Source organism: Schistocerca serialis, chromosome 2, assembly GCF_023864345.2.
Source record: "Schistocerca serialis cubense isolate TAMUIC-IGC-003099 chromosome 2, iqSchSeri2.2, whole genome shotgun sequence".
Classification (NCBI taxonomy): domain Eukaryota; kingdom Metazoa; phylum Arthropoda; class Insecta; order Orthoptera; family Acrididae; genus Schistocerca; species Schistocerca serialis.
In genome coordinates, this window is record NC_064639.1 from 845,288,619 (window position 1) to 845,800,244 (window position 511,626).

The following is a 511,626-nucleotide window of genomic DNA, read 5'->3' on the forward strand; positions in this document are numbered from 1 at the left end:
AATAGCTTTGATCAGCAGTACCAAGTGATTATTTAATGGGTGCTGATCCTTCATGTGCTCTCCCAATTCCTCAAACACTGGCTTGAACAGAAAAGTGCCAAGTACCTCTGACACACATTTAGTATTAAGATCTTTCACAGGAACCCTCCTATTTCCAGCACTGTATTTTCTAAATACTTTTTCAGAACACATACAAATGTCCACAACATCGTCAGATGGTGAAATCAAACCGCCTCTACTCTTTCTGTGTATAAGAGAATAGGCAGTATGACTCCCTTCCCCTCGCAACACTGACAAGCATGTTTCACACTGTAAAGTTCTCTCTAAGTGACGAACCACAAATCCTGAAATATAAACAACAATATGGGCTGCCATTTCAGAGAGAATCATTTCAGCTTCAACGTAATCATGATCATGGCTCACCAAATGGGCTTCCATTTCTAATAATTGCCTACGTTCAGTGGTGAAATTGATTTGTTGTTCTATAGTCTGACCACTGTATGTCAAAATAGGGATCTCTTCCAGGGCTATACAATTGTCTCTGTCTGATTCACGAATTTCATTGTGAATCAGGAGTCTCTTATAGGCAGATATGAACTGTCGAGCTGTTGGATTGTTATTCCGCCCACCACGACTACGGATTGCACTAAAAAACATCTCCAAATGATCTTGGGAGCACTTATAAATTGGGAGGAACTTCAACAAAGGTGCAGAGGATTGTGGTCCAAGCTTTGTATAGAGGTGCAAGACACTAGAAATACACACTAGGAAGCCAATGAAACCTGTTTTCCTGTTACTGTCCACAGCTCGTTGTCCCTGACACACAGTAAGTGTTTTGATGTATGTCTGAGCCTCCATTAAAAATTCTTTAACAACCTTGAAATTATGAACATTCAAAGGCTGCTTCCACTTATTCTGCAGAAGGTTTCTGGAATTTAATATATCAAACAGGCAGTTGAATATCCTTATAAATTTTATTGTAGCAGAAGCATCTTCTAAGCCAGATATATTCATATCGCAGCAGTACTGCATTGCGTCTGCCACGGAAGTGCTGAGCAGCTGGGCTGCTAACCTAACTTTCATTTTGTTATTCACAAAATTGATGTGGCTACTCGTAATGCTGTTGCCTAAGTGGAGACCTTCTTTCACTTGTAACTTATGCAGTAGTTCTAGTAGGTACCATGAAATTACATTACCTTGCCCATCCCAAAAATGTTTTCTCTCCCCTAAAGCATTTTTACAAGTTTTAGCATATGGGGTGGATCTAACAGAAATGCAACTTCAAAATTGTTACTCTGAACAAAAAAGGTGGTCTTTAATCCATCAACGTCAGTATTGCATCCCAAGCATTTGGCCATAGACATATTGGAGGCACAACCGTCACACGAGAGAGACACTACTTGAATGCCACTGGCACTGGCAAGCATTGTTTAACCAAATGAGCTTTCTGCTCCCCAGTCAATCCACATGTCAAAAAATACTCTACTGGTAACTTCCATGACACATTAATTGCGACAAACATTAATACAAAGGCCTCTTTAGCTACAGGTAAACTCTCCATAGCAACAGAGGACCCCATATCTATGTACCCATAATACTGTGTTCCATCAAATTCTATGTGTTGCCTGATTGCAATTTCATCCATTAACAAACTGCATAGAATTTTATTAGTCTGGTCCTGATGAGAAGCTTTTGCTTTAATAACGGCAAATGCCTCCGTGGTAAAGCCAGGAGCACCATCCACACCTTGGTACCACCTTGCTAGTGTTCTTGGATGTGGCAGACACGTGTCGTAGCAGCGTCTAACATATTTATACGCTTGTGGGGAATAAAAATTTAATGTAAGAGCAAACGAACGTAGCTCAGGGCTGTAAGTTCTAGGTACACTCTTACAGTTTGCCTTTGCTGCCTGTCATTGCAACAGCTGCTTGTGCATTCCAGGTATGCTTGCAATAGCACTTAGACTGTCTTCATCCACAAAATGTTTTTTTCTCAGTTCTTCCATCACTGTACTCAAACATGCCACTTTTTTTATTAAACGGCACTTGGATTGCTGAAGAACTTTGACTTTCTTTCTATAATTTTAATTTTTTGTCAGCAGCACAGACACATCCCTCTTAAGGTTCCTCACTATTGGTGTTTCTTCAGGATTTACATCCAATGGTGTGGTGGGATTAGCAGGATGAGAAGCTTCAGCCTGAAAGCCACTGGTAGTGGCTTCATCTTGAGTTCTGCATGTAGAAGTTAAATTAACTGTACATTTAGATGTCTGCTGCCTTTGTGTTGGTGGTCGTCTCTTCTTCTGTTCCTACAGAAAACAAAGATTGAAAACAAATAAAAACTGTTCAATTACACCTTACAGCCTACTTATAATTATTTGCATTCCATAATGCATTTACAATATCTGTAGATTCTGATTGGACTTGTTAATATTTATTTGCACTACAATGACAGTACAGAAACACCTGTGGATGTGAGGGGGTAAGAAACCTGCCTTTATGAAAAGCTGCATTTGGGGGGGGGGGGTCGATGTACTCTCAGTGCAGTAAGAAAGTGCCAATTAGGTGGTTTTGATCCACTGTATGTTTTGAAATTGTAGCAATATACACTTGAACATATGATATATTAGACAAACTATCTTACACAATTAAGCACTTTTTTCCAATATGATAATTTGTCACTGCCCATAACAAGAGTAAATGCAATGCTGTTACTGGGGCATTTACGTAGTGATCTTTCGCTACAGACACCAATGCTTATGGGTGTGAAACTATTATCAAAGAATACTGATTCAACTTGTTGAATTTTCCAAAATGGATGATTACGTAATTAACGAACGAAAGAAGTAAAATTAAATATGACAAAGAGGAAGAGCAGATTATGGCAGTTATAACTTGAGTTAATGCCTGAAGTCTTATTACACACAAATAAAATTACACAAAACCACAGAAACTCTCATGAAAAAAATAGAAATTTACGCCCGAAAATGTGATAAAACTATGAATATATTGTTACATGGAAAACACCACTGTAATCCGCACATGTTATTGGTTATAGACAAAAACACAACTGAAATTAGAGGCCTAATTAAAACATTCATACTTTCTGGCATTGTACGTTTATTTCCTAGTTTTACAGGAATTCAGAATCAATATGCTGATTTCACGTAGACTACCTTTTGTAAGTGAGGTGTTTAAAGGCAGGAAAAATTGATGGTACAGCATTTTCCCTGATCCGAACACTCGAAACTGAAGTTCGGTCAATATCTTCTTCTCGAAAATGCTGGGAACATATTTTGCTCCATTTGTTAGGTATCCAGTCTACCCTTCTTACCATATGAACCCACAGAGCTCTACGAGCTTCATTGATCGGAAATCTGAAATAAAATAAGAAGAAAACAGTTTCACGAAACGTAAACAAGGCCGCACGTCTCACGAATATAAATGACAAATATTTTACGAATGGGGCCACTTACGCATGGAACGTGATTCCTTTTAACTTGGTAGCACTATTCCAACGGTTAGTACACCCGTAAACAACGCAAACCGGCATTATAAAATGAAAAAAACTTCCGCAGCTCTACACAGTAGCACAATCGGAAACGAGTCTTTTGACCAAACTGCAATGGCGGAGCTCGGTTTCCGTCGGCTTCAAGTTTGTGACGTCATGGCATCTCCCCTCCTTATACCTCCATGGTCTCAGCGACCGTCGAGGTGTGAGAGAACGCCTCGCAGGGGAAGGGAATTTAAGAACGCCGCCCACCCTCAGGAGCTCAGTTCGTCAGCACACTTATGCTGTCACATAGTGAAAACTACATAGCACTTCGATGAAATAGCATGCTACACACCAGTAATGCACACTTGTATAGGAAGAAAATGAGGGTTGCCATACTTTCAGTTATTCATTTCTGACTATTTTCAAAATCATCCAAATATTGTAATGTTTCAATGCTAGGGTATTTTAACTTTATCTTTCAATACAAAACATTTGTCATCTTCTGCAAATAATGCTAAATTACTCAAATGCTCACTGGTGACTACATGACACTTAGCTTCCTCTACACTGACGTGTTATAGTGAAATTATAATAAAATGACCCTTTTACAATGAAATTATAAATAATAATACCTTGTTACTGTGAAACTGAAACAAAATATCTCTGTTACAGTAAAATTTTAATAAATTACCCCATTTTACAGATAAATAAAAAAAATTGTCTGATATTACAGCAAAAGTGTAACAAAACACCCTATGTTGCAGCAGAATTGCAACTAACTAACCCATGTAGCAGCAAAAAAGTAATAAATTGCCCCACATCACACTGAAACTGTAACAAAATTCCTCTTTTACAGCAAAATTGTAACAATATGCCCTTTGTTACAGCAAAAAATTGTAACAAATTGAGTCATGTAGGGGTAGAAATCCTAGTAGGATGAGTGAGCATCTTTAATTCTTCATTTAGTCCCAGTGGTTAGCTTGGATACTTAACATACATAACCTACACTCACTGTTACACCACAGGAGATAGTAAATCTGTCAACTATGCAAGCTGCACCGTCTGTGGACTGTTTGTTAACGAGAAGGCTGATGGAATATGTCACAGGGCCATCAAGTATATACCTGTAGAGTAACGTCATAAAAATAATTTTACTCTGCTAAGTGATTTACTGTGCTACATTCCTGGTAAGTGAGTATAATCTTTGTAGATTTGAAATAGTGCAATAATTGGCATCATATCTTTGGAGAACAAATTCACAATCTGACATAATTAAATTTTCATTGAGGCATTTGGGTCTCAACTTCACTTATGATAATGATAGAAGCTGAAGGAATGAATTAAAATTTGTGCCATAGCCAGGACTTGAACCCAGGTCTCCTTATCTCGAAGCCTATTCCGAAAGTAAAGTCCGATCGGTCGCAAAATGGAAAGCACTGTGAAAACCGAAAACGTTTTATTTGCAACAGATAGCTACACCTTCCAGCTATTTCTCTACATGGTTGCTGCTGCTATTTAGACATTTGTCGTAGCTTTGTACCAACTTTCCAATACCCTCGTCAGAGACGCCACCTGTGCTTTCTGCCAATTCTCTACGCTGGTCTACAGCTCTTTGTCTGTTCCAGAACGTTGTCTTCATTGTCAGCTCTTCATGTGAGCAGAAATGAACGTCAGAGCGAGATAAGTCCGGGGTGTATGCAGAGAGAGCAAAGACTTCCCACTGAAAACTCTGCGGAAATGTCTTCGTTGCTCCTGCAGTGTGCTGTCGAGAATTATCATGGAGAAGAAAGCGTATTATAGTTGTGTTTTGTGGGTTACGTGACATCAGACGAAATATCTCACCAGGGCCTCATACCTTGCGGAAGACATTATTGTTCTAGGCATCTTTACGTGCTCACTGTGAGTTCAAAACTGAAAAGAGCGACGTGACGCGATCGATGGGCATCCTAGAGACACTGCCCAACACGTCTTTGCAAAGCTTCATCGGATTTTCAACGTGATTTCCATTTTGCACTCCATCGGACCTTACTTTCCGAATAGCATTCGTATTACGCAGGTGTGCTAAATGTTACACCACTACAGCAGTATAGGTAACAGACCAGCGTGGACTACCCTAGTCCACTGCCCTCCCTAGCACAAACTTCAATTCCCCTCTTCAGCTTACTTTTCTCTTCTTGAAACGTCAATAGTGCCAAAGCTCTCTGGTACTGGAATAGCACCCTAGCACTGGATGTAATGGGGAAATCCTGCCTGTACCTCAGGCATAGGCGATCTACAGATCTGACATAATAAAATTTCTCAACACAAATTTAATTATATCAGATTCACAGATCATCTATGCTTGAGATACAGGCAGGATTTCCCTGCGTAACCTCCCCACAAAATTTTTTCAAATGACAAAAATTTGAATGACAATGAAAATCGTGCTAAGTGTAACCTCCCCACAAAATTTTTTCAAATGACAAAAATTTGAATGACAATGAAAATCGTGCTAAGTGTAACCTCCCAGCAAATAAAATAATTTATTGACAATGACAATTAAATGAGAAATAGCAATCTGAGCCAAATGTAAGCTGCCCACAAAAATGTAAGACAATTCAATGATAATGAAATCTCAGTGACAATGAAAACGCAAATACACCGAAATGTCGATCTTAGGCCCTGTTCTTACCTCAGTAAAATTGCATCTGCTCTTATTTTTCGTCATAGCTTGGAGGAAATGCATCGCAAAAATTCTTTGAACTTAAGTGAAACTTTTCTTTAAGGAAATGCATGGGAAATTTTCTTTCAATAAAATGTTTGTTTTGTTAAAATGCTTGGTTTGAAAACAAAATTATTATTGGGGCGATTCTTGAACAAATTAATTACACTTAAGATGCATTACATTATCAGATGAGCGCAATGCTGCTTCATTACCTTATTTAAAAAATATACCTCGTCCTGAATCTTGACCAGAGTCCCACGTCGACGCCCGCCGACTCCTCACACACAACTGCGACTGTCTCTCGCGCGCTACTACATGCTCTCGCGACTCGCTACGTACAACTGAACTCTCTCACAACTCGACCGCAACTGCACTTGCCGACTCCCTACATGCAACTGAACTCTCGCGCGGTCAAGCGCAGACTAGCAACGATAAATAACTCTCTGGTCAGAGATTCTGTCATGCCTCGCCATCGCTGTACAAAATACATACGCATTTCACCTGTCACATTCAGCATTGGGGTGCTATTCCAATACCGGAGAGCCTTGGCAATAGTGACAATTTAAGAAGCTGAAAATAAACTGAAGATCTGAATTGGATTTTCTGTTAAGGAGGGTACTGGACTAGGGTAGTCTATGCAACAGTGTTACCTCTACAACTGTGGTGGCATAATGGTTTGCACAGAAGCATAATAAGTAAGGAGACCCAAGTTCAAGTCCTGGTCATATTACAAATTCTAATTCATTTCTTCAGCTTTTATCATTATTGTAATGTCACAATCACTACTTTTAAAAACAGGTTTATTATCTGTTTTGATTGTTTTAATTTTTTTTAAATGACCAGTTGTAGTTCAGCTTGAAACATCCCCAGATCTGATTGAATTCCAAGAATAACTAGTCCAACTCTCAGCAAATTTACGTGCTACATCACATAACAAATTGTTTAATTATGTGACATAACAAATAAAGCAGCAAATTTGCATGTCACATCACATAAAAAACTCTTTTGTTATGAAACATAGCATATAAATTTGCTGATAGTTGGACTCTTGTAACTGATATCATTACATCTGAGGATGGTTCATGTCAAACCAAAACAGATCACTTAAAAAATTAATATAATGTAGTGGATTATAATTCTGTTCCTAAGACTCAAGTGGTATTGGAGGAAGTAGTCACAGCTACAAACAGATGATGGGATGTGCTTGTAGCTCAGACATCGCCATGCTGGTTACCACCTACAGGATAGTGGTATAGAGCAATGTAGACCAGAAATTGCTTCACTTGTCTAACGGATTACAGTGCTGGAATGTCACATTCCTAGCAAGTGAATGATATGTCAGAACGTCATAGCAAAAATTTGTTCCGAAGTGTTCTGATGCATTAGCTCTTTAAGGCTTTACCAAAAAAATCCATAAAATTTGTACATATAACCATATCACTTACTGGATAGCTTTGCTGACATATATAAAGTTTCTGAATATGGATTCCTGAAAGTGAATGCACTGAGTGGTATTCTCATTAGAGATGCATATTTTCACTGTTCACGGGTAGTCCTTATACATGTTATATGGTAATCCAGTAATATTGCCAGCATTTGAAAGTTGGATATCGACATTATTTGTGCTGAATTCTGACATAGGTGATACCAACCACAATGTGACAGCATTATTTATATATCAGTAAATCGTGAATTTTCAAAAAATTAACATTACACTGAACTCTCGATCTGATGACAACCCTAAAACAACATGATTAATGCAGTAGAAAATAACACTACTTTCTTTGGCGCACTATGCAATGCTAGTGACACAGATGTTGTAGATAATGCAAACTCGAAGTCTGGAATCAATTCTCTGTGTCCTGCTCCAATAAATCACGCAGTTTGTCTGAAAATAGTTTTGTCTGCTGCTCCAATATATCAGATGCTGCATGAGGTAGTTTACCTGTGTGCTGTGTTGATTTTTGCTTTTTAGTTATTCTTCCTATATCACGTACATTTAGCGTAGGAAGTTTGCCCGTGAACTGTATATCTTGCGTAACACTAGATACAGTTTTTCTGTAAGCATCTAACAAATTTGTAACGCTTTTCATCTTTTTTGCTTTCAATCAAGTCTGTTAGGTCTGATATTGCAATGGAAGACGCATCAACAGTTGCAAGACCAAGTCTGCACCTAACTGGTAATCATAAACTACAGTCCAGAGAAGAGGTCGACTATAATCAACTATTATAATTCACTGTATGCAATAAGTTAAATATTCCTCTAGTACAGACGGAAAAATGTTTCGAATAGTATGGTTTTATGATGTCTCAAACTCATTCCATACACTTCACACAAAATGACAATAGAATCTGGAGATTTCAGATCAAACTGTAGTAATTCTTTGAGCATTATGGAAGCTTTATCTGCTCAAAATTTCATTCTATTGAGATGTATGACAATGCCGTACATCTATATCCATATTTATATGTACTCTGCAAGTCATAGTTAAGTGCCTGGCAGAGGCTCTCGTCTCTATGATGCAGATACATCCTTCCAGAGACAGAGGACATCTCCATCATCTGTTTTCATCCATGTGATATAATATAAGACTTTGCTGTCTGATATCACATACCACTTATCACTCTGGTGTTTCTGAGAGACACTTACCACTTGATGGATATGTACTACTAATCAGCGCTTCTTCTAGATGCTAACTTAGAACACTTGTTACTGTTCATCTAGTATCCATTAAGGCAAGACCTTTACTGAACAAAATGCTACTTTGCTCGTCTAGAGCTATTTGTAATATTTACTTCTGCTAACTTACAAACTGTCGCCTTAGAAAAGTGACTATGTCTGTCATGATTGTTTCAGGTTAGATACAACTCATTTTCAATGTAAAATTCCTTGACTTCAATAAAAAAAACTGAAAAATTAAGTTTCATTCACTACTGAAATTATGACTGTTAAATGAATTAGTGAATGTGTGATGTGACAGCATACTGTTATTTTCAGACATCGAATGTACAGATAATAGTCTGTTTTCAGAGCTATACAATTACCACTGCAATTACATAGGAAAAGTAATAAAATTTACTGTATTTATGCACTATACTTCCACACTTCCAGAAAGATTGTCATCTGTTGTATGGGGCCCAAGTCATGCTACATTGGTTTGAAAGTATATATAGGTCAGTGTAATAGCAGTCTTATACATGAAGTCATGAGACAGCTACAACCCAGTACATTGACTGTGCACTATTGGGTATAGAGTGTTTCAGTTAATATAGATGAATTGCAGGGAATACCCTACAGTGAAAAGCTGTATCAGATTCGTAAAGGAATCCTCTCTGTCACATGTTATATACTCACTGTTAGTTTGGAGATAAACCAAGTCATTCAGATCCATAGCTGTAGCGATTCTAGGCCAGTGACAGGATTAGGTGAGATTCTGCCAGCACCACGTGCACATTTATCTTGGCAGTTAATGCATGAGACAGATCAGAGTGAGCTAGTGTTCTGTTCATGAGGTTCAATATCAGCAGAATACTGTTAAGTTCATATCCCAGTAGGTATATAATGTATGTTCTTGCTCACTTTCCAAGAAAATGAAAAATCACAGAAATTCTAGATAAAAATTATTTCCATTTTCTACTGTGATAAAATCAAACAGTTTTGTTACACAGTTATTAAATTAGATTTATTAAATTTTTCGTCATATTTGGATAATCTGTTCCATCACCTGTAATAACTCTGAAATTCATGTACAACTGAGTATGATATAACGGCAGCCAGCTATTGCCAATATTTAAATTAATTTCTGTTTGTCTATTAGGAATATTTAGATTATTTTTACTTTTCCCACTCACAGGTAAAGTATAAAACTAATACCTCTCAATCTTGTTTGTTTATAAGTTCTAAATTTTTTGATTCATATCTAAAATAACTGTTACAAGAGCACCTTTGAAATCAATCAAACTATCATTTTCGTCAGTAACGTTTATTTCTAAATCTTGAATTTTATCATGAACAGGAAAAAAAGGATAACTCATAATTTCATAAATTATAGGTGCACCAAATTCAGTATTAGGTTTAAATGAAGGAATAATATTAGTTCCTCAATGAAAATAATCATCATTTTTTACAAAAACTCCATCAGTTAAATTAAAATTAATAATAATTATGCAAATGGTATGAATTTCAAAATATTATTTGTAATATTTTTTTCATTAGCAGGAAGAATTTGATTATTAAATCCAAACACATTTCTGATACTATCTTTTATGTCCATATATAATTAAATATTGCTCTCAATATTAACTCAATTTAAATTTTCATCTGCTTTAATTTATATGTTAGGATTTTTATATGAACAAATTTTTGTAGACTCCTTAAACTTTATTGACTAAAAGGGATTTCTATTGTTCCTCCTTCACAATGTAGCTCAATATTTTTTGATGTAACATTTGTAGTTAAAAATGTATAAAAACCAACTAGGGACCTCTTTTATAACTATCACACGAAGGTATAGTTAATCTTTCCTTGAGAAATGATAAATTACACTTAATTGAAATAATCGATTGATTTATTAATGATAGACTGTTACTAATTAAATGAGAACACATTGAGATCATAAGATAAGAATTTGAGAGAAAAAATAAAAAATAGACATGATAAACTTTCATCTAACTCAATTTTATGCACAATAATTGGACCAAGTGGATGTACAATATTGTTATTAGTCATCAATTATTTACATTTTAGCACAAGGATGGTTAAATCAGGATAAAATGAATCAATTAGGTATTTATTCTAAAACATTAGGTCAACAAAAAAATCAAGAATTTATGAAAACATCTAAAAAAGAAAAATAATGAGAAGATTACTACTTTTACTGAAAATAACGACAAAATTATACCACCAGATGAATGTCAACATTATTCACTAATAGTATTCGATGATTAACTCTCGAAAATCAGAGTGTTGTTAGAGAGTACTTTAATAGGTATAGACACAAAGGAATATATTGTTTTATTTAGCTCAGACATATGAAGAAATACATAAGTAAGAGATAATCTAATTTTTTTTAATTTATTTCGACAAGACGACGCAAATTTATATAATATTTCCTCTCAGTTCGTTGGAGGATGTTTCAAATTTGATGATTTTATGGAAATATGTAGTAAATGTTGGATTCAGGAGCAGTCTGGATCTTTTACAATGGATATTGCAAGAAAAATTAATGATGAAAAGTATCAAAAAAGTTTAAAATTTTTTAACAACTGATGTTTTTTATCTTAATTAGGTGGACTTTAAAATATTATTAAAATCCATTAATCAAACATGCTGATTGAATTATACCCAAACATTGATAACTTAAAAAATACGAAACATTAAAAAAATTATAAACATATATAGTTTGTCTATGGTCTAATAATGAAGTTATATGTGGGCAGACACATGTGTTTTTTTGGATAAATGTAAATCTAAAATACTACATCTTATTAATTTTTGTAAAATTATAAATGTAATTTAAATCAATCGTAGTGAAGTTTGTGCTTGTTATAAATTATTCTGTCATTAAACATAAACATAACATGAAGACAAAACAAAAATATCTTAAAAATAAATGAGAAAGTTAAAGAGGAAATATAATAATTAGTAATGTGTTTAACTTACTGAAATGCTAGTAAAATATTAACTGAAGTTTACTTCACTTGATTCAGAGGTTGTTAAACAAGTTATGTGAAATAGAAAAAAAGATGAAGAATTTAAACAAGAATTTTAAAAAATGGTAGAAACAATCAAGAATAGAACATGACAAGTATAAAAAAGAAGATCAACCTGTTAGTGATACAAGTGAAAAAGTTAATGAATAAATCAAGGGCTTAGGGAATAATGTATTAAAAGCTAGTGAAGAAAATAGAGAAGTTGGAAAACAAATTGTTACTTATCGTCATCAAGATTTAGAAAAATTTGAAAATATACCACCGATTGATTATACATTAAGACACCCAGAAATAAAAGAAGTATTAAATAAACATTAATAAAAATGGAAAAGAAATAGCAACTGCTACAACACTCTTCACTGCATCAAACGTTAAAAAAGTGAAAGAATGTTGAAATATATCAACAATACAGTTTTTAGATTAAGAGCCACTGGTATGTTTAATATATTAGTAATTTATGAGTAAAATTTGATGGTGATAAATTAATTTGGGAAAGCGAAAATGAAGATACAGAAGGATTAATAAATTTCTTAACTAAAAACATCTATATCTCATCTACTTCTACAAAGATCTTCCGCAAGCCACCACACGGTGCATGGTGGAGGGTACCCCGTACCAATACTACTCCTTTCCCATTCTGTTCCACTCACAAATAGAGTGAGGGAAAGACTACTGTCTATATGTATATCCTAATTTCTAGTATCATATTTTCATGGTTCTTATGCACAGTGTATGTTGGTGGTAGCAGAATTATTCAGTGGTCAGCTTCAAATGCCAGTTCTTTAATTTTCGCAATAGTGTTTCCTGAAAAGAACATTGCCTTCCCTCCAGGGATGCTAATTTGACTTCCCAAAGCATCTCTGTAACAATTATGTGTTTTCGAACCTACCAGTAATAAATCTCACAGCCCACCTCTGAATTGCCTCAATGGCTTCCTTCAGCCCAACCATAGTACAGAATGCAAATACTTCAGCAGTACTCTAGAACAGATTACACAAGTGTCCTATATGTGGCCACCGTTACAGATGTACCAATCTTTCCTAAAAGTTTCCCAATAAAAAGAAATATACCATTCAACTTCCTTATGTCAGTTCTCAGATGTTCATTGACTTGACTGTATCAAGCAGGACACTAGTAGTACTGTAACTAAACATTAAAGGTCTGTTATTCCGACTCATCCACATTAACTTACATTTTGCTACATTTAAAGATGGCTGCCATTCATCACACCAGCTATAAATTTTATCTAAATTGTGTTGTATCTTCCTACAGTCACTCAGCTTAGACATCTTACCATACACCACAGCATTACAAGCAACCAACCCCAGATTGCCATACCTTAAGTAACAGTCTGCACCATGTCAAATGCTTTCTGGGTATCTAAAAACACAGATGCATGAGTGACCCTTTCAAACACCATGCTGATTTGTGGACATAAGCTCCTCAGCCTCAAGAAATTTATTACATTCTATCTGATAATATGGTCAAGGATTCTGCAGCAAACAGAATGTAAGGATATTGGTCTGTGCTTTTATCCTATCACTTGAGTCTATGTGCTGGGCGAGAGATCGTGATAAAAGCAGGCTAGGTAAGGGGCTGATGCAGTAGAGTACCCTTTGTTAAATCTAACAGGGATTCCATCCAGACCTAGTGATTTATTTGCTTTCAAATCTTTCAGTTGTTTCTCTACGCCAAGGATGCTTTTTACTGTGTCGTCCATACGGGAGTCTGTTATGTATGTTTGTACGATTCTCCTGTGTGAACGATTTCTTCAGCACTTCAAAACTTCAGCTTTCGTTTTGTTATCTTCAACTGCTACCCCACATGGTCAACAAGGGAATGAATGGAAGCCTTAGACCCAATCAGCGATTTTACATAAGAGCAGAATTTTCTCAGGTTCTGTGTCAGATCTTTTGCTAAGATGTGACGGTGGTAAGTGTTGTATGTTTTCACATGTTTGTGCATTCTCTTTTGAACCGAGAAGTGGCAGGCTCTGCTGGTTCACAATCTCCCGAATTTCGTTATTAGACAATGTTGGGTCTTTTCAATCCTTTATCCAGTTACTAGGTTCATAAATCTCCGGACCACGATTTACAACCTGCTTAAAGTTTGCCCAAGATGACCCCCGAGTGAGATCACAGGTATTTTCTTCGTCTGCTAAAAGAAGTTATTTAACAGGAAATAGTGTCAAATTTAATTTTCTTTCTTTTGTATACCTGTTGTAGTGTCCATTCTTGTCACACAACTGAATATTAAAGTCCCAGCCGAGGTTGTTCTTGAAAAGACTTGTTCTTTAGCTGAAGCCCCGATAATCGCGAAATAACCCGGAATTTTGCGTGACATAAACACAAAAAATTCTATTCAAGTTTTCTTGATAGTGCAAAATTCGTTAAAAAAGACAGATACTAGTTTCATCAGTGTCTGTTGTCCAATAAAAGTGTAATTAAACGTTTCTAAATCCTATTTTACTAACACATTTCGTATTGTTTACTAGCTGGATAGAAGCGATCCAGGCCTAAATTTTCCGAGTTATAAACGTTTAAAAACCTAACCAAACACGTCTGATAAAGTAAGTTCTCTAAAAGCAAAGTAAGTACAAATTCATTCTTCTGTCATTGTATCTCTAAATCAGTACATTTTTTGTTTTCATTCTGCCAATCTCACGTCCTTGACCAATTTAAAACATTCTTTAAACTTAATTATTGTTTCGAAACTGACCATGAGTGAGAAATGTGGGAGCTGTTATAGGGTAGTGAGTAGAGTGATTTGCTGCCAATCTTGTAGGAAATATTTTCACAGAGGGGGGGGGGGGGCAGAACAACAGTAAAATCAGCCATCGAATCATTCCCTAAACTAGAAGCCTGCAAATGACATCTATCAGAAATCAAAATAAAAAAATTTTCAAAAGAACTGGAAAAACAAAGCTGGGATGAAGTGTATAAGGAAACCAATGTGAATATGAAATTCTCTAAATTCTCCACATTGTTTAAATTGCACTTTGAAAAGGCATTTCCAAAAGTATACATGTCTGTATCAATGTCTCCCAAAAACAGATGGCTAACAGCATGTATTAAGAAGTCCTTTCCAAACACTTAACAGCTCAGTTGAATAAAAAATATTCGCAATGATCTAGAACTCTTAAATTTCGATCATAGTTACAAAAATATCTATAGAGAGGTGCTGATTGCTGCAAAAAAGTCATTTAATGGCAAAATAACATATAATGCAGAGAATAAAAGCAAAGCAGACTGGGATGTTGTAAAAAAGGAAACAGGGAGAGGCAAACAAATGCAGAATTACATACTGCTAAATGAGGGGGATAAGGTAATACTTAGCAAATTATGGAAATGAGCATTTTTCAAGTATTGCAGAGAAGTTACAGCAAAAATTCCCCCAACAAATGTAACACCTGTAAATAATGTTGCACTAAATACAATGATGTTACTTTCAATCAGAGAATGAAGTCCATAACACTGTTCAAGAACTAAAAAATAAAAAGTCAGTAGGCTTAGATGAAGTACCAATGTGTGTACTGACAAAATGCAGAGGGATTATACAAGGCCCCTTAACAAATATAATAAATGAATCCTTCACATCAGGGACATTTCCAGAGCAGTTAAAACAGTTCTTTGCTTAAGAAAGGTAATGCAGAAGACACAGAAAACTACTGGTCCATTTCCCCGCTGTCAGCGTTCTAAAAAATAATAGAAGTAATTATGAAAGACAGATCATTGAATTACCAGAATAAATACAATATTTTAAGCGAATCACACTGTGGTTTCCAAAGAGGCAAAAATATGGAGTCAGCCATAATGGAATTCACAAAAGTTGTACTTGATGCTCTTGATAAAGACGAGTGTGTCACAGGCATACTTTGGATCTTGCTAAGGCGTTTGAGACAGTCGACCACAAGATTCTATAAAATAAATTGAGGTCATACCAGACAGATAGGGTACAAAGAGTAGAGATAACACATACTTCAAATAGATCTAAACATTTAGTAAAACACTTATCAGAATCAAAATACATTAATATAGGGGTTCTACAAGGCAGCATATTAGGACCAATATTGTTCCTAATATACATCAATGCCTTTCCCAATAGTGTTACTCATGGTGAAAAAATTCTCTTTGCTGATGACAGCAATACTACACTCACTGAGCAAACCAGAGAACTCCTTGCTGAGAAAGCAAATGAAACGCTCAAGGAAGTTTATGACTGGCCAATAAACAATAAAGTGACATTAAATATAAAGACAACTAATGCCATGAATTTCAGTTTGAAGAGGAAAAATTAAAACGTTAAATTAAAAGTAGGTGGCACCCGTATAGACTGTGTAACAAATGCAAAATTTCTGAATGTTGATTCTCAATTGAAGTGGTGTGGACACACAAAGCCACTTGTAAACAGAATGTCATCAGCATGTTATGCCCTTAGAATACTATCATCAGTGTGTAACATGCAGTGTCTTTTAGTAACATATTATTCATGTGTACACTCAATTCTTAGTAATGGCATTCGTTTTTGGGGAACAAATGCACAAAATATGAACACCATTTTCAAACTCCAGAAAAGAACCATAAGAATAATAACCAAAAATGTTAGTCAAGCTCATTGTAAAGATTTCTTCAAAACACTGGGGATTTAACTGCTCCATGTGAATACAATTACCAGTCAGTTGTACACATCACAAATAACATTGGCAATTATTGCACAAACAGCTCTGTCCATGACCATGCAACAAGAGATAGACTCAGCTTACATTTACCAAGAAAAAATAAACACAAAACTCAAAACAGCATTCTCTACAAAGGAATAAAACAGTACAATAAATTACCAAATGAGATTAAAGAGACTGCAGAAATACAATTATTTAAAAAGGCAGCTAAAAAGTACCAGTTATGCAATACATTTTATACATTGAAGGATTACTTAGATAAAACAGAGTAGGGGTTTGATAAAAAATGTTATACAAATAAATAATAATAATAATGATTATAAAACATCAAACATTCCACATAACACCTTTACTTTATGTTTTTGCTTTGTTTTTTCCTTTCTAGAAATACTTACACCCAAGCTAAGCATAACACAATACTAACACTTCTTCCTCTTTCTGAGCTCAACTCATTATGGAGGGATACTGGCTCAGTTTTTCAGGATAGCAAATGGGAAGTGGCAGTACAGAAAATGGCCCAGAGATCACCACAGTTGTGTGTGTGTGTGTGTGTGTGTGTGTGTGTGTGTGTGTGTGTGTGTGTTTATGTGTGTAGTGAGTGAAGTATTATGAAACGATGTGTGTATAGTGTGTGCAGTGACTGATATTGAGATATAAGTGAACAGTGTGGCATTACATTATTTAATAAGTTATTTGTAAAAAAATTATTGTATACCAGGAGTAAATCTAATGATTGTCTCTAACTATAAGTCTGTAAATATATGTGCATACGAATCAGCTTATTTTAAATTTATCTAAACTTGTAAATACATCGACATGTCCTGTATTCTTGTAAAAAGAGATCTACAGATGAATAAAGCTACTACTACTACTACTACTACTACTACTATGCTCTCTACGTCCATCTCACTGAAACTAAGTGATGTCGGTTCACAGTCTAAGTGAGATGTTAACAACTGCTCTGTCTAGCAGAAACACTCTCCTAGCCTTCTTCACTGAGTTATTAACTTTCATAATCAATAGTTACTGTAATAACATCATTATCGCTGATCTTCGTTTGTATACTGATATTTTCGATAAGGCTGAAAGGTCTACGAAATGTCCATTGTGTGTGGGCTGCTGTGCTAGCTGCTCAAGATAGTTTTAGGAAAACATGTGCAAAAGTACTTCACGTGACTGTCTGCCTGAACCCCCCCCCCCTCCCAACCCACAGTGAATCCATAGACATCCCACTCTGTACTCGGTAGGTTGAAGTCTCCCCCAACTAGCATTCCTTAATCTGAGTATTTATGTGCTGCTGACCTGAGACTTTCTTCGACTTACTTTAGAAATGTCACAGCGGAATCGGGTGGCCGATAAAAACATTCAACAATTAACTTTGTTTCACTTACACCTACCAGTTTGTGACCATATAACTTCAATGTCACACACTACTTCGACGTAATTGAATATAATACTCCCCAATCTATGGCATCTAACCTGTCTTTCCAATATTCGTTCCATGACTCACTAGATATATCAGAGTGGTCCCAAGAATAATTTCATCGTGAGAACTTTCCGGGAGGGCAATAATTCGGGAACTTTATTACGAATACTTCAACAATTAACTGATAAAACTTTGACAGTCAAAGTGTCTTTATTCTGAACACCGTCTGACTTCCCTTGCTATGGATCGAGTGGTGTTCATGAGTGCTCCTCAAACTACCACCTAGCCTAAAAAACCCTCATGTGCACTCCACAAGTGCTGTGCCATCTGAGTAGCTGCTTCCTTTGAGTAGTGCAGCACTGTCCTATCAAGGGGAGTCCTACAGATCCACACACCATAACACAGAGCTAGAAATCTGCAGCCAAGACTGTTACAGAGTCGACGAAGCCTTTGGTTGAGTCACTCCACTCAGCTCCAAACCAAAGGACCCCAATCAACTCTGAAAACAATGTTTCAAATAACGAGTTCTGCTTGCAAACTGTATGGGAGGCCAGCAGTCTTCACCACCTCCACCAGCCTGCTGTATAAACCCAGGGTGGCCACCAAACTCATGCAGCAGGAGTTATTGGTGCTGATGTGAGACACAACTTGCAGATGATTGCACCCTGCATGCTCGATAGCTGCTGGCAAGGCGCCTCCACATCTCGGATGAGCCCCCCCTCCCCCCTCCCCCGTCCCCCAGCAGACATACCAACTACACATTGGCTTTCTTTCCAGCACTGAAAGCTATCTGCCTAAGGGGTTGCATAATGCGGCAAACGTTGGAACCCCTGATAACTAGTAAACCCTTCCCCCATGTGCTGGTCGGATCCTCCTGCAGGTGTAGTCACCTGTCCAATCACAGAGTGAATGGATGAGACCAGGCAGCCAGTCTCCACATTGGCCCTCCACCTTGAGAGATGCGAATGTGTTACCATCTGCCATCCACACTGTGGTGAGGATGGATCCAGATCATTGGGTGCTCTAGGGGGTGCCTCAGAAACAGAACCTGTGGGCAAAACAAGTGACACCTGAGGTGTCTCATGTGATGGGACAGATTGTCTGTCACCACTACATCCTGAGACAACAACGGGAAGGTAATTGACCATAGCCAAAAACACATTCAACCAGCTCGCAAACTGTGACCAGCTCCTCCTGCGACTGTACAATGCATTCACATAACCTAACCATCCTAGAAAGACTAATGGAAGAATTAAAATAAAAGCAGACAGAATTCTAGATATGCAATATGCTACCCTCCTGATGTGTTACCAATGAATGCTGACTCGTTAATGATCCATGTAGCTGGCTGTTCAGTGAGTAACTATTGTGTTGAGCCTCTTGAACAGAACAACACACATGAAATTTAATAAATATACCACAAGGAAAACACATAAAAAGTTAAACACTTAACTTACCACTCTGTAGGTTTGTGTAAGTCGAGAGCGGAGCCTACTGTACTGTAGATGACAAAAATACCAAATTTGATTCTCTTGTCATCAGATTACGCAAATATATTATTTGAATCATGAGGACTACATTCTGAAAAGATCGATGTAAATTAAAATCAACTAGAGGAACTAAATGTTATATTTTGATAAAATAAGTTCATTTTCCAAAATTAAGGCTATCAGGTACAGATTATTCAGGAAGTAAGAAGACAGTTGAAGGATTAATGAATAAATATACAAAAAACAGCTGAATAAGTTTTGATGAATGATGTTACAGATTTCATCGATTGGTTAGTGGTAGTTCATGTACAAAAATTAGTTGGAAATAAAAATTATTATAAAAAAGAAGTTGCTATATCAAAAATGTGTACTAATAAGTTTGAGGACTTTATTGTCAACAGTCTAAAATGTATACCTTACTTAATTAAACTTTTAACCAATTTACTGATGGATTTAGAAAAAAATGAAAAATATAGTAAAGTTAATTAACACATTAACACTTTCCACAGTAAGCCCATACACAATGTGTTCTTACAAATGCACCTCCTTGGTTGGAGCCTGTATGCCATACGTTGCTTTGTTTCCTGTGCGTTTTTAAAGCAAAAACGTGTGCTATACGTTTCGCAATTGAACTGACAGAAAAAGTAGTTCAATTACTTTTTGACAGAGGTCACTATGAGTTTGGAGCTTGAGCATAGGCCACATATGATCGGTTCTCACGGACACAGTCGCATAACTTCCGATATGAGCCTAGTGTGCTTTGTGTGTTTGTGTTGTGTAAGGAGAATGGATGTTTTTGATGGTTCTTACGGGTCATAGGAGGAAAACTCTGACGTGGATATTGATTATGAACCTTCAGATGTATTTTCTGAAGCTTCCAACAGTTCAGATATGGGTTTACAATATTGAAAAATATCGTTACGAAACAATATAATGTTACTACAAAAGCAAATATTGACTCAAATTATTTTGATATTTTACAGTGGTTTATATGTGTATCTATTTATTTATGGACAGAGAAATATAAGGGTTCTAGTATATCGGCTTGCCCTGATACATCGCAAAACGTGATCTCTGATGTGAGCAACTGGTCAAGAGTTGACAACCGACCTGATTTACCAGTGTTCAATAGTGCTAGTAGTGTAACTTTGCAAATGGATGAAAATTGTAGTGAATTAGTATTATTCCCATTGTTTCTCGACAATGAGATGATAAAAACAATAAAAGATTAAACAAACAGGTCAGCAGGACCAAAAATTTGTGAAATGAATAAAGAATTTATAAATACTTCATATTGTGAGCAAGGCAATGAGTAGAAACAGATTTACTTCAATTTTGTTTATGTTGCACTTGAATGATAAAACGAAATTAATAAAACGAGGTCAGCTAGAACATGATTCACTGCACAAAATTAAGCTTTTCATCAGTTCTTTTGACACCAAGTGTAAGAATAAGTTCAAACCACACAGACTATAACAAAGGTTAAACTGGAGTAGACAGGGTTCACCAGCTATCAAGCTATTATCCTGTCTGTCAGAAGACAATGAAATGGTGGAAAACGGTTTTCTTTCACTTATTTCTTTTAGCTGTAGTGAATAGTTCGGTTGTGTACAAAGAAACAACTAAAGAGACATCATCTCTGTTGTGCTCCATGAAAGCCTTAGGTAAGTAGCTAGCAACTCATAGTGGGGTGGACAGGCTTCAGGATTCACAGGGTGCGCCATCACCATGTGTGGACAGTGTATTTTGGCGACATTTCCCAGAGAAGACTCCAGCTACAGCATGTAAACAGAATGCAGGAAAGTGCTCTAAAGTGTGTGCATTAAATGGAAAAAAGAAACTGGGAAAAGAGTAAGAAAAGAACCATGATGGTGGTGTAAGCAGTGTAGTGTGGGTATGGCAAAGTAGGAAGAAGAAGTTGCAAAGTTTAATGTAAATTGTTTACTATCTTTGTATTTTCTTCATGTCTTCTATAAAAAGTCCATGGAACTGAAGTCAGTCTGCAGGGACAAAACATGTCTAAATGGCTCAGAGTAGAAAGTGTTAGTTAGCAAATTACCATTTGAGATTCATCTTCTTGGCTATAATTATTGTGGTTCAGTAACAAAATTAGAAGAAAGATTAGCACAAGGACATCATAATATGAATAAGTTAGACAACTCTTGTAAAAAAACATGTTTCGTTAAAAAAAGGAAGATTTAGAATCTAGACAGAAATCAGAGAAACGACATGTAAAAATCGCAAAACAAAGAATGTATGTTAAAGACTCATCATATAGAGAAAAATTAGCTGCAACAGGAGTTACAGGGATAATGTATAGCAAAACAAAATAAGGACTAGGATTAGAAATTGGTGATAATGGTTGGTGTTATAACATTTTTTATTATATTTAAATAACACCCAATAAGATAATTTTACTAAATTTTGATAAAATTTTAATCTATAAAAATGAACAATTTCAGCACCGATTACTCTATGCTGCCAAGGGGCAAAACTAAAGCAAAATCAATTAAAATTGAACTCAATAATGAACAGTTACATTGCAATGCTAATTTTTTACCTGATACTCAAACAAGAAAGAGAGATAATCAAAATATTGGTAAAATTTTCTCATAGCTTCAGGTACACCTGATATGAAAAAATTATTGAATATTTAAGAAAAAGAAAAAAGGAAGCTAGTTCAAGAAAACATGAGAGAAATTTTTTACCAGTTATATTAGCAATGTAAGGAGCTATTGGTTCATTTGCTGCCACCATTGTGGCTATCACTAAATCAGCTTATAATAAACAAAAAATGACATTGGAATTATCAGAATAAAAAAGATACAATTTAGCAAAAGAAAATAAGGGTAAGAGAATAAAAAATTCGAAATAATAATTAATATATAACCTAATGCACCAAGTAATTGTCATATAGAAAATCCAGTTAAACAACTGAAAATTAAGCAATTTTTCTGGTGTTTTTATAATTAAGGAATCACCTAATAAACCCAAAAAATTGACTCCTTAATAGCTATTTTAGCTACTTAAAATCATGTATGTCCATAGTGAATATGTTATTATAAAACAAATAACACAAAAATTGTATTTGGTCCACTTCATGGCAATATACAAAACAACTGCCAAAATTTTTAGTTCAAAGAGGCTTAAATTACGATATTGAAAGAATACAAGGTTATGATGAAGTTATATGTGGTTATTTGTTTAATTTGTTCTAAAGCTATTGTCACATACTTATAAGTTTCAATATTTTTAATCTAATGAATGGACATGTTTGGAAATAAAATAAAAGTGCATAGTACTACAAAAATAAAATCAAAAAATTTAGGAAAAATGAAAAATGAGATTGAAAAAGGATTTCAATCAAAAATGAAAAATTTCAGAAACAATTTTATAGTGAATAGAATAAGATTTTTCAAGCAACTAAAAGTTTCATTGATTTTAATGATAGAAGCTTAGTAGATTAAGTGATGTAACTGAGAAAAAGGATATTTACAAAATGAATTAAACAATCAGGTTACAGAAGCTGAAAGTACAAGTATTTTAACACAGTTCACTAACTGTATCATTAAGACATATCTTAGTGAACAAGTTAATTAGCTCATGATACATATGAGATTATAACAAATCTCAATGAACAAATCAACATATAATTGGAAAATTGTACAAAGGATGTCATGAACGTTTTATAAAATTAAATATATGACAAACAAAGAAATGAAACTTCATTTCTGACAGAAAATGAGCAACAAATGCGGCATTTTGAGCCTGATTTTACTATGAAAACTTGTTGTCATTGGTAAAAATATAAATACAGATCTAACATTTAGTGATTTTGATACTACATTATGTGTATATTATACTCTGTATGAAATAAATAGTAATCATCAATCAATAATAGTAAAAAATTATGTTTTCTAACTATAAGAATAAAAGATAAAATGAAGAAGTACCATGAGATGAGAATATAATTTTATTTGGTGAAATTTGATCTATATAAAAGGAGAATAACAGTCATATTTGGTGTATTAAGAGTAAAAAATCTACAGAAACTCAAAGAACAAAAACGATAAACGGACAAGGAAGAAGTGAAGGCATTTGTACAGTTTGTACAAACAACAGCAGATTTGTTAAGGAAATTATAAATGTTCTGGAGATAACTGTTTATGAGGATATTATTAATGAATTACAATAGCAAATGAGAACAATTTTTAAAAGAAGAAAGGTTGTTTCACTTGGATTATTTATGGCAAGCTGATTTAGTAGGAACAGATTCTGGCAACTTAAAAGGAATTCCAAAAATGAATACAGGACCAATATTTATTCACTGTAATTGACGTTTTTTTCAAAATTTCCTTGGGCTATGTTAGTTAATGATAAAACAGGTATAAAATGTTTCAGAAACATTTCAAAAAAAATGTGATAAAAACGTCAACAAATCTTAAAAAGATTCGACAATAAAAATGGAACTTGAAAAATGTAGATAGATTTAATTAAAATTTGATTATAACTGAGTGGAGGCCTAAGATTGCTTCAGCTGTCGCAATATCAAATGATTATAAACCAAAATTTAAAACAGGTGATAATATGGAGAGAATGAATCGAAGGAATGTTTTGAAAAAAAGCTATAAGTGATCAATAAAATTTTTTGATATCGAACGTTTTATATTTGCAGATATGATTACATGCAAATTCAAAGACATAAAAGTCTAAAATTCTAAAAGAACTAAAAAACAGTAAATATCTATTTGAGAAAATAGGCGATAAAGTTTGTTAAATGTCTAGGATTCGATAATTCGCGTAATAGATGTGTAAATAAAGAAATAATTATTTTATAAAAGCTTTTTATAAGTAAATTGGTCTCTCAACAAAGAAATTTGAATTCTCATTTTTTTACATCTATTTTTTATCGTGACTGTGATTTATCATTATTCCTAAATCAGTTGAGTGATGATTGTGCCAGTTAGTTATTTAATCTGGAAAGTGATAAAATATGTACTGTTTACGACTATTTTAAGTGACAGCTAAAGGAGTATTGACTGTGTAGTGAGGGACTAATACACAAACATAATTTTGTCCTCAGATATTGTAATGTCTGGCTCAGTTGAAAGAACGTTTACTGCTACTAATACGGCAGGTTATCAAGATTTAAGGGCAGTTAGAATGGAAAAAAAATTTCCACATTTTCGGATTTTTATCTCATTATAAAATTTGTAATTTTCTGAATAAAATGATATATATATATATATCTTATAAACTCACGTGGGAAGTATTTTAATTTATTTTTTAAATATAATTTACACCAGTTGAAAACCTAAAATTTTTACGTACATTACTTCAAGATCTAATAAAATCGGTAATTGTTTATATAGAAGGCTGCGGATTGCTGTGTTATAAAGGTTAAATTACATGTTTGTATTGGTAGTACTGTCAAAAACAGTATCGTATCGTTTCATAGTATAAACACCAGTTGTATGTCGAAGTGCTAGCTTTTTCTGAGGAAAAGTGAAGAATAGCTTGGTAAATCTCTCAAAAAGTAAAGTGTAACATCATAACGAAGTGTTTTAAGAAACTTAGGTTTCATGGTAATAGGTTTTCGAACAAAGGGAAACATTGTGTTCAACATGTGGCATGTGAAGTTACAGGCAATGAAATACAAGCAAACTCGTCAGTATCTAGGGGAACACATGTTAGTGCTTTGAAGATTAAATTAAAACTATGAGATACACAGTTTTCTCAAAATGAAAGTGATGTAAATGGTAGGTTAGGTTATATTCTGATAGATTTACACATCCTAACAAGGGTTTTAGGTGAATGTGTGTGTTGTAAAATATCTGCAGTGCCAGTTAGTTTACATAAAGACAGTGAGGTATAAAATGGACTAGTCAGGAAACTTAGCATTAATTGTGCCAGTTGTAAATATACTCATTCATTTTGGAATTCTGATAAGTGTAAAGATAATTATTTTGAAGTAAATATTAGGTGGTTTTATGGGTTGAGAGCTATTGGCAAAGGACACACTGTAGCAGAAACAATATGTGCCATGATGAATATGCTACTCCCACCTGGTAAAATCGACAAGTATGCAGGATTTATTGGAGCTGCTGTTGCATGTGAATCAATGAAGAGTGCTGCAAACGAAGCTGTTGAAATAAATGATGGTATGATTGACACACCAGTAGCTTTTAATGGCTCTTGGTAGAAGCAAGGGTACAGTTCTAAGAATTCTGTTGCTATGGTAACCAGTTCGGATACTGGAAAGGTAATAGATTTACAGATTTTAACCAGACATTGTTATAAGTGTAAATCAGAGAATGAAGAAGGGAATATCTGTGACAGAAATTATGAAGGAACAAGTGGTGGTATGGAGGCAGGCTGCTATTGAAATTTTTAGTTGATCTGTGAACAAAAGTGGAGTGTGTTACACTTAGTTCTTAGATGATGGAGACTCTAAAGCCTGTAACAGTATAGTAGCTGCTCAGCCTTATGGTGAGAAGATTATCACAAAACTGGAATGTGTTGGTCATGTCCAGAAGAGGATGGACACCAGGTTGAAGAAGTTGAAACAAAGTCTGAGAGAAAAGAAACTTTCTGATGGTAAAACTGTAAAAGTCAGGCTGACAGACAAAACGATTGATGAACTACAGCAGTATTATGGTATGGCCATTAGAAATAATACTGAGAAATTGTTGAAAATGAAGCAGGCAGTATGGGCTATCTTCTTCCACAGACTGTCAACTGATGAAAAGCCAGTACACCACCTTCGCCCCCCCTAGACCTGATTCATGGTGTCATTACTGCAATGCCCAATACTCAAACAGTTCATACAGCCATACATATTCCATCCCAGCAGCAGTCATGGATTTCATAAAACCTATTAACAGAGACTTGGTGAATCATAAACTACTGAAGAAGTGTCTGTATGGTCAGACTCAAAATCCCAATGAATCGTTCAAAAATCTTATTGGACTCACTTAACCAAACAAGGCTTTTGTTGGAATGAAGACACTAAGGTGGGGGGGGGGGGTCACTGATGCTGTTATTGCTTTTAATGATGGCAACATTGGCAGGCAGAAAGTGCTACAGCATATGGGAATTAATCCTGGAGCAAACTGCATCAGAGAACTCGAACAGATGGACAAGGTTCGCATTGATAAAGCAGAGTATGCAGCACAGTTGGCCACAAAGGAGTCCAGAAAGAAGAAAAGAAGAAACAACTTGGAAAAAGGTCATGAGGATGCTATATATTATGGGGCAGGGTGATTCTGAGTGATTAAAAATAAAAAATTAAGCATATATTAAGTGAGATATAGTCTTTTGAAACTTTAGAAGCCGTTCCTGAAAATTTACATTTTGTGTTGCATTTTTCCCTAAATCTCAGAAACCACTTCAAGTAGAGTATTCAAATTTTCAGGGCGTAATAACATATATCTGGAGTCTACTGAACTAAAAGAAGAACATAATATTATGTATAATTTAAATTATTTAGGACAATGTACAAAAAAGTACGCAAAATTTTAACCATGTAATTAAAGAATTGTATTTCCGAAAACAATGGCTGAAATGCTGTTATTATAGTTCAGTAGGCTCAGAACATACAGTTTAATGCCCTGTAAAAGTTTCATGTCAATGGCTACAGTGGTTCCTGAAATACAAAGGAAGCTAAGTCACTAAATTTAACATTGTTGGGATAGGGCGTGCCAACTCCCCTTGAGTGAGTTTGAACGTGCTGTTATAGTCGGCCCACGAGCGATGGGACACAACATCTCTGAGTTAGCAATGAAGTGGGGATTTTCCCATACGACCATTTCACGAATGTACCATGTATATCAGGAATCCAGAAAAACATCAAATCTCCGACATCAACAGCGGGAAAAAGACCCTGCAAGAATAGAACCAACGACGACTGAAGAGAATCATTCAACGTGACAGAAGTGCAACCCTTCCGCAAATTGCTGCAGATTGCAATGCTGGGCCATCAACATGTGTCAGCATGCAAACCAATCAAGAAAACATCATCGACATGAGCTTTTGAGGCCAAAGGCCCACCCATATACCCTTCATGACTGCTTGGCACAAAGCTTTATGCCTGGCTTGGGCCCGTCAACACCAATATTGGGCTTCTTAAGACTGGGAACATGTTGCCTGGGCAGACGAGTCTCGTTTCAAATTGTATCGAGCGGATGGATGTGTACAGGTATGAAGACATCCTCATGAATCCATGGACCCTGCATGTCAGCAGAGGACTGTTCAAGCTGGTGGTGCTCTGTAATGGTGTGGGCCATGTCCAGCTGGAGTAATATTGGACCCCTGGTACGTCTAGATACGACTCTGAAGGTGACAAGTACATAAGCATCCTTTCTGATCACCTGCATCCATTCATGTTCATTGTGCATTCTGATGGACTTGGACAATTTCAGTAGGGCAATGCGATACCCCACACATTCTGAATTGCTACAGAGTGGCTCCAGGAACACTCTTGTGAGTTTAAACACTTCTGATGGCCACCAAACTCCCCAGACATGGACACTATCAAGCATATCTTAGATGCCTTGCAATGTGGAGTTCAGAAGACATCTCCATCCCCTTGTACTCACACAATAGTCAGGCCCATGCGACGTCGTGTTGCGGCAATTGTGCGTGCTGTTGGGGGCCCTAGACGATATTAGACCGGTGTACCAGTTTCTTTGGCTTTCAGTGCATTTCCAATGGCATAAAATCCGGCGACTCTGTCCTCGGGTCACTGACCAATCATTGAGCATATATTTGTTTATATACAGGTTAAACGACGAATACAGTTTCAAAACGTTTCGTGACACTGATAACAAGAAGGGAGTTGTGCTACTCAGCTAGGTTGAGTCTGTGTTGTTAGCCCATTTCACCTTAAGTGACGTATTATTTTATTTTATTTATTCGTCAAGTTCCATAGGACCAAATTGAGGAGCAAATGTCCAAGGTCATGGAACGTATCAGTACATGAAATTACAACATAAAAGTAATAACAGATAAAAATAAATGATCATGAACCAGAAAAAAGTCAGTACATAAGTTTAAGTAAACGCTATCAGCAATACAATAAGAATCAGCTTAATTTTTCAAGGAACTCCTCGACAGAATAGGAGTGACCCATGAGGAAACTCTTCAGTTTCGATTTGAAAGCGCGTGGATTACTGCTGAGATTTTTGAATTCGAATGGCAGCTTATTGAAAATGGATGCACGAGTATACTGCACACCTTTAGCACAAAAGTTAAGGAAGTCTGATCCAAATGTAGGTTTGATGTCTGCCGAGTATTAACCGAGTGAGAGCTGCTTATCCTTGGAAATAAACTAATATTGGTAACAAGAAACGGCAATAAGGAATATACAATATTGAGAGGCCAATGTCAAAATACCCAGACTTGTGAACAGAGGTCGACAAGAGGTTCGTGAACTCATACCACTTATTTCCCAAACCGCCCGATTCTGAGGCAAAAATATCCTTGTAGAATAGGAAGAGTTACCCCAAAATATAATACCATATGATATAAGCGAATGAAAATAAGCAAAGTAGACTAATTTTCGTGTCGAAGTATCACTCACTTTTGATGCCGTTCCAGTAGTAAAAATGGCAGTATTAAGTCTTTGAACAAGATCCTGAATGTGGCCTTTCCATGACAGCTTACTATCTATCTGAACACCTAGAAATTTGAACTGTTCAGTTTCACTAATCATATGCCTGTTCTGTGAAATTAAAACGTCAGATTTTGTTGAATTGTGTGTTAGAAACTGTAAAAACTGAGTCTTACTGTGATTTAACGGTAGTTTATTTTCTACAAGCCATGAACTGAGGTCATGTACTACACTGTTTGAAACCGAGTCAATGTTGCACACAACATCCTTTACTATCAAGCTAGTGTCATCAGCAAACAGAAATATTTTACAGTTACCCATAATACTAGAGGGCATATCATTTAAATATGCATTTTTATTTATTTATTTATGCATTTATTTTATCTGGCAAGATAAATAAAGAACAGAGGCGGCATCAACACAGATCCCTGGGGCACCCCCCCACTTGACAGTACCCCACTCAGATCCCCCATCACAGCTGTTATCAACATTGTGAATAATGACCTTTTGCTGCCTGTTGCTAAAGTAAGCGGTGAACCAGTTGTGAGCTACTCCCTGTTTCCACAATGGTCCAACTTCTGGAGCAATATTTTGTGATCAACACAATCAAATGCCTTAGTTAAATCAAAAAAATACGCCAAGTGTTCGAAACTTTTTCTTTAGCCGATCCAGTACCTCAAAGAGAAAAGAAAATATAGCATTTTCAGTTGTTAAACGACTTCTAAAGCCGAACTGTACATTTGTTAGCAGATCATATGATATAAAATGATCGATTATCCTTACATATACAGCCTTTTCAATAACTTTTGCAAACACTGATGGCATAGAAATAGGTCTAAAATTATCTACATTATCCTTTTCTCCCTTTTTATAAAGCAGCTTTACTACTGAGTACTTCAATCGCTCAGGAAACTGACCATTCCTAAAGGAAAAATTACAAATATGGCTAAATACAGGGCACAGTACTTTAATATTCTGCTAGACACTCCATCATAACCATGAGAGTCCTTAGTCTTGAGTGATTTAATTATTGACTCAATCTCCCTCTTGTCTGTATCACAGAGGAGTATTTCAGACATCAATCTCAGAAAGGCATTTGCCAAGAATGTTATATAATTTCCTGTAGAAACTAAATTTTTGTTTAATTCATCAGCAATGCTCAGAAAACGATTGTTGAATAATGTACATATATCTGATTTATCAGTAACAGAAATATTTTTACTGCAAACTGACTTTATATCGTTGATCTTGTGCTGCTGACCAGACACTTCCTTCACAACTGATCATATGGTTTTAATTTTGTCCTGTGAATTAGCTATTCTATTTGCATACCACATACTCTTTGCCTTCCTAATAATACTTTTAAGCACCTTACAATACTGTTTGTTATGGGCTACTGTAGCTTGATTGTGACTACTTCTAACATTTTGATATAATTCTCATTTTGTTCTACATGACATCCTTATCCCATTAGTCAGCCACCCGGGCTGTCCATTACTGCTAGTACCCCACTTAGAATGTTCTAATGGAAAGTAACTCTCAAAGAGCATGAGAAATGTGTTACGGAAAGCATTGTATTTATCATCTGTATTATCGGCACTATAAACATCCTGACTCTCTTGTTGCTTGACAAGTTTTAAAAACTCTCTAGTGCTATTGGATTATCTTTCCTACATAGTTTGTAATTAAATATGACATTGGTTTGATTACAAAAGCCCTTGGGCGTTAAAATTTGTGCATCATGGTCTGAAAGGCCATTCACGCTTTTACTAACAGAATGCCCATGTAGCCATGAAGAATGAATAAAAATATTGTCTATGACTGTGCTATTGACAGTAAGTTTTTTATTTATATTTTGTAAGAGTGAAAGTTATTAAAAATTGCATTAATTTAAACATACTAACCTTACATGACAATACATGTAACTATTGTATCAGCCATTCAATATTAAGGTTAGGAGGGCGTTGCCATTTTAATACACCACAAACAATCTGTTTCTAGTGACCTTTTAAACGCACTAAAAATGAGATTAATTCCGCAGAAGACAGACCTCTCTGAGGAAAAATACACTAAGAGAGTAAATGTGACTTCAGAAACCAACACTGTCAGAGAAACGTTGGAAGGAGCTAAAGACACAAGAGGAGAACTGCAAATTCTGAGGTCTGATGCTATAAAAATTTTCAGGGCCGCTTTTGAGAGAGCACCTGAAATTAGTCTACAGCTGGATATCTCAGTCTTTGTTTGACAAGTGATTAAGATACAGTTTAATAGACCAAACTACTTGATGCACGATCGTGAAGAGTATTATTGAGTGGCGGTCTTTGTCTCATTCTGAGATTATTTTATTACAGCATTAAAGTTTGCGTAACATAAGAAAGAGCTGTCCAGATTTTCTTCACTGATCTTGATTTCAACTCTTAAATAGTGAAGAATGAGAAGAGTTCATGGCCTTAGTTACATTCAAGGTATGGAATGTGGAGTTGATGTTCTTGCTGAATTACAATTATGGAGAAAGAAATCTGTGAAAGAAGATTCCACAGATCCATCTGCCATGGACACACTGAAATTATGGAACAAAGACCTGTATCCAAAAATCAACAACCTTCTGAAGATATTGGCCACACTTCCTGTAACTACAGCCACAGCAAAGAGGACAAATGGTTCAAATGGCTCTGAGCACTATGGGACTTAACTTCTGAGGTCATCAGTTCCCTAGAACTTAGAACTACTTAAACCTAACTAACCTAAGGACATTACACACAGCCATGCCTGAGGCAGGATTCGGACCTGCGACCGTGCGGTCGCTCAGTTCCAGACTGTAGCACCTAGAACCGCTCGGCCGCTTCGGCCGGCCAGAGAGGACATTCTTCACTTTATAGAGAATGAAGGCATGTCTGCGAAATTCGATAGGATAGACAGATTTTAGGTAGCGGTTGGCGTTCATACCATGCAGTTGCCCATACGAAAACAGTTTCTGCCAACATGCAATGATTGGAACTCTCGCACTGACTGACCCAACCACAGGTTATGTATTACCAAATACTATAATTCCATATACCTGAAGACGAGAATTTAAAATCTCAGAACCTGTCGTGGTTTAAATAAACATTAGTACAATTGAAGTGGATATCTCTAAATGAATTATCAAATAATATAACAGTAATTAGTTTATAATTTATTATTTTGTATAAGGTCTCAAAATAAATAATATATGTTGCTGTATCATTTGAATTAAGTTGATAATCGTGCTTTATCATTTCAGACAAGACTAAATGTATTACCTATGGTGTCCAGTCATCATTCAGTACCTATTACACCACTGGCAGTGATAGACAAAGTCCCCAAGAGAAAGAAGAAGGCACACATGTCATTATTGGGAAGATACTTATCATTTCCTGGTACATTTGTTTTAGTTTTTATTATTTTAAAGAGTAATTAATTTATTTGTTCGTCTGTAAGACTATATATGTGGTATGGATGTCATCAATACTTCACACAATGCTTCTTACATTTAGTTCTAAAACACTTTTCACAAACTCCAATTCTCAGCCTGTCAGTGATTTGCCCCTTTCTTCAAAAATGTGTTATCTTTTGTAAAGGGCTTTTTTTTTTGCAGATCAGCTATGCTGAGAAAGGAAACATCTGAAGTGGACTGCCACGTAACAAGCAGTTTATAGACACTAAATACTCGCGATTAGCGTCAACAATCCATGTCGTAATTTTCCCACTGAAGTGCTTTCATCTCAATTGATTTGTGTCCAAGACAGTTCCATTGTGTCACTTCACCGAGACGTTTTGAGCAGCCACCGAAAGGTTGTGGCGCATCTTGCGCCCACCAACGAAGTGCACAAACACGTCGCAATGGCTGAGGGCGCTCTCCGGGGTCTGCTCCGGCGGGGCGGGTTTCCGAGCGTGCTGCCCCCTGTCGAGCGTTCACTATGGAAACAATGTCTGTCATCACTCCTACTGCCCGAGGGTTGAGTGTGCCTAGCGGGCTGTTCCATGTGAATCGGAAATCTTGTATCTTGATGACCATCATATTTTCTTCTATTGCTGGAGCAGCAGTCTTGGTTGATGACATCCTCCTGTGTGGATACAAAAGAAGATTCCAGATATACTAATTTTATTTTATATGTTAAATGAATAAGATGTTGCAGCCATTTGAATTCACATTAAAACTGTTTTATTCCACACTTGTAATATCTTTGAAATAAACCCAATAATGAAACATGCTTAAAATAAATGCCTTCAGTTCGAAGACACTCCTATACCACTCACCTGCAATGAAGAACCAAGATAATGCAAAAGCTGGAAAGGTGCGAGTAGGATACATGCACTGAAGCTTCTGTAAGTACTTCATTGTGTACACAGACAGTTCACTCACTCTGGGAATCGAGGATTTCGACGATTTTTGCGTTTTGACCACATTGATACCGGCTAAATATCGGTCCAAGTGTTTGCAAGACTTTCTAGAATGTTCTAAAAGCATGTCTGAAGTTAGATAACAAATGACAAAAGAAATACAGAATGAAATTTTCTCTCTGCAGCATAGTTTTTTTGAGGAAAGAAATATTTTTGTGTGACATATTCACTAAACAACGTTTTTCCGATTCTTTTCTTTATTTTTCCTGTGAAAGTTTGCATCTTGCCGAACTGGATGATTCTACATCAAGAGGAAGTGCTCTATAGGTTTTAATGAGTGAGTTTGCGAGTATCAAAATATGTGACATAAATGGCCATATCTTTTGTTTGCATTGACTTATAAGCTCCGGTTTTTTACATCGCCCAAAGACAACTGACCTTAGTATGTGACAAATTTCGAATTGATACACGCACCCGCTCCTGAGAAAACAGGGTGTTAACTGACAGACAGGCAGACAAACTGATATAATTACAAATTAATAATTTTCTCATTTTTTCTTTTGCTTGTACTGTGAAACCTTTATTCTTCTCAAATGTCATGATTCTGTGTCAAGGGAAACTACTAAATAGGCTTTCATGATTGAGTATTTTTTGGGAACATTTATTGTGGAGAGATAGCGATCTGGCTAAAATACTTTAAAAATGGATTTCAAACAGTCTCGACCTCAAAAACGTTTATTTCGTTGGTAACTGGTTTCAGTCAATACTTGACCATCCACTGACTGTCATACAGAAATACGAAGATAGAATGGGTTTAGAGAGATGCCTAATAATAGTAATAATGTATAAAATTTACCATATATTACAAATATTAAAAGAAGAAATTATACCCATGATGGTAGATGATGGTGGTGAACAGAGTGGATATTGTAACTCCACTAATGTCAACTGCAAAAGAGAGCATTTTTTGTATTGTTATCTCAATTCTCCCAATATGAGTGGGTTGAGAGATGATAAAAACCGACCTTCAGCCAAAGGTAACATTAACTGTAGTTAAAGGTGGCTACAATTCATTTGGTAAAAAATATTTAGGTGGACGATATTGATGACTTTTACATAAAAATGAGTGGCAGTAAAAAAAATTTTGTAAAATACACATAGGTGGAATATATTGATGCATTTTAAAACTCATTTCATGATTTTATATTACAGTCAAAATATAGTCAGTGATGAATGTGGATGATGCTGTGGTGTAATGGTGATGTTAGGTGACAATGAAAAAATTGGCATTAAGAGGTTATGATGATGACTATGACCATGGGGTCCTGTAGGACTGCAGGTATCGACTAGAAGTCAGCAACTTGGATGAAGGAGAAAATGGATGGATGGTGTGAGGTGGAGTGTTGTGATTAGGGTTGGAAAGAGGGATATATCCCAGGACGAATTTTATCATTATGGAGTGGGAACTGGTTAAAATTCTGGTACAAGAGGGTGGATAAGGAATGGAGGGGGTTGAAAAATGGAATATGGAGGGTACTTGGATTGATTGTTAATGGGTGGGAGATTGGATGTTGGAAATGGGTTTTGCGATTAATGTCTTGGATCCGAACGTGCTCTATGAAGAGAAGAAAGTGTGAAAAGTGGATGAGCTGGTAAAGGAAGCGAGTTGAGGAAGGCAAGCAGATGTGGAAGGCAAGGCAGAGTGCATGTCTTTCCAGGATTTTAAAAGACTTACAGAACTTAGGTGAGGCAGAAAGCCAGACATTGTTGGTGTCATTTAGGATGGGGCATTGATGTATTTACAGGTGAGGATAATGGTAGAAGGAAGTAGACCACAAATGCGACCTGTTAGTAGTCTTAGTCAGTTTCTGGCTTTATGTTAAATGATAAGAAGATCCACATTCCATGTTAGTTTTCTGTCGAGAGCTAGTCCTAAACATGCTAGTTGTTGCATGTTTTTGACTACCTCAATGGCTCAATGAAATCTTGTGTAGTAATTCTTTTGATGTAGCTCATTTTTCCATGCTTAGATATTATGAACCCTATTTTACTTGTTATCTTGTTAGTTACTTGGTCCATGTCATCTGGGGCCTCTAACACATATTAGAATATATTATAACAGTACTTGCATACCAGTATTTAGAAACAGATAGTCGCTGTCTCAACTTCAAATTCGTTTTCTGTTGAAACATGCACATCGACACATTGCATGGTAAATAACAGCATCACTCAAGCAGCATTTTCAATGGCACTGCTTGGAGCAATTCCACATGTCTGTTTACATTCCAGTACTTATTTACCATGTAGTCACTGTCACAGCTTTGAAAATGTCTTCTGCTGGAATCTGCATATCGATATGACAATGCATGGAAATAATTGGCATTCCTTAACCACTATCTCTGCTAGCATACAATCTACGAGTTAGCAATAAATCCCCACAGATGACTATATTCCTCTAATCCGCTGTGTCTTAATACTACAGCAGGAGGATCGGAGAATGATTAAATATTGACCAAAACAGTTACCTTCGAAATGCATGTTTTTGCAGTTGAGACTGTTTGTAATCCATTTTTAAATTTAATGAATGAATTTGTGGGTATCAAAACATGTGATGTAAATGGCGTATATTTTGATTGCATTGACATAGAAGCTTAACATTTTTACACCATCAATGGTCTACAGATCTCACTATGTGACATAAATTTTAACTTCATATGTCTACCATTCCTGAGAAAAAGGGGGCTTAGTAGATGGATGGACAGAGAGATGGGCTGCTAACAAATGACAAAAAATTTTTGTTCATATGCTATAATTACAAATTCACAATTTTCGGAATTTTTTCCATTTATTTGTACAGTGAAACCTGGCTTGTTGCCAAATTTCATTATTCTACACCAATAGGAAGTACCCAACAGATTTTGATGACTGGGTTTGCGGGTATCAAAATATTGATAGAAATGGTCAAATCTTTTGATTCTGTTGAATTAGAAGCTTTACTTTCTTACATCGTCAAGGAATCATAGACTTTAATATGTGGCATAAATTTCAGCTTGATATGTATACACATTCCTGAGAAAAAGCGTTTATAATAAACAGACAGACGGACAGACAGACAACAAAGTGATCCTATAGGGGTTCCTTTTTTGCTGACTGAGGTACACAATCCTAAAAAGTAAACAAAGATGTACCTCTTGATCTACAAAAACATTGATGTTCAAATATCGATTGTTTACATTTACAGCAATTTATAAATGATTTATAATTTATGTTGCAATTAATTTTCAGAGATAATAAGACTTATTCTTAATCCATGTTTTACTTCTCTTCACAAAAAAGACCATTTTAATAAAGTTACCAAAAGAACACTGAATATAAGTTTACCATTTGTGCACTACTGGACCATACTATAAACTAATATGTGTAAGATTTTCAGTACATGATGAAAGAAGGATGCACTCATCAGTTCCATAACAATGTGACAAACAACAGTGACACTACCAGTACATTCCTGCTGTGACATGCTACCTGCAGCTAAAAGCAGCTGATGTGATCCGAGCAATTACACACACTTGTGAGAATGATGTCACTAGCCTCCAACATGAGGGCTATGACCTTTGGCCAGCCACAACTGCCATTACAATAGCTAACAACAACATTCCTCACATTTCCAGACCGCTCTGAACGCAACTGTGTTGATTTCGCACTTTGGCAGCAGGGCACATAACTGCTCCATGCCATGCAACCACCCAAACTCAAGACAGGTTCCGGACTGATGCAATTACTTAAACTGCCTACAGCCAAAACAAGTTCGCCAAACTAGTTTTCCCCATTTTTGTGTGAGAGTAAAAGACTGTACATGATAGACAACTCAACAAAAAGTCTATACCTTCTCACTGACACCAGCTTGAATGTGAACACCATTTCAAGAGTGAAACCACAAACAGAGCCTACTACGTCTGCCATCCAACTACATGTTGTGTATTTTGGAACTGTCATGCATACCAATGAGCTCAGTTTACATGAGAAATTTCTATGGCGGTTTCTGGTCACAGATGGTGAACCGATCTTGGGCTCAGATTTTCTCTGTTGATCTCTCCCCAGACCTCAGGCAAACAAGCAGTAGAGGGTCGTTGGCTGGATTCATCAGCAGTCTGCCACCACATCCACAGGCAGTTCTGAAGGAGGTTCTTCCAAAAGCACTTCCATCAATCTCTACACTTGACACTCGTCTGCAGCTGCTTAGTGAGAATCAGGTTTTAGAATTAGAAATACAAAAGATGTTGGCGAATTATGAAGAAGTGAAAAAGTAGAAGCTCAGGCTATACGAAGAGAATCTCGAATTGCACACAAAACTGCTTTGGTTAGGAAGTGACTGGATGCCACACATTCTTACTCTTGGCACTTAAAGCAGGAAATACCCAGTGTGAACTAGGCAGTACCTTATCATGCCAGTAACACACATATACAGTCGGGATATACTGCATTGCACAACTCATCACAAATACAGATCAGTAGGGTGAACTTCTGTAACAGTCTGCATGCGTCTCCCAGATGTGTCCCCTTGTTCCCCTGACAACGAATGTGACACTGCAACAGGGAGATGTTAGACAGACACTGTGCACAAAGTTAATACTACAACAGGTTCGCCAGTCTGCCACAAGGATCGCAGACTGGCATCAGGCAATGAGCAGCTAAAACTGCTACTGATGAATTACTGCAGCTGACGTAGCCAGGTAGTCAGATAGCCCCCAAGAAAGATGGAACATACAGATAAATCGACGATTATTGGGCCTTCAACACTCACACAGTACTCACCAGTTGTATATTACTGAACATCCAATATTTTACTAACACCTTAGCAGGTGCTTCCATGTTTAGTGTTCTAGACTGTAAAGAAGATTACCTTCAAATTCCCATGACTACTGAAGCATATCCAAAACAACAGTTATAACAGCGATCAGATGCATCCAAAATATGGAAACGCTTCACTGATAACATTCTCTTCACATCTCCCTTATGCTATGGATGCCTGTACGATGTTCTAGGTTTTTTGTTTGTTTGTTTGTTTTTATTTTTTTTTTTGCATCTCTGGAAGAACATGAGAATATCTAACACTCATTTTCGAGACCCTTGAACATTTCAATGTAGTGATAAACAACAAGTGCTAATTTCAACGAACTGAAGTAACATTCATGGTTCTGTTAGTCGAAATAGGTTTCAATGCATGACCAAATCCATGAAACTTATCCGTCAGTTTCTATGGCTCAGAAATTATCTTGAGCTATGGCAATTTGTCAGCATGATTAATTTCTACAGAAGCCACTTGCCACAAACAGCAGCCAGATGGGTACCATTGGCAAACACTTGACTGGCAAAAACACATGCAGCACACAGATTCTGACTTGTGCCTCTCAAATGTAAGAAGCATTTCACCAAATTAAGCTCAACTTCTTACATGTTAAAACGTTAGCCCATCCAATCATGACAACTTAATGCAAGTGATATTGCAAACAGAGCTGTTCTTCAACAGATAGTTGCAGGTGAGCAACAGCTGTTATGCTTCTGCTCTAAGCGGCTAACTGAGTCTCAGTGTGAGTGGTCAGCTTATGATAGAGAACTGCTCACTGAATACAAGGAAGCGTGGCAATTCAAAGATGACATCAAAGATAGATCATTCAATACTTACATGGACCACTACCCACTGGCAGATTCCATATGTAACCCAGCAAAAGATTGTTGTCAATATCGTTTCTGCCACCTCAATTATGCTGTACAGTTTACTATTGACGTTCAGCATCTCAAAAGTGCGGAAAATGCGGAAAATGTTGCGTTTGATTTCCTGTCTTGAGTAAATACACTATCAGTTGTCAGTTACGACAAACTCGCCCAGCCCCAACAACAGGATATGCAAATCTATAACCAACTACAAGATACTACGACTGATTTGAAGCTTGTGCGGCACACTATCCCTGTTTTCCACACACAAGTCTGGTATGACGTGTCGCAAAACTGCACCTGTCCAGTAGCCCCACTCACTAGGAGGAAGCTTATTTTCGATAGCTTGCATGGGCTGTCAGACTTGGGAGTATACCCCATTATTAAATTTGTTACAGGAGGTTTTCCTGGCCATATGTCAAGCAAGACCGCAAACCATGAACCAAACCTACACAGCTTGCCAGCAGATTACCATTGCAGTGCCCCTGTCGTTATGAGAAGAAATGTAACCTCTGTGAGCTGCGACAATGTGTAGCTAAAGCTCTCTTGTTACAACAGTCAGATAGGGTGTTACTCGTTTTGAGCACACAGCGCGCCAGTCCTAGTTGTCTTTCAGAATTGGCCAGACTCATTAAGTTAAAGGTGTGTAATATCTGTTCGGCCGTGTGCGTGAATAACGTTTAACTTTAGCGCAAGTGTAGAGAATGTCGTACCAGAAGGACTCATTTCAGAACGCAAGGCTTTATTAGAATCTTGTAGTATGATATCATTATTCTTATTTCAGACCTGATGGCTACAAAGGCGTTAATGAATCAATTGTTGCAACCTAAGTCTGTTGTATCTTCTGAACTTCATCCACCGGTAATAGAATGTTATTAATTAGTCAACAAGTCATCCTTAGAAAGAACAGGTGTTATTATCAAGTGAGACAAAGAAGAGGAAGGTCTCACAACCGGCGACCCGCTTGTTGAACAATGATTTCATCCCAATCTTCGGACAGCCGACGTAGCAAAAATGTAGCAAATGGTGAGTGCACAGCATTCCAGACAGCAGCGCTTCGTTTAGTTAAAACCTATGTTGGAAAGGAATGATGATTTATCAACAGTAAACTGCGTATAGCTGTGACTTTTAGAAGTAAGAGCCCACGTGCTGTAATTGACAATGAATACTAATGTTAATTGTGACGATACAGTCAGGAGTGTAGGAGATATCAATATGCAGGAACATCCAGCGGAAAACTTTCATTCTGAGAATAAACTGGGAATTTTGGTAAGTAACAGCAACATAAAGAGTGAGAATAATGAACATTGCCGTCTGCAAACTGGCTAAACAATGGAGGTTGCCACACCAACAATTAGCCATCGACCATAACGGTGGGACTAAATCAGTTGTTCGCACACATTAAGGAAGTGAGCAATGATGTTATGCAAAAAATTATGATCTTAAACAGCAGACTGCCGATGTTCTTAAGCAACAAACTGTTGAAATTATCTATCACATGGAGGATCAGGTAAAAAAGAGTGCACACGAACTTCGAGAAGCATTAAAAAAGGCGCAAAAGGAACTCATCAATATGTTCACAGTTAACAGGAAAGCATAATGAGTTCCATAACGAAGTCTAATAAAGTCGCATTCGGTCTGGTTGAAAATAAAATTAAAGATGAATCACGAGAGTAAAGGAGGACTGTTCACAGCACAAGGAGACACACTTTAAAGTGATAATTGGTATAGCAACAATGCATGAACCTGGCCAATCAAGTTTAAAACATGCAGAAACCCACTTCAGTTGAATAGTGCTAGAAGAAAAAAATCAATGATACGATACAAGATAAATGTCGAGTTATGTTGCCTGCAGCACCAAGCATGATTGTTGATATCGGTACTGTCACACGCTAATTTCACGAATTCAAGTCGAGTCAAGCATTGCACGCCATTGCGTTCGTACGTCAGTTTAAGCATGCTTTCTAAACATTGAGCTCCGAGAAATAAAAAATAGGTATTTATGTGAGTAACCTTAAAGACAGTGCATAAGCTTTGGACACGAGAGTCGTTGGTAATTACAGTCGTTTCGGTGAATTTCAGACGGCGTTCTTGAATAAATTTTGGTCTGTCGAACAACAGTGAGTAGTCTTAAGTCAAAATTATTTACACCGCCACCTTATGGCTGCAGTGACGGTGCCATTCGTGACTTCTTACAGATGTTTGGGATGAACCCGTGAAAGACACAGAACTCATAGAAATTCTTATTCAGCAATTTACCACTGGATGTCTGTGAGAAATTAGCTCTCTCAAGATGCAAAGCCATCGATGATATATATTTGGTGGCAGAGCGAATTGAAGCTCTTGGCACCAATAAAATAAGGTGTGAGAATAATCATTCCGACGTTAGAAACCAAGCCAATGAGACATGGCGAAATGGGTACCATAGTGGACGGAATTTCGGGGCACCGAATCTGTGAAATGATCGTAACGGATCACGGATGTACGATGACCATTTGACAGACAGCAAGGATATCGTGAAGTTCGAAGGAGCGACAACACTGAGACTTGTGATCGATCCCCAAAACAGGGGATATACCATAACGCAGTTTAATTTCAGACACGACCCACTACGAAACTGAATGTACTGACATGGGTTCACCTATTACAAGACAAACAATGCAGACAGACAACGGAGGCGACGTTATGGAAGATGAACGCCGTCAGACCGATTGTTACAGTCGATGTATGCGGGGTTGATGTTGATATCTTATTGGATCCTGGCTTGCAACTGCAGAGAAGTTATTTCATGAACTCAGTGATAGTGCGACTATGCCAATTTTTCCGGTGGATAGACGCAGAATCGTAACCGTGGTTGGGAATCGAAGCAAGCCAATCTGAGATCAAGTTCTGTTGAAGCACGGAATTGGTAGAATAGATTTTGAGCGGCCAATTTTTGTTGTTCCATTTTTGAACGTTGGAATCATATTCGATACCCAGTGGACGATATAAAGATGTTGCCTATTAGATTTTGTAGAAGGATGGGCTTACATAAAGAATTAGGAAGAAGAGATGAAGATTTATTTTAAAGGCATTGTAGATGAGGATTCTGAGTGCACTGTGGGCGCAAACTTTCGTTATGTTAGCATGAAAGAAGAAGTGGCACTTGCGACTCCACGAATTCCAAGGGTAGATAATAACATGAAATCGCTGTATGACGTTAATGATTCTGCACCAAATATTCAAACAAAGCTAAATAAATTAACAGAAGTGACCGAACATCAAATTGAATAACTGAGAAATATTCTGGTTACACTAAGATGTATTTTCGTCTCAGAATGGGATAATGAGAGGACGTGTTTGCAAATTAAATGTACATTCTCATGAACCATTTCATGTGAACTCTTACTCTGTTGCATCAAACAAGAAACCTGCAGTCGACAAATAAATTCAAAGAGTGTTAGATAAGAGAATCATCCAGCAATCAGATAGTGAGTACTGTAGTCCAATACGTCCAGTAACAAAGCAAGATGGTAGGGCCAGTGTTGATTTGGATGCCAGAGGAATCAACTAAGTAAGTATTCTGCAAAGAGATCAATCAAAAAATTTATAAGAAGTGCTGTAGCTATTTAATGGCGTTAAGCACCTGAACAGTTTAGACTTCACCAGTGTTATTGGCAACTTTTACTGCATGCAGAAAGCCGAAAATGCGGTTTTACAAAATGGGAGGATCTATCAACTGTAGGGGACCCCTTTTGATTTAACGTATCTTCTGCCACCTTTATGAGGTCAGTTGGTCAAGTATTAGGACCAGAGCTACTTAAGTACATTATCGTATATGTGGATGATATTATACTCAGTTCAGCGTCGTGGGAAGAACTTTCTATACTGAAGTGAAATGGAGTTACTATAAACTTGGTGAAGTCGGAGTTTGGAGGTAACAGGTAAGCTTTCTCGGATATCATCACACAAGACGGGATTGATCCCAACCAACAGAATATGGAGGCATATTAGAACTTCCCTGTGCCAACGTGTAAAAAACAATTGAAGATGTATTTGGGAGTAGCCGCTTTATAGCGTCCCTTTTTCAGTGGACACAACCTTTCGTCACCTCCTCTACTGAAACAACTAAAGAAAGACACAGTCCAGACATAAGGAGAGGAACCACAGAAGGCTTTTGAAGATACTTCTTCAGACTTGTTATCTGCACCAATTTTGCGACAACTGGATCTGTCACAACCATTTTACTTAGGCTCAGATAGTAATGAACACAGCATCAGAGCCCATCTGTTTCAAGTTTACAAGGTCGATGGCAGAAACGAAACTCATATAGTCGCATTCACCAGTAGAGCCTTAGGGATACAGGGTACTTATAAATGGTGGAAAAATTGAAATTTTTTATGACTTTATTAAATTCTATAGTCTTTCCTGATTACATTGATATATACATTATTGGGTTTCAAATGAATAATAACCTATATATACCAAATTTTAAAGTTACAGTCATGTATGACTCCACGCCCCCTTTATTTCTGTTACAGAAACCAGTATTATTTCAATAAGAACTGTGAACCTTCTGTTTCCAGTGATTATACGTATGATACATGTATATGTTGGTAACAGTGCAGGCTTCTAGTGTCTGTAAATGATTATCATTGCTAGTATTTACCTTTGTTTCGTTGAAGCACTTTATTCATGTGTTACTGAATGTTTGTTGCCCAAATGCTACATATATTTGTGGAAGTACATATCCTTTAGTGTGCAATAAATACGAACTATACCATGCATCAAGAAATTCAATAAAAGGAAATTCTGTGGTAACCAGTTCACAAACAAAGCAAATCACACTGTTGCAAGTAACCTATGTATCAGCTCTTCAGGAAAGAAACTCCCACATGGCATGTGATTCAAATTTTTGTGGTAACAATGACGCTGTTTGCAGTGAATTTGTTGTTGTTGATGTGGGCATTTTATCTTCTTTGGTAAAGGAAGTAGCGAAATGAAAACAATGGCTGTCTGGACACACCTGAAGAACAAAGTAACAGGAAGAGTTTAGCGTCAAAATTAGTTGTTCTGTGTAGATCCTGCAATAAATCTACCAGCAATAAATGACCTCAAAAATTGTGCACAATTCACATGATGTGAATTTGCAGTTAGTGCATGCAATGTGTGCAATAGGAAAAGGAAAAAAGGCTACTCAAACGTTTTGTGGTTTGATGGTCCTTCCTCCTCCTCCCAGTAGGTTCAACAAGTACATAAAAATACTTTTAGGTGCCTTGACGGCTGTGTCTAAAGCATCTATGGAGCGTGCAGTAGAAGAAACTGTAAATATTAGTGGAACCAGGGACATTGCTGTTGCACTTGATGGGACATGACAATGTCAAGGACATCGTTCCTTGAATGGTGTTGTAAGTACCACTTCGCTGGAGAATGGAAAAGTTATTGATGTTGAGTGCTTATCTAAGTACTGCCACACCTGCCGTGGTAACACTGAAGGACATATTAAACATTAGTGTTCTAAGAATTATCATGGTTACAGAGTAGGTATGGAATGTGATGAAGCTCTAAAAATATTTCAGAGGTTGGTGCCCGTTAATAACGTTAGATATATGAAGTACCTAGGCGATGGGGACACTAAAGCTTTCAATAAAATTAATGAGTTCAATGTTTATGGTGATACCTTGGTAACAAAACTGGAGTGTTGTGGACATGTGCAAAAGAGGATGGGTGCTAGACTGAGGAAGCTAAGAAGAGAAATGAAAGGAAAGTTGCTATGTGATCGAAAATCTCTTGGCTATTAGATGAACTGCACCTCTTGGTGTGGTTACCAAAAAGCAAAAGAAAGTGGTCAAATACACCATCATAAGCATTCTCTTCCTGAGCCTGTCCTGAATGAAGTAAAACCAATTTTTAGATACCTGAGTGACCCTGCTTTGCTTAGTAAATGTCTTCATGGGGGCACCCAGAATACAAACGAAAGTTTCAACCATTGCATATGGGAAAGATTACCCAAGAATGTTTTTGTAGGACTAAATACATTAAAAGTTAGTGTACTAGATGCAGTGATATGTTTCAATGATGGAGTTATAGGAAGGTTGGAAGTCCTGAGATATTTGTGCATAAAATGTGGCTCTAATATGGAAGATCAGTTGCTTGCATGTGACACAACAACGAGTGCATGAAGCTGAAAGATTCACTCTTCAAGTTAGCAAAGAAGCAAGAAGCGTTAAAATGAATGCCAAGAGGAAGCTTGAAGATGAAGAAATGTTGCAGGATGAAGACTATGCTTCACAAATGTTCTGAGGCACAGTTTAATTAGACTCACATCTTCATTTGCAATTTTCTGCAGGCTGTATTTTGCATAATTGAGGTACAAATGTTTCCTAGAGTTTATAATGCATTGCTCTAATTTTTTTCTGTAACTTGCAATAGTCCATACTTACGTAGTAGACCTAAGTTTTATTGCAGAATCAAATAAATTATAGAAAAAATAACATTTTTATTGGGAAGAAAATTATAAAAATGAAAATGTAACATGTGATATTTTTTTATCCTTGTATCATACATAATAGGTGGAATTAAATAGGTCTCGTACTTCAGTCATAATGTCATTCATATCTGGCAAAAATATGGCCTCCTTCAAATGTATAACATTGAATTAAATGGTACCTCAATTTGAGGAAGCATTTTGGAAAAAAATTGCGTCAATTTCTTTGTCATTTTTTTAATAACCCTAAGCAGGTTCGAAGATATTCGAAATACTTCTAATCTGTTTAGAGAGTGTGTTGCATTACCTGATATCAACCAAAAATCTGTAAAACATATACATTATAAACAGTACCTGAAAGAAATAGGTGTTGATTTTTACATAATATTGAGCCAGAAAAGTACCCTGTATCCTTAACTGTATGAGAAAGAAAATACACCATTACTGAGAGAGAACCATTGGCCATTGTGTAGGGTTTGAATAACTTCAGATTCTATTTGCTTCGAAGACATGTCATTTTACACAAAGACCACAAAGCATTATCAGTTTTAATAAAGTGTAAACTGATGCACAACTACCTGACAAGATGTGCCCTCAGACTTCAGTAAAACGACTTTGAAACTGAATACATGCAGAAATAGATAATATTACTCCTGACACACCTTCACGATTACCTCAAAATCTGGGAGAAGCAAATACTACCCAACCAATAGCTGAGGACATTTGCACAAGCCATATCAAGGATGTGGCAGGTGAAAAGACTTTAAGAAGCTGCTGAGGATTATTAGCATTGAACAGGATGAAGAAGAAATCTTGAAGAAGGAGAAAGACACTTGTGACAAATCCTTACAAGTAAAGACCTGCACTTATTATTGAAACATAAGAATCTGTTATACTAGAGGACATACGCAAATTCTGGTCACTGGGGGCAGAGTATGCCCAGAAATGCAGTGGATAACTTCATCAACTACATACACAACAGTTACGGTAATTTTGGACAAGAAAATGTATACTGAAGTTGCAGGAGCACATGATTTTTAATAAAATGGCTCATACGGTATGTGCAGTTTTAAAACGTGCGATCTTTGTCAAAAAAAAAACTACAACTGCAGAACACAAGGGATTCATGCATCACGTGATACGTGATAAACCAGGATGGTTGTTCTCACTGTATCTCGTTGGCCCCCTATCAAACTCGAAAGGAAATTTTTCATAAGTATTGGTAGTTTTAGAAATATTCTCAAAATAGGAACATAATGATCAAAAAATTAATGGAGAACTATTTCGTGCATACTATCAAACCAGATAGTATTTCGACAGACAGTGGCTCCTAGTTTAAATCTTATGAATGGAAAACATTTTTAGAAGAGAAAAGATAAGAAGATTCCAGGACTGCATTGATACCAATGGTCATCACTCTGAACACCTTCTGTAAGTGGACGTTCATGTCACCTTATGATCTTCGTTGACCTTCAAAGACCTTACTGTTACACATCATTGGATTCATCTCAATAGCCACTATCAGAATATAAGTACCAAACTATAGCATCCCATTTTTAAAAAATAGCTGACCTTCATATCTCTGACATGACCCCATCTAGCAACAAAAAACCAACATCATATTATGGCCCCCATTGTCCCCTGCAGTATTTGTCCCACAAACTTTCCAGCTACTATCACACTTTTGGAGTTATTCTAGGTGGCAATAGTTAGTGACTCACCCTGTATAGTGCACCATGAAAGAACATCGATATAAAAAGGGAATTTACAAATGTTGAAGGTATTTTTGAACTATTTTCTAAACTTATTTCAAACTTAATGATCACAATTTTAGTATCCCTTTCTCTGTTGAGATAGTATTATCTAAATACTGTGTAACATAGGATTTAATAATTTTGTGTTTACATCTCTGTTTATTTTCTTCTACAATGATTTTTATATACTAAACAGTGTTCTCTCTAATTTTGACCTCTTTTTCTCACATAGTTAACTTTTATTCTTCGAAAGTATTCACAACTCAACTGTTATGTCAAAACATTTCTCCAATTGATAAGAGTCATAAACCAGTCAACCTAACAGAAGTTTAAAGTTTTTGAATTGACATTGATATCATTTTAGTCAATTGTCAGAGACAACAAAGTTGTGATTTTTGGCAACCTCCTTTCACCAGTGCTTAGTTTAAAATCTGATTTTGAAATTTATGTCTTACCATTTTTTGTCACTCTCAAACTTTTCAATTTCATCAAGTTTCTTCCATGTGATTGTGATTGACATTTGTACAGTTATGTACTTGTAACATAATACAATATATACATATAGTAGTTTCCACAGTAAATACATATAATAGCTTGCACAGCACACACATAGTGTTACATAATGCACAATGATTTACTATACAAGAGTTAAAAAAACACAATTTTGTGACATAATAGTATCGTTGATTGTATATGAGTGGTACTAATTGTAGTTTAGTTTCTAACACTAATTTTTAATGCTAGGCCAAACGTGGCAGCCACATGGTCTGGGGCACCTTGCCACAGTTCGTGAGGCTCCCCCTGTCGGAGGTTTGAGACCTCCCTCAGGCATGGGTGTGTTTTTGTCCTTAGCGTAAGTTAGTTTAAGTTAGATTAGGTAGTGTGTAACGCTAGGGACCAATGACCTCAGCAGTTTGGTCCCATAGGAACTTACTGAAAATTTCCAATTTTTTCTAATGCTAGTTTCTTTCAATGTGGTACATAAAATTTATCACTCACACAGTAAACATTTGCTCACTGTCCGCTCATGTACTCAGTCATGCTTTAATATCGACCTTCTATTAGAAAATTTTTGGCATTGCAGGGATCATGCTCTCAGTTTTGAGCTTGTGAATTTCTCTTGGTAATGTTTATATTAACCTGATAAGGATTATTTAGGTCCTTTTTGAAAAATCTGTGGTCTGCGTGAAATGCACTGCAATTGTTTTCTGTTCCTTGTATTATGAGAATTGGTCTCCAGTTTTGTATGATCTCATAATGCAGACACAACTGTCTTGACTGTATATAGTAATGGAAATGTCAAAATATTCTTCCATAGTATGAATATTCTTTTCATTCCTGAGATGGTGATGTTTCCCCATTCTATGATTCCATATTGCATACATGGCTCGAAAAGTCCATGATAGACAGTGCAGAAGAGGTCTTGATGTGTGTACTGAGAAAGCTGTTTCATTGTGTATATCGCTTAGTAAAAGTATTTATCTGCTGTTTCCAGTTTAGCTAACTGTCTATTGTTACATCTAAAAACTTATTTTAAGCTATTTCTTCCTGTCCTTTACCATATAAAAATGTCTATGCATTTATTGTTGAAAATCAGATTAATAGGTAGCTCATTTTCTTTGAGCCATTGTTCTGTATTTTGATTGCAGTGCTTCAGAATTGTTAGAAACATTTAACACTGTCATATCATATGCAAACAGTATCTTATTTTCATTTTCATGTGTTTGTACATTATCTACAAATATATTGTACAGTATAGGCCCCATTATAGATCCTTGAGGTACACCATATTTATCACCTGTAACTTTAGGTCTGTGTAAGTTGTCAGTGGTTACGTATTGCCCTGTTTTATTGAAATATGATGTTATCCAATCTGTTGTATGTCTATGAATACGAGTATTCTTTAGTTTCATTATTAGGACTGCATGATTTTGTGACACGCCTTGGATAAGTCAAAAGAACTCCACACACTACTGTCCTGTAGTCCAAGATCTGTACAATAAATTCTGGTAATTATTCAGTTGCTGTTTCCATTGATTATCCTTTCTGGTTTCCTTGCTGTGCTGGATTTATTACATTATGCTTTTCCAGGTAAGCAGATACAGTGTTGAGCATAAGGATTTCTAGTATTTTTGAGAAGCCTGAAACTAAAAATAGTCGTCAGTAGTTGTGACATCATTATCCTCTCCCTTTCTGTACACAACCTTCTACCACAATTCTTAAATCAAGTGTTACCTATGATAAATTATACTCTATGTAAATTCTGCTGGTCAGCTTTCGCTTTCTTTAATTTCCTCCATTCCATGTTCTACTATTTTTCCTTCTGTAACCTCTCATTTCGAAATTTTTTATGGACTGTGTACCTACTGTTTGGTGATCAGATTTTTCAGGGAGACAGTTAATAATGCATCATGTATGACAGAGGAAAAAAACCATGTACCTATTGTTCATTAATGGCCATCGACTTGGTAATTACACATTATCAGGATCTGTTATAAAGGGCAACACTATGTATACAAACTTGTTTATTGGTTCCCAGCAATGAAAATTCTTAACTATGCCTTCCACACCCACACTTCTGCAACTCACACTGACAATTTTTAGGGAAGCAGCCTACTCAAGCCTTATAAAATTCTCATCAGTCTTTCCATTGTGTGCCAGCCAGTCTGCTGTAACTAGCTCTGACGTCATAAATGTTGTACAATACCTTAAAAATCAAGTAAATAACCTGAAACGGTTCTAGCATGTCAGGAGTAATATTAAATCAGTATGTGTTGAATGTCAGTTCAATAACTTTAACCATTTTCGAAATTTGGATGTTTTTCTGTAAAAATCATTGGTGGAACAGAAAAGAGCTAGAGACTTAAAAATTTATATTTAGATTCCTTTTTCATAATTATTTAATAGAAACAGTCTTCTGGATCTCACAAATTAAGATTTTAGTTGAAATTCATGATTTTCTGGTTTTTGTCTTAGAAATTAAGGAAGCAAGATAGATTAAGTAGGCTAATAAATAAGGCTAGGATGTTTAAATTTAAGTAGAACGGAGATCCGCTATAATCATAAATATGTGAGAAGTTTCAACTGAATAACTATAAAACTATAGTGATAGTGTATCTCCAAAGGGCAAGTTCAGAGCTCGTCTACTGCGTGTAGTGTAATTAAATTAATTCTCTCGCCCAAAATATTTTACTTAGCCACGTCAGACTGTTATTATGATTACTTACCCGTGTGCTGAATGCGCATTTAAATTGAGAGCTTCATCTGCCATCACCAAAAGAAGCTATGATTTATTCAATAACTTAATGTGGTGCATAACTAGTCCAGCGGCTAGTCAGGAGAGCCGATTTGATCAGGCGTTCCCTTAGCCGTCCGCACCTCGGCTTTATATATAAGAACGCTGCGCGAGGAAGCAAGGCCCCAGTTCTCTCCAGACGCTGAATAGCACACCATCTGTGTCGGGAGTCGCGTCGCGTCGGTATCATTGCTATAAACAGCCTCGCATGCCGTATTAAGTTACTCGGGATACGCCTAACCATGAAATCATTTTCGAGTGAAGTGTTAATTCTGGGGTGATTTTAATTACCTATCTTCAGTTTGCGCATGTCGTATTTTCACGTGCCGCCGCGGGACAGACATTCTACCATTAGTTAGTGTGGCGTTTGATGACATTATTATCAAATTATGGCGAGCATTCACATACACATTTAATTTGGACAATATAGTTGCATCAGTGCATTAGACTCTGAACTGCTCTGTTAGATTGTGTGGATTCTTTTTTTTTCGTCTGTGACTTTCAGAATACAGAGAACGTTTTTTTTTTCCACGATCGTTTTTGATTATGAATCCCAGACAACCTCCTAACTCCTCAGAGCTATAAGCTGTAGCTATAAGTGTATTTCTCAGATGAAGTGGGCACTAGGAATTCTAATTACAGGCTTCACGTTTTGCTAATCACTTTCTGGTTGCCAAAATTGTAGTCAGAGAGCCAGTGTTGAGACCGGCAAAACAACAGCATAAATAATAGGATCATTTTATACAACAATTATTCCACCCGCCACCCCACATATGGTTAAAACGGCCGGGAACACTGCAATAATTTCTACATTCTACATTACATTTACAAAACATTAAATTCCACCCACCACCCCACATATGGTGCATCAGCCGGGAAACAGACTGAGTAAAAGTGAAAGTGATTTTAAATATTCGGATTCGTGAGTGATATGCGACACGCAACTGAGTAATAGAACAGTGAATGTGTTACGTGTGCATATGGACGACGCAATTGGATTAACAACGCATCTGGATTGACAGAGCTGCCACTGAGTCTTGCGGCGCTGCCGGCATTGCGAGTACCCAGTTTCGCCTCGCCGCAGTCATCCGCCGGAGCAACCGGAGCCGCGCCTGCAGTTGCAGGCCACGCAAACACACAACAGCCGTCGGAGTGCCGTCTACAGTTCAACGCACTGCGTCGCATCAGGAATCCTGGTACGCCGCGCCGGCAACGCCATACGTCGTGCAGAAGGAACTAAGTTAAGTGAAAAGCTGTTCAAAATTTTACTAACCTGCACTGAAAGACTGTTGGCAATGGAACTGCCAGAAGAAACCGAGGTTAAACTTAAATCAGAACCTATGTCTGTTGAGGGAACTGTAAATCCAGACAATGATTCAAGTGTAAATATGCATGAAAGTAGTAATGTTAAAGTGAAATATGAACTATTGTCTCCTGGGAAGGGGCAATGATTCAATAATAGGGACCCCTGTAGTAAAACAGAAATCAGAAATTGTTAATTTATTGGATGATAGTTTCTCTGTTGAATTAAAAATGAAACAGTAATCAGAGGTGGTAGAGTTTCAAAAGGATAAGTTAGATATGACTGATCAATCAGAAGTTTCATTTAGTTTTGAAGATTCTGGTATTGGAGCTAGTTTTTCGTTACCTGAGTGTGATAAAAAGCCAGCTAGTGAGCAACCCAAAGATCCTGGGGATATGGATTTAAATGTTATATTACAAGCAATAGCTGCCAGTAATGCTAAAATGACAGCTGAATTAAAGTCTGAAATAACTGAGGTCAAATGCAGTAATGCTTAAATGACAGCTGAATTAAAAGCGGATATAATTGAGGTAAATAACAGGATTGTGGCCAGCCAGTCCAATTTTAATAAACAGTTTGAGGTAATGGACAAAAAAATTAGAATCCAATAAAGCTGAATTAGAAACTTTCTTGAAGACTGGCTGCAGTAAGTTGAAAGAGGATATGGATAGTTTGAATTATAAAATTGATTACAATTGGTTGCTCAACAGTTTTCTGAAATGTATAAAACAGTAGAATCCGAAGTTGCTGAGGTTCACAAAGACTTCCAAATGGAAGATGCGAAGCTGGAGCACAAGTTAACAGAAAAGATCGAGGCGGAATCTGAACTGCGCTCAGATAGGTTTAAAGATGTTAATATAAAAGTAAACATATGTCAAGCAGAAGTAGATGCAATCAAAACTGATACTACTCATATTGTGCAAAGAGTAGATAATGTTGAATGAGAGTAGAAAATATTAGTACTAACATTGCTAACATTGAGAATAAAGTAGCTTCAGTAACTTCTGGTAATGGTAATATGCAACAAATTGTAGCTGCAAACGCCGCTTTTATCGGGTGTCGGCAGTTCTTGCGGTTCGATCCAGATAAAAATATCCACCTTCTAGATTTCTGGAACGATTTTGAAGATGTGATTCCACCAACTTGGTCTGAACGAGAGAAAATCTCATTTATCAGAAGCCATTTAGCAGGTGACGCCATGCGTTGGTCAGCTGATGTTATGTTGAAGTGTAAAACATTAGCGGAATATAAAACAGCTTTCATTAATGAGTATTGGTCTACTAATAAGCGAAATGAAGTGTTGAGAGAATTTTGGAGTGGAAAACGTTTCAATGTAGGCAAGGAATCTATTAAAGAGTTTACCAGGTCATGGATCTCACGTTTGTCACATTTGGCCAAAAAGCTAAAACCTGAAATGATAATACTAAGTCTTGAAGCCAAACTGCCATGGTATTGGCAAACTAGAATTATATCTGCCCCTAGAGACAATCTGGATCGTTTCCTTGAATATTTGGCACGTGTAGAATGTGTTGCTGCCAATGAGGAGCAAGCACGTAATAACAGAAATAGAAATAACAATAGTAGTAATTTTAAGAACGAGCAGAATGGCAATGTAAACATCAGAACAGTAGGTGTTCGCCATCCTAAGAGAGGTAGGAATTGGAGAAATAATTATCAGAACCAACAATGGCATCCAAATGATAGTAATTTTGTTCCAAACAAAATTAAACAGGTAAACAACAGTGCGGAAAGCAATGCTGTGTCAGTTAACTATAATGGAAATAAAGGAAATAGTAGTTGGCCGGGGCAGGAAAACTAGTTCCCGTCTATGAGGACACTGGCGCTCACCAGGCGGTTACTTTTCCTAAGCCAGTAATTACAATAATTGGTAAGACAGATCAGAATACTCAGACTGAACATGTGGATGAAGTGTCGGTAGCATCTAAGGATACAGCAGAAATATTAGATCACTCACAGTTTTTGATAGATACCGTGTTAGAGACGCTTTCTAAGTGGGAAGAGAAAGAGAAGGCGCAGCAGTGTAACGATAGGGAGGAGCTACAAAATACTGAATTGTCAGGTGAAGAAGCAGAGGAAATTCATGCTTATATTTACAATGATGATGATGTGCTCTTATCTAAAGTGCCTGTGCAGGATGTTGATACTGTACTAATAGATTTAGGACAGGAGGTAAGTGAGAATGTAGAGGATGGCCTGTTGGGGGTCGATGAACCCAGTAGCTGTGACCAGTTGTCACTGGAGAAGGAACCCGATGATAATAGTAAAAGTGGTTTAGCTGTAACTAATATTATGCCCGGTCTGGAGGCGCAGAATCGCTCAGACTACAGTAATTTGGGTCATGTTCAGCAAACTAAATGTAATGAAGTCTTGCGGTGTTTCGATTTGAAATTAATAATAGATCGACTGGAAAAGGCAGCTGAAAATGTAATTCAGGAAACCCCTACACACTTTGACCTAATTGTAATGAAGACAGATGTCGATTACTTTAGTTGGAGACAAATCCAAAAGGAACTATTGGATGAGTTTGAGGAACCACCTGTACAAACTAGAATAAGCCACCCTATAATAATAGTGAATATGTTGGGTATCAATGTATGTTGTCTCTTAGACAGTGGAAGTGAGGTGAGTGCGATATCTCAGTCCTTCTTTGATGCATTACCTGGTAAAGACAAGCTTAGAGTAATGAGGGTATCAGGACTAAGAATAATTGGTGATACAGGCAAGGTGTCAAAAACGGTAAAGCAAGAAGGTTTGCTGCCCTTTAACATTAATGTAGTTTAATTAATCATCCATGCTTAATTGTAAATAATCTAAATATTGATGTTTTAATTGGCATAGATTTCTTGTCGAAATATCAGAGTGTTGTTGACTTTCAAAGAAGCCATGTGGGGCGGTGGGTGGAATATTTGTTGTTTAAAATGTAGAAAAGATGCAGAAACACTGCATTTCCCTGCCGTTTAACTATATGTGGGGTGGCGGGTGGAATAATTGTTATTTAAAATGTTCCTATTATTTATGCTGTTGTTTTGCCGTTCTCAACACTGGCTCTCTAACTACAATTTTGGCAACCAGAAAGTGATTAGCAAAACTTGAAGCCTGTAATTAGAATTCCTAGTGCCCACTTCATCTGAGAAATACCCTTATAGCTACAGATTATAGCTCTGAGGAATTAGGAGACTGTCTGGGATTCAAAATCAAAAACGATCGTGGAAAAAACGTTCACTGTATTCTGAAAGTCACAGATGAAAAAAAAAAGAATCCACACAATCTGACTAACAGAGCAGTTCAGAGTCTAATGCGCTCATGCAACTATAACTGTCCAAATTAAACGTTTAAGTGAATGCTCGCCATAATTTGATGATAATGTCATCAAACGCCACGCTAACTAATGGTAGACTGTCTGTCCCGTGGCAGCACGTGAAAATACGACATACGCAAACTGAAGATAGATAATTAAAGTCATCCCAGAATTAACACTTCACTCGAAAATGATTTCATGGTTACGCGTATCCTGAGTAACTTATTACGGCATCCGAGCAATGATACCGATGCGACGCGACTCCCGACACAGATGGTGAGCTATTCAGCGTCTGGAGAGAACTGGGGCCTTGCTTCCTCGCGCAGCTTTCTTATATATAAAGCCGAGGTGCGGATGGCTAAGGGAACGCCTGATCAAATCGGCTCTCCCTACTAGCCACTGGGCTAGTAATGCAAGACATTAAGTTATCGAATAAATCATAGCTTCTTTTGGTGATGGCAGATGAAGCTCTCAATTTAAATGCGCTTTCAGCACACAGGTAAGTAATCATAATAACAGTCTGACGTGGCTAAGTAAAATATTTTGGGCGAGAGAATTAATTTAATGACACTACACGCAGTAGACGAGCTTTGAACTTGCCCTTTGGAGATATGCGTTCGGTATAGTTTTATAGTTATTCAGTTGCAACTTCTCACATCTTTATGATTATAGCGGATCTCCCTTCTACTTAAATTTAAACATCCTAGCCTTATTCATTAGCCTACTTAATCTATCTTGCTTCCTTAAGTTTTAAGACAAAAACCAGAAAATATTGAATTTCAACTAAAATCTTAATTTGTGAGATCCAGAAGACTGTTTCTATTAAATAATTATGAAAAAGGAATCTCAATATAAATTTTTAAGTCTCTAGCTCTTTTCTGTTGCGCCAATGATTTTTACAGAAAAACGTCCAAATTTTGAAAATGGTTAAAGTTATTGAACTGACATTCAACACATATTGATTTAGTATTACTCCTGATATGCTAGAACCGTTTCAGGTTATTTACTTGATTTTTAAAGCATTGCGCAACATTTATGACGTCAGAGCTAGTTACAGCGGACTGGCTGGCACACAATGGAAACACTGATGATGTGAATTTATTACGGCGTGAGTAGGCTACTTCCCTACGTCACCCTCTACTTAAATTTTTTGTTTTTGAATGTTAATGAATGAAAAAAATTAATTACAAAAAGGGAAGCAAGAGTACAGCTTAACTCCCTATGAAAAATTAAAATTGAAATGTAAACATATAGAAATATAAAAAGAAAACTGATTACCTACTTCACATTATTTAAATTACTGGCATGTTCACTGCCTCTTAAGCAATATTATCCCTCAAAATTTAAGCAAATTCAATGAAACACTTTGGCATACATGTTGCCTTAGACAAACAAACACAAAAATATGTAAAATTATGAAAATCTTAAATCCATTAAATACATTTGTACATACACAAATTCAAAGAAAATAACACAGCTATTCATAATACACAAACAGATGATTATATCTTAGTAGTCTTTTCTAAACCTGAAAGAAAATTTCACAAAGCATTTTTACACACGTGGTTGTAGCCACTTTGGCTGGCATTCTACACTTCCATTCACAAGGGTAGAGGAGGGGAAGTTGCTATGGTGTGCGTCCTTCATGTTCACTCTAAATTACATGGGGTAAGGGGAGGGGTCACTATGAGTTGTGTCCAAGTCACTCCATGCTTTCATGTAGCTACCAGGCTGCCATTATCTGGTTTGTCCTGTAGAACAAACAAAAAGAGTGCCTCAGACTCTGTTCACTTATTATCTAAGGGTGAGTCACAATGAAATGGGGATATATACATTTTATCCTTCAATATTTTGCTGGAACAAAGTTAACAGAACTTTTTCATTTTTACTCTCGTGGTTACGTAACTGTCAAAATCGATAAACAAATGGCTCAAAACGCCATTAGTCACGTACTAGAGAAAATTTATGCTCAAGGCATACAATCATGAATCCTATTTAATTTCAATTTAACATTTCTGGGACGGAACATTGAACCAATGCTCGGTACATTCCCGACAAATCTGTATTTTATTCACTTAGCTGACTCATCTTTGATTACCTTATTCACAGAGATAGTATGAGTATATTTGATTAGTAATTGTCTTCTCAGCTTCTTTGTACATGTGAGTAACTTGTGGTAATAGTACAGTTCTGAGTGTTCAAAACACACTATGTTTAGTTGATTACTATCTCCACTTATTGGTCCTCTGCTGCTGTGTCAGTTTCACATCTGCAATTATGTACTTACTTCATCGAAGTGTATTTATGCTGAGCTATAAATAATGTTTCATGTCTGCCATTAAGTTACTCAATTATGTTGCTAGTGTATGTACTTATTTAACACTCACTCTATTTACATTTAAAGCATAGGATAGCACATTTATTTCATATCTATAGTGTATTGCAGCTGATCAGTTTGCTCATGTGGCAATCCATTTCCACTCGATCGGACACTGAAACCACAGGTAGTCTCTCTTGACCTACCACTAAAGTGCATAAAGTAATTATGGACGAGTGTAATGCTAAATTCCTTAAACCTATAGGACACCATGAGCTGCTCTGTCTCATCTAACATAAGGGTACCTATGGTCGCATTCACGCCTCCAACTCATAACCTCAATACGTGTAGGTGTGTCCTGTCACACACTACACCAAATAACGGCCAGCTCCAACCTTATAAATATTTCAAAGACGTGTCCTTCACGTCTCAACCACAAACACTGTTTAATTCTATTACACTGCCATTCCTTGCTACACAAGGTGAGTTCATTCTTACAACTTATCTGCATATTTTTCATAACACTAAGCAATCTCTTTTACTATTAATTAGTTAGCTCTGCAGCATACAATAGGTTTCACTGCCACTTCAGATCCGGCTTGTACACGAATTAGTATATCTTTTTAAATTATTATTGTGGGACCATTTCCAATAAAACAACAACTTTGTACTTATAATATTACCAGGGTTCCATACATACTTGTTACTCAAATACATTGTATCTTAATTACATCATATTTCTCTGTTGTTTATGTCACTGTTAGGTTTGTCACATTAGGTATCTTTCTTCACTAATCGGTGGATAGAATGGTTACAGAACTCATGGCTTGACAGCCATGACGGAAAATTTTTGTATTGCAAAGAAGGATTCGAAACTTTTGTGGATAGGAAAGATGAAGAATGAGTGAGACCTGAAATGGAAAGAAGATCTCACACAGCTGGGACTGCACAGCTGCCACACTGTGTAGAGGTTACAGAACAATGTCCTCGCTATAGAATTCATTGGTTACAGAAAATTTTCATATTGGAAAGAAGGGGTCGAACTTTATGTAGATAGGAAAGATGAAGAATGAGTGAGACCTGAAATGGAAAGAAGATCTCACACAGCTGGGACTGCACAGCTGCCACACTGTGTAGAGGTTACAGAACAACCACCTCCCTACAGAATTCATTAGTTTATTATTGGCTTGATAACCATAACGGAAAATTTAATGTGTTGGAAAGAAGAGGTCGAAATTTTAGGTGGATAGAAAAGATGAAGAATGAGTGAAATCTGAAATGGGAAAGAAGATCTCACACAGCTGGGACTGCACAGCTGCCACACTGTGTAGAGGTTACAGAACAACCTCCTCCCTACAGAATTCATTCATAACTTTTGACCACGCAGCGTCGATCTGAAAATACCTTATGATGCCTTTTTAAAACCTGTCTCAGTTCTTCCTTCTGATTAGCTGAAATTTTATCGATTTACTGCAATTTAGCTTCTGTTTTGTCCAAAATAATTGCTTCTTCTTCTTCTGTGTTTAGCTTACTTTTACTAAGATTAACACCTTCCTCCCAATATCTCTTATTTTTCAGAACTCGTATAGGCAGCTCCCAAGTTTCATCATTAGTTACTACATGTTTATCACTAAAAGGTACTGTAATTACTCCAGTTATCGGCAAGACCATTTTTAACTGGCTTCTTTCAAAGTCAACAACACTCTGATATTTTGACAAGAAATCTATGCCAATTAAAACCTCAATACTGAGATTGTTTACAATTAAGCAAGGATGATCAATTAAATTACCATTAATGTTAAAGGGCAGTAAAGCTTCTTGCTTTACCGTTTTTGACACCTTGCCAGTATCACCAATTATTCTCAGCCCTGATACCCTCATTACTGTAAGCTTGTCTTTACCAGGTAATGCATCAAAGAAGGACTGAGATATCACACTCACCTCACTTCCACTGTCTAAGAGAAAACGTACATTGATACCCAACATATTCACTATTATTATAGGGTCGCTTATTCTAGGTTGTACAGGTGGTTCCTCAAACTCATCCAATAGTTCCTTTTGGATTTGTCTCCAACTAAAGTGATCGATATCTGTCTTCATTACAATTAGGTCAAAGTGTGTAGGGGTTTCCTGAATTACATTTTCAGCTGCCTTTTCCAGTCGATCTATTAATTTCAAATCGAAACACCGCACGACTTCATTACATTTAGTTTGCTGAACATGACCCAAATTACTGTAGTCTGAGCGATTCTGCGCCTCCAGACCGAGCATAATACTAGTTACAGCTAAACCACTTTCTCTATTATCGTCGGGTTCCTTCTCCAGTGACAACTGGTCACAGCTACTGGGTTCATCGACCCCCAACAGGCCACCCTCTACATTCTCACTTACCTCCTGTCCTAAATCTATTAGTACAGTATCAACATCCTGCACGGGTACTTTAGATAAGAGCACATCATCCTCATCGTAAATATAAGCATGAATTTCCTCTGCTTCTTCACCTGACAATTCAGTATTTTGTAGCTCCTCCCTATCGTTACACTGCTGCGCCTTCTCTTTCTCTTCCCACTTAGAAAGCGTCTCTAACACGGTATCTATCAAATACTGTGAGTGATCTAATATTTCTACTGTATTCTTAGATGCTACCGACACTTCATCCACATGTTCAGTCTGAGTATTCTGATCTGTCTTACCAATTATTGTAATTACTGGCTTAGGAAAAGTAACTGCCTAGTGAGCGCCAGTGTCCTCATAGACAGGAACTAGTTTTCCTGCCTCGGCCTACTACTGTTTCCTTTATTTCCATTATAGTTAAGAAGACTGTTTCTATTAAATAATTATGAAAAAGGAATCTAAATATAAATTTTAAGTCTCTAGCTCTTTTCTGTTGCGCCAATGATTTTTACAGAAAAACGTCCAAATTTTGAAAATGGTTAAAGTTATTGAACTGACATTCAACACATATTGATTTAGTATTACTCCTGACATGCTAGAACCGTTTCAGGTTATTTACTTGGTTTTTAAAGTATTGCGCAACATTTATGACGTCAGAGCTAGTTACAGCAGACTGGCTGGCACACAATGGAAAGACTGATGTGAATTTATTACGGCGTGAGTAGGCTGCTTCCCTACAGCCAGTTAAAATTGATCTTGCCGATAACCGGAGTAATTACGGTACCTTTTATTGATAAACATGTAGTAACTAATGATGAAACTTGGGAGCTGCCTATACGAGTTCTGAAAAATAGGAGATATTGGGATGAAGGTGTTAATCTTAGTACAAGTAAGCTAAACACAGAAGAAGAAGAAGCAATTATTTTGGACAAAATAGAAGCTAAATTGCAAGAAATCGATAAAGTTTCAGCTAATCAGAAGGAAGAACTGAGACAGGTTTTAAAACGGCATCATAAGGTATTTTCAAATAGACCTGGCGTGGTCAAAGGTTATGAATGTCAATTAAAGGTGAAACCTGGCCAAGTGTTTTTCAGGAAGCCATACCAAATACATGTAGCTAGGAAGGAGGCGGTTCGAAAGGAGATACAGAGAATGCTAGAGTGGGGTGTGATTGAAAAAGCGGTCAGTGAGTACAATAATCCTCTTGTTGTTGTACCAAAAAGAGACGGGAGTGTGAGATTGGTCTTGGACGCTCGTTGGTTGAATGAAATAGTGGTTAGGGAAAGTGATAGACCGCAGAACATGGACGAGTTATTGCAAAAGTTCCGGGGAGTAAAATTCTTAACTTCTATGGACATCACGTGTGGATATTGGAATTTGCCACTGGCGGAAAGTTCAAGGAAGTACACAGCTTTCTTGTACGAAGGAGTTTGTTACCAATATCATGTGGTACCTTTCGGACTTAATATCTCTGTTTGTGCCTTCGTACGTGTGATGTGCCATGTTTTAGGACCAGCCTTAAGTAATGAAATAACAGTCTACATAGATGATCTGTTAATAGCAACTCATACCTGGGAAGAACATATAGATTTATTAGAGGAAGTGTTAGAGGCTATTGAGAGAGGTGGCATTAAACTAAAGATTGAAAAGACAGAGTGCGTTAAAGAGGAAATCGGTTTCTTGGGATATATGATAAGTGGAAAAGGTATTCTGCCTGACCCTGGCAAGCTAGCAGTCATTGAAAAATTTGTGGCTCCCAGAAACAAGAAGCAGTTGAGATCGATGTTCGGTCTTTTCGGCTTCATTAGGCGTTTTGTTAGTGATCGGGCTTTTAATGCGCATTGTCTTCACCTCCTGTGGAAAAAGAATACCCCTTGGGTTTGGACAGCAGAATGTCAACAAGCGTTTGAAGTGCTTAAACAATCTTTAATTAATAGTCCTATTTTACATCATCCTGATTTTGAAAAACCATTCTGTATGTCTGTTGATGCTAGTGGCTATGGTATAGCTGTGGAGGTATTCCAAGTAGAAATAGAGAACGAACAAGAAGTGCACAAGACTATAGCTTTCGCAAGTCGATCTTTACAGGCAGCAGAGAGAAATTATGGCATCTCAGAACTGGAAGCATTGGCAATTGTATTTGGGGTACAGAAATTTGAGCAGTATCTATTAGGTCACAAGATAATTGTTTACAGTGACCATAAGGCGTTGACCTTTTTAAAGACCTGTAAGTTGAGGAATGCTCGTTTGGTAAGATGGTCATTGTATCTCCAGCAGTTTGACCTTGAGGTTAGATATATTCAAGGGAAAGACAATCTGGTAGCTGATGGGTTATCTAGAAGCGCGGAGCTCTGTGAGGACGCGGGAATTACAGCAACTGACTTAAGTGAAGTACGAATGTTTGCATTACACGAAGTAAAGGAAGAAAGTGCATTAAAGAGAGTGATTAAGAACTTGAGACGTGAGCCGAATGCAGACGACCAACTGAAATTAGTGAAGAGCTATTTAGGAAATGCGAACTATCCTAAGGTTTCGCAATACTATTGTCTGCATAAAGGTATTCTGTTTAGGAGGAAAAAGGTAGGTGTTTCTGAGTGGAAGCTGTGCTTTCCCTCACAACACGTAGACTTACTAATCGACTATGTACACCTCAGGTATGGGCACTACGGTGCAAAGAAGTACATTGCAAAATTAAAAGAGAAAGTTGTGTTTGACAACATTTACCGCCGTGTTGCCAAGCGTCTAGCATCTTGTGTAGTGTGCCAGAAATTCCGTGCTGCTAACACCAGAATACAAGGGGATATGCATTCAGTAGAGCCAACTAAAACCCTAGAATTACTGGCTTGTGATTTGTTTGGCCCTCTTCCTGCTTCGAGAGGTGGTTATACCCATGTTTTTGTTGTCGTGGATGGATTTAGTAAATATGTTAAGCTATACTCAATTAAAAGAGCAAATGCAAAAACGTTGGTAGAAAAGCTGGAAAAAGATTTCTTCGTGAACGTTGGCGTTCCAAAGAATTTGCTGTCAGACAATGGGCCTAAATTTACTTCTGATAGATTTAAGGAATGTCTAGATAAGGCCGGAGTGAAACATCTGAAAATATCTGCGTATATCCCCCAAGGAAATATGAGTGAACGTATTATGAGAGAATTGAATAGGCTTTGCAGAACTTATTGTGCTCGGAAACACTCAAGTTGGGCAGAGCACATTAAGTATTTTGAGAATGTAATGAACAACTTAAGACATGATGCAACTGGTTTTGCGCCTTGCGAATTGATGTTTGGCCAAAAACTGCACAATGTGATTGCAGATATGGTAGAATTCCCTATTCTAACGCAAATATCCACAGACGAGAAGAAGTTAAAGGCTAGGGCAAATATAAGAAAAAGAGCATTGGAAAGGAAGAAGCGTCATGACGCAAAAGCTGTACCCACTAGTTTTGAAATAGGTCAGTTAGTCCTTGTCAAAACCAAGGAAAAATCAAAGAAAATAAATGCAGAAACAAAGAAATTCATGTTCGTATACCAAGGACCTTTTAGGATCATAGGAAAACCACATGCTAATGCATATAGGCTAGAGTACCCTAAAAGTAAAAAGCTATTAGGTCTCAGGAACGTGATCGCCCTAAAGAAGTTCATAGAAAGTGAATGAATTCTATAGCGAGGAGATTGTGCTGTAACCTCTACACAGTGTGGCAGCTGTGCAGTCCCAGATGTGTGAGATCTTCTTTCCTTTTCAGGTCTCACTCATTCTTCATCTTTTCTATCCACCAAAAATTTCTGCTCTTACTCTCAAATACTAAAATCTTCCGGTACGACTATCAAGCTAGCATTAAGCTAATGAATTCAGTAGGGAGGAGATTGTTCTGTAATCTCTACACAGTGTGGCAGCTGTGCAGTTCCAGCTATGTGAGATCTTCTTTCCATTTCAGGTCTCACTCATTCTTCATCTTTCCTGTCTACAAAAATGTTGACCCCTTCTTTCCAATACAAAAAGTTTCTGAAACTAATGAATTCTGTAGGGAAGAGGTAGTTCTGTAACCTCTACACAGTTTGGCAGCTGTGCAGTCCCAGCAGTGTGAGATCTTCTTTCCTTTTCAGATCTCACTCAATCTTCATCTTTCCTATCCACAAAAATTTCGACCCCTTCTTTCCAATATGAAAATTATCTGAAACCAATGAATGCTGTAGGGAGGAGGTTGTTCTGTAACCTCTACACAGTGTGGTAGCTGTGCAGTCCCAGCTGTGTGAAATCTTCTTTCCTTTTCAGGTCTCACTCATTCTTCAGCTTTCCTATCCACAAAAGTTTCGAATCCTTCTTTGCAATACAAAAATTTTCCATCATGGCTATCAAGCCATGAGTTCTGTAACCATTCTATCCACCGATTAGTGAAGAAAAATACCTAATGTGACAAACCTAACAGTGACATAAACAATAGAGAAGTATGATGTAATTAAGATACAATGTATTTGAGTAACAAGTATGTATAGAACCCTGGTAATATTATAAGTACAAAGTTGTTGTTTTATTGGAAATGGTCCCACAATAATAATTTAAAAAGATGTACAAATTCGTGTTCAAGCAGGATCTGAAGTGGCAGTGAAACATAGAGTATGCTGTAGAGCTAACTAATTAATAGTAAAAGGGATTGCTTAGTGTTATGAAAAATATGTAGATAAGTTGTAAGAATAAACTCACCTTATGTAGCAAGGAATGGCAGTGTAATAGAATTAAACAGTGTTTGTGGATGAGACATGAAGGACACGTCCTTGAAATATTTATAAGGTTGGAGCTGGCCGTTATTTGGTGCAGTGTGTGACAGGACACACCTACACGTATTGAGGTTATGAGTTGGAGGCGTGAATGCGACCATAGGTACCCTTATGTTAGATGAGACAGAGCAGCTCATGGTGTCCTATAGGTTTAAGGAATATAGCATTACGCTCGTCCATAATTACTTGATGCATTTTAGTGGTAGGTCGAGAGAGACTTCCTGTGTTTCAGCATCCGATCGAGTGGAAATGGATTGCCACATGAGCAAACTGATCAGCTGCAATACACTATAGATATGAAATAAATGTGCTATCCTATGCTTTAAATGTTAATAGAGTGAGTGTTAAATAAGTACATACACTAGTAACAAATAAGTAACATAATGACAGACGTGAAACATTATTTATAGCTCAGCATAAATACACTTTGATGAAGTAAGTAATAATTGCAGATGTGGAATTGACACAGCAGCAGAGGACCAATAAGTGGATTTAGTAGTCAACTAAACGTAGTGTGTTTTGAACACTCAGAACTGTACTGTTACCACAAGTTACTCACATGTACAAAGAAGCTGAGAAGACAACTACTAATCAAATATACTCATACTATCTCTAAGAATAAGGTAATCGAAGATGAGTCAGCTAAGCGAATAAAATACAAATGTATCAGGAATGTACCAAGCATTGGTTCAGTGTTCCGGTCCAGAAATAATAAATTGAAATTAAATAGGATTCATCATTGTATACCTTGAGCATAAATTTTCTCTAGTACGTGACTAACGGCGTTTTGAGCCATTTGTTTACCGATTTTATTACGATTAAGTAACCACGAGAGTAAAATTGGAAAACTTCTGTTAACTTTGTTTCAGCAAAATATTGAAGGATAAAATGTATATATCCCCATTTCATTGTGACCCACCCTTAGATAATAAGTGAACAGAGTCTGAGGCACTCTTTTTGTTTGTTCTACAGGACAAACCAGATAATGGCAGCCTGGTAGCTGCGTGAAAGCGTGGAGTGACTTGGACACAACTCACAGTGACCCCTCCCCTTTCCCCATGTAATTTAGAGTGAATGTGAAAGACGTACACCATAGGAACTTCCCCTCCTCTACCCTTGTGAATGGAAGTGTAGAATGCCAGCCAAAGCAGCTACAACCACGTATGTAAAAATGATTTGTGAAATTTTCTTTCAGGTTTAGAAAAGACTGCTAAGATATAATTATCTGTTTATGTATCATGAATAACTGTGTTATTTTCTTTGAATTTGAGTATTTGTGTAAAAATGTATTTAATGGATTTAAGATTTTCATAATTTTACATATTTTATGTGGTTTTTTGTCTAAGGCAATATGTATGCCAACGTGTTTCATTGATTTTGCTTAAATTTTGAGGGATAATATTGCTTAAGAGGCAGTGAACATGCCAGTACTTTAAATAATTGAAGTAGGTAATCAGTTTTCTTTTTATATTTCTATATGTTTACATTTCAATTTTAATTTTTCATAGGGAGTTAAGCTGTACTCTTGCTGCGCTTTTTGTAATTAAATTTTTTTTTCATTCATTAACATTAAAAAAAATTAAGTAGAGGGTGATGTATGGAAGCAGCCTACTCACGCCTTATAAAATTCTCATCAGCCTTTCCATTGTGTGCCAGCCAGTCCGCTGTAACTAGCTCTGACGTCATAAATGTTGTACAATACTTTAAAAATCAAGTAAATAACCTGAAACGGTTCTAGCATATCAGGAGTAATACTAAATCAATATGTGTTGAATGTCAGTTCAATAACTTTAACCATTTTCAAAATTTGGACGTTTTTCTGTAAAAATCATTGGCGCAACAGAAAAGAGCTAGAGACTTAAAATTTATATTTAGATTCCTTTTCCATAACAATTTAATAGAAACAGTCTTCTGGGTCTCACAAATTAAGATTTTAGTTGAAATTCATGATTTTCTGGTTTTTGTCTTAGAAATTAAGGAAGCAAGATAGATTAAGTAGGCTAATAAATAAGGCTAGGATGTTTAAATTTAAGTAGAAGGGAGATCCACTATAATCATAAAGATGTGAGAAGTTTCAACTGAATAACTATAAAACTATAGCGATAGCGTATCTCCAAAAGGCAAGTTCAAAGCTCGTCTACTGCGTGTAGTGTAATTAAATTAATTCTCTAGCCCAAAATATTTTACTTAGCCACGTCAGACTGTTATTATGATTACTTACCCGTGTGCTGAATGCGCATTTAAATTGAGAGCTTCATCTGCCATCACCAAAAGAAGCTATGATTTATTCAATAACTTAATGTGGTGCATAACTAGTCCAGCGGCTAGTCGGTAGAGCCGATTTGATCAGGCGTTCCCTTAGCCGTCCGCACCGCGGCTTTATATATAAGAACGCTGCGCGAGGAAGCAAGGCCCCAGTTCTCTCCAGACGCTGAATAGCACACCATCTGTGTCGGGAGTCGCGTCGCGTCGGTATCATTGCTATAAACAGCCTCGCATGCCGTATTAAGTTACTCGGGATACGCCTAACCATGAAATCATTTTCGAGTGAAGTGTTAATTCTGGGGTGACTTTAATTACCTATCTTCAGTTTGCGCATGTCGTATTTTCACGTGCCGCTGCGGGACAGACATTCTACCATTAGTAAGCGTGGCGTTTGATGACATTATTATCAAATTATGGCGAGCATTCACTTACACATTTAATTTGGACAATATAGTTGCATCAGTGCATTAGACTCTGAACTGCTCTGTTAGTCAGATTGTGTGGATTTTTTTTTTTTTCATCTGTGACTTTCAGAATATAGAGAACGTTTTTTTTCCACTATCGTTTTTGATTATGAATCCCAGACAATCTCCTAACTCCTCAGAGCTATAAGCTGTAGCTATAAGTGTATTTCTCAGATGAAGTGGGCACTAGGAATTCTAATTACAGGCTTCACGTTTTGCTAATCACTTTCTGGTTGCCAAAATTGTAGTTAGAGAGCCAGTGTTGAGAACGGCAAAACAACAGCATAAATAATAGGAACATTTTATACAACAATTATTCCACCCGCCACCACACATATGGTTAAAACAGCCGAGAACACTGCAATAATTTCTACATTCTACATTACATTTATAAAACAATAAATTCCACCCACCGCACCACAAATTCACCATTGTGGACCAATCACTATTTAAGTGAGCTTGATTCTTTCATCTCTACCAGTTTCTAATTTTACTATAGTCTCCTACAGGTCGTTAATACAAATAAATACTAATCAGTAACTTCAGTTTAACTCACACTAGAAAGGCTAACTCTCACTCATTATGATTAACTTTCATATATGTAATTATTAAAGAATAATCACTTGTTTGTCCTCTCAACATTGCCTTCAACTTTTACCACAGCCAATCCCCATCCTATTGTCCAATCTTCATTTCTTCCTTCCAAAGCCAGCCTGCACGTTATGCACTGAAACAATGTTGGAATGACTCGACAATGTTTCCCCACAAAAACAGGCACCTAGCATACTGAAAGCTCCAGAATGTCAGACTCGCTGGTTAGCTTGTACTGACAAAAGAGTGCAAATGTAGCAGACAGAGTACTCCAAAATTTCACTTCCTTTTCATATGGAATTCCAGTCTCCCATCACAAATAAATTTTCGTCTACTTTAACTCACAGCATAAATAATAGGAACATTTTATACAACAATTATTCCACCCGCCACCCCACATATGGTTAAAACGGCCGAGAACACTGCAATAATTTCTACATTCTACATTACATTTATAAAACAATGAATTCCACCCACCGCACCAAATTTTCGTCTACTTTAACTCACAGCATAAATAATAGGAATTTCTTTTATCTCATCACACATTCTTTCAACCTCTTAATGGTCTGCAGAGCTAGTTGGCACATACACATGTATTACTGTGGTAGGTGTTGGTTTTGCATATATTTTGGCTATGATAATGCATTCACTATACTGCTCATAGTAGCTACTATCGTTCCTACTTTCTTGTTAATTATTAGACCTACTCCTCCATTACCTTTTCCGATTCCAGATTAAGAGATCTAACATTCCCTGACCAGTAGAATGCCTGTTTTGCTTTTTCTCATGACAGCATCCTCCTGAATAGTCCCCAAGTTGAAATCCAAATAGCAGACTATTTGAATCAAAAAGTTCTATATTTCTGCCTGTAGAAAAAGGCAAGTAATCATGGTGCACTGAAAAAGTTGCCAACTGTAATTCAATATTTTGATTACGAAACCAGCGGTATTCAAACAAAGGTCGGTGACTTACGAGGCTGTCCAATCGAAACTCCAGAAAGTATTGCCAACTACAGCACCACAAAAAAAACACCAGTTTTGATGTGATGACAGACTGTGTCACCTGGGGGATAGCAGATCTATTGATAATGGTTTCAACGTCGTTTGCAATAGATAACGTAGGGGCATAGCTACAAGAGCGCCATTTTTGTCTACTCTATAATAGAGAATGCTCGCAATCAAAAGTCTCTGTGTGGTGCAAACATGTGAAGCAAGTAGGCAACCATGTCCCAGAGATGCACTACTGCTTCCTACAGCCAACTGAGCGAGTTTGAAAGGGGTCAAATTGTGGCCACCCGAATGGCGAGATGGTCCTTTCAGAGAATTGCCATACAAGTTGGACACTGCATCAGTTGTGCAACGATGCTGGTATCCGTGCTCACATCAACATTCTCACACCCGTAGATGAGTTCCTGGACGTCCATACAGGAAAGACCAGGATCGTCGTATTGTAAGGGCAGCAATGGCATATCATACAGCTACGAGTACCACACCACAGGCAAAAGGGCTTGTGAGCCCAGACGTGTCAAAACCAACAGTTGTCAAATGTTTATTAGCAGTGAGACTACGGGCACACACACCTTTAGCTCGTCTTCCACCTAACGCCACAGCGTCGTCGTGCATACCTCAACTGTTGCTACAAGAGGATCACTTGGAAGGTGTACTGGTGCTGACCTCTCCTTTCGAAATTCGAACAAACGAAAGTTGCTGAAACTTATGGGCGCCAAGCTAGTAATTTAACTTCTCGGAATATCTGGCCAGTTGGCATGGTAGTGAGGCAGTACGATGTTTCCTCAGGCAAACTGTCTGGCACGGGAGGCGATGGCGGTAAGCATGTGCAAGTTTTTATTGCCTATGGAAGCCCAGGTTCAGTCGATTTCACAAAATGATCGATTATTACAATGAATAAACAAAAGTCTTGTTTTTTTTTCCCACGATGTTTGGTTGGAAGGTTCCGAAATTAGAAGAAACTAGACAGCTGATAATATTTAGGTTAATGTAAACGTGACTTGGAATGTTTATATGTAGCTGATACAAGTTATTTAGGACATTTGGTCGAAGTGTGTTTTAGAGAATGACGTTATACCATTTTGGAAACTGCGTTGCTCTCGTTTATGTTCCTTATTATCTGACTTACAAATATTCCGGACTGTGAGTATACACAATGTTTTTCTTTGTATTGATTAAGCCATGTTACCGGTAGCTGTTAACTCACATGAACAACCACTACATAAAAATCTGTGTTACAGATCCGAATATGGTGCCTTTTGGAAATGTGTTCAGGCAGGAGGCATATATGTGTTTACTCAGCTTTGTAAAATGCTTGTGTTGGCTACCTTTTTCCCAGCTAGCGACGTTGGTGGACAAGACGTGATAGCGGTATGTGGAACTAATTAATTCCAACCAGATCTGAGCCAGTTTTCTAACGAAGAACACCGTAATGTTTTCTTGACAATACGTAAAACAACTTGAAACATTAATTTACGAGAATAAACACTATTGGAAGAGACTACCTTTTTGGAAAAAAATGGTTTCATGTTCACGTACAGGCAATTTTCTCTCAAGTGCCAAAACTTTGTTTTATTAATGTAGGTGTTCATGTTTCATATAGAAGCCAACAAATTAATGTGCTAAATGGTTCTTTGAAGATTATCTTCATTTTCTTGATATGTTATCTGATCAAATGAGTGTAACAGATGTTTTTATGCCATAGACAATAATTTTTTTCCAAGCCCTATTTATATCATGTCTGTGGTTCTTGAATAGAGTTGGTGACACACCACATCCTTTTCTAATTACCTGTGTCATCTTTAATTGTTTAGATCTTCAATTTAATGTTTAAATTTTTGTAAAGAGCTTTTACAGAGATATTTTCTTTCATAATCTGCTACTGTAGGTGTATATTGACTTTGTTATAAGCTTTTTCATAATTGACAAACGCTATGCGTGTCACTAGGTTACAGTTATTCCTTTTCTGGAGTTGTTGTTTTATACTAATATCATGAATGTGGGATCATCTGTTTCAAAATTGTATTTGTTCCTCTTGTAAAACTGTATCAGAGGTAGGATGCAATCTTTTATTTAATACAGTGCTGTAGATTTTATAGCCTGTGTTAATGAGGCTGATTCCTGTACAGGTGTTTGGGTTACTTTTCTTGTCTTTCTCAAATATGGAGAACATTTTAGCCAGGTACCTCCATGTTTAAAAAGTTTGATATTTATTCCATCTGTCCAACTTGCAGATAAAGAAGAAAATTCAATATGAGCTGTCAGATTTGACCACTGACATAGGAACTGCTCGACAAAAGGCATTAACAACATGGCAGTTTAAAATGATATAGATAGCTGTTTCTTCAACTGAGCTAAGATACAAATCAGTCTGTCACTACAGCCAGGCCTTTTGAGTTTCACATTCATTGCCTTCACCAACACACTACCAAACTGTCACCTCCCAACCTAACCAAGACCTCAGGCAAAGCGCAGAATAGTCTTTCCGAACAGCCAAGTTTCTTTGCTTTCACTCTTGTTGACTTCACCTAGTAACAAAACTGAGTATACACTCCAAAATGATTGCAGCAGGCATTGTCACTCATATCCAATATACCTCTTGACCCCATTGCTTTTCTGTCCTTCAATTTTTGTATTGTTATGTCTAATTCATATATTTCAGTGACATTCGTTTTCTTTGATTGCACAATTTTCACAGTATTTCTCTTCTGCTGAATTGTCAACCCAGAATTTTGATAATGGCGTTCTCATTATTCTAGAGTCATTATATTTATTGTGCCTGTATCTTTCTCATTTAATTCAGGTATCTTATTAATTTGTATTCTATTTATTGTCCCCTATGAATGTCATATTCAGTTTTGCTAATGAAATATTCCCATAATTCCGGTTTTTTTGTGGTATATTTCTACCTATATTTCTTTTCCTGCAGTATATTAAGGCAGGCACACATGTAACTCTATGCTTGACGAGCACATTTGAGCAAGCATGCACAAATTCCTGGCACCTCCACATGGTTCTAGTATGCTTGTACAAGTGTTAGTTTGTTTACCAGAAAATGTCAAGCTCAGACGATGAGGTGCTGGTTTTACATTTACATTAATGCTCATACTCTGCAAGCCACCATATGGAGCATGTCAGGGGGCACCCTGTACTACTACTACTACTACTGGTCATTTCTTCTCCTCTTCCACTCACAAATAGAGCGAGGGAAAAACAATTGTCTATATGCCCCTGTATGAGCCCTAATGTCTCATATCTTCATCTTTGTGGTCCTTATGTGAAGTGTGTGTGTTGGTGACAGCAGAATTTCTGCAGTCAGCTTCAAATGCCGGTTCCCTATATTTTCTCAGTAGTACTCCTCGAATTGCATCTTCCCTCCACTGATTCCCACTTAAGATCCAAAAGCATCCCAGAAATACTTGTGTGTTGTTTTAGCCTACCGGTAAGAAATCTAGCAGCCCATCTCTAAATTGCTTTGATACCTTCCTTTAATCCAACCTGGTACAGACCCCAAGCACTTGAGCACTATTCGAGAATAAGTCGCACCAGCATCCTATATGTGGCTTCCTTTACAGATGATCCACACTTTCCCAAAATTCTCCCATTAAAGTGAAGTCATCATTGACCTTCCCTACCACAATTCTCACATGTTTGTTGCATTTCATATTACTTTGCAAAGTTATGCATGGATAAATAAATGATGTGACTGCATCAAGCAGGAAAAATCTGAACATTATGAGTTTGTTTTTCCTACTCGTCTGCATTAACTTAACAGTTTTCAACATTTACAGCCAGCTGCCTTTCCTCACGCCAACTAGAAATTTGGTCCAAGTCATCTTGTATCGTCCTACAGTCACTCAACTTTGACACTTTCCTGTACACCACAGGATCATTAGCAAACAGTCGCAGATTGGTGCCCACCCTGTCTGACAGATTATATGCAGCATTTCTCTTGGGCACTCCTGAAGATACCCTTGTCTCTGACGAACACTCACTTTAGAGGACAACATACTGGGTTCTATTACTTAAGAAGTCTTGGAGCCATTCACATATCGGGGAACCTATTCCATACTTCGTACCTTCGTTAACAGTCTGCAGTGTGGCACCATGTCAAATGCTTTCTGGAAATCTTAGAACATAGTCGCACGAGTGATGCTTTCAAAAACAGTGCTGATTCACAGACATAAACTTTGAAGTATCAAGAAAATTTATTATATTCTAACTGAGAATATGTTCAAGAATTTTGCAGCAAACCGATCTTAGGGAAATTGGTATGTAATTTTGCCAGTCTGTTCTTATTGTCCTTCTTATGCACAGAAGTCACCTGTGCTTGGGACATTGCGCTGGGTGAGAAATTCACGATAATTGCAAGTTAGGCAAGGGGCCAAAGTTGTAGAGTACTCTTTGTAAAACTGAACTGGGTTTCTGTATGGACCTGGCAACTTATTTGTTTTCAACTCTTTCAGTTCTCTGTGCCAGAGATGCATATTACTGTGTCTACTATTACTATGGAAATCTGTTCGATGGTCAAACAACAGAATGTTTGTATAATTCTCCTGATGGAATGATTTCTGAGGTGCAAAATTTAAACCTTTGTCTTTCGGTTTGCTATTTTTATTATTATTATTATTATTATTATTATTATTATTATTATTATTATTATTATTATTATTACTTATGCTAGAAAGAGAGAGAGAACATGATATGTGGAGTATAGAGTGGCTAAAAATACGAAAATATGGCTCCCATATTAACTATTCATGGTAGAGACATTAGACTGTGGTAAACACACTATGGAAACTGTGTCACAATACTGTTGATTTACTTCTTTGTAATCTTTGACTAGACCTACGTTACATTACGATCTTTGTACAGAATATAATGTAACAGGCCCATATAAATATTAAATCAAAGCAGATCACTGAAAAATGCTTCCACAAGCCTCCCTATTCTTGGTACACATGCTCAAGCATCACATGCTTACGAAAATTGATCAAGCATCAAACTGTGTGTGCAGTGCCGATTCTTGTGCAGATTTATCCTACACATATTCAAGCATGCTTGTCAAGCCCCTGAGCAAGCTAGTCCAGCAGTGAGCACATTGGACTGGGAGGAATAGGGCTTAAATCCCCATTTTGGTCCTCCACTGTTATGTTTTCCATTATTTTGCTGAACTGATTAAGGCAAATGGTGGTACAGTTCCTTTGACAAGGACATGACTAATAACCTTCTCTATCATTGGCCCCTCAGAGCTTGTGCTACACCTTTAATGGTGTGGTCATCAATAGTATGTACAACTACAATCTTCTTTGTAAATAGTTCATCAGATATCAATTTGAGTCAGCCACAACAAGTTTAAAATGTTAACAGGTTGCATCAAGAACAGGAAGTAAGATGACAGAGGCAACAAATTTCAGATTTTGAAGCCATTGGCAGAGGCATGCATCGAGCCTGTGTGGCCCAAGTGCAACTACAGCCGTGACAGCTGGATGAGCCATGCCTCGCACTTCCTGGTTAGGTGGTGGATCCGCACTGAGACCCACCTAAATGCACAGTATCATAGCCTGGGTTCACTCAGAGGCCCATGTGGCTTGGCTGCTCATTGACTCGGGTGACCACCAGACAGGGAAATACAAAATTCTCTGTGGCCCATTTGCAAGCAGTTTTTACTTCGCACACTATTTTCCAGTGCAGTATTTCAACTCTGGTCTTGTATTAAATTGTATTTGTGTGAAAAGGCTTTTTTTCTTACACTTATATAAACAGGAAAGTCAGGAACAGTGTGATTCCTTAATCTTCTCCAATGCTTGTAATTGGTGTATCAACATTTTGATATGTTTGTGTGAAAACAACTTTGTACATCAGTAGAAAGCAGATAATTTTGTTATAGGTGATCTGACTAACTATCAAATTTTTGCAGTACTGTGTAAAGAATTAAGTTTTTATTGACACACATGGAAGTTAGGTGCTTATCTCATGGCAGAATTGTTCTCATATTGTTATCATTTTCTCATCAGCTACATCTTTCTGAAGCCAGACATGGACATATTTGGCAGGTATTTTCCTAAAAATCAACAGTTCAAATTTATTACTTCATGGACCTAACACAAGTCTGTGCAAGACTTTATCAATCATTAGTTTAAAAGTTAACAATTTAGGTGATCTGTATAAATTCCAATCAAAATCAGTTCTTTGATACCATTCACAATTTTGTAGTAGAAATTGATCTTTCTTGGGATGAAAAGTCAGGAACGTAATTAAAAAACATTTGAAGAGACTTGGAAAGTTTTCCCCAAACTATTTCCTATCAGATAAAGCCATAACAACTATGCTATGTCTCATCTACATATTTGTGTGAAAAGTTTCTTTTTTCTTACAACCCAGGTTATGAAGCAACAGGGAAAGGAAAACAGGGAGGGTAGCAAGGATGGAGGCATGGTTGCCAGAGGGAAGCCAAAGATATTCAAAGAGATAGAGGGGCTGGCCAGTACTTATCTCAGCTCAGTACAGCCGATAGATACACAAAACAGAATAGAATATCTTTGGCTTCCCATGCCTCCATCCTTGCTACCCTCCCAGTTTTCCTTTCCATGTTGCTTCATAACCTGGGTTGTGAGTAACTGAATCCACTTTCCCTTCTTCCCTTTCTTTCCCCTCTCTCCTCCCTGATGAAGGAACAAAGTTCCGAAAGCTAGGATTGTAAAAATTTTCTGTTCTGTTTTGTGTATCTGTCGGCTGTACTGAGCTGAGGTAAGTACTGGCCAGCCCCTCTATCTCTTTGATAGTAAACGTATAATAATATAGCTGAGGTGGTTTTCACTGATCATTAGAATTAGCGTCAATTCAGCTGTGTTGCTCAACATAATGAAGTAAGAAAGTTTTCCATAAATATTCTTGCCTCAGATAAATAAAAAATATTTCTCTTCTCATAACACTTTTACAACCTTCTGGATGAATTGCAATTGCAGGCTTTCTCGGCGTATTCCGGTGATGAACTATTCTTGGATGACCAGTCAAGTGGTGGCATCTTGTTGCAACATTTCAGTGGGTTTCGTACCCATCATCCTCAAGCGAGGTGTTGGGATGTTGTGCCACATATATCTATATAGATGCTTGACCACAGTCCTCTTCTGCAGGCGGGCCAATCACGTGCCTCTGGAAAGGGGTGCCGAGCGGCTTGGCCGGTGGTGGGGGATCACGGCGCAGCTCTGGTGTGGGTGTCAAGTCCTGGTCGCTGTCCATTCTGTCCATGGACACCGCCACCTTCAGAATGGAGCATTCCTGACGTATCTTCCCAATTTCAAAATCCCATGCTGTGCTAAGCTGAAATCCACTATTCTGGTTGACGATTGTTGTGGAGATGTATTTCCGCTGCCTCCTTGAAGATGGAGTCCCAGAATCCATTGTGGCACTGCATATCTTCTTCGTTTCTTCAAAGTTGAAGGTGTGCCCCTTGTTTACGCTGCGCTCTGCTACCGCGGACTTGCTTGCTTGTCCTCAGCACATGTTTCTGATTCGCTTTGTACAGTGCAGTTATATACACCATTGTATTTGTCCGGTGTACTGCCTTTCACATTCACGTGGGATACTGTAGATGCCCCACATCTGTAATCCTAAAGGTTCTTTGGTTGAACCAAGTATGTCCATTACGTTGTGTGGAAGATGGCTATAATACCGTGCTTTTTCAGTATTATTGGATTTTGGCTGTTGGCAGGCCAGCATAGGGCAGGAATGCCACACGATTTGCTTCATCTTCTTCTTGCTTGTCTCCTCCCTCTGGTCTATCAATAACACACGTCTTATCTCGTTTATATTTGATGGTTTAACAGTTTCTGTAAAAACATTACTGATGAGTTCAATTTAGTTCCACCGACACCAACCTCCCCATAGTTTGGTTGTAATTTCAAATCTCTAATAAGTCATAACATTGCAATTACTTCCTAACATCAAAGAGTTTCTATATATGCACCGAGCACTTCAGTCAAATATTATCGCAGCACGCGAAAGATCACAGTTATGTCTCTAAACAATTTTGTAATTTGGAATCACAAATGCGTAAATTGGCACGAAAGGGTGGTTTATTTCACAGTAACAATCACTTCCTAACAAGTCCGCGAGGAAGATGCTTTCCCAGGTGGGGGGAGGGGGGGGGGGGGATTTATAAATTATCTGCTTTAAAACTATTGCCAAGTTCCAGAGTCCATTTATAATTACGAATGAACTTAATTGTCTATCACTGTTCAATGCCTATCTAGAGTTGAGTTCGAGTTATCTAATTAAAAAGTTCACTTCAGTCTTATACCAGGTAGTCCTCTATCTGAATTCTAAACAATGTTATAGTTGAAGTCAATGTTTTGTTTCACTGCATCATAGTAGATCGCAATTATCTATCCTTGAAAAATAATCTAACCACGCCTACATATACGAGTATTCAAACAAGTCTGACCAGCTTCGGCTAACTCCCGTAATGTAGTGACAGTGGGTCAAATTTTCCTTAGCCGTTACTCACGATTCTCAAAGAGTACTCACACAAAGCATTCTATGAGATCGTTAGTTCTACTTTGCTAATTTTAATTATAATGATTTTGCGATTTACTGTGATTTTGAGTTTGATTTTACTGAGATTCTATCTTTCTTTTGTAAGTTGATAAATGACTAAGTATAAGGTTCTTGTTTCAATTACTGTTTATTATCCAAATAATAGTGTTAAATGGAACTTTGGTTACTTGTTCACTTTTCATAGAATTTGTAACTTTTTTTGGGGAAAATTTTGGGGTATTGGTTGCTATTTTTTCATTTTTCGTCTGAGGAAGTGTCATTACGTCCACCCCCCAGACGATTATCAGTGCATTCCCTTTTGCATACACAAGCGGGTGCTCTGATTATCGGATAAGTATTTGTACTGGTTGCTTCTTCATGGCTCAAGTATTTCAAGCATAAAATAATTTAGAACTGTTATTAAATATTGTCACCATGCACGATCAAATAATTGAAAATTGGCCTCATTTCATTGTCATATCTATGAATTGCATCTGAAAATTGACTTCATTCCATCATAATCATTACAAAATATTCAGTTTTATAATTCTGGTTTTTTTCTTCATGACACCCGGAAAGTGTGCAGACACGGTGTCTGGAACGATGGTCTGCAAGTGGTGGTCAGGTTCCTGTCGGGACGTTTAGCATGCAAGAGAGTTGGACCAGATTGTGCGGGCAGGGATCACAGCCTGATCATCTGCTACCTTTGCTGCGTCCCAGTTGTCTAGGCAGCAGGAACCCAAGCGACATATCATTTCAGTATATGCTACCTTGTAATTGGCAAGTAGCAGACGTACATGTTATCGTCTGCTGCCTCTTGATTGACTAGCAACAGACATATATCTTATTGTGGGCTGCCTCTTGAATGGCTAGCAGTCGACACAGTTCTTCCAGTTGGCTGCCTCTTGAATGGCTATCAACCGACATATTCTTTGCTTGTTGGTTGCCTGTTGAATGGCTAGCAACCAACATTGTTCTTTGTATCTGCTGCTTCTTGTCAGTTGCCTCTTGAATGGCTAGCAACTGACATTACTCTTCATATCCAGAAGACTGTGAATGTGTGTTGAATGAACAAGTGAGCCTCCTTTGCTCACGGTGTCGTCTTTCAAATGAGCAGTGGTCGTTAGACAGCGGCTCAAAGTCTCAGATGCACACGAGAAGCAGCAGGAAGCAGCTATTTCCCTTCTCGAAGGTTGACCGTATACTTGAGTGACCCCACCTCCCCCTCCCCCAGCAGTTTTACCTCCATTACCTCAATTACCAGCAGGGCTGGCGCGACGTGAAGGCACCAGCGGTCATCTGACGGCTGCTACTGGTCTTCCATACTCAGATAGTTGATACGGAACAAAAATCTCATTAATATACCCGATCACATTTAGTACACAACAGTCATGGTCCGTCTGTATGGGATTCAATCACACAAGTAACTTTTTTTGGGGAAAATTTTGGGGTATTGGTAAAGGATACATTGTCTTTCAGTCCTTGGTTTAATTTCATAAGTATATAAGTTTGTCTGGGCATAGAACTCTGACTCGCCTACCATCGAATTCTAGTTCAAGGAGATGATGTCTATCAGCGACTTGTATTTACAGTGCGCCTACCTCAGTACGTCGCACAAATTAACACGACACTTTTCACTTATACGTGTTAGTCAGCATTATTCAACTCTTTTCCACTGTGATTGTAACAACTCAGCCTAGTTAGTTTTCTGTAATGAAAACACACCTAGTCCTACCATTCTTTAGTGGCCAATCGTAACACGGAAATCGTTGTACCATTAAATGTTCACAAGTAGGGTTACATACAACCTCCGGTTACTAATAATTACTTAAGTCATAAATAAGGTATACAGTCTTGCGCTTAATAGTTCACGACTGGGAACGTTCAGTTTAGTTCGCGGTTCCGTCGCGAACTAGGTCACTCTTTTAGTTCATTAGCTCCCATTTCGATTTCCAGAAAGACAGTTCGCTCGCTTTGATACCGCTACTGCACATGCTCTTTTATTCGTTATGCTAGTCTTTTAAATAATGACCAGTGTTGCCAATGCCTGTATTATTACAGTTTTGTGTCGAGTAATTAGACTTCGAAAGGGCAAATAAACCAATTATTTACACAAATGGGTAAAATGGAGTAGTCAACTACTTTACTTTACATACAGTGCACTCATAGTATTTTAATTTTAAAATATATTTATTAGTTCATTGTAGGAATATTACTTACAGAATATGCTAAATGCGTCTTTTTTTGTGAATAAAAATACACTTTCATAAATAATTGACTTTTTTAAAGTTTTGGAACAAAACAAAAAATATTCCTGCTGTAGTTATAGGTTAAGTACTATATGGCACAAACAATAATACCTTTACCATTAACAGAAGAAACACTAACACAGCATGTGACTTTTTTTTAAGCCTACTGCGGGCTCTCGCTCCGTCTCGCTATTGTCCGTCGGTCTTCGAAAAATACGCGCCGAGCACTTCAGTCAAATATTATCGCAGCACGCAAAAGATCACAGTTATGTCTCTAAACAATTTTGTAATCACAAATGCATAAATTGGCATGAAAGGGTGGTTTATTTCACAATAACAATCACTTCTGTGAGGAAGATGCTCCCCCAGGTGGGGGGAGGGGGGGGGTGATTTATAAATTATCTGCTTTAAAACTATTGCCAAGTTCCAGAGTCCATTTGTAATTACGAATGAACTTAATTGTCTATCACTGTTCAATGCCTAACTAGAGCTGAGTTCGAGTTATCTAATTAAAAAGTTCACTTCAGTCTAATATAAGGTAGTCCTCTATCTGAATTCTAAACGATGTTATAGTTGAAGTCAATGTTTCGTTTCACTGCGTCATAGTAGATCGCAATTATCGATCCTTGGAAAATAATCTAACCATGCCTACATATACGAGTATTCAAACAAGTCTGACCAGCTTCGGCTAACTCCCGTAACGTAGTGATCAAATTTTCCTTAGCCATTACTCACGATTCTCAAAGAGTACTCACACGAAATATTCTTTGAGATCGTTGGTTCTACTTTGCTAATTTTAGTTATAATGATTTTGAGTTTGATTTTACTGAGATTCCATCTTTCTTTTGTAGATTGATAAATTACAAAGTATAAGATTGTTGTTTCAATTACTGGTTATTATCCAAATAATAGTGTTAACTGGAACTTTGGTTACTTGTTCACTTTTCATAGAATTTGGAACTTGTTTTGGGGAGAATTTTGGGGTATTGGTTGCTATTTTTTCTTTTTTCATTTTTCATCCAAGGAAGTGTCATTACACTGTGTGCGACTTTTTACTGTAGACAGTGTGTCCCAACGTACCATCCAGATTTCTCCTGGTTAAAATGTGCAGGAAGGATAGGCATCCGTTCTCTTCTACTTCCATGGTGAACTTGAAATTCTCATGTATGCCATTGAGATGACATAGAAACTCCTGTAGGTTTTCTTTGGTATGTGGCCACACCACAGAAGTGTTGGTAACGTATCTATGGGATGCCTTTGGTTTTAGGCCAGTGCCACATCTTCAAAGTGCTCCATGTAAAGGTTGGCAATACTCGGAGCTAAGGGGGAGCCAATGGCAACCCCATCTATTTGTTCATAGAATTTCCCGCCACATTTGAAATAGGTGGTAGTTAGTCTGATTGTGTCTTCAGCGAAGTGTCCCTCGAGAAGTGCTAAAAAATCATCCGGTGGCATGTGGGTGAAAAGTGACACAACATCAAAGCTGACTAGTAGGTTCTTCTCATCTATGCACAGCTCTTGGAGTACGTTTACAAATTCTGTCGAATTCATGATGTGGTGTGGGCAGTGAGCCTCAAGTAGTTTTGGTAGTTGTGCTAGGTGTTTGGCTATCCCATATGTTGGTGCATTTGTGGTGTTCAGACAAGTACACCATCAGAAGGCTTTACCCCATGGCACCGACGTCTCCACAATTATATGGCCTCCAGAAGATTCTTAAGGAGAAGATTCCACTACATCTGATACTGAAAAAGCACGGTGTAAAAGCCATCTTCCACACAACATGAGAAGTAAAGGACGTACTTGGCTCGACCAAAGACGTTTTAAGGTTGCAGACACCAGGCATCTACAGTATACAGTGTGAATGTGGGAGGCAGTACATTGGACAAATGCAATGGTGTACATCACAGCACTATAAAGAGCACGTCAGAAATGTGCGCTCAGGACAAATAAGCAAGTCCGCAGTAGCAGAGCATAGCGTTAATGGGGGCACACTGTTAACTTTGAAGAAATGAAGATGATATGCAGTGCCAAATAATTTTGGGACTCCTCTTTCAAGGAGACAGTGGAAATACGTCTTCACAACAATCTGGTCAACCAGGATAGTGGATTTCAACTTAGCGCAGCATGGGATTCCGAAGTTAGGAAGATATGTCAGGAACGCTCCATTCTGAACATGGCGGTGTCTGCAGACAGAAAGGACAGCGACCAGGATTCAATGCCCACACCAGAGCCACGCTGTGATCCCCCCCACCACCAGCCACGCCGCCCGGAATCTGTTAACAGAGGCGCATGATTGGCCTGCCTGCAGAAGAGGACAGCGGTCAAGTAACTACACAGATATGTGCAGCACAGCATCCCGACACCTCGCTTGAGGATGATGGGTACGAAACCCATTGAAACGTTGCCACAAGATGACGCCACCACTTGGCTGATCATCCAAGAAGATTTCTGGATGAATTTATTCCTGAAACAAGCAGTTAAGAAATTAGAGATATGTTATGACAGAAATTGGATGCTATGGAAAGGTATTATGAAACTTACAATGATATTGCAGGTAGCTCACGTACTCCATAGATATTCCATTATGTTTATTGGTAATGATACCCAGCTCTACTAAATACCCTTTCATTATAGACACTGCCCATCTACTAGAGACAGTCTTGGGTAAGTTTTTACTCTTGACTTTCACCACTCGAGAAGTGACTTTCCCTTATCTGGTCTTTTCCATCATCAGATACATGGAAACTTCAACAGTTTCGTCCTCCTCCGCCCACTATACAGAGGCACTCTTTGCACATTTAGAAAGTATCAATGCTGTGGCTTCATCCTCTGTATGCAATTCTGGTAGTAATACAACATCCTGCATGGAAGATGAATGTGTTATGTTGCATAGCTGATAATAAATTTGTTGCAGTTTTCATATGAATTTATTTCTTTCCACTATTACAGACTCTACCTTTGAGGATGATCCTACTGATAAAATGTTTACTTAGAAAACCTACTTGACATCATATATATACCTTGAAGGGCAGCACATCTTGAATGTGCTCCAACATAAACTTCATCTCTCTCAATTAGAAAAAGCTGCTTCAGATGAGGCACATGTGGTACTAGAAATAATGCAAGCAAGCGCACTGGCTTTGTTTCGATCTCAAGAAAGGTGCTTTTAGCAATGCTATTTTCTGCAAGTGATATACTGAGAAACACTGTCTTCTCTAAATACAATCTCTCATCCAGTTCTTAGTGTTTAAAATGTATAACAAAAAGTTTAAAATATATTTGTTTATAAATTCATTGTTTTATGGGAGTGTTTACTGCATTGTCTGCGTTCTTGTCAGTGTTCCTGTAGCTGGTTCACCCATGGCACCAGCAGCTGCTGTGTTGAACCACTGTCAGCTTCCATTGCCTTGATGGCCTCATGAAATAGTTCAAGGAACTGAATTAATATGTCAACTACCTACTGATCCCAATTCCCAAACAAGTTTATTTTCTGAATTCATGTAAAACTTCAGTTGTTTGTCCATGCTGCATAAACTCAGATTTTAGCATGTGATAAAAAGTATTCCAGCGAGTATCAACATGCTGCTTTACAATAAACTGCAACCACAAGCCTTTCTCAGGGCCACTCCTTTTTAAATAAATAATGGCATTTTTCATTGCTTCCAACAGTGTCTGAACATTATGACAGTATTCCAACATTTTGACAGTATTCCTGCCACCATTTATCATCAGTGGTGTGGTCTAGACCAGTGCCAAGGCAGTAGTTTTTGCACAGAAGGTGGTGATGGTTCTCAAGTGCCTTTTCCACAGTTGCGCCACCCGCCGCCACCCAGCCACGGCTCCCCCCACCCACCCGCCCACCCATCGATAGATGCGATAGATGGCTTGTACATAGCCTAACTTGCACATGTTAATTTCAGTTTCCTCCTATATATTTGCAGCACTGTTTTTCACATCATATGGGAACTCTGCAACAAACAGAACCCAGTTTTTCCGCTACAACTCTTGCAATATTGAATGCGCAGTGAGAGCCAACTAATGTTTTTTAGTGTGTGTGTCTGTCAGCTGTACAGGCACATGCACCATCTTTCATATCCTGCAGCACTTGGGGGGTGGGGGCATTGCTGTGCAATATTAGTTTGCAATTGTTGTTAAATTATAGTGGGTAAGGAAGCACATCTCTCTCACTTGCAGTGGAGTACTGTGCTCCTACTTTTGGGTATCTGCGCAAGCCTTCTCCTGCAACTGTGCTGAATGGCTGCAGATCTCTTGCACACATTCTTACACAATTCTCCAAGACAATTGGTTTTTTGCTAGTACTCGTGATCTGGCTAGTAGAAATAGTTCTGTAGGTATTGAAGTGTCACAACATACTGCTAGTACTGCCACCATCACAGGAAGCTAATAATGCATGACAGCTAGTACACTTAGCAAAACCTGCAGATTTATTTTGAATATTTATAATTTGTGTAAAATTTTGCCATACCATACTACTTTCTCAGTTCTTCAGACTAGTGTAGGTTCCTTCCTCCAGTTTCAGGGAACCTTTGTTTTTCTCTTCCATACATTTTTTTACCCCTTTGCTGTTCAATATGTATTTCTGACAATAATAATAATAATAATCCCAAAGTACAGTAAAGAAAATCAAAACAGTTGAGAGTTGCCTACACTGTAATCATTTCAGTGCCTTGCACTGAGCTATGTGTTTAGGACTGTAATATCACACTGTCCATTTTCCTGTTGCACTGAGTCCTGGTGACTTTTGGGGTTTGGCTGGGTACCCAAACGAGCTGCAGGCCATTGCAGCTTGCCGCACTCTGTTCACAGTATAGTTGAGCTTTACTGCCTATGGTGCAAGCAACAGAATGGAATGGAGCAGTCGGCTGCAGGCAGTCTCAAATGGTTAAATCTGGTAGGATGCATGGCTCTGGCCATTGGATCTTTCATTGGGAGTGAAAAGGAAGAGAGGGAAAATATTTAAAAATAAGTAAGTGTTGGAGACAAGCATCATTGAACTAGGTTATGCAGTGCTAATGACATTTGCATTTGGTATGGCCATTGTTTCCCTAAATCATTTAAGGCTAATACTGGGATGGTTCCTTTGTAAACACCAGCTGCTTTCTCCCAAAATCCACGCGTGTATTTTGTTACATTAAATTTCTGCCATTACAGGGACCACATTGACCACATATTACAGTTGAGAGATTAGCTTCAATTCATTGTTACAAAACATTGCTTGATTTCTGTATTTTTATAGGCTACTGGTTGCAGGTGTCTCACAACAAACTGCAGTCGCTCAAACCAACCACAAAAGCTTGGCAGATTTCGTGTCAGCCTCGCCGCTGGAAGGAGGTTCTGCTTACCACTGGAAGGAAGTTTTGCTTACCACATCTGGCATAGCCCTTTTACACATGGCTTCCTCCTCTGGGGGGGGAGGATCCATCTTTCTGTGAAGTTTGTGGCATGCCGCTTTCAGTTCAGCATATTGTAGCTACGTGTGTCCTGTATACTGATAATAGGACAGCCCTTGGTCTTGCTGGAGATCTGCCCACTGTCCTCGCAGATACTGATACCAGTGTTAAAAGAGTTGTGAAATTTTGTGAACTATCAGGCCTCAGCCCTAAACTGGTGGGGAAGGGCGGCAGACTTACAAACTGCTCTGCATGTGGGGCAGCCTTCGTCCCTACCCATGAGATTTCATGTTGACTTTTCGTCAGGGCACTGATGACCGTGATGTCGAGCGCCCCCTCAACCCAACTCATCATCATCCCCCCCCCCCCCCCTTTTCACCTCCTTCAAACAGCTCACATAAAGTGCTGCCAACATTGCTTTAAAAAACATGTAGTGGCATTGCTTCTGTTTGTGTCTTTTGATAATATTGCTATGCTTGTTACAATTTGGCAATTGGCTGTAAGTGCTCCTTTTCTGTTCTAATTTTTTAAATTTTTTTTAAATTAAAAGCAACAGGATGATGAAACTGCCCTCTTTTTCCCCCACAGGAATTCCTTAAGGCATCTGTTGAGGTTGCAGACCTCTGTGGAATGTATGCTGTGCTGGCAGGCATACCAGGCAAAGGTCATGCTAAGGTGTTGACAGCTGGTATTGGTTGGGCAGGTGCTGATGTACTGCTGACACGTCTCCTGCTGCTTTGGGTAGGAGCTCGTGGTGCTGAATTTGACTGGACTTATATACGTGCCTCTCTGGACTCAAATATCAGTCTAGTAAGTAGTCATCTCCATGTAAAATCTGTAAAAAATAGGTTTAACAATATCGCTTATATTAAGTGGCAACAGCAATATATGCCTTAAGTTGTTATTATTCTTTAGTAGGTGACAATACACTAGTCCTATTACTGTTCTGATGCTTGGTACAGTACAGTGACAAAGTTTGGGAGTTCCAGATGTCTTTGATTCTTTGAACTTAATGTTGCATTTCCCAGAATTTTTCTGTGATCTGCTTGAAAGACGGCACCTTCAAGTATCATAGCTGAGTAATGAGGGCTTAGGGCTTCTGGTAGTTAAAAGAAATGTAATATTTTAAATTTTTTTGGTATCAGTAACTGTATTGTCACCCAAAAGCTGCATGATGTACTGACAAGAGTGCTTATGATGTAATGACTGACTGAGTCCTTATACAAAGAGATAATATGGCAAATTACACATTCAGTTTTTTGTAGCTGGTTTGCTGTTGCCTTCTTGCAACTTACAGATGGTATTTCTAGAAATGATTGCATGATTATCAGAATGAAAGTAAGGGAGAGGGTGAAACCTTCAGCTATAACATACAATGCTTCTTTCAAGACATACTAATAGGATGCTGGTACTATCAAACTCATCTGACAATCAAACTTTGTTTCATCACAGAGGTATTGGGGCCTTTGTCTGCATGTAGGCTGGTAGATTTCAGATCTGTTTTGACACCATGGATTATTGCTCCTTTACCCAGTTTTTGAAGGTAAGTGCTATTGAGAAGGCTCCTAGGAATGGAGGTAAGAAATTTCTGGAAATTTAGGAGGGTGTATGGTAACTGGGAGGTGATCTCAGATGGAAAGAAATGAAATGGGTGATGCATTGTGCAATATGGGCATAGGATCAGTTTTGGTTCTTAAGTTAGATGGCAAAGCAATATCTCCATTGTAGGGAGTGTAGATCCTTGACTGGTGCAGCAAGGTTCAATTTAGGTATGGGAATAAAGGGGAGGCTTCCTATTGGGTCTGAAACTTCTTCCCAATCTACAAAATTTTGTGTTCCACTTTCACTGTTAATCCCATTCATCTGGGTCATATCCCTACTAAAAACAAAGTTGCAAGATTTCCACATAAATCCTCAGTACATCCTATTCAAGCCTGTTAGTGGTGTATTCTATCACATCCATGGCAAGGTTGCCTGTGAAAGAAGCCATCTACATATAGCAGCTTCTCTACAATCATATTTTTTAGAATCCATCTACCCTGAATCTCCAGTAATTTCCGTCCTATACTTGACTCTGCTCCTGACTATCTCCATCTCCTTCCCCAACTCAATCTGTTTCTTACTACTCTCTGTTAGATTTGTATTTTTGTGGATTCTTATCACCCTAGTTTTCTCTGAAGTCTTCCTTTTTCGTACTCCCTTCTCAAGGAACTTCTCTCCTATTACCCCTTATGTATGAGTGTTACTTGTTGCTACATACGTGTACGTTGTTTCAGGTTCGGCATCTTACAAGTGCAGTGTTGGTTTGGTTGTGGTCTCGTCATGACCTAAAACGCTCACTTCTTCCTGCTGTGTCTGCATTGCTGCTGCTCTGTGCCTACCAACTCCCACTGTGTGATGTGATAGCAGCCACTGCAAATGTGGGACCCTGGATGGCACTGCTGGTTCGTGCCGTGTCTACACTATGCCTCGCAGCTGCAGCTCTTTGGTTTTATGCAGGACTTGCTGGGGCAAATACGTAGTGTAGTTACACCTACACAGTTTTCAGTTTGTTTTGAGTACACAACTTGTGTGTGCTGTCAGTGAAGCTGAACTGCTGTGCAGCAGTTTCATCATATGGACTCAGACAATTGAGCTTGTTTCTCCCTGCAGTTTCAGAAACAATAATGAACCAAACTTTCATGTAGTCATGTTGCTAAACGATAGAAAAAGGTAATGAATTGTGTGATAGTTGTATTTGATGTAAATTAAATGAGGAACCTTTCAGTGGAAACACTCAACTTCACACCTACTTCCTGTTTTCCGTTGTATACTAAAAATTCTACACAACATTACAGTCTCATATTTTCTGCATATTAAGTTTGACGACAGCGGGTAGTTTATAATTGTTTTGGTATAGCTGAGGAAAGTCATTACTACTTGGTGTTTTTGTTCCTTGTCACTTCATCCCTTGTTTATATGTTGTAGTTGTGAAAATTATCACCAAGAGGAGGAATTATCTAAGTGCAGTGTGATTTTAGAGTGAAATAATATGACAGTGAATTTGAGATATTCCGTTATCCAAAAGGTTTTCATAGACTTTTCTTTTGTGGCGCCTTTTAAATCCAGATATTTAACAAAATTATTATTTTGGCACCTTTGTAACAGAATAGTGTTTGCTAGATTTGTACATGTCATGAGGAGAAGTGCCATGAAATTTATGCAGCTTTGGTTGTTTTATTTCACATTACTCTTAGTTTTGTTCAAAGATAATTTATGCATCAGGAGAATAATACTGCTACTACAAAGTCCTTTTTCATTTTATTTACTTATAGTGCAGAAAAGCTTGGAGTAAAATTTATTGCCCTTGTGCTGGTAGTAAACTATGAAAATGGCTGACATTTATAGACAAAATTGATTTCTAGTCAAAGTTTAAAAATTGCTTGATTTGGCTGTACAGTTTAATCTACACTCAAAAGTGCCCCATGGTGCATTTTGAATCCTTAATCATTTCCTTTCCTAGTATGGTGCAATGGTAAAAATGAGTGTTCTCTTGCATTACCTTTATATGTAAATCTAGCTTTTCATCTGCAGCTTCACCCACGCAAGCTCATGTCACATATATTGCATACTGTATATGTCTGAACCCCCTTCTGTTTTCCTATACATGACTCCAAAGAGGATGTTAAATTTATTTCTAGAATTCAGCCTTGTTGCATGATTTTTGGTACCAAAACACATTGTAAAAATATTAGCACCCAGTAGGGCCAATTCTTGTGACCTGGTTGATACACTTTACACACGTTATGCTTCATACTGCTAAAGTACTCCAATTAAATACAAGGAAAGGAATATCAAAAGCTGTTTAATACGTACAGACTGTTTCAGAATGTTGTTACAAATCAACCCCCTCTTACTCTCATTCCTGTTCCTGGGTAGTAGAAGTATTTTCACATTACTTTTATACAAAATATGAGTCATCAGTTTATATATAGAATTATGTGAAATGCTTTCATAAAAATAATCAGGAAAAATTTAAATCTCTCTCTTCTAATTTGAAATCCCCCCCTTCTCTGTGGCCCCCTCTCTCTGCTCAGCTGTGCCCATCCACTCATACAGTCTCTGGAACACATTCCAATACTACTGTTGTGCTGAGCAACCTAGATGTGAGAGGTTACCGACTGTACTACCTCCACCCCGATGGGAGCTAGGTGATTCTTATCCCCACAGTACTTCTTGCCAGCCAATAAGCAGTATGTGTGCCATATTTGGCTAAAATCAGTCCAGTTTCCGTCACCCGGCATGGATAGTGGACATTCTCAAGATGTTGATTCGTCCAGCCTATACCATCTGAGATGCTGATGGAATTGGGAGATTGCCAAACTGTGGTACAAAAAAAAATATTAATCTTGTCAGATACAGAGGGTGCTACAGATGTATGAATGGCAGAACATGGATGAGAATGAGGTCCACCAAGTCAACAGCTTACCTTCCAAATGTCGTGGATATATCTGCAAAATTAGAGTACTCAGGAAACATCATGTTAATGTGGTCTTCTGTCCACCATGCAAGTTTTAATTCTTGTATAAGGCAAACTGCATGTACTATTTAGAAGTGCATTGTGGAGCAACAGCAGTATACTTACACCCTCCAAACTAGGCAATTCTCTATTGTCAAACACTGTGTTTCTGCTGGTCATTAAATGAACTATAATGAATCAAAAATTGTTGCCATAATCGAAATTCCGGGACTCTATCATATGGAATCGATGGAAATACAACTACCTGAGAACTTGATTGGATCAAGACTGTGATTTCGTGTAACAACCTGTCATTGGGAATCTTCCAGTGCTGCATTGCTGTCTTTTTGTGAGTTCACTAAGTAAAGATGGTTGATCAGAAAATGATAGGGCAGTAGTAGAATTTTCTGTGCTCAAATATTGTCTGCATACCAAGTTAGAGTACACCAGGGTAGTTTACTTTCACCAATATACATCTGAAAATGGCCAGAAAACTTATGAACTCGAGTTGCTGTTATGCAGCAGTCCTTCCAAAATTGCAACTCTTATGTAGTGACTAAAGTTAGTCAGTTAGAATTAGGCATGCACATTTCTCAAAAGCTACCTCTGTAACTGACGCATAATTGTGCAGTGGCACTCAACCCATAGAAAGCAGGTTAAAATCCTAATGGTAGAAGAAATCATCACTATTATTCAACTGGCAAGGAGAAGTGATGGTGTAGAGTTTGTTACTACAAATCTCATTGCCACTGTCTGGAGTTAAATTCCAAATAATTCCACAGTGCATCACAAAACTGTAAACAGTGATCTCCATTAGATACGAATGTTAAGCTCAGTAGTCCCCTTGATCCAACACTACACTATACAATCAATCATCAGTTATCCACAGTCAGGGGGTGGGATCCCTGCTCAATGAAAAATGGTGAGACCTCACATCACACATTCGTGGCATACAGCCACGCTACAATTTGTGGCAGCACTTTCACCCCATTAATGCCCATGTTGCATTATTGCAAGACATACTATACACATCACTGAAAATTAAACTGTATACCTGGATGTGTAGGATATCGATAGCAAAATAAATAGTGATTTGATTGGTAGCACTAGATGCGGCCTGAAGAAGGTGTTCACATTGCTGTGCAAATAGCTCCGGGTCAAAGTGACTAATATTCTCAACATTCTTCAGGTAACTCAATATTCCATGTGGTATCTCTGAGAGTATTTAGGGCCCTATAGGCCTACACACCCATTTAAATTGAATAATGTCAAGCTTTCAAGTAAACTGTGCCAAAGAGCAGAGAAAATGGAACCTGTTTCAGGCAGAGAATTGCAGTTTGCACAGATAATTGCTCAGTTGACTACCTGCCATGACTCTGGTATGAGGGGTGCTTCTTGCATTAAAGAGCTATGGAGATCTACCTTAAGTCTGGAACCTAGAACACTCTCACTATAGTAATAACAGCAACCTATGACTGCCTTATACATAAGCTGATGGTAACTGATGTTTCCATGCGAAGGGGGAGGGGAAAGCCTATAACTTCTGCTTAACACATTGATCGCCGCACACTTAGTGATGAAATGTTTCACCACCCGGCCATACACACAGAGTTGGGCATGAGGCTCTGCTGTAGCTGCTGCCACCCACAAGGCATCAAGTGTGCAGTTCTGCTGTGAACACCAGGGACCACATGGCATTCAACATGCCAGTATTTTGAAATGTAAATTATACCAAAGAATTTGGGCTGCCAGAAACAAAGTGTACATTGCTTCACTATGTTATTTCAAGGACATGATGTTTCTTGTCAACCAAGAAATGTCAGACCAAAATGTGTCAACATTCCAAGAAGGCTGAGGATCGTGATTCCCTTCTGATCACACTGTTGTTTGATATCCTACCATTAGTACTAACATCAGCTAAGAGGATTACACTATGAATCACTAACAAAACAATGCAGTATGTACCTTTGTAAATGTAATTCATAGTCCCGGATCCTAGACATTGTGGAAATTACCATGCCGTGCGGAATTCCTCCACTTAGCCATTTCCATTGTTCTTCATCACGTGGAATCTGATGATACAAATTTAATAGATGTCAACATGTTGTATGTTTAGTTTCCAGGTTACACTTCATAAAATATAAGAAAATCTCTCTCCAAAGCATGAAATTGTAAAATAATACTAAACAGAGAATAACCAAATAGAATACTGTGTAAAGAAGTAAGTGCTGACCTGTCCTCAGTGTAATATCGTACTCTGCAGTAAAATGTCCCAATGCAGACTGAAAAACAATTTTTGGAAGGTGTTGGAGGGCGTTTGTGACACATCACTGCTCCAAAAACTGCCCCAACCAGTTGGGTTAAAAAAAAAAAAAAATAAAATAAAAAAATAAAAAATGATCCTATCTATGCACAATATCTTTCTATGGCTACATCATATCTACAGAAGGAAGATTTTTTTCTCTTCATCTAATAAATGAAGCATTATTGGATGCAAAACTGAAGAATTGAGCAGGGGGACATTAACATCCTCAACAACTCCAGTCAATCCATTGTCAAGCCAATCTTGGAACAATTACTCTATGTTCATGAAGGCACTGTCCATTTTTGTAACTATATTTCATTTCCTACTGTCAGTAAATTTCATTTAGTTGCAAAGATGCAAAATGGACAAGATGATGCTTACTCAAAGTTAAACAGTTTCTGAAGCTGAAGGACGCACACAATAAAACACTAATAATTTTCTGGAAACATTGTAAAGCTCTTTTAATACGCTCTTTTAATGGCTTAAATGTGTTTATTTTCACATGATGTGTTCTACAATTGTAATTGGTTGCCATTTGAAATGCACACTCACCTAGATATAGCCTTTCAAACCTTTGCATATTGTCAAACACATCTCTATTAAGATTTCTCCAAGTTCACATGCAGGTAAAGAGTTAAGGTCTTTCAAAGCTGCTTTCAGTTGCTAGGTATCAGAGTACAGCGGTGAGTTATGTTTGGTAGTATTGCCCCTCTGAACATTTAAAAAAATGTATTGTGATATAGAGCAACACATCAAATGTTTCTTTATTCGTTCTTAAATAGTTCTCATAGTCTTCAGCATCTGTTTCTCACAATTTGTTCAACATATAATTGCATGGCATTCTCCTTTACAAATATGGTCTACCTAAATACCAAGTGAGGTGGTGGAGTGATTAGCACACTAGACTCTCATTTGGGAGGGTTGTTGTACAAATGCTCCTTGAGTTATCCAGAGTTAAGTTTTCCATGATTTGTATAAATCATTTATGAGCTTGTGCTGCATCTCTTATTCTCACCAAACATCATTCCCATATAGTAAGTCTGTGTGAACTGTTTTGTTTTTCAGCTCTTCCAGTACATTATTCCATGCCTCTATTGGTTTGAGAAGCACGGTCCTGTTGGAGATGGTATGCCCTTGCGTTCCTTCAAACTGTTAACTGACGTACCCAGTCAGTTAAAGGGTGGCAATAGTTTAATGTGGGCTTAGAACTACATTTCAACTTTGCATTTTTCATGTAAACACATCATTGCCAGAGGTAAAAAACTCATTTTACTGACCAGAGACTGAATCGGGGATCTTGGGATTAGAAGTCTGCGACCTACTCATTGAGGCACCAAGCCACACTCCTCTCCATTATGAATTCTAATTTAGTATGGAATTATTTAACAGTCAAAACCCATACTTACAAACAAAGCAAGAGTGCCACAATAACTTCATGATGAGTGAACTTCTTCATAAGCTTGCAAGGGAAGATGTTTGCTCAAGCCCAGGCAGCCACTGAACTGGTTCAGCTCCAGGGGTAAATCACATTAGCATCTGACTCATGATGAACCAAAATTTCTCAATTTTCTGAAATAGATAATCGCTTCTATGATATAAAACTGACATGACACTAAAAGAAACAGAAAAACAGTATGTGTTTGCTGATTGTTGAAACAGTAGTGGCCATAATGAGGCTAACAAATACACAGACAGAAAATTTGCAAAGAACTTTACTCTGTTTTTCCTCACAATGTTACAAATATTGTTAAGATCTCTCATTTTCTCAGCTTGGTTGATAAATAGTATACTTCAGGTTGGAGTCCAAGCAGTGCGTATATGTATCAGCACATCTTGCAGCACCTGAAGATGAATTGATCGGTCATTGAAATATTATGCATAAAATGGAAACAACTCAGCTGGACACTTGGGAGGACACTATTAAATACTGTTAAGCCTCAATAGCTCAAGATTTTATTTGTCCTTTTCCTATTCAAATGTTATTCAGCTCTAATGTGGTTGTTATTGTGTTAGTCTTCTTTTCTTTAGATGATTTTTTTTTTTCCTTCCTGATTATCACTCCCAATAGCAGAAGCTTCGCATTGACAGCTGCCACATTTCTTAAGCATCCCCTCTCTTTCATTCTATCTCCTGAGTTCGCTCACATTCTTTTGTAAACTTGCACAGTGATTTATTGTATGCCCAGTTAATGTTTCAGTTTGATACCCATATTAAAGTTCATTAATTAAGCAAATTTAAGTTGCATAGGCTCATGTCAAAATGTGATGAGCCTGTCTCTGAATATCTCCAGTGAGTTTCAAGCTGTCCAAATAATTGTGCGTAAATAGTTACCAAATTCTTCATGAGTTGATAAACTGTTTTTGTTTCAGTGTGTGGGGTCAATATGGCTCCTATCCACTGAATTACAAAGTCTGCACATTATAAAACATACTGAAGATGTATTGCTTTTAATTAGAACACACAGTATTCTAGAAACAGCCAAGGACAGTGGTGCATTGGTTAAGTATGGCCATCCTTTTGGAGGGGAGGGGGGGGGGGGGGGGGGGAGAGATTGTGTTAAAATTTCTGTCCAACCACCCTGATTTAAGTTGCCTGTTGTTTCTTAAATTGCTTAAGGCAAGTTACGATACACATTATGTGAAAAGAACACAGCTAGGCCTAAACATTTTATTTATCCACGTCTGAGCGTAATCTACAATAATCCAGTTATCAACCCTTCCTTCAGTCTTAGTATATATAAATGCAATAAACAATTGGCCACACACACATCAAATGCTTCAGTGTCTGCCAGACTATAACTTTTCGCTATTTAATGGAATTGAGTGCACGTACATGAAATATATATGCATTTAAATTTAGGAAAAAAGATAAAAGAAAGTCTCAATTTATTTTTCCAAACAAACATTCACAAGCTAATGTCCTCTGTGAATGGATTTAACTTGCAAACTATGCAATACAATCTTGGCATCTGTTATCAGTCCAAGTTGTGTCAGTCCTCACTAATATGTTATCAAGCAGACTCCTTCACTTAACATTCCAGTAATTCCCTGGGCACCTTAGCCTCATAGATGAGATCGTGTGCAAACATCACACTGGCTCTGAGATTCAGCCGAAGCCAAAAAAGAGAAAAATGTACCCTTCATTTCACAACACAGTCTAACCTTAATTAGTTGCTGTGTTAGAAATTTGAATTCTATGAGTCATGTTTTGAAATGAGGCCGACATTAGTGAAAACCCATACCTCACAGAGTTGCAGAGATATCCAACCTTGTCACATATGCAAGGTATATGTAATCTTTCTAATGTGAAGGGGAAAGGGCAACTGAAACTAGTTGAATTCTTACAATAATGCCATGGACTTGTAAAGGAAGAGGTGTCCATGGCCATGAATATTTCAGTTCTGTGGTGCAAAATTTAAGTGGGGGTGTAATATCTGTAAGGGGGGGGGGGGGGGGGGGTGCTTGAAGACTGTCTGTTAAAGAATAGTTCTTGTTGGACAGCAGGCAAGAGCACTATTAGAGGAGTACTGGAATGGGTGAAAATTAACGTCTCCAACTGGGTACCCAGAACAAATGTGCTTTCAGATGGTGAAAAGATCCCAATACCTGGACAAGTGGAGAGACGGACCTGTTAGAGACAATCCTGGAGAAATCAAGTCATACTCCAATTTTGCCTTGATAATAAAGTGAGAAGCGGCAATATCTTTCCATGAGAATACAGATATTTTGAGAAGATAGTTGATACTAGAAAGTAGGAGTGTAGTAAAGAGAAATTGGCAGCCACAATGAACATTAACTGATTATTGGAGATGGGGAAGCCTATAAGAGAAGGCCAGGTCCAAGAAATTAGCAATAGACAGCTCGCTGGTTTCTTGGTAATCCACTTGTGAAGTTATTAGAAGGGGCTGGGAGGCCAATACTAGTAAACAGAAGTCAAGATGTCAGAAAAAGATGGACTTCTGGACACTGGTTTAACAAAAGGGTAGAAAGAAACATATTGAGACTTTTCCTGTAGTAAAAATGGAGCTAATAAGCAGGCTGACAATTATGCAGATGTATTGCCAAGTGGCAAATGAAGAGTAGATATGGAACATAGAGCTGGAATTAAGCTTTCATAGATAGTTGGCATCTATCTTTAAGCATCTGCCAGTTCAGTATTTCCAAGGCATTTTCCCATGGTTCCAACAAACTTCTGACCTTCTGTGCATACATTCGATATCTGCTGTTGGTCTTATTTGGTGTGGATCGTGCACTAGAGCAATATTCTACAGTGCGTCATATGGGTATTTTGTAATCAATCTCCTTTCATGACATTGCATTTTTTCAGTGTTCTACGAACGGACCGAAGTCTGCCACTGCTTCACCTTCGTCTGACGCCATGTCATTACTCCATTTCATATCCCTACAAATTGTTACACTCAAGTGTTTGTATGAATTGAATGATTCCTCTAGTACTAGAGGAATTAACCAGTCCCTGTAATTCTTGGTGCCAAGTGGAAGAATAGAGCCAAAGTAAGTCTTGACTTTAACAAGATAGCACAAGAGCAGGTGGGGGTGCTGAATTAATTTTCTTATGAAGTGAAGTGAAGTGAAGTGAAGAGAAGAGAAATGGACAGATACTAGGGCCAAGCTACAAGGATGAAATTATATTGTGGCAGGAAGAGAGTATAATTGAAAATGGAGAATAAGAATTTCAGAGGAAGAATAATTGCTGGAGATGTTTGGAACAGGAGGAAAAATAACCAAGAGCTAGAGATGACCATTTCAATACATTCTGGCACCCAGAGGAATAGTTTCACACCACCACATTAAGCTGAGTAGAGTGGAGTGTTACTCCAGAATAGCCATCCTACTCAGATGGAGGGAAGCAGGTAGCCAGGTAATCAAACAGATTTGATTCCTCTTGCAGCAATAGATGAAGATAATACGGAGGTGAGACTGATGTCAGGTGCAACAGAGCTGAATCACTACATCTGTGTGCAATGCTGCCAATGATGGGGATATCACTAAGAAATTCAAAGGAACCAAGTTCTTTTCTCCACAGATTTGACACAATGCTATTGGCAGGTGAGTGTAAATAAAAACCTCAACCACTTTTACATTCGGGTGGAGAGCTTACATATTTACATCCTTTTTTTTGGCCTTAATCTTTCAGTATTCTCCTTCATTTGAGCTCTAGATAAATTGCTGGGTCCTGAGATGAGAGACATTTAGTGTTGTGTAGGTGCTATTTTAGTGGCTTCTCATACTTTTGAAGAACATTATGAAGTAGTGCGAAAGTTAAGTTGGAGAATGGAGGCAGAGGAGATCAAGACAATTAAAATAAAGAAGTGCCATTTTATTAGAGAAGAAATCATGAGCAGGAGGCATCTGAGCTGATAAAGAACACCTCCAAGCCATTAGAAATTAGTAGCAAAGGTATATTTACATTGGATTGGCTGTTAGTGCGCATGTCATTGAACTCTTCTAAAATTACCATTGATCCACCTCTCCGAGAACATTAAAATGCAATGAAAGATTGACAGCAGAATATGGTCCCAAAGCACATTAGCCTAGTTACTGAGACAGGTGCTAGAGGAGACAATATAGTTCCCAAAAGGGAGGAATAGACAAGAGAACTGCGTATTGTGCTTGGGTCAAGGGCATCTTGAGGTGGTAGACAAATGGAACCTACTTTTATGCTGTTGGGCATGTATCAGCTGTCATCAGGTCTATCCTGTGCTACAAGTTTAAATTTTTTCCACATGTCCTTAACCTGTTTATGTTTCACTGATTTCAGTGATTTATTGGTTTCTTTATCCATGATGTTTTTATAGGTAGGTGTGGTAGTTGCCGTAGGAGTTCTAAGATAGTCTATTAGTTGGGCAGGAAGATCATCACACTTGTCAGACAGAATTAACATTAATGTTATTTTTAGAGTGTTTTTTATTTGTGGTGCTTAAATCCATGTTTATCCTTTGTGTAGAGTCATCAAGTATTTATAACTGAGAACACACTGATTAATTTACAATTGCTTCTCTTGAGGGTTGCATTTGCAAATTTTGTGCTGCTTATAACCTGTATTCTAACTTGTGGGTGATACAAATTTTAAGCCATTATACTTGTGGAATTAAGCTCTCAAGCAGAGATAATAGATAATAATATTTTCTTGGGGGTCAATGTTGAGGCATGAAAAAAGATAGCAAATTTGTTAAGTGCCAAAGCAAAAGATGTATGTAGCAAATGGTGGAGGTTGCACTGCCACACAGGCAATTTTTGCTTCATTGTATGAAATTTGCCTTGTAATTTTACGTTCTTGTACTTCTCTTGCTTCGAGCTACACAGGAGAACACTACTTGAGACAGTGGAGGCAAATATCTACATCTACATCTACATTGATACTCCGCAAGCCACCCAACGGTGTGTGGCGGAGGGCACTTTACGTGCCACTGTCATTACCTCCCTTTCCTGTTCCAGTCGCGTATGGTTCGCGGGAAGAACGACTGTCTGAAAGCCTCCGTGCGCGCTCGAATCTCTCTAATTTTACATTCGTGATCTCCTCGGGAGGTATAAGTAGGGGGAAGCAATATATTCGATACCTCATCCAGAAACGCACCCTCTCGAAACCTGGCTAGCAAGCTACACCGCGATGCAGAGCGCATCTCTTGCAGAGTCTGCCACTTGAGTTTGTTAAACATCTCCGTAACGCTATCACGGTTACCAAATAACCCGGTGACGAAACGCGCCGCTCTTCTTTGGATCTTCTCTATCTCCTCCGTCAACCCGACCTGGTACGGATCCCACACTGATGAGCAATACTCAAGTATAGGTCGAACGAGTGTTTTGTAAGCCACCTCCTTTGTTGATGGACTACATTTTCTAAGCACTCTCCCAATGAATCTCAACCTGGTACCCGCCTTACCAACAATTAATTTTATATGATCATTCCACTTCAAATCGTTCCGTACGCATACTCCCAGATATTTTACAGAAGTAACTGCTACCAGTGTTTGTTCCGCTATCATATAATCATACAATAAAGGATCCTTCTTTCTATGTATTCGCAATACATTACATTTGTCTATGTTAAGGGTCAGTTGCCACTCCCTGCACCAAGTGCCTATCCGCTGCAGATCTTCCTGTATTTCACTACAATTTTCTAATGCAGCAACTTCTCTGTATACTACAGCATCATCCGCGAAAAGCCGCATGGAACTTCCGACACTATCTACTAAGTCATTTATATATATTGTGAAAAGAAATGGTCCCATAACACTCCCCTGTGGCACGCCAGAGGTTACTTTAACGTCTGTAGACGTCTCTCCATTGATAACAACATGCTGTGTTCTGTTTGCTAAAAACTCTTCAATCCAGCCACACAGCTGGTCTGATATTCCGTAGGCTCTTACTTTGTTTATCAGGCGACAGTGCGGAACTGTATCGAACGCCTTCCGGAAGTCAAGAAAAATAGCATCTACCTGGGAGCCTGTATCTAATATTTTCTGGGTCTCATGAACAAATAAGGCGAGTTGGGTCTCACACGATTGCTGTTTCCGGAATCCATGTTGATTCCTACATAGTAGATTCTGGGTTTCCAGAAATGACATGATACGCAAGCAAAAAACATGTTCTAAAATTCTACAAGAGATCGACGTAAGAGATATAGGTCTATAGTTTTGCGCATCTGCTCGACGACCCTTCTTGAAGACTGGGACTATCTGTGCTCTTTTCCAATCATTTGGAACCCTCCGTTCCTCTAGAGACTTGCGGTACACGGCTGTTAGAAGGGGGGCAAGTTCTTTCGCGTACTCTGTGTAGAATCGAATTGGTATCCCGTCAGGTCCAGTGGACTTTCCTCTATTGAGTGATTCCAGTTGCTTTTCTATTCCTTGGACACTTATTTCGATGTCAGCCATTTTTTCGTTTGTGCGAGGATTTAGAGAAGGAACTGCAGTGCGGTCTTCCTCTGTGAAACAGCTTTGGAAAAAGGTGTTTAGTATTTCAGCTTTACGCGTGTCATCCTCTGTTTCAATGCCATCATCATCCCGTAGTGTCTGGATATGCTGTTTCGAGCCACTTACTGATTTAACGTAAGACCAGAACTTACTAGGATTTTCTGTCAAGTCGGTACATAGAATTTTACTTTCGAATTCAATGAACGCTTCACGCATAGCCCTCCTTACGCTAACTTTGACATCGTTTAGCTTCTGTTTGTCTGAGAGGTTTTGGCTGCGTTTAAACTTGGAGTGGAGCTCTCTTTGTTTTCGCAGTAGTTTCCTAACTTTGTTGTTGTACCACGGTGGGTTTTTCCCGTCCCTCACAGTTTTACTCGGCACGTACCTGTCTAAAACGCATTTTACGATTGCCTTGAACTTTTTCCATAAACACTCAACATTGTCAGTGTCGGAGCAGAAATTTTCGTTTTGATCTGTTAGGTAGTCTGAAATCTGCCTTCTATTACTCTTGCTAAACAGATAAACCTTCCTCCCTTTTTTTATATTCCTATTAACTTCCATATTCAGGGATGCTGCAACGGCCTTATGATCACTGATTCCCTGTTCTGTACATACAGGGTCGAAAAGTTCGGGTCTGTTTGTTATCAGTAGGTCCAAGATGTTATCTCCACGAGTCGGTTCTCTGTTTAATTGCTCGAGGTAATTTTCGGATAGTGCACTCAGTATAATGTCACTCGATGCTCTGTCCCTACCACCCGTCCTAAACATCTGAGTGTCCCAGTCTATATCTGGTAAATTGAAATCTCCACCTAAGACTATAACATGCTGAGAAAATTTATGTGAAATGTATTCCAAATTTTCTCTCAGTTGTTCTGCCACTAATGCTGCTGAGTCGGGAGGTCGGTAAAAGGAGCCAATTATTAACCTAGTTCGGTTGTTTAGTGTAACCTCCACCCATAATAATTCACAGGAACTATCCACTTCTACTTCACTACAGGATAAACTACTACTAACAGCGACGAACACTCCACCACCGGTTGCATGCAATCTATCCTTTCTAAACACCGTCTGTACCTTTGTAAAAATTTCGGCAGAATTTATCTCTGGCTTCAGCCAGCTTTCTGTACCTATAACGATTTCAGCTTCGGTGCTTTCTATCAGCGCTTGAAGTTCCGGTACTTTACCAACGCAGCTTCGACAGTTGACAATTACAATACCAATTGCTGCTTGGTCCCCGCATGTCCTGACTTTGCCCCGCACCCGTTGAGGCTGTTGCCCTTTCTGTACTTGCCCAAGGCCATCTAACCTAAAAAACCGCCCAGCCCACGCCACACAACCCCTGCTACCCGTGTAGCCGCTTGTTGCGTGTAGTGGACTCCTGACCTATCCAGCGGAACCCGAAACCCCACCACCCTATGGCGCAAGTCGAGGAATCTGCAGCCCACACGGTCGCAGAACCGTCTCAGCCTCTGATTCAGACCCTCCACTCGGCTCTGTACCAAAGGTTCGCAGTCAGTCCTGTCGACGATGCTGCAGATGGTGAGCTCTGCTTTCATCCCGCTAGCGAGACTGGCAGTCTTCACCAAATCAGATAGCCGCCGGAAGCCAGAGAGGATTTCCTCCGATCCATAGCGACACACATCATTGGTGCCGACATGAGCGACCACCTGCAGATGGGTGCACCCTGTACCCTTCATGGCATCCGGAAGGACCCTTTCCACATCTGGAATGACTCCCCCCGGTATGCACACGGAGTGCACATTGGTTTTCTTCCCCTCTCTTGCTGCCATTTCCCTAAGGGGCCCCATTACGCGCCTGACGTTGGAGCTCCCAACTACCAGTAAGCCCACCCTCTGCGACTGCCCGGATCTTGCAGACTGAGGGGCAACCTCTTGAACAGGACAAGCAGCCATGTCAGGCCGAAGATCAGTATCAGAGTCATGAGTCAGACATTAAGATTTTTGTATTCCCTGTAAGTTTTCCCTCACTAGAATCTCAATATCATGTGGTACAACTGCTGACATGAAAAAGACTTTGGGGCATATGAAAACAGGCATAATTTGCTTTGTCACCAAATCCCAAGCCAGATGTTGCAGGCTGAAACCTCCATTTAGTATTACCATGGAGCATTTTTAGTTTACAGCATGCTACAGATGCAAGGAGCATTAGTAACTTCTTATATTGCCCAGTGTAGAATAGTATCTGAGAGATTCTGTGCCTGTCGCAGATCTGCTGACACTGCCTCACAACCCCCCCCCGCCCTCCCCCTCCCCTCCTTCTCCTCCTCCTCTTCTTCTCCATACTAACAAACTATTTTCTGAATTCTTTTCTATGCAGATGCACCCAATATTATAACTTTGTAAGGGGTTTTATTGAAAAATAACTCTCCCGAGAGATTTGATACAAGAATTACATGGGTTACACATTTAGCAAAGTGATTAGCAGTGAAACTAAGTGTCAGAGTTTGATTCACAGAAGAATAACAACAAAATACCTAACACGTACTTGTAAGTAATGCCTAATTCCAGCAGTCTTATGACAGCTGGTGCTTGAACAATGCAGTCAGTGACCAATGGCAACACACAATTATTATTATTATTATTATTATTATTATTATTATATATTGTTCAAACTGAAGAAACAAGTGGTCTTTGCTCACACAAAGTTTTGTATGGCTGGTCAACATATCAGAACTGAATTACATAAAGTAACTCACTCACCTTGAGACTTTTAGGTATAGAGGTTTATATGTTTCTCAAAACCTACATATCACTTTCTCCAAAGATGATTTCCATGCGCCACAGTGCCACCTGTGCGGAGCAAGATGAAGATATTCGAATCAACTGGAGAACTGGGTGTCCCTCCATGAAGAGACAGATGACCAGTCGCACCACAGGAGGCTGATGAAGTCACTGTTGCTATGGCAGACAACACTGCATGCAATTCCTGATCTTCAGACAATGCACATGCTGTGTCATGACAGTTGAATATCCTGTGGTCCACTGTATGGAAGGTGCTGCACCACAGGATGCACAATGACGTATCGACTTCGCTCTCCACTTTCTCGCAAGGATTGAAGTTGACGAGGGCTGGCCCTGAACCATCTTATGGTCAGACGAAGATCATTTTTCTCTGACGGGTGAGGTGAGCACACAGAGAATTGCTGAGTATGGGGATCTTCACCTTCAGTCATGTGCGTGCATGAAGTTCCTCTGTATGGTGAACGTGTCACCATATGGTGTGGCTTCACGGCTATGTTCGTCATTGGCCCATTATTTTTTGAACAGGTTGGCTCTCAAGGACCAAAGACGTGCAGTGTGAGTGAAGTTCACCTGCTTCTCCGAAACACATTTGGAAATGATCAAATTATCAGCTGATCGTTTCCAAATGCGTGGCTGGTACGATCATCTGATCTAACTCCCTGTGATTGATTTCTGGTTGTGGGGCTACCTGAAGAACAGGGTTTACCAGGGGAACATTCACACATGTGCTGATCTGAAGTGCAGCATATCAACAGAGGCAGCCAGCATACCTAAGGAGATGCTTCATTTGCTGTGTAGAATGCAATCCTGCACTTTCAGTCTCTTCTGGATAATGATGGGTGCCATATTGAGCCCCTTTTGCAGCAGTAATGGTACCAGTATGTATTGGTATGATGTACCGTAGCAGCACATTAAAAGTGTTTCAATTGAATTGATTTTGCATTATTTCTCTTCCCCATGCCCTTGACATTAATGCTACCAAGTTTGATCCTCATACGATAACTAGTTTCTGTGTTATAATGTGTTAAATAGGGCAAGTTTGATTATAACCACCCGGTATTCTTTTATTGTCTGAACTGCATATCATCCATGTTTCGCTTTTGTACCAGGCTACACTGCAAACAAATACCCTTAGAAAATACTTCTTAAGATTTAAATTAATATTAGACATCAAAAAATTTCCCCTTTTTTTCAGAAATGCTTTTCGTGCTATAGGCAGCATGCATTGTACATCTTCTCTAATTCAGCCATCATGTTATTTTGTTGCCAAAATAGTAAAACTTATCTACTACTTTTAGTGTCTCATTTTCTATCTAATTCCTTCAGTGCCACCTGATTTAATTTTACTACATTCCGCTGACCTTTCTACTTTTGTTGATTTTCATCTTATAATCTTTTATTCAGGAAACTATCCATTACATTCAACTGCTCTTCCAAGTCCTTTGGTGACTCTGACAGAATTACAATGTCATCAGCAAACCTCAAAGCTCTTGTTTCTTCTCCCCGAGCGTACATTCCCTCTCCACATTTCTGTCCAATGTACAAACTGAATAACATCAGAGGCAACCTACAATCCTGTTCCCTCCTCTCTCAACTACAACTTCCGTTTTACACCCTCCAACTTAAGTCTGCAGCCTGGTTTCTGTATAAACCGTAATCACCTTTTGGTCCCTGTGTTTTATCAACTGCTATTTTCAGAATTTCAAAGAGTGCATTCCAATCAAGACTGCCGATAGCTGCTTCATAATAATGTACAGCCATATATGGCACATGTTCTAACAAAGAACTTATGCCAATTCAAGTGGGAAACACTCAAGCACCTGCTCTATAGTCCCGATCTTTCACCATGTGATTGTCACACCTTCAGTCCCTTAAAAAAGGCCCTGAAAGGTCAACAATTTCAGTCAGATGAGGATGTACAGCAGGCATTTATGGACTTCTTCATGCAACAGGACACAATGTTTTATCAACAGATATCTTAGAACTGGTGCATCGATGGTATGATTACCTCAATGTTCACAGTGATTATGTCCAATTGGCTTACCAATTCTGGACTGTATGGTCTTCGAACAGTTCTTTTTGATTGATGCTTACATATAACATGTCGAAATTTTTTTAGCAAGGTAACCACAATAAATACCAGTTTTTACATAGATGTTTTTGGTGTAAGATAGCCACAAGCCTAATATAATATTGCTTAGTGAGAAAACTACAAATAATGTCCGTTCTTATTCTGCATATATACTGCACAAAATTTCATTGAGAAGAAAACATCTAAAATATATCTGGGAATATGATCACTCTCCGTGACAATCAGTCCATACTTGGCACAGCCTCCCATTTGGAGCCCTTGTTCATTGCTTCCTACTGTGCAGATTTCTAATGATATTTGCTTACGTCCCTTAAAATGTACCTGTCAGGTAGAAACTAGAAACAAGTTAACCACTATAGATTACTGTTTTCCACATGTTATGACAGTAGCCCATATCTTTCTGCACCACTGGGATTATGGAATTCTCATAACAGTAACAGTGTCCATAAACATGCAGGTAGAAATTTTAAGAAACTGGCAATTTTGTGACTATCAACCACCCCCATTTTCAGACAAAAATACTGGCTAACCACTGATAAGTTATAATAAACTCACTTTCTACCAAGTGGTTAAATTTACTAACATTGGGTGTAATATAGTTTTTCCTTTAAACATATTGATCATGCTCTCCCTACCATGGCCTTCTGAATAGTCACTTATGCACAGTGCTTTGTATCTTTTAGGGAAGACTTAATAAATCTCGGAACCTAAGGAATCGGTTACTCCCTCAGTCTTTTCTATTTGTGTACAATTATGATTATTATTCTATAAAACAAGAATAATGTTTTCTCTTAACTGTGAAACTCAGTTTAAAGTGCTACACTGTTAGTAAAATATACTGAACTTGATTCAAAGGAATTCTTAGGTTAGTGTCACATAGTGACGCCTTAGATAGAAAGAGAAAAACACAAAAATGCATACTACGGTAGCCCAGTGTCCTGAGTATTACTTTGGAATTTTGCTCCAAATACATGAAATAACATAAATTCCATGAAAGCCAACCCTATTTCATTCCACCAACTATTCACATGTACAAATACACCATTTATGGAGTGTAAATTTATCAAACAGTATCATATCTGGAGATATCAAAAGTTTACAATAACAGCAGACACCATGTGACTAAAAGTCTGTTTAATACTGTTCATTTGTAGTCATTACATGTAAAGTTTCACAAGACATATATAAATAAGACCAGCAATGTGAATAAACTTTTATTAAAATCTATGCACAATCATCTTGAAAGTCACAGTTCACAAAAATTCACAATGATGTTCATTAGATTCATACGTCTTGGCACAAATTTTCGGTGCACACCTAATAAATACATACTCCTTCCTGTACAACACAGTGTAGTTTTGAATATTTGGGACATTGATTTATATAAACCCACTATCAAAATGCTTTTTGTGCTTGTCAAGAACAAACTGCTCTTAAACAAATCAGTTACACGTAGGAAAGTATCCCAGTGCTTAGTCTGCAAATTTGACTATATAAACTGTGTCAACTGATTAACAATTCTAAAATGAGACACTACATGAAAAATTATTTCCAAATATGCATATAGTTCACCACATTACATTCTTACAAATATAATCATGATCACACAACTACATATGCAGTTCTTTCTTTGCCCCCTCCCTCCAAGACTTAGTTATCAATGGGATGCTAACTAGTTCCCTCCCATTTCTATTTATGAATTTAAAAATGAAATTATAAACGTGTTTTCATATTTTCCATAGTTGTGAAATTCATATAACTAATGAAGAAGAAAGTAAGCTTTTGTAAGTACAAATAATCACTGTGATATTTTTTTGTTGCCTTCAAAGAGACAATGGTTTTCTAGGTCCGTGTACTTGTGTACAATTATGATTCTGCTGAAAATTAGGTTTCCATATGTTGAGATTTCTTCAGATATATTAATTCTGTATATTTTTCTTGAAAAGTAGTGTGCATACATGCAGTACAATTACACAAGAAACATATTGTTCCAGTTACCATGAAAGTACAGAGAGAGAGACAGCAGTAATGCTAAATATAGTTGTGAGATAGTTTATCAAAAGAAACATAATGACAGTCTACGAAAATTCAAGGGAAGAAGAAACTTTAAAACTGTCTGTAACTAAAGGTTGGTTTGAGCACCACAGTGTTATCACTGGGTATAATTCTGGAAGAGTTTGGAACCTACCACTATTCTTGTTGGACAGAGAAAGAACATCATTCTTCAAAGAGGTTTATCAAATATTTATAATGCGGCTGGATGTCATAAAAAGAAATGTTAGAGATGATGTAGTTATGTTTGCTACTGAACAAAAAATTTACCATCCTTGGTATTTTGTCAACTGTTTCATTAAAAATATATGGATGGAATGTGCTAATATTTTGTATCCTAATATTTTGTAATGTGGGAAGGCAGAGAGAGACCTTCTTATCATTTGAAAGTACTTCACACAGCAATTATATTGATTTCAATGGAGCATGAATTCAAATATTATCTTAAATGTCTGCAAACACACTGATTCGCTGTAGGAACAATAAACAGCAGGCACACAATGCTGTAAACATACCCTGATACGTTTGTAGATAGTGGAAGACCTCCAGGCACCTGATACTTCTCATACAAAGAACTTCTAATACACAGCTCTATGAAAATACAAAATGTTGTTACATGCAAGTAGTTGCAACCATCACCGGGATTAGAGCTTCTGGGTAACAGTCAAAATTTCTAAGTCTTTAATGACCTGTATTCTTCCTTCTGAATATCTCATTACTTCTGAGTATCACTTAAATAATGATTCTGCATTTGATTTACCTGTTATATATAACTTGACTCATTCCACATCCCTCAATAACACTTTTTATGATGGGATTTATGGAACACAATGCATGAAAGAATGAATGATTTCTTTGTTGTATTTCTCAGCAACATTAATATACTGCTTTTCCACCTTCAATAATTGTCAAATGAGTACTAAAAAACAGCTAAACACATCATGGTAGAGGAAATTGTTTTCCATTGGTTATAAGAAGAAAAATGATGAAATTTATTTACATTACAGAATGACTGCACAGTGAATAATCATAATTTGAAAACTGCTGTTATAAAGTCTTTACTTTCATTTAATCTTTTATGAAGATATGTTAACGTAAACATAGACAAAGGAGACCATGTGCACCAATACTTAATGTCAGTCTTTAACAGCAGGCATTAAGAGTGAGCTTTCAGACACAAAGGTTCCTCCTCCTAAGCTGATGTACAGGGAGTGCGGAGAGGTAGGGGATCGGGGTGGAGAACCTTTTACACTGCATTCCGGCACACGATAGACCAAAGTAATAAAAGTCGTATGTCTACTCCAATTTGTGTTATCACTCCTCTTTTGCTCTTTTATCAGTTCCCTCTCTATTTCTTTTTTTTTTTTTTTTTTTTTTTTTTTTTTTTTTTTTTTTTTTTTTTTTTTTTTTTTTAAAAAAAAGAGAGCTAAAGATATTGAAATTCACCAGCAGTTGCAGGTTAGATATTTATGGTCTTCTTTCTCCATCCTCGTACACTTAGAATTTTGTTGTTCAGTGTATCATCTTTACGTATATTTGCAATGTACATTAATAATTAAAAGATAACATGGTATGCATGCTGAGAAATGTGCATGAGAAATCAATAACATGGAACTGAATTTAGATGTAAACTTTTATTGCACTTGTATAAGACATACCCATCACATGTACAGTATTTTTAAATGATCATTCAGTTAAAAGCCATTTCCCTTCATAAGAGCACTTTATGTGAGTGGTGGATGCCTTGTATGTCCTGTCAGCAACCTATAAGTTTGTGTCTCTCAAGAGCGTGTTTGTAGCATTTATGCATTCAGTAAAAATGTTGGTGCTGAAAGTCACCCGCAGTCCTGAACGACAGACATCAACACAATGGTTTGTGCACTATCATCAGTCTATTCAATGAATCATGGCATTAAAAAACAGCACCAATTTTTGGCACTCAACAGTCATTCACAAGGCAATATTGCTGCCGGTCAGAAACGTTGGAACGATGCTTGCGGTTGTGTGTTTGCAGTGGATGTATATATCATGGCAGCAGCAGCGACTGCAGCTGCTGCTGCTTGCTGTTGTTGCTGTTGCTGTTGCTGCTGATGGAAATCTGCCTGTTGTTGCTGTGCCTGCTGCTGCTGTGCTTGTTGTTGTTGCTGCTGTTGGGCTTGCTGCTGTTGCTGTTGTTGCTGCTGTTGCTGCTGAGCTGAGAGCCCTCCTGCACCTGGCTGCTGAAGACGTACACGTTTTGCACTTGGCCCATGGCCATTGTGGTGGTTGTGATTGCCTTGGTCTCCTCCACCACCTTGGTTGCCCTGAAGAGAATCCTTCATATATGAGCACATTAAAGGCACCACCTCTCTTAAAAATACATTTTTCCAAGCATCACAATTACAGAACACAATAAAGACACACAAATATAAAGTTTTATATTTTTTTAAGAAGGGTATAATTTATGCTTGTTAGCAAGCTTCAGTTTCACACATGCATTTTTTGTTTCTATTTTCATTTCATTCTCTCAGACAGTGGTGAGGATTGATCATTTTAATGTGGAATCCTGTCTGTTTTTTGCTCAATCAACTTTTCCCATGTTCTGGTATCTCCTCAATTCTTCCCTTCAAAGCTGTCATAAGCAAATTTACCAAGCCCTCTTCTGGTACACGCTTCACTGATTATTTTTCTGCAAATCTTATTACTTACAATTCCATTTATCAGGAATATAGAGAACATGTAACACCAAGACAAACTCTCATGCACTGGAAAAAGCATCTTATCTCCTTCAGAAATTACTTAGAACAAAATAATGGCTTATCATTTATGAGGGAAAAAATACAAGGAAAATGACTGGGAAACTGCTAATCAAAGGCAAAACCACAACAGATGTAATGACTGGGAAATCAAGAGGAAATAAAGGATTATTACATTTCCAATTTAACTGGTGTCAGTTCAGCATGTTATTACACTAGTGTCACGTATCTTCAAGTTACTGCAAACTTATGCCTTACACCAGAGGTGATTCACTTATTTCATTACACTTGTGTTGCTGCTTCAAGGTTCACACAATGACAATATTTCATGCTGTCTCCAAAAAGCCCTCAGCTCACTACACACCACCTTTCGGCAAAATAACCTTATGCAAATCTTTTTTTTTCAAACTTTCTTCATTTCTGCTTATAACTCCTTAAAAAATTGTGTCTTGACACTATATTAATGTTTTATAATATGAAATTCTCACTTCTGTATTCAGTACCTCAGGGAACAATATATAAATTCTTTTCCAACTTAAAAAGAAATGAGAGTTCAAATTGTAAGTATAATCTTTTTTATATATAAATGATACTTAAAAAATATCTACTGCTGGTCTCTCAATAGTGATACCCTTCCTCATGTTGCCTCCTGCACCATTTTCACAAACCAGGGTCTCAGTGGCTCTTACAAGAACCTTTTTTTTTTTTTCTTTATTTCCCTTGCGCTCTGACATGTGCTCAATATCATCTTCACAATTTCAGGCAGCCTTCATATGGTACCCCAAAAACAGCTCTGAGTTCAAGAACAATAAACTGAACAACCTAGCTTTTCTGGCTTTTTTTATCAGCATTTGCTTGAAACTGATCCATGATAGCACTACATATTTCTTGTCCAAATTGAATGATTCTATCTCCTGTCTGAGGAATGAGGAAATGTCTTATTTATACATTTAATGAATATATTGGGGGATGGTTAAAATCTCCTTCAACTCTTCTGGTTCCTTGTGGGAATGTAGGTATTAGTGTATTAAGGCTTTCCACAACATTCTCAGTTACATCTAGAAGTTAGTCTAGAAGTTGACAGCTTAATGAAATTACAACTTCTATTCTTTTCATGATAACTGTATACATGCAATGCTGCGAATACATCACCTTCCATCCCCTTGAATCTTTTTTTATCGGAAAGATTCCACTACCATCAGTTTCTGCTATGGTGTTTCAAACTCTAGTGCACAGTGAGGTGGCATGGCAGTGGACTCGCATTCAGCAGGAGTGGGGTTCAAACACTCACACAGCCATTCAAATTTATGTTTTCTGTTGTTTTCTTACATCACTTATGGTAAATAACAGAATGGTTCATTTGAAAAGACTGTGCCTGATCTTCTTCTCTATACTTGTCCAACCCAAGATTGAGCTCCATCCCAAATCATCTTGTCAGTGATGGAGTATGGTCCTTTTGCAACTTGTGCACTTTTTTACTCTTGATTACCAATATCTTACTATTTTTACCAACTACACATATTCCCTGGAGTCTGGAATGTGCATTTTGAAGGCCTCTGCAGCACTGTTTATAGTGACTGGAATCTAAAACATTCTTGTGTACATTCCTTGCACAGCTGCTTTGGTACCTGACTCGAGTGTTTAATGCCCTTTAAGGTAACTATGTAACCCTGTGCTATGTTTGCTCTAAACAGAACATGATGTATATGCAAGTCTCCACGGCTACAGCATACACAACAAGAATACACCAGATAGCGATACTGCATGGCCAAGGGACACTATGAAGAGTGTTTCCCGTTCATAGTATGAGCAGCACCAGAGAAAGAGACTACTGATAAGCAACATCACATGATAACTCGCCCATGCTTGTATGGGCTATAAAACAAGCGTACAGCAAGGAGGCGGCACATTCGCCATTGACTCCACTTCCTGGACAACGCCAAGTCAACACGCTGACCTCTGACTGATTGCTATTCACCTGTACTATGACTGGAACACTGACGTGTATTGTTTAACACTGCTGAAGATGACCTGGTAACAGATTGTTCAATGCTCCACTTTAAGTATACAACAGCCAGGGTGTTTCATATACCAAGCAATAGCTTTTTCACATCAGCTTCACTGACGTGTGGAACTGTCTTCATTGCGTTAATGAATCCTTTGTGTTTACTAGTTATGTTAGTGACTCCAATTAACATCCAGATACATCATATATACAAAATATTGTATCAGGTTTCATAACAGCTGGTATCACATTAACATTTGTTATGCTAAAGATGTAAACCTATGAAGCCACACAAAAATATTTAAATGTGGAAGGAGAATAATCTTTGTCAAGTAGCAGCACACAGAACCGCTTAGGAAGACAAAATTGGCATTTTGCACGCTTTCAAAGGAAGGGATGCCTTCTTTTTAGGAAGATGGGAGAAAAGTGTTAAAGCAAGAGACTTGTAAGCCTTAAGGACATTGTAAAAGTCAAAAACAGTCATTAAGGACCCAGAAACTGTATTGTCAACCTCATGTACTTAGATAATAGTACCAGATTTTAATTTGCTGATGCAAGTGAGCAACATGTCACAGTGGATAAGACATTGGATTCACATTTAGGAGTAAGGCAGTTCAAATCCGTGTCCGACCGTCTAGATTTATGTTTCCTGCAGTTTCACTAAATCGATGGTTTCTGCAATAAGAACATGGCTGACCTCCCTACTCGTAATTCCCCAAACTGAGCTTGGCTCCATCTCTAATGAGTTCATCATCTTAATCTTCTTTAATTAGTTGACAAGATGTGTTCAGCTTAGATTTTATTAAGACATTGTTCACTGCTGGAAATGATCAGATCTGATCATTATAGTATGTGGCGTGGGACCACCATAGTACAGCACTCAAAATTAATTTGCTCATGAAAAAATGATCGTGGGCAGAAACATCCCTCAGTGTACAAACAATTCAAGTAGTTTCTTCAGAAGCAGTCTTTACTGCACAACAGGTACAACCAATGACATATCTTCTAATGGGTATACATTACATGCCTGGTTAACAAATGGACACTGTGCAAAGCCTTCAGCAATAATTACAACAATATATTTTCGTCTATCAGGTTTTCTTGGAGTGACTGATTAGTGGGCTTTGTCAAGTTGTTGTTTCCATTTTATACACAGTATTTCGATGACCAACTGAGCCGTCTTCTTCAGACACTGAGTTCCACTGTTATATCACTTATCTACATTATGCTGGCCCAATATCTGAAAAGACTGGACAGATTCCTACGGGAACATGCCCTCCAGTGTTATTTTGCTCCCTTCATCCAATATAAAAAGGTATTCTTTGTAATGTTAAAGATGATCCAGGTCTCCAACACCTGGGCATGTATCGCATTCTATGCAAATGTGGCACGTCTTACTGGGGCAGACAATCAGAACAGTCAAGAGGAGATGCAAGGAACATCAGTGACATACCCGACCAAAACAACCAAGCAAATCAGCTGTCACTGAGCACTACCTCAAATATAATCTTGAAATACAATGAGACCAGTATCGTGGTGCAAATGCCAGGTTTCTGGGACAGCATAACTAAGGAGTCTATCAAAATAAGCATGTCAGAAAACCTAATAAACAGGAATGGCAGCTTCAATTTAAATAATGCTTGGGATCCAGCACTCAATATATTAAAATCTCACCAGTTATCATATTCACCAGATTGGAAAACAGTAAGAGAATCTGTGTTTTATGGAATATCAATGCAAGCTCTGGAAAACAAAAGACCATCAAAAGGCATAGTGTATGGTGGGAACTGAACCGGGCTTTAAATAGTGGTGTGAGACCAACAACAGTCTGCAGACTGCTTGAAGTCCAGCAAAACTCACAGCACCTAAAGAAGACAGCTGAGTTGTTCACCATCAAAATTTGTGCATAAAATGGAAGCAACAACTTGGCAGAACACCCAGAAACACACTGTTAATATATAACCACATAAACTCTCCCCAGAGCCTAAAAATTTTGTCCAATGTGAAGATTGCCAGTAGAACAAAAATTAGTGCCCACACACTTGCAGATAATAAAAATATATAAAACTGAAATGATAGATCAAATGAATTCTGCCTTCAAACATTTCCTTGCAGAGAAAAATTGAAATATCTTATCCCATTCATTTTTTTCTACCTTGGCAAAATTTAGATGGCACAATATTCAATACTAATGAAAAGGAACTGAAATCACGTAAGTTCAACAAAGTATCAGAGAATGTTAGAATTCTTTTCAAGTTCTACACAAAGCTGGATTTCCTAAGATGAAAAATTGACATTTAGGGGTGATACCATTTACTTTTACATTTTTGTAGGTGCTGCAAAATTATAATATGTACTGACTGACAGGAACACAAATGAGCACTGTCATGTGAAGATCACCATTGGTCAATAAACAACTAAACAAAAAAAGATTATATTTTTTTAGCAACAATAATGAGGATGGATTGCAAATACTTTAAAAAAAATCATGGTGATGTTCCTGGACATTTAGAAGGACTGTATTGATGTTTAAGGAGGGCAAAGGAAAATATGTCTGCAAAAAGTGGGCGTAGGATTATGGAGAAGAGGATTCACATAGCAATATGAAAAAAGTATGACGACAATAGGATAACAAGAAATGAAACGCATTTGTTTATTGGTCTAAACAACATGGCTTCACTGTTTTATTTGTGGGTTGTAGGAGGACAGAAAAGGAAATTGAGCACATCATTTTCAAAAGAACCATCCTTCTATTTGCTTTGAGCAATTTAGGGAAACCATGGAAATGATAAACCTGGATGGCAAGACAAGAATTTGAACCACCATTCTCTTGTGACACGTCACTCAGTCACTTCCTACAAACTGGAGATGAAAAATACAATGATGACTGATGTATGAACTAACATGTATGTGTTACTCAGCAACAAACATGAAATAAAAATTAAAGACGCATATGTCATCACATTTATTGAAGCTGAATTAAGCATAACATGAGTGTTATACAAATTGTTGAGCTCTCACACAATTATTGTTTCACAATAAACCCAGAAGCAAGGAACATACATGGCAAGCCCACGCAAGAGACTCTACTTACATTGGGCGGCTGATTCTGTCGAGCCTTGTTGTCTGACTTATCCTCGTTGTCATCATCAGTCAAGAATTCCCTCTTTGGATATGGAATTGCACAGCCAGCAAACACACTAAACATAAGATAACAGCATTATCTAAACACAGTATTCATCCCACATACTTATGTGATAAGAAAGAAATAAACAAAAAGTTACAACTTCTGAAATTTTCCTGGCATATTTCTTCTTCTAATTATTTTCAGGTGTGTGGCCAGATCTCGTTGACATTCTGCCACTACATTTCAGCCCAGAGATATCCAGCCATCTTCAGATGAGTAGACAAGTACTGAAGAGCCTAGGTACTTTCCCGCTATTTATACCAAATCTCGTGCTTGCATCTTTCAGCATATGTGCATGTGACGGGGTCATTCGATATTCAATGATTAGATCATCTCTCACTTTCACTACCAAAGGCAGCACACACAACATGGCTGTCCCACACATGTCATCATCACCTGACGCATGCGCCAGAAGATGCCAGAATATTTCGCATGCTTGAATTCGGCATAAATACTCACCTGAAGATGGCTGGATGTCTCTGGGCCAAAATATCATGGCAGAATGTCAACAGGATGTGGCTGCACACCCAAAAACTACTAGAAAAACAAAAAAATGTTTCTTGCTTGTGAAAACTGCCGCTTTCATTTTTAACCTCATCAGATTCCAAAGTGTTTTCTTCTGCAGATACAAATGCACACAACAGAAAACTGACATTGAATTAGTACTAACACATTACAGCCCAGCTTTACATTTATGACTGAACTTTTCCTGAAGTTTTGGACCACAGTGAACTTCTATAACCCTGCTATGGCTATTTAAGGATTGTTGAATATCCATTCTTTGTTTTCTGTTAGTAGTAATTAAAAGCACACCATACTACTGGAAACAATTCACAAATGAATTTAAACATTTTTTCAATGACTAGAATCTCTTCACATCATGGATTTTGGGTATGCATAATAATCAAAATATTTTATCATTTGTTCCTTAATAAACAAACAATCACACATGTCATTTATTGACATTTACGCAACATTATTTGAATGTCAGGGACACATACTACATTTTCAGTGTCACATAAAAGTAATACCAACAACTAATAAAAGCACTTTTAATAATTCTTACCTCAGTTTTGGCAACTTTTCTATAAGTCTTGATTTGTTAACTTTTTTGTGGTGAATAAGGTTTCAAGGGCACTGGGACTTTGAGAGAAAACTGTATCCCCCAAAACTCCTCTCTTCCAAAAGAGGAAATATGGCAAGATGAAAGACGTACCACTCATTCTGCCTCACAAAAGAAAAAAGTGGTCTGTTGCTGTATGAATGGCATGACAATTCCATTGTTTCTGCAGCACCAAATACAAATGGTATGAAAACCCAGTAACTAATCTTAAAAGGTATTCTCAGCAGTCAAGGAAACACACTGAAGTTTCTTGACACTCTATCCTGACTGAATGCAAGCATACTGGGTAGAACTGACTGAATGGCTAAAAAATAAGAGGAAATGGTACCATATTTGACAGACTATAAGAGACACTTTTTTCTTCAAAAAATTGCCTTCAAAATTCAGGTGCATCTTATACTCAAGATTAATGTAATAATTACCTATATTTGATTTAAAATTCCTGCCACTCTTAAAAATGGACACATATTAGGTGCCACAGCCATGGAAGTCTATCTCTATCTGGCAACATTGTATTCAACTGGCAGCAGCATTGCACTGATGAAAACAACATGAGTTGCAGGGATTAACAAGCTTGTTCTCTCCTGCCGTGCCATCACAAACTGAGAACATTGACTAGCCTACGATGTGTCACTGCAGTCTATGGTGCCAGTGAACTTGAATTCAAAGTCATTTGTGTTATCGGTAACAGCGCAATATTTTTATTAGTTGCTAGTTTTGTAATAGAAAAAAATAAAAGATATTCATATGATGTGGGCTATAAATTGAAAGTAATGTATATGCAGAAGAACATGGAAACAGAACTGCTGAGTGGTAATATGGTCCTCCAACAACAGAAAAAAAAGTAAAGAAGAACTGAAAAAAATGAGGAAGACTAAATGTGCAAATACAGAACTGAATGCAAAATGGCCAAAACTAGATAGTGGTGTATTGAAATGGAGTCAAGGACATCGTCAAAATGGCACTGGAATTGATACAAAAATTATTCAAATACACGCTAGTAAGCTAGTGCAAACAGTGGAACTTAACAGACTTTAATGATGGAGTTAGTTGGTACTACAGGTTTATGAAGTGACATGGACTTAGTATGTGAACCAAAACCAAAATAAATACCTTAGAAAATGTCAAAAGAGTATGAAGAGAAAATATTATCTTTCCATTGCTTTATTATTCAACATCGAAAGAAAACCACTATGGAATTAAGACAAATAGTGAATATGGACAAAACTTCTCTGACATTTGATGTGCTGAGTAACAGAACTGTTGCCATGAAAAATGCTAAAACTGTAACTATAAAAAAAAGTGGACAAGAAAAAATGCACTACGCTGGTTTCCTTTCATGTTGTGCTGATGGTACTAAACTTAATTCAATGATAACTTTCAAATGTAAAACAATGCCAAAACCTTTTGAAATATCACCAGATGGTGTTGTTCACGTACATGACAAGAGTTGGATGGACATGGGAGGTATGAAATTATGGATTAAAAGAGTGCAGGAGAGAAGTAAAGGTACTTTATTGGAAAAGAGTTCTGTTCTTATGCTAGATCAGTTTGGTAGTCATTTGAAAAATTCTGTGAAAGAGAAACTGAGACAGGGAAATACAGAGCTTTCTGTTATTGCAGGAGGACTTACTTCACAATTGGAAACTCTTGATGTCGAGATAAATCAACCATTTAAAGTGTATATCAGAGAGAATGGAACAAATGGATGACGGATGAAACACAACATGAATTCACACGAAAGGGAGCTTTAAAGTGACCTACAATCAAATAAGTGTGTCAGTGGATAAAACAGTCATGTTCTAGAGTAAGAGAAGACATTACTGTTAAATCTTTCAAGAATTGTGACGTATGTAACACTCTTGATGGCAGTGAGGATCATCTTATATATGAAGAGGACAACGGTGATAACAAAGTGGAAGAGGAGGAGGAGGAGGAGGAAGAAGAAGAAGAAAATTTAGGTGACAAGTTTCAGGGATTTTAAAGGTCAATTCAGTTTTATAAACTAAGAATTTTTTTAGTTTGGCTCTGCAGTCTAATAACAAAAATGGTAAAAATGTTCTTTCCTTAAAGAAAATTGCTTCAAAATTAAAGTGTGTCTTACAGTCCATAAAATATAGTACTGGCCTCTTTTCAGTTGGTTATTGGATACCACTGTACACAGTGCCTGGATACTCTACCACAACAGTGGAAATATAATGTCATATAAATTTTCAAAGATAAATTGTGCAGTTATACTTGGGGAGTTATGCGACGGTACCAAAAGGCCTTGGACGAACACTGCACTCCAGTACTGTTAGCAGATGAGCTGCAGACTGATGGAATGAACCATCTGATTGTGAAAAAAACTCAAAACAAGATGATGTGCTGGAATAAACTGTACGACATCAGCTTGTACCCAAGCAAAAAAATGTAATGTGGGACACTGTGTTGAATATTTCATTGCTTGTCATATCAAGTAATTTGTTATACTTTTTTTTATTTGTAATTTGTACTCATTTTTAATTTATTTCATTCAGTACAAAAATGTGTAACTTTTTCATATAAATTTATGTTTTGCTCTCAACACTGATTAGCATTACATATTTGGTATGATAGATTAAATTAAATACTTCTTTTTCAATGTAACAAACGTGGTAAAAGTAATAAATTTAAAAAAAGTTTATTTGGGCACTAATGGGTTAATGCAGTACATTGCCAAAAAAATATGATGAAGTTTTTCAGAATTACATTTTTAGTTGTTCTTTTTATAACTATTTGCTTGACTCTGTCTTTATAAATTCTATCCATGTAGAGCCACCCCCCCCCCCCCCCCCCCCCGTTCATTTAATCATTTCTTATTGCAGCCCAACAGTTTTCTCACACTGATGGCAACATTTCTGCAACACTGCACTGTTTTGAAGTAAGAAGAATGGAAGATTTGGGTTTAACATCCTGTCAGCAATGAGGCCATTAGAGATACAGCACAAACTCCGATTGGGATGGATAGTGTGGGTAACTGGCTGTATCCTTTCAAAGGAACCACACTACTTGCATTCACCTTAAACTATTTAGGAAAATCACAGACAACCTAAATCTGGATGACCACTTGGGGATTTGGACCACACTGCTGCGAGGCAATTATTCAGTTATAATTTTCAAAATTTGTCTCTCTTTTATTTTGTTTCATAGTCTGTAGGATTCATCACCATATTAATGCACTCACACATAGATGCATTTCAGCAGAAGCTGTATTCACTCCTATGGTCTACGAATTACTGTCAGCCTGTAAACATCCAATGCTTGCTGTTAGATTTTGGGGAATCTGGATCTTATGTAAAAGTTTGCTCACCCAACTACATATTGCATGGAGAGGTGTCTGAAATTACATGCCAAGAGTATTTTCATTGATTGCAGAATTTAGTTGCTAAATGCAAATAGTTCAATGTCAGAGTTCATGAGCAATTCTCTGAAGTCTTATAATCTGATAATGTATTACAGATGTTGGTATTATCTTTTGTTCAGTAATTGAATAATGACTACCTATTCAAAAATGTCAGTGTGTGGCTGAGGATGTGTGATAAACTAGTTTTTTCCCTACACAATTTTGTTTTGTTATTGTCATTCTCATCCTTATATGTATAACCTTCAATACAAGATTCCTCTGATAATACAAAAATGAAGATGAGGATGGGCTGTTAAAGAAAGCAGTAAAAAGAAATTGCACTCCCCCCACTTGAAAGCAAAGTTGGCAACATTCCACTTCTACATTTACAACTGCATCAATAGTCTGCAAGCCACCTAACAGTGCGTGGTGGAGCGTGCTTCCTGGCACTGCAGACTTATCCAACCCTTCCCTTTTCATTCGCAAATAACATGTGGAAAGAATGATTATCGGTAAGGTAACCTCCATATTAGCTCTAATTTCTTGAATTTTCTTGTTGTGGTCATTTTGCACGACAAAAGAGGGAGGGACTAACATGTTGTCTGATTCTTCCTGGAAAGTACTCTCTAGAAATTTCGAGAGTGAACCTCTCCGTGACATACAACACCTCTACTGTAGCATCTGCCACTGGAGTTTATTGAGCATCTCGGTAACATTCTCATGTATACTCAGTGATGCTGTGACAAAATACGCCCACCACTACTACTTGGTAATGATCCCAGAGAAGATGAACAATACTCATAATCAATTGCAAGCCACTTCCTTAGTGGATGAACTGCATATTTCCTACATTTATTAACGTTCTGGGTCAACTGCTAGTTCCTGCACCATTCATGAATCCTCTGTAGGTCCTGCAAAATGTTACTGTCTTCTGGCATTGCTACCTTCCTATAGACTACTGCAACATTTGCAAACAATCTTAAAGAAATTCTGACAAATTCTACTAGATCATTTACATATATTGTAAACAGTAACAGTCCCATCACACTCCCCTGAGTCCCAAAACTCTTTATATCTGTCAATTTTGTTCAGTTAAGAGGGACGTGTTGAGCTTCATCTGCAAATCTGCAAATCTGGTCTGATACTCGGTATGCTTGTATTTATTTATTTATTTATTTTTCAATGAGCAGCAATACAAGATGGTGTCAAATGCCTTCCTGAAGTTAAGGATATGGTATCAATCTCAGCGTCAATGGATACAGAGCTGTGGATCTCATAGAGAAACAGAGCAAGTTGAGTTTTGCAAGATCTCTGTTCTCGGAATCCATATTGATTTTTATACAGTAGATTTTTGTGCTCCAAAAATGTCATAAAACATGTTGCATAATTCTACAACAGACTGATGTCAACAGTGTAAGATTATAAGTATGAGCATGTATCATATGACCCTTCCTGCAAATGAGATTGATCTGTGCTTTTTTCCAGTCGCTAGGTACCCTTTGTTGCTCCATCAATCGATAATAAACTCCTGTTAGAAGGAGAGAGTAAGTTCTTTCACACAATTTCTGTAGAATCTTATAGGTATCTTATCTGGTCCTGATATTTTTCCACTACAAAGGGATTGTAGCTGTTTTTCTATTCCATGGTCAAGTTATCTCTATATCTGCCATTTTGATGTTCGTACAATGACTGAAAAGAGGGACTGTACTACGATCATCTGCTGTGAAACAATTTTTAAAGACTAAATACAGTATTTCAGCCTGCTCCCTGTCATTTTCCATTATGGTTCCATTGTGGTCACTGAATGACTGAATAGATGATTTCGAACCAATTATTGATTTTATGTAAGACCAAAACCTCTTACAGTTTTCACTCGGATCAGTTGACATAAATTTACCTTCAAAGTCATCGAATGCTTCTCCCACTGCTCTCCTTATGCTCATTTTTGCTTCATTCAGGTTTTATTTGTCAACTATCTTTTGATTCTCTTGAATCTGCACTGAAGCTCTCTTTGTTTACACAGCAGTTTTCTAACACAACTATTAAAACATGGTGAGGGCTTTCCTAGCCCTTGAAGACCTTGCTTGGAACACACTTGCCAAAGGCATACTGCAGGATGGTTTTGAATTGTCCCCATTTGTGCTCCAGCTTAGCCAAAATATTTTCTTATTTTTTTTTTAACATTTCTTGTAATAGCTGTAGTCACAGATACTGTCACAGCCTTATGGTCACTGATACCATCTTCTACGTTAACTGATTCAAGAAATTCAGGTCTGTTTGTTCCTAGGAGCTTTACAATGTTACTTTCACAAGTTGGTTCTCTAACCATCTGTTCAAAGTACTTTTCAGACAAGACATTCAGAATAATGTCCTGCAAATCTCTGTCTCTGGCACCACTTTTGATAGCATGACTCTCCCAATCTGGCAAGTTGAAGTCACCCTTATTACAACAAGTGCTCTACCACTACAGTTCCTGACAAAAGTGGTCTAGAAAAGCATCCAGTTTCTTCACCTATATTAATTCACATTTGGAATCTGTGATAACCTCAGTATATATTATCAAATTCTTTACTGAAATAAATGTGTTACCATTGTTAGTGACTAACCTATCCGTACAATAAAAATTCCAATTTTAATTTAAGGATTTCATTGCTATTCACTTCTGATTTCCACCAACTTTCTGTCCCTAATACTATTTGGGCATTATAACCTTCAATAAGAGAAACAAATTCCAGGACCTTACTATGGGTGCTCCTGCAGTTTCCTAATATCATATGAACCTTTTCTGTTCTCGATCTGCGGGGACCAGAATTCTCTGAGAATACTGTAGCTGATGTACTTTCGTTGGCAACAATTCATCTTTGAACTCAAGGGAGGTGGCGGGGATGGTTCTCTAATGTAAAAAGCCTCCATGTTCATGCAACACATACTCCACTACCCTAGAAGCCCCTTCCTGCATGTAATGCATAAAACTAAACTCTGTCCCAACAGACCTTGGAAGGCCCAAAGGTACCGATCAGCCACCATGTCATACTCAGCCCATAGGCCTCACTGGATGCGGACATGGAGGGGCATGTGGTCAGCATACCGTTCTCCAGGCTGTATGTCAGTTTATGATAATGGAGCCGCTACTTCTCAATCACGTAGCTCCCCAGTTTGTCTCACAAGGTCTGAGTGCACCCCATTTGCCAACAGCGCTGCAGACCGGACGGTCACTCATCCAAGTGCTAGCCCAGCCCGACAGCACTTAACTTTGTGATCTGACGAGGACCAGTGCTACCACTGCGGCAAGGCTGTTGGCTTCATGCAGTGCATGCTTGGCCAATTAAGAGGGACCCTAAAACTTTCCACCCAACAGTGGAGGTCAAGAAATTTGCATCCAATACTGTACCAGCATCACCTGAGTCTCCAGTTTTGATCTTCCACTCAGCTCCAAAACAAAGGACCACAATCACCCCTGGGTACAATCTACAAATACTGAGCTTAGCGAGCACTCTGTGTCTGATGATGGCTGTCTTCACAAAATTAGCCATCGACTGCAGGAACGGAGGAGGGTCTCAAAACCCAAGCACTGTGCCAACATCAGCCATGATTTGCAGCCATTTGCAGCAAGTGTGCTTGACAGCCAGTGATACAGGCTCCTCCAAGTACTGGGCGGGAATTCCCAGCAAACATACCGAGTGCACAATGGCATTCTTTCCCAAACTGTCCACTATTTTCCGGACTGGCTCCATTACCTGCCTAACACTGAAGCTCCCAATGATGTCTGGACTGCATAGGAAAATCAGACACTGATCATACCTGATGCTAAGTTATAAGGAGCAACCACGCACCCACTTCCCTCTTTCATCTTCCGCAGAGTGATGCACAAACCCACCAATGTCTGCCACTCACTCTTGACCGAGGACAGACCAGTCAGACGTGTTTCAGAAGTTGCAGTGACAAACAGGTCACCAGCGGATTCCAGTGGAACAGTGTGAAAACTGTATGAAATATCATAAAATACAAACAAAGCAGTCTGAACTAACTGAGAAAGAACAAGTAGACTCCAGCAAAAGAGAACATTACCTGGCTGTGGAGCAAGTTGGGACACATGCAAAATATAAACTAGAAGAATAAACAAACACTAAAATCTGCTCTTTAGAGTTCTCATTACAGTCTAGGATCACATGTGTCTATCATTTGAACAATTTTCTTTCTAGCATCAATAGAATCCTTCTTTATCTTTACCTATTTTCTTCTTGCTTATGTCTGCATAAATCATCCTGAAAGCTACACAGTCATGCATCAAGTTCTTTTCATGTTTGGGTAACTGTCACCCAGTTCTTGAGAAAGAAAGGAACGTAACAAGACGTACCACCTTTGCAGTACTCAGTAATCAGTTTAGAATTTCTCCCAAGGGCAAATGAATATCTCCAAAGGAAAGCTGGTGGTTCACAATGCTGTTGGCTTAATCATGATGATGGTTTGTGGGGCACTCAACATCGAGGTCATCAGTGACCATACAAGTTCCCATTCTTTTTAGTCCCAATCTCGCCACTTGCCGAATTATGGCGAGATTATGAGGGCAACACAAACACCCAGTCCTCGGGTGGAGAAAAATCCCTGACCCAGACGGGAATTGAACCTGGGACCCTGTGATCCAGAGGTAGCAACGCTAGCCACTAGACCATGAGCGGCGGACTGTTGGCTTAATATCTAATAAACTATGAGAGAGAACAGACTATATAAATACAAGAAAACATCCACAAATTAGCACTGATATGTACAAGATGGTTTGAATACCTGAGTATCAAACAATGGAAAATCCAGGGTGGAATAATACACACACACACACACACACACACACACACACACACACACACACACACACACACACTTGCATGCACATCCATATGCAACTCACACACGTACATGTTCACAGTCTGGCCGCCAAGGCATGTAACATGGACATTCATGCTTGGCAGTTTTTATACAGGAATTTAACTTCAAAATGCACTCAAGAACATGAGCAATCAAATAGTCTGCTGTACATACACATTACTAACTACAAACATTAACCATAATGTGAACAGTATTTGATAAATTAAGAAAAGAATCACACATGACACTTGAAGGTAATTAAATAAAAGAAAATGGCATTTGAAACAGTTTAGAGCACTCACTCAGCTGTATGAAGTGGCTCCTCCTGAAAATAGGCATCCTGCATAGCCTGCTCAGATGTTATCCTCTTTGTTGGGTCCATCAACAGTAGCTTTTGTAACTACGAAAATGAGAAACATTTTGGTCAATGGCAAAGGAAAATTAATCAAATAACTCAGTCAGAAACATTAACAAGCCATTTGACATCATTCATATTTACTTACCAAATTTTGTTTGTTCTTAACATACGGTATTTTTTGAGTATTCATACTTCACACATCACTATTCTCACCAAATAAGGGAAGTGATTTGACAGTAAATCTCATTAATTTAAGTTTCTCACGTTTTCCTGACTCAACCCTTAAACCAGTTTTGGCTAGTTGGAAACTAAACTAATGCTCATAAATTAAGGATAATTGCAGAACGTGGTGCCACGCAACATGGCACTGCACAAAACTGGCTCTAATAGTATAGGCAGATAGGGAACACACGCGACACAGATCTGCAAGTCCACAGTATTGGTGATATGTTGAGAAAACCATCCCAAAACACATGTGCTACAAAACGTCACTGTTTCCTGCGCATGTACCCCGACATCAGTATGGGATATGATCACCATGCACATGTAAACAGGCCACAAAAGGTGTTGGCATACTCTGGAACAGGTAGTCGAGCAGCTGCTGGGGTATAGCCTCCCGTTCTTGCACCAGTGCCTATCGGAGCTCCTGAAGTGTCATAGGGGTTTGAAGACTTGCAGCGATACATCGAACGAGAGCATCCCAGACGTGCTCGATGGGGTTTAGGTCTGGGGAACAGGCAGGCCACTCCATTCACCTGATATCTTCTGTTTGAAGGTACTCCTTCACGATGGCAGCTTGGTGCGGCCGTGCATTATCATCCATCAGGAGGAAGGTGGGACTCATTGCACCCCTGAAAAGGCGGACATACTGGTGCAAAATTACGTCCCAATACACCTGACCTGTTACAGTTCCTCTGTCAAAGGCATGCAGGGGTGTACATGCACCAACCATAATCCCACCCCACACCATCAAACCACGGCCTCAATACAGGTCCCTTTCAAGGACACTAAGGGGTTGGTATCTGGTTCCTGGTTCACGCCAGATGTAAACCCGGTGAGAATCACTGTTCAGACTATACCTGGACTCGTCCGTGAACATAACCTGGGCCCACTGTTCTAATGACCATGTACTGTGTTCTTGACACCAGGCTTTATGTACTGTGTTCTTGACACCAGGCTTTAAGGGCTCTCCTGTGACCAGGGGTCAGTGGAATGCACTTTGCACATCTCCGGGTGAATAAACTGTTCAGTCGTCTGTAGACTGTGGGTCTGGAGACAATTGTTCCAGTGGCCGTGGTAAGGTCCTGAGCGAGGTTACCTGCAGTACTCTGTGGCCGTCTGCGGGCACTGATAGTGAGATATCGGTCTTCTTGTGGTGTTGTACACTGTGTACGCCCCGTACTGTAGTGCCTGGACATGTTTCCTGTCTGCTGGAATCGTTGCCATAATCTTGAGATCACACTTTGTGGCACACAGAGGGCCTGTGCTACGACCTGCTGTGTTTGACCAGCCTTCAGTCGCCCTAGTATTCTACCCCTCATAACATTATCAATATGTGTTCTTTGAGCCATTTTCAACACACAGTCACCATTAGCACATCTGAAAATGTCTGCACACTTACTCGCTGCACCATACTCTGACATGCACCAACACACCTCTGCGTATGTGGACTGCTGCCAGCGCCACCGTGCGACGACTGCAGGTCAAATGTATCGCATGGTCATACCCCGAGGTGATTTAAACCCACAAACCGCCCACCAGAGCGTTGTTTCATCATGTATCAGCATTATCCTTAATTTATGAGCATGAGTGTAGTTCACCTCTTATTGTCTTCTCAAAACAGCCCACAGATTTTCAATCTACATCTGCACCCATACTCTTAGCTACTATGCAGTAGCACTGTAGCATTCACATATGGAGTGAGAGAAGAGTAACTTCTTAAACGACTCTGTGAGCATTGTAATAAGTCTAAGCTTGTCGTCAAGACCCCTAAGGGAGTGATATGTAGCGGGTGGTTGTACATTCTAAGAATCATCATTTAAAGTTAGTTCTTGAAAGTTCCTAACAAGGGGACCGCACCTACTCATCATCATCAATTTTGTCCAAATTTATGGTATATCCAGGACTTGCCCACAAATAAAAGTGACAGAGGTGGGAGCTCCAAGTGTTTAGAAAAAATAGTATTTTTGGCACAGGTCGGATGAGGCATGAGTCATTTATGTTAGTGTAGACTCCAGGCAGTAGTTGGTGAAGCAGAAAGAGTGCAAACGGTAATCTGAAGGTCGTGGGATTGAGCTCCTGTGCAAAACTTTTTTTTTTTTTAATTTTCCATTTTTATGTCACTAACACTAGAAATAAACCAAGACAAGAATCAATATAGTGGATTTGATGTGCTTAAACCCCATTTGTACGAGAACAAATTTCTTCTGAAATTGACTAGTGGCAAGAGAAAACATGATGAGGTTGTTCAAGATGAAGGATTGGCATCTTGCACTATTAAAGTGATTCCTCCTCAAATGCACTCCACTAAGTGCAACCCTGCAATGTCCAATTTTATCATCAGTTAAAGAATTTTATGGAAAAGCTTCAAAATTACTCTTATCTCATCAAGAGGAAAAAACAAAGCACATTTAGAGAAGACTGTGTCGAAATACATTCCACTGTACATCAACAGCTATTCTTGCCAGTATTTGGCAAAACGATGCATTACACATGATTTGCTGTCAAACTGTGTGATGATAGGGAACCTTTTATGAATATCAACCACGTTTGTTTTTCTATAGAAGCTTTAAAACACTCATGTAATTGTGAAAATAAAGTGTTTATAATGTCTGCATGATGCCAAGAAAATTGCTGATTTCCAAATTTCTATGATGACTTTAACCTTGGCATGTGTGAATTGTCAACCGTAGAATAATAAAAGTATTCTAAAGTCATATGCGAAGTCCTCATGTACACATTAAATTCCTTTATGGAAATTTACTTGCAATCGCAAATTGTCCTTTGTGTTTCCTTTTACGAAAATATTCATAAATACAATATACTGAGCATTATTTCAGATTATTTGTGTTGTAACTTAAAAACTGAATATTAAAAAAAGGTTTCCACATAGGGACTCAAACTCACACCCCTTGGATTACTGTTTTGACTCTTGCTGCTGGTCCAACTGCTGTCTGGAATCTACACTAACATAAACGGCTCATGCCTCATCTGACCAGCACCAAAAATGCCTTTTTTTCCCCCTTAAACATTTAGCATGTGGAGCTTCCACTTGTAACACTTTCGTTTCTGCCCATCTACCATAAACTTGGATGAACTGAGTGATGATGAGTATGCAGAGTCCCCTTGTTATTGTTCTGTGGGACCAAATTAAGGAGAAGTCTCCATGGTCATGGAACGAGTCAATACATGAAATTATAACACGATAGTAGAAACAGATAAAATGAAATATAAAAAACATATTCAGGCGACAAGTCGTAAGTTTAAATAAAGAAAATCAACAATGTAACACTGAAATTTGCTTAATTTTTTAGCTCTTCCAGGAGCTCCTCGACAGAATAGAAGGAGGGAGCCATGAGGAAACTCTTCAGTTTAGACATAAAAGAGTTTGGGCTACTGCTAAGATTTTTAAGTTCTTGTGGTAGCTTATTGAAAATGGATGCAGCAGAATACTGCACTCCTTTCTGCACAAGAGTCAAAGAAGTGCATTCCACATGCAGATTTGATTTCTGCCTAGTATTAACTGAGTGAAAGCTGCTAACTCTTGGAAATAGGCTAATATTGCTAACAACAAACGACATTAAAGAAAATATATACTGTACGGGCAATGTCAGAATCCCCAGACTATTGAATAGGGGTCAACAAGAGGTCCTCGTACTTACTCCACATATAGCTCGAACAGCCCGTTTTTGAGCCAAAGTACCCTTTTTGAATCAGAAGAATTACCCCAAAAAATAATACCATACGACATAAGTGTATGAAAATATGCGAAGTAGACTACTTTTCGTGTTGAACTGTCACTTATTTCAGATGTTAAGTAGTTTGCATCTGTCTTGAAGTGTTTGCTGGTTCATTTCTTTCAGTATCTCTATGGCGTTCTTCCATGGGTCAAATAAACTTGTGACCATTCATGCTGCCCCTGTTTGCACACATTCAACATCCCCTGTTAGCACTACACACCCGAGCAATATTCTATTTTGGGTCACATGAGTGTTTTGTCAGCATTTTCCTTTGCAGACTTATTGCATTTCTCTAGTATACTACCAATATACCAAAGTCTGACAGCTGCTTTACCTGTGACTGATGCTATGTGATCATTCCATTTCCTATTCCTACAAACTGTTACACCAGATATTTGTAAGAGCTGACCAGTTCCAAGTATGACTCTTTGACATTTTAGTCATAGGATGCACTGTTTTTTCATTTTTTTTCATTTTTAAAGATAATAAAGTACTGCTCTAGAAAATAGAATTTTTTCACCTCCTGTAGCATATGGCATCACTCTAAACAACAATATATATGTTTCTTTTTCTGCTTGTTTTCCAACACTTTTCAATAGTACCAGTGGTTCCCATTTGCTTCAACAACATATATTTCCACCCAGCCAAGCTATTACACCACAAACCATACTGTAAGAAAGACAGAATATTTCATCTTACATAGACAGCTGAGACCATTGGTTCTCCTGCTCTGAATCTGATATATTAACCATGCTGGAAACTAGAGATGATGGTTACATTTGCTTTAAATTTGTATAGCTGTTAACCTGTAACTAGTATTTAAAAACTGCAAAGACACCTAATTTGTCATTTCCCTTGTATCCTATGACACCTTAAGAGTCCAACAATAAGTTCATCAGATTGTCATTCATGAGAGAAGGTGTTAGCATACCATACCACAGTATGACAGGGATGTCTAGAGCATTGACAGTGCTGAGAATTAAAACTAATTTCCATAAATGTATAAAGGCACTTAAAATCACGCCAGCAAGTTAGTCTGAACCAGATGAAGGCCGCTCAGGGCTCATCTGTGGTGAGAGATACCCCTCTCTCCCACGCCAATCCTGACACCCCCCCCCCCCCCCCCCCCCCGCCAACACGAGAGGCGCGTAAAACCGTGATCTAATAAATAACAATCTTCCACACAGACAAAGGAGAATATAAGGAATAGATGTCAGGAACTCTGGCAATGCTAAGAGCTAAAAGCAGTTTCAGGAAATGTAAAAAGAGGCACAAAATCAGGCCACATGTCAGTCCGAGCGACATGTAGGGCTTTCAGGGCTCAATCGCTCAATCACAGAGAGAAGCTCTCCCCGACGCACAACACCAACTGACATGAGGTGTGAGTAAACAATAACACAGCAAACAACTCCCTTCTAAATACACAAAGGGGAATTGTGTGCAAGTAAAAGGGGAAGAGAGTTAAGACTGTAAAAATATCAGAAAAAAGATAATGAATAGTCATATTTCCAGAAACTTCCTGTCACAGATCATACAAGTAAAAGATTAACAATATTTGTCACATATAAGTGCTTACCAAATGGAATGCTTTGCTATCAGGTTTAATTTTGTGTCGATCCATATACTTCACCAATGAGCAGTTTGAATAGCTGGAAACAAAAAGTACATTATTAACAACTGAAAATTATTCAGACACATTAATCAAGAGGAAAATTATACCACAGATCCACATACTTGGCTCGTTTAAAATCTTTAAGAAGTGTTGGATGTTCTGGCATCTTCTTAATATCTTCCCAATCCTTCTCCAATGGAAATCCCATCACATTAAATATTCTGTCCAGCTGATCATGATGATACGGGTTACTTGTTTTGATATCCTCTTGCCGGCAATGGAAAATTGGTTCTGATGTTAACAACTCAGCAAATATGCAGCCTATTGCCCATATATCTACAACAAAATAAAAACACGTCATGCCTCACAAAAATGCCAAGAATATTGCAGCATTTTTACATTAAAGTGTACATGAAAAAATAAAATGTATGATACATTTTTCATTACATTCAAGACCGATACGTTTTATGAATAAGTGTGTGTGTGTGTGTGTGTGTGTGTGTGTGTGAGAGAGAGAGAGAGAGAGAGAGAGAGAGAGAGAGAGAGAGAGAGAGAGAGAGAGAGAAGTAAGGATTTTCACAGAAGATGTTAGACAAATTACAGTCAAGCTGTGTGTGTGTGTGTGTGTGTGTGTGTGTGTGTGTGTGTGAGAGAGAGAGAGAGAGAGAGAGAGAGAGAGAAGTAAGACTTTTCACAGAAGATGTTAGACAAATTACAGTCAAGCTGTACATTAACTTATTGTTTTCACAAGAGTAGAAATTTAGTTCTTAAAACCCACATCCTTTCGTCTTTCCCTCTCCTCCCCTCTTTCCTGATGAAGCAACCGTTCGCTGCGAAAGCTTGAATTTTGTGTGTATGTTTGCGTTTGTTTGTATGTCTATCAACATGCCAGCGCTTTCGTTTGGTAAGTTACATCATCTCTGTTTTTAGATATATTTTTCCCAAGTGGAATATATATATATATATAATATATATATAATATATATATATATATATATATATATATATATATATATATATATATATCGCAAAGTGAACTGTTTAATAACCTCAAACTAACAAAACTGTATCATTATAGATCCCACTGATGATGCCTTAGAACAGGAGAAGGTGAAATGCGTATGGGATAAATAAAGTAACTAACAGCAATAAAAGGCAGTTTTATCTACAAAACAAGTATTTGTCAAACCTTTTATGTGACTGTCATAATTCTAGTACATTTTAATGGAAGTGGTGTACTTAATCTCTGCACCAAGTGTCATTGATATACATGTATTGTTTTCAGAGAAAATTGTATCTAAATCTAAAAATTTCATACTTTCGGGGATATACATTTAAAGTTTCTATACAGTCTTTTCAATTGATACTCAAAGTTAAAACTCGCCAGGTCAATAGCTGTCATCACTGTGGGTTTCTGTATCCTCCAGTTTATGTTTGGAGGCCCTCTGTTGAATTCTGGTTCCCCCCCCCACATTTGTAGGGCATTTTTCTCAGCATCTCGCACCCTCAGCAGGTCAACTGATAAAAGTGCATTCTTCATGTTCACCAAAGGTTCTACACCCATACCAGTAAAAACTTTCAGCCTATTGGCTGACCCATCACTGAAACACAACACTGCATCCATGACACCAGTTTTTTGGGCTTTGAGGTCCACAAATACTATTTTAGGTAAATGTTCCCACACACAGCTACTAAGACTTTTATTGGGAATTTGAGTTCTCCCATGGATACATTTGGCAATCAAGTTTTTGCTAGCCACCTTTCTATAGATAAGTTTTATAACATCTACTATTGACATTGCTGAAGGATGGTTATCTCTATATCCATCACCAATTATACCAGCACTCTAATAGACCGTGACTCGGGGTTCTTTGGACAGAGAGAATGACAAGGGCCCTCTGTTACCTTTAAATTTACTCCTACTGTTAAACTTTGTTAAACTGTTCATATTGACAATCTGCACAGATTAAAATATGTTCAAATGTATATGAATTTCTAAGGGACCAAACTGCTGAGGTCATCAGTCCCTAGACTTACCCACTATTGAAACTAGCTTAAACTAACTTATGCTAAGAACAACACACACAGCCATGCCCGAGGGAGGACTTGAATCTCTGGTGGGAGAGGCCATGAAATGAATTACTGAAGTATCTTTTACTACAGTCTAATGGTGCACTATAGATTACAGTACAACTCAATTCAACAAAATGATCATTAAGTAGACACACATTAATGATCTAAAATTTAATGAGAACCGTCTAGGTTGTTAGAATTACTGTCTCACACGAGGTACAGTTACCAACTTCAAATCTACTGTTATCTGGAAGGTACTGTTTTCTGACATATAGATAATCTTTATTTCCAAATAAAAGTATGAGCACTGAATAACTTGATTCCTGGCTATGTTACACACAAATCTTTCTGCAATTGCATGGGTAGGTAAAGTGATAGAAATTCTAAGTACAGAATGCAGAGGATGCACAAAGACAAGGCACAAAACTGATGAAAACAGTTTAAGAACAAGAAAGTTACAAAATCGTTCTGTAGATGGAAAGTAGTTAATGGTGAAACATTACAAGAACTTCAAATATAATTTAGACTATCACTACAAATAAGATGGACGTAGGTTAGAGTTAGACATTTTGCTGAGGATAATATTATAAACAGAGACCTCTCCTTTGGCAGGGCAAGGTGGGAGAAAAAAAATTCACTAAGGAAGTACTGCAATTTGATCAGTTTCAACAGAACAATTGAGAAACATATGTTTTCTGTTACTGTGTTTTTCACTGTGATAAATTTCTACTTCAGATTTTTTTTTCCTACAGCAACTAAGTTTTAGACAGAGAACAACTCAGCATTTACCCGAAATGATACAATGAAGATGTAACGCAACATCCAAAACATGAAGTTTCAAAATACAATTGCTGAGAGAAAGACTCCAAAATGCTGGTTGGTGTAGCAGGCCTCCTTCAGGGAGGGCACAGAAACAGGTGCCCCTGCTGTTAAGAAGTGACTGAAAGAGTTGGAAACAAATAAGTTGTCAGGTCTGGATGGAATCCCAATTTGGTTTAACAGAGGGTACTCTCTGACTATGGTTCCTTAATTAGCTTGCATTTATAGTGAATCTCTCGCCCAGTGTGAAGTCCCAAGTGAAAAATTGCAGGTGACCCTTAGATACAAAGAGTAAAAGAGCAGAGCCACAAAATTACAGACCAATCTCCTTAATATCAGTTTGCTGCAGAATTCTCCAGCACATTCTAAGTTTAAATACAGTAAATTTCCTTGAGACAAAAAACTTCTGTCCACAAATCAGCATGGATTTAGAAAGCATCACTTGTGCAAAACTCTGCTTGGCCATTTCTCTCATGATATCTTACATCAGGAACAGGCAGATTCCATATTCCTGTATTTTCAGAAATCATTTGATACAGTGCAGACTGTTAACAAAGGTCCAGGAATATAGAATATGTTCCCAGATATATGAGTGGCTAGAAGACTTCTTTACTGATAGAACTCTGTATGTCAGACTGGATGGCTGTGTTCACCAGAGATGCAGGTATTTTCAGGAGTTCCCCAGATAACATAAATGATCTGGTGTAGAGAGTGAAAAGAAATCTGTGACTCTTTGTTGATAATACTGTATTGTACAGGAAAGTGCTGTTGTTGAGTGACTGCAGGAGGATACAGGATGACTTAGACACAATTTTTGTTTCCTGTGATGCTTGCTCTAACTGTAGAAAAATGTAAGCTAATGCAGGTGATTGGGGAAACACGATTTTCAAATGTCAGAATACAGTATTAGTGGTGTGTTGCTTGGCACAATCATGTCAGTTAAATTTATATGCTAAATTCTTCAAAGCGATATCAAATGGAACAAACATGTAAGGTCACGAGTAAGAAAAGTGAACAGCCAAGTTCAGTTCATTGGAAGGATTTTAGGAAAGTGTAGCTAATTCCCAAAGGAGACCACATACAGAACAGCAGTGTGACTCATTCTTGAGTACCTCTTCAGTGTTTGGGATCACTACCATGTCAGATTAAAAGAAGATATCAAAGCAATTCACATATCAACAATTCTACTGCCACCAACATACATTTTGCTTAAGGACCGTAAGGACAAGATAAGAGAAATTAGAACTCATAGTTACGCTTATAGACAGTCATTTTTTCCTCACTCCAGTTTGAAGATGGCTAATGAGCTCTGCAGTCACTTTAGCCACCTTAGTTTTGTGTTGTTGTGACACAATTCATGTTAGCATATGATGATCTCTGTTATTTGGTTTAAATTTGTGCCCACTATTACGTTTATATGATGATGTTTTTCCATGTTTTGTGTAGGCTGTCATGACTGTTGAAACAGTTGCTTTTGAAACATTCAATAAGTTGGCTGTCTTGGTTACTGACGCTCCAGCTAATCAGGCCCCCACAATCTGACCTCTCTTATGTCTTTCATTGCACATTGACCTCAACCTCTGAATGCAAATACAAAGTGTGCACTACTCATTAACAACCTGCACTGATGCCTAGCCCGTACTGAACATGCACAGTCCAGTGTAACACGTGCCTTACCCGTGTTGTTGACCATCAAACACAACCATCCCATTACTACCACTGTTCACATTATTTTGCCTATCCCCTGTAGCTCATTCTGTGGATGCCTTATCATATATCTCCCACTTTGTGCAGATGTAATCAATGTCAGTACAAACACTGACAAGAGCCTTGGAATATATTTTAGGCAAAGGTGGGTTACAACAAATGATAATCTCCAACAATGGGACTCAATTGCATGCCACACATTCACTATCATTTGCTGATTAATTGACTTTTGCCATCTCTTCTCATCTTCATTAAATCCTTCACTGAACAGTTTAGATTAAAGACTTTGTGGTATCTTCAAGGTAAAAACGGCAAGAGCACTACAAGAGGCAAATTACAATATCCTAGTTATGCAGTTCACAAGTACACAACACCAATGAATATAAAGAACACAAGTACTCAGAACCCGCACAAGTGCTAGTCAAGGACAATATTTCACCTCCTCTGCCTAGAGGAGCAGCAGCACTTTTCTGGTGCAATACAGTTTCTGGCTGTAGTGCCTGTCTATGGGTACGGGTGCCGATCGCAACCAATACCTGGCACTATCCTCAAACTCCAAGTTTCAATGATGGTGGTGCTGTAGACATACTTGTGAACAGTATTAGGCCACAATAGGTTGATGTGGCACTTCTACTTTCACATACACACCATCTACTTGTCTGTCGTTTTGCATATCCATTCTTTTAGCTTCTGTATAAACTGGAGTGACCGATGTTCCTCTTCCTGTCACACTGAACTATTAACAGCATACTCAATGTAAAACCTACTAGAAATTTTGCCTAAGTCAGCTATTTTGCCCACTGCGATTAGTATTAACAATATTTCAATAGCACAATTGCTTGTTTTAATATCTCACTTTTGAGTGTGAACAGTGACCAACAATGGAAGGAAGTAAGGCAGGAAGATTGGGTTTGATGTCCAGTCGACACTGAGGCCATTAGAGACAGCATAAGCTCGGATTGTGCCAAGGACAGGGAAGGTAATCAGCCGTACTCTTTCAAAAAAACCATCCCAGCATTTGCTTGGAGCGACATAGGGAAATCACAGAAAACCTAAATCTGGATGGCCGGATGTGGGTTAGAACCGTCGTTCTCCCGAATGCAAGTCCAGTGTGCTAACCACTGTGCCACCTTTCTCGGTAAGTTCAAAAATAGTTCAAATGGCTCTGAGCACTATGGGACTTAACATCTGTGGTCATCAGTCCCCTAGAATTTAGAACTACTTAAACCTAACTAGCCTAAGGACATCACACACATCCATGCCCGAGGCAGGATTCGAACCTGCGACCGTAGCGGTCACGCGGTTCCAGACTGAAGCGCCTAGAACTGCACGGCCACACCGGCCGGCTTTCTCAGTAAGTGACTAACAATGAAACAGCTAATACTTACTTGAAATCAATGGTTTAACTAACCATGGTTTTATTGGAGTTTGTATGCCCTTACCTTACTTCAACCTGCGACACGACTTAACCAGCTAGTTACATGGAAAAATAAGTTAAACATGGACTTGAAACCATGGTGCAATTGCAGATTTTTCACATAGACAAATAATCTAAAAAGTTGAAATAAATCATAAATAACACAAAAATCTTAGGATTCAGTAAGAACTGAACCACGGATCCTTGGATTTGTGGCCTGATACTTACACACTTAGCCACAATTAACAATGGTATGGCAGTACTATTCTCACACGTGAATTAGCTTTTAAATGCCATCTGACTGTACTATTTAAAATTTGGCATGGAAGAGTTTGTTGGTATTTCTGATCCAATCAGGTGGCACACTGCTTAAAACACTGCAACCATATACAGGACAAGAGGGTTCAAAGCCATGATGATTTTTATGATACAGTAATGGAAAGTCTTTGGTTGGAAAGAAATAATGAAAGGAGCATATGTAAACCTAACATACTCTGTTTAATAATATTTCAGAAATTTAAGCTACAGATTTATTGTTTTACATTTCCTAAAAACAGTGCTAAATCAGAACAGTGAACCCATTTCACCAAGCATAATGAATAAGTTTCACTTACATGTTTGAATTTTTTGTGTGTATTTAGTGTGTTTTATGTTAATAAAACAGGAAAATATTAAAAATAAGAGTTTCTAATAACTGTTTTAACATATTGGCAAATGTTCAATGACATAACAGAAACAGATGAACATAAATGCCAAATCAAGGCACAGATATATTGTCATAAACATAAGAATTTGTGTCTAACATCATTTTTCCTGAAAGTAAAAGTACCACAGGCACTAACATAAATAACATTAATGGCTGTTGAGTTTTAGTGTACTTACATCCGGCAGAGCTCCTTTGGCTCATACTGGTACATTAACTTGGCCAATAATCATCCTAAAGCAGAAAGCAATTGATAACTAGAACTCAAACTAGAGTACCTTTAGTTCAAATAACTACATAGTTTTTAAACATAAAGTTTAGCTTACAAGTGCAAAGATTTGTACCAGAAACATGATCTACAAACATTGTCATTTTACAGTTAGAATAATTCATACAAGTGTGGAGGAAAAATGTTAGCTATCGTTTCAGTCATAGTGCCACAAAGCCATAATCTGAAAGCACAAAATAAAACCAAATAAAATGGCTCACCTAGTTTCAGTAGCTATCAAATGTGCTTCACATGTCAATATAACTTGTGGCTTCAAGTGATACATAAATTCTCTTCATGAATCATGATAAAGGTGTTGGTCCATTTCTTCTACCACCATTTGCTCACAAACACAATTCATACAGGATGTATCAATTTGATTTCTGTACTCACAAGAATGAAGACATTTACATTGTAATATCTGGTCTCACTGTTGGAAATAGTTTATGGCTCAAGCAGCTAAAATGAACACATTTTTGACTACATTACTTTATAGGTGGAATACCCAAAAATGTAGTGGGATGATCGATACAATACCAGCTAAATTACAGAAGAGAGATGAATGAACAAAATGTGATGCAGTGTAGATGACTGAATCCATACAGCAACACATTCAAATAGATGATGACGGTGTGGATATGTCCTGGTCAAGAGAGGCAACAGATTTGCATTCCTGCTGTTACTAACCATAAGCAATATCTTGTATATGGATACAAAACATACATACATACATACATAAAGGTGATATAACTTTATATGGTACTATGTAGAGATTTAAATATTTATGTGTTTCGTAGAATATTATGAAGAGTTTTCTCGGTCTGGGTGCAGCCACAAGTCATTTAATCCATAACAGTATAACAAAGATGGGAAGATTAGGGTTTAAGGTCCCACCAACAATGAAGTCATTACAGATATAGCTCAATCCTGGATAGGGAAAGGACTGGGAAGGAAACTGGCTGCACCTTTCAAACAAACATCTGTCTTAAATAATTTAGGTAAATCACAGAAAACCTAAATCTGGATGGCCAAACAGGGATCTGACCTGCTACCCTTCCTAATATGAGATCAGTGTCTTACCACTGTGCCATATCATTAGGCTACAACAATACATTCATTCTGGTTGGCACAGGACACAACCTTCAATCACTTTACGATGAATGTCACTGATCCCTAATTCTAGACAAAATGTTGTGTTTGTTTTGTTCCCTAGCCAATAAAAATGGCCACCACAGCAGACAATGATTACAAATGGAAAGTAACAAAATAGGAAAAAAGTGTATATATTTTGGAAATCAGCATAGAGACCCCTCGAGATGGTGTCAACATTCATGACATTTCACACTTACCACAACTTGTGTTGAAGCAAAACCATTTCTAGTCATTCAAAACAAATGTTTAGCTATTTATACGAACTGCTACAAGAAAGCACACTTTTGAATTATTTAACTTAGTTTGTACATTTTCTGGTAATTTTAAAAGTCGCAATTTATTACAAAGTTAACATAAGGTACAAACCTCCCCTCCCTCATAAGACTCACCAGCATCCCAAATTTACTTTCCTAACATGTAAGTCATGTGGTGAAGTTCATGTAAGTGTACACACCTCCCTCACCAACATGGTCCATCTGTAGTTTCAAAATTTAGTTTCGTAATGTGTATGTCATGAGAAACACCTAATTCAGTACCCCTCCTTCTGTGCAGTGAAGTTCAGTTAGTGTCGTGTGTTGTCTCTTGTACCAGGAATCTACAGAAAGCAGACAGTTCTAGACTGCTCAGTCAAATTTTCCACAAAACTGATTTCGTGTTATGTCAATTGCTTATTATATTTCACAATACTTCATTTATAACTTGGCCTAAGTAAAAATGTGTACATCTAGTGACTTGGTTCAAAACTGATTATGTCAATTCTACTTTCAGTAGTTATAAATACAGCCTGTGTTGTAAGTAGAGCAATACTTAAAGTTATTTCCTCATTAAGCAGGTAAGAAAGCACAACAAACAAATAAGTCTAACAAGTAGTGTACCAAGAGAAGCTTACCAATGGCTTTTGTGTAGTGGCGTGCACCCAGTAGCAGCTCAGGAGCTCTGTACCAAAATGTGACTACCACAGGGTCAAGGTCAGCTAGAGGCTTGAGTGGAGCATTAAAGAGACGTGCAAACCCCATATCAGCAATCTTCACACGGCCTCGCTCAGGTCCTTCTCCCATTACAAGGATATTTGCTGGTTTCTGAAAATAAATTATTAAAGAAAGATCAGTTACATACACTTGACTTTTCTGCCTAATGTACAAGCAAATACAATTGATAATAGCCACAAACCAATATGCAGCTAGAAGCTATATGTATGTTTCATACATATCTTACTGTTAAACATTAAACAACTGATTTAAGACCACAGCTGACAATCACATAAATTGAAAACACCTATGGTGTAGCCAACACCATATAAAAGTTACAGAAAATTCTCAAAGTTTTCCCATTTTCCAGGAGTTAAGACACATGTATTCTGGAAAAGAAAGGAAGCTGCAATGAAATGTTGTTGCTGAAAGAGAGATATTCAGAAAATAACAAAGAGAGATGTTCCAAAACAAAGAGAAAAAAATGAAAATTACGTCAACAACAGGCAAAAAGAAGTAAGGAAGTGTGACCTATGGAGAGGCGTTGCACCCACACTACATCACAAAGTAAGTAGCAATAACATCATGGGATTTACATTACATGTTCCACGTGTTTTGAAACTCACCTCCTTCTCCTGCCATGTTTATGTTCAGAGTTCTACTAAGGTCAATCAGCTTTACTTACTTTAAGGAACTGTAGTGTCGATGGCATCTTCATTACCTGCATGTGGGGTGCTGCTCACAGCCATGTGGGAGACAGATTTTTAAACTTCCTGTCGGCCCTCCACCGGGCGGATACATGTTTCCATCACTCACTGTTCTCCATCAGGTGGCAACATGCACACACACCACCAGGGGACACTAAACTCACATGACTTCACTGCACACAACTCTGACTGGCTGACAAATTCTTTTAAGCAGCTACACTTCAGAGCTTGTCCCCAGATTCGGTGACCTATAGACTCTTTTGTCCTACATCATTACAATTTATCATGCAAAATGATGAATGGAACATGCAACTGACTGACTGACTGTGACTGACTGACTGACTGACTAAGTAACACACTAACTACATTATCAACATGAGTACGGAAAACTGCTGTGAGGAGATTACATCAACACAGTATAGGGCTACTAAGCCTTACATAATTGTATCAGCATTCGAGACTATTTGTTACAATCAAAAACTTTTATACCCTTAGAATATAACTCAGCATCACAGAAAAACCTACAGCACTACAAAGTTACGTGTATCTCAATTATTAAGTGTACATATTGTAAGGAAACTTATATAGGTATTTCCTTGAGAGGATAAAGCCTCTGTCGACAATCAGCAAGGTTTTAGACACCATCGCTAGTGCAAAACTCATCTTGCCCTTTTCTCGCATGAGATCCTGTGAACCATGGATGTAGGGCAACAGGGAGATCCCATATTCCTAGATTCCAGTAACGCATTTGACACAGTACCCCACTGCTGACTGTTAATAAAGGTACAAGCATACAGAATGGGTTCCCTGGTATTTGAGTGGCTTGAAGACTTCTTAAATAACAGAACTCAGTATGTTGTCGTCGACAGTGGGTATTCATCAGAGACAAGGGTTTCATCACGAGTACCCCATACCCCACAGAAGTGTGATGGGCTCATTCTTATTTTCTATATGTTGTTTGTTGTGGTCTTCAGTCCAGAGACTGGTTTGATACAGCTATCCATTCTACTCTATCCTGTGCAAGGTTCTTCATCTCCCAGTACCTACTGCAACCTACATCCTTCTGAATCTGCTTAGTGTATTCATCTCTTGGTCTCCCTCTATGATTTTTACCCTCCACGCTTCCCTCCAATACTAAATTGGTGAACCCTTGATGCCTCAGAATATGTCCTACCAACCGATCCCTTCTTCTAGTCAAGTTGTGTCACAAATTTATCTTCTCCCCAATTCTATTCAATACCTCCTCATTAGTTATGTTATCTACCCATCTAATCTTCCGCATTATTCCATAGCACCACATTTCGAAAGCTTCTATTCTCTTCTAGTCCAAACTTGTCTAAACTATTAATCGTCCATGTTTCACTTCCATACATGGCTACACTCCATACAAATACTTTCAGAAACGCCTTCCTGACACATAAATCAATACTCAATGTTAACAAATTTCTGTTCTTCAGAAACGTTTTCCTTGCCATAATCAGTCTACATTTTATGTCCTCACTACTTCGCCATCATCAATTATTTTGCTCCCCAAATAGCAAAACTCATCTACTACTTTAAGTGTCTCATTTCCTAATCTAATTCCCTCAGTGTCACCTGACTTAATTCGACTACATTCCATTATCCTCGTTTTGCTTTTGTTGATTTTCATCTTATATCGTCCTTTCAAGACACTGTCCATTCCGTTCAACTGCTCTTCCAGGTCCTTTGCTGTCTCTGATAGAATTACAATGTCATCGGCAAACCTCAGAAGTTTTTATTTCTTCTCCATGGATTTTAATTCCTATTATGAATTTTTCTTTTGTTTCCTTTACTGCTTGCTCAATATACAGATTGAATAACATCGGGGAAAGCCTACAACCCCATCTCACTCCCTTCCCAACCACTGTTTTCCTTTCATGCCCTTCAAGTCTTATGACTCCCATCTGGGTCCTGCGCAAACTGTAAATAGCCTTTCGCTCCTTGTATTTTACCCCTGCCACTTCCAGAATTTGAAATAGAGTATTCCAGTCAACATTGACAAAAGCTTTCTCTAACTCTACAAATGCTAGATATGTAAGTTTGCCTTTCCTTAACCTATCTTCTGTGAGAAGTCGTGGGGTCAGTATTGCCTCGTTTGTTCCTATATTTCTCCGGAATCCAAACTGATCTTCCCCGAGGTCGGCAGTCTTTCCATTTATCTGTAAAGAATTCACGTTAGTATTTTGCAGCTGTGACTTATTAAACTGACAGTTCAGTAATTTTCATATCTGTCAACACCTGCTTTCTTTGGGATTGGAATTATTATTTTCTTCTTGAAGTCTGAGGGTATGACACCCGTCTCATACGTCTTGCTCACCAGATGGAAGAGTTTTGTCAGGGCTGGCTCTCCCAAGGCTGTCAGTAGTTCTAAAGGAATGTTGTCTGCTCCCGGGGCCTAGTTTCGACTTAGGTCTTTCAGTGCTCTGTCAAACTCTTCACGCAGTATCACATCTCCCATTTCATCTTCATTTATATCCTCTTCCATTTCCATAATATTGTCCTCAAGTACATCGTCCTTGTATAGACCTTCTATATACTCCTTCCACCTTTCTGCTTTCCCTTCCTTGCTTAGAACTGGGTTTCCATCTGAGCTCCTGATATTCATACAAGTGGTTCTCTTTTCTCCAAAGGTCTCTCTAATTTTCCTGCAGGCAGTATCTATCTTACCTCTAGTGAGATATGCCTCTACATCCTTACATTTGTCCTCTAGCGATCCCTGCTTAGCCATTTTGCACTTCCTGTCTACCTCATTTTTGAGATGTTTGTATTCCTTTTTGCCTGCTTCATTTAATGCATTTTCATATTTTCTCCTTTCATCAACTAAATTCAATATATCTTCTGTTACCCAAGGATTTCTACTAGCCCTTGTTGTTTTACCTACTTGATCCTCTGCTGCCTTTACTATTTCATCCCTCAAAGCTACCCATTCTTCTTCTACTGTATTTCTTTCCCCCATTCCTGTCAATCATTCCCTAATGCTCTCCCTGAAACTCACTACAAACTCTGGTTCTGTCAGTTTATCCAGGTCCCATCTCCCTAAATTCCCAAATTTTCTATATACATAAATGATTTGGTTGACAGACAGGCAACAGTCTGCAGCTGTTGCTGATGATGGTGGGGTGTATGGGAAGGAGTCGTTGACTGACTGTAGGAGGATACAAGATGACTTAGGCAAAATTTCTAGTTGGTGTGATGAATGACAGCTAGCTCTAAATGCTGAAAAATGCCAGTTAATGCAGATGAATAGGAAAAACAAACCCGTAATGTTAGAGTACAGCATTATCAGTGTGCTGCTTGACATGTCAATTAAATATCTAGATGTAACATTGTGGAGCAACATGAAATGGTACAAGCACGTAAGGTCATTAGTAGGGAAGGCAAATGGTCAACTTCAGTTTTTTGGGAGAATTTTAGGGAAGTGTGGTTCATCTGTAAAGTAGCCTGCATATAGGACACTAGTGCGACCCACTGTTGAGTACTGTTCGAGTGTTTGGGATACACATCAGGTTGGATTAAAGGAGGCCATCGAAGCAATTCAGAGGTGGCCTTTAGATTTGTTAACAGTATGTTCAAACAACAAGCAAGTACTACGGAGATACTTTGGGAACTCAAATGGGAGTCACTGGAGCATACACAACATTCTTTACAAGGAGCAATATTGAGAAAATGTAGAGAACTGGCATTTGAGGTCGACTGCAGAATAATTCAACTGCCACCAATGTATATTTCGTGTAAGGATTATGAAGATAAGATTAGAGAGATTAGGGCTTGTGTCGCAGAGTACAGACAGTTATTTTTCCCTTGCTATACAGCGTGTCCCAGCTATCTTGTCCACCCAAAATATCTCTGGAACAATAACAGCTATTGGAAAACGACTTTCACCGGTATCAATGTAGGGCTGGCGCCCATGAATGTATGTATTTGGAAACATTCTAAAACGAAAGCATATGTGTTTTTTAACACAAACTTATGTTTTTTTTTTAAATGTACCTCCTATATTTTTTCTTCAGCAATCCATAGCGTGACAAAGCACATGCACAATGGCATTGATTGCATCACAATATTCCCATTACATCCCGATATATTAAGACGCGAAGTTGACACTTGAAACACCCGACATGCGCTGCTAGCGCACATCCTGAGGATCAAGCGTGAATGATTACGGGCAGCATGGGGTTCACGCCTGAGCCTCAGGACGTGCGCTAGCAGCGCATGTCGGGTGCTTCAAGTGTCAACTTCGCGTCTCAATGTCTTGGGATGTAATGGGAATATTGCGATGCAATCAACGCCATTGTGTATGCGCTTTGTCATGCTATGGATTGCTGAAGAAAAAATATAGGAGGTCCATTTAAAAAAACATTAGTTTGTGTTAAAAAAACACATATGCTTTCGTTTTAGAATGTTTCCAAATATGTACATTCATGGGCCCCAGCCCTACATTGATACTGGTGAAAGTCGTTTTCGAATAGCTGTTATTGTTCCAGAGATATTTTGGGTGGACAAGATAGATGGGACACCCTGTATATGCAAATGGCACAGAAAAGGAAATAACTAGTAGTGATACAAGGTACCTTACACCACGCACCATATGATGGATTGTGGAATATGCATGTAGATGTAGGTGTAGGTGAAGATACATGTGTTATCTTTCCATAGCTGTCTAACTGTCTATTGGTGGCCTCCACAACAGACATCAATTGGCAACAAGTCTGATTCTTTCCACCTGTTGGTGATTTGTCTGGTGCTTGAGTTGGCAGTGTTCAGAAAATCATAAAATTTTTTCATAATTTTTTGTGTGTAGAACCGAAATTTATTTCAGGTGTCTTTAAACAGTGTGTGCAATGGCAACTTCTGGAGAGCAATCCCTGGACTTATTTACTTTCAGGGTCAACAAATGAGATCATTATTAGCAGCTATTGGCATACTGATGGAAGCACAATCACCACAGTAAACATCACCAACGTAGCACAGAATACCTGAGGCCAGATGCTGCTTCTTCCATCCTTCCCCTATTTTGATGCACAACAAGAACACAGAGTACCACATGCGGCTAGAGCAACACACTGCTGGATACAACATATCAGGTGAATCACAGCACTCTTTCTCTTTTCATGGGTAACAGTGCATATTTTCCAACTGTGTCACAAGTTGTTCCCTCAGTTAGAGCCCCAAACCCTACCCTATGAAGACATCATTTGAGTATTACACAACTTCTTCAAAATTCAGATTCATGTAGCAGCTGCCAGTTTGAAATGTTTTTGTACATCACCATAACAATCAATCTTATAAGGAATGGATCGCTGAGCTCAAGGGCATGACTAGGAACTGTAAATTTAATTGCTCCTGTTGAATTTAATTTCAAGATGAAATCCTTCGCGATGCCATTATTCAAAACCTTGGTAAATGAATACACGCTGAGATTTTAGAACATTGCAATCCTCGTCGCATGAGGTGCTTAAAATAATTGAAGCTCAAGAAGTTCAAGACACATGTAATTCAGTTCCACATAAATCTCCACTTGAGAAAAAGGAAATAAATATGATATTCTGAATCTGTACCCCCTCCTCCTGCCAATGCACACAGGAACAGTGGATGAAGGCAACAGAACTGTACAACAAAGTGCTCCGTGTAAAACATGCGACATTCTAACCAATCCTCCTCCAACAGACATACAACTAAAAGCTTCATCAATCACAATTTGGACAAAGATAGTCTTCTGCAAATAAAGACAGGTAGTCCCATTCAGAGGACAGACTACAATCTGTTCATCTGTCTGCAGATTTGCAATATCGCTGTTTGAGTAACATTGATTAATCAAGATACTTATGAGCATTTGGGACACACTCAACTACAAAAATCACACCTTCACATGGCTATCCCAGTGCCATTCACAGTAGTCCAGTCACATTTTAGTCTACATCTACTACATCTACATTGATACTCCGCAAGCCACCCAACGGTGTGTGGCGGAGGGCACTTTACGTGCCACTGTCATTACCTCCCTTTCCTGTTCCAGTCGCGTATGGTTCGCGGGAAGAACGACTGTCTGAAAGCCTCCGTGCGCGCTCTAATCTCTCTAATTTTACATTCGTGATCTCCTCAGGAAGTATAAGTAGGGGGAAGCAATATATTCGATACCTCATCCAGAAACGCACCCTCTCGAAACCTGGCGAGCAAGCTACACCGCGATGCAGAGCGCCTCTCTTGCAGAGTCTGCCACTTGAGTTTATTTAACATCTCCGTAACGCTATCACGGTTACCAAATAACCCTGTGACGAAACGCGCCGCTCTTCTTTGGATCTTCTCTATCTCCTCCGTCAACCCGACCTGGTACGGATCCCACACTGATGAGCAATACTCAAGTATAGGTCGAACGAGTGTTTTGTAAGCCACCTCCTTTGTTGATGGACTACATTTTCTAAGCACTCTCCCAATGAATCTCAACCTGGTACCCGCCTTACCAACAATTAATTTTATATGATCATTCCACTTCAAATCGTTCCGTACGCATACTCCCAGATATTTTACAGAAGTAACTGCTACCAGTGTTTGTTCCGCTATCATATAATCATACAATAAAGGATCCTTCTTTCTATGTATTCGCAATACATTACATTTGTCTATGTTAAGGGTCAGTTGCCACTCCCTGCACCAAGTGCCTATCCGCTGCAGATCTTCCTGTATTTCGCTACAATTTTCTAATGCAGCAACTTCTCTGTATACTACAGCATCATCCGCGAAAAGCCGCATGGAACTTCCGACACTATCTACTAAGTCATTTATATATATTGTGAAAAGCAATGGCCCCATAACACTCCCCTGTGGCACGCCAGAGGTTACTTTAACGTCTGTAGACGTCTCTCCATTGATAACAACATGCTGTGTTCTGTTTGCTAAAAACTCTTCAATCCAGCCACACAGCTGGTCTGATATTCCGTAGGCTCTTACTTTGTTTATCAGGCGACAGTGCGGAACTGTATCGAACGCCTTCCGGAAGTCAAGAAAAATAGCATCTACCTGGGAGCCTGTATCTAATATTTTCTGGGTCTCATGAACAAATAAGGCGAGTTGGGTCTCACACGATCGCTGTTTCCGGAATCCATGTTGATTCCTACATAGTAGATTCTGGGTTTCCAGAAATGACATGATACGCGAGCAAAAAACATGTTCTAAAATTCTACAAGAGATCGACGTAAGAGATATAGGTCTATAGTTTTGCGCATCTGCTCGACGACCCTTCTTGAAGACTGGGACTATCTGTGCTCTTTTCCAATCATTTGGAACCCTCCGTTCCTCTAGAGACTTGCGGTACACGGCTGTTAGAAGGGGGGCAAGTTCTTTCGCGTACTCTGTGTAGAATCGAATTGGTATCCCGTCAGGTCCAGTGGACTTTCCTCTATTGAGTGATTCCAGTTGCTTTTCTATTCCTTGGACACTTATTTCGATGTCAGCCATTTTTTCGTTTGTGCGAGGATTTAGAGAAGGAACTGCAGTGCGGTCTTCCTCTGTGAAACAGCTTTGGAAAAAGGTGTTTAGTATTTCAGCTTTACGCGTGTCATCCTCTGTTTCAATGCCATCATCATCCCGTAGTGTCTGGATATGCTGTTTCGAGCCACTTACTGATTTAACGTAAGACCAGAACTTCCTAGGATTTTCTGTCAAGTCGGTACATAGAATTTTACTTTCGAATTCAATGAACGCTTCACGCATAGCCCTCCTTACGCTAACTTTGACATCGTTTAGCTTCTGTTTGTCTGAGAGGTTTTGGCTGCGTTTAAACTTGGAGTGGAGCTCTCTTTGCTTTCGCAGTAGTTTCCTAACTTTGTTGTTGTACCACGGTACAACCCGTATTTGGTTTAGATATTCAGGACAATGTGCATGCTACTGATATGCAACTCCCCCATGTCAGTACTCATCAAGTGTGTGGAAAATATGGACATTTGTTTCTTGGCACATCTGGACATGCAAACAATTTTTACACATATATTACTCTCACGGTCATTGAAAAACCTAAGTTTTATCACACTTGTCCGGTATCCTATGCCATTTGTGATGAAGTTGATTCTGAACTCAGCAGCGTAGAACAAATCTGAGTTTTGGAACATCTTTAATTTCCAAGAACACTTGCAGGTGATATATATTGAATATGTGATCATCACGGCCCCAGATAGCAATTTTGTTTCGTAACATTGATATCTGGTGACATGGTAGTCATGATTTGAGATATATCATTTGCAAGTGTTCTTGGAGATTAATGAAATCTATTTCTGCAAGTCAGTGGGCATCTCCCCTTGTGATCACAAGAAAAAAGAATGAGAAGATCAGAATTTGTGCTGATTTTAAAGCTACAGTTAATGCTCAAACAGTGGCTTATTCCTTCACGCTTCCATGAAATGATGAGTTTATGGATAACCTAGCAGAACAATTTTTTCAACAATTGCTTTAGTCAATGTTTATCCTCAACTTCCCCTTGATGAACAAACAAAACCATTTGTGGTGGTAAATACACTGGTGAGATTGTATCAATACCAGCACCTCCCCTTCAAAAATGCCTCTGCTCCTTCATCGTTTCAATGCTTCCTGCAACAAATGACATCAAAAGTTCCTCCCTGTTCAAACTATTTAGATGACATAGTTTTATCCACACAAACACCAGAACAGACTCTCAAAAGTTGGGAGTCTCCCTTTCATGTTTTGAATGATGCAGGACTCGAGAGTAATGTTCATTTTTCAATACTGAAATTGAATATTTGGGACATGTCATTGGCACCCATGATGCTTGTCCCTTGACTAAGCAATTGGAGACCATGTGGAGATTACCTTGTCCTAGAAATGTAAGACAACTCCAAGCTGTTCTTGGCACGACATACTACATCAAATTCATTCTGAACACAGCACAAATTGTTATTCCTCTGCATTGCCCCTGATGTAAAAGTGTTCCTTTTAAATGGGCTTGAAATGCAAACCAATATTTTCATAAACTGAAACATGCACTGCTTAGTGACCCATGTCTTACGTATTTTGACCCACAAAATCCAGTAGTCCTTGCAGTTGATGTATCACCATATGCAACAAGTGCACTTTTATCCCACAATGTTGACAACATGAAATAGACCATAGCTTTCGTGCCTAAAATGTTGAACAAAACTGGAATCAACTACAGTCAGCTGGAAAAGGAAGTATTAGCCATAATTTACAGTGTCACAGAATTGCATCAATAACTGAATGGAATCATTCTGAGTCAAATCAACACAATTTTGAATGAAAATTTACCTTGACCCCTTAGATTTTGATGAAACTTAGTTATCTTGTGTCCCTACATACACTCCTGGAAATGAAAAAAAGAACACATTGACACCGGTGTGTCAGACCCGCCATACTTGCTCCGGATACTGCGAGAGGGCTGTACAAGCAATGATCACACGCACGGCACAGCGGACACACCAGGAACCGCGGTGTTGGCCGTCGAATGGCGCTAGCTGCGCAGCATTTGTGCACCGCCGCCGTCAGTGTCAGCCAGTTTTCCGTGGCATACGGAGCTCCATCGCAGTCTTTAACACTGGTAGCATGCCGCGACAGCGTGGACGTGAACCGTATGTGCAGTTGACGGACATTGAGCGAGGGCGTATAGTGGGCATGCGGGAGGCCGGGTGGACGTACCGCCGAATTGCTCAACACGTGGGGCGTGAGGTCTCCACAGTACATCGATGTTGTCGCCAGTGGTCGGCGGAAGGTGCACGTGCCCGTCGACCTGGGACCGGACAGCAGCGACGCACGGGTGCACGCCAAGACCGTAGGATCCTACGCAGTGCCGTAGGGGACCGCACCGCCACTTCCCAGCAAATTAGGGACACTGTTGCTCCTGGGGTATCGGCGAGGACCATTCGCAACCGTCTCCATGAAGCTGGGCTACGGTCCCGCACACCGTTAGGCCGCCTTCCGCTCACGCCCCAACATCGTGCAGCCCGCCTCCAGTGGTGTCGCGACAGGCGTGAATGGAGGGACGAATGGAGACGTGTCGTCTTCAGCGATGAGAGTCGCTTCTGCCTTGGTGCCAATGATGGTCGTATGCGTGTTTGGCGCCGTGCAGATGAGCGCCACAATCAGGACTGCATACGACCGAGGCACACAGGGCCAACACCCGGCATCATGGTGTGGGGAGTGATCTCCTACACTGGCCGTACACCACTGGTGATCGTCGAGGGGACACTGAATAGTGCACGGTACATCCAAACCGTCATCGAACCCATCGTTCTACCATTCCTAGACCGGCAAGGGAACTTGCTGTTCCAACAGGACAATGCACGTCCACATGTATCCCGTGCCACCCAACGTGCTCTAGAAGGTGTAAGTCAACTACGCTGGCCAGCAAGATCTCCGGATCTGTCCCCCATTGAGCATGTTTGGGACTGGATGAAGCGTCGTCTCACGCGGTCTGCACGTCCAGCACGAACGCTGGTCCAACTGAGGCGCCAGGTGGAAATGGCATGGCAAGCCGTTCCACAGGACTACATCCAGCATCTCTACGATCGTCTCCATGGGAGAATAGCAGCCTGCATTGCTGCGAAAGGTGGATATACACTGTACTAGTGCCGACATTGTGCATGCTCTGTTGCCTGTGTCTATGTGCCTGTGGTTCTGTCAGTGTGATCATGTGATGTATCTGACCCCAGGAATGTGTCAATAAAGTTTCCCCTTCCTGGGACAATGAATTCACGGTGTTCTTATTTCAATTTCCAGGAGTGTAGTTATGAATGAAAACCACAATTTTTTTTCGTAATTTAACTAAACATTTATGAAGCCTTGAATTTTCAATTTTTTTTGTTTAAATTGCTGCATCCTGGAGTAGTAAATTGCCATTTTCTCAGGAATCAGATGAGATACAGAATTTTAACGCTCTTTAGATGTGCTTTTATTTGATATGCAACATGATGGTGCTTAAAAATTTCTAAAAAGGTCATATTTTTAAAATTTTGAAAAAAATCATAAAATTTCCTTGCACTATACTCTTACACCTCTGAAAGTTTCATTTTGGAATCATCATGGGATCAGGTAACAGAAGGAGTACATCTACTACATTAACACATGCCTGAATCATGTCAGGTGAGACGGATGACACCATTTTGCAAATTGCACTACTACATCATAAAATTTGCACGGCCTGTGTGAACGGTACCTCACAGCGTCACTGCAAAATGTCACGAGTTCTACATCTACATCTACACTCTGCAAAACATTGTATCAGTTATTGGGGTTTCTTCCTGTTCCATTCACATATAGAGTGTGGGAAGAACGATCGTTTGAATGCCTCTGTGCAAGCAGAATTATTCTAATCTTATCTTCACAATCCCTGTGTGAGCAATGCACAGGGGTTGTTATTCCTAGAGTAATCATTTAAAGCTGGTTCTTAAAACTTTGTTAATAGACTTTCTTAGGATAGTTTACATCTGTCTTCAAGAGTCTGCCAGTTCATTTCCTTCAGTATCTCTGTGACACTCTCCTATGGATTAAACAAACCTGTGAACATTCATGCGGCCCTTCTCTGCATACATTCGATATCCCCTTTTAGTTCTATTGGGCATGGGTCCCACACACTTGAGCAATATTCTAGGACGGGTCGCACGAGTGATTTGTAAGCAATCTCTTTTGTAGACTGATTGCTCTTCCCCAGTATTCTCTCAATAAATCAAAGTCTACCACCTGCTTTACCCAAGACTGAACCTACGTGATCATTCCATTCCATATCCCTACATTTTTTTCATTTTGCGAAGTGCAAAATTTTATATTTCTGACTTTTAGAGCAAGTTGCCAATCTCTGCTCCATGTTGAAATCTAATCAAGATGATCTGACTGAATACTTGTGCAGCTTCTCTCAGATAGTTCTTCATTATAGATAACTGCATCCTCTATGAAAAACCTGATTTTACTATTAATATTGTCTGCAAGGTCATTAATATACAACAAGAACAGCCATTGGTTCCAACACACTTCCCTCGGGCACATCCGAGGTTACTTCTATATCTGATGATGAATCTCCATCCAACACAACATGCTGTGTCCTCCCTACCAAAAAGTCCTCAATCCAGTCATAAATTGCATTTGATACCCCATATGATCATACTTTTGACAAAAAGCATAGGTGCTGAACTGAGTCAAATGCTTTTTGGAAATCAAGAAAGACTGCATGTACCTGGTTACCTTGATCAAAGCTTTCAGTATGTCCTGTGAGAAAAGTGAAAGTTGGGTTTCACATGATCGATGTTTTGACAGTTCCAAGATTCTACAACTTATTAATGTCAAGGGTATTGGACGGTAGTTTTGTGCGACCTGTGCCTTTTCCCTAGATCTGGGAACAGTTCTTTGTTAAAAGGATTGTGAGAAGGGGGGCTAACTCAGCCACAAATTCAGTATAGATTCTAAGAGGGATTCAATCGGGGCATGGAGCCTTGTTCAGTTTTAACATTTCACCTGTTTCTCAATATCACTGACGCTAATATTTCTTTCTTTCATCTTTTCAGTGGTACGAGGATTAAATTGGGGCAATTCTCCTGGGTATCTCTTTGTAAAGAAACATTTGAAAACAGAGTGAAGCATTTCACCTTTTGCTTTGCTAACCTTAATTTCAGTTCACATCTCATTCACTAAGGACTGGACACTAACTTTGGTGCTACTAACCGCCTTTACATATGACCAGAATTTCTTTGGATTCTGTGAAATGTCATTTGATAATACTCTGCTATGGTATTCACTGAAGGCATAACGCATTGCTCTCTCAACAGCACAATGGGTTTTATTCAGCATCTCTCTATCTATAGCCTTACACTTTATTTTACACCTATTATGACCGAGAGAGGTGGTGCAGTGGCTAGCACACTGGACTCATATTCGAGAGGATGATGGTTCAATCCCGCGTGCAGCCATTCTGATTTGGGTTTTCTGTGATTTCCCTAAATCACTCCAGGCGAATGCCAGGATGGTTCCTTTGAAATGGCATGGCCGACTTCCTTCCCTGTCCTTCCCTAATCCGATGAGACCGATGACCTCACTGTCTGATCTCCTCCCCCAAACAACCCCCCCCCCCTCACCACCACCAACACCTATTATGTAGTAATCTCCATTTCTTTAGAAGATTCTTTACAGTGGCTGTATATTACAAGTCACAGCTGCAAAATACTGACATGAATCCTTTACAGAAGAACGGAAAAACTGGTAGAAGCTGACCTCGAGGAAGATCAGTTTGGATTCCAGAGAAATATAGGGACAAATGAGGCAATACTGACCCCATGACTTCTCACTGCAGATAGGTTAAGGAAAGGCAAACCTATGTTTATAACATTTGTAGATTTAGAAAAAGCTTTTGACAATGTTGATTGTAATACTCTATTTGAAATTTTAAAGGTGGAAGGAGTAAAATAGAGGGAGCAACAGGCTATTTACAATCTGTACAGAAACTAGATGGCAGTTATAAGAGACGAGGGGCCTGAAAGGGAAGTAGTGGTTGAGAAGGGAGTGAGACAGGGTTGTAGCCTATTCCCTAATGTTATTTAATCTGTATACTGAGCAAGCAGTAAAGGAAACAAAAGAAAAATTTGGAGCATGAATTAAAGACCCGGGAGATGCAATAAAAACTTCTGAGGTTTGTTGACGACATTTTAATTCTGTCAGAGACAGCGAAGGACTCAGAAGAACTGTTGATCAGAATGGACAGTATCTTAAAAGAAAGATATAAGATGAACATCAACAAAACCAAAATGTGGATAATGGAACATAGTCAAATTAAATCAAGTGATGCTGAGAGAACTAGATTTGGAAATGAGACATTTAAAGGAGTAAATGAGTTTTGCTATTTGGGAAGCAAAATAACTGATGATGGTCCAAACAGGGAGGATATTCAATGTAGACTGGCAATGGCAAGAAAAATGTTTCTGAAGAAGAGAGATTTTTTAACATTGAGTATAGATTTAAGTGTCAGGAAGTCCTTTCTGAAAGTATTTGTATGGAGTGTTGACCATGTATGGAAGTGAAACATGGGCAGTAAATAGTTTAGACATGAAGAGAATAGAAGCTTCTGAAATGTGATGCTAAAGAAGTATGCTGAAGATTAGATGGGTAGATCATGTGACTAATGAGGGGGGTTCTGAACTGAATTGGGGAGAAGAGAAATTTGTGGTACAACGTGACTAAAATATGAGATCGGTTGGTAGGACACATTCTGAGGTATCAAGGGATTACCAATTTAGTACTGGAGGAAGTGTGTGTGTGTGTGTGGGGGGGTTCGTAGAGGAGGGAGACAAAGAGATGAAATGAAAACGGTGAGCAGATGCAGAAGGATGTAGGTTGCAGTAGTTACTCAAGAGATGGAGAGCTGCATCAAACCAGTCTCTGGACTGAAGACAACAACGACAACATCTACAGGACTCATAAGCTGGAAATTCACTGTAATGAAACAAAAAAGACATAATCCTGCAAATGCACAGAAAAAAGATAAAGTCACATTTAGTAATAAAAATATAGTTTTGCCATATCAAGATAACATTTGCCTTAACATGACACAAATATTGCTTAATGGCTGGTTCAGCAGGTTAATTACAAGGTAATAAGGTACTGCTGCCATAAGAAGCGAAAAGCATGGAGACAGAACTGGATGGCTTGAAGTTGTAGAAGCAAGACTGATTGGAGGTTGAATTAGTTGTGTTATGGCTTTATACGAAATGTATGTGTGTGTTTATAGACAATGTTTAAAAAGAGGAAATACATGGAGATCTGTTCAAATTCTATTGAAATATTAAAACATTCATTTGCAAAGATGCAGTTGCTGATTTGAACTTCTGAAACACTAAATCACTTAAAAGTCGCAATCTTCTTTGGAGTTCTGTCATTTGGACACATACTAGAATGCACCTATTGGGACCGGGCGAGGTGGTACAGTGGTTAGCACACTGGACTCGCATTGGGGAGGACGACAGTTCAATCCCATGTCCAGCCATCCTGATTTAGGTTTTCTATAATTTCCCTAAATTGCTTCAGGCAAATGCCGGGATGGTTCCTTTGAAAGTGCAAGGCCAACTTCCTTCCCTAATCCAATGAGACTAATGGTCTCACCGTTTGGTCTCCTCCCCCCAAATCAATCCAATCCAATGCATCTATTGGAACGGCACACAGCAAAACTCTTGTATTGCAAATAATATTTCTCTTGGTTTAAACTGTGTCCTTTAAGTGGATTTTTCCGGTTGAGGAATAATCAAAATTATAGTAGGAGAATAGAGAATTTGACAAATAACAGCAAGGCTTATTTGGTCTGAATTAAGTCCAAAGAACGAGTAAATGATTTATGGAAATGTGAAGACTGAGCTACTTTGTTTCACCTCAGTATAATGTAAGTTAGAAGAAAACAGAATTCCATGTACTTTTTTATATATTCATGCCAATATGCTACTCACCAGATCTCTATGTAGAACCCAGTTCGAATGTAAGTAGTGAATACCATCCAAAATTTGATACAACAATGATTTAACCATGCCCTTTGGTACCATTACTGGCTTCTTATTTGCTTTCGCTGCACGATGATACTTTATTATATGCTGAAAAACAACAATTATTAGTTGTTTGTTCGATATAATGGAATCATTGGCATTAGATCAAATCTCTAAAATATTACTGCGCTTACTCACCCACAAATCATGTTCCGCATAATCAAACAACAGCCATACCTTACGATCGTTATGAGAAAGGAATACTCGAATAAGATTAATGACATTTGAATGCTTCAGTTCACGTAGAAGCTGAAAGGAGATGCAACAAAGCATAAACATTGCAACAAAATTGAAATATAACTTTGGCTATTCATAGACCTAAAAAAAACTAGTAAACAATAAGCGGCGTAAGATGTATCTCCCGAACAGACGGGCTGTACTTACCGCTATTTCTCTACAAGCCGACATAGATAGACCTGTTCCTTCGATTTGTTTTAAGGCGTAGTCTTTGGTATCTGTCCTATGTAAATTTAAAGAAAGAACAATGAGAAAGCGTTGAGAACTAAGCAATACAGTACAAAAAATAACCGTAAACAAAAAATTCGTTCTTGGCAGACGAACTACACAATATCTGAATTGGAGACAGCACAGTCTGATGTTTTGTCATCTTTAATGTGTATGGCTAATCCAAAATATTTATCTGTTACAATTACAACACTAATAGCTGAATGTTAATACCCGTCTTTTCTCCGTGCTTTGTAAACATGACCGTATGTCCCTCGCCCGACCTTACAGCCTTCAAATTCGAATAAATCTTCTACTTTGATGCGCTCCGCTGCCGTTTTAACTTTAAAATCATAATCCATCGTTCTCTATTTTCCGACGCGCACTTCGCTAACGATGACAGAAAAAATGCATAAATACGTAAAATATATTTCATTCATTGCTTCACACCGGACGCAAATCTTGTTTACATATTGTTTGGTAAACTTTACAGTTTACATGTTCACATTAAAACCTTTGACAGTAAAATAAAATCTTTGACATGCGCAAACCTGCCTATTCGTCTGATGTATTTATTTTTTCCTGAATGTAATCTGAATAAATAAATAATTAAAGGTACAAGTTAGGATACAATATTTCTCTGTAGTCCATGTGGCAACATCAATAACTCACTTTAAAATACAACTGTGTCATATCGCAAGAAAGCCGAGGCTCTATGGAAACTGGGGTTCTCTGTTTTATAGACTTTGATTGCCAAAGATGATACAACCTGCACACGTACGTTTTGTGTGATGTGTCAACTGTGTTTGTAGCCAGTGAAGTAACAATGTTGACGAAGTTCGAAACTAAATCAGCTCGTGTGAAAGGCCTGTCATTTCACCCGAAGAGACCATGGGTCCTCGCAAGCTTACACAGTGGCGTTATTCAGTTGTGGGATTATCGTATGTGCACGCTGCTGGACAAGTTCGATGAACACGACGGGCCGGTAAGAGGTATATGCTTCCATAACCAACAACCGCTCTTCGTATCCGGAGGTGATGACTACAAGATTAAAGTATGGAATTACAAACAGCGACGTTGCATATTTACATTACTAGGGCATTTGGATTACATCCGTACAACTTTTTTCCACCACGAATATCCATGGATATTAAGTGCTTCCGACGACCAGACAATACGTATATGGAATTGGCAAAGCCGTACATGTATCTGTGTTCTAACTGGTCACAATCATTATGTGATGTGTGCCCAGTTTCACCCTTCTGAAGATACGGTGGTGTCTGCTTCCCTGGATCAAACAGTCAGAGTGTGGGACATATCAGGATTAAGGAAGAAAAACGTTGCTCCTGGACCAGGAGGACTGGACGAGCATTTGAAGAATCCGGCTGCAACTGACCTATTTGGGCAGGCTGATGCTGTGGTTAAGCATGTTTTAGAAGGTCATGATCGTGGTGTCAACTGGGCTGCATTCCACCCCACAGTGCCACTAATTATCTCCGGGGCTGACGACCGCCAGATCAAGCTTTGGCGCACCAACGATGCAAAAGCATGGGAAGTAGATACATGCCGCGGTCATTACAATAATGTGTCATGCGTACTGTTTCACCCCCGTCAGGAACTGATACTTTCAAATTCCGAGGACAAGAGCATCCGTGTTTGGGATGTCACAAAGCGAACATGCTTGCACACTTTCCGTCGAGAACATGAGCGGTTCTGGGTGCTGGCTGCACATCCATCACTGAATCTTTTTGCTGCAGGACATGACTCTGGCATGATAATTTTTAAATTAGAGCGTGAACGTCCAGCGTACGCTGTCCATGGAAATGTGCTCTTCTATGTTAAAGATCGTTATCTGCGGAAACTTGAATTCACTAGCACCAAAGATGTAGCAGTAATGCACATGAGAGGTGGAACCCGTGCACCAGTCCACAGCATGTCTTACAATCCTGCAGAGAATGCTATACTGTTGTGTACTCGCAGTGCAAGTGTTGATAATTGCACATATGAATTGTATACGATACCCAAAGAAACTGACAATCAAAACCCTGATTCACCAGATGGTAAAAGATCTTCAGGTGTCACTGCAATATGGGTTGCAAGGAACAGATTTGCTGTGTTGGACAGAACACATTCACTTCTTATCAAAAATCTGAAAAATGAAGTAACGAAGAAGATTCAGACCCCAAACTGTGATGAAATATTCTATGCTGGAACAGGCATGCTGTTGCTTAGTGATGCAGATGGGGTGACATTATTTGATGTGCAGCAGAAAAGAACACTAGCACAGGTAAAAATAAGCAAATGTCGTTATGTTGTATGGTCAGTGGATATGACTCATGTTGCCTTGCTTGCAAAACATACTGTCAATATATGCAACCGCAAATTGAAATCATTGTGCTCTATTCATGAGACAGCACGTGTGAAGTCTGGGGCATGGGACGACAGTGGTGTTTTTATTTATACTACAAGCAATCACATTAAGTATGCCATATCAAATGGGGATTATGGAATAATACGTACATTGGATCTCCCTATCTATATAACTAGAGTGAAAGGTAATCAAGTATTCTGCCTTGATCGAGAGTGCAAACCACGTGTTTTGAGCATTGACCCAACAGAGTTTAAATTCAAGCTTGCACTGATTAATCGCAGATATGAGGAAGTGCTTCACATGGTTAGAAATGCCCGTCTTGTTGGTCAGTCAATCATTGCCTACCTTCAACAGAAGGGATACCCGGAGGTTGCTTTACATTTTGTAAAAGAGGAGAAAACTAGATTTGGCCTAGCTTTGGAATGTGGCAATATTGAAGTTGCACTGGAAGCAGCACGAGCTTTAGATGATAAAGCTTGCTGGGATAAATTGGGACAGGCTGCACTAATGCAAGGTAATCACCAAGTGGTTGAAATGTGCTACCAGAGAACTAAAAACTTTGATAAACTTTCATTTTTGTATTTAATTACCGGAAATCTTGAAAAACTTCGCAAAATGACAAAGATTGCTGAAATACGGAAAGATTATTCTGGCCAATATCAAGGAGCTTTGGTACTGGGAAATATTGCAGAGAGAATACAAATATTAAAGACATGTGGGCAAAAAACTCTAGCATATCTTACAGCAGCAACACATGGATTTACTGCAGCAGCTGAAGCTTTGGCGACTGAATTTGATCCAGAGAAAGAACAAATACCAGATGTCTTACCAAATGCAACTTTTCTCAAACCACCAGTACCAATTCTACAAGCTGAAACTAATTGGCCACTTCTCACAATTTCAAGAGGGTTCTTTGATGGGACAGCTCTTTCACGTGGAAAGACTGTCTCTGCTGTGGTAATGCAAGATGCAGCAGAAGAACCTGTGCATGCAGGCGGTTGGGGTGCTGATGCTGAATTGGGTTGGGAAGAAGAGGAGGAAGGTGCAGGTGGTGAAACTGATGTAAAGGGACCAACAGCCACAGAGGGTGGTGGATGGGATGTTGGTGATGACGATTTGGAACTACCGCCTGAACTTGAAGAAACTGGTCCATCTGGTGGAGAAGGCTATTTTGCTACACCTCACAGGGGACTTGCTCCACCTCAGCATTGGTTGAACAATTCTAGTTTGCCAATGGACCATTTGCTCGCAGGAAACTTTGAGTCTCTTTGTAGACTCTTATTCGATCAGGCTGCAATTGTAGTCTTTGAACCCATCAAGTACTGGGTGATGAAGTCCTACGCTTGTCGACGTACATCATATGCTGCATTGCCATCTCTGCAGTCTCTCAGTGCTTACCCACAACGTAACTGGAAGGATGCGGGACCCAGAAATGGGCTTCCAGCAATAGGCCTCAAACTTAGTACTCTCGTATCTGCACTGCAAATGAGCTACCAACTTGTCACCCTGGGAAAATTTACAGATGCTATACAGAAGATGCGATCCATCATATGGAGGGTCCCACTGCTGGTTGTTGACACTAAGCAAGAAGTGGCTGAAGCTGATCAGCTTTTAGAGATATGTAAAGAATATATTACTGGAATGCTCATGGAACTAGAACGTAAAGAACACCCAAAGGAAACATTTGAACAGCAGAAGAGGGTTTGTGAAATGGCTGCGTACTTCACTCACTGCAACCTTCAACCTGTTCACCAGATTTTGACCCTCCGTACAGCATTGAATTTGTTTTTCCGTCTCAAAAACTACAAGACAGCTGCATCTTTTGCTCGACGTCTCCTTGAGTTGGGTCCAAGGCCTGAAGTGGCTCAGCAAGCAAGGAAAATATTACAAGCATGTGATAAAAATCCTATCGATGAACACCAACTGGTGTATGATGAACACAACCCGTTTTCGCTCTGTGCACGCACATTCCAGCCAGTATATCGTGGGAAACCTGAAGTTCGATGCCCACTCTGCCAAGCAACGTTTATGCCACAATTCAAGGGCACTATATGCACTGTGTGTACTATTTCAAAGGTTGGTCACAGTGCCAGTGGTCTAAGAATATGCCTCAGTCGGCGTTGACTGTAATTTTGTCAACTGTTATGAGTTGGTTGATATTATTTTGTATTGGTACACCACTGTTGGGGTGTGTGTGTGTCATTTTGATGAAAGCCATGAAGAAGTAAACGTTTGTATCTCATCTGAACACTAGCTGCTGGAGTGTGTCACCACAGTTAATTAGAGGCACTATGTTCTTATGCTGCCATAATAGCCTCACCAGCTGTCACTGACCTTGTTTTCTTTTTATCTGATGTTGTTGTTCTCTTGTAAGGGGGACTAAAATTTATTGTGACCTATCTTTGCTACATTTTGAAGTTGTTACTTATTGTCATATCTATGTATGTATATTTCATTTATAGAAATTATGTTAGTAATGATATAGTATATTGTTCACTGTTATTATGCTCACAATATCATTCTTGTCACTACCAGTCAGTTTATTTTCCACGTCTGTATTCAAATGCTACCTTCTTGTCATGATGACATCATAAAATTATTTCAGCAAGAACATCAGTCTGTGTAGTCAAATCAAAATATGTAACTGTTTGTGCACCAAAAGATACTTTGTAAATTTTTCAATGCTGCGTGTCACAATGAACTTCTGAAATCTAGTGATTTGTTAAGAGAATAAAATGTTATAAAATAAACATAAATGTAATATAATGTGAACAACTTTGTGAATACTTCAAAATATCATCTTATTGTCACAAGTGTGAAACTTTTTGCAAATTATGTTGCCATTATATTTCCAGTGGAAAAACTGTGACTTCAGGAAGTGTCTAATGTGAATGTCTGATGAGTGAATATGAGTCAGGTGTACAAAACATTTCAGTTTCCATGAATACTTCATATCAGTATTTATTCTGTATGCTACTTTAGTTTCATAAATGGATAAGAATGAACATTTTTATAACATACTCTGCCAATAAACAATTATTTTACATGTCTGTGTTTCCTTCACATTCTTGCTCAGACATCTTGCAGTTTAATAATATCCAAGAGTGTTACTTTGTTACACTAAATGGTATTGTTTGTTTAATGAAAGGCGCTATTCGTACTTGATTGATTTAATTTCACAAACCCTGTAATTTTTAAAACTTTGCATGCAGTTGTGCTATCTGTCTTGTTTGGTTCACATGTTGTTAATATTGTATTCATTGTGGAATTCTTAAGTTTTTATTTTCTTAAGTTGCTATTCCAATGGCAAACACATTAAAAAGTATAAGGTAATGGCATATGAATGGTTGTACGAAGAAAATGTCAGTATAATTATGTAAGGGCTGAATGGAATGATTATGGACCTGTATTGAGATTCCATGTTGTAATCATTGAGTCCAAGTGTAGTGTGCTTTGCTACAGAGTAGGATGGAAATAATATTTCAGCTTTACAGGTACCAATACATGGTTTTCTGTTAACATTTGTGTCATAGTAGGCCTAATTTCTGTTGAGAATCCTCTTCATTGTTTTCAGTAGTAGCGTGTTATTGGGCTGTAATATTTTATTTTAATATCCATCACTGTGAAAATTTTTGTGTGCATATTAATCTGTATTGGGCCAAATGTTTTACAATGCTTTAAGTTTCTTCTGCTCTTTCATGTGTACCCTTCGGTTGTAAGACAAGTTGTCTGTTCATCCAACATTCTGCAAACTACAGAATGTCTTCACTCATCAGCAGCTTTGTTAGATAAATTTTATGAATACAAATGTTTCATACACTAACATTAATTTCTAATGCTCACAAAAATATTCCGCATTACCAAGAGCTGTTGTCTGTTTACAGCTATTGTTGGTGTCGTCGTCCTCAGTCCAGGGACTGGTTTGATGCAACTCTCCGTCCTACTTTATCCTGTGCAAGCTGCTTCATCTCCAAGTAACTGCTGTAACCTACATTCTTCTGAAGAATCTGTCTAATGTATTCATCGCTTGGTCTTCCTATACGATTTTTACCCTCCACACTTCCCTCCAATACTAATTTGGTGATCCTTTGATGCCACAGAACGTGACCTACCTACCGATCCCATCTTCTAGTCAAGTTGTGCCACAGATTCTTTTTCTCTCCAGTTCTATTCAGTACCTCCTCATTAGTTATGTGATTTACCCATCTAATCTGCAGCATTCTTCTGTGACACCACATTTCGAAAGTGTCTGTTCTCTTCTTGTCTAAACTATGTATTGTCCATGTTTCACTTTTATATGTGGCTACACTGCATACAAATACTTTCAGAAAAGACTTCATGATGCTTGAATCTACGCTAGATGTTAACAGATTTCTTTTCTACCAGAAACCCTTTCCTTGCCATTGGCAGTCTACATTTTATATCCTCTCTACTTCAACCATTATTAGTTAAGATATTTGACTTAAATTGAACTGATATAATCACTTTAGTGTTCAATTAATTGACTGAACGTGTATGTTTTTTTTTAACTCAGAAATAGTAAACAGGTTTCAACTTTATCTACTGACAACTGATGGTGTTCCATGAATGTTTAGAGTGAAAAATTCAATGAAAGCAGCAACCAATATGTGCTAAGGACAAAAGCAATGGTGGTTTTTTTTTTTTTTTTTTTTTTTTTTTTTTTTTTTTTTTTTTTCAATAAGCTGCTTTTATGTTAATTAAAAAATTATGTAAAATTTATTCCCAAAATTATCATTGTACACTTTACAGAAGTAGGCTACAGTTATTGCATTTGCCAGTTCATATATAATTTTACTTGTTCCACATCCCTGAAGCCTCTCTTATTGATGAGATTTACAGAATGTGATATATGAATGAATGAAATTTGAATGCCCTTAATTTGGCTGACACTGATGTGGTTTACATATCGAGAATACATTTTGTGTTCTGTTGTTCAGCAAAATATGTGGAAAGAAATAAACTTATAGAAAACTGAGAGAATAATTCATACGGTGCAATATTGGCTTGTGTATTTCCATAAAGTTTTACCATTTTTTCCAGGAGGTACGAAGTAGAGTATTTCAGTAGTGTTAAAGCTATTGTCTTACTTCTGTTGGTGGTTTAAATTTACATATTCTGTAACTGACAGGAGTCGTCAGCAGCGTATCTAATTTTCTTCTTTCTGTGTCTCATTCTGAAATACGATAAACTACGTGTAAAAGTGTCACAACCTATCTTACCATCTTATCAAGTATTATGAGAAAGTTTTGTCTTTTTTCAGAAACTGTCATTTTTTTTTACTTTATTAGACAGTATACTTTTGGTATTTTGCTCTAACTCAGAAAACACTCCTTTTCCTTTCTTTAACAATTTGAATGCTCATTAGATGCTTAGATAACTTGCTTTTCGAATTGCTTGTAAGAGTCAATCAGTATTATTATTGAGTGAAAGCTGTATGTTTACTAATAGTTTGAGCAGTTCGTGCATGTTTAATACATGCAGATAGAAATGAACTGTAAGCCTATTTATGATGACTACACACTGTTTATTAAGCAATTGATGATCAGTGACAAAAGATTGATGGTATTACTACATTTTTAGTAGACTCTCATCCTCACTGAAGGTGGGTCTCTCATCCTGTGGTCTGTGTCACTATCCATATTTCCTCCCCAAGGAAGGAACTAATAGTTCTGAAAGTTGTGATTATGTTACTTTTATATGTTGCTATCAGCAGTGCTAAACATTTTGACTCCTGAAGGTATTACTGTCCACCAATTCTGTATCATAATTTATGTTTAATTAGATACCCATTCTAATGACCATTCAATATATCATAGTGATTGGATAAAATTAGTTTTATGGTGTTAAAAATAATTCATGTTTAAGTGTTGCTTAACTGCTCAGTGGTTAAGGCAGTGGACTTTGTCAGTAGTGGGATTCTCATCTAGGTTTAGGCTCCCTAAATTTCCTTCTCATCTTTGTGCATCTTGAGACTGTGCTCTGTCTCCAATGAAGTTATTGTTGACAAGGTGTTAAATCTAATCTTAATTCCTGCCATTAAATATAAGATTTTTTTTTTATACCTTACTTTCAAATTTAGTTCTTGTGGTGGCCGAGTGGTTCCAGGTGCTACAGCCTGGAACCGCGTGACCGCTATGGTCGCAGGTTCGAATCCTGCCTTGGGCATGGATGTGTGTGATGTCCTTAGGTCGGTTAGGTTTAAGTAGTTTTAAGTTTTAGGGGACTGATGACCTCAGACGTTAAGTCCCATAGTGCTCAGAGCCATTTTTTGTATTTCATGCAATTTGAATCAACTGATAAGTATTCAAAGGTTTTATTAGCAGCAGTATTCATATGCTGCTGGAGTCAGTTATGATGAAAGAATGCTTCGAAGCTGAAGTTAAGCACTTAACTTTGTAACCAGGCAGTGTAACATATGCACACATTCCCTCACAGTAATTCTTCATTATCCCTTCCCAAGGCTTGTTGTTACAGTCTGCTGTATATGTGAAGGTAAACTTCTTCACCTGCCAGTCTTTCATTGGTTCTTATTTTGCACACTTATTTCAATTGGTTGTTTTTTCCCCAGTCAGTCTGTAACACATTTTAGATTGTTTAGCATGAAAAAAAATGGTGCAGCATAATTCATCCCATTTTGGGCTCGAGCAGTTCTAAGAAAGACTAATACAAGTCATTTTTATGAAGTGTTAAAATAATATACATTATTACTCATCATTCATTATAGAGGATCTGTACTATGAAGCTGCTGTCCAATCTTCACACATGTTTAAATTGTTTTGAAAGTTACTGGCAGATTAAAACTGTTCATTGGACATGGACTAGAACCCAGAACCTTCGCTTTCACCAGCAGTGCTCTTGGTTATTAAGTTATCCAGGCACAATTCATTATCTGTCCATACAGCTTCAGTTGTGTGAGTACCTTTCTACAGAGTGGTCACGTATAAGGCACTGTACATTAATGCCATGTCAAACTTTTGTACAGTGATAATGTTCTTTAAGATGAGCTATGCCAGAATATTCTGTACATTAGAGAGTGTAAGTAGGCAAAATATGTTGATACATTGATTTTGTTTGTTTTTGAGAACCCAGCTGCTGGCCAACGTGTGTAAAGGAAATGTGCATTTGAAGGTATTACTGCGCACAAGTTCTTATGCTTGTCTCTATTAAACTGTCATGATCTGTCACAGAGCACAAGAAGCTTTCAAAGAAACATCAATGGCACCAGGAACTGGAAGATGCTGTCTTGCAGCAAAGTCAACTATTAATTATCCTACTAGTGTGTATGAATATGCAGTAACATATTCTGGTGTAATCCATTTAGTTTTGAGCTGATTGATTGTTGAAGTACGGTGTCACATGCTCAGTGAAGTTACAGGTCCTAGTTATTAATCCTTGAAATGATGAAAGGTTTTTTTCCAGCACAACAATTAAATTCGTATTGGTATGCATTCTGTGGGAATAGTGAAGAATAAACCTGCTCAATTATGACGTATTATTAATTCAAACCATGAGAAATAAACAGTAATTCCAGGTGTTTACCAGTTTATATTGACCAGTGTCATAGGATTAACAACTTTTGTCTCTCAATGGAATTAAGTACAGGAGCACAGGAACAATGTGGTAAAATTGTGTTATGTTGTCAGGAGGTGTGATTAACTACAGAAAATTTGTTCATGGAAAGAAAACTGACAGTTCCTGCATTTAAATGAATACCTTGCACATGCCAGAAAAAAATATAAAATTTGTGGAGTTGTGAGAGAGAAATTTTAATGCATTGACTGCCATAAGGTCACCGCCAGACAGAGCTGTGGTTCATGCCTGATGTTGGCTTCCATAATCAAAACTATGTTTAGTATAGTGTATACTGCAGTACTATGTGTTGATTTGTATGTTTTCATTGAGCTGACTTCGGTGTATAGGAAATCGGGTATGGTACTTTGTTCAAGGAATTGCACTTTGTTTTTTGCAACTTTACACACCATCGAAATATACACTGTACTAAACAGTGTAGTGCATGGCCACAAGCGGACATACAGTGTCAGATGTGAACCTCTGCTGTGGCTACTAGCAGCCTCATGACAGTCGGCATGTTGACGATTAGTTCACTTGTATACTGTAAAAAACTAAAATATCTTTACAGTAGTAGCAGAGACTGATACAGCCTGACCATTTTGATGAATATTATAAAGCAGCAAAAAAAAAAGTGGGAACATTATTGCTCAGTTATCAAACAGTCTTGAGCATATAGAAGGTAGTTAACAAAGAAACAGGAAAATCATCAGATAATAGTAGAAAAAGCCTAAAGCTCAAAATAAACAATAGAGTAATATAAGATCCTGTAGTAGTTAGTATTACTTTCAGCAAATTTGTTATCAGTATGACGGAGACACACACACTAACAAAAGTGATCCTCTGCAAGCTCAACAGCTGGTTAAAGATAAGCAAGACTCCTCCATCAAGTCATGTTATTTGTATCCTACAACTGATAATAAATATAAATTAAAACTTAACAACAAATGAAATGGGTAAACCTCTCTCCCACGTAATTTTCCAGACAGAATGGAAAAAAAGGGCCAGTTTTACCACTGTCCAAAAGAGGAGATCCAACGTGCTGCAAAAACTATGGACCATGTGGCCTACCACTCATTTTCTCAAAAGTTCTTGAAAAAATAATGTATATTTTGAAAGAACTGGTACAGTCTGGATTCCAGTGAAAAAAATAAAATAAAAAAGTAAGTTTCAACTCCATTTGATGCATTAATACAATCTTGCAGGGATTAGATCAAGACAAGAATCCTCTTGGCATATTTTGTGACTTACCAAAAGCTTACAACATAGTTGCCTGTGACATTTTATTTAGGAAACTTGATCACTGTATAATATGAGGAGCAGCTCATAGTATCATTAAATCATAAATGATACTACAATAAAAAATCAAGCAGTACAAATACAATTCAAACAAAAAGCTTATCAGAATTTCAACAAATAAGTAACAGTATATCGCAGAGTAGCATATTTGGATCTCTGTTGCTACTAATGTATATAAATGTAGCATATTAGGACCTCTGTTTTTCCCAATATATTAAAATGATTTACCTTTTAACACTGAAAGCAAAATGATTCTTTTCGCATGTGATACCAACAGCATTACCATTGACACAAATTAAAAAGATACCATAACAAAAAGCAAAATGATACTTCTTACCAAACCAAAAGGCTAATTCTCAATAGTGAGAAAACTAAAATCAAACTGTTCAGGAACAACAGCTGGAGCAGAATATAGGACTGCTGGATATAAGTGTAGTGAAAACACAAAATTCTTAGGACTCACCCCAGATAACTGTTTACTGTGGAAAGACAACATTCCTACAGTAAATAGTAAAATAAGTTCAGCCATTTTTGTTCTCTGAAACATTAAATCATTATTGGCAGATAATACTATGTGAGTGATGCACTGCTCATGTTTTAACGCAGTAGGAAAATGGAGTCAGTCAAGTCGAGCAATTAATATCATCAAACTGTAAAATGTAATAATTTGCAATAATGGCTAATGCAAGAACAGCAGACAGATGTCGGCCAATATTCAGAAAACTTTGAATTACATCTTTCTACAAAATGTATGTATATAAAATACTACTGCTTGCATTGCAACATAAAAACAAGTTTCAGTTCAAGTGAAGACACATAGCCATGCTATTGGAAACTGTATAATGTTAAGAAGCCAGCTGCACTAGGTTTCTCAATTGAGGATTCATGGTGCAAACAGCCTGATCGAGTTGGTCTCCCAGATTTTCAACTGGGTTTAAATCCACAGAGTTTGGTGGCGAAAGAACTATGGTAAACTCATTCTGTTGCTCTTCGAACCACTCATGCACACTGCAAGCTGTATGACACATTGCATTATCCTGCTAATAGGTGCCACCATGCTGAGGAAATACAAACTGCATGTAGGTGTGGACATGGTCCCCAAGGATAGATGCTTACTTGTGTTGATCCATTGTGCCTTCTAGAATTATATCAACCTCTGAATGGCATGAAAGCATTTCTCAGACCATAATGCTTCCTCCTGATTGCAGCGTGTTTACATACCAATGGCGATTTGTCCAATCAAGCATAAAATGTGATTCATCTGAGAAGGTCACTTGTCGCCACTCAGTGGATGCCCAGTTGTGGTATTGGCATGCAAATTCCAGCCTTCATTACTGTTGAACAGCAGTCAGCACGAGTGTATGAACCAAGCACATGCTGCAGGGTCTATATGCAGCAGCGTTTGCGGATCAGTCATTGAGGAGACACTGTTGGTAGCTCCTTGGTTTATCTGGGTAGTCAGTTGTTCAACAGTTGCACATCTTTTCACCAGTGCACATCTCTGCAGCTGTCATTCACCCCTGTCATCTATGGCTCGTACTGCACCACTGTTGTGTCTGCGCCAGTTCTGAACAATGACATTTTGCAATGCACAGTATACTTTATCCACAGTGGTACGCAAACAGCTTATAAACTTAGCCATTTCAGAAGTGCCTCCAATGCTGGCCTGAAAACCAAGATCCTGCCCTTTTGGACATCAGATAAATCAGTCAGTTTCCACATTGTGTCAGTGATTTAACCCTCCCGGACATGCTTTATATACCCTAGTGCTGCTTCCCACTATCTGTGTGTGGTTATTGCAGTTTGACATCAAGCATAAGAAGCTGTCACATTAGTGTGACTTGATCATGTAGAAAGTACCTTCTGTTCATTCAGCGAATACATGCTAAGTCCAAAACACATGTAATGGAATTAAAATGTGTATATGAATTAAAATGTGTATATGAAGATTGTACAGCAAATACAAAACATCTTGTTATGTATGGTGTTACTATATTTGAAAACGATATATCTATGATAATTAAACAGTGTATGCAATTGGATCGGACACATATAGGTATATCCAAAGCTGCTAAACAAATAAATAAAGGATGTCCATAGGTACTGAAAGTAACAGCACACTGTTTATGCTGGTAGTTATTTTCCACACGGCATAGATTGGGTTCACTAATCATGTTACACATATTTGTTAACTATGAGCACTATGAAGGGCTGGTTTAGGCCATTTATGTTTGCATCCTGCCCTATATTGTGGAATATTCTGTGACAGCCACAGCCGTAGTCTTGAATAGAAACTAAGAGAAAAAGCTAACATAATATGTGTGTTAGAGTGAAACCTGGAGCCTTTCTTTGTGAAATTAAAAAAAAAGAAGACTGCATTGACAGAGGTAAAAAAATCTACACAATTAACATTCTGTCACACTTTTGTCACACATCATATACAAAAATGAAATGATCTTAAACAGTGTCTTAAAAAGTCTCACTCATGCAAATGTCGTAATTGTGAATATTTAGCATTGCCATGATCTTATGAGGCAATAATGTGTTAATACAATGTGCCAATAAGCAGTTTGCTAAAATCTGCAGACATTTTAAAAATTTGAAAAGTATTTACATGAATAATATAGGACATAGAGTCCACACACAACACGGACTACACCTGAATGGTTTGGGCAAAAATATCTGGCAAACCTGATAATGAAGGTAATATAAAAAAAGAGACACTAAAATAATTTCAAAACCAAATCCAGTCACAACTACATCATCAGACCCAACAGGAATAACAGGAACACCTAAAAAATATTTAGAAGTGGTAGAACCGTCAGCAGTAGCAGCAAAACATGTAAAAAATGCAAGGAGTCAGCAGAAACAACAGTGGATAAGAAGTGAGAATGACAAGAAAGCTATAGCGCCTCATCATCCAAATGAGTTTTTAGACAGATATAACAAACACGAGAAGTCTCAAGTGCTCAGTGTTTCTCAGTTCTCCACAAAAATATCTGGTATATAACAAATAAAGGGCAACAGCTAGAAGTAGAACTGCAGACTATTGATAGCTCACTTGTTTGCATAACAGAGGACTGGTGTAGGGGATCTGAAATTACACATGTAGTTGTAAGCCCATATAATATAGCACACCGTTACAGTAGAAACACTATATGAAAGACGGTGGATCATGTATATATGTAATGGAAGGGATCTTGTATAAAGTTAGAAATTATATGATTTCATTGAGCGAAGAAAAGTGTGTAGAAATATTAGCTATGGAGATAAGAAAGCCACATATGTCCTGAAGACTAACTGTACTATGTATTTACTGTTCTCCCAGTGGTGACATAGATACATTCATTGCAATACTAATCCAATTATTGGTTATGCTTACTAATCCTAAGGGCAAAATTCTCATTTGTGGAGATTCAAACATCAACACATTGAATCCAGATGGGTTGTGCTACACATTTTTGAACATTATGTGCAGCTATAGAATATCACTATTGATTAACACAGCCACAAGGGCAACTGAACATTCAGCATCAATCATTGACCATATACTGACTTGGAGGAAGAAAATTTTGATGTGGTAGTAGGTAACCTGGGCATCTCAAATCATTCGTCACCTCTTAAAATTAAGCATAAACAAAACTAAAGCACTCACATATAGAAGGGTCTTCTCTAAGCAAGAAAGCATTGGATTTACCATGCAAATGAAGAATGAAACATGGGGAGAAGTGTACATGGAAACTGGTACAGATGGGAAGCTTTCAAAGTTTCTACTAAAATTTAAATTCAGGTTTGAAAAAGTGTTCCCAAAAGTACTATGAGTCACTAAAACACAAAACAAAAATAACTGGGTGACCAACAGGATACAACATTGGATAGTGAAGTGAATGAGAAGAAAACTGTAGCTCCTCATCATCCAAATGATTTTTTAGACCGCGACAAGAAAGACGAGAAGTTTTCAGAGGTGTAACAGCAAACACCACAGCAGCACAAATAACAACCAATATACCCTGCATTTCAAAAATACTACCAAACATTTAAAAAAACATATACAGAAAAACATATGAACAGCAAAAAGGTCTCAAAATGATTAAATTATAGAATAGGCAGAAAACAAAATAAAAGCAGCCTGGAGTGCCACCAAACAGGAGACAGATAGAAAAAAGACAAAACAGGTAAACATACAACTACAGCACAATGGTACCCCAATACCTGACCCCTCCCCCCCCTCCCCTCCCCCCAAAAAAGGAAACTTTTTAAATCAATATTTCAGCAACATAGCTACCAAGCTACATCACAAATTTAATAAAATACAGCCTGCCAAAACATTGAATTATGTTCCAAATGCAATGATGCTGTGCCCCACCAATTCAGAAAAAAATAAGCAATGTTGTTTGGAACCTAAAAAATAAAACCTCAGCAGGGGTAGATGGAGTGCCTGTGAGATTGCTGAAGGACTCTATAGGCAGTTTTAAAAACCCTTTAGTGCACATCCCAAATGAATCATTCACAACAGGTTGCTTTCCAGAGGCACTAAAACATAAAAAAGGACACCCCAAAAATACAGAAAATTATAGGCCCATCTCTTTACTGTCATCATTTTCAAAACTATTGGAAACTATAATGAAAATTAGACTCATGAGGTACCTAACAAAGTACAGTCTTCTGTGTAAAGAACAGTTTGGATTCAGGCGTGGTAAAAGCACACACTCAGATATAGCTCATTTTTACTAGATAAAGGAGATCATATAACAGGCATCTTCCTTGACTTCAGCAAAGCTTTCAGTACAGTAGACCACACAATTCTGTTAAATGAACTGGAAGCTCTAAGTATAAGAGGGATAGCAAATAAATGGTTTTGTTCAGACCTAAAAAAAAACCTAGTGCAGTGGGTAGAAATTACACAAACAAACTCTAATCATATCATAAAATACCTTTCTGACCCAGAGTACATTAATATTGGAGTCTCCCATGAAAATGTGCTTCGCCAAATACTCTTCTTGATATACAATGATTTTCCCTGGAGTGTCGAACATGGTGAAACAGTATTGTTTGCTGATGACAGTAACATTCTAATCAGTGAAAAATCACCATGTGTACTAAAGGACAAAGCTGAAGAAACACTCATGTGTGTTCATGTGTGTATGCAGATGGGTAGATAACAATGAATTAACTTTAAATGAAAAAAACATCAATAGTAGTTTCCACATAAACATAAAACCCAAGAATAACTCCTTAAAAGTGGAAGGTCAGCTCAAAGATTGTGTATCACAAACAAAATTCTTAGAGATGCATGTTGATGCACAACTAAAATGCACAGAGCATGTTACTGCCCTCAGGGAATGAATAGCTTCAGCATGCTTTGCACTGAGTATAATAAATTCTACATGTTGCAGCTCAGGTGCCAGAACAACATATTTTGCATATCTTCATTCTGTGATAAATTACGGGATAATGTTCTGGGGAATAAGTGAGACAAACAATCTTTAAGCAACAAAACAGGGCTGTATGAATTACAACAAAAAGTAGCAAGAGAACTTATTGCACTGAACTGTTTAAATCTATGGGAATCTTGACTGTTTCATGTGAGTGCATTTTGAAAATAGTGATCCACATTAAAAAAGACATTGATCAGTACCCAGTGAACAGCTCTCTACATGAACATGGAACCATATCCAGCCACCACTTGTATCTCAATAGAGCAAAAACAAAATAATTTGCTGTATTATGGAATTAAAATATACAATAAATACCACAAGAGATCAAAGACAAAAGTGAAATACATGCCTTCAGGAATACCATAAAAAATAATTTGTTTGAAAAGTGTTCTTATACCACAAAGGATTATCTGAAATTATGAGTAAATTTTTTTGACAACTGTGCTAATGATTAATTACTGCAATTAAGAGGTATTTTACAATACATCCACTAGAATAGTGAAATACAATGTCCAGATGGGTAACTCAGTGAGGCAAGAAATGTATATATGTATTTACATGTGTAATTGTGTACATTTATGAATGTCTGTGACTGTATTTTATGGATTTTATGTTGGCAACATCCATACAATTTACATTGCTTACAGATGGATAAATAAATATGAGAGAATGCTCTCCCTTGTAGCAAAGAAGGTGTCCATACTTTGACTGATAAGTATTTGGGAGAATTCCAATATATGTTTGTCTAGTGTAAACCAAAATTAGGAAATGTGTTGACATTATCTCTGCAAATGAGATAGAGGTCTTCTAAAATCTCACATAAAACTGTTAGCTGTCAAAATGACATGGTTAATATTTTTGGTGCATCCTTTATTCAATTTGGTGAGATGACCTTACATCAAAATGTTGCATTTTCCTGAAATATAGGGATCCTTGGCATGTTATCTACAAACTCCACCCCTTTCATGCTGTCATAACAGATACCTGTCAAAAAATATGGCACACTAGACTATTTAAAATACTTGCTCTGTCATCCTGTGCAAGTTTTCTGTGATTCCTTTTTATTTTACAGGAAGGCATTATGTTTCTATGAAGAAAACTCTTTGACTGTTATCCACATCAATTTAGTGCTGAAGCATCATCATGTATCAATACATTATTAAACTCTAAAGGACATAATTATACACAGAACAAATACTGTGATTCAGTAATGTCCTCCTTATTGATAAACTTAGGAACATATTTTTTCCCAGTTTTACTGCCATCATTTCACAAGCAAAATAAAATTCTAAATATATTTCTTAGTAAAAGTAATAACCACAGCTGTGTTGTGAAACATCTTTAATGGCAGCACCCATAGGTCATTTCTCAAGGATACAGAAGTAACATTGCATACAACAGAAATACTGCAAGTAATACAGAAGATTAAACTTGCACCAGTCTAGTAATAAAAATGTAATATCAACTTGCCCGGTGGACTGAAAACATCAGGATTTATTATTATAGATTTATAAGTGGTGTCTTTTGATTTAAGTACACAGAAGTTATTTGAACATTCACACTGTTCTGGAAATCATACCTGTATATTGTCCAATGAGTAAAGCCCTGAGATACAGTGTTCAGATATCCAAAAATTTTAAACTGTACTGTGTGGGCAGTAGTCAGGAAGACTGTGAATGTATGTATAATGTGGTTGTAGATTTTTGCACAGTTCTGGAGATCTGCTGCCTGCTGTACACTCCTGCTGGAGGGTTCTTGGCAAAGATTCCATACTGTGGACGTGTCTGAATTCACACCAGTCTTGTTAGATCCATGAAATCTTTAAGGGAAGGCAGAAAATTGTCTCAAAATATTGGTTGTGTACTTCTAACCACTTCCAAACTTTTCTTTCTGAGAAGTCCATTATGAGGGAAAATGTTTACAGGTTATATTATTTAATGATACATTCATAACAACATCTGTGAAAAGTTTCTATTAGAAAATTAATTTGTGGGAATATCAGTTTTGACACAGTCTCCACTGTGTCTTGGATTGTGCAGTGAGAGAGAGAGAGAGAGAGAGAGAGAGAGAGTAGTGTGATCTGAGTCCTCTCTGAGGCAGTAGTATGTATTTTTGTTGACTAATAAAGTTTATTTAGATATATCCATTCCACTCATTATTTAGGTTAGTTGTAAATAAAAGCCTCTACAATGATCTATCCTCCTTGGCGAACCCACGCCAGTCATGAATGCGCTATTCACCATTTTTCATTGTGACAGTGTAACCATCACACAACATTTTGACCAGTGCAGCACTTCTGTATTGCACTGAACAAAGGATTGCAGTGCGCATTGTGAAGTGTTCTCTGTGTGCAAAAACAATGTCAGAAACTGAGTGCACCGATGACTCAAGACACCCCTACCAACATCATTGAACCTTTGGCCCATCAACAATGTCTACCACTTATGAACCCATTCTCACGTCATGAGTACAACTCTGCTATTAATAGTGTTACCTGTGTACAATGATCCCAGAGTGTTTATAGGAACATTTTTGTGTCATCCATGCCTTCTGCTTCGCATGTGCATTATGAACATTCACATATGCCCCACAATCACCATGCATGTGTCATGAAGAATCACTGGGAATATTGCCTCAAACTAAAGCCTTGCTTTGGAGGATAGTGCATTTTCAGGTAATGCTCCCATTTGAAACCAGGTGTAATATACATGTGACACAAATTGTGTGTCTCCTGCACCTTCTGTGTCGTGAAATGCAACGCCCAGTTGTTTACTGTTTCATCACAACAAACCAGGCTTCATGCACAATCTGCAGCCATCTTTCCTGCTACAAGAGACCATCCTGCAGATTTGGTCTTCGCTTCAAGTCCAAAGCTTAGTACTCGCCTCAAATAGCCCACTTTTGATGTTGTGACAGTTGACAATTTTTTTACAGTGACAGGAGTCCTTGGTGATAATTATACATACACCAATTTACTCTATCACTTTGCAGGTGAAGCAGAAGTCATCAGTGACATCAACTGTCACCATATCAAACAAATAAGTATGAGACAGAGAATTTCACGCTCCTATGACATCTCTCACATACCCCTGAATAACAAGTACAGGAGGCAATGTATAACCAACAGCTACACGACAACAATATGTCACACCTCTGATGACATTTCAATGGAACCGTCAACTATATTCTCATGCGAGACATGGTACTATGGACGTTATGATTGCTTAAACTACTGACAGAACTACAACTAGTGATGATTATGCATGAGTCTGAACCTCTTGACAAATGACTCATGCTAACAAACTGTATGTTCTTCATCTAATGTCACCATCAGTTAATAAATAACTAGGACAATGACACACTAGGTAGCACAAAGGCATTATCATCTTCAGCATCAACCAATACCAGCCGAGCCAGCGTGACACAATCTGAGGGTGACTTCACACACACTGCAGTGAGAACACCTCACTCCTGACACAGGACAAGGACAGGCCTGGCAATGCGACCTCTTCATGGCAATCATTCTGCTTGTTTCATACTACCTTCGGGCAGACAGCTTGAAAAAAATAAAAAACTCTACAAGTTCCCAAATGCCTTCAGTGCACTGAAATAGATGCTTCAGCCCACTCAGTACCACATAGTTTCCTAACACCCTCCCATGTTGCAAAGGCTCAAGTCAGTTTTATGACACCTGTGGATGATCTCCATCCATGGCACCACCTTGTGAGCTGTTCAGATTCCACTAGATTTACAATGCACCTGGATATTTTATATCATCAACTTGTGTGTGCCAGTTACAGCATGGACTGCCTACACCACAACAACCTTTTGCCCAACGTAGTGCATGCAGCATTAATGCGCCACATTACTGGGGTTCAGGTTCAAGGATGATTCTCTAAGATTACATTCACTGCACCTTGTTTTGCCTGATGTGCTTCTACTCACGAGTCTATGACAGAACAAATCCATCAGTGCGTTTCTATGATTCAAAGTGTTCTCTCCATTCAGCAGCAATACCTTGACTGCTTCATGGAAGCATGATAACTTCACAATGAAAATTCTGACCTCTGCCACCACATCAACGCATCAGAAGTCAAACTAGCAACAGCACACACACACATATACGCAAGCCCTCTTTGCAATGACCACCTGTGACAAACACTTTCATAGGCATTCTGCCGTGCTACACACAAACACCAGATGTCAACAATCATTTAAAACCAGCAGCTGCAGTTGAGGTGCCTCCCTCCTGTCACTGCCTGTCTCCACACCAGTCACAGCACAGTGCTCACCTCAGCCACTGTCACGTACGCCTCACAAGAAAGCACACTTCAAGGTCATTATGCAGCTACGTGCAGTATTAGTAAATTGTGCACTGACTCCACAACCCCCTGGACTTGGGCTAATGCATGTGCAGTACGCAATGGTAAAATGCGTAGAACTGTGATGACAGATGGCCTCCCGTCACACACAAGCTTCATTGTCTGTGTCCTACAGCTAAAACTGCCATTGTACAACCATTAAACAGTCCCTGGGCATCACAAATTAAAGTTATTCCCAGAAAGATGGTCAACAAGACTGTGTGGCGACTACTGAGTTCTTAACTCCGGAACAGTCCATGACAGCTACCCTGTCAAGAATCTCCAAGGTTTTATACGTGTGTTTGCAGATGCAACAGTGTCCAGCGTCATTGATTACAGCCGCATGTATCTACAGATTCTGATGTACCCTGATGCTATACAAAAGACTGCCATCATAACACCATTCAGATTTTACTAATACCTCTTTGTGCGTTATGGCTTAAGGATTGTTATGTAAATGTGGCAGCAGTTTGTTGATGGACTCCTCTGCTGCTTCCCATTTTGTTATGCATGTCTTGATGATAGTTTGGTTTTCTCGCATTTCTCAGAGAAGCACACATACTTCACCTAGAACAAGTTCTAGCTACTCTGCAACAGAGTTGTGTTATCATCAATGATGCCAAGTCACAGCTACATCAGTTATAAGTAACACTTCCTACTTCATCCAGCATTAAGCCAACCACTGAACGAATGGACGTAGTTAAAAATTTGCCTCTTCCTGAAACTTACCACAACTTTTGTTATTTCCTTGGGATTCTCAGTTTTTATTGCAGACATCTTCCACATGCTGCTGGGCTTCTGTCTCCCCTTACAGATGCCTTATCAGGCAAGTACAAGCAGCTCAAGAGAAAAATCGACTGTGCAGCAGAGACGTCTGAGGCATTCTGTAACATAAACAAAAAATTTTGCGCAAGCCATCACTTTCTCTCTTCGCAATCACGAAGTTGACCTCACACTCACCACTGATGCTAGTGACTCCACAGTGGGTGTGGTACTTCAGCATGTTGTTGATGGGGTTCCTCAGCAATTACAGTTCTTCTCAAAGAAACTCTCACGGTCTCAGTCTAAATGGTCACCCTTTGACTGCAATCTTTTTGAAGGGTATACAGCTGTCAAACATTTTCAAGAAGACATCAAAGGATGTCAGGTGACTATATACACTAACCACAAGCAGCTGGTCACTGGTCCCAAGATGCCAGACCTCAGCAGTACAGACACTTAGATCTCATTGTGCATTGCACTACTGACATGCATCACATTCAAGGCGCAAATAACGTCATCGTCGACTGTCTGTCCTGAATCAGTGCAATATCCCTGTATTATGATTATGAAATTATGGCAGCTGAACTAGTAAAAGACTCCATCACCATCTCAACGATGTATGCCTGTTAGCTGCAAAGATATGAAGAGACTGAAATAATGTGTGATGATATAAAAGAAATTATTCACATCATTAAGGGAGGTGAAAATTTAATTGTGATGGGGGACTGGAATGTGATAGTAGGAAACAGAAGTGAAGGAAAAGTAGCAGGAAATTGTGAAATCGGGGAAAGGAATAAAAGGGGATGGCACCTGATAGAATTTTGCACAGCTAACACTTGAGCACAGAATCATAAACAGCTGTTATATATGTGTGGAAGAGATAAGGAGGCACCAGAAGGTTTCAGATGGATTATATACTACCAAGGAAGAGATTTTGAAACAAGATTTTAAATTGTAAACTTTTCACAGGGGCAGGATTGGAGTCCGAGAACAGTATATTGGCTGCAAACCACAATTTAAAACTAAAGAAATGGCAGAAACATGGGAAATTAAGGAGACGAGACCCACCTGGATAAAGTGAAATGATTAGAGCTTGCTGACAGTTCAAAGGGGTCAGTAGGCAATGGTTAACTGAAACAGGAGAAAGAGGAAACAGAAGATGAAGGGCTTTGTGAAATGAAATAGTGAATATAGCAGAGGATCAAATAATCACATAACCCAGGAGACATGGAATTTAATTGGAAAAAAAAGGAATAAATACAACAATGAAGTAGGCATAAAGGAGTACAGACCTCTAACAATGAGACTGACAAGTGCAAAATGGCTATGAAGAAATGGTTAGAGAAGAATTGCAAAGCTTTAGGTGATCATTTCTCCCTATGTAGGTTGGTGTCAACAAAATAATTTTGCATTCCAAGCAGAAAGTTAGTGATTGGAATTTCATGAGAAAATTCCATCGCAACAAAAAACGCCTTTCTTTTAATGATATCCAGCCCAAATCCTGTATCATTTCTGTCACTCTCCCATATTTCATGATAATACAAAACATGCTGTCCTTCTTTGAAGTTTTTCAATGTACTCCATCAGTCCTATCTAGTACGGATCCCACATCGCGCAGCAGTATTCTAAAAGAGGATGGACAAGTGTAGTGTAGGCAGTCTCCTTAGTAGATCTGTTACATTTTCCAAGTGTCCTGCCAATAAGACACAGTCTTTGGTTAGCCTTCCCCACAACATTTTCTATGTGTTCCTTCCAATTTAAGTTGTTTGTAATTGTAATACCTAAGTATTTAGTTGAATTTACAGCTTTTAGATTAGACTGATTTATCTTGTAACCAAATTTAACGAATTCCTTTTAGCACTCATGTGGATGACCTCACACTTTTCGTTATTTTGGATCAACTGCCAATTTTTGCACCATTTGGATATCTTTTCTAAATCATTTTGCAATGACAGACTCAAGACCCCAAAACTTCTGTTGACAGCATTCAGAGAAAGATTTTGAGAATGTTGACTGGAATAATCTTTTTGAAATTCTGATGATAGTAGGGATAAAATGTAGGGAGCCAAAGGTTATCTACATATTTACTTGTGGAAGGTTGTGAAAGGGCAGCAGTAGTTGAAAAGGGAGAGAGACAAGGTTGCAACTGATCCCCTATATTATTCAGTCTGTAGATTGAGGAAGCACCAAAGGAAAAATTTGAAAAAGGAATGGAAGTTCAAGGAGAAGAAATAAAGACTTCGACATTTGTCAACAATATTGTAATTTTATCAGGGACAGCAAAGGATTTTGAAGAACAGCTGAATGGGATGAATAGTGCCTCGAAAAAGTTTATAACATAAACACCAACAAAAGTAAAAGAATGCTGATGGAATGTAGTCAAATGAAATCAGTTGTTGCTGATGGAATTAAATTAGAAAATGAGACACTATGAGTAGTAGAGAAGGTTTGCTATTTGGGCAGCAAAATAACTGATGATTTCCAGTCTTTCCGTTGTGCTTGTCAGTGTTTCTCCTACATCGTATCTGTCTAGAGGAAGAGGTATTGAATCTATGGGAAACGGGAATACGGATAACTGTATACACAACAACCTGTTCCCATAAATGTCTATACATACACATTTTTTAGCACAAAGAAAGATACATGTGTACACTGTACAAGGTACAAAGGCTGACAGTCACATTAACATGGCGGCTCGTCAGAGCAGTTAGAGTTCAAAGATCATGCTTTAAAGTTCAAAGACAATGCTTTAGAGTTCAAAGATCATGCTTTACGTAGTGATGTGACCTGTCGACACCAAACAGCCCTCCCCCCCCCCCCCCCCCCCCTTCCCGCAGTACGGAGTAACGGAGTATGGCCTGAGGGGTGATCATGTGGGTGTCAGCATCAGATTGAGCAGTGTGAGGTAGCAGACGCATGACTGGAAGCTCCATCTCAGTCAGGGTGGCGTGCGGAGGCGCGGTGACAGGCTGCAGGACCACATTGTAATCAGACAGCCAGCGGGGGCGGGCGATGCGCCGGAGAGCCCGGGAGTAGAGGTGTGCGGAGGGGAGCGGCATGCGAGCGTGCCTGCCCCTAATGCAGATTGAGCCATCTAAGGAGATGAATGCACGAACTCTTGATGGATCACACTCTTGGGGGAGGGACAGGCTATGCACTATCTTGATATCTAGTTCCTCGCTGAGTGTCGAGTCTGCAGTGTCTGTAAGGAGCACGAGTACATGGTCGTTGAAAGCGGCAGTCGACATGGTTAGGTGGTACAGTGCAGCGCAAGCTGAAAGTCGGGGAGCAAGTCTCTCCAGTAGATGAAACATCATCAAAACCTGCACATGGGGTTGATGACGACATGTTTGGGAAACCTGCAAACTGTGGTGACGAATCATCAAAAGGAGAAGACACTACCATGGGATAAGCTAACTCATTATTGAGCTCGGCAATGGAAAATTCATCCGGATGATCTGCCTGGGATGGCAGAGGGGCATCAGAGTCCTCAAAAGCAGACTTGAGCCTGTGTAGCGAAACACTCCTGCGTGTGATCTTTGGTGTGACGTCATAAGCGAGTGACTGCGTGTGAGATCACTCTCTAAGTTTTTACATATTTTTAGGTTTCAGTTACATATTCTAACGGTTTTTGTGATAATATTTACTATATAAGTGACTTATTAGTGGTTTCTTAATTCACCTCTGCCTTTCTTGTGTTGTGACCTGATATTTGTGAGTGTTTCGTATCGAGCAACATAACCTTTTACCTGTGTTTACATTCCGCGTTGACCAGTTGCAGCTGTAGCGGCGCATCGAAAGCTAAGTACTAATTAATTGTTTGTGTATAGTTGTTTATTTAGGAACTTTAGTAGTCTTCAACCGGTGTTTTTTGTGTTTTCTGGTGAAATAATTTCAGAAGAACCTTTTGGGAACTGTTTTCAGCTTCGTTACTGTGTCATTAGATGTTTGATTCTCTTTCTGTATTAGTTTTTTGTTATATTCACATTTGTTGTTTATTAATACTGTTAATAATAGTAGTTACTTCCCTTGTAGAGTAAGTTTGTGATTATTGTAGTCAGGTTTTTAACATATTCTTATTGTAGTAGTGGAACTTAGAAAAAGTAAAAGTTTACCATGAGTGAGAAGTGTGGGCTTTGCTGTAGGTTCATGAGTAGTGGATTGCGGTGTGAGACTTGTTCGAAGTATTTTCACTGGGGGGAATGCAGTGGGGAAGCCAGTGGGCATTCTGGTGAGATCCTCTCCTGGAACTGCAGGTTATGTAGCAAGAGTAAGTTGATAGAGGAGCAGGAGCTTAAGATCTGTGCCCTTCAGGTGCAGTTGAAAAACGCACAGGAGAAGCTAGATAGGATGAGGAGGGAGAAGGGTGTTGGGGAATGGGAGCTGGCTGTTGGTAAGAGATCTGCTAGGAGAAGAAGATTTTCAGATAGTTTTACTACTGGTGTTTACAATAGATATTACCAACTGTCAGAGTCTAGTGGAGAGGAATCTCTAGTAGCTGTAGATGTAGGAAGTATGCAGCAGACCTCAGTAGTTACGGTGGCTAGAACAGTTGCAAAGTCGAAGAGGAAGAAGAAGGTTCTGCTGTTAGGTAGTTCTCATGGCAGAGGTGTAGGCCAGCAGTTGCAGGAAGTGCTGGGGAGTGAGTACCAGGTCACCAGCATTGTGAAGCCTAATGCAGGATTGGCTCAGGTGACTGTTAACATAGGAGGGTTATGTAGGGATTTTACTGAAGAGGATCAGGTAGTGATTGTGGGTGGGGCTGGTAATAGTATTGATAGGGATGGGGAGTATGACATAGATGGTGACCTGGAAAAGATAACCACTCAGACTCGCAACACGAATGTGGATTTCGTGGAACTGTTTCAGCGTCACAATCGGCCTCATCTTAATACAGCCGTCAGGCATAATAACATGAGACTTGGGGGTGCGCTGATGACAGAAAGCATAGGTCACATTTCAGTGGTGTCGGTGGAGTCTATCAGCAGGACGGGTTTCACCAGACATGGCCTGCACCTCAACAGGTATGGGAAGGGAAGGTTAGCAAAGCTTATAGGTGACAGCATAAGTGGGGTTGGTGGGATCACTCATGGGAAAATTTCTGCAGTAGTGGGTGTTAGAGCTGCACCTTTTTTAGATTGAAGTCAGCTGATAGGTATTCCTGCTTAAGGGAAGTCTCTCTAACAAAGGAAGCACTTTTGACAAAGCTTGGGTATCCGAGTAATGAGGGAATTAGTATATTTCATCAAAATATACAAGGTATTAGAGATAAAGTTATTGAATTGCGATGTTGACTCTGAAATTATTGGTATATCTGAACACTTCTTAAATAAGGAGATAATTCAGAGGCTTCCTTTACCAGGATACAGGTTGGCTGGCAGCTTTTCGAGGAGCTCTTTGCGGTGTGGGGGAGTAGCCATGTATGTGAAAAATGGTATCCGATTTGAGTCAATTGATGTTTCAAAGTACTGCACTGAAAAGGTGTTTGAATGTTGTGGAGGTGTGGTTAAATTTAATGGAGCTAAACTTCTAACTGTTGTTATTTATAGATCCCCAGACTCCGATTTCACAACATTTGTGCTAAAGCTAGAGGAGGTTCTTGGTTCACTTTATAGGAAATACAAGAAGTTAGTTGTATGTGGTGACTTCAATATTAATTGTATAATTGATTGTGCAAGGAAGAGGATGCTGGTAGACCTCCTTAATTCATATAATCTTATGCAAACCGTATTCTTTCCAACGAGAGCACAAGGGAACAGTAGAACAACCATAGACAACATTTTTGTTCATTCCTCATTACTAGAAGGGCATTCTGTTAGCGAAAAGGTGAATGGCCTTTCAGATCATGATGCACAAATTTTAACTCTAAAAGATTTTTGTGCTGCAACACGTGTTAAATATAGTCATCAGCTGTTTAGGAAAGCTGATCCAGTTGCTGTAGAGACCTTTGTAAACCTTGTCAAGGAACAAGAGTGGCAAGATGTTTATAGTGCTGATACAGCAGATGATAAATATAATGCTTTTCTCAAGACTTTTGTCATGCTCTTTGAAAGCTGCTTTCCATTAGAACGTTCAAAACAGGGTACTAGCACAAACAGGCAGCCTGGGTGGCTGACTAGAGGGATAAGAATATCTTGTAGAACAAAGTGGCAATTATATCAAAGCGTTAGAAACAGTCAGAATCTAAATGCAGCAGCCCATTACAAACAGTATTGTAAGGTGCTTAAAAATGTTATTAGGAAGGCAAAAAGTATGTGGTATGCAGATAGAATAGCTAAGTCTCAGTATAAAATTAAAACCATATGGTCAGTCATAAAAAAAGTGGCTGGTCTGCAGAGACAGGTCGAGGATATAGAATCAGTGCGTAGTGGGAATATCCGTGTTACTTATAAGTCGCATATATGTACAGTATTTAATAATCACTTTCTGAATATAGGAGGTGAGCTAAATAGAAACCTAGTCCCAACAGGGAATCATGTAGCGCTCTTAGAAAAAAGTGTTCCGAGACTGTTACCTGAAATGCTCCTCCATGATACTGACAAGAGGGAGATTGAGTTAATAATTAAATCACTAAAGACCAAGAACTCTCATGGATATGATGGAGTATCTAGCAGAATACTGAAGTATTGTTATATGTATGTTAGCCCAGTACTTAGCCATATCTGTAACTTTTCCTTTAGGAGTGGTCGGTTTCCTGACTGATTAAAGTACTCGGTAGTGAAGCCACTTCATAAAAAAGGAGACAGAGATAATATTGACAATTATATACCTATTTCTATGCCATCGGTGTTTGCTAAAGTTATCGAGAAGGTTGTATATACAAGATTACTGGAGCATTTAAATTCACATAATTTGCTGTCAAATGTTCAGTTTGGTTTTAGAAATGGTTTAAAAACTGAAAATGCTATATTCACTTTTCTCTGTGAGGTTTTGGACGGATTAAACAAAAGGTTGCGAACGCTAGGTGTTTTCTTTGATTTAACGAAGGCTTTTGACTGTGTTGACCACAAAATATTACTGCAGAAGTTGGACCATTATGGAGTAAGGGGAGTAGCTTACAATTGGTTCACCTCTTACTTTAAGAACAGAAAGCAGAAGGTAATTCTCCACAATATTGAGAGTGGTAGTGATGTTCAGTCCCAATGGGGCACTGTTAAGTGGAGTGTTCCCCAAGGGTCGGTGCTGGAGCCACTGCTGTTTCTTATTTATATAAATGATATGCCTTCTAGTATTACAGGTGATTCAAAAATATTTCTGTTTGCTGTTGACACCAGCTTGGTAGTGAAGGATCTTGTGTGTAATATTGAAACAGTATCAAATAATGTAGTTCATGAAATAAGTTCGTGGCTTGTGGAAAATAATTTGATGCTAAATCACAGTAAGACACAGTTTTTACAGTTTCTAACTCACAATTCAACAAGAACAGATATTTTGATCAGACAGAATGGGCATATTATAAGCAAGACGGAACAGTTCAAGTTCCTAAGCGTTCGGATAGATAGTAAGCCGTTGTGGAAAACCCATGTCCAGGATCTTGTTCAGAAACTAAATGCTGCTTTAATTACCATTAGAACAGTATCTGAAATAAGTGACACTTCAACACGAAAAGTAGTCTACTTCGCATATTTTCATACGCTTATGTCGTATGGTATTATTTTTTGGGGTAATTCTTTTGATTCAAAAAGGGTATTTTTGGCTCAAAAACGGGCTGTTCGAGCTATATGTGGTGTAAGTTCGAGAACCTCTTGTCGACCCCTATTCAATAGCCTGGGAATTCTGACATTGCCCTCACAGTATATATTTTCTTTAATGTCGTTTGTTGTTAGCAATATTAGCCTATTCCCAAGAGTTAGCAGCTTTACTCAGTTAATACTAGGCGGAAATCCAATCTGCATGTGGAATGCACTTCCTTGACTCTTGTGCATAAAGGAGTGCAGTATTCTGCTGCATCCATTTTCAATAAGCTACCACAAGAACTCAAAAATCTTAGCAGTAGCCCAAACTCCTTTAAGCCGAAACTGAAGAGTTTCCTCATGGCTCACTCCGTCTATTCTGTCAAGGAGCTCCTGGAAGAGCTAAAAAATTAAGCAAATTCCAGTGTTACGTTGTTGATTTTCTTTATTTAAACTTACTTGTCACCTGAATATGTTTTTTTATATTTCATTTTATCTGTTTCTAATTTCGTGTTATAAGTTCATGTATTGACTCGTTCCATGACCATGGGGACTTCTCCTTAATTTGGTCCCACGGAACAATAAATAAATAAATAAACAGTCTGCGAGCAATCTTTAACCATAATGTCGAACATCGTCTCTCCCCTCTGGAGTAATTCGAAGGGGCCGAGGTATGGGGGTTGCAGGGGTTGTCTAACGGAATCGCCCCTGAGCATAGCGTGGGAGCATGTGTTGAGTGCGGTTGGCACGTAAGTGTCCAGCGGGGAATGACTGACAGGCTGGTGTAACCACTCGTGTCTAAAGTGGATGCGCATTCTACTAATAAAGTCTGGGGAGGTGGGGAAATCCTCTGGTGCTTGAGGCAGGATAAGTTCCCCAGGTAGAACCAGTTTCTCGCCAAAATCGAATTCAGAGATGGTTCCCTGTAAGTCAGGTTTAAAGGTCGAACGGAGACCTAGTAACACCCAAGGAAGCGCCTCAGACCAGAGGCAGTCATGCCAACAGAGTGCTGTTTTAAGGGTGCGGTGCCATTGTTCCACTAAACCGTCGCTTTGCAGGTGGCAGGCTGTTGTATGGGTTTTTTGATACCGCAAAGGTTAAACAGAATCGTGAAAAGTGCAGACTCTAACTGTCAACCCTGGCTGGTGCTGATGGTGGATAGGCAACCGAACCAAATGGTCCATGATGAGATGAATCCCTTGGCCACATTTTCTGCTGTGATGTTGGGTAAAGGAACAGCTTCCACCCAACGAGACATATGGTCAATTGTGGAGAGGATATATCTGTGGCCCTCTGACAGTGGCAGAGGGCCGATAAGGTCAATATGTTCATGACGAAAACGTCCTTGCGGAATGTCAAATTTGCCAAGGCGTCGAAGGCGTGTCGGCGCAACATGGGAGGGAGCAACAGCTGCAGAGTGCTGGCAGAAGAGCCGCACTACACTTCGTCCGAAATGCTGGGGAACTTGGCTTTGGTAAACACAGGCGATGTTTGAGGATCCATGAGGAGAGCTTGAGATTCCTCGTCAGAGTCCTGAAGAGCGGCGAGGTCGGATGAATCGACGATGCGTGAGACAGTATTGATCCGCAAAAAGAAATCAGCGGGGATGTTTTCCGTGCCTTTGATGTAGCGTACGTCTGTAGTAAATTCAGAGACCAGGTCGAAGTGGCGGAAAGGCCAAGGGGGTGAGTCCTCAGGAGGGTTGCAGAAGGCGTCTGCCAGTGGTTTGTGGTCAGTAAGGATGAAGAAAGAACGGCCTTCGATGTCAGGGTGAAAGTGTGTGATGGCTTCATAGACCGCCAGAAGTTCTCTATCAAAAGCAGAATATTTCTTCTGTACTGTAGACAGTTTTTTAGAGAAGAAATGAAGGGGTAAAACTGAGTCACATTTGCGTTGCTGTAATACTGCCCCGACCGCGATGTTGCTGGCATCCGTAGTGATGAACAACTCTGCAGACGGATCGGGGTGGGTGTGTACGACAGCGTGAGATTCAGTTCAGCGAACTGGCTTAACACTCTCTGTACCAGGCCTATTTTATGCACCCGTCCCTAGAAACCGGGCAATTTTACCAATATTAAAAAAATTACTGCATCAAATCTACTGTTTGGATTGTGGCAAATTTGGTACCATCTTGAAGCTGCACATTTCTACTTTAATTCTGAGTGAAAGAAACTACTTTACAATGCACAGCTTTAAGGTACAGTTATAGAAATCACTTAGATGTTTTAAGAATTTAGAAAAAGTCATACGAATAAGGGAATACAATTGTGATTTATTTTTAACCAAAATTGTGGCACTACATTACATGTTTCTGATAGTATACAGTATTACATATAAATTTCACACAGAATCATATTGTTTTTTAGTGTGGAAAATTTTAAAGCAAGGTTCCAGGCAGAGTGCAACGCCACACTGTTCACATTCGTATCGTGTCTCTTTGCGAGAAGCCTTGCCACTCTGTTTCTTGCTCCTGGAACTGCACACGTGACACACACGAGCAGCATACTTCTTAGTAGTTGCAGGTATGTGCTGCAAAAAATGTCTCTTTGTTAGCCGACCTACAGTTCCTTCATTTCTTGGAATGAATTCAAGTGTGTCGTCTTCAACAAGCTGAACTGCAAGCACTGTTATAAAGTCTGTTATTGTAATTTTCTTCCTGTGCACTGCATTGTACAGCCAAAATGCATTTGATACTCCCATAAGCAGCAAATGGAAATATAATTTTCGCCACCATTTCACAGTTCTGTGCTGGAACGGATTGTACTGCAGGCGTTGGTCTCCAATATCCACTCCAATTTTATTGAGGTTGTAATCAAGTACCTGAAGTGGTTTCAATACTACAGACCCATTTCTCTTAGTATGCGTACCAAATGTTGCTTGATGCCTTGTAGACAATGTATACACATCTCTCTTATCTTTCCACTTCATTGCCAATACATTATCTTTACGCCGAAAAGACATTTCGCCCTTTTTCAGCTTAGCAGATACTAAATCTTTAGGCAATCCTTTCCTGGATTTGTTCACAGTACCAACAGCTCCAGTGCCTTTCTCTGCCAGTTGCTGAAATAGCTCTGGACTGGAATAAAATCGATCTAAATACACAGTGTGGCCTTTGTTCAGCAAGCTGCTGTCAGACAACAATCGCAAAATAACCGCAGACGAAGAATTGTCAACAATATGCTTACCAGCATAAACTTCAAAATTTACAACATAGCCACTACTGGCTTCAGCAACAGCATATACTTTCAGTCCATACTTATGAGGCTTATTTTGCATGTAAACACGGAAACTCACACGACCTCGAAATGGGCAAATTCCTTCATCAATTGTCACTTTTTCTGAGGGACGATATGCCTGGATACATCGCTCCTTCAAATTATTATAATATGGCAAAACTTTGTAAAGTGGATGAAATCCATCTTCGCCTGGTTTTTTCTGATTTGAATTGTCAACAAGATGCAAGCATGACAGTATCTGAGTGAAACGCAAACGGCTCATGACATGGGGACAAAAGTTACAACTAAGAACAGGATTAGTGCTCCAATGGTCCGCAATTTTTGGCTTTTTCGAAACACACATGTGGAAAATAATACCCAAGAAACGCCTCATCTCACTTATAGTCACTGGCTTCCACGAACTCAAAACTGAATGGGGCTTCAGATTATTTCCTCTTCTTTTCTTCTGTATTGTCTGTGATGCATACAAATTTGTCTGTCTCTTGAGTTCATTTACGTCACTGTCAGTAAGGAACACTTTACTGCAATCCAGTACAGAACTCGACTCATCAATATCCACTAGTATCTGCCTGGGTGTCGTGTTGACAGGCAGAGGTCGGTAGGTGTCAACTGCAGTCCACTCACTGTCTTTCGGATACGGCACAGCTGCTGGATTTGAAGCAACACCTTCAACATCATTCTCGTCTTCATCTGAAGACAAACTGTCATCAATCTCGTCTTCTAAAAAGAATATCACATTATGTGTAACTACATACATCGTTTACACATGTTCAACAGATATGTGCGTACTGCACAATTACGTGGAAAATTCGGAAATACGTACCTTCAAACACACCATTGCATTCAGAATCGTCTGAATCACTCTCTACATTATCCAGAGTGTCGCTATGATTGATCAAATCCGCAATTTCTGCGTCTGATAAACCGCGCCGAAACATGATGACAAACAACTGAATGATATACAGACTGAGAACGCAAAGATAAGTTTTAACATGAATTACAGCGCTGCCGTGACATCTATGGACGCATTTTGTTAATAAACATCTGAAAAACGTATAGCGCTGGCCAAACCCGTAGAAATAACGTTGCAGTGTTTTGAATGAAATTAAATGTAGCGGCCCGTAAATTTTACGGGCTTGGTGATTTTCGCGCGATCCCAGGCCCGTAAATTTTACGGGCTTGGCGCTTAGAGTGTTAAGGCTCAAAGTCTGTTTGCCGGACAGCGAGACCGTCAGTGGGGCCTGCACGGTGACGGCAGAAGGTAGATGTCGGCGGTAGTAATTTATAGTACCCAGGAAATGTCAGAGTTCTTTGTACACAGCCAGGGCTGGCAATGACGTGATAGCCTGCACGTGGGATTTGGGAGGCTGTACTCTGTCTCCGGAGACAGTGTAACCCAAAAATGTCACAGAACACTGGCGCAATTGGAATTTATCTGTGTTGACCTCGACACTGTTGGAGTCAAGGTCTGGAGGATCTGGGATAAATGGTCTTCGTGGTCCTCAGTCGATTGGCTGAAAATGAGAATGTCATCCAGGTATACAAAGCAGAACTCGAACTGTCGTAAGATTGAGTCAATCGTTGCCACGTTTGTGCCACATTCTTTAAGGTAAATGGCATGAAGTTGCATTGGAACAAACTGAGCGGCGTGGTGATAGCAGTCTTTGGAATGTCTTTCGGCGCTACGGGAATCTGCTGATAGGCACAGTTACAGTCAATCACACTGAAGATTGTGGCGCTCGATAACATATGGGAGAAATCGTTTATGTTCAGCATTGGGTAATTGTCCACGATGGTACGAGTGGTTAAGCACCTGTAATCACCACACATTCAAAAAGAACTGTCGTGTTATGGGACAAGGTGAATCGGTGAAGACCACTTGCTGTCGGATGGCTGTAGAATGCCTGCCTCCAGAAGTTCGTTAATTTGCTGGCGGGCCGCACGCAACTTAATAGAGTTGAGGCGTCTAACCTTGTGCCTAATAGGACGGTTCGCAATGGTAATTATCTTGTGTGTCGTTCCGTCAGTGACGGAAGAGACTGAGAACTGCACACGAGTCTGAGTAACGTCCTGACGTGAAGTTTTGGTACGAGTGGGGCGCGATGAGACGTAGCCGTTAGCGCGAGTGGGAAAAGGCAGCACGAAAGTCACATGCCTATTACGTGAGCGCGGCGTGCGTTTGTTTGGAGAGGTCGGCTGTGTGCAGCACAGACCAGATCGGGGTGCACAGTGACAGTCTGTTGTTAGCTTTGCCTTGAGTAACTGGTGCGGGTGAGAGAGGCATTGGCCTTGTGCGGGGAACAGTGATGGCCGCTGAATCGCGTACTTGGCATGTGAGAGAGGGGGTTTGTTTACCAAATGTGGGGTGGCTGCCTGCACGGTGGGCATGTTCGCATCACAAGCGCAACTGTCATTAGAACCACTGTTTGAAACACATGGCACTGCACGTAGCGGGCGTGTGGCGGGTGCAGAGATCACTGAATGCAAAACGTCACATGCAATGAAGGTTTTTGAACTAACCTGATGAGTGTCCATGCTGGTGTCTGTCTGCTGATGAACGTCAATCAGGTGAAGGAACTGTGGAGTGCAGTTGTAGCAGCGAGGTATGGGCCTCGGTGAGCTCGTCGAAAGTGTGTGCAATCCAGTGTTTCAACTCGTCGTTTTGCCGACGGAGTTGTGTCACTGCGTCATACTCTGACAGTAGATTAGTGATGCAGGTCATAATTTTGTCAGTGAGGCTAGGATATTCGCGAACCATATCACATGTCGCGACGGGAATGGAACAACAAGCATAAGTGCCTGAGCACAGCATCTGAGTGTCAGAATGGTGGTGTAGCACTGAACCTTGGACTATGTTCGGGCAGAGTTTGTAACGGGACACGAAGTCCATACCGAGAATTGGTTCGTCAATGTCGGCGATGTAAAAATTCCATGGGAAATGTAGAGAAGGAGATAGATGCACCATAACTTTAGCAGAGCCAACAGTTTGTAATGCTGATGTGTTGACAGCATGTAGAAGCGACTCTGTCGGTGAAAAAACGGGAGGAGCCAATGATGTAGGTATGAAAGACATGTCAGCACCTGTGTCGACTATGAAAACAAGCCACGACAAAATGTCGGTCATGTATAAATGACCTTTCGGCCGAGAGGACGAGTGGACGGAGTGCAATGTTTGAGGATGCCTGTGAAGTTCCCCACAAAACTCAGCGTCTTTTAGATCCTGTGGGTGCTAGCAAGGTAATTTGCACTTCTTGGCCTCATCCCCGAAAATCTTGTGGTACCAACAGTACGGATGAGCCATATGTGGTGGTGATGGTGATTGTGACAGCAGAGGAGGTTTTTCCTCACTGATCTGTTCCGGAATGTAAACTGGGATGTATGGTGCATGTGCAGTTCTTGAGTGCTCGGAAAGAGGAGAGAGCGAACGAGTACTGCCCGGTGGTGTAGATGGCATGAAGGCAGAACGACCCTGCCTCTTCCTGCAGACATCTGGTAAACAGGCGCCGTAGTGCCAACCAGCTGTGAGAGGTATGCTGGTTGTTTTTGGGCAGTAGTGCATACAGCTGATCTGTGATGTGAAGGCAAGAGCCAATAGACTCGAAGGATTGTGGCAGCAGGTGTATCTGCAGGTTGGTAGGTAACTTGGCAGACCATACCACCCACAGTGTAATGTCCGGCATTGTGTGTTCACTCACAAGTAGCTGAAGGCGGCGCCAGAGTTGTGATGGAGTGTGGTCCCCCAGGTGTTCCTCGTACAGGATCTCAATTATTAATTCCTGTGGCGAGTAGGCGAATCGGTCCAATATTGTCTTCTTGGTGAACTCATTGGCAGCGGCGGTGGCGGAACGAAGTTACAAATTAAATCTGAGTGGTCATGACGAGACATAGAAATTTAGAGCTGTCATGGGTCACCTGATGTAACTCGAAAAGGTGCTCCACAAGCGCGAACCATGAAATGGGGTTGTCCTCGTATAAAGGAGGTAGCTTCGGCAGACGGCTAGAGGGGGGTGGTGGGGAAGAGAGTGGCTTCAGCGTATCTTGGAAGGCCTGCTGTCCCATGGTAGGATAGGCTGTCCTGTAACCCGGCACTACTGGCGAGGACATGTTACTAGCAAACACATCCTGAACAACAGCCAGTTGCAATGTCCCTGATGAGTCATGGAAGCACGACACGGCAGGCACGGTCTGTACTGTGGGAACAAACAGATGAGCGGTGTGTGAGGTAGGCCCGTAAACTGGACCGGAGGTTAAAGGCACAGTACTTAAATTGTCCATCTCGGAAATGACGCAGAAGGCCAGCGCGGCAGGTGCAGATGGTACTGCGGAAGGAGTGAGTGTCTGTATGGTCGGGATCAGGGTCCCCCGTGAGTGGGAGGAGGGGTGTAGAGGAGGGAGGGGTGGTTTGGCACTTGGTGTGGTCACAGCGAGAGTTTTCTGCGCACATCGGAAACACACCCTGTGTGGTAGGACCATAAATCAGTGGTGAAACCTGCTGGCGGTCACATTGTCATGGTACAACGTTCCTGGATGGTGAAGCGCCATCGGGTGTGCTCGAACCCACGTGGTCGAGAAACTGGGCGACAGATCTGGTGGTTGAGCCTGTATAAAAATGTCCGTTATTAAATGATGAGGGAGGCAAAACTGGCATAGCTTGATAGCAGTTGACCATGTGTGTGTTTTGTACGAATGGCAGAGTTGCACATGACACAACTGTAACTGATGTTGTGGCGCATGGCGGATCAAAGCATGTGTGCAAATTTTGGTCCCTTTGAACAATACACGAGCGATCAATAGTTACACAATTCTGGAAATTGTCCACTTCACCTTTCACATGTTGGTGTGCACAGTCCAGCAACATGAAACCTGAGTCCATTGTTTGAGGTAACGGCGTAACACTTGGCCGTTGTAGAGCTGCAAAGTTTGAGGTTAACTTTGTTTGAGATCGCGAATTACTGTCCATTAGCGGCGAAACAACTGTTGGCAGGGGTTTGGAGTGGCCTAGTGGTAGTAGCTAAGCCTCCAAATCCTTGTATAAAACGCTGGGTGAGGCAGCCATGGTGTTAAACGTAAAACCTGTTGATCCACAAGGCTGTTGCGGATGTCGCGGAAGACAGAAATTCGCGGCCACCAATATGGGAAATGGGAATACAGATAACTGTACACACTGCAAACTGTTCCAATAAATGTCTATTCATGCATATATTTAGCACAAAGGAAGATACACATGTACACTTTACAAGATACAAAGGCTGACTGTCATACTAACATGGCGGCTTGTCAGAGCAGTTAGAGTTCAAAGATCATGCTTTACATGGTCGATGTGACCTACCGACGCCACAAATCAAATTTGAGATAAAAAACTGTCACAGCTAAAATGAGGTATCATTTGATAAGAGATCTTCTGATACACGAAGGAATGGTAATTTGCTAATGGTATTAAGTGTGGAGGGTAAAAATTGTAGAGGGAGATCAAGGTTTGAGCACAGTATACATATTCAGACAGGTATAGGTGACAGTCATGTGGAGGTGAAGAAGCTTCCTAACAACAGAGTAATGTGGTGAGTTGCGTCAAAACAGTTTTCAGACTAAAGAGCACAACACTAATGCATGCAAACTTTCCTGTACAGTTTACAGTTATGTTTTATCCATCATGCAAGCTCTGGAAACATAATGTACTTAATAGGTTATACATGGATGACAGTAGATGTGAAAGGTACTTATAATAATCCCTTTGACAGTGTAGTATGCCTTGCAGACTGCAGATTCACAATTTTTGAATACATTATTTTGTTGAAGGTTTGAACTACTTTATTACATAAAATGTTCTCTGTATCAAAGGAAAATTCAATTTAGTAAACAAATAAATTATAGTGAGGCAGAATTTCTGGCCAGTATTCACCTTCAGGAGCCGAACTGTATCTGATAAAACACATATAAAAGTAAAAGGAACACACTACCTAACTTTCAGAACTAATAGTTTTTTCATTTGCGAGGAGAGAGTGGTATGTTAGGAAGGTTGCTCAAAGCGAAGCATTGAAATATGTGGGTTTCTCTTAACTCACGTCCTAAGTGACCTTCTGTATTATTCATTCACAGGGTCTGAATGACCTTTTGTGCTATTCATTTATGACAGGAGTGTACAGACGTGCTAGTACCGTGTGCCACAAATCCCTCACAGAGGGCTACACAGATTTATCTGTCAGATATTAACTCTAATATTTTTTAAGTTATCATACACAACTTCCTAAACTTTCACGTCCTCAAGCAGATTACTAATTTTCAGTTTGAACATATGGGTGCTTTTCTGAATTCACTAATTTCCATTGAGAATTTTGTGCATCCAAACAAAATGACTTTCATACATTATTTTTCATTTCACAGGCAAGGAAACAGATCCACCACACCTCTGCAAAACAAATTTTTCTCACAGCAATTGCTAAAATAAATAAATAATAAATAAAAAAAATAATAAATTTCTGTCTCAAGGTAGATGCTGAAAATATATTGTAAGATATAACACCATTGTCATCCCTGATTCTTTGGTTGTATGTGTCTATAGTTTTGTCCTTCCTATGTTGTCCCATTCGTCTTTTTCTTTGATTTTTGTTTTAAGCATGGCGTGTAATCATAAATAAAACAGGAATCCCTTCAGTACCTCTGTTACAGATCTGCGTGAGCATTTAAATGCAAATATTGTATATGTGTAACTATAAGGAATACATGTCACTCTATATCTTGCTAAAAAGGAAAACTTTTTTCTCCAGAGAAAGCCTGTGTTGTCCATATTATTGTGATATCCTGTAACAACATCAAAGAAGTAACAAACTCCATCATATCAACCATCCCCAGTTCCTGTATAAGACATGATACCAACATACAGCTGTACGGTTACTTTAGCCCTTTCAAGAGAAAGCTGTCCTGGTTATTTACAGCTCAAGGGCATTTTTTATGACATGATGCTTGCTTTGCTGACTCCTTCATGACCAAGACACATATACAGCATTTCTACATCAACTACATTTGTGAAACAGCAGCTCCTTATATTTCAAATTACTTTCTGAGCTCACTTATGACACAAGTCTTTATGCCAAGTCCTTCAGTTCTTCAAGTACTGCTGTGGAATACCCTTCCCTATTACACCAGAGAAATTTCACCACTTTCAAATATAAACTAAGAGCTTAGCTTTCCTTTGCATTGTGTTCATATACATTGTGGCGATTATCGATAGTGGATCAAATATCAAGAGTCTGCCTAAATTGCTGTAAAGCTCAGTGATATCATCTTTGGCCCAGTCTATTTTCTCCCACCATTGTGATCGTTAGTAAATTATGACTTTGAATCAGTGTAGCACAATAAATATGTTTCATTACACAAAATAGTTGCTTGGCATTATTTTCCCCAAGTATAGTGCCTCGATCCCACACTCATGACTCCGATTCATTTTACTTGTCCGCAAAATATGTATTGTAATTTACCAGTTTTGTACCAAGATCTGTGGATCACTTACTGCATTGTGACTCAAACTCTACATTCTTGGCTCCTACAGTCAACTTTGACTGTGAAGCACAAACTCTGCTTTTGTCACATTTTCCAGATTTGTGGACACATGTACATTCACTTCACACTGGTGCCCCAGTGCCTACTCACTTGGCTGATGCCGCCAAACCACATGAACTCAAGCCACTACATCCTGAAACACAGGTTTGTTTCCAGGCTCCTTGTGCCTAAACAGAACGTATGTTGCAGGATTTGATGCACAAAGCCACATCACCACATCAGCTTGTCACACCACTGCCTCCCTCATAACTGACTAAGCACTCTGTGAATTTTATTTATCTGCAAGGGGTGCAGCATTCCGTTTGCTTGTCCAAACTGTTTCCTACAAACTTTCCAAACCATCCTCCGGAGACCACAGTTGCCCAATCTGCAATGGTCGAGTTACCTTCCATGCCAGCCGCGCCATGTCTGATATGTGCACAGGACCTGCCCACCCTTCTCAGGCAGGCCTCGGGCGATGCACCACATCTTCTGCCTACTTTGTCCACTGCTCTAGATCACAGTTCTGTTGCCAACGGCATCCCTCCTCAACTGCCTATCTCTTCACCATCTGCTCGCGAACCCACGTTTTACTCTGTTCCACTGAAGCACATTCCTGCATGCAGATTCCCGAGCTGCAGAAAAAGAACCCAAATACAAGGTTTGCCTTTATGGACATCTTAGACATCACGAGAACAATGTCCTCTGCTCCAGTGTCCTTCATCAGCTGATTACCTGTGTCAGTCAAAATGGTGCATGCTCTTCACATAGTCAACAACCTCCCCACTTCAAGGCCACTTCACGTCATGGTTCCGCCTTTGTGGCCACTGCTCCCTCACCCCTAAGAATACTTCATACAACTCAGGTCAGTGACACTCAGACTATCAATGTTTCGTGTGGTCAGGTATTTCCATCTCATATTGATACACATTTGTGCACCCTCACCCGGATTCAAAATGCTCCAGTTGGCGCAATCACAAACAGTACCTGCCCTAGGTTATCCACAACAGAAGACCGTCTGGTCTGTTTCAAGGCCCAACACGTAACATCTAAGAAACTGCATTATGTGAAAGCAGCCATTCACAAACTCTTAAGTGCCAAAATTGTGCATCCATCGGACAGCAATTGGTATCACAAGACACCGGATTATACACATCGCAAAAACCTTTAAATATGCATACAAATATGCATGAAAATTGCTTAAAAACGGATGAAAACGTCAGAATATGCAAGATCAAATAATAAAAAACATTGTAGTTACTGCATGCATTATATCTCGAAGTCGAATCTGTGCATATCAGTTATGTGGAAGAGCTCCAGCCACGCGAAAAATCGGTACATTTAGAACGTTGATATCATTTTCTAAATACTTTCTAGTAGAAGTTAGGAAGGGGGCCTTTCTGGGATCATTTTCTAAAAATTTGCAATATAGGGATGCATACCGTGTTTCAACAATAATTGTTCCTTCTTGCTATTGTTGTTGGTAACAAGCCGATACGATGCGAGTGAGTCGCAGCGAAACAATCGGTATGTACAGGACTAACTTCGAGATATATCGCACGCAGAACATTTAACGTAAATTGTTGGTATGTAATTTTTACGCAATGTTGATTTATCTGGTATATTTTGATTTAAGCAATATTTGTGCGGGAGGCCTTTGAGGGTAGGGTTTGTAAGTTTCTTAAGATGAATATTGCTTGCAATGAATGCTGCATATTGATCCATGTTAAACCGACGCTTTTAGTTACCTTTGGACAAATTCCTGCTACTGTAACTAGCTGTTGTTAGAACTTGTTGTCGTGGTCCTTTCTGCTGCATTCCTGCGATATGAAGACTTGTCTTAACGCGCTGGTCTATTTGAAACTTTTTTTTTTTTTTTTTTTTTTTTTTTTTTTTTTTTTTTTTTTTTTTGCAGGAAATATTTTTCTCGCAAACTCGACAATATAAAACAATTCTGTCATATGTAAATGTTCCAGGATGGTCAGCTGTCTAAGAAATGATGTTTCTTTTTTCGAGTGGCATGGTGCACAACATGTTACACACTACACATCAAAGCACGTTCAACCGTGTACAAGTAGATAGAAAGCAAAACTGAAACAATGGACGTGCAACTAAAAGCTTGCATAGTTTAATTTAACTGTTGCCGACGTGTACGTTATGACAGCGGAGGGCATAAACCGGGGGCGCGAGCGCAGGAGAATTGACTCTTATCTGCCTGACCCTGTTCCTCTGTTGTAATGATTTCACAAGGCAGTAGCCTCTCAGTTAGTGATTGCACGCAGTTCTAGATCGTGGTCAACCTGTGAGACACCAAAACTAGAGACCACCCGGCAAAATTTTTAAAATATTGTAAACATAGAGCGAAAATATGCATCGTCGTAAATTTTTAATTAAAATATGCAGTAACCAGTGAAAAGGAGCCAAACATGCAAATGTATATAATCCGGTCTCTGGTCATCACCCATTCGTCTAGTCCCTAAGAAGGATGGTTTATTCCAGTTACGTGGGGACTATCGCAAGTTCAAAGATTGTGCCTTGTGGGAAACTACCCTATTTCTCACATACAAGACTTTGCTCAGCAACTCAACAGCGCACGGATTTTTAGAGTAACTTATCATTGCAGAGCAATCATCAGATCCCCGTGTACTAAGATGACATACTGAAAACAGCCATCATTATGTCATTCGGATTCTTTGAATACCGGTTTATACCATATGGTATCAAGAACGCTGCCCAGACTGACAATGATTTATTGACTCTATACTTTTTTCCCTACCTTTCTGCTATGCCTATCTCGATGGCATTCTCATCTACTTCACTTCTGCCAAGGAGCATGAGCGACACTTACCGCGGGTCCTTAAAGCACCTGGCAACCACAGTGTGGAGATTAACCACAACAAACCACAATTTTGCAGCTCTAGTGTTACCTTCCTGGGTCACACCATCACCGTCCAATGTCAGACAGCATCACATTTATCAATGACCTGCCATTACCAGAGACCTATCACAATCTGCAACAATTCCTCAGAAAATGTACCAGAAAAAATTTGCTATTCTGAGGAATTGTTGCAGATTGTGATAGGTTCCTGGTAATGGCAGGTCACTGATAAATGTGATGCTGTCTCACATTGGACGGTGATGGTGTGACCCAGGAAGGTAACACTAGAGCTGCACTGCTTTTCTTCATAATCCATTGACGGCATGTGGTGGGCGAGAAAACTTCAGGGACATGGAAAGTGTGGTCAGCATTCTACTGGGAACTCCTCACAATCTGTGAGACTGGGTGATATTTCCATGAGGACACTGAAAGATGTGAAGTCACGATCGTTACTGTTCATGAATTTCTTGCAGGTGCAATCTGCAACCCTGTCAATGATCATCCCCCACAACGTTTCCATCATAAGGACCTCATTAGCCAATACACCACCACATGTCCGCTAGAACAGGGGGGCTGATAACATTGTCACTGATTATACATCACACGTGCACGACATTTCTTCTCCCTTGGATGAACTAGTTCGCCTGCAAATGGGTGACCCCGACATTCAAACTCTGCAACAAGACACTGCCTCTGCATTGACAGTGGAATCCCAGTGTCTTCCTGGCTCATCATGTCCAGTGCTGTGTGATAACTTCATGGGTACTCTCCCCCACTCTCTATGACATAAATTTTTTTGGCTATTCACGACCTGGCATGCCTGGGAATAAAAGCTACCAAGTGCCTTGTGACAGAATATTTCACCTGATCTAGAGTAAAAAACGACTTGCTCTTGGACACACGCATGATTACCTTGCCAGCATAGCAAGGTTAGTCAAACCCCTCTAGGACAATTCAAAGAATGAAAGGACTGCTCAGTCACGTACACCTTGACCTCATGGGTCCTCTTCCCCCTTTGATATGTTTTAGGTACATACTATTAGTCATCAATCACGCCAACAGACAGGTGAAGGCTCTTCCCCTCTCAGAGAAATGTGCTGATTTGGTTGCATGAGCGTTTCTCATTACATGGTTCAAATGGCTCTGAGCACTATGGGACTTAACATCTGTGGTCATCAGTCCCCTAGAACTTAGAACTATTTAAACCTAACTAACCTAAGGACATCACACACATCCATGCCCGAGGCAGGATTCGAACCTGCGACCGTAGCAGTCGCGTGGTTCCGGACTGCGCGCCTAGAACCGCTAGACCACCGCGGCTGGCTCTCATTACATGACTCTCCCACTTTGGTTGTCCCTCTTCTATCAGGACTGACCAAGGGAGACAATTTGAGTCACTCCTCTTTACCAGGTTATGTGCCCTGTGTGGTGTCAGCAAATTCCACACAGTCGCGTACCACCCCCAGCGTGTTGGTACTAGAAGCAGCCACCATGTGTCACTCAGGCTTCTGGTCAGAAGCTCTTCCGTGGGTGTTACTTGGCATCTGCACAGCCTGTAAAGATAACCTAAACTCTTCCTTGGCCAAAATCTTATATGGCTAGCCTTTGATACTCCCCGCCAAGTTTGTTGAAGATTCCAAGCTTCCTTTACTGCCAAACTCCCGGCCTTAACTGAGTGTGTCCCCTCACACATTGCCAACATCTGCATTGTGCCTCCGCACTCTCATGTTTTGCCACAAGTGTTTGTACACAAAGACCTAGAACACAGAGAGTTCATTATGCTTTGAGATGACATGGTTCAGGCAGCATTACAACCTCCTTACTCCAGCCCACACAGGGTGCTTCAGTACACAAATAACACTTTAGACATTTGTGTCAATGGGAAACAGCAGGCCATGTCACTTAATTGATCCTTGACAAGAACCCCCAGTTGATATCTGATTCTGAGATGTCATCCATGGCCATACCTGCCTCTGCGTGCATCAACAAGTTGTCTTCTGAGTTCACCTCTTCCTGTGTATCCGTTAACGAAAGTGCTCTGTGTGATGACTCCCCGTTGGACGATGTACCCTCTCCCAGTGTGAACTTTATACTGCCTCACCTTCCCCTCTGTGTTGCAATCTTCATGGTTGACATATCTGCATTGAGGATTCCTCTCCTTAACTCTGAGATGGCACCCTCATTGTTCTCCATGTTCGTCCACATACACTCAATGATTCAGCAACTGCCCATATTCTCCACTCCTTTCAGCTTCTGCAAGATGCTGATGAAGAAAACATTGCAGCTTCCATTGACAACAACGATGCCTCTCTATCACTATCCTGCTCATCACACACCCTTCCTCTACAGTGTGGGATCCATGATCCCTCTCTCTCAACCAGGCCGACCTCTGCATCCTCCTCAATGGCTACAGGACTACACGGTCTCTGGGAACTGTGACTTCACACCACCTCTGGCCTCAAGAAATGGTACAGCCATACCTCCCTCATGAGTCTACCACAACACGACTGGTCACTCAATCTCGCACTCCACATTGCCACCGCCCCTCCACCCTATTGACTGCAGTGCTGGTCCTTCATTTCGTTCCCTGCGTGCCTACACTGCTGTGAAGCTCAGTGATATCTTTTTTTACTCAGCCTGTTTTCTCTCACCATTGTGATCATTAGTGAATTATGACTTTGTATCAGTGCACTGCAAAAAATACATTTCATTACGTAAAGTGGACATATGTCATTATGTTCACCCAGTATAGTGCCTTGTTAACACAACACCTTAATGTGCAATCTCAATATAGTTACGCAAAGAGATATTTTAATTAATTGTCTTCTTTTCTCTTCCCACTAGTTTCTATTCGCTTTTTCCTTCCTCTCTTTATACATTTTCATTGTTTTAATATTCTTATCAGTAAAATAGATATTACAATGAAACTCATTTGAATACTTTTACTGTCTTTGCTACTTAAACATAACATTGACTACACTGTAAACTGTAATGTGCCAAGACTAATATAACAGAGAGCCTTTAAGGTCTGCTCTGTCCATATTAAACAAGCAAATGAAATAAAATAATTTGAGTGTTGGAAGTTTATTATTTACTTTTTCTTCACATACTGATTGTTTTGGTAGTTTTACTGTCTTCCCATTAACTGAATTAACTATCTCTATTAATTTCAGCTTGTTAGCAATTCTCAGGATAATCAAAACATGAGAAATATGCAGATTAGTATGCAAAAAGAGATCTTTAATTTGTATATATGTGTAGCAGAGATGTGGCTGATTGTGTGATCAACATTATCACAATAATATCCTCTGATGCTTTTGATGCCTACTCTGCTATCATTTTTGTTGCTGCCAGTGAATGTTTATATGATTGACATTGCATCCAGAATGCAGAATTGGGATCTGGATGGAGAAAAAAAAGAGATTGATCAAGTTACAGAAAAAGTCACAGATACCATCAGGAAACATTAATTAAATCTTTATGGCCAATTTCATAAAATGAATATCAATGGGCTCACAAAGAAAATTCTGAACTTAGACCCACCAAAACTGAACCAAAACAATTGGGTAACATAAATTTAGGGAGGCCTAGTAGAAATTAGCACTTCTGAAGAAATCTTTCCAGATTGAACAAAATTTAGAACCATAATTAACAGTTGCAAGTTTGCTGAGATTCCTTCTTGGCAAGCTCCAGGATAGACAGAAGAAAAGAAGAAGAAACTCTGTGAATGGTTTGGAAGTAAAAGAAGAAAGGGAGTCCTCCATAAGTTACAAAGCATCACTTAGTTGGCACAGTAAATCAAAAAATGTTTGTTTTATCCATGTAAACACTTCAGGCCACTTACTTAATTTCTGAATCATCAGTGTTGTGTTCCCATATGCAACCCCATGTGTGATACTTCTGCAATTAATGGGGTGCCATTGAGGAAGGATCATCATTTCAAACTTGCATGTATGCATAAGTTCAGCTTGCCTTTTTTTAATGCATCCACTGGATCATGAACACTGCTGCATACTTCATGATATCCAAATCACGATTCTAGGGCCATACTGTATTTATTTACATCTGCACATTCTGATTTATAGATTGTAATTTAAGAGGTTTGTGTAGGGCTATACAATTACAAAACATTAATGAGTCTCACATTCAGTTTATTAATTGGGACTTAAAATATACACTACTATTCTGTGTTATTAGCTGTGATTCGTTGTACAAAGGTGCCAGAGATCAAAGAATTCCAAACATCAAGTTAGATTCCGTTCCTAACAAGAATCTATAGTCGAAGAAAGATTCCTTCCCCAGAAGACATTTTCTTCACAGAGAACCATAATCTTGATTTCTTTTCATTTGGCTTCATTCTGAGAGAAAATAATAATGATAAAAAGTAAGTAACAGATTTAAAATGAAACATTCAGAGTTCAATATCCAGCAGGCTCTAGAATTTTTCTCAGACACTTATCATTTCTTTGACCATCGACAATTATTTATTAATGTGGAAAATACCATGTTGCACGATGCACCCGACATCCTTCTGTAACTGGCAGTGTAAGTCATTTATAGAGCAGAGGAAGGCAAACACCATTTCTAGTAGTACTGATATTGTAACTATACCCATGCTTGTCTCTCAAAGATTTTTTAAATCTATAATAGAGTGTATAGAAGATTACTTAGAAGTCTGTAGTAGAGTTTTACCTCTATGTGATAGGTCTCTTTTTGACATATGTCAGTGTTTGTAGGCATAATGTGCAGGTTACCTTGCTGTTTTGTACAGTGACTCAGAATGTTTGAACTTTTTGTGTTTTTCTGGCTAATTTCATATTTTTTTTGTTGAACAGTCATATTTCCAGCGTCCTTAGGGCATAACAACCTTTACTTGTATTTCAGTCAATATGTGCCACATATATGTCCCACTTCATTTTTATCTAGATCAGTATACTCATCAATTTATTATTAATAGTGACAGTTGCCTGTTACACATTTATGTTTTGTACACTGTGCCAATTTAGAGCTATTGTTTTATCTCTATTTATAATTAGCTGGTTTAAGTGAGGACTGTGGCACTGCATGTTTTTTTCTTGAAGAGTTTAAATTCACTCTAGATTTTATTATAACTTGTGTCATCAGCAAAAACTATTGTCTCATGTGCCTAGGAATTCAAGATCGGTGATTAATACACAGAAGGAAAAAGTGGCCCTTGTAGAGACCCTTGTGTAACATATTCAGAGATTTCTTTGTAAATCTTATGCTAAATCTATTTACAGTTGCTCATAAATGACTGAATCCACTCATTTGGCACTCCCGTAAAAAGATTTGATGAGTCCTTCTAAGGAAAACAGCATGATCAGCCACGCCAAGCGATTGTTGTTGTTGTTGTTATTTGTGGTTTTCAGCCCAAAGACTGATCTGATGCAGCTCTTCGTGCTAGTCTATCCTGTAAATAATCTTGATAAAACTTCCTTCCATTCCCAAATTTCCCTTCTTTTAGTCAAATTGTGCCACACATTTCTTTTTCCTTCAATTTTGTTCAGCACCCCCTTGTTTTTTATTCTATCTATCCATCTAATCTTAAGCATTCTTCTACAGCAACACATTTCAAAAGCTTCTATCCTCTTCCTGTTATCTGCTTTTCACTTGCATACAAGGCTACACTCCAGGCAAATACTGGTACAAGAATCTTATTTTTAGAATTTTTTTTTTTGTGTAGTCAGTCTGCATTTTATGGTCTCTTTAGTTTGGTCATCATAGCTGGGAATTTGAACTACACCACAAGAGTACATTTGTCAATAAATTGTACACACATAAAATAACATTGATGATTACTGTATAAACAGCTCTGTCCATGACCATGGAACAAACTCTAAACTGAACTGACATTTACCAAGAAAGAACAAACACAAAACTCAAAATAGCATTTCTGTCAAAGAATAAAGTTGTACAATAAATTGCCAAGGGAGAGTAAAGAGATTACTGAAACAAACTTATGTCAAAGGGCAGTTAAAAGTACCTATTAAGAATACTTTTTATACATAGAAGGATTACTTAGATAACACAGGAGTGGGGATTTGGTAAAAACACACTACTTATTTATTTCCTTTCATTGTTCTCTTTTCTGGGAAATGTTACTCACAAAGCTCTGTGATGTATTACACTAACACATTATTCACTTTCTGAGCTCAGGAGCTCACTTGTTGTAGAAGGATGCCAACTCCCTTTTCAGACTGGTAAATGGGAAGTTTCAGTACACAAAATGGTCCTGATGTTAGCTGACAGAGTGTGTAGTGTTATGAAATAATGTATGCATAGTGTGTGCAGTGACTGTGAGTGAGAAATGAATGAATAGTGTAGCATTAGCCTTTTATATTGTTAAATAACTTCTTCGTAAAACAGTATTGTACACAAGAAATAAACCAAATCATGTCACACTGTTTTAAACAGAGCAACACCTTATTCAAGAGGGTGGAGGTGCCAGTCTTCAACTGGTCATTCTGGTTTTAGTTTTCATTTGTTTCCCTAATTTACTTCAGGCAAATCCTGGGATGATATTTATTATAAGACCATGTTTCTCAAGGTGGCACGCTGGTGACCTATTTGAATGTAACTTCTTCTATGGAGATGTGAGCAACATGCAGCAAGCACTGTGCAGCTGACAAAGACGCCACTGGTACTGCCCCTTTTGCCATAAATAAGTTTTAGAGGAGTTTCTGTTGATTTCTGGCTGCCAAAGCCATGCTGTGAGTTAGTATATCACTTCTGTTAATGAATTTTTGTCAACCTGTAATACATAATATTCTCTAGCATATGACAGCAGTAATTACATTCTTTATTTTTCCATCCCACGTTTTGAATGGGTGTTATTTTAGAGGCTTTTAGTGTTTCTACAAAAATTCTTGATTGGAGTGTGATATTACACATATGTATTAGAGGCTCGGTTATATTTTGTACACTTTTTTTTTATGATCAGACATTGTATATTGTCAATGCCAGCTGTGTCTAATAATTAGTTCTTAATAGTTTTTACTACTTATTCACTGGTTATATCGGTAACATGCAATTAGTTTGTGTAAGACTGGGTTTTGTTTCTGTTTGGCTTCACATTTCTGGTGAAGTGTTTTTCTTTTAAATTTTCGTCTACTGGTGCACCAGGAAGGTAACTATTGATCTTGTTTCCAGGTTCTGTTGACTGAAGAGTTTTGTACTCGTAACATTATGCATCAGAACAATGTCTTCACCTTTTCTTATTATTTCTTATTGCCTCCAGATGAAACCCAAACAAGCTTTTTTTTTTTTTTTTTTTTTTTTTTGGCAGTACAGGTACAGGAATCACTATACATTTTTTTAGCTTCCTTAATAACTTGGCGTAATATGTTATTGTATTATTTGTATTATGTACAGTGATCCGTTGAAGAACTTCTTTCTTTATCTGCCAACGTATTCCATGATATCAGTGCAGGTTATTAATAGTGGAGATCTCTTGATAAGGTGTTTATTTTCAATAAGTTCTTGTCTTATTAGTGGAAATTCCTTCTTTACCCAATAGTGTGCCATCAGGCAATTTGGTGGATACTTTGAGGATCATATTATAGGGTGCATGTGTTTCTGTTGGTGATATTTGATATCAAATGTATGTCGTTGGTTTTGGTGCCATAAATTTAATGGTGGTTCTAGCACAGTCACCAGAAGTACATTGGTGTGTGTTCATTCACATCTCCACGCCGTCGAACCATAGCATGCTCAACAATAGTTGAAGCGTGGTCCTATTACTGTCCTACTAAACGTTTAAAACAGAGTACAGTCCCAGTTGCAGGTTGCCTATCTAATGGGTATTAGAGGCAACAAAAATTTTATTTTTAGTACTTCATATAACTATTTACTTAATTAAAAAGTTAAAATGCTTTTGTAATCTACTCTGTAAAAGGTATGATCTTGCATTAAAGGTTTAATATGAAGTACTACAGTTACAATTTGTGTTTATGTATTGACACACCAACAATCACGGTGCGCAAATTATACAGACTACATTCATCCAGTAATTGAGAATGAAAGCAGTTAGGAATTCTATCAAATTTTACACACAATTTCAAACCTTTTCGGAACTTTTTCTCACTGACATCTCCCACAGAATAAAGACAGGGGAGAAATTTATCGCTTACATTTTCCCTATACCTGCAGTAAAATTCCAGCATCAAGCATGACGTAATAATTTATAGCTTCTTTAATACTAACTCTGTTCGCAACACGTTTTGCAGGCAGTATCCGCATATACCACTGAATATACCTGCAAAATTATATCATTCTAAGATACATAATTTAGGAATATGATGTCATAAACATTGAAGTTTCTCAATTCGAACATGGCATGAATTATATTGATCTCATATTCATTCGTTTTTACGTCTGCTTCATTTAATTTTGTTTTCTATTTATAATACGCTCATTATACGCAATTCTCGAATACCTTCACACAAATGAATTTTACCGCCATCTTTGGTCGACTTGGAGTATCGATTGCTCGCGGTTATCGATCACGACTTCGGCGCGTCCTTCGGTTGTCTCCGCCAAGAGACGTCGCCTCGACCTGCGGCTTACCTGTTTCATCAGCCAGTCGCGATGCAGCCGGCTGCAAGTAAGCTGTCAAGCGGCGTTTGAACGCCGCGACTGCGAGAAATGGACAGAATCGCAGCGCTCAAGAAGGTAAGAGCGAAGGACCTAAAAAGAGAGCTGTCTGTTGAGAAACTGCGACGCCACGCTTACTGCTTTAATTTTCGAGAAACACAGCAGACTGGGAATACTTACTCAGTGTAGTAATTTTTTTTTCTAAGAAAAAAATAACATGCTCGCTCGGGACATTGTTAGGTACATCTACTTGATGGATATTTTTGTTATACGCACGTTGCAAATCTGTTTTAATCTAACGAGTAATGTTTCCATAAAACTGTAGAGGAGCTCTACGTTGATTTTGCTTTATTAACTGTCATTTAAGCCTTAAGGAGATGACGGTAACATAAGTGTGCCATATTTTTAGCATATTACGACTACGTAAATTTATTGCCTGACGCATTACGAAATTCAGAAAAGTCGTCTCTTTTTTTTTCAGCGCGATGTTGATGTGTTATTGTTAGATCCATTGTGGAACACATGCCGCTTGGATCACTGTTTTTGCCTGCTCTGTTAAAATATAACTACATGATTCTACTGCATTCAATTGTACTTTTTTATGTGCTATAGATTTTGATGTGGTGTTAAATAGTGGCTGAGAATGGTAACATCACTTTAAAATCGAGGCATGCAGGCAGAACAGCACCATACCGTATTTTGGAGTAGTTTGTTACCGGCATGAATATGATACATAAATCTATATCTGCAGTCATAGCCCGCAGACAATTGTGAAGTGCATGGCAGGATACCAGACTCCAGTGTTTTTTCCGGTCCATTCTTGCGTGGACCATGGAAAGAATGACAGTTAAATGTATCTGTGCACGCTGTAATTAGTCTAATACCGGAATTGTATTTGCGGTGCCTACAGGAGCGCCACTTTGGCGGCTGTATCGTATTCTTAAATTGCTCGCTTAACAGCCCCGGATCTACGATATTTCCGAACGACTGTTTGAGACAGCACGTCAAATTTTTAAAAAATCGACTTTTCAGAAATGTGTTCATTTTGTAGCGTACATCTTTCTGAAGGGTTTGATATATAAAACATATACGGTAAAGGAAATGTAAGACTTGTTATTTGGCCTTAAGTGTGTCAAAGTGCAGTGCCACGCCTCTTCACACAGGATTCTTCTATCGCACGTTTGCGTATTTCGTTCTGTGGAATTCAAACGTGTATATTTTGTAATGGAAGCCAACAAACCTATATTCGGGACAGTGGAAATTAAAATGTTCAGTGATGCCTCTCCTGCTCCCAGTCAGCCGGTTTGCCAATCTATCCCCTTAAAAAAAACTCACAATTAGTTCAAATGGTTCAAATGGCTCTGAGCACTTTGGGACTCAACTGCTGTGGTCATAAGTCCCCTAGAACTTAGAACTACTTAAACCTAACTAACCTAAGGACATCACACACATCCATGCCCGAGGCAGGATTCGAACCTGCGACCGTAGCGGTCGAGCGGTTCCAGACTGTAGCGCCTTTAACCGCTTTTTTTTTTTTTTATACCTAAGAAGTTAATTTTTTTTTACAAACACTAAATGAAATGCATCCTCTGCAAAAACAAAAAAAATAAAAATAAAAAATCATTGTAAAACAAATCACAAATGTAAAGGACAGGGATACAGGGATGTTATTTTTATGTATTTATTTATTTATTTTTCATAAAGATCACTCTGTTAAAAGGATATGTAGAGCATTTCATGGTATAGTTTGTGCATTATATATGGAGCGGTGAGAGAAACGTGAGGTTCATACCGCTCGGCCACCCCGGCCGGCTCACAATTAGTACTGGGTAAGATTGTGACCGGGAGAATAAGAACGCTTCAGAAAATTTGCATTCTTTACTGCCTATTAGCTAACAACTTTCACTTTCGTGTGACATAAAATTAAATATAGGAAACATAAAACCACTAAAGACAAGAGGAAAGCAAGACAGTACACATTTCTTCAATCCATAGATCCCAACATTTTTTTCTGTGTAATCTTGGTACAACTTTATACGCCGTGCTTTCCTTTCTGCGATAGAATCTATTACCTCACCTAAGTTCATCAAACGTTTTGCAACATGAAAAATTAAAATGTCGTTTTCTAATACTGAAAAAGCTGTTAATATGGATAGTACCCAAGACTGGTGTGGTTTCTCGATCTGATCACGTCTATTTTATGATCGTCTGCTAGATAAAACGAAATAGGCTTTTCCAATATTGCAGCAATTGTAACACACGCCAAATAAGCGAGACTATTGTGACACAAATGGTCATTTTCATGTACCTCATTACATAAACACGACAGAATATAATTCCCGAAATACCAATATCAAATGCTTGTTAGGCCTACTACAAGCAAAAAGTTTTATGTTAGGAAATAGTTTCACATTTCATTCATACGCTCCAGTTTCTCAAACGTGAGATCGAAACGCAGTAGTACGAAATTTTTATATAAATTTGGAAGCGTCATATTCTTCCATATAATTTGTGTGATGTCCCCGTTTTTCTCCATTCTCGTTCTAACAAACAACAAATGGTTCAAATGGCTCTGAGCACTATAGGACTTAACATCTGAGGTTATCAGTCCCCTAGAACTTAGAACTACTTAAACCTAACTAACCTAAGGACATCACACACATCCATGCCCAAGGCAGGATTCGAACCTGCGACCGTAGCGGTCGCCCGGTACCAGACTGAAGCGCCTAGAACCGCTCGGCCACTACGACCGGCTAACAAACAACATTGTAATCACTAACTCTGTAACTTTTCCTGCCATTGCCCAAACCTATTCCCCGCTTAACTTCGCTAACTCTGCCAGAATCACTGAATCAGTTATACCGCGTTTATTCTCTGGTCACGTGCTATTACGTATTCGTACAACGCGTTTTCCGCGCTATTCCGAGAACAGAACTTACAGGGGCTGCTAACCGTGGTCTGTACAACTGGTCCTCAGTAGTGTAGTGATCTGGCGAAAATTTTCCGTCAAAATTTCATTTTCTTGGGTATATTGAGAAGATACACGCAATCTTTCTTACCTGTTATTCTTGTTAGTCGTTTATTTCCACTCTGGTAGTTTGAATCTATGGATTTCGCTAATAATTACAACAACGCTGATCATTCGTACACTATCAACCACATAAACAAACAGCGACTGGCATTCAACGGTTCGTGTTTATTCGGCTTAGAGCCTACACCCCATCCCCTTTTGTCTGCGTGAAAGTTTATTTCTAGATGCGACGGGGATTCCCCTAGCAGAGACATCACGTACACTATGCACGCACTTACGACTCGTTCATAAATCAACTTAGGATGTGTTCAAAACCAACTGCGATCCGTTTAAAAATCACATGAATAATCGACAGACCAGCGTGCACTGGATGCTAGGCGCTTTATGAAACAAGGTGTTTTTCTTCAAGTATATGAATTTGCCTGAAATTGCGCCCGGGGCAGATACCCGGTTTGCCCCCACCCCCCTCTCCCCTCCCCTTCACCGGGACCGAGCCTGTCCCTTCATACTGGTTCTTGAATCTTCGACAGTAGGCTTTCGTGGGATAGGTGGTGCTTCCTTCCATGTTTTTATAGTTTACATTTTTTTTAGCATTTCTTTGAAGCTCACCCGTTGGTCAAGCACACCTGTCATTCGCGCTTCCCCTTTTTGTACACTTTCAATATCCTTTATTAGTTCAATTTCGTATGGATCACATACGCTTGAGCAGTTTTCTAGGACGGGTTGTGTAAGTGTTTTGTTAGCAATCTTCTTTACACGCTGACTGCATCTTCCCAGCATGCTATCAACGAACCGAAGATTGTCACCTGCGTTACCTGCCACTGAGCCATTGTGATAGTTCCATTTCATTGTTATTGTTGTTGTAGCGATCAGTCCGAACAATGATTTGATGTAGACATCTCCATACTAGTCTACCCTGTGCAAGCCTCTCCATCTTTCCATTTCATATCCCTACAAATTGTGATAGTCAGGTGACTTATCCTATTTGTGACTGATATTATAGTCATAGGCCACCACATTATGTGAAGTGCACAATTTTACATTTTGAAAATTTAAAGCAGTTGTCGCTCTTTGCACCACTTTGAGATCTTCTCAAGATCAGCCTGGATACATGTGCAGCTTTTTTCAGGTAGTGCTTCATTGCAGATAACTGCATGTTCTAAAGCAATCTGTGGTTATTATTAATACTGCCTGCCAGGTATTAAATGTGCAGTATGGACAGCACAGGCCTCAATATATTTCTGGAGAATGTGTGAAGTTATTCTACATCTGTCGATGCTAGATCCTCCTAACAAGAAGTCCTTCCTAAATTTATTTATACTGTAATCTAGATGATATGGTATGTGTACGAAATGTACTATTGATCATAACAACCTCGCAAAGGCGTCTTGAAGTATCATTTGGGAATTGATGATGCGAGAGATTTCTGCTCATCCGTTTTTACACATTGCAAAATTCTCTTAAGAATAGGAGGAGTTATGAAGGAGAAACTTTTCAGTTTGTTTTATAATTTAACTTTACTGTCTATCAGACGTTTTATCTTACTGGATAAATGATTTTTTTGGTGGCAGAATTTTGAACCTCTTTTTGTACCAAATACAACGTTAATGTGGTGTAATGAACGCCATTTTTCTTCTTGTATGGTAATTATGTACATCATTGCTCCTTTCGAACTGTAGTGGGTTATTTACAACTAGCTTCATGAGGGAATAACTGTACTGTGAAGCAGTAGTCAGAATGTCTAACTTTGTAAAAATGTGTTTACAAGATCGTCATAAGTGAGCACCAAATATAATTATTGCCGCACGTTTTTGAGCAATGAAGACTTCCTTTGTTAAAGATGAGTCACCGTACAACATTATCCCATATGACATCAATGAATAAAATATGCAAAATATTTCGACTTTTAATTTACTGATACGTCTCTCTCCAAGATTTGCAATGACTTGAAGTGTAGATGTGGCTTAATTAAGTTGTTTTGGTGTTCCAAAATGTGTTTTCCAGTTTAATTCTTATCAATGTGGACACAAATTTTTTTGAGGTTCCTACTTTAGTCGTAAATGGTCAGAATGTGGCCATATTTACACGTGTAATGTGAATGTAAAATAACTCGTTCCACATCACTACAGTTAATCTTACAAATGGTTCTTGGAACATGAAATTGATTGACATATCGCTACAAATTGTTACACCCAAGTATTTTTGTGAGTTGACTGATTCCAGCCGTGACTCATCGATATTTTAGACATAGGATACTACGTTTTTCCGTTTTGTAAAGTGCAAAATTTTACATTTCTGAACGTTTAAATCAATTTACCAATCTTTAAACCATTTTAAAACCTTATCATGATCTGACTGAATATTTGTACAGCTTCTTTCAGATATTACTTCATTATTGGTAACTGCATCATCTGGAAAAAAAAAAATTCTGCGAGGTCATTCATATACGCAGCTTGAACACAAAGGTACCAACACATTTCCCTGGGGCACGCCTGAAGTTGACAGACAGCAAGGTAACATGCTCCGTCCTGTAATCCTCAATCTAGTCACAAACTTCGCATGATATCTCACACGATTGTACTTTCGATAATAAGTACTCGTATATAAGTGCTACTGAGTCAAATGCTGTTCGGAAGTCAAGAAATACTGCAGCTACCTGACTTCTTGATCCGTGGCTTTCAGGATGCCATGTGAGAAGAACATGTCTTGGGTTTCTGACGAGCCACGATTTGGAATCCATGCTGGCTGAAAGAGATCATTCTTTCATGATACGTCATTACATTTGAACTCAGAATGCGACAGAGAACGTGTATGTCACTACATCTGTGGGCAAACAATATTTATAGTCATAGGTTCAGGCTGATTGTGTTCACAGTGGCGTTGGAAGTTACCAGGAGGCCTGGCTTCAGAATGGTGAAGCATAGTTCATGGCTTTTGATGGTCATTCAATGGGCGTCTCTTATGTAACAAAGAAGATTGTTATTGACAAAAAATAGCTAGGCCTTTTCTTCCTGTTAAGTGTACATGGAATGACTCGAGACACGAAGTGTATACCTCCAGATTGCACAGTATCAGTTAAAAATTGTTATTACTTACGGCGAAGATGAGGATGCCTCTGGAAAAGCTAGCCATGCTGATAATAAGAAGAATCTAATGTCTCATCTTCGACGAATTCATTAGATCGACCCCGGACTGGATAAGGATGAAACAGAAAATTCTCAAATAAACCATCCCAGCATTCGACTTAAATAATCATCAATGACCAAGGAAAGTCTACGAATTTTGGAAGACCGAACAGCGATTTCAAGACTGCTTCTCAAATGCAAGTTCAGAGTCTTCATCTTTATTAGTGATGGAGGCAACCGAATGAAAAGAATCGATTCAATCGGTTGTGATTTTACATAACAATTGAATTATTCATTCCTTCTTTTGAGTCAAACCACTCTGTGGGAGGTTACTTACTTAATCCTCGGCTCTACACCTTGAAGGGCCTTGGCCTCCATCACAATATCCTGCCATTGTATTTGGTCCATAGATTTTCGTCTACATCCTCTGACACCCAGCTTTTTCATGTCTTCTTCAGGTCCGTCCACCCATCTCTTTCTGGAACGTCCCTTCCATCGTCTGCCTCCAGCCTTGCCATCAAAAATTTTAAAGGTGGCGACAAAAAGTTGTTCTAGTTCTGCATTCATACGGATGCACCAACCTTCTTGATCGTATAATGGGCCATTTATCTTACGCAGAACCTTTCTGTCCCAATCTTAAAGGATCCTCTCCTCATTTGCAGTCATGGTCTGTGTGTCGGCACCGTACATAACAACCAGTCATGATTGTTTAGTAAATGATTTTAGATTTTCGTGGCAGAAGCGAGCTCCTAAGCGTGGGTAGTGTGCCAAAGTAGCATCTGTTGCTTACTGCTGCTATTATAGCTTTAACCTCGCCGCTAATGCCATTCGTCTTTGTGATAGTGGATCCAAGGTACTTGAGGTCTCTCACCCTTTCAAACTTTTTGTCGGCTATCCTGAGATTTGGTAGGTCTCGTTGGTTGGTCATTGCCATATATTTGGTCTTTTCGACATTGACTACCAGGCCAAGTTCCCTTGTACATCTCTCCAGTTGTTGATAGGAATCGGTCAGCACAGCAGTGTTTCGTGTGAGTAATGTCACATCGTCTGCGTAAGCTAGGTACTGCAGTGAATGATTAGAAATGGTTCCTTCTATATTTAACTCTGTCTGACTTACTACTTTTTCTAGTCAGACTTTGAATAGCGGTGAGGAGCTATTATCACCCTGTCTCAGTCCCTTCTTCACTTCCGCTTCTCTGGAGATTTCGTCCTGTATTTTTACTTTACAATTGGTTTCTCTGAGGATCGTCATAGTAAGTTCGACGAGCTTCTTAGGTATTCCAGCTTCTTCCATTACAATCTGCAATGCCATCCTTGACACGCTATCATAGGCTTGTTTAAAATCGATATAAAGCTGGTGTATGTTTATTTGATGTTCATGACATTTTTCAAGTAGTATGCGTAGTGTGAATATCTGGTCAGTTGATGACCAATTTCTTCTAAAGCCACTCTGATGGTTTCCAATTCTCTCTTCCACATAGGGAATAAGCCTTCTAATTAGGATCTTGGAGAACACTATATGTAGTATTTAGCAGGGAGATTCCTTGGTAGGTCTGGCAGTTTAATTTATCACCTTTTTTATGCATGGGGCACATTATAGCCGTCTTCCACTCTAATGGCATGCTCTCGTCCTGCTATACGCTCAGTACGATTTTATGTATTGCTTTCCACAGTGTTTGATTTGATTTGACATGATTTTGGCAGGGAAGCTAAAACAGCTTTGATCTAACCCGCCACTGCCCGCACCGAAACCGAGTTTATTGTGCGGTATCGCTCCCTGTATATCTAGTAAAGCCAACCAATGCCCTTAAATAGTGCAAGGAGTCTCTTTACCAGTTCTTTGTTAGACACGATTTCTTCAGGTCTAGTTGTCCCGAAAACTATGTGTCTCTTGCTTTCCAACGCAATGCATTCGAAGATTAGGTGTGATGCAGTTTCTTCACTCTTATCACATATCCTACATTTAGGGTCTTCTTCCGTTATACCCATTGTATGTAGGTGTTTTCTGAAATTCCCATGGCCGGTCATCAATCCAACCATGAGTTTAATCTCTTTCCTGTTCAAGCCCAGAATTACAGAGCTTCTTTTAAAACACGATTTTGGCATCGTTACCTTGGCATGTTTTTGTTTATAGACCTTGGTCCAGTATTCTACGTGCTGTCTTCTGAGCCAGTTCAGTAGTTCTAGTTTGATTATAGCCTTGATGATTGTCAGGACAGGTTCCGGTCCAATGAATGGCATCTTTGCCCTCAACCTGGCCCACCCGTCGGCTTGTTCATTGCCACCGATCCCTGAGTGGCCAGGGACCCACGCTAGGTTTATCCTATTGCTTCCCACTAGCTCTATCGGAACCTTGTGATATTCTGCAACAATCTTAGATCTTGTTGCAGTAGCTGCCAATGATTTCAGGGCTGCCTGGCTTTCTGAATAGATGTAGATGCTATGATCCTTGCGGCACCTACGCACATTCTCCTCCACAAACGCCCTGATTGCAGTGATTTCGGCTTGGAATACCGAGGCCAGTTTTCGTAGAGAGATGATGCCCCCCAGTCGTGGCTGAACCCCGTACACCCCAGCTCCAGCACCTTGGTCTAATTTCGACCCGTCAGTGAACCAGATAATGTCCCCCATATGATGTCGAACTGTTTTTTCCACACTGCTTAGCCAAGCAGGCCACTCTCTGCACCTTTGCAACCTCCTTAGCTGCAGCCAGCTGTTCTACCTTTTTTTCATCTCACTACGACCCTGTAGGAGATCCTAGGTCTAACCACTATGGTGTATATACAGTGCCACAAGCTCTTCTGGTACTCATTAGAGTACATTTTGCCTTGGAGCAGATGCTGTTAATGTGAGGGGTCCATGTTAGTTTCTCATCTAAGGTTACCTCTAGATATTTCGCTATCCCCTTCACAGGTAGATTTTCATCGAAAAGCCTTAGATTCCAACTTGAGTGTTGGATATGCTTCTTTGTGAATGGTACCACCAACTGTCTTCTTAGGATTAATCCTTAGAACCTTTTTCCTGCATCAGTCTTGCACAATGTCCAGCACACCTTGTGCCATATTCTTGACTGTGTCAGTAAATTTGCCAAGTATTACTATGACAAGGTCATCTGTGTATCCTTGGCAAAAGATTTGTCTGGAATTAAGTTCCTCAATAAGTTCGTTCACCACTAGATTCCACAATAAAGGGAACAAAATTTTCCCTTGTGGACAATCTCTAGTGGTGTTATTTACCATCTTTTCATTCGTCATGGTGGCCTCTACCTTCTTTCCACAAAGCATGGCCCTAGTCCACCTACTTGTAGTGGTCCCTATGTCATGCACCTCTGCTGCCCTAACCATGGAATCGAAAGTTGTGTTATTAAAAGCACCCTCAATGTCCAGGAAGATGCAAAGGGCTATTTCCTGAAAGTGAAGTGCTTTCTCTACTTCCCCAAAGAGTTGGTGGAGAGTTATCTCACATGGTTTAGCTGGTTGATATTCATGTTGGTTTGAATGCAGAGGAGCCTTAGTTAGCCTCCTCTCCCCAACATGTACATTAACCAGTTTTTCCAATGTTTTAAGACTGAAGGAGGACAGACTGATTGGTCTCATATCCTTGGCCTTGGTATGATCAATTCTCCCTGGCTTTTGAATAAAGACAACCTTCACTGCCCTCCAGGCATTGGAAATGATTCCTGCTGGTAGGCTAACCATGAATAACCTGCCTAGGACTCTTATAAGATTGTCTCCTGCTTGTTGCAGGAGAGCTGGAAAGATTCCATCTGGGCCAGGTGACTTCAATGCTTGGAATGTTCCCATGGCCCATTGGATTTTACTGAAATCGATACACTCCTTGGCTGATTCCCAGTCCTCTCTTAGAAAGCCTGAGAACCATTTTCTCTCAGGGATCGCAATCTGGTCTGCGTTATCCGCCAGAGCATATTGAGGGAAGTGAGTTTTGAGGAGAAATTCCAGCGTCTCATGTGCTGTCTTTGTGTCTTTCCCTTCCTCAACGTACCTCCTGGATATAGTTGGTACTCTAGTGAGGATTTTGTGAAGTCTGCCTTGAGCAGCCATGCCCTCCACTTCCTCACAGAATGCCTCCCAGGATGCCTCCTTTGCTTGTGTAATTGCAAGGTTGTAGTTGACAAGGGCCTCACAATATTTTGCCCATTGTCTTTTACGTCACGCAAGGTTAAACAGTCTTAGTACATGTCTTCTTTGCATTTCCAAATTGTTGTTCCACCAAGGCACATTCCTGTTTGTGCACTTTATGGGGACTGAGCAGTTGTCCTGGTATGAGGACACTGTGACAGAGGTTACAGCCTCGACTACATGCTCAAACTTTACTGGATTCCTTATCAAGGTTTTAATTTCTGATAAGCTTAAGTCAAGGTCCCTCCTATATCAGTCTGTTTTCCTGGGATTCCTATAGACACTGGGCTGTCTGATTCCCATTTCAACCTTGAATTTAATATACCTGTGGTCCAATGAGGATGGATCTAATGCCACATGCCATTGCTTGACGTAGCTGCCCATCATCATGGAATCAAAGGTTATGACAATTACTTCTTCCCTTCTGCTGCTCCTGAATGTAGATTCATCACTCATATTCAGGACCTCCAAGTTGTTAGACAAGAGAAATTCAAGAAGATACTCACCTCTATCGTTGGTGTCCTTGCTGCCCCACACTAGGTTGTGGGTATTGGCATTGGATCCAACCAACAGTTAGTCCCCTTGCTGACGGCAAGCTTCCATCAGTCTCCTCACCTACAAAGGAGGAGGAGAGCTGTCTTTGTAAGGAAGGTATGCTAAGGACAATACTATTTCCCTCGTGATACCTTCCTCACATTACTGTATCCTGATGGTTACCATATCCCTGTAACAGAAATCCATAATTGGCATGAAAGAAATTCCATTTCTCACATAAATGCCTGTTCCGGAGCCTCTTAGATTTCTAGCATAAATCGACTTACCTCCAGTACCACTGAGGCCAGATACACCCCCTTTATATAAGTAGGGTTCTTGTATCAGAGCCACGTCCACTTCCTGTCTCCCAAGGTGATGGGTCAGGGCAGCAGTGGTCCCTTTACTGTGCTGCAGATTAATCTGCAGCACCTCAAGTCTCCATCTTGCTGCCATCATTGCTTTTGATGTCTTTGATTACCCTGAAGGCGACCAGTGAGAACCCTAAAAACAATCTCAGGTCTTGTTCTCAGGGACTTCTGTCCAACCTCCACCACCAGGATTCGTCCTTCCAGTACAGGCTTCTGGTTGATTACTCTCCAATCCTCTGTCGAGACTTTTGGATTCTGGACACTTATTTCCTCGAACAGTCTTTGGAGAGACATCCTTAAGGATCTTTGGTACCCATATTGATACCTTTGCAGTCTTAATGAGCTCAGCTGCCGTCTTGACCAGCAGCTTTGCATCCTCACACAGGGATATGGCTCAAATGGCTCTGAGCACTATGCGACTTAACTTCTGAGGTCATCAGTCGCCTAGAACTTAGAACTACTTAAACCTAACTAACCTAAGGACATCACACACATCCATGCCCAAGGCAGGATTCGAACCTGCGACTGTAGCGGTCGCTCGGTTCCAGACTGCAGTGCCTAGAACCGCTTGGCCACTCCGGCTGGCCCCACAGGGATATCTTGGAGACCTTGTTCTTGAGCCATTCCACTGTATGCACCCCCTCACACACAAAAATGAGGGCACCGTGATCTAGATAGACCCTCCTGGATTTGGGTCCTGGACTATCATCCCCCTCCCCCCTCCCCCAATATTTTCAAAGAGGGCCATCTGCACAAGCTCCTCCAGCTGCAAGGTGATGCTTACCAATGGAAAGCCTTCTTGGATAACCGCCATGCTACAAACCGAGACTGCAGTACTATAGGTCTGTTTCCATATTTTTTGCCTCAGCTTTTTCTGGACTCACTTATCCTAAGAGGAGAGTCTTAGATTCCTTCCTTATCCTCTTGTTACCTGTCTTTGACGTTGAGGGGGTCTGCATCTCACCTTCAATCTGTGACAGTTTTTTCTTGGGGGCTTTGGGCTCAAGCCCTTTTAATTCCCTCGACTTTTGTTTCGGAAGCCATTCATTTCCTTCCTTTTGTTTCAGTTCCCTGAGAAGTTTCCTCATCTGGGCCCAAGACAAGGCTTTAATCTTGATCTGGTCCAACTTATCAGTTACAGTTCCCACTTCTCGCTCAGGTCTAGACACTGATGCAGTAGCGGGAGTGCATTCCATTGGTCCTAACCCTGATGACTGGGTGTCTGAGACCTGAGCTTGTTTTAAATTATTTTCATCAGTTGTGTCCATTTGGGTCCCACGAGATTTGGGGATCTACACAGTCCACACCACGGTAACCCCATGCAGTGTCAGGCTACTTAGAGAGGTTGCCCGGTATCCCTGAGGCTCCGTTTGTTACACATCTTCCCATGTGCCACGCACCCCTCATCATGGATCGCATCACACCTTGGGTTGGGGAAGGGATTTCGGTAAGGACTAGGAGTGGATAAGGAAGACAGGACGTTGTGGGGCACTCTTAGTCTGGTCGATCAGCTAAGGCCTTTCTAGCAGTAGGTCCTCTACCTTCGGCATAGCCCTCAGCTTCATGTGGATACGCAAGCCTCTCCACCTGCATGGACAGTTCGTCAAATTGGAGTCCCCCAGAGAGGTTCCACAGTTTTTCCTCATCAAATTTGGGAAGTTCCTCCTGGATCTGACATTCGCCAGGTGCCTTATTGGTTTTTTAAGGTCTAGTAGTTTGTATCACTTCTTCCAGTGTGGATTCTGATGTTACGACCTCTGATCCTTAATAAGATTTTCCCCTATCAGATCCCCTTCTTTACATATTTGTTCTGGTTTGAAACCCAGCTTTGCCTTCTTTAATCATTTGGTACATTTCACGTATTTGCTTCTCTTTCCCCAACTTTTCAATTTCATCCATTTTTTTTCTTGTGCTCTTTTCTTCTGTCTGCAAACCGTCTTAGCTACATGGAGCTTCTCATTATATTCGTTTAGATTTTCTCTAGTTCTTCTCTGAAATAATTTCATTCATGCTATGTTACACTCTGCAGTTCTTCTCATACATTTTTCATCAAACCAATCCGCCTTACTTTGAGCCTGTACGTGTCCCAAAACCCCTCCAGCTGCCTCGAGAATTGTAGTCTTATATCGTTTCCACATTATTTCAGTGGGTTCATTTGACGTGTCAGTATCGTTCCTAATCCCCACTTCTATTTTCGTCTGATATGCTCTCTGTATTTATTATAACTTCAGTTTCTTAATGTCAAAACTCTTTTCTTTGTGGCCTTTTTGTTTACTCAGCAGTGAGATCTTTTGACTATACTTAATTCTCACTAGATGATGGTCTGAATTAGAGTCAGCTGCGTGATGGCTCCTGACATCCATTATGTCCAGTCCATGTCTCCAGTCAATCAATATATGATCTATCTGATTTACAGTTTTGTACATCTGGCAACATCCATGTTTCTTTGTGTATCTTTGTCTGTGGGAAACATGTACTGCTGACAGTCGTGTTTTTGCTTATACCGAAATCTACAACCCTAAGTCCATTCTCATTTGATATTTCATGGAGGCTATGTCTTCCTATAGTTGTAGGCCTCTTCTTTTCCTATTTTTGCATTCAGGTCTCCTGTTGGTATCTTAATATCATGTTTGGCAGCCTGCTCATCCATGCCATAAAACTCGTTCTTCTGTTGTTCATCTGCCTCCTCTGTGGGTGTATGTACATTTATCATTGTTATGTTGAAAAATTTTCCCCTTAATCTTAACATGGAAATACGTTCAGTTATTGGTTTGAAGTGCATCATCGCATGTTTCAGTTCTTTAGCGACCCCAAAACCTGTTCCAAATGTATTCGTCCTCCCGCCACTATAGAAGATAGTGAAATTTCCCGAGCCAATTGTCACCTCCCTTCCATCTAATTTTCTGGAGAAACAACATTTTTATACCGTAGTTGTTTACTTGCGTTAGCAGCTGATGTAGAGCTACAGCTTGGTATAGGCTTCACAGATTCCATTTTCCTATGTACATCACAGAGCGAGGAGGCGCAGTGGTTAGCTCACTGGACTCGCATTCGTGAGGACGACGGTTCAATCCCAGGTCCGACCATCCTGATTTAGGTTTTCAGTGATTTCCCTAAATCGCTCCAGGCGAATGCCGGGATGGTTCCTTTGAAGAGCATGGCCGACTTCCTTCTCCATCCTTCCCTAATCCAATGAGACCGATGTCCTCACTGTTTGGTCTCTTCCCCCAAACAAACCAACCCCTATGTACATCTCTCTTATCCTTTTTTGTTTACTGGGATCATCATGAAAATATCTGTCCAGCTTATTCCTTTGTTAGCATTCGCAACAATTGATTTTTGCAGGAGAAGATTGTTGATCTTCTGCCCAACCGTTTGGGTGGTTGCCCCTTACAGCTCATGGGGTAGCTGGCTTTATTTTGAGAGGAGCATCTTTAGCATTTGTAGATCCCTCTACTGACTGCAAGGAAGCAGCTGATGATTGGGGGCTCCTCTGCCTTTCTTCCAAGCCACTGGCCTTCATACCTGCTGGTTTTGGTCCGTCCTAGGTATTTTATTTCCCTGGTACGTTCCATATCTGCAGAGTGTTCCCCTCTCCACCACCAGGGTAGTTACCCGATGAGGGACCAGCAACCCCACACAAGACTCTGTGGGAGCAGCCGAATGAAAACAACCGAGTCAGTTGTTTGTAGGTTTATGTATCGGTTGAATTATTATTCATTCATTTCTTTTGAGTGAAACCACTCTGTAGGAGCCGCTGAATGAAAACTGTCGAGTCAGCTGGTTGGACTGCTCATTCTTTCTTTTCCCCAGTCTGTGGAAGCAAACAAATGAAAACAATCGAGTCAGTCGGTTGTAGATTTACATACCAGTTGGATTATTATTAATTGATTTCTTTCGAGTGAAACCAGTCTATAAAAGTAACAGAATGAAAACAATCGACACAGTCCTTTATAGTTTTGAATACTGACACAGATGTTCATTCTTTCTTTTCAAGTGAAACAGGAAGTAGTTTTTCTGTCGATTGAACCATGTATTAGTACTCTAAACTGAAGCCATTCTTTAGCGTTTTAGTTGACTGGTCTATCCATTTATTCGTTGGATGAAAGCAATCTTCAGTACTTTCATTAGCCGAACTAAAGCAGTAGTATTCAGCCAGAGTGTATATGCCCCCAGCGGGTACCCCAAAAGTAAAATAAGCGTTATACATAATCATTTAATTATGTAATGAATAGACTAATTCTTCTTTTCATTATTTAAAACTGATTAATGTATTGCTGTGGATTAAATGGTTCTAGATGGGATTTACAAATGGTTCAAATGGCTCTGAGCACTATGGGACTTAACTTCTGAGGTCATCAGTCCCATAGAACTTAGAACTACTCAAACCTAACTAACTTAAGGACATCACACACATCGGTGCCCGAGGCAGGTTTCGAACCTGCGACCGTAGCGGTCGCGTGGTTCCAAACTGTAGCGCCTAGAACCGCTCGGCCACCCTGGCCGGCCTGGGATTTACATGTGACTAATTAAACTTATGTATCATTGGGTCTACAAAGTTGAACGTAAATGTTTCCCAAGGATATCTGAAGAAGGAAGGAACATTGCTATACTTTAGCGAGTGCTTGCCTTCTGTTTTACTGAAAAGGTGTGAGATGTCAATTAATTAAAAACCGTTTGAAATAAGCCCTTAAAGTTTTATTCAGCCATTTATTTGTTTGGAAGGTAAATGCAGGGTGTCCGTTTCAAAACTCACACTTCAAAGAGCCAAGAAAGAAAAATGGAGTAGATATGGTACTGAAATTGTACTATATGCGTGAGCGTCTCGAAGAATTTAGATTCCCGCGTCAGACGCTAGAGTGCAGAATGATGTCACGAAGTGAAAATGGCTACTTCACAGCAATGCAAACAAGCAGCATAGTAGTCTGGTTCGCAGAAACAAAATCACCGATTACTGTGCAAAGAAATTATTGTAGGTTGTATGGATTATGTAAAAACAATTAAGGAATGGTATCGTAAATCCCTGGCAATTGGAAGTGTTCTGAAACATTCTGGCAGGGCACGTCGTAGTGTTTCGGAAGAGACAGCGGAGGACACCAGACAAGTGTTTCTCAGAAGCCCACGTAAGTCAGTTCGGTAGGCATCTAGACAACTTAATGTACCCCGAGTAACAGTGTGTCATGTAGTACACCAGCGTCTTCGTCTGTATGCTTACAAAGTGCAAATTTCTGCAACATCTGATGCCAAAAGACAAATCATGCGAACAACAATTTGCTACAGATATCCTGCAGTGTACTGACAGGAATGCCAGCTTCATGGAAAGATGTTTATTCTTAGATGAGGCAAACCGTCATACATCAGGAACGGTTGGTCGGCATAATGTTCGAATTTGGGGCTCACAAAATCTGCACACTATGACTGAACATGTTTGTGGTAGCCCTAAATTGGATGCCGTGCGTGAACTAATGCGTGACAGGACTGTTGCACTGTTCTTTTTTTGCAGAAAACACAGTTGAGTTGGTCAGTGTATCTGGACATGTTGGAGCAGTATGTATATTTTAGATAAAAGACTTGCAATCCAACGTCATCTTTCAAGAAGATGGAGTTCCGCCACATTGGTCAAGGACTGTTTTCAAGTTCCTGGATACCATATTTCCCAATCGCTGGATCTGACACGGGGATCAATGCCTCACTGTCTCCACGTCCCCCCCCCCCCTCCCCCCCTCCCCTCGACATTGCCTCACTTGATTTATTCTTGTGGGAATTGGTGCAGAACCATCTCTATGTGAGCAAAATGGACCGTAATCTTATGTTAAGACGTCATACCACTGATGCGATTACAACAGTGACAGAGGATATGTTATGAAGAACATGGCAAGAAAATGAATACAGACTCGATATTCTTTGTGCTGCAGATGGTTCGCATGTAGAGGTGCACTAATGATTATTAAATAACTTCTTTGAGATGCTGTAGCAAATGATGCAATTTCATTATTATATCTACTGGAGCTTTTTTCCCCTGTGCCTTTGACATGTGGGAGGTTGGAAAGGGACACGGTGCATATTGTGCAGAAAATTACGTTACTGGGTGCAAATCATGCTGCTGCAGACAAATGTCTGTTTATATAGGAGACGTAGTATTTGATGGGCACAAGGAAGTACTACTCACATTCACATATTGTTACTTCAGTTTCAGAGCAAAGGCTGTATGTAGCCATCATTGTAAACTGGGGTTGGCCAAGAATTCAGCTCGTCATCCGTACCCTGGCACAAATGACATATCGCTCAGCGTGACTGCACATTTCCACCACAACCATGGCACACTGAGTGTGAGGAAAGGAAAGAAGGGAAAACTACAAATGCATCGCATTTTAATAGCAGTGCTACTACACTGAATACAACTTGATTTTGTATTTCACATTTCTGAACAATATGTTCACCACATCTTCTGATGTTCATGTTTATTTACGCGGCGTTACTATTTTTTGTTTGGTTACGACGTTTTACAATAGGTGTCTAGAAAATCCGTTGCAAAATTTTGCAACGTAATTTGTAAAGAAACAGTATTCATGACACTCAAATAAATAAAAAGATTTTGGACTATCATCATGTAAAAATAGACGCCCGTAAAAGCAACTGGTTGAAGCTAATTCATTATAAATTACTTTCAGTTTTAAGAGTTGCAGTGTTCTAATGCGACCACAGCGGGCAAGAATTAATTGATACGAGAAAGAACAGCAAAAAACACGGCAATGAGATACGACGAACTCTCAGTCGACAAGCAATTAGGATTTACGTAGCGATTTTTGGCCACTGGCGCGTTATTCGCGTGTTACTCAAATTCAGCGACGGTGAAATGGTATTTCGCGTGCGTGGAGAAAAGCTTCACTGTTCCCCGTTTCGAGCTGCAAATCCGAGGCGAGCCGAGCGTTGGTGCTGTCATCAGAAAATGTGTCCTGGGCAGGGTACAATGCGAACACCTCTCTCTCTCTCTCTCTCTCTCTCTCTCTCTCTCTCTTTCTCTCTTTCCCACGAATTGATTTCGACGGGCTGGATTGAACCCAATCGTGGGCCGCATCTGTCCCGCGGGCCGCCGGTTGCCCACCCGTGACTTACGTCACCTTAATGGAAACACCAGGCTCAAATGTCAAAAATTTAAGAAAAGGATATATTACTACTTACCATAAATATGATACGTTAAGTTTCAAACAGGCACAATTAAGAAACTTACACATAGGGGTTTGGCCACAGACTTCGTCAGAAAAAGAAAAAGAAACGCACACCATTCATCCACACAAGCAAGCAATGCTGGCCCGAGCTGTCGGAGTTGGTGGTCATGTGTGAATGAATTCTTTGTGGTTCTCTTTCTTTTTCTGACGAAGGCTGTGGTCGAAATATAATGTGTGTTTTTCAATTGTGCCTGTCTGAAACTTAATGTGTCATCTTTACAGTAAGCAGCAATCTATTCTTTTCTTATACTGTTTGCATTATCTTAAGTTAGTCTGTGTCGCTTATTGATTCAGCTGTGAAATAAGGGTCCTGTGATGTTGAATGAAAGGTTTTTGGAAGGTATGTTTCCTCCATTTTGGCCGTGTCAACATCTGCCTCCTAGAATGTACTCCCCTGATGGATCTGGTACAGGAAGACGGTCGCCAGGTGGAATTGGATGGACAGACACAAAGTTCAACCTGTTCCTTCTTCAGACCTTTGTGTATAACAGATACTGTGCAGAAATGGCAGCTAGTCGCTTATCTGACTAAATTACAGGGATGGCAAAGGGCACTGAACGTCCAGTTTTATTGATCTATTCACGTAAATTTGAAAAACAGGATTATAGCAAATATAGCATGCCCCCTATTTGTAGTCGTCACCTAAGTTCACACCAAAATCATGGTGGTGGGCTGCCTTTAGTAGTGAAGAAGAGTCCGTGCAGAATAACATGGCCAATAGATGCGCAGTCAATGGCGCACGCGTGGAGAGTGGTATGGTGAGGGTTACATAGAGGCACTGCAGGAGTAATGCCGAGCACTGGAGGGGAAGTGCCGTTGTAAACTGAAGCCTACGCTCACATTTTTTGTAAATATTTACTGGAGCCCCTCCACGCGCATGCTTGCTTGGTAACCATTCAAGAATGTCACCATCGCTTCGGTTAGTTCTAAAACGAATTCTGCTGCAAATGCAACAATAGCAGCGATTTATTTTCGCCTGGCATGTTAACCGTTCGTAATCTTGAGAGAAGCGTCATGACTGACCAATTTTGAGTAAAACCTGCACATTTCTCTTGTTGCCATGTTAAAATTTACTTTTTCCAAAACACCATATAATTGACACCGTGTCACCTAACTGACATCTTGTGGAGACGCAGTTGCGAGAGAATTTCGAAACAGTTGTGTATTAAGTTCATAAGTGAGGAACTGAGGAAAAGTAAGGCCAGTAGATTATGAAAAAGCACATCCTCGATACAAAAATAAACGGGTTCACTTATGTTGTTACAAAACCGACAGCATTTCTCGTTTCAGCATCTATGACCCTTAAAGTTACATTTTTTCATCAAAGAAGTCTGTAGCCAGTGGAATAACACGACAGACAATTATGTTTTGCCTAATAACCATGTGGCAAAATACTCTCCTCTTTTTACATGCAATCATTTGCCAAACTCTCATTTCGATATCTCAAACTGTACATGAAATATGAGGAATTTTGTGGATATTTCACTCTGGTTTTAGCACTGGCACACGAAGTCGCAAATGAGTGTGCAACGTCAGATCAATTTTCTTGAGGTTGGTGATAGGTAGACCTCCCCCAAAGTCTAAAGAAAAATCCAATCTGTTAGTTAAATTTCATACGCAGCAACATATAATATGCAACAAAAGCAAAATCATAACTGTTGTGACTGACAGTTCGCAATTTTTCACAACACAACTTTTATTGATGTAAGTTCACAAGGTTGATGACTGAACATACAAACGAAAGGTAACAATAACGAAAAAAGTCTCCTAATTGAGGCAAACAAAAGTTCATTTCTTATTTTCCACAAAGATTCGTGGTAACACACTCACACACTAGTAACAGTCCAATTCCGAGACGAAGACGTAATCTTTGACAGTTGCAGTACACGAGGTCGGCATCCGGCGTGAGCTGAACTTCGGCCTGGTTCTAGCCCCTAAATAGCTATCTCCAGCCAATCAGATTTCGGTGTTGTGATACTTCCTGCAGGCCGTGGCTCGAGCTACCCCCAGCAGGAAGTAGTGCTCGGAATGTTTGTTTCCATTATCTTGTGTGTAAATAACCGGTGTTTACCATGGTGATTTTCGGTACGCCTTTGGGCATAGACAACCTCGTCCTCTGTGGTGTTATATGGGTTGCCGGCCCTCAGGGGATACCTTGGCTCCGGTATAACAATAACGATTGCTATTTTTCATTGCAAACTTTTCCGAATTTCGCGCAGTGCCTTACTTCCATGCAAGTATCACAGTAACTATGACTATGAACGAAATGATTGGCACATTATCATGAAACCGACACATAAAGTTATAAGTAACGCAAAAATGAGTTGTTTTTTGCCAAGCAGTCATGGACTGTGCGGCTGGTCCCGGCGGAGGTTCGAGTCCTCCCTCGGGAATGGGTGTGTGTGTTTGTCCTTAGGATAATTTAGGTTAAGTAGTGCATAAGCTTAGGGTCTGATGACCTTAGCAGTTGAGTCCCATAAGGTTTCACACACATTTGAACTTTTTTTTTTGCCAAATAGTTTCTGTAAAATCGTTTGTGAAAGATTGCAGGGCGTGCGCCTCGATTGCTTCATCACCAACCGACCAAAAACGCGCAAACACTGTTGGCCTCCCTTTCCGAACGAACGAATGAACTCGCCCAGCGCTTTGGACGAAAACTGGTCACTGCGCATTGGCTACCGAATCCTCTTGTCTTAGGCACTAATATGGCGTTTCTGTCTGGCAAATGCCCACAGATATAGCAAAATTTGTTAGCATGGTTTACACATTTAGGTGACATTATTATTATATTAGCTGAGTCTGCTGGCGAAATCAAAACTTGAACAACAAAAGGACATTTTTAGTTTCACTACAGGCAATCTACGAACAAATAACGAAATCCAAGAAGCTATACATAACGAAATAAGTAAGATGTACATTGATATTTTAACATAATGAAGCATCCCATGCTTACATATTATGAAAACAGTTATGCACTGTATCTCAGAAAAAAGAGCTAACGAAACGTTTTAAGTGTCATATTCGTGTTTTGCATCCCCAAATACATGAGGAAAAGTTATTGTATTCAAATGAGTCACTCCCAAATACATAAGGAAAAGCTGTTGTTTTCAATGTTTCAGATTTTCGTTACTGACCTATATTATCTATCTTAGAGTTACAGTTCTTGTTGTGGTCTTCAGTCCTGAGACTGATTTGATGCAGCTCTCCATGCTACTCTATCTTGTGCAAGCTTCTTCATCTCCCAGTACCTACTGCAACCTACATCCTTCTGAATCTGCTTAGTGTATTCATCTCTTGGTCTCCCTCTACGATTTTTACCCTCGACGCTGCCCTCCAATACTAAATTGGTGATCCCTTGATGCCTCAGAAGATGTCCTACCAAGCGAGTCCTTCAAGTCAAGTTGTGCCACAGATTCTTTTTCTCCCCAGTTCTATTCAATACCTCCTCATTAGTTATGTGATCTACCCATCTAATCTTCAGCATTCTTCTCTAGCACCACATTTCGAAAGCTTCTATTTTCTTCTTGTCCAAACTATTTATCGTCCATGTTTCACTTCCATTCATGGCTACACTCCATACAAACACTTTCAGAAATGACTTCCTGACACTTAAATCTATACTCGATGTTAACAAATTTCACTTCTTGAGAAAAGCTTTCCTTGCCATTGCCAGTCTACATTTCATATCCTCTCTACTTCGAGCATCATCAGTTATTTTGTTCCCCAAATAGCAATACTGCTTTACTACTTTAAGTGTCTCATTTCCTAATCTAATTCCCTCAGCATCACCCGACTTAATTCTACTACATTCCGTTACCCTCGTTTTGCTTTTGTTGATGTTCATCTTACACTGTCCATTCCGTTCAACTGCTCTTCCAGGTCCTTTGCTTTTCTCTGACAGAATTACAATGTCATCGGCAAACCTCAAAGTTTTTATTTCCTCTCCATGGATTTTAATTCCCACTCCGAATATTTCTTTTGTTTCCTTTAGTGCTTGCTCAGTGTACAGATTGAATAACATCAGGGATGGGCTACAATCCTGTCTCACTCCCTTCCCAACCACTGCTTCCCTTTCTTGCCCCTCGACACCTATAACTGCCATCTGGTTTCTGTACAAATTGTAAATAGCCTTTCGCTCCATGTATTTTACCCCTGCCACCTCTCAGAATTAGAAAGAGAGTATTACAGTCAACGTTGTCAAAAGCTTTCTCTAAGTCTACAAATGCTAGAAACGTAGGTTTGCCTTTCCTTAATCTATATTCTAAGATAACTCGTAGGGTCGGTATTGCCTCTACGGAATCCAAACTGATCTTCCCCGAGGTCGGCTTATACCAGTTTTTCCATTCGTCTGTAAAGAATTCGCGTTAGTATTTTGCAGCCGTGACTTGTTAAACTGTGATGTACGGATAGTTCTGGATAAGAATTACGAATTAATTAGGAATAAAGTAGACGACTCACCGAAAGACACAAGTGCTGCTTCGTCGATGGGTACACAAACGGAAGGTACAGAGCTTTGCTAGCTTTCGGAATGCACTTCCTTTTTCAAGCTTGTAGGAAAAACGTGCACACACACACACACATACACACTCACATGCAAACGCCTGTCTGTCTACATTGTGCAGTCGACTGAAAACAATGTAGGGAGACAGGAGTTTGCATGTGTGTGTGTGTGTGTGTGTGTGTGTGTGTGTGTGTGTGTGTGTGTGTATGTGTATGTGTGTGTGTGTGTGTGTATGCACGTTTTCTCTACAAGCTTTAAAAAAGAAGTGCATTCTGAAAGCGAGCAAAGCTCTGTACCCTCTGTCTGTGTACGTATCGACGACGCAGCACTTGTGCCTATTCCTAAAATTATTCATAGTTGTTTGTAAGTGATCTGTCAATAATAAAAAAACCTTACATTCCTTTACCCACACTGCCATTCGATCTGAAGCTGCTCTATCATCACTTAAGGGTTAAAATATGTTAAAAATATTATTAACACAAGACCAAATACAAATATAAATAAATGGATTTCAGTTTTAAATAATTCCCCTTACAGAATGCCAACTCTTTTGGTACTGAGTCAGTATTTACAATTTTTTGATTGTCTTGGGTTTGCAATAAGAAGATTGTTTTCAAGGAATTTATAAATAAAAATAACCACTTTTCTGTAAGATATCAAGTGGTCAAAAAAATTTACTGTTGCTTCTCATCCACTTGCATTACATGTTTAGATGTTGCTTTTCGCATTGCAAGCGTGCTGTGATGAATGTTCGACTGTTAATTAATGTTTTAATGTTGTTGTTGTTGTCTTCAGCCTGACGACTGATTCGATGCAGTTTGACACAATCACCTGTGGGAGCCTCTTCACCTCTGCTTAGCCACTGCAGCCTACGTCCATTGGACCTGATTTGTCGCCAAGCCTTGGTCTCCATCTACAATTTTCACGCTCTCCTCTTCTCTCCCCCCCTCCCCCTCCCCCCCACCCACCGAACTATTTCTTCATGTCTAAGGATGTGTGCTGTCAACGTATATCTTGTTTTAGGCGAGTTGCACTTTAAAACTATACTAATGCAAGGCTCGATTCTGAGTGAAGTGGAGCAAGGTCACAGTTCTTTACTATGTCTCTCGCTGCTCCCTCCCCCCCCCCCCCCATTTCCTTCCCAAATATAACTTAATGTCACACCCGCATTTAACTTGCCACAGATGCCTAGGTTCTAATAATGATTATAATGATAAAAATGTATCAAATGTGTTAACATAATCTAATAACTTTTGTACATCAGTGGTTACTTGGTTAGTACAGTGCACGTGCTTTTATGAGGGGATGTCAGTACCTCATGATTCTCCCCGGCCGGCCGCTGTGGCCGAGCGGTTCTGGGCGCTTCAGTCCGGAACCGCGCTGCTGCTACGGTCGCAGGTTCGAATCTTGCCTCGGGCATGGATGTGTGTGATGTCCTTAGGTTGGTTAGGTTTAAGTAGTTCTAAGTCTAGGAGACTGATGACCTCAGATGTTAAGTCTCATAGAAAACTTCCAGGCAGATTAAAACTGTATGCCCGACCGAGACTCGAACTCGGGACCTTTGCCTTTCGCGGGCAAGTGCTCTATCATCTGAGCTACCGAAGCACGACTCACGCCCGGTACTCACAGCAAGGTTCGCAGGAGAGCTTCTGTAAAGTTTGGAAGGTAGGAGACGAGGTACCGGCAGAAGTAAAGCTGTGAGTACCGGGCGTGAGTCGTGCTTCGGTAGCTCAGATGGTAGAGCACTTGCCCGCGAAAGGCAAAGGTCCCGAGTTCGAGTCTCGGTCGGGCACACAATTTTAATCTGCCAGGAAATTTCATATCAGCGCACACTCCGCTGCAGAGTGAAAATCTCATTCTGGAAACATCCCCAAGGCTGTGGCTAAGCCATGTCTCCACTATATCCTTTCTTTCAGGAGTGCTAGTTCTGCAAGGTTCTCAGGAGAGCTTCTGTAAAGTTTGGAAGGTAGGAGACGAGGTACTGGCAGAAGTAAAGCTGTGAGTACCGGGCGTGAGTCGTGCTTCGGTAGCTCAGATGGTAGAGCACTTGCCTGCGAAAGGCAAAGGTCCCGAGTTCGAGTCTCGGTCGGGCACACAGTTTTAATCTGCCAGGAAGTTTCATATCAGCGCACACTCCGCTGCAGAGTGAAAATCTCATTCTGGAAGTCTCATAGAGCTTAGAGCCATTTGATTCTCCCCAAACAGCAAAAGCACTGTACTACGCACTAATGAAGAAAAATTGCTCTGGATCCTTGCCTGTATTAATGTGCCATAAAGGTGTATTAATTAATTCGGTATTAAAAGAATACAGTTTTTGCACTTGCTTTCCAGTGTTCTTACGGAAGTAGGTTGAAATCCCGTGCTGTCTGCAATAGCACAGTCCTCCTAGAAGCGACGCCTCTCGGCTCGAACAAGAATTTGAATTTAAACGTTTGTAGGCAGACCCTTCTCACATTTTTTACTACGACTGCTACGACGTGTGATTGGGTTGCTCTTCGTTTGTCCACAACAGCACTTGCAGTCTTGGAGGAGGGAAGATTAACATGCCAGCCGGTCAATTATCTCAGCAAGTAGTTGACGTGTTAAGTATACGCTGGTCAGCATTGTCATTCATATACAGCATAAATGAACGAAACCATTAATGTTTGGAACATTTTAAATTGTGACATAGAGTTATTCAAGGGAAGATGGTGTAGGACGGGACGATGACACTTTCGACATGTGGATCTGATTATTCAGAAACATGAATTTTCATTTGACTACACCGCGCGAGACTAGCCGAGCGGTCTGAGGCGCTGCAGTCATGGACTGTGCGGCTGGTCCCGGTGGAGGTTCGAGTCTTCCCTTGGGCATGGGTGTTTGTGTTTGTCATTAGGATAATTTAGGTTAAGTAGTGTGTAAGCTTGAGGACTGATGATCTTAGCAGTTAAGTCCCATAAGTTTTCACACACATTTGAACATTTTTCATTTGACTGCTCAACTGAAGTTACATTGGGTAGTATAGTGGATGCAGAATTAGACTTTATAGAAGATAACGCCATTAATAGTGCCCAAGCTTGTAGTGCTAACGGCAGTGATGAAAACAGTACTCCTCATTGAGAAGCTAACAGGTTTGGTGACTACGAACCGTCACCAGACAATAAATCCAATACTGGTAGTACTTTAACAAAATTTTCAGAACATATTGAACGTATTTGTGATGAGTATCATACATCTCCATGTAAAGTTGCGACTTGCAGCTAGGTATTGGATAGACAGTCATCTGGCTTATAGCTAGTTACTGAAGAGGCATCTGTCTATAAAGAGCACGGTTAACATCAAAGTAATATTTGATTATGTGAAGAAATACAGACGTAATGAACATCCATTTCGAGGAAACAAGACAACCAAAGGACTGGAGGTAAAGCAACTCATTCTATTCCAGTTTCGCACAGCAAGGAATGAAGAATAATGTGTCCATTACTGGCGCCTGAAACTATGGGCAACACCAAAAGCAGGCGAAATTGGGCATACAAAATTTAAATGTACTTCACCACTCATAACGCGCCTCAGGAAAGAACAGAGAATATGCCGTAGACACATCGTTGCTTTCATGGGAGCCAGAGGCGTACAGTTAAGACCAAGATATTAGACAGTCTGTGACTTATGCCATAGACACATCGTTGCTTTCATGGGAGCCAGAGATGTACAGTTAAGACCAAGATATTAGCCAGTCTGGGACCTGTTTTGTCGTAGAAGTAAACAAGAAAACTGCAAGTTTCCAGATGCAGCCACGCTGCATTTGGAACTCAGATCAAAATGGATTTAATTATGAACTAACTTCTGGTGCGATACTATCTAAAAAAGCGGAAGTATCAATAGTTACCTTGATCCAGTCTGCACACAGTAAAACTCTTAGTTATACAACAAATGTTCGACTTCCAGTGAATGGACACCTTGCAAAAAAATTGTATATATATGTTTTCAGGAAAAAACTTTCGGCCCGAAAGTTAAAAAGGCTGTTGAAGACAATCTTCCACCAAACATACATTTGGAGACTAGCACAAGTGGGAAATGTCAAAAGACCATTTAAAATCCTTTTTAGTGAATACTGTTAATGACAGTATCACAAATATTTAGAAGTATGTACGGCTTAGTGATTCTTGGAGTGCTCACAAGGGCACAATAATAGTTAATGATTCATTTGCCGGTCAAGACATTAAGAACAACAAAATATGTACACCCTTTGGCTTTATATTATATATGCAAGAAGGATAACACTATAAGGATTCTGTGCAGATACTACGATACTAAATTAGGAAGTAAAATTTTCATAATGAAAATGCGTTTTATTATTCATAACCAGCTGTCTGCTCCAGTTTATCAGCATATGCTTCCATATATCTGGCAAGCGGCTGGGTACAACACTACCGCGGATGTTGCTGAACTAAAGAATGTGATTCGAATGACATTTGGTTTTGCAGCTGAGGATTGTCCAGATATTGTTTTCGCCAAATGGGCCTGTTGTGATTCTTACGTAAGCTATTTCATGCGTTTTGTTGAAGAACTTCATGTTCATTTTTAAAATCCGATAGTGGTCAAACTAAGAGTACCGCAGTCGATTGCTTTCACCATCCTAATCGCAGTGGTACATGAAGCTTTTGCATACAACTGGAACACAGAATTCCTGTTCTAGCCGAGAGACTTACCTTGTTAATACGTCAAACAATCAAAGGATGCATTACAGCTTACACAAATAACTACACACCAAGTTCGACGAAGAATACGAAGTAGTTCACTGTCTTTCATTAAATGTTACTAAAATTTGGCATGTGTGCAAAACTAGGAGCACGATATGTGTTCTGAGTTCGCTCACGATATCGACACGAGTCAGTGTATTTGATGTGTCTGATGTCAAACAAATCAGAAAATTATTAGAAAAATTTGAGTGTAGAGATAATTATACGATGTAGTCTACTAAACCGAAATTTAACTGAAGTACAGGGAGCTTCAAAAATATTTATCTCATTTTACAACACTGGAAATTCTACATGAATGAAGGTAAAAACTTGGGGAAAATTTTAACTTACATTTCACCCAGGACCAAATGTTTTCGGTCTGGAGAACATAATGGACAGGGTAACAGCCAAACATCCTGTGAAGCAGGGTCGGTCATGCGGTCTTGTGCTATTTTGTTGAAAGATAATATTCTGGAGTCTTCGAAGACAGGGAACAACCATTGGTCATAATGTGTCAAAAATGTAACAGCCCACCCTTCCAAATTACAAAGTTCGCCATGCTGACAGTCCTTGGTACTCGAGCCGTCATTGCATTGTCCGTGTGGATACTTGTCTTGCAGCAAACATGCATATTTCCTTGCTCTAGGTACGTGACGTGGCTGTTTGACCTGGCACGGCTGACCGAACAATGTTTGCCCTCTCGAGTGCCAGTCACTTTGGGGCGGCTGAGATCGTGCATGGCGTTGAACTCAGCAGCCGTGGATCCGACCAATGCAAGCAGCAATATCTTGGACGCAGTCTCGATGGGCCACGATCCTGTCGCTGTCGAATTCTGACACGTTCTCCTAAATGTTTATTCTTCATATTCGATGCCTAACATGATCTTCTCATGTTCAACGAACATTCAAATAAGAATTCTGAAAGAGAAACAAGCTGCGTGATCATTTCTTTCTTATAGAATATATGCTTTGCTCAAAAGTATCCGGACACTTATTAGTGGAAATTAATGTGGGGTGTGTCCACCCTTCGCCTTTATGACGGCTTGAAGTTTGCTGGCACAGTTTCAGTGAGGCATCTGAATGTCCATGGAGGAATGACAGTCCATTGCTCCTCAAGATCCGAAGCTATAGAAAGTAATGATGTTGGACTCTGAGGGTATCAAGTGACATCGTCGTTCTAACTGATCCCAAAGGGGTTCCATTGGTTCAGGTTGCGACTATCGGAAGACCAATGCATTTCGTGAATGTTATTATCTACAAACCAACTTTACGACAGGGTGCATTTGCGAGGTGCCGGGGTGGAGAAGAGTTTGTACCTCTCTAATTCTGACGAATTTTGCATGAGAACGAGACATGCACTCGATCCCCCTCCTTATCTACCATCTAATAAATTATGCGCACAACAGCAATGGAAGGAAATGATGGTGGACCCTGCTGGGTGGTAAAATAAGGAGTGCACACTCACAATTTAATAAAAATTGTAATCTACTCACATAAAAAAGAGAACTTTATCATAATAAGCAACAGGAAATGGGATTCTGCATATATCTACGAAATGATATGCGGATTAAATATTACAATGAGATTTATTATACATTAGAAAATAAAGGCACCTGATTCTCGACACAAGCAGTAGTTTAACTGAACTATTATGAGAATAAGAGTTGGCTCGAGAACAATGGGCTCCTAGTCTCTGTGATCCAATAAATTGACGATAATGACTGGAGGACCTAATGAATCAAATATTGCTCTCCTGACTATATTACAGTATCGCGATTAGTAGTGAGAACTCAAATGGAATCACATGGAGACACAAGCAAGGTGGACTTGTAGCAAAGCGAGCGCGCGTGCTGCTGAGAGCTTCAGTATAAAAATGATAGGTCCTACAATGCCGGAGTCGCAAAATACTTTACCAATCCTGATATAGCAATCCTGATATCTGTAGCAGGTCGTCGGTAGGCAGCGTTCTGATGATGTAGGCGCCGACTTCTGCTGTGCAGCAACTCTGTCTCAACCACTGGCCTCGAAGGCTGTTCGAGAATTTAGAGTTCTGCCGAAAAAGTGCGATTAAGTTAAAAGACCGTCCAATACCGACGAAGATCAGATCCCGAAACACCTGCGCCGGCACAATGCAAGAGTGAAGCCAACATTTCCCAACTCCCTACTCTCCTAGAAAACTGCGAATCAGCGTTCAGTGCTGATTCCAAAATTCCCCCACACTGTCTCAGAATATCATTTGCTCCAATAGCGACCGTTCCCTCCAATTTCGACCAGCCTCAGTTTAAATTGACCAGTCTTGCCTCTGCTATTCAGCTGAGGGCACTGAACTTGCCGTTTGACCGGCTACAAAGACAACATACCTAGACCACCGGCCACCGGCGCCAGACAGTCGCACCCAGCAAGGCACGGTCCACAAGTATTCTCAGAATCAAGAGGACAATGCAGTCAGTCGGTGCCAGGAGTCTTCGTTCTGGACGCGCCAGAACGGTAAACACATAAACTGCTGCGACACTCAGACGTCTCGCAGGTTGTTTCGTCCTGCATACAATAGGCGAAAATCGACGACGTCAGTCGTTCCGCCAGGTGCTTAAGCCCATTGTACGAACCCCTCAGAATTTGGGGAAGTGCAGCCCCCAACCGGAAATGGAGAGGCGACATGCAAAAGAGGGCATGGAACCTCTCACATTGTCATGCTGATGTAAACAATCATTATCTCTGAACTGTTCGTCTACTGTACGCAGTACGCATTGCTGTAAGAGGTGTTCACATCCTTTTCTTAAGCATAATAAGCGCCCAACCACGAAAAACTCTCATACCGTGTCATCAGCCTCTCGATACTTCACAGTTGGCATTACACTTGGTGGTATGTAATTTTCTCCAGGAGTTCGCCAAACCCAAACCCTTGCGTCAGACTGCAACAGGGTGTACTGTGATTCATCTCTCCGACTCAGTCTCTTCCAGCCCTCCACTGTCCAGTGGCGTCCCTCTTTACACCACCTCAAGCGTCGTTTAGCTCTTGACTACACAAATGTGTGGCTGGTCCACCACTTTATCCCATTTTTTAACTCCCTGCGCACAGTAATTGTGCTAGCTGGTCTGCTGGAAACACTCGGGGACTGAAGAGATTCCTCCTCCTTATTTCATGCAATTTTTTACAGCCACCTTCTGGAATGCACGAAGGACCCTATCCGTCAGTATAAGACGTCTCCCTGATCTGTTTGTTTCGCTAATTTCCTTCGCTTTTTCGCTCACAATCACACCATCAACACTCGACTTGGGCAGCTTTTAGGCTTGAAATGCCACTGATAGACGGTTACTTCCGCGAAGTCCAATGAGTAGTCCACGTTCTCAGTCAGTTAGCTCTCCCAACCGACCGATTCTGCTTCCCGCCTGGTTTTACTCTGTATGCTGGCGGGTGTGTCTCGTGATATCTAGTTGTCAATTACGCATTACATACACTACTGGCCATTAAAATTGCTACACCACGAAGATGACGTGCTACAGACGCGAAATTTAACCGATAGGAAGAAGATGCTGTGATATGCAAATGATTAGCCTTTCAGAGCATTCAAACAAGGTTGGCGCTGGTGGCGACACCTACAACGTTCTGACATGAGGAAAGTTTCCAACCGATTTCTTATTAACAAACAGCAGTTGACCGGCGTCGCCAGGTGAAACGTTGTTATGATGCCTCGTGTAAGGAGGAGAAATGCGTACCATCACGTTTCCGCCTTTGATAAAGGTCGGATTGTAGCCTATCGCGATTGCAGTTTATCGTATCGCGACACTGCTGCTCGCGTTGGTCGAGATCCAACAACTGTTAGCAGAATATGGAATCGGTGGGTTCAGGAGGGTAGTACGGAACGCCATGCTGGCATCTTATCCGCATGGCTGTAACGGATCGTACAGCCACGTCTCGATCCCTGAGTCAACAGATGGGGACGTTTGCAAGACAACAACCATCTGCACGAACAGTTCGACGACGTTTGCAGCAGCATGGACTATCAGCTCGGAGACCATGGCTGCGGTTACCCTTGACACTGCATCACAGACAGGTGCGCCTGCGATGGTGTACTCAACGACGAACCTGGGTGCACGAATGGTAAAACGTCATTTTTCCGGATGAATCCAGGTTCTGTTTACAGCATCATGATGGTCACTTCCGTGTTTGGCGACATCGCGGTGAACGCACATTGGAAGCGTGTATTCGTCTTCGCCATACTGGCGTAATCACCCGGCGTGATGGTATGGGGGGCCATTGGTTACACGTCTCGGTCACCTCTTGTTCGCATTGACGGCAGTTTGAACAGTGGACGTTACATTGCAAACGTGTTACGACCCGTGACTCTACCCTTCATTCGATCCCTGTGAAACCCTACATTTCAGCAGGATAATGCGCGACCGCATGTTGCAGGTCCTGTACGGGCCTTTCTGGATACAGAAAATGTTCGACTGCTACCCTGGCCAGTATATTCGCCAGATCTCTCACCAATTGAAAACATCTGGTCAATGGTGGCCGAGCAACTGGCTCGTCACAATACGCCAATCACTACTCTTGATGAACTGTGGTATCGTGTTGAAGCTGCATGGGCGGCTGTACCTGTACGCGCCATCAAAGCTCTGTTTGACTCAATGCCCAGGCGTATCAATGCCGTTAGTACGGCCAGAGGTGGTTGTTCTGGGTACTGGTGTCTCAGGATCTATGCACCCAAATTGCGTGAAAATGTAATGACATGTCAGTTCTAGTATAATATATTTGTCCAATGAATACCCGCTTGTCATCTACATTTCTTCTTGGTGTAGCAATTCTAATGGCCAGTAGTGTAGAATCGTCCGGATACTTTTGACCAGATAGTGCACGTACACTAAGTGTCGACGCTAGCCCGTACGCCGTGTGTGTGACCCTCGCGCCTCGCGAGCGCTCGGTACGAGCGGCTGCACCTGCTGAGCCGCGCCGGTCAAGGGCGGCCGGGCTATTGCGGGCCGTGTCCAGCGGCCGAGGCAGCGGACGTGCCCGCCGCCCGGGCCTTCGGCGGCTGCTGAGCGGCGCAATGAGGCCGTCCGCACGCGCCGCACGCCGCGCTTCACGCCGCCCACGCCGAGGCGCCTGCGGAGCCAACACTACTCCTGCTGTCCGCGGCACAACGCACCTGCTCTCGTTACACGCCCTTGATATACTGGTGTACAATGCTCGCAAGTCATCGGTACTGACCACGATTGCGTCAATGACTCCTAAATGCCGACCGCCGATAACAATCGAACCCAAACCTTGATCTTTTTAACATCGATCTGAAATGAATTTATAGAATGGCGTAAAAAGCAAACCATAAAAACTTTCAGTATCATATATATGAATCAATAAATACTGCAGTAATTGACATTACGTATCCCACAACTTTCTGCCTAAAGTCTATAACAATAACATACTCGAGAGTAAACTTCTCTTCTGGCCCCACAGATTGCGTAAGGTCATAGTTTATACTTTTCAGTTTATACTTTTGAGAAAATTAGCTGCGAATTGTTTCTTTCTTTTTGATTATACATTGAAGCGCTTTTGGTATGGGCATTCGTTGTCATACACAGAGATATGTAAAAAGGCAGAATACGGCGCTGCGGTCGGCAACGCAGTTGTTAGATCGATTACTGCTGCTACAATGGCAGGTTACCAAAATTTAAGTGAGTTTGAACGTGGTGTTATAGTCGACGCACGAGCGATGGGACACAGCATCTCTGAGGTAGCGATGAAGTGGGGATTTTCCTGTACGACCATTTCACGGGTGTACAATGAATATCAGAAATCCAGTAAAACATCAAATCTCCGACCGCTGAGTACGGAAAAAGATCTTGCAAGAACGGGACCTACGACGACTGAAGAGAATCGTTCAATGTGGCAGAAATGCAACCCTTCCGCAAATTTCTGCAGATTTAAATGCTGGGCCCTCGACAAGCGTCCGCGTGCGAACCATTCAGCGAAACGTCATCGATACGGGCTTTCGGAGCCGAAGGTCCACTCCTGTACCCTTGATGACTGCACGACACAAAGCTTTACGTCTCGCCTGGGCCCGTGTATACCGACATTTGATGTTGATGACAGGAAACATGTTGCCTGGTCGGACGAGTCTCGTTTCAAATTGTATCGAGCGGTTGGACGTATACGGGTATGGAGACAACGTCATGAACCCATGGACCCTGCATGTCAGCAGCGGACTATTCGAGCTGGTGGAGATCTTTAAGGGTGTGGGGCGGGTGTAGTTGGGGTGATATAGGGCCCTGCTACGTCTAGATACGACTCTGACAGGTGACACGTACGTAAGCACCCTGTCTGATCGTTTGCATCCATTCATGTCCCCAGTGTATTCCGACGGGCTTGGGCAATTCCAGCAGGTCAATGCGACACCCCACACGTCCAGAACTGCTACAGAGTGGCTCCAGGAAACTCTTCTGAGTTTAAACACTTCCGCTGGCCACCAAACTCCCCAGAAATGAACATTCAAAAAATGTTCAAATGTGTGTGAATTCCTAAGCGACCAAACTGCTGAGGTCATCGGTCTCTAGACTTACACACTACTTAAACTAACTTAAACTAATTTACGCTAAGAACAACACACACACACACGCCGGCCGCGGTGGTCTCGCGGTTCTAGGCGCTCAGTCCGGAACAGCGCGACTGCTGCGGTCGCAGGTTCGAATCCTGCCTCGGGCATGGATGTGTGTGGTGTCCTCAGGTTAGTTAGGTTTAAGTAGTTCTAAGTTCTAGGGGACTGATGACCACAGATGTTAAGTCCCATATTGCTCAGAGCCATTTGAACCATTTTTTGAACACACACACACACACACACACACACACACACACACGCACACACACACACACACACACACACCAATGCCCGAGGGAGGAGTCGAATCTCTGGCTGTAGTGGCCGCGCAATCCGTGACAAGGCGCCTCCAACCGCGCGGCCACTCCGGCACATGAACATTATTGAACATACCTGAGATGCCTTACAAAGTGCTGTTCAGAAGAGATCTCCACCCCCTCATACTGTTACGGATTAATGGTCAGCCCTGCAGGATTCATGGTGTCAATTCGCTCCAGCACTACTTCAGACATTAGAATAGTCTATGCCAAGTCGTGTTGCGGCACTTCTGCGTGCTCGCGGTTGCCCTACACGATATTAGGCAAGTGTATCAGGTCTTTGGCTCTTCAGTGTATATGCTCAATAACTACCCCAAGTATTATTTCTTTATCACCTTTCCTTCCGCCCAAACAAAATTGTCAAGCAAATCTTTTTTAGGTCATATAGTGCTGTTACCTCTTAATCAAAAGGAATATGGCAGATTATTAATCATCTCGACGCCAAAAATCAAGGTGAACTGCAAAACATGAAGTATTTTTCAACTAGGTCACATATGATGTTCAACATTTCAAAACTATCATGCGTTATTCCATGCAGTTGATTTTTAAGAGAGGATTAAATAGATTACAAAACTTTCAGCAATACTTTGCTTTAAATATCACATTACTACTCTGAAGCTAAGTGATATCAAATGGAATGAACCCACAAAATTGGTAGTAGGGAAAGCAAATGAAAGATTTAGACTTTGTAAGACATGTAGCTTAATGTCCACAATTGTATTATGCCACAGGAGCCCATATTCATTTGTATCAATAATGTAGAAATCTGTGCCATTATTACAGGAATGTACACGAGGCAACTAACGCTGAATGCCACTTTTATTCGAGTTCTCTTGTGTGAACTTTCACCAACTGTTGTATTGGCCGGGTATTCTCTTGGTTTAACATTAGAATCAGCCTCTGCAGGATGCTCCTTGTAAATATTCATAGGATAGTTGCTTTTCTCTTAAGCAGTTGGTTTATGGCAGACGCTATGGAGCTGTGTGAGATAAAGGTGTTAATAAACGTGCAACGTGCTGTTCAGAAGAAATTTCCACCCGTTCGTAGTCTTACGGATTTATGCGCAGCCCTGCAAGGTTCATGATGTCAGTTACCTCCAGCACCATTTCAGACATTAGTCGAGTCCATGCCACGTTGTGCTGCGATACTATACATGCTCGCAGGGGCATACATGATATTAGGCAGGTGTCCCAATTTCTTCGGCTCTTCAGTGAATATGAATCAATAAATAGGGCAGTAATTAACATTACGTAGCCCAGAACTTTCTGTCTGAAGGCTATAACAATGACATATTTGAGAGAAAACTTCCTTGCAGGGGCCCGAAACTTGCGTAAGGTCATAATGACATTTTTATACTTTTGACAAAATTAGCCGCTAACTGTTTACTACTTGTTTATTGTATGAGTTCCTGGCTAGCTTGTTTCAGCTGGGAAACTGTTTCGAGATAACAGAAAAAGAAAAGGGAACGAACATAACACGCTAAACAATACAATGGAAACATTAAGCTCACACAATAACATAACCCATAATATCTCTTGCAAAAATATCTCTAACTGTCTGACATAAAATTTACTTGTAGAAACATAAAGCATCGTTGGAATGATCTGTCATTTTACAACTGAAAAAATAACACGTAATTTCAATAGAAAGTAAATACGTGACACATGTTAACAACATAGTACATGAAACAACTTATGTTCTAAGACGTAAGTATAAGATAAGATAAAACTCACACTACTATTACATTGACATTAGAACGAGCTATAAGTTTGTAACTGTCAAAAAATAATACGAAATTTCGCTATTATTTTTCTATAAAAGGTAAATACATAGCCTCTGTTTACAACATAGTACATAAAGAAATTACGCTCCAAGATGATTTATGGACGTCACTCCACTAGATGTAAGTATAGCATAATAATATTATTACGCTGATGTAAAATAAAAAATGATATATGAGGGTTGTCCATAAAGTAAGTTCCGATTGGTTTCGAAATGGACACCACAGTGAACACATGATGAAGCTTTGCACAGATGTGTTGGGTAGTGTCTGTAGTATGACCGTCGGTCGCATCAAGATGCTCTTTTCAGTTGTGAGCACACTGTGAGCGAGTAAAGTTGTCTAGAACAACGATGTCGCCCGCCAAGTAGGAGGGCCTGCTGAGAGGCTTAGCCTTAATGAATGCTGCCCACCTAACACAACTGCCACACACTTCCTTCTTCATGGCAATTCTCAGCCTCACTCTGCAGGGGCAGTGAAGACGCTCCTGCAGCCTTTTCGATGGGAAGTGTTCGATCACCCACAACACAGCCATAATTGGCTCGTCCTGGGTATCATCTCTGTTCACATGAAACGCTGGATATGAAGACAACACTTGGGCGCAGGCTACTCGCCATAGACCAGCGTAGAGAAAGCACAGGCGGCTGCCTTATATGACGATGGTGTTGGAAATTTGGTATAACGCTCCGACAAATGTCTAAGTCTGAGCGGCGACTATGTTGAGAAGTATGTGGAAAGTGTAGCTAACTCTTGAAAATAAAGTGTTTTCCTCGTATAAATGTAATGTCAACAGGAACACTTGATATTCCGAAACAAGATTATAGTGACCTTACGCAATGCAAAAGAAATAAACAATTTGCAACTAATTTTGTCAAAAGTATATAGAAGATATGTGAAAGACGTTTCCCGTTCAGTGTCCGCTTCTGTAGCTCAGTGGTCGTTCGGCGCTAGCGGCCGTGCGAAGCGGAGGTCCGCTACTTCCGCCTGTGCGGCGTGTGCGAGTGTTTGTTTACTCGTGGACTTAGTCTGCACGCGGGCTAGTAACAACGATCATGGCGAACAAATACAGGAAAACTACATTACGATTCAATTTCTGCAAAGACTACGAACGACCAAAGGCTTTAGCGGTGGAACGCTTCATTCGAGAGGACGTCAAGATACCGCCAAACGATATTATCGGAATTCACCTATCCATCGTTAGTCCCACGGTGTATGTTAAGATGGTAAATGACGCGGCGTGTGAGAGAATTCTACAGGCGACAAAAGCAGGTCTCCGATTTTGCCATAGTGACGGGAATGTCGGCACGGTAACTGTAGAACATGCTGGTCTGGGTGTACGGACAATACGTGTTTTTGAGCTGCCATTTGAGCTCCCGGCTGACGAAGTTATCGACGCTTTTAAGCCATACGGCACAGTACATGGCCACACAGCAGAACGCTGGACACATTTCGCCACATACCCCGTTCTTAACGGAGTGCGGCAGATCACTATTGATCTTCAGAAGCATGTACCGTCCTATCTGACAATTGGTGGTTGTCGGGCGGTGGTGATTTACGATGGGCAACCACGTACATGTTCTGGATGTGGCCAGGAGGGACACCTCAGGTCGAACTGTATGCAACGGCGGATTACGCAACTGCCTTCAGATGTGCGCGAGCCGTCGCCGGCGATGACAGTACTACCGATCACTTATGCCAAAGCCCTCACTGCGTCCGCTGATGACAGAAAGGACACAGGCCCGGTGGAAGATCAAGATGGCACTCTCCGAAACCTTGTAGCAGACGTCGGGATGACAGAGCATGCTGCTCCGTCGAGCATACAATCTACGGCGACAACATCAGATGAGACCGAACTCCCACCAAGCACACCGATAGTACAAGAAGCAGTTCCAGCCACTACGGATGCTGTTCCGTCTGAAACGCACTCTGAGACGACATCATTAGTTTCGACCGAACTCCCACCAAGTTCAACGATGGGACTCGAAACACTTCCAGTTCCTACGGATGCTTTTCTGTCGGGTAGCCGTGATTCCCTGCAATCTGAGGACACGGACGGAAGATCACGCAAACAGCGTTCCCCGAAAAGCAGGAAACGGCGGCGTCGCACGACATCTCCTCGGGATGACTCCCCTTGCCCCGACGACGATGTGCCTGTGGACCAAGACGACACAACAGCCTCTACGAAACAGGATGAGGCGCTGGGAACTGTTCGATCCGACCCACAGCGGTCTGTCACATTGCCGGTACCGGGACGTGGTGATGCTGAAGAGAAATCACAGCCAGTTGGCTCTCCAGACGCAGATGCTGTGGCTATGGACACGAATATATCACAGCCTGAAAAGATGTGGTATGAGGATATTGAGGAGGCGCCGGACGTCATACAGAGGCAGCCGGCACTCACGAAGACGGCCTAATAATTGCTGAAGGTGAAGGGAGAGGGGCGAGAGAACGTCTTCTAACTCAGCCCCCGGCGCCGGTGCAGGGAGATGTTGTTGCGCCTCGACAGAGTGGGATTCAACGCCATGCGAACCGTATTGCGACATTAAATATCAATGACGTGCGTTCACCGGCCAAAATACACCTATTGAAGGAAACGGTTTGGGCATCTGATGTGGATATTGCTTTGCTGCAGGAAGTCCACATAGCTGCCCTCCCATACATCGCAGGCTACCAATCCTATTCGTCACATGGAGATCACAATGGGAGTGGGGTGGCAGTTTACGTGCGAGATGGCTTCCCAGTGGAAAACGTGTGTTATCTTCCGTCGGCCAGGGGAATGGCTTTCACGACGTTTGGGACACGCATCATCAATCTTTATGCACCGTCTGGAAACAATAGGCGGCGGGAAAGGGCGCGATTTTATGCAGAAGACATTGCTCCACTATTCCATGGACGTTCTGAATGTGTAATAATTGGTGGAGATTTCAACTGTGTTCTCAGCCAGAAAGACCAATGGCCGCAAGCAAACATCAGCCAGGAGTTGCGAATCGTTGTCAACGGCCTTGTACTTAGTGACACGTGGGAATTACGACATGGAGCTACACCGGGATACACCTATGTGACAAGTCATTCGGCGAGCAGATTAGATCGCATTTATATCTCACGGGCTCATGCAAATGATGTCCAGGACGCGAAACGCTGGCCATTGGCATTTTCCGATCACAGCGCTTACATCTGTACGGTGCTTCTTCCCCGTAGAGAGGTGTGGAACAGTAAGGCCCCGTGGAAACTAAACATTCAACATCTACATGATCCTGAATGCCGTCAACGGATCCTTGAGACATGGACGATGTGTGAGCGAAGGGTTGGAAGGTATGCGACGATGCTTAATTGGTGGCTGACTTGTGCTAAACCGGCGCTTCGCCGTACGTTCATCTCATATAGCAGGGAAATGGCAGAATGGCGCCGCCGTACCACCGACTTCTATTTTGCAGCACTGCACGACCTGGATGATGGCCCGCCGGGACAGGACATCTGGATCGAACGCAAAAGGATAAAAGCTAAACTAGTGGCTTTAGCTCGGAAACATCTTCAGGGAACCATGGTGCGCGCCAGATGTCACGATACGATAAGGCACGAGATTCCTTCCATGCACCACGTCGTGAATGAACGAAAGCACCGACGACGCGTTTTGGTACGGGAGTTAATCACCCGCGAAGACCGAAGAGTGACGCGTCAAGCGGACATTGTCTCTGCATTCGTCGACCATTACCAACACATCTATCGGGAAGAAGCAGCCTCTTTCGATAGCCACGTCCGTCTCCCGTACACTGACGGTGGAAGCCGTGGGAACCTTACTGGAAGCCATTAGCTGTGAGGAAGTACATGATGTGATCGCACAAGGTGCGTTGAATCGGTCCCCAGGCATTGATGGGCTTCCTGCTGAATTCTATCGCGAATTTCGCAACGAAATGGCACCGCGATGGACGGAAATGTACAACGAGGTGTTAAATTCCGATGCGCCTATTCCACCGGCTTTTATGGAAGGCCTCCTGGTGCCAGTACATAAACCGAAGCCAGGAATTACGGTCACACATTATCGCCCCATCACCCTGCTTAATGCCGACTATAAGATCTTTGCACGGTTGCTAGCGTCCCGATGTCGTATGTTAATTCGTATCGTTCTCTCTCCGGAACAGACGACACCGGGTGGATCGGTGAATGTGCAAACAGCTACTGGCGAATGCCGTGATGTGATAGCGCTGGCGGAGGAGTGCCGGCTTAAAGCGGCGATGGTGGCGGTTGATTTTGACAGTGCTTTTGATAAGGTGCGCCACAACTATCTGTATGCTGTACTGGAACAAATGGGTTTTCCAGACCGTTTTACTGGTCTCATTAGAAGGATTTACGGGGACGCACAATCCTTGGTACAGGTTAATGGGCGTATAGCAGGGCCCATTCAAATTCGACGATCCATTCGCCAGGGCTGCCCTCTTTCGATGCTGCTGTTCGCGATAGCGTTGGAACCATTAATTGGGAGGCTCACCAATTCTCTTTCTGGGATGGAACTACGGGGCTACACCTTCAAATGTCGTGCCTATGCGGACGACCTCCTGCTGCTCGTTCGTTCTGAGGAAGAGGTGAAGACGGTCCTTGAACTGTTGTTGGACCACAGTGTGACGGAGGGTAGTGCAGTGAACATGAACAAATCGGCGGCAATGCCGGTGGGAAGGGGCCTTACGCCGGAAGAAATCAGTCCGTTTCCTTATGTGCAACGATTCCGCTATCTCGGCATAGACTTTACCTCATCTGTAAAACATACTGCAGCAGTTAACTACCGACGTATTTTACAGACAACACGTACCATGGTCCGACAACATCTCCTACGGCGCCTTGATCCTTTGCAGCGAGTCGAGTACCTGAACACTTATGTGGTTTCTCGAATGGTGCATATTTCGCAGATCCTGCCCCTACCACTCACGCTCGGACGTCGACTTCAATCAGCACTAGGCTATTTCGTGATGATTGGATCGCCCCTCAAGGTGCGATACGAAACGCTCACTCTCCCTACGGACAAGGGGGGACTCGGACTTACGAATGTTAACTGTCGTGCTACGGCGCTCCTTCTAGCCACAATGTATAAGCAATGGCGTAGCGGGCGTGATTCCCTTACATCCCGCCTACTGGATCTCCTGGTTCCAGCGTCCCTCACACCTCCGGTGGCGGTGGGCAACATTACGCCACATTTTGCGCATGTCTCAACATTTATCGTGGAACTTAGTTATATCAGAGACGAGCTTCCGCGCACGAGACCGCCATGCGCGAAGGATTTTTATGTTTGGCTGCTACGACGGATAAGTTGTAATGTAATTGAACTGAAACACCCCAGGTTGCATTGGCCGAAGATTTGGAGACATGTGCACCAAAAATTCTTTCCTACCTTCGTTCGGGCACTGTGGTTCTCTGTCGCCTGTGGCAAGTTCAACACCAACCAACGGCTCCATGCAATTGGACTAGTGGACACTCCACTATGCCCGAAATGTCACCAAGTGGATGACGACCATCACCGCTTAACATGTATCGCGGTGGAGGACGTCTGGCTCCTAGGAGGACAGATGGTGGCTTGCTACCTCCGTGTGACCCCGCAACATATTACACCTGCTTCCTTCTTACATCCGGAGAGTGACTACTTTCCGGCGACTAAATCACAGTCGATCATCTGGATCAAAGGTTGGACGATCGCGTACCTCTATGGGGATACTGCCACGTCGCGACTTGACTTTTGGTATTTCTTGCAGCAAGCACACAATGAGGTTCATAGATGGTCACACTATCGGAAAACCTTTGCCAATTATCGTCAGGCAGTCTTCCTTGACGCCCACGCAGTTGGGATGTGCCGGGTGCAGTCGGTGTGCACATTTGACAGCTGATGATGAACCTCATGCTTCTCTCACCACTCACTATGTAATGCACATACTATACGATGAAATGGTCTATCTGTTCCTTTTAACAGAGTGATTTTTATTGAAAATAAATAAATAAAAACAAAAAAAAGTGGTCTGCATCTCTGGCTGTTACGCGAAGCACTCGGGTTCGATTCCCGGTACTGCGAGGGATTTTTTCTTGGTGAGAGGACTGGAACGGGGTGCATTCAGCTTCTTGATGGCAACTGAAGAGCTACTTTAGTGAGAAGTAGCTGCTCCAGCGTCAAGAAAGCCGACAACGGCCGGGCGAGCAGTGTGCTCATCCAGCGCCGTTCATACCGCATCCAATGGCGCCATTGGCTGTGGATGCCACAGAATTCGATCGGTCGCGATTGGCACACCAGGGCCAGAGCGCGGAGGTAGGCAGGCAGGCAGTTAAAGGATTCAGTATACACTGTCAAAAAAACAAAAATCCCCCTCGACGACAAGATCATTTTCTAGACTAATGAGGTTGCAGGTGGTTCGTCAGTGTATGCGTATATGATAACAAATTCAGTCCCAATGAAACACGCATCACAGTAAAGGTGCCCAAACAGTCGCATTAATGCACAGTGTACCCACTCTGGCGGCAACGGAGGCTTGTATTCTCGTAAGAAAACGATCATAAAGGTGGTGAATGGCATCCTGTGGCACTGTTCCCAACATCTTGAACCTTTTGCTGCATTTTGGTCATAGTTATTGCAGGCCCCGGAGAACGAATAACTTTCTGATTCATCAGGTCCCATACGTGTTCAGTCGGCGATAGATCTACTGATCTTGCAGGTAAGAGCGCTTGTTGTACACCATGAAGAGCACGTTATGTCGCAGCAGTCGTATGTGGACGTGCGTTGTCCTGCTGAAAAAGCACACCACCTTCCTATCGGAAAAAAATATTGGAGTAGCACGGGGAATAACAGTCTTTGCACTGTAGCGGGGACTGGAAACTTTGCAGAAACAACAAATGTGACTGATGGCTCCCCACACCATAAAACATGGAATAGGAGCTGTTCAAAAATGGTTCAAATGGCTCTCAGCACTATGGGACTTAACATCTGAGGTGATCAGTCCCCTAGAACTTAGAACTACTTAAACCTAACTAACCTAAGCACATCATACACATTCATGCCCGAGGCAGGATTCGAACCTGCGACCGTAGCAGTCGCTCGGTTCCGGACTGAAGCGCCTAGAACCGCTTGGCCACAGCGGCCGGCTAATGGGACCTGTGTGTTATGGTCGAATACACTCCGGATTAAGCCGCTTACCAGGTTTACTTCATACATGTGTACATCCATCATTCGCATACAGACACAACGTTCTCTCATCACTGAACATAGTAGAGTGCCATTCACCCTCCAGTCGATTCTTTCACGACACCAAAGTAGTCGTTCTTAGCGGCGTCGTGGTGTCGGTGGTATCCAGGCCAGAGGCACACGAGATCTTTCTAATCCCGATGCAAGTAGACGGTTCCCAGTGGTCCTCATCACACAGTAGGTGCAACATGTGGCTGAGTTTCGACCCTGGATGACGTTCGGTGGACCTTCACCGATCGCCCAATGCGTCGATCCTGACATGTGTTTGTACTGCGCGGACATCCAGAACCTGGTCTACGGGTGTGGGAGTGTTTCACAGACCACTGTTGAAAGCAGCGACACACCGTCTATACACTGTGCCCAACATGCGCAGTAGTCCGTCGATATGTCCAGCCAGCTTCCCGTAGGCCTACAGTGCGAGCCCATTCAAATGGCTCAAGTCATTCAACAAGAGTACGTTCTCTTTGTCGGGGCATAGTTGTTACGAACACTGTTCACTTCCAAGAGTCTATTTATCATCAAGAACAGATTAAGCCGGCCGCTGTGACTGAGCGGTTCTAGGCGCTTCAGTCCAGAACCACGCGGCTGCTACGGTCACAGGTTCGAATCCTGCCTCGGGCATGGATGTGTGTGATGTCCTTAGGTTAGTTAGGTTTAAGTAGTTCTAGGTCTAGGGGACTGATGACCTCAGATGTTAAGTACCATAGTGCTTAGAGCTATTTGAACCATTTTTTGAACAGATTAAATGCGAAGTAGCCTTGTTACACAATAGAATAATATCAACGCACAATTGTGGATTATTCATTAGTAAGTCGTTCTTTCGTAGGAAAAATTAATAACATAAGAAAAAATAAGAAAGGAATATTAGATTGTCCAGTCTCTGTAGATTCAGTGAAACGAGATGGGCTATTGGGAGTAACTAACAAGAGAGATCGAGGTTCACCATGAGAAATACAGGATCTGGACAAAAAGGCCGGTAAACGTGGTAAGTCTTACCACATCAGAGTCGGTGAGTACGGCGCCACCTGCTGTCTCCCGTAATAACATCGGTCGAAGCAGACACGAGCATATGTTCTCAATTTATGCAAGACCGTTTCGACGGTGATGGAAGCCAGTCCATGTCAAATATACACGGTGGCATCTTGCGCGCTACCGGAGCAAGATCCATAATGAAAAGGTACTGTTTCTGGTCTGCAATGAAATGGTGAAGGCAGGTTCGCAGCTGAAATGGATTCGGGGAGCGTTTCTCTGTGGTTTTATGTAGTAGTAGTAGTAGTAGTAGTTAGTAGTAGTAGTAGTAGTAGCAGTAAAATAGTGGTAGTAGTGGCAGTAGCTGTTGTTGTTGTATTCACCTGTATATCACTTTCACAAGGATATTGTACATGTCTTTCCCCTGCAATTTAAGAACAGCAAAATAATATAATTTTTATATACAGATATTTACATACCAATAGGTCTATTTTGACAGGCAGGGGGCAGTTAGTCGACCGTGGCCTTGCGGCTGCGTTCACACTGCCGGCCGGGCCGAGCCGGGCTGACGCGTACTGGCTCGGCTCAGGCCGACGAGTAGTGCAATCACATTGCGCGCCGCGCCGAGCCGGGACGGCGAAATGGGGGAAAATCCACTTCTCCGATTTTCATGTTTTAAAAATTCTTAGCGGTATATAAGACTTCGCCACATCGTTTTATAAACTTATTTTTTCCTTAAAAGCGTTACTTACGTCGTGAAAAAAGAAAAAGTCTACTTTTCGTTTCGCGTGATTTCTTAGTTTCGTAACGCTTCCCAACCGATTTTGAAGAAAGTATGCGGCTAAAGAATCTGATTTTTGTACACGTGGTAGTGCAACATCTTAGCTTCGTATTGAATCATTTATCTTTCCATATTTCTTAACAGTCATTGTGAAATGATGCTATTTGTCAACTTTGTGCACTAGATTTACAAATCTTGTAGTGAAAAAGTTATGTAGCGGGTAGCTTACTGTTAGATCCGTTTTAGACCATACATTGTTGGGAATGAAATGTAGCTAAAAGTACCAAAAAGTTTTTGAAACGATACTGATATCTGTCTCTGGTCTCAAGTAATGCGAGCTACTCAGTGGCGTCAGTGCCGCGTCCGCAAGCCACGGAGTTCGCGCGGTTACAGCTTGGTTTAGTGTAGTCATATAATGCAGCACAGAAAAAAACTAATTACTAGTGATCAGCGCAGACCTGATGTCGGTCCCTCGTATTATTTTAATGGTCTCATTGTCTAGATAAATCCAAATGTATAAGAATTTTTCCCTCGGCTACTGGACAATCATCTGGTATGCTTTTATAATTGGCCACACGTTGCATCACAAAAGACAAACAATTATTTGTCATCAACATCCTACAATTAGTATGATGTACATTTCGTATTTCGAACTAAAAGATAACTGAAGCGCAATTCTGTAGTCTCGTTGTCTACTTTGACAGAAAAAATAATGGAGAGTTAATGAAACTACTGTAGATCGACACAGATGTGCGTTTCATTGTTCTTCATTGTTTTTTTTTTCTTCCTTGGCGGGCTGCGCTGCACTGTCAAGGTAATCCCCACTCTTTGGCTAAATGGCTGGCCGGAGGCCAAATAAATAAATTTAAAAAGATCCCCACCCTTCGACTGCTGACAAGTAAGTCAGTAGAAAACGCAGCTGCAGTCAACAGTTGCTCGCCTTTAGCTAGTCTGTGCTGTCGTGTAGAACAATGTCTTCACTCTTTTATTGGTATTGTTTTGACTCTGCAGTAACTCGTCGAGTTTTGAAGTGCAGAAGAACTAGGAGGTTATGGATTCATCCCATAAATAGCGACAGACATTTAGGAGAGTTTTTTTCTTTATATGAAGAACGTAAAAACTATCCTGAAAAATTTTATTCAAATTACAGAATGAATCATAATACATTTCAGTATGTGCTGCAGAACATTCAAGACAAAATTTCTAAACAAAACACAAATTTTCCCAGAAGTATAACAGCAGAAGAAAAATTGTGTATAACGATAAGGTAAGATTCGTTAGTACACACTTTTTCGTTTGCAGTAGAACTTTGTACAGCATTCACTACCTCTAATTAATTGTAGTCATTCTTTTGTATTTTAAATTTCACAAACGCTTATCTCTGAGGGGAAGAGAGTTTATGGGACTTCTGAGAATCATTAGGAAGTAATTAGCTTCGTCATTTTGGGTAATGTCTTGATATGCCTTCAACGAAGAATCGCAGAAATACTCCTTCAGAATTTTCCAACTTTTTTTCTTCTTCTTTCTTCATGATGCAGCGCTTGGCAGTGGTGATGGTTCATCATGTGGAGCCACTGATGACCTCACAGAATTCTTTTCATTACCTTGTAAGATAGACAGATTGATAGGCGAAGAGTTTTGAGATAATGCCCTATGACTCAGTGGTTCTATTTCCACTGATAAGGAACTGCCACAGCCTGACTTTACAATGCATTATCATCCGGTAGACACACATTTCCGTCCCTCAGTGACACTCATATCTGTCTCCGTTTACAAGTAAATGCGAACTATTCAGTGGCGGCAATGCCGCGATCGCTGGCAAGGTATTGTTGTAAATGCATGTAAATACGGTAGATTAAATAAATGAAATAAAAGTAATTTCGCATGTATCGTTATAATAAACGTAATTTTTCCTCACTGATTGTGAAATGTGAGGTAACATCTTAAAATAAAAGACGTGTGCAGTCACACTTGTGATGAAAGCAGAAGGGAGACGTGCGATGCGTGTATTGCAGAAGCTGTTAGTGCTGCTCCACAGGCTCGCGCCAGTGTTGCCAACTCTAAAAAGCCTTAGTCGCTAGATTCAATATCAAAAGTCGCTTGAAAGTCGCTAAAACTGATTTTACTAGAGTTGTATTGAAAATTTGAATGGTGCAATAAGCCAGTGGGGAGGGGGGGGGTAATAAAATATTAATAAAAATTGTCTCATACATAATTGCTATATTGTCTTAATCAAATGATGCATCGCTTGCAACAACATACATATAAAATACACTAACGTTTAATTAAACATGTTATCATAATTGACACAACACATAAATTGTTGTTTCAATCACAGTAGTCAAATATACTAGAAATATACAACTATATTTGTAACAAAAGAAAGCAAGAACTCAAATTAGGTTACAAAATATATACATACCGGTATGTGAGCTATTCATTGTCGTCACTCAGAAGATCGAATAACTCTTCTGTTTCATGCTTGACAGAACTGTAGTTGATGTACAGGGTTGAACATCGCTCAAAAGATGATGTTGCAGTTCGACTGGTTTTGTCGCAAAAGAGTAACTTTTGTTCGCACCAATAAGCTCCAATACGTCTGATGGTATGTCAAAAGATGCACAATCTTTATTTTGTTTCTTCAACTGGTCTCTCAATATGATCAAAGCATTAATTGTCTTTAACGATAATCTGTTACGTTGTTTAGTTTTTGTAATGTTCATAGAACTGAATACTCTTTCCACTTCTGCATTTGAACGCGGTAGGCATAGAACAGTCATTGCTAGTTGTGAAATCAAAGAAAAAGGATTCTCACCTGCGGCGTTTTTATACTGCAAAACCTCACTCCAAAATCGAACAGTATTAGAAGTGTTATTCCACCTAATGAAGTTGATATTATGCGATTCTTGCAGCATACCGTCTATGAAATCGCCACTAAAACCTAATTCTTTGGCTACATCCGCTACAGCATTATTTTTATTCACTTTTAGTGTTTCTTCAACATTCAGCATTGACATTTTTTTTCAGGATCGTAACGTTACTTGGCAGTCTTTGTTAAATTTGTTTTGTGAGTTTCAGACTAAACTGAATGCATCTTTTCTTCAAATAAACTTTGTTTTCTTCAGACAAACTTGATTCAGACAATTTCTGTTCAAACATAAAGCCAAGGTTCGGATTTGCGTTCATACATTCGCTTGGAACTGGTTTTGTCAACAAATCAACAGTTGGAAAACTATGTTTTGTCCGAGCGACTGCATGAGAAATACAAGTGTATGTAGTAATTTAGTGGGGTCATTGTCTTCTCCTTCAAAAGCTTTTATTGCTATTTGTACGTCTTTTAAAGCATGTTTAAGGTAACACATGTAAAGATGATTTGAGTTGTCATAATACATCTTATACAAAAGATCGGCAGTGTAACAATTGTCTTGAACCATGGCAGGTGAAAAATGTAGCTCTAGTTCTTCCCAGTGCTCCAGAATTCTTCGTATTGCTGGTTCAATTGAAAGCCAACGTGTTGCACAGACCTTCAAAATTTTTAGTGGCTGTTTTCCACAATTTCTTGTCTCATACACCTTTTCATATTCCTCTTGTCTTTTGGGTGAAATGGAGAACCAATTGTAGGTTTCCCATACAAGAAACTCTATGTTTCCAGATATGGTATTCACTGAGGCGAGCGAAACTGCAAGCTGAAAAGAGTGAGAAATGCAACGGATCAATACCAAATGCTTCAAACCATATTCTCTCTTGAGTTGTTCAAAAAGCCTATTGTTTATTCCAACCATTGCAGAAGCATTATCTGTGCCAATTCCTACCATATTAGCGATTGGAAGTTTGAGATCTTTCAAAGAATTCACAAGAACAACAGCCAGATTTCTTGCATCTCCAGTTTCTACTACAGCGAGTTTGAGAAATGCTGATGTAATAGTTTGGTTGTTTACAATATAGTACCGTATAACGATACCTAGCATTTTAGATATTGATATATCTGTGGAATCATCTATTAGTACACTGTATTTTTGGTTACCTATAGCTTCAACCAATGATTGTGTAAAATATGGAGCCAAAACTTCAGTTATAATGTTAGTGCACTTCGTACGATGTAATTGCATGTTTTTAGCGCCCTCATCAGCGGAAAACACCTTCTTGCACAGTATTCCTAAATGATCTACAGCTAAAATAGAACAATGTTCAGCAATAAATAAAGAAAAGGCACCTTCCGCTCTGCTTGCTATTCCAACAGTAGTTTTCGGAACAATTTTCACAGGTAAGGTGGTTTGTGTTTTTTTTTTAAATCAATTTTTTGTTTATGCTTAATAGTTTTCGAATGCTTTCTAATATCACAAACTCTGTTGCACATACTTGACATCTTGCCTTGGATAAGTCTCCAACTCTGGTTTCAGCCACCCATTGAATTCAGGTTCTGCTTCCAACGCATCCCGATATTTTTGAGCGTGCTGCTTCTTCTTCTGCAGTAAATCCATTATGTAAGCCACCACAACGTAAGTTTCATCAATTTATAATCACTGAAAATACATCAAAACTCAGGCGAACTAGAAGTCATGAAACAATCTACTCACTCGGTAAGTCGATATCAGTCCTATTGTTCATTGTTTAAAACTTAATAATGTCTGAGGTACCCCCACCGAATTGTTCTTGCGTTAACACTGTGCATGTGGTAATAATTTCACTGCTAGTTAAAATTTCGAAAAATTAGAGGTTGCTGGACAGAAGTGTATTTTATTATACTTAATATTACGTATATTTTTTGCCAATTCGAAAAATAAAAGGAGTTCAAAAGCTGAAGAACTATAGATCGATACGCTATCGATGATAACAGGCTAGTATGTAATGAATAATAAATTGTTCTATAGTCAAGGTTTTCTTATTCTGTAGGCAATTCCTACATTCAGGCTTACTAAATGCTGAACAATGCTACATGATCTGCTAAGAGCTTAATTTAACTTCTTAAATCTCGAACAAAGTCAGTGTAATACCCATTCTATAGTTAAAATCTTAGTTTTGTTAATGAAAATACTGGCCAAAATAGTTTTGATTTGCACTTCAAAAGTCGTTAGTAGTCCAAAAGTCGCCAGATAAGTCGCTAAATAATTTTTGTCGCCAAAAAGGTTTTTTTTGTCGCTAAGACGAAGGCAAAAGTCGCCATTTCTAGCGACAAAGTCGCTAAATTGGCAACACTGGCTCGCGCCTGCGGTCGGCTCGCGCCGGCAATATTAAACACCCGGGATGTCGCCGGCTCGGCTCCGGGAGGCTCACCCCGTGTCGGCGCGGCCCGGCCGCCAGTGTGAACACCGCAATTCAAAACCATGTGGTTGATATCGGAGCGGGCGGCGGCCCGGCCAGACTCGGCTCGGCCCGGCCGGCAGTGTGAACGCAGCCTTTTTAGAGTAGGAACCATCCCAACGTTTGCCTGAACTAATTTAGGGAACCACGAAAAAGCTAAACCAGGATGGCCAAATGAAGACTGGAGACTCCACGCACGCGGATGTACGGCCAGTATCTTTAAAACAGTGCTACCTCGTTCGGTTCATCGCTGGTGTAGAATACTGTTTTATGAAGAAGTTTTTTTTTTAATTTATTGGCTTTCGGGCCGTGCCCATTCAGCCATCTCAGTAGTAATGTCAATTATGACGACACGAAAGTAAGGACAACACAGCACCCAGTCCATCAGTGGAGAAAATCACAGACCCGCCTGGGAATAGAACCCGGGCCCGTTCGCTTAGCAATCAGCCGCGCTGACCGCGCCAGCTACCGATGCGGACCACAAAGAAGGTATTTAAAAACGTAGAAGGCTAGTGCTACACTGTCCACTCATTTCTCAGTCACAGTCACTGCACTCCCTAGACACACCATACTCACATTGTTTCGTAACACAATACTGCACACACTGTCAGCTGATATCAGGGCCTTGGCGACGATGTCTGTTTCAGTTTTGTGTAGTGCAGCTTCCCATTTGCTATCCTGAAAAACCTGAGTCAGCATCCGTCTATAGCAAGTGAGATGTCAGAGTTCAGAAAGAGAATATACATAGTATTGAGGGTAAGTTTTTCCGCGAAAAAAAGGGAAAAATAGTGTGAAATAGGTATGTGAAGTGATACATGTTTTATTATAATTATTATTATTATTTATGTCTTACATTTTCTTATCAAACCTGTAGTCTGTGTTATCTAAGTAATCCTTCAATGCAGTGCTTTATTTCTAAAATTTTAGGCGCCGGGACGCACCTCTTCAACAATACAAGCCTCCTTCTCCCAATTATATCACATAAAAGAAACATTCTCGAAAATCTTGGAATTACAGCTACTGATATCTTGCCGGTATCGATATCGACAACAGGCAAAAATCGTCAAGATTCTCGATTTCTGGGATGAATGAACTATCAATATAAATGATTAAGTTTCTGCGGAACTCACAGAATGCAAGTCCTACTCACACTTAGCCAGTTCTTTCAATTTTTTAAAGGGAGTAAATTTATTTATTTAATCGAATGGCTAGCTTTCAATTTGACGCCACTTCGGCGACCTGCAGTCGATGAGGATGATAGGATGATGACGACAGCACAACACCCAGTTCCTGGGCGGAGAAAATTCCCCGACCCAGCCGGAAATCGAACCTGGGCCCAGAGGATTGACAATCCGTCACGCTGACCATTCAGCTACAGGGGTGGACGAAGGGAGTAAAGAGACATCCCCATAGATCCTGTGATATCAATTACGTGCCGTATTGGGAAAGAGAAGTAGATTAACCATAATAATTACATAGAACATTCGTCCCTGCAGCTCAGAAGGAGATGTGAATACGGTATTAGTCAACTGCAGTAACCCACATGGTAAAGTTCCAGATTTAGCGTAATTTAGTAACGGTAATAATTATCTCGTAGTACCAGGAACCGAAATCCGGCTGAAACCAGAAGTGAACAGCAATGAAATTTTATATTCCGGTATGAAAATTTATTGTAATGGTTCAAATGGCTCTGAGCACTATGGGTCTTAACATCTGAGGTCATCAGTCCCCTAGAACTTAGAACTGCTTAAACCTAACTAACCTAAGGACATCACACACATCCATGCCCGAGGCAGTATTCGAACCTGTGACCATAGCAGTCGCGCGGTTCCAGACTGAAGCGTCTAGAACCGCTCGGCCACCGCGGCCGGCGAAAACTTATTGTAGCTGTTGTTGGACACCAGCAATGGCGGTGTATTATTTGCCACAAAAAAACGTCATGCATACAGAGGTTATTAGATTTTTCGAAAGCAAAATAATTTAGATAAGGGTAAGCGTCAAAATTAGGTCGGTATATCAATCGATCTTTCGTAGACCATTTGCTTTAAAAACCTTGATTTTAAAAATACTTAACAATACTTTTACATTACAAGCGTCTATTTGGTGCACTGAACTGGCACTGATTTGTGACGACTATGTTAACCTGCAAACTTTGCAGTGTGTCCAAGGATCAGTCATCAAGAAACATCGCTCAACCCTGCAACACATATCGAAGCGACCTGTCATTCGGTAGGAACTAATCGGTCCGTCATGACAAGAACAAAAGGATTTATTGGTGCCGTAGGCTATTAAGCACGGATCGTAAAGATCCAGGCTTCTAGCGACGCCTGCTCACAAATAGCTCCATTCGTAAGGCATTCAATAGCTGCTACCGTTGAAGAGTATCAAATCAAGATTAGTGAACACCGTAAGAAGATTACAGGCCTTCTATACAACTAAGGAGGATTGTGACGAGATGAAGCAGCGCGCGGTTCATTGTCTGGTACGAAGAGGAGAGGTAATGTTGCAGAGTGACGACCACCCACTCCATGCTTCTGATGAATATGCGCAGCACATCCGCTATTTTAACAGACACCAACTGCGTCACACATATGTCACGTGGTTTCTTCGGCGGAACCGACTGGGTGGCTGCATCGTGCATGCCAAGTGGTGTGTGCCGAGCCTTGGCTTTTACTTTGTCCCGTGGATGGGTGGCGTTCGTATGGTGGCCGTAGAGGAAGGCGAAAGTGGTTTACGGTATTGCCACCTCCTTATAGATTAGTAGCTTCTGTCGAACTTGCACAAAGAAAAAAAAAAACAAAAAAAAACGCTAATCCCTCATTTCAAAAGCATGACATATGTACGCATCAGAAACGTCCTACATAGGAATCATGTAAAGTTAGAGCGTGACTTTCATCACTAGGGTTTGTTCACAGAAAACCCAGCTCTCATAGTCAGCAGCTTCATGAGTTGATGAAATCGACGGCCACGCGATACGATCCATAGTAAATATACGCTATAAAGATGACATTGGATGTGCTGAAGGTGCCCATACCACAAGGGTAGTAACGACATTTCTTCACTCCATTGCCACATCTTATCGCCACAATACTGGAGCCAGCCGCTGTGGCCGTGCGGTTCTAGGCGCTGCAGTCCGGAACCGCGGGACTGCTACGGTCGCAGGTTCGAATCCTGCCTCGGGCATGGATGTGTGTGATGTCCTTAGGTTAGTTAGGTTTAAGTAGTTCTACGTTCTAGGGGACTGATGACCTAAGATGTTAAGTCCCATAGTGCTCAGAGCCATTTTTGAACAATACTGGAAGCAGATGAGTACTATTGGTAACTAGGTCGTCATAAATCAGGATTGTCACTACATGCAATGGTGTTTCGCGTAATTAAGTGCAAAACCAATTGTAACATTTTTTGTCTTACAATTTTCATTGAGCTAACAAACTACTTTTCTAACCAAAATAAGAGGAGAAAACTAGTCCATACTGAAAGCGAAGGCGTCATCAAAAGAAACAGTTTCATTCTATCGCTATAATCAGTCATGTTAATAATAACGATCATCAGTTATTCGACATCTCCTGCTGAACATAGGTCGCTTCCACGCTTCTCTAATACACTGCATTACCAAAAATATGAAGCATCGAGACTCACCAGAAAACATACTACATTCCGCCATTAATATGCACCCAGAGAAATTTTGGAAAGACGGGGCCCTTGCCTGTCACAGACGCTTGCAACTCTGATGATTTACACACCTGTCGATGGTGTGGAAGTGTACGAAGTCAACACTGACGTCCGCTCGTATCTGTTGGCTGCTTCACTTTTTTGTCAGGGAATGCATTAGACTGGGCGCTCGTTGGGATGCAATACAGCACAGGAAAACCTAGATCGCACATTGAGACACAGTTTCTTAGCCAGTATTTCCTCGTGAAGCACTGCCAGAACTTATAGAACTAAGTTCCGAGTCGTACTCAAATAAGGTAGTGGACATACTGTTGTTCGTATATGACACTTCAAACTGAAGAAATTATAACGGAAAAGTGGAGACGTGAATAAGAGGAAAACTGATTATGGATACTCTTTGACATCTGACTCCTTACAACAGAGGCAAACAAACAAACAAAATATCCAATGTACGTTTTTGTGGAACTGCTTCGGTTTTCCAGTAAAATAGTTTTCGCGATTCTTCCAGTTTATGTCAAAACAGTAGGAGTTTCGCTTTTGCAATTAAGTTGTAATTTCATACGATCTCATCACGAAGACTCAGCACGAAGAACAACGCCATAGTTTTCAAACGATGTTACATTATACAACGATGTACACTTTGGAGAAATTTGAAGAAATTCATTGTAATGTGATTAAAGTGGGTGAACCAAAATATTCAAACACCGTTATACAGGCTGATTTTTCCTAAATGGGAACAAACTGCAAGGTATGTTCCCTGAGTGGATACGGAGCAAAAAGTCCCATATGGACATATGGTCGAATTCTGTGGTACCTATGTTATAGGATATTTACGAGGGCTTGCTGAAAAGTAATACCTCCGAATTTTTTATGTGAAACCTTTTAAAGTTTTTTAAATAAAACAAACGTTATTGATATTCTACAATTTTTTTCTTCACGTCTACATATTTATTTCTCAACGGGAGACAAGTTTCTTGATACTATCACTGCAGAATGTTTAGAATGTTGGACAATGTTGATAGAACAACATCACCTCTGCTTACACCGCTTCATCACTATCAAAACATGGTTCTCGAGGGTGTTCCTTAACTTTTGAAAACAGATGAAATCGGATGGAGCCCAGTGGGGGCTGTATGGAAGATAATCAGTGACAGATAATATAAGGCGCCGGATTGTTGTAGATGTCGCAGCGCTCATGGGTGTTCTCACGCTGTCATAGTGAAGGAGAGGGTACTCGACACATGGACGCACTCTTCGAATTTTTTCTCCGGTTAGAAGCTCGATTTCAGCACGCTGTTTCCTACGCGTCGACATACACTCCTGGAAATGGAAAAAAGAACACATTGACACCGGTGTGTCATACCCACCATACTTGCTCCGGACACTGCGAGAGGGCTGTACAAGCAATGATCACACGCACGGCACAGCGGACACACCAGGAACCGCGGTGTTGGCCGTCGAATGGCGCTAGCTGCGCAGCATTTGTGCACCGCCGCCGTCAGTGTCAGCCAGTTTGCCGTGGCATACGGAGCTCCATCGCAGTCTTTAACACTGGTAGCATGCCGCGACAGCGTGGACGTGAACCGTATGTGCAGTTGACGGACTTTGAGCGAGGGCGTATAGTGGGCATGCGGGAGGCCGGGTGGACGTACCGCCGAATTGCTCAACACGTGGGGCGTGAGGTCTCCACAGTACATCGATGTTGTCGCCAGTGGTCGGCGGAAGGTGCACGTGCCCGTCGACCTGGGACCGGACCGCAGCGACGCACGGATGCACGCCAAGACCGTAGGATCCTACGCAGTGCCGTAGGGGACCGCACCGCCACTTCCCAGCAAATTAGGGACACTGTTGCTCCTGGGGTATCGGCGAGGACCATTCGCAACCGTCTCCATGAAGCTGGGCACACCGTTAGGCCGTCTTCCGCTCACGCCCCAACATCGTGCAGCCCGCCTCCAGTGGTGTCGCGACAGGCGTGAATGGAGGGACGAATGGAGACGTGTCGTCTTCAGCGATGAGAGTCGCTTCTGCCTTGGTGCCAATGATGGTCGTATGCGTGTTTGGCGCCGTGCAGGTGAGCGCCACAATCAGGACTGCATACGACCGAGGCACACAGGGCCAACACCCGGCATCATGGTGTGGGGAGCGATCTCCTACACTGGCCGTACACCACTGGTGATCGTCGAGGGGACACTGAATAGTGCACGGTACATCCAAACCGTCATCGAACCCATCGTTCTACCATTCCTAGACCGGCAAGGGAACTTGCTGTTCCAACAGGACAATGCACGTCCGCATGTATCCCGTGACACCCAACGTGCTCTAGAAGGTGTAAGTCAACTACCCTGGCCAGCAAGATCTCCGGATCTGTCCCCCATTGAGCATGTTTGGGACTGGATGAAGCGTCGTCTCACGCGGTCTGCATGTCCAGCACGAACGCTGGTCCAACTGAGGCGCCAGGTGGAAATGGCATGGCAAGCCGTTCCACAGGACTACATCCAGCATCTCTACGATCGTCTCCATGGGAGAATAGCAGCCTGCATTGCTGCGAAAGGTGGATATACACTGTACTAGTGCCGACATTGTGCATGCTCTGTTGCCTGTGTCTATGTGCCTGTGATTCTGTCAGTGTGATCATGTGATGTATCTGACCCCAGGAATGTGTCAATAAAGTTTCCCCTTCCTGGGACAATGAATTCACGGTGTTCTTATTTCAATTTCCAGGAGTGTAGTTACGTTACACATCGCCATGTTACACCCTACAATTCGGAACCCAATAGCGGCAGAGAATTGGCCAGCGAAACGGGACACCTCAACCGATAATGAGAACAGAATAAAAAATTCGCAGACATTACTTTACAGCACACCATCAAATTAATTAATCATGCCAGCATAGTACAGTACAACGCAGTGCTCGACATGCTGTGATGAGACTACCACTGGACAAGGTTTTTGAAATGGCTCCTACGGGCTTCAGAGCATGCGCGAACAGGTCGCAGCAACGTCTGATGCTCTGGTTCAGATGTGCCATCCTGCCCTCGAATGGCGTCACAGGCAGCATGAATGCGTTGTTTCAGTGTCTACACGTCCGGAGTGGGTACCGCATATACGGGGTGAAAAGTATTTAAATCGACAAACTCTGGGAGGTTGTACGGGACATCAAAACAATTATTTTTCCGTAATATTTTTTCCTATAAGGAGTATTTAAACCGGTAGAAATGGTTCAAATGGCTCGGAGCACTATGGGACTTAACTTCTAAGGTCATCAGTCCCCTAGAACTTAGAACTAATTAAGCCTAACTAACCTAAGGACATCACACACATCCATGCCCGAGGCAGGATTCGAACCTACGACCGTAGCGGTCGCGCGGTTCCAGACTGCAGCGACTAGAACCGCTCGGCCACTTCGGCCGGCTAAACCGGTAGAGGAAGATTTCTCTGGCGGCAAATTAATTAAACCAACAAACACTTTTCCATTTTTTTATGACCAAGAGACAACACATTAACACAACCCAATTTCAATTACAGTATATTTTCAAAAATGCCTCCATTGACACGTAAACAAAGGTTACACCGTCGGATCATGTTCCGTCGGACACGGATAAAAACCCCAGGAGTATCCTGAATTGTTCCTGCTGCTGCTACTATCCGGGCAACCAGATCCTCTTCTGATGCAACAGGAGTTGCGTAAACAAGATTGCGCACCTCTCCCCACACAAAAAAAGTCCAAAGGGGACGTATCAGGGGATCGAGCAGGCGATGATACAGGACCACCTCTGTCAATTCAAGTTTCTGGGAACCGTCGGTCCAGGAACCGGCGCACACGACGACTGAAATGTGCTGGCGCCCTGTCATGTTGGAACCACATGCGTTCTTGTAAGGAGCGGGACGTCTTCCAGAATTGCTCTGGTGAGAAAAGAAAATTGTAATAGTGCCTGCCATTTAATGGCCTAGGTAGCAGATATGGCCCAATTAAACGGTCCCCAACAACACCGACCCACACATTAACGAAGAACCGCACTTGATGAGCGCGAGTAACTGTGGTATGTGGGTTATCCTCACTCCAAACATGCAAATTGTGCATGTTGAAGACTGCATCTCGCCCGAACGTTGCTTCATCGGTAAACAACACAGAGGATGGAAATGTAGGATGCATTTCACACTGTTACAGGTACCACTGCGAAAACTGTGCTCTGGGTGGATAATCAACTGGTTCCAGATTGTGGACACGCTGTAAGTGAGATGGACGTAACAATTGCTTTCGAAGGACTGTTCTTACATTCGTCTGATTCGTCCCCATGTTACGTGCAATTGCACGAGTGCTGATTGAAGAATCCCGCTCCACATGCTGCAAGACAGCTTCCTCAAATTGCAGCGTTCTCACTGTGCGACGGCGTCCCTGTCCAGGTAATCTGCTAAATGACCTGGTATCACGCAGACGTTGGTACACAGCAGCAAAGGTCGTATGATGCGGGATATGGCGATTAGGATATTGTTGTTGATAAACCCGCTGTGCAGCTCGTCCGTTGTGGTGCGCTACGTAGTACGCTCCAACCATATCAGGGTACTCATTCCAGGTGTGTCGCTCCATTAGTAAACAGATACAATGCACTACTACACTGTTGGACAGCAGTTGCCTACAATTGAAGAGAATAATACGCCCTCTAACAACTGAAGAGCGTAATACGGCCTCCACCGGCTTAAATAATCCTCATAGGAAAAAATGACATTAGGGGGAAAATATTTGTTTTGATGTTCTCTACAACCTCCCAGAGTTTGTCGGTTTAAATATTTTTCACCCTGTATGACTTCTCTCAGGCGCCTCTTGCCCCCCGCCTTCTCCCCATTATGTAGGTCGGGCGATGACCACATCGTTCGATCAATCGGCAGAGGTAGGCGTTGTCGAGATGTCTCCGCACGGAAAAGCGGAAGTGAGCTGGAGCATCGTCATGTAGTAGTCACATTGCCCTTTTAATCACAAAAGACACTTCTTCCAGCAGAGGAGAGAGGGTCGCCAGCAGGAAGTGCACATTTGCGTAGCCTGTGAGGTGTTGTGGAAGAGGCGATCGCCAAAAATCACCGCCCTCACATTGAGACTGAACCGATGCGTCTGGTTCGCAGTCACCATACCAAGAGCGTTTTCCGTAGCCCTCAGAAGGCTGATGCAAAGTTTGGAAATTTGTGGTAAGGTTTTATGGGACCAAACTGCTGAGGTCATCGGTCCCTAAGCCTACACACTTCTTAATCTCACTTAAACTAACTTATGCCATGGACAACACACACACCCATGCCCGAGGAAGCTTCGAACCTCCGACGGGGAGAGCCACACGGACCGTGACAGGGCGCCCTAGACCGCGCAGCTATCCCGCGCGGCCTGCAAAGTTTGTTGATGCCGTCCCTCGTGAAGGTGGCCTCGTCTGTGAATAGGGTGGGTGACAAAGTCACAGCACCGCGGTGCCCTGTGGGACGAACTAGCAAAAAAAGCGGAGGAAAGTTCGTAGGTAGTAAGCCCTGCACGCTTTGTAAGTGATACAGATGGTGGCAGTTGTAGAGAATGTTTCACACGATCGTTTGGCTTGCCCCATGCTAGCGGACCTCCAGCCTGGTGCTGATACCGGAGTAATATTCTACAGTTTTCAACACCTGTTCCTCCAAGGCCCTGCATTTATTCAGAGATTCCACCTTTGCTGAACATGCTCTGAATGAATGTCCTTCATATGATGTGAAATGTGATATTCTCCATAAATGAACTGAAGGGAGAAAACTAACATTACTTGAAATTCTGGCCATTAATAAACACCAATCAAAGACCATTAAATTTCGGGCATGCAGCCGCTCAAATAGAATTTCCTCCACTGATATTTCGGCCGCGTATCGTCCGGCCACCATCAGAGTATCAAGACTAACGACAAGATGCCAAGCGCGGCTTTATATACTCCACCGCGGCGGTACTGCGCATGCGGGTCACAGATGCTGGTCGGCGGCAAAGAAATAACGCCGTTGTGGAGCATATAAGGCCGCGCTTGGCATCTTTTCGTTACCCACTCCTTCCGTCTTCATGATTTCTACCTCACCATTTCTAGACGTCCTATCCACCTCACTCCTTCCCTCAAATACCTTGGCCTCACCCTCGACCGCCACCTCACCTGGACTCTCCAACTCCTTACCATCCAAAACAAAGCTCACAACAGACTCTGTCTCCTGAAACTCCTGTCCAGCTGGACGTGGGGTCTGCATCCTTCCACCATCCTTCACACCTACAACTCCTTGATCCGCCCCATCCTCTGTTATGCCAGCGTAGCTCGGCCGCCCTTCCCTGGTTCTATAAAGCCCTCCAAATCCTTGAACGCCATGCGCTCCGCCTCGCCTTCTGCATCCGCCTTCCATCCCCCACACGCATCCTCTATGACCTCATCCCCTTCACCCACTTTCTCCTTTTCCTTGAACACATCCGCACACTATATATTGACTGCCGCCTTGATCCCACTCATCCCCTGGTGTCTCCCCCAACCTGTAGCCGCGCCTTTACTGCTGTGTCCCACCCTCTCTCCATCTCCACACCCTCTGCCTCCTTTCCCAATGCACCTCCACCATCTACCCCTCCCAGATAATGAGCTTCGCCCTGACATCTACCTTCCTACCAACTCTAACCCCATCTTCCTGCCTCCTCCTCAGGGCTCCCTCTCCTCCCCCTCCCTTCTCCTGAGCGGCTTTCCCATCCTACTCCCCCTCCCTCTCTTGTGCTCCCCTTCAGTGTCTCTGCCTTCTGCCTTGTCTTTCCTCTTCATCTCCTGCCCCACCGGTCTCCTGCCTCTTAGTGTACCTGCTGACGCCCCTACTCTATTCATCCCGCCGCCTCCCCTGCTGCCCCTTGCTCTCCCCTCTTTTTCCATCCTCTCCCTCGGCAGATCCCACATCGCAGTTTTTTTATACTTCACCGTGTGTGCTCCAAGTGGGTTTTAGGTGTGTTGTTATGGAGTGTTTTTAATACTGTGGCCGACTTTTAACCTGTGCATGTGCATTCAGTGTCTTCTTTATGTTTTAAGACTCGCCAACTGTGTTTTTTAACTTTATGGTGACTTTTTTTAATTGTCCCCCCATGAACGTCTCCCTGTTGGTGTATTTTTACCTCCATTATCTCCCCTTACTCTGTTTTATGTTCCCCTTTTTTATCGCCTTACATATGTATCATTTTATTCTTGTTTTAGTTGTCATGTCACTCGGCTGAAGAGTGGTGGATTGTGCCGCTGACAGCCCTCCCCTGCCCGCATGGGGCCAGGGAATGAAATCACAATAAAGAAAAAAAAATCTTGGCGTTAGTCTTGATATTTACTCTGATGGTGGGCAGACGATATGCTGCCAAAATATCAGTGGAGGAAATTCTATTTGAGCAGCTGCATGCCCGAAATTTAATCGACTATTCTTTACGTAGCAAGAAGTTGAAAACGCACACCAATCAAAGAATCCTGACCTGGTCCTTAATGATTAAACACAATTTCATTGCTCACCTCTATTAAGGTAGCAGCCAATTGTTATTCCTCTCACCATTCCATGAACGCCTTCCTTCCACACCCTTTATTCGACCTCTTCATCACATTTACCAGTTGGTCCATTACTCACTTGTAGTACATTTCTGTTTAATACACTGACATAGTTTTAGTATTTGAATATACTGTAATGTAAGATTTATTTGTTCAGTGTCTTTTTAGGTATTACTTATGCTTGTTTTGTATCGTTATAGTCATAAAATGTCACATACCTTGGTACAGCATTCTTTGTACAACTATGAATTTTCACTGAAGCGTTCAACATTAAGTTATCTGACGATCGCCAAAGAAGCCGAAAGCCAGTTCATAACGAACTAATAAATATTATTGTGGAACAGTAATACATTGTGTTCAAGTTATTAATAGTTAATGTTCCTCCAAGAGCCGGCGGAATATTCGATAAATATTATCAAAATTACATTTATTGGAAAGTTCAAATTAATTATCTTAATGAAATAGGCGACTAAGACGGTGGCACAATAGCACAGTCAATGAAGATTAAAGAAGGTCGAATACGGGAAAGAATTATTGTAGTCGCAAATTTTTGTACACTGACAGGAGGGAGAGCCATGAACAATATATAAGGGGCGATAAAAAAATTTCCGTTAGAGGGCTGTACACTACAGAATTGGTCTGTTATTCAGCAAATTCAGTGTGATCATTGAGGCAAGCATTCGACCGACGCTCCATCTGTAACTTCCTGCTGCACGTCCTCGCCCGACAGCAATCTTCGACACTTCAGTGCCTTTTTTTAGGGGACCGCAGGCTTCCTTGCCTGCATGTCAATGGTTATATAGCAGCATCGCAGTCGCGCTACGTTGCATATGCGCTGCAGCAACGCCCTCAGCACACTACTGGCCATTAAAATTGCTACACAAAGAAGAAATGCAGATGATAAACGGGTATTCATTGGACAAATATATTATACTAGAACTGACATATGATTACGTTTTCACGCAACTGGGGTGCATAGATCCTGAGAAATCAGTATCCGTAACAACCACCTCTGGCCGTAATAACGGCCTTGATACGCCTGGGCATTGAGTCAGAGCTCAGGCACAGGTACAGGTACAGCTGCCCATGCAGCTTCAACACGATACCACAGTTCATCAAGAGTAGTGACTGGCGTATTGTGACGAGCCAGTTGCTCGGCCACCATTGACCAGACGTTTTCAATTGGTGATAGATCTGGAGAATGTGCTGGCCAGGGCAGCAGTCGAACATTTTCTGTATCCAGAAAGGCCCGTACAGGACCTGCAACATGCGGTCGTTCATTATCCTGCTGAAATGTAGGGTTTCGCGCGGATCGAATGAAGGGTAGAGCCACGGGTCGTAACACATTTGAGATGTAAAGTCCACTGTGCAAAGTGCCGTCAATGCGAACAAGAGGTGACCGAGACATGTAACGAATCGCACCCCATACCATCACGCTGGATGATACGCCAGTATGGCAATGACGAATACACGCGTTCACCGCGATGTCGCCAAACACGGATGCGACCATCATGATGCTGTAAACAGAAACTGGATTCATCCGAAAAAATGACGTTTTGCCATTCGTGCATCCAGGTTCGACGTTTAGTACACCGTCGCAGGCGCTCCTGTCTGTGATGCAGTGTCAAGGTAACCGCAGCCATGGTCTCCGATCTGATAGTCCTTGCTGCTGCAAACGTCATCGAACTGTTTGTGCAGATGGTTGTTGTCTTGCAAACGTCCCCATCTGTTGACTCAGGGATCGAGACGTGGCTGCACGATCCGTTACAGCCATGCGGATAAGATGCCTGTCATCTCGACTGCTGGTGATACGAGGCCGTTGGGATCCAGCACGGCGTTCCGTATTACCCTCCTGAACCCACCGATTCCATATTCTGCTAACAGTCGTTGGATCTCGACTAACGCGAGCAGCAATGTCGCGATACGATAAACCGCAATCGCGATAGGTTACAATCCGACCTTTATCAAAGTCTTCCTGTACGCATTTCTCCTCCTTACACGAGACATCAGAACAACGTTTCACCAGACAACGCCGGTCAACTGCTGTTTGTGTATGAGAAATCGATTGGAAACTTTTTCATGTCAGCACGTTGTAGGCGTCGTCACCGGCGCCAACCTTACGTGAATGCTCTGAAAAGCTAATCATTTGCATATCACAGCATCTTCTTCCTCTCGGTTAAATTTCTTGTCTGTAGCACGTCATCTTCGTGGTGTAGCAATTTTAATGGCCAGTAGTGTACTTCGTTAGAAACCTGGCAGGCATGAGCTGAGCGTGGATAGAGGATGTTCTTTTGTAGGCTACTTTCGTATGTTTTTCTCCAGCAACTCGCAAACTGCAGCCTCTAGCGAAAACTTATTTCAGTAAAAAATGAAATTACGTTAAATTTCCTGTAAAACATATTTTTTTTTCTCTGTGACTAACAGTTTGCGCGTAGACAGCAAGAGGATGCTCAAAATCTGCGCGGCGCTCATGCGCCGAATGTTAGGTGATTTTCTTAGGGCATTTTGAGGTAGTTTCCCAAATTGATAGACTACACATCTCCTGTACCAAAATGTTCGTCTTGACATTCTCTGCACAGTCGCGGTACTTCGTAAATAGCTATCGTTTACGCCCTGTATATTTAAACTATGTGACGAGCTCCAAAAATCGAGCGTAATGGCGCACTCGTTAGCAGAGTGGACTCTCATTCAGTACCAAACGAGGTGGCGCATTGGCTAACGCACTGAATTCGCTTTCGGGAGAGCGACGGTTCAAATACCCGCCGAGCCATCGTGATTTAGGTACATCGTGATTTCTCTAAAGCACTCCAGGAAAACGTCGGCACTGCTCCTTTGCAAAGGACACGGCAAATTTCCTTCTTCATTCTTTCGTGATCTGACCTTGTACGCCGTTTCTAATATACTCGAGGTCAACGGGGCGTTAAATTCTACGGTTTTTGCTCCAGAAGTGCATCACTAGGCTTGTAATTGGATACTATCGTGTTCCTTAGTTTTTTTATGGGAATTACCTAGCGCTCACCCACTTTTAAAAACAGTTGTCATTCAGTACACCAAACAGAAAAATTATCGAAGTCGTTCTGCATTCCCTTTCGATTGTCCAATAATGTTGCTGATCTTATCTTGTTATTGTTGTTTTGTTGTGGTCTTCAGTCCGAAAAGTGATTTATTGTAGCTATCCATTCTATTCTGTCCTGTGCAACCGTCGCTTCGAATAATTACTACACCTACATCCTGCTGAATCTGCTTACTGCATTCATCTCGTGGCCTCCTCTTTGCGATTTTTGCCTCTCACATTTCGCTCCAGTACTAGACTGGTAATCCATTGATGTCTGAGAATGTGTTCTATCAACAGGTCCCTTCTTTTAGTCATGTTGTGCCACAAATTTTTCTCTTCAATTTTATTCAGTACCTCCTTAGGTACGCAATCTACCAATCCAACCTTCAGCATTCTTCTGTAGCATCACGTTTCAAAAGCTCCTATTTTCTTCTTTGCTAAACTCTTTATTGTCCACGTTCACTTCCATATAAGGCTATGCTCCAGACTAATATTTTCGGAAAAGACTTCCTAACACTCAAATATATATTTGTATGTTAACAAATTTTTATTATTCAGGAACACTTTGCTTGCCATCACCAGTCTACATTTTATATCCTCTCTACTTCGGGCATCAACCATTTGCTGCCCAAGTAGCAAACCTCGTTTGCCACTTCAAGTGTCTAGTTTCCTAAGCTAATTCCCTCAGCGTAACCTGATTTAATTCGGCCACATTCCATTATCGTTGTTTCGCTTTTGTTGATGTTAGCCTTATATCCTCCTTTCAAGACACTGCCCATTCCATTCACCTGCTCTTTCAAATCGTTTGCTGTCTCTGACAGAAGTGCAATGCCACTGACAAACCTCAGAGTTTCTTATGTCTTCTCCCTGAACTTTAATTGCTAATGCAAGTTTTTCTTTAGTTTCCTTTGCTGCTTATTCAGTGTACTGATTGAATGATAGTGATGATAGGCTACAAACGTGTCCCACTTCCTTTTCAACCGCTGCTTTCCTATTTTGCCCCTCAACTCTTACAGCTGCCGTCTGGCATCTATACAAGCTATAATAGCCTTCCGCTCCCTGTATTTTACTCTTGCTACCTTCGGAATTTCAAAGAGAGTGTTCCAGCCAACACTGTCAAAAGTTTTCTGTCTACAAATCCTATAAGGGTAAGTTTGCTTTTCCTTAACGTATCTTCTAAGGTAAGTCGTAAGGTCAATACGGCCTTGCGTGTTCCTACATTTCTACGAAATCCACACTGATTTCTCCAGAGTTCAGCTTTTAGCAATTTTTCCATTCTTCTGTAATGAATTCGTGTTAGTATTTTGCAACAATGGCGTATTAAAGTGATATTTCGATAATATTCACACCTATCAAGCACCAACTTTCTTTGGGATTGGAATTACTTTTCTCTTGGAGTCTTGGATATTCCTCCTGTTTCATACATCTTGCACACCAGATGGGAGAATTTTGTCATGGAAGAGTTTTATCACGGCTGCTCTCCCAGAGTCTGTCCTTAGCTTATAATTCATTTATGTTTTTTATCAACTTTTGTAGACATGCTACGCTTCTTTGGATTCACTCGATGTTACTTTTGTTCGTGTTAAACATTGGCTGTCCAGTATAACGTACTCTGCTCTGTAGGAAAAAAGTCTATCGAGCCATTGGGATGTCTGCGAAGATACTAACATGATCGTATCCTGCTTATCAACCAACATTGTTGTACAGTGTCGAACGTATTTAGAAAATTTAGGAAGACAGGGTCTAACTCTTCACCTGCATCTGCTTGTTAGCAAGCTCTGTTTGACACGTCACTCGTGTGGTTCACCCTGAAGCAGAGCTGTTTGTTTCAGAGAGTCAGTTAGTGCACCTGTTCTCGATGTCTAGTGTCCTACATCATTACATAACTGGACAATACCCTTATGGGTCCTCTATGATTTAGCTCCCTATACTAGTAATAAATGTCATAAAAGTCAGAGAAACTGACGTCACCTGTTTCCCACTGAGAGTTTCCGTGCACCTGATATTGTGGACGCATTTGAGCGCAAGGGGGAAGAAAATGTCAGAAAATGTGGGACTTTGCGAAAGCAGAAAAACTAACAGAAGCTTCACAAAGCATCAGGGATAACGAGTGATATCCACATAGAACAGTTCTGAGTGCCAGAGGATAAGGTTACAGAATGTGCAGATGCTGGCCCAGCCATCCGCCAGAAACGATGCCAACGCGCTGTCCCTACACCGCTCAGACCTGTGGCGTATTGATCCAGCGCAGACCTGGGCGTGTCTACACAGCCGGGCGTTACAGCACATTCAGACGCGAGCATGCACAGCATGCTGTCGAGGCTATTATAGTTTCCGGCGTGTAAACGATGATGAATGGTATTCTAGACACGTTACTCCTAATAAAACTATGTACTCCTGTGTGCAATTGCAGAGTCACTATGCAGCTCAGTTGAGTACTTCGTACTCTTGTCAGTCTTCCATTTACTCTCGAATACGCTTATGGCATGAGAAAAAACTGTTTTCGATTATATATTTCAACCTTCTCACACGAAAGTGTGTATGAGATTTTCATAATACACTACTGGCCATTAAAATTGCTACACCACGAAGATGACGTGCTAGAGACGCGAAATTTCACCGACAGGAAGAAGATGCTGCGATATGCAAATGATTAGCTTTTCAGAGCATTCACACAAGGTTGGCGCCGGTGGCGATACCTCCAACGTGCTGACATGAGGAAAGTTTCCAACCGATTTCACATATACAAACAGCAGTTGACCGGCGTTGCCTGGTGATACGTTGTTGTGATGCCTCGTGTAAGGAGGAGAAATGCGTACCATCACGTTTCCGACTTTGATAAAGATCGGATTGTAGCCTATCGCGATTGCGGTTTATCGCGACATTGCTGCTCGCGTTGGTCGAGATCCAATGACTGTTAGCAGAATATGGAATCGGTGGGTTCAGGAGGGTAATACGGACGCCGTGCTGGATCCCAACGGCCTCGTACCACTAGCAGTCGAGATGACAGGCATCTCATACGCATGGCTGTGACAGATCGTGCAGCCACGTCTCGAACCCTGAGTCAACAGATGGGGACGTTTGCAAAACAACAACCATCTGCACGAACAGTTCGACGACGTTTGCTGCAGCATGGACTATCAGCTCGGAGACCATGGCTGCGGTTACCCTTGACGCTGCATAACAGACAGGAGCGCCTGCGATGGTGTACTCAACGACGAACCCGGGTGCACGAATGGCAAAACGTCATTTTTTCGGATGAATCCAGGTTCTATTTACAGCATCATGATGGTCGTATCCGTGTTTGGTGACATCGCGGTGAACGCATATTGGAAGCGTGTATTCGTCATCGCCATACTGGCGTATCACCCGGCGTGATGGTACGGGGTGCCATTGGTTACACGTCTCGGTCACCTCTTGTTCGCATTGACAGCACTTTGAACAGTGGACGTTACATTTCACATGTGTTATGACCCGTGACTCTACCCTTTATTCGATCCCTGCGAAACGCTATATTTCAGCAGGATAATGCACGACCGCATGTTGCAGGTCATGTACGGGCCTTTCTGGATACAGAAAATGTTCTACAGCTGCCCATTCTCCAGATCTCTCACCAATTGAAAACGTCTGGTCAATGGCGGCCGAGCAACTGGCTCGTCACAATACGCCAGTCACTACTCTTGATGAACTGTGGTGTCGTGTCGAAGCTGCATGGGCAGCTGTACCTGTACACGCCATCCAAGCTCTGTTTGACTCAATGCCCAGGCGTATCAATGTCATTATTACGGCCAGAGGTGGTTGTTCTGGGTACTGATTTCTCAGGATCTTTGCACCCATACTGCGTGAAAATGTAATCACATGTCAGTTCTAGTATAATATATTTGTCCAAGGAGTACCCGTTTATCATCTGCATTTCTTCTTGGTGTAGCAATTTTAATGGCCAGTAGTGTAGAAATTTTTACTAGTCGATCACTGTCTTTCACCAAGACAGTATATCTTGTACGTGTAAGAAGAAAGACTTTCCGCATGTCTCAGACATCGCTCTTTCAGTGGTTGCTGTTTTCGACGTCGTCGTCGCTGTTGTTATTGTTTGTTGTGGTGATTGTGTCTTCAGCCCGAAGACTGGTTTGAGGCTGTTCTCCGACCGTGTCCATCCTGTGCAAGTCTCTTCGTCTCTGCATTACCAAGGCAGAGTACATCCATTCCACTTTCTCCCAAGAATTCTCATTTAACCTTAAGTGTAGGTAAAACACACGTCGTATTGTGCTTTACCGCCCGGTTTTATTCGCAGTAACGTGAAACCGAACCACATCGACGTCTTCCTTCAGACCGACTCGATGAAGTCCCTGGAACAGTACTCAAGAACAGGTCTTGTATGCAGACCCTTTTGTAATGCGCTGCAGAAAACTACCAACGACTCGAGATTTTTAAGATGCGTGCCCTGCAACGGATGACGAGTGTCGGTCCCAGTACGTAGCGCTCCATAATCATACACTTCACTATTTAACCGATTTGACATAGATCATAGATTCAGCGAGGTGGTGTAGTTGTTAAGGGACTGTCCTAGGTCTTCAGGAGAAGCAACGTTCAAAGCCGCCTCCGTTCTGCCAGATTAAAATTTTCGTTGGTTCCCCACATCACTTAAGAAGAATTCTGGGTTAATTCCTCAGCAAAGGTCACGGCCAAATTCTGAGCTGCTCTTGCCCTATCCGAGTTTGTGCTCTGTCTCTACAACCTCGTTGCCGGCGGGACGTTACTCCCTAAGAGTATGGAGGTTCTGCACGACAGGCTAGGTTTAGTACAACCCGATGCCATGGGATTTCTTTTTAGTGTATATAAACATTATTTGGCATTTATCCACATTTATAGCGAGCTGATGCTCGCTACCCGAAGTGTAAATACTGTCTTAATCTAAAAAACAAAACAGATCACGTATTCATTCCATGTAGGCTTTCACGGCCGGCGTCTCCATCAATAAACACTTCCGGGCTAAGTTGCCGTGGTCGATCTGTAGAACTTCTTCTCCCTGACGTTTCGTTCTCAACTACGGAGAACATCTTCCGAGGTGAGTCAACGACTGGCTGCTAGGAGCTGGGGCCGCCGCGAGCGCCATCGCACGTCACGTGGCGTCGATGTGCAGCTATCTCTGGCTATCGTCTGTTCTCTCGATTGTAGGCAATCGATCGTCACGTGATTGATGCAACGTCGACCGCCATATCTTATCCAATTTTAATCCTTCTTCTTTACGATTAAAATTGTATTGATGTTGTGGATTTCAATTGCCTCTCTATACATACGTGTAAAAACTTGGGAACTATACCGATATCACGACAGCGTAGCAGAAAAGTGAGTGAGCAAAGTTGTTGACCTTTCTTCTTGCGTAGGTTCTCCAGGTTTTTTTAAAAGTGAGAAGAATGTTTCATTCGGCACAAGCTAACCGTATTTACTCTCGTATGGAACTGGCATTACTACGTGAGCGGATACATCAGACACGATGAGGACTGGCGGTATGTGATGGTCAACTGCTAAATCTTCATTTAGTTATTAGCAATACTATGCAGTTTTGTCATTGGAACAAAGTGGACAGTTTAACATTTAGATCTATGGAGATTAGTGCAGAAGTGTCTTCCAATAGCCAATGTTACCCACATTGATCGTCTACAAGAGGGTCGACAGGAAACACCGATTCCAAACAATTCCCAAACTGTTATTAATTTATCGGAAAAAGAATTGTCTAAGGAAGAACTTTCTGTTCTGTCTAAAGGAGGGAATTTTGGAATAACTCCATCCAAGATTCCTATGGAGGACATTATTGCTAATATAGAGGCAGGAATTCGTCAGTTACCATCATATTCTGCTGACGAAATTAGAATGGAAACCTCCAAGATATTACGCAAAGCTAAGCCACCCAGCAGCAATCTGTCTCAAGGGGAAAGGAAGGCATTGCGAGAGATCAATGCAGACAAGAATGTTATTATAGTTGCCGCTGACAAGGGAAATGTTACTGTTTTAATGAATACTGAGGATTATCACAAGAAGATCAGTGATCTCCTGGAACCCAGCACATACAAGAAGCTGAAAAAGGATCCCACAACGAATGTGCTGAATGCTACCAATCGCCTGATAAAACAGTCTTCCATTCCTACAGAAGTTAAAAAGTATCTCTGTAAAACGGAGGCTTATCCTCCGAGATTATATGGATTACCAAAGATACATAAGCCTGATGTTCATTTGAGACCAATAGTCAGCGCAATTGGAGCTCCTACCCAGGAACTAGCCAGACACCTTGCCTCTTTGTTACAACCTTACATAGGCAAAACTGAGAGTCATATTAAAACCTCTCTACACTTCATTGAGGAATTGAGGGAAATTACTGTCGGTCCTAATGACATCCTTGTCAGTTTTGATATAGTGTCTTTGTTCACGATGGTTCCAGTTGATGAAGCTCTCCCCCATATAGCCGCTATGTTCCCTACTGATGTAGTAGCCTTGTTCCAACACTGTCTATCCTCGACCTATTTTCAGTACAATGGTGAATTTTATGAACAGATCGATGGGGTAGCCATGGGAAGCCCCCTAAGTCCCGCAATTGCGAATTTATTCATGGAATATTTTGAACATCAAGCACTACAGTCGGCCAAAAAAATCCCCTCGAAGTGGTATCGGTATGTGGATGATACCTTTGTAATATGGGGTCATGAGGAAGAAGACTTGAATGATTTCCTGGTACACTTAAATAGCATCAACCCAAAGATTAAATTTACTATGGAGAAGGAGAATAACGGACAACTTAACTTCTTGGATGTATCAGTTATCAAACGGGCGGATGGGACCTTAGGCCATAAGGTCTACAGGAAAGGTACACATACTGATCGCTACCTCCATAAGAACTCAAACCACCACCCTAGGCAAAAGAGGTGTGTCATAAAAACATTAGTGGATAGGGCCAATAATATTTGTGAACCAGGCTACTTACAAGAAGAACTAAATCATTTACGAATGGCCTTTGCGAAAAATGGTTATACGAAAAACGAGATTAACCGAGCACTTCACCCAAATAGAAAAATGCCTAAAAATAGGAGACAGCAACAACCATCAGCTGGAAAAGTATTTCTTCCGTTCATCCATAATATCACAGATCGCATTGGGAAAGTACTAGCCAAGTTTCACGTAGAGACCATTTTCAGACCTACTAAGAAAATTAGTGAATGCGTAAGATCAACAAAAGATGCTCGTCACCCCCCCCCCCCCTCCCTAGCCACCCCAGGGGTATATAAAATTCAGTGCAGTTGTGGCAGGGTTTACATAGGAACTACAAAAAGAAGCATCAATACACGGTTGACGGAGCACAAAAGAAATTGTCGCTTGGGACATATCGACAAATCGGCAGCAGCGGAACATGTTTTTAAGGATGGAGATCACGAAATAAAATTTGGTGAAACAACCGTGCTAGCGAGAACGTCGCATTGTTATACACGTATGTATAGGGAGGCAATTGAAATCCACAAACATCAATACAATTTTAATCGTAAAGAAGAAGGATTAAAATTGGATAAGATATGGCGGTCGACGTTGCATCAATCACGTGACAATCGATTGCCTGCAATCGAGAGAACAGACGATAGCCAGAGATAGCTGCACATCGACGCCACGTGACGTGCGATGGCGCCCTCTACGATATCCATATAAGCGGCGGCCCCAGCTCCTAGCAGCCAGTCGTTGACTCACCTCGGAAGATGTTCTCCGTAGTTCAGAACGAAACGTCAGGGAGAAGAAGTTCTACAGATCGACCACGGCAACTTATCCCGGAAGTGTTTATTGATGGAGATCACGTATTTTTATTTATTAGTAACTATCGCTTTTGGCCGAATAAGGCTATCTTTAGATCTAGAACTAAATAAATCTGTAATGATGCGCACCAGCTGGCACTGGCTACGGCACCCATACTCCTGTATTTAGCTTTACATCTGAAGGTGATATAATTCGGCACAAACTAATCATTACGTAGTCTTTTTTTCCTAAGATTATAAAACAAGGTAACTATTATTTCTAACTACACCAAGACTCGCTCTAGATTTTGGTGTGATTATTTTGTATGAATACTTATCTGTAGACAAGATATTCAGTGTCGAATTAGGATTTCTGGCGCCGATATTGGCCTAAGCCCCAATTTCGTGACCATCTGAAAGCAATAGCGATCCTAATTTTTAACTGGGAAACTGTCTGCCCCCCGATAGCTGAGTGGTCAGCGCGACAGACTGTCAATCCTAAGGGTCCAGGTTCAGTTCCCGGCTGGGTCGGATATTTCCTCCGCTCAGGGACTGGGTGTTGTGCTCTCCTAATCATCATCATTTCATCCACATGGATTCGCAAGTCGCCGAAGTGGCGTCAAATCTAAAGACTTGCACCCAGCGAACGGTCTACCCGACGGGAGGCCCTAGTCACACGACATTTGCATGTACTAGGAAACTATAAGACTATCTGGACGCTATTGCTAATTAAAAAAGTCTGGAATATAAAGACTGAGGTGGATAAAAGTGTTGCTATTTAGACCTCTCGGCACCCAGGCGCCAGTTAAGGGGGTGATATCACGATTTATTCACTTCGACAAATACAAGGTGATTCCTTGATGAAGTTACAGTATTTCAGCGATGATGAAGAAGAGTACCCGACCCTAGACTGGAAACGACGGTAACGGAAGATATAGCGCAGCGCTCAGACTAAGGGCCACAGCTTCCCTACCCTGATCGTGACGTACAAAATTCCCGCTGATTACGCCACAGTACCCTCAGATAATTTCCCCTGTTTGTGGACTATTAACGGCGCACCTAAATTGATATCTGAGAGTCCGAAAATCCTAAGCCCTACGGTACGGTGCACTGCAGTTCGGTACATTATAATGAATTCCAGTTGCCCTTACAAGTTTCACAACCTGCTGCATTTACAACAATTATTCAAAATAACATCCTTCAACGCCAGTGTAGACATCGCATCGATGCACAAAATTGTCGTGCTTGTTCTAATATCGCCGGTGTCGCTTGAGCCCGGTTGCAGGCAGCGAGAAGTCTTGCCAGGAGATCCTCTTCCGTCTCGACAGGTGTTTCGCACACAAAACTTTCCACATGTACCCACAAGAAGAGATAAAGTGGTGTGAAATTAAGTGAACATGCTGACCACGAAACAGGACCTCATCTGCCCATCCATTTTTCCGGAAATGTCTGATCCAGGTGTTCACCAAACCTCAGTTCAAAGTGAGGTGGGCTCCATGCTGGAACCACATCCGTTGACGAATAACAAGTGGGATATATTTCAAAAACCTGGATAGTATGTTTCTGATAAACACTGTGTACACTGGTCCGTTTAAATGGGTCTAGTACGTAATCACTGCCTGTGCCCGCCCACACGTTGACTGATAATCTGTGTTGACGGCTCTTCACAACTGTAGCGTCTTCTCAACTGTTGCATCGGGAGTTTCATCGATCCAAACATGACTGTTGCGATTATTTAGCATTCCGTCTCTGGTGAAGTAAGCTTCATCCGTATTAAGTACATACGCAGGAAGTGAGGATTTCTGTACGGCTCTGCAAGAACAATTGGCTGAACATGACAAGGAGTCTGAAGTCAGCAGGAGTCAAATCATGCACATTCTGGGGATGGTATGGGTGTAGCTGCATTTCCCGTAATACTCGCCACACATTAGTCTGCGAGACATTCATTTTATGTGTAACTGATAGACTGCTGGTTCAGGCAACTGATCCACTCTAGCAAGCACTCCATATTCTAAACTTGGAGTCTGTTTAGTTCGTCCTCCTCTGACGTACTGTGGTTCCAAATACTCTATTTCACTTACTCGCTGGAGCAGACATGGAAATATGGCGTGAACTGGATGTCTCCTGCGAGGGTATTTGATCATGTACAACCTTTCCACTTCTCTTCTGCTTCCATTTGTCTGCCCAGACACGAAAATCACGCCTGCAAGTTCCGTCATTGGGTATAACCCCATTTGGTCAAGACCTATCGACGTTAGTACCTCAACTTGTTGGTCAAGACCTATCGACGTTAGTACCTCAACTTGTAAAGTGAGACTGCAGTCTACTAGCGTACAGGCTTTGTACACCAAAATTGTTCATCTCAGAGCACAATACGCCATATGCATTGAATTAGTTCAGTTGTCACCCAACCTCTACCAGTATGTATCGTCGGGGTTGCGTGCCCTACAATATGAGCAACAACAGTATGAGTGCATGTATTTCACTGTCAGAGGTACCAGAGCGATTTTCACTTATAACTTTCGACTTGGTCGCTTCAGGACCAGGGTCCCTTACCCCAAATTGATACATTTACTCTCCTGCGTAATCCCTGAAAGTTTCTAGCATCTCGGAATAATCCTATATAATAGAGACAGTTCACTAGTCGCTTGCTGAAATCTGGCATTATAGATGGCACGGCTTATTAATAAGGAATATGAAAAGCTGATTACCAGTTGAAGTACACTGAAAATTTTCAAACAGGTAATCCTGAGGAACTTCCTGGCAAATCGAAACTGGGTATCGGAACGGGATGCCATCACATATTCAGATCTGTCCAGGACAATCTTCCAACTGACCGAGCTATCAAGCAACGATTCTCTACAGTGGCAGTTTTACGAGCGCTCTCTCGTCTTCTTGAGCTCCCTTTACACCGAAGCGAACACAAATGCGCGCAGGCGGATGCACATTCGCAGTGTGTATTGGATTCGCTAGTGCGCACTTTCATTGACTGGCACCTGTAAATAACGTCTCCACGTGCGAGTACACCATAATTACTCTACCTCGCAAACATCTTGGGTTACACTCGTCTGGCGTGAGACTTCTCGGGAGGGGGTGTCCACTGGGGGCCGAACAATAACCCTGGGTTCGGTGTGGGGCGGCGGTGGGGTGAGTGGACTGCTGTATCCTGTTGTGGGGTTGTGAACCACTGAAGGTTACGGCGGGGATGAAGCCTCTCCGCCGTTTCTAGGTCCCCAGTTCCATACAATACAATATCTGTAAATAATTATCTACATTGGAGTGGCCGAAGGAGAACAACAGGAAACGAATATCAAAGCAGGTCCTTTCTGTTGGTTTTTGGAGCTACCGTTGCCACGTCAAAGTTGCTTAACTTATATGCAGTGCCGTACATTACAGTCGCGGTGGAGAACACACTCACAACTTGCCATAAGAAAGGAATAATTTAGGTGTCTTAGTTTGTACGTGAACGTGGAATCAGTGGAGATGGTACACGTAACACTGAATTGCAACTGCAATTTTCTTTAACAGTAGTACAAAACTAGAGTATATGTCGGTTGATGCTTTTCGCTCGCTTTTCATTGCAACTGAGGAGAAAATTTAAAAGCAGAATACTGATTACCGACGACCAGCACAATCAGAAAAAAAGCAAGTGTTTACACTCTGGTTAATAGCACGTGGAGACATTTATGTTAATGATTAATTCCCCTTTCAATAGCTGTTTTGTATCGGATGGCTTCTGATGTGTGCAGTGACATATGTGAAGCACGTCAAAGATTTTATTGAAGTACGTATAAGGAAGGTAGTCAATGAAATATGATTAACTGAATGTGAAATATGCACCATCCGTACGGAAAGATCCAAGATTGATTTTGTTCCTGGTGCATAGGCGACGTCAACGCAGTAAGTACGGCGGCAGCTTGAACTGAGAACTAACAGCAAACAACAGATGTGAGCTCGGAACTGTCAGGTGTGAGCAGGCAGCGTTAGGCAGTGGCTGTGCGGCCGTAGTGCCACAAATCATAATGGAGCAATGTTTCTAAATCAAGTGCTGAAGAGATCCTCCAGAATGTTTTGAAGAAGAGAAAAGTGTGTGCAAAGCTTGTCCTTCACACTTTAACTAGCGAACAAAAACCCGACGCGTGACTGCCAGCCGCGACTTGATTTAAACGCAAAATGCGAACAGATTTTTTTCTGGAAGAACTAGTAATGGATCACGAGACTTGATGTTTCAGTACGTACCTACCACAAACCACAAAGTGCAGAAATACACAAGAAGGGTCAACGCTTTCACAACATAACTGACATTCAAGCCGATGTGACGCGCGAATTGAACAACATCCCAAAGAAGCACTTTTTTGGCAGCTTCTCATCATTGTATGAATGTTCTGTGCAGAGTGGGGGAGTCTATGTGGAATACCTGAAGCATTAAAACCACCATCGTAACTTTTCTCCATTTTTTATTAATCCAGCGTCGATAATTAACAAAAGCTACTTGATAAAACTTGCTACGTAGTTTGTTATAAGCCAGATAGTTTGATCGTGAGTAAAACATTTTTATTTATCATCAAAAATCTGGTAATATAATAGTGATAAATCAACATGTAATTACAGATGACATGAGCGTAAGCAACGAGAATGATCAGGCCTTTCTTGCACTTTTAATTTTAATGAGAATAATATCGGGTGATCAAAAAGTCAGTATAAATTTGAAAACTTAATAACAAACGGAATAATGTAGATCGAGAGGTAAAAATTGACACACATGCTAGGAATGACATGGGGTTTTGTTAGACCAAAAAAAAAGTATTGCTAGAAGCGTGAAAAATCTCTTGCGCGCGTCATTTGATGATGATCGTGTGCTCAGCCGCCACTTTCGTCATGCTTGGCCTCGCAGGTCCCCAGACCTCAGTCCGTGCGATTATTGGTTTTGGGGTTACCTGGTGTCGCAAATATATCGTGATCGACCGACATCTCTAGGGATGCTGAAGGACAACATCCGAAGCCAATGCCTCACCATAACTCCGGACATTCTTTACAGTGCTGTTCACAACATTATTTCTCGACTACAGCTATTGTTGAGGAATGATGGTGGACATATTGAGCATTTCCTGTAAAGAACATCATCTTTGCTTTGTCTTCCTTTGTTATGCTAATTATTGCTATTCTGATCAGATGAAGCGACATCTGTCGGACATTTTTTGAACTTTTGTATTTTTATGGTTCTAATAAAACCCCATGTCATTCCAAGCATGTGTGACAATTTGCACCTCTCTATCTACATTATTCCGTGATTTATTCAGTTTTCAAATTTATACTGACTTTTTGATTACCCGGTAGATTAATATTTACATATTGTCATTTGTTTGATTTCAAGGAAATTTATTGTGCTTTTACTTCTTAATAAAAGGAAGCTTTTGTTCATTCACGTCTTTCCTATCCGATGCGAACATCTAATTTATTTATCGTCTTTCTCACGTCGCTAGTAGGACCATTGACTGCTTTAGCTATTTTCTACCAGTCATTTCTTTTCCTTCGGCATTTGTGCTCCGCGTCTCTTTGGTCCTAGAAGCACGTGTGGTATCTATTTTCTTCTATCAGCAACATTACGTCCTTTTCGAACCACTCCATTGCTCAGGCAACTCGCGTCGTCAACAAAAAAAGTAGAGGAGGTATCAGACGAGAGTCTTCCATACTGCTAGCGCCGAAGTGGAGAGAACAATACTTCGTTTGTTGGTTCGCTGGAAAACCTACAACCAGAGGGACACGAGCGAACAACTTCGAATGCGAACCGCGCACGACCGAATGCCGTTTGCGCACCCGCATCTAATGACTACACCAGACGGAATTCTTATTCGCTGTTGCACGTTCGGTTGTGTTCGCTTCGGTGTAAAGGGGGCGATCGGATGATAGATACCCCAAGGAAGTTGTTTGTTGAATTCCAAGAAATAAGGAAAAAAAAACCGAGACGACAACCTAATGGAATGTGGGTAGTTGACATTAGGAAACATGCAAGCGCAATAAGTATAGCTGAAGACTTTAACGTATGGAAAAGTGTAGTAGAGACCTTTATCCGGCAGTCCATGTCAAATGATTGCTGTTGTTGTCGATGAAAATAACACTGATGAAAGTAAAAGAGATAGTAATCACGGTAAGTTTTTGCTAGTCACAGCTGTAGCTACGGGATCGAAGTTTCTCGTGATGGAATTCTCGTATAAAATGTTCTTGCTGTTCTTGCCGCGAAAGTAAGAATAAAATCTCGAGATTTCGCCAGTAACGTTATGACCGTGAAGTAGTCATTTATCATGTTGCTAGAGATTATTTCGATGTGCGCGAGGCTAGCGACTCCCGTTGGAACGTAAACTGCTCGGCGAATTTCTCTGTAGTCTCCCAACTTCGAGACCAGGCCACCATGTATCGCTAAGACTGTACCGGCCGTGTAAGCACGGAGTGTGGGTCGGTAGCTCAGCATAAAATGTCAGACTGTTCGTCCAAAGTTCTGGGATTCACTCCCTAATCGGTCCTAATTTTTTTTTCTGTTACGTATCGCTTCTTTCACCTCTGGCAATTATTCGGTGACGCTAAAAATGCCGAGCTGTATCGCTGCTTGGAACCCACGTTAAACAGTAGATCTTCCGTAACTGGCTTTCTGCGGCAGTTCAGAGATTGGAGGAAGGCATAACATATCTAATAGGGCCGTGCCTAGTAAAGCTGTATGATGATGAAACCAACCTTCGGTACGAGGATAACTTCTATGAGTATTACTAAATTAAAGCTCACCTCCGCGTTTTTCAGTCTGTATGTGAAGGCTAATCGGCCAGAGTGGCCCTGCGGTTCTAGGCGCTACAGTCTGGAGCCGAGAGACCGCTACGGTCGCAGGTTCGAATTCTGCCTCGGGCATGGATGTGTGCGATGTCCTTAGGTTAGTTAGGTTTAATTAGTTCTAAGTTCTAGGCGACTGATGACCTCAGAAGTTCAGTCGCATAGTGCTCAGAGCCATTTGAACCATTTTTTGAAGGCTGTAGGGATTTTGACAAGACTTTCATTAATAGATAGATCCATTCACGAGGAAGGTTTGTTTATGGAATTTATTACCGCTATGCCAGACAAGTCGTCGTTACCTCTCTGTGACTCTTTAACCATTACTGACACCTGTATCTCAGCCAAAGTCTCCTTTGTTGTGTTTTACTGCTACTTTCTTCTCTCACTACCACTGTCTCTCTCTCTTCCCAACCTTTCTTAGACCATTATCCGTGACTGCAATCAGACATTAGCTAGTACCCCCCTTCACCCCCCCCCCCCACCCGCTGTTGTCTATTGTTCTTCCATCCTCTTCCTCATTACTACCAACTTTAGCACCTACCTAAACAGTAGAATGAAAAACTTTCATTTGAACGCTTTTATTTTTAAAATGATAAAAGATGAATGATATTTAGTTGTGTGTGTGTGTGTGTGTGTGTGTGTGTGTGTGTGTGTGTGAGCGCGAGTTTTGTTACCGTATGACAAAGAAATTCGTGGTGCATTGCAAGTGCTGCTCACAACTCACAACTCCTTCCCAAAAAAGAAAGCTAACCCTCCACAGTGAGAATACCCACTCGTTATAAAATATGTTTCCCCTGCATTACTCCTCTCCATTGCGGCACTTGCTTGACCTGCACACTGCAAATCCATTTGAAATCAAAAAAGTTCAGATGTGTGTACTATACTTACTGTTCGTAAATCACTTCATTGCTGCACTCCTTACTTCTGAACTGACAGAAATTGGACGACTTCAGGCTGTTAATGCTTTGTATCTATTCACTCTAATAATAATTACAGTATGCACAGCACTATAGTAGTCCTTGTGTAGTTAATGCTGTGTTGTGGTGTCAATTAATTCATCTATGTGATTAGAAGCGAGTAATATAGCAATTTCTGGACTACTTCAGGTACTATCTACAACTTGGAGGAGACATTTTCTTGAGATAATTTAGCATTTGTTAAATACTTGTCTCACTTTTGTCATCAGCGATGTACGGGACAAAGCGCAAAATATGTGTAAAATTGGTGAACTATGTGAGGAACCTTAACCAGCACTGCATTAATGCTACTAATTGAGAAAAAAAATTCGTGATAACTTATATAATCAATATTCGAGTCTTACAAATGTGTGCTAATGGTAATGACCTTTCGAAAATAATTTAGTTTCTTGACTGAAAGAGAATAGAATCGTTTAGTTTTTACCCCTCAGAAAATTTCATTTTACCTCTCAGAGGAAATTACCCCAGGTAGGAAACCACTGTCATAGACACTGTCTCTCATTACCACTAGCTCTCACCCAATTCCACATTCTCCTTTTTATTCCTCTCCCACTGGCACTGTCACCTTCGCTCTTTTGCTAGCACTGTTCTGTCACTGTCAACTATGTTCTGCTGCCGCTGTGCCCTTCTCTTTCTCTCACACTGCCATTGTCTCCTTCGATATACGTGTACCACTACCATTGTCTACTGTCTTCCAGTATGTATCACTTTACCGTCTGTTTCCCACTGCCACTGTCTCCATCTCTCGGAATAAAAAAGCGCGAAATATTCACATACCAAAATTTTGGGGAAAATTTTTAAAGATGCTTGACCGTAACTTTCTATCACCACTAGCATGCGAGACATGAGCCCCAGAAAAATCCCGTTTTTATGCACTGCAATTTTGAACATACTGGTAGCGCATGCTGTCGCTTGCGTACTGATTTGTCTGACAATATTTTTTTATTTTTATTTTGACTCTCGGCAAGAAGTTCGTCGGGGCGATCAAAATACATTCGACCCTCAGAGTTTAGTGCCACTTTATGTGACATGCTGCGTTGCTGTTATAACCTTTTTCACCTTAATGAAGCAACAATAATAATAATGATGGTGATAATAAAGACGCTCCGGAACAAAACCAGGAAAGAGACAGTACTTAAATTCTATAGTGCTATGACTGTACTTTTACTGTTCTATGCATCCGAAGTATGGACTTTGACGAGCAAATAATTACAGAGAATTGAAGCGGCAGATATTTGGAGGATACAATAATTCTTACGAGGAACAGTAAGAGAGGAGTTCAGTGTTGTGTGAATGGTAGAAAAGATCAAACAGTATATGAAGGAGTGGGACGACCTTCTAGTACGTACGGATCAAAAGCGGATACCAAGAAAAACTTTTGACTGCAGATCCAAAGGTAGGAGGAGGATAGGACGACCACGAAGAAAATGGTGCGATCAGATTTGTACTGCTTGGTTTCGGAAGCCAAAGATGTCTAACTTGCTCCCTGCCGCCGTTGGATAAGCAGCTGCAGCAGCAAGTCGTATACTCCTAGCTCACTCATTTGTTACATAGTTTAATTCTTAATTTCTTTGCGTGTTTTTGGTACTTGCATTGTTTAATTCATAAATTTCGGGCGTATTATAGTATTTGAGAGTTGCAGCATCGCGTTTTAGTACCTGAATAGTGTAAATTCGCGTAGTCGTCTGTCTTCTGTTTTTGTTTTGAACGGCCAGTGTCGGTTGGTCACAGTTAGTGTGCTCCCTGCCGCCGTTGGATAAGCAGCTGCAGCAGCAAGTCGTATACTCCTAGCTCACTCATTTGTTACACAGTTTAATTCTTAATTTCTTTGCGTGTTTTTGGTACTTGCATTATTTAATTCATAAATTTCGGGCGTATTATAGTATTTGAGAGTTGTAGCATCGCGTTTTAGTACCTGAATAGTGTAAATTCGCGTAGTCTCCTTCCGCCGCCGAGCAGTGTCAGCAGTGCGCAAGTAGCAGCATTACTGCATTTACTAGGCAATCTTGTATTTTAATAACCGTTTAAATTTTGTCGATTTGTTTGCGCTCTCTGTAGATTAGTTCAGACGTTCTTTGCAAAACAGTTTTTAACATGGACAGGGACTGCAACTGCTGTGTTCGGATGCAGGCTGAGTTGGCATCCCTTCGCTTCCAGCTTCAGGCAATGTTGGCTTCGGTCACACAGCTTGAGGCTGTTGCCAATGGGCATCACTGTGGGGGTCCGGATGGGGGTTTGTCGGGGACGGCCAGCTCGTCCCACGCATCCCCCGATCGGACTAAGACTGTGGTTGCCCGGGATACTGCCCGCATTGAGGCTGATCCCTCACCTGTGGTAGAGTGGGAGGTCGTCTCAAGGTGTGGCAGAGGGCGAAAGACATTCCGGAGGGCTGAACGGAAGGCCTCTCCAGTTTGTTTGACGAACCGGTTTCAGGCTCTGTCTCAGGCTGATACTGATCTTCGGCCTGACATGGCTGCTTGTCCTGTTCCAGAGGTTGCCCCTCAGTCTGCAAGATCCGGGCGGTCGCAGAGGGTGGGCTTACTGGTAGTTGGGAGCTCCAACGTCAGGCGCGTAATGGGGCCCCTTAGGGAAATGGCAGCAAGAGAGGGGAAGAAAACCAATGTGCACTCCGTGTGCATACCGGGGGGAGTCATTCCAGATGTGGAAAGGGTCCTTCCGGATGCCATGAAGGGTACAGGGTGCACCCATCTGCAGGTGGTCGCTCATGTCGGCACCAATGATGTGTGTCGCTATGGATCGGAGGAAATCCTCTCTGGCTTCCGGCGGCTATCTGATTTGGTGAAGACTGCCAGTCTCGCTAGCGGGATGAAAGCAGAGCTCACCATCTGCAGCATCGTCGACAGGACTGACTGCGGACCTTTGGTACAGAGCCGAGTGGAAGGTCTGAATCAGAGGCTGAGACGGTTCTGCGACCGTGTGGGCTGCAGATTCCTCGACTTGCGCCATAGGGTGGTGGGGTTTCGGGTTCCGCTGGATAGGTCAGGAGTCCACTACAAGCAACAAGCGGCTACACGGGTAGCAAGGGTTGTGTGGCGTGGGCTGGGCGGTTTTTTAGGTTAGATGGCCTTGGGCAAGTACAGAAAGGGCAACCGCCTCAACGGGTGCGGGGCAAAGTCAGGACATGCGGGGACCAAGCAGCAATCGGAATTGTAATTGTCAACTGTCGAAGCTGCGTTGGTAAAGTACCAGAACTTCAAGCGCTGATAGAAAGCACCGAAGCTGAACTCGTTATAGGTACAGAAAGCTGGCTTAAGCCAGAGATAAATTCTGCCGAAATTTTTACAAAGGTACAGACGGTGTTTAGAAAGGATAGATTGCATGCAACCGGTGGTGGAGTGTTCGTCGCTGTTAGTAGTAGTTTATCCTGTAGTGAAGTAGAAGTGGATAGTTCCTGTGAATTATTATGGGTGGAGGTTACACTCAACAACCGAGCTAGGTTAATAATTGGCTCCTTTTACCGACCTCCCGACTCAGCAGCATTAGTGGCAGAACAACTGAGAGAAAATTTGGAATACATTTCACATAAATTTTCTCAGCATGTTATAGTCTTAGGTGGAGATTTCAATTTACCAGATATAGACTGGGACACTCAGATGTTTAGGACGGGTGGTAGGGACAGAGCATCGAGTGACATTATACTGAGTGCACTATCCGAAAATTACCTCGAGCAATTAAACAGAGAACTGACTCGTGGAGATAACATCTTGGACCTACTGATAACAAACATACCCGAACTTTTCGACTCTTTAAGTGCAGAACAGGGAATCAGTGATCATAAGGCCGTTGCAGCATCCCTGAATATGGAAGTTAATAGGAATATAAAAAAAGGGAGGAAGGTTCATCTGTTTAGCAAGAGTAATAGAAGGCAGATTTCAGACTACCTAACAGATCAAAACGAAAATTTCTGTTCCGACACTGAGAATGTTGAGTGTTTATGGAAAAAGTTCAAGGCAATCGTAAAATGCGTTTTAGACAGGTACGTGCCGCATAAAACTGTGAGGGACGGGAAAAACCCACCGTGGTACAACAACAAAGTTAGGAAACTACTGCGAAAGCAAAGAGAGCTTCACTCCAAGTTTAAACGCAGCCAAAACCTCTCAGACAAACAGAAGCTAAACGATGTCAAAGTTTAGCGTAAGGAGGGCTATGCGTGAAGCGTTCAGTGAATTCGAAAGTAAAATTCTATGTACCGACTTGACAGAAAATCCTAGGAAGTTCTGGTCTTACGTTAAATCAGTAAGTGGCTCGAAACAGCATATCCAGACACTCCGGGATGATGATGGCATTGAAACAGAGGATGACACGCGTAAAGCTGAAATACTAAACACCTTTTTCCAAAGCTGTTTCACAGAGGAAGACCGCACTGCAATTCCTTCTCTAAATCCTCGCACAAACGAAAAAATGGCTGACATCGAAATAAGTGTCCAAGGAATAGAAAAGCAACTGGAATCACTCAATAGAGGAAACTCCACTGGACCTGACGGGATACCAATTCGATTCTACACAGAGTACACGAAAGAACTTGCCCCCCTTCTAACAGCCGTGTACCGCAAGTCTCTAGAGGAACGGAGGGTTCCAAATGATTGGAAAAGAGCACAGGTAGTCCCAGTCTTCAAGAAGGGTCGTCGAGCAGTTGCGCAAAACTATAGACCTATATCTCTGACGTCGATCTGTTGTAGAATTTTAGAACATGTTTTTTGCTCGAGTATCATGTCGTTTTTGGAAACCCAGAATCTACTATGTAGGAATCAACATGGATTCCGGAAACAGCGATCGTGAGAGACCCAACTCGCTTTATTTGTTCATGAGACCCAGAAAATATTAGATACAGGCTCCCAGGTAGATGCTATTTTTCTTGACTTCCGGAAGGCGTTCGATACAGTTCCGCACTGTCGCCTGATAAACAAAGTAAGAGCCTATGGAATATCAGACCAGCTGTGTGGCTGGATTGAAGATTTTTTAGCAAACAGAACACAGCATGTTGTTATCAATGGAGAGACGTCTACAGACGTTAAAGTAACCTCTGGCGTGCCACAGGGGAGTGTTATGGGACCATTGCTTTTCACAATATATATAAATGACCTAGTAGATAGTGTCGGAAGTTCCATGCGGCTTTTCGCGGATGATGCTGTAGTATACAGAGAAGTTGCAACATTAGAAAATTGTAACGAAATGCAGGACGATCTGCAGCGGATAGGCACTTGGTGCAGGGAGTGGCAACTGACCCTTAACATAGACAAATGTAATGTATTGCGAATACATAGAAAGAAGGATCCTTTACTGTATATTATATGATAGCGGAACAAACACTGGTAGCAGTTACTTCTGTAAAATATCTGGGAGTATGCGTGCGGAACGATTTGAAGTGGAATGATCATATAAAATTAACTGTCGGTAAGGCGGGTACCAGGTTGAGATTAATTGGGAGAGTGCTTAGAAAATGTAGTCCATCAACAAAGGAGGTGGCTTACAAAACTCTCGTTCGACCTATACTTGAGTATTGCTCATCAGTGTGGGATCCGTACCAGATCGGTTTGACGGAGGAGATAGAGAAGATCCAAAGAAGAGCGGCGCGTTTCGTCACAGGGTTATTTGGTAACCGTGATAGCGTTACGGAGATGTTTAATAAACTCAAGTGGCAGACTCTGCAAGAGAGGCGCTCTGCATCGCGGTGTAGATTGCTCGCCAGGTTTCGAGAGGGTGCGTTTCTGGATGAGGTATCGAATATAGTGCTTCCACCTACTTATACCTCCCGAGGAGATCACGAATGTAAAATTAGAGAGATTAGAGCGCGCACGGAGGCTTTCAGACAGTCGTTCTTCCCGCGAACCATACGCGACTGGAACAGGAAAGGGAGGTAATGACAGTGGCACGTAAAATGCCCTCCGCCACACACCTTTGGGTGGCTTGCGGAGTATAAATGTAGATGTAGATACCCATGATGAATCATCGTCATCATCATCATAATCATCATCATCGTCGTCGTCGTCGTCGTCGTCCTCATCATCATCATCGTCATCATGATCGTCGTCATCATCATGATAAAAACTGTTATAGAGATGTCAGCGTACGAGAAGTGTTCCATCTTTATTATAATGACACAGTAATAATACTGGTGAAGTTAGAGATAAGATTTTATGTAATTTCAAATGAAGAAATATGTAAATAAATAGGTAACCAAAATTGGTGAAAAGTGTGAATAAATATATAACGGAACTGTTATGTGAAATCCAAAATTTTATATTTGTGCTAGAAAATATGTGTTCAAATAGAAGTTCTCAAGTAGCTAGTCAAATATCTATATCAATTCTTAATTAGTTCAGTTCTGATACAAAGTACTGACGTACTAGCTATTCAAGAATTTAACGGGAGCGGGATCACAATTAATTATAAAATACTTTTCCAAATGTTCTTTAAACACGCACTATCTCCTGTATGTCAGTACGTTTTCATGAATATAGAAAGGTCGCTCAGCTTCGCAAAACGTTAAACATGCATATTTATACAGAGGGGTTGTGCTAGGAGTAATATTCTCAGGGAGTCCTATAGTTTTCCCAGCAAACAAGCGAAACAAAATAACAAGATTTGAGATCTACCGTTTTCATTCAGCATAGATTGCAGTTTACTGAAAACTAGTCTACCCATTTAGCTGTCCTTCTGAACTGCTTCTTTCATTATTCCCACAGCCCCTTGGAGAGACATATTTGAAGTCTCCAGTTTCTTAATACTGTCTGCAAGTCAGCTGAAGTGACTTGCAATGTATGAAACTGAACTGACCACTTTAGAACTGTTGAATGAAGACGAGGATTCACTTGCACACTGTAGGATCAGAAGAAAAGTTCTTCATCACTGACTTCGCGGCTTCTACATCTACAGCTCCATCTACACAGATACTCCACAAGCCACCGTACGGTGCGTAGCGGACGGTACCCTGTACCACTACTAGTCATTTCCTTTCCTGTTCCACTATCAAACAGAGCGAGCGAAAAACGGCTGTCTGTATGCCTCCATATGAGCCTTAGTTTCTCGTATCTTATCTTCGTGTTCCTTACGTGCTGTGTATGCAGAACCGTGTGGCAGTCAGCTTCAAATGCCGGTTCTCAATTTTTTCTCAATAGTGCTTCTCGTAAAGAATGTAACATTCATTCCAGGTATTCCCATTTGAGTTCCCGAAGCGTCTCCGTAACACTTACGTGTTGTTCGAATATACTGGAACGAATCTAGCAGCCCGCCTCTGAATTGCTTCGACCTGGTACGGATCCTAAACAATCGAGCAGTACTCAAGAAGGGTCGCACCAGCGTCGTATATGCGGTCTTCTTTACAAGTAAATCACTCTTTCCTAAAAGTCTCCCAATAAACGAAAGCCAACCAGTCGCCTCCCCTATCCTAATTCTCACATGCTCGTTCCATTTAATATCGCTTTGCAACATTACGCCCCTATATTTAAACGACTGTCTGCTGATGACCTGACGGATGCTGTAGGCCGTTTCATCGCCACTCTAATTGTTGGAAAGCTGGAGTCTGAGGCAGCATCAAGACCCTATTTCATTTATTGTGAACCTTTGAAAGCAACAAACAGTTCAATTGCTAGATTCATTAATGATGGACTTGAGATACTACTGCTTAATCGCGGAAAAGAAGAGAGGATCCTATTGATGTACACAGATGGAACAGCTCCATACGTGTTGAAATTGTGGAAAGCGGTAAATGTATTTTATGCAGATTTAGTGCATGTTACATGTGTGGCACATGCATTGATTATTGTAGAAAATCGCAGCCTCAGTTCACGTTGCCCACCTTGTTACACTACGCTTGAAGCGTTGTATATCATAAGTACATTTCAACAAAAACTTCTTCGTCGCTGACATCAGTGTGTTTACTTCTAGGAATTGATATTTAGCCGTTTCTGCGACTCGTTGCATTCCAAGAGTCCTACATATAATATGCACCAAGTCTGGATAAAATACGTTAAGCGTTTGCCGCTCTTTCAACATGTATGGAGCTGCATCTGTGTACATCAGTAGGATCCTATCTTTTACGCTGTATGGCTATAGTATCTTAAGTCCATCATTAATGAATCTAGCAATTGAACTTCTTGTTGCCTTCAAAATGTTGCAATAAATTACATAGGGTCTTGATGCTGCCTCAGACTCCAACCTTCCCACGATAAGATTATCTGTGAAACGGCCTAAGCCATCCGTCGTCTCGTCTGCATAAATCCATATTGTTGATTTGTCAATGTCAGCCCTGATTTTTTTTAATATGTCAACATAGCAAGAATCCAGGTAATTCTTTCTGAGAGTCGACTCGGCGGGAACGTTGTGATTGAGGTATTTCTGTAAGAAATGCAAAACAGCTCCCTGCAACTTTCACTGTAAGATGATTTAGGCTGTCCCAGCAGCTGGGTAAGAAAAACCTCTTTCTTTGAAGAAATCGGTTGTTTATTCCTAAAGTGTGGACTGCTTTGTAAATGATGTTCACTTCCAAACTTCATTGTACATCCTATACATTTACCACAAGTTTGACAGAGGACTATTTTACCATCAGTACTTAAAACAGAAATCCATGTTTTCAGCTTTGACGACAACGAAGCCGCAACCGGTGCCATGGTTAACTTAAATGCAAGTGGCTAGTCCATTTTGTGAAGCGTTTGGGAACAAGAAAGGAAACCCTTTAAGACGAGTCAATGTTGTCCGCATTGAACTTGCGCAGTTTAGCTTTGAGTGGAACCTGAGTGACGACAGTATAAAAACACGATAATAAAATTTAATTTTTTGTCTTTCTTGCGATGTAATGAAAATCTATGGGACTTACGAAAATGTATAATAATTCCACAAGAATACTAAAGTACGAACATTATATAGTATAGTGTCAAATACGCTGAAGAGCCAAAGAAACTGATACACTTGCCTCATATCGTGTAGGGCCCACGGAGCATGTACAAGTGCCGCAACACGACGTGGCATGGACCCGACTATTGTCTAAAGTAGCGCTGGAGGGAACTGACACCATGAATTCTGCAGGGCTGACCATAAATCCGTAATGGTACGAGGGGATGGAGATCTCTTCTGAACAGCACGTTGCAAGGCATCCCAGATATGCTCAATAATGTTCATGTCTGGGGAGTTCGGTGGCCAGCGGAAGTTTTTAAACTTAAGCATGCAGCTTTACTGTATGGTTAAATGATGATGCCGTCTCCTGGGTAAAATATTCCGGAGGTAAAATAGTCCCCCATTCGGATCTCCGGGCGGGGACTACTCAGGAGGACGTCGTTATCACGAGAAACAAAACTGGCGTTCTACGGATCGGAGCGTAGAATGACAGATCCCTTAATCTGGCAGGTAGGTTAGAAAATTTAAAAAGGGAAATAGATAGGTTAAAGTTAGGTATAGTGGGAATTAGTGAAGTTCGGTGGCAGGAGGAACAAGACTTCTGGCCAGGTGAACACAGGGTTATAAATACAAAATCAAATAGGGGTAATGCAGGAGTAGATTTAATAATGAATAAGAAATAGGAGCGCGGGTCAGCTACTAAGAACAGCATAGAGAACGCATTATTGTAGCCAAGATAGGCACGGAGCCCACACTTATCACAGTAGTACAAGTTTATATGCCAGTTAGCTCAGCAGATGACGAAGAGATTGAAGAAATGTATGATGAGATAAAAGAAATTATTCAGACAGTGAAGGGAGACGAAAATTTAATAGTGATGGGGGACTGAAGTTAAATAGTAGGAAAAGAAAGAGAATGAAAAGTAGTAGGTGAATATGGAATCAGGGTAAGGAATGAAAGAGGAAGGCGCCTTGTAAAAATTTGCACAGAGCATAAGTTAATCATAGCTAACACTTGGTTTAAGGATCAAGGTTGTATATGTGGAAGAGGCCTGGAGACGCTGGAAGGTTTCAGATAAATTATATAATAGTAAGACAGAGATTTAGCAACCACGTTTTAAATTGTAAGACATTTGCAGGGGCAGATGTGGGCTCTGATCGCAATCTATTGGTTATGAACTGTAAAATAAAACTGAAGAAACGGCAAAAAGGTAGGATTTTAAGGAGATGGGACCTGGATAAACTAACAGAACCAGAGGTTGTAGAGAGTTTCAGAGAGAGCATTAGGGAACGATTGATAAGAATAGGGGAAAGAAATACAGTAGAAGAAGAATGGGTAACTTTGAGAGATGAAATAGTGAAGGCAGGAGAGGATCAAGCAGGTAAAAAGACGAGGGATAGTAGAAATCCTTGGGTAACAGAAGAGATACTGAATTTAATTGATGAAAGGAGAAAATATAAAAATGTAGTAAATGAAGAAAGCAAAAAGGATTACAAATGTCTCAAAAATGAGATCAACAGAAAGTGGAAAATGGCTAAGCAGGGTTGGCTATAGAACAAATGTTAGGATGTAGAGGCATATATCATTAGAGGTAACATAGATACTACCTACAGGAAAATTAAAAAGACCTTTGGAAAAAGAGAACCACTTGTATGAGTATCAAGAGCTCAGATGGAAACCCAGTTCTAAGCAAAGAAGGGAAAACAGGAAGATGGAAGGAGTATATAGAGGGTCTATACAAAGGCGATGTACTTAAGGACAATGTTATGGAAATGGAAGAGGACGTAGATGAAGATGAAAAGTGGGATATGATACTGCGTGAAGAATTTGACAGAATACTGAAAGACCCAAGTCGAAACAAGGCCTCGGGAACAGACAACATTCCATTAGAACTACTGATAGCATTGGGAGAGCCAGCCGTGACAAAATTCTACCATCTGGCGAGCAAGACGTATGAGACAGGCGAAATACCCTCGGCCTTCAAGGAGAATATAATAATTCCAATGCCAAAGAAAGCATATATTGACAGATGTGAAAATTACCCAACTATCAGTTTAATAAGTCACGGCTGGAAAATACTGACACGAATTCTTTATAAACGAATGGATAATCTGGTAGTAGCCGACCTTGGGGAAGATCAGTTCGGATTCCGTATAAATGTTGAAACATGTGAGGCAATACTGACCCTACGACTTATCTTAGAAGATGGATTAAGGAAAGGCAAACCTACGTTCCTAGCATTTGTAGACTTAGAGGAAGCTTTTGACAATGTTGACTGAAATACTCTTTCAAATTCTGAAGGTGGCAGGGAGTCAAATACAGGGAGTGAAAGGCTATTTACAATTTGTACGGAAACCAGATGGCAGTTATGAGTCGAGGGCATGAAAAGGAAGCAGTGATTGGGGAGGGAGTGAGACAGGGTTGTAGCCTATCCCCGATGTTATTCAAATGGTTCAAATGGCTTTGAGCACTGTGGGACTCAACTGCTGAGGTCATTAGTCCCCTAGAACTTAGAACTAGTTAAACCTAACTAACCTAAGGACATCACACACATCCATGCCCGAGGCAGGATTCGAACCTGCGACCGTAGCGGCTCGCGGTTCCAGTCTGCAGCGCCTAGAACCGCGCGGCCACTTCGGCCGGCGATGTTATTCAATCTGTATATTGGGCAAGCAGTAAAGGAAACAAAAGAAAAATTTGGAGTAGGAATTAAAATCCATGGAGAAGAACTAAAACTTTGAGGTTTGCCGATGACATTGTAATTTTGTTAGAGACAGCAAAGGACCTGGAAGAGCAGTTGAACGGGATGGACAGTATCATGAAAGGAGGATATAAGATTAATATCAACAAAAGCAAAACGAGGATAGTGGAATGTAGTCGATTTAAATCAGGTAATGCTGAGGGAATTAGATTAGGAAATGAGACACTTAAAGTAGTAGATGAGTTTTGCTATATGGGGAGCAAAATAACTGATGGTCGAAGTAGAGAGGAAATAAAATGTAGACTCGCAATGGCAAGGAAAGCGTTTCTGAAGAAGAGAAATTTGTTAACATCGAGTATAGATTTAAGTCTCAGGAAGGCGTTTCTGAAAGCATTTGTATGGAGTGTAGCCATGTATCGAAGTGAAACATGGACGATAAATAGTTAGGGCAAGAAGAGAATAGAAGCTTTTGAAATGTGGTGCTACAGAAGAATGCTGGGGATTAGATAGGTAGATCACATAACTAATGAGGGGGTACTGAACAGAATTGGGGAGAGGAGGAATTTGTGGCAAAACTTGACTAGAAGAAGGAATCGGTTAGAAGGACGTGTTCTAAGGCCTCAAGGGATCACCAGTTTATTATTGGAGGGCAGTGCGGAGGGTAAAAATCGTAGTGGGCGACCAAGAGATGAATACAGTAAGCAGATTCAGAAGGATGTAGGTTTCAGTAGGTACTGGGAGATGAGAAAGCTTGCACAGGATGGAGTAGCATGGAGAGCTGCATCAAACCAGTCTCTGGACTGAAGACCACAACAGCAACAACAGTTAAAGTATGCAAAATTATATAGTACAGTGTGAAATATGTATTATACCTCGAAATATATAAAAATATGTGCTTTAAAACTTTGAAATAATGGTCCTACCAGAGAAATTCGTCGACATTTTAGTTTTACTTAGGATGAGAACTGGCGCCGCTGGAGGGAAGCGTTACGTCTGAGTGATGTGAAAGAGGCTACAGATGGGCTGTAGCGAAGCCAGCGTGTGCTGGCGGCTCAGGTCGGTGCCGCAGTTGAGCAAGCGTCCCTCACACCGCAGCCTCGCAAAGTGTGCCAGCCGCCGCCGCCGCCGCCGCCTTTTCCTCCTTCGACGCGTTTCCTCAGCAGCTCAGCGGAGCCGCCGTTGCCACTGGCCGAGACCGAACTCCATGTACTCAAGCATCTCGTAAATCGCCTGATACTTCATGGAGGCCCTCGCCTGATCTTAATCTGTGTAAGCGATTTGGGAAATGATCCGACCTCGAGACCTGTTAATCATGGATTTTGATGAGACATAAAATTAGTTATCTTGATGAGTGACCTGTCCCCTGTACGTGGCTAATGGCTTTTCATGCGACAGTCCCCAGTTTCCGAGAAAATCGATGTTGAAGTTTTATGCGTACCTAAGTCTTATATCCGTAACGTCATCTACAAGTGAGCGTAGCGCCGCAGCTAAGTTTAACACCTGCCATGCCGGCAGTACGGGTTCAAATCCTGCCTGTGTGCATTCCCTTTTTTCAGTTTCTTCGTATAGAATACCATTAATCAGTATAAGTCACGCAAAATTATTTAGAAATAGACGTATTCGCTGTAGTAATTTCATTAATGACTCAATCATTACAGACAACTTTCTTAAAATGTGTACTCTGTTTGTTACAGAATTGAGGACAGAATCGACTTACTATCACTTGCATCGCTTGCTGTGCTGGAACAGAATTACAAATGGTATTTGTCATAGACGCAACCGAAACAAATTCGTAGAGGACCACGCACAAGCAGTGAAAACTGCTGTCTTGCAGGCACACAGATTTTACAGAAGTGATGCCGGGAAACACAGTTTCTTTTTTAATTAATAGAGTTATTCGTTCTCCTATCAACTTCTATGCGAACCACGCGTATTCGCGCGACTCTCCCCGTCGGTTTCGAGCCCTCCCTCGGACATGGGTGTGTGTGTTGTCCTTAGCGTAAGTTAGTATAAGTTAGATTAAGTAGTGTGTAAGCCTGGGTACCGATGACCTCAGCAGTTTGGTTCCATAGGGACTTATCACAAATTTCCCATTTCCACGCGTATTTGATCATTCCTGTGAAAGCAGGTTCACTAAACTGATGCAGAATTAAAGAATGTATTTTTACGGAATCTTCCCTCGAAGCGATTTCTCTATTAGTCACTAGCAAGGTGTGAAAATTTTGAAATTTTTCATGAAAATGTTAACCTGCGTGTAAAAATAAACATCACAGGTTTGGCAAAATGGAATATATTTCGTTAGAATAATTTTTACGGTGCAAGTGCATGCTTTTCTTTCATCTACAAAGATCTGATCGTATAGCGTCTGATCAGTTTACTCTCCCCACGAAGCAGCAATGTAAAGAAATTGTTCTTGTCTCACGTTTGGAACAATGAACATTTTAAAAATCATTCCTACACCACTTTCATGAAGTTCCCGGATTTCGTGCAGGTCACAGTTATATTTTGGAATTTGTGAGTCAACTCGTCAACTCTTTTGTGAACAATCCAACCAAATTTCCCCGGAAGGTTCTTGCATACCTAAGAAAACGTAATGGAATATCTTTCTTGACTCAATTACTTACACTGTAGTTAAAATCTTCTGGGTTGTTAGGCCGCGTCATGTTTCTTCTAAAATGATCGACGTTTCGACCCCTCTGCTGGGACCTTCCTCAGGATCTTCTGGTGTCCACTACTGCTAGCAGAGGGGTCGAAACGTCGAACATTTTAGAAGAAACATGACGCGGCCTAACACCCCAGAAGATTTTAACTTCAGTGACAACGGCCACGAAAGCCTGCAGACTTACATACTTACACTGTTATGTGAAGGATGACTAATCTCTTTCAAATTTTTTTTCTGCACGAGGCCGATTTTCGCTCCTTGTTCTGCAAGGTATCTATTGTGCATCGATTGGTACTGAAGCCGGATTGATCAGTATTAAATACATAATTGATGACAAAGTTAGGGATGAGTATTTTCGTCTGTATCTGGAATCCTTCCGTAGCTGCTATTACTTCGTCCAGCGTTGTGACCTCTTTGAAGCTGTTCAAATGTTTATAATGTTAACTACGAACCACGAAATATACATTTGAAGAAAATGTGCTGTAATGATCCACTTATTAATGAAATTACTACGGCGAATATGACTATTTTTGAATAATCGAGCATAGCATATACTGTTTAATGGTGCTACGAACGGTAAAGTTAGAAAAAAGTACATAGAGAAGACTCGAACCCGTACCACGAGCATGACAATGGCGAACTTTGGCCGCTACGCTACCCTCGCATGGTCGAAACACGGCTAACGTTACGGGTATAGGAGACGCACAAAACTTCACAACATCGATTTTCTTGGAAAATAGGAGTCCTCGCATGAAGAGCTGCTAACCAGGTACTCAGGGCAGGACCCTCTTCAACATACCTAAGGATCATAAAGGTTCGTGGTTAATCTTGTCAGGTTGTTTGCAGATGATGCAAAACCAATTGCAAAATCATTTAGACAAGATGTCTGTATGTTGTGAAGAGTGGAGATTGGTCCTAAACCGTAAAAAGTGTGATGTGCTTCACATGAATACTAAAAAAAATTCCTTTGAACTTCGGCTTCATGTTAAGTCACACGAACTTAGAGGTTATGGATTCAGCTAAATGCCAAGGAATTATAATTACGAAAAATTTGAATTGGAACTGTCACATAGCAAATGTAGTTGGGGAATGCGAACCAAACATTGCGTTTTATTGACAGATAACACTTAGAAGATGCAACAAATCTTATAGAGAGACCGCCCACACTACGCTTGCTGTAGTCTTCTGGAGTACTGCTGCGCAGTACGTAGGACACCGAAAAAGTTCAAAGAAGGGCAGCGCGCTTTTTACTATTGAGGAATAGGGGAGAGAGTGTTGCGGACACCATAATAGAGTCGTGGTGACAATCATTAAAACAAAGGCGTTATTAGTTAGGAGACCTTTTTACAAAATCATTACCACTAACTTTTTCTCCTATACATAATCTACTTTCCTACATAATTCCCATCAATATTAATGCACTTATCGTGTCGTACAACCAGCTTTTGAATACCTTTCCGCAAGAAATCTGCCACCTCATTAGACAGAAATTGCATATAGCATACGTCTTGATACTAGAGAAAACTCAGCACGTAACTTCGAAATCGTAAAGGGTCTGTCTCACTCTTTCATCAACTTTCAGCACCAAGTCATCAGTAATGACTGAAGGTCTGCCAGATCGTTCTTTATCATACACATTCGTACAGCCATCTGTAAAAGCTCGCACACAATTTCGTACTATCTCATCGCTCATATTGTTTTCTCCACACATTTCACTGATCTGATTATGACCTTCAGCCGCTTTCACGTCTTTAGCAGTAAGAAAACTAATCACACCGCGTGTTTCACAGTCGGCGGGATTCTGATTCGGATACTTACAGACAAATACTTACAGACAAACGTAAACACGCGGACTATTGGTGGGAATTAGATAGAAAAATGGGTTAAAGTACAGGCTTTCGTGTGAAAATAGAATTGCTAAGAAGAGTCTACTTGTTTTATTTTCATTTCAAAATAGCACTTACTTAAAAAAATATATGCCTCATATTAACCTCATATCAACGAATCTGTGGAAATACGTTTGGAGGGAGGTTTTATTAATCGTGATGGCTGCTTTCAGCTGGATAAGGCGTAGGTCCAGGTGGTTTCTTTAATATCTTCAGAAGAAAACACTTTACGACTTACGACACTTATAGCGACAGTTAGTTTTACACTACTGGCCATTAAAATTGCTACACCACAAACATGCCGTGCTACAGAAGCGAAATTTAACCGACAGGAAGAAGATGCTGTAATATGCAAATGATTATCTTTTCAGAGCATTCACACAAGGTTGGCGCCGGTAGCGACACCTACAACATGCTGACATGAGGAAAGTTTCCAACCGATTTCTCATACACAAACAGCAGTTGACCGGCATTGCCTGGTGATACGTTGTTGTGATGCCTCGTGTAAGGCGGAGAAATGCGTACCATCACGTTTCCGACTTTGACAAGGGTCGGATTGTGGCCTATCGCGATTGCAGTTTATCGTATCGCGACATTGCTGGTCCCGGTGGTCGAGATCCAGTTACTGAGAGCAGAATATGAAATCGCTGGGTTCAGGAGGGTAATATGGAACGCCGTGCTGGATCGCAACGGCCTCGTATCACTAGCAGTCGAGGTGACAGGCATCTTATCCGCATGGCTGTAACGGATCGCGCAGCCACGTCTCGATCCCTGAGTCAAGAGAGGGGGACGTTTGCAAGACAACGACTATCTGCACGAACAGTTCGACGACGTTTGGAGCAGCATGGACTATCAGCTCGGAGACCATGGCTGCGGTTACCCTTGATGCTGCATCACAGACAGGAGCGCATGCCATGATGTACTCAACGACGAACCTGGGTGCACGAATGGCAACAGTCATTTTTTCGGATGAATCCAGGTTCTGTTTACAGCATCATGATGGTCGCATCCTGGTTGGCGACATCGCGGTGAACGCACTTTGGATGCGTGTATTCGTCACCGCCATACTGGCGTATCACCCTTCGTAATGGTATGGGGTGCCATTAGTTACACGTCTCGGTCACCTCTTGTTCGCATTGACGGCACTTTGAACAGTGGACGTTACATTTCAAATGTGTTACGACCCGTGGCTCTACCCTTCATTCGATCCTTGCGAAACCCTACATTTCAGCAGGATAATGCACGACCGCATGTTGCAGGTCCTGTACGGGCCTTTCTGGATACAGAATATGTTCGACTGCTGCCCTGGCCAGCACATTCTCCAGATCTCTCACCAATTGAAAACGTCGGTCAATGGTGGCCGAGCAGCTGGATGGTCACAATACGTCAGTCACCACTCTTAATGAACTGTGGTATCGTGTTGAAGCTGCATGGGCAGCTGTACTTGTACACGCCATCCAAGCTCTGTTTGACTCAATGCCCAGGCGATCAAGGCCGTCAAAACGGCCAGAGGTGGTTGTTCTGGATACTGATTTCTCAGGATCTATGCACCTAAATTGCGTGAAAATGTAATCACATGTCAGTTCTAGTATAATAAATTTGTCCAATGAATACCCGTTTATCATTTGCATTTCTTCTTGGTGTAGCAATTTTAATGGCCGGTAGTGTAGTATATCAACACCTGAATTTTAACTTCGCGGGTCTGCATTCCGACAGAGGACGTGAATCCCATATCAGCATAATGCATACGCCTGCTCGCCTCAGGTGGGGCAATATTTGAAGACGTCACTAAACTATACAGAGGGCGCTCATACGGCGGTAACCTATGCGCACGCTTCCCCGCATCAATTTTTGGTATAAACTTAGCGATGCGCTACAGCAATCTCGAGTGCAAAACACTCATCCAAATAGGCTGTATGGTTGTCATCTGTATCGTGGCAAGAAGTCAATGTAACCCGGCTGCAATCCCTGAGGTGACAAAAGTCATGAGATGGCTCCTAATATTGTGTCGCACCTCCTTTTCCCCGCCGGAGTGCAGCAACTCGACATGGCACGGATTCAATAAGTCGTTGGAAGTTCCCTGCCGAAATATTGACCCATACTGTCTCTGTAGCCGTCCATAATCGCGAAAGTGTTGCCACTGTTCTTCATGCACCAACTGACCTCTCAATTACGTCTCACAAATGTTCGATGAGGCTCATTTCGGGCTATGTTGTTGGCCAAATCATTCACTCGAATTTTCCAGAATGTTCTTCAAGCCAATGGCGAACAATTGTAGCCCGGTGACATGGTGCATTGTCATCCATAAAAGTTCCATTGCTGTTTTGTTGCAAATGGTCTCAAAGTGGCTGAACATAACAATTTAAAGTCAATGATCTGTTCAGTTGGACCAGGGGACCCAGTCCTTTGCAAATAAATACAGCTCATTCCCTTATGAAGCCTTCACCAGCTGGCTCAGTGCCTTTCTGGAAACTTGTGTTCATAGCTTCGTGGCGTCTGCTCCACACACGAAACCTACCATCAGCTCTTGCCGACTGAAATCGGGAGTCATCTGACCAGGCCACGGTTGTGTGGTCGTCTAGGATCAAAAATGGTTCAAATGGCCCTGAGCACTATGGGACTTAACTTCGGAGGTCACCAGTCCCCTAGAACTTAGAAGTACTTAAGCTTAACTAACCTAAGGACATCACACACATCCATGCCCGAGGCAAGATTCGAACCTGCGACCGTAGCGGTCGCGCGGTTCCAGACTATAGTGCCAAGAACCGCTCGGCCACTCCGGTCGCCCTTGATGCTGCGTAAGACAGGAGCGCCTACGATGATGTACTCAACGACGAACCTGGGTGCACGAATGGCAAAAGTCATTTTTTCGGATGAATCCAGGTTCTGTTTACAGCATCATGATGGTCGCATCCGTGTTTGGCGACATCGCGGTGAACGCACTTTGGATGCGTGTATTCGTCATCGCCATGGTCACGAGCCCAGGAGAGGTGCTCCAGACGATGTCGTGCTGTTAGCAAAGGCACCCGCGTCCGTCGTCTGCTGACATAACCCATTAACTCCAAATTTCGCCGCACTGTCCTAACGGATACGTTCGTCGAACGTCCTGCATTGATTTCTGCGGTTATTTCACTCAGTATTGCTTGTCTGGTAGCACTGACAACTCTATGCAAACGCCGTTGCTCTCGGTCGTTAAGTGAAGGCCATCGGCCCCTGCCGTTGTCCGTGACGAGAAGTACTGCCTGAAATTTAATATTCTCGGCACACTCCTGACTCTGTGGATCTCGGAATATTGAATTACTTAACAATTTCCGAAAAGGAATGTTCCATGCATACACATCCAACTACTATTCTACATTTAAAGTCTCTTACTTCCCATCAAGCGGTTATAATTACATAGGAAACCTTTTCACATGACTCACCTGAGTGCAAGTGACAGCTCCGCCAATGCAGTGCCGTTTTATACCTTGTGTACTCGATACTGCCTAGCTGTATATGCGCGTTTAACCATCAACTGCCGACTGTTGACCTAACAGTCGGCAGTCGATGGTTGAAGTGATCGCTATATCAAGCAGAAATCTACAGATATCAGTATATGAATGCTGGCCTCTATTTTGACCAGAACCGAAGTTGGTCAGGGGCCTCAAGATGGTGTAATAAATCGCCGAAACTGGTAACCAAATAAAATAAGTTTGGAAATTAGACGTCCGTAAGGTGTTCGACATCCAAAAACTTATCACTTTCATTCAGAATGGGAAACAGATTACTTCTTTACCCAGGTAAAGGACAGGTACGTCTGTTTACTGTGCTGAGCAAGTGTACCACTTGGGATGAAAGGGACCGTCGAACGTCACATCGAAACCGTTCACTCATGGATTGAAAAGGATTTCCCACGGGATTCTGCTCTAATTCAAGGAAAAAGATGGCAGCTAAAATCCAAACTTAATGCTCAACAATCTGCTTTTCTGAAACCATTAGATAGGAATAAAGCAACAACTGAGGCATCATTTAGAATTTCAAAAATTATTACAAAGAATAAGAAACGGTACAAAGCCTGTAAATCGATCAAAACTGCCTTTTTAGAAGCTGCAGATTCATTTTGACTTTTATCGCTGCAGCTATTTTTCTCTACAACGTGATGAATCGGACGATATAGCTGGTACACCCCAGTTGGTTGTTTTTGCAAGAGTGGCTTTGTTAATTTCGGATTAGTAGAGGATCTGGTAAAGATTATACCACTAACAGCACGCTCTACGGGACAGGACATACTTTTAGCAATTTAAGATCTTACTAACTCTGAAAATATTTCTGTAAAAATGTTGGTGGGCTTACCAATTGATAGATCTCCTACAATGGTAGGCGGAAGGAAGGAGTTCATAGCCTTGCCTTATAAAAGCAACAGCTTTCAGAAATTGCAGTCTTATGATTGTGTAATACAGCAGCACTCTATGTGTGGAAAGTTTTTTAGTATGATCAATGTAGTGAAAATAGTCAGAAAAGTAGTGAATAAAGTTGGATCATACGCAATTTAAAGACGTTTGTTCAGAGCAGCTGACTGATGAACTAAACTGCCAGTATGGTGATCTGATGCTTCACAAGGCAGTTAGTTGACTTTGGAGAGCCAGAGTTTTACAACATTTTGAAGATCTGCTTCCTACCTTCCTACAATATTTGAAAGACTAAGGCGAATCCTTCCATGAACTAGAAGATCCGGTTTGGCTGCAGGATTTTGCTTTTTTCGCAGACATCTCCGTAAAATTAAATATTCTTAACTTTCAGCTTCAAGGTAAGAATAAAGGTATTGGGGAACTATTTCAGATGCTGGAACTATGGGAAAGAAAATCTCATCCAAGATGAATAGAAACACTTTTGCCTGCTTGAAACAGACCCTTAACAAACAAGGCTCTTCAACGCCTCTTTACAGCGGCTAATAGTACTTGGAAATTCTTTCATATTTGAGAAGTCAGTTTAACAAACGCTTCCAAGATTTCAAAAGCATTTCAGTTGTGCAGTTTGTCAAATCACCTTTTATAGAGATTAATGCTGAAACTTGTGCCATGGAACATTCTCATTTTCAAAAAGACAGTGCTCCAGCGGAGTTGGAACTGATTGTTTTCCAAAATAATTTGTATTTAAAATCGCTTTCTTCGAGGTCTGAAAGTATTTGGTCGCTTTTTCCTAAAGAAAAATACCAAATTTGGTCCACGTTGGTCCCAAAGTGAAGGCGATGTTCAGATATACATATTTCTTGTGAGGTTTCTTTTTCCGGCATGAAATTAAAGAAAAGGAAAAAAAATCCAGGTGCAGAAACGGACTGACTGATGAACATTTGGACAACTGAATTCAAATGGCAGCCGATGCCTACTCTTCCAACATTAGAATTACTTGTTGATGACAAAAAGAGGGCCATCCTTTTCATTAAAGTTAATAAGTTTGAAAAAATACCTGTTTTTACATTTGTAATTTATTACTAAGTGCACTTCAATTTCTTTCTTACGTGCTGTTCAGTTTCAATTTCTTTCTCTTATGTATAAAGTGTGGCTAAAATTCACTTCTTTTTTACTACAAAAGTATGTTTATAGGTATAAACAAATACAAGATATTTTTAAAATTCTTATTTCTGTCCTAGTTTACTTTGGTAGAGCACTGTATGATTTAAAAACAGTACGGTAGTTAAGAAGCTTCATAAGTTTGGCGACCACTGGTGCAGAGGGTGCAAACTCATGTTTGCTGTCGAAGGAGTGTTTCAGCGGCGGGAGTTGGCAACTATAATATCGACGCTTGATAGCAGCGTTGGTTGACTTTTCCGGACATAGGATCCTATCTTCAATTTATTCCTCAGTACACCCTCTACAACTACTCGACGTTTGTCGGTACCGCTTTATTACACCCTTCTCTAAATGCGATTGTACGATGCACATTTTAACCATCACCGGACGGAAATGGACGTATGCATAACAGCGGCAGTCTCCGAGTATCTCGGAAGCAAGACGTAGCATTTCAAGCAGCAGCAACCGAACACACTGTCGATTATATTCTTCCGCCCTCTCTGAATTAAGGAAATTAATCAGTCTATTGCGAAAGTGTTTCAAATTAAAACAATTAACTGATCTAAGTTTGTGTGTTTCACTCGAATCTTTTGAATGTGAAAATTATGAAATTATGTTGTAGTTACTCTCTATAAATATACGCATCCCTGTTGACAACTTGTATCAGTTTTCTGTTTTGATTTGAGCTGTTAGACGTAATAGAATTGTCCCTGCATGAGAAGACAATTCTTCATAGAACTAAAGGAATTTTCTCGAAGGTATTTACAATTTTGATAATTTGTATAAACTTATTCAGATGACTTATAGACTTAGATCAGTTTTGGCTCACATAATATGTTGGTACGAATCACACTACCGCAAGCTCTAGCGACAGTTGTAGCGAAGACAGCTGTCCTCATTTGTCTCGAGCGTGCTCGTTCTGTGTTTTGATTTGAAGAATCAAACTCTGCGATAACTGTGCAAAGCAATTTTCGTACCAAGTTAGGTAGAGATCCTTCCAGTGGACCTGCCATTTATCAACTGTATCAGTGCTCTGTGAGACGTAAAAAATCCTCAGGCCGACCACGTGTGTCTAACGTCGTAGAACAAGAAGCGGGGCCCGGAGTTACTAACAGTCCTACAAAATCGACATGGCGTGCTTATCGCGAGCTTGGCGTCCCACAAGTGGCTATTTGGCGTGTGTTAAAAAGACATTTTCTTCTCAAGCCGTTAAAACTGGCAGTGCTGCAAGAACTAAAAGAAACATTAAAGGTTGCTTTAATGACTTCTGTGGGGATGTGTTACATCTATTGGGTAAAGACGAAGATTTCATTGGAAGCTATAGTGATGAGTTGGCTCTTCACTTAAGAGGTAGGTAAAGTTAATTCACACAACTGTAGGATTTAGGGCAGTGAAGATCCTCAACAAACCTGGAACATGTTCGTGATAGTCCGAAAGTAACATCTTTTTTGCACTGAGCAAGAACAAAGTTTAAAGTCTTTACTTTCTCCAAGAGAAAACAAGCAACGAAATAGCGTATTAAGATAAGCTCAAAATTTTTTTAATGCCGCTGATTGACAAGCCTGACCAAGAATGCTGGGTAACACTTCATGCAAGATGGCTCATTAACACGCTATCTTGCCGACGTGCAGTGTTTCCTCAGTAACTGATTTCCAGGGCGTTTACCGGATGTAACACCTTTTGCTTCTTCTTGTGGACATTCATCAAAGATACCGTATTGGTACGAATCCGTATCGGTTTCCTTAGCAGAGTCCAGTGTAAGAATCTACACGGCAATTGAACGAGTTACGCCTGACATGCTGCAACGAGTTTCGGCGAGAAATCGGCTTCAGAATGGGTGAGTGCCACATATACAATGGAAGTCGCATTCACCTTTTCTAGCCATAAGATAAAAACTTGATGAACTGTGCTAGAAAAAGACGCCAAAACCATGTGTATAATTGATATGAATAAATCTACATGTATTTTCAAAGTTGTTAAGTCCTTATAGAAACACCCCGTATATTGCTACAGTCACGCTATATAAGAGCCAGAACACGTTCATTTACCTCTTTGTACGCACATGTATGAATCTGCTCCCAAATGTTTTCTAATTATGTGCAATGCATCTAATTTATATTTGTCTATGTGCATGTAGGCTAGATTTCGATTTGTCTCAGGTCTAGTAATATTCTCTTAATATTTCTTTATTATAAGTATTTTTAGATTTATAAAGAACCTCTGCATGAAATAGTTTATCTTTCCCTTAGGAGGGCTGCCTGTAGCGTATAAATCCTTTTTACACTACTGACCATTAAAATTTCTACACCAAGAAGAAATGCAGATGATAAACGGGTATTCATTGGACAAATATATTATACTAGAACTGACATGTGATTACATTTTCACGCAATTTGGTTGCATCGATCCTGAGAAATCAGTACCCAGAACAACCACCTCTGGCCGTAAATAACGGCCTTGATACCCCTGGGCATTGAGTCAAACAGAGCTTGGATGGCGTGTACAGGTACAGCAGCCCGTGCAGCTTCAACACGGTACCACAGTTCATCAAGAGTAGTGACTGCCGTATTGTGACGAGCCAGTTGCTCGCCCACCATTGACCAGACGTTTTCAAATGGTGAGAGATCTGGAGAATGTGCTGGCCAGGGCAGTAGTTGAACATTTTCTGTATCCAGAAAGGCCCGTACAGGACCTGCAACATGCGGTCGTGTATTATCCTGCTGAAATGTAGGGTTTCGCAGGGATCGGGATCGAATGAAGGGTAGAGCCACGGGTCGTAACACATTTGAAATGTAACGTCCACTGTTCAAAGTACCGTCAATCCGAACAAGAGGTGGCAGAGACGTGTAACCAGTCGCACCCCATACCATTACGAAGGGTGATACGCCAGTATGGCGATGACGAATACACGCTTGCAATGTGCGTTCACCGCGATGTCGCCAAACACGGATGCTACCATCATGATGCAGTAAACAGAATGCGGATTCATCCGAAAAATGACTTTTGCCATTCGTGCACCCAGGTTCGTCGTTGAGTACGCCATCGCAGGCGCTCCTGTCTGTGATGCAGCATCAAGGGTAACCGCAGCCATGGTCTCCGAGATGACAGTCCATGCTGCTCCAAACGTCGTCGAACTGTTCGTGCAGATGGTTGTTGTCTTGCAAATGTCCCCATCTGCTGACTCAGGGATCGAGACGTGGCTGCACGATCCGTTACAGCCATGCGGATAAGACGCCTGCCATCTCGACTGCTAGTGATACGAAGCCGTTGGGATCCAGCACGGCGTTCCGTATTACCCTCCTGAACCCACCGATTCCATATTCTGCTAAGAGGCATTGGATCTCGACCAACGCGAGCAGCAATGTCGCGATACGATAAACCGCAATCGCGATAGACTACAATCCGACCTTTATCAAAGTCGGAAACGTGATGGTTCGCATTTCTCCTCGTTACACGAGGCATCACAACAACGTTTCACCAGGCAACGCCGGTCAACTGCTGTTTGTGTATGAGAGATCGGTTGAAATCTGTCCTCATGTCACCACGTCGTAGGTGTCGCCACCGGCGCCAACCTTGTGTGAATCATCTGAAAAGCTAATCATTTGCATATCACAACATCCTCTTCCTGTCGGTTAAATTTCACGTCTGTAGCACGTCATCTTCGTGGTGTAGCAATTTTAATGGCCAGTAGTGTACATCGAAAATGATTGAGTAGAGCCGTAGTATAAAACGGATGTTTCTTAAACAGTTCGATGAGCTACAGTGTTTTACTTCATGGGCTCATAGTTACGTAATTTCAATGATTCTTAGTGCACCATAGAATTAGATTTTGATACTTTTATTGTTTCATTATATGTGAGTGACATAACTTTTTCAAAATTACTTTTTTTCCTTTGTTGCGAACTGCATGCTAGTTCGTATTGCATTTGTTTTATGGTAATGTGAACTGCATGGAACGTCATTTTTAGCGTATGGTATACCCTGAGCGCCTGGCATTGGACAGTCTGAAAGCATCAATGCTCTGCAGCGAAGGGTCCTGGGCAAACGCTGACAGCCTGGAGAAAGGCACGGACAATCCGGCGCATCAGATATCAGGTCAGGTCAGCACATTCACACACACACACACACACACACACACACACACACGCACACACACACACACGCACACACAACACGGACGGACGGACGGAGGGCGCAAGGGTGAGCCAAGTCATCATTCTGCTGTTTTGGGAAATGGGAAAGAAGCTTAACGTCACTAGTAACTAAACCACATGCATCAGAGATTTTGCCGGCCGGTGTGACCGTGCAGTTATAGGCGCTTCAGTCTGGAACCGCGTGACCGCTACGGTCGCAGGTTCGAATCCTGCCTCGGGCATGGATGTGTGTGATGTCCTTAGGTTAGTTAGGTTTAAGTAGTTCTAAGTTCTAGGGGACTGATGACCACAGATGTTAAGTCCCATAGTGCTCAGAGCCATTTTTGAGCCATCAGAGATTTTATCGCCAGTTTGGAAGCGAGTTTATTTCATTACTGCATCTAATTTGTTAGTCCTCATTTTTCTGTCCCTCGTGCTGCAGAGCCCTTCTCAGATTGTCAAGTGTGTCGCATCCTCATCGTCTCCTTTTGCTTTTATAGGAATTCTCATATCTACAAAAGATCAGGCACTTGCTTCTGTCTTAACCAACTCCTGTACCTTTCTGCAAGTTCTTCCCATCCTCTAGCAATTCTCCCTCAACGATGCGTTTCCATGTGTTTCCTAGTTTTCCTCACGTTCTCATACGCCCTACAATCCAGTCCAACATGTTCTCACTGCTCAGCAGAACCATATCAGTCTCTTAGTGTTTCTTCTATCGATCGCATTTTAACTTTTTCGTCTCTAGACTGGCTGATCATTCGTCAATAGTTTTCTACTTGGCTGGATCACATCTAACCATCTGACATAAAAGATGTGCCGAAGACAACAGGTTTTTCTTCTGCTTCATAACTCTTTTGACTGGTTTTATGCGGCCTGTCACGAATTCCTCGCCTGTGCCAACCTTTTCATTTCAGAGTAGCAATTACAATCTACATCCTCAATTAATTGCTAGTTGTATTCCAATCTCTGTCATCCTCTACAGTTTTTACCCTTTAAAGCACCCTCCAGGAAGTTATTCCCTGGTGTCCTGACAAAGGTCTTATCATCCTGTCCCATCTTTTTGAGAATGTTTTCCACATATTCCTTTCCTCTCCGATTCTGCGCAGAACCTTCTAATTCCTTTCCTTATCAGTGCAACATTATTCTGTAGCACCAAATCTGAAATGCTTCCATTCCCTTCTGTCCCGGTTTTCCCACAGTCTGTCTCTCACTGCGACACAATACCGTGCTCCAAACGTACATTCTCAGAAATTTCTTCCTCTTCGACATTAATAGACCTCTCTTTGCCAGTAATGCCCTTTCTGCCAGTACTAGTCTGTTTTTGTGTCCTCGTTTCTCCGTCCGCCATGAGTAATTTTGCTGCCTAGGCAGCAGATTTCCCTAACTCCATCTACTTTGTGATCACCAACTCTGATGTTAAGGTTATCATCATTCTCATTTCTCCTACTTCTCATTACTTTCGCCTTTCTTCAGTTCCCTCTCAATCCAGATTCTGTACTGATTACACTGTTCATTCCATTCAACAGATATTGTAATTTGTCTTCACCTTCAGACGATAACAGTGTAATCTGCGAATCTTATCGTTGACATCATTTTATCTTGATTTTAATCCCACTTTTGAACCGTTCTTTTATTATCATGACTGCTGCTTTGATGTTTAGATTGAACATTAGGGGTGAATGACTACGTCCCTGTCTCACACCCTTTTTAATCACAGCACTTCGTTCCTGGTTTTCCACTCTTATTGTTCCCTCTTGATTCTTGTACATGATGTATATTACCCGTTTTTCCCCAATGCTTACCCTTATTTTTCTCAGAATTTCGAACATCTTACACTATTTTACATTGTCGAATGCTTTTTCCGGGTCGGCAAAACCTGTGAACGTCCATTGACTTTTCTTCAGTCTTGCTTCCATTAGCAAATGCAACGTTAGAACCGCCTCTCTGCTGCCTTTAGTTTTCCTAAAGTCAGACTGATCGTCATCTAACACATCATAAATTTTCTTTTCCATTTTTCTGTATACTGTGCTCGTCAGCAACTTGGATGCATGGGTTGTTAAGCTGATTGCGCAAAAATTCTCGCACTTTTCGGCTATTGTTATGTTCGGAACTGTGTGGATGGTAATTTTCCGAAAGTCTGATGGTATGTCACCAAACTCATACATTCTACACACCAACGTGAATAGTCGTTTTGTTGCCACTTCCCCCAGCGATTTTACAAATTCCTATGGAATGCTCTCCATCCCTTCTGCCTTATTTGAAATCTTCCAGACCTATTTCAAATTGTGATTCTAATACTGAATCCCCAACCTCTTCTACATCGATTGATCTTTCTTCTTCTGTCGCATCATCAGATACATGTATGAAACGTGGGTGATATGTTCAGTAATTTTCCATAGGGTCGTGAATCGTGCCTTGTTAGTTGGGAAGAGCATTGCCTCCAGAGACAAGGTTTCGGGTTCGAGTCTTGGTCCAACCCACAGACTAAGCAACTCACACTCCACTGTAGAGTGAAAGGCTGATTCTAGAAACAATTTCCTATCTTATGGCTACGTCATTTCTGCACAATGCTCTTCGTTGTACACGTGCTAGACGGCAAGGTATCTAGGAGAACATGTATGAACTTTGGAAAGTATAAGATAAATACAGGCAGAAGTGGAGCAGAGAGAGCTGGTCGAGAGTCTTGCTTGTATACGAGGGGGAGCTATAAGGTTTTAATTAACGCTTTGAAAAAATAAAGCTACCTAACGAAGTCTTGTTTATTTTCAGGTATATGTCTGCAGTTGAAATACGCAGTGCAATTTTCACGCCTCCAGTACCGTAGTACCTTGCTGGGGGAGTGAAAGTAAAATGGCGCACCACATTGAAAATTAGGGGGGGGGGGGGGGACCAGCGCCATTTTGTTGTGGCTGCTCTAGCGGCGGGCATCGAAACTGCGACCTGAGGATTTCAGTGTGCACCAGAAATGCAGATATGCGCCTAAGAACAAACAAAAACTTAATTACGTAACCTTTCAGGTTCCCAGATTCGAGTCGCAGTCCAGCACATAGTTTTAATCTGGCATGACGTTTCGACGTTTTGTGCCCATAGAGTAGCATACATTTTGCATAAATGTTGTATAGTATGTTCTTGATTACTATTTTTGTATATTTTCATGGGTGGATGAATACGCCATTACCTTTCTGTATCCGCCTTTTAACTGCCCCCTCTTTGCCTGTTTTCACAACTACGCTTCCAAGGTAATCAAAGGAGTTTTTTCTTCTACATCGTTTCCAGCAATGCTGATAATTATTCTTGAATTGATGTTAACACCGAACTCTGTGGCCTCGTTGGTGATGATTAGTATGTCAGTTTTCGCTTGACACTCTAATTTTTGTGCTTTGTTTACTCAGCTATCTGATATTTACATCATTTTAAATTCGTGCTAGATCATTGATAGTTACGTAATTCTAAGAAACTGCTACATAATGCTTTTTTCTCTTGGCAGTAAACACAACAGCAAGAACGATAGATGGACACAATGTGGAATAATGTCACCGTTTATTAACCTTAAGGCGATTAGAGTGTGTGTACTGAGAAAGCATGACGTGTGACTATGAAGACATCATTAAAAAAAATATTACATACCACTTACAGACGATTGAAGCCGTCATAATAGTTAGCAGAATCAAGATGACCTGGCTCACTCTAGTGCTTAGAAGTTCTTTACACTGTCATGAACAGATTTGTCTTTCTAAGAATTGGTTAATTTCTTTTTTCTAATGTATTTTCTAACTCACTATCTTGCATGTTTATTTATAATTACTTTAATTATTCTCATTCAACTTTCTTATAATTTTGTATGAAGTAGCAGTAGCTGCGTTGCTTCTAAGAATCAATGCTTGACATCCATTAAAAAGTAACTAGATGCCAATGAAATAGTTGTTCTGCTAAGTCTGCTGACTACTTATAATATCACATCGCTCAGTTGAGAACTAGATTCTGAAATATACTGAATATATTGCTTACATTTATGTAAATAAGTAATCTGAAATTACCCAAAAATTTCACTCATAGAAACAAATTATAAAAAAGTTCATTAGCATACACGTCTCCATGGTTTCATATAGTCGAATAATTCCAGATTGCCTAATATTTCGAATATTAAGATGTAGAACTTTCGCCTTTCCTTAACCCATGCCATACAGGAAACAAAAATTCCGTTCATCTGTATTCCGGGGGGTGGGGGGGGGGGGGGTCTCTCAATTTTGCAGCCACACTGCTTGAGCTAGAAAACAGCCCTCCCACATTATTTGTGAGAGAGCTAAAAGAAAGAGACCATTCAATTTTGGGAAAGGTTTCAAAAATTTTTAACTAATTTAATGTAAAAAGTAAATATTCCACTATTTGCACAAACAACAGCCCTCCCACATTATTTGTGAGAGAGCCAGAAGAAAGAGACCATTCAATTTTGGGAAAGGTTTCAAAATTTTTTAACTAATTTAATGTAAAAAGTAAATATTCCACTATTTCCACAAATTATTGTGAATATAACTTGCGGAAGTTAAAAGTTCAAAACTGTGGATGTCCCGCATTGTGTTTTATGATTTTCTTTCTTGTATACGAATTAGGTCTACAAATGAGCAACGAAGAATCTATTAATCTTCGGATATATAACTTCTGTTCTGATTAAATGACAAATATTCTTTGAGTGCTTTTAATACTCGAATAATAAATGAACCATACAATAGGTATTTATGAGAGGCGATATCTTGAAGTTTTTAAAAGGTAGTGGTCCGATAAAAACGTTATTTACCATACACTCTACCACACTGGTAAAGAACGATATGGCTGCTCTGAATTTCTTTTACGATCCAAGAAACGCGGTGACATATTCACCTCCAGTGAAAGAGGTCTGAAACAAGCGACGCAACCATGCTTTCTGTCCCTTAATGTCGTGTATTCTAATCACGAACGGGCAAAGCTATTTTGTGTTTATGTGGCGAGAACTCTGTGAGTCTATCGATGCGTACCTAGGACACATTTTGCCACGCTTCAAAAAAGAAAAAAAAAAGCCTGCAGTTCTGGATAAGCCGTAGGAGAGGCTAGCCTAACTACAGTGCATCTTTGAAGCGAATGGCAGAGATGTCGAAAGAGTTGGTGCAGTGGTTAAGACGCTGCATTCTTATTCGCGACCGAGCGAGGTGGCGCAGTGGTTAGCACACTGGACTCGCACTCGGGAGGACGATGATTCAGTCCCGCGTCCGGCCATCCTGATTTAGGTTTTCCGTAATTTCCCTAAATCGCTCCAGGCAAATGCCGGGATGGTTCCGTGGCACGGCCGACTTTCTTCCCCGTCCTTCCCTAATCCGATGAGACCGATGACCTTGCAGTTTGGTCTCTTCCCTCAAACAACCCAACCCAACTCTCTTATTCGCGAGGTGCGATCCGCGTGAACAAATGGAACCATTTTCAATTAAGCGAATCTCGGGTCGTTTCCTGTATCAAGACCTGATCCGATCTCATTCACCATCTTTGTGCAATTCGCGCTGGTGACTTGTCTATAATAATCTTAATGTCGACGGGACGTCCTTTCCTTTGAATAGCAGACACGCTCATTTACTATACAGAAGGTGGGCAAAAATATGGAAACACCGCGAGAAATGCATGTTTGAACATAAATGCAGATGATAGCAAAGCTTACTTACAGGTTGCGCTCTTGTATTTGACCACTAACGGCACTTGTGCGATGTCCTCATTACGTTGTAGGTGTCAGTCGTGGTCGGTTTGTTTCGAGAAGGGGACCAAACAGCGAGGTTATCGATCCCATCTTATTAGGGAAGGATCGGGAAGGAAGTCGGCCGTGCCAAGGAGCCATCCCAGCATTTGTTTGAAGCGATTTAGATAAATCACGAAAAACTAAATCAGGATGGCCGGACGTAGGTTTGAACCGCCGTCCTCCCGAATGCGACTCCAGTGGGCCAACTACTGCGCCACCTCGCTCGGTGCTCATTCGTGTTCAGAACGATGTTCTGTGTATCCTCGGAGTCTTTAGCGACGGCATACATGAATAAACGTTCTCGGTTTTCAAGCCGCGTCTGTTCGAATAAAATCCTCGAGCTTTCGAGGACCATCTCCGCCATCGTCCTCGAGGAGTTCACTGACTGCGGGGGCTACGCCACGCAGATTCACGGAGCTTCGTACTCTGGTGTGTTGTAGGGTGAGTGGATCACGCCTTTCCTCCTTCTTCCTGGGTGTGTTCGAAGTTGTCCTCTCGTGGGAATCTTCCTCACGGTTACGTTTCTTCTTTTACTTCATCTGGCTCATGTTGCGGCGTGCCTTTACTCCAGCAGCAGGTCTGGCCACTTTGTGGTCGGGCGCCAGTGCACTTGGTTCCCCAAGTTGCGTATAAGGTCGTTCTCCGACATCCGGGTGGTCGCGTAAAAACGATGCGCCGGCTGCCGGAATCGGTGTTTGAGCAGCGGGACTCCCGCTACTCTGTGGAGTTCTCCGGTGCTGAAGTCTCGTGGCAGGTGAAGCACTAGCCTAAGCGCCTTGTTTTGGACCGTCTGCAGCTTTGATGGACGAGTCGGCCGCGTTGCCCCACACCACAGCAGCGTACTCTAACACAGGCCTGATTAGTGTCCGGTACAGAGTTATGCCACAGTGTGGGGGCAGGCCCTTGGCTGGGTTGAGTAAGGGGGACAACAAGCGCAATCTGCCAAGCACTTTACCCCTTACTTCCCTGATGTGCGCCTTTCACGTCAGGCGCCGGTCCAGAGTGACGCCGAGGTAACGTCCGGTGTTACTGCCGGGGCTGCTACGGTTTCTCGCTTATATAGGCATGATGACATCAGCAGCCAATCAGATAGACCCATGTGGCACGCGCGCGCCTAAGTCGACGCGGGCAGCTAGCAGAGCTATTGCCCGTGGCAGCACCGGTGACGTCAGGTGGCGCCAGGGGCAGGCGCCACGTTTGAAACTGCCGTTCCCGCGTCGCGCATCTGTCTTTGCTTTCTTTCGAGTCCAACGCCCGCCCCCATGCCCTGCTGAGTGTGTACCCCTGTCTGGCGTGTATGGTGTGCCCTGTGAATGTGGCAGCATGTATAACGGACAATCAATTCGCACGGTTGCGGAGCGTTGTTCTGAGCACAAGCACCATATAAAACAAAGGGAGCTTGACACGTCGGCCATAGCGGAGCATTGCCTAGACAACAGACATAAAATACAGTTCGAAAATACAAAAGTGTTGGCTCATGCATCTACATATTGGGACTCCGTTATAAAGGAAGCGGCCGAGATTCGTTTAAACAATAACAGTTTCAACAGAGACCAGGGGTACACACTCAGCAGGGCATGGGGGCGGGCGTTGAACATCGAAAGAAAGCAAAGACAGATGCGCGACGTGGCGCCTGCCCCTGGAGCCACCTGACGTCACCGGTGCTGCCACGGGCAACACAGCTCCGCTAGCTGCCCGCGTCGACTTAAGCGCGCGCGCCACATGGGGTCTATCTGACTGCTGATGTCATCATGCCTATGTAAGCGAGAAACCGTATCAGCCTCGGCAGTCAGTGAACTCCTGAAGACGATGGCGGAGATGGTCATCGAAAGCTCGAGGATTTTATTCGAATTGACGCGGCTTGAAAACCGAGGAAGTTTTATTGATGTTTTGTGTAGTTTTGAGTGCATTATATAGGAGCTAAGTGAACTGGAACGTGGAAAAATTTGTTATGCTCGTATGATGGGTGCTTCCGTAACCAGGTAGCCGAGGGATTTGGTGTTTTAAGAGGCGCCGTATCGAAGATATTTACCTCTTAAAGAAAAGGCGGAAAAACGTCATCCGCTAAGTCAACACGCGGGCGGAAGTGTGTGTTGAGTGATTTTGACGGACGGTCACTGAAGATGGCTGTGACGAAAAATAAGAAAACGACAGCTGCTAAATCACTGCAAAAGTGAATGTCGCTCTTTCGATCTGTCAATAGGAAAATAACACGAAGGGAGCTGGAGGAGCAGCGAATTGCAGGGCGTGTTGAAATTCCAAAACCATTCATCTGTGATGCAAAATGCCCGTAACAGGAAAGTATGGTGCCGGAGCCATATAAACTGGACTATAGTGCAATGGAAGACTGTCGTTAGCTCAGATGAGGCTTGTTTCAAACTACTTTCAGCTCCTGGCCGAGTTTACGTCCCAAGAGTGGTACATGACTGGGCGTCGTTGACAATTTGGGCGCCGGCGGGAGTTGCCGTGCGGTTCTAGGCGCTACTGTCTGGAACCGAGCGACCGCTACGGTCGCAGGTCCGAATCCTGTCTCGGGCATGGATGTGTGTGATGTCCTTAGGTTAGTTAGGTTTAAGTAGTTGTAAGTTCTAGGCGACTGATGACCTCAGAAGTTAAGTCACATAGTGCTGAGAGTCATTTGAACCATTTTTGAACAATTTGGGCAGCCATATCGTGGAGTTATATGGTCGCCATGGTTAGTCTGCAGGGTCACATTACTGCCGAGGCTCATGTGGGTTTGTTCCTCAAAAGTGATGCTGTGTTCAAAGACGACAGGGCTTCTGTTCACACAGCTTGCATCGTCCAGGACTTGTTTTGCAGACGAGAATGAAGTGTAGCATCTCACGTAGCTTCCACAGTCATCAGATCTCAATATTATTCATATATATGTGAAGATAATAACTGTTCTCGAATGAACAGATACCATTGATGACCGTGCAGCTTCTTTAGAATAAATGATAATTAATTGAGACCCTCAGCTGCCGACAGGTGTTGTTGATATACCTCGATAGGGGCAGCTGAAAATATGTGCCCCGACCAGGACTCGATCTCGGGATCTCCTGCTTGCATGGCAGACGCTCTATCTGAGCCACCGAGGACACAGATGAATGGCGCGACTGCAGGGGTTTATCCCTTGCACGCATGTGGGTCTCATGGGAAGCGTGCAAGCGATAAGTCCCTGCAGTCACGCTCTTCAGCTGTCCTCGGTGGCTCAGATGGACAGAGCGTTTGCCGTGGAAGCAGGAGATCCCGAGTTCGAGTCCCGGTTGGGGGCACACATTTTCAGCTGCCCCTATCGAGGTATATCAACAACACCTGTCGGAGATAAGGGTTTCAATTAATTATCATTCAATATTTTCAGTCTCTGTGGACTACTTTGGAAAGAAGTGTGCGTGATCGCTATCCACCTCCATCATCATTACCTGAATTTTCCACTATTTTGTAAGAAGAACGATATAAGATTCCCTTGATTACCGTAAAGGACCTGTATTTACCCATACGGAGACGAATTGAAGCTGTTTTGAATACCAAAGATATTCCTAGACTGCATTATTCATGGTAATTCGATGTGTATTTTGGTGGCAGCTCGTGGTCGTGCGGTATCGTTCTCGCTTCCCGCGCCCGGGTTCTGTGTTCGATTCCCGGCGGGGTCAGGGATTTTCTCTGCCTCGTGATGACTGGGTGTTGTGTGATGTCCTTGGGTTAGTTAGGTTTAAGTACTTCTAAGTTCTAGGGGACTGATGACCATAGATGTTAAGTCCCATAGTGCTCAGAGCCATATCTTTTATCACCACTGTTTATGTACTCGCTCGACGTATAAAACTGAGTTAGTGTTCATTAGTTTATGAGAATATGACGCCATGTACACCAGAGAAGCACGTAGATGAACGTATTAGTTGCGTCGACAAGAAATAACCCTTCTATTTCATCATAAAAGAAATTTTAATTCGGAAATTCACACGTTTATCGAACTGGTGCTGAAGGCCTGAGCATCTTTTATTAATTTATAAGCCCAAGGCTCAATATCGAGAACTGCCCATGTAAGCATGTGGCTCAACAAAGGCACGAACTTCCGATTTTTCTTCTTTTTTTTAAAAAAAATTCTCTATTTCAATAATAATAATAATTATACAAACATAACCGACTTCCTTATATGATTAGTGGGTCCTGATTTGTTCAAACATCAATTGCAGCTAGTTATGGGTTTAATTAATTTGTGAGCTACAGCTATAACTGATAACAATGGGCAGCTAAATTTCTACTATTATTATTATTAATATTTAATGTATATTATCTTAACGAAAACTCTACTGCCTGCAACGTCACAGTTGTGTCGGGAATATATAAACCTGCTTTTAGTACCTTGCCCATCGAGCTAATCCCGATGGGCGTGCCCCTGACACTGGGCAGGCCAAAGATGTTATTCGCTGCAGGTTCCTAATAACTAATTTCCTAATCTAAGTCCTACTAAGTAGTTCTAAGCTAAGTCAAGTCCGGTGCTTTTGTCTAGCATCGGTGACGTTGTTCCCCACTTCCCCTACTCCTGTACGTGGCAGATTCCAGACTACGAGGAAAGTCGGCCTATTCACGTGTAGGCGGTATAGGAGTAGGAAGCGCATTCAGTGTTTGTTATCTCTCAATTTTTTAAGTTAATTTATGCCCCTCAGGTATTCCGTTAACACTTTTCGTGATACCTCGTCTGCTAATTTGTTGAGAGTTTGAAAAGTGTCTTCTTGTCGTAGTAACTGGTATGTGTCGCGGACAGGTAATTGGTCACGTAATGTGGATGCAACATCATTGAAGAGGGGGCACTCGTAGACCACATGATCCGGGGTACCCTCTGATTCACCACAGTGACACGCAATGGGACTTATGTTAGATAACAAACTAATTCCGTTTTTTTCCGATGAGTTTTCGCCTTGGTGAATCCACTTCCGATTTCTCACAAATCGTCAAAAATAAGAAATTTGATACCGTTTCCCCTAAATTTACTTCATCTGTTGGCAGTGAATTTACATTATTAATCGCTGAGCAAGGAGATGGTTTCCTTGTGCTACCACTACAAGTGGTAGCAATTCGATCTAACACGAAGTACAGAAATACAATTACAGTTGAAATACTATAATAATTTCCACTAACATCCAAAAACTGAAACAAAGTTATCAGACACCACCATAGCTCACTTATAAAACATTACAATACCTGTAGCTATAGCATGACAGAATGTGTACCAAAAAGCGCCTGTCATTAGCTGGTCCTGCCAAAAGAGAACTTGACTACGGACACTGATTAGTGGTTCCGCTTTGAAAAAAATGTGGAAGGAATACCTGTCCAGAGAGACACAACGCGTCCCTCGTCAACATAACTGTGCATGCCACACCAGGAACCTGCCATGTCGACATTATTAAGCCTCTCCGCTCTTCTGCTTACATTCACAAGTTGGCAAAACTGTTAAAGCAGACTACAGATTTCCGCCACACTTGAAGAATACACATTCAGATCAAACATAGCCATACATTTTGGATTTAATCACAGTATTAGGAGACAGGAAAGAATGTAGGTACATACAATATAAATGTAACAACTGTGAGCAACGACACTTTTCTCTCTTGGGGGTTGTCACCGTTGCATGTAGGCAGCCAGCTTGAAGCAAGAAAACACAGGAATAGGTGAACATTGAGACTTTATTACATGAAATGGATCCGACAGATCCTTATCAACAGAATCTTTACCGGTGCTGAAGAGCATTCTCAGAGGATGCACTGATAACGTTGGTTAAAAATTTAGTAGCTAAATAACATTTATTTGAAAAAGTGAATATTTATTTCTAACAGAATCTCCATTAAAATTAATGCACTTGGTCCACGGAGGATTACATTTTTTATTAATTTCCTTAGAAAAGAAATGTATTTCCAATTTTTACAGAATTCTCATTTACAGCATCTTTTTATTCAGAGAGAATTTTCCCGTTAAACTCATCTTCTGACATAGAGAAGTTTACACGGAACTAAATCAAGGGGACTGAATGAGCTGTTAACTACTTCGAACCCAAACTCGTGCACTTTCCCTACTGCATCGGCTGATGTCTGAAGAGTTGCTTAGTCCTGGTGCGAGAGTATTTTTTCCGCGATAATCTTTACCAGTTCGGCTCCAGCATCCTCTTGAAGGTATTGACGTCTGATGTCAACAACTACAGCCCAATCTCTCTTCTGATTGCCTTATCCAAAATTCTTGAAAAAGTAATGTATTGTAGAGTAGCTTCACACCTTTGTAAAAATAAAGTTTTAACAAAATGTTAGCTTGGTTTCCAGAAGGGTTTTTCAACGGAAAATGCTATATATACTTTCACTAATGAAATCTTAAATGCTCTGAGTAACTGGAAGCCACCCGTTGGAATTTTTTGTGATCGATCAAAGGCTTTTGATTGTGTAAATCATGGAATACTTCTGGATAAGCTCAAGTACTGTGGTATGAATGGGACAGTGCTCAAATGGTTTAAATCATACCTAACTGGAAGAGCACAGAAAGGTGAAATAAACAGTTCACATAATATGCAAAAAACTGGTGATTTCTCAAACCGGGGAACAAACAAGAATGGGGTGCCGCAAGCTTCGGTCTTGGGTCCTCTGCTGTTCTTAATATATATTAATGACTTGCCATTCCATATTCACTAAGATGCGAAGCTGGTACTTTTTGCCGATGATACAAGTATAGCTATCACACCCAACAGTCAAGAATTAACTGGTGAAATTGTAAACGATGTTTTTCAGAAAATCATTAAGTGATTCTCTGCAAATGGGCTCTCATTAAACTTGGACAAAACACAGTATATACAGTTCCACACAGTAAATGGAATGACACCATTAATAAATATAGACTTCGATCAGAAATCGGTAGCTAAGGTAGAATATTCAAAATTTCTAGGTGTATGCATTGATGAGGGGTTGAACTGGAAAAAACACACTGAAACGTTTGAGTTCAGCTACTTATGCTATTAGGGTCATTGCAAATTTTGGCGATATACATCTGAGTAAATTAGCTTACCACGCCTATTTTCATTCTCTGCTTCCGTATGCCATCATTTTCTGGGGTAACTCATCATTGAGTAAAAGAGCATTCATTGCACAAAAGCGTTTAATCAGAATAATTGCATGGAGCTCATCCAAGATCATCCTGCAGACACTTATTTAAAGTACTAGAGATCTTCACTGTAGCCTCACAATATATATATTCACTTACGAAGTTTGTTATTAACAATCCGAACGAGTTCAAAAGCAATAGCAGTGTACATGGCTACAACACTAGGAGAAAGGATGATCTTCACTACTCAAGGTTAAATCTAACTTTAGCTGAGAAGGGGGTAAATTATGCTGCCACAAAAGTCTTTGGTCACTTACCTAATAGCATCAAAAGTCTGACAGATAGCCATATACCATTTAAAAGGAAATTAAGAGAATTTCTTAATGGCAACTCCTTCTACTCATTAGATTAATTTTTGTATATAGTAATATGGGTAATTTCCCTACCCCCACCAAAAACAAAAAAAAAAAAAATTGAGTGTCATGTAATATCTTGTATAGACACGTTTTATTAACCTGACACGTTCCACATCATTACGAAGTGTCGTATTCATGATCTATGGAACAAGTTCTAATCTAATCTAACAGTGACACGCAATGAGACTTAGATAAAAAACTAATTCCGGTTTTTTCCGATGAGTCTTCGTCTTGGCGAATCCACTGTTCTGACTGCAGTTTTGTCTCCAAGGTATAATGATGCACCAGGAATAAGGCCTGCTATACGTTGTCTTCCCACTATCGTCGTTTCTCACTTCAAAACCACCACTTTTGAATTGTTTGAACCATTCGAAACACCGTGTTTTCCCTAGAGCATGTTCGCCGAAAGCTTCGACAAGCATTCGATAGGACTCTGCAGCAGTTTCCTTCAAATGATAACAGAAAACCAATTCTGCCCGCAAATCGTAGTTCGTAGGCACAAAACTCGACACGTAAGGAACATGGTTTTCTATGTCTTGACATTCATCTTTAGCCGTTACAAGATGCAGATGGCGCTGCAGACGCGGTCTGACGGGACCTACGCTGATGGCTGGTAGTACCATGCAAAATCCGACTTCATACTTCTACACCTGGTACACTCCAATGCTATTGCTACCAAGTGCCGTCCGTGAGTTATTGCATGTCGACGTCGGACGTAGCCGGCGGTCATATTAATGTCACTCGACCGTGTGTTGATGTTCCGTCTAGTGCGAACAGACAGCCATTTGATGGAAATGTGACCTTCTGTTCCGTGTCGTTGACGTCCACTGTGAATCGACATATAACGGGATCAGTCGTACGTTCCTGTGTATAGCGTAGCTTCCCTACCGGCAGCAGGTGGTGTGAGGTGTGGCGCCCTGTGGTGTTGCAGAGCTGGAGCTGAGCTGCTCACAGCCCGGCCTGCGCGTCAGCAGCTCTGCAGACAGCCTGAGCGCGTGCGCCCGCCAGCCGCTCGCCCAACACGGCCTCCCTCTACAGTCCTGCGCCAACACCTGTCGCAGCAGCACTGAGCTCAACGCCATGTGAGTACCCGCCTAGCGTCTGCTGCTCGGTAGTAGTTTTAGTGACTACCCCAAGCTGTTCTCTCCCGGGACGTGAAAATGCACGCGGTCGAAGAGCTGGTGACGTCACAGCGTGGAATTCCACGTTCCACTGCACTGCGGAGCGGGAAATGAAGTGTTTTGCCATATCAGATTTTTGCCTCGTGGAGAGGACGGTGGCCAATGAGATGCGACATCATTTTTACTCCACAAGCACAACGGAGCCGCTATATTACATCTGTGTCATAGACTACGTGGTTTGATTATAAGCTTACGTTAAAACAGACAGTCGAGATCGCAATAGTACAGAGGAGTCCAAAAAAATGTATCCACTGTTTAAAAGTCGATAACTGGCAAACTAATTGACGGAGTTGTCTCATCTTTGGTAGTGAAATAGTTTGTAGTTCCGGCAATCGCCACACAAGCGTTGTATTGCGTTGTTTTGTTTTGTCAGATGACAGTCGCCAGATAGTCAGTGTTTTGTTCTTAGTTGCACCTAGTTACTCGAGTAAACATGGCTGGCGCAAGGCTTACATTCGATGAGTTTCAGAAGCTTCAGAAATCCATTTTAATGGTTCAAATGGCTCTGAGCACTATGGGACTTAACATATGTGGTCATAAGTCCCCTGGAACTTAGAACTACTTAAACCTAACTAACCTAAGGACATCACACACATCCATGCCCGAGGCAGGATTCGAACCTGCGACCGTAGCGGTCACGCGGTTCCAGACTGAAGCGTCTAGAACCGCACGGCCACACCAGCCGGCCAATCCATTTTACCTACCATCCGAGACTTGTATGGAGGCGCAAGAGTTTACCTTCAACAAGATGGTGCCCCAGTCCACTACCAAAATCGTGTTAGGGCGTATCTCGGCGAAAATCTACCAGGAAGATGGATAAGCCGTAGAGGTGTTGTGAAGTATCCACGTTCCGCAGACCTAACTCCTCTGGACTTTTACCTGTGAGGAACACTAAAGGACGTCGTTTATCGACAAAAGCCATGCACATTGGATGAACTTCGAGAATCCATAGTACATTCGTGTGCATATATCCAACTGAACACGTTGTAGTCAGTAATTCGTGCTGCAGTTCGGCGGCATCGTTTGTGTGTGGATGTTAATGGTGACCATTTCGAACACCTCCAGCGATATCGTTAAGTTGGACTTTAAGCTACACTTTCGCCAAAAATGAGACAACTCCGTCAATTAGTTTGCAAGTTATGGACTTTTAAACAGTGGAAACATTTTTTTGGACCCCTCTGTATTTGCTTATTTAGCGGTTTGGGCTTACGTTAAAACCATCTTCAGAATTTTTGGCCGCTATGGCTGTTGCTGGCGGCTCCTCGGTTGGCAACGTACGATCATGGTATCACGAGAAACCGGAGAGACGCCATCACCAGAAATAGGGGCCAAAAACTCTGAAGATGGCTTTAACGTAAGCCGAAAACGCTAAATAAACAAATATTATTGCGATCTCGGCTGTTGGTTTTACTCTAAATAAAGCAGCTGGTCGCTGTACTCCAACAATGTTGTCTAATTTTATAACCAATATAAGCTGTTTCAAATCATGTGCAAATAAGGATCTCTCGAAAAACGCGACATTCTAACTACGGTTCGGTATAATAATATGACCGGAAACGACATATCGGTAGGTAAAGCCTTCCTGTTTGATGTTTTTAGTGTTATAAATTGATTGCTACGACATTATACCGTTTCTGTACTACGGCACATTGGTGATCTATCAAAAGCGCGTCTATTTGGTCAGTTTAACATTAAATATCAAATAATGACAGTTGCAGATACAGCCTTTCGACAGTCTATAACATGTACGGAGACTTGGCTGCTATGTGAAAGCTGTAGTGCAGTTGATAGCGACGTAGGCTATTAAGCTGAGCAGAAAATGATAGCAGGTTTGCGCGCACCTCCTCCAAAGTATTTTTTTCACCTTGTGTTTTCCAAACGATTCTGGGTCTTTCTTTTTCATTTAATAGAAGTATTATCTGCAATAGTCGATTTTGTTTGTTATAAATAATGTATTCGTGGCAGTTCTGGTTACAGAGGCAAACGACTTATGTTCCGCCATTGGCCAGAAATCTTAACGTGACTGCGAGTGTGTCAGAAAGTGAACACAAGTTACACACTCGAAGTTTTTCCTAACACGAAACTTTTTGTAATATATTTACATACCTGTCTGTGTGATTATAGACTGACTTGTGTCTGTATCTTGCCGGTAAATATCGTTTTCAATGATGGTGAGCAGGTTAAAAAAAATCTCCTCGTGCTCGAATGAAATTACGAAACGAATCTCGATCTTGAAATCTATGTGATGAAGTAAGTATTTCAGTGTTGGTAGTCAATGCAACATCGAGAATATAGTTAGACACTACACAATGACTATATTCAGTTTAAAACCGCAAATGGGATGAAAATTCAATTGATTTAACGAGTAACTACAAGTATGTATCTCAGATGCTTGTGCAGCATTATGTAATGTTTTTCTTACCAGTAATTCTCTTTACAAGCCATCGAAAAGTCCAAAACCTCCTTCGCTACTTTCTCCGCTCCTCTTCGACAATTGCTAACAGTTAATGAAGCTATTTTACGCACGTCCATTTCCGTCAAAAAACTGTATTGTTTGCGAGCCAAATAATGTCGACAACGGCCGCTGGAGAGCGCTGATAGCGCAACACGGTAACCAGGTCGTTGTGTGTGCCGACGGCAATATTTACAGTGAGGTGTGAGAGCCTTTTTTTATAAATAAAGTCTGCGTTCACAGTGGCACCGACAACGGTCGCCAGACGCTGTCACTAGAGGTCTCCCGATAACATCGGCCGACAGCTTGCTCGCGGTGCGTCCGATCTCCTACGTCAGTTTTTGGCGGGGTCAAGATTAGATTAGAACCAATTCTATATATGAAATAGGGCAGATTTTCACCCCCATAGGTGGGTTGGATACCACAACGCCTCTGGGCTTGAGGAATGTATGTAAATGAGCTATATCTGTATCGAAAAGAACTTGGCGATACCGTACATTCTGCAATCTGTTTCCAGATAAGTTTTACGAATATCGGAGATGTAGGGCACAACACAATGCCACAGAAGTTAAAGACGCTTTAACTTGTGACGCCATTTCCCATCTCCCACTAGCGTCAGAAGGGGCCATCATATTTAAAGCTAACAGGATGTATCCGGTGTTTTTTTATATTTATACGTGTGTTTTAAAAAATATGTACATTAAAGCGCCAAGGAAACTGGTATAGGCATGCGTATTCAAATACAGAGATACGTAAACACGCAGAATACGGCGTTGCGTTCGGTAACGCCTATGCAGGGTGGTTCAATGATAGTGACCGGGCTAAATATCTCACGAAATAAGTATCAAACGAAAAAACTACAAAGAACGAAACTTGTCTAGCTTGAAGCGGGAAACCAGATGGTGCTATGGTTGGCCCGCTAGATGGCGCTGCCATAGGTCAAACGGATATCAATTGCGTTTTTTTTTAATAGGAACACCCATTTTTGATTACATATTCGTGTAGTACGTAAAGAAATATGAATGTTTTAGTTGGACCGCTTTTTTCGCTTTGTGATAGATAGCGCTGTAATAGTCACAAACGTGTAAATACTTGGTATCACGTAACATTCCGCCAGTGCGGGCGGTATTTGTTTCGTGATACATTACCTGTGTTAAAATGGACCGTTAACCAATTGCGGAAAAGGTCGATATCGTGTTGATGTACGGCTATTGTGATCAAAATGCCCAACGGGCGTGTGCTATGTATGCTGCTCGGTATCCTGGACGACATACAAGTGTCCGGACCGTTCGCCGGATAGTCACGTTATTTGAGGAAACAGGAAGTGTTCAGCCACATGTGCAACCTCAACCACGACCTGCAACAAATAATGATCCCAAGTAGGTGTTTTAGCTGCTGTTGCGGCTAATCCGCATATCAGTAGCAGACAAATTGCGCGAGAATCGGGAATCTCAAAAACGTCGGTGTTGAGAATGCTACATCAACATCGATTGCACCCATACCATATTTCTGTGCACCAGGAATTGCATGACGACGACTTTGAACGTCGTGTACAGTTCTGCCACTGGGCACAAGAGAAATTACGGGACGATGACAGATTTTTTGCACGCATTCCATTTAGCGACGAAGCGTCATTCACCAACAGCGGTAACGTAAACCGGCATAATATGCACTATTGGGCAACGGAAAATCCACGATGGCTGTGACAAGTGGAACATCAGCGACCTTGGCGGGTTAATGTATGGTGCGGCATTGTGGGAGGAAGGATAATTAACCCCCATTTTATCGATGGCAATCTAAATGGTGCAATGTATGCTGATTTCCTACGGAATGTTCAACGACGTTACTACAAGATGTTTCACTGCATGACGGAATGACGATGGACTTCCAACATGATGGATGTCTGGCACATAGCTTGCGTGTGGTTGAAGCGGTATTGAATAGCACATTTCATGGCAGGTGGATTGGTCGTCGAAGCACCATACCATGGCCCGCACGTTCACCGGATCTGACGTCCCCGGATTTTTTCTGTGGGGAAAGTTGAAGGATATTTGCTATCGTGATCCACCGACAACCCCTGACAACATGCGTCAGCGCACTGTCAATGCATGTGCGAACATTACGGAAGGCGAACTACTTGCTGTTGAGAGGAATGTCGTTACGCGTATTGCCAAATGCATTGAGGTTGACGGACATCATTTTGAGAATTTGTTGCATTAATGTGGTATTTACAGGTAATCACGCTGAAGCAGCATGCGTTCTCGGAAATGATAAGTTCACAAAGGTACATGTATCACATTGGAACAACTGAAATAAAACGTTCAAGCGTACCTACGTTCTGTACTTTAATTTTAAAAACCTACCTGTTACCAACTGTTCGTCTAAAATTGTGAACCATATGTTTGTGACTGTTACAGCGCCATCTATCACAAAGCGAAAAAAGTGGTCCAACTAAAACATTCATATTTCTTTACGTACTAGATGAATATGTAATAAAAATGGGGGTTCCTATTTTAAAAAACGCAGTTAATATCCGTTTGACATATGGCAGCGCCATCTAGTGGGCCAACCATAGCGCCAGCTGGTTTTCCCCTTCAAACTAGACAAGTTTCGTTCTTTGTAGTTTTTCGTTTGACGCTTATTTCGTGAGATATTTGGCCCGGTCACGATCAATGGACCACCCTGTATAAAGGCCTGGCCAGACAGAATCCGGCCTGCCGCTGCGACGGACGGCGCAGCGGCAGGCCGGGCCAGTCAGCGGCGAGGGACGCCACACAGGCATTGGCCGGCCGGCCGGCCGCAGGGACTCTTGATGCGTCAGCTGTTACACTGTGGAAAGGGCCGAACCCCATTATTAAGCTTAAAGTACAGAAATGAGTAGCTCGCACAACCGATACGAAATAGCACCAAGAAGAGGAGATGTTGGGTGCACGACATTAATAGCCAGAGAGAAAGCTTAAGAGAATACCATCTAGAGTCTGACGAAGATAGGTTCTTCAAATATTTTCGTATGTCGCGAGAATGTTTCCGGTCTAAGGCTCTGAAGTCATGGACTGTGCGGCTGGTCCCGGTGAAGGTTCGAGTCCTCCCTCTGGCATGGGTGAGTGTGTTTGTCCTTAGGATAATTTAGGTTAAGTAGTGTCTAAGCTTAGGCACTGATGACCTTAGCAGTTAAGTCCCATAAGATTTCACACACATTTGAACATTTTTGAGAATGTTTCAAGGAACTGCATCGCCTGATAAAAAGGTAGAACCGAGAAGTGCACAACGAACTGGAGAAAGCCGATTGATACAAGGCACAGACTAGCCATTTGTTTGAGGTAAGTTTTACCATTTGTGGCCTCTTTGTGCTTCAAACAGAAGTCGTATAATTTATTCCATTTTAGTTTCGCTGAATCATATGACAGGTTTGGCGGAAGAAAGTGCTATCCCACAACGTAGTTACGAGTGGAGTGATAAATTTATCTGCAGTGTTAACGAATACAGCAAACGATAATAACATCTAGCATCCGTGTGTCCCGCTAGAGATAACTTTCTACTTAATAGATTGTTTTACTTCATTGTATTCATAACATTGTCATTGAATTTAAACAAACATATATTTGGTCGTTAACTTATCTATTCGTTCTATCGGCATTGATTTTAATCTTTTCCAGATACTTGACTACAGGCGACAGTCACCAGACCATAGCTTTTTCTTTTCGGTTAGGACGTTCAACAGTCTCAGATATTGTGAAACAAGTGTGCCAGGCAATATGGACTGTTCTACAGCCCAAGTATCTTACTACTACAACAGAGATGTGGAAGAAACCTGAAGAAGGATTTGTAGAACTGGAGGTTTCCGAACTGCCTTGGAAGCATAGACGGAAAGGCTATCAGGTTAAAATGCCCGAAGGATAGTGGCTCCCAGTTCTGTTACAAACAGTTCTTTTCGTTAGTTCTCCTGGCAATCGTTGATCCATACTACCGAGTTTACAGTAGTTGATATTGGAAGTTATGGACGTCACAGTGACAACACTATTTAGCTTTCTATCAAGAGTATATCGAGGACAAATGTATTCTACCTCCAAATCAGGATTGCGTGTATCATACAAAAAGTTGTATTGTCTCACCTCCTCTACAAGTCTTTCTGTGTGCATGCACTACGAGCTGCAAGACAAAAACCGCCTCAAGCCGCTGCTTCTAGTGTGACAGCAGAGCAGTTGAGTGCGCCAACAGAGGCAAGCAGCCGCTCCGGCTTGCGTCGAATCTGAAATCTGTGACAACCCGGCGGCGGCCGGTGCGGCAGGCCGGTTGCCGGTGCGTCAGAGCCGCACTCTGTGTGACTGTCGCCATGGAATAACGAGCGATTCAACAGTGCGGCCTGCCGGCTGCGGTTCAAGGCCATAGGCCGGACGGCCAGGCCGCATTCTGTCTGGCCAGGCCTTAAGACAGGTGTCTGGCGCTGTTGTTAGATCGGTTACTGCTGCTGCAATGGCAGGTTATCAAGATTTAAGTGAGTCTCAACGGGTTGTAATAGTCGGCGCACGAGTGATGGGATACAGCACATCCGAGGTAGCAATGAAGTCCGGATTTTCCTGTACGACCATTTTACGAATGTACCGTGATTATCTGGAATCTGGTAAAACATCAAATCTCCGACATCTGTGCCGTCGTGAAAGATCCTGCAAGAATAGGACCATCTACGACTGAAGAGAATCATTCAACGTGACAGAAGTGCAACCCTACCGCAAACTACAGCAGATTTCAGTACTGAGCCATCAACCAGTGTCAGCGTGCGAACCATTCAACTAAATATCATCGATGTGGGCTTTCGGAGTCGAAGGTCCACTCGTGTACCCTTGATGACTGAACAACACAAAGCTTCACGACATTGCACTGTTGATGACTGGAAACATTTTACCCGGTTGGACAAGTCTCGTTTCAAATTGTATCGAGTGAATGGACGTGAAAGAGTATGGAGACAACCTCATGAATCCGTGGACCCTGCATGTCAGCAGGGAACTATTCAAGCTGGTGGAGGCTCTTTAATGATGTGGGGCGTGTGCAGTTGGAGTGGTATGGGACCCCTAATACTTCTAGATATGACTTTGACAGGTGACACGTACATAAGCATTCTGTCGGGTCACCTGCATCCATTCATGTCCATTGTGCATTCCGACGAACTTGGGCAATTCCCATAGGACAATGCGACACACCACACCTCCAGAATTGCTACAAAGTGCCTCCAGGAACACTCTTCTGAATTTAAACACTTCCGCTGTCCACCAGACTCCCCAGACATGAACATTACTGAGTATATCTGGGATGCCTTGCAACGTGCTGTTCGGAAGAGATCTCCAGCCCCTCGTACTCTTACGGATTTATGGACAGCCCTGTAGGATTCATGGTGTCAATTCCCTCCAGCACTACATCAGACATTAGTCGAGTCCATGCTACGTACTGTTCCAGCACTTCTGCGTGCTCACGGGTGCCCTAGACGGTACTAGGGAGGTGTACCAGTTTTTTTTGGCTTTTCAGTGTATTATTCTTGAGCGCTGGCGCCCGTGTCAGAGCACGGCACGTCTTCCTCTGCAGCGTCCCTGGGCAGTTTAAGAATTCCCTGTTCAACAGAGCTAATGATATCCATAGCGGGTGGCGTCCTCGAGATGGACGCAAAGTTAAGCCCCTTCTGCAAGACCGAAACCGCCGCGTAAGGCAGAGATTCGTCCACGATCCGTCTACGAAGTTAAGTGTTCTTCTTGTGGTAAACGGTCACTGAAGCAATGCTGTGCCGTGTAGTATTGTCACTTTCAGTCTGAGAGCGCCCACGGGCGCTATCAACCGATGCCCAAGAACCTCCTGAGAATCGTGACGAAATCTGCAGATGAAGGGCGAGTAGATCTTTGGATACGAAGTCCAGTTCCCGCCGAATGTGACGAATCCTCTCTCTCACCAGAGCGTGGCCGGCTCGCTTTTTAATTCTGTTGTCGGCTGCAGAGTTAATAGAGTGCGAAACCTTCGGGAAAGTTGGAATAATTCGAAGATATCGGCATCTTAATAAGAACGTAAGTGCGCAAAGCAGTCTGCTCCTCTTATTCCGAAGTTTATCAAACTTATTGACTTCTTTCACCATCTCCTCCCCGTACAGGTGTAGGATGTATTGCTTGAGGCTTTCCCGACGGACTAGTTGTAAATACGCTTCTCGGGCGATAGGTCGGATGTCGTGAGAGCTCCACAATATCTCGTCGGCGCAACTGACAGACATCTTCAGGTGCGACGAACACACTGCTCACAAGGGAACCTCCCCATCGCACCCCCCTCAGCCCTCAGATTTAGCTATAAATTGACACAGTGGATAGGCCCTGAAAAACTGAACACAGATCAATCGAGAAAACAGGAAGAAGTTGTGTAGAACTATGAAAAAATAAGTAAAATATACAAACTGAGTAGTCCATGTGCAAGATAGGCAACATCAAGGACATATGATCTGAGGATCGCCGTGGTCCCGTGCTTAGAGTGAGCAGCTGCGGATTGAAAGGTCCTTGGTTCGAGTCTTCCCTCGAGTGAAAATTTTACTTTCTTTATTTTCACAAAGTTACGATCTGTCCGTTCATTCATTGACGTCTCTGTTCACTGTAATAAGTTTAGTGTCTGTGTTTTGCGACCGCACCGCAAAACCGTGCGATTAGTAGACGAAAGGACGTGCCTCGCCAATAGGAACCGAAAACATTTGATCGCAAGGTCATAGGTCAACCGATACCACCACAGGAAAACACGTCTGATATATTCTATACGACACTGGTGACGGCATGTGCGTCACATGACAGGAATATGTTGTCGACCCACCTAACTTGCACACCTGGCGAATGGGTAAAAAGATTCTTCTACCTTGCCCGATAGGTTTTCTTGTGGATGTGATAATCACTCCCAAAAAAGTGATGAAAACATAAGAGTTTGTCACATGAACTGCAACAAATTAATGCAACAGTTTCACAGTCGCACAGTTTTCCCTGTGCTCTGTCAAAACATATGTTTTTTACGTTTTCAAATGTTTCCGTTTGTAGACCGTCAAATGCTGCATATGTCCAAGCAAATCTGAACACGTCCTAGAATTTTGGACAGCGAAGTTGATTATGTGTGAGTGCCTGAACTTTGATAATTGTCTGAAAATAAAAAATTAAACTTTTCACTCGAGAGAAGACTTGAACCAAGGACCTCTCAGCTGCTCACGCTAACCACCGGACCACGGCGCTCGTAAGCTCGCACTTTCAAGGTTGTTGCCTACCTTGCCCATGGACTACTCAGTTTGTATATTTTGCTTATTTTTTTCATAGTTCCACACAACTTCTTCCTGTTTTCTCGATTGATCTGTGTTCAGTTTTTCAAGGCCTATCCCTGTGCCAACTTATAACTAAATCTGAGGGGTGTGCGATGGGGAGGTTCCCTTGTCAGGCTGTGACACATGGAGCGTTCACGTCTCCGCAGTTTCTTCTCTAATTGTCATAAATAGCAGGCTACGGTCATAGCCTGAGTAGTGTGTTTGGCGCACCTGAAGATGTCGGCCAGTTGCGCCGACGAAATATTGTAGAGTTTTCACAACGACATCTGACGTCTCGCCCGCGAACCCTATTTACAAGATTTTGCCTACTTGCGGTTTATAATAAACATGCAATTCCGAGCTATATTGCAATTATGATATTTTTTATCGTCAGGATGCCATAACTTTCTTCTTTCACTAAACGTATCAGTTTCTCAGATCCATGTTTCGTGTCGTCTGAAATCTGTAAGTTCGGGCGATGAGATCTGGTACATTGTGACTGCACATGCAGTGGCGTGCTGATTTAATATCATCGGTCTTCTTCGTCCGATGTCGGTCGTCGGCGGAATCCAGCAATATCGGTGCCACTGCAATACAGCATAAGTTCTCATCTATATTCAGCAAGAAGATGGGAAGTGAGTGGTTTCTCATACCAGATCGTGGTTCGGAAGCAGGCGCCAGCTGTCGTGAGCTGCGTAGTGATGCTGTGATATGCAAATGATTAGCTTTACAGAGCATTCACACGAGGTTGGCGCCGGTGGCGACACCTACAACGTGCTGACATGAGGAAAGTTTCCAACCGATTTCTCATACACAGTTGACCGGCGTTGCCTGGTGAAACGTTGTTGTGATGCCTCGTGTAAGGAGGAGAAATGCGTACCATCACGTTTCCGACTTTGATAAAGGTCGGATTGTAGCCTATCGCGATTGCGGTTTATTGTATCGCGACATTGCTGCTCGCGTTGATCGAGATCCAATGACTGTTAGCAGACTATTGAATCGGTGGGTTCAGGGGGATAATACGGAACGCCGTGCTGGATCCCAACGGCCTCGTATCACTAGCAGTTGAGATCACAGGCATCTTATCCGCATGGCTGTAACGGATCGTGCATCCACGTCTCGATCCCTGAGTCAACAGATGGGGACGTTTGCAAGACAACAACCATCTGCACGAACAGTTCGACGACGTATGAAGCAGCATGTACTATCAGCTCGGAGACCATGGCTGCGGTTATCCTTGACGCTGCATCACAGACAGGAGCGCCTGCGATGGTGTACTCGACGACGAACCTGGGTGCACGAATGGCAAAACGTCATTTTTTCGGATGAATCCAGGTTCTGTTTACAGCATCATGATGGTCGCATCCGTGTTCGGCGTCATCGCGGTGAGCGCACACTGGAAGCGTGTATTCGTCATCGCCATACTGGCGTATCACCCGGCGTGATGGTATGGGGTGCCATTGGTTACACGTCTTGGTAACCTCTTGTTCGCATTGACGGCACTTTGAACAGTGGACGTTACATTTCAGATGTGTTACGACCCGTGCCTCTACCCTTCATTCGATCCCTGTGAAACCCTACATTTCAGCAGGATAATGCACAACCGCATGTTGCAGGTCCTGTACGGGCCTTTCTGGATGCAGAAAATGTTCGACTGCTGTCCTGACCAGCACATTCTCCAGATCTCTCACCAATTGAAAACGCCTGGTCAATGGTGGTCGAGCAACTGGCTCGTCACAATACGCCAGTCACTACTGTTGATGAACTGTGGTATCGTGTTGAAGCTGCATGGGCAGCTGTACCTGTACACGCCATCCGAGCTCTGTTTGACTCAATGCCCAGGCGTATCAATGCCGTTATTACGGCCAGAGGTGGTTGTTCTGGGTACTGATTTCTCAGGATCTGTCCGCAGCTCGTGGTCGTGCGGTAGCGTTCTCGCTTCCCTGTCCTTAGGTTAGTTAGGTTTAAGTAGTTCTCAGGTCTATGGGACTGATGACCGTAGATGTTAAGTCCCATAGTGCTCAGAGCCATTTGAACCATTTTTTTCTCAGGTTCTATGCAAGCCAAACTGCGTGAAAATGTAATCACATGTCAGTTCTAGTATATTTGTCCAATGAATACGCGTTTATCATCTGCATTTCTTCTTGGTGTAGCAATTTTAATGGCCAGTAGCGTATTGTTCTAGCGTTCAACTCTCGAACAGCGTGCGGGAAGAACCAGCACTTAAATCTTTCTCTGTGATTTCTCTTATTTTATCATGATGATCATTTCTTCCTACGTAGGCAGGCGTCAATAGACTATTTTCGCAATCGGAGGAGGAAGTTGGTGAATGAAATTTCACGAAAAGTTCCTGGAGCAACGAGAAACGCCTTTGTTTTCATGTCCGCCACCCCAATTCACGTATCTTGTCCGTGACACTCTCTCCCATATTTAGCGATAGTGCAAAACGAGCTGCCCTTCGTTGTACTTTTTCGATGCCCTCCGTCAGTCTCATTTGATGCGGATCCCCCACCACACAGCAGTACTCCAGAAGAGGGCGGACAGGCGTTTTGCAAGCAGTCTCTTTAGTAGACCTGTTGCACTTACCTAGTGTTCTGCCAATAAATCGTAGACTTCGTTTTGGTTATTCAGAGCCCAAGGAAGTCTACATGCAAATTGGTCCAACAGGCGCTTGTAAGTAGGAGGAGTTGCCAGCGGATCTGGAAAAGTCTTTAATTTGAAGCCATATCGTGTGACGGTTGTGCAGCAATTATGGGAGGATGGCAGCCATAAACGTGTAGATTACTGCACGTTGCTTTTGAATAACATCAACGATCGTTTGTTAGACTCTTTCCTTTGCATCTACATCTACATCTACATTTATACTCCGCAAGCCACCCAACGGTGTGTGGCGGAGGGCACTTTACGTGCCACTGTCATTACCTCCCTTTCCTGTTCCAGTCGCGTATGGTTCGCGGGAAGAACGACTGTCTGAAAGCCTCCGTGCGCGCTCTAATCTCTCTAATTTTACATTCGTGATCTCCTCGGGAGGTATAAGTAGGGGGAAGCAATATATTCGATACCTCATCCAGAAACGCACCCTCTCGAAACCTGGCGAGCAAGCTACACCGCGATGCAGAGCGCCTCTCTTGCAGAGTCTGCCACATGAGTTTATTAAACATCTCCGTAACGCTATCACGGTTACCATATAACCCTGTGACGAAACGCGCCGCTCTTCTTTGGATCTTCTCTATCTCCTCCGTCAAACCGATCTGGTACGGATCCCACACTGATGAGCAATACTCAAGTATAGGTCGAACGAGAGTTTTGTAAGCCACCGCCTTTGTTGATGGACTACATTTTCTAAGCATTCTCTCAATGAATCTCAACCTGGTACCCGCCTTACCAACAATTAATTTTATATGATCATTCCACTTCAAATCGTTCCGCACGCATACTCCCAGATATTTTACAGAAGTAACTGCTACCAGTGTTTGTTCCGCTATCATATAATCATACAATAAAGGATCCTTCTTTCTATGTATTCGCAATACATTACATTTGTCTATGTTAAGGGACAGTTGCCACTCCCTGCACCAAGTGCCTATCCGCTGCAGATCTTCCTGCATTTCGCTACAATTTTCTAATGCTGCAACTTCTCTGTATACTACAGCATCATCCGCGAAAAGCCGCATGGAACTTCCGACACTATCTACTAGGTCATTTATATATATTGTGAAAAGCAATGGTCCCATAACACTCCCCTGTGGCACGCCAGAGGATACTTTAACGTCTGTAGACGTCTCTCCATTGATAACAACATGCTGTGTTCTGTTTGCTAAAAACTCTTCAATCCAGCCACACAGCTGGTCTGATATTCCGTAGGCTCTTACTTTGTTTATCAGGCGACAGTGCGGAACTGTATTGAACGCCTTCCGGAAGTCAAGAAAAATAGCATCTACCTGGAAGCCTGTATCTAATATTTTCTGGGTCTCATGAACAAATAAAGCGAGTTGGGTCTCACACGATCGCTGTTTCCGGAATCCATGTTGATTCCTACATAGTAGATTCTGGGTTTCCAAAAACGACATGATACTCGAGCAAAAAACATGTTCTAAAATTCTACAACAGATCGACGTCAGAGATATAAGTCTATAGTTTTGCGCATCTGCTCGACGACCCTTCTTGAAGACTGGGACTACCTGTGCTCTTTTCTAATCATTTGGAACCCTCCGTTCCTCTAGAGACTTGCGGTACACGGCTGTTAGAAGGGGGGCAAGTTCTTTCGCGTACTCTGTGTAGAATCGAATTGGTATCCCGTCAGGTCCAGTGGACTTTCCTCTATTGAGTGATTCCAGTTGCTTTTCTATTCCTTGGACACTTATTTCGATGTCAGCCATTTTTTCGTTTGTGCGAGGATTTAGAGAAGGAACTGCAGTGCGGTCTTCCTCTGTGAAACAGCTTTGGAAAAAGGTGTTTAGTATTTCAGCTTTACGCGTGTCATCCTCTGTTTCAATGCCATCATCATCCCGGAGTGTCTGGATATGCTGTTTCGAGCCACTTACTGATTTAACGTAAGATCAGAACTTCCTAGGATTTTCTGTCAAGTCGGTACATAGAATTTTACTTTCGAATTCACTGAGTGATGAAGCGTGCATTCATCTTTCCAGTCATGTGAATTCACACAACACGAAGTACTGGGCAACGGAGGACCCTAACATTGTGTGTCAGCAACTACTCCATGAAGGACAGATCGGCTTTTGGTGTGATGTAACAGAGATGCACATCACTGGACCGATATTTTTTGACACTGTCCTCAACACGGTTGCATGTATGGTAATTTTTGGTACATTTTGTGCTCAACTCGCTGAATATTTAAGACAATACTGCTTGTTCCAGCATTGTAGGACAACATGCCACATGTCTAAGGTGGTCCTGGAACGAATGTATGATGTCTTCGTGGAGAAACGAACTGTCAGCAAACATTTACGGCTACCACGTTCGCCGGATCTGACAACATGTGATTTTTTCACGTGGGGACACCTGAAGAGAAAGGTCTATGAAACAAGTCCACACACAATACAGGAACTGAAAGGCAACATCAGCCGTGAAATTGCTCCATCGATATCCGAACTTTCCGCCGGATGTATCTGAATATGCTTAGACATGCACAGCTGTGTATTGGTGTTGCAAGGGATCACTTTCAACACCTGTAAATCTATTATTCACTGTAAATAAATGGTAAGTCCATTTCAGCTCTTCGTTTCTATAACTTCACTACATTACCTTTATACTTAAACGGGGTACTTTTAGATGCGCCACCCTGTACAACAAAGCGGCAAGAAATAAGCTGAACACGTGAGATCCTATTGAAACCGAATGGAAGACTTAGATTTATTGGAAGGGTTCTGGAAAGGAGCAGTGTATCTCTAAAGAAATATGCTGACATTGTCATACACCTATATCTCTAACGTCGATCAGTTGTAGAATTTTGGAACACGTATTATGGTCGAGTGTAATGACTTTTCTGGAGACTAGAAATCTACTCTGTAGGAATCAGCATAGGTTTCGAAAAAGACGATCGTGTGAAACCCAGCTCGCGCTATTCCTCCACGAGACTCAGAGGGCCATAGACACGGGTTCCCAGGTAGATGCCGTGTTTCTTGACTTCCGCAAGGCGTTTGATACAGTTTCCCACAGTCGTTTAATAAACAAAGTAAGAGCATATGTTCTATCAGACCAATTGTGTGATTGGATTGAAGAGTTCCTAGATAACAGAACGCAGCATGTCATTCTCAATGGAGAGAAGTCTTCCGAAGTAAGAGTGATTTCAGTTGTGCGCAGGTGAGTGTCGTAGGACAGTTGCTGTTCACAACATATATAAGACCTTGTGGATAACACCGGAAGTTCACTGAAGCTTTTTGCGGATGATGCTGTAGTATATCGAGAGGTTGTAACAAAGGAAAATTGTACTGAAATGCAGGAGGATCTGCAATGAATTGACGCATGCTGCAGGGAATGAAAATTGAATCTCAATGTAGACAAGTGTAATGTGCTGCGAATACATAGAAAGTAATATCCTTTATCATTTAGCTGCAATATAGCAGGTCAGCAACTGGAAGCAGTTAATTCCATAAATTATCTGGGAGTAGGCATTAGGAATGATTTAAAATGGAATGACCATGTAAAATTAATCGTCGGTAAAGCAGATGCCAGACTGAGATTCATTGGAAGAATCCTAAGGAAATGCAGTCCGAAAACAAAGGAAGTAGGTTACAGTACACTCGTTCGCCCACTGCTTGAATACTGCTCACCGGTGTGGGATCCGTACCAGATAGGGTTGATAGAAGATATGGAGAAGATCCAACGGAGAGCAGCGCGCTTCGTTACAGGATCATTCAGTAATCGCGAAAGAGTTACGGAGATGATAGATAAACTCCAGTGGAAGACTCTGCAAGAGAGACGCTCAGTAGCTCGGTATGGGGTTTTGTTGAAGTTTCGAGAACATACGTTCACCGAGGAGTCAAGAAGTATATTGCTCCCTCTTATGTATATATGGCGAAGAGACCATGAGGATAAAATCAGAGAGATTAGAGGCCACACAGAGGCATACCGACAATCTTTCTTTCCGCAAACAATACGAGACTGGAATAGAAGGGAGAACCGATAGAGGTAATCAAAGTACCCTCCGCCACACAGTCAGGTGGCTTGCGGAGTATGCATGTAGATGTAGATGTAGATGTAGAAGTAGCCTCCGCCATGCGCTGTGCAGTGGCTAAGTGTATACAATCAGCGCTAGCTTCATTTTTATCTCTGATGCATGAGTTCTATCTACGACTGACTCTATTTAGCCGAATGTCTTATCTGTGACGCATGTGCATTTTACTCTACAATATACACTACATGATCAAAAGTATCTTGATACGTATTACAGGGCAATAATATGGAGTTTGTCCACCCTTCGCGTTTATGACGGGTTGAACTCCGATGAGGACACTTGCAGTGAGGCGTCTCATTGCTTGTGGAGGAATGGGAGCCCATTCTTCTTCAAGAGGCGAAATCACAGAAGGTAGTGATGTTGGATGCTGGGATCTGGAGCGTAGTCGACGCGCGAACTCATTCCAAACGTGTTCCATTGGGTTCAAGTCGCGACTCTGGGCAGGTCACATGTCAGGAATGTTCATGTCAACAAATCATTGCCCCTCATATGATGCTTTTTGGCAGGGTGCATTGTTATGCTGATACAAAATTTAATTATCATCTCCGAACTGTTCCTCTACTGTATGCAGTGCACAATGCTGTATAATGTGTTCATATACGAGGTGCGACAATAAAGTAATGAGACTGATGTGAAAAAAAATGTTGCTTACCGTTTTAGTCAACTTTAGTGTTGTCTCCTTGAAAGTAGTTCCCTTCTGATTGCACACACTTTTTCCAGCGCTTCTCCCATTGATGGTGACATTTCTGGAACTCATCTTCTGTAATATCCTCCAAGACCCTTGTCACAGCTTTTTGGACACCTTGTGTTGTTTGAAAATGGTGTCCCTTGACCGCCGTTTTGACTCTTGGAAATAGAAAGAAGTCTCATGGAGCAACGCAAAGTATATCTATTTAAAAAGCTGATAACAATGCTCTTAACGCCTTTTTAAGAGACAGTCTTCACTCCTTCCTATCTGATCATTTAAGTGTAGAAAATTTGTGGAATGTTTTCAAAGAGATAGTATCGGCAGCAATTGAGAGATATATACCACATAAATTCACAACTGAACGTATTGATCCCCCATGGTACAAGCAACGAAAAAAGCATGCCAAATTTAAAAGAACGCAAAATCTCCAAGACTGGCAAAGTATTGCAGTAGTTCGAAATATAGCGCGTACTTCAATGCGAGATGCTTTCAGTAATTTCCAAAACGAAACTCTGTCTCGAAATCTGGCAGAAAACCCAAAGAGATGCTGGTCATACATAAAGCACACCAGTGGCAAGACGCAATTAATACCTTCACTGCGCGATAACAACGGTGAAGTCACTATTGAGAGTTCTACTGAAGCAGAGTTATTAAACACAGTTTTCCGAAACTCCTTCACCAAAGAAGACGAAGTAAATATTCCTGAATTCCAATCAAGAACAACTTCCAAGATAAAAAATATAGCAGTAGATATCCTCGGAGTAACGAAACGGCTTAAATCACTAAATAAAGGCAATGCCGCCGGTCCAGATTGCATACCAGTCTGGTTCCTCTCAGAGTATGCTGATAAAATAGCTCCACATTTAGCAATTATATACAACCACTCGCTCACAGAGAGATCCATACCTAAAGACTGGAAAATTGCTCTAGTCACACCAATAACCAAAAAGGGAAGTAGGGAGTAATCCTCTGAATTACAGGCCTATATCACTAACGTCGATTTGCACTAGGGTTTTGGAACATACACTGTATTCGAACATTATGAAGTATCTAGAAAAAAACGATTTATTGACACATAGTCAGCACGTTTTCAGAAAATATCGTTCTTGTGAAACACAACAAGCTCTTTATACTCATGAAGTAATAAGTGCTATCGACAGGGTATGTCAAATTGATTCCATATTTTTAGATTTTCAGAAGGCTTTCGACGCCGTTCCTCACGAGCGTCTTCTAACCAAACTGCGTGACTACGGAGTATCGGCTCAGTTGTGCGACTGGATTCGTGATTTCCTGTCAGAAAGGTCACAGTTCGTAGGAATAGACGGAAAGTCATCGAGTAAAACAGAAGTAATATCCGGCGTTCCCCAAGGAAGTGTTATAGGCCATCTGTTGTTCCTGATCTATATTAACGACATAAGAGACAATCTGAGTAGCCGTCTTAGATTGTTTGCCGATGATGCTGTCATTTACCGTCTTGTTAAGTCATCAGATGATCAAAACGGCTTGCAAAATGATGTAGATAAGATACCTGTATGGTGCGAAAAGTGGCAATTGACCCTGAATAAGGAGAAGTGTGAAGTTATTCACATGAGTGCTAAAAGAAATCAGCTAAATTTCTATCACGCGGTAAGTCAGACAAATCTGAAGGCTGTAAATTCAACTAAATACTTATGCAATACAATTACAAATAACCTAAACTGGAACGATCACATAGATAATATTGTGGGTAGAGCAAACCAAAGGCTGCGATTCATTGGCAGAACACTTAGAAGGTGCAACAGGTCTACTAAAGAGACTGCTTACACCACGCTTCTCCGCCCTATTCTGGAGTATTGCTGTGCGGTGTGGGATCCGCATCAGGTGGGGCTGACGGATGACATCGAAAAAGTACAAAGAAGGGCAGCTCGTTTTGTATTATCGAGAAATAGAGGATATAGTGTCACAGACATGATACGTGAATTGGAGTGGCAATCATTAAAGCAAAGGCGTTTTTCGTTGCGACGGGATCTTCTCATGAAATTTCAATCACCTGTTTTCTCCTCCGATTGCGAAAACATTCTGTTGGCACCCACCTACATAGGGAGAAATGATCATCGCGATAAAATAAGAGAAATCAGGGCTCGCACAGAACAATTTAAGTGCTCGTTTTTCCCGCGTGCCTTTCGAGAGTGGAACGGTAGAGAGACGGTTCTAAGGTGGTTCATTGAACCCTCTGCCAGGCACTTTATTGTGAATAGCAGAGTAATCACGTAGATGTAGATGCAGATGTAGAAGTGCAGCTATTCACGGAGGCCCAGCGTGGTCTGTAGTTGTCGTATGGCAGCGAAGCTTGGTAGATACGCTAGTGCATTAATGCAGAACCAATCTACACTGGAAAAAAATTAGTTCCAATTTTTGCCACTAGGTGCAAATCTGCCTCTGCGCTGTCTGTTTGACGTTATGACATCTACACTGTCTTCTGACAAGCCGTAATGTGAGTGAACAAGTATGGCTATCGAGAAGAGAGACACTGTGCACTGTTAGTGAAATAGTTTTATTCTGAATGGCATCAATTATAGTGCTGCATTGAGAGAGTGTCGCCGACTTGAAGCCCTGAGGAAATGCCTGATTTCAGTATATGGTTTAAAGAAGATGATAATGAAATTTGTAAACATAGATTGAGCTTGGTGTGGCACCTGGAAGAGAGAGGCGTCCTATCCCAGTGGAAGTTATTGCTGTTGCTATGAGTGGCAATGGAGCACGTGCCCTGCGTGGTGATAGTGCTCGTGACATGTGACTAGAATTTTCCGTACCATGGTCAGCAGTACAGAGAGTTTTGCAGTCTGTTTTACACAGGTATCAAATGTTCAAATGTGTGTGAAATCTTATGGGACTTAACTGCTAAGGTCATCAGTCCCTAAGATTACATACTACTTAATCTAAATTATCCTAAGGACAAACACACACACCCGTGCCCGAGGGAGGACTCGAACCTCCGCCGGGACCACACAGGTATCCATACAGAATCCAGATAGTGCATCAACTGAAAGCTCACGATCTGCTGAAACGTCTAAATTTGCTCTTCACTTTCTGGCACGGATTGAAGTTGGTGACATGTGGCTGGGCGGCATTCTATGAACCGACAAGGCACATTTTACACTACAGTGTGCAGTGAACACACATAGGTCTAACTGCCGATTTGGGGTACTTTCATTCGCTGTATGTGACTGAGTGGTGTGAATTCACAAACACTTTTATACTCTGTCCGTTGTTCTTTGAAGATCATAGTCCTAGAGGACCTGCCACGGTAATTTGACGTCTGCAAGTTATCGAGACCTCCTTATAGGTAGAGGACGTGAGTCCTGCTTTGCAAGAGCGCAACTATGTGAAAAGCATTGTTTTCAGGCAAGACGGGGCAACACATAATGTCGCTCACCCTCTGAACGATCTGAATAATGCAACCTACCGTGAACGTGTTATGTCTAGAGGTTTTCCACATGTATGGCCTGCAAGATATCCTGATCTGAATCCTTGTGAGTTTTGGTTCTGGGAATATCTAAAAGAACGCGTTTACCAAGGACATGTTCTGATCTGAAGGCCAGTATGCAGGACCAGGACTGCTGCGAGCGTTTTACGTCGACGTCTCCCATGCCCATATTGAATAATATATGTAAGTGGCAGTTAATACTAAAATCAAAATTATACCTTTCTCACATATTTGACCTTTCCTGCCCACATTCCGTTGCTATTCCATTATGTATGGAAACATTTCTATATTTCTTGCATTCGCTGCGCCAGATTTGCACCTGGTGGCGAAAATTGGAACTAAATTTTTTTCCAGCGTAAATCGGTTCCGCATCAACACATTAGTATATCTACCAAGTTTTTGCTGCCATACGATAATTACAGTCCACAGCGGACCTACGTGAGTAGTTGCGCTTTATAACCACCCGGTATTTCTCTTAGGGCGTAACATGCGCGCAACGCCACCAGCTGGCATTAAATGTCGCGGTGGGCAGTGGCCATTATACACCACTGGCCATTAAAATTGCTACACCCCGAAGATGACGTGCTATAGACGCGAATTTAACCGACAGGAAGAAGATGCTGTGATATGCATATGATAAGCTTTTCAGAGCATTCACACAAGGTTGGCGCCGGTGGCGACACCTACAACGTCTGAAATGAGAACAGTTTCCAACCGATTTCTCATACACAAACAGCAGTTGACCGACGTTGCCTGGTGAAACGTTGCTGTGATGCCTCGTGTAAGGAGGAGAAATGTGTACCATCACGTTTCTGACTTTGATAAAGGTAGGATTGTAGCCTATCGCGATTGCAGTTTATCGTATCGCGACATTGCTGCTCGCGTTGGTCGAGACCCAATTACTGTTAGCAGAATATGCAATCGGTGGGTTCCGGAGGGTAATACGGAAGGCCATGCTGGATCCCAACGGCCTCGTATCACTAGCAGTCGAGATGACAGGCATCTTCTCCGCATGGCTGTAACGGGTCGTGCAGCCACGTCTCGATCCCTTAGTCAGCAGATGGGGACGTTTGCAAGACAACAACCATCTACACGAACAGTTCGACGACGTTTGCAGCAGCATGGACTATCAGCTCGGAGACCATGGCTGCGGTTACCCTTGACGCTGCATTACAGGCAGGAGCGCCTACGATGGTGTACTCAACAACGAATCTGGGTGCACGAATGGCAAAACGTCATGTTTTCGGATGAATCCAGGTTCTGTTTACAGCATCATGATGGTTGTATCCGTGTTTGGCGACATCATGGTGAACGCTCATTGGAAGTGTGTATTCGTCATCGTCATACTGGCGTATCACGCGGTGTGATGGTATGGGGTGCCATTGGTTTCACATCTCGGTCACCTGTTGTTCGCGTTGATGGCACTTTGAACAGTAGACGTTACATTTCAGATGTGTTATGACCCGTGGCTCTATCCTTCATTCGGTCCCTGCAAAAACCTACATTTCAGCAGGATAATGCACGACCGCAAGTTGCAGGTCCTGTAGAGGCCTTTCTTGATACAGAAAATGTTCGACTGCTCCCCTGGCCAGCACATTCTTCAGATGTCTCACCAACTGAAAACGTCTGGTCAATGGTGACCAAGCAACTGGCTCGTCACAATACGCCAGTCACTACTCTTGATGAACTGTGGTATCGTGTTGAAGCTGCATGGGCAGCTGTACCTGTACACGCCATCCAAGCTCTGTTTGACTCAAGGCCGTTATTACGGCCAGAGGTGGTTGTTCCGGGTACTGATATCTCAGGATCTATCCACCCAAAGTGCGTGAAAATGTAATCTAGTATAATATATTTGTCCAATGAATACCCGTTTATCGTCTGCATTTCATCTTGGTTTAGAAATTTTAATGGCCAGTAGTGTATTTTGGCTCATTAGTGTGAATGCTTGTACTGCGCTGTTGCAGCCTCCAGCGTGATGGGCAGATGGTCATCCAGCGGCGGCTGCGTGAGCTGGTGAGGGCGTTCGCGGAGCGCGCGCTGCGCGTGCGGCGGCGCCTCGAGCTGCCGCCCACGCCCTCCACCGACAGCAGCGGACAAGGTGGGTCGCAGCTCCTCACTCCAGTGTCTACAAAAGCAGTGGCAGTCGCGAAGTTTAGCTGTTTACACGTCAGAATCTTTCTCTGTGAGACACTTCAGATTTGGTTGAAATGGCTCTGAGCACTATGGGACTTAACATCTGTGGTCATCAGTCCCCTAGAACTTAGAACTACTTAAACCTAACTAACCTAAGGACAGCACACATATCCATGCCCGAGGCAGGATTCGAACCTGCGACCGTAGCGGTCACGCGGTTCCAGACTGAAGCGCCTAGAACCGCACGGCCACACCGGCTGGCTGACACTTCAGAGACAGCCGATAAAAAAGTGTGACGAATATTTGCAACTGCAAGGACCAGTTCTGTCTACTGGAATATTTGTGAAGGTAAACAGGTGCAACATGAAGAAACAGCCCTCATCTGCCGCAGAAGATTCTTTTCAGTTGATAATAAGACAAAGTTTGTAAGCCATTCTTGAAGTTGTCAACTACATACACTGCGTGACAACTGCTAAGGAACAGAGACATTGTTGGACACAAGTAATGACAAGCAGTGAATGACGACACGAAATACAGTACATACTGGTGTGTAATGGAGGTGAAGTCGTATATTTATAACGAAAAATGGTACAGATTTCCACGCAGAAAAGTAGGATAACAGAAATATGAGGGTCACTCCAAAAGAAATGCGCACTATTTTTTTTTAAATACAGTTTTCATTCTGCATGTGTGAAAGTCTTGCAGTGTGTAGATACGTCCTTCCCACTTGTTTTCAAACTTAGTTCAACCTGTTCCCGTGAGTGGCGCCGTCACAGCATGTCTTCAAGATGGCTGCTACACTTGACGTTCGTCAGAAGCAACGTGCTGTCATAGAATTCCTGTGCTGTGAAAACGAGACAGTGGGAAACGTCCACAAGAGGTTGAAAAAGGTGTATGGAAATGCTGCCGGTCGGTGGGCAAGCAGGTTACGGGATGGAAGTGGGCACGGCAATATTGAGGATTGTCCTTGCAGTGGCAAGCCTTGTACTGCTCACGCTCCAGACAATGTGCAGAGAGTTAATGAATTGGTGACTGCTGACAGACGGCTCACAGTGAACGAATTGTCACGCTATGTTGGGCTAGGGGAAGGAAGTGCTTGCAGAATACTGAAAGTGCTGGCCTTAAAAAAGGTTTGTGCCTCTTGGGTTCCCAGGATGTTGACAGTGACTCACAAAGAATCGAGAAAAACGGTATGCAGAGAACTTTTGGAACAGTACGAGAATGGTGGAGATGAATTTCTTGGAAGAATTGTGACAGGTGATGAAACATGGCTCCATCATTTTTCGCCAGAGACGAAGAGGCAATCAGTAGAGTGACATCATGCAAGTTCACCCAAGAAAAAATAATTCAAAACCACACATTCTGCTGGAAAAGTTATGGTTACAGTGTTTTTAGATTCTGAAGGACTCTTGCTTGTGGACATCATGCCAAGTGGAACCACCACAATTTATGATGCACATGTGATGACACTGAAGAAACTTCAGGCTCGACTGAGTCGTGTTCCACCACATCGGCAAAAGCAGGATGTTTTGCTGTTGCACGACAATGCACGGCCACATGTCAGTCAAAAAACCATGGAAGCGATCACAAAACTCGGATGGACAACACTGGAACGCCCACCTTACAGTCCTGACCTGGCTCCATGTGACTATCATCTCTTTGGAAAACTGAAAGACTCTCTTCGTGGAACAAGGTTTGAAGATGGTGACTCCCTTGTGCACGCTGCCAAACAGTGGCTCCAACAGGTTGGTTCAGAATTTTACCGTGCGGGTATACAGGCGCTGGTTCCAAGAAGGCTTAAGGCAGTTGAGAGGGATGGAACTTATGTGGAGAAATGAAAATATTGTTCCTAAAGGATGTATCTACACACTGTAAAACTTTCAAACATGTAGAATAAAAGATGGATTTAAAAAAATAGTGTGCATTTCTTTTGGAGTGACCCTTGTAAATAACTGTCATCTCTAACACAGGTCAGACACCCAACATTAAGATCAATATCGGACTCTCAAGCACTAAGGTACATTTTGCACGCTGACTACCAAACTGTTGTGGAGTCCTTGGAGGATATTGTCCCATGGCTCTTTCAAGGCGGCTTCCAGTTCTTGCACAGTTCAGGAAGGGGATGTTCATTGAGAAACACGTTTGCCAAGAGAATCTCAGGCATAAGCTGTAGGATCAGGTCGGGAGAGTATAAATGCCATTACATAGGTTCAGTTTCTTCACCTTCCAACGCGTTTGACACGTCAACAGCCCTGTGAGGTTGGACATTGTCATCCATAAACAGAAAGTCAGGACCTACAACACCTGTAAACAGATAGATAAATCCAGAATAACCTCCCTGCAATACCACTGTGGAAGTTGATGATGCCCCTCACAAAAATTTGCAGCTGTGTTTGGTCATTCTGCAAATGCTTTCCAACACCATAACGCCTACGTCATACCGATGATGTTCGTGCACATTCTGTGATGTTTAATGTGTTCCCCTCTCTCTCCACATGAACTGGTGACCAGAATCATTTGCCACTGTAAAGTGGGATTCGTCATCACTCTGCCTAGTGTTGCTGGCCCCAACCAGCACGCTCCATACAACAACAAACTCTTTCTCGGTGATGACGTGGTTAAAGTGGGATGCATGTAACAGGCTTTCAAACATACAAATTAGCTTGATTTTACCACCACAAAATGGCTGCATCACTGACGTGTGTACCCATAACTGTTGCAAAGTCTACAGTGATCTGCCTACGAGTGAGATATCCATTCCTCTTTGCCACTGGGCCTATATATGGATCTCCTTGTGGTGTGGTGGTCCATCTCTGACCGCCAGCATGCTTTCACTTAGTATTTTAATAACGAGATGACACTTTTTGACACACCGATTACTGTGACCACAGTAGTGATACTTTGACAGGCTTCAAGCAATCGCAATCGCAAGCACTCAAATGACGTCTTTGAGACATGTTACCCACACCAAATATCTGAACTGTCAAATGCATAAAGATCATTCATGCACATGCTCCACTGCAACTGAGTCATCTCATTTCTACATCTCCATTTACTAGCAATTGTCAGTTGTTTAGTTGCAGTAGGGAGTTCTTCCTTAGAAAGTGTCAGTTGTTCCTTAAAAATTGTCAAGCAGTGTACATAACTTTAAGCTGGAGTCTGATATTCCCCCCCCCCCTCCCCCCCCCCTCCCCCCCCCACCCCTCCCGCCCCTGCCCTCCACTCTCCTCTAAAGTAAAGTCTTGGTCGTTGTGACAGCCTGATATGTAGCTAGACCAAAGGCTAAGTTAGGTTTAAATATAATAGTGGACAAGTCTCTGATAAGGAGGAGGCTTACCATATAGTCGGGATTGGCCAAGACTGTTCTGGTTTTTTAGTACTGTCTGGGATAATGTCCAGAGATGCAAGAGTGTCAGGGATTTGAGACTTTTATCACTGGCAAGGACTTTTTTTTTTAAATTCTAGTTCCAGCAGCTGAAGGTCTCTCTCTCTCTCTCATACCACATATACCAATGATCCCAACCCATTTAACCATTTATTTTAAGAGACTTCTATTTCCAGTCAACATTTCCTTTGCAACACAAGTAAACAAGGCTCAAACCAGAGAAAGGGGGAGAAAAGAAAGCAGAAAAAGACGGGAAAAAATAAACACAATAAATGGTTCAAATGGTTCTAAGCACTATGGGACTTAGCATCTGAGGTCATCAGTTCCCTAGACTTAGAACTACCTAAACCTAACTAACCTAAGGACATCACACACATCCATGCCCGAGGCAGGATTCGAACCTGCGACCGTAGCGGCAGCGCAGTTCCGGACTGAAGCGCCTAGAACTGCTCGGCCACAATGCCCGCCAAAAATAAACACAGAAAGAGGGAAGGAGGAGATGGACAGAGAGAGGGAGGAAGAGGAGAATGACAGAAAAAAGGAGGAGGTGACGGACAGAGGAAGGAGGAGGAAGAGGAGATGGACAAAGAGAGGGAGGGGGGGGGGAGAAGATGCGCAGAGGGAGGAGAGGAGATAGAGATTAGAATGTACATCCAATTCCAATATGTATTTAGCAATTGCGAAGCAGTACTGGGTTTCTTAGTGTTGTATGAAAACTGTGTAAATTAACCTTTACCAATTTTTTTTCTATCCTTTTTATGACTGAAAAGCTTCAGTCAGCTGAGACACTGGATGCCAAAATAGTTGAAATTGGTTCCAAAATTTCACAGTGTGCAGTCTGGAGTCCACTTGGCAGTAAACTTCAAGAGATCACCAACACTTTTACGATGCATTATTATGGGAATATACATGAACACTACCTGTGATCTGAAACAGGAAATTTTAAAAAAAAAAAAAAAAAAAAAAAAAAAAGATCCATGTCAGACTTTTAGAGGTTCTTTAGCTTAACACTGTTTACATTGTTAAGAATTAAGTAGCCTGAATCTATCTCAGAACTGTCCCACCAATGTGCCCAGAATTTACAGTAAGTATCTCTAACATTTGTTGCCAAATTAACTGCAATATAATGCTTAGGATAAAGAGTTACCAGTTCATCTGCATGACTCTTTCTCATATTCTTTCAAATCAGCAACATTTGGTTTTCAAAATATTGCAGAATTAATTAGTTTTTGTTATACATTAACCAGTGTCATAAGCTCAGCTTACAATATATCAAATAAACCATAATGAGAGGGAAAATATCTGCAAAAGTATGTAAAATTAAACTGAAACTGACATCTTGCACCTTGACTTCAAACCCACAAGCAGTAGTGTAGGCTTCTTCATTCCACTTCTCATTTCAGTCTATTATCTTCTTGAAAAGTGAAGCTAGTTGACTGCAATATAAGATTTTTATCAAAAGGGATGCAGAACTCCTCTGTGTAACAGACACTTTAGGCAACCGTTTCTTTACTTCCTCATCTAGAGCTCACATTCTTTTGGCTGAATTGGGAAAAAAAGTAGCAGGTCAGTTGAAAGTGAGAAAAGAAATTATGATTTCTCCGACCTTTGACATGGCTTGCGATAGCACTGAACTGAGTCTATGAATAATCAGTGCAGTAGAAAATATTTTTATCCCTCTTGATTGTAATCCATTCAAATGACCAACCATAGCCCCAGCTCCATACTATGAGAACGTTCAAGAATTTTAAGAACTTTCATAGACTTCACCAACAGCTGTGACATAGTGAAGTACTTATGAGAAAATGCACAGAGCAGTTGTTTCAAACATAATAACTGAGACCAAAATTTGACTGACTGATCTCCATTCTTCTTTTATTTATGAGAGTATTTGAAACAGGAGTCAACTCATTCTGTATTAGATTTGAAGTTTTTGTAAATACAAAAGAAAGTTCTAAATGATGATTCAGCTTTTCGTCCTTTATTGAGTTCATCATAACTGAATGCAAGACTCTGTTGTAGCTCTACCCAGTTGTATTAAATTCTTATCCTGTTGTAAATTGCAGGCAGCAAAGTTGTGCAGCAGAATCCCACATTTGCAATGGCATTCCCTTGCTTGGATTTCTACGATTTTGCTGGTCAAGGGTATGATATGCAACAAGCTCAGTTGCTTACCTTCCCACCAATAACACAGTATACCTATTTAGTGCCAAAAACTGCTAATGCTGTTAGTGGCTATGAGATAATGTAAAACTATGTACCGAATGTGTAATTATTGATTTTTCTTAACTACGATCACATTTTCCGTAGCACAAGAAATTACAACTTTTAGTTCTTCTAACATCACACAAAGGCCCACTCACAGGAACTGGTATCCTGGGGTAGCGCCCTTCCTGGAGCTCCCACTTGTACAACCCTTTCAGAGAACATCGGTCCTTACCTGAATTGTAGAGCATAGTCAGTGTGAACTTAGAATTTTGCTGTGATTCATGGAAAATGGGCAATGCTAATCCCAAGATATTCTATAATATCAACAGTTATCACAATTTTCAACCCAATAAGGGATATTTTTATACTTTTAAAGTTCCCATTGCCAATTATTTCACCATTGTTTTCAGTATATGCTATGTAAGCAGTGCTATTTTGTGTCTATCAAATACACTCCACTGGCAAGGACAATGTGAAGCCGCCAAGCTATCAAACCATGGCTGTACTATATTTCATTATGAAATTTTTACGGTTATATTGTTTGTAGCTCATCAGTGTTTCATGTTGTTTCCTGCAGCAATTTCTAGACACACTCTCTTTCCTGGCTGAGCAGTTCTTGCACATATTAGCACTTCATCTCTATCTTCAATTCCAGTTTTATTAGATTTCTTATACACAAGTTCATAGTGTGTGGGGTCTTAATTTTCAGGATGAAATGTATTTATTTAGATTTATACTTGCCTTATTTGGCACTAAGAAGACTTGAGATGGTCAGTTCCATGGAGTACTAAATTTTTGGTTCAAAATTTTTGGTCATCCTTGAATAAATTTACCATAAAAAGAAATTAAATTTTGTATTATAAGCTGTACAGTGTGGTTGTAATTAAACTTTCACTACTAGAACCAGTCTAGAAGGAGTGCTCTAGGGAAGTGTGATAGAACTGTTGTATTTTCTATATACATAAAGGATCTGGCAGACAGAGTGGGCAGCAATTCGCAGTTCTTTGTAGATGATGTTGTGGTGTACAAGAAGCTGTCAAAGATAAGTTACTGTACATTGATACAAGACAACCTAGACAAAACTTCTCTTTGGTCTGATGAATGGCAGCTGGCTCTTAATGCAGAAAAATCTAAGTTAATGTGGATGATTTGGAAAAAACAAACCCTTGATGTTCATATAGAGTATTAGTAATGCCCCACTTGACACAGTCACGTTGTTTAAATATCTGGGCATAATGCTGCAAAGCGATATGAAATGGAATGAACATGTGAGGATTGTGGTAGGGAAGGCAAATCGTTGACTTTGATTTATTAGGAGAATTTTAAAAACATATGGTTCATTTGTAAAGGAGACCACATATTGGACTCTTGCATGACCTATTCTTGAGTACTGTTAGAGTGTTAGGGATCCGCACCTGGTCAGATTGAAAGAAGACACCGAAGCAATTCAAAGGCAAGCTGTTAGATTTGTTACTGGTGGCTTCGATAAGGATGCTTGTGTTACGGATATGCTATTGGAGCTTAAGTGGGAATCCATGGAGTAAAGAAGACTTTCATTTCAGGGAACATCACTAAGAAAATTTAGAGAGCTGATTGCAGATCAATTCTACTGTTACCAACATACATTTCGCATAGGGACCACGAAGATAAGATTCGAGAAATTTGGGCTCATTCTTAGACATGTAGATAGTCACTTTTTCCCTTGCTGTATCTGAAAGTGCAACAGGAAAGAAAATGAGTAGTTGTAATAAAGGAAATCCTCTGCCACACACCTTACGGCGACTTGTGGAGTATGTCTGTAGATGTAGCAGTAGAAAACTGTTTATTACTAGACAAGAGGAGTAGGGCTCTACTTGTTAAGCTGTTTTATCAAAACAAAAACAACAATGCTGCTGCTCTTCATGAATATTGACACATTAAATGAATATGGAGACGTCCTCTTACTACACTGGGGCTGAGGAACATGATTCGGAAGTTCACATTAACTGGCAATTTGGGAATTGTTCCCGGGAGAGGCCCTTGATAAATTGGGCCACAAATTGTTGAAGAAGTTACTGTTGGCATGGCTATGAATGTCTTTGAGCAGTGCATGAACTGTTTAATGACAACTGAACATTCCATGATCCACATCCCACCTAAGATGTTTCGGGCAGCAGTAGAACAATCTCTAGTGTGGTTCCAGGCTGTTTTGGACGCAGATGGTCATTACATTGAGCAAAGTTTGTAATGTGGAATGTAAACATGGAGTGCAAGTAACAAATTAATGGTTGGAAATGAAAACCTCGTAACTCCATTTTGCTAAATTTTACAGGAGAGGCAAAACAGTTTCTTAAAAAATAATGTAAAGTGATACAGATAAAGTTGCTACATGTCTAACTACACTGGTGTCCAAAATTAAAGCAACAAACAGCTATTTTCACATCCTGTGTCTAATTCACAATATAGTCATACAAATTGTCAACAGATGTCCATAGGATCATGTTCTACACAGAAGATGGCATTCCGATCAATAGACAACCATGCCAACAATGACATCAGGGCACCTACCAAACAGCGTAGTGTTTGCCAGGTAGTCCCACAACCACAGTCACTGTGTGCACTGTCACAGGTGGTGCAGTATGGCACAGAGAAGATGTCTACCAGTCACTCTGCAGTAGAGAGCCGTAGGAAGAATGGATGCAAGATAGTCGCAAACTGATGTGGCCTGATGGCTTAATGTGAATTGTTCTGTTGTTTCTTGGATGTTGCAACAGTTTATAAAGATGAAAACTGTATCCCGAAGGCCAGGGCAGGGCTGATCGCATGTGACATCATAAAGAGAGGACCATTATTTGGCTGTAAGGACAGGACGTACCACCTTAGTAGTGCACTGCAGCTGGCATCTGACCGCACAGCACCCACTGGAAGTGTTGTACTGAGGCAAACAGTGTACAGATGGCTTCGACAGAGTGGCCTTTATTGTCAGAGACCTGCTGTATGTACAGCGGGGAGTTGCAGGAAGATCTGCAGGGGATTGACACTTAGTATAGGGATTGGTGATTTGGACTCAACATGAACAGTTACAATGTGCAGTACATAAAGAGGCAGGAAGACCCATTATTCTATGATTGCAGAACAATCACTGAAATGTAGCATGTAATAAGCAGTGATGATGTGGGTCTGGGAACAGACTGACAGGCTCTCTGTTCACATTTCATTCAGTGGTATGATGGGTAAAGGAACTGGCTTCCTAGAACTACAAAAGGTGAAGCTCATCAGCTGGTGAGCCAGTGGCACAAGCATTTTTGAAATGATGAACCTTCAGAACTGATCATGTTCTTCACTTTATCAAGATTGGACTAATGGCACATTGTGAGAACTGTAGAGCTCTATGCACCAATGATGTCTGAATTCAACATTGACTTGATGTTTATGTATGCCAACCTACATGCTGCTGTGAAACAGATCATTCAACACATTTATCAATTACAATCCTGTCAGTCAGTGAAAATGCTTTGTATGGCTGCCCTAAGTAGTTAGATAGTGCCTGCACACATGATAAATGGCAAAGACTTGAACTTGCTCAACAGGACCAAAACTAACCTGGTGCTGACTGACAACTTGTAGGCCAGAAATGTTTGAACATGGGGCCAAATCAGGGATGCCCACATGTGGTACCCTTTGCCTCCAAAGTTGTGCAAGCAATGAGCTTTACAGATATTACCATATCCAGTTGATGTTGGCAAAAACGTACTGCAGACAGGATCAATGTTGACTGTTGTGGGTTGTAACAGCAGGTAGATTGACAGCTGTACAGCAAATCACATAAGAGTTCACTGCTGAGCCACAACTGTATACAGCTATACCAGTGGGAACAGCTGCCTGGCCAATGAGTATATATATCTGTACTCACTACACTTTTCAGAGCAAAATACAAATTAGCGTGGGCGCACGACCATGACAAAGTTGGGAAAGGTCTTATGGTCTAATGAATTTGGGTATGTATTGGTAAATGCTGACTGCAGGACAGGAGTATATGGAAAACATAAAATGATTCATGCTACTTGCCAAAAAGCCATAGTTTAGGTAAGTAATTGGAGATATCATTGTGTGGGGGCCCCTTACATACCTGCAATCATGTCTTACCAGCAGGTGATATGAGAATTGATTGCACATCCATTTGACAGGCTACAGTACCTCTCAAGTGACTTCTGACTTCAGCAAGACAATGAACCAGTCTGTCAATATTGTATGGTGTCATAATGGTTTGAAGAAGACCTTAGACACCTGATTACAATCGTATAGGACACCTTGCAGTGGTACTAATCTGGTTTGAGTCTCATCTTATTGGTAATGCCTTATTGAAAACTTTTAGAGTATTGAAATAAGTTACACAATACTGGGCACAACACCACTTTTTATTGTTGCACTTGGCCACAAATTTATTAACTTTAAACTGATATTCTGGACAATGACCAGTTTGCTAACACTTCTACTCACATATTAAGAGAACCAGACTAGACCTCACAATCAGTGGCAATTTCAGTGGCAACACTCATGCTGAAACTCCTCATCTCAAAATCACAGTTTATAAAGCACAGCCAGTTGAGCATAATTTGTTATTAACATAAACATAGTTTTGCTCATAACTATGAAAGAAGTTCACAGAGACATTCCACACATATAGATTGTTAATGAGATAAATGACACTGACAGATTAATTGGTGTTAGCAGATTGTTATCCGTTTCTTGATGACACTTGATCTAGATGAACACAAACTTGCATTGACATGTTGACAGAGCAATTTGTAGGCACTACATTCATTACAAAATTGTAGACACCAGCATTGGGATATTAGCACAATGACTGTGATAGATAGACTTTCACAGAGATGTTAGTCACATATTATTTCACCTGGAAATCTTTACATACATTGATGTTACTTTTGAGATAGCTCTACATGGACAGAAAATTCTTGGGTGCCATGGGTTATTTCAAGATTTGCGTATTAAATTTTTGAATTTTAAAAAATGTGTATTTGTTTATAAAGCATGTGGTTGAAATTTGCTAGAGTAGAGTAGGTCCAGGCAATAATTTGGTTCACATAAGTATTTATTTAGTACATAACAAAAGTTTACAGAACTACTTTGTGTGTCTGCACTGGGAATTACTCATTTACAAGTACATTTGCCATATTTGACATTATGATAATTCATGCAAACTCCTAATTGGTGGCTTAATTGATTGTCATTCAATCCAGACAAACTGGGGCACCAAAAATATACTGGTAAACTTTGGAATTACACAGTTATAATGGCACAAACGTGTCTGGACTTCAGTGCTAATTATCTCCCAAATAAATTAGTTTCCTGAAAATTAAAATATGTTACTGTAAAGCCAAAACTCATAGATTTCTAATGGTAGCTCGCAATATTTCTAAATTCACTGTTTAGCTCCAGTAAGATCTACCATTACACACTGTTATGATAATTTCAGTCATTGATTACTTTTAATCAGCATGGTTTTAAGTAAAGGTAAGCATATCACTATAATCAGCATACTGACAATTATCATCTCAATAATGAATTTACATGGAATATGGCCTGAATAACATTTTGATAGATTTGTTCATATACACAACATGGATAACTAGACTTAAAATGAAAAAGGAGAAAAATATAGTTATTAAAAAGCAGTGCAACAATAGCCAGTGGAAGAATTCCAGCTTGCTCTGTTTCAACCTCTGGACTCTTCAAGTCTCCATTGCTTGTGGGCAGAGGTCGAGCAGTCATGGTTCAGGACGGCTCCCCAATGCATTTACTGTGTCAGTCCCATTGTATCATTTAGAGAGAGAGAATTCAAGACAATGAATGCTCAGTATCTGTTGAAAAATAATATCTCACACAAATTCTCCATCAATCATTGAGGGAGCTTCATTTTGCTCTCAACACAGCTACAAAGGTGAGACAAGCAATGTGCACTGCTTGGTTAGCACAGTATATATGGTGAATGGAAGAAACGATATTGAGCCAGACTAAAAGCAAATATGCTATGCTGTAAAAACAGGCAGCCTGTGTCAAATATTCAGGTGGTTTCAAACCCTCATATTTTCAAATGATGAATTGGTTCACAGGCTCAGATGTACTGGCATACAAAACATATAAACATATCTTGATATTTTTGCCAGTGTCCACATACTTTAGAAACAGACTGTCACAGCACCCTTCATTCCCACAAAGGCATTGCTTCTTTAGGGTTGACAAACCCTGCTCAGTGGTAAAGTCTTGTCAGACAAGTTATACAGTATATACTTTGTATAATACATGAACAAATTGCCTCAGAGTTTTAATTTTTAATTATCTTATAGTATAATACATTATAGTAGCATGGAGAGCTGCATCAAACCAGTCTCAGGACTGAAGACCACAACAACAACAACAATACATTTTAATGATCATTTACATTTTAACATGCTAGATACATAACAAATTATGTCTGCATGTTGTGTTGTACTACAGATGTAGAATAAGGGAAATCCAGGATGTTTTAGGTGTAGAATAAGAATGCACCTGATTCATAGCTAATGCACATCCTAATACTTAATCACATTAACATAATGTAACAGTTTTCAATTTACAAAAGTTAACAGAATTCAAATGTACAGAAAAGTATAATAATGTTACAAATGTACTTGACTGTTTCTGTTTCAGCTGATAGCAATGGTATTTCTTCCCCACCACTGTATGAATGTGTTGAGACTGTCAACAGTGAGGAGCAGGAACAATTACCATGCACATTCAGCCTCAGCTGCAAGTCTTTTTTGAAGATTTTTGATTGTTTCAAATGTAATACAGTCCTTGATCCACAAGGTATGTTGGAAGAGCCATGTCACTTGTGTAGTGATCTATAAACTGTCTGTATGATTATAATGTGTAACATAAAAATGAAGATATGTGTGTCCGTTGGGGTTTTTCATCTTGAATAATTTGAAGAGATCAGACATCACATTCTCTCTCTCTCTCCTCTCTCTCTCTCACACACACACACACACACACACACACACACACACACACACACACACACACACATAAATGTCTGTCCACATGAAAAGTGATAGATGAAGTCTAATTACTCCAGCTCACTAAACAGCATTTAACACAATGTAAGCAGACGTATGTATTATTTGGCATCTCAGATACTTATCAAATAAAACTACTTTATTTTAATTTTAAATATTTTGACTGTAAGACAAGTATTGGACTGCAGTTTTGTTATACGTAAAATTAAATTTTTGATAGGGTTATTGTTTGAACAAAGTTTTTTTGTACATTGTAAAATAAGCATCTGATTTCGAAACTTGTGCTCTGTGATCTGAATAAAAAGTTTAATCATATGGTTTTAAAAATGCATTCAAAGTGTACTGGTAAATACTTATTCTCCAGGGATATGCTACGTGCTTTGGTTGCTTCTTGTTACTGTGTGCTACTCTTACAACTGCTGGGTGATCCCACTCAGAAGCACATTTCCATATCAAACAGAAGAAAACACACCAGTGTGGTTAGCACTGGATTACTCTGCTGATGCTGTCTATTTGATGGACATTCTATTTTTTAAACCGAGGCTGACCTACCTTAGTGATGGATTTTGGGTGAAAGACACGAAACTTACTCGTCAAAGATACTTCAGAAAGTGGCAGTTCAAGGTATGGTACAGATGTCTAGAAATTGGTGGCACTGATGATTTTCCTGAAATGTGATAGTTACCTAAATGTTGCACAAATAATTTGCATACTTTTTGGAATTATTTAAACTGAGTTGCCTTTCAGGTTGTTCAACATAATTCATATAACATTGCAACAAAAAACATTTAATATTCATTATTAGTATGTTATTCTATAACAAGTATTTTATTCTTTTACACTGATATGAGTACAGTAACGAATTTACAAACAGAGATTAATCTCTGGAATGAAAAAGTTGTCACAAAAAAAAACATCCAATTTAATTTTACAGTTTATTTTGAAATCTGTCAACATTGTATATAATTTACCGAATGACAACAAAAAGACGTCTTCTGCATTGTTCTCCCCCCCCCCCAATCTCTCTCTCTCTCTCTCTCTCTCTCTCTCTCTCTCTCTCTCTCTCTCTCTCTCTCTCTCTCTCTCTCCCTCTCTCCCTCCCTCCCTCCCCCCCTTTTCTTAGTTAGTCAAACACACACACACACACACACACACACACACACACACACTGGCAAATATAATTGAGTTTAAAATTCACTTAAGGAACTGTTGATGGAAATCTTCAAAGAGATTCTTAAGACTGATCTGTAATCAATTAAAATGTTGTTACGATTTTTGCTTATAAGGTGAAATGGAACTTCAGTACCAATATCACTTACTGAAGTCTGGAGAGATAAAATATCTACTCACCAAGCAGCAGCAGGAGAAATACATATAAGGATATTAAATTTACAAGCTTTTGGAGGCAGTGTCTCCTTCTGGTGGGAGGATTGAAGGGGAAGGGTGAAGGGAAAGAACGGGCGAGGTCTAGGAAATGAGGAGAGTTTGGAAAAGTTGTCCAAACCCCCAAGTCAGAGGAGATTTATCAGATGGGCTGAGAAGGAAAGACTGATTGTTGACTATACCACCTCTGAGGAGGAGGAGGAGGTAAGGTAGAGGTTAAGGGATGAAAGAGGCAGATATGAAGTGAAAACCAGGGTGTGAGAAAGATGTCATGGAGGATTTAGATAAAGAAAGTATAGAAACAAATTTCTGAGAACTCAGTTCCTGACATGATACTATCTCAGGCAATGTGAGTTGTAACTGTTGACTACTTTTCATTTGCTATCAGACAACATAATATGTCTTTAGCTTACGTTGTTTTGTTGTTGTTGTGTTCTTCAGTTCCGAGACTGGTTTGATGCAGCTCTCCATGTTACTCTATCCTGTGCAAGCTTCTTCATCTCCCAGTACCTACTGCAACCTACATCCTTCTCAATCTGCTTAGTGTATTCATCTCTTGGTCTCCCTCTATGATTTTTACCCTCCACGCTGCCCTCCAATTCTAAATTGGTGATCCCTTGATGCCTCAAAACATGTCCTGCCAACCAATCCCTTCTTCTGGTCAAGTTGTGCCACAAACTTCTCTTCTCCCCAATCCTATTCAATACTTCCTCATTAGTTATGTGATCTACCCATCTAATCTTCAGCATTCTTCTGTAGCACCACATTTCGAAAGCTTCTATTCTCTTCTTGTCCAAACTATTTATCGTCCATATTTCACTTCCATACATGGCTACACTCTATACAAATACTTTCAGAAATGACTTCCTGACACTTAAATCTATACTTGATGTTAACAAATTTCTCTTCTTCAGAAACGCTTTCCTTGCCATTGCCAGTATACATTTTATATCCTCTCTACTTTGACCATCACCAGTTATTTTGCTCCCCAAATAGCAAAACTCCTTTACTACTTTAAGTGTCTCATTTCCTAATCTAATTCCCTCAGCATCACTCAACTTAATTGGACTACATTCTATTATCTTCATTTTGCTTTTGTTGATGTTCATCTTATATCCTCCTTTCAAGACACTGTCCATTCCGTTCAACTACTCTTCCAAGTCCTTTGCTGTCTCTGACTGAATTACAATGTCATCGGCGAACCTCAAAGTTTTTATTTCTTCTCCATGGATTTTAATACCTAATCCGAATTTTTCTTTTGTTACCTTCACTGCTTGCTCAATATACAGATTGAATAACATCGGGGAGAGACTACAACCCTGTCTCACTCCCTTCCCAACCACTGCTTCCCTTTCATGTCCCTCGACTCTTATAACTGCCATCTTGTTCCTGTACAAATTGTAAATAGCCTTTCGCTCCCTGTATTATACCCCTGCCACCTTCAGAATTTGAAAGAGAGTATTCCAGTAAATATTGCCAAAAGCTTTCTCTAAGTCTACAAATGGTAGAAATGTAGGTTTGTCCTTCCTTAATCTAGCTTCTAGGATAAGTCGTAGGGTCAGTATTGCCTCACATGTTCCAACATTTCTACGGAATCCAAACTGATCTTCCCCGAGGTCGGCTTCTACCAGTTTTTCCATTCGTCTGTAAATAATTCGTGTTAGTATTTTGCAGCTGTGACTTATTAAACTGATAGTTCGGTAATTTTCACATTTGTCAACACCTGCTTTCTTTGGGATTGGAATTATTATATTCTTCTTGAAGTCTGAGGGTATTTCGCCTGTCTCATACATCTTGCTCACCAGATGGTAGAGTTTTGTCATGACTGGCTCTCCCAAGGCCGTCAGTAGTTCTAATGGAATGTTGTCTACTCCCGGGGCCTTGTTTCGACTCAGGTCTTTCAGTGCTCTGTCAAACTCTTCACGCTGTATCGTATCTCCCATTTCATCTTCATCTACATCCTCTTCCATTTCCATAATATTGTCCTCAAGTACATCGCCCTTGTATAGACCCTCTATATACTCCTTCCACCTTTCTGCTTTCCCTTCCTTGCTTAGAACTGGGTTTCCATCTGAGCTCTTGATGTTCATACAAGTGGTTCTCTTATCTCCAAAGGTCTCTTTAATTTTCTTGTAGGCAGTATCTATCTTACCCCTAGTGAGATAAGCCTCTACACCCTTACATTTGTCCTCTAGCCATCCCTACTTAGCCATTTTGCACTTCCTGTCGATCTCATTTTTGAGACGTTTGTATTCCTTTTTGCCTGCTTCATTTACTGCATTTTTATATTTTCTCCTTTCATCAATTAAATTCAATATTTCTTCTGTTACACAAGGATTTCTACTAGCATTCGTCTTTTTACCTACTTGATCCTCTGCTGCCTTCATTATTTCATCCCTCAAAGCTACCCATTCTTCTTCTACTGTATTTCTTTCGCCCATTCCTGTCAATTGTTCCCTTGTGCTCTCCCTGAAACTCTGTACAATCTCTGGTTCTTTCAGTTTATCCAGGTCCCATCTCCTTAAATTCCCACCTTGTTGCAGTTTCTTTGGTTTTAATCTACAGGTCATAACCAATAGATTGTGGCCAGAGTCCACATCTGCCCCTCGAAATGTCTTACAATTTAAAACCTGGTTCCTAAATCTCTGTCTTACCATTATATAATCTATCTGAAACCTGTCAGTATATCCAGGCTTCTTCCATGTATACAGCCTTCTTTTATGATTCTTGAACCTAGTGTTAGCTATGATTAAGTTGTGCTTTGTGCAAAATTCTACCAGGCGGCTTCCTCTTTCATTTCTTAGCCCCAATCCATATTCACCTACTACGTTTCCTTCTCTCCCTTTTCCTACTACCGAATTCCAGTCACCCATGACTATTAAATTTTTGTCACCCTTCACTATCTGGATAATTTCTTTTATTTCATCATACATTTCTTGAATTTCTTCATCATCGGCAGAGCTTGTTGGCATATAGCCTTGTACTACTGTAGTAGGTGTGGGCTTCGTATCCATCTTGGCCACAATTATGCGTTCACTATGCTGTTTGTAGTAGCTTACCCGCATTCCTATTTTCCTATTCATTATTAAACCTACTCCTGCATTACCCCTATTTGATTTTGTGTTTATAACCCAGTATTCACCTGACCAGAAGTCTTGTTCCTCCTGCCACCGAACTTCACTAATTCCCACTATATCTAACTTTAACCTATCCATTTCCCTTTTTAAATTTTCTAACCTACCTGCCCGATTAAGGGATCTGACATTCCACGCTCTGATCTGTAGAATGCCAGTTTTCTTTCTCTTGATAACGACATCCTCTTGAGTAGTCCCCACCCGGAGATCCGAATGGGGGACTATTTTACCTCCGGAATATTTTACCCAAGAGGACGCCATCATCATTTAATCATACAGTAAAGCTGCATGCCCTCAGGAAAAATTACGGCCATAGTTTCCCCTTGCCTTCAGCCGTTCACAGTACCAGCACAGCAAGGCCGTTTTGGTTATTGTTACAAGGCCAGATCAGTCAATCATCCAGACTGTTGCCCTTGCAACTACTGAAAAGGCTGCTGCCCCTCTTCAGGAACCACACGTTTGTCTGGCCTCTCAACAGATACCCCTCCGTTGTGGTTGCACCTACGGTACGGCTATCTGTATCCCTGAGGCACGGAAGCCTCCCCACCAACGGCAAGGTCTGTGGTTCATCAGGGGGAGGCTTTAGCTTACATATTTCCTATATCAGTGAAAGTCTACATGCTTTCATTAGCTGTAGAAATATGTACATATGATAGTTTTCTACATTTCTCATAATCTAATCTATTTACCTTTCTCCTCCTTCCCATAAATTTTAAATCATTTAATACAGTAAGGACAATTAATAATTCTTTGTGTTATTATGTTTATTATAATTTTTTCTGGTTTTTAGATGGACTTGCTGTCGCTTTTACCTCTAGACTTGTTCTATCTGATGTTTGGACCCCAGCAATTACTGTTTAGACTGCCAAGACTGCTGAAGGTATCAAAATAATGAGTGTAATTTATTCACTAAGCACTCTTTAGTTATATTGGTCAGTTTTACTTAACATTGTGTAATAACTTCCATACATAACCTTCTTGTCCTGAAGGTACAGACATTTTGGGAGTTCTATGACCGTGTGGACAACATCCTCAAGTCACCGTACATAGTGCGAATGGCAAGAACTCTCTCCTACATGCTCTTCCTAATTCATGTTAATGCCTGTGCATATTATGCATTTTCACTCTGGGAAGGCCTTGGATCTAACAAATGGGTGTTTAATGGCCAAGGAAATGCGTAAGTTATCTTCAATTTATTAAAAAGTTTGAAAGACTTTTTAAGATTAACATTTAGGACATTTAATTTTATTAGCTGATACTTTTGTTTGAAGAAATTCTTTAATATCTTAAGATTCTACAAAATTATTTAACTACTGTTTTTGAAATTGTAGAATCCATAAAGAGTATGATGTGCTGTGTGGCACAGAGACCACTGGATCATAATATCATTAATCATGTGACTACACAGCAGCTACCTCACAACTATCAGATATTATATAATTTGCCAGTCACTGTGGAAACTACAAGGGATTAAAACAAAATTATCATGCAGAATGAGTGCTTTTTCTGTCTTGCCATACCCCACTGCAATTAGGGAATGATTATAAACAATACATTAACTTCAAATACAGCATTTTGTTGGGGTACATCTAACTGAAGATTTAATCACTAGTTGTCTCGTGGATGCAACAGCTGACTGGTACTGTCATCTGACCATGAAATCAGCCAGGATGTTAGCAAAATCTTTAAGGGAGGGCACTGAAACTCATGGGAGTACCTCTTTTTTAAGCTAAGATCAGTGTCCAATTATTCAAAACTGAATGAAATTAAGCTTAATGAGAAGCTCAGACAGGCAGGATTAGAGATGTTAAAATATCATGAGATACTCATTAATGTACAGTGAAAAATAATCTTAGTACGTCACAAGATTCTCATAAGAGTATAGTGGAAAATAATGTTAATATATTCTTTAGAATATCGAGGATTAAACACTGAAGTAGATGAGCTTCTTGTTCGTTTAGGACATTTAGAAACTTAGGATGGAATAGATGTGCCATGCTTGTCTGAGCATCAAATAGTCACAGCTATGGGAAAGATAAATGTAGGCGGATGTAAGCTTTCAGCTCATGTAAGTAGACACACTTATGGAGAGAGGAGGAGTTACCATATATGTTAAAATTTATCGTAATGTGAAAAATTTATAAACTGAAAGAAACTGTGTAGAACAACATATAGAAGCATGTGGCTGTGAGCTTAAAGAAAATAATGGCACTTTTATAATTGTAGCTTGTGTATAGGTCCCCATTGGGATATTTTCAGATATTTCTGAAAAACTTGGATTCTTTGTTGTGCCATCAGTCAAACAGAGGCAAGTAAATTATTGCTTGTGGCAATTTCAATGTAGATTTTCTCAAAGAGTCTGATAGAAAGTATGATCTTGAAGTATTACTTGGTTCTTTCTGTTTGACATCAGTTATTGATTTATGTACTCAGGTAGTACAGGAAAGCAGCACACTGATAGATAATGTTTTTATAGACCAAGATAAATTTAATCAAATAAAAACTTTTCCCATTAAGAATGGTCATTCTGAACCTGATGCACAGCTCATTACAGTATATAACATCGTACAGTAATTCAAAACTGCCCCAGAAAAAATGCACTCAGTTTATGACTTAACAACTGGAAATTTTATGGAAAGCTTGCAACAGTTCAACTGGGATGAGGTGTACAGGGAACCTGATGCTAATTTAAAATTTAACTTATTTATTAATACCTTTGTGAGTATATTTGAAAACAGTTTTCCAAAGAAAACAGAGAAACGCAATTGTAAGAAACCTTCTGAAAAGACATGGCTTACGAAGGGATAAAAGTATCTTGTAAACAGGAAAGGGAAATGTACCTTATAGCTGGAAGGAGTCATGATTCAGACACAGTCAAACATAATAAAAACTACTGCACTGCATTAAGAAAAGTTATTAAAAAGTCCAGAAGTATGTGCATGAGATTAGGACCTCTGGTAATAAGATTAAAACAATTTGGAATATTTTTAAAAGGGAAGTAGGGCAACTGAAGCACGAGAAGACAGTATTTCACCATTTTTTTAAGTGTTGTAGAGAAAATGGGATCCAGCTGTTCATAAGAAAATGCAAGGCAGATGCAATATCTATGCAATTTGATAAAATTGAAGTTCAACCCACCTCTCCTACTGAAATTAGGAAAATAATAAATTCACTCAAAAGTAAAAGCTCACGTGGAATTGATTGCATTTCCAATAGAGTATGAAAAACTTGTTCCCAACAAATAAGTAGAATTCTCAGGCACATATGTAGTAGCTCACAGAAACTGAGCATTTTTCAGATAGATTTAAATATATTATTGTTATACCGTTGGATAAAAAAAGGAGATAGGTCTGATACTAACAACTACTGCCCATTCTCACTTCTGACAGCTTGAAAAAGTAATGTATTCAAGAGTAGCTTCACATATTTGTAAAAATGAAGTACTAAAAAAAAAATGTCAGATTGATTTTCAGGAAGACTTTTCAACAGAAAATTTTATATATACTTTGAGTGGTCAAATTTTAAATGCTCTGAATAACAGAACATCACCCATTGGGATTTTTTGCGATCTCTTAAAGGCTTTTGACTGTGTGAATCATGAAATTCTCCTAGATAAACTTAACTGTTGTGGTACGATTTGGACACTGCACAACTGTTTTAATTCATATGTAAATGGAAGAATGCAGAAGGTTGAAATTAACAGTACAGACAGTCTCAAAAATCAGCAGTGTCCTCTAAGTAGGGGGTATCAAGGGTTCAGTTTTGGGTCCCTTATTATTCTTAATGTATATTAATGGCTTGCCGCTCTAAAGTAATGAAGATGCAAAGCTAGTTCTTTTTGCCAATGATAAAAGTATAGTAATCACATCCAACAAACCAGAATTATAAATAATGTCTTTCAGAAAAATATTAAGTGGTTCTCTGCAAATGGACTATCACTAAATATTGAGAAAACACAGTACATACAATTCTGTACACTTAATGGCATAATACCATTGATGAATATAGGCTTTGAACAGAAGTCTGTTGCTAAGGCAGAATATTCAAAACTTCTGGGTGTGTGCATAGATGAGAAATTTAATAGGAAGAAACACGTTGGTCTGCTGAGTTGGTTAGGTTCAGCTACTTATGCTATTAGAGTTGAATTTGGGTGATGAACATGTCAGTAAATTAGCCTACTGTGCCTATTTTCATTCACTGCTTTCATATGCCATCATATTTTGGGTAATTCATCATTAAGAGAAAAAGTATTCATTGCACAAAAGTGTGTAAACAGAATAATAGCTGGAGCTCATCCAAGATCACCTTGTAGTCATTTCTTTAAGGAACTGAGGATATCCACAGTACCTTTGCAACACATAATTTGTTATTAATAACCCATCCCAGTTCAAAAATAACAAAGTGCATAGCTACAACAATGGAGGAAAGGATGATAGTCACTATTCTGGGTTAAATCTGACTTTGGCACAGAAAGGAGTGAGTTATGCTGCCACAAAAATCTTTGATCATTTACCAAATAGCATTAAAAGTCTGACAGATAGCAAACCAGCATTTATTAAAAGAATTTTTGAATGACAACTCCTACTCAATAGATAAATTTTTAGATATGAAGTAGTAAATGATATAAAAAGGAGAGAGAGGGCAGGAGATTTGGGGGGGGGGGGAGGGGTGGAGGGAGAGGGGTCAGGGGAGAGGTAGATGGGAGGGAGAGATTACATTGTGTAAAGAAAACTTATGTTAAACTGATGTGTTCCTCATCATTACGAAATGTAATCATGATATCTATGGAACAAGTATTTATGTAATGCAATGAGGTGAGCTGACGGTCATGGACATTGATCAGGTAACAGTCTCATCATCATTAAATGAAAGGAATAGTGGGCAAATTTACCATACAGCATCAAAGATCATTCGGTGGCATCCATTATGGAACATTCAAAGAATCAATTCTCTATTTTGCAGAGAGTCTTGTCCCCATGTTTGTAACAAATGTGTCTACCAATAATGTTCAACAACTGGCATCTCAAACTACAGTGTCACAAAGACACCTATTGATAGTGACAAGTTGTCCTCCTAGTTATCAGATCACAGTTGTCATATATGTTCAATGGTTGGTTGTACAGTCGGTGGCAGATTTACTGGATTAAAAAAAAAAGTGACAAATTAGGATGCTACTGCCATTAGTAGTATTGTCTGATATGTAGTTAGAATTCTCTTAAAACTCAGCGATGGATGATGTTTTTACAGAGATAGTGTTTTTCATGTAATAGTACCTTCAAACAATACTGTCAGGATAACATTGTCATTTGAATTATTGAAGAAGTCTCCTTTACATAGTGAATAATGCAACTGTCCTGTCCTTCATCATCACCCAGAGAGTCTCTACCAATTATAGCCTGTAGAGACAGGCTTGCAGAGAATAAAGTAAGCTGAGCCCAATTGAGTTAGAAAGAAGTGATACGTTAAGACTAATACAATCTACATTCCAGTATGATGGAGTCTCACGGAAGGTTTGGTACTGACTTTAGTAGTATCATTACAGATTACTATGTAATTTTTCTGCACTGTAATACTAAGAACTGAAAGTGGAGACATTTTAATTTCTATAGTAAGTTGTCATTGTTTGGTGGGAGTTGTATATGTGCTTTCAAAGAGCTCATATTTAAAAATAGTATATGTAATGCTTATTAATTGTTCTGTTATGTACACAAAGTTATCCTAATTTTGGGCACAACAGAACGTACTGGCTGTTTGGTTTACTTAAACAACATTTATTTAGTTATTAGTGCTTCAGGCACACATTTCACTTGGTCACCTTATATGTACTGTCATTTAATTAGGGAATATTATCACTTTTACTTTTCATTTCAGATATATACGATGCTTTTACTTTGCTACAAAGACAGCAACATCAATTGGGAAAAATCCAAAACCAGAAAATGAACAGGAATATTTATTTATGACAGGTAGCTGGCTAATGGGTGTTTTTGTTTTTGCACTCCTAATTGGCCAAGTAAGTATATTTAATTAATTAATGTAATTTGTGTTGTGTAGTTTCAGAGGACTGGCCTTTTCTGCCTTATAGGCAATTGTCAAGAGCTGTAGGTGCCAAAATGTCATAATATATCTAAATATTTAGCAGCAGACATGGAAGTTTTGTATGTGGCACATACACATGCAACTGTCAAATTTAAAATACAGGGTGTACATAAAGTCCGGGAACACTTTCAGTTATTTATTGCACAATAACTAAACACTGTACAGATGTAATACATATTGCATTTTGAAGAGAAACTCTGAAAGTTTTTTTTTACAAACAATCGATATGCGAACCATGAGTGACCCGGCAGACGTCAATACAGTAACCGTATTCTTGCCATACCTGTCCCGGCGTGGCATCGTCGGCTGTGGCAGTTGCTTCCCATCTTCTCTCCTGAAGCTCTGCTACATCACATGGTAGAGGCAGAACATACGCCAGATCTTTAACGTGCCCCCACAGAAAAAATTCACACGGAGTTACATCTGGTGATTGGGTAGGCCATTTCATGAAACAGCTGTCCCCTTCTGTAGCACAGCCATGTTTGCAACTAGCACTGACTATCAGCAAATTACCAAACTACGCTGTTGTGCTATACATGAAAAAAAACTTTCAGGGTTTCTCTTCAAAATGACATATGTATGATATCTGTACAATGTTTGGTTCTTGTGCAATAAATAATTGAAAGTGTTCCTGGACTTAATGTACACTCCATAGAATGTGTACTGAATACAGTAAGGATCATTGTTAAGACTAATATCACATTCTTAGACAATATAAATGCTCACTTTCTTATATTAAAAACCATCTGTCAATTTATAATTGCTAATAGCAGTGACTATGCTGAATGGTAAACTAATAATAATGTTATGTGCTTTGTTGCACGAGGGAAAAATGTTATTCTTCATATGCTGAATCTAAGTTCATCTGTTAGACACATAGTTAATAGCGAACAGTTGTGAATTAGATATGAATTCTGGTACTAAATATTATCTCCACTGCTGATTCCATGTTTCTTTGTACATGACAGATGCGAGACATTGTGGCTACAGCAACAAAAACCCAGACAGAGTATCAGATGCTCTTGGATGAGACTCTGAAGTACATGCGAAGGTTTAACCTTCCTCATAAACTCCAAGAAAGAGTAAAACTCTGGTTCACCTATACCTGGGAACAGCAACATACAATTGGTAATATTACTGAATACAGATGACTTATTTCTTTAGTGTGTTGTGATATTACTAATCAGTATTCAATAGTGACAAGTGATATGTTTGCTTTAATACTTTTTTTCCTGTAAATAATATTTCTTTTTGTGAGGCATCTAGAAGGAATCTCCTAAACTTCAGTGTAGACAATCAGATAAATTTTAGGAGTTGCTAATCAGATGAGATTTGAATTTTCTTTTGATTATAGGGAGTGTAGGGACTCCCAGTTTCCAGGTATATGTCCATTGGAGATCATCACACCCACGGAACTCTATTCTGAACCATAGCCAAGGGGCAAGATCTACCTAAAATTTATTTTTCTATTTTTCATTTTACTTGTGGTAATCACATATCACTGGAAGTTTTTTTTAAATACAACAAATGCCATAAAACAGCAAAATAAGTGTAATAACTTCAGGAAGATGTGGTCTTTACAAGATGTACAATTTTTGCTACATACAATATTCCATTGATGGTTGTTGGTATTGGTATGTTGTAATGCAGTCCCTTATCATTATTGCAGATGCATCTATCATGAGACCAAGAGGGACCCGAGGTAAAGAATGGGCTAAAGGTGGAGCTACTGCAGATGCATATTTTATGTTGGTGATGGCAATCCAGCATGACTATCTGTTGTAACATTTATGCGGGCTTCATATAACCATTATTAATTTCAAATGTTGTGCATCTGGAAGTCCATTGTCATTGATGTCACAATGACAGTCTGGACCAGGCCTGGAAGCTTACTCAGATACGCTCATGCTTAAAGCGACTGTTTGAAGTATACAGGAAATCTAGATTTGAGTTCTGATCTGGCATGAATTTGTGACTGTCATGACATATTCATTATATTCCAGGTTACGGATTTCTGAACAGTTTTCAGTGATATCATTTCATGTCATTACGTCTTCTCTTATTTCACCCATACTGATTCTATTCATTTCATTTCATTGTGTGTACTTCACTATTCTGACTAATTTGAAAATTGGTTAAAACTGTAAATTTTTTGCATTTCCAAAGCTGCAGTTGCCTCTCCTAAATGTTATATTTTAATTATCTATTAAAGTAAAATAAGTAGAGGGTACAATTTACATAACAGGTTAAATGAACATAGATTTAGAAATAAATCTTCAATATCCTTTTAAATGCAGCTTGATATTGATGTAATAAAAATCCACTTCAGTTGCCAGTAATTTCATTTTTATTGGACAGCCAGTTATGAAGCCTTAAACTTCACCTTCAGGTGTCACCAAATAGTTATGGAAATATAAATATGTGGCACTTGGGCTAGTCAGGCATGATGGATCACATCCATGTCAAACAAATGCATGGGAGTGTAGGATCAGCAGCTGGGGTGCTCTCCTTGACAATCAACAAGGCACTTGAAGATAAGCTTCAAAGCCAGTTGTGCAGTTGAAAAAGAAATTATTGGCAAAAGAAGTGAAATTTTATTCTGCCAATATGTTTCTCAGCTGGGAATGTTTGCTTGAGCAAATAGTTGGATAGTATATTTGCATGATTGTGTGACTGCTGTGGGTAGTAAACAGTAGTTGCAAGGCTAGAATTTCAAAAATAATACAGTTGTTGTTAAAAACAATATTCCCCCATTGGAATAATCATTTAATATTAAATATGGGTAGAAGTACTCAAATCAGAAACATTTGCTGACAACTGATGTGGCACATAGAGGCAATGTTTTGTATTTGTATTTACTAATGTATTGTTATATTATTCCATGCCTTTAAAGTCTTATGAAACATGATGAATGTTTGTATGATACTTTGTTGCATTTTCATGCTTTGTGTAATTTATTACTGTAAAGTAGTAGCTCAGTAGAAAATGTTGTATCTTGTGTTTACTCTCATCCAGATGAAAGCAGAATTCTAGATGCACTACCTCAAAAACTGAAAACAGATGTTGCTATCAATGTACACATTCAAACTCTGAGCAAAGTTCAATTGTTTCAAGATTGTGATGAAGCATTGCTTCGTGATCTGGTCCTCAAACTGCGGCCAGTTATTTACCTTCCCGGAGACTACATCTGTCGCAAGGTAGTGACCTAAGTTTCACTCAGATTTTGTGATTACTTTTGAATACTTTCTCATCTGTAGATATTGCATGAATTATTGGAAGGATTCTTTCAGTTAATGTGAATTATTACAGATTATTTGACATTGTTTTCTCTACATAAAACTTAATTCTTCAGAAGGCTACAAACAAGGACTTCCTTTTTTACAGGGAGAAGTTGGAAAAGAGATGTATATTATAAAATCAGGCCAAATTCAGGTGATGGGTGGTAAGAATAATGATGAGGTGCTGGCAACACTTACTGAAGGGTGTGTTTTTGGTGAGATCAGTCTTCTTTCTTTGGCAGAAGGAAACAGGAGAACTGCTACTGTGAAGTAATTACTTAAATTTATATCAGATGTTACATATTCTATATGCCTTATATATAGAAATGAATTTATGTGTGAATGCATATATGGTCGACATGTCCTCCTAAACTACTGGATTGATTTCAGCCAAACTTGGTACACATATTACTTATTGTCTGAAAACAAGTACTGTAGGGGAAAGAACCAACTCACATTGGGGTGAAGGTGAAAGTAGGATGACTTTGGAGATGTGCAGATGAGGGAGGAGGAGATGGATAGAGAGAGAGAGAAAGTTGGAGGAGGAGATGCATAGAGAGAGGGGGAGGGAGGAGATGGACAGAGAAAGGGGCAGAGAGAGGGAGGAGGAATAGACAGGCAGAGAGTTAGAGAGAGGAGGAAATGGAGAAAGAGGGGATAGAGTAGGAGATGGACAGAGAGAGGTGGAGGGGCAAGGTTGTGGACAGAGAAAGGGGGAAGAAGGGAAGGTGTAGATGAGAGGTGGAAGTGGATGGGGTTGTAGGGAGGCAGATGGAAGAGGAACAAGTTGTCAAGAGGCATGTGGGAAAGATACTGCATGTGAGGAGGCAGGTGGAAGGTGGCCAGGGCATGGGAAAGCAGGTGGAAGAACTCCACAGTGTGATAGAACAGGTGGAAGTGGGGAGGGTGAAACAGGGGGAAGGTAAAGGAGAGGAGAGATTCAAGTTTTCCTGATTATTTTGATGTAACCATTTCAACAAAATTTTGTGTATACATACTCATTTTTTGTATAAAAGTAGTGTTGGAGTAAGATACCCCTACTACTCTTAGGGATGGGGGTGAGAATGGGATGACATGAAGAAGTTTTGTAACAAATTGCCCGTATCTCTTTTCTGTGCTTAACTGACTTGGAATACACTAAAAGTTGAAATGGCATTTTTCTCTTATTTGTGTCATCCAGGCCGCAAAAATGACTACTGCACTGAGCCGATATTTTTGTCAACATGTTTTGGGGCCAATTATCATGGCACATGGCTGAATACCACAGAAATTTTGAAAGATCATGAAATATGACAATAGGTGATGTTTGGTTATTCAGAGCATTCAATATTAGAACAGTTAAAGCAAATACAGCATTTTCTGTGAAAAGCCTTTCTGAAAACCAAACTGATATTTTGTTGGTCCTGCATTTTTACAAACATGTGATGCTATTCTTGAATACATTACTTTTTTAAAGCACACATATTTGTAAAAATGAAGTACTAACAAAATATCAATTTTGTTTTCAGAAAGGCTTTTCACAGCAAATTCTATATTTTCTTTCACTGTTCTAATATTGAATGCTCTGAATATCTGATCACCACACTTTGGGATATTTTGTGATCTTTCAAAGGCTTTTGACTGTGTGAATCATGAAGTTCTTCTAGATAAACTTAACTATTGTGGTATGAGTGGGACAGTGTACAAATGGTTTAATTTATATTTAACTGGAAGAATGCAGAAGGTTGAAACTAACAGTGCAGAAGTCCTCAAAAATCAGCAGTGTCATCTAACTGGGGAGGTGTCAAGAACGGTGTTAGGGACTGATGACCTCAGCAGTTTGGTCCCATACGAACTTACCGCAAATTTTAACAGTATCCCGCAGGGTTCAGTCTTGGATCCCTTATTGTTCTTAATATGTATTAATGATGTGCCACACTATATTCATGAAGGTGCAAAGCTAGTTTTTTTGACAGTGATAAAAGTATGGTAATCACACTCAACAAACCAGAATCATCTGAGGAAATTGTAAATTTCTTTCAGAAAAATATTAAGTGGTTCTCTGAAATGGACTCTCACTAAATTTTGAGAAAATACAGTACATAAAATTCTGTACACTTAGTGGCATAACACCATTGATAAGTATAGACTTTGGACAGAAGTCTGTTGCTAAGGCAGAATAACCAAAAATTTCTGGGTGCGTGCCTAGATGAAAAATTGAATAGAAAGAAACACATTGATGATCTGCTGAAAGGCTTAGGTTCAACTTCTTATGCTGAGAAACATATCAGTAAATTAGCCTACTTTGCCTATTTTCATTCACTGCTTTCATGTGCCATCATATTTTGGGGTAATTCATAATTAAGAGAAAAAGTATTCATTGCACAAAAGCACGTAATCACAATAATAGCTGGAGCAGCTCACCCAAAATCCTGTGCAGGTATTTCTATAAGGAACTCAGGGTATTCTCAGTACCTTTGCAAATACATATATTCACTTATGAAATTGGTTATCAGTAACCCATTACAGTTCAAAAACAATAGAAAAGTGCATAGCTACAATACTAGAAGAAAGGATGATCTTCACTATTCTGGGTTAAATCTGACTTTGGCATGGAAAGGGGTGAATTATGCTACCACAAATATCTTTGGTCATTTCCCACATGGCATTAAAAGTCCAACAGACAGCCAATCAACATTTAAAAACAAATTAAAAGAATTTCTGAATGACAGCTCCTTCCCACTCAATGGATGAATTTCTAGATATGAAGCAGTAACCATAGAAAAATTACAGTGTGTCGTGTAAAGAAAACTTTTGTTGAACTGACATGTTCCACGTCATTATGAAATGTTGTATTCATGATTCATGTAACAAGTATTAATGTAATATAATGATAAATTTAACATACTCTCTGAAGTTGAATGGTGTGAAACAGTAGAGATTCAGACATATATGTCTGTACAATACATGTGATCTACATATACATGCGAAAAGTCATTGGTTAAAAGTCTAGTATATATTCAAAAATGCATGGAAGTGTATACAAATGGATTAATGTTCCATATCTCCTCCTAAACCACTGTATCAATTTCAGTCAAATTTCGTACACATTCTTTTGTTATCTGGAAATAAGTACTGTGGTAGTAAATACCACCTACCCACCCATAGAAGTTGGAATTGGTGTGAAAAAGGGTTAGTAATGTCTGATGTCTAGGCTGCCCTGTACAACTGGTATGTACATCCCAACAGGTGTGGCTGTGGAAGGGGACGGAGAGGAGGGTATGGTTAGTGAGTTGGGGAGGAAGAAATACGCAGGAAGAGGGAGATGGAGGAGGAGATGGACTGACAGAGGGGAGGAGTAGATGGACACAGAAAGGGAAGAAGACAAGATGGACACAAAGAAATGTATGTTACATAAAGATATAGATATTTCAGGAATTCCTGGGTTCCCAGGTCGATTCCCGGCGGGGTCAGGGATTTTCTCTGCCTCGTGATGACTGGGTGTTGTGTGAGTCCTTAGGTTAGTTAGGTTTAAGTAGTTCTAAGTTCTAGGGGACTGATGACCATAGATGTTAAGTCCCATAGTGCTCAGAGCCATTTCAGTAATTACATTATTTAACCACATTTATAAAGAACTTTTCAGTATGAGACCACTTATCAGCATGAAACTGCACTCTCTCTCTTACCCAGAAGAATGCACGGATTCGGTCGGCAAGGATTCCACAAAGCCACTGCATCCTCTCCTGAAGAAATATGGCACTTTACTGTTTTAACTGGTCATTGTTATCCTGTATATTGACACTGCAATGAATTTAACATCCCTGCTAGTCTCACACCTGTTGTATTGGGGACAGATCTGTGTATCTGGCTGGCCATGGGAATATCTCAACATCATGCAGCACTTCATAAAGAGACACGCTATGTGTGGATGAGCATTTTCCACTTGAAAAACTTCACAATGATACTGCCACGTGACAGGTAACACTTGGTGGTGCAGAATGTCCTCACTGTACCATTATGATGACATAGGACCCTCAATCATACCAGCTGTGTGTGGGCTCCCCACACCGTGACACCCGGAGCAACATTGCTCTTCTCACTCCAGAACATTGGAAGAATGGAACCTCTTCCCAAGTTGCTGCTATACTCTTCATCAGTGGTCATCCAGTTAGTGCAAAATCATGATTAATCACTGAACGTAATGTGATGCAATTCATCCACAGTCCTTGCTTCCCAGTCTTAGTGCCATTCCAGACACATCAGTTTGTGTTGTGGTGTTAACACCAACCTATGAATTGAATGGTAATTCCCTAGTCATGCTGCTCCTTGTCTCCAACCAACAGTGTGAGATGACACAAAATGCAGTAAACAGTCCCTTACTTGCTCTTGGAATGCAAGTGCAGATGTAAAGTGGTTATGATGTGCTTGGTGCACAGTGTGCCATTCCTCCCATGTGGGGACCAGATGTGGCTGACCAGAAGCTTGACAATGAGCATGCGTGCCCTCCTGTTCCCATGTAGCCCAATATTGGGCCTATGTCACATCCAAATGCTCCACAAATCTGGATAGTGTACAATCTAACCAACTGGAGACCCTCAGTGAGGCCCCTTACAAACTCTGTTAGATGCTGATAAAGCTGTTGCATGCAAGTACAACTCATCTCCACATCCTTTCTTAGTTGTCACTCAATATTTGACTGCTCATGCCTCTTATATACACTACTAGGCCTCCTAGCACTACTTAACACAAAAAACACTAATGCAGCCTGGTTAACACACACACACACACACACACACACACACACACACACACACTCTCTCTCTCTCTCTCTCTCTCTCTCTCTGGACTCGCATTTGGAACCCATGTCCAGCGAACCTGATTTAGGTTTTTCATGATTTCCCTAAATTACTTCAGGTAAATAAATGCTAGGATGACTAGGATGGGTCCTTTGAAGGGACATGGCCAACATCCTTCCCTAATCCAATGGGACCAATGACCTTGCTGTTTGTTCCCCTTCACCAAATCAACCAACCAATCACTGCACTCTGGTGGCTGTTCAACTTGTCATTGAGAACTGGAACTCTAATCATTTAATTACCTCTGATGGTGTGTATGTGAATGAAATTCCATTGACACCCATATCTTCTGGGTGCTTCACTTTTTTATCAGGCAGTACATATATATCTCATTTTAAAGTGGTCTGTCAGTAATTCATGATAATGTAGAGCAGTTCTGTTTAGGAGGCAGATTGAAAAGCACAAATAATTACTTTCACTTGCTGCATTAGATACGAAAAGAGCTTGAAATAAATGAAGATGAGTTAACAGAAATGTGATCATTGTTTTATTCCTCTGTATCATTTTTCCCTTTCCAAATATTCTCTGCTCGTCATAAGTTGTCTCACTCACCAGCATGTGATTGAATTGGTGTATCCCTGAACAGGGATGGTTTGCATCTGTTTGAGTTCAATAACTGAAAGAATATAAAACAATAATAGTTTTTTATCATTAAGCGTTTGGCCGAAACCTATCTGGAGAGCCATGTGTGTTAAAGCTCCACTTCTGGGACAGAAAGATGTGCCAGTCTCAGACCGAATCTGTCCAGTGGATTAATTATGAGGTCAGTGTGCTGGCCAGCCTAGATGTAGTTTTTAGGCAGTTTCCCACACCCAATTAAGTATATTGTGGGCTAGTACCCAAGTCCTACCTCAATTACACAATTCACAAACATTTAGGAAACTGTACTTTCTTTCATATAAATATCACTACACACAGACAGTTCGGGTACACACATTCTGTCTGAGGGGAAACAAGGTGGGAACAGGGAGAGCATCTTGGCACTGCTTAAACTGACCAAACCAAATCCATTACTAGCCATGCTGACTCTGTGCCGATGTGGGACAAAGGCATAAGAAACAAAAGGAAAATGTTTGTTCAGCCCAAGATTAAAGTTGCTAGACAGTTGATATAAGTAGGTTTGATAGTAACAATCCATAAGCATCCCCTATTCCTTGCTTCTAAAGTTCCACCAATGAAACTTAATCATCTGGTCCTCTCTCTTCACTTTTCTCTAATCTGCATATTTTTCCTGTAGTCTTTACTGTTTGTGTTAGACTCATAATTTTTTTACTTGCTGACACAAACTTCTGAGTAATATTGAAAATCTATTATTATAATTACATAAATTGTTTTTCAACAAAAGCATATATTTATTTTGTACAGTACATCCTTAGATACTAAAGGATTGTTAACTGAGTTATGATTAGACACCTTGATCTGTTCAATTTTTGCATCTTCCATTGGATCTTACAATGAAAAGAACTAAGAAAATACTGTTTCCAGTGCTTATTTTGCTATAGCTTTATTGGTTATGAATCACTGTGGCTGTTATTCTAATAGTGGTACTTAATTTTTCAGGTCTAAAGGGTTTTCAAATATTTTTGTTCTGAATAAGTCAGATTTGAATGAAGCCATTGTTCATTATCCAGAAGCTCAAGAGATTCTAAGGAAGAAGGCAAAGTAAGCTGTAACTTTATTGAGAGCTTATTATAAATGACACAACAATCATCTAAACATAATCTCAAACTTTTTTTCAGCTCATTAATGAGACAAAATGCTCTGAGGGAGAAGTTGGCAAAGGAAAAACAGTTGTCCAGTGATGTGATTATTGGCAATTTGCAGTCACAAGAAACACCAAAGCTTGTTCATACAGTTATACAGGTAATTTCCATTAAATGAACAGAATTGTTAAACTTTTCTATTGTCCCATTAAAGTAACAGTTAATATTTATGATCCTTCAAATGAATCTGTGGTACAATTAAAAACAAATACAGCCCTGTTGATATGTTCTGTATACTTACTGAGAGCTTTTATAGTGTGCACTACAAAATTTTACTTGAATAACTAATTACTGCTGTGTTAATGACATGACTTTTGCATAGATTAACCTTCATAAAAAAGCTTAGCCTCATTGGCAGATTTCACTACAGGAAAAAACTAAACCCAAAATGAGTAAGTATAAAACATGGAGACAACAAGGTTTGGTACTTGGTCCACTCCTGTTCTTAATCTACATAAACAACTTTCCAGTTATGTTTTACCTAAAGCAAGTCCAATTTAAAAAATTATAAAATTACAATGAGATACAATGACTAGTCAGGATTTACATATAGGAGGCAAAAATCCAATTGTGCTTGTAGAAGGACTTAAAAGTAGAAAAAATCATACTGTAATCAACAGTGGAGCCTTTAATCATCCAAAAATTAATTGGGGAAAATTACAGTTTTGTTTGTAAAAAATCACATAATGGAAAATCCAGGATGGAATGTAACAATATTGAACAGTTTTGTTAATGGCAGACAAACTGTGAAACTTTACTAAATGCCTTTATTACTTAGAACAGATAGTTAGGAACCCCACTCATGATGGAAATATGCACATCAAAAAAAGACTTGCATCACCTCATTTCTGAGAATTGAAATAGAGATCAACATAAACATCATTTCCGCCATTTTTATTGCTCATGAAACCACACATTGCATATTGTACCACCATACAGCGAGACCTTCAGAGGTGGTGGTCCAGATTGCTGGACACACCGGTACCTCTAATATCCAGTACATTATCATCTTGCATTGACGCATGCCTGTATTCATTATGGCATACTATCCGCAAGTTTATCAAGGCACTGTTGGTCCAGAATATCCCACTCCTCAACGGTGATTCAGCTTAGATCCCTCAGAATGGTTAGTGGGTCACGTCATCCATAAACAGCCCTTTTCAATTTATCCCAGGCATGTTCGATAGGGTTCATGTCTGGAGAACATGCTGGCCACTCTAGTCGAGCGATGTCATTATCCTGAAGGAAGTCATTCACAAGATGTGCATGATGGGATCCCAAATTTTCATCCATCAAGACAAATGCCTTGCCAATATGCTGCTGATATGGTTGCACTATGAGTCGGAGGATGGCATTTAGGTATCGTACAGCCATTACGATGCCTTCCATGACCACCAGTGGCGTACGTCAGCCCCACATAATGCCACCCCAAAATAGCAGGGAACCTCCACCTTGCTGCACTCACTGGACAGTGTGTCTAAGGCATTCAACCTGACTGGGTTACTTCCAAACATGTCTCCAATGATTGTCTGGTTGAAGGCATATACGACACTCATCGGTGAAGAGAATGTAACGCCAATCATGAGTGGTCCATTCAGCACATTGTTGGGCCCATTTGTACTGCGCTGCATGGTGTTGTGGTTGCAAAGACAGACCTTGCCATGGACGTCATGAGTGAAGTTGCGCATCATGCAGCCTATTTCACACAGTTTGAGTCATAAAATGATGTCCTGTGGCTGCACAAAAAGCATTATTCAACGTGGTGGATTTCGCTGTCATGGTTCCTCTGAGTGATAATGCATAGGCAGCAGTCATCCACTACAGTAGTAACCCCTGGGCGGCCTGAGTGAGGCATGTCATCAACATTTCCTGTCTCTCTGTACCTTCTCCATGACTGAACAACATTGCTTTGGTCACTCAGAGACACCTGGACACTTCCCTTGTTGAGAGCCCTTCCTGGCACAAAGTAACAATGCGGACATGATCAAACTGCTGTATTGACTATCTAGTCATGGTTGAAATACAGACAACATGAGCCGTGTACCTCCTTCCTGGTGGAATGACTGGAACTGATTAGCTGTTGGACACCCTCCATCTAATAGGCGCTGCTCATGCATGGTTGTTTACATCTTTGGGCAGGTTTAGTGACATCTATGAACAGTCAGAGGGACTGTGTCTGTGGTACAACATCGTCACTCAATGTCTATCTTCAGGAGTTCTGGGAACCTTTTTTGGTGTGTGTATATTTGATCTAATGGCAATAAATAGGCCTGACCTCATTGAGGATGCCCGAATTGAAACTGGTAGCAGTGATTATGATGCATTTGTGGCAACAATGATTACCAAAGTACAAAGGACAACTAAAGTAAGCAGAAAGATGTATATGTTTAGTAAACTAGATAAAAAATCATTAGTGTCATATCTCAATGTGGAACTTGATACTTTCAGCACAGGACAGGAGCATGTAGAAGAACTCTGGCTCAAGTTTAACCCTTTAACTGCTCTGGACATGTTAATGTGCGTGCCTTTGTACCTGTCCCTGTGTGCTCTGAATGTGTTTTGCGCGTGCCACCAGTCCTTCTACCTGGTACTCCGAACGTGTCTACATGTGGGTTAACACGTCCAGAGCAGTTAAAGGGTTAAAAGATTAGTTGACCATGCACAGGGTAGGTATGTACCCAGTAGAACAGTTCATAATGCGAGAGAACCTTCATGGTATACTGTCACTGTTAAGAAACTGATATTACTACACAACAGGTGTAAAGCAAAGCATAGGGTTATAGATAGAGATGCTGAATGAAATGCATTTAGTTGTTAAGATAGCAATGTGTGATGCCTTCAGTGACTATCGTTGCAGAATGCTGTCAAGTGATCTTTCACAGAACCCAAAGCAATTCTGGTCATATGCAAAGCCTGTTAGTGGCCCCAGAGTCAGTGCCCAGTTCCTAGCGGACAAAATGGGAGCTGAAATTGAGGATAGCAAAGCCAAAGCTGGAATGTGTAACTCCATTTCCAAATGTTCCTTTACAAAGGAAAACCCAGGAGAATTGCTCCAATTTAATCATCGTACCACTGAAAAGATGAATGAAATAATTATTAGTGGCAGTGGTGTTGAGAAACAACTGAAATCGATAAAACTGAAAAAATCTCCAGGTCCCAGTGGAATCTCTCACATTCTATATTGAATTTATGGCTCAGTTAGCCCCTCTTATAAATATAATCTGTCATAGATCTCTCGAACAAAAAATTGTGCCCAGTTCCTGGGAAAAGGCACAGGTCACACCCGTCTACAAGAAGGGTAGTAGAAGTGATCCACAAAAACTGCAGTCCAATATCCTTGGCATCGATTTGTTGTAAAATCATAGAACATATTCTGAGCTCAGATATAATGATGTATCTTGAACACATGCTTCTCAATGACAACCAGCATGGATTTCAAAAACATTGATCATGTGAAATCCAACATACGTTGTTCTCACATGACTTACTGAAAGCTTTGGATGAAGACAACCAGGTAGATGGAGTATTTCTTGACTTCCAAAAAGCATTTGACTCAGTACTGCACCTGTGCTTATTGTCAAAAGTACAATAATATGGGGTATCAAGTGAAATTTGTGACTGGATTGAGGACTTTTTGGGAGAGAGGAAACGGCATGTTATCTTGGATTGAGAGTCATCATCAGGCATAGAAGTAAATTCATGTTCACCTTACGGAAGTGTGTTGGGATCCTTGCTGTTCATATTGTATATTAATGAACTTGCAGACAATATTAATAGTAAAATCAGGCTTTTTGCGGATGATGCAGTTATTTGTAATGAAGCACTATCTGAAAGAAGCTGCACAAATATTCAATCATATTTTCATAAGATTTTAATGTGGTGCAGAGATTGGCAACTTGCTGTAAATATTCAGAAGTATAAAATTTTGCACTTCATAAACTGGAAAAAATGTAGTATCCTATTACTATAACATCAATGAGTCACTGTTGGGATTGGCCAATTCATACAAATACATGGGTGTAACACTTTGTAGGGATATGTAATTGATTGATCACATAGATTCAGTTGTGGGTAAAGAAGTTGATAGAATACTGGGGAAGCCCAATCAGTCTACAGAGGAGATTGCTTATAAATCACTAGCGTGACTGGTACTAGAATACTGCTCAGGTGTGTGGGACCTGTATCAGATAGGACTAACAGGGAATATTGAACGTATGCAGAGAAGGGCAGCACAAATGGCCACAGGTTTGTTTAATCCTTGGAAAAGTGTCACATAGACACTGAAGGACCTGAACAAGAAGACTTGAAGATATATTAAAACTATCCTGAAGCAGTCTGTTAATAATGTTCCAAGAGCAATCTTTAAATAATTACTCTAGCAATATACTATAACCCCCCATGTATTGCTCACATAGGGTCCGCGAGAATAAAATTAGAATAATTACAGCATGCACAGAGACATTCAAACAATCATTCTTGTTGTGCTTCATTTGTGAACAGGACAGGAAGGAAATCTAATAAGTGGTACAGTGGGATGTGTCCTCTGCCATGCATCTCCAGTGGTTTGCAGAGTGTAGATATAGATGTAAATGAAGAACTGTACCTAACTTTCAGAACTTGTAAATTTCTTCCTAGGGTGGAAATAGGGATAGCCTGGGGAAAGTTGGAAAAAAGGGGATAGTGAATAGTGAATAGTGTTTTATTCGTCTCATAATATACAATTTCTAATCATATGATTAGTGTACAGGAGACATGTCAAAAAAGTGGATAACACAACTTAGGCCCAATTGCTACAAAGAATTTTAACATTAATACAAACTTTTATTTTTCTTTCCTTTCTTTTGTGAAGGACAGCTACATTTACACACAAAACTATATGTGAATTTATCCTGCTCAAATGTTCAGTTCATCCTTCATGAACTCCTCAACAGTGTAGTAGCAGCATTTGACAAGTATATCATATAGCTTTGTTTTCAGTGTCTCTAGGTTCTTACTCAGAACATTCTTTCCTTTTAGCTTGTTATGAATTTTCATTGACATATACTGAGGAGTCTGCGCATATAGGTTTAAGTGATGAGTCGGAAGCATAAAATTGTCTTTGTTTCTCATGTTATACATGTGATTGAAAAAGTTTTTCTTGAATAACTCTAAATTGCTGTATAGGAAGATGATATCATAGATGTATAAGTAGGGAAATGAAGACTTTGTTGTTTTTCAAATAGTGGGCGACATAATGTCCTTGGATGGGCAGTACACATGTTCCTTATTATTCTTTTCTGTAACTTTAGTATGCACAATATATTGCTTCAATTTCCCCAAAAAATAATACCATACCTTACAACTGATTGAAAGTAGCTGTGGTATGCAATTTTCCTTGTATTCATGTCTGATGCACCAGCTAATATTTGCATAGCAAATGCAAAGCTACATAATTTGTTTAACAGGTAGTCAACATGTTTATTCCAATTTAAATTTTTCATCTAGGTTTAACCCTGAAAACTTCAGAGAATCCACTTCTTCTATATCCTGATTTTTATGAGCTATTTTAATTTCTTGGGGCTTTGACTGTTTTGTTCTGAATTGGACCATGTGGGTTTTGGGGATGTTCAGTCTTAATCCATTCAGTTGGAACCATATTTCTAGTTTGTTCATTGTGTTTATTATGTAGAGAGGGATGTTTTCTGGCTCCTGGTTTTCAATTAATACAGATGTGTTATCTGCAAATAAAATCGATAGAGCATTTATATTGTTCTGTAAATCATTAACATGGAACAAAAACAAAATAGGTCCTAGAATCAAGCCTTGTGGGACACCTTGGCCTACTGTTTTCCATTTTGAATAGTAATTTGCTGCATTTAATGAGACAATCACTCTTTGTTTCCTATTTGATAAGTATGAAGTAAGCCAATTTAGAACATTACCCTTGATCCCATACTTGTCAAGCTTATAGATGAGCAGTGCATGATTTACAGAGTCAAAGGCTTTTGTGAGATCACAAAAGATTCCTACAACTTTATTATGGTTGTCTAATGATGTGCTAAACTTGTTAATTGCATGATTATGGACTATTTCTGTTTAATCATTTGTTTCATTTATATATATATTGAAATCAAGTTTGATGTTAATAGGCTATTATATAACACACCCAATACTCTCAGCTGGATTTCATGGGCAAAGAATAAATAAATAAATCAATAGTACTTTTGCCACGCTGGAAACGAAATTGGTTTTCCTTAATAATATCATATTTCTCTATAAAATTTCGAATCTGCATAGCAGCAGCATTTTCAAAGATTTTTGACAGGACTGGAAGGAGGGAGATAGGGCGATAATTCCCCATATCCTCTCTTGACCCTTTTTTGAGCAACGGTTTTACTTCTGCATACTTCAGTACCTCTGGGAAGCTTCCTTGTTCAAAGGATTGGTTTGTTATTTTAGATAGTGGGTATCCTTTTATTTCACACACAAATTTAAGGACTTTTGCTGGTATTCCATCCCAACCTGCAGAATTTTTGTTTTTTAGTTTTAATATAATTTTTTCTACATATATTGTTGAAACTGTTTTGAATTTTGTGAGGCATTCAGAATTATGATTTAGTCCAAAGGGACATACATTGTTCTCATAATCCGCAACATTAACCTCTGGTATCACTACGTTAATGAAGAACTCATTGAAGCATTCTGAAATTTGAGCTGGATTTACAATGATCTCATCTTCAAGCTTAATTGTACTAATTCCATGTCTAGAGGCTTTGATACCTAATTCGTGTTTTACAACTGACCACACTTCCTTTGATTTATTCTCATGTTTTAATATTAATTTATTATTTGTCATTTGCTTTGCTGCTTTGACAACTTTCTTAAATGTACTTTTGTATCGTTTAACATATTCAATAAATTCAATTTTTTTTATTATGTCTTAGTTCCTTATGTAGCTGCCTTTTCTTAGCAATGGAGGTTTTTATACCTTAAGTGATCCATTTTACTTTTGTCATTTTATTAAAATAAGTTTTTTGTTAAACTTTTCATTGAAAACACTTAGAAAATCCCTTAGAAATGCTTCAAAATTTGCTGTGCATGAAATATTTTTATCAAAGTGCTATTCTGTCTCCAGCTTATCATGGAATAGAGTCAAAGTTTCTTTTTACATAAGCTTTTTTACATGGGACTTCTTACCTGCTCTGGGTAGCTCAATGAATAATGCTGAATGATCAGAAATTCCTAGATCTAGACAAAATTTATATCCATCTTCAAATACGTAATTCATTAAAATATTGTCAATGCATGTAGCTGACTGAGCATTTTCTCTTGTACAGTCAGAAAAATTTAATTTGAAGCCATATTTTTTTATTTAGTCTGTAAATTTTGATACCTCACATGTTTCATCCAACACATTGATGTTGAAATCAGCAGCAACTACAATTTTTTTCCTCTTTTCTTTACTGAGGTATTCTAACAAACTCTGAAATTTACGTAGGAAATGCTCAGTTGTCACCTTCCCTGGGATTCTATAAATTGATATTGTGACTACATTTAAATCATTTAACTCAAACAGCAACCCTCAAAAATACACTCTTCATCAAAACAAATGAAGTCACATCTTACATGGTAATCTAAATCAGAATGAATGAGTATGCATGAACCTCCTCGTGACTTATTTATCCTACAAAAGCTGGTAGCTACCTTGAAGTTTTCAGTTTTATTTAAGATTTTTATGGTATCACTACTAAGCCAGTGTTCATTTAAACAAATTACTTTAACATTTAGAAATTCAGATAAAAAACTTGTAGCTCATCTAACTTAGAGCTTCTGTCACATGAGTATTCAGCACTTAAACCATTTATATTACAATGCATTATATAGTTACTCCTAAGATCATCAATTTTATATTTTAAAGACCTAATATTTAATAATGACCCATCCTCACAAAACTCATTCAGACTGCAGGTTGAGAGGGTTGCACCTGTTGGGAAGACGAGGGGAAACAATGATGAATGCAAGGTTTTAGAAGGAGTAAGCCAAAGATATTACGTTGGTAAGCACTGTACCAACTTCAATCCTGAAGTGGTAGAATAACAGGATAAGAAGTATAAGTAGGTTAAAGAGGAAGAGAAATGAGTAGTGTAATGAAGAGGAAAATAAAAAATGTGGTATAGGGATTGGGGAGAGAACAAACAGAAAGATGAGAACAGTAAAGTTTTGAAATTACTGTACTTTTTAAAAATTTCATTGTCTTTTCTACACTCCTAACTTTTTGTTTCCTCTGTTCCCTTTCCTCTTTCGCCTTAGCTCTTAATTGTACTATTCATTTCACTTTGTATTTCAATTGAAGGATCAACAGCTGTTTTTCTTTTAATCATCATTCTTGCTAATCGTAGTGTGTCAAATTTACACAGAGGAACTGCAAATAGTTTATAGAAAATTTATTACAATTAAGTATTATTGTAGATTCTAAAAACTCAAGCTACAACTTGACTTGTTTCACCTGACTGAAAGATCAGTTAATTATGAGATTACTGGAACATGGTGAGTGGATAATTTAAATTGTTTGTAGCCCTAAACATAAAAATGAACCACAAATGGCCAATATTATTCATACACAGATGTGTTCATTTTTTGATGTCCCTGAACTACCTTTAAAGGAGATACATTGTAGAGCCATCAGTAATAGGATGAACTGTTGCATACAACTTGATGGAGAGTACTTTGAGAAAAAGCAAAAATAAAGGTTAAATCTTTAATTACTTTGCTGAAATTCTCAGAGTGGCTCCCATAATCTTGTGTTCCATCAGTAGCATTTATTCATAGACTATTCTTAGAACTACCAAGAATTACAAACAATATTAAATTGAAAAGGGAAAGAAAGTTAAGTTGTAAAATAACTGAAAATGTGTTTTAAAGAACTGCAAAAAAGTTAGCTGCAGATAATGGGCTAGATGTAACTGGAAAGATATGTGGAAAATAAATTAAGTATAAAAATACATGTCTTTTCAGGTGATGGGTCATCTTGATATATCAACTAGTCTCATTGGTCGCAGCCCGAAACAGAGTAAAGAGGAATCACAAGAGGCAGTAGTGACAGACAAGCAGCAGTGCAAGAACAGCAACAGTGAGCAGGAACAACAGCCACTGGGGTGCAGTTGTAGTGCAGGCAGTGAGAATGCTGGGGGCTGTAACAGTGTGAGTCCAGCCGACAAGACCTTTGAATGTAGAGTGACTGTACACAGAGAGATGAGTCAGTAGTCCTAGGAGGTGAAATGCATTTAGTACTACACAATCACTTGGTGACCTCAACGTACATCATCACTACCAGCAGCATCCTTTTTTATTCATTGCCCACAAAATGCTCTAAAAGAAGATATTGAGCATACAGCACATATTTGGGAAATGGCTGCTCTGTTCCTTTTTCATTGAATTAACTGTATACAAAATTCTATTATTATTGTTTTGCAAATAATAGTATCTCTTTTAGAAGGGACTTTCAACCACAATTTTTCCTGTCATATGTCTGGCATAGCTTTCCTATTCTGTAAGACACATTGTAACTCTGACTGCATGATTGATATATTTTGATCGTATCAACATTTTATTTTAATTCTTGCAGTTCAGTATCCTATTCTGTATGTGTTTATTATGCATTGTTCAGCCTTTTACATCATTTGAGGTGTCTAGATGCAGAACCCAAGATTTCCACTTTTGATCAGAATAGGACTTATGTTTCCCCATCAGCTATCAGTGTTTCCAGCATACTGTTTCAGTAAAAGACTATTTCTAAATGAAACTAGGGGGAACTCGCTTGGTTTATTCATAACAAGAGATAAATACAGGATGCTCCTCAGAAACTGTGCAAGTTATCTTAATTCCATATTATGAAGTGAAGTCCAGTCCAATCCATCCCGTATCAAAGTCTGCCTATGGCAAATAGAGTCCACAATATAAAGACCTTAGACAAACTGATAGCACACTTGCTGTGCATTCCACAAATCACATCACAACTTACTTAGACCAGTCCTGGGCTGGCTTATATCCCGCATTCTGATATAATGTCATCAGTAGGCACTCCAGATGATAAACATCCTCTGGGTAGTAGCACCACAGCAGTCAACACTAATGAGCCAGTTATTCAGCTTCCATAGTAACATCTGGTGTACTACTACATCCTCCTCCGCCTCCATCTCAGGATGTGAGGACTAGCTCCGTAGGTGGTGGCTATGTTCCTTGCACTGACCATCAGCCTGGTATTATAGCAATGTTTCTTGAAAGACAGTGTACAGTAAAAGTAACAGCCTGATATACAGGTGTTGGGCGGAGTTGGCTTACCTTGCTATGTGATGTCCAGTCTACACCAGGATTTCCTATTCCATATGCACACATCTGAATCTTGTTTGGATTTCACCTTAGATGATTGACCTCATAGTAAACGTCAAGCTTATCCAAAGAAGTAGTCAACTTTTTTTCTTTGTCTACAAACATTGTCCCATGGGCAGCCACTGGTGTATCATCAGTTTAGATGACTTTCTGGAAGTGTTTTTTAATGAGCTGATCATTGGTGTAAATATTAACAAGCACAAAAGTGAGCACACTGCCTCAAAGTAGGTCATTCTTTCGCATTCACCATCTGCTTTTCTTAACCTGGAGAAAGACCCAGTATCTTCTATTCTGCAGGAGACTGCCTGTGAGGGATGTTAGTTGTTAATCTCTGGTGAATTGGTAAATTTTTGTTGCCACCACTTTTGTAAAAGGCAAGTTACATGTGGACTAGTGAGGACTCACCTGGTTTATTAACAACTAGAGAAAAGTACAAGATGCTCCTTGAAAACAGTGCATGCTATCTTAAGTCTGAATTACATAGTAAAATCCAGTCCACTTTGTTCAAATTCTGGTTATGACAAACAGAGACCGCAATATAAACACTTCAGTCAAAACAGTAACACAATCACTGCACGGTCCACAGATTACACCTCGACTGACTCAGACCAGCCCTGCGCAGGCTTATACAGTAGTCTGGCACACTCTTGTCAGAGAGTGCTCCTGACAACAAGTGTCCTCTGGGTAGTTGTACCACAGTTGTTAACAGTAACATTGGACCAGATATTTGGTTTCCATAGTGACATCAGGTGGCGCCATTACTATTGTCATAGGGTAAAATTCCATTTAATTTAGTTATTGTAATGGGCATTCAGTTCTGGTCAAGGCTGTTCAAGTATTTGTTGAGGTCTATATACGGTAATAATATAAAAAGCAAATAAGACAGAATTTTGCAACACTGATTTATTTTACCATGACAAGTGTGGGCCATACCTCTTAAAGATAATGTCATACAATTTGTGTAAAAATCACTTTACTGTTATGATCATATTTCTTATCCCAGATGATTACTATCTCCAAATTAATATGTAACATAAAATGTGTGGAGTATCTCTCTTGAACTCAAATACACTGTATATTTTATACTACTTTATACAAAGAGTACACACTCCACATAATACTGTAGTCATAACCAAGCCAGTGTAACTTGCATGATGTAAGCCACTATCTGTAAACGGGGTTTCTCGCGCAATACATCATTGCAAAATAAGCCATTGATACAAAGAAATTTTGGCTAGATGTGTTTGTTTTCCCCTCTGAGGTCCACAGTCATCAGAGATAAACAAGGGAAATTTGTTTCCACAACTCCTTAAGATCAGTCACAAAGAACTTGCTTTGAAATGGACTAGTTTGGAAACAAATCCAGAATTTTCTGAAATGGAAACAGTTATCATGAAGCTGCAATATCATCTTATTCAAGCTGCCATGAGAAAGATTTTGCTTAAATATGTGCTAAAATTTTGATCCTCATAAAGCACAGAACTTTTTATTTTTATTTAGTGGTCTGAGATCACCAAGTTCTCTTCAAATATGTCTAGATTTGGATTGATTAATAATCTATTTGCAGAACTAGCCTTGTTTCTGAGTAACTCATCAATTTAAGTTATAAACAGCTTTCATCTGTAATTATTTCTCCTTATTTAGTCAGTTCATTTGAGTATCAATGAATACAGCAAAAGATAATGCTGATTGCCTTCATGCATCTAACTTTTGTTCCTGCACTTGAATTAACTGGTAGACTTGATATTGTGTTACATAGAAATATTGTTATGTCATTGTGTTTACTTTGTGTTACTGCTCTTCTAAGATGCTAATCAGATCAAATATCCTTCCATTCAAAATGAACTGGTTTCTTCTAGATCAAATACACAGAAATTATGAAAATTATTATCTTCTTGTATCACTCATAAAACAGTAGTAAGCATGTAATGGCTTTTTATTCTGAGAAAGACATGTTTCATGTTGAAACATATATAAGCAATGCACTGATTTTATCTGTGAAGATTAGTGTACAGAGGCAAGGTGAAGAATTGCAGAATACTGACACACAGACTTAAGTTATGGTATCACAAATCATAACTTTTACATCATAAGCTAAAAAAAACTGTAAGAAATATATTATGCTGAATTATAAGGCATGAACATATGACATTGTAAATTGCAGACAGGAATAAGCAAATGTATGGTGTTACCAATATTAATGGTTGTTGCATGGAAAGTGCACTGTGTAGCAACTGAATTCCTTTTGTGTGTGTGTGTGTGTGTGTGTGTGTGTGTGTGTGTGTGTGTGTGTGTCTGTGTGTCAAAAAATGTTATCATAAACAACATTTTTTCAGTTGGTCATAGTCTGATTAATACACATTTTCATGCCAGTATCCATGCTCCACAATAATTTGTAAAAACACTGAAACACTTTTCAGTTAACAAAATTTAGATTGTATAGAGCACATCAAATAGCACACATATTTTTCACTTTTTTGTGAGATAGTTGCTTTTCTTGTCTATGTTGTAGCTTCGCATTTAATCAGTAATAATACTTATTATTTACTGTATCTGTTTTTAAGACAATAGAAAATCATTGTTAAAGCTGAAAATAAATGTGATATTTTTAAAATAAATATTATTTACAGAAATGTTTATTGCTGAGTTGAAAAACTAGTAACTGAAAAAAATCTGAGTAGACAAGTTGGTATTTTCATAATTGTTATTTAAATGATTATTGATGTAACTGTGATCTAGACTGTAGAACCTAGTACAAATCTCTCAGAGCAATCAGAGAAAATTATTCACAGCTTCAAAGCTGTCATCAATGTCAAGCTTCCACTTATGAAACATCTTAAACACTTATCTATTAAAAAGAGAAAAAGAAATAGATACTCTCCTTATGAATTAAATGACCACATATTAAGTACAGTACATTATGCAGATAATTTCTTTTTTGTCATGTTATTTTTTCAAGCAAGCAAAATCAGTTAGCATCGTTTTTTACATACAAATGTAACCACTCCTTTTATGAAATTGAAGGATTCACCTAATTATTAAACAATTTATATTATGAGCATTTTTTTTTAATCAGAGGAAGATACTATTTTTCGCTTAAAAAGAAAAGAAAGAAAAAGAAGTCTGTAGATGTAGAAAATTGCATATTTCAGTGTTTACAAAAAGCATAGGCCTAGGTATTCACTTAAGACTGAACAAATTGTATGTGAATTGTTTCTCACAGAATATGCTTGTCTTAACTCCCACAAGCACTTCTCAGTTTTTAATTTATTTAGCAAACAATTCCTAGTTTTGTTACAATGTGCTATGATTAATTATTACAGGATGTGTGTGCACTGTGATTCCAAGTTTTCAAAAGTACTAGTTACAAAAGGCAGTAGATTATTATATATCTCTTCTTCATCCTTAAGATTCTTGAGATGGAAAAGCATAGCCACCCACCATTCACAAATAGTTTGGAACAATAAGAAGTTGAGCTCCGCGTGGAGACCTACTGGTACTCTCACCTTTAGAGTACCAGATGCCTATCACCCAGCTGAGATAATTATCTTATTAATGCAATAGTGCACAGAACACATGTTATCCTTAATATTAATTTTATACTGCTGGCTATTCATTTTACGACACTAAGAAGTATAGCAAATGATGAACTCTTACTTATTTTGCACATACAGTATAGTAGGAAGAGTACATGATTAAAACACAGACTGTTTGGGTGGGGTGTTTATTGGGTACCAAATTTAGTCCACAGAGCTGCCAACTCTGGCAGCAATGATGCTCATATTACAGCAAGTTCAAATGAGCTGGTATGAGAGATTGTGCTGTATACTCAATGGTATCCCATCCCTTCACATGAGGTGCGGACCTGTATGACTAAGGTGAATGCAATATATGAACATTCACCATTCTTGTAGTCTCCAGTCACACATATGTCCATTGTAGTGCTGTAACCACAACTGGGACTTGGGTGAAATGACAACTTGGCCCCACTTCTGTGTGCAGTGTTGTCTTTGGATATCATTGTTAGCATGCCTCTCTCTGCTGTTTCATCAAGAGAAAGCACAACAGTACTCACCATGCTGACTGTCTGTGGTGCTCCATACATGGTCACACCATCTGTATGAGATTTATTCTATATTCATATGACAGTTGCGGGATCACTACCACTATCAGTATCACCGAACAGTGAACTGCAGTCTCAATTGGTCACAGCTCTGCCACTTTCAAAGCTTGAAATGTGATTTCTCTTCTTCTTACACAAGGCACAGCATCACATTCTCACATAATGACCCAAAATTGAGAATGAGAAATTCACTGCATAATGTTTACTTACATATGGAATGTAGATGGTGTTACTGCTACTTTGAGTGGTATAGCTGAAATGCTAATCATTTGTGGAACATTTCATGAAAATTTGACATTTATTGCATGCTGTCTACATGGTGTTGCAATTTTAATGGCCAGCAATATATACCACAAGATGCATACAATCAGTAATGCAACATATTTGTGTTTCTGAAAACAGGTTGGTTTTATTTAGCATTCTAATATATCGTATTGTTCCCCACTCATTTGGTAACAAAATCCCTATTTTTCATCATAATCTTCATTCAATTCAATGACTATATGCCACCTTACTGAAAGGCCTGTATGCCCACATGGTATCACTCTACTGGTTGAGACTGGAGCCAATGTCTTGCTGCATCAATAACTGCCTATCATCCACATACTGCTTCCTGCAGAGTGCATCCTTCATTAGGCCAAACAAATGGAAGTTGGAAGGTGCAATTTCCAGGATGTATGATGTAAGAGGACGAACAGTCCAGTGAAGTTTTGTGAGCTTCTCTCAGTTGTGCAGACCTGTATGAGGCCTTGTGTTGTCATGGAGAAGTACTTTGTTTGCATTTCTGTGGCAATAAACACATTGAAGTCATTTCTTCAATTTTCCTGTGGGTAGCACAATACATTTCAGAGTTTATCATTGCACCATGAGGAAGGGCATCACAAAGAATAACCTCATAAGAATCCCAGAAGACCATCACCATGAATTTACTGGCTGAGGGTGTGGCTTTGAACTTTTTCTTCGGAGTAGAGATGGTGTGGCAGCACTGTAGATTGCTGTTGTGTTTCCAGTTTGAAGCAATGAAGCCATGTTTCATCACCTGTGATGATGTTCAACAAAAGATTGTCATGATCAGCCTCATAATGTACAAGCAATTCCACACAGGTGGTCCTTCACTGCTCTGTATGGTCTTCTGTTAGGCGGAGAGGAGCCCAGTCGGCACACATCTTTGAGTACCCCAACTGGTGGATGAGTACCAACAGAGACACCCAATTGTGCAGTGAGGTGTTTGATTGTGATCTGTCGATCACCTCAAATGAGAGTGTCCACACGGTTCAACATTGCAGAAGTCACAGGTGTGTGTGGCTGGCCAACACATGGGAGAGTGGACAGGTTTGTGTGAGCTTATTGCAATGATACAGACACCTTGCCCAATGGCCGGCCGCGGTGGTCTAGCGGTTCTAGGCGCGCAGTCCGGAACCGCGTGACTGCTACGGTCGCAGGTTCGAATCCTGCCTCGGGCATGGATGTGTGTGATGTCCTTAGGTTAGTTAGGTTTAAGTAGTTCTAAGTTCTAGGGGGACTGATGACCACAGTAGTTAAGTCCCATAGTGCTCAGAGCCATTTGAACCTTGCCCAATGACTCATTGCACTTTCGTTCACTGCCAGGTCTCTGTAGACATTCTGCAAGTGCCTGTGAATATCTGTGATGCTCTGTTTTTCTGCCGAAAGAAACTCAGTGATAGCTCTCTGCTTGGAATGCACCTCTGCTACAGACACCATTTTGAAGGCTATGTGTAGCACCACTATCGGAACTTAATGAAATATTCCCATTGCAGCCCCTATAGTTTCATGATGTCTCACAACAAGTTCTGCAGTTTTTCAACTGAAATTGACCAACGAAGAGTGTGTTGCATTACTTATTGAACACCCTTCATACGTTTCAAACAAAGGGTTGCTACAAATATGTACAAGAAGAATGGTGAAATCTGAGACTTGTGAACTACTTGGAAATTGTGATAATGGCAAATTCCAAAATTTATTCAATCTCTTGTAAGTATAAGTTACATTTTGCAAGCAATATCTTTCATAAGCAGACTATAGTTTTCCAGTGTCGTACCAATCAGTTAAACCATGTCATTTGTTTTACTCACAACAGAACCTGCATAATCATTTCACTTCATATCTTCTTGCACTGTTGCTCCAAAGCATTTGTATGACTTAAGACACTCCATCTGTACTGTATTAGTCATTAGGTCACATACTACTATGGTTCGTGAAGTGCACAACTTTACATCTTTCTTCATTAATCTGTAGTTGGCATGGCATCAGACAGGGATTTCCCAGGATTTCTCTAAATCATTTAACACAAATACTGGGATAGTTTCTTTGATAATATCACTGTCAATACACCGTACCCCTACCCTACCCTTCTTCACCTATTTTCAAGTGAATTACTTTCTCATTTTTAAGGACTATGCCATAGATGAGATTATGGGAAACGGGAATACGGATAACTGTACACGCAACAAACTGTTCCCATAAATGTCAGTACCTACATATATTTGAGCACAAAGAAAGATACATCTGTACACTATACAAGGTACAAAGGCTGACTGAAACATTAACATGGCGGCTCATCAGAGCAGTTAGAGTTCAAATTCATTCTTTACGTGGTCAATGTGACCTATCAACTACACAAGATGTCAAATTCTAATTTATTGGTACTTATTTTCTCTGGCACATAATCTGTATGTTGGATACAGGCAATAATAAAATAACAACACAGACATCCTACTATCATAGCAAGAAGAGGTATGTGCAGCACACATTCCCATTGTATTAATGGAATCAACACTATAGATTTAATATCAGATCCAACATATATTGTGTACAACTTTTGTAGGTTGTATTTATTTTCACAGGTGTTTTGTCACTGTATCTATTTCTGCATTACATTAGTTATTATGTTAGCAGATTACATAATAATACAACATTTTCTTAAAATTCTCATTTTAAGATAATTGAAGTTGCCACCAATCACATTTAAAAACAATATATCCACTGATATATTTTCTTTATTGCTTGTGAAATGCTAATTTATGCTTATATATAGTTCACAGTTACCAACATAGTAAATGTACTTGAGTCACAGCATAAAAATAATTTACATTATTTGGAACCTAGTGAATGCCCACTGAAGAATGGACAGGAGACACTCATAACACTCAAGAGTATGTTCAGGATTCCTTCTCAGCTAAGTCTTCAATGGTGATGGCATACTTGTTGTGGAAACCACCCACATTGCTCTCAACCTCAGCATGACCATTAGGGTTCACCTGTGGGCCATTGCCAATTGTCTCTGTCTCCTCACTGGAAAAACCCACATAAAGGTTACATCACTGTAGGCAATAAATTTTCAGCAAAGCACTACATGACAAATGTTTGACATTTAACTTCTTTTGTTAGTGAAGCATTTGTGCCATTGAACATTTTGTTAAGGAAAATTTCATCATCTCTATAAAGCCACATTTATGTGATCAATAATTGTATGTATGTGGCAGGACTTGGTCATTCGGTGATGAAAATCCCACCACTGCTAACATCCTTTGCAAAAATTAACCATTAACCAAACTTTCTTCGTAAACAATTTATCAGTCTGTGATGACAAAAGAAGAGTTATAAATGCATGTAAGGAGAATAAGATATGCCAGAGGAAGATTCAGGTTTGTACTTAGAAGAAATAAGAATCTTTTGCATGGTTCTTTCTGCTGCACAATATGTTTTTAAATCTGCAATATTAACTACCAGGTATTGTACTTGGTACCAAGTATGCATTATTTTGAATGATATCTAGAATCAGTTTCTGCACTACAAGAACAAAAATATAAAAATGTATATTGATGTGTTCCACCTATATTGTATGCAGGATCCCAGTAATTGTTATTTGTAACTGTGTGACCTGTGATATAATTCTCTTTAACTCACCATACTTTTCATGAATCTGAGGTCGATTGTGACCAATCAATTCATATGAAATATACTACTTCAGATAACAACTGCTTTGTTCATCATAAACTAAATTCTTTGTAGAAAAAGTTGGGTCTGATGTAGCATACCAGACACTCTTGGTCACTACATAAAATGGGTTGAAATTATTCATCCTTTAACCTTATTCATCTTTTTGCCCCATTTACTTTATCAGCTTTCCTTGTCTGATTAAAGTTTTTGTATTTGGATTCTCTTTTAGAAATTATCACTAATGATACAAGAGGACACCACTGATCTTAATGTTGAAAGTTTTTTTTAGAAAACCCTTTGAAGCAATACTTCACTTCTGACAAATAATTTCATGTAAAAGATGAAGCTTTAATTACTATCAGTTATTTTAAACATCAGTAAAGACATGTCAGTAACTTTCATTATACTTTGCTTAAGCAAAATCCAATTATAATTTCATTAATCCTCTGAGAAATTATTTGATGTACAGGGGATAGGCAAAATAATGTGAACATTGTAATTACTTGGGAATGGTTTATTAATAAGGGATTGGACCCCATTTGCCTGCAATGCAGGTGTGATACTGCTTGGAAAACTGGTATACAATGACTTAAAATTCTCCAGTGGAATGTTATGCCACCCTTCAATCAGAACCTCTTCTAACTCCTCACATGTTCATACCACTTGAATCTTTTAGTTTTCACACTATTGGTTTAATGATGATCTGATATATTCTTAGTTTTTCCTGCCTGGATAGTAACTTAGGTCTTGTGATGTTATGTGTGGTTCCTAGACATCTTCACCCAGCTCGATTTCTCGTTATGATCTCTTGTTCTATAAGGTTTTGTTGGTTGATATATATATATATATATATATATATATATATATATATATATATATATATATATATATATAATAGAGGGAAACATTCCACGTGGGAAAAATATATCGAAAAACAAAGATGATGAGACTTACCAAACAAAAGCGCTGGCAGGTCGATAGACACACAAACATACACACAAAATTCTAGCTTTCGCAACCAACGGTTGCTTCGTCAGGAAAGAGGGAAGGAGAGGGAAAGACGAAAGGATGTGGGTTTTAAGGGAGAGAGTAAGGAGTAATTCCAATCCCGGGAACGGAAAGACTTACCTTAGGGGGAAAAAAGGACGGGTATACACTCGCGCACACACACACATATCCATCCGCACATACACAGACCTCGTGCCAGCGTACGGGTCGCGAGCTGAATCCTTGGCCGCCACTGTTCTAGACGTAGACTTTGTCACGGCAGAGGATGTTGTAGCGGGCTGTATCAGACCAATTAGAAGATTAATAACTAAAAAAAATCTTACTCTTGTTTAATATATCTGGCTTAGTCAGCCATCATATTAGGCTCCAAGAAGCTGTTCCCAGAGTTGCAAGAAGATGACGAAATGTGGTGTGAGGTACCTGTGACAGATGTTAGATTCGGTACCATTCCCGTGAGAAAGACCGCCTGCATAATGCTACTGCTCTGTGATTGGCTGCTGTGTTCGAAACAAGGGCGCCAAAACGTTAAAGTATATTTATTATTATTAGTTAAACTACTCACTGGAATGACTTCACTTTTTAACATAAATATCTCTCAACAGTTGACTATCAATCAGTCATTTTAGAATTATTAAAAACAATTTAAATCAAAAACAAAAGACTGACGAAATAGCAGACGAAGCACTTTGGAAGCGTTCGGGTCACGCCTTTTCTGGTATGGCGCGCGAAGTGTTTCAGGCTGTTCGTCACTCTGGATTAGCCAGTCGAGAAGAACAGACATGTTGTCCATCGCAGAATGTGTTTGCCAGTATTCAGTATTAAAAGATTCACTCTGGTAGTCATGAGGCACAGACACGTGCCACAAATAGTGTAGAGATACATTTTCGTAAATATTGTGTTTGATCATGTACTTTGCTGTATCAGAAGGTGTTGTGTTAAGATCATGTAGTCTTCTCGTGTGGCTATATTAAAATGCTCGAGGGACATCCCAAAGAAGTGATACATTATTTCAGAACAGAACCTCGCTAAAAGTCAGTTTCAGCCTCAAGATACAGAACCTACTATCTGTGTGCTGTTTTCTGCGCTGGGGCATCAACTTGAAGACAGCAGGTTAGTGAACTATAACAGAACCTTCGTATTCCACACAGTGCAGTGGGAACGACTATAGTTCAATTCTTTTATCTTGGCGGCTCGCGCATGCCCGCCCATGCCCGCCCAGACGCGGGAGATTGCTGCGTTGCCAGTTGCAAATGACGCATGCGCCAAGAGAAGCAGCGCCATAGTATAGTACGCAAACTTACGTTTAGGGGGGAGCGCGCAGTTTATGAAGTAAAGCCACCACTGCCGCATTAACCCTTTCGCTGCTACAGAGACGTGCTCCCCGCATTCCGCGCTGTATGCGATTCTGTCATCACTGCACTGCTCGCCTGTGCAGACACATGGTGTTCCGACTGCTTTGACTCACTTACCAGTCGATTTCACAAAAACTATTTGGCCCAATAATTTGATTTTTACACATTTTCTTGACTGATACCTCCCCTCCCCTCCCCCCCCCCCCCCCCCTATAAATGACTTAATTTGGTTTCGATGTTCAACGCAGTTATTGTGCAGCATTATATGTAGTAAACCATTGCACGAAATTTTGAAGAGTTTGCAGAGGTAAAAGTCCATAGCGTATACTTTCCATATGGTCGATTTTAGTTGCCACAATATTGAGAGTGAAACGTGGACAAGATACCCAAATTTCATACAAAATTTAATGTATAACAATATCTCATTTAATTTAAGTACCAGATAGGTGTCGTATGTAATATTGAGAAATATTCCGTCTTTCGCGACTGTAATAAAAGTTTTATTTATACCAGACTCATTTCGCTTTTTTCTACAAAGTTGGCGAAGTACACAAAACTGAATTGTGGATGTAATAAAACACAGAAACTAAAATATATTGTTAGTGAGACGCAGTGCACAAACAATTTGTGTTTGTCAGAATGGACAGCAAATACTTGCCAAAACATAGATCAGTCGATGAAAACATTGAATATGATGATGTTGCCAAAGCAGTGAAGCAAAGAATTGTGTCAGACAATCAAGTAGCTCGGCAACGTACGAGCCGAAATTCTGCTCTAAATAATCCTCTTAATACTGTCGCAAAAGAATATATCTCACTATGAATAGTAAAATAGCGACTGCAGAAGAGAAGATATACAAACAAAACAGATAACATGAATATTGTATGTGTGCCTTTTCATTGTTTTTAATTGCTGTGAAAAGAAATATTGGAGGACAAAATTAGAAAAACCAGAAACTTATTATGATTGTAATGAAGAGAGAAAGCACTAGAAATTTCAAAAAATTACATTCAAACAAATAAAATTCATGAAGTAAGGCACTTCAATATTGTTTTTAAATAAAGAAAATATCAAGCACCGAACATGGTTTGAACTCAGAACCATTCACGTAGCAGCCAAACACCTAAAGCATTACGCTAATGTAGCTTCTCATTCAATAAATCTTCTGGAGGACTTTAAAACAACACACAAAATATCGACAAACACTGTTGGTATGACTATGAATTACTCACGTTTCGTTGAAGTACAATATGAAATAAACAATTACCGCTGTTCTTTATTGCGAAAAAGCGGTTCGTGAGAATGATACAAACAGCTTTCCTTGCTATCGCCTGAATTAGGAGGCTTATTGCTTGCTTGGTTTAATTAATTAATAGAATATGAAGCAGTTGGTATAAATAATGCTTTTTCCTAACTTTCTATAAAAGAAAATCTACTATCAAGACATTGCTTTTGTTCAATTACTTTATTTTTGACTGAACGTTTCTAAAACTGAAGACACTTGTCCGTGCTCTGCACTGCAGTCGAGCTCTGGCAATGTCGTTCTCTGTTCATTGGTTGACTGTGTTTTGTGACGTCAGATGCACAGAACGAACCTAAACTCGGCCGCCATAATAAATGACGCGTACTATAGGCGTCTCACGTGTACCGCATGCACAGAACAAATGTGCTCAGTGACGCGTCATCTGCTGTAATGCAGAGGAGTAAAGGAGGGTGATCGTTATTAACACCAACAATCAATTCATTCTTCCTTTCTTGCTGTACAGTTAGAAGATTAATAACTAAAAAAAATCTTACTCTGTCAACAGGTAGCCCCTAAGTCACGCACACTGAAGCAGTGGACAGGCGGTGGTTTGTATGGTACTTTCCGAGAGATGTCTTAGCTAGAGTGACTACTTACTGAGTGACGCGGTAACCCTTGTCGTCGGCCTCGTAGTGGACGATGCGGCGGAGGAAGCCGTCGCTGTAGGAGTACTGGCCGACCGTCTTGAGGCCCTCCCTTGTCTCCTGGCGCGACTGCGTGTTGTCGTTGATGGAGTCCTGCAGGCTCGAGCCGAACGAGTAGCGCGCAGACTCTGCCTGCCGGCGGCGCTCCTCTTCCAGCGTAGTGTCCGCCTTGGTGTCGCCGCTGCGAATCACCCTGCCAGACACACACACCAGCTACTTCAACAACTGCATCTATAATAACAGGTGACGGCAGAAATTTGTCCAATAAGCGGCAGGATTCTCAAATTGCGGTCTTATGTACACTACTGGCCATTAAAATTGCTACACCAAGAAAAATGCAGATGATAAACGGGTATTCATTGGACAAATATATTATACTAGAACTGACTTGTGATTACATTTTCACGCAATTGGGTGCATAGGTCCTGAGAAATCAGTACCCAGAACAACCACCTCTGGCCGTAATAACGGCCTTGATATGCCTGGGCATTTAGTAAAACAGAGCTTGGATGGCGTGTACAGGTACAGCTGCCCATGTAGCTTCGACACGATACCACAGTTCATCAAGAGTAGTGACTGGCGTATTGTGACGAGCCAGTTGCTCGGCCACCATTGGCCAGACGTTTTCAATTGGTGAGAGATCTGGAGAATGTTCTGGCCAGGGCAGCAGTCGAACATTTTCTGTATCCAGAAAGGCCCCTACAGGACCTGCAACATGCGGTCGTGCATTATCCTGCTGAAGTGTAGGGTTTCCCAAGGATCAGGTGAAGGGTAGAGCCATGGGTCGTAACACATCTGAAATGTAACGTCCACTGTTCAAAGTGCCGTCAATGCGAACAAGAGGTGACCGAGACGTGTAACCAATGACACCCCATACCATCACGCCGGGTGATGCGCCAATATGGCGATGACGAATGCACACTTCCAATGTGCGTTCACCGCGATGTCGCCAAACACGGATGCGACCATCATGGTGCTGTAAACAGAACCTGGATTCATCCTGAAAAAACGACGTTTTGCCATTAGTGCACCATCGCAGGCGCTCCTGTCAGTGATGCAGCGTCAAGGGTAACCGCAGCCATGGTCTCTGTGCTGATAGTCCATGCTGCCGCAAACGTCATCGAACTGTTCGTGCAGATAGTTGTCTTCCAAACGTCCCCACCTGCCGACTCAGGGATCGAGACATGGCTGCACGATCCGTTACAGCCATGCGGATAAGATGCCTGTCATCTCGACTGCTAGTGATACGAGGCCGTTGGGATCCAGCACGGCGTTCCGTATTACCCTCCTGAACCCACCGATTCCATATGCTGCTAACAGTCATTGGATCTCGACCAACGCAAGCAGCTATGTCGCGATACCATAAACCGCAATCGCGATAGGCTACAACCCGACCTTTATCAAAGTCGGAAACGTGATGGTACGCATTTCTCCTCCTTACACGAGGCATCACAAGAACGTTTCACCAGACAACGCCGGTCAACTGCTGTTTGTGTATGAGAAATCGGTTGGAAACTTTCCTCGTGTCAGCACGTTGTAGGTGTCGCCAGCGGCGCCAACCTTGTGTGAATGCTCTCAGAAGCTACTCATCTGCATATCACAGCATCTTCTTCCTGTCGGTTAAATTTCGCGTCTGTAGCACGTCATCTTCGTGGTGTAGGGATTTTAATGACCAGTAGTGTAACTGAACAGCTGAGTCCGATGCCCCAGGAACAAAATATGACATTAAGTGCCCATAAATAAATGCAAAGATCTCAAGACTGGGTGAACACAGAATGAACGTACTCTCAAAAACGTGTGTCTTCCTGCATAATTTGTTGTAGTGGCGTGTCGGGAAAAGGAAGGCATTCATATTGGAGCGTTACACTATAAAGAGTAACCATTAACGTCATAGACGCTATAGTTTTGAGTTTATGCGTTAGGAGCACTGCTATTACGTCAGGTGACGTGGCGGGCGACAAGCTTAATTAAGTAAGTGAATCAGGATGGAGCGGCGGGTCACCGAAGGTTGTCCATGCCAGCTTTATAGAGTCAAATTCCTACATACAAAATATCTTCAAACGTCTCATTATCTTACAAATGAGTTAATGTGTTAAATGTTTACCTTTAAGCATGTAAACAAGATAAGGAAAGGTTTGAAATTACGCTTAAAGGTTGTTGAAAGTCGCTACCTGCTCTCGTTACGAAACATTGGATGAATATCAACTGGGTTATTGCCCTCCATTTAAAGCAAAAGCTAGTTTTTCACGTATCACAATATTTATGACGTCATATCTCCTGAATTATGTATCGTACAGCGATATAATTTTACATGTACATTAAGTCATACATACAGATACCGTAGCGAAAAAGTGGTGCGAACAGAATTAGTAGTAAAGAAGTTATAAATTAATACGTCATAGTTGATTCTGGAGGTTGAACGCACGGATAGCGAAATTTTAGTAAGCAATAAGCTTTTTTTCCGTCATAGTTTTGTGGGGGATGTCAGCGGGAAAATGTTTTGTAACGGTTTGTAATTATGTTAAACTTTGCTGGAAGTCGCTAAGTGCTTTCATTCCCAAATACTGGATGAATTAAGTCTGTGTATTTGCTGACCGCCAGTTACGCTCCCTCAAGAGAAACATACGTTTCCAATTGCAATACTTGGCTTATTGTGTCAAAGTGCAGATTATGACACCATTTTAAACTCGGTTAATAACTACGCTTAATATTGAAAATCGAATTCGTGGTGCTACTACGCTGCAACTGGCACCGGGTTCCGGATTAGAGGTTCAGTAATCGTTCCGTACGCGACAGTGCACGGTAGCAATATGTACCAAACAGCGTGGCGCGGAAACGCGATTTTCAGTGGGGCAATACGTCGGGTTCTATTCATCACAAAGATAAGGAGTGAAGTACCTTGGATAGCCCTTGGCCTAGCGACCAATTATATACCTATCAGAAGAACAGGCATATTGTAGCTATCCTTCAGTACAGGGTCAAAATTTAAATATTGCACACCTCCTCCAGACCGGGAAAATTGAGCAAATCGATTCATTCTTTAGAATTAAGAGTGGTCTAGGGTCTTCCTTAGGTGGTTCATAAATGCACCTTCGTTTATGGGCGGTTCCTGAGAAAACCCAGAAAAACAATGATTTTTGGGCACGATTAGTACCAATTATGGGGATGGCTACTTCTACAATTTATATTCATCGCAGATGGTCGGAATTTTTACCATATGTTCTTAATATGATATCCTCTGGAAATTCGAAACTTTTTTCGATACCATTATCCCTCACCGAGATCCAGAGATTAAGATTTACCGTAATTATGGAGAAAATCACTAAAACCAGTTTTCAGGAGTTTTTGCAGCGAAGGCAACAATTATCTTTATAACTAACTGTTGTGTCTAGACAAGACAGCCTAGACACAATGAGAGGAAGCCGAAAGGCACGCGCTTAAACTCACGCAGGCTGGCGTGAGGTCTGAAACAGGATACGTAATGAATGCTCTAAAGAAAAGAACGTAGCTTCTGGAATACTTAACTTTAATCCATAATTGTAGAACATTGGTCTTGTTAATACAGTATTATCATCTCAATATAACTTGGTGATGGCGCCTTGCTAGGTCGTAGCAATTGACTTAGCTGAAGGCTATGTTAACTATCGTTTCGGCAAATGAGAGCGTATTTGTCAGTGTGGCGTCGCTATCAAAGTCGGCTGTACAACTGGGGCGAGTGCCAGGACGTCTCTCTAGACCTGCCGTGTGGTGGCGCTCGGTCTGCAATTACTGACAGTGGCGACACGCGGGTCCGGCGTATATTAATGGACCGCGGCCGATGTAAAGGCTACCACCTAGCAAGTGTGGTGTCTGGCGGTGACACCACACTAACCATAGCACATGACTCAAATTTTAGCTATACTTCATTTAGACACCATTCTCCCGTTTTCTAAAATCTGTATCTGTTGGCAAGATACACACAAAAACCATTGTTTTTGCATACCAAAAGTACTAATTGTGGGGATGGCCACTTCTGTAATTTCGTGACAAATCGTTGTCGGAATTTTTACCATATGTTTGTAAGACGATATTCTCGGGGAACCTTGAAACTTTTCTCGATATCATTATCCTTTAACCGAGATCCAGAGGTTCAAAATTATCGTGCTTACGCACGTACGTAATACCCACTCTGAGGCGTAAATGTAATATTAACTGAGGTGATGAACACAAGGCAAGGGTTCTTGGATCATCTCAAGGGTTCTGAGTTAATCAGATTATGTTTTTAGGCAGGATTTTTTCACCAATAAAATTAATAATTCGCTGTCTCTGTGTAATGGGAACTTCACACCTATACAAATATGCCCAAAGTGAGACTGCAATGACAAAAAATGGGCTAAAAGCGTCTTAACATGTCTGAAAAGAACTTAAAATGACCGTCAAAAATTATATAAAACTGAGCTGCATATTAACTAAATATTTCTAATAATATTTTTACTCCTTTAAGATGCAAACCATAAGCCGGGCGTTTTCAACGAATCACGATCGACAGGCGAAGTAACCAGAAAAGATGTAAGGCACACAAATTTGTGTTAACCTTATATTATGTGTACTTACATGTTTTTTACTTATGTCTAAGGATGTAAATGTGTTGAATATACTCGTAAATAAACTATAAAAACTTTACTGACGTATAGATTATTTTTATATAAGCAACACACCAGCGGAAAATGTTCCTGCCGGAGCACAAAAAAGGCTATTTTAAAAAATCTGACAGAAAAAAATATTTTAGCATGCGAATATATTCTTACATCTTCGTGCTGATAGAGAGTAGCAGAGAGACAGTGATATGGAAGAGAGAGGTGACAGTGCCAGTGGGAGAGAAAGAGAGAGGAGACGTTAATGGAGAGAAAGAGCAAGTGGCAGTGAAAGTGGAAGAGAGATGGATGAAGACAATAGCAGTGGGAGTCAAAGAGAGAGGAGACACTGATGGTCAGTAAGACGCAGTTGCAGTAAAAGAGAAAGAGAGATGGATGGAGACAGAAGCAGCGTGAGCAAAAGAGAGGACTGGCGGACTGCAGCACGAAAAAATTTGCCCACTTTCCCCAACTCCCTGTACCCGTGTATTAAAGTTTCCCAGTCTGGAGGTCAAAACCCCGAGGAAACCATCTCCGAGGACATGCATGGAGAGGAGATAATGGTGGTTGAAGAGAAAGACAACAGATTGCAAACGAGAAAAAAGGGAGAGTGGCAGTGGGAGAGAAAAAGAACGGGACGTAGACAGAGAGTCAGTGAAAGTGACAGAGAAGTTGACAGTGGTAAGCTAGTGTGAGAGAAAGGATGAAGGCAGTGACGGATGGAGAGACAAACAGGAGAGAAAGTGTCAATGGGAGAAAAATGAGACAGTGGGAGGGAGATGCTGAATATGAAGGCTTCACTACAAAATGAGACTGTATGAAAATGACTTAGAATGTTCTGAGTTAAAAGAGTGTGAATATGTTCGGATGCCAAAATTTTTGGTGAGTTAGATGAAATGAACACTGAGGCAACTGTTTCCCCACTTTTATGTCAGAGCTTTTCAAAGAGAAACATATTCGCCCTTTTTGTGGTCTGACGGGAACTGTTCTCAGCTGGAGTAGATTATGAAAATTTTTGTTAAGAAATTATTATTAATGTATCTTAATGTTTGTTTCCCTAAATTTCAGTTCATATCTAGTTTGTCCCGTGATGGTGCTGATTAGTTGATGGGTGCTTAGCAAGCCCCCTGAATACAGCAGCTGGTTTTCTATGGCGGGGGTTCTCTACTGGCAAACTTTGTGTTGGGTGCCATGTGTGTTTGGTGAACACAGCAACTTAGATCAGCTATGGATGACCACATAACAGTCTGGAACCAGTCCCACATCATCTACAAGCGCTGCAAGGCCTCCAATGTGCTCTTTCAAGGGCGTCACGACCACAGGCTCTTCATAAATTAGTTATACAAAAATAGCCTTTAATTGAGAAAACGGTAAATAACTTACACATGTGTTTCATACAGCATGGGATGTAGTATATGTTCAAGTCTTATTTCCGGTTAACACTGGTATTCTCCGAAGTTCCCGCAAGGCTGTATGCGCTAATGAGTTATTACAATAGTCATCAAGGAGTCGTGTAACGGCGCGGAGGGGGCGCAGTGTTGTTTACGGTTTCATGAATCCAAAACGGCTACTGCAGTTAAGAGACAATTCACGACTAAACATCGCAAGCCACCACCTCAAAGACAAACTGTTCTTAACTGGTACAACCGTTTCCACGAAACTGGCTGTGTATCACATAGGACGCCGGGTCAGGGTCGGCCAGCAGTCTGACTCAGCAACTGAACAAGTTCCACAGTCTTACATTCGTAGTCAAGGTAAATCAACAAGACGTGCCGGCTTAGAATAGAATATGCCCAGTATTACAGTGGGGAGGGTATTACGGAAATGCCTGTCATTCAACCCTACAAATTGTAACCATTGCAAGCTTTAAGTGAAAGTGCCAAAGAAAAACGATCTGAGTTTTGTGTAGAAATGTTTAACAAAATGCAGGCTGACGATAATTTGCTTAATAGAATTGTTTTCAGTGACGAAGGGACCTTCCATCCCTGCGGTAAAGTGAATCGCCATAGTGGTCGGATATGGGGCGAGCAGAAACCACGTCACGTAATCGATCACGTACAGGACTTGACTAAGTTAATCTTTTTTTTTCGATGTAAGCTGTAACAAGATTTACGGTCATTTCTTTTTTGACGTGTTAACTGTAACAGGCATATTGTACCGACACACGCTTGAGCGTTACCTAATGCCTCAGTTACGACAGGATACGGACACAGAATTTATTTTCCAGAAAGATGGCGCGCCACCACATTATCATCGTGAAGTTGTCTCGTATCTTCGAAGCAATGTGCCGACTTGGAATGGACGTGGTGGATCAATATCCTGGTCACACCGATCACCTGATTTAACACCAATGGACTCCTGTGTATGGGGTTACATTAAAGACAGAGTGTTCGTTCCTCCGCTTCCAGGAAACGTCGACGAGCTGCAACAACGGATGACACAAGCAGTTGCCACCATACGCCAAGACTTGCTTCATAGGATTTTGCAGAATAATTACAGACGCCGTGTTACAAAAGGTAGCCACGATGAACATTGGTACATACACTGAAGCGCCAAAAAAAACTGGTATAGGCAAGCGTATTCAAATACAGAGATACGTAAATAGGCAGAATACGGCACTGCGGTCGGCAACGTCTATAAAAGACAAGTGTCTGGCGCAGTTGTTAGATCGGTTACTACTGCTAAAATGGCAGGTTATCAAGATTTAAGTGAGTTTGAACGTGGTGGTATAGTCGACGCGCGACCGATGGGACACATCATCTCCGAGGTAGCGATGAAGTGTACGACCATTTCACGAGTGTACCGTGAATATCAGGAATCCGGTAAAACATCAAATCTCCGACATTGCTACGGCTGGAAAAAGATCCTGCAAGAACGGGACCAACGACGACTGAAGAGACTCGTTCATCGTGACAGAAGTGCAACCCTTCCGCAAATTGCTACCGATTTCAACGCTGGGCCATCAACAAGTGTGCGAATCATTCAACGAAACTTCATCGATATGGGTTTTCGGAGCCGAAGGCCCACTTGTGGATCCTTTACGCCTCGCCTGGGCCCATCAACACCGAATGGATTATTGATGACTGGAGACATGTTGCCTAGTCAGACGAGTCTCATTTCAAATTGTATCGAGCGGATGGACGTGTACGGGTATGGAGACAATCTCTTGAATCCATGGGCCCCACATATCAGCAGGGGACTGTTGAAGCTTGTGGAGGTTCTGTGAGACGTTTGCAGTTGGAGTGGTATGAGACCCCTGATACGTCTGGGTACGACTCTCACAGGTGACGTGCACGTAAGCACCCGGTATGATCACTTGCATCCATTAATGTCCATTGTACATTCCGACGGATTTGGGCAATTCCAGCAGGACAATGCGACATCGCACTCGTCCAGAATTGCTACAGGGTGGCTCCAGGAACACTCTTCTGAATTTAAACACTTTTGCTAGCCACCAATCTCCCCAGACACGAACATTATTCGCATGCCTTGCAACGAGCTGTTCAGAAGAGATCTCCGCCACTCCGTATTCTTACGGATTCATGGACAGCCCTGCAGGATTCATGGTGTCAGTTCCCTCCAGCACTACTTCAGACATTAGTCAAGCCCATGCCACGTCGTGTTCTGCGTGCTGGCGGGGACCCTACACGATATCAGGTAGGTGTACCAGTTTATTTAGCTGTTCAGTGTAAAACTTAAAGCTATACTGCATTCAGTGCTGTATCAAACATTTCCATAAGTTGACATCTTGGATGTTCGGGAATCCAGCCGGATATTCGCGTCGTTCTCGCACGATATTTCAACAGCGTGCCTGTCTTCTTCATGTGCTACCTGAGACTGGTCCTTGGGTCGATCGAGTCCAGTATTTGTGCCTGGAAGGAGCTGGGCGTTCCGTCTTCGGTCCGCGCCGAATCGAGTGTTCCCTGTGTGGTCCGCGCCCGCCAGACTCGGCTTCAATGGACCCCTCCAGTCGCGGATGTTCCGACTGCCGTCCGCGCCCGTTTTGGCCGTCCCCAACTGTTGTGGACGTCATCTGAGGTGTGTCAGACCCGATCTGAGATGTTGGGTACTGTGTCTCATGACTGTTACTATGATTTCCACTTCTGTTTCGTGCTGGACGCTCCATAATCGGTCCGCGCTGTGTCGTGTGTTCCGTCAGCGGTCCGCGCCCGCCAGACGCGCCTACGTTGGCCCTCTCTGGTCACCGGTGTTGCGACCGCGTCCGCGCCCGTCCTGGCCGTCTTCTGAAGTCGAGTTCATGATCTGGGGTGTGTCAAATCTGGTCTCTAATGTCCGACACCTTGTCTCCGACTCTGCGCGGACCGGAGACGGAACGCCCAGCTCCTTCCAGGCATAAATACTGGTCTCGATCGACCCAAGAACCAGTCTCTGGTAGCACCTAAAGAAGACAGCGAGGCACGCTGTTGAAATATCGTGCGAGAACGACGCGAACATCCGGCTGGATTCCCGAACATCCAAGATGTCAACAGATCGCCGGGAAAGCATGAAGAATTACATTTCCATAAGTTATTTACCTTTTTCAAAATTAAAGCTTAGGTTGGTTGGTTGGTTGGTTGGTTGGTTGGGCGGGGGAGGGGACCAAACAGCGAAGTCATCGGTCCCGTCGGATTAGGGAAGAATGGGGAAGGACGACGGCCGTGGCCTTTCAGAGGAACCATCCCGGCACTTTCCTGAAGCGCTTAAGGGAAATCACGGAAAACCTAAATCAGGACCGAGCGAGGTGACGCAGTGGTTAGCACACTGGACTCGCATTCGGGAGGACGACGGTTCAATCCCGCGTCTGGCCATCCTGATTTAGGTTTTCCATGATTTCCCTAAATAGCTCCAGGCAAATGCCGGGGTGGTTCCTTTGAAAGGGCACGGCCGACTTCCTTCGCCGTCCTTTCCTAATCCGATGACACCGATGACCTAGCTGTTTGGTCTCTTTCCCCAGACAACCCAATCCTAAATGAGGATGGCCGAACGCGGGTTTGAGTGTCGTCCTCGCGAATGCGAGTCCAGTGTGCTAATTACTGCGTCACCTCGCTAGAGAATTAAAGGTTACTTTTGTATACTTACTCACTTCATACCGGACTCGAGAGTCCATTACTGCAGCAACGTATTTTCGCCATCTGTCCCTGTCTTGGGCTATTTCCTTCCATTCACCTTCAATACCTAGGCTCCTCAAATCAGCGTTCACATTGTCCTCCCATCTACGCCTCGGTCTCCCCACAGGACGTTTTCCTTCTAGGTGCCCTACCAGTACTCTGCGCGCTGCCTTGCCCTCATCCATTCGAGCTACGTGACCCGCCCATCGCAGCCTACGTGATTTAATAATACTGATTACGTCAGGGCTTGAATAGATTTCGTGAACCTCTTTGTTATGCAGTTTTCGCCACTCTCCGCTAATGTCATCCCTTTTTGCTCCGAAAATTTTCCTCAAAATTTTATTTTCAAATACTCGAAACGGCTTTTCATTTTGCACAGTGAGAGACCAAGTCTCACACCCATACAGCGTAACTGGTAGAATAATAGTTTTGTATATTCTAATCTTTAAATTCCTACACAATATCCGTGATGAAAGTAATCTATTCTATGTACTGACTTGGCAGAAAGTCCTAAGAAATTTTGGTCTTATGTCAAAGCGGTAGGTGGATCAAAACAAAATGTCCAGACACTCTGTGACCAAAATGGTACTGAAACAGAGGATGACAGACTAAAGGCCGAAATACTAAATGTCTTTTTCCAAAGCTGTTTCACAGAGGAAGGCTGCACTGTAGTTCCTTCTCTAAACTGTCGCACAGATGTAAAAATGGTGGATATGGTAATAGACGACTGAGGGATAGAAAAATAATTAAAATCGCTCAAAAGAGGAAAGGCCGCTGGACCTGATGGGATACCAGTTCGATTTTACACAGAGTACGCGAAGGAACTTGCCCCCCTACTTGCAGCGGTGTACCGTAGGTCTCTAGAAGAGCGTAGCGTTCCAAAGGATTGGAAAAGGGCACAGGTCATCCCCGTTTTCAAGAAAGGACGTCGAACAGATGTGCAGAACTATAGACCTATATCTCTAACGTCGATCAGTTGTAGAATTTTGGAACACATCTTATGTTCGAGTATAATGACTTTTCTGGAGACTAGAAATCTACTCTGTAGGAATCAGCATGGGTTTCGAAAAAGACAGTCGTGTGAAACCCAGCTCGCGCTATTCGTCCACGAGACTCAGAGGGCCATAGACACGGGTTCACAGATAGATACCGTGTTTCTTGACTTCCGCAAGGCGTTCGATACAGTTCCCCACAGTCGTTTAATGAACAAAGTAAGAGCATATGGACTATCAGACCAATTGTGTGATTGGATTGAAGAGTTCCTAGATAACAGAACGCAGCATGTCATTCTCAATGGAGAGAAGTCTTCCGAAGTAAGAGTGATTTCAGGTGTGCCGCAGGGGAGTGTCATAGGACCGTTGCTATTCACAATATACATAAATGACCTTGTGGATGACATCGGAAGTTCACTGAGGCTTTTTGCAGATGATGCTGTGGTGTATCGAGAGGTTGTAACAATGGAAAACTGTACTGAAATGCAGGAGGATCTGCAGCGAATTGACGCATGGTGCAGGGAATGGCAATTGAATCTCAATGTAGACAAGTGTAATGTGCTGCGAATACATAGAAAGATAGATCCCTTATCATTTAGCTACAAAATAGCAGGTCAGCAACTGGAAGCAGTTAATTCCATAAATTATCTGGGAGTACGCATTAGGGCTGATTTAAAATGGAATGATCATATAAAGTTGATCGTAGGTAAAGCAGATGCCAGACTGAGATTCATTGGAAGAATCCTAAGGAAATGCAATCCGAAAACAAAGGAAGTAGGTTACAGTACGCTTGTTCGCCCACTGCTTGAATACTGCTCAGCAGTGTGGGATCCGTACCAGGTAGGGTTGATAGAAGAGATGGAGAAGATCCAACGGAGAGCAGCGCGCTTCGTTACAGGATAATTTAGTAATCGCGAAAGCGTTACGGAGATGATAGATAAACTTCAGTGGAAGACCCTGTAGGAGAGACGCTCAGTAGCTCGGTACGGGCTTTTGTTAAAGTTTCGAGAACATACCTTCACCGAAGAGTCAAGCAGTATATTGCTCCCTCCTACGTATATCTAGCGAAGAGACCATGAGGATAAAATCAGAGAGATTAGAGCCCACACAGAAGCATACCGACAATCCTTCTTTCCACGAACAATACAAGACTGGAATAGAAGGGAGAACCGATAGAGGTACTCCGCCACACACCGTCAGGTGGTTTGCGGAGTATGGATGTAGATGTAGATGTAGAGAGAAGTAGCAAAAGTTATACTTTTGTATAACTAATTAATAAATACGCTCTGTTTTGTGCGGAAACTTTGTTACAAAAGTCATGGCTCGGTAGCATATTCTGCGGATACTCACACGTCAGGCGTGATCTTCCTAATGGGCTGCTGAGGCAGCACGATGGGTGCTGGCAGCGGCTTGGGGGTCGATCGCTCTTGCGAGAAGCGGTGGGGCGGCGCCGCGGGCAGGACAATCTCTGCCGGCTGAGGGAGGAGGGCCGGCGGGGGTGGCGGAGGCGGCAGCGGCGCCGCCGTCGTCGCGGGGGTGGCGGGCTGCCTTCTGGACTGGTGCCCGAAGCGCTGCAGCACGGGCGCCGCCTCCTCCGTCTGCTCCGGCAGTCTGAGCCTCGGTGGCGGTGGGGGCGGCGACGGGGGCGTGCGCGGTGGCGCCGACGTCGAGGTGGGCGCCCGTTGGTGCACTGCGAAGCGGTGCGGAACATGCGCGGGCTCTGTCGGCTGGTCGGGCAGGGTTACCAGCGGAGGCGGTGGGGGCGGCGGCGGAAGCGGAGACGCGGCGCTGGGGGCGGCCGCGGGGCCCCTGGCGGTCTTGGAGACCAGCACGCGCGCCCTGCCCCTGGCCGGCGGCTCAGTGGAGGAGGCCGGGGCACGGCGCACCACGAACAGGGGGTCCTGTGCCGCGCTGGCGTGCAGGCACGCTAACGACACCTGTGCACACGACACCAACATTTCCGATTACTGTCAGTAGCTCACTTATTCGGACAGATTGGGGCCATATTCAGCCCAAATTATTGGAAGTCCGAGTATAGGCATGTTCCCAAAAATATTTATTTGTAGGTTATTAGGAATGTAAGATACAAGGGCGTGTTGTAAAGTAATGCCTCCAAACTTTTCTATGTGAAAAAGCTTAAAAGTTTTAAAAAAAATAAAACTAACGTTTGTAACATTCTGTATCTTCTTCATGTCTACATATTTGCAGTCCTCTTTCGCTAGAAGGCTCAGAATTGTAGCGTGTAATATGGCGGTGTGTAACGTAACTTTGTCGGTGCGTGAGAAACAGCGTGCTGTAGTGGAATTTCGAATTCAAAGAGATCGCCCACATGTGGCAATGTGAGGCTGCAGCCTAGCGCTGCGACGTCTGCAAGATTCCGGCGCCATGTGTTCACTGTAATCGATCATCATCCGTACAGTCCCCATTTGGCCCCATCCAATTTTCATCTGTCTCCAAAGCTTAAAGCACATATTTGAGGACTTCACTTTGATAGTGACGAAGCGGTGCAAGCGGCAGTGAATTTGTCAACGAACTATTCTCTCGTTGGGAGCAATGTGTTCGTCCCCAGGATAACCATGTTGAGAAGATGAAGACATGAAGAATACAGATGTAGAATGTTAATAACGTTTGTTTTATTCAAAAAGCCATAAGATTTATCACATAAAAAATTCGGGGCATTACTTTTCAGTAAGCCCTCGAGCAACGTGTGTAGATGTTAAGAGGAAACCTGTATAAAATATAAAATTATATGAAATACTGTACAATATAATTTAAAAATATGTCATGTAATGATACTACAGTAAAGAACAATGGGATTAAACAAATTAAAGTTAAAATAAGCTTTCGAAGGTTTCACTGAACAAGCTTAATGCACAGAGGGTTTCAAAGTATTGGCATCAAACGTCTGGGGGTGAAGACCTCTTCAGAGGGAACAACTTTTGTTACAAATTGTTCCCTGTCGCCCCCCGGCGACATTATGCGTCCTCTAGTATTGCTTGCGCCCCTCTGCGGCGTGCACACCTCTTGTGTGCCGCCTGTAATCCAGTCAGCTGCTCCTTATAAGAGGGGGGGGGGGCGGGGGGGGGGGATAGGGCAGAGGCGGTAGGCCCAGCAGAATTAAAGTTCCTGATTCGCTATGAAGTATCTTCTCAGGGATACTCATTCTTAAGGTCATCGTACTGAAAATCACTCAATCAATTTACTGGGGTAGGTAGTATGCAGCATACCTGGTTAGTAGACCTGCTAGCTCGGTGAAATCTCGTCGTCCCACGGCCGGTGAATATTAAAGGACGCCTAGCATCGCTGGGATGGTTTGTCGAACATTTTGTCTCGAACAAATGTTGTTCCTATGAAATGATCTATCACCACCAGGCGTCTGATGCAAGGACTTTGAAACACCCTGTATACGCCCTACTGCAAATATGCATTACTGTATTAATCCAAAAATCTGCTCTGTACTCAAAATTTATATGTTGCAATTACTGCTCAATGGTATGTACGTTAGAAGTTATTTGCTGCTGTTATATGGATCTACAATGATATCGCCCACAGGAGCCAAAGAGTTACGACAGCGTAACGTTGATATCGTGGCAATATTTTCATATTTGCGGCTGAGACTCTTTTTGTGCGCAGTTATTTTTTCTGTTACTGGTGCATCTCTTTTAGACTAAGGTAATAGCTTTGATAGTCCGAATTAATGTAAATGAAGTCGATAAGTGTGCCCAATGACAAATTTTCCGTTCTCCAAAACAGTCTAATTCTTTTCGACGTACAGCATCTCCACTTGAACTTCACCCCACACATTTTTCTGATAGAGCTATTTCGTCGATTACAAACACCAGTACAGTACTAGCCTTGAAATATGTTTGGCATAATTTATCTATAAATCTTTCCACTGCTACGTGAAGCTCCATCATTTTTACATGAACGACGACAAATCATTGGTATATGTGCCAGGTAAACACAGCATTACAAGTGGTTAACATATTTTTACTGTTAGATCGTTTTCTTTTAGCAGAAAGTATCAATTTTTACTTCAGGTTTTCTGTTTCCAAAAAAGTGGATATTAATGCCAAACTCTGTCAAACACTCTAGGTGGAAGTATCGTCGTGTATTTTACCGAGCATTCTCGTTTTATCTTTTATATGTAACAATCTATATTTACTTTTAACACTGTATTACTGTACTATACTTCAATCAGTCTCAGGACTGAAGACCACAACAAACAACAACTGTTCGGGGGTCAGTCTTGTACGCAAGGGCAACGTTTAGGAAATCTGTGTAAAATGACATTGCCTTATAATTTTCATGCAAGAAGTCTGACAACATTAGCTTTAAGTGGATCGGGTCCATCCTGCATGAACCACTGGTTTTGTAATTTAATCCCTTTTGCAAGAAGCTGAGGAACAAAATTGTTACGCAGCATGTTTACATAACGTTCACTGTTCACTGTGTGGTGTAATGCACCTTTTCATGAAATGCGTTTGGATTGTCGGAAGCGGAAAAGCGCACATTTTGTTTATTAAAAACTGCATGAAGGCGAAATGTGCCTCATTTGAAAACCAAACATTGTTCAAGAAAACGCCTTGATTCACAGCCCATTCAGCGAATGTGATTCTTCAGTGTTTCTTGTCCGTCTTTAATTTAGGCAACACTGTTACTTTGTATGGATATAAAAGCAAATCAGTTTTCAAAATTCACTGTACAGATCATCTTGAAATCCCAAGCTGTACTGCAGTTTTCCTTGTCGATTTGCCTGGCCTTGTCAGTAACGCTGCTGTGACAGCTTCGACAAACTGTGGGGAACGAACATTGGCACGGCCGTTTCCGCTTCCTCTCATGCACTGAACCATTACTGTTAAGTGTTTTGTAACTTCTACGTACTGTTTCAAATTATGCTGACCATCGAGTTCTAAAATGTGCACGAAACCGTCTCTGCGAAAGCACCAGTCAGTTTACCTTTGTCAGCCATCTTGGGTTGATGCATCAGCAGTGCACTTGGAAATAAAAGAAACTAATCTCCATGAGCTACTCTCACTTCTGCCAATGTAACACAATGTAACAAATGATAACCTAAACAATTAATGCCAAAATAAATGTTGGGTGATTTCGTGCGCCACCCTGTGAATGTGATTGGTTCCAAGTCGCAGGATTATTTTATGAACAGAAACCAGTAGGCAGTAGTAGTACACAGTGGGTGTTCTCCAGATACATAAACAATTTTTCGTATGGGCTCGACAGCATTGTAAGATTTGTCGCTGGCGGTGCTGTTTTCTACCGGGCGGGGGAGGGGTGGTATTATCGTTGGACGATCGTAAGGAACTGGAGAAGAACTTGAACAAAATTTCCACTTCGTGTAACGAAAGGAAGCTATCTTTAAATGTGGATAATAGCTGTAGCAAACAGATGGGATTAATGGTGAGCATCTTGAATACCTCACATCGTATAAGTATTTAAGGGTAACACAAGGAAGCGACATGAAACGAGGCGATCGCGAGAAACTAGTATTAGGGGAAGCGAACTGGTGGAAGGCTTTTGGGAAAGTGCATCGCACGTATAAAAAAAATCGCATACAAGATGGTAGTGCGTCCAGTTCTATTGTTGCAATGTCTGGAGTTCTTATCAGGTATGTGCAACAACAGACATCGAAAGATTTCAGAGACACGTTGTTAGGTTCGTAACAGATCGGTAGAAGTCATACAGCAGTGCTCGGGGAACTTAAATGGGAATTCTTGAAAGAAAGATAGCGTAGTTCTTGCCAAACCCCTTTGGTAAATTTATAGAATATGTATCCGAAGAAGAATATGCGGATATTATGATGCACTATTGTATATCTCTCGTAGTAACCATGACAGGAGAGATTAAGGTACGTACGTAATTTTCCCTTCAATGTGCGAACTGAATAGGTAGGGGAAAAAATCGATGATGTACCCTCCACCATGCGCTATACAATGGCTTCTGGAACACGGATGTAGACATAGATATAGTAAATACGTAAACTATTTACCAGACGGTCGCAGGAACACCATCATATTATTCACTGGCAGTGGTGTTGTTGACTGGATTGAAGGGAAATGCTGAACAATCCAGTGTTTATTTGGGGCACTGAATGGCGGCTCTCTTGAAAATTGGGCAAATTCTAGCGTTAGAAATGACACAAACTAGGGCGAGCATCTAAAATCACTAACAGGAAAAATAAGCGGAAGGCTTAGGGTTCTAAAAAAGGGGAGTGCATTTCTTAAGAGCGCTGTTCCAGCGTAAGTAGACACGACAGCGTACAGAACAAACGTTCCTAGGATTGTTACAGTTCGTTGCAGCAGCTATTGCAGTCTATTCATTTTAAAGAAAAGCTAACAACCCGACTGTATCAAAAATTGTGCGAACAAAACTAATTCAGTAATCGTGTTAACGTCTGAGCTATAGTATGTGCAATATGTACCAAAATAATAAATTTACTCTTTTACTGACATCAGTGTCGTCTGTGTCCCAGCCCTAGATTTTCTCACTTTTCCCTTGTAAGCGACCAGATGAAACTGGACTACAAAATCAAGAATATGGGAGCATCTCTATGTCCTTTGCGGATGATATTACGAATTATCTGGAAATTTAGCAAAAACTGTACGACAAACTTTTCAAACGTACAGCAGAGAGAGAAAAGGTTTCCTTACATTTTTCACATAAGTTGAGTTCATGACGAACGCAAAGCATTCCGAAAATTTTGAATGCAGATTATTGCAAAATTTAGAAATTTAAATATTTTGATAAAGTAATACAGGTGTAATGGCGTGACGAAGAGGTGACTGAACTCATTATCAGCAGGATAGAAAAGGCCTATCAATTGGGAAACACCTTTGTAACCTGAGGTTTGTATCTGCCAAGGCAGGACGTAGCTTTACGCCACTAATAAAACAGGAATATTCATAAGCAGCCGATTCCCTGGGTTTGATTTTCGTGCATGTGAGAAATCGAAATTATGGAAAGAAACAAAGAAAGAAATATAATGGGAAGAACACCAAGATCTTCAAAAGAGAGTGATACACACCATAAAGTGAATAATGAAGATCTGATTTAAAAAACGGAACCATTAAATACAACTACGAGGGAGTGAAGGCTGATCTTTTACCGATGTCTGTTCCGAATGAATGAAAGGAAACCTTGGAAGAGGATCTTTCAGTATATATACAGGAATGAAATCGTCGTGTTACAAGAAATTAGAAGTTATCTGGAAAATGTTATAATAAAGAGTATAAAGTACTAGACCGAGTGATATTCACAAAGTACATTCTGGAAGCCCTCCTGCAGAGGAAATCAACGTAGAAAACTAGTAGCTTGATCAAAAACATGGAATTGAAGGAATTATAGGATATCGGAATAATTTTTCCCAAATCAGGGAATATGTAGGTTAAATAATATCGAAGAAGAAAGCTAAGGCAAATAAGAAGTTTATTCTATCGACAGCAGAAGCGAAAGGAACTGAAGTTGGACTGATGGCATTGTAAAACAAAGTCGACAAATTGCGTGATGTGGGATATTCTTGCCGTAATGAACTTCTTTTACTGTTGCCGCGTTTCTGTTTGAAAACAGAAATGCATTATAAAGCCATAATACTACAATTTTAAAAAAAAATTTACAAATTAAATCCAAAATCTTAACCATCCAGACATCTAAACATAGTTGTAAAAGGGAGTGATGCCTCTTGTTACTTTATGAGGACACAAGAACGACCCAAATAGCAGACTTAAACGTTTTTGTAAGGTTTTTGGCAGACGTAACACGAGTCGTGGTGTGCTAGTGTTGCATAAGAGAGCTTATGTTGTGTAACGATGGAGCTGCTTGCCGCCTTTTGTTGGTGCCATAGGAAACACTTTCTCTGCCTGGGAGTCGTATCGACACATTCCAGTCTATTTGTGTCTTGAGGAACGGTTCTTACTTCTGTTATCTTGTGGCGCCTTCACAATACCCTTCCTGCTGTAACCTTGGCAGGGTTACAACATGGGAAACTGAACACACACCAGCATGACAGTTTACATTACCATGACCGTTTCTGGGAGGACCGTTTCAGTCTACGCCAACTGATACCGTTGAGATAATGAAGTACTTTATAACAAGTTTCAATCGATAGCTTAAGAAAAAAGTACTTCATTTCTTTTTATGCTATAGTTATTTCTGAAGACGTCTGTAGTTCCGCCTTGTATTTGTCAATCATCAACACTTTTATCGACGTGATGTATCAGTTTGATTTCTTTTCTTATACACTTTACGTATGCACTCTAATCGCCATTGCGCAGTGTGAGGCGGCGGATTTTTCTGGCCATTTCTTATTTCCTTCACGACTGATGCAATGGAAAAATTACCGTGTATACACCTCCATACAAGCATTAACGTCTCATATAGTGTATTTATCTGAAACAACGATTCGCTATGTTTATCCAAAAGTAATTCACAAGAAACAAGTCGCCTTCTTGTAACGATTTCCTTTAAGCTTCTCAAACATCTCTGTAAAAACCCTCATATTGACAGAACAGATTCGTTAGTTCTCCATCTTCAGACTGACTTAAGAACGAGCACAAACACTTGAGCAGTAAGTTTTGCAAGCATTTTCCTCTGTATGTACTCTATAATTTCCTAGAATTCTCTCTACAAATCAAGGCCTTCCTCTACAGAGTGGCTTGGCATGTTCATTCAGATTCGTTTCCCTTCTCTGTACTACTTCTACCGCCGCGCGGGATTAGCCGAGCGGTCTTGGGCGCTGCAGTCATGGACTGTGCGGCTGATCCCGGCTGATGTTCGAGTCCTCCCTCGGGCATGGGTGTGTGTGTTTGTTCTTAGGATAATTTAGGTTAAGTAGTGTGTAAGCTTAGGGACTGATGACCTTAGCAGTCAAGTCCCATAAGATTTCCCACACATTTGAACATTTTTTTTACTACTTCTACACATTTAATCAATAAGATAGCTAGTAGAGGCTCATCATTTACACACTAATAAATTATACGAAATTTCTCTCTTTCTTATCAGTTAACTTGAGTTTAAAGCTAGCGCAACGCCAGAAGACAACCCGACGCCAGAAGACAACAGTGAGATGCAGGAAGACCTGCAGAGGATCGATAGTTGGTACAGCGACTGTCAGATGACCCTGAACAAAAATAAATGTAACGTAATTCGCATTAAGTACACTTCGATTGCACTATTGGTGACAAATCACTGTAAGCAGCTACAACCGTAAAATCATAGGAGTAAGAGTCGTAGGTGATCTACAGTGGAATGACCACGTAAAAATAATACATTGTAAGAATAAGCAGATGCTAGACTGATTCATTGGAAGAATACTTAAGAAAATGTATAAATGAAAAACAAAATATTGTGTACGTCCTACAGTGTTAATTTCTTTAGCTACCCGGTTTTGGATTAGAAACCCATCAGACTTTAACTGATTATCGTCGTCAAAGGCGTTACAATAATTGCCAACAACACTGGAAAATATTTTGCTCACATAGAATGAGGCACGAATACAGATGCAATGCCATCTTTGACAGCACAGTGGTAATGCGATTAAAAAAATTTAAAAACTAAACAGTAAATAAATATACCTTCCAATACAATAAAAGACGCATTACGAGGGAGTTATACGAATGGGACGGAAATCGGTAGATGCGATGCACGTGTGCAGACAAGCGAATAATCTCAGTTTCAGAAAAGCTGGGTTATTTATTCACAAGAAAGAGATTCACAAACTGAACAAGTTAATGACGCGCTGGTGCACCTCTGGTCCTTGTGCAAGCAGTTATTCGGCTTGACACTAATTGATTTATTGGATGTCCTGAATTGTCTCCAGCGATGAGTCCCGCTTCGAACTGAGCCCCATTCACCAGCGAACACTGTTTGGAGACGCCCTTGACGAGGTGGGATGCCAGCCTGACTGTCACACGCTGTACGGCCCGACAACCAGGAATGATGGTTTGGGTGCCATTTTTTTAACATAGCAGAACCCCTTTGGCTGTCATCCCCGACACCCACACAGCACAGTGGTAAGTCGATGATATTCTACGCCGCGTTTTGTTGCCCTTCATGACAAAGCATCCTAGGCTTACATTTCAGCAAGATAATGCCCACCCACATACGGCTAGATTTTCTATTGCTTGTTTTCGTGCTTGCCAAACCCTACCTTGGGCAGCGAGGTCGCCGGATCTCTCCCCAACTGAAAACTTTCGGAGCATCATCGGTAGGGCACTCCAACCAGCTCGAGATATTCGCGATCTAACGCGCCAATTGGACAGAATTTGCCACGACATCCCTCGGGAGCACATGCAACAACTCTGTCAGTCAATATCAAGCCCAATGACTGCTTGCATAAATGCCAGAGGTGGATCAACGCGTTACTGACTTATTCAATTTGTGAAGCTCTTTTTCTTGAATAAATCATCTAATTTATTTGAAACTATAATCATTTGTTTGTCTGTACATATACATCACATCTACCGATTTCCGGTGCATTTAGGTAATTCCTTCGTGGTGCGTCGTTTTCTTTTGTCTTAGTGTGTAAATGGAGCAAATCTAGAAAAACATTAACACTAAAGAAGTGTTGTTTGAACAGTAAATAAATATAACTGAAGCAGTCCTGGAAAAGTATTAACACTAGACATGTATTTAGTTTGCTTTGCTCCATTTATGTTTATCTGTCGTTCACCTTTTAACCTTTTTAATTTCATTGCCACTGCGCTGTCAAAGATGGAATTTTATCTATGTTCATGCCTCATTATAGATGAGTAATAACTTTCGAAACTGCCTCCACGCTAAATAAAGTAAACAAAAGAGTTCAAATGGCCTGATGCGCTTCTGATAAACTACAACAGGTTTCGAAACTAAGCTGCCGATGTGTCAGGACAGGGAAACTTATAGTTCGTGTGTGTTTGGATTTATGACAGTGAGATTTTGACTTGTACTACGTAAAAGCGTTCAAAAACGGAGCGTTTCTCAGCAAGCAGTGAACAGACAAGAAAATAAACAAATGGTCTTCGGACTAAACTTGAGTGTAAGATGTAATTCGAGTCTTAATGAGAATGATGTGGAGGTGGTTGTGATTTGTTCAAAAAATGGTTCAAATGGCTTTGAGCACTGTGGCACTTAACATCTGAGGTCATCAGTCCCCTAGACTTAGAACTACTTAAACCTAACTAACCTAAGGACATCACACACATCCATGTCCAAGGCAGGATTCAAACCTGCGACCGTAGCAGCAGCGCGGTTCCAGACTGAAGCGCCTAGAACAGCTGGGCCACCACGGCCGGCGTTGTGATTTGTTGACAGGCGATAAGATGATACATGGATCAGGAAATTTGTTTGCTGAATTGCAAGAGACAAAATGTTTGGTGCGTAGATAACAACAGAAAACACTCAGGTGCGAAATGAAGACCGCATTGGATGGAAAGGCCTGAAGGGGGGCTTTAACTGCAAGCGGAAGTCACATTGTTACTGTTACTGACGATGGTATAAACAGTAGATTTTAACGAAATGGTGATAACAGAGACCAATTTTTGTTTTTAAATCTATTCTTTCTCCTCGGGTGGAGATCAGCCCCTGGTTGGGAAGTGTTTCACCAGAGGGAAGAAGAAGAAGAAGAAGATTGAAGCGACGTCGAAAAACGTGGGCACGTGGACTGGAGCACGCAGTTGTGACGTGTGTATGCGACCAACACGGACTGTAGCAGTCTTAGGCCGTAGATGATATAGATCGCTCATGACGTCATTGTATTGAAACAAACTTCTCGATCAGGTGAGTAGTGGCGGAATTCATTTGCAGGCGATTCGTGAAATACTGTTAAATTTTTCTTTATGTCAGTTGCAGTATTATGGTTACAGCTCTCTGCCACTCCATCTACAGCACAGCAATAGTCATTGGCAGAACCTCTTCAAAATTCATCAGGAGAAGAAGAATTAGGTGATGCCCACTAGACTGTCAATCAATGGCAGAATCTTGTACACCGTTTGGATGTACTGAAAGATATCTGAAAGGAAGTAACATATCGTTCCAAGGGTAAAACAGTTTAAGGAAAAAAAAAACTGAACCTTTTTTTCGAGATTAAGTCAATGAATTTACAGGTACCAAGTAGATGTGAATGGCTGTCTATTTGTATTTATTTGTGCCTTAGGATATCTATCTGGTGAAAAATTCTTGTAGAATCTTATGAAATATTAATTTATTGCAAGATCTTTCTTTTTTCTGTCTGTTTCGTAATATGTTCTTATGCAACCTCAAAAGTGGCTGCAGTTTTCCCACTGATGAAGTAGGAAAAGGGAGGTATTTGTAGGCCAAACGACTGCACAGAGGTTTGATGCAAACACATTTCAAAATCCTTGCAGATGTAAGTTAGGATATAACTTGGTACTCAGGATCAAGGAGCCGATGAATGAAGAAGATTTTGAGACGAGAGAGTGTTAATATCTAACTGACTGAAAGAGTTTTCTTTGCAATCAACATTTACTAATATATTTCTTATATTGATAATTTCGGTGTGAGTATATTAAGCTTATACTGTGGAAGAAAACTTGACATCGTGAATAGAAATGGAAACATGGCAAACTCTTTTACGCATATTATTGAGAAACAGGCAGGAAACTAAATGTTTCTAGCCGAAATGATATTCCGTTTCCTGCCTCTGTGGAGGCGGTGAACCAAACGATTCACAATGCAACAAAAACAGGAATTCACCGAACAACTAATATTTTGTCACTTGTAAAAAGAAAGAAGTGTCAATACAGTGTTTCAAACTGTATGGTGTCCTTTCACCTGGCCAAAAGTAAAAACGATAACCATCACATTAATATCGAAAGTTTCAGAGAAATTTGGTTAACTGTACTGCTGCATGAGTAATACTAATGCAACAAGCCTTTCAATTGTGAAAATCACAACTCGTTTGAGCTACAATGATAATAACTCTTAACTGTCGGCTTCACTAGGAATAGTGCTGAATGACACAAACTTGGCTTCCCCTCCCCCCCCCCCCCCCCCCCAGTCATGTGACTTACACGTCGGTTTCAAAACTCAGAACAGCAGACTTAGGGGCGTGTGCGGACTGTATATGGTGTCCCAGGATGAATGGTCAATATTCAGGGATAAGACAAGAACGATCATTCGAAGCAAAGAAGTCTAGTGATCTAAACTGCATACCTTAAGAGCTATGACTTCTCCATCTTCGCCACTGTGGAACAAATCTCTTCTAGGGAAGAAGTGCTCACAGCTCTTAAGGTGTGCATTTTAGAGACAATGTTTACTTGACAATTTTTCCTTATTTTGGTCCGTATTACTTCCTCCCAAAATATGGAAAGCAAAGAGCTTGCAGTGAAAGAGATTTGTTTCACAGTATATAAGATGAAGTAGTGCTCGTAGCTCGTAAGGTATGCGTTTTAGAGACAGTGTTTATTAGATTATTTTGCTTCGGCTGATCGTTGCTGCCATATCCCTGAATACTGACTATTCCTCCTGAGACACCCTGTAAGTTGGCAGCAGTGAACTGGTACTCACCACTAGGAGCAGAGGCAGCGACCTGACGAGCATGTTGGCGACTGCGGCGGCCGGCGCCCCGCCTCCTTAAGTAAGTCCACCCCCGCCTGCGCCCCCTGGCCGCCAGGGTGCGGACACCACTTTCACAGCGACGCAGCGTTGCGCACTCCCCTTTGACTGTTTTTGTTTCCCGGTAAAGAGTTGCCTCTCAGGATGAAGCAACAAAATACAGGTATTAAATTTTTCTAAGAGCCGATGTTGAAAATGTTCCTTTTGATATCACGGTACAGTGAAATACTTTCTGATCTTTTCCATCGGTCGTCCTCCAACATGAAATAGCGTCTTCTTTTACACATTACGCTACTGCAAATTAGAAAAAGCACGTAAGTTAGGCTTTTCCTACGATACTATCCTCGCAGCTGTCAGCGAGCACGATCTGGGTGCAACCAACGCTTGTCCATGCTTTAGTTTATCATTGGTCTAACACACTTCGATCTGCAGAGTTGAATATGCTGGTTTTCTCAATTAGGAGAGATATAATTTTCGACAAGCCACTTAAGCCGGCCGGAGTGGCCGTGCGGTTCTAGGCGTTACAGTCTGGAGCCGAGCGACCGCTCCGGTCGCAGGTTCGAATCCTGCCTCGGGCATGGATGTGTGTGATGTCCTTAGGTTAGTTAGGTTTAATTAGTTCTAAGTTCTAGGCGACTGATGGCCTCAGAAGTTAAGTCGCATAGTGCTCAGAGCCATTTGACAAGACACTTAACTGTTGTTTTGAACAAATTAGTTACAAAATCCTTCGTTTCTGTTTAACTCTTCGGTTTCATTGTAATCATCATCAGTTTTCTCCCATGTAAACAGATGCTATGCATCTCTATCTCTGGCGGCTCATCGCTTCCTTCCTCTCCCCTCGACCTTCACTGTCAAGCTGCTTCCTGCACCTTGGCATCGTGCCCTAGAAATAAAGAAAAAGATTTACTTATGACATCCATACCATTCGACTTTATATTAAAACACGAGAGAACAAACGCCGGGTTCAGTGAGCGGGATTTCATTATTACTGTAATACCTACACAAGACTCCTTAAACATTAATACTAGTATGACGATATTCAATATAGTACAAAATATATACATAATTTATAGTATGATAATATTCAGCAGTAATAACCGACGCTGTAAGTTACACAGTTCACCGGATTCAACACTCAGAAATAAACTCGAAGCTACATTTCTCAAATGCTAGTAAATGGCAGAGTAATGTCTGCATGTTATTCAAAGCACGGCATGCTTTCTCTGTCTAACTGCAAGTGGCTTATACTTACCACCGGCCCATACAATCCCTTCTATTCCAAGCCTCTCAATACCTCCTCACCTCATTTCTCATCCTATCCATGGTAAGAAAGGCCTCCACTCCAATGTGTATATGTCTCCCCCCCCCCCCACCTCCCCACCTTTCAGCACTACAGTGGAGGAAACTTCATAAAAAACACTTTATCAGTCTCTTCCTCAAACCCTTGCCCATGCTGCTGCTGAAATCTCCTATTCCCACAAAATGCCTCTTTCGCCTTTGCTATCCCGGTTTTAATTTTGTGCTGCAGTTACAGCCGCTGCCTGTTCTGCTTTCTAGGTATTTCACGCTCTGTACGTGTTCGATTATTTCTTCATTCCACATTATCTTCAGATTTTTAATCCCTCCTTTGTTATCTTTGTACTGATTTTCTTTCCATAGCTCTTTCATTTGGCTTTACTGTAATATTTACGTCATAAAAGCAGTAACCTCAGAAAATGGGAAAGAGAACAGTTCAACCAAAAAGAAAACTTTTGCAAGTGAATGACCGAAACAAAACAATGCATCCTGGGAATGGTTCCGCGTACCTGGGATCAACAATGAGGTAGAAGACACGGAGAGCTGTCACTGGTGGAGAAGTTGTAATTAATAAAGCAACAAAGCTCATGAATGGCAAACAATAGCGAAAGAAACTAAAATATTTTGTGAAAAATGTCTTTTGAGAAATTCAGCAATGTTGCAAGACGTCCAGCGGTAGTCACATGAAACTAGCAGACGTTTTTATGAAGTGGTGCTGAGCAGCAGATAAGAGAACCCTTGTACCTTGAATGTCAAGAAATTCTGGGAGGTTTCTAGTCACGCTATTAGGGGACGTAGAGAATTTTGAAGAAATTGTCGTACGTGGAAAAATTAAAGTCTTGAAGCCAACAGGGAGAGCAGGGGAGTCGATCAAGTGAAGAGCAACTCAGACTTTCAATTAGGACAGGGACAGACGCAAAGTAATTGAGAAAGAGTGGCAAAATAGAGCCCTACTATCACGAAGGTATAACAAAACTGATGAGGATATCTAGTTTGCAATGATCCTTTTGTCAACACAGAATAACTATAGAACTTCCAGTGACCACATTAGAAATAGTTTGTAGACGATACTTTGAGCTTTCAAGTGCCTAATCACCATTTTATTACTCAATTTTTGGCTCCATATTTTCTATCAAATGACGCGCCCACCGTTTACAACCATGTATTTTCGAACCACGTATTTGGAACCATTCCATGCAAGCTCATCACTACTTCAATTTTTTCCCGCAAGTCTCCATTAGCTTTTAACGTAATTACCTAATTACAGTGTTACAATCGTTACTTTCCCGTACGTCTACTCATTCTTTCTCAATCTTTATTCAGTCAGGTTGCTTATCTGTTATACACGTCCTTTCACGCTATTCTTATATCACCGTAATTTTGTCGCACGGGTGCCACTGACCAACTAATGTTTACTCGTATTTTCCCTTTGTCTTTAAGCTATTCACAAAAATGTCTTTTCATCCTAAATACAGCTCTTTAGGCTTAGATGGAGGCCATTTTGGTGGTTTACGCATCTTAAATTTTCACGAATAGGAACTAACTGTCTTAAGTTCACCAAATTTATTAAACGCTACTACACATTTCTTTGAAATTTTATTCCACTTAATGATAATTACTTATCGCAATTGCCTTTCATTCCTGTTTTCTAACCATGAATATTTCAATTTCTGTCATGCAATAATTTTAGACTGTATTTTATTTCCGATACGGTATTTTCATTTTGCTGTAGAGCCCTGACTTGAAAATGATCGGCAGTTCGAAAGCAAGAGAGTTGATACGAAAGATATAAAGAATTTACTGCAGAACGTGGTAGTATCTATCGAAAAGGGTTATTAGCAGTTGCATGTCATATCATTCCTCGTGCTGCTATCGTGCAGGGTGACTACATTTTCCCTAAATGATCGGTAGTTAAGGATTAAGGTAGTTAGGATTAAACAATGAAAACTCCACGTAAGAATATCAACAGGGTAGGAGAAGCTGGATTGCTACTTACCGTAATTAGATGACACGTTAAGTTGCAGACAGGCACAATTTTTAAGTGACACACAAAGCTTTCGGACACAGCCTTCATCAGCAAAAGAGAAACATACATTATTCAAACACACAAGCAAGCACAGCTCACGCACGCATGACCGCCAACTCTGGCAGCTCGGGCCAGAATGCCACTGGCTTAGCTTTTTTCCTGCTTTGCCACAATGCATCTTCTGTCAATCACACATTTTAGAGGTCTGTATTCCCTTTCGCCTGCTTCATTTGCTGCACTTTTTATTTTCTCCGTGAAAATTACATGCCACACAGGGTGTATCATACTTGATAGCGAAAATTGACATATATGAGAACATGCGATAATAGGAGCGAAACCATTCCAGTAAAAATGGGTAGGGGAAATGAGCTGTTTGCTAGACAACAGCGAATGTGTGGATACGAGCCTCCATTAACTTCAGTACGAAATTTTGGGTATACGAGAAATCGCACAAATCTAAGGGTTGTCAGTTCGACTAAATACCTAGGAATTGCAATTACGAGCAACTTAAATTGGAAAGACCACATAGGTAATATTGTGGGGAAGGCGAAACAAAGACTGCGCTTTGTTGGCAGAACACTTAGAAGATGCGACAAACCCACTAAAGAGACAGCCTACATTACACTTGTCCATCTTCTGCTGGAATACTGCTGCGCGGTATGGGATTCTTACCAGGTAGAATTGACGAAGGACATCGAAAAAGTGCAAAGAAGGGCAACTCGTTTCGCGCTATAGCGCAATAGGGGTGAGAGTATCACTGATATGATACGCGAGTTGGGGTGGCAGTCACTGAAACAAAGGCAGTTTTCTTTGCGGCGAGATCTATTTACGAAATTTCAATCACCAACTTTCTCTTCCGAATGCGAAAATATTTTGTTGACACCCACCTACGTAGGGGGAAATGATCGTCATAATAAAATAAGAGAAATCAGAGCTCGAACGGAAAGATTTAGTTGTTCCTTTTTCCCACCCGCCATTCGAGAGTGGAATGGTAGAGAAGTAGTATGAAAATGGTTTGATGAACCCTCTGCCAGGCACTTAAGTGTGAACTGCAGAGTAACCATGTAGATGTAATGTATATTTCTTTGTCAGTACAAATCAATTACCGTGTACTTTTACTAATTCAGTTTTCCTTCAAATGGTTTCAAATGGCTCTGAGCACTATGGGACTTAACATCTATGGTCATCAGTCCCCTAGAACTAACCTAAGGACAGCACACAACACCCAGTCATCACGAGGCAGAGAAAATCCCTGACCCCGCCGGGAATCGAACCCGGGAACCCGGGCGTGCAGTTTTCCTTGTTAACCCGTACAGCACAAACGGATTTGTCATAACGCGCAGTACCAAGGGAGGAGGGGAATTGGTGCCCACCACAAAAATTTTTATAATTAAAATTTCTTTAGTTTTTATTGATCTTTGTTAACAAAATATTGTACAAAGAGCTACTAATGCGTAATAAAGATCCAGAAACGGCAAATTTCTTTTAGCACTCTCTTCAAAAACTGATTTAGTACTTTTCGCTTTTTTCATCATTAAAGTTTATTTCGTCTTATTTTCTTGAGCAGGACTCTGCACATTGGCAGAAAAAGACATTAAAAAGTTATTGACGAACACTTCATTACAATTAAAAAATATTACAGATATTTTAGGTTAAATACAGCAGTTTACAGAACATAGTCTATGGGATCACTTATTCATCTCTTTCTTCGCAAATGTCTTCACATTCGGAACATATAACAGTTTTCTTGCTATGTTTACTGCATGTGCATCTCACACTGTTCACTTCATTATACTTCAATGCTTTAGACTGGCTTTCACGACACAAATGACATCCTCCCCTTCCTGCTTCAGCTTCCTATTCAATGTATGGTTTCGTGAGCTGTAGTCCCAATTCTTTTAAAAAACCATCGCTTATTAGATTTTGTCTTATTCCACTTTGGGAAGTTGAGCAGAAACAATGTATAACCATTTAACGCTGCTATGTCCACAGTAGTATAGAAAACAGATAGCAGCCACCTACTGCTGCTCTCTTAGTTGAGAGTTTCCTCACCATTTCACCATTTGATGGATTGTGTCAACGCCGGCTGTCGCCTCATTGTAATACAAATTTATGACTGTTTTCTTCTTAGCGCCAGTAGGTGAACCAATTGCAGCGTCATAATGTTAAGTCGACAGCAACAGAAGGTTTTTTTGCTTTTCTCACGGTGAACATAAGAAACAATTGCGATTAGGATATTTCCAGTACTAGAATTCGCTGGATTATAATTCTCTTCTTGAGATGTCTTTCAGTTCTTGAGGTATATGCTTCCTATTAGCTTGTAATGTTCCTGTGAGAGTTAGCTTGTGGTTCCTCCACGAATCTTCGGCAAAATCAACTGAAGTATAATATCTGTCGCGGTGACATTGCGCCCTGAATGATGTATAGGTACAACCAGATGCTTCACTGCAGCTGCAGCTGTATTTGATTGTTGTGGAGTATCATTTTTCTTCCCTGCATACGACTCCATGCTGAGCACATATTTGGTTTTAGCGTTTGTGAGCATTCGTATAAATATACCAAACTTCCCAGGTTTCTCCTTTATGACGACCTTGAAGTGACGCCTGCCACGGAACAATGACAACATTTCGCGTCTCTCTGTCTTTAGATCTTACTATTTCAGTAAGCTTATGGAATCTAGTTCTACTCATAGTAGCGGTATGAACAAATATTCCTGAAGTATTGGACCATAAATCAGGAATAGGTGACTTATTATGCCCTTCCTCCTCATAATAATAAGTAACCGTTTATATGCCACGAATTCAAGTCTGTCTGTTTTAGGTGAATTTCGTCGCCGCGCGGGATTAGCCGAGCGGTCAAAGGCGCTGCAGTCGTGGGCTGTGCGGCTGGTCCCGGCGGAGGTTCGAGTCCTCCCTCGGGCATGGGTGTGTGTGTGTGTGTCTGTCCTTAGGATAATTTAGTTTAAGTAGTGTGTAAGCTTAGGGACTGATGACCTTAGCACTCAAGTCTCATAAGATTTCACACACATTTGACCATTCTTTAGTATTTTGTCTCAATGCTTCTTCATTGGTATGCTTTATTACGATGTTGTCCGGCCCCGGTAGCTGAGTGGTCAGCGTGACGGAATGTCAATCCTAAGGTCCCGGGTTCGATTCCCGGCTGGGTCGAGATTTTCTCCGCTCAGGGACTGGGTGTTGTGTTGTCCTAATCATCATCATTTCATCTTCATCGACGCGCAGGTCGCCGAAGTGGCGTCAAATCGAAAGACCTGCACCAGGCGAACGGTCTACCCGACGGGGGGCCTTAGCCACACGACATTTCATTTCATTACGATGTTAACAATTTCTGGAGAAACAAATATTTCCGAATGTTTCTCTTATAGTTCCTAGTTTACCTTAATTTCTTCTGCTTTCTCGCTCTATCACTATGTTTCGTGCTATTCGCCTTATGGTAAAGGAGATTTGGACGTAAAAACTTTTTCAAATACTTCTCACTGACCTCACCAGTTGTGTCACCATCCGTTGCAGGTGCCCAGTGGTCGTCTTCAGAGCCTGTTTGTATATCATCACTGTTCATATCCTCGCACACAACACATTCAAAAATGGTTCAAATGGCTCTGAGCACTATGGGACTTAACATCTGAGGTCATCAGTCCCCTAGAACTTAGAACAACTTAAACCTAACTAACCTAAGGACATCACACACATCCATGCCCGAGGCAGGATTTGAACCTGCGCCGTAGCGGTCGCGCGGTTCCAGACTGTAGCGCCTACAACCGCTCTGCCACTCCGGCCGGCCACACAACACTTTCCCATTCAGTTACACTCACTACTTCATCACTGTCACCAAATTCCAGAATCTGTAGGTTCTTCTAAAATGTTTAATACTTCTCTCTCAGTAAGACAGCGGCGGTACATTTTCAATCAGTTCTGTCAACGGCGCTGAATAAGAAAGAACAAGAAACAATCAGAAACCGAAGAGAAATGAATCACTGTGGAGATCATTGTTGCTACGCACTCAGAGAAATTCAATGCCCAGAAATGTTATAATTTATGAAATAAGACACTCGTTGTCAACTCACATCTACTACTGAGGAGGTAGACTTTACGACCACCGGCATTAGACTTAAATTAACATATTAAGTTAAGCTAAAAATTATGTATTTATAAAATCTGATAGAGGAAATGACAAAAAAACAATAAATATTTTGATCAGCATTTTAAAATAATCGAAATTTCGATATTTAGATGTTTATAAAAGACGGGCACAAAGTATTCCCGTCCCCCTGGGTACTGCAAGGGTTAACGATTCACCATGTGAGTTGTGCAGGGGATAGGCAAAATAATGTGAACAGTGGTAGTAATGGGATGGTTGTGTTTGACGGTCAACAATGCAGGTAAGGCACGTGTCGCGCTGTACTGTGCGTGGTCCGTACGGACTAGGCATCAGTGCAGGCTATTTACGAGTAGCGCACACTTCGTATTTGGAGAGGCCGGGGTCGACGTGCAATGAAAGACCTAACACAGTTCCAAAGAAGGCAGATTATGGGGTTTCAGTTAGCTGGAGCATCAGTAACCAAGACAGCCAACTTATTGAATGTTTCAAGAGCAACTGTTTCAACAGTCATGACACCCTACACAAAACATGGAAAGACATCATCGTGTAAACGTAATGGTGGACGCAAATCAGAACTAAATGACTGAGATGGTCGTATGCTAACACGAATTGTGTCAAAACAACGCAAAACTTCAGCGGTTAAAGTGACTGCAGAGCTCAATAGCCATCTTCGAGACACCATATGTATCGACACTGTCCGCCGAGAACTCCATAAATCGAATATTAATTACGAGATGCTATACCGAAACCGTTAGTGACGCCAACCATCACAAGGAAGCGTAAAACAAGGTGTCAGGAGCATAAATACTTGGCAGCTGATCAGTGGAAACACGTGATATAGTTCGACGAGTCAACGTTTCGTTATTTCCAACATTGTGCCGGGTTTTAGTCTGGAGAGCGCTAAAAGAAGTCTACAGGAGGAGGAGGAGGAGGCGATTAGTGTTTAACGTCCCGTCGACAACGAGGTCATTAGAGACGGAGCGCAAGCTCGGGTGAGGGAAGGATGGGGAAGGAAATCGGCCGTGCCCTTTCAAAGAAACCATCCCGGCATTTGCCTGAAGCGATTTTAGGGAAACCACGGAAAACCTACATCAGGATGGCTGGAGACGAGATTGAACCGTCGTCCTACCGAAGAAGTCTACAATCCTGATTGTTTGATTCCAACGGTTAAACACGGAGGTGGAAGTGTGACGATGTGGGCAGCCACACATGGTTCTGCTCGTCCCATCATTACTCTCAAAGGCCGTGTTACAGCCAACGATTATGTGAACATTTTAGGTGATCAGGTGCATCTGATTGATTCAAATGTTGTTCCACAACAATGATGCCATATTTCAAGACGATAATGTACCCATTCACACAGCCACGACAGTATAATCGTGGTATGAGGAGCATGCAACTGAACTGCAGCGTCTTCCCTGGCCAGCACAGTCCCTGGACTTGAACATTATCGAACACTTGTGGGGGGTATTGGAGCGCAGACTTTGGAGCGGATTTCCACCCTCCTCGTCACTGCCGGAGTTAGAAGAGGTTATGATCGAAGAGTGACTTAACATTCCACTGGAGACTATACAGTCATTATATGTCAGTATTCCAAGAAGAATCACAGCTGAATACATGCCAATGGGGTCCAATGCTTTATTAATAAACCGTTCCCAAGTAATTTCAATGTTCACATTATTTTGCCTATTCCCTGTGTGTTGTCCAAGTATTTTTACTGGGACTAAGCTTTTGTAAAAACAAGAAATTTACGATCAAATATAAATTTAAATATTAGCAAGTTTCTTGAAGATATTTGTCTGTAATGTAGCCCTGGATGGAAGCGAAATGCGGACAATAAGTGCAGGCAAGAGGAGAAGAGAAGGTTGTGGAATGTTGTGTTGCAGAAGATGCTGAAGATTAGATGAACAAATCGACCAACTAATGAAGAGGTATTTAAACGAACTGAAGAGAACAGAACTCTATGGCACAACTACAACAAAAGAATGGGTATCAGGGAGTACTTATTTTGATAATGTAAGACTAAGTCTTGACTACAGCAAACAGGTTCAAGTGTATGTAGCTAGCAGCAGTTACGGAGAGGCTTCTACGGGATAGAAGGACAAGAGAACGGCACCAGAACACTCTTCAGACTGAAGACTACAACACCGGGACAATGGGTGACTTTGTGGTAGAGCAGTCTGTCACTATGCCTCGCCTATCTTTTTGCATGTATTTGTTTCAAGATTTTCTCGTGGATAGCTATTCATTGTTGCCCCATCTGATAGTATTTTGTGCTTGGTGATACTGTGATAAGTTGAACAAGAATCTCTGATGTAACTACAATGAGGTGACGAAAGTTGAGGGAGAGCGATATGCACACATATAGATGGCAGTAGTGTCGCGTACACAAGGTATAAAAGGGGAGTGCGTTGGTGGAGCTGTAACCCGTACTCAGGTTTCCGGCGTGATTATGGTTCCACGACGGGAATTAACAGAGTTTGAGCGCGGAATGGTATTTGGAGCTAGACGTATCTACATTCCATTTCGGAAACTATTAGGGAATTCAATATTCCGAGATCCACAGTGCCAAGAGATGCCGAGAATACCAAATATCAGGCATCGCCTCTCATCACGGACAACGTGGTGGCCGACGGCCTTTACTTAACGACCGAATGCAGCATCGTTTGAGTGGAGTTGTTAGTGCTAACAGACAAGCAACAATGCATGAAATAATGCATAAGGGCCATGGCGGACAACGCGTTTCTGACTTGCTCAGTTTGTGAAGCACTTTCTCTTGAATAAATCATTCGGTTTTTCTGAAACTGTACTTGTTCGTTTGTCTGTACATGTACATTACATCTATCGATTGCCGTCCCATTCGGTTAATTCCATCGTGGTTCGTCGTTTTTCTTTTTTTTCTTAGAGTGTAATTATGATTCATTGGTATTGTTACACCCGATTTAAATTGCTCTATAAAAGTACCTTCATAACAGTGAAAAAGTCTGTAACACACAGCACCAAAATGTAACATCATCAGCTGCTGCGTCAACTTCATTGAAATGTAGTGTATATGTATGTGGGCCATCGTCTGGTACAGGATGAAATGTCGTTCTAGCATCTCGCCTTCTGATGTAAACATACTCGTAATTGTCTTACTATTGACTTACATAGGAAAAATTTTAGTATTTATATTGTACTTGTGAAACACAAAATAGCACAACGGGGTTGGGAGTTGTGTAGAGTGTATGACCGGAAACTACGTGACCCGAAGTGCCGCCATCTTGTATTTTAGAGTATAAAAGGAGGCCTGCGGTAGTTAAAAGTGTCAACATGGGTTCCTCCAAACTGCTAAACATTTCTCAGCCATTAGGGAGGAAGACGAAACCAACAGACAAACTCTTCGGTTTGTTGTTATTACAGCAGACTCTAGATAACTGGTTACAGACATTGACAACATAAATCACACCGAAAATGGTATGCTACTTAACAGGAAGAATGTAAATGTGCTAACACCTATTACAGAACCGTTTTGCGATAGCGTTATGGTGGTCAAAATTAGTGATCAGGTAGACTATCAAGAATAGTTAGGAGGAGATGTGTGGTTCGTTTAACTACTATCTAGGTAGTAAATTCCCAGTTTCGTCACTGCGAGACATGGCGTCAAGGCGAAGCTGCCTTTTCTCTCTTATGGGAACGATAGTGTGACAGCAAGAAGAATACGGCAAAAAATCGGTAAGGAAACACTGGCAACTATTAAGAGGATATATAAAAATACTATTGTTATACCATATAAAGTGAAATTAACTAGATTTGGACATAACGCAAGACTTTGCCGGAATTTAAAAAAAAATGGAGATGTGCAACTACTTAATATGAAACCACGACATCTGCATGGAAGGAGATCGCCAAGGAAACAGCAATGTGATTGTGGACAGCGGTAAGACAGTTGGTATAGACTGTCTAGCGTGGTTAAGCACCAACTGTAAAGACATATAACCAAGTTATATTCGGATCGCAAGTGCTGGAGTGAACAAAGATATTTGTAACCACATTAGAGATTTTGTAAAGTTTCAGTTCTTCCTCGGCTAAGCAGCATGGCATTACCAACCTGGAGGCTACAACATAAACTACAGAATGGATCGTTATTCGACCCTGTGCAAGAGTTTACGTGTATTAGACACCAACAAACAGTATTTACAAAGTGCTCCACTGTACTCTGTGCCAATTACGTCCATGTGGCGTTAATTAACAGATAAGTTATAGAACAACTGTTGAGTTGTGTTTAATAATGATCTGCAGTTTGTGTACTGGAGTAATAACTACACTCCGAAATTGACAGGTGTAAAAGTAAGTCTTCCAGATACTCAAGATTGAGAAAAGCTTATCAGCTATGTTCTGTCTGCATAAAATTTTAATTATCTACCTATAAACTTTGTGTAGATTCTTAGCTCTGAATCCAATAAATACGATATAAGTATTATCAGATGTGTTATGTTAAAGCAGGATGAAACTTATTTTTCTCAGTTTAGAACACTGTTCTCCACAATACCATCCGATTGCAGAATTGGGATTGGTTGACACGAGCAACACTATTGCACAAGTCCTAAGAAATAGAATAAATGTATCACACAGACTTAAACTATTCCACATTAAAGAAATTACACCTTTAAGTACAGTTAATGTATTACACACATGGAAAGGAAACTGGAAATGGGGGGCATCGAAGTAAAGAAAAGAAAACCGGAGCATATGGAGAAGACAACTGCCATAGAGGAAGAATATAAGCTACAGTTCGAAAAGGAAGAAGCAATTCCGGATGTGCAGAACAGGCTTACATACGGTTTTAAACACAATGTGTGGAGAAATCTGGCTACAAACGGGGGATATAAAATATTGGCATTTACTGTAAACAGCAATGGAGTTGCGTGTTGGTGTACTGTCTGGAATCAATGGAATCGAGAATGTTTACTGTGTTACGGGATGTACGAAAAATATGCGAGTTTAACACTGATGGAATAACTGCATTTAATGGACGCTAGCTTGCGAAAGCCGTAAATTTAAAGCTATGTACAGTAATCCCCCAATAATGTGGAGCAGTAGAGTTGCCAACATACACACAGGAAGATGTGGCAATGTTTAAAAATAGCGTCGTGGATGAGATAAGAGGAAAAATTAAAATCCCCGAATGCTCTTGCGTAGAAGAAGTGAAGGAAGGAACACATCCAATAGTTACAGCCATAAAACAAGTATTTTACAGGAAACAAAATAGATATGTATTAAAATTCAAGAATATACCTTCTCTGTATTTGTCAAATTACTGGCTAGAGAAAGAAATAGATGTGGACTTAAGTTACAAGTTAAAAATTAAATTGAACATTATTAAAACTACATCTAACAAAAATAAGGAAAGAGTTAATTTATGTGTGAAAATATATATGCAAAAGTTAGTAGAGATTTTGTACGAGAATACTTACTTGTCTTATTCGTTAACCTACCAAAAATTCTAAGACATTTCCTGTATACAATGATCTATGTAGATGTATTTTGGATGGGGGAAGTGGATAGGTGCATGACCTTGTAAGGTCGTTGAAACTAGGTAGCTGAAAGTGCACCGACCCCCTCTTCATACCTATGTGAATTTTAAAAATAAACAGTATATCCATGGTTATGTACCTGATACTGATGTTAATTTCCTATTGTGAGATCCTTCCTCTTCAGGACAAAATGAGTCCTTTTCTCACCAATTTCCAGATCAGGGAGGGGTGGAGGAGTGGGGGCTGGGAGGGGAGGGCTGGGGAATTACTGAGGGGAAAGGGTTTAATTAATTTACCGATTTAATTAATTAGTCAATTAATATGATATCAAAAGTGTGCTTGTATTGGTGAGGGGGTTTCCCAGAGTGGTGGAGGAGGAGGAGAGGGAGGGAGGGGTGGGAGTTTCTCAGAAACAACCCCCAGGGGTCATAAATCAACTAAAAGAACAATAGGTTAAGGAGGGAGGGTCGTAAATCAATCAAGTTTGACCCTGAATATATGATTGGTCCTGAAGGTATGCAACCTGCACTAACAAAATATGCCAGAACGAACATCATCATACTACTGCCAGAGGGGGGGAGGAGGTGAGGGACAGAGAGACCAGGAGGAGGAAATGAACAGACAGAGGGGGCTGATGGAGAGAAGGGTGAGGAGGAAATCGACAGACAAAGGAAGGAGAAAGTGATGGACTAATAGAAGACTGGGATAAATAAATACCCAGACAATGTGGGGTTTCCCAACTAGTGTAATATAAATACTGATATTCGCTTATGTAAGTAAATATGACTTTATTAAATACACACTTTCATCACAGTTTCTGCCACTGTATAGTGCAATACATAACAGATGCACCATTCTTGTCTTACAGGTAATGTTCCATATCTCGACTACAATGTTCGCAGTTGAGAACAGCTGTTACTATACAACTAGCACTGCTGTAAAAGCAGACCAGAGACATAAAACCTAGCAACACTATGTAAGCTTGAGGGCGAAGTGTAAAGTGGACACTATTGTTGTCATCTTTTGCCAGCATGTAAGCGGAACAAGCTTGTTACCAAACACGACATATAGTGCATACCCTAGACATTTGGGCTGTCGTGCAGATATTTTCTGTGCAATACAGATAGAATGATAAATGGATCTAAGAAATCGAACGATGTGGAATTACTACATAGCAGTCCATCGGATACCAAGGTCCCTTATACCAAACTATTTTATCGGCGGTGTTCGGTTGTACTCTGTATATCTACATGCTCTCACCTCTCCAAAGGAAAAAAACCTACCGGTACAACACAAAAAAAGTGGAGAACACAATTGTACAAGTAACAACATAAATAATAATAATAATAATAATAATAATGTCGGAGTGTGTAGGCCTGTTCCCATTGCTATGAGGTCCGTGGCTCACCGACCCTGGACACGAAAGTTGACTTTGGATGAATAAGGGATGAACAGTACGAAAAGACAGAAAATGGAAACCACATAAGCAGTGACAAGTAAAAAAAGTAAAGTTTTAGGCGGTGCCGCTCAAAATGGGCAGGAGCCCAGAATTTAGAGGTGAACTGGGAATCTGCATACAAAGGACCAAATATCGGAAGACTGCATTACCCAACCTTCAGATGTGGCAACAATCTCCAAAACTGGCAGCAGATCGTATAAAATATTACGGTAACTACCTCGACCAACAAAAATATGACAAGTAATAGTAATATTACTGGATATAATGTCCGCTTATTGTGCGAAACACTGTTTCTTCATATGGACCCAAGCACGGTTCAGCACCATTATGCCATCCTTTGTGGGTTTTCTTAATTTAAATCTGTAAAATTTGAACACGTTTTAAGTGATAAAGAATCCACGAAAATTAAGCCGAAAACAGTTTTTGTTTCTTGTTGTTACTACTTTTAATTTTACATTGTAGGGCGATGCAGGACCCTCTGTACAAACAAAATTTTATTAATGTGAATTTGGTTGTCGTGTTAACCTATCACTTTGTAGCTAAACGTGCCAACATACTCATTTCTCGCAACTGTATTGGCGATTACTTACATTTAAGTCTCAAAACTCTTTTTTTTACCTGGATTCTTTTGAGTTGTTGTGAAGCACACGCAAATATATCGCATATTTTTCAGAATTTCATTTGTAAATAACATAGATCAAAGTTCACCAAAACACAGTGCAAATGTTGTGTGTGCCTAGTCTTAGTTGGCCTTTTGCATATAACTTTTTTTAAGCTAGAAATATTAACTATTCGTGCTCATTGCAACTGTGGTGTCACCGCCAGACACCACACTTGCTAGGTGGTAGTTTTAAATCGGCCGCGGTCCATTAGTACATGTCGGACCCGCGTGTCGCCACTGTGTGATCGCAGACCGAGCGCCACCACAAGGCAGGTCTCGAGATACGGAATAGCCCTCGCCCCAGTTGTACGGACGACATTGCTAGCGACTACACTGACGAAGCATCGCTCATTAGCCGAGCAGATAGATAGAATAGCCTTCAGCTAAGTCAAAGTCTACAACCTAGCAAGGCGCCATAGCAACTGATAGTTTGATAGTTATCGTATGAAATGTCTCATCAAGAACGCTGTATACAAATGGTGGATTAAAGTTAAGTATTCCAAAAGCAAAGTACTTTTCTTTATAACATTCATTGGGCGTCCTGTTTCAGACCATCAAATCCGCCTGCTTGCTTAATGGCCGCCTCCCTTAAATAATGTGCGTAGTGTTGGCAATCTGTCAACGCTACAGATGGCGACGAGGTTGGGATTAAAAGAGGATTTCGCGTTCGTATTGCTCTAATTTATGGCGCCGACGTTACAAACCGCCTTCTTTCTCTTTGATTGATTTACTTGTGTCATGGCTTCGCCACAATCTCCCGATGTACTGTCCGAATTTTATCGCTTGCAGAATCAGCAGACGCAGGCGTTATTGGATGCCCTTGGACAGCTCGTCCAGGGTCAACGTGCACTGCAAACCGATGCAGCAGCCGCCGCTCCACCGCTACCGCAGCCACAACATGCAGTTGCACCACCGTTACGCAATTTTGACACGGCGCAAGAAACATGGACCGAGTGGTCACGCCAGTTTGAATTTCATCTCGCCGCCTACAGAATTCAAGGTAACGAGCGGCAGCCTCATTTATTGTCGTGTGTAGGGGTGCAAACGTACCGTGTGATAGTGAAATTATTTCCCCGACGCGACGTAGCGACTCTGTCCTATGAAGAAATTTTGTCTGCTTTAGATGCCTATTTCAAGGAAACAGTTAATGTCGTTGCAAAAAGGTATACTTTCTTTCGTACAAAACGTACGGCCGGTCAAACTAATAGGGAGTGGGTTGCAACATTGCAAGGCCTTACACGGGATTGTGCTTTTGAGTGTGAATGTGGACTCCCTTATTCAGATACTATGGTACGTGATGCAATAGCACAGAACGTTTCTGATGTTCGCATACGGGAACAGATTTTGAAACTCATCAATCCCTCCCTTCAGCAAGTGATAGACATATTGGATAGGCAAGACACACTTGACTTTGCTCAGGAATCATTTGCAACTTCGCCAGCCGTGTGTAACATTAACCGGCCCGCCGGGCGCGCTGCACGGCCCGGTAAACTGCCCTCGCACACGTCCGCGCAGCTGCCGCCACGCTCTACACCAGGTGTGCCGCGCCAGCACACAAATGCAGTGAAATCATGCCCGCGGTGTGCTACTAGACATTTGCGTGAAAACTGCCCGTCACGCCAAGCTATATGCTTTTTCTGTAATAAGAAAGGACATGTTCAAAGTGTTTGCCAGAAAAAGCTCAGATCAGACAATCACAATCATTCCAGGCCCTTTGCTTCGCGCCGGAATCGAACCAAGGACACTCAGGCTCGTGGACCTTCACCCATGGACATTCATGTAGTTAATTCCACTTCGTCCAGTGCCACTGTCTCTAACAGTGACTGTGTTCGTCCCACACAAAGTGTGCGTCGACGTCGCCGGAAATCACGTCAATTAGCAAGTGATGCTGTACCTGTATCAGTTCAAATTGCACGAGACAGTCGCTCTTGTCGTCAGCAGGACAATAAACTTTTTGTAGATTTGGACTTTAATGGCAAGGTCATACCATTCCAGCTCGATACCGGAGCTGCAGTTTCATTGCTCAATCACGACACGTACAAACAACTGGGCAAACCTCCATTGCGTGCCGCAACTGTTAAGCTCACTACATATTCAGGACAGCAGATCCCTGTGTTAGGACAGTGTACTCTTCTTGCAACATACAAGGGACAAACAGAACTTGTGTCATTTTACGTTCTTCGTTCTTTTACTGCAGTGAACTTGTTTGGTTTAGTTTTATTTCAGTTGTTTAACTTGTCTATTGTAAATCAGGTCCTATCAGTGAATCAGACTGTGCCTTCAGACAGTGTTTCTCGTCTGTGTGAAGAATTTGCAGACATTTTTGCACCAGGCCTTGGTTGCGCTAAGAATTATGAAGCACATTTGGAACTGAAAGTAAACGCGCAACCGAAATTTTTCCGAGCGCGCAATGTTCCCCACGCATTGCGTGATGAGGTCGCAAGAACATTAAACGATTTAGAATCACAGGGTGTAATTGAACGTGTGCAAGCTTCTCTCTGGGCCTCACCCTTAGTAATTTTGCCAAAACCTTCCGGAAAACTGAGACTTTGTGTGGACTTCAAGGCAACAGTGAATCCACAACTCGTGATTGCAACTTTTCCCTTACCCCACCCGGAAGATCTTTTTGATAAACTGTGCCCAGGTAAATACTTTTCCAAGTTGGACCTAGCAGATGCGTCCTTGCAAATCCCAGTGGACGCCGAATCCCAGCGCGTCTTGGTGGTTAACACGCATCTTGGTTTTTACCGCTTCAAAAGACTGCCATTCGGGTGTGCATCCGCCCCTGCATTGTTTCAGCAATATTTACAAACTGTTTGTGCGTCGGTCCCTACTGCTGCGAACTATCTGGACGATATTGTAATCTCCGGAAAGACAGCCGACGAGCATTTAGCACACCTACGAACATTATTTCAGGTATTGCGACAAAATGGTCTTCGCTTGCGGAAGGACAAATGTGTGTTTTTTGTCCGTGACTTACCATACCTGGGGCATGTACTCAATGCCCAAGGCATACATCCAAGTCCAGAGCACCTCCGTGCCATACAAGATTTGCCTTCGCCACGGAATTTGAAGCAGCTACAGAGTGTGGTGGGTAAAATTAACTATTATCATCGCTTTCTGCGCAATGCCTCTTCCATTTCAGCTCCGCTTCATAGCTTACGCCGTAAGGGTGTTCCATTCGTCTGGACGACGGAATGCGAACGCGACTTTCGCCAGTTGAAATCGGCGTTGCTTTCTAATGCTTGCCTTACGCCATTCGATCCCCAGAAACCCTTTTTGTTGATGGTAGATGCATCGGATTTCGGGGTCGGTGCTGTGCTTGCGCACAAAGATGGATCGCCCTATTGCCATTGCGTCCAAATTGCTCTCGTCTGCGCAAACAAATTATTCACAGATAGAGAAAGAAGCTTTGGCTGTCATATTTGGTGTTACTAAGTTTCATGATTTCTTGTATGGTCGTCACTTTACCATCATCACAGACCACAAACCTTTGACATCGCTTTTTCATCCGAACAAGCCTGTACCTCCGCGTACAGCGCAGAAATTCATTCGCTGGTCTATTTTCCTCTCGCAGTACCGCTACGATATCTTGTATCGGTCCACTGCTAAGCACGGAAACGCCAATGCGTTGTCCCGTTTGCCTGTTGCTGAGGATAAAGCATTCGGTTCTTCCGAACTTGCTTGCCTGTTCATTGATGCGGAAACCGATGAAGTGGTCGAATCGTTTCCGATTGATTTTCGTCGTGTAGCTACGGCCACAGCTGCTGACCCTGTCCTTGCTACCGTTTTGCGTTTTGTTGCTACGCAATGGCCTTTGTCAAAGTCTCGGATCGAGGATCCGTTGGTTCGCCGATTTTTTGCCCATAAGGAGAGACTTTTTGTACGACGTGGTGTTTTGTTGTTGCGTTCTGATAATGATCAGTCCAGAGTCGTGGTCCCACGTTCGTTACAGTCCTCTGTCTTACGGCTTCTTCACCAAGGACATTGGGGTATAGTGCGAACGAAACAACTTGCTCGTCAGCACTGTACTTGGTTCGGAATCGATGCTGCGATTACGAATATGTGTTCTTCTTGCATGGCGTGTGCCGAACAACAATCCGCACCGCCGCAGAAATTCTTTGCATGGCCGAAAGCCACTTCCCCTTGGCAACGCTTGCACATCGATTTTGCTGGTCCATTCTGGAATGCTAGATGGTTGGTTCTGGTAGATGCCTTCAGTAATTTTCCTTTTGTTGTCCGGATGTCTTCCACGACGTCATCTGCCACCATCCAAGCGTTGTCTGCTATCTTTTGCATTGAAGGTCTTCCGCAGACTATTGTTTCCGACAATGGCCCACAATTCATGTCCGCAGAATTTCAGTCATTCTGCCAGGCCAATGGTATTCAACATCTGACATCCGCGCCGTTTTCGCCTCTGTCAAACGGTGCCGCTGAACGATTGGTCCGGACTTTCAAGTCACAGATGTTGAAGTTGAAAGAGTCGCATTCTCGGGAGGACGCGTTGTTGCTCTTTTTGTCATCGTATCGCTCTCAGCCCCGAGATGGTCGCCCGAGATGGTCGCTCGCCGGCTGAGTTACTCCACGGTCGTCCTCATCGAACCTTGATGTCTTTGCTGCATCCGCCGCATCAGGTTCCTGTGCAGCGGCAGACTTCTGCTTTTGCTCCAGGCGACGTTGTATTCTATCGCAACTATCGAGGTTCACAGCGTTGGCTCGCAGGGCGCATTCTTTGCTGCCTCGGCCGCGCGATGTATTTGGTTTTGGGGGCCTCTGGTGAGGTGCGTCGGCATCTCAATCAGCTGCGCCTCTGTCGTCGCACGGGTTCTGCCGCTCCCCGTCTGCTTTCAGCGATGGTGCCGTCCGGTCAGCGCCCTGGGGACCCATCTACTGGCTCGCCTCTTCCCCAGGTGTTACCGACGATGCCTTCCATTTTGCCCCATGGCGACGCGCCGCCTCAGCCGCCGCCGCCGCCGCCGCCTGTTCTACTGCCGACGCCGCCCGCATTCGACGCTTCGCTGCAGCCGCCAAGCGCCTCCCTGGGTCACGCGCCGCCGATCGCTTCCCGTGACCAGCTGTCCTCCGCCATGGAACTCTTGCCCGCTCCGGACCACATGGCGTCTTCGCGCGTCGGATACCCCGACGCAATGGAAGTCGACCCTTCGGCCCCTCCTGTCTCTTTACGGGTGCATACACCGCATGTTGACGTGCACCCTGGACTAGGTTTTCAGGCGTTTCCTAGATCCCCTCGCACCGAATGGCCGGGTGCGGGTGGCACAGCCTCGCCTGTTGTTAGGCTCCCCACCTCATCGCATACGTCAACATGGGGTCCTCCCCACGGCGGGCGGAAGCCTTATAACACGACCGTTCGCCGATTTGCGGGGGAGGAATGTGGTGTCATCGCCAGACACCACACTTGCTAGGTGGTAGTTTTAAATCGGCCGCAGTCCATTAGTACATGTCGGACCCGCGTGTCGCCACTGTGTGATCGCAGACAGAGCGCCACCACAAGGCAGGTCTCGAGATACGGAATAGCGCTCGCCCCAGTTGTACGGACGACATTGCTAGCGACTACACTGACGAAGCATCGCTCATTAGCCGAGCAGATAGATAGAATAGCCTTCAGCTAAGTCAAAGTCTACGACCTAGCAAGGCGCCATAGCAATTGATAGTTTGATAGTTATCATATGAAATGACTCATCAAGAACGCTGTATACAAATGGTGGATTAAAGTTAAGTATTCCAAAAGCAACGTACTTTTCTTTATAACATTCATTGAGCGTCCTGTTTCAGACCATCAAGTCCGCCTGCTTGCTTAATGGCCACCTCCCTTAAATAATGTGCGTAGTGTTGGCAATCTGTCTTTTCAGTTTAAGTTAACAAAACAAATCCTGAATGATCATAGGTAGTCTCATAGAGCTAACAGAGAGCCAGGTTTCAGTTTAGGAATACAGCGCAGTACGGGAAGAGAATAAGTATATGATGGCAACGTAAAACCTGACAGATTTTTAGAATAGTCTTTTAACCAAATTAGATGGCACGTCACTATCGTTTTTATTGTTATTATTACTTAAAACGATCACTGAGCAGTGAATATGATATCGTCCTATTAATGACGTTTGATATTGCTGGCTATTATATACGAGTTGGTACTTCGTCATTTCCGTTTTATCATCGCCCTCAGATTTTTTACGTGCACCTCTCCACTGCAGTTCGACGTCTCTATTCTTCGACGTGTGCAGTCAGTTGCTGCATTGTTTTTCCCTAGGTTCGATGATAAAGCCTCTTGAAACTTCCTGGCAGATTAAAACTGTGTGCCGGACCGAGACTCGAACTCGGGACCTTTGCCTTTCGTGGGCAAGTGCTCTACCAACTGAGCTACCAAAGGACGACTCAGGCCCCCTCCTCACAGCCTTAGTTCTGCCACTCCGCTGCAGAGTGAAAATTTCATTCTGGAAACATCCCCCAGGCCGTGGCTAAGCCATGTTTCCGCAATATCCTTTCTTTCAGGGGTGCTAGTTCTGCAAGGTTCTCAGGAGAGCTTCTGTAAAGTTTGGTAGAAAGGAGACGAGGTACTGGCAGAAAAAAAGCTGTGAGGACGGGGCGTGAGTCGTGCTTGTGTAGCTCAGTTGGTGCTCGGCAAAACAAAAAAAGAAAAATAAGCCGGCACGGTTGCTCAGCGTGTTCGTTCAGAGGGTCAGTTGAGTTAATCAATCAACATCGAACTTAAATGGATGTCTTACGACGTCCGCCCCGAGCAGATGAAACGAACAATAGCGAACAAAATGAGATTATTAAAAAAAAAAAGAGAAATTGGTAGAGCACTTGCCCGCGAAAGGCAAAGGTCCCGAGTTCGAGTCTCTGTCCGGCACACAGTTTTAATCTGCCAGGAAGTTTCATATCAGCGCACACTCATGTGCAGAGTGAAAATCTCATTCTGGATCTATAAAGCCTCATGTTTGCCACTTGTCATCTGGTAACATATTTGTTAAAGACCTCCTTTATTTTATAACCAACGTATGGAACACAAATCCCAGTGAAATTCCTTGTTTGTTGTCATCTTCAGATTCATACCTACAAGAGGCACAAGATGTGATATTTACAGTTTACAGCGCGAAAACTTCAGGAGACCTCTCTACATGGCCTTCATCGATCAAATGCTTGTATTAAATTTTGTTGACTGAGAAAGTTTCATTTTTCACAAACGATTGTTAGAAACCTTGTTTTGAAGATATTAGGATGGATAATAAATAGTTTCACAATGATTTCTTTCTCACACAACTGGGCGTCTCGTAATTACCGAAACTGTACAATCCGATTCATTAAAACTGGCAACATGGTTTTGCTTTTAAGGAGTTATCTGGTGTGTTTCAAAACCACATTGCATGTTTTTTAGATAAAAGGCTAATAGCAAACGATAAAATAGCAAAAGTCGAGTAGATCTGAAAAACGTTTTGCGCCAAATGACGTCGTGAGAAAAATGGACGTTCCCTAATTATAAAAACTTACAATTCGAAAAACTGTTAACGGTTTTTAACTTAAAGGAGTTATATTCTGACGTGTTTCAGAAATGCAGTTGCATGTTTTTCAATAGCAGCTGGAAATTGGTCTTTGGATTTTAATCAAAGTGCAAAAAAAGTTGCAGTGGACGAGGTGTCAAGACGGAGCGTAAAGGTACGACCTCTTAACGGGTATAATTTGAACCACCGCGAACTGTTGTGGGCTCTAGCATTGCTAGTAAGCAGTGGACAATATGTCCACGCTATTCTAACAAGGGAAGCTTCCCATCGCACCCCCATCAGATTTAGTGGTAAAATGGCCCAATGGATAGTTCATCAAAAACTGAAAGCGCATCAAGCACGAAATTAGGAAGAAGTTGTACTGAACTGTGAAAAAAGAAGCAAAATAGAAACACTGAACGGTCCAAGCTTAACAACGAGCGAACTGCAAGAACCACACAACGTTGTTGTGTGGTCACGGTGTTGGACAGCAAAGTGGAAGATCCGTATTCACAAAATTATGAACTTTCCGGTCATTAACGTGTCTGTTCTCCTTCTATAGTCTTGGCAACTGCCATACTACACGTTGGTTACAGAATATGAGCCATATGGTAAGAATATATTACCATCGCAATAAATGTGATGAATAGTGAGAGCATGCGAGATGCCGCCTAGACCTCTCTCAGAAATGAAAACAACAAATAAATAGGTGTGAACTATGTTACAGCAAAGGAATTCACGAATCAAAACTTGCAAAACGGAAAGCAAAAGTCATAACACATCGGTACTTGTGCAGGACAAGTAGAGGGTACGTAGGTCTGGAGGTCTCTTCATTACCTCTCGCTGTTGCAAACGGTCCGAAAAAAAGGGGAGGGAGTGGAGGCACGAGGGAGATCTGAACACAGGTCTTCCCCTTCCTAGTTCAACACCGTGACTACCGTGACTAATTAACCACGACACCGTGGCTATTCAACTTCGCTCGATGCTACTAATCTTGAGCATGGGCCGTTCATCCTTTCTTTTTTGCTTCTTTTTTCACATTTCAGTATGCTTTCTTTCTGTTTTCATGATTGATCTGTATTTAGTTTTTGAAGGGTTATCCACTGGTCCATCTTCCCACTAAATGTGACGGTGGTGCGGTGGCGGTTTCCCTTACAGCCGCGTAGCCTCAGGCGTCTTGCACGGTTCGGGCGGCTCCCCCGTCGGAGGTTCGAGTCCTGTGGCATGTGTGTGTGCGTTGTCCTTAGCGGAAGTTAGTTAAGTTAGATTAAGTAGTGCGTAAGCCTAGGGACCGATGACCTCAGCAGTTTGGTCCCATAGGAACTTACCACAAATTTCCAAAATTTCGCCGGCGGGTGTGGCCGAGCGGTTCGAGCACCTTCAGTGTGGAGCCGCGCTACCGCTATGGTCGCAGGTTCGAGTACTGCCTCGGGCATGGCTGTGTGTGATGTCCTTAGGTTAGTTAGGTTTAAGTAGTTCTACGTTCTAGGGAACTGATGACCTCAGATGTTAAGTCTCATAATGTTCAGAGCCATTTGAACCATTTTCCAAAATTTCCCTTATAAAGTCCTCAACAGTCCGCGGTGGTTCAAATTTTTCTCGTTAGAGATCGTACCTTTGCGCTCGACTTGGACACTTCGTTCATTGCAACTATTTAGCGCTTTTATTAATGCCAAATAAGAACTTTCAGCTTTTGCTTGAAAACTTGCAACAGTATTCCTGAAACACGCCTAAATACAACTCTTTTAAGCTAAAGCACGTTAACAGTTTTTCAGATTGTACGTATTTATAATTACGACACGCTCATTTACTTATGATGAAACACATCTGATAACTCTTTCTAAGCTCATCCATGTTAACTGATTTAATGTACTGTATTGCACACCTTTTATAAATACGAAATGTCCATTTTTCTCGTGACGTCATTGGGGACGATAGTTCTTTTAAAATCCACTTGATTTCTACTTTTTTGATCATTTGACGTTGCTTCTCTATAGCATAACGTAAGTTGTACATTATTTCTGCACTTGTACTGAACGTAAATGTAAACATTGTCTCTCATCTTCTATTATAAAAAAAAAAAAATCTGTATGCCCTCAGCCCGCATCTCGTGGTCGTGCGGTAGCGTTCTCGCTTCCCACGCCCGGGTTCTCGGGTTCGATTCCCGGCGGGGTCAGGGATTTTCTCTGCCTCGTGATGGCTGGGTGTTGTGTGATGTCCTTAGGTTAGTTAGGTTTAAGTGGTTCTAAGTTCTAGGGGACTGATGACCATAGATGTTAAGTCCCATAGTGCTCAGAGCCATTTGAACCATTTGTATGCCCTCATGTTATCTATTAAGATTGATCAGCTTCCGCTACATTTAATAATGGCCTTAATAAAGGCCGAAACCGGCCATGTGATCTTAATAATATTCCGAAAGAGGAACTGACGAGGCTTTTCAGTAACTTGTTAAGAGATAAGTGGAGCGTTTAAGTCAACAAGAACGAGAATCACTAATTACAAGGACGTATGACAATGAGCCAAGGGAAATAGGAGTCGTAGTTCACCTTGAAGTATGCAAGCTGTAGAGGCGTATTACGTTTTTTTCATTTACTTATCAACTTGGACCATGACAGTGAAAAATGTTTGTGTAACTATATGCGTTAAACAATTATCATACACTTAGCCTTCAGTGATATTATTTACATAAGTTTTAGTGACACTTTCTGTGGTGTCTATATAACAAACAATTACACAACTTTTGTCTTTCAGTCAGAATTGTTCACTACGGAAGGGTCAGAAACTATGTGTAAATTGGTATTTTGCAAATAAAAACAATGAATGAAAAAAGTTTGTTAGTCACCGCAGGCAAATGTCCCGTAGATGATTTATGTAATCCACGAACTCGCTATATATGCGTTTCTACGGAGCACGCAAGATCATAGGGCGGCAAACAAGAGGAAGGTCGTTCCTGTTTACAGATTTCTGGACAGGGACAAGCTGGCGTGTAGTATGTCTGCAGGCTGCAAGTAAGAGCATTGAGAAATGCTGTTACTCTCACCTGCGCAGTTTCGTGTTTACGTTTCAACTTTCCGAAAGTATGAAGCAGGAGAGGGTGAACAGAATACAGAATACGAGAATTGTACGGCTTTAGAGTTTAAGGAGAGTGTTACCGACTGTCTGCTAAACGTTATATCTCACTAAAGAGCATTTGTGGAGCAATGATATAGCGTCTCGAGTGTCATTGCGCTTGACTGAAAAACACTATGACTTTTTTCATCGCACAAAGACACACGAAACAGCTTACAGCAAGCTTTTAACATCACATTAACATTAATAAAGGTTTGGCACACGTTGTATAGGCTACATCGTAATTAAATACGGAAGTACCCGAAGAACGTCCCCGTACAGGTATTCTCAAATTCTTCAGTTAAGATTATAACGAATTCATTCGTCGCTAGAAACTGACACATTCAAGAAAGTATACCAATTTCAAATAATAATCGGCCAAATGGGTGTCTCTGAATTTGCTTATTATGCAAATTTATTGGGATAGCAATACACATTTAATAAGAATGTTGGTTATCAATAAATGAAATAAATTTCCTGAAAGATTCTGCCATCACTGAGGATATTTTGTGAATAGAGCCGTCTAGATCGCTCAGTATATTTATTCATTTATAACGTCGTTTCGGTAACTGTCAACATCTTATCACAACTAGCGACTTGTAAAGTTAGATTCAATGTCAATATAATAAAACCTATGCCGGAGCGGGGCATCAACAAAAGATTGGTGGTGACACACACACACACACACACACACACATACACACACACACACACACACATACATTTATATTTACTTGTATACTCTGGAAGCACTGGAAAGTGCATGGCAAGGGGTACGGTCCATTGTACGAGGTATTACGGCTTTTTCCCATTCCATTCAAGTACGGCGCTCGGGAAGAATTATTATTTAAATGCCTCAGTGTTTCCTGCAGTTAATCTCATCTTGTCCCCATGACTTCAATGCGAGTGATATGAAGGAAATTGTATGTTCCTATAGTCATCATTTAAAGCCCGTTCTTGAAACTTCATTAGTAGTCTTTCTCCTGATGGTTTCCGTTTGTCTTCAAGATTCTGCCAGTTTAGTTCTATCATCATTTCTGTGACACTCTTCTACGGGTCAGACAAAACTGTGACCATTCGTGCTGCTCTTCTCTGTATACGTTCAGTATCATCTGCTAGTCCTACCCTACACATCTTTCATTTTCATTGCAATAATGATAACATCTCCCACTGATACATTTGTTTGTTTAACGTCTCTCTCTCTCTGTAATGCCCAATACGTTTCTCGCCGTTTCTCCGCGAGCAACCCTCAGTTTTTGAAAGGTTTTCACGTTAAACGCCCGTGAAAATGAAATGATCGTTTCGCATTATCGATGTGGAGACCCTGGCTGGGGTTGTTCTGCCGTGTGCTGCAAGTCTTTCAAATTGTCACCATTTCGACGACTTGCATGTTGATGAAGATGACATGTAATGATTAGAACAACACGAATACTGAGTGCCCGAGGAAAGAAAATCTCCGACCTCCGACCCGGTGGAGAATCAAGCCTGCGACCTCGCGATCTAGAGGTGACGCTAACAATTTTTTTATTTTATTTTTATTTTTTTTACACATGACAAACAGTGGAGCAAAATTTCATATAACTGAGGACACTAAATTCAAGGTGCCGTTCAGGTGATTTCCTTGTTTCTTTTTCCTTTCGTAAGGAAATAATGGATGTCGCAGGAGGTATGGTCAATATTCGGGATTATGACAGATACTGCTATCTGAAGCAACAAACTTCATATGGACATATGCACTTTTCCGAATCGTTTCCGGGACAGAATACATTCAATGTATGTTGTTATTTATTTTCTGTATTATTCAGTACACTGTCAGGTACACACGAACTACATTTAGTAAACATGCGTTGTACAAAGTTCAAATGGTTCAAATGGCTCTGAGCACTATGGGACTTAACTTCTGAGGTCATCAGTTCCCTAGAACTTAGAACTACTTAAACCTAACTAAACTAAGGACATCACACACATCCATGCCCGAGGCAGGATTCGAACCTGCGACTGTAGCGGTCACGCGGTTCCAGACTAAAGCGCTTAGAACCACACGGCCACGCCGGCCGGCTGCACAAAGTATCATTTGAAAAATATGTATGTTTAACACATTAGCCTCTGAACATTATCCTACATGTTACGTAAAAGCTGTTGTACAGGTCACAATAGATGTTCCAGTATCCCAGCTTCAGTGCGTTTGTGCACTCTTGAGAGAACATGTTGAGTTGCTTGTCTTAGTGCCTCTGCGCGTTCTCTAATGAGGGCAGCAGCGTCAATTATGCGACTAAACAATTCACCTCATAAATTCATCTTTCTTCGTACATCTCAGATTTCATCCAATCCTATGAGCAAAAATGTAACTGCTTAAGGTATGGCGATCTTAGTGGTCAGTTAAGTGCACTACCACGCCCAATCCAGCGATTAGGGTAAGCGCATTTGAGATGTTTCTTGACACATCTGGTAAAGTGTGAAGGGACTCCGTCATGCTGGAAGTACCTTGCAGTCCACATGGATAAAGGAATGTCCTCAAGTTGTTCAGCAAACGAATTTTCCAAAAAAATGCAAGTAATTCTGTCCCGTTTTTCGCTCTTCTAAATTAAATGGACCTATGAATACGTTCCGATAATGCCACACGGAACGTGATCGCAGAACGAACTTCGAAACTCTTTTCCACTGTAGCGAGTGGATTTCTTGCGACCGTCAACGATTCTTACGTGTGTTGTTGATCCCACTGCGTGTAAACGTGGCTCCATCAGTGAATAGTATTAATGGAGGCAAAGGGGGATTGCCATTTAATAGTGACAAAATTCAAGTCATGTGGCATTGTCGCCAATGTGAAGGTGATAGCCACGCTGTATGTGAAATGGGTACAAGTTTACCGCATGTAATGTTCGCCATACATGTGTTGGTGGGACTTTGGTACGTGCAGGAAGTCGCAGTGTGCCAGTAGTAGCACTACGCAGTACCATTTCAACAATGTGTTCAGTTCCTGCATAGGCTATCCGACTATACGCTCAGAAGAAAACTGGAACCTTGGAATAATACCTGTTCCACAGAGTATGCTGAAAATTGTGATAAACTCTCTATGATCAGACTTCGACGTATCAGAAAACGCCGATGGTATTCTTCAACAGCAGCAGTATTATTACCATCTCAGAAGCAGTGTAAATATTCACCATATCTGGATATTCTTCGTTAGTGTAGACATGTGGCATTTTGCTCAGCGCGTGTACAAATACAGGTAACCAATGCTTTTCTCTGATACACTCTCAGTCCCTCGTACTGCTTCACTCACAACACACCCTTCGCGTTCAACAGCCTACTGTAATGCCAGAGCCGGCCGTAGTGGCCGTGCGGTTCTAGGCGCTACAGTCTGGAGCGGAGCGACCGCTTCGGTCGCAGGTTCGAATCCTGCCTCGGGCATGGATATGTTTGCTGTCCTTAGGTTAGTTAGGTTTAATTAGTTCTAAGTTCTAGGCGACTGATGACCTCAGACGTTAAGTCGCATAGTGCTCAGACCCATTTTTTTTTTTTTTTTTTTTTTTTTTTTTTTTTTTTTTTTTTTGTAATGCCAGAAGTACACCCCGGGCAAAGAGGTTGAAAGCAAAAAGCTATGTTGGGGTAGAATAAAACGTCAAAGATGTTGGGTGGACAAGGCACGCACTTGAGCGCCATCAGCCAAAAAATAAATATACACTACATAAAATCTCTTTCTCGGAAACCATTCGGACAGGACATATCTCCGTATGAAGCTTTTTTTGCTTCCAATGAGCTGTCCTCTCATATTCCTAATATTGACCTTTCCTCTTGTGACACCCTCTGTGTCTTATTATTATCTAACATAAAGGTTATTTGACGTTAACATTGTTGATAACTAAAATTTTTCCTTAAGACAATGACTAAATTGGCAAATTCTTCTTAATAGGATTTCGTCCGTAGCAGTTTATGATATTATGTCATGAGTACGCCCAAAATTCCTGTTCACTCTTTTCTTCGTTCGTCAGAAAGCAATATACAGCGTGACTTTTTACGCAGTTCACTGCGTTTCTCTTCGTTTTAGAAAGAGGGACATCATCGGGATGAAGAAAGCCGCTGTTGTTGATACTCGCCAGCATCGTTCTGATTGTGGTCCATATTACTATCGCGTTTGTACATGTAAATCTGTCTTCCTCAGTGTCGATAAGAGTAGATGTGGAGGACAAGGGCGAGTCGGTGAGGTGTACAGTGTATAGTGTAGAATTCCTTGGGATCTTCTGGTGTGCCACTGATCCCTCGCACGGGGTACCTAAATCTCGGTTATTAATGTTGTTGATATCGCCTGCTAGTTGGCACCCTTGTACTTCTCTTCTATAATGTTCCCAGATTTGTGTTACATTAAGTTATGATTCCTTTAGGTTTGTCAGTTACGGTTCAAATGGCTCTAGACACTATGGGACTTAACATCTGAGGTCATCAGTCCCCTAGACTTAGAACTACGGGAAAATATATGGATCGTTGCTCCGGAGCCCTACGTTCAGCAGTGTGCGTTGAACGGTGTGCTACGAGACACCAGCGTTGTAATGTGGCATCATATCTCTCACAGAACGCCGCCCGTCATATTCCACAGGGCGGGCAAGTTTCCAACTCGACGTTCTGTCATGAGACGTTGACATCCAACACCTTGTCGCCTACTCGTGGTTTCATCGCCCATCAGCTACATTCCATAGATGCTCGCGACAGCAACACGCGAACAGTCGATGAGTTTCGCAGTTTCCGATATGGTCGTTCCCAAGCAGCAGGTCACAACAATCTGCCATTTTCTAAAGCCGTCCGTGTCAGTGGATTTCACCATTTGCGGCCGGTATTGTTCCTAGAATAATTATACATTCGTCTGTACTCTGTTTACATTCATTCCTTGCCGCGTCAAATGTTCAAATGTGTGTGAATTGGCTCGGAGTACTATGGGACTTAACTTCTGAGGTCATCAGTCCCCTATAACTTAGAACCTAACTAACCTAAGGACATTACACACATCCATGCCCGAGGCAGGATTCGAACCTGCGACCGTAGTGGTCGCGCAGTGTGTGAATTCCTAAGGGACCAAACTACTGAGGTCATCGGTCCCTAGGCTTACACACTACTTAAACTAACTTAACTTGTGCTAAGAACAAGACACACACCCATGCCCGAGGGAAGACTCGAACCTCCGGTGGGAGGGGCCGCGCAGTCCTCTTGCCGCGTCGCGTGTCCGCAACGCCATCAGTCTCGCGATGGACATCGATCACAAAGTTTCGGTTCGTATGTTTTAGTTTGATTTTCTTTCGAAGGCTAGCTTGATCAGTAACTTGTTAGACATACTGTTCATCTACTACTTACTTATTCTCTAAAATGTTTGTTTGTATACGGAAATTTTCCTGTAATGAATGGTACTTGCTATTATGCTTGCTCGTTCTTTTGACTTTCATATCCCGCTCCCGTAGGTCGGCTCACAGCTGTACTTTACATTTTGTACAGAGGTGCAAGTACGAGGAAATCTTTACTTGATACGAATCCATGTAACAAACTGTTTATGGTTTACTCTGGATGATAGTTTTTTACATCAGCCTTTTTTCTCAGCAATTACGCAGTACATTCACGTTTTATTTCATTATCTATTTCTTGCTGCTAGCAATATCATTTTTAGTTCGTTGATTATTTTAATTGGGCTTCTAGATTGCTGGTACTGTAAATGTTCACTCTTTAGTAAGTGTTAAATTATGCAGTGATGGACTCTCATTTGTAAGTTGTGAGATTCAATTCTCTGTCTGGCCATCCAGGTATAGATTTTCCGTACTTTTCATACACAGATCGAGGCGAATCCCGGGTTGGTTCCTTTGAAAGCTTCGCGGCTGCTTTTCTCCCCCAGGTTCGGACTATCAGAGACGAGTTCCATCTTTAATGGTCCCATTGTCGATGAAACAATTTATAATTTTCCTTTCTTTCCCATGATTCTTCACACTAGGTCAGTCAGACTCCAGGTTTTTTATGATAAGTAAAGTATCCGTAAACTATCTTATGTCCGCCTGCTTAGATGGGTGGTAACGTGCTCGCCTACCATGCAAGCGGGCCTGGGTTCGATTCCCGGCTGGGTTGGAGATTTTCTCCGATCGGGGACGGGTGTTGTGTTGTCCTCATCATCATTTCATCCTCATCTCCGAAGCGCAAGTCGCACAATGTGGCGTCAAATAAAATAAGACTTGCACCTGGCGGCCGAACTTCCCCGGATAGGGGCTTCCCGGCCAATGATGCCATACGCTCATTTCTTTTTTCAACTATCTTATAACCTTCTCGCTGGTGGTTTGTCTATATGAAGGTATACGAAATTCATTAGTAACAACTTCCTCCCATGTCGATAATGATAATAATGCGGCAAATAGTAGTTTCTGCATTTCACTTAGATGGACCCTCTTTCCCAAGTTTGACGTACTTAGAATACTTTGTGTTACCAATTCGAATGTAATAGGACCGAGCGAAGTCGAGTAGTGCTTAGAACCACGGCGTTACCTTAATTCTTCGTATTGCACCGATCCACCCGGCCGGGGTGGCCGAGCGGTTCGAGATGCTACAGTCTACAACCGCGCGACCGCTACGGTCGCAGCTTCGAATCCTGCCTCGGGCATGGATGTGTGTGATGTCCTTAGGTTAGTTAGGTTTAAGTAGTTCTACGTTCTAGGGGACTGATGACCTTGGAAGTTATGTCCCATAGGGCTCAGAGCCATTTGAACCATTTTTGCTATGGATCCAGCACGGAGATGTTCCTCGGAAGTGGATAGAAGTCAGTGATATACAGTACGTGATTAATTGCTGATGTATCCCACTGTTAACATATATCTTTCTTCTACCTCCTTTTTTTCATTTATTATTATTTTACACACACCCGTTCCCCTCCCCGTGCCTCATCCCATATGGGCGGGGGGTGGGCTGTCAGCGGTACAATATCCTGCTTTTAAGCCGATAGAATTACAATATAAACAAAGACATGGCAGCAAAATTCAAGGATACAAGATTAGAAACTTTTTAAAATCTATAAGGAAATGATGGAATGATGCTAGTTACGTAAAATACAATGTTGTTCGTCTTCATTTCTTAAAAAGTAAAATAAAAGAACTAATTTGTAAAGATAAAAGAAAAAATATAGGCTAAATGTATCATTAAAACACTTTGAAAAGGACAGCAGAATACATTACAAAGTAGCACTGCAAATTCATTAAAACGGTGGAGGACCTTCGTTGGGGGAAAATGCTTACTGGGAAAGGAGAACAGGGAGTGTTTTGTAGGGGGAAAGGGTGTGCGTGGAAAGTTACAGGCTATTGGGTGGTGTCTGTGGGAATGAAATTGTGTGTTAGGGTACATAGTGGGAAGTCGGAAAGGGTGGAGGAGTTTGGTGGTCGGGCAGGACCAGAGCATCGAGGGGGAATGATGAGTAGAGATGGAGAGGGCAGAAGGGATGGGTAGGGAATTATAGTTGCTAGAACAGATAATATCGGGGCAGATTACATTACGTGAGAGAGTGAAGTTGTGTTGGCCTAGGATATGAAGTTTGTGTGGGTGTAGGGACGGTGGGACGCGTTTGAAAAGGTGCGGCAGCATACAAGGGATGGTGACCAAAATCGAAACAATGGGGTTATTGGAATCTAGTTTGCGGATAGCGTAGGATATGCAGTATGGGTGAGGAGGGGTGTGGATTTGATGAGATGGTAGAGGATTCACGAGGGGAAAGGTAAGCGGATTGGAAATCAAAGTAGAGTGCACGACCTTCAAGGATTTGGAAGGACTAAGGAGGAAGTGGAGGAGGAGGAGGAGATCAGTGTTTAACGTCTCATTGACAACGAAGTCATTGGAGATGAGCCACAAGTTCGGATTATGGAAGTATGGGGAAGGAAATTGGCTGTATCCTTCCAAAGAATCCATCCCAGCATTTGTCTGAAGCGATTTAGGGAAATCAAAGAAAACCTAAATCATGATGGCCAGACACAGGTTTTAGCCTTCGTCCTACCAAATACGATTCCAGTGTGCAACCATTGCGCCACCTTGCTCGATATGGAATGGATATCCTTAGGAGAAGATGGGTTGGATCAAGGTTTTATATTGTAACCTCCCCACAAAAATTAAATTGAAATTAAAATAATTATTATGGATAGCGATTCTAATTTTTGTGTGACCTCAGAACAAAATTGGTTCCCATTTATAATCTCCGTGCACAAATGCATTTACATTTAATGTACCCACAAAATTCTTTTCTCATTTAATGTAAGCTCGAAACAGAAAAATTCCTAAACCTCATAATAAAAAAATAAATTCAGTAACCTGGTAAAATTTGGACGACAGCAGTGCTGCGTCGTGGCCCTGTAACATCATTCTGAATAAAAAGCAAAAATTCTTACCTCAATAAAAAAACGGCGAATATATCTGCTCTTACCTAAAAATTTTTTTGGCACAGCTCCGTGCAATGCTGGCTTATACATTTGTAATTTGTGAATGGAAGCAACTGATTTTTTTGAAATGAATGCTTTTTTTAAAAAATTACTTTATATTACCAAAATTATTATTAGGAAGTTTTTAGAACATTTGGATGACAGTTCAGATACATTACATTATAGATATGCACGACGCTGCTTCTTTACCTTATACAATAATACTCCATCTCCAGATTCCCGACCAGAGCAGACTGCAGACAAGTGCAGACCACCTCAGACAAGCGACTAGCAACAACTAACTGCCACAGTTACACAGTTCGTACTGCAGTCAACACTGCTCTCTGGTCAGCGATTCTATATCGCAGGCAGCGCATACCTCGTACATAAACCTCCACAGGGGGGGGCAAAAATTTGGCAGCGATGGTGAGTCAATTGGACTTGCCATGAGCAACAAATTTTTCTTTATTAACTAAGTTTACAGTCACAGAATATATACATATATATATATATAAGTGCAGAACATGAAATAAAAAATAGTGAACATGCACTGAGTACAGAACATATCAGGAAATCACAAAATGTATACGCAATGAGTACAAATCATATTAACAAATGACATAAAGTGCACACGCACTGTAGTACAGAACATATCAGGTAATGACAAAATGTATACGCAATGAGTACAAAACATATTAACAAATGACGTAAAGTGCACATGCACTGTAGTACAGAACATATCAGGCAATGACAAAATATATACGCAATGAGTACAAATCATATTAGCAAATGACATAAAGTGCATACGCACTGTAGTATTTTTTTTACCATTTTACAAGAACTAGGATAGGAAAGGGAAGGATTGCATCATGGTTGTAGCACAGTAGGTTGCACGTAGCTGCACTGAAAATCCATATCTTTCTACAGAAGTTCTCTTCCCTGAAGTATTAATCAGTGTAGCCAAGACACTGAAATGTCGTATTAATATTCAATGTTATCATTTTGCTAGTACATTAGGTACACCAAACAGTGGGACCATAATAACATCTCCATCGCTCAAGGTGGTGAACAGCATATCGTGTCAGCACCATGTTCTTGTTAGGTACACCAACGTAGAATTAGTGCAAAAACCAAATATAGTGCTCCATGATCATGAGGATAGACAGGACAAACGGATATTGCAGTAATTTCTGGTAATTAGGTCAGAAGGTGAAGGACATTAAGTCTTATGCCAGTCATCATTGAGAATTACACTAGTCTATCAACTGATTTGAGTAATTGGTGGCACTCATCACATAGTTACTGAACATTTCTGTACTATGTATGAAGTATTACAGAATAATGTTCATAAGACATCTGATTATAGTGAACAATGGCACTCATTGCCCAGTTACAAACCATTTTATGCATTATTCAAAAGTGATCATTCAACAAGTTAATTAATGGCATACTATTTACATAATTCAGCTAGTTATAGTAATCATTGGCACTCATTGGCCAGTTACAAATCATCAGAAGTCATCCTTCAAAACATGAGTTAAAGAGTGTAGCATCAAGCTACTAGTATTCATATATATAGCATGTAAGTGACATAATACAAATATAAGAAACAGTGGCATTCATTGGCCAGTTACTAAACATATAGCAAGTATTGAATATTACAGAACATTTTCCATCATTCAAGTGACATACGACATATTTAAAATAATTATTGGCACTCATTGGCCAGTTACAAATCATCAGAAGTCATCCTTCAAAACAGGAGCTAAAGAGTGTAGCATCAAACTACTGGTATTCATATATAATAGCATGTAGGTGACATAATACAAATATAAGAAATAGTGGCATTCATTGGCCAGTTACTAAACATATAGCAAGTATTAAATATTACAAAACATTTTTCATCATTCAAGTGACATATGACATATTTAAAATAATTATTGGCACTCATTGGGCAGTTACAAATCATCAGAAGTCATCATTCAAACGGGAGCTAAAGAGTGTAGCATGTATGCATTATTACAAAATATCATTCACTATTACTCAGAACTCATCATTCAAGTGACATATGACATATTTAAAATGTAACACACTGTAACTATTACTCAAGGTCTGTGATTAGAAAAACATCATTCAGTATTACTCAGAACTTTCTTAAGCTGGTAGCATTATTTGGGACTGGTAATACATTTTTTTTATGCTAGCAATGCATTGCGTTGGGATCGATAATTAATTGCTGGGGCATAACAATGTTTACTCTTGACTTCTTGCTGCAAATGAGGATAGGTAACGTCACTCGTCATGAGTCAGCTGTAGCAAGGTTATGAAACAAATAGAGTATATGTGATCACATTCATGAATAACACACACAAATGGGTAAAAAAAATGCAAGTACTAGAACAGGTTTAATGACCAACTGCTTATAGCACTTTAATTTCGTGAATAGCTTCTCCTGAAAAAAAAATACAAAATGGACTATTAAGCTGAAAGAAGAAACGCATATTGTGCTGAAAAGTAGTGAACTTCTAATTAACAGGTAATGAAATGTGTATTAAATATATCTGTTATCTAGCTGTCCTTTCCAAAACCTTCAGTCATCATACCATGCGACATAAGACATACTGTCAAAACGAACTGCAACAAATACTTAAATAACTACATAGCATTTCTTAACTAACAGTAAATATATAAACTTCATCATTATTCTCATCTGCAAAGAAAAACTTAAAAGTGGTGCGTTTAGTGGCCATATAAAATTTATCACTATCAACACCTGTAAACAAAAACTTCATTATTTATATCACCATAACTTCATTATTATCATCACCTGTAAAGAAAAACTTCATTATTCATATTACCATATTCTTCATCACTATTCATCACCATTCATTATCATCTGCAAAAAGACACTTCAGTATTCAGTATTCATATTACCATTTACTTCATACAACTATTCATAGTATAAAGTTCCTTATTTCTAGCATATTTCAACACTAAAACTAAGATGTGTAGTTCTGTCTGACAGCCTGCATCAATCGCCTCGTATTCTGAAAGAAAAAATTAGTTAAGACTGCTATCATACGATGTGTATAGTATATTCTTATTAATGCTTGTTAATTCTGATCCATTTACTCTTCGTGACGAGGTATTGCATCTTCTTTCGTTCATTCCGAAGGTGAAATTCCCATTTCGTAGTAATCCACTGTGGTTTGTTTAATTTATTTCTTTTACACGTTATTGCTTTCTGAAAATGATGAACAATGATTAATGTCTTGCATTTAAATCATATACCCATTAAATAAAAACTGGTTTCTAGTGATATAATTGAGCATACAGCATAGCATGACAGAAAACGTAATATGTCAAAAACATAGACAGTGTGCAGGTGCAAAAAATGTACACAGAGTATCACAATGTAGCAGCAAAAAAAATGTAAAATATTCACGATGTTGAGATATCATAAGGCAAAATGTCAAAGTCAACTGGTGTTTGTTATATCTTAAAGATTTCATAGTGCATACAAACGAAACAGGAAAACAATCAAACATACATGAAGAATGGAAAATGTGCATGGTCTGATGTGTAACGACTAGAAATGCCTTTCTTTGTTCAGCTTGTATGTTGTGTAGTTGATAGAGGCGAGAATTGAAGACTTCAATGGAGAAAGAATTTGATAAAATTAATATGTCACTAGATAGAATTGCATAATTGGTCATAAAATATGTAAGCTTATCTGGAAAAATGTGCACGGTCTGATGTGTAACGACAAGAAAAGCGACCTGCTAACCTTACCTTACCGGGCACTTGCCAAGAAAAAAATACGATAATCATCACTAAGTAGTCACATAAATATGACTGCATCATTGGTCATATAAAAATCAGGAAATGGCATTACAGTGTGATAAATCATAAAGTATTTTCATTTAATAAAGGGTTTAATATTGGAGACATGGTGATTGCCTTTACTTTTTCTGGTTCTCAAAGTTTCGACGTGTGCTACATTGGGGTGAGGAATGCTGCGAATTCGAAATGGAGCTGCGTATAGAAGCTCAAATTTACTACACCTATTCTTTCCTCTGTTGGATAAATAGTGTGTACGTACTAATATCTTCTGTCCAATGTGAAAGTCACGGCGTGTACAAACCTGTTTTTGTTGTCTTCTCCGGCGCTCTGCGGCACGTTTGATGTTGTTCAGCGCAATGTCAATTATTTCATGGTGTCGTAGTCGATGAGATGTAGGAAAGGTTACTAATTCTTTAATTTTGTTAGGTGGTTCAACATTTTTCAGTATAACAGTCGGAGATAGCATAGTAGATTCATTTGGTATGGAGTTAATTACATCCTGGAATGAGAGTATGTGTGTGTCCCAATCAATATGTTTTTTATGGCAGTATATTCTACACAGTTTACCAATTTCTTTCATTAGTCGTTCACAAGGGTTCGAAGAAGCATGGTATCTGGGTATACAGATCGGAGAAATGTTTCTGGCTCGTAACATACGTGTCCATATAGCAGATCGAAACTGTGATCCATTGTCGGAAATTACTTTCAATACATGCCCTACATGGAATAGAAAATGTTTTACAAATGCTTTCGAAACAGTTTTTGCAGTAGCTTTGCGTAACGGAGTGAAGGTAACAAATTTTGAAGTGAGTTCAACAGCGACAAAGATGTAGCAAAAACCTCTATTAGTTCTGGAAATCGGACCAAAAATATCTACAGCAGCCATGTGTCTCAATTTAACAGGTACAATGGGATGTAACGGAGGAATATGTGAAGTCGTATCTGACTTAGCTTTCTGGCAGATTTTACATGACGCTAAAACTCGTCGAATACGATTCTCCATGTTGGTAAAATAACAGTTCTGTCTCAGTATAAGAACCCATTTTCTGGCTCCGTAATGTGCGTAACTTAAATGAGTATACCAAATTAATTTGTTAACAAGCTCGACAGGAATACATAATAACCAGTTGTTGCTGTCAGGGTGAGAGCGGCGAAACAGAATATTATTCCGTACAATGTAATGGTTTCTAATGGTAACATTATTCCTATTTTGCCAAAGGTGTTTAATTTCTTTCCATACGTTGTCTTTACTCTGCTCTTGTGCTATGTCTTGTAATGACGACGAAATGAAATTTTCAAATGCAACTTGTTGAATGTACATGACGCTGAAATTTGCTTTGCAGAAGTTGGTTGCGATGTCTTGCTGATTGTTGCTGAGAGAACGGGATAGTGCGTCTGCTACAATATTTTGTGTTCCGGGAATGTGAACAATTGTAAAATTAAATTCCTGTAAATAAAGTTTCCATCTGCTTAATCTGTCGTGTGTAAATTTAGCGGAAAGTAAAAACTGTATAGCTCTATGATCTGTGTAAACGGTAGTGTGTCTTCCATAAAGAAAATGCCTAAATCTCGTAAATGCCCAAACAACACATAATGTTTGAAACACGTATGTAACATAGCAGCGATGGCGAGGCATTGTAGCATCTGTGACCAGAGAGTATGCGCTTGACCGCGCGAGTGTTGCGAGCGGTTCTCAGTCTGTCAGTCTGTCGTTGCGAGTCTGTCGGTCAGTCGTTGCGAGTCTGTAGCTCTGTCTAGTTGGGTACTGTACTCTGTCAGTAGTCGTCGCGTGCAGTACGCTAGTAGTCGTCATGCGGAGCGGTCGGTCAGTGGTAGCAGTCCAGTGGGATTGCGTGATGTGGTCTGGCGACAACACTGGTCAAGATGCTGAATGAGGTATACTGTTAATTAAGATAATCATCGGATAATGTAAAGTTTAATTATTGTAACTAATTTTCAACAAGTGCCCCCAATAATAACTTTGATTTTCAAAAGCAGTTTTACATAAAATTTTCATTTAATTGAAGTAACTATTTCGATCCACTTCCCCTAAACAAAAGTTTCAGTTTTCAATTAGATTACAAAAGAAAAAAAAAAGGGAATATTATTATTTGCAATGCAGTTCCTCCAAGCGGTGCGCAACAACAAGAGCAGAAATTTGATTAGGTGTTGTAATGAGGTAAGAATTTTAATTTTGATTTTTTTGCACAGGGCCAAAGACCGATATTTCGGTTTAATTGAATCATTATTATCACTGAGATTTTCTTATCACTGAATGGACTTTAATTTTTTATGAAGAACTTGTACCTTAGTCAGATTGCGTTTCTCACTTTTATTGTCATTAAATTTAATTGCAGGGAGGTTACGTTTGGCTCCCATTCATTTATTATTTCTGTCTTTAAAATTTCAGTGGAGAGGTTACACTTGGCTCGCATTTCTATTAAGTATTGTCATTACATTCTTAAAAATTTCTGTGGAGAGGTTACACTTAGCGCAATGTCCATTGGCATTCCTAAATAATATTGTCATTCATTGTAAATTTTTGTGGGGAGGTTACACTTGGCGACACCCAGTCCAGGATCGTATTTCGTTGAGAGTCTTTTGAGCAACAGTCAGATATCTGCTCTTATTTGCTTAGATATAATTAGGATTTGGCGCTACGCTTTTATTAACTTGTGACTTTCTTTCTACAGGTCAACGGCAATTCGTTGCTTTGTTGTATTTGTGTGTTCCTTTTGCATTGTGCTTATTTATTTTCTGAAAAATTGTGACTATTGTAAAAATGCCGCGAAAGACTGTGAATAGCGTATCGCGAGGTATTATGAATGAAATTACCGACTCAAACAACTTTACCGATAGGACATATGATACGCAGTGTAATGATGACAATCCTGCGTTCACTAACAATCAGTGCATTCCAACCACTAGTGATGACTTTTACCCTCATAATGAACAAACGAACTCAATTGTCTCGTCTGTTAATTTGACAACAATTGATGACGCAGAACGCTCTATTGTAATGAGCGCTGCCCAGCTTAACACACCCGATTTGGAAAACTCAAGTAACGAACAGACAAATTTGTCTAATGAAAATGAACAGATCACACAAAGTAGGACGGATTTATTTAATTCCGAAACAATGACTGATAGTGTACATTTGACTGGCAAACCTTTTTCTAAAATGCAGAATGACCAAATGGTCGCACAAAACGTGACAATTGCACATATACCACCACACAGTACTGAGAATGCAACAGCTACTTTTGGGTGGGATCAAGTTATGGCATTTTTACGACAAATGGCTGAAAAACAGGATAATGATTCCAAACACTTAAATGAGAAACTTGACAATAATGACGAAAATCTCAAACAAATTAATGAGCAGGTCAAACAACAGAGTGAAGATTTCAGACAACTTAGGGAAGATAACAAACAACAGAATGAAAACCTCAAGCAACTTAGTGAACAGGTCAGACAACAAAATGAAAAATTTGACGACAATTCGAGGCAGCTTAGTGAACAAATTAAAGCCGTTGCCGCGCAGTGCCATGACACTAAGGAACAGTTGCGCGTGGAAATTGAGGCTTGTTCACGAAAAAATAGCGAAGAAATTAAGTCTGTTGCGCAAGAATTAAGGGAAATGCAAACAGCCGCAACAGAAACACTCAGAGACGAAATTAGCGGAGTCGCTAAACAATGCTCTGAAAAAGCTGCACAATTACGGGACGAGTTTAAAGCAATGACGGTAGAACTTTCGCGCACTATGGACGCAAAGATAGACGCGAAATTCGAACAGCAGAACACTCAGATGAACGAGCGCTTTAATCAGCACATACAAAACAGTGATACGCGTTTCCGCAAATTTATTCAAGATCAAAACAAAGTAAAACGACAAGTCATGGAAACAATCACTGCACAAAGACAAGAGGACAAACGTAAAATGTTTGCGAAAGCGAAGACGTATGTAGACAATAATATTACTACAGTGTCCGACAAAATTAATACCATAGAACAATTGAACGCGGAATTACGGGATGAAATTTCTGATCTTAAATCAAAAACAGATACACACACAGTAAATATTCAAACAGTGACAGACAGATTCGAACAATTAGAACTAACACAGGATTGCGATGTCATCAAAGCTGATGTTAAAAAACTGAGCGAAACTACGCGTAAGTTGCAAAAACAGATTAATGCGTCCGATTCTAAAACCGACGATCAGGTTAAAATACTGACTGAAAAATGTGATGAATTGGCCAGTCGTATTGATGTTATCGAAAATACTAATGACAATAAATCAGACGATACTGCACCGGTTTCATTTAACCAAACACCTGAATTTCAAAATTTACAACAGGCAATTAATGAGATCGATTCGTCTAACAACACGTTACGTAGGAAGTTATCAAATTTACAACAAGAAGAAACAGAAATGAAAAGTATTTCAGTTAATAATACGTCACAGAATCCGCTACTTTGCGAGCATTTGTCAGAGTCACGCAGCGTGTATAATGTGAACAATTTACAGAGACTACGCGACTTAAAATCCGAAAAGCCACGCGACTTAAAATCTGAAAAGCTACGCAACTTGAAATCCGAAATGACACAGACGAACAGATCCACACACAAACCTGAACGTGTTATCAAACTGAGTGACGAGAACGTAGATTTCGAGCAATTTGCATTTGTAAGAAAATCTAAAGAATTTAATAATGACAGAACACAGGTACACGCTTTGAACTGTATACGACAATTTGTTTTTATGCTTTCACCGCTATTGCCTGTAATGCAGAAGCTAGCTTTGAACCAGATGCGACAATTTATTTTTGTATTTACAACAGCATTGCCTGTAATGAAGAAATTTGAATTAGCACGGATACAACAATTTGCCTTTGAAATTTTACCGCTATTGCCTGTAACACAAAAGCTAAAATTTATTTGCAGTGCGTAAAAGACCTCAGGGGATTCATTACGCTTTAATGAATATGTGCCGTAGCGAGCATAGGGCCCCGAGCTGTAGTAGTGCTATTTCATCTTTAGTTTTCTGCACTGCTGCCTTCTCTTCTACTATCCTTTATATCTATCAAAACTGCTCTTTAACTATTGCTCTACCTAGAATTAAGAAAAATAACTAAAGAAAACCCGATATGAGAAATATTTTACCGAATGTGACAATTTTCATTAGGCACTCCAGAATCACGAGAACTTATAACAGATAAAAATCGTAATCATCAGTATGTGTAAAATTAACAGCAAACGCATTTTTTTGTAACAATAGACGTTTTTCACCGCAACAGCATGAAAGTCAACCGCTTAGCATACCTAACCAACAATGCAGTCTACAAGGTCAACCAGGCTTTAATGTTTCGCCGCGTGCACGTATAGTCCCAGCTCCAACAAATGGTAACGCATGGCAGCAAAGAAATAACTACGTACAGACAACACTCTATTTCAACTCGTATCGCAATACACCGTATAGGAATGACTATCACGACAGACGTAAAAATAATGAGCACAATTCTCGGCGTACATTTAATAACAGTCGATCTTATGAGCAGCAACAACATCAGCAACAACAAATAATCATGAATGAAACAGACAATGGGTGTCATCCATAGCGTAACACGTCAGTAAGAAATAACAAAGCAGTTCATGTAGTGGATATGCCACAATATTCTCCCGTAAATAACAGCACGTACGATAGAATTTGACCAGACACAGTACAGATTGCATATTCCAATAACGTAAGCAATAATTTAGGCACGCAGAATCTTGTTCACGAAAATGTTATTAATTTTGACGCCATCCGACACACGTTTGCATTAAAGACAGAATTACGACGTACGTAGACGATATTCTTATCGCAGAAATAAACTGGTCTAAACACAATGTGATTTTAGAACGTCTGTTACAAACTTTCCATGCACAAGGACTTACAGTTAATCTTAGTAAATCGCACTTTGGCAAAACTTCTATAAAATTTCTTGGACACGTGATTTCAGCAGAAGGCATTGCACCTGATCCGGAAAAACTTCAAGCTCTACGTGACATTACTGTTCCTACGACAAAGAAGCAATTACGCAGTTTTTTGGGCTTAATTAACTTTTTTCGTAAATTTATTCATCACTCCGCTTTAGACACACCTAGACTATGCCAATTAACAGGTAAAAACACTATTTGGTCTTGGGATAAGCAAGCACATTCTGAATTCATGAACCTGAAGCATGCTTTGTTGAATGCTCCACTTTTATCGCACCCCGATCTTACTAGAAATTTTTCCATTGCCACCGACAGTTCTAACACCGCTTTAGGCGTACATATTTTCCAGGAAATTGAAGAAGATGGTTCAACAGTTATTAAAAACATCGCATTTGCAAGCCGCATTTTGTCACCCGCTGAACGAAATTATTCTGTTACAGAACTTGAAACATTATGTGTTGTATGGGCTTTTACGAGATTTAGGCACTTTCTTTATGGCAGACGTACCACCGTCTACACAAACCACAGAGCAATACAATTTTTACTTTCAGCTAAATTTACTCACGACAGATTAAGCAGATGGAAACTTTATTTGCAAGAATTTAATTTTACGATTGTTCACATTCCCGGCACACAAAATGTTATAGCAGACGCACTATCGCGTTCTCTCGGCAACAATCAGCAAGACGTAGCAACCAACTTCTGCAAAACAAATTTCAGTGTCATGTACATTCAGCAAGTTGCATTTGAAAACTTTATTTCATCGTCATTACAGGACATAGCACAAGAGCAAAATAAAGACAATGTGTGGAAAGAAATTAAACACCTTTGGCAAGATAGGAAAAATGTTACGATTAGGAACCACTACACTGTACGCAATGACATTCTGTTTCGCCGCTCTCATCCTGACAGCAACAATTGGTTATTATGCATTCCTGACGAACTGGTTAACAAATTAATCTGGTACACTCATTTAAGTTACGCACATTACGGAGCACGAAAATGTTTTCTTATACTGAGACAGAACTGTTATTTTACCAACATGGAGAAACGTATACGACGAGTTTTAGCGTCTTGTAAAATTTGCCAGAAAGCTAAATCAGACACCACTTCACATATTCCTCCATTATATCCCATTATACCTGTTAAATTAAGACACATGGCCGCTGTAGATATTTTTGGTCCGATTCCGAGAACTAACAGAGGTTTTTGCTACATCTTTGTCGCTGTTGAGCTCACTTCAAAATTTGTTACTTTCACTCCGTTACGTAAAGCTACTGCTAAAACTGTTTCGAAAGCATTTGTAAAACATTTTCTATTTCATGTAGGGCATGTGATGAAAGTAATTTCTGACAATGGATCTCAATTTCGTAGTAGCGTATGGACACGCATGTTACGAACTAGAAACATTTCTCCGATTTATATATCCAAGTACCACGCTTCTTCGAACCCCTGTGAAAGATTAATGAAAGAAATTGGTAAACTGTGTAGAGTATACTGCCACAGAAGACATATTGATTGGGATACACACATACTCTCATTCCAAGACGTAATTAATTCCATTCCAAATGAATCCACTATGCTATCTCCGTCTATTATACTGAAAAACGTTGAACCACCAAACAAAATTAAAGAATTAGTAAACTTTCCTAAATGTCGTCGACTAAGACACCACGAAATAATTGACATTGCGCTGAACAACATCAAACGTGCCGCAGAGCGCCGGAGAAGACAGCAAAAACAGGTTTGTAGACGCCGAGACTTTGACGTTGGACAGAAAATATTAGTACGTACACATTATTTATCCAGTAAATTAAAAGGTAAGTGCAGTAAATTTGAACTTCTATACGCAGGTCCATATCGGATTCGCAGCATCCCTCACCCCAATGTTGTACACGTCGAAACTTTGAGAACTAGAAAATCGAAAGGCAACCACCATATCTCAAACATTAAACCGTTTATTGAATGAAGACACTTTATGATTCAACACACTATGATGTCATTTATTAATGCAATTATTTCACTTGACTAATTACTGATGATTATCGCATTTTGTCTTTGCAAGTGCCCGGCAAGGTAAGGTTAGCAGGTCGCTTTTCTTGTCGTTACACATCAGACCGTGCACATTTTCCACTTTTTTTGTGTATATGATTGTACTCCAGTTTTGTTTGTATGCACTGTGAAATAGTTAAGATATAACACACCTGTTGACTTTGACATTTTTTTGCCTTATGACATCTCAACATCGTGACTGTTTTACATTTTTGCTGCTGCATTGTGATATTATCTGTACATTTTGCCTCTGAACACTGTCAATGCCTTTGACATATTACGTTTTCTGTCATGTTATGCTGTATGGTTAATTATGTTACCATAAACCAGTCATTATCTAGTGGGTATATGATTTAAATGCAGGACATTAATCTCTGTTCATCAATTTCAGAAAGAAATGATGCGTGTGAAAAATAAATTCAACAGAAATGGGAATTTCACCTACGGAATAAACGAAAGAAGATGCAATAACTTTATGGGGAAGAGTAAATGGATCAGGATTAACAAGCATTAACAAGAATATACTATACTCATCGTAGAATAGCAGTCTTAACTAATTTTTTCTTTCAGAATACAAGGTGATTGATGCAGGATGTCAGACTGAACTACACATCTTAGTTTTAGTGATGAAATATGCTAGAGATAAGGAGTAGTTGTATAATGAGTAATGAAGTGATTTTTTGCAGATGATAATGAATACTGATGAATAATGATGAAGGATATGGTATTATGAATAATGAAGTTTTTATTTACAGGTGATGATAATAATGAAGTTATGATAATATGGATAATGAAGTGATTGATAATGAAGTTTTTTCTTTACAGATGAGGATAATGTTGGAGTTTTATATTTATGCTATGTAGTTATTTAAGTATTTGTTGCAGTTTGTTTTGACAGCAGGTGTTATATTGCATAGTAGGATGACGGAAAGTTTTGGAAAGGACAGCTATGGAACACGTTTTATACACATTTCACTACTTGTTAATTCGAAGTTCACTACTTTTCAGCATAGTGTGCGTTTCTTCTTTCAGGTCAATAATCCATTTTGTATTTTTTCCAGGAGATGCTTATCATGATACTTACTAAAACTGTTACTTATTATACCTGTTCTAGTACTTGCATTTTTTTTTTACCCATTTGTGTTTACCATTTATAAATGTAATCACATATACTGCCTTGTTACATAACCTTGCTACAGCTGACTCATGACGAATGACGTTACCTATCCTCATTGGCAGCAATAGGTCAAAAGCAGAAAGTGTTATGCCTCAGCAATTAATTATCGATCCCTACGCAATGCATTGCTAACAAAAAAAAAATGTATTAACAGTCCCAAATAGTGATACCAGTTTGAGAAAATTCTGAATAATACTGATTAGCTCTGAATAGTATGTCAGTTGAGTAATGACTTCTTAATGAGACAACAAAAATACACATATATATAAAATAATGCTTAGTAACTGGCTAGTAATTGCCACTGTTATTGTAATGAGACTACTTATAATCCCCATGATTATTAATGCTATGACTATAATTAACTGATTTTTAATAATGACTTCGTAATGATCTGAATAATACTGAATGAGGAACAATGCTTTATACTATTCGATACCTGATGGCCACTGAGTGCCAATAATTAGTGTCACTTAATGAATTGTTATTAATTATGCCATTAATTAGCTCTTGTTTTCAATGTTCATACTTTATAACTGGAAATGAATGCGATTGTTTCATAATGCTTTGTAATTAGAAGGCTAATGATTCTTTCTATATTGAAATGACAAATGATTAATTAACTATGCTTTATAATTGGAAATGAATGTGACTGTTTAATAATGCTTTGTAATTAGGAAAAAGCTAATGATTATTACTATTGGAAGACAAATGATTAATTAATTATGCTATACTTTATAACTGGAAATGAATGTGATTGTTTCATAATGCTTTGTAATTAGAAGGCTAAAGATTCTTACTATATTGAAATGACAAATGATTAATTAACTATGCTTTATAATTGGAAATGAATGTGACTATTTAATAATGCTTTGTAATTAGGAAAAAGCTAATGATTATTACTATTGAAATGACAAATGATTAATTAACTATGCTATACTTTGTAACTGGAAAAGAATGCGATTATTTCATAATGCTTTGTAACTAGGAAAAGAAGGCTACTGATTCTATGTAAAACAATTAATGAACATTTTTCTGTAATACTACATACATGGTACAGAAATGTTCAATAACTGGGCTATGAATGCCACAAACTACTACTGTAATTGACAATATTATGTGACTTAATGTCCTTCACCTTATGAGCTAACTACCCTGAATTACTGCGATGTCCATTTGTCCTGTTTATCCTAGTGATCATGGAGCACTATATTTGGTTTTGCACTAATTCTACGTTGGCGTGCCTTGTAAGAGCGTGGTGTTGACACGACATGCTGTCCACCACCGTGAGCGATGAAGACGTTATTATGGTCCCACTGTTTGGTGTACCTAATATACTGCCAAAATAAAAAAAAAATGGAATATTACTACGACAGTTCAGTGTCTTGGCTACGCTGATAAATTCTGAGGGGAAAAGAACTTCAAGTTGTGTCACTTGGTGTTGTACTTCTGTGGAAAGATATGGACTTTCAGAACAGCTGTGTGCAATCTAAAGTGCTACAACCATGATGCAATCCTTCCCTTTCCTATCCTAATTCTTGTCACATAGTGAAAATCATTTTTGCTAACATTATTTATGTTCATGGCTATACATTTTTTCAATTCGCTAAACTCCAGTGCGAGTACACTTATGTCACTAGTCGACATGATTTTTTTTTTTGCTATTATGTTTATTTATTGCCAAAATGCTAAAGACATTTTTTTGATTTGTTCTGAAGTACAGTATATGTGCACTTTTGTCTTTTATATTGTATATACATTTTTTATTTTCTGAACTACAGTGCATGTGCACTTCTGTTAGGTGTTAATATGTTTTCTACTGAACTTCAGTGCCTGTACACTTCTCTCATTTTTCAATATGATTTCTACTATTCTGTATATTCAATACTTTAATGCGAATGCACTTATGTCATTTGTTACTAATTGTACATACATTTCATCAATTACTGATATGCTCTCAACTGCAGTGCATGTGCACTCATGTCACTTGTCAACATAATATTTTGCCAGTCTGTTTATTTGTTCTGAACATGCTAAAGAATTTTTTTTTCAGTGCCTGTGCACTTTGTTATCTGTCAAATAATTTGTATATACATTTTTCTGATTTGCTACTATGTTTTGTACTCACATTTTGTCTTTGTCTGATATATTTTGTACTTAGTGCGTGTGCACAACATTTAAATATTCTGTAAGTTGTAGAATTTTGTTAATTAAAGAAAAATTTTGCCGCGCTTGGCAAGTCCAAATGACTCACCATCGCTGCCAAATTTTCGCCCCCCCAGTGGAGGGTTATGAAACACGTATGTAACATAGCAGCGATGGCGAGGCATTGTAGCATCTGTGACCAGAGAGTATGCGCTTGACCGCGCGAGTGTTGCAAGCGGTTCTCAGTCTGTCAGTCTGTCGTTGCGAGTCTGTCGGTCAGTCGTTGCGAGTCTGTAGCTCTGTCTAGTTGGGTACTGTACTCTGTCAGTAGTCGTCGCGTGCAGTACGCTAGTAGTCGTCATGCAGAGCGGTCGGTCAGTGGTAGCAGTCCAGTGGGATTGCGTGATGTGGTCTGGCGACAACACTGGTCAAGATGCTGAATGAGGTATACTGTTAATTAAGATAATCATCGGATAATGTAAAGTTTAATTATTGTAACTAATTTTCAACAAGTGCCCCCAATAATAACTTTGATTTTCAAAAGCAATTTTACATAAAATTTTCATTTAATTGAAGTAACTATTTCGATCCACTTCCCCTAAACAAAAGTTTCAGTTTTCAATTAGATTACAAAAGAAAAAAAAAAGGGAATATTATTATTTGCAATGCAGTTCCTTCAAGCGGTGCGCAACAACAAGAGCAGAAATTTGATTAGGTGTTGTAATGAGGTAAGAATTTTAATTTTGATTTTTTTGCACAGGGCCAAAGACCGATATTTCGGTTTAATTGAATCATTATTATCACTGAGATTTTCTTATCACTGAATGGACTTTAATTTTTTATGAAGAACTTGTACCTTAGTCAGATTGCGTTTCTCACTTTTATTGTCATTAAATTTAATTGCAGGGAGGTTACGTTTGGCTCCCATTCATTTATTATTTCTGTCTTTAAAATTTCAGTGGAGAGGTTACACTTGGCTCGCATTTCTATTAAGTATTGTCATTACATTCTTAAAAATTTCTGTGGAGAGGTTACACTTAGCGCAATGTCCATTGGCATTCCTAAATAATATTGTCATTCATTGTAAATTTTTGTGGGGAGGTTACATGTTTCAAGTTCTGTAACAGAATAATTGCGTTCGTGAAATCTTCTCGGGTGATCAGCCGAGTAAAGGCGTCGTCTTCTCGCAACGTTTCGAAGGGTTTCGTACCCATCATCTTCAAGCGAAGTGTCGAGATGCTGCTGCTGCTCACATCTTTTACTTTCCCCTCTTTGGGGAAGTGTGTGTGGGGGAGTTTGTAGCCTTTCGGCTTTTACTCCCCTGTGAACGTGTGTGTGTGATTTTTCTATAGTTTTTTGGTGTCTGTGACTTGTGATGTTTGTTGTGAGTGAGTCTAGTACTTGCCTGAGGTAGGCGAAAAGATTGGTGTTATATGGGAAGGAACTGGATTAGGGATTGGGTTTTTGGGATTTTCTCTTCGACTTAATCGTCGAAGATCGTCATAGGGCGCTTATGCTTATCGCGGGACATGTCATACCGACCTAGGGAGTGGATGAGCGCGTTTTCGGATCTGGAAGAACCCTCATAGAAGGCCCTTGCCAGATCCTGGAAACGTTCTCTCAGGAGTGGGATTTCGGCTGCGGCGTGCAAGTCGTCTGTGGGGAATCCAAGAGGTAGGTGCAGTGCCCTTCTGAGGGCGCGGTTCTGCAGCCTCTGGAGTTTGTCCAGGTGCTGCTTTGCCGCGTATCCCCAGACAGGGCATGCATACTCCATTACTGGCCGGATCAGGGCCTGGTAAACATTTACTGCTACTGGGCAGGGAAGGGAGCTGTTTGTGTTCAGGATAGGGTATAGAATGGACATTCTGGCGCAGACCTTCCTGTGGACCTCGTCTATGTGGGGTTTCCACGTAAGACGAGAGTCCAAGGTTACGCCAAGGTACTTGGCGGTTCTGCGCCAGGGGAGCTGGATTCCATTTAGGTGAAGGTGGAGGGGGGGGACGTTGAGGAGGTTCGCGCCTTCCGAGCCTGCGGGTAATCAGCATTGCCTGCGTCTTCTCGGAGTTGATCGTGATGCGCCAGCGACGGGCCCAAGTTTCTGTCTCATCTAAAACCTTTTGTAGCCTACGGATGACCAGGTCCTTGTTCGCATTTCTCGTGTAGAAGGCTGTATCGTCAGCGTACTGTGCAGTGTGCACCAGGGGGGCCGTTGGAGTGTCCACAGTGTACAAACTGTACAATACGGGCCCCAGGACCGATCCCTGTGGCACCCTGGCACGAATACGCCTTCTGGTGGAGGTGGCAGTTTCTACTTTGACGGAGAAAGTCCTATTCGTGAGATAGCTCTTAATGAGCTGAACTATGCTCCCGGGAAACCCTTGTGTGTACAACTTGTAGAGTAGCCCTCTATGCCATACTGAATCAAAGGCTTTGGCTACGTCTAGTAGCACTATCCCGCAGTAGCCTCTGTGGTTGAAGCCCTCTGTGGCTGCTTCAACCATTCTCATGACCTGTTGTGGGGCAGAGTGGTTCTGCCGGAATCCAAATTGGAAATCCGGCAGAATTTGCTCTCTGGTAATATGTTCTTGTATGGGTTTTAGCAGGAGGCGCTCATAGATCTTGCTGAGTGTTGGCAAGAGCTAATCGGCCTGTAGTGCTGCGGGAATAGAGGGTCTTTTCCTGGTTTGTGTATCGCGACCACTTCCGCATGTTTCCAGCAAGCTGGGAAAACACGGGAACGAGTAATCTCGTTGAGGACGTTCGCGAGGTGTGTGATCGCTGTGGGTGGGAGTTTTTTGACTAACTGGTTTGTGACACTGTCGTGCCCTGGCGCCTTTTTTGTACGGAGGGACCTGATTACTCTTGCCACGTCCTCGGGGGCAAAAAGTATGGGTTCGTCCTCTGGGTCCTCCACGGCATTGAGGAAGACGGCCAGTTGACGACTGACTACCTCTTCATGTTCTTCATCCTGGGGTTCTGCCGCTTGGAACTGCTTCTCAAAGGAGTCGGCGAGGGCGTTGGCCTTTCCAGCATGGCTGTAGACCAGTCCCCGCTCGCCATGCAGTGGCGGCATCCTAGCGCGTCGTTTTGTAAACTGTTTGGTCGCTTGCCATAGTGTATGATCGTCTACTTTGAGAGATGTGAGGCGGTTTTGCCATTGCTGGTTTCTGTGCTCATTGAGCGCTACCTTCAGCTCTCTCTGTAGACGATTGAGCAGCCTCCTGGTGGCCTGATTTCTGGTGATCTTCCACTCTTTTGCCACTCTGTTCTTGTGTCGGATTTGAGCTAGCAAGTGTTCCGGGAGCTGTATTTGCGGCGGTGGGCCATCCCTTTGTGGAGGGGTGGCTTCTTCCGCTGCCTGCAAGATGGTGCCTGTTAGGTCTTGTAGCGCTTGTTCTACTGTTTCAGCAGTGGGTGGCGGAGCGCGAGCGATATCAGAGGCGACAGTTTCTTGGTATCGCTCCCAGTCTGTTCGTTTGTACGACGTCTGGTACCGTGGGAGTGCTACCCATTCTCCCACATCGACCTCCAGAATCACTGGGTTGTGGTCGGAGGACATTCTGTTGATTGTCCTTGCGGCCACGAACCCTGCGATCCTCCTGGTGAGAGCTATGTCTAACACATCGGGCCTGCTTCCGTTTTTCGGAAAATGTGTGGGCTCGACTGGACCCCATGTTTCGAAGTGGTGGGCGCGCGCTAGTTGTTGCAGTTTGGCGCCTGCTCTGGAGGTTACTCTAGAATTCCAATCAGGATGTTTGGCATTGAAGTCTCCCCCTATTATGAGTTTGCCTTCAATTTGCCCTAGAGCAGCTATGTCTCCCTCATCTATCTGGTCCTGTGGGGGTCGGTAGACTGCAACAATTGTTAGGGGTCCAGTGGCAGTGGTTACTTCCACCGCCACTGCTTCGATTTTGTTGGTAGCTGGTAAGAATACCTGGTGGTGGGGGATCCCTCTTTTTACATATATGGCCACTCCTCCGCCTTGGGTTGGCCTGTCTTTACGGTAGCTAATGTAGTTGGGAACTGTCGCTTTTACTCCCGGTTTTAGGTGGGTTTCCCCCATCATGCATATGTCTCGAGATGCTGTGTTGCGCGGTCTTATAAAGGCTCCTGGACCAGTGACTGATTCCGGGCGCCGACCAATCAGGTACCTGCGGAATCGGCCGCCGCGCCAGTGGTGGAGGGTTCGCGGCGCGGACCGGGCGTCGAGTCCCTGCCGGTTCCTAATACGTCTGTGGCCGCTACCGTCTTCGTGCCGGAGCGTTCTCTTCTAATTTTAGTTATTGCGGGATTCCAAGCTGTACTAAGTTGGAAACCAGTGTCTCGATTGATCAGGTTGCTGTTCAACCGAATTTCTACAGCCTCTTTGAAAACTGAATCCCAAAATCCTTTAGCGTCACACAGCTTCTTCGTACCCTCAAAGAGGAAGGTGTGTCGTTCGTTAAGGCTATGTTCCGCTACCGCCGATTTTTCTGTCTGACCAAGGCGTACATTTCTAATGTGTTCCGAGCGCCTCTGCGTGATGCAGCGCTGCGTTTGTCCGATGTATTTCGTACCACATTCACATTCAATACTGTATACGCCCGGAGTCTGCAGTCCTAGGTGGTCTTTGACTGAGCCAAGTATGTCCTTAATTTTACTTGGGGCATGAAAAATTGTCTTGATGTTGTGTTTCTCCAGAATGCGGGCAATCTTGGCTGTTGGCGGTCCCGCGTATGGTAGAAATGCCAGGCATCTGGTCTCATCTTCTTCTTCTGGTGTGTCTACCTTCCTGCTCTTGTGTAGGGCGCGCGAGATTTGCGTCTCATTATAACCGTTGCTGCGGAAGGTCTTCCTTAGGTGTTGTAACTCTGCAGGTAGGCTGTCATCATCACAGATAGACTTGGCCCTGTGCACAAGTGTGTTAAGCACTGAGTTGCGTTGTGCTGGGTGGTGGCAACTCTGTGCATGAAGGTATAAATCCGTATGTGTCTTCTTCCTATGCACAGCGTGACCCAAGGTGCCATCAGGGTGCCTCTTGATTAGAATGTCAAGGAAGGGCAAGCTTCCGTTTTCTTCCACCTCCATGGTGAATTGTATGTTGCTGTGTATGCTGTTGAGATGTCGCAAGAAGTCTTGCAGGTTCTCTCTGCCATGTGGCCACACGACAAAAGTGTCATCCACATATCTGTAGAAGGCTTTAGGTTTCAATGGGGCGGTGTCCAGGGCTATGTCTTCGAAGTGCTCCATGTAAAGATTAGCGATGCCTGGAGCTAAGGGGGACCCCATGGCTGCACCATCCACTTGTTCATAAAATTTGCCTCCACACTTGAAGTAGGTGTTTGTTAACACATGCCGGAACAGCTTTATTGTGTCCTCACTAAAGCGTGTTTCAAGCAGCGCTAGGGAGTCTTCCAGCGGTACTCGTGTGAAGAGTGAGGTGACGTCAAAGCTGACAAGAAGATCTTCTTTATCCAGGCGAAAGCCTTGTAGTACCTTCACAAACTCCGCCGAGTTCTTGACATGGTGCTCACAGTGACCCACGATCGGTTTGAGCAGTTGTGCTAGGTACTTGGCTAAACCATATGTCGGTGAGTTGATGGTGCTCACTATGGGTCGCAATGGAACTCCGTCTTTGTGGATCTTAGGGAGCCCATATAGCCGTGGTGGTGCCGGTGCTCTGGGGTACAGCTTCCTGATGACGTCCTTTTCCAGTCCAGAGTCATTGAGCAAGGCGATGGTCTTGCGAGTCACGGAAGCTGTCGTGTCCTTGTCCAGTTGCTTGTAGGCAGTATCTTGTAGCAGTGAGTTTATCTTCTGCCAATAATCTTCTTTCCTCAGTATCACCGTGGCGTTGCCTTTGTCAGCAGCTAGAACGACGGGTCACCAGGCAGGAGTTAGATAAGAACGCAAGGATGCTGCTTACTCAGCACCTTCGATTGGCATCCTAGCTCCCACCACACACATGGGAGTGGATCGACGGAAACACATATGCAAGCAGTGAGATCCACAAGAGAAAAGCCACGGAAAAACAATGTGGCAAGTTCACCAGACTGTCTGGAGCCCGGCAACATGCCGACCACACAACCAATGCCAAGACTGTCATCAATCTGGCAGGCAAAGAACTGGACGAGACCACAATATCAGTGCTGTCGAGAGGACTTAATTTTGCTCCAGTACCCAGGACACTACCTAAGCGAGACATTATCAGCAGCATCGAGCAAGCCGTGCGCGGCCTCCCTACGGAGGCAGCTGAGGAAGTTAGGAGAGAGACGTGCAGGGTCCTGGAGAAGGCAAAAATGCCCAAGAACAACATAACGTCTGCTGAATGGAAGGCTCTTAAGGCCCTACGTGAGGATGAGGACACTGTCGTTCTAGCTGCTGACAAAGGCAATGCCACGGTGATACTGAGGAAAGAAGATTATTGGCAGAAGATAAACTCACTGCTACAAGATACTGCCTACAAGCAACTGGACAAGGACACGACAGCTTCCGTGACTCGCAAGACCATCGCCTTGCTCAATGACTCTGGACTGGAAAAGGACGTCATCAGGAAGCTGTACCCCAGAGCACCGGCACCACCACGGCTATATGGGCTCCCTAAGATCCACAAAGACGGAGTTCCATTGCGACCCATAGTGAGCACCATCAACTCACCGACATATGGTTTAGCCAAGTACCTAGCACAACTGCTCAAACCGATCGTGGGTCACTGTGAGCACCATGTCAAGAACTCGGCGGAGTTTGTGAAGGTACTACAAGGCTTTCGCCTGGATAAAGAAGATCTTCTTGTCAGCTTTGACGTCACCTCACTCTTCACACGAGTACCGCTGGAAGACTCCCTAGCGCTGCTCGAAACACGCTTTAGTGAGGACACAATAAAGCTGTTCCGGCATGTGTTAACAAACACCTACTTCAAGTGTGGAGGCAAATTTTATGAACAAGTGGATGGTGTAGCCATGGGGTCCCCCTTAGCTCCAGGCATCGCTAATCTTTACATGGAGCACTTCGAAGACATAGCCCTGGACACCGCCCCATTGAAACCTAAAGCCTTCTACAGATATGTGGATGACACTTTTGTCGTGTGGCCACATGGCAGAGAGAACCTGCAAGACTTCCTGCGACATCTCAACAGCATACACAGCAACATACAAGTCACCATGGAGGTGGAAGAAAACGGAAGCTTGCCCTTCCTTGACATTCTAATCAAGAGGCACCCTGATGGCACCTTGGGTCACGCTGTGTATAGGAAGAAGACACATACGGATTTATACCTTCATGCACAGAGTTGCCACCACCCAGCACAACGCAACTCAGTGCTTAACACACTTGTGCACAGGGCCAAGTCTATCTGTGATGATGACAGCCTACCTGCAGAGTTACAACACCTAAGGAAGACCTTCCGCAGCAACGGTTATAATGAGACGCAAATCTCGCGCGCCCTACACAAGAGCAGGAAGGTAGACACACCAGAAGAAGAAGATGAGACCAGATGCCTGGCATTTCTACCATACGCGGGACCGCCAACAGCCAAGATTGCCCGCATTCTGGAGAAACACAACATCAAGACAATTTTTCATGCCCCAAGTAAAATTAAGGACATACTTGGCTCAGTCAAAGACCACCTAGGACTGCAGACTCCGGGCGTATACAGTATTGAATGTGAATGTGGTACGAAATACATCGGACAAACGCAGCGCTGCATCACGCAGAGGCGCTCGGAACACATTAGAAATGTACGCCTTGGTCAGACAGAAAAATCGGCGGTAGCGGAACATAGCCTTAACGAACGACACACCTTCCTCTTTGAGGGTACGAAGAAGCTGTGTGACGCTAAAGGATTTTGGGATTCAGTTTTCAAAGAGGCTGTAGAAATTCGGTTGAACAGCAACCTGATCAATCGAGACACTGGTTTCCAACTTAGTACAGCTTGGAATCCCGCAATAACTAAAATTAGAAGAGAACGCTCCGGCACGAAGACGGTAGCGGCCACAGACGTATTAGGAACCGGCAGGGACTCGACGCCCGGTCCGCGCCGCGAACCCTCCACCACTGGCGCGGCGGCCGATTCCGCAGGTACCTGATTGGTCGGCGCCCGGAATCAGTCACTGGTCCAGGAGCCTTTATAAGACCGCGCAACACAGCATCTCGACACTTCGCTTGAAGATGATGGGTACGAAACCCTTCGAAACGTTGCGAGAAGACGACGCCTTTACTCGGCTGATCACCCGAGAAGATTTCACGAATGGAATACGCCGAGAAAGTCTCAAATCACAGAATAATTGCGTTCAGCAGGTGACAGAATGCGACTTGCAAAGGCGATGTTTTTAATAACTGTAGTACCATCTTCTTCAATTTCCTGAAAAATGTGTAGGCCTAAAGCGGTGTTAGAACTGTCGGTGGCAATGGAAAAATTTCTAGTAAGATCTGGATGTGGTAAAAGTGGTGCATTCAGCAAAGCTTGTTTCAGGTTCATAAATTCAGAATGTGCTTGGCTATCCCAGGACCAAATAGTGTTTTTACACGTCAATTGACATAATCTAGGGGTGTCTAAAGCAGAGTAATGAATAAATTTACGAAAAAAGTTAATTAAACCCAAAAAGCTGCGTAGTTGTTTCTTCGTCGTATGAACAGTAATGTCACGTAAAGCTTGAAGTTTTTCCGGGTCAGGCGCAATGCCTTCTGCTGAAATAACATGTCCAAGAAATTTTATAGAAGTTTTGCCAAAGTGCGATTTACTGAGATTAACTGTGAGTCCTTGTGCACGAAAAGTTCGTAACAGTTGTTCAAGAATCAGATTGTGTTCAGACCAGTTAGCTTCTGCAATAAGAATGTCGTCTACATACGTTGTGATTCTGTCTTTAAGTTCTGTCGGGAGTATACTATTCAAACCGCGAATAAATGCTGCTGAAGAAATAGTTGAACCGAACGGTAATTTACAAAATTGATAACAGTCACCAAAACAGAGAAAAGCCGTCTACTTTCTGCAGTTCGGATGAAGCTGAATTTGCCAAAATCCCGATTTCAAATCTAATGTGGAATAGATAGCAGTACCACGAAATTTCTGTAGAAGGTCTTCTAGTGTCTGTGGGCGATCTGTTTTATTAATAATAATGTCGTTGATGTGACGCGAATCAAGTAGGAGGCGAAATGAACCATCCTTTTTCTTAACAATATGGAGCGGGTTTATGTACGGACTAACTGCCGGTTCAATAATTCGTTAGTCAAGCATAGCTTGCAATTCTTTCTTAACTTGTTCTCTGTGAATATACGGAATGGGATAATGTTTGGCTTTAAATGTGTCGTGCTGTTTAACTTGAAATTCATACATAAAACCGGACATAGTACCAGTAACGTTGTCAAAAACTGGAGCTTGCTGTAAAAGAATTTTGCGTAGTTGCGTGCGTTCATCGTCTGTATTTGCACTGCTCTGTTTAACTTTATCAGAAATCATTTGCATAACGTCATAGTCAGCTTCGTCTGGAGTATTATAGTTGTGTACGTACGTATCTGTGAACAATGTGGAATGACAGTCTATGTCACGTGATCCGGAAATGACCTCTGTACGATTAATTGTTTGTTCTTCTGCAGATAAAGAGTGCTGAAATTCTAAAGCCAGTTGTACATTTTCATCCTTTAACATTAAATAGGAGTTTTGAAAGTCAATAATTGCGTCGTGTTGTACCAGAAAATTCGTACCTAAAATAACGTCCGTCGTCAATAAGGGAACAATCCAAAAATTTGAGTGAAATGTATGACGTGCAATACAAAATGATAAATGTGTCTGTAATTTTACATCTACTCCTTTACCAGATACTGCTCCTTTTACTTTAGTTTTGCCTAATGGTAACGTAGGATAGGTATTCTCTTTGTCGCATCCGTTGAAAGTTTCCTCATTTATAACTGACATAGGTGATCCACAATCGATTACTGCTGAAAATTTGGATGATCCAATCTTTACTTCAATGACAGGGTGTGAAATGGTTTTTTGAATAACTGGTCTTTCCTGCAAAAGAGTGTCTCGGATGTCGTCAAAAGTAATAACATTTTCGTGAACAAGATTCTGCGTATCTGAAGTATTGCTTGCGTTGCTGTAAGATGCAACCTGTACTGTATCCAGTCAAATTCTATCTGACGTGCTATTATTTTCGGGAGGATGCTGTGGCATTTCCACTATTTGTACCGTTCTGTTATTTCGTCCTGACGTATTACGTTCGGGATGATATCTACTGTCTGGTTCATTGATGATAATTTGTTGTTGCGGATGATTTTGTTGTTGGTAAGACCGACTGTTATTAAACGTACGCTGAAAATTCTGCTCATTACTTTTACGTCTGTCATAATAGTCATTTCTATACGGTGCATTGCGATATGAGCTGAAATAGTGTGTTTTCTGTACGTACTGATTTCCTTGTTGCTGTGCGTTACTATTTGTTGGAGCTGACTCTATACGTGTAGGCGTCGAAACATTAAAGCTTGGTTGACCTTGCAGACTGCATTGTTGGTTAGGTATGCTAACCGGCTGGTTTTGATGCTGTTGTTGAGAGAAACCTCTATTGTTACTAAAATGTGTCTGCGATTGCTGAAAATTTTGTACATACTGATGATTAAAATTTTTTCTGTTATTAAAATTATGCTGATATTTCTTTTCACTTTGGGAGCATATAATGATAAATGTCACTTTGAGATAAAACTTGTCGTATCAGGTTTTCTTTACACATTTCTAATACTAGATAGATCGATAGTTGAAGAGCTGTTCTGATAGATATAAAGGATAGTAGAAGAGAAGGCAGCAGTGCAGAAAACTAAAGATGAAACAGCACTACTACGGCTCGGGGCCCTGTGCACGCTACGGCACATATTCATCGAAGCGTAATGAATCCCCTGAGGTCTATTACGCGCTACAAATAAATTTTAGTTTCTGCATTACAGGCAATGGCGGTGAAAATTCAAAAGCAAGTTGTTGTATCCAATCCAATTCTAGTTTCTGCGTTACAGGCCAAGCTGATAAAAATACAAAAGCAAATTGTCGTATCCAGTCCAAAGTGTATATCTGTGTTATGTCATTATTAAATACTTTAAATTTTCTCATGGATAGAAAATGCTTGTAATCAAAGTTATCGTCTCTGTATGTCTGTACAGGTTCAGGATTGAATGAGAATCTATTTGTCTGTGACTGTTCGGAATCTAACTCACATACTCTCTGTAAATTACCTAAATTATACTGGCTGTGTGGGTCTGACAAATGTTCGCAAAGTGGCTTATGCTGTGATGTGTTAAAGGCTGAAACATTTTTCATTTCTGTCACTTCTTGCTGTAAAATTGACAATTTTCTACGCAATGTATTATTGGACGAACCTATCTCACTGATTGTCTGCTGAAAAAATTTGGAATTCGGGTGTTTGGTTAAACGAAACTGGTGAAGTATCGTCCGATTTGGTGTCATTATTATTTTCGATAACATCAATACGACTGGCCAATTCATCATATTTTTCAGTCAGTATTTTTACCTGACCATCGTATTTAGTCTCGCAAGCATTAATTTGTTCTTGTATTTTACGTGTGGCTTTGTTCAACTTTTTAACGTCAGCTTTGATGGCATTGGGATCCTGAATTACTTCTAATTGTTCAAGTCTGTCGGTCACTGTCTGAAAGTCTATTGTGTGTGTGTCTGTTTTTGCTTTAAGATCGGAGATTTCATCATGCAATTCGGTGTTCAACTGTTTGATAGTATTAATTTCGTCTGATACTGTAGCAATATTGTTGTCTACGTATGTTTTTGCTTTCGTAAACAATTTACGGTTATCTTCCTGTCTCTGTGCAGTAATTGTTTCCATGACTTGTCGCTTTACTTTATTCTGTTCCTGTATAAATTTACGGTAACGCGTTTCACTGTTTTGTAGGTGGTGATTAAAGCGTTCGTCAATTTGGCTATTCTGTTGGTCGAATTTCGCGTCTACTTTTGCATCCAGTGTGCGCAAAAGTTCTGCTGACATTAATTTAAACTCGTCGCGTAACTGTGTTTTCAGAGCATTGTTTAGCGACTGCACTAATTTCGTCTCTAAGTACTTTAGTTGTGGCTGCATGTGTATTACTTAATTCTTGAGCCATAGATCTAATTTCTTCACTATTGTTCCTAGCACAAGCCTTAATTTCATCACATAATTGTTTTTTAGTATCATGACATTGCGCGGCAACGGCTGCAATCTGTTCACTAAGTTGTTTGTTCTGTTCATTTAGGTGATCGTGTTTTTCACTCAACTGTTTGAAATTTTCATTAAGTTGTTTGTTCTGTTCATTTAGGTGATCGTGTTTTTCTTTCAACTGTTTGAAATTTTCATTAAGTTGTTTGTGATTGTTGTCCTGTTTTTCATTGAATTGTAGCAATAATGCTACAACTTGATCCAAGTTAAAATTACCGACTCTATTCTCTGTACTGTGTGATGGTGTATGTGCACTTGTCACGTTTTGTGTAACCATTAGGTCATTCTCTGATTCACAAAAAGGTTTGCCAATCGGATGTGCACTGTTGGTCACTACACCGGAATCAAATAAATCTGACGTGTCTTGTGAATATTGTTCACCTTCGTTAGAAACAATTATCTGTTCACTACGTAAATTTCGCAAATTAGGCGTGTCAAACTGGGCAGCGTTCATTGTATCAGAACGCGCCGCATCATCAGTTGCCGTTAAATTAACAGAGGACTCAATTGAATTTGTTTGCTCATAATTAGCATTAAAATCATTATTAGTGATCGGTACGCACTGATTGTCAGTAAATGGAGGACTATCATTAAGACACTGAGTGTCGCAAGTATTATCAGTCAAATTATTCGAGTCGGCTACTTCACTCATTGCACATCGCGATGTACTGTTAACAGTTTTTCGCGGCATTTTTACACAAATCAAAATTAAGCACAAAATGAAACAAAGACGAAGCAAAAAATGGAACAAACACAATTACAACAAAGAGCAATATATTGCCGATGATCTGTGAAAGCAAGAGTGACAAATTAGTAAATGCGTTGCGCCAGATGCAAACTACATTTAAGTAAATAAGAGCAGATATATGACTACTTCTCAGAAATTCACAAAGAAATACGATCCTGGCAGGGTCGCCAAGTGTAACCTCCCCACAAAAATTAAATTGAAATTAAAATAATTATTATGGATAGCGATTCTAATTTTTGTGTGACCTCAGAACAAAATTGGTTCCCATTTATAATCTCCGTGCACAAATGCATTTACATTTAATGTACCCACAAAATTCTTTTCTCATTTAATGTAAGCTTGAAACAGAAAAATTCCTAAACCTCATAATAAAAAAATAAATTCAGTAACCTGGTAAAATTTGGACGACAGCAGTGCTGCGTCGTGGCCCTGAACATCATTCTGAATAAAAAGCAAAAATTCTTACCTTAATAAAAAAAACGGCGAATATATCTGCTCTTACCTAAAAAATTTTTTTGGCACAGCTCCGCACAATGCTGGCTTATACATTTGTAATTTGTGAATGGGAGCAACTGATTTTTTTTTTAAATGAATGCTTTTTTTTAAAAAAAAATTACTTTATATTACCAAAATTATTATTAGGACATTTTTAAAACATTTGGATGACAGTTCAGATACATTACTAGATATGCGCGACGCTGCTTCTTTACCTTATACAATAATACTCCATCTCCAGATTCCCGACCAGAGCAGACTGCAGACAAGCGCAGACCACCTCAGACAAGCGACTAGCAACAACTAACTGCCACAGTTACACAGTTCGTACTACAGTCAACACTGCTCTCTCGTCAGCGATTCTATATCGCAGGCAGCGCATACCTCTTACAATATATGTGAAGGATGGTGGATGGGTGCAAACCCCAAGTTTCGCAAGTTAGTAGTTTTAGTCTGTTGTGGGCTTTCTGTTGAATGGTGACTTGATGAGCTTTCAGTGTTTGTTGGTGATCAGAGGTGCTTTAGTGTTTTCGTTAATTGAATGTGAGGGTTGTAAATGGTGAGGTAGAAGTCATAGTGACGGAAGCTGCCGCTCATTAGTCGTATAATTGTTGCCTGGGTTTTGAAAACGTAGATTTTGAGTAGCCATTGTTTACATCACAAGGTAAAATGATTGAAGTGGATTTGGAGGGATCGTTAGGACTTCTGGAATGTCGGGTAGAGGACGAGAAAAACAGTGTCATCAATACATTGGTGGAGGCGGATTGGCGGAGATGGTTTCGGCATATCTCCAGCGCAGTGGAGATAAAGGACAGGACAGTGGACAGAGCCTTGGAGCACCCCTGCAGAAGGATGAAAGGTATGCGCATCGCTATTGTCAACAGTGACGAAGGATGGGTGGTTATAAGGGAAGGGCACAATAAATCAGACATAGTTAACTGGAAGTGCGTAAGTCTGGAGTTTGAAAAGGAGACCAGAATGCCATAGATTATCATACGCTTTCTCCAGGTCGAAGGAAACAAAAACGCTAAATTTTGGGTGATGAGCTGTTGGGACAGGCGATGAGTGAGGTACAGGAGTTGGCCATCAGAGTTGAAGTTACGAGGAAAGAGGTGTTATTGGTTCACATGTTGATGGACACGACGATAGAGACCTTGTTGAACACTCAGCTAAGGCTGAGTGGCAATAAAAGGAGGTATCAATATGAGGTCGGTGAGGTTTGAGGAAAAGTAGGACGTTGGAGGCTTTCCACAGTTCAGGATAGTAAACTGTGGAGAAGAAAGTGTTATAAAACGTCGTAAGGGTGGCTAGAAAGGAGAGGGGGTTTTCTTATGGGTGTTGGTAGGCAATGTGGTCGTGACTAGGGCAAGTATTACATTTTGTTGTGAAGTACTTGTTTTATGTCATGCTGTGATAGGTATGTGATATGTGATATGTTGTTCAAGTAGTGGAAGGTGGGAAACGTGGGTAAGATAGTGATATTTGGCATTTACAGGTTGTAAGGAATAGGGAGTAATCAAAATTAAGGTCATTAGGGATGGAGAAGATGTCGGACAGATAGGAGGTAATCTGGTCAGCTTTGCTCAGGTTGTAAGGCAGGGAATGGTTATTGTGGAGGAGTGGATAGTGAGGGATGGAATTATTGCCAGTGAGTTGTTGCAATGATCTCCAATACTCGGAGGAGTTAATGAGGAGTGTAGCATCGAGTCTGGTGCATGTCTGGCACCAGTCCCAGAGTATTTGGCGTTTAGTAAGTTGCTGATGTGTTGCCTCTTTATTTGCTGGTGGCATATGAGTTCACACCAGTCACGAGTCCGCAGGAAGGAGCAGTTATATGCAACAGGATTCTTGGAGGAGGAGTAGCGCTTGTTGAGGAAGGACGCGTGGTGGTCTTGGTAGGAATGTGGGCGGATGTAGTATCTGGCAAGGTCTGCTGCAGAAAGACATGGCATGAGGCATATTATCATAATGCTGGAAGATGAGTGGGTGGCTTCCAATCTGGGTATATATGGATTCCCAGTAGGCAATCCAGATAGTGCAGGAGTAGTCTTGGATAAATTTTGGATGGAGATTAGGATGGGGTGTATGGGAAGAGGTAGGATGTAGGTGCTGGTGAGAAGAACAGATAGATGATCACTTCCAATCCGATCAAGGACTGCTGCAATGAGGCATTCAAGGAGATTGTGAGTAGTTAATACTCTGGAGTAGTGTTATGTTCATGATAATGAGACAATGTTACCTTGGAGGGAGTCTGTAAACTGATGATGCCATCGCTTGTGTTCTGCAGGAGATCTGCTATGGATCTTGAGGTCAGGCAATAACATAAATGGAGAAGGTATAGTCAATAAGAGTGAGGCAGTTATAAGGAATGTGGTGATCAGGTCAATTGCGATTGTGTTCTAGGTAATGGTTAAAGTTTTAAAGAAGGTATTCGGTGGGATTACTGCATAAGGGTTGTGGCCGAACAGGGATGTTCTGTTTGTTGCTGACTGTAAGTCCACATCTGACTATGGGAAGTGGATTATCTGTGCGGTGTAGGATATAGCGAGAGATTTGGTTGGTACGATAAGGCTGGAGGAATTCTATCTTCTACACATATATAAATTGAAGTTCCCACCACAATTCTGTCTGTATGTTTGGGCTAATCTCAGGAACTATTGTAGAGGTTTTGATATGGTTTTTACTAACAGAAAGACTGATTTAAGTGGAAGGTCTGTGTATATAATTTAGAAATATTTTGTGCAAATTGGATAACTTATGCTGAACTAGAGTCGCCTGCTGCTGTGAAAACGGTGCAATTGCCTCTAGTGGCGAATGGTGGAACTCCTTGGAATCGCAGTACTTTGCGCTGCAATCGGATGGCCTTATGCATGTCTCTTATGGATATTTCGAACCAATGTTACGAGGAAAGATTGTTCCGTATCAATGTTGTGTGAAAGAAGGTGCTTTGTACCAATGTTGCATGGCGGAGGGTGCTTCATAACAATGTTTTGTGACATAGAGTGCGTCTTACCAATGTTGCGTGGAAGAAGGATACTACCGTTGCTTGGAAGTGAGTGATCCATACCAATGTTACTTGGCAGAAGGTGCTTTGTACCGATGTTACATGGCAGAGGTTGCTTCATACGAATCTGTGTGTCAGAGGGGGCTTCATAGCGATGTTGCATAACAGTAGTTGCTTCATACTAACGTTATGTGGCAGAGAGTGATCCGTACTAATAGTGTGGGGCAGAGGATGCTTTGTGCTGATATTGCCTGGCAGGGGGTGCTTCGTACCAATGTTACGCGGCAGAGGATGCTTTTTACCACTGTTGTGCGGCAGAGTGTGCTTGATACAATGTTCCATACCAAAAAGTGCTTCGTGCCAGTATTGTGTGACAGAGGGTGCTTTATAACGATTTTGAGAATCAAGGGGTGCTTCATAACAATTCTGTGCGCCAAAGGGCGCTTACTATGGTTGTTCCATGGGAGAGGGTGCTTCATTCCAATGTTTCTTGGCAAAAGATGCTTCTTCCCAATTTCACAGGGCAGAATGTACTTCATAACGGTATTTGGTAGCAGAGAGCTCTTCATACCAATGCTACATGTCAGAGGGTCCAGCAGACCGATGTTACACGCCAGCAGGTGAATGCCCCGTACCAATGTTGTGTGGCAGAGAGTGCTTCGTACAAATGTTGCATGGCAGAAGGTGCTTTGTCAAACGTTACATGGTAGAATGTGCTTTGTATAATGTTACAAAGTGGATGGTACACCGTACCAAATGTGTGTGATAGGCGGTTCTTCTTACAAATGTTGTATGACATAGTGCTTCATACTGAAGACAGAAGGTGCTTTACTGTAATGTTGCATGGCAGAAGCTGCTTCATATCAATGATATGAGGCAGAAAGTGATCTGTACCAATGGTGTGTGGCAGAATGTGTTTTGTGCTGATGTTGCCTAGCAGAGGGTGCCTCATACTATTATTGCGTGGCAGATGGTGCTTCTTACCACTGTTGTGGGGCAGATTGTGCTTCATACCAATGATCCATATCAGTGAGTGCTTTATACCAGTATTGTGTACAGATGATGTTTAGTAACGATTTTACATAGCAGGTGGTGCTTCATAATAATTTTCTGTGGCAGAGGGTGCATCCTATCGATGTTGTATCGGAGTGGGTGATTCATACCAACGTTTCTTGGCAAGAGGTGCTTCTTACCAATTTGACACGGCAGAGTGTACTTCATAACAGTATTTGATGGCAGAAAGTGCTTCGTATCAATGTTGTGTGTCAGAGGCTGTTGCATGACGATGTTACACGGCAGCATGTGCAGCGTACCTATGTTGCATGACAAGGAATGTCCCGTACCAGTGTTGTGTGGCAGAAGGTGCTTTGTACCGAGGTTACATGGCAGAGGCTGCTTCGTATCATGTTGCAAACTGGAGGGTATACCATATCAACTGCGTGTGGCAGAAGGCGCTTCATTGCAATGATGCATGGCAGAAGCTGCTTCATATCAACGATATGTGTCTAGCAAGAGGTCGTTCACACAAATGTCATGCGGCAGAAGCAGCATCTTACCCATGTTGTGTGGCAGAGGGTGCTTTACAACAATTGTGGGAGAAGGCCATACAGAAAATGTTGATCTGCACTGGAATCAGGCACCCAGCAAGTGACTCGTACTGAATTTCGTTGCAGTGATACAGACTGTGCCATACTCCCACTGCAGTTGGGCAGCGGTAAGTGGATACAGCCTCTGCCAAAGTAGCGCTGCAGTGAGCCAGACCAGGCAGCGTGGTAGCTCTCAGCTCCCACTCCAAATGGCAGGTAAGTATGGAACAGATAACACATGCGTCTGTTCAGAACGTACCTGTTGTGCGCTGCTTAAATCGTTTAATTTGTAGGGAACTGATGATATTCTCTTACCTGACGCTGCTCTCTGAATTTTAATCATAATTCTACACAGAACCCATAAACAAAATTATCGCTACATCATACAAGTCGTCTGGCCGTAAATACTTAGAGCTGCCTGTGCGAAGCCAGGACAGGTCGCTAGTGGATTATATCATAATCTAATGGACTAATTCTAAGAGTTACTCTGATGATATTCTTTAATGCATAGTAAGGAGATGTTCAACAGGAAGCCCTTTCATTCAGCGTTAAATTTCACCACATTTTCTGTTAGACATTTGATATGCTCTGATACGTTTTTGAATACATTTGAACATGTATGCCTTACTCCTTTCTGAACGAATGTTAATTGCTTTAAGTTTTTACAGAGCTGTTCGTCTTAGTATTATAACCATGCTTTGAACTACATTTTCTTTCGGGGTAAAGGAAATATTGCAACTCGGCAGGGTCAATAATGAATGCATGTATAGTGAAACAGTTCTCAAAATACCACGTTTTAAGGGATGTCAGACGTCAAACGCCCCGACTTGGAGCAGGAGAGGCACCACAGGACATTTTAATTTCCACTGTCTATACTTTTGCAAATGAATTAATAAAAAAGAGAGATTCTTCGATGAACTTCGCACAGCATACAGACACATCCTTTCAGGTATATGAAACTCTAGAATTTATTTAATTTATGAAAAAATTAATGAGCAGTTACATTTTAAACTTCATGTTTAGAAAAAACTCAAACTTTAGAGTTAATTATCTCAATTTTTACCACAGTTTTAATAGATTTGGAAAATTCTAGAGTTTTGCATTAAGGAGTTTGTGTTTAATAAGCATACCGTACCAAGTTTGAAAGTAATAGGATATTTATTTCGGATGTTACATGTATCTAAGTATAGAAATTTGTGTTTTGCGGAAAATGGCCGTTAAACATTCTGCTTATATTTGGCACTCTTTTAGGACTGTCCAACACCATAAGCAGGTTCTTTTTCATTTTCTAAAATAGTTTTCTTCCTTTTCACATTCCTATGATGCACTCTTCTTGATTTTATTACCTCCAAAAATAATTTATCTGCTTTCACTACACACTCTCTGTCTATCGCACACAATGCTTTGATGCAGTTAACTCTGGGCTTAATTCCTATTTTCAATGGCTCAAATGGCTCTGAGCACTATGGGACTCAACTGCTGTGGTCATCAGTCCCCTAGAACTGAGAACTACTTAAACCTAACTAACCTAAGGACATCACACACATCCATGCCCGAGGCAGGATTCGAACCTGCGACCGTAGCAGTCGCACGGTTCCGGACTGCGCGCCTAGAACCGCGAGACCACCGCGGCCGGCTCCTATTTTCACTAAAACGTATTTCCTGCTTTGCACACCATCATTAAAACATGAAGTTGCATCATAAACACCAATAGCAATTGCATTTTTTTCCCACAAAAATGGTTTTTGACTATCTTTCCCATACACATTGGTTAAAACTTTAATTTGGGTTTCGGGTACCGCCATGAAGACATTTCTTCAGTAAGTTTTCATTTGCAAGGTTCCTGAATATAGGTTTGATGGTTTCCATTACAGCAGTTGGTAGAGAATTCCTGTGACGATATTCTTCACCACCAGCAATTGACCTTTGGTAGCCACACAATTCACTTCCTTTTGGGAACAAATTGTGGACAGGGTTATTGTTTGTGGACATTTTGTGGGAGTATAAGGCCCAAACTGCTTGCTTCATATTTTTCAAGTCCCCTGTGTTCCTGCTTATTGCCAAACCCTAATATGTCAGTAGTTTGTCAATTTCTGCATCCGACAGTGGCCCACTCCCTTTTATTCCCTTCCCATCAGATAATTTTTTTCCTGACAAATCTTGTCTCAGCCTTCTGTGTCTAGTGCCAAGTCTTTTCTGTACATGTCCCACACAAGCTAACTTCTGCACAACAGCCCAGCTCCATATGGATCACATTTTTGAACCTCAAGGAAGCTTTACTATCACCAAGGTACTTCACATATATCAGGCCATGGGAGGCAACAGATCTGGTAAACAAGCTGACAACTCCCTGCAATTCCATACCTCCACATGAGAGTTTATAGTTCATATTACATTCATGATCTGGAATCCCTTGCACACAGCTATGACAAAAGTTGCTCAACACTTCAACATCTAGTACTTTGCCAGTGTCAACTGATGTTTTTGTAACAACACAATTCAATGAAGTATGTCCTTTTTTTTAGCAGGTACCATCAAAAGCGGCCACTGTTTCCCTATCGCCAACATTTTCGGTAATAGATTCTTCTGCAGCACATTTCATTGATGATTCTGCAACTTCTTTTACAACCCCAAGCAGTAAGCCATAATATCTCTCCAATTTTGCTGGTGGAGGTGGAAGATTCATCACTGCACAGTGTTCTTGCTGTCTTCTGTCCCCTCCCAATACAGTGCATGCCATATGCTATCCTCAAATTCACATCATAATCTTTGTTCACGATTTCATATGTCATGCAAGACGCACCAACGTTGTATTTGCTGCATGTCGCAAGTAAGTTCGTAGCAAGACCTTTCCTGGCACTTTCATCTTCCACCACAGAAACACACTGCACACCAAAGCAATGCTTGCACATAACATATTAACTGTGACAATATGTTAACATCAACAATAATATTACATGAACCTTCAGATTCACAGCCTCCATTTTCATTAGCACCAAAAACAAGTTTCTTTCTTGAAGTCCTCGGCAGTAGTTTGTTTACCGGCTCTGAGAAGCTGCAGTCTTGAGTGTAATATATGTTGTAGCGCCCTTTACTATGCATCTGTTGTCCTGATGTTGTTTACGGTTGGAGCAACGAATTCTAGGCATCTTGTGCGACAATACGTCACAGACGAACACAAAACAACACAGCCAAATGAAAATCGTTTCGAAATTCACAACACCACACCGTAAGCCTGTCAAAACAGAGAACAAACAAAATCAGCTATGAAACCAATGCCCTCCGCTAGCAGCAGCAGGATATCAATAGTCCTTAGTTTCACGAATGACAATCTTAGGCGCAAATATAAACATTCTAATTCTACAGAGCGAAATACACTTACCTATGACAGAAGAATGCTGTGTAAAGGGGCGTGGCGCTGTATTTTGGTACACGTAAGACCAAATAACGTGTCTTATAATCTCTCAAATATGTATGTTTTATACATGAGCTATTCAGGAAGATGGGCACTACAAAATAGGCGTATTTTTGAAAATCGATTTTTTTTTAATTTTTGACTTCCTACCCCCCCTTAAAGGGATCTCGGCGCTAAGCTCTAGAGCAGTAGTTCCAAACCTGGAGGCTATTACGCTCTGAGGGGAAAAATGAAATTTTCTTTGGGATAAAAACAACAGAATTCAATCTTTTTATGGCTAGGAAACTAAATTATTCTTTTAAAGATCATTATTATCAGTATTTCGTAAGACTGTGATACTGATTGACTAAGTTATCAGCCCTTATTTTTTTCAGACACGAGTATTAACCCTCGACGCAATCCGTTTGATGTTGAAGATTATGAAACGACTCTATGAACGTCTTCTACTCACATAGTCCATTATTTACACATAAACTTTTTACTTTGTGCTATGTATCTATGACAGTAATATATCTATCGCATTTGCTTTAATATCTGATAAAAATACCTGTTCTGCGTTGTAGGTAGTTCCCGCAATGGACCACAAATTGCTTCATTATTCATTTGGCAACAGATAATCCATCTAGCTAGCGGCACGACCTAACAGTAACTACGTAATGGTTACTAAATTGCTCCAGGGCATTCACAGCGTTTTTATTATTAGTAAATTTGTCAGACATAAAGCTTTGGGAGGCAAGGTCTTCCAATTTATACCAGTTCATAAGTAAGGAGCCCAGCAATGAAGTAATTTACAAACAGTAAGGTAGCTCACGCATTTTAATTCTGCTGCTTTTAAATAGCGGTGTAGAGTGCGGGTGGGACAAGAGTAGCTACGGAGAGGAGTGGTGCAAAGGAAGCATATTTTGAAACAAGTGCCTATCCTCAATGTGGACAGTTAGCTTTCTTTTCTGAAGAGGAGTTGTAGGTAGCACTCGCGGTGCACTGCTAAATGTTTCATCATTCAAAAAAAAGAAGGTTGTTAGAAATAAGCAGAATCATTAGTTCATTACATAATAAAACACCTACAGAAACTATCTTTCGTCACTCTAAAAATAAGTGTTCAAACAGAATTTTTTTCATTCTAAAATTTAGTTAGACACTGATGTTAATGACGTTAATAGTTGGGGTACTAGGTAATATCTGATTGCACTCAGCTGTAAAGGCCTCAGAGAGGTTGGGAAATACTGCTCTAGAACTAACTTCAGATACAACTTTTAGAACATGCACCTGTATTCTAATAATTTTAATTAAAACTCATAATGAATGGAAATAGGCAATTTTCTCACTTTCAAATAACTTCTAGCAGTAATATTGCATACTTGAGTAATCAGCTCGTCTGACTGCCATGTAGCAGGCTCAGGTTCGATTCTCGGCCAGGTCGGAGATTTTCTCCAGTCTGGGGCTGTGTGTTGTGTTGTCTTCATCATCATTTCATTTCATCCTCACCGACATGCAAGTCGCAATGTGGCATCAACTGAAAAGACTTGCAACCCTGCAGCCGAACTTCCCCATATGGGGCCTCCCAGCCATCAGTGCCATGCTGTATATGCAGCTGAACACAAGCTCTTCATTAATTTTAGGGTGTGGCACCTATTATGGTATCAGAAATGCCATTATTTACTTCTTGTATTTATTTTTAAATGTGGATTAATCTTACACCTTATGAAATCAATGAGAAACACTAAATTACATATAATCAGTCTTTTCAAAATATAACGATAGTCTATTCGCCTTGAAACATTTACTGATGTACTGAAATACTTAATTGTCTGCCCTCTTAATATGATTTGCGAAAAGGATAAATTCGTCATCTTGTGAAACTGAAGTTGGAAGATCATTCACGTATGTATCATAAATAACAGAGGACCAAAAACAGAACTCTGTAGTGAATCACGCTTGTATTCTGTGAGGGTAGGGATCAAATTCGTCAGCCTATCCTGATTTGGGTGCCAACATGGTTATCCTAAAACACTTTGGGTTTACACTGAAAACAAAAATCTCAACTACACGAAAATCAGAACAGTTAAGATCCTGTGGGATGTCAACAAAAATGTTACATTAGTACTCTTCAAAATATAGAAACAGGAACCATATTTTGGAAAAAAAAACACATCTTCCTCTTTAATGCCACCCATAAAATTTTGGTTCCTTACAACACTTCACACGTTTATGGATTTACTATATTACTTTCAGGCTATCTATTATTTCATTGTTGTCCGGCACAGTAATAACTAGTTGTGAAAGTAAAATTTTTGGGTTGGTTGTGTAAAGTATAGCCCTGGGCATCTACTACTAATGAATGTATCAAATGTCTTAAAATATCTTCGAAATGGCCGGCAGAATTAATTTTAGCATCCTTTGCCTGACACAAGCAAATCCTCGTCTCCCCACTTCGTCATTTTATTGTGCAGCCATTCTAAATGAAGTACAGAATTCGTTGCTCTATGACTGCATGTTGTTTTGTGTTGCACGCCACAGAGATACAGGTCTCTAATTCCTGGAGAGGATATCTGATCGACACTGAAACATCACGTTATTTCCTTCTCTTTTATAACACAGAAAATAGTATTTTCATTCTTCAACTGATGTAATTGGGTCAATAGATTAAATGCAGGTGTACACATCTTCATTATATCATCGGCGTACTCTTCCGACTTTAAAACAATTTCCCTTTCGCGTGAAACTCTAATGTGGAATTGGCAAGTCATCATGGCTCTTCGATGTCCACATACAAATGATAAACTAGTATGTGATCTGAGGCATTTCCAGCGTATATGCTGCTTCCAAGATGCTCGGATGCACTACCGGATCCGATCGTCGAAGGTCCACGACATTTCGGCGAATAACCGTTACCCCATCATCAGGTGGTGCAGATGGGTCAGCACCACCTGATGATGGCGGAACGGCTATTCGCCGAAATGTAGTGGATCTTCGACGATCGTATTCAGCTGTACACTCGAGAATCTTAAAGGAAATTATAAACTGCTGTTTTGATTTCGTAGCACGGCGACAAGAAGAGAGAGCGTCCTTGTGGGAACAGAGGACGGATGGCTAATAGGAATACAGCTAACATGTTTACGTTGCGTGAGAATTGCCGTAGGAATCTACGCTTCAGGTTGTTGGATCGGTTTATCTTTGTAGCTCGACACAGGCTACGCGAGAAAGTCAGGAAAAAGATTGATGGCACTTTTTCGACATAGTTGTGTAAGGGTTCACATCCATCTTGACTGCCAAAGAGTTTCACCGAGGTCAAACGCGTTCATCCGGTTATCGATAGGACAAAACAATTTAGCCTAGGTCGAATCGGTTTATCCTAGTTATAATTTACATGCTTCAGGATATACTGGTACGTAATAGTCTGAACTAATTTTGCCTAGTCGGAACGCATGTCGCTGCCTGTACGAACGGGGAATCTCCGAATCATCTCTGGCTCGCCCCCCGTGCCCATCAACCGCTCTTCGATCGCGCTGTTCTTTGTTTTGAACGGTATTTTGCATCGACGAGTGCACGTGTTAAGTTGCTGGTTGCGTTTAAAAGACTTTATTGTAATCCTACTATAATTATTGTGAGGCGTTCCAGCATGGACGAGCCTTCGTGTGTTAGACAAGCCAATCAAAAGCTGTGAAGAGAAAAGTTTCTGGAGGAAATTTTACAGAATGAAAACAAAAAGTCTTCTCACTATAATATGTTATCAGTAGACGAATATGCGGATTTGGTTATACAATTAGAAGACGCGGAAAAGTTGGAGAAAAACATCATTACAAAAAAGAAGACTGAAACGACTTGCTCCTTTGAAAATTGGTGCTGTGAAAAAACTCATTGCACGGTGTGAACTTTATGATGTGATTGATGCAGTTCATGTAGCTGTGCGTCATGGTGGTCGCGATAGGATGTTAGCCGAGACATCAAAAAAATATGCCAATATCACAAACGAAATGATATGCTTCTATATATCAATGTGTGATGTTTGTCAACAAAAGAAGACAAAAAAGTAAAAAGGGCTAGTTTCAAAGCCAATTCTCCATTCGGAAATGAATAGCAGGTGCGAAGTCGATTTGACTGATTTCCAAACATAACCAGACGGGAATTTAAAATTCATTCTAGTTTACCAAGACCATCTCACAAAATTTGTTCTCATTGGTGCGATAACGTCAAAGACGGCTGAAGAAGTGGCTTATCATTTGAATGACATATTCCTAGCTGTAGGGGCGCCTTGTATTCTTCAGTCTGATAATGGCAGAGAATTTGTCACTAACGAAGTGAACTCGCAAAGCTTTGATCAGAACTGAAAATTGTGCATGGAAAACCAAGGCACAGCCAAAGTCAGGGTTCTGTTGAACGTGTCAACCAAGACATTGAAAATATGATAAGTTCTTGGTTAAAGGACAACAATTCGACGAAGTGGTCGGAAGGATTAAGGTATGTCCAATTCATGAAAAATCGAGCTTACCACTCTGGTCTAAAACAATCACCTTACACAGCATTATTCGGAATCGAACCTAAAATAGGATTTACCACTTCTTCGTTGTCTCAAGAAATCATAAATGATATTCAGGATGAAGATGACCTAAAGAAGGCAATCGAAGATGACAGCAATACTGACTATTACGAAGACAGTGATGATGATAACATTGTGAAAACTGACACAGATGACATTCAAAATGCAAGAAACATTGCGACAGAAAATTTAAAAATCAAGCTAAAAGAATGAAAACTTCCTCTGACAAATCCCATCCACCAGCTGACATTGGAGACAACGTAATAACACCTATTCCAGATGTAGATAAAGGCATAGGTGACCTTCGAAACATAATTGGAGTCATACTTCATAAGACCGATGAGGGCCTCTACAAAGTTGGCACCGAACATGGCGTACTTCAAAAACATTATTGCAGGTATAATTTTATTAAAATTTTACATACTTTTTTGTAATAAAATATTAAAAAATATTTGTTTTAACTTTCTTTTTATTTTCTTAGAACTGATTTTGACGTCTGCATTCAGAAGTTTTTAGATGTGCGGGATTTTTACCAGGATATTGAAATATCTTTAAGGACTACAGCCAAAAAACATTCTGGTAGAGTTTCACATTAATTTCTACTTGAGGAATACTTCGCCGTTTTTAACATAAATTTTTGAAAAAACCACGTAAGCCTTATTCACGAGGCGTCTGCATTGTTTGGAGAACTTTACTTTATGCATCGTACGTATTCGATGTGGTTAACGTAGTATCTAATTTATGGAATTCTAGAGCATCCCATGGCACTGTTTTATACAGCAAAAGAATGAATGAGTAAAGCGTAAGTAAGGGTAAGGCTTCGTGAAATGCAGTTGCATGAAAAACTGTACAACAAACAAACGCAATTGTAAGAAAGACAAAGTACTCTGCAATTCTAAGCGCCACCAAAGTAAACCTTTCAAAAATAAGTAAATAAGCAAATTGCAGATAAGGTGGTTTCTGTGGATGGATATATGTAAGTCGATCTAGTGATAGATGTGAAATTACTGATTAGTTAATAAATAACTTTATTGAATAGTATTGACTATTTTACTTCTATTTCTTTGTTCAGTTCACTTTGAAAAGGTTATAGAAGATACAAACTTGGTGAAATTAGTTCAGACTAGGACGTAGCAGTTTATCCTAAAGCATGTAAATTTTAACTAGGATAAACCGATTCGACCTAGGCTAAACTGTTTTATCCAATCGGTAACAGGATGAACGAGTTTGACCTAGGCGAAACTAGTTCATCCTAAAATCGGGTTTTTCTGTCGTTCTCAGCAGATTTAAATTTGCAGTTTTCAAGGGTCGCAGACAGTCCTGTCGTTACTAAAACCTCCTGGGCATTCGGTAATGAATAAAAACCTGTACTAATTTTCCAGGAGGAAGGGGGGTGAGGCGGAAAGTCTCCCTATTTGTTCCTCCACACTCCGCCAACCCCCTTTCGGACACCTATGACTCCACCTACCAGTGGCATTGCTTAGGAACCAACCACAAATATTCCGTAGTTGTAGAAACATTGTACATCCTGGAAAGAAATGACTGATACTTTCAGAATCTGCAGTTTGAATGAATGAAAATAAGAACCCTAGAAGAGCCAGCAAGAACTGTTACTGAATAACTAAACGGATTTTGCTTTCTCACTTCTACATACTGCCAGAATAACTGATGGAAAACCTCTTTGGTCTCTCATTCTCTCCCAGCTAATCTGTACACTTCAGTTACATGCTTGCTAGAAAAACTCCACCTTAAATGTTTTGAGAATTATTGGAACAACTTGTTTCTCTATCGTGTGGTTAAGAATATCCCATTATCAGTGTGGTGTTGTCAGAACTGTATGTTTAACCTGTAATCTAAGTTACATGTTACAGTTTCGATATCTTATAACACCATTTTATTTCATTGTTGTATGCAGTTGGATCTCGATGAGTTGGTTTTAATTAAAACTTAATTTCTGTGGTGCTTGTAGACTCTTTGTAGACTCTTTGTTTCATAATACTACGGAAGCAGTGATGTTGAACTGGTCTCTGAAGAAATAATCGCTGCATACCTGCAGATTTCTGCATCTACCGTGTCTAACATGTAGCAATTAGGTGAAAAGTTAAGTTCGGTCTGCTCACGATTAAAGATTCTTTACTTATTTATGGTTATAAGTCTTACGTCATTGCCTGCAATAGAATCTGCAGCAGGGAACTATTTTATCAGCACAATAGTACAATACTTCATTTGATGATCCTCACAGAATCAGAATAATTCTTTCTTTCCCATAGGCGAAGAATTTTGCAATCTCTAGTCTGGTTTCGTTCCTGTAAATGATGATGGAAAATTGTGATAGACAATATTGTTCTCGAAATCCATTAGCTGTAATACCGTACACGTCTCTTAGTTGCTGAAATAGATACAAGTAGTACTAAAACGTGCAGATTATTTTCCTCAGAAGTCGAAGTTTAAGGTACTGACGGAAGAAATACATTGTCACATTTGCAGCACTTGTGTCTACGATTGTGATATCATAAAGGCATGTAGACAATGCATCTTATATGATACCAAGTGTGAAAAGACTGACAAGTAGGACCCTGGTAGAGTTTCACATTAATTTCTACTTGAGGAATACTTCGCCGTTTTTAACATAAATTTTTGAAAAAACCACGTAAGCCTTATTCACGAGGCGTCTGCATTTTTTGGGGTACTTTACTTTATGCATCGTACGTATTCGATGTGGTTAACGTAGTATCTAATTTATGGAATTCTAGAGCATCCCATGGCATTGTTTTATACAGCAAAAGAATGATTGAGTAAAGCGTAAGTGAACATTAAGCAGAATAAGTTTTACTATCTGTGTGGGAACTTGGGAGATCACCACTTGTCACTGGTTTTGAAATGATATTGGATTTATGTAGGCGTAGAATAGAAAAGTACTTTGTTTTGAGTTCTAGTGTCACTTCGACGCTGCCACTTTTCAGACAGGCAGGAAACGAAACACAAGAATCTGTCCAGCACTCTCAGACAGCTGCGATTCGGTAATCAGTTTGACCAGAATGCGTGAATAACATCTTTAAAACGGCACCAATACAACATTAGTTTGTCGCGTGGAACAAAAAGTTTTGAAACACAGGGAAAAAGTGTGTTTTGTTGTGCCGTAACGAGTAAACGTTTGTGTTTTTGTTGCGATCTTTAGTACGAGGCCTGGTTTGATGCAGCTCACCTCGCTACTCTATCCTGTGCTAGGCTCTTCACCTCTGGATAACTACTACGACCTATATATATATATTTGAACTCGCTTAGTTACCCTCCCTCTACAAATTTTACCTCCCCCCCCCCCCCCCCACTTTCATGGATTATCAAATTTACTATTCATTAATACCCCAGTATTGGTCTTAACAACCTGTAACACCAATACCTAGTGCCATTAATATAACTGTTGCTGTATTATTATTGTCTATTCACGAATATATATATTGTTTTACTTTTTTATAATAATAAATATTTTTTGTGTGTTGTACGTATGAAAAAATGTTGGTTCTAGTACCCATTCAGGCGCAGGAATAGCTCCTCTTTGGGTTGGAGGTGGTCAGCGCGCCGGAGCGAAAGGCGTAAGGTCGAGTAGTGACTGCGCCGAGAGACAAACGGGAAGCAGTCAGTCGCTGGCCTTTAGACTGTCATCACCATGTAGCGGAAGCGAGTCTAAATTATCTGCAGATTTTCTGGAAATGAGACTTGGATAGACGTGTTACTTACCAGCTTATTGCACGTGGAATATTTGTGGAATTCTCTTTGATGATTGTGTCTGCATCTACATCTACGTGATTACTATTCACAATTAAGTGCCTGGCAGAGGGTTCAATGAATCACCTTCAAGATGTCTCTCTACCGTTCCACTCTCGAACGGCACGCGGGAAAAACGAGCACTTAAATTTTTCTATGCCAGCCCTGGTGTCTCTTATTTTAGCGTGATGATCATATCTCCCTATGTAGATGGGTGCCAACAGAATGTTTTCGCAATCGGAGGAGAAAACTGGTGATTGAAATTTAATGAGAAGATCCCATCGCAACGAAAAACACCCTTGTTTTAATGATTGCCACTCCAATTCACGTATCATGTCTGAGACACTATCTACCCTATTTCGCGATTGTACAAAACGAGCCGCCCTTCTTTGAACTTTTTCGATTTCAGCCGTCAGTCCCACCTGATGCGGATCCCACACTGCACAGCAATACTCCAGAATAGTGTAGTGTAGTGTAGTGTAAGCAGTCTCTTTAGTAGATCTGTTGCACCTTCTAAGTGTTCTGCCAATGAATCGCAGTTTTGGTTTTTCTCTACCCACAACATTATCTATGTGATCGTTCCAATTTAGGTTATTTGTAATTGTAATCCCTAAGTATTTAGTTGAATTTACAGACTTCAGATTTGTGTGACTTATCGCGTAATCGAAATTTAGCTGATTTCTTTTAGTACTCATGTGAACAACTTCACACTTTTCCTTATTCAGGGTCAATTGCCACTTTTCACACCATACAAATATCTTATCTAAATAATTTTGCAATTAGTTTTGGTCATCTGATGACAATGATTGTATGTAGGAAGAACAATTATAGTAGAGCAATTTGTTTGCTGAGCCACGCTTGTGCAATACTAGTCTACGCCATCACCGCTGCAGCTCAACACATCGTCGTCTGCAGGCAATGTACTGTTTCTTTAGAGTCGTAGTAATGCACGAATCGGTATCTCCTTTATTGTGATCTACCACATTTGTAAAATTTAACCTTCATGTGTAGAAAAAACAGTTATTACCGACAGTCACGTAACCTATCCTAGGATCCCGTTTGTAATCCCTAAAGTTATCTCAGTGTCCTTAATGTTCACTCTGTTTATAAAAATAATGGTTGACTTTGTTAACAATAATAACTGAGCCGCATAGAGTATGAGTAAAATCATTCGTCAAGTTAAAGGGAGCCTGTATATCTCAGGTTGCATAATCTGAACTGAAAATTTTCTTGTCGAATAAAGTGACAAATATATTACTGCGTTCTCTTTTGAAATC

The 511,626-nt window shown here is 40.6% G+C and overlaps 6 protein-coding genes across 7 annotated transcripts; 3 read left to right on the forward strand and 3 right to left on the reverse strand.

Moving 5' to 3' along the window:
- Nucleotides 1–70,049: 70,049 nt before the first annotated feature.
- LOC126458117 (transmembrane protein 147) lies at nt 70,050–88,110 on the forward strand. The gene is made up of 4 exons (XM_050094947.1): nt 70,050–70,282; nt 70,381–70,510; nt 85,926–86,147; nt 87,614–88,110. Exons 1-4 carry the CDS (start codon nt 70,206–70,208, stop codon nt 87,857–87,859), a joined length of 675 nt encoding a protein of 224 aa, XP_049950904.1. The 5' UTR covers nt 70,050–70,205; the 3' UTR covers nt 87,860–88,110.
- Nucleotides 88,111–108,594: 20,484 nt separating this feature from the next.
- LOC126458118 (cyclin-dependent kinase 8) lies at nt 108,595–156,505 on the reverse strand. The gene is made up of 10 exons (XM_050094948.1): nt 156,232–156,505; nt 155,938–156,013; nt 155,692–155,802; nt 155,461–155,601; nt 139,214–139,403; nt 130,308–130,521; nt 130,150–130,222; nt 124,559–124,656; nt 114,814–114,919; nt 108,595–109,282 (listed from the first exon to the last, which is right to left on the reverse strand). Exons 1-10 carry the CDS (start codon nt 156,357–156,359, stop codon nt 108,953–108,955), a joined length of 1,467 nt encoding a protein of 488 aa, XP_049950905.1. The 5' UTR covers nt 156,360–156,505; the 3' UTR covers nt 108,595–108,952.
- Nucleotides 156,506–156,760: 255 nt separating this feature from the next.
- LOC126458119 (coatomer subunit alpha) lies at nt 156,761–161,414 on the forward strand. Its single transcript, XM_050094949.1, has one exon. It carries the CDS (start codon nt 156,824–156,826, stop codon nt 160,490–160,492), a length of 3,669 nt encoding a protein of 1,222 aa, XP_049950906.1. The 5' UTR covers nt 156,761–156,823; the 3' UTR covers nt 160,493–161,414.
- A 26,417-nt stretch (nt 161,415–187,831) lies between these two features.
- Nucleotides 187,832–191,851, reverse strand: LOC126456456 (piggyBac transposable element-derived protein 4-like). The gene is made up of 3 exons (XM_050092206.1): nt 191,690–191,851; nt 189,551–189,677; nt 187,832–189,447 (listed from the first exon to the last, which is right to left on the reverse strand). The coding sequence occupies exons 1-3, from the start codon at nt 191,849–191,851 to the stop codon at nt 187,832–187,834; spliced, it is 1,905 nt and encodes a 634-aa protein (XP_049948163.1).
- Nucleotides 191,852–207,722: 15,871 nt separating this feature from the next.
- On the forward strand, nt 207,723–397,240 carry LOC126458121 (cyclic nucleotide-gated cation channel beta-1). Of its 2 annotated transcripts, XM_050094950.1 has the most exons (15): nt 207,723–207,832; nt 313,805–313,931; nt 328,155–328,305; nt 350,972–351,105; nt 363,424–363,582; nt 364,156–364,415; nt 369,099–369,188; nt 369,298–369,485; nt 374,180–374,321; nt 375,376–375,535; nt 377,423–377,604; nt 377,792–377,955; nt 384,081–384,182; nt 384,260–384,383; nt 393,278–397,240. In XM_050094950.1, exons 1-15 carry the CDS (start codon nt 207,806–207,808, stop codon nt 393,524–393,526), a joined length of 2,259 nt encoding a protein of 752 aa, XP_049950907.1. In that variant the 5' UTR covers nt 207,723–207,805; the 3' UTR covers nt 393,527–397,240. The 2 variants fall into 2 exon arrangements, with proteins under 2 accessions (XP_049950907.1, XP_049950908.1); XM_050094951.1 differs by lacking the exon at nt 313,805–313,931 and having other exon boundaries at nt 207,752–207,832.
- Nucleotides 397,241–401,625: 4,385 nt separating this feature from the next.
- LOC126456457 (uncharacterized) lies at nt 401,626–438,218 on the reverse strand. Its single transcript, XM_050092207.1, has 4 exons — nt 438,141–438,218; nt 419,105–419,691; nt 406,995–407,234; nt 401,626–402,086 (listed from the first exon to the last, which is right to left on the reverse strand). The coding sequence occupies exons 1-4, from the start codon at nt 438,216–438,218 to the stop codon at nt 401,954–401,956; spliced, it is 1,038 nt and encodes a 345-aa protein (XP_049948164.1). The 3' UTR covers nt 401,626–401,953.
- Between the last annotated feature and the right edge of the window lie 73,408 nt (nt 438,219–511,626).

Bases quoted from the DNA above. Each gene is read 5' to 3' on its own strand.
- LOC126458117 (XM_050094947.1), top strand. From the start codon at position 70,206: ATGACGTTATACCATTTTGGAAACTGCGTTGCTCTCGTTTATGTTCCT. The intron at 70,283-70,380 runs GTGAGTATACAC...TCTGTGTTACAG, and splicing joins ACTTACAAATATTCCGGACT to ATCCGAATATGGTGCCTTTT. The intron at 70,511-85,925 runs GTATGTGGAACT...TTTCCCCCACAG, and splicing joins GTGGACAAGACGTGATAGCG to GAATTCCTTAAGGCATCTGT.
- LOC126458118 (XM_050094948.1), bottom strand. From the start codon at position 156,359: ATGGATTATGATTTTAAAGTTAAAACGGCAGCGGAGCGCATCAAAGTA. The intron at 155,602-155,691 runs GTGAGTAAGCGC...GTTGTTTTTCAG, and splicing joins ATGCGGAACATGATTTGTGG to CATATAATAAAGTATCATCG. The intron at 124,657-130,149 runs GTAAGCACTTAT...TCATTTTCGTAG, and splicing joins ATAGCAAAGCATTCCATTTG to TTACAAAAGCTACTGTTGAT.
- LOC126458119 (XM_050094949.1), top strand. From the start codon at position 156,824: ATGTTGACGAAGTTCGAAACTAAATCAGCTCGTGTGAAAGGCCTGTCA.
- LOC126456456 (XM_050092206.1), bottom strand. From the start codon at position 191,851: ATGACCGACATTTTGTCGTGGCTTGTTTTCATAGTCGACACAGGTGCT. The intron at 189,678-191,689 runs GTGCATCTATCT...TATATCATTCAG, and splicing joins TTGGCTCTGCTAAAGTTATG to TTGTTTGTCATCATGTTTCG. The intron at 189,448-189,550 runs GTACGTATTTCC...TATTCTTTTTAG, and splicing joins ATGCAATGGTGTGTTTGAAG to AAGACGAGATTGATGACAGT.
- LOC126458121 (XM_050094950.1), top strand. From the start codon at position 207,806: ATGGACAGAATCGCAGCGCTCAAGAAG. The intron at 313,932-328,154 runs GTCAGGTCAGCA...GTGGTGTTGCAG, and splicing joins TCCGGCGCATCAGATATCAG to AGCTGGAGCTGAGCTGCTCA. The intron at 375,536-377,422 runs GTAATATTACTG...ACTCTCATCCAG, and splicing joins GGAACAGCAACATACAATTG to ATGAAAGCAGAATTCTAGAT.
- LOC126456457 (XM_050092207.1), bottom strand. From the start codon at position 438,218: ATGAACAGTGATGATATACAAACAGGCTCTGAAGACGACCACTGGGCA. The intron at 407,235-419,104 runs GTGAGTATCCGC...TGTGTCTGGCAG, and splicing joins AGGAAGATCACGCCTGACGT to GGTGATTCGCAGCGGCGACA. The intron at 402,087-406,994 runs GTAAGTAGTCAC...GGGTTTTTCCAG, and splicing joins AAGGGTTACCGCGTCACTCA to TGAGGAGACAGAGACAATTG.